The 537,097-nt window shown below is 36.8% G+C and overlaps 5 protein-coding genes and 1 long non-coding RNA gene across 25 annotated transcripts; 3 read left to right on the plus strand and 3 right to left on the minus strand.

Annotated features, from left to right (window-relative positions):
* Window positions 1–67,102: 67,102 nt before the first annotated feature.
* Window positions 67,103–301,037, plus strand: MARCHF1 (membrane associated ring-CH-type finger 1). Of its 9 annotated transcripts, XM_039380520.1 has the most exons (10): window positions 67,111–67,189; window positions 67,990–68,074; window positions 147,868–147,946; window positions 170,547–170,656; window positions 171,425–171,633; window positions 253,326–253,376; window positions 265,049–265,128; window positions 278,064–278,244; window positions 294,710–294,857; window positions 296,833–301,037. In XM_039380520.1, exons 5-10 carry the CDS (start codon window positions 171,535–171,537, stop codon window positions 297,132–297,134), a joined length of 861 nt encoding a protein of 286 aa, XP_039236454.1. In that variant the 5' UTR covers window positions 67,111–67,189; window positions 67,990–68,074; window positions 147,868–147,946; window positions 170,547–170,656; window positions 171,425–171,534; the 3' UTR covers window positions 297,135–301,037. The 9 variants fall into 9 exon arrangements, with proteins under 9 accessions (XP_039236452.1, XP_039236453.1, XP_027601553.1 ...); XM_039380518.1 differs by lacking the exon at window positions 67,990–68,074 and having other exon boundaries at window positions 67,103–67,189; XM_039380515.1 differs by lacking the exons at window positions 67,990–68,074; window positions 170,547–170,656; window positions 171,425–171,633 and adding exons at window positions 146,044–146,174; window positions 209,692–209,831 and having other exon boundaries at window positions 67,109–67,189.
* Window positions 301,038–307,179: 6,142 nt separating this feature from the next.
* Window positions 307,180–360,620, minus strand: TMA16 (translation machinery associated 16 homolog). 2 transcript variants are annotated; one of them, XM_039380459.1, is made up of 7 exons: window positions 360,511–360,620; window positions 323,644–323,756; window positions 316,926–316,963; window positions 316,061–316,145; window positions 314,842–314,990; window positions 308,979–309,021; window positions 307,180–307,599 (listed from the first exon to the last, which is right to left on the minus strand). In XM_039380459.1, exons 1-7 carry the CDS (start codon window positions 360,529–360,531, stop codon window positions 307,419–307,421), a joined length of 630 nt encoding a protein of 209 aa, XP_039236393.1. In that variant the 5' UTR covers window positions 360,532–360,620; the 3' UTR covers window positions 307,180–307,418. The 2 variants fall into 2 exon arrangements, with proteins under 2 accessions (XP_039236393.1, XP_027601555.1); XM_027745754.2 differs by lacking the exon at window positions 360,511–360,620 and adding an exon at window positions 324,943–325,034.
* NPY5R (neuropeptide Y receptor Y5) lies at window positions 352,137–360,492 on the minus strand. Of its 9 annotated transcripts, none has more exons than XM_039380454.1 (3): window positions 360,226–360,330; window positions 358,591–358,664; window positions 352,137–357,473 (listed from the first exon to the last, which is right to left on the minus strand). In XM_039380454.1, the coding sequence occupies exon 3, from the start codon at window positions 353,868–353,870 to the stop codon at window positions 352,539–352,541; it is 1,332 nt and encodes a 443-aa protein (XP_039236388.1). In that variant the 5' UTR covers window positions 353,871–357,473; window positions 358,591–358,664; window positions 360,226–360,330; the 3' UTR covers window positions 352,137–352,538. The 9 variants fall into 9 exon arrangements, with proteins under 9 accessions (XP_039236388.1, XP_039236386.1, XP_039236387.1 ...); XM_039380452.1 differs by lacking the exon at window positions 360,226–360,330 and adding an exon at window positions 360,034–360,219; XM_039380453.1 differs by lacking the exon at window positions 360,226–360,330 and adding an exon at window positions 359,136–359,833.
* Window positions 360,621–369,951: 9,331 nt separating the features above from the next.
* NPY1R (neuropeptide Y receptor Y1) lies at window positions 369,952–414,265 on the plus strand. Of its 3 annotated transcripts, XR_005563241.1 has the most exons (4): window positions 370,141–370,854; window positions 370,972–371,023; window positions 406,198–406,355; window positions 410,886–414,265. XR_005563241.1 is itself a non-coding variant. In XM_039380449.1 (3 exons), exons 1-3 carry the CDS (start codon window positions 370,156–370,158, stop codon window positions 406,200–406,202), a joined length of 756 nt encoding a protein of 251 aa, XP_039236383.1. In that variant the 5' UTR covers window positions 370,141–370,155; the 3' UTR covers window positions 406,203–406,495. The 3 variants fall into 3 exon arrangements, 2 of the variants coding, with proteins under 2 accessions (XP_027601579.1, XP_039236383.1); XM_039380449.1 differs by lacking the exon at window positions 410,886–414,265 and having other exon boundaries at window positions 406,198–406,495; XM_027745778.2 differs by lacking the exons at window positions 406,198–406,355; window positions 410,886–414,265 and having other exon boundaries at window positions 369,952–370,854; window positions 370,972–372,626.
* Window positions 414,266–414,324: 59 nt separating this feature from the next.
* NAF1 (nuclear assembly factor 1 ribonucleoprotein) lies at window positions 414,325–430,731 on the plus strand. The gene is made up of 8 exons (XM_027745782.2): window positions 414,325–414,681; window positions 416,245–416,377; window positions 418,352–418,445; window positions 421,066–421,148; window positions 422,057–422,217; window positions 425,052–425,103; window positions 427,637–427,739; window positions 430,125–430,731. The coding sequence occupies exons 1-8, from the start codon at window positions 414,392–414,394 to the stop codon at window positions 430,544–430,546; spliced, it is 1,338 nt and encodes a 445-aa protein (XP_027601583.2). The 5' UTR covers window positions 414,325–414,391; the 3' UTR covers window positions 430,547–430,731.
* Window positions 430,732–467,574: 36,843 nt separating this feature from the next.
* LOC120323100 lies at window positions 467,575–474,236 on the minus strand. Its single transcript, XR_005563257.1, has 4 exons — window positions 473,830–474,236; window positions 469,831–469,926; window positions 469,097–469,154; window positions 467,575–467,688 (listed from the first exon to the last, which is right to left on the minus strand). It is a non-coding gene; the product is annotated as an uncharacterized LOC120323100 (long non-coding RNA).
* Window positions 474,237–537,097: the final 62,861 nt, after the last annotated feature.

Consider the following 537,097-nt stretch of genomic DNA (forward strand, 5'->3'; position numbering starts at 1 on the left):
TCCCTTTGTCTTGGCTGCTGTAATAGGTTTCAGGCACTTGTTCCAAAATGACAATTATCTTTTGCAAAGTTACTTGTTGTAAGTAGTGGTCCTTTGCTTGTGAGGACATAGGCTTCTGTCTTCCACAGCAACTCCTAAATTCCTGATGGTAGCCTGGATTATAAAATCTGAAGTAAGATTAAAGGAGCAGCGAATATCTTGCTAGTGTTGCATATAAATAGCACCAATATACTTCTTGGGTTCTTGTCAAGATTGAAACACTAAAAAACCCAGATGTGTGGGATACTGAGTTTGAGATATCTGAGGATTGCTAAATACATATATTTTAACAAAATAGTTACAGATTTTGTTGTGTTTATGTACAGGCAAACATGACCTAAGCCACGTAGACACTAAGGTTAATATAGCACCTAGTCTTGAGAGATGAAAATTTTTTATTTGAATAAGTGATGGTTTTCAGGGCTTTGGGTTCTTTTGACTTGTATCTGTGGTGATTCAATTCAAACACAAACTCACTTAGGCTTGGAGCACAGCAGGAGTCCAAGGCAGGCACATCTGAATTTTTACATTAAGTCCTGAGTGAGGTTAGTGCTAGGAGGTCATTATGATGTGCCATAGCTTAGGTTTTAGTAATATTTTTCTGTCTTGAATGGTTAATTCAAAATATATCAATAAAATATGTTAAAAAATCTCTGAGAAAAGTAATAATGGCAAGAGGAAATTGAACAAAGTAGAAGAAAAGGAGTTTGAATTTGAAATAGAGCCAGAACCTCATACTACTTTGCTGTCTCAGCTTCTCATTTCTTGTTCCTAAGATAATGAAGATGTCAAAACTTTTCCTTAAAGACATCATGTTCTTTCTCTCCTGTAGAAGTTATAAAAATGTCAAGAAAAATCAGAAACTGCTCAGAACCCATAAAATAGGACTGCTATAAACATCTCTGACACATTTATTGAGAGAATTATTTATTTAAAATATTTATTTTGTCTCTAACAGCCCAATTTTTACTCCACACGTGATATTATATCCATTTTTTAATGATTTCTCCCATAGTGTCAGACAGTAAGGATCAGAAAAGCAGCTACTTTTATCAACAGGCAGTGTTTGAAAATGGGAATTCAGAGCCTGGGCAGGTCAGTACCTCATATCACAATGTGCTACTACACGCACAGAGTAAAATGAGATTTCGCCCCAGCTACAGAATGAACCTGTAAATTATTTTCCAGCTGAATTGACTTCTGTACTGAGTTGACTCTGGCTGGATGCCAAGTGCCCACCAAAGCTGCCCTGTCACTCTCCTCCTCAGCTGGACAGGGGAGAGAAAGTAGAACAAAAGGCTCATGAGTTGGGTACTCACCAATTATTGTCACATGCAAAACAGTCTCTACTTGGGGAAATAAGGTTAATTTATTACCAATCAAATCAGAGTAGGGTAATGAGAAAGAAAACCAAATCTTAAAAACACCTTCCCCCACCCCTCCCTTCTTCCAAGGCCTGACTTCACTCAAGATTTCCTCTGCCTCTTACTCTCCAGAGGTGCAGGGGGACAGGGAATGGTGGAAGCTGCAGTCAGCTCATCACACATGCTCATTCCTTCTCAGGGGGAGGACTCGTCACACTCTTCCCCAGCTCCAGCATTGGTTCCCTCCCACAGGGGAAAGTCCCCCACAAACTTCTAAGACATGGCAAGTCCTTCATGAACTGCTCCAGTGTGGGTCCCTTCCACAGCGTTCAGTGCTCCAGCATGTGATTCCCATGGGGTCAAAAGTCCTGCCAGCAAGCCTGCTCCAGCATGTGGGGTCCCTCAGGAGCCTGCTCCAGTGTGGGCTTCCAACAGGATCACCCTCCCTTGGGTATCCCCTTCCTCTGGTGTGTGGTCATCCATGAGCTGTTTCCCAGTGGACCTCCATGGGCTGCAGGATGACAGCCTGCCTCACCACGATTTTCACCATGGGTTGCAGGGGAATATCTGCTCTGGCACCTGGAGCACCTCCTGCCCCTCATTCTTCACTGACCTTGGTGTCTGCAGGGCTGTTGCTCTCACATATTTTCACTCCTCTCTTCACTGGTTATTAGTGCTGTTTGTGCAGCTTGCTTCCCTCCTTCTGAAATCTCTTATCCTAGAGGTGCTACCACCATGACTGGCAGGCTGCACCTTGGCCAGTGCGAGGCCCATCTCGGAGCCAGCTGGCCTTGGTTCTATTGGACATGGAGGAAGCTTCTACCAGCTTCCCCCAGAAGCCACCCTGTAGCTCCCTGCTCCCAAACTCTTGCCACACAAACCCCATACAACTCTTTTGGTGCTAAACTAGTCAACTGATACCTCTTTACCTGTTAGGTTTCTCATTAACCAGGGTTTTGTTAATGGTGTCTCAACACATATGGGAGACCATGTTCTGTTCCAAGATAACTTCTAATTGTGTGTGGTGTGGAAGTAGAACATCAGTGACATCCTGTGGCAACACACAGACATGCTGTGTTTCGTACACCATGAGGGATGAGTCTCATCAATTTGCCTCTGTTTTCTTATGATTTGGTTCAAGCACATTTTGGTAAAATTGTGGGTTTTGGCTTAAATAGTAGGTGGGCAAGCTGTTATTGCAGCATCATTTAAAAAATAGTAAAGGATGAACAAAATTAATCTCAGTTATAAGATACCAACTCAAAGAATAAGTCATCACATATACAATGTTATGTCATCCTGTGGGATTTCTTCTTTTATGTTTGAACAGAATTTACCAGAATTGCCAAGCAATAAAGAAGCGAGTTTTACACCAGTGTGTAGGAGAAATTAACTATGTTAGAGCTAAAGTATTATTTGGCAGTATCTATGGTAAAATTTTCTGTTTATTTTCTTAAGGTGGCAGAACATGGAGACTTCAGTGCAGAGTATAGTAGTGTGCTATTTGAAAATGTGGTATTATTTTAATTAATAAAATTGTGTTTCCTTCACCAGACAGTGGAGGTTATTGTAAAGACAAGATACAGCTGTATTTCTACCAAATTTTCTTCATTATTTTACAGCAAGATTTTAACCCAAAATTATTTTGAATTAATTATTTCTCTTGAAAAGAATTGAACAGTAAAACTATAGGGAGTCAGGCTCTAAGCTATAGTATTTGAAGAAATAATTCAGTGTTAATAAGCACTAACTGAAGGCAGCAGAAAGCCTCTTTTGTAGTATATACAAAAGAGTCATTTTAATGTTCTATTGGAAGGATTTTCTCCTTGATGATCTTCTTTCTCATTGTACGCCGGCTCTAATCCTTGAAGGTAAATGTTTAATAGTAGTAAGTTTCTGGTGGAAAATGATCCTTTAGTTGAGTAAAATATTTCAAGAAAACATTGATTAGATGAACTTTTGAAGGGAGAAGAACTAAACAAATTATGGTTATTTTCTAGTTTTTAAAATCTGAAACCTTTTTTGGTAATGTATTTTCATTTCAATAGAATTGTTGGATTTCTTTCAAATAATTTTAAAATTTTTGGTATTAAGCAAAAGCCATTACTCTAAGACTTTTTTTATTCAGAACCTTGTTTTGGAAAATTTTGTAGTTTATTCTGATTTGGAATGTAAAATTTCAGAACTTACGATACGCTACCTATTTTCACTGTGTTTTATACATGTTCCTCCAATTCAGTATCAGTCATTTTATCTTCTAAAATAAGAAAGCCACAAAAAATATGGCATTCATCATTTAGTTATGTACTATGTTCTGTCTGCCTTTGGAGAATAGCTGATTGTCTACCATGCAACCACAATGCAGTTTTGTCACTCTGTTTTCATTAGGAGATGTATCAGATACAGTAGTGTCTGTACTGTAGGTAGCAAGTCACGACTATCAGATTTCCCCTCTCAGTGACAGCAAATGGCCTGAACCCACCATGCACTGAAAATTTTGTTTCCAGGGGTATTTCAGTAATTCAAAGTTTTAGCTGTTCTGGTTGGGGAAAAAAATGATAGTTTTGAAATGATCAGAAAAATGGGAAAACTAGAACATTTTTACGTTGCCAGAACCTTTTGTTGATTCTAAAATATTGTGTAAGATACTTCATAGGTTAATAAAATGCTTAGAATAAATTGTGCTGTGTTGGCCAAAAAAGTTGTTTGGCTGACATTTCTCGTACTATTTTTGCATGTGGCAATGCTGGAAACAGTGATGTGTGAGTGGGAAACAGATCAAATTGGTTAATTTTATATAAATGAGTATCTTTTTAGATATCAGATTAGAGATGAAGAAAAAATGCCTTGAAAGGAAAGACTCTGTGTAAAATGAAACACCACATGTTTTTTCACTCTCTTATTTATATTGCGAAAGTATGTAGAAGGTCAATCTAAGAAACCAGCTTTATTTTGCTAGAAAGGTTTAAGCAGATACAAAAGATGGCTGCAGTATGGAAGAGAAAGTGAATAAATGTGACCACAAGAATGAACGGGATAGTTCTGCAATATTTAAAATTTTATCCAAGCCAACATCGTAAAGGAAATAAGGCCATGAAAGTTAAGGAAATTTCTGATTTCTCACCAGAATTCATGGTCAGATGTGTTCCATTCTTGCACTATGAAGATAAATTCTTCCATTTTTCTGTGACTATTTCTGCCTGTTTATAGGAAAGGAAGATGTAGTCAGAAGCAAAATTCCATGTTATAGCTCCATTTGACAGGTTCTTTGTTTTACTCATATTTGTTTGGGAGAGCAAGGAAATAATGAGAGCTAAATTCACATGAATATGATGTCATATGAATGATACAGAAGAGAAAAGTAGAAAACAAAACAAAACAATACAAACCACCAACCAACAACAAAGTCCGATGTAAAGGGTGGTAGAAGTTTTTCCCAGGGAGGAGGAAGTTCATAAAAATATTTATGAAAAGTGTTATCCATCTGTACTTATTTCCCTAAACCAAGGAACTAATTTTTTTTTTTTATGTAAGGGGAAAAATCTTTGAAACACACCTGTCACACTGGCTCTCCAACTAATTCATAACTTTTACTACAAATACGTAGCATCTGACATTGTAAATTTTCAGACTGTCACTGTGGCTTCCCTGATTTTCTTCCTACTCTCTCCTGAACCAACCTATACATATATAAAAAGGTTAATTTTGAAGGATTCATTATCAGTGCTACTTAGTTTTTCACTGTATAAAAATTCAAATTCTCGAATTTGCATCTCCTGTTTTGCCAGAGAGTTTGCCCAGAGAGGCTGTGGGCTCCCCATTCCTGAAGAGGTTCAAAACCAGGCTGGGTGAGTCTCTGAGCAACCCGGTCTATTGGAAGATGTCTCTGCCTATGGCAGGGGTGTTGGAATGGATGATCTTTAAGGTGCCTTTAAACCCAAACCATTCTGCAGTTGTATAATTTTTTTTTTAATTCCCACAATTTTTCAGGTTCAGAGCATAACCTGAAAAAAATCCATTTTTGAACATTTTGAAACATTTTGTTTCTGCAAGCATGAGTTCCTTTGGATCTTGTGACACAAGGGAAAAGGGCTGCTATTGGTCATTTCTTCACAGAAAGCATTCAACACCTTACTCACACAGCAGAGATAATTCCCTGCATTTTCCCAGGTTAAGACAAGCTATACCTTTACAGCTGCTACGAGTGAGGGCTATACCTTTACAGCTGCTACGTTGCTTCAAGAGCAAGCAGAAACCACGCTTTAACTCCATTTTGCTCTTTTTTTTGGTGTATTTCTTTTTTATGATCAGTGCAGTTAACCAGTTTCTCTGCTATGTGAATTGTCACAGCCAGAGGTGATCCTGTTCTCTGTTACAGCAATATGAAAGCTGTGATAGCACAACCATTTTTATTCAAAGTTTGATACAATGCTTAATCTGGATGAATTATTGTTGTTACCACATAATTCCAGAAAATGTGACTGGGAGAGATGTTTTCAGCCTAAAAATCTTTCTGTTCATTTTGAGGGGGCATTGTAGTGAATCTGCAGTCACGTTCATCTTTCTAGAGATAATAAAAATTATTGGACTATGAAACTTGGCCTCATTAAATACACCTGTCATGGAATGAGCTGAAGGTGCGAAAAAACTACAAAATCCCATTCGAATTTATCTATACCATGTCTCAAAGACAAAATGTCACAGCTGGAGTGTGAGAAGACCATTTTGCTTTCTGTAGGGACTCTTCAGGCTAGAACAAACAAAATCCACATGCTTAATAGCACAGTATCGTATGATTTGGGTTTTTTGCATTAACCAGGTTTTACCCTGGTCTTTAGATATGGGCTGTTAAAGTTATTTTATAAACTTGAACTATGGAACACACAAATATGTGCACTCTGTAGAAATAATGACACTTTTTGTCTTGAAAATAAGCACAACATTCCTAAAGTATATAAGTTCTAATTTCTGAGATGTTGAGGAATGTTTCTGTTATTTTTAAGAGCTGATAAGAGTCTCCCTGCAGGTAAAAGAGAATGCTTTTACCGGTAAATAGTCAACTGTGTATCTGAAAAATAGAGGTCAGAGTGAACTGGAAATCAAATACAAACCATTTAGGAAGCCTCTCATTTCATAGTAGATTATTACTCTTCTCCTTCAAAGATTTAAATAGAGAATGGATTTGAGAAATTATTTGCATTTTGATCCACCTAGCTTCCTTCTGTGCGTGTTTTTGGGGAAAATCATTTCTTTGTGTGAACCTGTAAAACTACTGTTCTGCTTTATTTCATAAGCCTGATGTTTAAGAGATTATTCTGCCATTTACTTTCTTTCTTCTAATGTTAAGTTTTTCAAGAATCACAATTAGTCTAAAAATAAATGTTTTTAAACATATCCTTTAAAAATGTGTTCAATATTACATGAATGATTGCCCAAAATGAACAAGCTCTTGTTCAAGAATACAAGTGCTGAGCAACATTTCCATTCAAGATGTTTCTTCTAGTTACTGTAGACCATGTAGACAAACCATGCTATTTGGCACTCAAAAACAATGAAGTGTCTTCTCTATTTTTACTAGTCTCCTTAAGATTTACCAGAGAAAAGGCACTCTTGTCATACTGCCAAAAGGAAGAAAAGACAGAACCAGAGAAAAGACAAAAACAGGTGAGAAAAGAAAGTTTATATTGAAAAAACCTCATAGTATATTAATAGTTTAGTGCAAAACTATATCTGTAAGTAGCCAGCACTAGGAAGAGCTCTTCTACAGCATGAGAGGCTTTTAGTTTGAAAGCAGGAATAGGAGAGGCTAAATGTGCTGATTCAGAGATGGAAATGGGAGAGGCTTTGTAATAAGAAATCATCAAAGGAAAAAATGTTCAGAAAGGCCAGAGTCTGGGCCAGAAGGAGCAGAAAGGCTCATTACTGCATTCAATATTCACGTCCAAAACGTGTATGCAAACATGAATTTCCAATTATCATCTCTCTGCTCCAAAAGAGTGTTTTTACTATATGGAGAAGTAGTGTCCCATCGCCTTTTTATGACTGCTTCACAGTAAACCACCCAGTACTGTAAAAATAATAAAATTTACTACTTTTATAAGTTGCTTTATCTGATCAAGTAGGAAAGATCTGTGCAGTGGTTTTAGAAGTTGCAACTATAGTAATGAAACATATAAGGTGTCAATATGGTACATGAAAAAATCTGAACTTTAAGTACAGTGTTTTGTAACAAATATGATTGAAGACACACTTCATTTGAAGAACACATCAAGACTGCAAAGGTAAACATTGGAAAGCTATGAAATGCAGAACTCAGTATAAATATTTATTTTCCTCACCCTCTTTAATTATAATTACATACCTCTTCCTCAGGTCTTCCCTTCTTTACTGGAGAGGAAGACTGGGTCTAAGTATAATTCATAACTGTCTCTGTGGAAAAAAAATGTGCACTGAATCACACATTTGTTGAAGAAAAGGTAGGAAAAAGCCCCCTCCTTTAACACTTGTCAATTTTACTAACAATGAGGAGACAGAAAAAGGGTTTTTCTGATTCAGCAAGCCACGTTCTTCCTTATTCAGCACAGCCAATGGTACCAGGGCAGTGTTTAAGCTACTAATGTATTCCAACACTCTCCTAAGTATTTAATTCTTTAGCACTTAGGTGGAATACCTAGACCATAATGTTTTGAGATGGCCATGTTATTGAACACAGGTTACATATCTAAAGAGTATTGTCTTGATATTTTTCTTGATTTCAACTAACATGATTATTCAAAGGCCTAGCCTAGATTCAAAGCCTTCATGTTCTGAGGCTGATACAGAAACCTCAGTTTCCTGATCCCTGTGTTATCCAGAGAAATGACCTTCCTTATTTACCTTGTCCTCTGTAAGAAAAATACCTAAAGGCATATCAGCATTTCAGGGTGTGATGTACATAGATTTCCTTGTAGTTAAAATGGTTCTTTGCCATAAAATATCAGAGTTTAAATTTAAAATAACCCTTAAACATTTAAAAAAAATTTTCCCTGCTCAAATTTTCCCATTCTAGTCCCATCAAACTATAGCCTAATACCATTGACTTCAATGGGATCAAGAGTAAGACCTGCATGTGGCTTTAAAAACTATATTAGTACTATCTTACAGTTATATGGCATAAAGATTCCCCAAATCCCACAGAGCTTTTCTGAACGAAACTGTTCTTAAATGCAAGTGCGAACAGAGCAACATAATGATATACGACCTGAAGAGCTGAAAAGAATTAAACTCTACGTGGTCATGACAGCATAATGGTACTCACAGCTTGTAATTTGCCATAGATACTGCTACTCCAATAAAGAAATAATGGTCTTCTCTTCAGAGAGTACAATACCAGAGTAGAGCAGGAGGCTGTCACATAGTCCTTCTGCAAGATGTGGGGAGACTACCACTGAATTAAACAAGGAGCTGTAGGAACCTCAGTAATCATGCTGTGAGCAATGGCATTGCCCCTCAGCCAATATTGCATATGTACACTGGTCTGCAACTTCCATCAGCTCCTTAGAAACTGAAGGACTTTTTAAGGGTCATGATTTCATGGTGAAATGTATTCAGTGAAGATGAAAATTTCGAATGCACTGCAAAACTGCAAGGAATACAGATGTGGTGACTTCCACTGAGAGAGAGGTTTAATATCTCAGCTAAAGTAAAATGGTGAAATGTTATGGAAAAACGACATAGAGAAGGAGTCTCCAGAGTTTAGTAGTTTTTCAGTATAAATAGAATTTTGGGAGGATTGCAGAAGGGAAGTGTAGATTTCTTAAACCTTCTGGTATAGTAACATTCCAACTTTTTTTCTTCTATATATCTATCAAACCCAGAGATGAAATACAGCATACAAATACAGTCACTTTATAAGGGTGTATATATCTCTAAAATAGATATAGATATAAATATATCTGTAATACAGATATATCTATAAAACAGATATGGATATATATGTCACTTTTATAAGAATAATTTGCTTACACAAGGTTAACTAATGATTACTTGATGACTAATACCACAGCCAGTCCCACTGATATCTCTTCAGAATATTTTAGAGGCCAAGTATTAAGTTAAAGTTTGATATAGCGTGGATTTATCAATAAGAGACATAACTGATCAAAATGTTTATATCACAAAACCATGAAACCAAAAACCACATTTAGGTGGTTTCTACAGTCTAAAATTTCTAAAATTTCTATAGTCAAATTAGAATGCCTCCTTCACCCTTCTTCTACTCTATTCTGTAGCATCCTTTCCAAATCCAGTGTCCCAAAACAGAAGTGGATGATTGTTTATCCTGGTCACTTGGAACGATCAAGGTGTACAGGACACAGTGATTTTGTATGGGATTAACTTGGCAGATAAAACCTGTTTCAGTAACTGCTGCAGGCTCTTTTTCAGGGAGTTGTAATGACCTTGAAATAGCAGGGATTCTGGACAGTGTTTTCAAAACAAAGGATTAATTATTGACCTTTAGAAATATAATAAGTGTGGAAGAAGGTTAAGTAAAAGCTGATGTATGTGTTGTCTTAAATTGTAGCAGAATGGCTAATCTTAAATCTATTTGATTGTGAATAGATAGTGGGACTTAGGGACATATTTTCCTCTGCTGATGAACATTCTTTTCAAGGCTGACTCCTTGTTTTGAACTTAAAGATGGTTAAAAGAGATGAATTTATACAATCTCAAGGTCTGTGTCAGAAGGTCTATAAAGATTCTGATAAGGAATCTTATAGCTGGTCAGACTGTTTTACACAATTGATCCAGAGAGGATATAAATATCTCACCGTGAATCTCCTTTTTGACAACTTGGACAGCAAACAGTTTTAATAGTTACTGCTAATTTTTTGCATAATTTAACCTTCAGATTAAATTCTGGAGTTAGACCTTCAGATTCATGAAGCTAGTTGAAAAGAGACATTGATAGCACTAGTTTGAATTTGAACTATACTATAGAAAAAACAATAACAGTTATTCACTCAAAGTCCTAATCTTGTTCCTCGTTGGGTTGAGACATAGCCCTGAAAATAAGCCTTCATGGGACACATCTGAAGAAGACATGTTATTGCTTTGGTGGATCCTTCTGAATCAGTTGTTGTCTGCGTGGCACCAGACTATCTAACTAATCACCCTGCAACCTGGCTTTGATTCCTGCTTCCTTTCCTTGGGAAGTAAGGGACAATATTTCACTGTAGCAGCATGTTTCTGAGCTTGAAAAGGAGAGAGAGAGGTGCATCATCTGTGAAGTAAGAGTTATTTTGGACAAATTAAGCCTCATATCTTACTGATTTTAAGTATCAAAAGCTTATTAATGACTGAATAGTGAGACGTGGTTCATAGATTGCTTTGAAATCACTTAGATAAGGCAAATAACTTTTTATATGCATTCTTTCTTGCAAGATAATCCCTAACATGCAAAAGCCACAAAAAACAACAGAGTAGTAAAGCATCAGTTAAAATTTTCCTTAAAAAAAGCTGCCAGAAACTTACCCAAAGAATAAGTATTGCTGTTGGTGCAAACTTGTCCCAAAGGGTTTTGGCTAAATAGCAGAGCATTTTAATTATTCTGAAATTGATTTATACACAGATTTATGCAGCTGGGAATTTTGCAGCTCTCTGCACCGTGACAAGCAGTTGAATTTTGAGTAATTACTTCTCTATAACTAACATTCTGAAAGAACTGGGTTAATTTTTCCCCAATCTCTAATGAATGTTTATACAAGTATATCTAATATTTGAGACGAAATTCCCATTTTGAAAATGGAAGACTAGAAAAATAAATGTTTCCAAAAATTCGCATGGTAGAAAAAGCAAATTTTCTGAACAGTCTGTTAATTTCTTGGAGAAGCCAATTACCCCTTTTATGGTTTTAATAAATGTTGAGTATACTGGATTCACACTGTAATTTCCGATATAAAGTTTGTGTGCTATTATATTGATGTGTATCTTGGGAAAAGTTATAAACAAAAAAGAACGTCTGGATGAAGATAGTACTTGGTTAAAGTGATTATTGTACCTTTTTGTACATTATTGTATTGTATTGTATATTTTTGTTTATTTAAAGCCTAGATTCAGAATAGAGGTCAACACAAGTACAGTAAAAGTGTGTAGCTGACACCCTTCTAAATGGTAGATAACCTTGTAAGAATCTCTGAAGCAGCCTTTTAGAGGGATTTTTCAGGCTTTTCAGATTGCTATTGCAATCCAAAGATCCTGAACATCCCTAATACTTACTTTCTAGTCTTCTTTTGTTCTATTGACTCAAGCTGTATGAATACGAGGGTTGGGGAACAAAGCTCTTTACCAGCTCTCACAAATGAGACAGGTTCTATTCATGCATATAGCTTTGTCTCTAGGTACATTGTAGCCTATGAGAGTTGAGAATGGTACTTACTGGACCAAGGACTATGTGGAAAAATACCCCAATATGTTGATTGAATTAAAGCCTTTCAAGAAATTTTGATGATTGAAGAGTACAAATTAGGACTACACTGGCAAATTTATTTCTGGATTTTCCTCACTTCTGAGTGCTAGGTTTCTTTTGATGATATTATTTTATCATATATTTGTGGGGTTTATTAATTCTCTTTTGTATAGGTATTAATCTACAAGTGCTGCTTGCCATTGTAGGGAGAATATTCGATGGGAGTTGAAGCTGGGCAGAAATGTGGGGGACAATAAAAAGAGTTTTTTCAAATATATTAATGGCAATAGGCACTATAGAAATATCATCAGCCCATCACAGGATGAAGATGGCACCTCAAAAACAGGGACAGAGACAAAGCAGAGGTGTTTAACTCTTTCTTTGCCTTTGTCTTCAACACAGATGATGGACCAAGGAGGTCTCAGTGCCCTGAGCTGGAGGACCATGACTGTGAGAATGACCAACTCCCAGTCAACCCTGAAACTGTGCGGGATCTGCTTCTCCAACTGGATCCCTACAAATTTATGGGGCCTGATGGAATTCATTCCAGAATCCTCAAAGAGCTGGCTAATGTAATTCACAAAGCCTCTCTTGGTGGTTTTTGGGTGGTCTTGGGAATCCAGAGAGGTCTAAGCTGACTGGAAGCTGGCAAACATTGTCCTGATTTTCAAGAAGAGCAAGAAGGAGGACCCCAGAAACTGCAAGCCTGTCAGTCTCATTTCAGTGCCTGGTTAGTTATGGAACAGATTATTCTGGGAGGTATTGAAAAACACATGAAAGACAACACAGTCATTGGTCACAGGCAGCATGGCTTCATGAGAGGAAAGTCCTGCTCATCAAGCCTGATTTCCTTCTGTGACAAGGTAACCCACCTAGCTGATCAATGGATGCCAGTTGATCTAACATTTTTGGATTTTGGAAAAGTTTTTAATACTGTCTGTCACAGGATCCTTCTGGACAAAATGTCCATCACACAGCTGGATAAACACATCATATAATGGGTGAGCAGTTGGCTCACGGGTCGAGCACAGAGGGTAATAGTGAATGGGGGAACATCAAACTGGCAACTTGTCACTAGCGGGATTCCACAGGGCTCCATCTTAGGCCTGTGCTCTTCAACATCTTCATAAATGACTTGGATGTAGGACTGGAGGTTTGCAGGGATCTGGGGCTCCTGGTTAATGCAAGTTCAATATGAGTCAGCAGTGCCCTGGCAAGCAGGAGGGCCAACCGTGTCCCGGGGGGCATCAGGCAAAGCATCACCAGCCGGTTGAGGGACAGGATTGTCCCGCTCTGCTCTGCACTGGTGTGGCCTCACCTTGAATATTGTGTGCAGTTTGGGGCAGTTCTTAGAGAGTGCCCAAAGGAGTGCAACAAAGATGGTGAAGGGCTTTGGGGGGAAGCCATATGAGGAGTGGCTGAGGTCACTTGGTCTGTTCAGCCTGGAGGAGACTGAGAGAAGACCTCATCACAGTCTACAACTTCCTTGTGGAGGGAAGAGGAGGGGTGGGCACTGATCTCTTCTCTCTGATGACCAGTGACAGGACCTGAGGGAATGGCCTGAAGTTGTGTCAGGGGAGTTGAGGCTGAATATTAGAAAAAGGTTCTTCATCAGAGGGTGGTTGGGTGCTGGAACAGGCTCCCCAGGGAAGTGGTCACAGCACAAAGCCTGGAGAGTTTGAGAAGCATTTGGACAGTTCTCTCAGACACATGATGAGACTCTTGGGGATGGTCCTGTGCAGGCCTAAGAGTTGGACTTGATGATCCTTGTGGGTCCCTTCCAGCTCAGCATATTTTCTGATTTTGTAATCAGAACTGAATCAAAGTTGAAGCATGGCTGTCCATTATTTTTTACTCTATTACTATATTAAACTATGTCTTCACGTCTAAAGTTAAAACAGCAATGTATGTTCACCATATTAAGTATAAACCAGGATAGAATATTCTTGTTACATGTAACACAAGCCTGTTATATTTAATTATATTATATTGTTATTATTGTATATTGTTTAATTATATTATGTTATATTGTTATCCTGTATTAAATTGCCATCAAAATCCATAAAAATCATTTTGCAATAAAGCAGCAGCTTTGATTCTATGAGACACTTAATGTTAAGTGTATGCATGAATCAATCAGTATTCAGCAAAGCTCTTTCTCTACATGCCTACATAGCCAAAACACTTAATACTTAAGTGTGTTAACTTCAACACACATTTCAGCAGGAGTTTGCTTGAAAACAGACAGACAGAAGACAGACCAACAAAGGTCAAATAAATCCAAGTACTTCAACTGAGGAATTAAGGACAAGAAAGTAAGTGTTTCTCTTCAATATGGCTAGTAAAGTAATGCAATGCAGGGATGACAAGATCATCCAGAAGGGTACCCTGAGTGGGCTGCTCTTATGTCAGCGTGTAGCTCATTTTCATGCAAAACTTCTTGGTTAATGAATAGTAAGAGGCCACTTACAAACTATTACCATGTATTAAATGGATTGTATAATGCTGAAAATACCATAGTTTTGCATGCAAAAATATAAGCTATAATGTCAGAGCAGTGAAGAATTGTAATTGCACCAGGCATATAGTAGAATACAAATGAAAAGAGATAAATTATTACAAATCCTATCAACAATACAACACTATTGAAGTCAATTTCAAGGACAAAATTTTAATTAAAAGTAAAGAGTTGCTATATTGAGAAATGAATAAACTTATGGCTTGACCTGTATAATTATAACTAATTGTTTTGCCGACCCATAATTCCACCAGGGGGAACATAGTATTTTTATGCTCATCACATTTAATAGATGAAGATGTGTGTGACTATTTGGAGTTTTATTATTCCTTCATTTTGATTGGGATTTTCCCAAGTAGCCTCCAAATTTGACACATACAGACTTTGAATGTGCAGATTTGTGGTGGTGAATTCATAGAAGATGAGCTTAGTTTAAATGCTGAACACATTCCCTAAACAACCTCAGGAGATATTAACAGAGTATTTAACAGAAGTTTGATTTGGTAAGTAGAATAGAATATGCCTTGTCTCTTTTCTCTCTTTTTGGATGTAGAGAACAATCTGTTCTCACAAAGTTCGAGATATCTAAATCTTGGCACACTGTTACAGAAGAAGGAATCACTCACTGTGTATTTGCTAGCAGTAGCCCTCCTGGTAACTCTCATGTGAAGTACCTTATTTCCATTCACATTGGTTTAGTCTGCATCTATGACTGCTAGACTGGGAAAGGTTGACAACAAAAAGGAAAAAAAGGAAAGTAATAGAGAAAATACAGAAACCTAAAGCAAAATCTGAAATCCAGCTGAGGACCATGCTAACTTATCTGTTACTGCTGCCTTTCTTAGTAGTCCCCTCCACACTCGTCCTCTTCCTCTTTCTCTTTTTTTGACCTTACTTCTCCCTTAGGTATCTATTACTCATCCTGCCTTGGTACCCATCTCAGTTCTTGCTCCTCTCTCGTTCTTGCTCGTAGCCCATTTTCCTGCTCACTCCTCTCATTCCTTCCTGTTTCTTATCTTTCCGTGCCTTCCTGACACCACCAGTATGCACTGCCCCCTATTTTTCTAGCTGCTCTTTTCTGTTGCCTCTCAGTTTTCTCATTTCCTTTTTTTCTGTAACTTTTACTTTCTTCCTTACTCTAATTTTTCATTCTCTGTTTTTTATATTGTGTTCTTACTGCTTATTTAAATTCCTCATCAAGCTTCTGCCTGTTATTTTCCATTTACCTCCTTTATGTTTTTGTTCCCTGTGCATTATTGTTCTCTACCAATGACTACACTGCTTGTTCTCATGTTTTTCCCTGTATCTCCATTCTTCAGTAGAAAACATTGTTGAAATGTGGCGGTTTGATATCAGCACAGTGATGTTGCAGACCTGATCCACTCTGTTTAAATAGTAATTTCCATTTCAGTGTATGCAGCTTTTTACTACTAATTCTTTTGAAGTGTGAAATCCATTGTTCTGCTAAAAATACTGGAGTAATGCATTGTGGTGAAAGAATGTATCTGTAATGGAATTTTAACTTGCTAAATCAAAATCGCAATGTTGGACAGGTAGGTAAATGAGTTATTTATACTACCTGTCACTCTACCTTATCTAGAAAATAATTCAGTAGTTCTTATACACAATTGTGCCTGGCACGTATTTTGATGTGTGATAACTGGAAAATGTTATCAGTGTTAGGAACTGTGCATATTCACATTGTTTTTCACATTAATGGAGCTGAAAGTGCTGAGAACAAAACTTTACAACTGATGCAAGTCTTGTGCTTAACAAAAAGTTTGAAGTATGTTGTGTAGGAGACAGACTGCCCAGCCTTCTTTCAGAGAGTCTGTAAGCACATGCACTGGAATTTGTATCTGAAAATGAGAATAAAAAAATATCTTTAGTGTTTTGTAATTGATTAGGCCTGTATCCAACTGCTTGTAGGCATTATTTGTGTGCATTAAAACTGAGCATTCAGAGAATTGTAAGTATATTGCAGCAGTTTGCTAAATATTTGTTGTAACTACATTTTCTTTCCTTCTACTTAAAAAACCCACTCTAATCTAGACATTCTGTTTCATTTTATATGTTTGCAGAGACTAAAAAGTTGCTTCATTCTTGGAACATATGCTCAAACAGTTTTATCATCGACTCCTAGTTTTCTTTTTTCCCATGTCCATTTACTTACAAATGTCCTCTATCCATATGAAGCACCAGGAAACCTCTGTTAAACAGGCCATGGAAAATGATAATATCCCCTTTCAAACTGTGACTATTATCAAATGCATACACAGGAACAGATCTTTATGCCTGCCTGTGCAAAGTGTACAGGCTATCTTGGCTCATTATGTCCTTGCACACGAGATGAGCTAATCAGGAGAGCAGTTTGTGCTGTGGAGGAGCATGCCTGGATGAGTTCCACATCCACTTGCTGGCATCAGCTACAAAGCCTGATCCACATTTCTTCTGCTTCCCATTATCTAGCCTGGTACAGTTACTTTTCTCTTCACACTGGACCCATAAGCAAAAAACCGATTAGGATATGAAGAGGTGATGAGACAATGTCAGGACTACAGATTTCTGTTAAAATTTAACAGTAAGATGAATGTTGGGTGGAATGGCAGAACAGAATTCCCATATATTGTCCTCTGATGAAGGTAGTCTCTTTCCCTCAGTGCCCATTTTAGCTGCAGAAATATCCAGATATCATACAGTAGACATTCAGGATCTTAGGAATGTTGTATATCCCAGGGGATCTATGGCATACGTGCAGAATATTGGGAATGTCATATATCTTGGGGGACCAAGATCAAGACGGATTCAGTCCAAAATGCTCTGAATCCCCATGGGATTGGTTTTTTATATACGCTCTAGCACCAATTTACTTTATGCAAAGTAATTATACAGTATTTTAAGCATCCTGATTGGACTTCTTCGGTGTCACCCCACCTATTATGCTAAAAGTATACTCAAGGCAAAGAATATAACATGGAAAAATAAAATAGACAAAGAAAAGATATTGAAATTATAATGATCCTGAATAACAATTGAAATTGTTGGCTTCAGTAAGACAATTTTTAGCCACACTTCTTATTATGAAACACACTTCTAGGCTTTTTTCTTTTCCCCCAAAAGTTGACATATTTACTGTGCAATATTTATGTAACAAAGAATTGTTTTTCTCTTACACTTAAGCTTTCCATTATAATGGGAATGACAAGGAATTTGTCCAGCCCTCTACAAAGGGGTATTAAAATGGGATTTTCTGATATGTGAAACATTTTTGAGATTTTGAAAACTTGTTTATTTGCCTCTGTACTTTTTCTCCAGAGAGATAAGAATGTCATTTCGGATGAATCAAATGTGGGCATTCCAGGTTCCTACTATCTCATGGTGTATGGAAGAACTAGGTAGAGCAGAGATAAAAAATTTTATAGGAGGTACTAAAACGCCTTTGGTTTCTTTAGTGTAAGGGTAGTTCATGAACAAACAAGAGAAGTACAGCTAAATTCAGATGGAACTGTACAGAAAATATTTATTTTCTGGAATTAACATTTTGTTTTCCAAGGTCTAGTCTTGATCCTAGTCTGCCTTCTCTTATGTAGGTATGTAATCCTTTTCATGTAGGTATGCAATTCTACACAGCCCAAGACAGTGAGCCACTTGCAGAGTATACAGGGTCTATCTTTTTTTCCTTTAGGTATCTTGTGTCTTTTTGCCTCCAGTCCAACAAAGCTTCACAAGAGTATTTCTGTAGATCACTACTGTAAGATTTGTCATTGTTTGAATTTTTACAGGATGGGTTTTGCAAAAAATACATGAGTCAATTCTTTCTCACACCATTTTCACACTCATGCAGCAAAATTAAACTGTCACAAAATGTTCCTTTGCTTTCTCTGCTGCTATTTTGTGCTCTGAAATGAAGAACTATATCTATTTCTCCTTTCATCTGTTGCAAAGATGCAAAATGCCCTGAGGTTCAGCATAATGATTTAAAACCATAAGGAGTTTCTTGTGAGCTCAGAAATACTTTTTATGTGTGTGAATATATGTATGCGTGTATGTAGGTGCATCCTGTGAGAAATGAACCTGAAGAAAAAACTTAGTATGGGATTTTCCGGGTTAACATCTGCTTTGCACAGAAGGGGAGCCTTATGCACGATTTCTTGTTTTACACAGATGCCTGCCTGTATGAGTTCCCGTGCTCCCTACGGAACAAGGCTGTGACTTCAGTCAGTAAAAACTCATCACTTCATGTTTTTACTTCCTTTTGAAATACTGCCCTGCTATTTTTCAAGTGCCTGCTGCTATACACTAGATAACACGCAGCTTTAAAGGTGATCATTTTGAACTCAATGACTTTCTCTTACCATCCTGTTCTGCTTGAGATAGGAGACAGAACTGTTCTCACGTTTTTCTAACTTATTGTCAGCTGATCATTTCAGGAAAGTTGAAGTTATTATAAGCACCTCAGTAAATTTAAAAGTCTCCTTGAACATACAAAGTACCAAAACCTAGATATCCTGGGAGCACCACTTTTGTTATTTCGTATTTAGATGAAGAATTAGGGTAGCTGGCTTAAGAAACATTTATTAGAAAATATGTGTGTGAAGTATTTGTTGAAAAGCTGCCTACTGTTTTTTTCATCTATGCAAGATGAACTCTATTCTGCTTTCCATGATGAATCATTATGTTGCTTTGCAGTTTTTTCCCCATATCTCACAAGATCCCACGCAAGCTTTGAAAAAGTCACCAAGAAGAGAAAAAAGAGCCAATTTAAATAACATACCCAAGGCTTATTTTCCTCCTCAATTTGCTATGAAATCCCAGCAAAAAAATTATGTATGAGCAGTTTTCTATAAATCTTATGCTAAATAGCTGTTAAACAAGAGCATGAAATTCCCAATGATGAGAACATGCAAATACCGTAAAGAAAATACTGCTCTCTGAGGGGTTTTATGAAGTTCAAGGAAACTTTCTGAAGTTAGAAAGTACTTTGAGACAGGATACCATCTTGAAGTATCCAGGTTGCTGCTAGGCAGCAGTCGTAAATTGCAGAATGCATAGATTTTCAGTCCTCACACCATTTTTATGTCTGACAGAATAACTCTATCTGTTATATCTTGTTGCTCCCCAAGAAGATTTATTGAGGTGAAAAGCATTGTATCCTTACTGAAAGAATAGCAGAGTACATTTACTATATATATGTCCTATCTATAGCAGTTTATACTTGTGCAGGAGGCTTCTACAGTGTATTTTGTCCTGACTTGAGTGATAAATTTTCGAAAGTCCTCAGGAATAATGATCTGGAAAATGTATTTTCCCCACAAGGCTCTAATATTCTTTTAACCAGTAGCTTCAGGATCCTATAAAGGGAACACATTTTTAGCAGGTATAAAGTGGTTTTGGAGACTGACTGCTAATGGCAAGTTAATCCATACTCCAAAAGAAGAGATAAAAAAATCTTACATACCCTTTTCCTAAACTTCTAGCAGTGTGATATTTTGCCAGAGGGCCTGAAAACAGGCAGGACCACAATGTCTTAAGGTATTACCAGAGCTGTGCCTTAGATCGTCACAATTTTGATGATAACAGTCTGCACCAACAGGATTAATTTCTAGGAAAGAATTTATTAATATCCTCTTGTGCATTACAAAATGTAGCAAATAAAATTAATGTTCACAGATGTACCTATTCCTGCCTTTTTCCTATCTTAATAAGGGGTACTGAAACAGTACATTGTGGAAGGGAAAAATAACTGGGGTTAATTTTTGACAAAATGTACAACATACAGGTCATATAGCTTGTATTGATTTTAAGATGAGGTGGTTAAGACAGTTCAGTGACAAATATGAACTCTGACTTTTTTGATTAAACTGTCTTATTTAAAAAATGAGAGGAAATATTTCCCCACATTTTGCAACTTCTCCTATTGCCTTTTCAAAGAAAATACACTTCTCTTGTCTGGTACCCAATCCTCTTGAGTAGCAGTCACTTAGCATAAACTAAAGAAAATTAGAGAAAAGTCATTGACCAGAAAGACTAAAACTTCTTAGCTCTAAGAACACAGTTGTGTTAACTACTAATGTAGATGTGTCACCATCTCTGGAAGAATTTAAAAGACGTGTAGACCTGGTGCTTAAGGACATGGTGGACTTGGCAGTGTTTATGTTTGGACTTGATGATCTGAAAGGTCTTTTCCAACCTGAATGATTCTATGATTGTGTACAACTTATTGCACAAAGTCTTTTGTTTGTTTTTCCTCTGCACACAACCCCAGATATCACTTAGTTGTTAGGCACCATTTTAATTTTTATGCCTTCTTCAGTGCCTGCTTGCTCTCATTACTACAATACATATTTTGTCATATGAAGTATAATTTTACAGGAAATACTTAAAAAACCTAAATGACAAAATGATCTTGAAGAGAGGAAAGTTTTTCAACTGGACAAGTGTACATTTTGCATTTTTCCATCTCCCTCTCTTATGGAAAATGAGAATGTTAAACAGCAGTAAGAAAAAGGCCATATGGAATGGCTGCCTTGAGAATTATGCTTGAATAGTTTTGCCCTGATGACATATTTCTACAATACATCAACAAAATGTAATTTCTCTGAGGTAGCTGCTACTCGCCAAATACCGCAGTCAAGGAAATAATCTCTGCTTGGTTTCAGCTGAATGATTTTGGGAGTAGAATGTTAGTAGGTAGGCTACAGACTTTCCAGAATTAATTTTTATAAATGTAATTAATAAGAAAGGCAACTATTTGAATTTCAGACATATTCCAAGAAAAAGCATATAAAAATTTAGATGATTAAACTTTTAATTTTTTTAAATATTTACTAAGCTATATTCCACACACGGTTCTCCAACATATGTTATAGTGAGATAAAGTCAAAGATAGATCTTTACAAGCAAATTCTTCCTTGAAAAATGGTTTGATGTGAAATATTCCCTGGAAAAAAATTTAATACCTCACCTTTTAAATATCTTATATTGAAAAGATAAATAAATTGTAATACTTTTAGTAAAATTGAGACTGCATTTCAAATGGCATATTTTAATGTGCCCCAAAAGAGGCTCTCGGTGACTGAGGTAATTCATACAATTTTACTCAAAGTAACCTGATGTAGTACTGATGTTTGTCTTAATTTTTAGCACAAACCAGAAGCAATGGTCCTGTGTCTTTTCTTACAACTAATTACTTGCAATTAATCTATTTTTGAAGTCTCAAGCTTTCCTTCTTCCATATGCACTCTTTTCCCCTTACTATGCTACTGCCCTATTGCCTCTTTCACAAGTTCAGTGTCAATGCTACCTCAGTCACAACCTCTGTTTCAGCTATTTGTTACTCTAAGCCAATCTCTATTTCAGTGAAGTTACAGCATGGAGGAAAATAATAAAACTATCAGAAGATGTAAATTTTTTATCTTTTATACAGACCTTAGGTTTTATATCATCAATTGTCAGTTTCCTGTTAGTTTAATGAACACGTACAATAATTCACCCTTACAAACACACTTCTCTTCTAGACTAATGTCTCATAAATCATGCAATTTTGGCATGAATCACGTTGCAATAATTGCTCAGCTGTGGGATCTTCTTCTGATAAACTAGTAGGCTTGAATTTTACCTGCACCTGTAGTGAACAAAATTCAGCCATGTAATGTACTTAATCCTTACAGTCACAGTGTGCTGTTTGATAGAATATTGTTATTATTTAGCAGCCAACCGACAATGACAATCCATCAAACAACATAGGTCTGAAAAGCAAAATTCTCTATTTTGTCCAGATCGAATATGTAGGGGCCCTAAGAAAATTAGTTACCAGTATGCTGAGATTAAAGCACAACTCTATCTATGCATGTGATTTATTGATGCTTTTGTTTATTTTGTGCAATTTTTAATATCGAGTCCTTATTTAAATTCCCTGAAAAAATTCTAAAATTCAATGCTCAATCTTTGGGTAACTGAATTCTGCAACTTAACATTTTTTGTAATGTATCTGTGGTATTGCCTCCCTCTTTTTTTTTTTACACACCAACACAAAGATACTTTTCGAATACTTAGTGGCTTTACTTTGTTAAATAACCTAGAATGCATAAATAATCACTATCAACTGTGTTTGTTATGATTTTCTATTGCAAATGCTAGAAGGACCAGCATGGATAAGGTATTATTTTAATGGGTGCTCACAGGCTGGAAAATAATTGATGGTGAATCCTGATGTCAGGTTTGAATGTAGTGCTCACAGTTCCTGATCCAGATGAAGACTGAGGAGATAAGTAGGAGATTAGGGCTCTGGGCACACTGGGACAGTTGCCAGGGGTCTGGGGTCCAGGACCACTGGCAGCACCACACCCAGCAGAGGCAGTGGCTTGCTCGTAGGGAGCCAGTGCTATGGCACCTAACAGAGACAAGCAGGTCTGGTGAGGGCAACCAGACATGGTCTAGTGATTGCTGGGCTGCCCAACATCACCAAGGGAAAAGGGTCAGCCCTAAAGTAGTTCTTGACCCCTAGCAGCCAGACCTCCTGGAGGTGGGATGCTCTCAGGGCTCCTGTCAGGAAAAAAAATCAACCAATTTCATTGGTTTCACAGAAATACAGTTTGCATTTAATATTCCTGTTGAATCAGCATTGCTCTGTCACCAGAGTTGCAAACAGAAGACCCAGTACACTACTTGAAAGTCACCATAAATAAATAGTGTTGAATAATTATTTTTTTCTTACTCTTAAAAGAAATGCCAAGAAGACAAGCTCAGGTTCTACATTAACCTTTAAATTTGCTTTGGTTTGGGGAAGTGAAATCCTGAGCAACTTAGTAGAGCCTGTGACATTGCTTGCATCTGTCAGGAGCAGTTCAGGACTAAGGCATGAAATCTTGATTTATAGATGATTTCAGCTTAGCTACAGACAGACCAGAGTGCACATGGCTTCCTGCATGATAAGCTGGCCATCAGCACTTGCATACCAGCTGGCCAGTTACGCTGTACTACCCACAGCATACCCATTCTCTTCTTCACATTAAACAACCAGGAGATACTTTGGCATGTAAAATATGCGAAGATCTTATGTGCCTATCCCTTACAGGTGATGGAAATTGAATTTCTGTGCATACCTCAATGACTAAAGGGTCAGTCAAAGTATTATTATATTGTCTTATGTGTTTCTAGATAGTAGAACAAACTAACTGAAATTGCCATGAATTACAATAACATGGAACTTCCCTCAGTAAGTTTTGCTTCTTTGTATGATAGTATATGGACATATACATCATATGTATGTTATTATTTACATATAATAGAGAAATTATCCAGATAGGATTATGCATGCAGTAGTCAGAATTATCTGTTACTTCAGGAAACAGTTTTGATGATTCAAAGGATCAATGGACCCTGTATAGGCACATTACAACACATGCACATCAGAAAGAAGTTTTGTCCACAGTGTTCTCTTAGTTAAAACAATCAGTGTATACATTAATATTCTTGCATGTATGGGCAGAAGATAGTGTAATAGTCCTGGAGGTCTTCAAAGCTTCAAATTGAACACAATTCTGTGTTCAGAATTCTCCTATTCATTATTTACTGATTCCACTATACATATTTTAAATACATAAAATGGAATTTGTAGTAATTTAAGCTTCTCTGATGTCTAAGTTTATAGGGAGAACCTTACTCAAAAATTCTGACAGGGCTCTTACCAAAAGCAAAGGATAGCATGTCATATTTTGTGTAGGTATGATGGGTGTGTGGCATATGTATGCTTTTTTATTTATTAGCACTTCACCAGTCTCAAGTAATTCTTTGACAATCTCAGAGCACCCGCTGACTGTTTCACAAAGCCACACAGATGCAAACCATTATTAGTCAGTAGCTGCTTAGTGTAATCACCAGCAGTGCTAATGCTTTCTAATTTCCTAGATGACTGGCACATACTAGGAAGACCAGCTATTACCTCGACTTGAATGACTAAGCTGACTGGATCATCAGTGATGATCAGGTGCCTATAGACTCCACTTCTCTGTTTCTCCTTCAGCTGGGCATGTATGCATTTTACAAAGAGTGGTTAAGAAGCAATGAATGCTTATTGATTTAGCAGACTGTATTTTAATATTTATACACATATACTGACAAGTTCACAGAACGTTATTTAGAGAAACAGATCCTTTGGCATTTGTTTTGCATTTTAGTTAATTGAACAAGTTAGTTACAGAATTGCTTAAACCTTTTTTTGTTAGTCCCCACAGGACTTCAAGTGCTGGGTTAAAAATATTTTCCTAATGCCGTACCTGTGCTAGAAAATTTCAGAGACAGCATAGCCAATGACATATGCATACACACATTACTATGGCATATATGTGACTGCTTTTGTCAGTATTTCATGTAGCAATCAGAAGTTGTACTGGCAAAGGATTTGGCATCCAGTGTGTAGATGCCAGTGTTCCTTGGATTACTGTCTAGCACTTTGGCTTTATGATGTTTTTACTGTGTGCTGTGAGATGGCAGCAGAGTACTCAGGGAAACAGGATAACCCAGGAATTAGTCACCCCTGTATTTTTTAAATCTATCTAATTTATTTTTTATTCTTAAATTATCTCAAATGTGAATCCCAAGAAAACACCTAACCCCTTGCCAATGCCTGGTTATGCTTTGGTTTAAATGAAACCAGGAATGCAGGATGCTGTTAGGGCATCCAAATGTTTCATTTAGTGAGGAGCAGCTCCAACTGTGGCAAAATGGTGTTTCTAATGGACAGTCTTATGCTCCTGAACAATTGGAAAATCAGAATGTGATGCAGTCTGGGGCTTAAGAGCCAGTCTGGAGAAAAGAAAGTGCCACATTTTGTAAGTTTCTGCCAAAGTCCCTTGGCCATTTAGAGCAACAGCTCCATCCTGTGACAGCTGGTGAGCGGGTCATGATTATGCTCTGGAAGTTTAAAACCTTATTAGCTCTTAGTCAGTGGCCAACTTGTTTGAACAGTCCAAAGCAGAAATGGTTATCCTACAGTTGCGCCCTCCATTGTGATGCACAGAAATAAGAATCTGAAAAATGTACAAGGCTGCAGGGATTGAAACAACAAAACTCTCCCAGGGTGCATAACTAAATTTTTCTCTCACCCCTGTTCTTCTCCTTCTGTACTGACCAGAACAGAATGCTTTTAAATCACTCTTGCAATCCTGTTTTAACTTCTTGTTTAGCTATGATCCCTTTTAAGTCCTTCTGACTTGCAACATATTCTTTACTAAAAAGTTACATTGCTTCATGGTGACTGTATGTGATAGAAAGAAACAAGGCTGAAGTCTCAGTTTAACTGCAAAAATCCAAGTCTTTGGAAAGGATACTGCTAGAACCTGTCAGAAAGGTATCTATGCATTTTTGTCCTGTTACAAAATACAAACATTCAAAACTGAAAATATCTGTGGGTGTTTAGTTGAAGGATTTCTCAGGATTTAATTCTAAGTTAAAAGCAGAACCAGAACCTCAAAGGGAATGAATAACTACTGGGCAGTCACCATGCAGTATTGCCCACAGCTTCTGTGATGTGAACCTTCTGTAATGTGAAGCCCTTATTTGTCCCTATGATACCCTTCCATATGACGAGAAAATTACATTACTGTAATTACATTACTGTAATTACATGCAACCAACCTGCATAAAATCTGCCTTATTCCTGAATACTGGAGCTGTCATTAAAAAAAAAGCTCTGAGGCAAACACACAGAAAGCAGTTTTATTTTTCCTGATGTTGTAAATTTATGTGGAGTGAACTAGGGGCCAGAAATTGTCTGACTTTTTTATTTCTGATAATCTGCTTCTTTTATATTGTCTTCCTAGTGTTTTTTGTTTTGTGCAGGAGGTAATCAGGAAAAACACTTCTCTAGTTTATTTAACACTGAAAATTCCCATTGAAAGAAAAAAAATTGCAATCTACTGAAAAGTATCCCCATTTCACTCCAAAGACAGTAAGTCAGTTCTTGAGGTAGGATTGTACTTTTATGAGACATTTTTCATATCTTTTATTCTCTTAGGGACAAAGAATCTGCAACACACAGTCATCTTTATCATCCAAAAGTAATTTACATTTAACAAGAATATTTAATTACTTAATTGTTTGAGAAAAACTCCCCCCCCCAAACAAATTAAATACAGTGGTTTATGCCTAATCTGCCTGAAAATTTTGCTTGCAGTTATTCCTTATTATGAGATGGAGAATAATCACTGTTTTAAATCCTTAGTTTTTGGTTGTTTTTTCCCTAATACTCTTTAAACAGTTTCCACTGTAATCAAGAAATGTAAAACAATTGAAAAATATTTAATGGTTGAAACCCCTCCAGTTATAGCTAAAAGATTGTAACTTTCAGAAGTTCTTCATCTTGTGTCTGAGGTAAATATACAACAAAGTTCTTAGCTTCAGATCTCTTTTCTATCTCAGTTATGTTTTTATTTTACTTCAGTAGAAGTTTAGAGGTTTTGTTTTCAGAAGGATGGATTTACCACTCGTATTCAAGTGATAGCTGCACGGACTGGCTCATTGGGAAATGTAAGATCTCAGTTGTCAGCAGAAATAAAAGGTCACCTTTCATTTTAGGAAGCAGGATTTCAAGGGCTAAAGATGGTTGTTCTGGATATCAGGTGGTGTTTCCTTGTTTGTTAGAGCTTATGCAATGTGAAATCACCTGCTTTGACTGTTCTTTACACGTTCTTTGTGACAGTGACATTGATTGTAAAGTCCTTTCAGGATATATAGGAAAGAAAATGGGCAGGGAGTCATGCAGAAAACTTCTGCTGATTGTGTTCCTGATGCATCAGCATCTGTTAAGAAAAATCCAAACCAACAAAATGCAAACTTGAAACTGGATTCTAAGTTATAAAAAACTAATCTGTTTGTGTATGCTCATGTGCATACCAAGTAGGGATTCTTCAGAATTCTCCTTGAATTTGCAGAAATACCCAAAGACTTCTACCAGAACAGTATTGGGTGTTGGCATGTAACAGAAGTTGACAAGTAATTCCTTTAGTTGAAATTTACGTTATAATAGCATAGAAGACTCCCACGTAGGAGTTACTGACAGATATTAAAATGGAATTCCCATTCCAGAGATTTTACAGACTAAGCGTCAGATTGTGAAATCATCTCCATACTGCCTGAATTGGATCTTCAGCATAAAAAAATTTGTGCCATTAAAAAAGTGTAAGCATACAGGGTCCATGGTTCCCCATGTGATGAAAGCCAAATCCATCCTTCACATGTCACACCTGGATATTAGGGCCTGACAGAAGAGATGTCCTATAGGACCAGCATTGTGGCATGCAGGCCTGGAGGTAGTGCTTTGATCATTTGCTTCAAACCTGGGACTATAATAGCTCCTATTACCAAAGTAGCTACGATTATACTACCTTCATTTTGAATCTTTGTTGCAGAAAGCTTCAATACACTTTAATCTGTATTTAATGCAAGTCACATTTTCTTAGCACCAAAATTATTTATGGATTCTTTTCTAACCTAACCTGTTTTTTATTTTTATTGTGTGTGAATGAAACATTTTGATTTGATATAAAGCATGGTAATACCTTGGTGAGGCTATGCTGAATAAAACATTTTACATGGAGTTAAAACCCAGTAGATTTAAAGCTTTTGTCAGTTTGGTTTTGATAAAAAATAATTATGTGCGTCTTCCTTGATTTTTCTGTCACAATGAAGAACTTATATTTTGAATTTTCTAGCTGGACCCTTTTGTCAGACTGTGTCAAGGACTTTATTTGTGATTGAAAACTCTTTCTTTTCTGCGTTGGGTCTTCTATGCATAATTTTAACAACTTGCTCTTTATCGAACAACTTGAATCAATCTTTAAAATTGTTGCTTTCCTTGTTTATTTGCAAGGTTTGAAATCAAGCTCCAAGAGGAAAGGAAAAACCACATGAAAAAAATGTCAAGGGGACATAAAACCAAAGGGAAGTGGTATATAATTTTCAGGTCTTTACAGACTTTGCTCTGCACTCCTGTTTTGCCTTTCAGTTACAATTCTCTGAGTTTCCTTTGGGCTGTGCTGGTGCAATATTCTTGGTGCTCTACTTTGTGTTCCACTTGTTTCCATCAAAGGAAGGGGAATTCATTACTGTGCTTCATATGCATATAGCCTTAAATCCACCAGATAGTCCACTTATTTAGTGGGTCTTCTCACTGGTCTCCTTCCTCAGGACTCCTTGACTCCCTTATTACAAAGTTTCCAGTGAAGCTAAGAGTAATATTTTTGATCCTAAAAAAATCCCTAAAAAGTCTCACTTGTTTTGGAACCCCATGCACAGTGGTGCTGCCAGTGGACTAATGAATAAGTAGCTGGCTGGATATTCTGTGGTCATAACTGAGTAAAATAAGTGTTTAAGGGTTCTTAACTTGAGATCTTTGAGAAAGCGTTGATTCATGCACTGAGCTTTCATGGATTTTATTGGAATATTTCCTTCTGAAACAAGGATGCATTCCTGAATCAGGGATTCTGAAATTGCTTGAAGATCTGGCAACTGCAGGGTAGTGTAGATAATATGTTATTTATCTGTAGAAAAGATAGCTTGGCTACAGCAAGTGTTCTCAGCCACAAATGCACCACGGTTTGTGTGAGTTAATTTAGTTGTATTTCAGAGCAAATGCAACAGAGAGTAAATTAACTTCTATGGAGACCTAATCTGCCACAGACCAGTTGCTTCTGATGACTAAACTTGCGGTTTAGGTATGCTCCTTATAAGTCCATGTCCTTCAAGCTGTGTTTCAAAAACAACTTAATGAGGGGGCATTTGTGGGAGTTCAAAGTGGTTAAGTATTCTTTAAGGAAACAGTTGAGGGGTTTTATTATTACATCTTTTCTGTAGTGTGCCTGCCTTATGAAAGATCTGAAATAAAATTGCATGGAGATTGATCTTGGTTTTGTAGTTATGAATTTATTTCAACAGATGTATCACATCACTTTTGACCTGGAAGTTTAAAAAGTTATATCAAAACATGAATAAATCTGAAATCAATTTAAGGGAGGACTGACAGTTATATGGTAGAAACAGCTTTTCTTCATTTATTAGAGTAACTCTAAAAAGTATGTAATGACTTTTTTATACATCTAGAACTAGTAACATCAAAGAGCATTCTGTGTATGAATCACACATATAGTCCTTGTCATAAAAATGCATTAACAAAAAGAATTAAGTGCAGAGGATAGCTGTGGAAGTGGTACAACTCTTTTGCCCTTCGCCAGATAAAAATTTATGGAAACTTAAGAGACTGACTCAAAGATAAATACTTGAAGATGGAGGCTAATAAAACTTTTTAAAGCCCATTTTTAAAACCATGTCTTTCCCTTAGGCATTTACCTGTCAAAGTCTAAGCCTATTGAGAAGTCTACTATAAAATAACAAATACTTGTGATTCTCTTTCCTTTTTGCAGTCTGTCCCTTAAACTATGTATTTATAAAGACTAAATACATAAGTACTATATATAATAAATGACTAATAAAGACAAACTAATATATTATATATAACTAATAAAGACTACACATTTTTCTGTTGAAGGAGAAGGGATGGGAAAGAAAAAGAAGGCATCACTGTTACTAGGTACAGTCTTAACGTAGTAGTTTCAAACTAGGTTTCATATCCTGATGTCGATACCATAATACAAAACATCTTGCATCATCAGAAGGATATCAGATAGCTTTAGAATTGTTCATAACCTGAGTCTGTTCATGCAGTTATGTTCAGATATTTTCTCATTTCTCTGCTTGTCTATATGTGTGTGCATGCACTCATGTATATTTCTCAGTTTTTCATGCTGGCGTCAGCTCAAAGCAAATTTTAAGAGCTAGTACTGGCACTCTTAGAAAAAAAGCATTGTGGGTTTTTTCCCTAGTTCAACTGAAAAACTCAAAGAAACCTCAGGTGAAATTCTGAAAAATTTTTACATTCTCTTATTTTATTTTGCTCTTCTCATAGTCATTATTTGATATCTTCCTGCATTACCAGACTGCATGCACTGAATCTTCTTCTCAATGTTATACATCACTGTTGCTTTATTAGAAGGAATTCAAGGTTAATCATTAGCAAACACTAACCACTACATCCTGCTTATACAGTACATAAATTTCAGCAGTGGGAAGAAAATTCCCTGACAGAATTGTCTGCTCTTAGAATGCCTCCCATAGAGAGGCAAGAGGGAGAGAGAGATTCTCGGAACAAAAGAAGGAAATCTGCTCTGACAGCTCCCTGTGTAGTAGTGTAGACCACACCACTTCAAAGCTGTGATGCTCTCTCCCATCAGCATCACTATCAGTGCTGCTGGGCTTTCTTGGTCACTCCACAGGGAGAAGATAAGTACCTGAATTCTCAAGTATTTTCTATTATTCTCACTTCCTCCTGGCTCAGGTGAAGACATGGTGCAGAACTGTTATCTGCAGTCCTCCCTCACTGACAAAGGCAGATAAATTTGTGGGATTAGCCTGTTAGCTAGTGATAAAGATTGTCTCTAGGGAGGCAAATAAATGATGGGTCCAGGACATAAACACTAATAATGAAAAAAAAATTAAAAATTTTCACTGATGTCTATTATAATACGTATTCAGCTACCTATTAGAAAACATTATTTTTATTGTGAGATAGCTGTAATTTCTATTTTCCCTTTTGTCCCTTCTGGGAGGAGAAAAAAAATATTTACTAGCAATTAATTCTTTGAGTGACTCTCCCAGTCTTCACAACTGTGTAAGTAAGGAAACTACAGTGCAAGCTGCCAAAATTGTGCAGTGAACCATGTCTCCTGGTTCTTTAAGTCCTTGTAGTGAAGTTATCAAAGGAGAAGTGAAAAATAGTGTAATGTCTTCTGAACTGCAAACACTGCAGTGGGTTCACATTACATCACTGTCATGCTCTGTATCCACAACCATCTACTTGCTTATGAAATATAAGAGAGACACAGGGCATCTGTCTCTTTCATCAACTAACTCAGCTCTCCCAACATTGCTGGTGGCATGAAAACAGGTTTAAAAAAAAAAAAGGAACTATGACTGAATTTTAGCTAGCTGTGTGGCTGACCCTATTCCTGGCCTTTGTCAGGCCTGGGTATTTTCCAGTATAATTTTTCAGTATTTTCAACTCTATTGTGAATAGACGGGGTATCCCAGAAAAATGGAGATAGATATGGAGGGGCAAAAATAAGGGAGGCAAAAGTTCTGATTCAGAGTTTATTACTATTAAATATAGATATGTAAAAATAGAGTAAGTTAACTGGCATGATACTCAGACTATAGAGTCTCATAGTCTCAATGACACTCATTTCTTTCAATGGCAATGGCTAAGGAAATCCAAGATGATCTCAATTACCTTCTGTGAGATGTGCTAGTAAGCAGAATAAATATTTTAAAAAAACTGCACAGCACTGCATGCAGTATAATCATAGAATCCTAGAATAATTTGGGTTGGAAGGGACCTTTAAAGGTCATCTAGTCCAACCCCCCTGCAATGAGCAGGAACATCTTCAATTAGATGAGATTGCTCAGAGCTCCATCCAGCCTGACCTTGAAGTAAATACAAATAATGTGAACATCCTGAAATTTTCAGTTCCTGGTGCCATTTTACTGTAGTGAAAGGCTGCATAGCATGTCTCTTCTGTCTGGCTCATGAGACTCTCATGTTAACAGAGAGTCAAGCTGGTAAGTCTCCATGTATAAGTCTGCACTGGGTTGAGGAGCAGTATATCCTGGTTTTGTGTGTAGGCTTGAGCATTTCTGGAACCAACCTTTCAGTTCTAGCATTAGCACTGACAACACCTTCTGTCTCTCTATACATTAAATCAATATATGTCTGTACATCCAAGAGGCTGACAGGAAAATGTAACTACACTTGACAGAGCCTTCCAGTGTTCCACTGCTCAGAAGTGTTACTCAGAATATGGATTGTAGTAATTTTTTTCTTGATGTTAATAATGATTTGGAAATAAATGGCCATGTGTCATGCATTTTAAATAAAAATATATTTTCCAGTATCATATAATAATAAAACATGTTTTCTAGATCATTACCATCGTGAAAAATATTTTTTAGAGATAAAGAGAGTGACTTCCTGTATGAAAAATGAATGTCTAAGACAGAGTTTTTTCTTAGCTTTGTCCACTGAGTATAGTACTGTTTGTTTCAGTATACAATTGCTGTATTTTTTTGTGGTGTAAATGTATTTTGAATTGAAGATAATACATCACATTACACACATGCTGTGTGTAATATCGGTGTCTGTGCAGGGATATTACCTGGATATTACCTGCTTATTGTTATTATTTAGGGCTTACAAAATATCTTGTGTTTCTGAATTTATTATTTCAAGAAAGCTAATACTTGTCTGCACTTTGCATGCTTAGAATGTGTAGAATGGGTATTTAACAATTGACATTTGACGCAAATAACATGTATTGTTAGTAGATGCCATAATAGCATGGCACTAAGTACAATGGGAACTGAAAAAGCTATAACTTAGTGCTTATTTTTTTTTGGCTTGGGATTCAGGAGATGTAGGTAAACTTGAGGTCTTTTTGTTTGGGTTTTTGTTTGCTTGTTTGTTTTCTATTTCATACATTATCTGTGTGCCTGGGCACTGGTTTTGAATCCAGGACTTGTTTTAACACCACCAAGATAAATGCAAGTGTTCATGTTATGCTGGCAGAGCTTTGTGCTTAAGCCTTTTATCTGTGAAACGAAGATGTTGAATACTGGCTCACCTTGTAGGTATTATAAGGACAAATTCTCTAGCCTTAGTGAGGTGGAGGTACATGGATAACTTCCGTTTTTAGTTGTAAAATATTTTTTAAAGTTCTGTGTATTGAAAACCTATTGTCTTAAAATGTGTTCTTTGGGGAAAAAAATAATGGTTAAGAGCACAGAGATAACACTCATTTACATCGCCCTTGTATTCAAGTCCAAAGGATTCTGCAGCTACAAAGTGTAACATGATTATTCATCTTCACTGGATCACATGCTGTGACCAAAACATAGAGTTGGAACAATGCATACAAGATGACAACGCAGGCTGTATGACTAAATGTAACGGAGATGGGATAGATCTAGATTGCCTCTGGTCAGCTGTAATCAGTAACAACTCCCAGTCCTTTACTAAATGTAGTTTTCTGTGCTATGTCTTGCTCTTCCTTGGGACTACAGAGGAGCAACTGATTGTTTTAGCTTTAGCAAATATGTCGTGCAAAATTCCCCATTGGAGAGTAGACTAAGTGTATTTAAAGTCTGTTTCCAGCTGTATGTTTTGATTATAATTGACTGTGATACCACTAAGGTCCACCTGTTTTTTTCTTATTTTCCTAGTTTTATAAGTTTTATAAGTAGTTAAGTAGTAAAAGTAGATATTAGAAGCAGCAGCCCTTATTCCTCACCCTTTAGCACCCTTTAGTTTACAAATTCCTCAACCCTCTCACCCCATTCCATGCTCCCCATATCAATTCTACCCCTGAATTCAGCAGAAAATGTTTAGTCTTTTGCCAAGGCAGGCCTCTCCTGTTTGAGGACATCTAATCCTGGCCTGAACTGCAAGAGAACAGTCAAGAACTGGGTGACCGTGTACCCTTTCTGCTCTGAAGAAGGTGAAGATGATGAAGAAAAGCCCCCAGACCCAATTCCCAGGGGGTGGGCCAGGGGGTGGACCAGAGCAAAGGCTATGGGATGGACAAAACTTGGATTGGACAGATATTATTATAAATTGTAACACCTGAGCACGGCCTGCATGCGTCTTGTAACATCTATGCCTAGGCACAAATAAACCCTTTTCTTATCTCATCCTCAATTAACTGCTCTGGAGTTTTTTTTCCTCAGCATCATTAGGCATCACTGAATCAAAAACCTCTCCTGGTAAGTGGCTGAGGCAGGTTCATCATGGAAAGTGGATTGTGCCCCTCACTACAGACATAAGCAAACCCTCCCTTCACCCCACCACATGTACAATTCCTACGAATATATGTTTTTAACTTTTTAGACTTTTTGAATCTTGAATGTGTGAAGAGAGAACTCCAATCTCATCTCTGAAAATTGTATGCCAAGAGAACCAGCAAAACACCCTACTTTCAATTCCTACCTCTAGTTTACCATGATTATTTCAAAAGATCAAATTCAGCCAGAAACCAAAATATAGGTCTATTTTGTGAGGAAAAGAAAACACGATTCAGCTTTATTTTAAAGGACAGAATAGCATGACTCAAGTCACAATTACATTTTCTTACATGTTGTTTAGAGCCTGCATTTTCACTATTTGATTTTGTTTCTGTGGTAGCAGAATGTTACTGTTCATTAATCTAAATTCTACTTGTGGCTGTAGTAAAATTAATCAGTAGCTGGTGATAAAACTAATTGCATTTTTCTGATTTTCCTAATTTGTTAGAGCACTTTTGGCAGTTGTTAGTTGAGGAAGAACTGTGTTCTCAGAAATTATTCACTGGGGTATATTCCAGTTACAGAAATGCAGTTCTGGGTCATCTAAAGGGCATGCTAAAATGAAGTGGGGGAGGAATACAAAAATTGCTGCTGAAAAATAAACTTACTGAACCAGAATCAATGTGATGTTCAGAAGTAGGGTTTTTTTTTAAGTCTAACTTCAAACATTACTTTTCCATGGATCGATGACTAACTATTTTCATGATGTAACACAATAGCTATCTATTATTTAATAAAAAGCATTATTTCACAGAAGGATTATAAACAAAGACAGAATTGTGCTGAAATTAATTTTATAGGATGCACCGCATTTTTTGAATTGGTGAACTTTATTGAACAATATTGATATTGAAATTATATAAACTCAATTTTCTTAATCTACTAAACTATGAAAATCACCTCACTTATTTGTGTAAAAAATTTCTATTAATCATCAATAAGATTTTGTTATGAATTTGATGATATATAACAGGTGCATATACCAAAATATGGGAAGAGACTCTCCAGAGAAAGAATCTATGAACTTTCCTCTCCAAAGGATTTTTAATGTTGACAAAACAGGCTTTTTGGTTTTGGTTTTTGAAATAAAAAGAATATTTCAGAGTTAGGATTAATTGATAACTTTTAGAGCTGGATCTTAAAGAGTACCAGACTCTAGAAATCCTTCCTTTTGAGAATATGGTGGCAGAAAATTCCTGTAAATGAAATTCTATATCTGTGTAAATAATTCTAAATGCTTGTTTACAAAAGGAGCAGACTCTTAGGGGAACCAGAGATAAACTTGCAATTTTTTCACTTTGCAGCCTATTTTAATAGCTGTAAGTTGTTGCTAACTGCCTTTGTGTGGCAACACCTTCATTTTGGAGTGAAGGAAGAAAATCATTTGCTACAGTTGAATGACATCTTAAAACACAGTGCAAGCTTCCAGCTTCACATGGACCTCTGTGCACCAAGCAGTTACATCAGATATTAATTTTTGTTTCTTGTTCAGGATTTTTGAAGTAACTGTAATAATTAATGTCCAGTTTACCATGTCATTCAGTAGAGTCCAGGACATCTGATAAATTCACTTTCTGTATCTTGCATGGATATATACTGAACAGATGTTGCAATAAGATTAGTAGCATGATTATTACAATCCAGATATGACGATTAATGTACTTCCTTTTTCTGTGAAACTGTCCGCAATTTTCACAAGTTCTTTGGAAGTGCCTGAATATAGTGTAATATTCATGGAGTAAGGCAATTTTTGTTACTACATCTGTAGTACGAAAGAGAAGTTCTTTATTTGGAGCACTGAAAAACTGATGTCTGTGTTTGGGAAGAAGATGTTTTCTCCAATGAAGTTTGATTTCAATCTCAGCATCTTGAAGCAAGTATCTAGGATCTTGAGACTTCACAAAGTCACACTCAACTTCTTGTTGAGGAAGTAAATACCAACTTCCAAAGCAGTGCACAAAAAAATGGAAGGAAATTGTTGAGTTTAACTGATACTTTTACACAGATTCCCTTTTGGTTTGGAGGGAGGAATATTCTTGTAAAGTCTCAGGGCATCCTTGGCTCTGTCACAGTCTTTGTTTTTAAATTCTTTAAAGAAATGCTACTGAACAAATTACAATTACTCCAAATGAATTAAATACAAATGATAGCTCCCAAAAAAGACCTTGGATATATGATATTTATGCAATATATTTTAGCCAGTAATAATGAGGCTCTATAACTCGCTAAATATTGCAGCAGGACTAGTAAGGACACGCTGTTATTTTATGACCCAACGCAAGGCAAAAATCAACCAAACATTTACATTCTCATGTTCTTCTTTCTCTGCAAGACAAATTTCTGGTGTCCTAAACGTACTCTTGAAAATAGCTGCCAGATTGCCATACAATATAAAATGTCAAGTTTATTTAAATTAGCAAAGGAAGTCATCACAGTAAGAAAGAATGCTTGTAGGGAATAGACAGTATGAGACAAATTTCAAAAGCACTTGTACGAAAGGTTTGTACTAAGAGTATGCTAAAAGTACTAGAAAAACACACCTGGATTCCCTGGATCCTGTTGGACTGATCAAGATAACTCAGAGGGATTCTAAAAAGAAATGAGATTTTTTTTCTGTGTTATAATGGGTGCGATAGAAACAAAGGAGGGAGAAGAAGCTTACAACCCAGGAAACAGTCCTTCTCAACAGGACTCAGGCTGTCTGGGAGCCTGCATTCAGGCTTCTGTCTTAAAGCCCTGATGTCTTGGGAATGCAGAACATGGCATTTCTTCTGTTCTCACAGATAAGAAGCTTTTCTGTAAGGATTTATATTTTCTTTATATTTCCTACTTGGGACATGTGATCTAAATGTCTGTACAAGAAATAAGTACAGTAGATATCCACATATGATGAATTCACAAGATGAACAGAAACAACTTCTTGAAGTAATCTGGACAGTTTCTGGACATTTTTGTATGTGGTTTGCTAACAATGGCTTTTAATGCAATGATTTTGATTCTTTTCACATTTGTTGTTTGTCACCAACATTGGACTTATGACATTCCTGGCATATATTTGACAATCAGTTAATCGTTCTTCTTACACAAGTGTAGAACACATTGTTCACATAGAACACATAGTTCAAGCCTCATTTTCAATTTTCACTGTCTCATTTTTAACAGATGATCTAGTCCTGTGCAGATTCAGTTATCTGAACACACCTGCATGAGGTCATTATGGATAAATGAGTTTGCTTTCATCTGTTGAATCATCTTTCTCAAACCATATTTGGTAGGAAAATTACAGACAGAACTCAGAGCAATAAACTATGGCAAGTGTAATTTAGTAACAAAGCCAGGAAAAAAAAAAGTCAGAGGTGTACAACACCAACACCTGCCAGAAACTCACAGTAAAACCTCAGTGAAGAACTTGGCCCTTCAGTCTGCTGAAGAGTAAGTTTATATTTTTCATGAATGTTTTTCAGAAGAAAATAAAATGTTTATTTATTTGGACATTAAAGGGCCTAAGGCACTGATACAAGTACCTCTTTCTCTTAGATTCTCAAAATTCATAGAGATTACAGATCAGGAGGTGCATTCCCTGCATTACAGATCAGGAGGTGCTGTGTAGATTTATGGTAAGGAAAATATATAAATGATACATTGCATGGCTATTGTTTTCTTTCTTTTTTAGAAAGCACCTATGATTTTTAATGTCTTTTACATTTCAGCACTCTTTTAGGTTAACATTTTTTAGAACAACCAAACTTAGACTGTTGGCATCAACGGTATAACATCTATGTAGCATAGACGAACAATTTTCAGTTACTGCTTAGGTAATTTTTTTTTTGTTTACTTGCCAAATGGTCCTACTTTCAGTTTAGTTAGTGTTTTGGCAGATAGATTCTATCAGCTATCACCCTACCATCATTACATTTTTCGGTAATGAAAGGCTTGCCAGTGCTTTAATATCAATGACTCCTGTATTTTAGAATCTACTGGATGGCAGCTGTCCTAAAGAATGTTCCAGAAATCTGCAAGTGAATTATTTTGATTTACTGCCTTGGTCCAGTGCAGGTGATGCTTACTATGTGGGAACTGGCAGATGTGTATGAGAGGGCTTGCCAGAGAGTTTAGAGCTCTCTACTTGGCAGAGAGAAAATATGTCCATGTTTGCCACACAGACTAGAAACCAGGGAGAGAGTTAATGCTCTTAAGTAACAGTCTGTCTATGACACAAGTGGTTTTCATTCAGATAAACTTATTATTCACTTCAAAAACAACAAGTTTTTAGATCAGTTTTCATTCTGGCTTAAATGGCATTATCAGAGACTTTGCAGTAGGATGGATTTAATAGAAACATTTTTGTTGTTAATTTAGGATGGGGAAAACCTTCCAGCTCAAGGAGGGGATAAATATCTCTCTGTGAGAATGCCAAGAAAAAAAATACTATTTCCAGAATCTAATGTTATCAAGTTAATTTCCAGATCCTTGGGAACTCTTGGACTATAAGTTTTCTCATATTATGTGCAATTTAATCTAGAAGTCCCTTCTGGTAAAGTGCTTACAAGTACTTAATATTTAAATACATGCCCTCCAGCATATATAACAATGAAAACTAATGAGTCAGTGGGTTTAATCCAGGGGCCCCTTCTTTGTGTGCAAATGCCTAGCAGTAACTGTGAACTGCATCACTATGAAACACTATTTTGGCTGCAATGAGCCAATTTGTAACCAATTCATTAAACAGCATTTTTGCCCCAACTTTTGTGCTAAGATATTAGTCTACATGCCTTAGTCAGAGGTAAGGGAAGAGTGTCATTAGCAGTGGTGTTATCAACTATGAAATTCTAGTGCTTAGATCTCTGTTATTTGGGCCAAATCTATTTGGAAATGTGTTTAACTTTGGCAGATAGAAGCCAAAGCATTCTCAATCCTCGCACAGATACTTAATGTGGTAATTTCACTCATGACCAAATATTTGTCAAAAACACTGGGAAAAATTGAGGAGTTCTAGGCAAACAATAGGTCAAAAAGTTCCTGTGATTTTGAGAATGGGGAGAATTTTTTTCTTATTTAGTACTAGGAGATGTAAAATTTATAATCAAATGCACATTTTGTTTTGCATTTTGGCAGACATGCTAATGCTGTAATTTAATATTGCAGTCACTGAAGATTAAGTTTGAAATTGATAACCAGAAATAAACACTCTTGGGTTATATGCAGATTCCTATAAAGCAAAATACTTAAGCAAATATATATTTTGTTACTTCTTTAAGAGCAACTATAGTAGATAAGACCTCCCATACATCCTCTACTTTTTGAATTTTTCACTCAGCTGAAGTAAAAGGCTTTTCCTTACTTCTCGAAAGAATACAGAACTCAAATCCCTGAAATGTTCCAAAAGAAGTAAAACACAGAAACAGCAGTTATTTGATATACATTTGTTATGTTGTTACTTTAAAATTAATTAATATTCATGCAGGAATGTTTTACAGTAGATCATTATATTATCCAAGCATTATTGTATTTACAGCTAAATTAAGGCACTGGAGGTGGAGGGTAAAAGAAAGAGAAAAATCCTGCAGAACTTCAGTGTAAAATTTATAAGCAAATGTGTGTGTGTCATGTGCATATCTATCTATCTATCTATCTATCTATCTATCTATCTATCTATCTATCTATCTATTTATCTATCTATCTATCTATCTATCTATCTATCTATCTATCTATCTATCTCCAAAATTAATTTGAGATCAGATAGAATAGCTGCTGCAGGAAAGTCTGATTTGGTTTTTTGTATAGGATGTGGTTTTACATGTAGCATCTTTTTCTCTATCTATACTAAGAGAAAACAGCCATAAAAGTGCTTGAAAATCAAAGTGAACACTGAGCTAGTTGTAAACAGCTCAACTGTCAAAACAATTTCAAGATACCTCACTTGATTTAATGATCAAACTCAAGATTTCATTTACATTCTAGCCCATTGTGGGTTCACAAGACATAGAATAAAGTACAAGGGGCAAAAGTTTGCTTTTAGAAAATTTAATAGATGTTTCCACTGCTGAAGGTCTGAAGTTATTGGAGGAAGGAAATAATCTATATCTTCAGGTTATAAAGTCAAGGTAGTGCTCCTTCCTCTTGGGTGCATAATAATAATTTGGCGCCTAATACCACTACTGTCAGTGTTCTGGCCTGCAAATTTTCTGTCAACACGCGTAAAGAGAACCCATGGAAATGTTCATAAACAGCCTCTATTCTACCAGCTACAATGTAAATAGGGTTATAGAATTTTTCTTCTCATAAAGATGCATGGTGGCGGCTATAAAAATCTGGCAAAACTATGTCAGTAAGACCACTGCATTTAACAGATACAGCACCTGCCCTCCTTTGCCTTGGAAAAGAGCTTTCAGCAACCGAGTTTTCCGGCTGTGTATGCCATGTATTCCTTTTGGGACCAGAGTAGTTAAAGATAGATTCTGTTTCCCAAGATGGTCTGTACCATCAGATCACAGAAACCCAGCTGTTGGCATTGATTGTAATTTGGGTGGGTTTGGGTTGCTGTTGTGCTTGTTGTTGTTTGCTTGTTTGCTTGTTTTGATTTGTTGTTTTTTAACACTGAAAAATTGTCAACAATGAAGCATATCCTGAGTAAGTTGGCTATATATGTACTATGCACCTATTTCTCATTCTATTTCTATCATCTATGGTTACTCAGTAAAATTGTCAGAGGGTTGTGCAAAGTTGGCTACAGATTACTCCTAAGCAAATAATACAAAGGTTGTAGAATCCAATCAGTAAATGTCAAAACCTAAGGACCAGTTTGAAATAAGATAAATAAAGTTAATTACCAAGCTCATTAATTCAGGTGATTTTAGGAGGATTGTCTCCATGGCAATGCAGTTTGTGAATAATTAGTATGATAAATAGATTTGATGAAAATCCAATGTTTTTCCTACTTTGTAGGCTACTGTGTAGTGGCTGGTGTCACTCTGTGGTTTCAAATTGATCTGTGGATTAACAGCCAAGCAATTAATAATTCTATCTTAGGTATCTGTCACTTTTATTAGATGCAAGACCACTAAATGAAAACAGATGATCAGCAGTTTTAGGGGAAAAGAAGGTAGTATAAAACTGTTTTGTCATGGCATAAGTTGAATTTTCAAAGCACTAGCAACATTATGACAGGGAGAACAGAGATGCATATGGAAGAGTGGGGTGGTTGTGGCTGATATCAAATACTAGCTGAATAACGGTCACACAGTTGATAAATCTTATGTGTTGATTTAGGATTTTTCTAGTTACCTTGATATCCTCTTTATTCCTTTCATTACTGCCTGAAATCATACTTCTGCCCATGCCAAAAGCATAGGATGCTAACCTGTGTGCTTGTGGTTTGGGGATAAATCTTGATGTTCTTCAATAAGAAATCCAGTTAGGATGGTCTGTGGAAACTGATGGAGTGTCTATCTGCCACTCTGTGACCCTCTGTCTTCTCTCTGAATTACAGCCCATTGTTCACCCTCTCTGCTAGATTCATTCTGAAGGGAAAACCCTGGCACATCCACACCCACATTATCTGGAGCAAAAGAAGGAAAGAATGGGGACAGAAAAGTAGACTCAAGAGTCTCATCCCATCACTCAATTATGTGATTATGTTAGAGAGGAAAAAAAAGAAGTATTAAATGTGATTCTGTGGCCAAGATGATATTTCTCCTCCTCCATACCATCTGCAACATCTGAGAGCCAGGCTGTTTTGAGTTACAGAAATTTGAATTAACTATCTAAGATAGTCCTTGTTTTGAGTCTTTTATATTGTGACAAAATTTCTCACTTTTGCAGGCAAAAATGATAAAAAGAAGCACAGAAATTTGGCTTTCAAAATGTCAGAGAAAGGGAGCAAGTACTTGGCTACAATTTCAGCTGGTTGAAGAGAAGTAGTAAATTCATTGGAGTAATAAATACTTTTCATAAGAATTTTTTCTCACATCCCATGTATTTGACTCATTCCGTTCTGGCTAGTAAAAGTAAACAAGACTGTACTAATTCATATTTCTGTGATATAGTAATATTTATTTAATGCAGAGTAATCTTCTCTGTGAACTATCAGCAGTAGGTACCTGTATGCATGCATTTTCCTCATTAAAAAAAAAAAGGCATAAGGTGGCTACACATTTCAACACATTTAATGAAATCTATTTTTTAACTTCTTTTTGATATTGATGGATACTTAAACTAGCTGGCCTGACTGCATCTTCTTTTTGGGTGTTCTGGTACTGCCTGGCACTGCTTGGGGTTGGTTACAGCCTTGGGGAATTCTCTCTCTTTGCTTCAACACCACACTGCCCAAGCCCCCATAAACACAAATTCAGTGCCAGTCATTACATTTATATACATATATATATATATATATATAGGTATATATACACACAAAAAGTTGAAGCCATGGGTCTGTGAAATGGTACTGTGAAATTTTACCTTGAAAAATACTTTTATTCTGAAAAAAACCCCATAAAAATAGGTATTTTTAAAGTTTTTTTTCTTGCCCAGTTCCAGTGATTGCCTTGTGGTGGAAAATATTTCATGGTATTATCAAAGGACAAGTGTGAGACAAGAACCTTGTACATGGGTCCTCCTATACCAGTGAAAGTGCATAAAGTTGTAACTAGTCAGATACTCGAACACGCACTTAGTTTGGGGTCTTATGTTACAGAGATTTGAATTTAACAAAACATGAGTGTCCATGACAGTAGTTAACACAAGCTAAGTAGAGCACTAATGAACCAAAGTGATTTCTATAATGGCAGCACTGATGACAACTTGCAATTAATGGTTGTTTTTCCCACTACTGCACATTAAAGGTGCTCTTATAGCTTTAATTAGGCAATGGTAGTCCTTAAAATTTCTGATATTAATTGTTTAAGAGGTATTGAGAAGCAGAGAAACTTCCTATCTAAGAAGCAGTAATTATTAGGCCTCAACTGTATAGTCCAAGAAGGAAAAAAAAACAACAAAAAAACCCTATGAAATTTTTCCCTAAGAAACTCTGAGTTAGAAAATCTGTTACCATAAAAGAAGGACCAAGGAAAAGATACTAGTTTGACACAGGGCCCTCTATAATCCTCTGTAAGTTGGACTTGTATGTATAATGGTCTATCAGTAAATAAGGGAAATGAAGCATGTACAATACTGTTTCTTTTACTAAAGTAACACCTTAAAAATTTAAGTTCCCTCTGTGATACTTGGAGTGTTTGCATGAAAAGGTAACTAGCGAATAGGTAGGTAGAGGCAAACTCTGAATGTCATAGACCGTAGTATACACCAGAACGGTACCAAAGACTAAGCAGAAGCCTGATGTATTCCAACTTTTTTTTATAAGTGTGGTAAATCATCTCTAGTTTCCCTGCTAGATGCAACACTGTGCTACTATCCTAATTAAGCAATGTAATGCAAGAGAATAAATTTATTCACATCTGGTTCAGCTGCTAAAAATAAAACCCGTAAGTGCTGCAGATCTTTTGACAACTGGGAAAATATTCCGCCTGTTAACAGGAGGATCTAATTCATTTCAGTCTCTGCAAAAGAGATATAATTTTTGAATATGGGAAGCATTTCAACCTCAATCTATGTCTAGAAAATTTTTAATCAATGGCTAAAAATTAGGTTAAAAAGTATAACTAAAAATGTGCTAATCGCCTCATAGATGTCACATAAAAATATAAAGTGACTTTTTATGGAAGAGGAGTTGTAGCTCCAGTTGAATACCTACAGGGTACTCATTGAAAGTCGTAGCTGGAGATCTTGATCACATTTCTGTTGGTCTTTAATCCTTTCCTCTTGCCACCATCTATGTTATACAGATATCTATGTGATACAGATTAGCTACAAATTAGTTTCAAGCCTGCAAATTCATGTTTCCGCGTGTGTACACATGGTTTAGGTACCAAATGGTCTGCAGTGATGCGATGACAGTCATTGTGCTTTGGAAGTGAAGCACAGCATGGAAGACAGAAGTAAAGATGCTGTAACTCCTGTCATATTTTTATCTGTGATAGTAAATACATTGACAAGTAAATATTTATTGCACAGATATAGCAAGCACAGCACTTTTCCAGTAGTATATGCTATAGTTAGTGCTTAAAACGCATGGTTCCTGGATCAGCTTAATCAGAACATGTCACTGACAAGGTACCCTTTCTAGTGGAAGAGTTGGATCCTGAAGGTCAGTTCTCTCTCTCTCTGATTTAGTAAAGATTTTCCCACTCCAGGGTGTTAGCCACTGATTGTTTTCTTCAGCAGGCTTGATGCATCTCTTGTTCATACCACTCTAGTGTGTTTAATGTTTTCTTGGGGGAGCTAGGCATTAACTGCTGAAATATGCATTATTTCAGAGGCTTATGATGAAAAATCAGTGTTTGTGGATAAGCCATATTTGCCATTGCTATGTTAGGCCATGTGACACTGTGTGAAAATACCAGTTTGGAGCAGTGAAGCATCTGGTTCCTCCCAAGTACTTTTACCCTTGTGTGGTGGGGAAAAAAAGTGTTTTTCCCCCTGGAGTTAAAAAAATGGTAACCCCCGAGGGGGTGGTGTCTCTCTTGGTGTTGACCCAATCAGCGCCCATGCAAAATTTAAACATATCACACCACACCGGAAAAGAAGGATGATGATCTAGTTGGAGAAGAAGTGGCCATGTTCTGAGACCATGAGGAGAGAGAGAGGGGGCTAGGAGCCCCACTGGGGACCCCCAGCCCCCCTGCTGGGGTAGTAGAAACTCGGAAACAGTGTTAAACTGGACCGAGTCCTGTGACTGAAGAGCTGGGGAAATCTTTCTCCACTGTGAGTGGGTAGCAGGAGCGGTGGCAGAGGCAGCGCTGAGTGTAAGGCTATGGCTGAAAGCCAAGAAGATAAGAGGGAAGCAGCAAAGATGGCACACAGCAACGCAGAGACATATCCTGCAAGGAGAGAGAGAGAGCCGGCAACAGAGCAGAGAAAGCTCAGCAGAGACAGTTTTGGGGCAAGAACTGAATCAAATCCCCCAAAAACCCTTTTGAGACCCTTCCTAAGAGAAGGGGATGGACTCCTACTGGATGGAAGTCTTAAAATGCAACGTGCAGCAGAGAGAGAGGAGCTAAGAGCTCAGAGACGTCCTGGAGCTGGACCAGGACAGCTGGACGGAATGTGGGGGAAGTGGCCTTGTCCCCTCCACCCCCCCACTGCTGCCATGCTGGCAGTTCTGAGACAGAGCAATGGAGCTCTGATAGAACACTTAGGGCAAGGACTGAACTGAAAGCTGCCCTAAACGTTCTGAATCGAGGGAACTCGACCCCTTGAGGAAGGGACCTTCATGGGATGTCATACACCCCATGATATGACGTGGTGAGGCAAGCCTTTGTCCCAGCTATCGCAGTCCACGGGAGAGAGACCTTTGCTCAGAGCCGAAGGGCCGAGAGGGGTGAGAGAAGACCCCTTTGTGTGTAATAGAAAGAGATCCAACTACAACTCCAGCTACAACTGCTGCATTGGAGAGGAGAGACACTGCTGCCCTGAAGGTGGAAAGGATCTTTCCTTCTTCCCTTCTGGACTTTTATTGGAGGGAAAAGGGATTTGATCCAATGTAAATACTGCTTTATCATAGGAGAGAGAGTTAGCATTATGTATATAATGCATTATAATATTTATTTGTGCAATTATTGTAATATAATTCCCTTCCCCCCATATTGAGTCTTGTGTTTTGTCTGGAAAACCCCTCTCACAGTGGGGTGAATTGTGGGAGGAGGGGCTTGGACTCGGAAATTGGATTTTTGGGCATCTCAAACCACCACACCTTGTTATCAGATTATTTTTTTATTTCTCTCATACTCTCAGTTGCTGTTTGCTCTGTTTAGTTATTGTCCACTTAGTACGGGTATAGACAGCACCGACCTTGTGACTATAGGTTGTACTCAGATTGGCAGCCACAGGTTTTGGCATCACTAGTCTTGCTCACTGGCACATGATTTCAATCTGCAGGAGCTTTTATGGGATTACAAAAACTGAGTATTTTACATGGAGCTCCTTGATACAAAGTGCCAACCCAGGCTCTTGCTTGTGTTCAGAGACTGAGTTACCACACCGACACACACTGTGGTGATATTGGCTGGCTGGGTAGAAGCAGTCAAGGTAAAAAATTGAAATAATATTTTAACATTCATATCTACCATACCACACTCCTTCAAAACATTAGGTAGAGAGCCACAGTTTTGGAAAAATGATCTCTATGGTAGCTAAGGCACGAAGGTTTGCATTTAGCAAAATTAATACCTTGCAGTCCGACATTCTGATCTGTAGTGGAAAAAAAGTAATTATTTGCATTGGTACCAATATTTGACAGTGTACAAAATGTCTATAACACTAAAAAAAAAAAATTCATCAAATTGAGTACTTTAAAGATGGCATGATAATATCAGCATTTTACACAGTAAGCGAAACTAAACTAAATGCCTGTAACATCAGCAATCCACATATTGTGTAACAGAAATCTCAGAAATATAATAATATTATTTATAATTGAATTTATTACATTAATTAGATAAAAATCTATTAATACACCTATGTATTGATATTAATACATACTTACACAATAATGTGCTTATATTCCTAATTAATTTTTATATCAAGATGAGAATACATAAATTAAATCTGTAATACAGGAAAACACCTGAAAATAAAATATGCAAAAAAGCTTTTGTTTAATCTAGAAACAGCAAAGGACACCGGAATGTAATAATCTCACAATCATGCTATTTTCCACCTATTGTGTTCTCCATCATGACTATGAACAGCTCTTATAATATTCCAGAGCTCAGAAGCAAGTTTGAGTAGACCTAATTTCTCCATCCTCATTTTGTGGTTCCTTAGATTTTTATACACTGTAGAAGCCAATGAGGAAGCATTGGGAACTCTTCCAGGGGTTATATCAATGCTTCATTAGTTTTAAGGTCATTTTTCAGCCTCATGCTTCCTTGTAAAAAAATAAAATAATCCTTATTCTCTGTAGAGTAATGAATGAAAAACCCTCTTATATTTACAAGTTTGTATCTTTTTTTTTTCCCCATAGTATATTCTCTTCTCAGCTGAAAGGTACAGAAAATTGTGGCTGCCTGGTATTCCACACGTGCAGGTTATGGCCTTAAATATAACGGGCGTTCATGTAATTGAGAAGTTGATATGAAACGGCCAAAGACAAACTTATACTACACTTTACTGAGAAAACATTTACATTCAAGAAAAAGATCGTCTGTGAGCACTATGCACACATTAGAAAGGCAATGAATAACTCTTCTTCGACAGCTACTGCGGGGATCCTCCCACCTTCCCCCCTCTGCACCTCTGGCCTGATCTGTGCCTGCTCTACAGTTTCAATAACTGGTGTCAGACCTTGACCTTTGCTTAAGAGCCTGGTGGTGAAGCATCCTTTGATCAGAGCGGGAGCTCTTGCATGGCTAAGGTGGGAGCAGAACTGACAGTACCAGGAACTCCTGCTTCTTGGACAAGCTGGGAGATGGAGCAGGAATAATCAGTCATACCCTGATGGAAGGAGCCACAGTGGGTCATCTGGTCCAACCTCCCTGCTCAAGCAGGGTTGTCCTGGAGCCCATTGCACAGGATTTTGTCCAGATGGTTCTTGAATATGTCCAGTGAGGGAGAGTCCACACCCTCTCTGGGCAACCTGTTCTGTTATCTCTCTGGAACATGTAAAACAATGCATTTTTCACTCTATATTATGGGACTTATTCCAGCTACATACTGTTTAAATATCACCATCAGCATCATGCAAAATAAATATATACCAAACTTGAAACTGCTATCAGAATTAGTTGTTTTATACTGCTTGACTCCTCAAACCTCAAGATGCTGCCCTTATTACTAAACTTTCTACAGTGATATTGATGCTCTGGAGCCTTGTAACAACTGGGCACCTGAGGTTGTGTTCATGAGGCCAGGTCAACTCAAAGCACAGACAGAATTCAAGGCTAAGTATCAACCTCTTCAATTCTGTGTGTGCAATGGCTTCAGACCAGGCTGAAGATTTTCTTTGCCTTCTGTCAGCCATTCTCCTTTTCACCAGAGATTTTAGTCCTTCTTTTTGCCTCAGCTCCCAGTCCTCCTGTGTTTATCAATAATATAGTAGTGTCTTAGAAAAAAATAAAAAAATATACTCTATATTAGTGGTAACTGACTCTTCAGGCTACTTCCCATGTCAAGACAATGCTACTTTTCAAGAATTCAGCCTACTTTTTGAGATCATGCTGGAACATTCCTGGTGGTATTCTCAGTCTCTGACCAGTGTCTTCCTGGTTTTCACAGATACCCTGTTTTCTTCCGGTAACTATACAGTCCTCTTTGGCAAATGACATTTATAGTATCATATGCAGACCATTATCTAGCCTTATAAACAAAAATTTCCAAATCTCTAACAATTAAAGGCATTTACATTCAACGTCATTGCAGACTAGGCTCCTACAAAGCTACTATGTGCTCACATACGAGTTCACTTATAGAGTCAACATCTGTGTTGAATAAATCATGCAGATTTGCCCTACCTTTTGTCTTCAGAAAACAATTTAATGTAAAATGTAGTTCAAAGTGAATGGGAAGTGCCTCTGATTTTCTCTTTAAATGTTTTATATTCTTGTTTTCAAAGGTCACAAGTATGATTTTTAAATTGAAGTAAAATATGAGGAATGTAAATTTGACTATGTGCTGCATATAGAACAGCAAAGTGACACCTCCTAATTTCTCACATGTTGGGAGATTTTATACAGTTTCCCACCACTCATAAGTTGCAAGTATTTGCATTACAAATAATGGACTAAAAGAACACTAAGCAAGAGTTGCTCAGAACTGAGGCTCTGCAAAATCCTGTGATGCAAAGGAAATTAATAAGCTTTTGCAACTGCTGTGTCCTGCAATATAAAGACACAGTACAAGTGGACTGTAAGGGGGAAGGAAGTTTTTCATTACAGGCAAAGCATCATGCTCCTTTGGGCATAGATGACACTTTCTTTATTGATAAGATTTAATTCAGATCTTTAGGAGGTGGCGGTGTTCCTTTAACATAAGCCATTTTAAATTACTTCCCAGAAAACAACAGTAGTATAGTAATTACATAGATAAGTGAAAAGGCAATTGCTGCCTCTGTAATTGAATCAATATAGTCTTTATCAATTTCCATGCTTTTATCTGTTTTGTTTTTAAAGCTGAAAAAGGGAGGATCATATTTTCAAAATGTGGCCTTGACTTACGCACATCCTAATTCACAAATATACTGACTTAAGTTGTTCTCTGTGGTGTCATCTCTTTGTGCAAATACATTGAAAGAAACAAGTAGTTTGTTTGTGTTGATTTTATTACATTTACAAGAAATAATATGTCAAAACTGCTTCAAACAGACAAAAGTGTAAATATTTTTAAGGAAGAATATTATTGACATGTAAATACATGACAGTTCCTTTTGAAAAGATGTATCTAATGTGATGGTGTTACTTTTCAGCATCAATCATTTATGAGCCAATTTAATGGATAATATGTGTTCCACTTGAAAAATATAGAAAGGAGTTGAGAATAGAATATTAACAGATTTTTGTCTTGCAGTTTCTTCAGTAGGAGAAAAATAGCATAATATCTATATTTAATAAATGACTGACCTAATTTTTTTCAAAATAGGAATTTCATGCTGAGTATTTACTTACTTGCATAGCCCCCTGACCCTTTTAATCAATACATGGCATCACCATTCGGATTCTTGATTTGGATTTGCTGTCCAGATTTTCATATCCCCAGCTTGTGGTTATTCTGGTTCATTCATGCGCATCTAGATAGCATTTGGCAAAGGAGCAATGTGTGCAGCACTTAAGGTGTCTCAGACAGAATAAGTATGGCTCTGTTTTCTGGGGCTACTGTGGTAAATTTTCAGACTTGCTACAGGGCTGACTTAAGCTGATGAAGAATTCATAAGGCTGCTTGAGAAAAACGTGAGCTGAACCCCTCGCTTATCTTGCACCTAGCTCAAGCAAGGCCAAACAATGGAATGATGCTTGGAGGGAAGTGGAGGTCTCACAGCCTAGTGTTGTTTCAGTGGGGCAAAGAGAAACACCTACCCCTCCGTACCAGCAGTTAGGGACAAACACATTTATAGTATAAAAAGAAGGGGGGGTTGGGGTGAAAAAGTGAGTGGGAGAAACATATCTGCTTGCTTGGGATCGGTAGACAAACTATGTCTCTCTGCCCCTGAAGGAACATGTTTAGGTGAACTTTGCAACTGCATTGGACCAGACCTGGGAATATTTACGTATATACATATATATACACATATATACATATATATACACATATATAGCACTAATAGATCTCTCTTAATGTACGTGCTCTTGCAACACATACTAACACTCTATAGTTAGTGCATTTATCACTGGCAATCGTGAATCTGCTTTCCCGTTGCTTCAATAAATCACACTATTAGTGAATCTGGATCACAGAAGTTCTTACCAAACTCGGCCAGATAGGTATTGGATGTGTTCTGCATGTGCAGGTTTTGGGTGGGGTAGAGTTAATTTTCATCACAGTAGCTGATATGGGGCTATGTTTTGGATTTGTGCTGGAAAGAGTGCTGAGAACACAGGGAAGTTCTTGTTATTGCTGAGCAGTTCCCCAGTAAGAGTTATGTATGATGAAGCCCTGCTTTCCTGGGGATGGCTAAACACCTGACTGCCCATGGGAAGCGGTGAATGAATTCTAGTTTTGTTTGCATATGTGGCTTTTGCTTTACCTATTAAGCTGTCTATATCTCAACATGCATGTTTTCTTACTTTTCCAAGTCTCTCCCCCACCCCACCAATGGGGGAGTGAGCGAGTGGCTGTGTGGTGCTTGGTTACCTGCTGGGGTTAAACCATGACACTGAAGTATTTTCAAATCAGAGCTTGTGCAAGTTCTTATTGAACTCAAATAGGCTGATAATGCTGAATTGGCTATAATCAGAAATTAAGCCCAGCCACACTCAGCCCCTCTGATTTCTGAGGAACAGCTGGAATACTGGTGGTTTTAGTTGACGTGGTGGTGTTCGGTCATAGGTTGGACTTGATGATTTCAGAGGTCTTTTCCAAACTAATTGATTCTGTCATTCTGTGAACACAAGGGCGTTTATTTTCTGCCAAATTTCAACACCTTTAATGCAACAGCTTCCATGGATGAATTTTAGTGGGTCTGTTGTAACAGAGGGACTACTGGACTATCTGAAGCACTGTCCATTCTGTGCAGTGGGACTGCTGGCATTTTCCATCACCTAAACCTCCTTTCTTCAAGGTCTATGGCTTCAGTTGTTCAGAGACTTTTGATATGAAATGAGAAATGCAAAGCATTAGGAAAGCTGGTTATGCCTAGTCTCAGGACTGTTTCCTCAGAGCAATTTGTCAAAAAAAACAGTCTCTGTGTTAAAAAAAAAAAAAAAAAAAGGAAAAATTCAGCATCTGAATAGGATAGGATCCAAAAGGATACTTTCTTGTAAATGAAGGAATCTGGTTAACAAATAATGGGTAATGTAGCCAGAAATTAAATAAGTTTAAGATTCAGGAAACAGATTCAATCATCTCAGACACTTCGCAGCCTGAAAAGACCCTTGATAATTTCGTAATGAAGTGTTTGTTAAACATCTGGTGTTTCTGTTTAATATCAGTGCTTATGTTGTTATATTGTGGTATCTCAGTGCTGTTTTTGACAAAATGTAGGTGATGTAAGTGAATAATAACATTGTAAGTTAATAATAATTTAGTTGGAAAGTAGAGAAAAAAATTGGCACCAACTGTAAGATAGCTAACATTAACTTTTCAAATAAAAAAAATTGTTTAGTTTGGGTTTGAATCAGGCTTTGACCTCTTCTTATATTTTTTTAAAAACAACTGTTTTCCATTCATCAGTTTTACACAACAGAAAAAAGATTTTCTGTGATGAAATATAGAAAATCTACCATATTATTAATTGAATTTATAGTACATTAAAGCAAAGATATTCTAATGAAAATAATTTATTTGCTTTGAAGCCAGTGTTCAAACTGGTGCTGGAAATAGATGGCAATAAACAGTGAAAACTTATCACTTTATCACTTTATTCATGAAAGAATTACTTATCTTAGCAATTAGTAATTTCAAGGGGTGGCTGTAGCTCATATATCTTAAAATAGTTTTATTTAAATATAAATTGGTTGGAAGGAGATAAGAGCTTTTTCTTCACAGTACTATAATCCCTTATCCATAGGCAATACACAGAGCAAACATAGGAATTTGTTTTTTTCTTACTTTCTTTCCTAGCAGTCTTAGGAATTCGCCTGGGAATTTTGACATCAAAATGGTCATTTCCTGATGCAAATACACTGAATACTGTATAAGCTGATCCCAGCCAGCAGCTTAGCACCCACAGAGCCACTCACTCTCCTCACTCCAGCAGAAGGTGGGGAGACAATAGGAAGAGTAAACTCAGTAAATCTCATGGATCAATATACAGTCAATTTAATAAGAGTCTTACTAAGAGTTGTAACTTCTTCCTAACAAGAATTTGGTGCTGGTCCCTAACTAAGTTTAAAAGGACTGTGCTCTCAATTTTTGTACTACCATACCTGAATTTTTAAAACTAAAAGGGTATTATAAGTGAACAAATATCTCTTGATTCTAGCTATATATTAGGGGGAAGTAATTAATTTTGATACTGTATTCCATAAGGGGGCAAGAGAGAGTTCTGTTAGGCCTGCAAGGCAGCATACAAAGTGAGTGCTGGATATGAAGCACTGCTGTATATTGCTTGTAGGTTAAGAAATCAGCTATAAATTTTTCAAATGAAACACGTGAAGTTAACTAGCACTTCAGACATTAATATCTTTTCCTTATCATGCACCTCATAGAACAGAGGAGTGTGAGTGTGCTAGTAGCAAAGTTCAGCATAAAGAACAAGGACAAATATAAGGAATAAAGTCCGGAACTGTAAATCAAAACTCTTCTCTCCTTCTCATGTCACTTAAACTCTGACTCTATAAATGCTTGCCTTTTTTTTTTTTTACTTTTGAGGTCATAGGCTAACAAGAATATCAACCCACTCAAAACAGTTTGTCTTACCTCTGGCAAAGATCATGATAGTAGGTGACCCTCTTACCGGAGTGTTGATACAGGTCATCCTTTTCAACAAAAATGCAATGAGTGGGGAATTTGTTTAAGCGGAAAGGAGGGCCTGGGGTTCCAGCCTTGCCTTCAGCTACAGCTATTCAAACTTGCTTTTCAACACAGTCAGAGGCGACTTCGGACTGAAACATTAACCTAGCACTGGATTTGAAGTACAACAATTCTTTAGTCTCTTGTTGAGGGAGAATGAAATCCTGGATTATGACTTCTGCTTCTAGTACTGCTTTCTATGTCAGACACATGGATAAAATGTATGCTTGGGCCTGGCATCAGGATGGTGTGGATTATAGCGGTTTGGTAATCAGATGACTCACACCAGCACTTGTTTTACTTCTAAATCTCTGCCGTTTAAATTGTTTTTTAACTGTATTGCAAATCTGTTGGGGTTTGTTTTTAAGTTTCATCCAAGACTTAGTTTCATTATAGGTCAGTTTAAAATCAACAATAAAACTCCATCTGCTGACAAGAGATGCAGGAGCTTCTTGTGAAGAAGCTATGTTCTGCCCAGACTGCATAACAGCCATCTTAGTTCTGTTTGGATTTAAATCAGAGTTCTCATACTGCAGTCCCCTATCAAGTGGTTTTTAAAGACAGATCTGAACTGTGTCCTGAGGAACTTATTTAAAGCACATGAATGTACAGCAAAAAAAAAAAAAGCATGCATGTCTCATCTGCACAACTGAAGTTCTCCCTCTGCTCATTACCCAAACAAGAAGCTCTCATCTTTGGCTTTTATATACTACATATTGTTAAGCACGGAAATGTATTCTTATCAGCCTTTACTGGACACATGTAACAGAGTTTTACATCTGCATAGAAAGCAAATGAGACTGACTTACTAGTGAATATGTAATTCTTGTTTTCTTTTTTATCTGTGTGAAGTGTTTGGATTTTGTTGAGAGTTTTCTCCAAAAGGACTACTGTGGTATTAAATATTATCCAAAGTAAATATAGATTTGAGGAAATGCTTTAACATTGGAATTTGGTTTATCCGAAAAGTTCCCACATAGTTTACCACAGTTTTTTTAATGCCTGTGGAAGCCTCCTACTCTGCAAAGTGCTTGTTACATTAATTAGGGGGTCTGTTAGACAACTGATTTCCCCCATATCAAAACAAAGGAAATACTTCTGAGAACATGAGACAGTTTCTGAAAATCAGTATCTGTGCAGATCAGTTGCCATGCAAACTAGTACTATTGTACTCTGACAAAATCAACAAGCAATTAAGTAACTAATGTTTGTTTCTCAATATGTATTAAGCATGTGGATAGGAAGAAAACTGGCTACAAAATATTCAAAACAGCGTGTGGTACGTAATACAAAACAAGCTTTGAAAGGTCTACTAGTACACAGAGAGAAAAATGTTTTAATTCATGTCATGACTGTAGCACTTTCAGAGTTGTTTCTACACAGCCTTTGTCTAGAGAAAAATTGACTTTATTAATCCTTCCATCATTAGCTCTTTACACCTTTTGTTATAATGCTGTTTGTGATACCTGTTGTTTTCTCTATATACTTTCAGTACTTACTTTTTAATTCTTCAAGATGGAGCTTTGCTTTGTAGTATATGCTTCAGGCAACTATAATTACTTTGATGTCCTAATCAAATAAGATACTTAGATCTCCTTGGTAAGTGTGGTCTGCATTACCTACATGGAGATAACTTAGTGGCAGAGAGCAACTATATATCTGTTCATCAGTAATACATTTGCAGGAAAGAAGAGTGGAAATTCTCCCTACACACATGGATGACGACATGGCATGTCTTTTAAATTAAAGGTCTGTTGAGCATAGGCTTAGTTTTGCATGCTCAAGGGTAATTATGTGCAAACACAGCCCACTGAAATTTTGAACATAAAAATGCAATGACTGTAAACTCTTTACACAGAAGTCTTCTTAAAGTTTTAACCTTGTGGTGAGCAACCTAGGACCATTATCATTAGTGCATTAAGAAAAACTTTAAAACTTAAAACTGCATACAGCTTTGGCTCCCATTAAAAACCATGTCTCTGTCTGAGACCTAATTTCTAGAAAATGTAAAACTTAGGGCTCTTTTCTGCAATTCTGCAAAACGGGTAATAGCTCTGCTGTTACATCACCCTCTCTGCAACCTGCTATGCATAATACCTGCCACATCGTTAATCTCAACAACTCTTTGGGACCTGGGTTATGGAGCAGGTCCCTCTCCAAGGAACCTTCCCATATGAGTAAATAAGTGTCCTGGGTTACACAAAGACTCTGGTGTCCACCTTATCTTTTCTCTTTTCTCCAAATATGCCTACTAATTTAAACTGTGGGGAGGGACTTGAAATAAGGGTGGTACTCTATTATCCTAGGAGAAGAATGTATCCACCAGTGTGAAAAGACTGGAAGGCTGATGACTCAGAGGACATGCACACCTGTCACCTCAGGCTAGGAGCTGGGTATTGTTTCTTTGTCTTTGCACTAATGACTCATCTGTGATAACTCCCCTCAGGGAGACATCAGGACAATTCACACACATGGCCTGAAGATATTCATCTCTGCTGATGGCCATAATGGATCCACCTATGCTTAGAAGGTATCAAAGACTTTTAAAATGTCCCAGTGATCCAGTATTATATCAACTCCCTGCCCCAGGGGAGGTACCAGAGGCATTCCCACCTACCCTGAGCCCAGTGAAAGACCACACTCCGGGTTTCCTTCCCTGAGTGTAACCCAATTTAAATATCTCACAAATTCAGCATCCTCCCAGTGGTCTTCAATAAAATTCAGGTATGATAGACCAAAAAATTAAAGAACTGGTGATGATGCCCACATAATTTCAATTTCATTCTCTTTGAGCATTGCATCCTGTGTTCAGAACCATGACAGTCTCCCAATCTTTCCTCTACAGAGACAAAAGTATCTTTGAAAAATTAAAATACAATACCCAACTCTCTTTCGTACTACTCACTTTTGCTTACCTCTCAAACCCTAAGGAATTTCACTACTGCCAGAACACCACCTGGCATTGAATAACCTCTCTCTGTTACTGGGGTTTTCTATTTGCATGTGGACATGTCAAGAGAAAATGGTGTGAGAATTGATGTGTTTTACCTAAAAAAAAAAATTGTTTGTTTGTTTATTTGTTTATATGAGTTGTTTAAGTCTGCAAAGCTGGATACTACTGGGCAGTAGTTTTTCTGAGGGTTTTGATTTCCTCTTTCATTGGGTTGTCATTGTGTATTGAAATAATATGAATTTGCAGGGGCTGACTGTGGGTGAGACAAAACACTCAGATGGCTTCTTTTCTAAAATCTGGATTCTCTTTATGTGATATTTCACAGAACCACAGAATATGCCAAGTTGGAAGGGACCCACAAGGATCATCAAGTCCAACTCCTGGCCTTGCACAGGACCATCCCCAAGTATTGGAGAGTATTGTCCAAAGGCTTCTTGAACCCTGTCAGGCTTGGTGCTGTAATCACTTCCCTGGGGAACCTGTTCCAGTGCCCAGCCACCCTCTGGGTGAAGAACCTTTTTTTACTCTCTGACCTAAACCTGCCCTGACACAACTTCAGGCACTTGCCTTGGGTTCTGTCACTGGTTGCCACAGAGAAAAAATTGGTGCCTGCTCCTTCTCTTTCCCTTACAAGGAAGTTGTAACTGCAATGAGGTGTCCCCTCAGTCTCCTCCAGGCTGAACACATCAAGTGACCTCAACCTCTCCTCATACAACTTCCCCTCAAGGCCTTCACCATCTTCCTTGCCCCTCCTCTGGACACTCTCCAACAGCTTAATATCTTTCTTATATTCTGGCACCCAAAACTGCACACAATATTCAAGGTGAGGCCACACCAGTGCAGAGCAGAGCGGGACAATCCCCTCCCCTGACCGGCTGGCGATGCTTTGCCTGATGCCCCCAAGGAGACTGTTGGCCCTCCTGGCTGCCAGGGCACGGTTGACTCAGATTAAACTTGCCATTGATCAGGACCCCCAGATCCCTTTCTGTGGCACCTGAAACCAGGAAGGAATAACCTTCGTTTTGTCAGAGCACATAACTAAACCTTAATTAGGTGCTAGATCTTCTGGGGACTTAGCAAAGCAAAGCTTTCTTCTGGGTACAAACACCCTCCATTCTTTAGCTTTGTTTTCAGGACTATGGGGAGCAGGAAGGCTGCAAAAGATCAGAGATCTGTGTTACCGAATTCAAATGGCAACGAACAGTTACTAACTTATTCCTGAAAACTCACAGCAATTTATGACAGTAGCAATTATGAAGACATTAAGATTGTCAGAAGTGAGAGCTACAGCAAAATTGGTTTAAAAGGTAGCCTGTTTTTAACCGGGTAATGTATGTTAGTACATGCTTATCCTTATAAGCAAAGCAAGATATATGAATTTGTCTGTGGATATCTGAAGCCACAGATGCCGTATTTAGACTCTGTGAAATAACTCCTCTGTTAGTTTATTCTGTGAAAAATAAAGATGCATTTCATCTGTCTTAATAACCAGCTTGACTCACTTAAGGCTTTTGTTTTGATTTATAGGGTGATATTATAGCATTTGTTCTTTAGCATGAGCATATGTAGTTTCCTAGAGTTACTTGTGTGAGTGATATTACTACAATCAAAGCAATGAATGTGTGTCAGGTTGACTCTTCAGATAAATTGTTATTATAGATTTTTTTATAGTTTGTTTTTTTTTTTACAGTTTGAAAATTATTGTCTCACACTGCCTAAACAGTGGATGAATCTTGTCATGTCAAATGCAGAAAGAAAACTGGTCTTTACACATTAATGCTCACTACAGGTAGACCTAAATGAAAATACACATCTGACCATATTTACATGAGCTATTTACTGATATTTCCCTTCTTTTCTGTATTCTGCAAACTTCAGCAGAAAGTACTTCTTTACGTAGTATTGTGTTTTCGGCTTGATTAAATCGTCAACAGCAGGTAAAGATGGATGCCATACATTTTTTTATTAAGAACTGAACCTCAATTATCTTTAATCAATTTGGAATAAAGCAATGAATTGAGTTTCCAAGAGTCACATTTATAGCCTGAGTTGGAAGAGACCCACAAAAATCATCAAATCCACCTACTAGCCCAGAACAACCCCAAGAATCACACCATGTGCCTGACAGCATTGTCCAAACACTTCTTGAGGTCTGAAAGACTTGATGCTGTGACCACTTCCCAGGGAGCCTGTTCTAGTGACCAATCACCTTCTGAGTGAAGAACCTTTTCCTAATATCCAAACTAAATGTCTCCTGACAGCTTCATGCTGTTCCCTCAGGTTCTATTACTGGTCACCAGAGAGAAGCATGATTACACACATGTTCCCAGAATTATGAACGACCTCAAATTTAATTTCTGTTAACAGTTGTCATGTATTCAGAGCCATTACTGGTTAATGCAATACCTTAATAATTATATCTAAATTGTTGTAGTAACATGGAATAAAAAGTGATTCCTTTCACATCTTTCAGTTCTGGAGTTGTGAACAGTTCAGATCTATGAATTCTGGGTGATAGTTATTAGGCTTCAATTACTACTCTTTCTTAAAATGAAATGAGAACAAGGCATAAAGGAACATGTTACTTAAGCTATCTCATCAGCAAGATGAGATACAAAAAAACGCAAGATACAAAAAAGACTGAAGGGGTTTCTATTGCCAAAAAGACCCTTTTAATTAAAGAAAACAAATATAATGAGAATCCAGCAATTCCAAATTATGTATCATAATGAAATGCACTAAAAGAGACAAATTGGTTCACATAGATCTAACAGTATTCAAGTCAGGAGAAAGAAAAACATCACAAACTGTGAATGCAGTAGCAGCATTCAACAGTTTAAATAAGAATGGCCTGTTGCCAGCATAGTAAAAGTATCTACTTTATAGGATATTTATCTTCAGCAGAAGTACAAATGTGAAAACTAGAAACCAGCCAAGTGAACTACTGCAGAGTTGTGTAGCTCATCTGTACACAGGACAGTGATTCCAATTCAAATAAAGTTCAGTGGCCAGAGTTATACAGTGGAATTGGTCTTCCACATCAGAATGAACGGGAAACTGTAGTATCCAAATAGAGACTTAATCCTGATAATGTAAGTGCTTGACAGAACAAGGCAGATGTGCCATTTACAGATGAAATTTGGGCATGCAAGCATTTAGCATCTCCAGTATAGTGTCAGCCTATAAAGAGTTATGAAGGTCTTGTAGAGCATTAATTTATTGTTTCAACAAAAAAAAAGAGCCACTGCTGATGAATTTTTGAATAAGATGTGGTTGTAAAATGCACTTTTTTATAGTGCCTGAAAATGCTTGCTCTGCTTTAATACAAAGAATGAAACCAACAGAGCTGCTGTGTTACACTACAGTTAAGCATCTAGAGAATATGTAAATGGGACACATCTTTGATATTAGGGCATCGGGCAGTGCCTCCTTTGAGGAGGCATCCTCCTCCTTTATGGATGGACAGCAACATGGTGGCCAAGGGCTGTTTGGAATAGTGACCCAGGCATCTTGCTGGTATGCAAATATGATTGCAAGTCATATCATCTTACTCCATAAATAGTGGACAGCCCAGGGCCCACTAAGCTCTTCTGTACAACAGTGGGTTGCACCACAGAAAGTCCCCTGGAGTAGGAATGCCTCTCAAGGTACTACTCAAGGATGAGAGATTCCTTGCTGCAGTAGATACTTGGTAAGTGATTAATAGCATGCTAAACTTTGAAATCTTAACTAAGTGATATAAAGGATTGATTGTGCATGTATAATCTTTTAGACATAAACCACTGACCAAGCTGGTGACTAGCAGTGGATCCATCTGCACTTAGACTGCTCCCTAAGAAACAGTTTAGAACTCAAGGGTCCTTTCTGAACCTCATGACTCAACGGGAGGGTCCCAATGACATTTTGTCTGACCCTGTCCTCTATGTAGTAAATAATCAAGTGTCAAGTCTTGTTAAATCGCTGTCACATTTACCACTGAACTTTGTTAACTCTGTTTTATATCAGTAAAGCGTATTGTCGCTTCTCTTTTACAAGTGAAATACATGATTCCATCTGCAATGGGGAAACCATATAAAGCCTGGAAAGAGCTCAAAGAATAACATAAAAATAGGAGCAAAGGAACTTTCTTTGTGCCCTAAGCAATGTTTGGAGCACATGGAATGAATTGAGATTATCACCAATACCCAAACCATCACTTATGAGAAGCACAAGGAATAATCAGAGCATGCCATGACTGTGTTAAACTGAGAGGAGATAAAAATTCCATAGGTATCATACATGCTGGGCTTGCAGGGCAGGTTAAAATGCCAATATAAATGTGGATCTCCTTATCTTTTTAGATGAATTAGCGTTCCTGTTACAGGGACAGAAGTTTCAGGCTCAAGGAAAACCAAGCAGTATTACAATTCCAATGAAGTTCTAACAGTTTTTTTTTCCTTTTTGGCTATATATTGCTATTTGAGAAGAAGGGAACATCATGACAAGGGCAATATTGTGGATCCAGAATGCTTCCTGGATAGATTCATTGGCCCTTTCTTTTGGGAAACACAGCAATTCTTTACAAGAATGAAAACTTGTGTATAATTTAGTTATAATCTCATGATTGAAACTAACCGTTTATGAGTATGTCCATGTCTGTTCTGTAGCCTCTAAATCCTGTATTGATGTCTGTATATAAGTTCAGTTTGCAACTGGAGAAACTGTAGACCACAGACTGACTTTTAGCTTATGCGTTTAGAAATTTTGATAATTAAAACTTATTAAAAAAATAATGCATTATTATGTAGACAATACACTTAAATCTATTGCATTCATTGAGGCCACTTGTCTGAATCATTGTTTAACTCCTCCCCTTAAGCTGCTAAATATTATGTGTGGGACAAACACATCTATTGGCAAAAATTGGTACAGCGTACTTGTTATCTACCTTACCAAGAAACCAAGATAAGAAAAAACTTACTAGTAAGTAAGTAACTTACCTCATTTATTAGACTGTAAATGTTACTTGGGAGAACGTTCATTCTGGATTGTCATAATAACTAATTTTTTTCAGTTCTGTAAAATCTGTTCATTTTTATTCAATGTTTGAATTAAGATTTTCCTTCTGAAGGAAATACACACTAGGAACTGCACATATCATGGAGTAAAAGTTCACAAGATGGAAAACAGTGCAAATACCAAAACAGTCTCTAGTTTTTACCTCATAGCATTGTTTTTGTCAGTTTCTTATTTTTATTTTATTACTTGGTTTTGGTGGTAGACAGCTTTTCATGCCTTTTTGTCCTAATGTTCAGTGTTTTCATAGAACTGGTCATCTTGAGCAAGCATATTGGCTACTGAAACACTGATATTTGCAATTCAGTGGTAAAACTTCAGAGAAAATAACCCCTTGGTGTAATACTCGTATTGTGAATTCTGGTACGAGAGCAGAGAACAAACTGTCAGCAGGAACAGCCTAAGGGATGAGGAGGTATTGTGCACTCTTAAATGCAAGTAACAACTATTTAAAACACTTGTTACTGGGTAACCAGTATAACAACTTCACATCATGTGTAGAACATGAAGACGTGTAGGTCCATATTAAAATCGTATGATAGGTAACTTGAAATGCAGTGTTTGTAGGCATAGTTTAAATGATAAAAGGATAAAAGAGGGAGGCTAGCAGGAGAGGTAATATTTTGCACTCATGATTCTAAATGACCAAAGCAGTTTTTCTGTTAGGATATCCTTACATATGTGGATTTCTGTGTGCTGTGTTTCAGTAGTACATTAATACTCATACTGTATCTGTATATCCTTTTGTTGAAATGCTTTCAAATTTTTAATAAGAATACTTCAGCAGTTTCATACCTTCCCCTATAGAACTACATACAGTACAGATTTTATATTAGCATAACAAAGATGACTTACTCCTTTTCAGAACAGACCTCGCATTGCAGCACATGGCAAATAAATATATCCTTACAGCCAGATATCCTCTAGTCCTCAGTTTGAAGAGCTCTATTTTACAACAAACCAATGTGTTTGCATTTTGGCCCTTAGGCTCTCAGCAGACATTTGTAGAATGAGAGAAAACAAATGTCTGGGTTATACAAAGTTAATAAAAACAGATGCTACTAAGACTTCACTGTATCCTTATATTCCATGTGTCAACATAAGTACTGGTTTATGTTGTTTCGAGAAGAAGGGAAAGGAAGGAGCTAGTATTAGGATGAAATGGAAAAAAGGTATAACTGCGCATAAAATTTAGAAGGTTTATTTATGAAAAGGATAATAAATTAATTCTTCATATTAAAAACATTTTGCGTAGAGAGATCTTCATTCAAAGAAGCACCATGAAGAAACCCATCAATCCTTCACAGGCATAGTATCTGTGTTCACATATATGGGGACTTCACTTGCATTGTCTGTCAAAGTAAAACTGGCTCATTAATGATGAGTACTCAAGGTAAAAGTGAGAAACAAGAGTTATGCCTTAATATTATCATCCAAGTAGTTGGACATTCCCTGTTAGCATGGTTAGTTCAGGCAATGGGCAGTATGCTTTTCTGTTTCTGAGTGTACAGCAGGAAATGTGACATAAATTTGGAATGACTTTCAATTTTGAGCTTTTTACTCAGAGGAGGAAAAAGGAACAAGGAAGGCAACTTCTGTCCTTCCTTCATTATACCTTTACAGTCATTCTTTGTTATGTGAAAGAACTCTACCTTTCTGTCTTCTCTCTTACCTCCTTCTTCTTCTGACTATATATGAAGCATAACATACATATGAAACATAGCAACATGGCAAACAGCAGGCTAGGTAAGCACTCCAGTAAAGCTGGAGTAAGCAGCTGGCTTCTAGGTTTGAAGTTTTTGGTTTAACAAACACATTTTACCTGGTCTTGGGGATATGCATTTCTAGCAGTGTTTCACCATGGCTAGCTTCTATTCAAAGTCCAATGAGGACTTAAATATGAACAAATGAAGCATCTTTTATTTTATCCTGAAAATCCCCAATGGAAATGAGGCTTTATTTTTCTAAAAGCACAAATTGAAATGTAATGAAAATGATGATATTGTTGCAAAATTGTTGGAGATTCATTCAATGACAGGAAGACTTTTTCTTCTCTTTTTATCTGTTATCTCTGTGGCTAACATGCTTGTCCAGTCTAAATGTTAGACTTCAATTCTTTTTTCTGCTTGAAGAGATTAAAAGCTGTTTCTCATTTTAGCCTAACTACCAGAGTGTGGTCAGCTCTGAAAAAGCACAAGCTTAGTCCTTCCCATTTTGAGACGTTCTACTGTAAAGTAGGTTTGGTTACTAAGGTACCTATTTTCAACTTACTGAAAAAATGGACATCAAGAACATTGTAAATCTTTGCTTGTGGAGTAACTGCTTTATTCTTATGTGTTTTTTAGCTGGTTTGAGTTAGTGTTATCACATTTCTGCTGCAGAGTTTCCCTCTATTTTCCCTCCCCCAGACTGATCTGAGTTTGGCTACTCTTGTGAGGGCACTCGTGATTGGTGACAGCTGGAGAAGGGGCTGTACACATTATTTTCTAAAATATCCAGAGTTGTTGGCAGCCTGATAAGTAAATTGATCTTGCTCACCACATCAGCTATATATTCATTAATGCTAATACTGTGAGGTTTGGGAATACTTGAAAGAAAGAGTCACTTTTGGTCAGCACATCTTACCGAAGTTTGAACTGGCAGTGCACCACATCCCGTGAGTGCGGCAATGGCTCATATCATAAAGTTTCTTATTTCTTAGTAGAAGAGTCTTTAATTTCATGGATCAAGCCTGCAGGACCTGACTCAAATTTATTAATATCTTTGGGAAAACTAACGTAATATTCTTATGTAAATTTGAATTTTATTAAAAAATTATAATTAAGTACTTTTTGTAACTTTTCCTACCTTAATCCCCTTCCTAATTTTATGCTTTGCCTTAAATAATGTGCATAGCATGATTCTTTGTTTCTTCTCTTTTGCTTGCCATGTTCACCACGTTAAATGTGGTTTTGGTTTTTTTTTTTTGGTTGGTTGGTTTTTTAATTGAGAATTTAACACAGGATTTTTGTGACCTGTAGCAGTAGAAGTTTGTTGCTCTAGAACACATAGGTTTAGGAAAGGTTTGTAAAAATCATATTAATTTCTGACACTTGGAAGGATTAACCCAGAAAAGTTTACTCTTGTATTTAAAGGCTATGGTTCTGAACTCATAAAGCACAAACTCATCCTCAACTTTAGTATCTCTCTAGAAATCTAAATATACTGGCTGAAAAATATACCGAATGTTTAATATTTCCAAAGAAAAAAATTCCAGGTATGGTAAGCAAAGAACTCAGACACCTGTTTGGTCATAATAAATTGCTCTGGTGTGTGGTTCTTGGTTGTCTTAGTCACATGGAATCACAGCAGCTGTAGTTACAGGATTGTTACTGGGGTCAAGGTATGAAGGAATCCAAAAAACTAGCTAGAGAAAGCTGCAGCTCCCTTTAAACCAGTATTTCCACCAGTGTTAACTGATACAGTAGCAGCAATTATAATGTGCCTTTCCCATCGACAGACTGATGCTCTGCTCTCCTGAGGAATTCACTGTGAAGAAATTGCTCTGCAATGGCAAACTGAGCTCATTTTTTTATATTAACTTCTCTGAATTAATTGCTTGCTATGCATCTCCTCTCCAGTATACATCTTTTTTTCCAGTTAAATAATACCGTTCAAATGTCAGCCTGCCTCTTGCTTTATGTTGGTAGTGGCCTCATTATTCACTTAATATCAATCACCTGTGTGCGACTGAGGTATTTTTGTCATTTAAATTTTGTGTTCCACCTAATGAAATCATTGCCTGTGTCTTACTGAAATGAAACAGCACTGGACTCATGAGATCAGTAGCCTTTACTAGACCCTAGTGATTAGTCCACTTATGCAGTACAATGAGCAAAGGCTTGATACTACTGCCTCTGCCTGGGGCTTCAGGATCCCAGGTGGGTGGAAGACTTTTTGGAAGGAGAGTTCTCATACCTGCATGTGTGGTCTTACTGATCCAGTTTTATGCAAAATCGTTCTGCAGATAATGGGAAACAATTTAACACCCAAATACTTCCTTTGGAAGAGAGAAAGGAATGTATTTTGATATGGTGAGTAGCCATGCCAGTGTCTTAAAATGGTGAAACAAAGCAGCAATATTTGAGGCTGATGTAGCTCCATTTTTTATTTTATTTTCAGGGTATAAAAATTGCTATTACAAACCTGAATAGGTGAAATCTCACTAAGAAAAAAAGATGAATAAGGTAAGATAAAAATTGCGAATATAAGTGAAAACATAACTGCATATAGCTGAAAATTAAAAGAATTTTTAAACTAGTGACAGAAGGTGAGAGAAGAATTTTGAACAGCTTTATTTCCTTTTAATTATTTATCAGAAAAGAAGAAGAAATACATAACAAGCAGATAGAGCTTTAGAGAACCTCTCACATTTTGATCTTCAGGTCATATACCATGACCCAGAAAAACATGAGAAATAATAGTTTAATCTGCTTGAGTGAGCTCCATAATACAGAGATGTCTGCTTAATGTTTTAATCATGATGAAGGTGATGCTTGCACACATTGCCCTTATAGCAAGATTTGACAGTCTTCAGTCTTTGTAATGGACCCCTCTGGAGAAGCCCAAGGCTTGTACTACCACTCCTTCCACAGTGCAGCCCAGACCAATGTTTTATTTAATTTCCAGACATGCCAATCAAGCACAATTAGTAAAAAAAAAAAAGTCTCTATGTCCTCTTCTATTCTTTCTGTCTTATAAGACCACAGAGGCATAGTTTAAATCAGTCTGGAATGGTTTGTTCTGGTGATGAAGCCTTTATCAAGACAGGTAAATAGCAGATGTATCTTGGTTCTGGAAATTGGGTCTATGCTAGATGTTTCATTTTATTTTGACAATCGGACTCTGGCCTGCCACCTGAGCACGCTGCCTCAGGACGTTAGCTTGTTAAGGTATCTAAGCCGTTCAAACTTATTTTCAAACACGACATGAGAATGATGAGATGTATGTTGTCCTGTGCCCCTGTCGTTCCCCACCCGTGTCGTGTCTCCCCCCAATCTTCTCCGTGCTGAACTAAAGGCTTAGAGATGCCATTTCTGCACAGCTCTCTGAGGGGAGGGGGAGAATCCAGGCGACCACTCCAGTTTTTAATGCGAAGGGAAATAAACCTGCAAACAACTTCTTTGCCTCTCCTCGCCCAGGGGTTCCACGTGCGATTTCTATACTTGTAACATATTGATTTTTAAGGCTATTTCACGGGAAAAGCAGAAACAGGGGGAGAGAAGGAAAGGGGGCGAATCCCCTGGCGTGAAAGCTCTGACCACACGGCTTTTTCCCACGTAGTCGTTTCCATTCGAGCGGCCGCCGCGGGCACAGCCGCCCCTCCGGACACGGCAAGGCTGGGGGCAGCGGGAGGGCGCAGGGGCGGCTCCTCCCGCAGTACCCGGGGGTCTCCGCATGCCGCGGCCCCGCTGCCGGCGGAGGCGGGGCGGGGCGGCCCGGAGGGGTGACATCATGGGGCGGTGCGGGGGGCGGTGCGGGCGGCGGGGCGGGGGTGGTGGCAGTGGCAGTATCGTGCTGGGCGGGAGACGGGATGGGGCGTAGGGAGCATCTCGGCGGGAGTCTGCCCCGCCGCCCCGGCAGCGGGCTCTCCGCGGCACCTCGTCCCGCCGCTGGTGAGTGCGCGGGGGGCGGCGCGGCTCGGCCCGGACCGGTGGCGGCGGGGCACCTGCTGGGTCCCGGGTACGAGTGCTGCCTTTTTTTTTTTTTTTTTTTGGGGTAGGGGGAGTATGGGTAGGGCTTGGTTGGTTGGTTTGTTGGTATTTTTTTGTTTTGTTGTGGTTTTGAGGTCTTTTTTTGGGAGAAGCGCATCAGGGCACCCGCGCGGGCTCCTGCTGCTGCCCCTGGTCCCTCCGGGCGGTGCCGGGTGCGGGAGGCACAGGGCAAGGGTTCCCGGCAGATCCTGGGCTGGTTTGGCCGCTCCGTCGGGCCGGCGCTTGGGCAGCAGCGGCCCTGGCTACTCCGGCCCCTCGGGGGCGATTTCACACCCTCCTCCGCTTGACACCACCGTAAATGCCGCTTTAATGATCAGGGCTTTCTGAGTAAGTGTGGCACGTCGCGGCTAGAGGGAACGCGGTTTTGAAAATCCTGGCGTGGGAACGCGGGAGAACCTGGCCTTTGTAATCAATTTTTAAGTGATTTCTTTTTTAGTTGATGCTCTGTATGTGGGAGGGGGGGATAGAAGTACCAGCCTTACAAAAGGGGACACTAAAAGCTGTGAAAATGTGGACGAAGTTGTTCAGGTTCTTAGTGCTGTCAGCATGTCTTGCGGAGACTCACTGACCAAGGTTTCTCTTTATCTGGCAGTTCTCACTTTTCCTCTATCGCTTATATTTTGCCCAGACTGCTTGGGAACACAAGCATAAAATGCCTTCTCTCGCTTCTTCCCTGTCTTCTTTTTCCTTGTGTTTGCAAGTTGTGGCCAAGAACGAATTGAAAGGAGGGAAACGCAACCTTATACTGTAATGTGATTTCAGTTGTCTTCATTGCCTAACAGAAAGGTAATGAACTGCCTTGTATTTCTCCTTCTCTCTTTGAAATACTGCCAAGTTCAATTATCTTACTGGAGATCTGTAAATCTGATAGTTATTGTAGTGTGTTTTCTTAAATCCCTGTGACAGGGCATGGATTGAAATAAATAGACAAACTGATGTACTACTTCAGAGAATGAGCTTATCTTGCAGAACATTTCCTTTTTAATACTGAACAGCTAATATGTACTCCACCACAGCACTTCATTAAAAAGTTGGGAACTAATTAGCTGTTTCTTACAGCTAGAGTTCCCGATTTTAATTAGAGTTCCTGTCTTCAAGTTTAAACTGATTAAAGCAATGCCAGTGCCACTCTGGTTATTTTCAGTGTTTGTTTAAAAAAAAGGAAAGGAAAAAAATTAGTAGTTTTAAGCTCTTTAAACTTCTTGTTGAAAAACAAACCCTTCTGTTTGGGGTTCTGTCCCTAAGTCTCCTGGGTGTGGGGTGTGAGGAGATGCATGCTGTGTGTATATTGTGTTTGAGAGAGGAAGGAAACTAATTAATGGCAATGAAACTCACAGGTTTGCTGTTCACTGGGTATTGGTTTCAACGGGAAAAGGACAATTTAAAAAGTAAAACTGAAATGTGTTAAATAACAAAGATAGCAGTGGAACCTATGAGAACTCAGGTGAATTTCCCAATGTTCAAACCGCATACAAGGGTGTGTTGGAGGCAGTGATGGCAGTTCCTATAATGGTAAAAACTCTGCTAGTACCTAATATTACTGACCAAAAGTCTCATGCAAACTTACATAAAGTTGTCATGATGGTTAAATATTGCTCTCCATTATGTCCTGTATTAATCTCATGTGCAATGTGCATAGTTTGTTCTGCTGAAGAACAGTTACTTGCAATAGACTTTAAAAAAAAAGAAGGAATATGTGGCTCATTTGTGGGTACCCTACTCTATTTTCAACAACTTCTTTACCCTTTTTAGGGGTTTGAGAGATTTGCAAATTGATAATTCCCAAGGGAGTTATTATGCTGATTAGACTTGCATAGTGTCTTTATTCTGAATATTTCACAGCACTCTTGACACTCTTTATGGGAATAGTTTAATATTTTTCTCACATTGCTAAGTACTTGTGACAAGATTTAGCAGTGGGTGCTTTAAAATACAAAAAAAATGAAAATTTTCCATGTGGAAATGCACATGAAATGAATGACACCCTTTTAAGGTGCATGGATGGGACAAACCAGCAGTTCTTGAAACTCTCCTATAGGCTGGCAGCTGACCTTGACCTTAACTCTATGAACTTGTTTCCTTTTAATGTTTGATCCAGGCAGCACTGTAATAATCCTTATGTTATAACAGAAAGTTCTCTTGATTTATCTGACATTTAAAGGATATTATTATTGTTATTTCACAAGGACTGAATTCTGTGCAAAGAAAGCTTGTTTGCAAAACCCTTAGTGTTAATTTGATGTTGCTAGATATTTGCATTTAAGGTGCTTGAATTCTCTGGTGTTAGGTGTGCTGCCAATAAAACCTGCATAGTCAAATCTAAGTAATTGTGACTAGTTTTCCTGTATGTTTGTTAAAACTACCGCACACATCAACTAATATGATGTCAGCATGGATAATGAGATAAACCGTCTTCTGTATTTTTATATTTGATGTGGGATTTCTATATGTGACTGCTGCAATTTTTAATATCCTCAGAATAGCTGTCTGACTTAGGCAACTGGCTTTTATCTTGTGAAGAAAGCAAGTTCATGTACTAGGAACACCTATGTGCAAAAACTAAAGCATTTATTAGATATTTAGAAGACTTTATTAGCTAAACAGTCCTGGGAAACCTCACATATGATCTAAGAGGAAAATGCCCCAAATATGTATTATACACTTCCATTGCAAAGGGCATGGAATCATAGATTGGTTTGGGCTGGAAGGGATCTTAAAGATCATCTAGTTCCAACCCCCCTGCTGTAGTCAGGGACATAATGGGAATTGGAAGTTTGGGAAGCATGGGAATTGGAAATTTCTCTGTAGTCTGTGGAGTCTTATTGAAATGGTCCAGCTAGGAGTTGATACATCTACTAGTAGTCTTTTCCCAAGACTACATCTCCTTATAGTTTTGGTCCTTTTCTCCTTTTCAGTTCTCTCTAGTTCCTGCTGCCACAGCCATGCTGCTGCCAGATGCCTCTTTAATGTTTTTGCTGTTTGCATTACTGCCTTACCCCTTCTTAGGTTTTCAATTTTGATTTTGTTTGGGGTTTTTGTAAGTATATTATACATTCCTTAATCAGGTAGATTTGCTAATTGTGTCCCTGCCTGTGTCATGGGGGTTGGAACTAGATGGTCCATGTCCCTTCCAACCTAAATCATTGTATGATTCTACGTAGCATACAAGACAATAAAATTATATGCTTTGACTTGAAAAAAAATTAGGATCTTTAAAGAGGAACATCTTGTTATGTGAAATTAAATGCAGAATAGCCTCGTCATCTTAATAGCAGTGCAAGTTCAAATAATGACTTAATAGAGGAACTTAAACCTTTAATATGATGAGAATAACCTTGTTAATTACCAGGGTTAATGAGGTGCATTCCTTTAAAGTGAAGAGAATGATCACAGGCCAGACAAAAGGATATCTCTTCTGCTGGATAGTATTTTTCCAATTCATTGGTAAATGAAAAGGGGATTTTGTTCCAGGAAGGTGTGTGATAATACAGCAGTTTATATCAGATTCTTCAGGAAAGAGAAATAAACACCTGTTTAAAAAGTAGACTTTATGATGCAGTTAAAGCAATCTGAAATGGTAAAATAACTTTACCTGGTTTTGTGTATCCATTTTGATGGCTCAATGCCTTTTTCTTTCCCCAGTTTCACTGGCAACTAGGCATATGCTGAAACTTAAATCTCATTAATTAGAGTTCTACAATTTGAAAGTAGTAGGGATTTTGATAATATTGCATTATTCAGTGTCGTTTCACAGCTCCCTTGGGTATTTCAATACTGCTTGTAACTTGCCTTCTATGGAATGATTTTTGGGATACAGAGTCATTAAAGGTGCTTTGAGTGATTGTACTGCCACAGTGCTATCCTGTTGGGTTTAGGACAGGTGTACAAGATAGATCTTAATAATGAGTGTATTGTGAGAGGCCTTGGCACTGCTGAGCTGTGGATGGGTATAAAGTTAATATCAGACTACGTGATTATTGAAAAACAAAGTTTCTTATTTTACAGTGAAAATGATACTATATTTATAGTTCTTTTATAATCTTACAAAATGAATGTTTTTGTATGAGGAATGTGACTTTCAAGGTGTTGAAAGCATTTCTAGTACCTCGTGTGTAGGAAGAGTTTTAATGTTCCTGCCTGGTTTTTATCCCACTAATTTTACTTGTCTGTTACCAGATTTCTTCACAAGAATGTCTTCCAGAATTGACCCATCTATGCTTGTCCCTATGACATGTGAGCATGCCTACTTTATGACAGTGGTGGAAAGTACAGCACAACATAAAACCTTAGCTTGTTAGCTTCTATCCCATACTAGCTTGGCTGAACTCTATGTTTTGGAGTGGGGTAGCTGTATGTATTGCATGCTCAGTGTGTCTGTCTGCACAGGCAGCACTGAGCAGGTGGTTAGAGGCAATGGTTCTTTCTGAATCAGCAGAAGTGTTCTGTGAATATGCACCCACCCACCCTATATAAGAAACGAACAAAGAAAGAAGAGCAAAGAAACTGGAGCTAGATGCAGCTGTTACTGGAAGTTGGAAGATAGGATAAAATAGAAGTGCAGTTTTGTTCTATGTAAGCTTTTCTTGATATATTGCATGGCATGGTAGGAAAAGTGGTGTCAGTGTAGGTTAGCTGTATGCAATCTTGAGAATTTTCTTACTTGGGGAGGGTCTGGGGCCATCCATCTGAACTTCCAGAGAGCTAACTTCAACCTATTTAAAGACCTACTTAGAGGAATCCCTTGGACTGGGGCTCTAGAAAAGAAAGGGGTCCAAGAGAGCAGGTCGATATTCAAGCATCACTTCCTCCAAGCTCAAGACCATTATATCCCTGTGAGCAAGAAATCAAGCAAAGGGAGCAGGAGACCTGCATGGATGAGCAGAGAGCTTCTAGCAAATCTCAAACAGAAGAAAAATTTATGGGATGTGGAAAAAGGGGCAGGCCACATGGGAGGACTATAGGAACATCGTCAGAGTATGCAGGGATGCAATGAGGAAAGCCAAGGCCCACTTGGAATTGAGTCTGGCAAAGGATATCAGGGACAAAAGAAGGGCTTTTACAAGTATATCAGCAGCAAAAGGAAGATTAGGGAAAATGTGGAGATGTTGCTGAATCAGTTGGGTGTCCTGGTGAGAGAAGACACAGAGAAGATGGAACTACTGAATGACTCTTTTACCTAAGTCTTTACTACTGAGGCCAGCCCTCAGGAATCCCAGACCTTGGAGGTAAGAGAGGAAGGCTGGAGAAAGAAGGACTTTCCTCCCAGTTGTAAAGGGTTGGGTTAGATATTGTCTAGGCAGACTTAAAACCAATAAGTCACACTCTATCATCTTTGAAAAACCATGGAGAGCAGGAAAGGTACCTCATGACTGGAGGAAAGCCAGAGTTACTCCCACCTTCAAAAAGGGCAAGGAGGACCCAGGAAACTACCGGCCAGTCACCTCCATCCCTGGAAAGCAGATGAAACAGATCATTCTGGAGGTCATCATCAGGCACGTAAAAGAAAAGAAGGTTATCAGGAGTGTAGTCAGCATGGATTCACCAAGGGGGAATCATGCTTGACCAATCTAATAGCCTTCTATGATGGCATGGCAGGATGGGTTGACAGGGGGAGAGCAGCAGATGTTGTCTACCTGGGCTTCAGCAAGACTTTTGACACTGTCTCCCACAGCATTTTCATAGGTAAGCTCAGGAAATGTGGGTTGATGAAGAACTGGCTGAATGGCAGGAGGTCCTGATCAGTGGAATAGAATCCAATTAGAGGCCTGTAGTCAGTGGTGTTCCCCAGGGATCTATTCTTGGTCCAGTCTTACTCAACTTATTTATCAATGACCTGGACAAAGGGTTTTCTGATGTTATGAAACTGGAGGTAGTGGCTGATACACCTGATGGCTGCACTACTTCAGCAGGACTTTGATAGGCTGGAGAGTTGGGCAGAGAGAAACATAATGAAGTTCAGCAAAGGCAAATGCAGGGTCCTGCACCTGGGGAGGAATAACCCCAGGAACCAGTACAGGTTGGGGGCTAGAGAGCAGCTCTGAGGAGAAAGACCTGAGGGTCTTGATGGATGACAAGTTGACCATGAGCTGGCAGCATGTCCTTGTGGCCGGGAGGGCCAGTGGTATCCTGGAGTGCATCAGGAAGAGTGTGGCCAGCAGGTTGAGGGAGGTTATCCTCCCCTCTGGAGAAGGTCCAGCAGAGGGCCACCAAAATGATTAGTGGTCTGGAGCATCTCTCTTATGAGGAGAGGCTGTGTGAGCTGGGCCTGTTTAGAGAAGACTGAGAAGGGATCTCATCAATACATATAAAGATCTCAAAGGCAGGTGCCAAGAGGATGGTGCCAGACTCTTTTCAGTGGTGCTCAGTGACAGGACGAGGAGTAATGGCCATTAACTAAAACACAGGAAGTTCTACCTCAACGTGAGGAAGAACTTCTTTGCATTGAGGGTGGCAGAGCACTGGAACAGGCTGCCTAGGGAGGTTGTGGTCTCCATCTCTGGAGACATTCAAAACCCACCTGGATGTGTTCCTATGTAAACCTGCTCTAGGTGACCCTGCCTTGGCAGGGGGGTTGGACTAGATGATCTCTTGAGGTCCCTTTCAATCTTAACTATTCTGTGATTTTGTGAAGTAATAGCTTGATAATTTGATAAAGCGTGAAACAATTGTTAAAACTTCATCTTAGTCATTGCATGCATTTTTGCAAAGGCAAGCTGCATGACCTCAAGTTGTCTTTATTTCACAGTAGTCCAAACTCTCAGACATAAGTAGAATAAAATATGTAACTTAAGTCTGGAAGATTAAGAAGGGTACAGTGTACTGGGAATGTTTCTACAATTGCCCACCAGCAACTGAAATCAAGGTTTGGTCTATTTGTACCTCCAAATTGACTTTCAGGTAGACAAAATTAGATGTCAAACATGATTTCTGCAAAAAGGGTGTGTTAAATTTGACTGTATTAAAATAGTGGGCAACGTGGGACATGGTGGAAAACGTGGGGTACAAAATACTTCATAACACTGAACAGTTTAAGTACGTCTACAGGGGAGTTTGACAATCTAAAACCAGAAGCTTGTTTCATTTGCAATTCAGAACAACATTCTTCCTTTTCTGTTTATCTCTATTGCAAATTAAGTTCTTTAAATAAGGTAGTGGTCATTGACTGATTTCCGTGTAAGGCTTTCTATTCTTCTCATAGGAATACTTTCTCTATTCTTTTTTAATACCTTTATAAGTACTACAATTAACTGCTCCCTCATATTGTGTTATGTTTTTTACTTCATGTTGTGTTACACAGCTGTAGAGGAGACACTCTGGGGAAAGGAAATGGCACCATGGTTCTGCAGGAACTTTTGGAAATGTAATCATGGCATTGTATGGTTAGGTCTCCCACTGAGGAGATGTAGGGGGCAACTGTGCACGCCAAAGTTGTTTTGGTTATGCTGCATCACTGAGTGAAAATGTGTTTGAGGTCAGCAGCGTACTAATCTCCGTTTTCCAGTTTCTGCCCATTAGCTGTCTAAAGCAGAGAAGAGATTCCAAACAAAAGTACTGTAAGGGAAGTCCATCTTTGCAGTTGAGGGGGCAGTTCCTTGGCCTCCATAGAGTGTAGCTTACATTATGATGGCTCAATGACTGTGGGTCTTATGGGAGATAGGGTTCTCCCTCCTTTCCTCAAGGTCATCTTCTCTGGAGTCTTTTCCAGAAGAAAAAAAAAGTGCCAATCATGTTATGGAAGAAAGGGACTTAGCATGGAGGAAAGTTTGAAGAGGAAGCCAATTACTAATACATTGCTTCAGAAGTGAAATTGATGTAACATGAGCCAAGTTAGGTATGTATTACAGGGACAAAATTTTGGCATGAGATAAAGTAGTAATAAAATAAGAACTAACATAAGATTTCTGGCCAGTGGAGAAGTGAACTTTTGGAGCTGTCTTCAGACAGGACAAGGGTGTGCATGTGTTCCATGCTGTCTAAAACTTCCTGATTAGAGGAGGCAAAAGGAAGTTCAGGCACTGATCTCTTCTCTGTGGTGACCAGTGACAGAACTCACGGGAATGACTTGAAGTTATGTCAGAGGAGGTTTAGGTTATATATTAGGAAAAGGTTTTTCATCCTTAGGGTGGGTGGGCACTGGAACAGGCTCCACAGGGAAGTGGTCACAACACCAAACCTGCCAGAGTTCAAGGAGTGTTTGGACAATACTCTCAGGCACATGGTGTAACTCTTGGGGATAGTCCTGTGCAGGGCTAAGAGTTGGGCTTGATGATCCTTATGGGTCCCTTCCAACTCAGGATATTCTATGATTCTCTTTCACAGTTTTAAGGAGAAGCCCATGTCCGCTGTAAGACATTGTAGGACTTAAGTGTGATGAAAGGAGACTGGGAGAATAATATGGACTGCAGCATTAATCCTTGTGTATTGCTGGAAACCACCAGCTAGAAGCTCTTTCTGTAGCAGAAGGACATGGTGTGAACTCCAGATCTCTGATATTCAGGGTTGGCTCAGTGCAGAGGCAGTTGCAGTGAGCTCTCTGTTGCTCTTGTTTCAAGGACCTTGATGCCATCAACTGGACTAAGGAAAAACCCTTCCTCAGAAATAGGCTTCAGAGTGAAAGTCCCATATGCTAGCACAAATCTAATCATGCTTCCTTGGCTGTCATAAGAAAGGGATGACTATGGTTCCCAAGGGAACACCTTCTACTTCAGCATTTCCAGTATATGAAACTGGCATCAGGCTGTGTGACCAGTCCTTGCTGCGTAATTTATGAATGCAGGCACATTCCTTCCTGGCCTGTGGTGGATAATGTGCTACGTTACATCATTGCTGCTTCAGGCTCAGAGGGTCTGTGCTGCTTCTTTGGAGAGAAACATAAAGCATGGTTTCTGAGTGCCAGCCCCCTTCAAAAGATGTCTGCTATCTCCTCACAGGGGTATGATCTCTTCTATTTAAAATCTTTCTGCCAAGTACACATCAGCTAATGGGACTGAGTAATAATTTCAGTGCCATGTAGAAAATTTCTCTATGTAGTGATGGTATCAAATTGTCTTTCTCTGTGCTAGCTTTATTTGTGGGTAAACAGCCTTAAAGAGTCAGCTGATGAGTGTGGGTTTTTGTGAAGTCAGATGTTTCCATAAAGCTAGTAAACATAACTCTACAGGATTGAAAATGTTTTGTAGCAGTGAATGTTTTGTAGCTGCCGGTGCCGCAGCTGCCGATGTTTACTATGAACTTTCCTTGTTTGTATAATACCTTCTTAAAAATCAAACAGTAAAATCAATGCCTAAGTTAGTTGAAGTCCTAACAGATAGTCTGAGGTATTGGATGGAAGGTGGCATACCTGCAAAAAAATCCAAATTTAATTCCATCTCAAATGCTGATCTTCACAGCTGGTGGGATGCAGTATTCTGTGGAGCTGAGAGAAAGGGACTGCCTGTCTATTAAAGGCAAAATGCTTAAAAGAGATAATAGCTCTTTGATAAACTCTTGCTAGAGTGAAGAACTCAACTTTGCAATTTTATATGGTTATGTTGAAGTTGGTAAGGTGGGTGACTTAAGGTAGAGCAAAGCCTAAGAAATTAGTCACACAAATTGTATTTTTCTCCAACAACACACAGAGGAGAAAGGGAAAAGAAACAGATAACCCTTGAGTGTTTTCTTGATAAGTTTATTACGTGAACAGTCTCTTGCACTTCGTAACTTTTTTCTAAATTTTTTGAGTCTTTTGAACAGCATTCATAGTAATAGTGTACTGATTTCATTCTGTCCTCCTGTGAAAAAACTTTAGTGCAAACCCTGTTTGGTCAGTGTTTTAAAACAGCCCTGTTTTATTTAAGTAAGATGAGGGCTTCAGTTGCATGTGTTTTGCTTTGAAAGAGAGTGATGTTACAAAGAACAGATTTTGGCAAGCGGGAAGAACTCTGATGAGAAGTGACAGAAAGTGTAAGGGGCAGTTTTTATCCCTACTGAAAGGGTGGTTGAGAAATTTAAAGAGGAAACGATAAAAAGAATTTTATGGAGAGCAAGAGAAAGGTAAGATTATTGAAAATGGAGAAAGGCCTAAGCAGACTAGAGGAAAACAAACTGCTAAAATCTGAGATGGTGTAGGGTGGAAGTGAAAAGGAGGAGAGAAAATATCTATGATAAGAGAAGATTGATAGAAGTGGGTGAAATGATCTGAGTGGAAAAGTAATGGAAAAAGAAACAGAACAGAGATACGGAATGAAGGATGATGATTACTATGTGTGAAATGGGAAAAGAAAATATTGTTTTAAACATCTGCTGTGTTTAAAATTTCAAAAACCTTTTCTTCCCTTGTGCTAGAGGAAAATATCAGGCCAGTTCTGCAGCCTGAGAGGGTGAGACTGCCAGAGCTCCATGCCCCAGGTCCACCCAGCAGCCAGGCTGAACACATATTCCCAGTACACATGCACACAGGTGAATGTGCTCCTCCACCCGCTCCAGGTGCTGCACTGCAGACACATGTTCCCATGACACAGCCCAGGCTGACCCTTGCAACCACTTGCCCCAGTCTCTCTGGTGGCTGGCAGTCCCACCCCAGTTGCTGTGCTCAGCCCCCTGTGCACACATGCAGAATGAACAGAGCCACTCACCCAGAAGAGAGCTAGAAGGGATTTAATAAGCAGATGGGACAGACTATACTGATCAGAGGCAGTGAATGACCAGGCAAGTGACTCAACCACCAAAATATTTGCATGCAACTGGCCCTTTTTATCCACTTCTCTATTTTCTCATGCTCGTTCCTCCCTAAATCATGTGAATCCATCTCTGTTCCTGCCTTTCGCTCCTCCTGTAAACATTCCATAGCAAGTCCTGTGCAATCCCCAAATGCCCTTCCCCTACATCCCATAATGTGTCCCACACCCCTGGGCACTCACATGATGGGTTTAACACCTGGACAGTGTGACTGAGGCTCTCCTGTGATAGCCCTGGGAAGAGTCTGGATGAAGCCTCCCTTCCTTCCAAGTCCCTAATTTGTGTTTCTGCCTGTCATTCTGAAGCCCTGTGGTCCTTGGGGTTTGTAGAGAGAGTTCTCTAATGGGCTCATTACTCCTGTTGTGGACTTGGGAGAAGATGGGCAAGGTATTATTTGTGTTCCCCCACTTGTCACTGTCTCCCTGTGCTCCTTTGTTGGGGTTAAAATGAGCTTTTATCATATAGTCTAACCGTATACAACCATCTTCATTTGCTTATTGGAATTTTACAGAGTAAAATGATGATAAAAATATTTTGTTAAATAATATGTGGGAATGAAAAATATGTAATTGTTTTAGAGCACATTCTTGCTGCCTCCTTGTTTGGCTTTATGCTGTGGAATACAAATTCCACATGCATGATGTGTGAAATCTAGTTAAGTTAGATTTTTATTTTAAAACTTGAAAGGGATTATTCTTCAGTTAAAGGACTAGTCAGTAGCAATAAGCTACAGTATGGTTTACAATATTACTTAAACATCTGTGAGGAATCCAGATGATAATTGTTAAAAAACAAAAGCCAAGGGAGTGCTTTTGATTGCCTGTGGTGATGTTGTACCTAATTGAATGAAACTCATTTTTTCTCCAGAATTGCCACCAGTATTTCTGTATATGTCTTTCAAAACTTAGGCTACTTCTAAAGGCTGTAACCATTATAATTACTTCTTTTTAAACCACAGTTAAGCATATGTGTGTTCTGCAGAGCCATCATTAAGATACACTTGAACTCATGAAAGAATGATTGTATTCATCATCACAACTAAGTTTTCAGTGCCTCAGGACTGGAGTCAGGAGCTTGCACACAGAAACTATCAAGCTGAGTTAGACCTTGCAAAGGGTATTGGAGTAAGGAGCACAAAGTTCATCAGATGTGTTTCCAGGAGTGGGAATGGGAAACATTAAAAGTCTAGGTTTGTCTAAAAACTTCACCGTGTGCCATGTTTTACAGAAGTAATTCGAGTTGCCTGCAGGAAAAGATGTAGAAGTATGGAAATGGAAATTAAGTTGGAATCTGAGTCCAGATTGACTGGGAAGTGGAGCAACTAGCTAATTAGGCAGTGACAGGGTAGTGTACTTTTTTTTGTTGGTTTTTTTTTAAGGGGGAAAAATTAATCCAGGGAATTGCAGGATTATGTTTTTGACGTCAGTGTTAATCAAGTTCTTAAAGTGCTTTTGTAGGAAGGGGTATTTCTGTGTATATTAGTAAAAGAAAATTAGAAAAAGGTATTAGGAATTTATCGAGGAGACTGATACTGTAAGGAAGTGTGACTGATTAAGGGTCCCTTTGCCTCAGCTGTGCTTATATAGCTGTCTTTATAGCTAAGCTGTAAATAAGATCAATTTTGTTTTTAAGAAACAAAATGTAGTGTCAACCTTTTTTGACTTGTATTATGTCATTATTTGGAAGCTTGACTTCTATGGTAAAATGAAATGGATAGAGTAAGTACTGTATAAATGTGTGGGGATAATCACATGGAAAGAATTACTTGGAATGAGGCAGTGCTGATAGGAGAGGAAATAACCATGTTGGCTGTGTATAAATTTACTGTAGAAATTAGAGTTTCTAATCAATAGAATAGTCTCCCAACTGAAGGTATTTTATTTCAAACCATATCTTACTGTGTTAGAGTCTGAGATTTATGAAGAAGTTTTCATAAAGATCATGAGATGCCTATCAGAACAAGGAACTAAATTCATGGAGCAAGGAACTCTTTTTCTGTAGTATTTTCCTAAAATAAAGTGAACCAATATAGTAAAAGCATATTTGACAGCAGATGCGGCTCTCTGTCCATGGTGGTGTGGGGAAAGGTTTTCAAACAAAAGCAACCAGTTTCAACAACTACAGCAAAGTGAAAACAATTTGGAGGTAACAGCATTTTCCTTAGAAAGGCAATGGAAATTTTAACGTGTAGAAATGTTAAATTGCTAAAAAAAAACTAGAGAGGAGCTTTCTTGGGTAAAGTTTTAAAGTAGATAGTTGAAATGGTAGTTTAACAATGTGATAAATGATGAATACTCTTCTTTTATCCTAATAATCTATTTAAAGTCAGCATTTCTTGATATATGACATTGGTCATTGTTACTTACACCTTTTGCTGGGCTTTAAACTCCCTGTGTGATGTCTGCCAGTCTTTTGAGTAGAAATTTTTGAAGGTTTCAGCAAGGTCAGAGAGCTGAGCTGGGGGGCAAAAGATAACTGTCAAACGCAGTGGAAAACTTAATATACTGATGCTTCAGGATAGGGCCCTTGAAACAGAATAGATTGATTCTTGTCTGAGGAACGAGTTTCTCCCCTTCCTCGGAAGATTTAATTGCTTGTGGAAAATAGTAAAGCTCGAAAACTCCTGGTTTTGCTCTAGGAAGACCTAGACTTCATTGGCTAAAACCTCTGTAAAATTTAATGGCTGGGCCAAAGTGGGATTACTCTGAAATCACAGACGTGAGTCCTTCAGTCTGTGGGAGATGAGGGTGTTGAGCAGCCCAACTGACATTTGCTGTTTGCTGCCCGGGAACTCTGGAAGAGAAAGCTGCTTAGAAGTAAGAGTCCTGCAAAAGCAAAACTAGGAGGAGAAAATAACAGGGAAGGGAACAAACCCAGAGAGATGAATGCATGAAACCTGAGGAGTCAAACTGTAGGATGGGGAAGTGATATTCAGAGTCTAGGCTAGAAAAATGATATGTGCTAAAAAATAAGAATTGATCTGGTAGGATGTGATTCAGATAAAGATACTAATGAGAGAGAATAATAAGGAACTAGTTAACAAGAACATCAGCTCAACACAGCATGTGCGGTTTGAGATGGTGAAGGCAGACAGGCAGGTGTGCCCAAATGAAACCAGGTTGATGTGCTAGTGTGACAACAGCGTAGACAAAATGTCCCATTAATTTGAGTTATCGATCATACAGGTGATACCACCTCGTCACTGTTACCTACTTTGGCTATTACAGCAGACCCCAGTTGCTCTGCAGGTTTCTTTGGTGTATGTGAGTATGTATTACAGATGTGTATAATACCTTTTTCCATACCTTTTGTCCCCTTTCCATAGAACCGTTGCTCAAAATTCTGATGTGCTGGGGATAAATCAGAGCTGTATGACATTTTTATCTGTAGAGCTCTAACCTCATTTTATACTACACAGTGAATACACAATAGGGGAGGAGGACTTTTTGTAGTCAGGCAGCTAAATGTTGCCCGGGATATATGGCGTATATCCTTTTCTACCCACATAGGTCCTATTTGATGCTAGACCTATTTTTTATTGTTTAAAGTTTGTTTATTTAGTATTTTTAATTTTTTTTTATTTGCAAATGTGTATTTTCACTGTGTCATTCTTCTCCTTTTCTGGATGCCTGATCTGAAAGTCAGGATCTGATCTGCAGAAGAATTAGATGATTAGGAATTTTAGTGCTTGCTTGCTGTAGAGACTGTACAGCTCTATGTGTTAGTGTCTGGAGATATTTCTGAGCCAGGTATCATGTCTACATTTAAAAATGTTCAGTATTATTCAGGAAATGACATTACATTATAATGGGTACCTTTTGGTTTAGCAAATTTGTAGAAGAGAATTCTGCTCTCGCTTTTAATAATTTAGCCTCAGACCTAGCTTCCTACTTAAATATTACTGAGGAGTAGTGTGAAGCTTACTCCAGTTCTCTTTCTGCTTCGCTCTGTAGTGTTATGGTCTCCATAGGACTGCAGCTGTATGAGTTTTACTTTTATTCCTCTGAAATAGTCATTATAGAGCTGGAAGGTTGTCCATGCCTTAATGCCGTGTTGGCTGTGCGGTTCCATAATGGTGCTTCATGCATTATGTTGTCTGCAATTCCCTGTGCAGTCGTCGCAGTTGTTGTGCATTACTTTAAATGTACAGAGAGAATGCAGATGCTTTACTGGAAATGGGAAAAAAAAAAATCTGTTTTTTTTCCCTCCAGATATTAACTTTTTGATTTCACCTTTAGTTAAATAAGAATCGAAGCCTATTTTTGGATCTCTAAATTACAACTTTATGCCTCACTATCTCTACACAATACTGTTGAAGCATGCAAAACTTCGTTATTGCAAGGGCAGTGAATTATGCTCTTCTATACTGACAAACTAATAAGAATTATGACAGACAATGTTGCTTTTTGGGCTAATAATAAAATAGTTTATTTCATGAGAGAACAAATAATATAACAGACATCTGAGAGCAGGATCATTAAAATTGTCTGAGGAAAAGGTTTCTTTCCTCAATGTTATGAACAAGAAAAAATAAAAATAGGAATAAAAATGCTGTTTAAAGTATAAGTAATCTTCTGTGTTATTTGCATTTTAGGATTATTTAAATCACTTTCCAAGGAGGAAATGCCAGGAAATAAAACAGATGATGTCTTGCAAAACTGACAGAGAAACTAGGCAACTTCTGGTAGTGTTTAATTGTTAGTGTTCTGGGAGAGCACCAGTCAACCAACAGATAGATCCCTCAACTTTATAGAAATACAAATAGATTGACTATTAACATCTAAACAGCTATATGCTACTCCTGCTTGACTTTTTATTGCTTTGGAACACAAAGAGATTAATAATGTTTTTTGATCACAAAATATGTTATAGAAATAAATTAATTTATGGTAAGTTGTTGTGAAAAAACATGTCCTATATTTTCTTAAGCTATTTATAAAGTAATTTTTTAAGGAAAGATTTTTTTAAAATAATTGAATAAGTTTATAATTACGAAAACAAAGGGATAATGTGGGCTTACTTGCCTACACTGTAAAATGTCGACATGAAATAAGATGTATCTTCCCTAAACAGGCACATTTAACTTAAAATTCATGATCTTTTTTCCTTGATATTAAAAAAAACCCCACAACTGCAGTTATCCAATTCTCATCCATCTTTTTTCTTTTCCCCTTGGTAGAATGATTTCTGCAGCTTGTGTTGCATAAAATAGTGTTAAGCAATGCTTATTATAAGCCAGGAAACCTAATGAAATATTTACATGAACACTTAACTAACAGACATAACTTTTAGGATTTAACAGACCACCTGCTCTGCAACTGAAATAGAGCAGTGCTGTTTTTGAAACTAGTTAGTTATTTATGGCCAAGGAAACATCCTGGATAGAGCTCCCAGAAAGTTGTTTGCTCATCCCATTAATTCTTTTAAAACTTTAGAAAAAATTACTTGACAAACCATAAGGCTTCCAGAAGAAAAAGAAGAATGGGGGTGGGGGGAGAAGGAAGAGGAACAGAAGGAGAAACTGGTAAAGAAATGCAGTCTAGAGTAGCATTCAAGAGTACATTCTCTTAAAAAAGGTCAAATCTTTTGCACCTCCACCTTATTTTAATAGTCGACTAGTTTAACACATTGTTCTTCTCCCCATATTCAGAGCTGCTTGTGCTCTGCCTTCAGGCCAGAATCTGCATAATGCTCTGTTACTGTGACTGTTACCCAATTTGCTGGCTCTTTTTCACAAGCCTGATTAGCAAAACCACAGCTAGTGCCGGCTCTGGAGCAGTTTGTGTGTACTCTTCCACGTAGATGGTTTTTGTGTGGAGGGGCATGTGCTAAACTGAAGTAAACCCTAGCCATTGCTGTGATTAGAAATATCACCAGTTTAACTGCTGGCATCTTTTTTCCAGCTATGGAAATCTAGGAGTAGACAGACATATCAAAATATTTTTGACTGTATCTGTTCCAGCAAGGACTTTATCAGAGTGAAATAGATACATCTTTCAAGTATAACATCAGATAGCAACTAAATGCAACATTTTACCTTGCAGGGGTGAGTTTTCCTTGTCAGACACAGTTGGTACACTTCCATTTTTGCATTTAAAATTGTTATCAAGTTTGTTCAGTCTGTGACAGTGGTATAACCTTTCCTCTGTGCTCGTCTCTAGAATGAGATGAAATGAGATACAAGGAGTTAGAAGTCAATGCTGTTTCAACAGCTTTCATACAACACATACCCGTTTTTTTTGTAAGTTCACCTGCTCAGACAGGCAATGAAGAAAAGCTTCAAAATCTGAACAGGCACATAGGTTGAAAGACTCTAAAGAATTAAATACCTAGATATACACCCTTGACAAATTAACTGTTAGGCAGTAAGTGTGGAATTACAAACAAACTTACATATTCGTATTTTCACTCGGACTGACCACTTCTGTTGTGAATATGAAAATGAAATAATTTTTTTTCTGGCAAAATGAAAGTAATTGTTCTAAACTAGACCTGAGAGGGCTGGTCTTTTTCACAGGCAAGGAATGTAAAATATCTTCCTGCTAGATCAATTTTTTTTTTTTTTTTAATACTGAAGCAATGAAGAGCATGCCTTCCATTTTTTCAGTTGGCTGATGGTTACCCCTACTGTCATGTAGCTACTATATTAGTATGACATATAGCAGTAATTACATGATAATAGTAACCACGGGGGAAAGGTTAGCTGTCATACTCTGCAAGACTGTACAGGTAGTGCTATAAGTGGCTGTTCTTTCTCTTGGTGGACAATTGTAGTGTCCTCACTGGACAAACACACCAAACCTTTCTCAGCTTTGAGGCTGGAATAAACAGGCACAAACACCACGCATCTTACAGGACATGATTAGAATGTTTCCTGTCTTGAACTTTGCGATGCTGAAAAAGTGAATATTCTGCCACAGCTCTCATTACTACTGTGTTAAGCAAGGTCTGGTTTTGACAACAGCCCAGTTGAACTAACTTACTGCTTATTTTTGGCATAATATTCAGACTGTTAGACAGCAAGTGATTTTCTCTGGCTTTCAGTCAACATTTTAAGCTTAGGCTTTGTGTTTTGTCCTGTAGTGAATGCTGTAACGATTGCAGAACTGGCAGGTACTACAAGTACTTGGAAATAACAGTGGCTGTTTCAGGTAGCAAAACAGTTGACAATTGTGAGCATTTCTGCCAGGAAACGTTGCTTCCCAGTTAGGGAACGTTCTGTAACAAAAAATCCCCTGAATGGTTTTATTTCTTGTAAAGAAGGCAATAAAAAATGGTTAATGTAGAGTTTTTTTGAAAGAGCTGGTGGTCTAATCCCCTTTCTGCACATCAGTGTTTGTTTACTTACTGGAGGATTTTAGAATCAATTTAGTGTTCACTGAGACTCACCTACTTTTGCCTTGATTCTCTGTTTCATCTTTCTATGGTTATTTTGGATCAGAAGATATCTTCTTTCAAACTAAGTCCTCTTTCCTAATTTTGTTAGTTTAGGTACTGTATAGTAATTAGTTGTATTTTTTGAGAACCTGTGTTCTCAGTGGAGAGCATTAAATGTGAAGCTTGCTTGTTAGCTGTTGAAAGTATGCATAGTTGATAAACAGTTGCTGCACAGAATACCGAAAACATTTTCTTTAGGGAGAAGGATTCCCTACCTACATATCAATATTAGTGTTGTGGAAAGTCCTGAGCACATAGTTGTCTTTCTGGTTCATGGCCAAAATCAAGACAGAGGAGACAAATGCTGTAAAGACAGGAAGTAAAAGTATTCTTTATGAGGAAAAATATAAGCTGTTATCCATAAAGATATTGTGTGTTGGTATTTAATTATCCCTTGGAAACATTCTCAGTGGTACATTGTCATAATGAAAGACTAAAACCTACAATCTATGGGATAACGGAGAATGATCTTTGCAGGTGGACATCAAGAAAACAGAATTTAGATAAACTCAGCTCCTGGCCTTGCACAGGACAACTTCAAGAATTGCACCATGTGCCTGAGAGCACTGTCCAGATGCTGGTTTTGATGGTCATCAGCTTTTGGCTTCTTTACTGGGATTTCCAGGAATGACAGTTTGTGCTGTTTGTGATGGCTTGACTTACCTTTGCTAATCTTTTTTAGAGATCTGTAATAGATATATCAGGGTTGGTATGAATGAAGTAGAAATGGTGTGTTTAGCAAACAGAAACAGCAGAAGCGTTAAAAGAAAAGAATACTTCATTTGGATCAAGACCAGGATACCCTCTGGAAGAGCAAGTGACTTGTCAGTGAAAGCTTGTTATGTGCACTAGTACTTTTCCGACGTGCCCAACAGGCTATAGACCATATTCCAAATGAAGAAAAACAGAATAGAAAACAAACTGGCCTAAGATTTATGGAGATTTAGGGTTTTGGTGTGGAGGATCACCCCACAATGGCTCCTGGCTCCTAAAAGCTGTGAAGATCTGTCCAAGAACTGTTTCGTTGTTGCAAGTTCAGAATAAAGCCAGAAACATTGTGAGGATTGATAGCTGGTGCCTCTTGTCCTTTTTGTTGTGCACAGGTGATCCTGGCATCTAGACAGACGTGTCACTTGTGGGTAGGTGAGTTTGAGATTGGGAGTGAATGAAATCTCTGGAAGGATGAGTATGAATGAGATATTTTCAAATTAATATCTTCTCCTTTTGTAAGAGCTGATGTAGAAGTTTGCTGCACAGCTTTCCCTACTACCTGTTTTATGCTGAAATGAAACCTCTGTCCAGTCATAGACTGGAATAGCCTTCCATTTCCTTGTCAACATTAGAACTGTTGGCAGGGTTAAGAGGTGTCAAAGGAGGAAACAGGCTAAACCAATTTATGGTTTAGAAAAGTCTTGTGTATTACCAGAGTACTAAAATTTAGTCCATAAATGAAGAATGAGTCAGAGGGGAAGGAAAAAGACTGGACGGGGTTTCTTACTGAGTATCTTGTATTAATTAGACAATTTATTTTTAATATAAACATCTGTTTTTATTTATCGTAATATATCAACATTATCAATAATAGTAAATTAATGAAATTAAATTTTAAAATAGTATATCAATATATCAACACCAATAATAATTATTTTTAATACAGGCAATTTTGAATGGTTATACAGGATCCCCAAAGGTACCAGCATCCTTTGACGTGATTAAGAAGCCTTGGGAGTGCAGGAGGCTGTTTGACCTTTGCTCTCCGTGGCTATTTCAGCACCAAAATGTGGCATTATCACTGTTGGGTTCCCTTTTTTCTTAAGAGATGTGTTATCACTGATGTTATTTTCAGAGGAGATAATAAGGAGAAAATATAGAGAACAAATAGGAGGCAGTAAGAAGAAACTATTTTTATAGAGTTCAGGCAGTTGTCAGGAACAAGCCTGGTAAGCAAGAGGTATTTTGCAAGCCAGAAGAATAGCCGTATGGCACATGCTATATTTTTGTGAACTGCCTTTTCAGACTGAAGAATGTAGGCATCAAGATAAACACTTATACTTCTGTAGTTGAACACGTGTTATAGTCAGTATATGTTCAAGCTTCTGCAGCAAACCAGTGGGAAAGACTGCGTAAGAGACAAATAGACTTGCTGTCTAGCAGTTTTGTTTAGGTTTTTTGTAGAAGGTGTTGTTATTTACATTTTGTTTGTTTTGTATCTTTTTTTAATGTTTAGTAGACTATAACATGGTACTCTTTGTGCCTGGAACCATATTGTTTTCCAGGGCCTTGTATATAGTGTAATTAACTCCCTAGAGTGAAAGAGGGAAATTCTTCAATGTGCTACTTGATAAAAGCTATGCAGACCTGTAGGAAGAGTAGAAAGAGAAACAGCGAAGTACCTGATTGCTTCTATGTGTCCCTACAGCTTGGCTGGGGAAGAACCTAGGTTGTTAAATTGAGCAATGCTTTTAAAACAACCCCCCAAACTTTCCTTATCTTATTCTCTATTCTTTATTGGAAGCCTTTAAAGTAATTGTGACTTTTTGTTTTGGCTTTTTGGAAAAAAAATCATAATTCATTAAGCTTAATGGGTAATGATACTGAGTTGCAGACATACTGAATGTTTTTTAAGACATCTTTTCCTAAATGTATATGTAGCAAACCTGGGACTTGTTTTGTGTGCTCTTTTTGAAGTGACACGATTGGAAGCCGTGTGGTAATTTCACTGTATTAATACTTTATTTGGATTTTATTTTGTATAGAGATGGTTTGGATTTCTTAGTTTCTGAGGGGGAGTGCAGCTGAACCAATGAGCTGGGAATAGCAAGAAAATAATGCCTTATTTCATGTTTACAGAAGTCGCGCCTCAGGTGAAACCATTGTCTTTAATTTACCTGTTGAAAGAAGTGGTGCATTTTAAGGGTTAACCTTTGACTTAAACCTAGAACTAAAGTCTGTCCAATGAAAAAGCTGCTAGAAATGAAAGGTCATACAAAATGCAATGAATTTTTGAACTCCTCAAGAACGATTTCTCAAAGTATTGTAATTACCTGTTGATTTGCCTAACCAGAGAGACATTTCTGTCACTGTTCACTGAACACAGTTTTTCTCATCATCTCCATGCAAATATAAAAATTCTAAGCAGAATACAGCTTATGGAAACAGCAAACAGCCTAAACAAATGGTCTGTTTGATTCCTTATGAAATATGTCAAATTGGGTCAAAAATTTTATCAGCTTGAATCAATTCAGTAACAGCTGACCTTGGATATATTATTTTCCTTCCTGTTTCTTAGCAACAGGAAACTTTTGTGCAGGATGGCTGCTTAATATCCTATTCTGTTTTGGAAGCTTTTATACCTAAAGAAGAACAGATGGTCTAAGGAAATTTTATTTGTCACAATCAAGATAGAGACTATCTATAGATTATTTTTTCTCATTTTATTGTCCTGCACTTACAATTACAAAGTATTTCCTTGATGGTTGTAAAAAAACTTTGGTCAGGAACAAAGAATAAAAGTAACAGTCTTCAGGTTTGGTTTTCTGTTTTTTGTTTTTTTTAAAGTCATGATGCTTAAAAATATATGTGCTCTTACATCTGTGATTGCATTCATAATACCAAGTGGGAGAATATGTATAATTATGTTCTGTAAGTGATGAACTGTTCTTGAATAAATGAAGAAAGCACTATCTACAATGTGATTTTGTTCACTGGCATTTGCTTAATCACTCTCAAAATCTATCCTGTGATGTGGCTTCCTTTCTCCTTTTTTACAGATTCCAAAGGTTCTTTACATTTCAGTGTGAAGAATCATTTTAAAAGATTACTTTTATGTGACTTAGTGTTCTCAAAAATATGATGAATCTATAGCTTTTAAACACTATGTTGTAACACAGAAGAAATAATCTTGGTTGTTTTTCTAATGGTGTGAAACTTCTGTCAAAGAAGGAGGTTAAATGCTTGTAGGAGACTGGGTAATCTTGATTTTTTTCTACATTAACTAAAATACAGCAGCCTTGATTATTACTTTATTACAGGCACCTGTGAATAAAAGACTAAGAAGACATGTTCTCTTCTAATTCTTTCTCAAACTGCTGTGTAGTACCTTTCCTTCCTTGTTCCTGAAGTTCCTCATGCAAAGAGACGTAGCTTCTCTCCATCACTTAGTTGCTGTCTTAAGAATCATCCTGTAATGATACTTATAAATGCCTGACAGGGAAGATGTCTGGTTTTCTGTGATTTCTGGTTTGTCATGGAGAACAAGTCTTGACATGCAAGTTCTGATTAGCAGGTAGAGCTTTTTTAGCTGCAGAGTGTGATATGAAACTCTTCCATCATGAAACCTCCTCAACGTCTTATGTCCCTGTTGCCATATTTCTGTGTTGTCGTAGGGCTGTCATGGTTTAGGAACAGCACTCCCTAATTTAGTGTCTGCCCCCCACCGAGACTCTCCCAGCCAGACACTGCTCACTCGCTCCTCTCCTATCCACTCCCCCTTCCCGATCCAGGGATGGGGTTGAGAATTGGAGGCACAAAAAGGTAAAAATTACTGATTGAGATAACCAGATTTACTGGGAACAGCAGTGAGATAAAAAAACAAACAGTGACAGCAACAATGCTAATAACAAAAGTGTACAAGGAGAGGATGATCTACATGCAAAATGCTCACCAAAGCCCAAGGTGACATGACCACAGCCAGTGGCACCCCACCCTGATGGCTCTGTCTGCCACACTTGCTCCTGAATGAAAACCATGCCCTTTCTTCGTGGAAGTGAGAGAGAGTCCCCTTTCCCTACCCCAGGCCATGACATAAGATGGTATCTAATAACACAATGTCTTGGCCACACTCCCTCCCCTGATCTGGGCCAGAACTAGGACAGTTGTGAGCTACCATATTTTAAGAGTTAGCCTAGAAATATTTCTACTTGCAACTTCTGCTTGGTGCAAGAAAAGAGAATGTTGTCTTTTTTTAGTTCCACTAAAGTAAAATTTTTCTGACTTCACACATTTTCACATGAAATATTTTGAAGTTAAACTGAGGTGTGGAACTTCACTATCTCTTTTACACCTTCAGAGAGGAGCTCTTCCATTTTGTTGTGCGTCTTTTTCTTGTATTTTAATTGGTTGGGCTGAATAAAATCTAGAGGTTTATGTTTTGACATATTCACCCCCATCCACTCCCTCATTTCCAGATTTTACATAAAAATTAATTTGAAGCCTAAAACAAGCTTGTCCTCTAAAAACAATAAAACTCTTTACATAGGAATGTTTTGTGTCTCCCAGTGAATCCTTCCAAGCCTTGAGTCTGTTATCAGTCATACATCTGGTGATGGCATGTTTGATCCAGAGAAGAAAGAGGTATGTTTTGAAGCATCATTACTGTGGCTGCAGGGAGTTTCCAAAGAAAACCAGGAAAGAAGGAGAGAAAAGGTGAAAGTAGGAAATATTTTGTTTTGATTTTTTTTCTTCTTTCTGTCGTCTTTCCCACCATGTTTTGAAAGGAATGATAGCAAAAGATGTCTTTTACTAGGTACTTCATCTAATGTTAAAAATAAGCTTTGGTTCTCGAGATCTTTCATGGAAAATGGCCACATGAAGCTGCTTGAATAAGTGAATTGCCTAGTACATTATCTTGCTCTTCTGTGGTTTTGTCTTTCTGAGAGTTAGCTCATTAATGAGAAGAAAGGTGATGAATCTCTAGGCTGTTATTATATCTGGCTCTTTTATGCAGAAATGATAGCCCTCCATATTTTGATCTTTGTATGACTAAGAAGATCAGTCTAGGAAGGAAGAACTCTTCAGTCTTAGTGGAGTATTGTCACAATATGTGAACTTAGAAGGGCTGAAAAAGTAAAAATTTGAAGGATTTTTTTTTTCAGGAAAAAAGACCTCCCTTATTTTTTTTTTCTGAGTTAAAGTTCTTTATGAATGTTTTATTGTGTAGTACTCAAGCACATCTGAATAGTGTGAGTGGCAGTGAGCATGTCTGCTCATCTGTTATGTTCACTAATAGATCTCCATGTTACTTAACTGAATCTCAATAGTTGCTAAAGGAGTTCAGGATTTTGAGTGGTTCAAATCACATATTAGTTGAGAATTTAATTTGATCACTGCGAGTGCTGCTAGAACTGACTAGTAGTGAAATCAAGTTTATGATTGTGTTTTTCAAAAAATGATTTCTTGCTGGGACAGGTGGTGTTTGGGTTTTGTTGTTGTTTTTTTTTTAATTTTTAAGTAAAGCAGCAAATTTGTGCCATTTCAAAAGACTTGACAGAAGGTGTGAGTGTACTCGAGTTCTGAACTATGTAGAAGAACAAACTCATATCACTATAACTGTCCAACAGAGATTATAGTTTCCTGTTACAACAGTCTCTAATTGTATGTCTCTTTCTAAGGCACAAGATAAACCTTTTATGGACACAGGGTCCTCATTTGACTATGACAAGTGATGTATGGGCTTTCACCTGTTGGTTCACTAAACTTCAGTTCCTCCTTTTCCTTTCCTGTTCCTCTTCTTTCTGGTCTTGCTGAGTCAATAAAAAAACAGAAAACCCCCAAAGACAAACAAACATTAAAAAAAAGCCAAAGAAATTACACCTAAAAACCCCCACAGCCTCCACCCCCAAACATAACACAACCAACCAAGCAAAACTCCCCATAACAGAAGAAATAAACCCCTAAGAGCTTATTAAAAGTCTTGCCCATTACTATTAAGATAAATTCAAAATTAGGAGATTGCTACTGCATGAGGTTGGCAGTTTAATTTATATCAATGCATAAACTCAAAACAACCAGATCAAAATGCTAAAGAAAAGGAGAATATGGATTGATATAACTGTAGCATCTAGAGCACATTCCTTTCTTTTCATGCATTATATTGCTCTTTAAACATGTTAATTCCTAAGGTGACCCTTTCTTACTTTGCTTATTTTAGATTTTTTAATCAGGAATATAACCTACTCCCACTTGCCTCTATAAAAATAACCTGGTGGTGTCACAGTTCACTTTTTAATTTGAAAAGCTGGATACCATATGTAATCCATTGTAATATAACTCATCTGTCACATTCACTTTGTCTAACGTACCTTGGCATCTGTTAACTGGGTCTTGATAGATGTCATCATGAATGGCGTTTCAGATTCCTAATTCATGCTTCATTTTTCTGTATCAAGCAGACAAAACTTAGCTTGGTCTTGTTGAGCATTTTCTCCAGAAGAGCAAATATAATACTAGTAATGTCAACAACAATAATGAAAAAAAGGATCCACTTTATTGATGCAGGTATATATTTTTTTTTCTGAATTCAAGTTCTAATATGTTCTACATTATTAGAACTCAGTGTAAGCAAATATTGTTTTATTAAGCTGTTTGTTATTCCAGATGTTTCATAATTTGGTTTTAACCTCCGCTGCCCCCAGTTCTTTTCATTCTTACATCAACTTATTTCCGTATTATTGTCATCCCATGTCATGTACCTTTTCCCCTTGAAACATTTACGGATTTTTTTCTTGTTGTTCAATCTCAAGTTTAGCAAATCATGAATTCTTTGCAGGTACTCATACCATATGATCTTGCATGGTTATTTAGGTAATATAAAACAAATATAATGAAAATGAGAGCATTTTTAATTTGTCTTTAGAGCTAGATGTGGCAACATAAACTTGCAAGCATTTGATTTTCTGCAGGTGTCTCTGAGCAAGGCTATCAGGTATGGATAAGCAGCAATTTTGTGCTATAAAATTAGATCATAATGTTACTAGCATGTGGTGGTCTGTTGGGAAGTTTTATAATACAAAAGCTCCCAGAAGCCTGTCTGGAGAATGTTTCAAATTGGGTGTACCTGTGTTGTCCATTGCTGCCTATACTTTCAAACCTTCTGCATCTCAGAAATGTAAATGCAGTATGTCTGTCAAACTTTATAAAATAAACATATTCATTGTTTTCACACATTTTATTCTAGTTCTGATAAAAGCATCTGAGGCATTTGTAGCAGCTCGTTAGACTTTTCAGAACCAGTGTAACCCTGTACTCCCTTGTTTTCACTGTACATGGGATAAAATAGGTGGTTGGTTTTAAATAAGGAAAAGGGGAAAATAGTCCACGATACTCCCAACCTAAACAAACAAACAAAAAAATTCCTTAAATCTTAACCATTAAACCTTGTGATGTGTCTTACTGGCTTATGCTTTAATTATTTCCCTTGAGGGTTTTTTGTGGGTTTGTTGTTTTTTTTTTTTTTTTTCCCTTCTCCTTGGTAGGAGAGCAAATCCAGTGCATCTGCCAACATTTTTATTTTAGTTTTCATATTAAAACAGTTGCTCAGCTATGTTCTCTGAACTCTCACAAGAGTAAAAATGCTTTAAATTTTTTAAATATGTCAGAATTCACACATACCCACATAGAAACTTGGAGTATGATGCGTCATCTAATCATTCTTCTCAGTTTTGCTCCATCTTCCTTGAGACTGTTCCTGTCTCTTTTCACTTTTGAGTGAATATTGGTGGAATGGATACGAAGATAAATGTGTACACTCTTGGCTTGTAGCAGTTGATCTGTGCCCCTCCTGGGATATTGGCCAATACTGAATTTGTCATACTTTTTACATAGAAGAAAAAACAAACAGAACTTGAGAAAGTTTGGGATAGTCCAAAATTTTAATGAGTAACTTCTTTCTCACAGCATTATGAGATTCTTTTTGAAACCTGTAGTATATATGAGAAACATATATGAAGAATTATCATAGAATCATACAGTCATTCAAGTTGAAGGACGTCAAACAGCCAAACACCACCCCAGCATCTTGCTCACTCCCATTTCCTGTAGGACAAGGAGAAAATAGAAGGAAGGCAAGTGTGCTCACGGATTGAGGTAATGACAGTTTAACAGAAAAAGCACAAGTCTGATGCTTAAGCAAAGCAAAACAAGAAATTTAATTCACTGACTCCTGTAGTCAGGCAGATGTCCAACTGCTTCCTGCATGCATCATGAGTGCCATAACCATGACTGTTCCCCCTTTTTCCTCCTTCCCTTGAGCTTTTATTTCTGAGCATGACAGTGTATGGTATGGTCTGTTTGTCATAGTTTATCTTAGCTGACTGACTTGATACTGTGCTGGCAATAGGTAGAACAGCAATAGGTAGAACACTGGTGTGTTACCAACACCATTTTAACCACAAATAAAAATCCCAGCACCATAAGGCCTGCTCTGAAGAAAGTTAATTCCGCCCCAGCCAGACCTGGTACAATCTCTGCCTCTTATTCCATACCATTTCTGTTTCATCTGGAATTGATCTGTCTAGCTGCCTGCTTGGAATGAGACTGGCTGTGAAGGTATACAGGCTGTTCTGGGCCATGTCTACTTGTTCTGAATATTTTCAAGAGTGAAGATTCCTCAGTCTTTCTGGACAGCCTGTTTTGGTTTTTGATCATCTTTATGGAGAACATTTTTTTTCTTTTATCTAATCTGAATTTCTCTTTCTTCAGTTTACATTCATTGCCTCTCATCTTTTTGCTGGGGATTTTTCAGCAAGTATGGCTCTGTTTTTAAATAGTTGAGTGTGGCACTGTGGTGTCCCCTCAACATTCTCCTTTAGAGGCTGAACAGACACAGTTCTCTGAGCTGCTCCCTGTACATCCCATACTTTAGCCCCAAACCATCTCGTTGTCTTTCCAATGTGTTTTATACTGGGGAGCATAAAATGGAATACAGTACTCAAAAGGTAGTTTGACAGATGTGGATTAGAATAACCATTTCCCTTTTTTTGGTGGTTCTGCTGTAGCTACTGCAGTCTAGGATACCCTTAGCATTTGGTTTCTGCAAGGGTGCATTTTTGACTTATATTTGAATTGTCCACCAGAGCACGTCCTCTTGTGCAAAGCTGATTTCTGATCATTTAGCTCTCACACTGGACTTTTGCATAGGGCTATTCCATCCTAGTTATAGTATTTTGGGTTGTCTTTTGCTGATTTTTCTTGAGATTTGTCAGCCCAGTCAGTTGCAATTCTTCTGAAGCGCAGCCAGGTACCCTGGTTTGTGTGAACCCCTCCCCTCAACAACCAGTGAATTTGATGAGATGCATTCATCCCACCATCCAGGCCATCATGGAGGTGTTAAATAGAGAATCATGGAATCATAGAATATCTCAAATTGGATGGGACCCATAAGGATCACCAAGTTCAACTCCTAGCTCCTTGCAGGACTACCTAAAACTAAACCAGATGACTAAGGGCATTGTTCATATGCTCCTTGAACTCTGGCAGGCTTGGTTCTCTGGAGAGCCTGTTCCAGTGACTGACTGCCCTCTCAGTCAATAACCTTTTCCTAATGTCCAGTCTGAACTTACCCTGATGCTGCTTCGTTCCATTTCTCGTGTCCTGTCACTGCTCACCAGAGAGAGGAGATTGTTTTAATGATACTGCTCATCCTGTGCTCATAGGGTCAACAAGTTGAAGGGACTGTTGGGAAGTTGAGGCTTGCATACTATAATTTCTATTGCTGCTAGAATGCAGTGTGTTAGAAAACTAATGGTGACTTACAGGTTTAAATGTCATTTGGGTTTAATTTATAATCAAATGGTTAGAATTTATAAATTGTCAGTACTCATTCTTTTGGGAGATACTGAATACTTGGGGAAAGGGCTAAATAATAGTAATATGGATAGTAGTAAGAGAAGGAAGGGGACTATGGAAACCTGACAACAATGTAACATTTCCCTGGGCAAAGCAGTATTTTAGATTTTTGGATATATTCCTCATTTGTTACTTGAGCTTTAGCAAATCTCTGTGTTTAGAATAATTCTGTTGCATTTGTTTTATTTATTTTGTCCAAATTCAGCAGAGGTAGAAGCGTTTTTGTAAAACTTCTAGACTCCACCTGAACAGATTCAATTTATACCTTGATAAGATACCCAGAGATAGCACTTGTTTTTCTAATTCCAGATAAGATATAACAATAGAATAAGATAAGACAGTTACAGGGAAACACTAACAAGATTTCATTTCCTTAATGTTATGTCAAATTTGATCTAATCATTGGCAAAATCAGCTAAGCTTTGATTATGCCCCTTTAACCACTACTTTTTTCTTGCCATTTTTTCTTTTTGTTTACCTTTATACGCCAGTATACAGAAAATATTGTTTGTAATGTGTTTTTAATTTCTTCAGCATTTTTATTAAGGCCCATATATGTAAGTATTTTTCCTTCTGTAAGTTCTACGTCACTTATGAAATACTTTGCAATAGTATTGGATGAATTTAGTGACTTAGGCGGTCTTTGAAATAACAAGAATAACAAAAAATTTAGTCACTGGAGAGATTATATTTATTTATTCAGAGAATTTATTAGTGTATATTTCGGCACTTTGTCATTTATGGCTTGTGTTTATTTCCATCTCCCCCACCCCTTCCCTTTTTTGTAATTATATATCCTGAAGCAGAGACATCTTTCTCTTAGTAGTTCAAACAGAGTTTTTCAGTGGGTTTGCTCTGCTCTGAGCCCTTGGAGATTCTAAATCAGGGCACCAAGAGAGATTTTTTTTTTCAGAAGTACCAAAGCTGGTTAAAAGCACAGAAACAGTTGAAAATTGATGGGCATTTTCCTGAATCAAGATAATTTTTATGCTCATTTGATTTCTGTGTCTAATACATAGCCGGAAATTTTGCAAAGACTTAGTTAGCATAACTGCTACATAATGGGTGGAATTCATGAGCGAGGTAATATTGGTAGATATTTAGTAGAGTCTACAAGATTTTTGTAGGAGAAGCTATACTAAGTGTGAAGTGGTGGAAAGATTTTTAGCCACAATATTATCTGTAAATCTCTGTCTTTCATTACTTGCTGTTATGTACTTTAATGGAAGTGTGTTAAATAGAGTGTTACTGTTTTTTGTTAATTTGTGTATTTTGCACTCTGAGATAAAATGCTCATTTTAATTTTGGGTTACAGAGCTGTAAGATTTACTGTCCCTGGGTATATTTTGCTTTTTTTACAAGTGGTTTAGAATCTCAACATTAAATCATAATTGACCTGATGAGTTCTTTCCTTGCTGTCATGGAACAAATGGGTGGGAAGAGCACATGTCAGCTTTGATGTCACCCCTCTTGAGCACAAGCTTGAGGAACACCTGCTGTTAAGGCTGTTGACTGTTATGACACTTCATTGAAAGACTGAGAACTTCTTTGTTTCTACCCTATTTTTAAACTAGAAATGTCTTCCTAATACTACAATTTATCATGTTATAGCAATAGTGTTAAGTTGCTATATATGTATGCAATTGGTTTTAGATATCATTTGATTTCTGAATGATTGGTCAGTGAATGCCATAATCATGTTTCGAATTCTTAGTAGGCGGTGTGAAACTTCCGTACTTCCCTTGCATATGCTTTTCAAATTATAGAGTAAATTTTGGTCCATCTGTTTGCGAAGTGACTGCTGAATCTGAGAATTTAGAATTTAGCAGAAATGCACGTAACAAATAATGGTACAATGTATTTTTATGTACGTGTAAAATTCTACCTAATTTTTGACTCAAAATACTAGCAGCTTGTCCAAAGTTTTGTAATTAATGAAGCAAACCTTGATTTCTGAAAGCTTTTCACAGTCTTTAGTTGTTTCCCCATATTGCCATTATCCTTTCTTTGTAGAATTAAATTGGGAGGGAAAGGAAAAAAACTCCAACAACCTCATGCCAAAGAAAACCTGCAAAGTTAGTATTTTTCTCTTTGATGTCACTTATGTCTTTTCTGCCATGTTTTCAGAAGTTAAAGCTATTGCACTTCATATTTTTCTTTCCTTTCTGTCTTCACTGTCTCTGCCTTGAAGTCTGTAAAATGACAGAGTCCAAGCTTGTTTCCTCATGCTTTTAATTCCTTTACCTGGCATTTTATATCCACTGATAGTATTAGACATTATTCCACTTCCTTCTTTTTGTTCTTCAGAATTCATGGAGTTATTTTATTTTATTAGAATTTATTTGGTGTTTTTGTTATGAACCATACATCTTTTGTTCAGTAAACCTACCAAAATGTTTTTCCTATGTGGAAATTAATATTTTTTTTTCTTAATATATTGGAAGGATTTTCTGCAAAGAAAATTTTTTCTTGTTTGTTCTTTGTCTGTTGGTAAACATTGCAATGACTCCCTTTGCACTTCCTAGCTTTCTGAGCACTTATGCCAAGGCCTGCTGTAATTTTCTGTGAATAGCACAATTTGAATATAGAGAGTTGTCAAACATATGACTAATCTTTGCGTACAACATTTCTGTTGTGTTTTGGCATTCAAACTTCTTTTTCATATACATGTAATGTGATATATCCAAGTCTGCAGTATTGGTAATTTGCAACAACCTTGGTTTTGGAATAGTTTGGATTTTCTGTTTGTGAAACTCGTAACACTTCTATTGTTTTTTTTTCCTTTTTTCCTCCCTCCCCCCCACCTCCAGTTAACTTTATCAAAGTACAGTTTCCCAGAATCTTGACCCTAACAGGAGTGGATGGGATTTCTGTCTCCAAGGGGAAAATTATTGCTGTTGTGTCGATTTGTAGCATATTTATAATGCTTTATGATATAACCAGAAAAAAATAGGATTTACCTATAGGTGAATTCTGGAATACCTTTTCCAGTGAAACAAAGCATGGATATTTTTTGCCAATTAAAAGTACAATGTTTGGAGTAATTTTAGATTTGTTTTTAATCATAGAATATTTGATGTTGGAAAAAACCTCTGGAAATTATGTAGCTCAATCTCCCTGTAGGGAGTAGGGCCAACTAGAACAGTTTTATGAGGCATGTGTCACGTTAGGTTTTGAGCATTCCTAAGGACGGAGACTCAACAACCAGCCTGGGAAGAGCCTGTTACAGTGTTTGATCTTTACAACACATCACTGTGGGGACAGGCAGGAGCACGTGCAGGGGTCAGGAGGGTACAGAGGACAGTATGTCAAGGCTTTTTCTTGTGTTTAAATGTATTTCGGTTTGTGTCTGTTGACCTGTGACTGGACACCACTGACAAGTCTGCCTCTATCTTCTTTAGTTACCAGCATCAGGTTTTTAGATGGATTAAATCCCCTGAGCCTTCTTGTCACCAGGCTGAACAATCCCAACTCTCTCAGCTTCTCCCCAAATGAGTCTGCTTTAAACCACTCCTGACAGGTTTTAAGATAATCATAAACTAATACAATAGTAGTTACTTAAAGAGTTGTGCAAAAAAGGGGATGACCCTTAATTTGGGAAGATATGAAGGTGTAATTTGTAAACAAAGGTAGGACTTGCTTTGCTACTGATGTACTGACTTTTATATAGTTCAACTTAGTGTGTTCTTGAGATCTTGAATTTGAGCAAAAGGATTATGCTTTTTGTCAAGTTACAATTGAAGCCGTGTGAAATGGAAAAAAGTATTATCTAGTATTTATGGAACTAGTTTATTTACCTCAGGGGAGGAAAAAAAAAGAAAAAAATTGGTCCATCCAGCTCGTTGTTTTTTTTTTCCTTAAAAATTGTCTATGTCTTTATTTGTATCATGCATTTAATTTTTTCTTCTTGGTTCTATGACTGACTTTTAATTTTTAATGTTGCAATGCAGTTTCTGGTTAGATAACGGGGCTGCTTTTTTGTGTTCATTTCAATGATAATTGAATGAGTTCTTTTAGGGTTTCTTTTTAGTCACAATATTCATCAAGTTTGACTTGTTCATTTGATTCCAAAATAGGATTGGGAAACTGATCTTTAATGTTCCTCTAAGGTGTTCAAATTAGTTGGAAGTGATAATACAGTGAGAATCTAATGGTAGTCCTCTGCCTTCCTTCACCTAATGTTGTTTTCTGAGCAGACAAGTAAAAAAAGGAAAGCTGCATTCTGGGGAAGAAAAAGTTTATATTTGACACTATACCATGCTGCATGACAGTGCCTCTTTTACTCCTGTTTCTGTAAAGCTTTCTGGTAAATAGTATATTGATTTTACCTTTTGGGAACAAAGTGCCTCTGCATGAGCAGCAGTAGAGTGCTTCAGGCCTGCCCTATATGATCATCTCCTCTGAAACACAATCTGTTGTAAAATATTGCAGTTATAGTTGATCCTCTATATCTTGTCCAAAGAAGAGGTCAACCCCCCTTTAATCTTATCTTTCTTTTTATACTGCAATAAATTGCAGTATATATTAATTTCATTAATGTTTATAGTCTCTTTTTATTTAACTTTTTCCTTTCTCTTCCCTTTTTCCTTTCTCTTCCCTCTTTTTTCCCGCCTCCCAGATTCTCTGTCAGTGTTTAAACATGAAGAACATAAAGACAGTAATATTTGAGTGGGTGATGAAGTGGAGAGTGATAAGGTCATTACAAGGGTGCATCAATAGTAGCAAGGACTTCAAGGGGCTGGGTCAATTAGTTTAATGGGACAGGAGCACAGGAGGTGTTTGCCTCAGTACCTGCAGTAGCAGGAATGAGTGAGGAGAGGAGTACGAAAACCCATCCTATCAATAGATGGCTAAAGGATTGGTGTCACCAGCAGAATTTTGGTTTTTTCAACCATAGGGCAAATTCTATGGTACCTAGCCTGTTAGAGTCAGATGAACTTCATCCATCTAGCAAGGGCAAAAGGACTCTAGTCCATAGGTTGTCAGGACTGATCAGGAGGACTTTAAACTAGGTTTGAAGGGGGGAGGGGTTTAAACCGGGCTCTCCAACTCCCTGAAAGGAGGTTGTAGCCAGGTGGGCGTCGGTCTCTTCTCCCAGACAACCAGCAGTAGGACAAGAGGGCATGGTCTTAAGCTCTGCCAGGGGAGGTTTAGGTTGGATATTAGGAAGACATTTTTTACAGAGAGAGTAATCAGACATTGGAATGGACTGCCCAGGGAGGTGGTGGATTCACCGTCCCTGGGGGTTTTTAAGCTGAGACTGGATGTGACACTTAGTGCCATGGTCTAGTAACCATGGCCATGTTGGATCAAGAATTGGACTTGATGATCTCAGAGGTCTTTTCCAACTTGGTTGATTGTATGATTCTATGATAAGTTGTCTGTCCTTTCCCAAAGTTTGCTAAAAACTTGTCCTGAGGTATATTTGTCTATTTCAACTGCCTTGAAAAATATAATTCTGCGTTCTGAAGCCTCAAATTATATCAAGGAGTAGTCCTGCAGGATATGTACGTGGAAATACCTTGCCTGCATCATGGTCATGTTTAACCAAAAAACCCCCACTTATCTCTTTGATTACTTTGTTATTGAAAGGAGGTTTGTAGTTGAAGCAGATGAAGTAGGCAATGCTTTTGGCTAAAGAGTAATTTTATGTTACAGGCAGTGATTCCCTTAGAGTTTAGATAGACTCTTTAAACTGTTCTGTGGATAGAGCAAACCAAGGAGAAGAAATGAAGCATTCTTGCCCTTTATTATAATCTAAAAAGAAATTCTTTGTGGCAATATATTTCATTCAAATAATTAATGCATGGAACTTTGGAAGAATAAATTGATATCTGAAAACTATAAAAGGAGAATATAGAGACACGAAGAGCTTATACTTCTAATTCACCTTGTCCTTTCGTATGGGAAACCTGCTGTACTTGTTACCAATATGTGATGGTTCAGAACAGAAGAAAATTCTCCTGGTATAATGACTTATTGTTACCCATTAATTAATTCAAACTGGGAAATTTTTAGAGGCTCATAAAGTGCTAGGGAAAATGTGTTTTTTAAGGGTTTAATTGTGTTGACTGGTTATTCTTTGCCACCAAATGTATGCTCAGCATTTTTTTATTCTATTCAATAATGTTCCAGCTTATTTTGTTTGGCCATACTGCTTCCCACAAAGAAACTACTAGTTTCCCTGTTGAAGGAAGGAGTAATTTATAGAGAACATCTGAAGTTCCAGAAGCTGCTGAAAAGATCCACAGCTCAAGTAAAAAAATCCCCCCACACTATGTAGCCAAGCAGCTTTTCCAGTATTGAAATGTTTGATACATCTTGAAGTTTGATTACTTTTTTCCTGTAATGTCTGTGGCTTGGTATTTTTGAAATGCTGTTGTAGATGAAAGAAATTCTTAGCACTTCCTTTCTAAAATTTTTTTAAAAACTAAGATTAGAGGCCTTCAGGTGTATTTGTAAATAAAATTTCAAGTTGGTGTATAGTTTTCAAGGGATAAAGTAGTAATATTTTTCAAGTACTAGTGGGTTAGGAGAATTCAGTATCTAGCTTTGGTGTTTAATTTAGAATTTATCTTTTTGCAGATTTTTTGGTTACTGGGCAATCTCATTGAAAAATTAATTCAGAACAGGAATTAACCTGTCTAAACCTAAGGTCTGTGAAAAGCCTGTCTCTCAACTCTCTCTATGTAGATGAATTATTTCTGAATTGTTTCTGCATCACTGTGAGCAAAATCTAGTATCTGATTCCATCAAATGAAGGAAAGGGGAAGAGGCAAAAGCACTACAAACACTGTGGATAGGTAGCACAAACTACTCTGGGCAACCATCACAGCTGATGAATCCTAGACATATGTAGATTGGCAGGCACTGTGGAGGACCCAAGTGCAGCCTCACATTCAACATGGTATTGGCCAGAAGAGGTGCTCCTCCAAGCAGCTTTTGGGTGTCCTTTATGGCTGGAGACTGTGCAACCTCCCTGCAAAACCTGTTCCGTGAACTCTCAGCTGTCTGGCAAGGAGGGGGTTAACTACTACTAATAGGCAGATTTGCCACAAAGACAAAGAATAATGTGATTGCTCCATTGTATTTAGCCTTGAAGGGCTGCTTAGAAGAAGTTGTATTTTCATTCTGTTAACTATTGCGTTTTCTAGAACAAGACCAAGTAATTACACGGAAGAGTAACTTTATCATAGAGGTTCCTCTGGACACAGTAAAGTAGCTGTTCTGCTGCTTTGCTTTTGTTATGTTTGTAGTCTTCTGTGCTTTCTGGTCAGCATTCTTAGTGTAGACTGATGGTGCTTGTCCTATTCCAAGTTATTTCCAGTAGTTAGTGCTGACTGGTAAGATTCCAATCTCCATAGAGTTGCCTTATTCTGCCTTAATCAATTCACATACACTCAGGTATTAAATTCAGCCACAGCTAGTGTGTGCATGGATTACTCTTGATTTCACACTTGTCATGTGACAGAGGCTTCCTGACAGCAAATTCTAACCTATTTTGTTTATCATGACAAGAAATGTTTGTCTAAATAAAGTTATAGAGCACTTACAGATGTTGGGTGTACTGGTAAGACTCTTCTTACCGTGTTCAATAATAAAGCAGCAAAAATCAGCTTCATGTGACGGCACAAAGCAACTACAGCACAGTTGTATACATAGATAAAACTTCATACAGCGACATGTCAACCCATAATGGAGCACTTTAAGGGCTTGACAGATCTAAATGGGTTAGCAACTGATAAACTAGGATGATAGTTATTTCAACTGAGATCTTTTAAGCTAACTTGCCCAGCTTTTTTGTGTAGTTGAGAGGCATTAGTGTCTGTCTCCATTTAAAGTTCTACTTGAAGGGTAGTAAATTTTCTGGGACAGTAAATGCTAAGTGTTTCAGGATGCTGTGTAATGGTAACAGGCAAAAAGTGGTTTTTTTACTGTATGTGAAGAACTGTTAGAATTGATGATCTGCATATCTTATTACAAATTTTGTTTTGGTTTTTTTTTTTTTTTTTTTCCTGGTTTCCTGGAATCTGTCATATGTGTGTGAGTTAATCAACTCTCAGTGGAATTCTCAAGTCTATTTGTGGAGTGGTTTGTATTAATAAACTGGCTTATTAGAGCACTGTAGGCTGCTCTGTGTTTGACAAACTAACTGAAGTGTTCACAGGAATTGGTTGGTGTGTTTTAATTTGCTTACTGGTAGACACTGTCTGGCTTTCCTATTAAACAAAAATTTGCAATACTTAAAAAGAGGCAGTCCTACTGAAAGTTGCAGCTCTCTGGATACCCATTAGGTATCCCTTATAAGCAAATAGATGTTCTCTTAAAATAAGAATAAAAATACTGTGGAGAAAGATTGAGAAGACGCTTTTGAATTATTTTACTTTCTTCATGGCTATATGTAAGATACTGATGAAAAAAGAAAAAAGCTTTAGTCCATCACTCTGTCTTCCTATTCTTTGTGCAGCCATTAACAATGGAAAGATTTGGAGGTTTTTTATAGAAAAAACAAATACTAGTGTTTTCTCTGTTCAGTAGTATCTAACATGTCTTAGGTTTCAATTTCCTTTCTTATCCACTGAGAAACTTTATTCAAAGGATTTGTTCTTTCTGAGCCAACAAAGGTCCTGTGGAATGTAGTCTTGATTACTCCATCAGCCCTATTATTCATCTCTGAATCAAACCTCATCCTGGAGGTGAGATGGATTCTGCAGCTAGCTCCATATTCTGCTGAAACCCTTTCCTGTCCTGCCTCCTGCTGTTCACGGGCATTGTTGTTGCCTCAAAATGTCACAAATCCCCTATAGCAGTCGCTAGGGAAAAATAAAGTATTTATGGAAAATTGCAGTGGCTTTTCAGAGACTTCAGGTTTATGGTCAGTATTAGACAACATTTCTAGGAACTGTAAATGGCTTTTCTGTTTGTTTTTGGCAGGCAGAGGGAGGGAACACTAGTATTAATCTAGCAGCATTTCAGCTGTATGTACTGCAGTTTGTGAATACCACAGAATAGGGCTGGGACATGCATAGACTCGTTGAGAAGACCTACAACTGTAAGGCAAAAATTCTCTAGCATTATGAAATTTTTTCTTGAATTAATTTGTTACTTGGAAACAGCCCAAAATAATAGTAATGTATTGTTCTTTGTAAAGTTAATTGTGATAATCCATTTTGCCATTAAAATTGAAGTGTTACAAAGGGGTAAAAGAAGAAAAGAGTATGTAAAATGAATTGAAAATTGGAGTGGCCATTTTTACTCTGAAAATGTTCCAATAATTTAGTGGTGGTTTATTCCAAATTAAAGTAATTTGATTTTTTTTTTTTAAATATCACATGAGAAGGAGGTTCTGAGGAATATGGCTCTAAAGAGACACTGATTTTAGTACGTCCCAATGAAGTCAGTCTGTTGGCTGACTCCCTGGTCTTTCCTCATGGAGAGAGGAGCCACTAGAAGCCTTTGGAACCTCATAGTATGCTTTAGGGATTTTGTGCAGAGAGAAATATGTAATAAGATTATACCACAGAAACGCATTTGTTACCTCCTTGGACTGGGTGTGGAAAGTGGATGGCAGACAAGACAAGCAAACGAAAAACTCATAAAAAAATGTAGTTGGGAAAGCAGCTGAAGGGAAGAGTTTTGGATGAAGCAGAGAAAGCAAACCAGGCAGAAAATGTCTTTTTCAAGACAAGCTGACAGAGGGATGAGTATTTTAGCAGAAAGAATGACAAAGGAGGATAGACTTAGAAGAGAGAAGCAGTAGAGCTTACTGAAAGAGTATATGCAGAGGAAGAAAGGAAGGTGATGAAAGATAAGGCAGCCTGAGAATTTGGGTAGTACTGTCATGGAAGATGGTGAAGTTGCCTCCAGAGAGTGTGTAGATGGAAATTTTTAAGAACTCAGATAAATATTACATGCTTAGGCAGCTGAGAGAAACCCCTGGTTTTTATTTTTGGCACTACTGCCTCTGGGGAAAACTGCTAAAAAGTTCATGCTGTGCATTTTCAAATGAACTGTGGTGCAGAAAGATGCTGGTAAACGTTGTTCAAGCTTCTGAACTGCAACTGAGCACACATATTCTTCTGGACCTATTTTTCAGAGCATTCAGTCAGTGGGGGAATTGGTTCTACTGCTATTTTAACTACATATACTAAAAATATTAACTCTGTTATTATACAGTTCAGTAACTAGAATCAAAACAGTAATGATGTCAGATCCAAGATAAATGTGGTTTGTATATACCACAGGAAGCAGTGGAGTGACTTGAAGTTGTAGGGCTATCTGGTCCTGTTTTGCTTGCCAGTTCCTTATATCCACAAGTATTTTCACTCTTTGTAAATAGCTTTTTTTGTGTCTGGTTTCACTTGTCTGTTATGCATGAATCTTTTATCTCTATATTGTTCTATATAAAATTAATTGGAAGTTTACAGTAAAAAACAAATACATGTTAATCACCTTGCAGTTTTTCCACCTCTATTATTAAAATTACATATGAAGCCCAATTAGCATTTGTAAGTTTTATCAGTATTTCTAAGCGAGATACTTTCTCACCGCAAGTTTAAAACTCTAAGAGTAGACTTGGTCATCTCTTTAAAAACACCTATAGAAAGCTGAGCAATTTACATATCTGTCTGGATGTTCTGTGTAAGAAAAATGAAAAGTAATTAAAGCTACAAAAATTAAATTAGGAAAAGGTTTTTTGAATCTTACGAAACAAAAATGCTGGTTTTCAGAGAAAACTGTATAGTCTTCTAAATGTAGACGTGATAGTTTTGTAAAAAAGGAATAAGTTGGATATGATGAGCTGTGATATGTGATCTTTATAAAGGCCATGATATTTGTTTCGGGCAGTAACTTGCAATTTGTTTCAGATTTTTTGTTTTCTGAAAATCTCTGCACTGTTGTGCAAAAAGTTGTTGATAGAAGTCTTTGTGAAAATATGCTTAATTAGTAGCAGAAGGGCAATGGACTGTTAAGAAATAATAACTGAATTGGAGCATACATACTGCAAGTTAGTCAGTTGTTACTGTCAGTAAAAGTAGGGGGAAGAAGCGAGCTCACATGCCAGTCATGGATTTTGTTATCTTCTAAAGATCCTGCAACTGGCAGTGCCTGCCATTTTCAAATTGTGTAAAAATGTGCTGTTTGAATTTCTGGCACTTGCTAAGTTCCATTTGTATATTTTCTATATATCCTCATCTAACTAAGATTGTATTTAAAACATTGCAAAGCCAGCAGTTGGAAGCTCTAGTAAAGATTAAGAAAGTAGAAATGTGTATTATAGTGATTTTTAACTCTCTATAATATATGTGATTCAAATTGATGTAAGATCAGTCTAATTCAAATAAAATAGATTAATAATAGTGAATCTTGCATCAAATAGCGATGCATAGGGAATGACTGAAGTTGCAGACTGGAAGTGTGGGATATTAATTACTGATTATCTAGTTCCACCAGGAGGTTAATATTCAATATGTATTGAAAAACCATAGCTCATTGTTTTAAAAATGTATTTGTAAATCCAGACAAAGAAAAAAATTACTCCAAATTCAGTGTTGTTCCTTTTCAAATTAGACAACTTAGATTCTTAAATTTTCTCCTTCGTGGAATTTTTAAGAATGCATCCTAATGAGAGGATTCAAAATTTTTTTTTGTTGTTGTTCTAACTAGTGAATCTTGACAATGCTCTCAGGCGTAAAATGTTATTCTTGGGGTGTCCTGCGCAGGGGCAGAAGCTGGACTCAGTGATCCTGATGGATCCCTTTCAACTCAGCATATTCTATGAATCTATGATTCTATTCTGTAAGGAAAAAACCTAGATGTCTACATGCCCTTTTTATCTAAGGGATTCAAGTGACAGAGACATTTTGATCAACAGCAGTGGTGGTAAAATAAGATATTGATATGAACAGAAGGCTGAAGTCTCTTTCAGAAAGTATATCTTAAAGATCTCTGTTTAAGGGGCAAAGCAATGCAAAACAAGCTGGAAGAATGTTATGTTGAATAATTTTTTTAACAGTGGAAGCGATAAATTTTTATACTGCATTGGAAAAATGTTTGAGTTTTCTAAATTGCATCCAGAGGGCCATTATACATGAAAAAGTGAATTTTTCCTATAAGAATATTAAATACCTATGAATTCTTCTGCATAAACTATGATGTAGTACCTAAGATTGCCATTCTAAAATAATGATAATTGCATATGCAAATCCAGATGGCCTTTGGGATGAGGTTCAAACAGATGACCTTTTCAAGATAGTTACAATTTGAATTTTGTTTTCATCTATGTATCAAGCCATTACTTAAATGAAAAATTTAACTTGGCAGAGTTGCTGCAACAGATCTGAGATGCTTGTTCCGAAAAGCAAAGTGGTTTGTCATTTAAAGACATTCCAATATAAGTCGAATATTGGTTTATACGAGGCATATTCTATATGTGTCTATAAATGTATTTGGAGAAGTATATTCAAAACTCTTCAATTTCCAGTATCACGTCAGTTCAGTTTCTAAGGCATTCTCTACTAATCATTTGGCTTCCTAGGAACACTTGAAGTTTAATATAGTTAGTAATGTATGAAAGTATATTCCTTTTCCTTCTTCCTTTTGTATGTGTCTGTGTCCATAAAACATTAGTCTTCTGAGTGTTATAAATGGCCATTCTGATAAGGGTACTATTTATGACTTCTTCAGGAATAAATTGCAGTTTTTCTAAAATTGGTGAGAGACTGAATGTTAGTGTACTTGTAGATCAACCAAGATACACGTTTGGCTGCTTTTTCAATATTGAATTTGGTCGTGTTTTATTTGTTGGGCTGTTCAACTCATTTAATATTGTGATAATGAAAACAAATCACTATAAGACTTGATATATGCAATCTCCTAAATTTACACTGAAAACTAGAGATAAATTATCCAGGTGTTTTGAAGGTAATCAAGTTAGTGTATGATCTCATTCATATTAGTATTATAATGAGAAGCTATATACATTCACAGAAGTAAAATAACATCAGTATAAATGTTTACCACCACGCTGTCACTTTCAGTGTTGATACTCTGGCTCCCATTTTTTGGTTTTTCCACTGAAGAAAATAAGTTGAAATGCCAATCTATAACCATTCTATTTCATTTGTAAGTAAGGTATTAAAAGAACACAAGAATTTATCTTAGGAAATAGGACTATGTTTTGATTTCATGTACTAACAAAACAGTGATAATTTTTAGCCTCTGGAAGAAAAAGCATCTTACATGAAAATAAATATTTTAGTCTTTGAACAATGTTTTTATGATAGAGTTTTTACTTTTTACAGTGGTACTTTTTAGAGTAACTTAAAATTTGCATGTGTATGTTTTGTCAAGATAAACATCTTCAAGATAACCTACGTTTTAAAAAGCTGTTTGGTACTATTTTTCCAAGGGAGAATACCAACTAGTAAAAATAATGGTTTGCTTAACAGCTTAAACAAAAATTGTCTGAGAAAGTGTTCCATATTTCTCTAGTATTTAAAGACAACTTGGGCAGTAATGTGAAAATTTACGGGAAAAATTTTTTAGTTTACTGTTGCTGTCATTTCTCTAAAACCAGCAACTTTTATATATTGTGTATTGATAGAAGTCCTTGTGAAAATATACACACATACACAGTCACACCCCCCTCCCCCTCAATACAGAAATAGAGTACATGTGTTCACTTATTTGTTAAAGAACACTGTACAAATCTTTGCTATTAAGAAATGAGGGAATAGCACAGTGGAATGTACCACAGTAGTAATGGAATCGTACACAGTAGTAGTATGCTAGAAACATTGCTGGCCTGATTCAAACCTCTGCCTAAGGTTATTGGTTCAGTGAACTTCTGATCAAGGCTTAGGGTAGGAATTATTACTGCCTTATGACTTGTGTTGTTGCAACACAAAAGCTTCGAAGGGAAATGATTTTTAAAAATCAGGACAAAGAGCATCTGTGGTGTGGTTTTGGGATAGTTGGGATGCTGTGAATGAATTGTGAAGGGCTTAAAAATGCTTCACTGTTTATTGCTTATGCTAATTTCTTCTGGGCAATTAATGATGTACCTTTAAAGTAGGAGGACTGCACTGTAGGGTATTTTAGGTACACCTGACAGGTATGCAGGAATACTACCAGGAAAGGAATTTCTGGCATCTGCTGAAAAAAATCATGGCAAACTAGGGTGTGGCGGCTCTTTCAAATATATGAGCATATATGTGTATTTTGAATGGAATACACATAATGCTATGACAAATTCTGTTGGAAGATTCATAGTATCACATAACTAATTAATTGCTTTAAGAACAATTAGGATATTTAAAAATATGTAACCTACTATTTGAGGAAAAGGATGACTTGGAGGAAGAAAACAGGAGAAGGTAGGTAGCAAAAGGCTAGTTTTTGCAGTGTAACTTGAAATGTCAAGCATTTTATCTAGCTGACAAAGATTGTCATCAATGTAGAATCAATATTAAGTTCTGACAGGTTGTTAGATTGGAAATTGGGAAGAAGACAAGACGGATGAATCAAAAACCCCGCTCAAGAAATATTCTATTTTAACAGCAACAGTAGTCTACTTAAGATACTGCTTGACTTCATTCTTCTGAATCATAATGCACATATGAAATAGGTGAATCTCAATGGTTTATTTGTATCCTTTATAAAAGCAGCTGGTTTTCATGGTAGCATTGTGGGCATATGTTCTCCACAGGTGCATAACTTCTGTTGCTCAACCAGGAAGTGTGTACGGATTTTAAATCTTTTCCAAGGAGATGAAAGTTGGAGACATTATGAATACTGGTGTATTACTGGTTTATATCCTCTGGTTTTACTCATTTGCCACAGTTGTGATTTCTTGATCATTTGCAGCAGTTCTGAAATCTGGAATACATTGTGTATGAAGCCTGTGTTGGCTTCATTTGTATAATGATATAAAAGTTCTTAATTATAGAGGTATCTTCCAAGTTACAAAATATCTCTTCCCAAAAGATTAGATGTTAGGTTAGTTAACACATCTGGAATTGAATTACATTTGCAATACTACCTTTATTCCGTTCATTTGAATTAATAGAGGTGAATGGTAGAGGTTTAACTTCCTACAGTAGCAATAAGGAATGAGTAAGGATTAGTGAGGTATTTTTATTTAAGATGGCTGAAGGTAAAAATAATATAATCACATAATGGGAATTAAACTTTTTCACTGTAATTAATACTTCAATCCATGAAACAGAAATTTCTGTTCTTCCAATGCACAGGTTAGAGCAGCTGCCTCCAAAGAGTACAAAACCAGAGGAAATATCAGTACTATCCTGCTGCCAGAGAGTGTGCCTTAAATGATACTGCCTTCATTTGTCATTTGGTCCCAGGAGGACTGACATCAATAGCGTTCACAGCAGGACTGTGAATTAAAGTTTCTGGCCACCCCCTTTCCATAATTTTTATCTCTGTGTGGTTCCCAGGCTATGTGCAGGATGAAACAGGACTTAAACAAAGAACAAAAGCAGGCATTTGAACTATGCAGTCTTAGCATGAGAGGGGACTTTCCTGAAGACCCTCTTAGCTGTAACAGTTTATGGAATGCTTTAAAAACTGGAAAGCTGCAAAAATAGAATTTAATTATTCACCTTTATTCAAGCATTCCAGTTTGATTTACATGCATATATGACATTAGGTATCCAACAAGAAATATGTTTAAAAACAATTGAGATGAAAGGTCACAATCTGCCATGAATAACCTACATATAAAACCTTGTTGAAATGGGAAATTTCTTTTCCATAGGAAATGGATATTTTAAAACATAACTCGAGTTCATTTAAACTCCTTTTTCAGCAAGTCTGACTCAAAACAGTTTTCTAATATTTTATATTGTTAAATGTGATCTAAGGTTAGAATGTAAGGATATTTGTGTTGCTAGTTTTTTTGGTTGAAGTTCCTACTTAAGAGTGTAGACAACAATATTTCTATCCTGGAAAGCTTCTTCAGTATTTTATAAATGTGTTTATTCTGTTTTAACAGGAGCTGGGTAGCTTATCTTTGAAAACGTTATGTGTGTTGAGCTAAAGCTGTTTCATGGTAGATAGTATTTATAAAATGAGGTCATGCCCTGTAGGTGCCGAAAGCTGTTTCAGTTTCATTTAGAAATCACAACAGATTTTTTTTTTCCGATAGCTCATTCAAATGCCTCATCTGTGGAATTTTGTCTAGCGTGGCAAATTGTGGTTTTGTCAAAAAATTCTATCTTGGGCACAAAAATTTTCCTGGTTAAAGCCTTCTTACAATTGTTCCTCAGAATTTAAAAGAGAGGATGCCATCCACAGGCTAAAAAGAGGTGGTCTGGGGCAGCATTTTCCTCCTTGTGGATAAAGCTCTCTTTGGTTTGATTGCTTTGCAGTCCCTTTTCGGGGGGGAGGTTCTGCTGTTGAAATAATGGTCTCCTTTTTTTGCCATCACCTCTGCAGAGAGAGGTGAGCTGCAATTCTGTAATCAGTGAAGGGAGTCATAAAGTACACTACACTTGAAAGATAATTCTAAATGCAAGGAAATCAGCTTATAGTCACTGTAGTCCTGTGAATTGTCATTAATTAAAATAGTTATGAATTCAAATGGTTAAAAACTTAATTAGTTGGTGACCTACACTACTCAGCCCTGGCGAGGCCACAGTTAGAGTACTTCGTCCAGTTCTGGGCTCCTCAGGACGAGAGAGACATGGAGTTCTGGGAGCAGGTCCAGTGGAGGGCAACAAATTTGATTAAGGGACTGGAGCATCTCTCTTATGAGGAAAGGGTGAGGGAACTGGGTCTATTCAGCCTCAAGAAGAGACGACTGAGAGGGGATCTCTTTGATGTCTATCAGTATCTGAGGGAAGGGTGTCAAGAGGTGCCAGGCTCTTCTTGGTGGTGCCAAATAATAGGACGAGAGGAAATGGGCAGAAAGTGATGCACAGGAAGTCCCACCTGAATATGAGGAAGAACTTTACTGTGTGGGTGACCAAGCTCTGGAACAGATTGCCCAGAGAAGTTTCCCTCACTGGAGATATTCAAGAACTGTCTGGACACAATCCTGTGTAATGTGCTCTCGGATGACCCTGCTTGAGCTTGGTCCCTTCCAAGCTTACCCACTCTGTGATCCTTTGACTTGCACAAAGTTTCTGACAGAATAATATATTTTAGAACGAGGAGGAAAACATGTAGAAGCATCATCTTTTCCCATAAAAATGTGTGCTGGAAGATCATACATTGTTCAACTTGTGCTGCAGTTTCTAAAATGTTGAGAAATCTTACTACTACTAACGTTTCTAATAATTTCTGCATAATATAATTATCTCAGCCTTCAGTTTTCAGAAGGTGGCAATCCATGGCTGCAGTAACAGCACATTATCATCTCTCCAATCACAATTTCTGTTTTTTGTGAAGAATGTTTCTTGATTCATATTCACCAAGCTGTTTGTTATGTTTCAAACATGAAAATTGTTGGTGGGTGGCATAGTCTCTCTTATTGTGCGTGTGTATCAGAAATCATCTGTCATTCGATTTAAACTTCAATTTAGTCAGCAGAGCATCTCAATTTAGAGAAAATTGGACTCCATTATAAAACAAAATTGTGATAGCATTATGGTTTTATGGTAATGTATGTAATTTATTGCTCTGACTATTATGCAACAGATTGTAGAGTAATGTTTTGACTTACTCCTTTAAAGATGCTTTGGAACGTGAAATTATGAAATTATAACATTACTCTTATGTGGATTTTTTCTTTTTTTTCCTTCAAAATTTTAAAGAGACATACATTAACCTCACTTTTATGGATAACATTATAAGGAATTTTCAAAATGTATTTGTTACTATGAAAGAAGTAAACGAGGGATACAATATTTGAACAAAATATGGTGAAGGTGTTTATTCAAGAGTGAAATGAAGATCTTTTAGTTAAGTTATGGAATTCCAGCTGGTTTTATTTACCATAATCTCCTATTTTCTGCATGCACTTGGGTGCTATCTTGTCTGTGAGCAGGTTAAGTGCTAAAGTTATGAATACACAGATGTTAAAACAAACAACCTTCAGTCCTTGGGAGGAACTTCATAACAGTTTTGCACATATTGAGCTATAATGGCAATTCCAAGTTCATAAAAATTTTTAAATGGACCTACCTACTGGCCAAACTCATGTAATCCCTAGGAGGCTGTGTTCTGTCATTTTGGATTTACTCTTCTCCCTTGAAACACCAGAACTTGTGCTATTGGTCAGCAAGTTATTCTGTTCCAGAAGCGCAAGGTCTGAATCTCTTGTGGCTATTGGTCAACTGACAGCTTCCCTGCAAAGTGAACGGCTTCTTTCCATCTAGAAATGTGGTTTGTAAGGGATGTGGCAATCCTATGAGACCTCTCTGCTGTTTTTGATTATCAATTTCAGCCCATATGCCCACTATTCTGTGATTAGAGTATGAGAGATATTCACATACTTAAAAATTGCATGTAGCTTAGATTTTTTTTTTAAAGAGCATAGGAACAATATGCATTACTTTCCTGACAGAAAAAAAAGAATATTGTGTTTTTTAAAATGCTTCTTATTTTGCATCACCGTGTCCTGAGTACAACTATTCAGTAGACAGCTATGAGGAACTGTGTGCATGTAGGTCAAGACGTACACGCATTCAGAGTCACCCTGGGTTTTCATTTGTTTTTGTTTTATTAAAATTAGATACAGTGCAGACCGTATCTAATTTTAAATCTGAAAAAAAAATCTAATTTAAATCTAAAAACTTCATTTTCATGTGATTTTAAAGTGCTTTATTCTAAAAATTGTGAAGATAATCAGGGAATTCCAAGTTGCATATTATTAAAAAAAAAATAAATTTTAAGTGAGGTTGAAACAATGATTATATGAGCCACTGGCAACTTTCCTTTCCCTTCTATGTATGAGGAGTAGGGGGAACTCCAGGAGTTATGTATGGACAAAACTTAAATCTACCTTAAGTAAATTAATTCTTAAAATGATATGTTAATTATTTTCCATTGTTGACAGTCCTCTGGCACCCTCAGAGTTGTTGTTGATATTCATGCAGTTTTGTGCAGTGTCCTAAAGTTGGTGTGTGAATGAATAATTTATGTGAAATGTATTGTTCTTTAATCCTCATACAGCAAAATCTGTGATGTTGGTGATAAATCATAATCTGTTTGGAGGAGTTGTTTTCATTATATGGAATAGTTCAAACAAGGAATTTGCAGATAAGCTTTGCTGATCCTGGAAGGCAGACCTGCTTTGTCATTACCTTGCAAATGTGGGAGATCAGATGGCAGGACACTTGAGAGATGTACACTTTGGTGGTAATTTTAAAGAGGGGACATCATCAGTGGAGGAGAATGGTTGTCAAGTCTTTTTTTTTTATATCAGGATTTTATGAATTATTTGACAGACAAAAAGGGAAACTTCTGCTAAACTTTCTCAGAAAATATTTTGGTTATTTTTTTCATTCCGAAGATTAAACTTTGAATTCAGGTTTAATCACCTTCCTGATTGTTTTTAAATCTTTCTTCTTAATATGTGCTTTTTGGAATACAGTCCCAGAAAATACTTTTGGTTGGGATTCAGTATTCAGACACAAATGTGTCTGCATTTTTCAGCTTACCTCACATTTAATATTACTGGTCTTTTTATGCTTATAAGAATGTTTATTCTCTGAAAAATGCTTCATTCTGTTGATTTCCTGTAGTACATTTTATTTCTGCCAGGTTGCCAAGTAGATGCACACAAGGACTAAGATCCTTACTGAGATAGCTAGAATTAATTTTCTGGTAACAGAGGTGAACCACATAATGTGGTGCAATGCATGCCTTTTGTACTATAGTAAAGCACTTGGCTAATACAATGTTGGAGCTGTTTTTTTGATCAGTAATTAACCTAATTCTGGAATCTATCCTTCTCTAACAAAAGGAAACTGAGATTTTCTTTGCTGGACTTTTTTGTATTAGCTTCCAATTAATTAAATTTATACAGATTGTTTTGTTCAGATCCTTTGCCTTTTTTGTAAGTCGAATTATTTATTGCTTCATGGTTTTGCAAGTGTTTTTCCTGCTGTAAGCATTTTTCTCAAACCAGGAGATGTAACTACAGCTTTAATAGTGTCTTTCAGTGTAATGGATTAAAAAAGATTCTGAGGAAATTGGTACAAGCAAAGTTATAATTCTTTGTGCTATTTTTCTTTGCTTATCTAATGACAGCTCTTTCTGCAGAATAGACAAGCTTTTATGTCTCTCTACAGCTGTATCATGTGACTGCCTTACTACTTTGAGCATATTTCTTGATAAATTCTTAATATTAGGCAACAGCTTTTGGTCTAGAATAAAGGGCTAAAGACAGCATAAATGCCAAGCCAATTTACTGAGGATTTTTCTTTGTCTACATCCTGCCTTTTTAACCGAAATGTACATCTTTTTGTCATAGCCATTTCATTTTGGGGTTTTGAATTTAATTTATTCTAAGGCTTATCAGTTCTTGTAATGGCCAAGACCTTAAAAAAAGAAAAGTATAGAAAACAAACCCAAGGCAACAGCAACAACAGCAAAAATAAAACAGCAAAAAAGAAAGCTTTTCTGCCGTAAACTTTGCAAACTAAATGAGGAACAAATTGATAGACACAGACAGGTGAGAATGAACAAAAAGACAAGATGACAATATTGACTAAAAAAAGAAAAGGGGTCAAAAGTTGGTTCAGTTATTTGTTGCAACCTCTTGCATTCTCATATTATTAATGTAGTTTCATACATTCAGTAAAGCATGTGGCATTATATTAAATCTGGTTTTCATTTACATCCAAGAGATCTTGTGTTTAGACGAAGAAAAATATCTCCCAAGGGAAGGACTGTCTTTTCAAAACTTTTTGGCTTTCCTCCTAAGATTGGGTCATTCATGGTTATCTTGTACTTGATCATTCTAATGCCACCTTGTCCTCAATTTCACTTGTTCTTGGGAGAATATGGATAAAGGCAAAAAGATGTCAGTGTGACCATACAGAGTGATAGGAGGAAGAAGCCTTAACTGAGAATGAGGCATCCATGAAAGCACTTCTCTGCTAAACATGTGTTGAACTGTAGATGTGTCTGTTGGAAAGGACTTCAGGGGTTATCAAGCCCAAACTTTAGGCAGAGCTGGACTATGGCCAGCACTGGATCAGGTCTCCCTGGACTCCGTCTGGTCTTCAAGGGTGTGGAGATTCCATATGTCCATGGACAACCAGATCCAGACCTGCATTGCTCTTCTATGGAAACGTTGTCTCGCTGATGTTCAGCCTGAACCTCCCAAATGCCAGTTTGTGGCTGTTTCCTCCTGCTTACTGAGAATTTGGCTTCCTTGTCTTTGCGGTTCCCCTTCACATCAGCTTGTCCCCATAGCCTGCCATTAACCAGGCTGAGCAAGGCCAGCATCCTCAACCTCTCCTTGTGCATCATGGGATCCGGTCCCCTGACCATTGTGACAGTCCTCTGCTGGATCTCTCCAACTTGCTTTTGAAGTGAGGCTGCAAAAGCTGGCTCTGTAGTATGCCAATCTCATCAGTGCAGACTGTAAGATGAGAATAACTTCTCTTGTTCTTTGGGCCCTCCTTGTTAATGATGCTCAGGGTGCAGTTTGCCTTATTCATGACTAGAGGGCACTGCTAGATGCTGTTTAACTTGATGTCCACCAAGTGCTGGGACCTAGTGTTGACTGCTGGTCTACACTGCAATTACACTGCTGGAGGTGTAAAACTTTGTGCTTTTCTGTGTTAAACTTAATGAGGTTCATGACACTCAGTCCTCAACTTTGCTGAGGTTTCTCTCAGTCAAAGTCCAGGTAGTACTGTGAAGTATAATATAATGATTGGTAGGGATGACTAGCAAGAGGAGACGAGCAATAGGAGGCCAGCAAGAGCAAAAGGATGATGATTTTGCTATTAATAACATGAATTTGACCCTGATGAGACCTACCGAGGTAATCTTTTGAATGCACAGAAGAGTAGTTGCTACTCCTTTTTTCCAGATATTGAACTTGGAAAAACTAGCTTATGTCTGCTTAAGACAATATTTATTGTAGGGAAGAAGATAAAGATCCTGATCTTTATCCATAGGTTCTTATATAGCTTATTGTGTTTCAGAGAAACCCAAACTGACTCTTTGGAAATTGTTCCTTAATGAGCTGTGTCCCAAAGTAATAATCTTCAGAGCAAGTGATGTAACTTAAAAGTTGTGTTTTCTCTGATTCATACTCTACCCAGTCTAGCTAGCCATGTTCTTGCTATCCTGCCTCAGTTTTCCTTTTTTTTTTTTAAATTCTTACCAGTACATGTCCAGAAGCTTGGTGAGTAACACAGTCTGCAAGAATGTGAAGGATGTGGTTAACATGGATTTAGTCTTCTCAAGTTCAGAACGAAGTTAAACATGTTTCTCTTGCAAGCTAGACAAGTTGTCCTGCCTAGGTGTTGTACGAAGTGAGGGTAGTGTCTTTTGTCTTCAGTATTCTATTAGTTTTAAAAATGGGAGTACTTACTCCTATTCAACAGTAAAGATTCCTGGGCACATGGAGCAACTCACTGCACCCTTGAGTAAAGTGTCTAAATTTTTTAGAAGATAAGTAAAACTGCACTCCTGCCCCTCTTGACCTTGCAAATACAGTGATGTGTGTTAAGAATTATGTTGAAATTATTTTATTATTTCAGAAACAGGAAGTCTGTTAAATCTCTCCATGCTTGCTCATCAGTCCTTGAGTTATCATTATGTTCTCATATGCTCTTCTATTCAATAGCATTAAAACTCAGAGTTGACCTGAAATTTAGCAGTTATCCCATAGGTAAGAACCTTGTCTTCAAGCTTAAATTTTAAACCCATGAAAACTCGAGTATAGAAGTAGTTATCTATATGGCTTTTCAACGTCAGCCCTATTTCTGAGGGAGACTATTCTGTGATTGTCAGAACAGGATAATTGAGTAGCCAATATGTAGTTGCCACCATAATTGCTGAAGTCAAAGAACTTTTTTTGTTATGTATCATTCAACCATTCAGCTATCACTGGAGGGGAAAAAAACCCCACTTAGTAGCTAGCTGTGTGACAAAATTACAACTTAGATTGCCATAGTACTTTTTGAACAAGCCTGTGTTTGCCGCTTCCAGACAAAGAAGATGCCTTTACAGTAGATGCCGCTTGAAGTACTTCTGTTGCAAAAGGTTGAAATTCTAGTGTAACCTACTCAGATGATTAACTTTCTCAGCTATCTTCATTATTATTTACTGTTTCTATGTAGTTTTAATTGTAAATTGTTTACACTTTTCTTCTAATGAGGTGCTGTCATTTGTTTTTTCTTTCTGAGCTGATGAAGGGCTTGTGTGCCAAAAGTTTCTCTGTGGACTTGCTTGCTATCAGCTGGTTTAACAGAAACGTGCCTTTCAAACTTTGCCTCTTTATAAAACAGATTATGATTTGCTAGGATAGTGATTCAGTGGCGTTGTAGTAGAATTTGTTGTAGTGCCACAGCAAGACAGTGAGAAGATGCAAGCTTTGAGTGTGTGCAGTTAATTAGATGAAATGTATTTTGACAAGACACCTATTAATTAGAAATTAAAATTGATTTTCTTTTTGCATTTAATTATGTTTTATTTAAGCTCTTTGCTGAGAAGCTTTTCATCAGCTGTTAGGAGTTTGTGTTCCTGAATTTCACTGAATTTCATGAAGAAATGTAACTCATGTCATCATAAGCTTTTATGTGCAGAGCTGTGAGTGTGATTTTCTGAAATTATTTCCAAGATAAGGATGCAACATATCTATGGAGTAACTGATTTTAAGAGCCAATTTAAGTGCAGGGGATAAGCTCAGATCACATGTACAGCTAACTATGCTGCTGTACTGTGATTTATGCTTCCAGTGCTACAAAGACTTATGTTGAAATAAATAAATATAACAAGTGTTCTACTACATCCACATTAAGTTATAATAAAACCTTTCACCAAAGTGTAATACTTAAATGCATTATCTCGGTTTGACAGGGTTTTTTCACAGAGAAGATCAACAATCTTCTCTTGTTGCTGTTCCTTTTCCTTCCCAAATACTTGTTTTGAGAATTTGGTACTGAAGCTGTTGAGTTACACTAATGGTATAATTTTTCCTATTTAATGCACTTTATTTAAAAACAAAAACCCCACTGTGTGTAGGACTTTTTCCTCTTACCTGCTTTCCCTTAAGTGCTGACATGAAAATTAACTGTGTGAAGATTATTTTTAGTCTGGAAGAATTGATTTCTAAGATTGTTCTCTCACATCTATCTTCCCACACTGTTCCCCTGAGAGTGTTGTGAGGTGTTCACCGTACTGTAAATTTCCTCTCTCAAGCTGTAACATAGCTTTTGGGAATATGTTTTTTCTTTTCAAGTACATGCTGTGTAATATTTTACTATCTTGATGGATGCAGGAGAGAGACAAAATAAGGGGTAGGGAAGCTTCTAATCTTCAGCTTATTCCTTGAAATACCAAGTTTTCTTCCACACTTAATGTGTCAGCATTATTAAGTTCACTAGTATGGTTATGCTTGGCTGTGTGCTTTTGCGAGCACTTAACATGAATGGAAATTTGATGACTAATACCTTAAAAGATAGATAAGGAGCTACATGCTAAACTGCCTCTTCACTGTAACCAGGGCCCTGCTCATTTTGTCTCTTCATTTCACTGCACAGCACTGAAGGCCAAGTACTCAAGAGGCCTGTCTCTTGTGTCTCAAGATCTTGCATTGAATTGGCTTGCTTTATTGCTCTGATCCAAACATTTTTATAATCTCTTTCATATTTTTTTTTTAATTTACTGATCAGATATCATGCTAGTTAGAGTATATAGTGAATTTAGGTTTTGGATATTGCAAAATCCTTCTACTGTAACAGTTCATAGAGCAAAACAGCACAAAATGTACCTGTAAATGCACGATGTTTCCTTTGAGTTACTATGGGAGCTGAACGCAGGGGCTGGGCTGATAAAGAACAAGTGCTGGCAAAGAAACTGCTCTTCTGAGGAGTGAAAATAGTGCTAGCCTTTAATTAAAAAACTCTGTCTGAAAATATTTCCTGAGACTTTTGTATTGAGCTTGGCCTGAAGAAGCTGAAGCAGTGGAGCTGGAAGAGTCCTCACTATGTTTCTTCTTCTGGGAAATAGTGAACATAGAATGTGTTGTCTGGACCATAATGCTTGGGTGAAAGGAAAAAACTGAATGGTACCTGTGACACTTTTAAAATATCCTAATACACAGATTTGAGTGCTAGTACTGCCCTTGGTACTGGGGAGGTGGGGTGGTTTTTTTTTTTTTTTTTTTTTTTGGTGGGTTTTTTGTTTGTTTTTATTTTCTCTGAAATCCCAAATAATTTGTTTGTTTAGGTAAAGTTCTCAGTTCGGGAGTTTTTGGTTGGTTGGGGTTTTTGTTTGTTTGTTTTGTAGTGGGTTTTTTTCTAGTTTTCTCTAATTTTTTTTTTTTAACTCGTATCCAGACACAAAACCAGTATATCAATGGGATATACTTCTATGTGTGCACGTGGTAATAGCTTTACATTTGTATCTTTGTTATTTTTCACCATTCTTGATTCTGTCACTAACTTGTAGGGGGAAACCTGAACCAAATAACTAAAGTGCACAGAAAACGTACTTGATTGTACATTCATCAACTTTTTGTGGATTGCATCTATGTCAGGGTTTCTTGGGATGCTCTTTCTTGCTGGCATATCACTTAGTTCTGGTAGGAGAGAGGGAATTCAGCTTAGTCATTGAAAAATAAAATACAGTTGATGACTTCTTACTATTGTGGTCATAACCAATTTGTGTTTACAGTATTTATTTAATAAACCCTTAGTTTGCACAAGTCAACACTATTATTTTTATTTTAAAATGCAAATCACGGAAGTGTAACTGTAAAAATAAGTAAACCATAACTGACCACAGGACACGTTATTTGGCAGTAAATATTCACATTTGTAAAGGTAAGATAGGGGTCTGATTTAATTTATGCCTTTAAATGTCAAATTTTACAAGTTTTCCTTGCAACAGGAGTAGAAAGATATGACAAAATTGCTAGAAAACTGGCAACCACACGAGGCTGACATGAATGTTCGGCTTTTGTCAACTGGAATAGTCTTTGAAGGAATACACCAGTGCAAGCAATTTTGCATTAGTTTTTCCTTAAAACAAATAAACCAGAAAAGTCCTACCTCTAGCATTGAGACAGTTTTTCACTGTTTTTACCTTCTGCAAAAATACGGTTTTGCAGCTAGTCATATTTTTTCATTAGATTTTAAAACTCAGATCTTTGCCAGCCTTTCTTTGCTTTTACATTCCATGTTTCAGCAAAGCAGATACTGTCTGAATTTTTAGTTTTAGCTGACAAAAGTTTTTAAGAGTAAAATCACCAGAAGCAAGAATGTGATAAAATAGCAAGCAATATATTTCTAGCAGAGCCCTAGCTCTGAATGGGGTTGCATTTAGTATGTATCTTTGAATTCTGAATTACTGCCCAGACTTTTCTTTTTTACCTGTTTTTATTTATTTAATTCACTAGGGTCTATGATTCTCTTTATTTGAGATTAACCTAAGCTATTCAATGAATGAAGTTTTTGTTGTTGTTGTTTTCTTATTTCTGAAAGCTGCTCTTAGCCTGTTTCTCCAAGTCAATTTCCTTTTAACTTTTAATCAAGCCTTTCTTAATAAGTGATGTCTTCTGGCACTGTTTTCAGTATAGTGTCTTTCAGTGAGATACATGATGTCCGTGGGATTTAATTCTTTTAGCAGTTCTTTTTTATCTTCTTTTTAATAGGCTCTCTCATTTTTGTGTCATTTTCCTTTTGGAAGTCACATACAACTGTGGTGGGTTTTTTGGCTTTTGTGACTCCTGTAGGGATATTGAGTCTGAATGCATTATTAGCGTGCCTTTCAATAGAAAAAAATTTAACAAGATCCTTCATGCACTCTGGGATTACATCTCTAATAGTTTCGCTAACCAGCTCTCTGTGAAATGATTATCATAGCGCTAAAAGTTTCTTCTCTGCATTGTGTCCCTGTGTGATGTGTGCCTGATATTCATGGGTATCTGCCATTACAATTGTATTTCTTTCCCTCACTGCCTCTCTGATCTCTCCCAGTGATGGTGGTCAGTGCTGTCATTCCACTAAGGCAATTGATAATCCTTTGAGCTCTTACATTCGGATCCAGGATCACTGAAATCTTCCTTCTTACAAAAATTCAGTCAGAGGCCAAATACTCCCCTGGACTCTTAATGTGGGCACCTGAGAGCTGAGACTTTCTACTTAGAAAACTTCATTCTGCTTAATACCCTGTTGTCATTCCATTGAGAGAGCAATGTATCGAGTTCCAAGGCTTTTATGGCTGGTCCACGAGATCTGGCGTTTCACGGGAACAGGGCAATAATTACAGAATACTTCAAGTGTGTCCCTATTCCATCACGACTGATTATCCATTTTCTTTCTGAACACTAACTCCTGCCTTGGTGGGGAAAAAAGGTACACGCCATGTACATCTCAGAGCTCTTCTCTACTGTAATCATGTATTTGTTGTTTTTTGTCGTTATGCTGAAATAATACAGATATCCAAAGGATGTACAAGGTAAGAGTGAATTGCATCTCTAATTGAAACTAATAGGAGTTCCTGGCTCTTTTTATTCAGCCATATGTTGGTCTCCATGTTCTAGTTAACTCCACATGTATTTGTTCAGAGTATTGTCCATTCAGAATGTTACATTACAGCTAGTAATAATTGACTTGCATTTTAATGCTAATCTGTACTATTTAGCTCCTGGGTCCAATTACTTATTGTTGAGGGGATAGAGAATCAATGGTGATTTTTCTCCACCTCTACCCTAGATTATATGTACTACATTGTAGCTATTTAAAATTCAAAAAATTGCACAGTTCATTAATAGGGTGCTATTATTTTGCTGTTGACTACTGACTCTCAATATATATTCCTTTTTGTGATGGAATAGAACACTTTTTTTGAAGCATGATACTTCTGATAGGTTTTTTGTCTAGCCTCAGTTTAAAGTGATAATATTTGTAGTAACAGCAAAAACATTCAAATAACATATTTTGCTGAGAATTCTGTGATTCTGAAATATGTAAGTAGAACTTTATCCATTACCAAAATCAGCTCTTTGGTAGCATTTTTTTTGCTGCAAGACTGGTAAAATTCATACAGTTTAGTAATGCAGAAGTTTTTCCCATCTAGCTTCATAGATGAGTTTTATGAAATGCCATTTGGTAAATAGCTCGGTGAGAGATCTGTTGAATTAATTTTACTTGAAATTAGACAGCTAATTCTACTTATAGCACTGAATATAATGCGACTAGTTGTTGCATTGAAAGATAGAATTGTTTTGCTTTCTTGTATGGCGGAAAAGTAACCTTAAAATAAGACAAGGAAACATTGATTTACATAGATCTAAAAGTCTTTTTTGTATATTAAGTGAAAACAGTAATACTCAGCTTTTATATGGTCCTTAACTTAATCAATAGTTTTGATAATAATGAGGTTTATGTATTAAGTGATTATAATAACACAATCAAAGTACAGGCCCAACCACAGATGTAAATACTCTAGTTAGATTAGAAGAACCAGGTGGGACAGAGGGAGGAAGGTGAGTCTTACTGTTCTCCTTCTTCCACTGCTGCAAGACTATAAGCACCACATCAGAGTTCATCTTAGTACCTTGGAACTGTATACAGTAAAAACTGCATGATCAGTGCATTTATGTTCTAGTTCAATCCCCTGCCTTCTAAAGTACCAAGGAGGCTAAAGTTATGGGGTGTGTTCATCTGTGTTCATTTTAGACTGTCTCTCTCCAAACTGCGGTACTTCATTCAAACATATGAATATTGAGAGATGCCTAAATTTAGTGACTGTGTCTTGGTTGAGATACCTGCTGTTCAGATTTCCACTCTGTATTTTGTCAGCAGTCTGTGTAATATTAAATATATTTCTGTGTTTACATTTTTATTCAATGTAACTACATTGTAGAGTTTTGACTTCATAACCGTAGAGTATATTATTCCCAGCAGATTGAGAGAATTCTAAATATAAGGAAAGCAATAAGTCAGCAATAAGTTCTGTGTGGGACACTGTTGTTATAAAAACGCTATGAAACACTGAAATCTTGGCTTTATAAATAGTTATGAAGTGTGAAAAATTGTTAAAAATGTAGGGGTGAATAGGGAAACTTGTACAGACTGAGCTTGAACTAGTCACAGAATAATGAGCAACTAATTCTCCATATTATAGTTATATTTTAGTGCTGCTGTTATAATGGAATATCTGATTGATGCACTGAAACTTTTACAGTCTAGAAGAAAAATTTCTACCTGGTGTGATAAGGGACCTCTTTCTGCTAGTTCCTGATTTGTTTTATTACTTGTTTATCAAACTTACCATGAAGTTCTAGGACATGGCAGGAAAACAAAACATCATAGGAGAATTTGCTTCCACATAGGCATAAAAATGACCTGTAATCTACATACTTGAAAATATTTCCTATTTTAACATTTGATTCATACAGAATTTGTAAATAGGACATTCCTTCAATCATAATGTGACATGAAGGGTGTTGCCATGGGGATTTAGATGAGGTGGTAAAGAAATTTTCCTATTAATTCAGTAGAAAGGACTGATGTCCTCAACTGAGAAGCCACTACAATGAACCAGTATTAATGAGTCTAGTTCAATGAATAGATAAAATAATATTTACTAAACAAACAACAAACAAATCATCAACAACAACAAATTTAGAAAAGGCATAACGAACTTTAAATGCACACATAGTTTTAAGGCTTGGCACTTCTTCCTTTAAATGGCTCCATTGACAAATTCTGACTGTACACAAAAGATAAACTGAGAAAACTTCAAAAGTCAGTTGTTCTGCAGGATTAAGGGATGGGGTAACTTTTTCACAAGATTTATATTTGAGCTGACTGAAACTAGACATATATTTTCTGTCTTTAGTGATTTGTTCATTCCACAGGAAGACAGCCTACATTTTTCTGAGGAAGAAAAAAGCAAAGCAAAAAAGATACTATTTCATGCTGAAAATGCTGAAATTCTTTTCAAATGAATGAAATGCCTAATTTGTCTCAATCGAAAACAGCACAAAGCTTTGACTTTTACTTCTGTGTTCTTGAAAAAACAGGCCCCATATTACACCATGCCAGATGGAAACATAACGTGCTAAGATGAATGTTTAAGAAACACTTGAACACTTCAAGAAAACAGATAATTTTTGTAATTTTTGGTTAACCAGAACTCTTTTATATTTTTGTTTTAACTGACCAAAAATGGCCTATGTTTATTTTATCCTTTTGGTAAACCAAAATTAGATGTTTACACGTCTGTAGATATAAAATATTTGCACATTGCCACATCCTGCCCCATTTGTTCATTTCCCTGTTTACAGATACCCAGTGCCTTAATATTGTCCTGCATAACATATGTTCTGAAGTTTGCACAATAGCGTATTATAAACTGCTTTATTTTGGATCCCACCTGTGTCTTTACTGTCATATGTCTTAATACATATTGAGCCCACAGACCTGTGAGTCTTGAGAAGAAAGGTAGAATTCTGTGGTTTTTGTATTTAAAATATTTTTAATTACTTTAAAAATAATTAGATATAATGTAATTTTCTTTTCAAAAGGATATTACATACTGTTATTGAATTGCTTAAAATGCTAAATTTCTATCTGAGTAGTACGTGTTTGAGTATGATAAGTGTTCCTGCATTTTTCCAGTGCATGTGTGTTATTCATAACTTTTTGAATACTTAGGAATAAAATAGATATTTATTGGTTTCTGGAATAAGGAAAAATTTTGGTTATTTTCTTTTCAGATATTTATTTCAGCAGAAAGTGTTGGAATGAATAATAGATATCAGAGGTGGAAAATAAACCTGTTAAGCTGTAATTTGCACTTCCTCAGTATGGCATAAAAGTATTTCTTATATTTATTTGCTTTGTTACACTCTAAAAGTCCTAGCTCTTTCAGGTTCATACTTTTTAACAGGTTTTTTTTATAGCCTGATAAATATTACCATACAGTAGTTTTCCTTGGCATCCCATTTTTTTTCCTAACTTTGGACTATTATTTCTAATCATTGCAACATCCTGAATAACAGACCATGTTTTTATATATATACACATATATACAGTTTGAGCATATAAGAGTAATACTTTCCTCCTATAATAATCTTATTTCTTTTTGTTCTCTAAGATAGATTACTTCTTTAGACTACTTCCTGAAACTTTGCTGTTTCTCTGATGACTAAGAACTAATTTTTAGCTTTATTCATTAATCAGTGAAACTCTTAGAAGAAAAAGATACATACTATATCCTTATCTGTCCAATAGTGAAATACCATCATTACTAATAGAGACCTTTGGGAGGCTAAGTTGAAAATGCATATTACTGTTTGGTGCTGGATTCACCATGATTACATTTAAAGCTGTAGTTGTGAAATATAAAGCTTTTGGAAGTGGTATCCTATGTGAGGAGGATTTTCTCTTTATGAATACACCACTGTTCTAAAAAAACTTGGAAATTGTGGATTGACAAGAGTGATAATTTGTTCACGAGTCATTGTGCTAGTCAGATTCTTGAAATAGTTTTGATTGCTGGTACAACAGCATTTGTGGAAGACTTAGAATTTTTCAATGGCAAAACTTGCTCTTTTTCAAAATTCTGTCTCCTCTTGGAAATTTTTTCACTACTTGAAAAACAGCCTAGCCGCCTGAGTGCTTTGAAGAAGTCTGAACATTAGGGCTAAAGAAACTATGGATCATGAATTATCTGTTTACTTCAAGAGAGCAAATTTTTTTCCGAATTAGCCCTCTGTCTTAAGCCTTTAAAGAACCCTCAGCATGTTAATACGGTAAGCAATGAGCTCCCTCAACAGTTTGCTTGCCCACCAATTCAACTTGATTATTATGAAATCATAACCATATAACTTCATATTATAACTGTTTTTTATTCTGAAATGTCAGAATCTATAAGACAAAACTGAGAATGTTTCATAGCATTGAAATTAATTTTTTTTTAGTTGACAAGTGTGATGGCAAATATGTGAGTAAAGTGAATGACCACCATGCGTACAGAAAGCAATTTTTTAAAAAAAATCCCTGTTTCAGTGTTTGTCATGAAAATTGTAATACTCTATTACAACAAAAAATATAACTGTGCCCTGAAACAGCACACAAGATTTGAAATTACTTTGAGAACTATTGATTTTAAAGTTCTTGAAGAGTGTCTGTAATCAGCATAGCAATTTTACTTCTTAATTAGACTAGTCCTGTGAGAATTGGCTCCCCATACAGTATGTTTATGGATCTAATCAACCAGGCAGCAAAAAAAACCCCCAAAAAAACAATTATAGAAACTATCTTTATTTTAACTCACAAGGGAGCAAGAATTTAAATACTGGAGCTCTTGTTTCTGTGATAATTAAAACATGGATCTGAATGAAGAGAAAGGCAAAAAAAATATTACCCTGAAGAAATCTGTTCACCACAAAATGAGGTCCTTGGCACTTAACAGAAACAGGAAAAGGACAAAAGAAATTCTTGGACTGTGCCATAAAATACAAGCTACCTGCTGGACTAGTGGGCATCAAATTTCGGATTCTTTTTCTTTGGGGATTTATCAAGGCACAATAAGTCATATGTGAGAGTTTTTGGTTTTGCCATTGCAGGTCAATCAGTCATCTGGATTAAAAGATGAATAGCTAGAAACAGTGGTTGGATTCAATAATATACAGGTTTCTTATTTTCTTCATTTAGTTTTTCAATAGGATAGTTGTTCATTCACCGTTCATTCACCATGACTCCTAAGATTTTGAGCTCTCTGTTTGATATTACAACTGTGGTGGCAATTGAATGGCGTATTGTGTTCTTCAAACACATAGCTGTAGTATTTGTGGATGTTAGTCTGTGTCTGTGGTCTAATTATTGCCTTTTCTTTCCTTAGGGAAGAGGTTTTGTGCACTGGATTTTTTTCTTGTCATTGATAGAAAAGACTTGGTCTTTGGTTTCACACTTTGATTATGTTTAAAATTTGAGTTTGTAAATGCCTGTGAGAGAGTTCTGAGGAGTTCTAGGTAGGTCGGGAGTATGTACCAGAGCCTTTTACAACTCGAAAGCTCTGGTTTCACACAGACAAACCTATCTCCTGGGGCAGGCAATTCTACTTTGCTTTTGTAATGGACTTGTTAGTTATGTTTGTTTATTCCAGACATCTTTTACAGTCTTGTAACTTTACTTAAGCTAGACCATTGATTGCCTAAAGCTGTAGACTGAAACCTTGCAGTCAATACTATGCCAGGTACAGAGCAGGAGAGCAAATTTACATTCTTACAGGCGTCATTTACCTTAGTGTAAATAGCCATAACTCCAGCTATGAATCTTGCCTATGAGTAGTTTTCAATTTAATATCTTTTATTTAAATTACTGAATCAGTAGAAAGTATTTATAGCAGCAGGCATTGATGTCAAAAGGCCATCTGGGACTTTTAAAGGGAAAGGTACTTATTACTTTTTTTTTCCTGGTTTACATCTTCAGGTTTCGCTTTCCTTATTTAGCAGTGATTTTTCTGAGGGACTGCTGGCAGTAGTGGAGCAGGTGTGTACACTAGGCTTACTGGGTCTTTTGGGAAATGCCCAGTCAGAATAGCAGTTGTGGATGCAGTATGCTCTTTGAAGCAGTTTAATAGTCACATGCTGTCATTCTTTTTCTTCTTCACACAGAAATAGAATTTGGATAAAATAAGGATATTCATACTAACAGTTGGAGAGAGACTTTCAGAGTTTGAAACACAATATCTGATATAATGAGATGTGTTGGAAAGTGTTTACTGTGAGCTATGAATTCTTCCTTAATTAAAAGACACCTGATGGCAGCTCTAAGAATTAGAGGTATTTTGTTAATTTGACAAGATCTAGTAATGTACGATGTTAGGCACAGCCACAGCCACATGATCATGAAAACTAAATCCATTAGGGCATGTATGCACTCGCTGTCATGCTTGCTCTCTGGCCCATTGACTGGACTCTGTCTTGGAGGCCAGAAGCATGCTTTTGTATATAGACTCTATAGGCCTTGCTGATTGGTGTTTTGGGAAGATTTACCTTAGTGGTAACTGTCTTACTGAATGGAGGTTTTTTTGTTTGTTGAGTTTGGTTGTTGGTTTGGGGTTTTTTTCCCTTTCTGAAGGATGTAAATCTTTTTTTCTCTGCAGTTTGGCATCTCAGCTGGGACCTGGAAGATGATGATCATTTTCTTCCTCAATTCAGTTTCATTTCAAGTGAACCATAGTAGGAGGACAATTTTCAGCCTCTACAGATGATGTGGAAAATATGCTTGATGATGTATCTTGGGGATATTTACTGAAGTGCAGCAGAGTGATTGAGTTTTGAGATGATGAGCTTTGAGTTGCAGAACTTGATGTCTGAAGTAATTAATGACAAAAGCCTCCCAGCTTTCATTTTGGGATCCTTAAGTATATGTTAGCCAGCCCTTAGTGCTTCATGAGGCAAAGTGTATTGCAAAAACATGAGTAAGTAACAGAGAAAAAATGCTATTTAGATAGTGGGAAGGGATCTACAGAAATCATATGTTTCTCATATGAACTTTACCTGAAATCATTCCAAAATTGCACATCTGTAGAGGTGTTGTCTACCTCATCCCTTAAGAATCTGCACAGAGGTGTGATGGTTTCTCTGTGCGGTTTGTTAGTTTGTTTGCAGTTTATTACCTGCCCTGTATCTGCTTCTGCTGAAGGGGGCATAGCTGGAGCATTGTGGAAGGGGGCTGCCTTCCTTCAGATGGGGAGGAAAGAAGAAATGGTCAGGGTAGGAATCTTGGGGAGGAAGGGGTGACTACTCCTTGCCAGTAGACAGCTCCCAGGATTTGCCTGAGGAACAGCTCTGGTAGTGCTGGGTTGTGCAGGTGGTCGGAGACTGCCTTAGCTGCTAGAAAGGCTTAAAACAGGCAGTAAGATGGGCTTATGAGAAGCAGGAAGGCTTCTGTGGGATCAGTTTTTAAAGATGGTTAGAAAAGTCTTCAGGAAGATTGAAAAAGAACTGCCTGGAGTTCATTAGAAACCAGATGCTTGCCAGAATTTCAGCACTGGTTTGAGACCATAAAAGAAACTTGCTATTCAGGGATGGGGAATGGGCAAAGATGACTGTGTGCAAAACTTTTCATTCCGCTTACCCTTTAGAACCAAATTTCTTTATTCCAAGGTTTCATTCTTCATTCTAACTAATTTTCAAGAAAATCACACTACATCAACTTAGGTGCCCTTTTGTTGTACTTGATGAATTCAGCCTAAAGCAGTAATGCAGGTAAATCCAGTGAAAACTCTGGCAAATTTGAGTGGCCATTGCAGTGTGCAGCAACACATGCAAGAAGCAGAAGCAAGTGCTGCTTTGTTTAAATTGCAGAGCTTACCTTCCCACCCTCCTTTTTTTTTAAGATCTTATCACCCTTTTTCAATTCTAGTGAGGCCCCCCTGGTCTTCAAAAGTCAGCTACTGGAAAAGCTTTAAAGAGACAAACCAATGACCGTACTGTCATGTTTTCAGGGACCAAATAGTAATTTGAATTTATGGAGTGTAGAATATCTCAATGTAGCAGTGGTTTGAAATGCTGGCATTCCCTGAGTATTTACTAGAAAAAAGTCTGAGAAGATGTACCTTCCTTGTGCATAAGTAAAATGGAGTTGGGCTCATTTGTTTGGGGTTTTTTGTTGTGTTTTGGTTTGGTTCTTTTTCTGAGAATGGGGAAAATAAAAGTTTAAGCTAAAAATGCTTTTGGTCCTATGACAGTTTCTTTTTGAAGATTTATCTTAGCACTAGCCATTCGCTTAGAAATTCAGGGTATATATGTTGTCTGACACGTATGTTGCACAGATTTTGTAGGGCAATTATAGTTTTGGGATTTGGTTTAATAATGTAAAGGCATAATAATGCACCCTCTCTAGTAGAGAAAAAAAGTTATGCAGTGGAGGCTTTGTGAATATAGTATATGGAGTTGTGGACTGAAAATGTTAAGTCAAAGAGGCTAGCACTGGTAAGACAGTGCTTTGCATGTTTCTTCTGTTTCAGGAAATGTACTGCCTGAGGAACTGACTTAAACTTTTAGCTCCAACTTTAAGACAACAGTTTCATTATATGTGCATCTTAGATATGCAGGAACTCCAGCTATACTTACCTTAGCTTGTTAAGTAAGACTTTATCAGTTTAGCAAAGAGGCGCACTAGGGTAGCTGGTCATCTAAATGTACTACCGCTCCTTCTGAGTGGCACCATCACAGACAGAAAATCTTATTTCCTCTTTGCAGAAGTCATAGGATAGAGGTGAAAGGCTATGTTAGTGTAGTGGTTTGAACCTTGTTCTCCCCAGAGGCTAAGAGAAGTGGTAGACCCCAAGGGGTGGAAACCCCTGGAAGTTTTGAAGTTCTGCCCAATGGACGCTCCTGCAGAAATGTAAACATATCACAACCAGACCGGAAAAGAAGAGTTGTAGTTTGGTTGTAGGAGAGGTGGCCATGTTGTAGAGCCACGAGGTAGGGGCTCTGAGCCCCTTGGGGCCTCTGGCCCCCTCCCAGCCCCTGGCTGGGGGCTGCAGGGACCTGGAACAGCATAAAGCTGGGCTAGGTGCCTGTAGTATGCCGGGAGATGTTTTCTCCATGGGCACAGAGCAGCAGCCGACGCTGACCAGAGAAACAGTGGCAGAGAGCCAGAGATAAGAACCTGAACTGAAGAAGCAGCAGAAGCAACATGCAGCACTGCAGAGGAGACTCCTGGAAGGAGAGTCGAGGAAAGGAGAGCCAGCAGCTGAGAGCTACAGAGTTCTTGGGGGTAAGACTGATACCAGATCCCCAAAACTCCTTTGAGACCTCCTGGAAGGAGGAAGATGATGGACTCTTACTTGAAAGAGCCTTGAAGTGCGACATGCACTGTAGAAAGGAGCTAGAGAGCTCCGAGAGGAATGCAGGGGGAGTTGACCTTGGCTCCCCCCCCTTGCACTGCTGCCACGGTGGCAGCCTGAGAGACAGGGCACAGAGGCCCTGCAAGAGATACCAGACCGTCACGAAGACCCCCCTGTGTCTTCGTGATATGACGTGGTGAAACGACCTTGTCTGGGGTTACGAAGACCACGGAAGACCCCTCGGTTGTGAGGCGATGGGGCCGAGAGAGGGGCTTGGATACCTCCCTCGTGGAGTGCTGGCAGAAAGCCAGCTATCAGCTGCTGCATGCATGAGAAGAAGAAACCTGCTGCCTCAGAAGATGCTGCTGTTTAAGGACTGAAAGGGATCTGTCCTTCTTTCCCTCCTGGACTTTTATTTGGAGGGGAGAAGAGATCTGATCATTGTAAATACATATGTCATGGTAGAGATAGTTTGTGATCATGTGTATAATGTGATATGGTATTTATTTGTACAGTCATTGTAATATATTCCCTTTTCCCCATTTGGAGTCTGGTGTGTTTTGTCTGGAAAAACCTCTCTCACATTAGGTTGAGATGTGGGAGGGGGAATGGAGCTAGGGAATTGGATGTTGGGACTATCTCAAACCATGACAGTTAGGATACCTCTCTATCTTACTTTTAAGATATCCCCAATGTATTTTTTTATCATAAGCAAACAAACTTCAGATACTTTGTGATCTAGTAAAGTTTATGCACCCTGTCACTGGTTACTTATCCTTCACTCTGTGCTATATTTTCTTTTGGTTTCTGAAGATGTAGATTCATAAACAACTCTAAGACAGAAATACCTCAAAAATTCTCCCACTTTTTTCCTTCTGCTTTTATTTCCTTCTTTAATTCTAGAAAAAGGATCATTTGAGCAACCTCCTGGTAACTTAGCATGGAAGAAACCTAGGTTTAAATGAATTCAGCATAAACCCCATAAACTAGTGATGATTTTGATTGTGAAAAAATTCCAGCTGGATTCAAAAGTGGGAGAAAATGTTTCAGGAAGGGTTGAACAGCTCCTTGTACGGAATGAAGGTCCATAAAGGGAGACAGCATTTGGGAGCAGGAAGGTATGTACAGTACTTCTTCCTCATGACAGCTTGCTGGATGTTGCTTGACAGCTAGGTACTATGAATTCTCAAATTCATGAACTGAGTTCTCTTCAGTTAAATATTAATTTAAATGCTAGATTAATGTTCTATTCACAAAGTGTCAAAATAGAACATAAAAGGAGGTTATGGATGAGTTGACATAACTTTTAAACTGTAAAATAGTAAGTCGGAAATGGAAAGTGAGAGATACAACTCACTTCATAGAGAATTACAAACTCTGAGATTTTTTTCCGACTTTCAGTGATATGCAATGTCTTCTTTGTATAGTGAATGAAGATGGCTGGGATTCAGATTTTTTAATGGCAAAATTTGCCAGGACTTGGAAAACAGATGGTACTTTGAAAAATCTACACAATAAAATTCAAGTGATCACATTATGAAATAATTTTAGTGTAAGGCAATTGAAACAAAAAATCATGGAATACTTATTCCTATAAACACTTTTCCCCGGTTTATTTGTTTTAACTTTTTTCTTTTCGCAATTCATTTGGTGCTAGTGTTGCTGATGAATATGAGAATTGTTACTTTCAAAGCAACAGGCAGTCAGACATAAGGAGAATATAGTGGTTCAGTTGTTTGTGAAGTTGACTCAATGCAAAAACATAGTGCATCATGACAAAACATTGTGTAGACACATTAATTCTCAGAGAAGACTTTTATGGGTTCCCTGTTTTAACATCCCAGAGATGTTAGTCCTTAACAGAATCACATAATAGTTGAAGTTGGAAGGACCTCTGGAGATTGTCCAGCACGGCTTCCCAGCTTACAGCAGGGTCACCCAGAGACGAGTGCATAGGGCTGTGTCAAGTCATTTGCTGAGCTTATACAAGGATGAAGACTCCACAAGCAACCTTGGTGATATTCTCCAATTTTTGCCCAATCTGTTTTTCCTGATGTTTAACTGCAATTTCCTGTACTTCAGTTTGTGCCCGTTTCCCTGTCTCCTGTGACTGGGCACCACTGGCAAAAGCCTGTCTCTTTCTTTTATGCCTTCCATTAAGTATTTATAAACATGGATAAGATCCCACTGAGGCTTCTCGTCACCATGCTGAATGCCCCCCATCTGTTTCAGCTTCTCATACAAAAGATGCTCCGTTCCTTAATCATCTTTGTTACCCTTTGCTGAACTTGCTTCACTCTATGCTCATGTCTCTCTTGTCCTGGGAATCTTGGGACTGGAGTCAGTACTCCAGATGTTTTTCACTAGTAATGAACAGAGGGAAAGGAGCACCTCTGACCTCCTGGAGAGGTGAAGTTGCTGTGGGCCGCCTTTGCCTTTATGAGGGCACACTGCTGGCTCACGGTCAGATTGTCCAACAGGACCCTCAGATCCAACTCTGCAAAGCTATTTCCCAGCAAGCTGGCCCCCAACCTGTGCTGGTGCCTGGTGTTATTCCTCCGTGGGTACGGGACATTGCACTTCCCTGTTGTTGCATTCCATGAGGTTATCTTTGTTCTTTTCGCAGCCTGTCAAGGTACTTTTGAATGGCAACACAATTCTCTGATGTATCTCTTAGTTTTGCATTATCTTTGAACTTGCTGAAGTGCACTCTGTCTCACCTTTCAAATTGTTGATGAAGATACTGAACAGTATTGGCTCCTGTGTAGACAGCTGAGGTATGTCTTTGACTGGCTTCTGATCTACAATGCTTTGAGCCCAACACTGTGGACAGTTTTCATTGTTGATCGTTGTTGATTTTAGGAGGAAAACTTGATTGATACTAGCTGTTAATGTGAGCAAGGATTTTTAAATACATATGGAAATGTGGAAGTGTGTGCATAGAGACCAAAGTATTTTGCAGAAGTTGCAAAGGTGTGTTGTTAACATAATTCACCTAAAAAACCAAGTACAGAAATCTGACTTCCTCATTTCTGAGGCTCAAGGGAAGCACATCTGTTTCATCTACCTCTAGATCCACTGGTCCTCCACTGTCCTCTTGTTTTCAAGCTAGACCAGGGTGGGGAAATGTTGGAAAGAGAAGAACCCTTCTAGTTGCTCTATCTACATGGGAAAACCTGAGATCTGCAGGGTTAGTGTCATCAGAAGAGCAACTTAAAAAAATTTGACCAAATATAAGTGAGAAAGATGCCAAACATACTAGGTGTGGAAATAAATGCATCTATGGCAAAGTGCTGGATTGTCACAGATGATTTTTGTCATTGTTATTCTAAGTTTAAAACCAGTGTGGAATCTTCAAGGATGTTTGAGAGATAAGGGACAGAGTGATACTGCTTTGCATATGAAAGATCACAGGAGAATATGAAAATAACCTTTTCTGACATTTGATCCCTAGTGCTAATGGTTGAGCTAGTGAGGCTTTGTGATGAAAATTTTGATTTACAAATTGTTTATATGGTAATAAGTGGATGGAAAGGATGTTTTCATAACTCCACTAGGTCCCTTTCCCTGTTAGCATCATATCAGTGTAATCCAGGTGGATTCTTGTCATCTCATTGTGTTCTCTTTTGATTTGGGGAGGAGGAAAGACAAAAGAAAAGTTGAGTGGCATGTAAGGCATCTGATCTAACAGAACAAACTGAAGGGGCTCTAGTTTATTCTAATTTGTTAAAAGATATATTTCAAGTTATCTTTACATTTTTTGGGGGATAATCACATATTTGGAAGCTAGGGCAGTTTCTATAATAATGTTTGTGTTTTCATCTACAGGAAAAGTAGGGAAAAGAGTTTTCCTTTGTGTATTTGGAAACTTCTGGAAAGCTCCAAGGATCCAACACTTCATTTGATAAACAAATTCATTTCTGACTTTTGAAAATTCTGTTTCTTGGATAGATGCAGTGTGTACCTGAATTTTATATATCAGTCAATAGACAGTAAACTGTATTAGATGAAAGATTTCAGACACAACACAAGCAGAGTTTTTTATATTCCCTATTCCTTAAGGGTTAGTCTGTGGGACCTCATGCAGAAATCCAATATATCTACTTTCATTTATTACGGGGCAGTAGTTAAGGATTCAGTGACTTAACTGTTATGGACGTGACACCTGATTTATAGATTGTCATTGCTATGGTTTGTTTTTGTCATCTGTCAAGTTCAGGAAAATGGTTGCTGATCGTGTGTTTTGCGCTCATGATAGCTGTGTTGAAACCATTTAGGGAAGGTCAATCTGTAAAATCTGTAAGAAGACTCAGATCCTGCTTACTATGTTGTGGTTTAGGAATGTTTAAGGATTTTTCTTCATTATTTTTGGAATTTGGAAAGAGGAAACCTGCTTACAACTGGATCACCTTCCTTTAAAACCATATAGATAATAATGAAAATGGCATTTCTAAATTGTTAGAGTATAATTAATGAGTTGTGCCATGGTTCCAGTTTCTATACCTTCATTCAGTTCCTATACTTTCATTGTGGCTGAGAGTTTGCAGTTCAGCAAATAAAATATCCAGCCTTCAAAAAGAGACATTTGTTTGAATGTGCCCTGGCACCTGCCAATCTTTTAGTGAAAATTTATGGCAAAATTTCTGTACAAATCTTGAAATATTTTGCAAACTTGAAAACTTTGGGGATTCACTGAATGTGAGGTGACCACTCAGAGTGTGGTCGTGTAAAATGGTAACTATGGCAACTGCAGTGTGTTGAAATGGAGAGTAAGCAGAGAGCTTTATATGAAAGAAGTAATATCCTTGGACATAGAAAACATTCTCAGATGAAAATTATATGTGGGCATTTTTTTTGTGTGAGGTTGTTTTGTTTTCTAATGTCAAGCAAAATTAAGCTTTCCATGACTCATCCACTTCCAAGTTTATTTTAATTGGTACTTCAGGTTTCAAAGAGAGGTTTAGCTCATGTTCCCCCATAATCTAAAGCTTGTGGAATATTCCTAGGGCTTTAAAGGCATTAACACTGTAGAATGAAATCAAGGGAAAACTAAAGCTATGAAAATATGTGGCTTAAAGTTTTTGTGTCTCTTCTAGTTTAATGAGAAAAGGAAAGAACAATAGCTTTTGAATTTTGACAAAGACTGTATGGAATAAATGTAGGTGAATGGTAAAGTTACTTAAACAGGCATGTACATAGAGAATGCTGTGCAGTATTTTGATTTGAAACCTCTGGGAACAGAAAATTACTGGTATTTTTCAAGGCATTCTAAGCTGTAGTACTTGCAAAAGCTGTCATCGGATTCTGCAACACTTGCAAGTCTTTTGAGAGCACCTACACCTCTTTATACTGTATCAAATCTCTAGCTTTTCTGATATTTTTTTTTTTTAAGTTCTATTTTTCTGAATTCTCTTCAGAGCTGGATTTGATTTCTTGTGATTTGTCCCATCAGTGCTGCTTCCCATTATGAACCTTTTGCATGAGGAAGACTAGGTAGAAAAAGGAAAGTAGCTGTATATCTTGCTCTCTTCTCGTAAGATAACAGTTGACAGAGTGTTCCGTCAATATGGAGACAAGTGCTTTGTTCTAGAGCCTGAGTGGTCAAAATTGTAAAGTCATTGTTAATGACAAAGGTTTTGTTTTTTTTTTTTTCTTTTCTTTGGGTACTCAGGTTTGTGTCTTTGAGTATCTTAATGCGTAGGACAAGATTGAATCTGGGTCTCTGTCTTGTCAAAATGTTCTAACTGTTAAGAACATCCCTACCTTCCTCAATATGCTTATAATGTTTTGAAGTAAAGGTGAGCCTCTGCCTGTTTTTGTTTGAAAGGCAGAACCAAGAGTATTTGGCAAGAAGCGTTTTGTTCATCTTGCTTTGAGTGTTGAACTCTCAAAAGCTGTTATTGAGCTTTGTGCTGTGATTTCTAAATTTTTCTGTCATTCTGAATTAGACTAGGGCCAAGCTGACGATCATGAAATTATTGAACGAGTCAGGTGTAGGAACTATGGTGACATGACTTTGTCCTCTACCATGGTGACGGAGAAAGCATGACCTTTAATCCTCTGTTTTGTCATCGTTGTCATTAAATATATATAGGGTGAAATCTTCACCCTACTGAAGTTTATGGCACTTATGCTATTAACATCAATGAAGTCATGACTTTACAAGTTGTATATTATAGAGAAAAAGCAGAAGATTTAGATTCAGGTAATTCTCATGAAATTGTTTTTGCTTCTATTGAATGCAAGTGTTATTTCATTTTGCAATTTTTGTGGTCTCTTAAAAATAATCATGCAATCTTTCTTTATCTTGTATGAACATGGCCTTGCCATTTTGTCTTGTTGTTTGTTACAAGAAGTGCAGTAGCAGGACAAAGAGCAAGAAAGCAGAAATAAAATACCAGTATGGATTAATTTTCTCTTACTAGTGGATATCTTCCCATTCCCCAGCACAAATATGCACACTTCTTACCATGGCAGATACTTTCTTGAATATTTCTTTGAATCATGTTTGATTCTAATATAATGCAGAAGTGAATGGAAGCAGAAAAATCACTAGATGTTGAACTAACAGTTAAATAGCTGAAAAGTGAGTGGAAATTTTCAGTGAAGGAATGTGGTATTCAGTACAAAGACTCAAGGAATTCTTTATTTTTAAATTAGTGGGTTGTGAAAGATTTTCCCATACTTACAGATTCCAACTGTGGAATATATTCCAACTACTTGCAGAAAAACGTGACTCCTCCTAGTTACCAAGTGTAACTCCTGGTAATTAGCATTCGAGCAAACTGTGGCCATGTCATTAGCTTAGTTAACCTGTAACCAGTGTCAGGGCTGAGCTGGCATTTGAAGTTGCTCAGGATTGTTGTGGCTAAAAACAACATATCCAAATAGGATACAGGATAAAGCTTATCCTGTCTTCCAAAACATCTGCCATTTTACGAAGTTGTCTATATGGAGTAAGACTCCAAGATTTTCCATTTCCTATTGATGGAATTCTTCTACAATACAAATACAACAGATTATTTGTGTTCTGTCTCTATTGTCACATGAAAGATACTGTAGGAAGAAAGGTGATTTTTATCTTTTTCGCGGTCTTACCCAAATTGCAGTGCAATTCCTGGTCTCCCTTCCTAATGCTTACACTCTAGTCTGCTGTCAGAAAGGGAGTGAGATGGCAAGGTTGAAAGGTGATCTGTTGTGCTGTTTCATTGATGACCAGCCAGCAGCACTGACTGACTTAATGCAAATGAGAGCTAGTTTCGCTCAGAGATCCAGTTTGAGGTAGTAGTGTGTAATTCTCGATGGTAACCTAGTTTTAAAATTAATTTTGAATTTATCTTTTGATGTCCTTTTAACCTTTTGGTTTCTTTTGCTGTTAGGTATAAAGCATAGATATGCAGAAATTGCTTTGAATAGAAATGCTTGTCACCAACAATCTTTTTCTTAATCACAATTTTTTTTAATCTTTGGCTTTGATTATGGTAGTATTGAATCCCAGATTGAAACCAGCTAATGGATTTTGCAGAGAAAAGGCATAGTTACTATGGCTACACAGCACCCTGAAAGCTTAAAAGGACAAAGGATAAATGAATATGGACCTGGCTGCTCAGCCATTTCTAGACTAGATTCTAATAATTTAAAGGCTTTATAGCCTTTTAGACACCATCAGAAAAAGCAGGATGTTAGTCCTTTAAGAATTTGTATTTTATTTTTCGATTAAATCATTACTTTTGAAGTAGCATATTTGAAAAATATTTTTCAAAACATGCTCTGCTTGTGATCAGTTTATTTCACATGTATCTATTTCTTGTAATGAAATTGACTATTACTGATCATTTCATCACTGATGTTTTTACTCTGGTATTTCAAAATGAGCCGAAATCTAATCCTCCTATGGACAGGTAAACACAGAGTAAGTGTGATTTGATGAAAACTTACAGTAATATACTTTTTATAGCTTTCACTGTAATTTTGACTGAAATGTTTTTGCCTTTGATTTTCTTGCAAATCAACCTACACATTTAAGAGAAACATTTTGTATATAGTAAAGCATAGTAAAGTACATCCATGGTTAGGTTTATACAATTAAGGATCGACTTACCAGTTTTTAGCATCAGCCTGGTGACTGATGGCAGAAGTGCTACCACCTGTCTTTGCCTGAGAAATAAAATGCATTAGAAAACATAAACATATCCCTCATCAATTAAGGGTATACTTTAATGGCCTATTAAAAATAATACAGAAGAAAGGTTTTTTAGAGTGTAATGATAAAATAGATCTATCTGCCTACTGATGATTATAAGCACCGTACTTTGGCTGATGGGTATAGAAACCCATTGGGATGGTAGGAGTTGAGCTTACAGGTGCTTTACTAAAGAGATATTTAATGTGCTCTTATTTGCAGGCAAGAGGGCTCTTGTATTTGTATTTTGGATTTTTCTCTCCAGCAACATTTGCATATATTCATAAAGTGTACTGGACTTCCTGCATATGCAACAGACCTTGTTGTCCTCCTATTGGAGATCTATCCTGTGCTTCGTAGAAATGCCACATTTGCTACATTAGAACATAGTGTCATTTGTGTCTAAGACATGCAAAGAAGCCTTTCTAACTAAAAATATCAAAATTATTGTACAAAATTTCACCAGAGAGACCAGCAATCTAGACCAATCTGTAAAACCTGTTTGAGCCAAGTTTCAAGGGGAGCAAAAGAGAATGCCTGGGAAAACACAAGAATAACCCGAGGAAATGTATAGGTGAAAGGAAGTTTCGTGGATTAACCCCAGCCAACAACTAAGTACCAGGCAGCCACTTACCCACTCCCTGCCTCTGCCCTCCAATAGGAAGGAGAATCAGAAAAAAAGTAAAGCTCATGCATTAACTGCAGTTTAATAATTGAAACAAAATACAATAGTAATAGTAATAATAATAAAAACAACAAAACAATAGTAATAGTAATGAGAAGAAGAGAGAGGAATGAGTCTGTAATTATGTGAATAAAACCCAAGTGAAACGAGTCATACACAATACAATTGCTTACCATGTGCCCATCCTATCCCAAAGCAGCGATTGGCCCCTTCTGGCCAACTCTTCCAGTTTATAAACTGGGCATGACATTCTATGGTATGGAATATCCCTCTGGTCAATTCAGGTGAGCTGTCCCAGCTGTGCTTCCTCACAATTTCTTGTGCACCTCATCACTGGCAAAGCATGGGAAACATGAAATGTCCTTGATTTAACTTAAGCACTACTGAGCAACAACCAAAACATCAGTGTACTGACATTACTCTCATATTGAACCCCAAACACAGCACTATGCCAGCTACTAAGAAGAGTATTAACTCTGTCCCAACCAAAACCAGGACAGAGGGTGATGCTGGTAGAAAATTATTGTGGGAATTTAACCCTACTGTTTATTATGGATCTGAAATTGCTAAATTGTGGTGGGTCATAAAGTAGCTTTAAGTTATAAATTAAAGTATGGTGATGTAGAAGTGACCCCGAAAGTCTGATTACCTTTCAAATCTCCCTGGGGAGATTTAATTCTGGTGGTTTTGGACAAATCTAAAATAAAGATATCAGACTTTGAAATTCAGTAGGCTAATTTTCCTAAATTAAGACAATTCTTCTTTAATTTACAACTTGAAGAACACTTGTGTTGCAATTTCACACAGAATCAGTGTGCTCAAGACTAACATGATATTTACTGAGGGGTATGGAATTTTTTATGTGCTTCCTTTAAGAGAGTTTTTCAGAAGATTTTCATGTAAAAATGTATATTTCTATCGTGTCTTAAATTCTCAAGATATAATCTCAGGTAGAATATGAGTTACTTTCATGAAATCAGTGTTCTTCTTTATCTTACATGAAAATGTATTGAGAAATTTTCCTTTTATATTTCTTTGATCATTGTAAACATGAGGATGTAAAATTTAGATGGGCTAATAATGAGTTGTAGGTGATGTCTATCTGAAGTTGTCCCATAGTAAGCAGCCATTGTGGGCCTTTCATTCAAAAACTTACTTTCCAGCATAGTGTAACCTTATTCTTTAAAACTTGTATCATGCACAATTTGTTTTGCTCCATGTAACATAATGATTTTGAAATTTTGATCAAGTAAAAACTACTATCATATTGACAAGATTTTTTAAATAACATATATCTCCCACCCTGCCTTAGATTTTAAATGTAATTATTTAAATGAAATTATGGGATTTATTTATGGGTATTTGTTTAATTAATTTTTTGGTGCTTTTCATTTTTTCTTGATGAAATATTCCATTTATTTATTTACTTGAATACTGCAGAAAAATATGCTGCTTGAAATTCAGAAGGGCTTTGACAGAAGACTGAGACTATATGATATTTGATGTTGCTATGGGAAACTGCTTTGCAAGAACATTTGCAGAGCAGATGGACCATGATAAATAAAACAGATACAGGTATTGAATAGATATTGTTTAATGTTCTGTGCAAAACCAGGAAAACAGGAACTTAAATCTATGTAACGTAGTTCTTTGATTCACCCTCTTTTTAATGGATATGCTGTTTGATATGAGCAGTTCCATAGTGAAGTTTTCCTATAAATTTTATTTTCAACAAATCAAAGAAAATGTCAGTTTTTTCTGCTTCATCTTCTATGTTATGCAAAACAGTAATGTCCTAACTTTATGCTGTAATCTACTGCTTTTTGAGATAGCCTCTAAAGGTACATCTAAGCACACAAACACTATGGAATGAAAAATCTTTGTGTTTCAGATGTTGTAATTTCGTTAGCTTCACATGCTCTTGACTGTTGAGAGCTCTTCTGTAACCTTATACACTAGCTTTTTTTCCTTGATTTAAAAAATAAGAAGGCTAAGATACATACCCTGTTTAAGAACTAGAATGTCTCTGTAATCATGTGTTTGGCACAGAAGTTTGTTTCCATAGCAACATGAACACAAAAGATATCCCTGTGACGATATAAATAAAATGTGCCTTTGTATGAGTATATATGTACAGAAACATGCTGTTTGTTTAACATGTATTCTTTGTTCTCCCTGGCAGTGAATAAAAGAGGCACGTGCTGTTTGCTTTTTCTTTAAGGAAATAGGTCATTAGAGAATTTGAAATATAATTTCTAGTCATATCTTTTCAACAGCTCAAATTCTAACTTGTGAAAAGCAAAGCTTATGGAAAAAGAAAAGCTTAATCTACTTCCTTGAAGATGTATGATTTGAACTGCTAAAGGTTTTTTTTCCTCTAAGTAATATATTGACTACAAAATATTTCTTTGAACTTTCTACAGTCTAATTATGCTTCTTTTCTCATGAGTTATAAAACTTACTCCATGGGTTGATTATACCACATGCAGTGGAACAGTTCTTTGGGTCATGCTGTCATAAACCCGTGAATGCTTACATAAGTGTTGGTGTTTTCATTTACTATGAAATACCATGAAATACCATTCCACCAAACTCTATACTTGATTCACGTTTTTAGTGTGCATGTTATCCAATTTTTTTGAGTAGTCAGAGTAATGTTTGTTTGCTTTTTCAGTATATCTTTCCATTATGAAATGAAATACATTTGATATATTTGTTGTTAATCCATTTTAAAAATCAAATGTGAATATCTGCCTGAAGTTCTACATTTATGTATATTTACTTTCTCATGGGAAACTGGGAGAGTTAGAAGCAGGAATTATAGAGGAAAATTTTTGTCTTTTACAATCACAGAATCACAGAATCGTTAGTGTTGGAAGGGGCCTCTGGAGATCGCCTAGTCCAACACCCCTGCCAAGGTAGGGTCACCTAGAGCAGGTTACAGAAGAATGCATCCAGGTGGGTTTTGTCTCTAGACAGGTGGGTCATTGTCTCTAGAGAGGGAGACAATGAACTGGATCAGAGTATCTGATTTTTTTCTGTTGCTTTTAATCTGTGATTGTAAAGTCTTGCCATTAATATCAGACAGGCCAAAAGTCATGTTGGCATGACTATCAGAATTACTATATGTTGCTAACTTTCAGCTATAACCTTTTTATTCCTTTTATACTAGCTAAAGCACAATGAGGTTGATTGTGCATTTTTTTCCCATGCATCGTGGAGAAGAGATTTCATGGGTGATTAATTTAACCTCTTTTCAATTTATTTTAAGCAAAGACCAGTTAAATAAAACACTTTACAGAATCATAGAATTGCTGAGGTTGGAAGGGACCTCTGGAGATTTCTCAGCTCCCTGGTCAAAGCAGGGCCACCTAGCACATATTGCCTGGGTCTATGCCCAGTTGGGTTTTGAATATCTGCAAGGATTCAGATGTGTCTTGGGCAACCCATGCCATTGGTTGACTACCCTCATAGGAAAAAAACGCCCACAACATTAAGTGGGATATCTTGTACTTAATTTATGCCTGTTTCATCTTTTCCTTTCGCTTGATACCACTGCCTTCCTTACTCTGCCCCCAACCAGGTATTTGTAAGCACAGAACAGATTCCTTTTAGTCTTCTCAAGGCCTCCATCTCTCATACCCTCTCCTCATACGAAAGGTTCTCCAGTCCTTTAATTACCTCCATGGTCTCTTGCTGGCCTTGCTCCGCTAAGCCTATGTCTCTCTTTTACTGGGTAGCCCAGAACTGGGCCCAGGTTCAGGGTGGCTTACCAGTGCTGAGTAGAGTGGAAGGATCACCTCCCTCAATATGCTGATGATACTCTTCCTAATGCAACCCTGATAGCTGTGTGCCTTCTTTGTTGTGAGGGCACATTGCTGGCTCATGGCCAGCTTGTTGTCCCTCAGGTCCTTTTCTGCCAACATGCATGGGATTATTCCTGCCACGTGCAGGAATTTGCATTTCCCTTTGTTGAATTTTGTGAGGTTACTGTTGGCCCCTTTCTCAGCCTGTCAGGGTCTTTCTGGATAGCAACACAACCCTCTGATGTATCAAATACTCTTAGTTTTGCATTATCTGTGCACTGTGTCTCACCTTGCAAGTTATTGATGAATTTCTACTGAAATTTTTGTGTTTCATCAGTTTGTCAGGGAGAAGACAATGGGAGGCTCTGAGAGAAACATTATTTAAGTCAAGATAAGCAGTGTTCAGTGTCCTCTCCTTGTCCACTGGGTCAGCCTTCGGTCAGCCTTCCTTTTGTGAAAGGCTATCAGGTTGGTCAGGCACAATTTCCTCTCCATATATCCATGCTCTCTATGCCCAAACAACTTCTTATCCCACTTGTGTTTGGTAATGGTTTTCAGGTTTAATTTCTCCATTCATTTCCCAGGAGTTGAGGTGAGCTGTGACTGACTTTCTTTAAAGTAGAGATGGTATTTAATTTCTTCCAGTCCTCAGAGTTTCCTCCTTCCACCCCGATCACTGTGACCTTTTCTGATGTTTCTGTGGTTGAGCGCTCTCACGATGACATCAGCCAGTGCTCAGTATATGAGGGTGCATCTCATTATGGCTTGTGGATCTGTGTGTGTCCATTTTGTTTAAATGCTTCCTAACCTGATCCTCCTCCGCTGAGAGGAAGCCTACCTTGCTCCAGGCTTTCCCACTGGTCGCAGAGACCTGAGGTTGCTGAGAGATGGTTTTCTTAATAAAAGAGTGAGATGAGAAAGGCATTCAGTGTGTTGGCCTTCATATCCTTTGTGAGATCTTCATCAGCAGTGGGCCACCATTTTCCATAGTCATCCTTATGCTGCAGATAACACCAGCAGAAACATTTTCTGTTCCCTTTCATGTTCATGTGAGCTATTTACCCATGTCTGTGATCCCAGTGAAGTTGTCGTTCTCCAACTGCATGCACCTCTTAATTCTGCCTGTTCCCTATGCTGTATGCATCAGCTCTTTGGAGAGCTGATTTCCTGGAAAAAGTAGGCTGGTAGGCTTTTCTCTATGTACATGCACACAGTTGCAGTTGGACCCTTACAGCCCTGGGTTTTTGCTTACAGATTTCCTCCTGTTGACATCGCCGGATACTGTTTGCTTGCCAACCTGGTCTTTCACTTCCTCTTTTGATTGCTGGTCATCCTCTCCTAGCCCTGTTATTCCTAGTTTGAAATTCTCACTACTGGATTGGCCAACCTGTTGGCAAAAATATTTTTCCCCACTTATGTGGACAACATCACTGCTAAACAATCCTCTGTCCTCGTAGAACATCCCATGATCATGTGAAATCCAAAACCCTGTTGCCCACACCAACTGCTCAACCAATACTTGACATGTGGGATCTGTCAACTCCTTCTTCACTCTTCTGCTTTTCTGAAAGCATTGAGGATAAAACTGCCTGAACTCTCCATGCACTTGACACCCCTGCCCCCACACTCCCTAACACCACCCCCCCATACACGAACAGCAATGTAGTAAATGTTAAGTGTTTTATCTATTGTACTCTTTTGTGAGCAAATTTATGTAAAAACATTGCTGGAGAACTAATTATATGGTTTGGCTTTTTTTTTTTATTAAGCTTTATTTATTCTTGAATGTTATTCTGCCAATGCTGTATGGGTTCGCTGGTTATAAAAAAGGCTTTTTCCACTAGTGTGGCTGACAGAGGGAAAATCATGTATGGTTTTCCTGTGCTCAGGAAAATCAAGGATTTATCTCAAATCAATCTGAAATTCTACAGAAAGATTAATGGTTATCAGTATCTGGTAAAGAATTTGATAAAAATTGTTTAAGACAATTCAAAAGACAATTTCAATTCCAGAATTTTTATTGTAGGTTGTATCATCTGGAAGACACCAGTGTAAAATGTTATCCCAAACCTTGCTTCATAGCATGTTTTAAGACAATGAAATAGACACTATTTTAACATTCTAACTGGTTTCACATGTGTCTTGTTTCTGTTTGTTCTAGGAAATGAACCCAGGAAGTGATGTGAAGGGTCATGTGAAGCTCTGTCATAGCAGAAATTTTCTAAAAGATTGCTTTACCTGTAAGTTCTTCTTTTCTGTTGTTAAATGTTAAATTATATTGTAAAGTTAGAAAAAAACCCAGTTTATTTTGAACTGGACTTGCAGCTTGATTGTGAAGAATATCTTATCAAATGCATTCCGTTTAACACCTACTATTATTAACTTTATATTTTAGGGAAGAGCAAGCAAATGTTTTTCTTCTTTTATTGAGGTTTTGAATCTAATGAGCAAGATTTTCATGCTGAGTCGTTATAGGTTATACATCCACTGTGATGCATGCTAAACTGCAAGAGCTTTTTTTTCAGAAATTCTTTTAAAAGCAAATGAAAGGTGAAAATCATCCAAACTTGTATGAGAGTGTGAAACTTTACCACTAAAATTCTTTAGCAAAGATTGCATGTGTGGTTGCCTGTTGTGACTCAGACATCTTCGGTTTTCAGAGTTATTAAATTATATGATTGTGCCCTTTACAGTTGTGTCACTTGTGGCAAAGAATTTTCTTCAAACTACAGTGAACTCGTTTAATTTTACATACATCTCACAGTAAACTCCACTTAGGAATTTAAACTGTTATTTTCATCTCAACTCCAATTGTCTACATCAAAATATTTAAGTGAGATGAACTTGTCTTCCTAGCAATATTGCAAGAAAAAGTATTAAAAGATCCATTTTACATAAAGAACCAAAACCATTAGGCTTGATTTTGACAGATACACGTACGTGGGGGTAGAACTGAGAGCAGAATTCTGAAGTTCTTAGTCCCCATCAAGTGGTATAATTCAAAAATATATAGATAGGCCTAAAAAGTGTATCATGAAGGCGATTGGGAGTTTGCAAGCTAGAATTTAGGCAGTATATTAATTTTCTCCCTTTTGTATGTAATTGTCATGATTTGACTAAACATCAACTAGATATCAAGATCTTGAGAACTTTAAGGAAGAAGGTACTGATGAAAAATGTTTCAAATTTGATAATAGCAGTTTTAAAAAACTTAAAAAAATAATAATTTCAGAATTTTTTCCTTATTTAGCACTCTATTTTAAAATAGTAGCAAAGTCTATACATGGGCAGCACAAGTAATTTAGTTTGACATAAAACCTGCAACAAAATAAAAACTTGGAAACACTAGTCTTCCACAATTCAAGTTCTTTATGAAGTTTCAGAAAATATCTTGATATTTATTTCTGATTTTTTTCAAAAAGTACTTCTTTGTCTCAGTATTTTTTTACTGCTCTGATGTAACTTGAGACAACCATAAATTAGGTACAAACACAAGAAAATCTGTCAGAAATTAGAATCTTAATTCTGCACTTTGAGTTGTAAAGTAAAAACTGAACATTATTGTCTTTCTTGTATTAATATTCACACAGTACTGGTGCAACTTCAGCAATTGCCCTGTGTTATCTTAAATGTATTAAAATGACTGATGATGTGCATTTCCTTTGGTTTTATCAAAGAATTTAGAGAGGCTATTTTAGGATAATTCAAGGAGACTTTTACAATTAGTGAAGAAACTGCTGCTTTGATAATGCTGTCTTAATAACTGAATTTGTCATATTTTCAGTATTATTTAGCACTAGTCAGACAAAGTGGATTTCCAGCATCATAATGGTAGCCTTAAAAAAAACCTACACAAACTGATAAGAGCTAAGATTGAGTTAGAATTGTCTAATATATTTTAATTTTGTCTTCTCTTTCAAGTCTGTTCATGTCTTCATGTTTCCCTGAGAAATCCAAGTATTTTATTTGTGTGTACTTGTAGATATAGAAGTGTGTGTCTGCAGATGTGTATCAATTAGAGATATTTATATTCATTGAAGATAAGACAACATTTGGGACAAAAGTACAGAAATGACTTGGAAAATTCTTAGGTAATAACATGGAGAAAAGTCTTTGACAGGAAGCAAACATGTTGTATTGCACACTGAGCAATAAAGCACATTTGCAACCTCCCAGACAACAAATGCGTTATTTGGAATCCTGCAGATATGCTGATTTGTCTGATTTTAATATTGTGACTGCATTTGAGGACAAAATAGCAGAAAAATCTATTACTATATAGTTATAGACAATTTTGAAGTCTAGTTAAAGAGCTGGCAATGTGTAAGCATACTTCCTACCGAAGACTGCAATTGATTTTATAATTCACATGTTCAATCATTATATTGGTATAAATATATATATATATAAACAGAATATATATATATATAAACAGAAAAGTCAACATAGAGAGGAAAAAGGATGTTATTATTACTACTACTATTATTATTTTCTCAGCACAGGTTGCTACAAGAGAGAGAAATCTAACATTTTTAACCATCAGATAGTTCCAACTTATTTTTCTCAAGTCTTTTTGTTAGAAATAATTCCATACTGTTAATTGCTATATTGATTAAAAGTCTTTCTGTTATAAATTTATTGTACCTGGTAGTATTCTGAATGAATTAATCAGTGTTGTAAAACTGGCTGTCATGACATACAGAAATGTAACTATATAACTCATTGAGATTTGTAGATCGTGGTGGCAATTACTTAATTATGATCGGGTTTGTAATTATTATATTTTTCTCCCAAAAGGAATTTGCATGTATTATTTCTATTAATGTTAGCTGGTGAACAAATCATAGCATCATAGAATAGTTTGGGTAGGAAGGGACCTTAAAGATCATCTAGTTTCAACTTCCCCGCCATGGACAGGGACACTTTCCTCTAGATTAAGGTGAACAAAGCCTCATCCAACTTGGCCTTGAACAATTCCAGGGATGGGGCACCCATAACTTCTGTGGACAACCTGTTCCAGTGCGTCACCACCCTTTGCGTAAAGAATTTCTTCCTAACATCTATTCTAAATCTCTCCTCTTTTAGTTTAAAACCATTCCCCCTTATCTTATCATTAACCACTTGTGTAAAAACTCACTCTCCCTCTCTTTTATAAGCTCCCTCTAAGTACTGAAAGGGCACAAGTAAGAAAAGAGGAATATTTTTCTACTTCTCCGCCCCCTCAGCTAGGTTGTTCTATGTTAAGCTAGTCACCATCAAAATAATATTTCTGTCCTGTGCTTATAAAAGATCAAACTTCAGGTATCTTAATATGTTCTTAATAAGTAGCACAAAGCCTACTTCCATTTTTTTTTTTATAAGAACCAGAATTTCAAAATATGATAGCCTTTCACTGTGACAGAAATTTAAGAGTACAATCATTATGTTTACACATTAAATTATTCCTCTTTATGAAAGGCATGTTTGCTGATGAGTTCACCTTTTTCTGTGAATACTTCCCTTGCTGGATCTCTGGAGAACTTAGCTTTTTCTCCTATTCTTCTCATGCCCTCTGAAAAAAGAGATCTGAAATCTTCTCTTGATTCCACTGGCAGTACAGAGTTGGGTCAATTGTTTGGAGATCCTGATGAGAGTCTAGTGCAAGTAGGGAAAAAGGTGAAACTAACCCAGTTAAAAACCAAAAACACCCTACCAAAACCAGGAGTAAGAATTGATGTCTTTAGAAACTGGTAAAGAATAGCAAAGATTTTTTGTTGTAGAAAATTCCAAGACCCTAAGAGCATATTAATTTCCAAGGAGTGTCTTGCACAACTCTAATTAAGGTTTCAGTGATCTCTGAGGATTGAATCTTCCACTGCTCTCCCCATGCCTACCTTTTGTCTTTCTGAACTAAACTTGGACTTGAACTTTTATATCATGTGTTACCTGGCGTAAATTTTCATGTCCGGTTTGGTGAATATATTCAGGGGATACAAGTTATAACTGTAGCATTTTTGCATACTGTAAGCATCTGCCTGATCATAAGCTTGTACGGTGCTAACTTGCAGAGTAAGGAGAATAGAATTATTGTAAAGGTCTTTCATCTTTTGCTTTATTACTTATTAAGAAGATTTTTTTTTAATAAGGGGTCTGTTGAGGAATATAAATAGATATATCTGAACTGATGACACTAAGAAATACAGCAGCTGTCCCTGTTGCTTGATAATTTGCTTTGCTGAGGTATAATTTCATGCTTTGTTAAAATCAGACAGATATTACCTATGATTTGCTGAAGGTGAACTAAGAGGACAGGCTCTGTGAAAATTCTATGTTTTTAAAAATATATGGTACCTAATACTAACTGAAAGTAGTGGTCAGGAAAAAATGTCCTGTAAGTTAAATATGTTGATATAGTAAAGACCACTGATGAAACTAAAACAAAATATTTTATTCTTTACAGACAGTATGCAATCAATGTTTTCTTTAGGCATAAACTTCCTAAATCTCAGGTAGTGTCAGAATGCACATGTAGACATCAAAATGGTGCTAGTGAACATGTGCACAGCATTCATAAGCTGCCAGCCATGGCTTTATTAGCTGTTGAACATAAGGAAAACTGGAGAATCATGTGAGCTGCCTTAGAAATTAAGAGGTTGATGGCTTCTCAGGGAATTAGCAGTGCCAAATTTGAAAAAGTGCCATGGGAAAAAAAAAGCACACAAATAAAAAAAATATTGCAAAGAATTCTCAGGAACTGAAGAGAAGGTACTCTGTTTTGATGAATAAAAAAAAAATAATTGAGGTCCAGTGGGAGAAAAGGGAGGGAATGATACAAACCATGACTAATAGTTGTTCTGACTAATAGTTGTTATTTCGTATTTTTGATTAGTCTAATGGTTTTCAAATTTAGCAGAAGACAACTTCTTAGTTTATTTTCACTGTTATGAAAATATACATTAATTCTGTATATATTTTTTTGTAATTAATAATAAGTTTCTGGTTAATTATGTACTGGTTTACAGAATGTATGGGTAGGAATATAAATGCTTTGATTCCCTCATTTAGCATGGTGTGGTTGTATCATATGCTTCCAAATTATGCAACAAGATTTGGCTTCACAACTTCTCTCAAGGCTGAGTTTGCCTCTGTCTTGAAGTTACTGTCTTGACCATGCTGTAGCAGTAGCTTGGAAGGGAAGGAATGAGTACCATTATGTATGTAGCCTGTCATTTTTACTTCACTTGTTTATTACACTCATTAGCTATTACTCCACAATTAGTCTATAGGAAACATTATCTGGGATTAAGAGCCAGTGAAAATTGTTTTTGCTGAGTCTGTTTGTAAGCAGTTGTTTGTCCTGCAAACAAAACCAATGCATTTTAGAGCATAAGTCATAATGATGTTAGAAAAAGTGCAAAGAGAATTCCCTAGAGTTTTCAATTCACGCCACTTTACAGGAACAACGATTTCAGCTGAGATATGGTATTGTTAGGCTGTATGTCTGCATCTCATACTACCTGCCTTTGGGCAAAAAACTTTGTTTTAGCTTCCCAACAGATGAAAAGTTCAACTCCACTCTCAATAATTTACGCAGTGTGGAGGTATTGTATTGTCAGAGAGATGCAAGGGGTACAGCGGGACCTCCAGAATGCCCACACAAGGACACTCATCTCTGAGAAGCTTGTTTGGACCCACTGAAAACAGAACACTCCTGAGAAACCTCATATTGGTAGAGAAGCAGCTTACATTTTTTTCCTTCATGTTGCCTAGGGGTTGATGTGTCACTGAGCATTGTGTCTCCCTCTTCTAAAGGAGACTTAAACTCTTCTAAAGTTTAAGGTGACTGTCTCAGGAGATGTCATTTGCAGGATTACTCTTGCCATAGACTACTGATACCGTCTGAAAGACTGTAATGATTGTTGCTTTCTGGCGCCATCTACAAAGCTAGAGAGGATACTTATTAATGTAATGAACCAAAGACAGCACTGTTCTTGTGGGCACATTCATGTGAGGATGGTCTAATGATTCTCCATTTCCACTGCTACCTCAGTAGTTTCCTGGAAAAAAAAAAAGTGTAAGCTCTTGGCTCTAAACTTGAATGAGAGAGGCTAATTCATACTTCTGTAATTATTTTGATTGCAGTTTATTGTTGTAGTCTATTTCAGGTAAACCCACACTGCATGAATCATAAGAAATTGCTAGTTAGAAAACAGTTAAAATGTCAAGAGATGCTTTTGCTCCTCAAGTAACTAGTTTAGCGTTAATGTCAGGTCTGCGTGGCTATAAGTTTGGGGTTGTTTTTGTTGCCTTTTTTTTTTTTTTTCTTAAATCGTGTGCATTGTAAGAGCATTGCCTTTCAACTATGCAGTAATTTCTGATAGGTTACTTGTATTTTTAGATTTTGTATGACTTTTGTACTCGGGCTTCAAGATATCCTTTTTATACAGCTATTGCTTTGTAAATAGGTTTGAAGTGAGTGCGACTATAAGTAGAAGATTCATTGAAACAGAAAACAATCTAAGGAGTGACATAAGATATTACTGACAAACTGACAGGAAGGCAGTAGGACTACTGATGTGCTTCCTATGTATGTTTCTATTTTTGTGATTAATCAGTGAAAGCAGTCAATAATCTAAAAGAAGTAAACAAGCAAAACTTGCCTGTTCTGCTATCTGCAGCTTTCTGTTTACTAGGAGGTAGGACATAGCAGCAGCTTGTGTTTTTTTTGCTTGACTGGCCCAGCAGTGTACATAGTCTATATTATACGGAGCCGCGTAGAAGATCTTGAGAAAACAAGATTTTGTGCACTATTGCCACCTCCCATTACTAGCATTGCATAACTGTTGCTGCAATCTTTGGACTTCCAGGTTCAATTATCTTGTTATGGGTGGTAAAATTGGAAGAATACTGCTGATAGGTAGTATTTGTGTGTTTAATCACTTAAAATACATAGTTATAACTGTAGTTTGTAGCTAGAATTTCTAACAGGTACACCTTGCAATATGCCTTGATTGTTCTCTGACTGGGAATGTGGCTAGACTAGAGCTGTGTGTGTGCTTCCTGCCTGCATGTGAAGGTTCCCTGCTGAGGGAACCCTGTGCGTAGGTCAGAGAGGTACGATGGGTATTAATCTTGTATTAATTTGGAAGGTACTGTTCCTGGAATGTTTTACAGCAATCATTCAAGAATTCCTGCTAAAGCAAAAACTTCTTTAATACTCCTTCGTGTAAAATGTCATAAAAGTTAGTTCCTGAGGCTACATTAGCACTGACAGCACTGACTGCTGTTAATTTCAGAGTTCAAAATTTGTGCTAGCATCTGGCTTAACAGAGGAGAAAATTTGCTTTGGAGTGTAGACTGTGCACACTTTGAGTGGCTACGGTTAGATGGTACATATAAACTCTTTCCCCAGTGTATATCAGTTAAAGAAAGAGGATTGCAACAACTTCCATTTTGAAGTGAACTTGGCTTTCATATTTAAATGATCTGTTGAAGAGGTGGCAGTAGTGTGCATCTTAAAGAAGGAGGTTATATCATCTATATTTTGTCTCAATTGGCATTAGAGGGCAGGAAGATACTGGAATGATCCTTACAGCCTTAGTTTCCTGGGTGCTCCCATCATGAATCTCTCATGGTTTCAGCAGGTCTGATAGCCTGGCTTTCATGTACTCAAACATGAACACCCCTGAGAAGGGAGTGCAGCTGAGCCTGCTCCTGACATGGAGAAAGAGCAGAGCCATGACACTTGAAGGTTAGAACTTAGGGTGCCTGGGGAGTGTCTCTACCCTCACATGTACTGACTTAGCAGTACTGACTTACAACACACAATATGTGTGTTGTACTGGAACTGTCTTTGTGTAAGATGCTATAGTGAAGACATTTCCTGAGAGCTGACAAAATGTAACTGCATTGGTCACAAAGAGAAAATGAAAGCAAAATGTCAGCAATTCTTTTCTGACTGTAGATAGACTAACTGAGATTTTTGTTTTGGAAGAGATTGTATTTTATTTTAAATAATGTTTTTTTTCTTCCTAAGCAAATCACACTATATTTAAATGGAGCTAAATATACAAAGTATATATATATTCTGCATAAGCAGAGTTATAATGAGACAAACAGATACAAAAGGAAGCTGTTACTGTTTTTTTTTCTGGAAGATTTCTCTAATTTGCAATGTTTTTAATAGTCCACATAAATCGATTTTCAAAGATGTCTCCATGAATAAGGATTTTGTTATATTTGACAAATGCATTTAAGTACAGTTATACTACTACTGCTGTTATTATTAGGTGGCATGATACCATGTTGAACACTTTGAAGCAGATAGATGTAAACTCATCTAGAGAGATGTAGTCATAACCAGTAACAATTAAAAATATCTTATTAGCTCTTAAAAGTCTCATCTGAGACCTAAGTTTGGATTTTGCTAATGTATCCTAGAAGCAATTCTTTCGACAAAATGTCTAATTGTCTTCTAATTCTTAATATTACTATGACTCTAACTGCAACCTGTAACTGAATTATTTACTCTAATTTTATGCTTTATAAAAATTCTAGCCTTTTACAGTTTATGAAATGTTTTCCTTACAATTTCATTCAATAGGCCCTTGTTTTCTGTCCTGGTAAAATTCATCTATTGTTTTTGTGTATCTTTCATTACTTTATTCACTTTTGTTCTTCATCATTCCTCTCCTCCAATTTAATAGTCTGTCCTTTTCATCTGTCTTTCTGCCTGTCGAAGTTTTGTGGATTTTGTACTGTTGAAGTGAACCTAATGGGGTGGGAGTTTCGCAGTGAATGTTTATGACCTTGTGGCAATTGCTTCTGTGAAACTGGTGACACATCCCTCAAAAAAAACAGAGAAAGCAAGTACAGTAACAGTTTTGGGGAGTTTTTTTCCTACTTCTTTCTTTTTATGTTGGTTATACAAAGCTTTGTTTTGATTCTATTATGCTGTACCTGTAATGTGGTTACTTTATGTTAAATAAGTCATAACAATAGTCTCTGTTGTTTGTTGCAATAAAAGTACCCCAATAACTAATCATGCTTAGTTGTTTTCACATTTGTGATCCATGAATGGAAGAAAAGATGATATTTGCAGACATAAGTTGAGCACTATTATTATTGCAAGAAGTGTGAGGTAAGAATGATTATAATGATTCTTTGATATCAGTGAATTTTTATCCTTTTGTCTTTTTCTTTTTAACAAGTGTTCCTGTTTTAATAAAACTGGGTTTCCAATTTGCTAGACATGACATGCATATTAAGAAATATTCTTTTCCTGTGGGAGTGCCTGCCATCTAAGTATACAGAAAACACATGGGTTGAAAATAAGGTTTTACAGTGGTAGCTTTTTCTATAAGCAGAGCTTACTTGCTCCATCATTTATGCCTTATGTTCTGGTTGAAAGAAAGTTTCTTAGACTTTAAGTTTCTTACAAGGAAAGTTGTAATGAAGTGCTTGTTCACTAAAAGTATAAAAAGAAAAAAAAGGGGTTATTGGTTAAATGAAGGAATTGCACCCGTAACTGAACAGACAGCGTATGAAGGCAGATGTTCATGCTTGCGTCATACTCGTAGTCATACACTGCCTTGAGTAAACTGGGCTATGCAATTTAAAGAAGGGCACCTCTCAGCTTTTTGTTACTCATGTACTACCAGGGAATCATGCTCAGGCAACAGCGGGGAATTTCAGTGCTTTTCTAAAGCAAGCAGTTCCAAAAATTGCAACAGTAGGGCACTTGATCTAAAACCAGATTTGTACCTGCTATTAATTGTATCCGGGGTGGATTTCACAGCATGCAGCAGAAAGGGAAAATTTTTTCTTTGCGTCACAAATGTATTGAAACTCTTGACCCAGTGCCACTAATAACTGTGGCTTAGTTGACACAGTCTTGTAGCTTTTTTAAGTTAGTAGGACAGCAAGAACTCAGGGCTGTGAATAGTATTTCATTCTAAGCTGAGTAATAGGAGAGAGCAAAGCTGCTTCATTCATTGCTTAGTGTCTCATAGACACCATCATTTTAGTCTTTCTGGTAAATGCATGTTACAGTATTGTTATTATAGGTTTTATTCTGTCTCATGTCACTTCAGTTTTCCTTACCGTTAGTGAGGGAAAATCCTCTAGCGAGGGGTCATTTTTTAATTGCATGTTCTATCTGAAATGAGAATTTCAGTGAGATAGGAGAGCTCTGGGTTTTCAGTTAAGTTTGTTTAAGTTTACTACTTAGACTGGAAAAGCCAGTGGGATGAGATTTAGGTGATAAAATGCCTTTGCAGGCAGCTGAGGAATACTGGAGGGAGTGAGCAAGAACTGACTAGGAGGAAGTTCTACTATCTATTTATGAGATGGAATGTTATTTTAAGGTAAATGATTCTTAAAATACTAATATCTACAAAGTGTTTATCAGTGGATGATATTAGAAAAAAATGGTAATCAGAACAAGATGTGCCACAATAGTTTTTGTGAATATTTAAAGGTGCAGGCTTTGTTCACGGTGCTTTGAGACTCATCTTTCTGGGAAACATGGGAATGTTATCTATGCATTCTTTTCTAAAGAAATTTCACAATACGTCTCGAAATAGTGTTTGCCTGAAGTGGAAGTTTTGCTAACTTCAGAAAATATTGTTTCAGCTTCAAAAATATTTTGTACTTTTAGATTTCTTCTATTTTGACCTGAACTGGTTCACTACTGTCATGAAACATGTTTGATATTTAATATGTCTTTTTTATGCAAAGACCAAAATTTCACTAAATTCTCTTTGAAGAAAATAAAGGACAAATCAAGAATATCTCTCAAAGATATTCAGCGTAGGTTAAATCCATCAGTAAGTGAAAAGGATACAGTTTTCAAATATGATCATGGTGGATTTTCCAAGGAATTTGGTGTCAAATTGCCTTAGAAATTTAGCAGGCACAAGGCTTTAAATTTATTTAGACTCTTCAGAAAATTCAAAACCTAATCCCAGGTTAAGGCACTAAGTAAGCGGCACCCAAAGTAGAGGATCTTTAGGTGCAGAATTTAGAAATACTCTTAGGAAAAGGCTGATTATATTGGTTTTGAGATATTTTTGTTCTTTTTTTTTTTTAATTTTCAGCTAGCATTTTTTTCCTATGTGCCTATTAAACTGACACAGTATAGTCTAATAGTGATATTGTCCAAGGTCTTTATTAATTTTCCCCAGTTTTTTTCTTTTTCTACTATTTTGTAACTGTTTTTGCTTCAAGTATGTGTTGGATTCCCTTATGCAGTTTCAAATAGTTTTGTGCTGGTATATTCAAGAGGTTTAAAATATCACCGATGTATATGCCTAGTTACTGAACCCGATATTTTTGTGCATTGGAGAAAGAGGTTTTCCACAGCTATTAGCTGAAGTTTGTGTAATGTGGTCTGATATCTGCATATAGCATCCGCTTTGAGACAGGTGCTACCCTTGCGTTTTTTCCACACCAGGTACCTGAATGAAAATGAAGATATATTCCCCGCTTGCAGTGTTTATTACTAGAAAATGTACTGCAAAGTACATTAATGGATTGTGCACGCCAGTTCAGATTGCAAGTCTTTATTTCCCATTCTCTGAGCAGCACAGATACCCTAGGTCTTAAAGTTAGGATTACACTGTAACACCTCCAAGATGTGAAACCACTCCCATCTGTCTGCTTCTGAACTTCAAGCTTATATTGAAGACATGAACAAAATCACAACCTTGGCACAAATGTCACACATTTCTTACACAGCAAAGGTCCACCCTTAAAATTATGCTGGGCAAATACATAGACTGAAAATGATGGAACAGGAAATCATTATCTGAATTTGAATTTTAACCATTGCCCTCCCTCCCCCCAAGAAACTTTTTTCAGTGGGAAACTACAAAAAGCTGTCAGCAGGACATTGACAAATCTGAACCTTCATTAATTTAGGCTCCTAATAACCTCTTCAGATTCTTTTAAAAAATGCAGTTATTCAGTGAGAGAAACAAGAAAAAACTTATTTATGTCTGTAAATATTCTTGGGAAGGATGGCTTCAGAATGTGTACTGGAGAGCAATTGTAACCTTTTTCCTGATTGTTTTTGATTGGTATGGGTGAATGATGAAAAATTGTGCTCACTACAGGTGAAATTGCTGTGTGGAAAAGCTTGACACTCTGAAGTGCTTAGTGGAACTTAAAAGAACTGTAACTGGTATTCGGTCTTCTCAGGTTGGATTTTCTTCCAGTCCTTAAGTAGCGGTGTGATTACAGAACAAGTGCTTTTCATAGTCTTCTCACATTGCACAGGAGTTAACTCCAAAAAGTACTACTTTCATGTACTATTAAAGAGAATTTAGCTTTTTATTGGAACCTGAAAGAACACGTTTAGTCTTATCTTCCAAAGCAAAGCATCCAGGCAGAGGTAAGATGAAAGTATGATCAAATTAATCATGCAATGTTTAGAAAGCTGGTAATGGGTAACACAAAGGAATATGTAACTTAAATCTGTGGTAGAGGTGTGTTAATTTGGAATGAGTATTTAAGACACATAATCTGCAGAAATACATAGAGAGAGTGCATTGAATTGCTTGCGCGTTTATGTTGACGGGTGCGTCTCTTTAGGAAATGATTTTATTGTCTTTCTTCTCCTTCCTGTCTCCTAGATGAATTACCACTGTTGGATGCTGAGCTCCATGGAAAAGTAAAAGACAAAACAACCCCCTCCAAACTCTTGATTTCTTGTCAATTAGCAACGTGTTAAAACCTGAATAGTTCGTATTTCCGTATTTCTTCTCAAAAAATGTTCACAGGTTTGAAAGTAATCATCAGATCCTTCAGAACAGGAGCTTGAGGGATTTGTTTTCTGAATCTGGGTTCGCTACAATTTAAAATGAGAAAGCTGTATTGTGATAATAAATTCAAAGCTAGTATTGCAATGTCCATCTAAGTGTAATAAATATTTACAGAATTAGGTAAGCATCAGAATACCAAACTACATTTGATTAGAGATTAATATCTTTGTACTACTTGTGTGACTCTGCTTTTGATATACTTCCACAGTTTTAAGATTAAATTATAAAGTTAATTCCGTATTTTTTGTCTTGTAGTTTAACAACACTTTGAAATTCTTTTTATCTGGAGAAAATAAAGAGGGATGAAGAAAAAACTTGTGCATGTTTAGAAAAATGCTGTATCACACATTTCTATACTTAATTGTCTTTATTTAATCAGAAATATATTCCGTGTTTGTTAAAGAAGCAACCTTTCTGATTTCATTAAATTTCTCAGGCATGTAGAGTTTCACCCAGGGAATGTGTTTTGTTTTGAAGTCAGTCAGTGACCCCTGTAAAAATGTTTAATTAACTTTTACCAATGTTAATATAGTTCTATTATACTCAGCAGGCTGGATGAGCTCCCTCTGGTGGCTCATTTACATTGAGGGTCTGTTTCCTTTCCTTGGTATCTGTTTACTCAAGCAAACAAGGTTCTGACCCCAGGTATCAGCCAGGCATCAGTTTCTTCTGGACTTATGCTTTATTGAAAAACATCAATAATTTTCTTACAGAATGATACAACAGCATTTAAATTCACAGCAGTTTCAGTTAATTTGCAAAATAAATAAAGAGATACTGGGTAACATTATAAGGAAATAAAATTTGATTACTTCCTTCTACGTGTAAACCACACAATAGGTGGGTTGCAGTAATTTAGCAGTGGTGCCCACTTAAAATAGTGTTTACTTTTAAATTTAGGAAATATTTTGATATTAAACCAAAATATTTGGGTACTGACCATGAGATTGTGGAGTTCAGTATCGGGCAAGGAGGAAGCAGGGCAGCGAGTAAGAATACAAACATGGACTTCAGGAGAGCAAATTTTGTCCCTTTCAGGGATCTTCCTGGAAGAATCCCATGGGAACAAGCCCTGCAGGGAAGAGGGGTCTAAGAGAGTTGGTTGATATTCAAGAATCACTTCCTCCAGATTCAAGAACTATGTGTCCTGGTGAGCAAGAAATTGGGCAAAGGGGTCAAGAGACCTGTGTGGAAGAATAAGGAACTCTTATCAATACTCAAGTATAAGCAGGGAACACACAGATGATGGAAGAAGGGTCAGGCCACTTGGAATGAATATAGAGAGGTTGACAGAGTAAGTGGAAATGAGACAAGGAAGGCCAAGGCCCATCCAGAATTAAATCTGGCCAAGGATGTCAGGGAAAACAGGAAGAGCTACTTCAAATACATTAATAACAAAAGGAAAAATAAGGGTAATGTAGGCCTCTTACTAATTGGAGGGGACACCCTGGTAACAGGGGACACAGAGAAGGCACAATTACGGCAGAATGCCACCTTAACATCAGTCTTCACTGACAAGACCAGCCCTCAGGAATCTCTGACTCAGGAGACCAGGGTAAAGAAGTGTTGAAAGAAAGATTTTTCCCTTAGTCAAGGAGAATTGGGTTAGAGAACACCTAGGCAGACTTGACATCCACAAGTCCATGCTGAGAGAGCTGGCAGACACTATGGCTAAACCGCTCATGATCATCTTTGAAGGGTCGTGATGATTGGGAGAAGTGCCTGAGGACTGGAAGAAGTCAGATGTCACCCCAGTCTTAAAAAATGGCAAGGAGGAGGATTCAAGCAACTACTAGCCAGTCAGCCTCACCTCAATTCCTGAAAAGGCAATGGAGCACCTCATTCTGGAGACCATCTATATCCATATGGAGGACAAGAAGGTGATCAGGGGTAGTCAGCATGGATTCACTCAAGGTAAATCATGCTTGACCAACCTGATTGCCTTTTACGATGAAACAACTACCTGGATTGATGAGGGAAGAGCAGTGGATATTGTCTACCTCAATTTCAGCAAGGCTTTTGATACTGTCTCTCACAACATCCTCATAGAAAAAAAATCAGGAAGTGTGCACTGAATGAGTGGACAGTCAGCTGGACTGAGACGTGGCTGAACAGCAGATCCCAAAGGGTCATAATCAGGGCACAGGCTATAGCTAGATGCCTGTCATTAGTTGTGTCCCCAAAGGTTCAATACTGGGCCCAGTATCATTTAATTTATTCATCAGATCACAGGAGGTGATTCTGCCCCTCTGCTCAGCCCTGGTGAAGTCACATCTGGAGTGCTGTGTCAAGTTCTGGGCTCCTCAGTACAAGAAAGATATGGAGCTCCTGGGGCAGGTCCAACAGAGAGCAACAAAGATGATTAAGGGACTGGAGCATCTTCCTTACAAGTAAAGGCTGGGGTAGCTGGGCTCATTCAACCTTGAGAAGAGACAGCTGAGAGGGGACCTCATCACTGTCTATCGGTATGTGAGGGAAGGGTGTCAAGAGGATGGAGCCAGGCTCTTCTTGGTGGTGCCAAGCAATAGGACAAGAGGGAACAGGCAGAAACTGATGCACAGGAAGTTCCACCTGAACACAAGGAAGAACTTTTTCACTGTGCAGGTGGCTACGTACTGGAACAGATTGCCCAAAGAGGTTGTGGACTCTCCCTCAGTGGAGATATTCAACAACTATCTGGATGCAATCCTGTGCAATGTGCTCCAGGGTCTGAATCACAGAATATTCTGAATTGGAAGGGACCCACAAGGATCATTGAGTCCAACTCTTAAGTGAATGTCCCCTACAGGGATCAAACCTACAACATTGGCATTGTTGGCACCATGCTGGATGACCCTGATTGAGCGGGGAGGTTGAACCAGTCAACCCACTGCAGTCCCTTCCAACCTTACCCATTCTGTGCTTCTGTAAAGCAAATGATTCAAGAATGCGAAGTTTGTGTTTTTAAAATGGGTTAATGCTGTGGATGAACTGTAATATGAGTTAAAATGAATCTTGGTATCAGAATTCATTTAAGCTCTTTCATAGCATTAAAGAGAGGCATAATACATCTCACTCTTTATAGTCTTCTTAAAATTATGAAGCCAGGGCAATTTGTGGGTCAAAACCACCAGCAAATTTAAAATGAATTCTCCATCTCTATAATGTTAGTTTCCACAAATCCTTTCTAACTCTATACTGTTGTAATTTAATGGGATCCTTATCATACTAGCATTGAACTATCCTCTGAAGCAGTGGGAGAAGTTTCAAACCCAAACAACAAATGCAAACTGGACATAAGGTTAAAAACTCAGTTCAATATAGAAGAGTTCATTTTTCAAGGTATTGTCAATAACTCTGGTTACAGAATAGAATACTAAAAAAATAGAGAAGTTATATTTCTTGGAATATGAGTATTTAGCCAAAGATAAAATTTTGCTTATATGTTTCTGAAGGAAAGGAAGATAAAGGAGTCACAGCAGATGAAAATAGGAGGGAACTAACAATGTTTAAAAGCTTATAAGGTAGACATGTAAAATAAAGGCAAAAATACAGTATAATCAACAATAGACACCTGTAGGAAGTTGAGGAGAAATATCTTATAAAAAGTGGTTTGAATGAATATTCATTTGCATGTTTTAATTAATATCTTGCATTTTTCTTATCCCTTAAACATCCTGGCAGCTGAGATTCACAAAACAAATAATGCTTAGCAAACATCTTTATAGGCTTTCAGTATTCACACAGATGGACCTTTTATTTTTTGATCACAAATTGTGCATCTGTCTTTGTTCTTTATCAAATAATGATCCAGAGCACAGTTCATAGCATAATACTGTGCACCTGAATATCTGCATTAAAAATAAACAATCTTGGTCTTCCAGTCTAATATGTGGCTAGTAACAGAAGCAAATGAGTTAGCAAATGATTTTCTTTTATGCAGGTCTTTTATAACAGTTTCCCACTGTCTTCAAGTTCAGCTTCTCCTTGATGTTGGTGATCAGAATTTGAGAAGTAAAAGGTCTAGTATTTGAGGAAGTTATTGGTGTACTTTTTTTCAGGACTAAGAAGAATTGGAAATAACTTGTTTGGTGCACTCTGGAACTGTGTTTACATTCTTGCAGCTGATGATAACTAGCATTTTCCAGTCATCCTTTCATAAAGAAATACGCTGATCCTTACTATCAGTCTGTGCTCCTGGCTGCTACCTGAGTTCTTTTTCCTGTTCTACCAGTGCCATAACTCCTGCTTGTACTATTAAACTTCATGCTGTTTCTAATGCTCTCATCTGAAAGACTTGGACAAGTCTTCCAGCATTATGTCCTTGTCCTCCTGTGTTGATTGACAGCTTTGAAGGTTGGCCAAGAAGTTGAGTCCATTCTTAGCAAGCAACGCTGGAAGTCTTTTAAGATTAATGGTTCAGGTTTGCAGCGTTTAACCCGGAACTATGAGGGTGGATTCCACTGCTTGCTAAATTGTCATGTTTCTATCATAAAGACTGTTAACCACCTTATGATAGAGAGCTGTTTAAATACCTTTTTCATCTGTGTCATTAAGAAGTGGGAAATAATGGGAAAAATAGTGGGAAGTAATATTTTAGGTGGCAATATCTTTATTTACCCTCTATTCTGAAGAGGCACATGGACAACAGCATTTAAATTTTGTATGCTGGTGGAAATGGGCAGCTAGACAGCATGGCATGCAGATTAATTCCACCACTGCAAAACCAGGAATATAGTTTTATACAGTGTAATTTTATGAAATATTACTGCCTTTATATTGCTGAAGGTCAGCACTGTTTGTAAGCAAACTGATGTTTGAGAGGTTAATGTTTATCACAAAGGTAGATGTTCATCATACTTCAACTAGAGAAGTAATAGGACTTTTAAGTACTTGGGGGCATACACACAAGTTGCGTATTGCAAATCAGAATGAACATAGGATTCCTGTCTGTGTAGTGAGTAGGTAAGTGTCACTGCAGTATAAATATTTTTTTCAGTGGACACTGATAATTTCAGTTCTTTTGTAATGTAAATTCACTAACTACATGGTCTGCCCATTTTGCCTAAAAGTTGGTCATTGCCTTTTTTTGCTTATAAACAAAAAAAGCTCCAAGTAAACAAAAATTCTAAATGGGCTGTTCAAGTTACTGGCAGTTTGTAGAACTTTGCAAGTCTTCCCTTGTTACCTATTTCATGGGGACACTGTAGTGTGGTAAGTGAATAGTATGCTTGGTTTAATTTAAATAAACTTAGTGCACACACTACATTGGAGGCATCCGTGAAAATCTGTGTTTGGCAGTGAAAATCAGTTGGTTTTAATTCTGTTATCTAGGAGATAATGGAGATAATTTGTTTTAACTGCCCGGGGCAACATTTTATCCAATTTACCACCCTTCTTTTCATTTCTTATCTCACTTTTATCTAAGTTTCGGCTGGTTAAACTTTTATTTGAGGTACTGGTGATATTTTAATGCAGTCTCAGATATTAGTTTTTGATTTTTTAGCTTGCTTTTTGACTTGTACCCTTCCATGAACTTGACTTTTCTGATGTTCTAAAAATGTTCTAGGCTGTTCTACTTAGGCAATATATCTGCACAGAATATGCAAGTGGCAAATAGATTCTTCCATGTTTGCACTCACTTCTGTTTTAGCTTCTCCATGGAGGAGAAGATGACCTGTGCTTAGTAATGCTGTTGATGAAAGGATGTGTAATAATGTACAGTATCCTGTGAATAGCAACATAGAAAAATATCCAAAGACATTAGTTTGAAATTTTCAGTTGATTACTTAATACCTTTAATACACTTATACTGCTGTAACATGCTGTATTACATTACATGATAGTTCTCAGCACTTCAGTCAATTGTGAAGCTGAAGGAGGCAAAGGAAAAAGCCACCAAAACCTCCCTGAGGATCTAGTAACATGATGACAACATTCAAGTTTATACCAACTCCGTGTAGTATTTAAAGAGTGACTTCTGATATGACATCTCACAGCCATTCATTCTGATTTGTGAAGACTGCAAAATCTATTCACGTTTTTAAAATAACTTTTAATTGTTGCTTTTGATGAGGATTTACTTGAATATGAGTTCTACTGAAAACTTTTGCATTTCTGAGGCTCCTCCATTTGAAGTCAGCCCACAGTGCAGAACAGCATTTAGGACACACTTGTCCAGATGGCAGAGAAGAACAGGTTTTCCCATTCAGAGGAAAAGATACCTGAAATCTGCTGCTTTGGGATATTTGTGTTTGGCTAAAGATATCTTTCATATTTGCTGTAATTCCATGACTAACTTTGAACTGTAGTAACCTTAAAGGATGGGAGAAGATCTAAAGGAATTTTTCATTTTTCTGAAAACTCGTTTGGTTCTAGTGTCATGTAACTTCAGGATGCTGTGGAAACCCAGGGGATTGCTTTATATCAGTCCTGTTTGGTCCGCATTAGACTACTGCTAGCTGCACGTTTAATTTAAGTGTTAGAAGCTTCTGCAATTTAAAGTGACTGTCCTTCATCCTCGGTGATCGTTATCTAGTATGCATCTACTTCCACAGCTGCTGTAGTGTTCAGACTTTCTTCTTTGTATCTAAACTGTGATTATAAGACAAGCTATCCCTGTTAGATGGTAAAAGGAGCATAGTATATACAGTGTTTGTAGCTTTTCTGTTTAGTTTTTGAGGACAGTGAAACTCATTCCTAAATCTCAGGACTATAGACAATATGTCTGTAGCCTTTTGTATGTTGTATATTCATAGCCAATGTATCTTTTTGACAAATAATGTGGAGTCCAAGCTACCAACTTCTAAGTGTATTATGTCCACAATGATTTTTTTTTTTTAAATTCAAGATAGCTTTTGGCTGAAATATCATATGATAGGTAAACTACATCTTATCTAAACAGCATTTTATGTGAGCAAAAAAGAATTAGAATTACCTGTTTCTGATAGTGGTATTTGTGGAGGTAAACTTATTATGTTTTTCTTCAATTAAAGAATCTTGTAAAAATTTCAGATTCTGTAAGTGATGGCAACAAGGCAGAGATCTTATATATAAGCTCCCAGTGAACTGGCAATACACTAGTACATTGTTTCCTTGTAATTGTGTTAAAAAAGGGGTTGTATTGCTGTTTTTCATTCTCTCATTGACACTTGCATCACCATGGTTGAACCATTGACCATAGCTGATCAGATTCTCTTAGTTCGATGCAGTAGTCTTGTGTAAATGGGTATGGTGAGAAGATAATGTGCTCCTTATTAAATTAAAGTAAAAACATTGTGTGATTGTGTATGTATATAGGGTTACAATTCTTATCCCTTTTTGTTGTCAGATTCTTATGGAAATGCTTTCAGGAATGGTTTGTGCAGGGAATGCATGTGTCCTGAGTGTGAGAGAGCCATGGGGAAACGGAATAGGTGAAGAGGTTGCATGTGTTTCTGGCAAGAGCAGAAACATACATGGTGGTCTACAGCTAGGGAGCAGACTTACATTGTGAAACTCCCAACCTTAAAGGATGGGAGATCTGACGGTTCACAAAGTATGTACTGAAGGGAATGTGTTGGGTGACTAAAAACGAAGTTGGATCTCTTGGCTTATCTGAGTTGGGATTAGTAGGGTTTCAAACCATAAGCAAGAGGAGGAAGAGGTGACACTTCTCTCTTCTGTAGTTACTTACTTCAAGAACTGTGAATTATATTTCAAAATGGAAATCAGTTACTAATGCACATCCAACAATAGATCTCTTCTCTGACAATGTCATTTTCACCTGCTCCAGGTGACCAGTTCTCTTACGTCATTGTTATCTTCTTGAGACTAAAACCCTATCATGCTGCTTTGCAAGGCAGCTTCATACTTCACTGAGCAGTTGTCATGCAGTCCTTCGGGTGAGGCATGGCACTGAAATTATGGCTCTTTGGGTGGTATGTTTGCCAAAATTAGCATTCTTTAAATAGAACACCGCAGGCTGATCACCATGGGGAATGAGTGGAAATAGATATATTTTCTAATGAAAGAGGGTTGTGTGTGTGTATATAAAATCACTTTTTTTCCAACTTTGAAGTATGTTGGGACTCTGGGAGCTAAAAACACATTGTAAATTGAAATTGATAGTTTCATCGTTTCTTCAAGATGTGCTCTGATGTTGTACTGCTGTTCTGAGATCATGGGTGTATTAACACCTGTGCAAAAGTTTTACATTTTATAATTCTATCATAGTAAACTTGAAAAAGCAAAAGTTTTCCATTCCAAAGATGGAAAAGTTTAGTGAAAAATTATCCCAACTGCACCTCTGCCACTGACTTTTACAGTGTGCATTTGGATATGTCTCATATTTTCTAATAGCTTCATTATCATGAAGTAGTGGTACTCTCTGTATTTCTAGATATAGCAGTATGAGGCTTGGTTGTTTTTGCCACTTGTTTTAGCACTCGGACTAAGAGGAGCCATGTCCAGCATATGTACAGTGAAGGCAATTGCATATCAATTTAAAATCTGCACATGGTGAAGAAATGTAATTAGTGAAACAGTCAAGCAGAATGTGAACATGGACCTCCTTAATCTTAGAATATAGCCCTTGTTTTGGACTAGGGTTTTTTTTTGTTACATATGTATTAACGTTATAGGTTCACTCTGGGGGGAAAAGAGGGGCCACACGACTTCATAATTTTAAAAACAACTAAGCACATCACACCCTTTAAGGTATTTATTCTGCCTAAAACAGACATAGATGGGATTAAAGAGATTACTGGTTAACCTAGAAATCTCTGATTTAAATCTCAAGTTCATATGATTTATTGGCGCAGTATCAAAAGGCAGGTTGATTTTTTTTTTTTAAGCTTAACTAGACACAAAAGCATATATAAAGGAAAGTTCCATTTTAATACCACAAACCCACTACTTTTCTATCAATGTTTTTATCAAAGAGGTGAGTGATTATCATGACAAAGCAGAGCCAGGCTTAGGAATTCTTAATCTGGTTGTGCCTCAGAGGAAGGAAAAGAATTTTTCTGTAGCTTTAAAACTTTGTGTTAAACTGAAAAGGAACATTATAGTCAAATTTAAGATTAACAGTTAGACTTTGCCTGCCTGGTGTATGACATTTCTTGTCTTTGAATACTTCTGGAATAAATTTTTGACTTATCCCTGTCTGGGTAGAGTTGGAGCTTGTCTTTTTTTCTTTATTTATATTCAAAATTCAGAAAAATCTCCCTGTATACATTGGAACCTATTTAAACTTACATTCAAACTAATTTTGAAATTTAGGAGATGAAAAATGGAGTAAGCATGTAAAATACAACTAAAAATGTGTAAAGGGACTGTATAAATGGCAATAGACTTTATTTTTTGTAAATCTGTTCCATGACTGTGGATGTATATAATATATATATTTTATAAATATATAAATATAAAAATGCACAGAAATACACGTGTCTTGCAGCATCTGTAAACTCCTACTACAGATTATGTTTCTCTGTTAATGCATTTGGTAAACTCTTATATTACAGCGTGTCAATATACCTTAGTTTAGACCAGTGATGTAAAACTGAGATGACAGCATGAGCCAGATCCCAATTTATCTCAGGCTAGTCCCTTGTAAGCACTATTAACTCAGACTGAGAAATAATAACTAAAGTAGTGGAGTAGTGAATCAACAGTATTTTAAATCCTTCCCACATGGCTTTGTAATAGAATCCAGGCTGTATATAATGCTATTATTTCTTGTTAGAATTCCAAGTGCTACTGTGTACAGCTAGAAATTATTTAAATCAAGGCTTGATAATGTTTTTTTTCTTTAACTGACATATTAAAACATTGTTGGTGTTTGCTCTGGGTGGTTTTTTTTTCCATTTCATTCGTGTTATTTATACAGTGCTAAGAATTTGACTTCTGATGTATTAATTTCTTTACTATTTTTAATCAAAATCAATTTTGCTGGCATTTCTAATGCTTGTCAAGAATAATAAAATTTTTAAGGAAGCCTAAATGTTAAGAGTTTCCTTTCTTCATATCCATTTTTGTAATACAGCACCTGGGATATTCTTCTATTATTTTGCATTTTAAGGGGGGAGAGATGCTGAAACAGTTTTTCTGGGTGTTCTGCTTCTTGTTAACTGAGAGAACTGAAGTTGTTGGGAGGGAGAAGCTCACATAAATGACATTCCCAGAGCGCGTGTGAGTACTGTAAAGGCACGTGTGTGTCTGCCTTTGGCTTGCCCTGCTGAGCTGGCTTCTCGTGATGTCTCGGGAAAAGACAAGTGCAGCAAAGGGTTAACGTTTTACTATCAACCTCAGAAAGGCACATTTGCAATCCCTCCCAGTCTTGTCTTCCTTTTTACACCTCATTTGCTCACCGCTGCTATTCACTTCAAGGCAGATCCTTTGACCTAAGCAGATTATTGTAGACGCATGAAGGACACAGCAAGCTATCCTGTGCTTTTAAAGGAGGAGATTTTGGCTCCAAAATAGGACACTAAGCTTTTCAGCCTTCTGCTGCTGTACCTAGTCAGCACGAGGCGGTGTCTGGGGGTGCTTAGTGGACTCCTGTGGAATCGGATGGAAAACAAAAGCAGAAGTGGCAGCTGCTGCAAATGTGGGAGCCTGTGCCGTTAGTGGGAAGCGATTGCTAATAAAGGCCTGCGAGACCCGGGTTTCCTTGGTTTCCATGACAGTTATTAGGTAACACAGAAATTGAATTGTCTCCCACAGTGCTCCTGGGGGATAGTGGTGTGAGGGGGTGCTCCAGGGACACAGACTTGCAGCAACTCATCACTCTAAGCATGTGAAACTCTCTGGATTGTTGCGCCTTACTTCTTTGTTTGCTGTGTCTCATTTGTGTTTGCAATTTTCTCTGCTTTGCTGCTTTTTTTCTTTTTCTTTTGATGGAAGACCCTGGCATATGCTATACCATTTCTCAAATAATATTTTCCCCTTTTTATTTAGAGCTGAGCTTGGCAAAGAAAGGATATGAACAATTATACAGGTGGGCTACTCGGGGGGAGTGAAGATATAAGGCATCCAAACAGGTACTGGCAACCTGCAGCACTGTAAAAATGCCCCTCCAGCAGATTTCTGTAGTTCCAGCACGGGAGACTGCCAGCAATGGGAGAAGTTCAATGGGCACAAACAAAGAGAAGAGCAAGGAAGTCGAGGTAAGAGGAAGGTTTTGATTTGCTATGGTAGGACAAGTCTGCCTTTGGTAGCCAGTAGGTTTGGCCGCTCAGCAGGATGCAGTGTGCTGGAGCATTGCACAGTACACATGGGTGCAGCTTTAGCACACTGCAGCAAGATTCTGTGATAGCATCGTGTCAGCATTACAGAAAGAAGGAGCCTATTTTAAAAACAAAATAAATCCATGAAGGAAGTTGGAAACTGGTTTAGGGGGTTCTAACAATTTCGTTTAAGTGCTTGCAGCCTGCTAGTACTGACAGTCACTGTTCCTATAAGCTGTAAAGTAGCAGTTTCTTTATAACAAGTTGGATGAAAAAGTAGTTTTAGTAAAATTCCTATCTCTGCTTAAAATCAACAAAAATACCATTCTAAAGCTTGTCTTTCTAATACACGTGTTATTCATAGGAAACATAGGCTTGAGCTCTATGACTTAGTCTTTTTACAGGCATCAGTGTTTAGATTTTTATCCCTTGACTGACTTTCTTTGATTCATAAACATACAAAAGTGTTGTTTTATCAGTAAATATCATATCCTGTTGTCTCTCAGTTAAGAAGAAACTTTAGATTTGTATTGTATTACTGGTTCGTAGAAAAAAATACAGAAAATCTGTATAATTTTAGTGGTATTTTTACCTACCTGTTGGAATCTCTTTTGCTACGTATAGATTAAACATGCATTGTGCAAGACCAAAAAAAAAAAAAAAAAAGACATCCCTTCCAATCCCAAAACATAAGTAGTCTGTTTGTAGATGTAGCAGTAAATGTATATAACATAGACATCTGCTTTTTACGGACATGTTTCTTGTCTCTATGTTTTTCTTTTCCTCTCAGTGTATGGAAAATAAGGAACTATTGGGAAAACAAACATGATGTCTTTTAAGTATTGTCTGAGAGACTGTGACAAACTGCATCCCCGAAAGGAGTCTTTGTGTTTGTGTGACATAGTTTGCAGGAAATTGTTAAGTTCAACAGATGGTTGATATTTGTAACAGGTCTGTGTTTGTGGAAAAGCATTGGGTCTTGTTTTTTTTTTTAATTTGAGATAATTTTTTTTCCCAACATTTGACTATAAAAAGTTCACTGAATATGATTATTCTGTTTTTTGTTTGAGCACTTCTGTATAAGCAGCATCCTTCCCTAGAAGTACTCTCCAGTTGTTTACTGATAGCATTATCATCAGAGTTTCTAATGTTTTGAGATTTGTGTCCTAAAATGGAAAACTTTTGCTTTTTTTTTTATTCTTTTGTTGACTGGTTAAAGATGAAGGTTCAGGTGGAAACTGTATTAAGACTTGGGGCGCGAAAAGCGGAAATATACAATGTTACTTGGCTTAAAATTGCTCTCTGAGATTCTTGTTTTAATTTGATCATTGGAATTAACTGAAGAATACATGCAACATTCACTCTGTTCAGATAAGTGTGGTTGTTAATTTAGGGGGTGGAGGAAGTGCGGAGCTTCTGCATTGTAAGAATCATCTCATGCACTTTTCTGGGTTTTTTTTCGTGTGAGGGCTGGTTTGCATCATTTCAGCAAGACTCCAGTGTCTCGGAAAACAAAGTTTCTTCTTGAATGTTGTGGAAGTCATATACCAGAAATTATCAAAATGGTATGGATAATGAAGTTCATGAAAGTTCTCATCTAAAATTAATATAAGAAGTACCAAACACCAACCTAAAAAACTCGCAACCAAACTTCAAGTACGTGGTACTCTTTGCTAAACTGCTTTCTGCTGGGCAGAGCCTAATCATACTGCTTGAATATGTGCTCATCCCTTAAGGTTTATGGCTGGAATTTATACAGTGTAAAAATCCCTAATGTTGATAGAGATTGTAGAGCGGTAGAGACTAATGTTTTTCACATAATATCTGCAATTTATGTAAATTATGATGTTCAGGTTTGTTTTATGGATGTAGTGTGGGAGTAGTGAACCAGCCTTTTTATTGGCTAAACAGAGATTGCTCAGGCTTATGTAGATGGTCTTTTATCTCAGCAAATCCTGCACAGCATGGTCCTCACAAAGGGAAACTTCCTTGCTGGTACTCAGTGTTTGTATCTCTGTTGGTGAGGGTCTTCTGGGTTCATGGTATCCACTGCTGTTGTTTCTGCAAGTACCTGCTTCCTCTGCTTTTCCATTACAAGCTTTCTGAGGTGGAGGCTAAATAAAGTAGTTAAATGGGCCTCTAGCTGAGAGCATCAAGCTGGTTCAGGTTCAGGAAGACACGAACAAAGGAAATGTCTGAAAGGTCTTCCAGTTGCTAGGATAACAATTGTTAGGATTGTATGCCAAATTCTGTTGCTGCCAAAGAATTTTATATGATGTCCATACAACAGCATTAAAATTAATGAAGAGTTCATCTTCTGCCTAATTGCAGAGCTTGCTGCAGTGAACTATTTCCAGGTTCATGGTGAATTACATAAATCTCCCTGACTTAATCATATACAACTGAGGTTCTTAATGATGCAACTCATTCTGTAATGCTTTTCTGTCATTTTTAGATGCTCATAGACATGCTTTATCTGAAGGTTTTAATGTGTGTCTCTGCACACTTATAGATAATTGCCAAACATTGGTCTATCATTAAGAATATTAATTGTGGTACTGATTTGGAGCCACAAGTGCCCATAAAGAATATCTGACCAATATTAGGACTAGAGGTGTGATAATGGCTAGACAGAGCTTTTACAGACAATCTTTCTATGCGGTATCCTTTGTGGGAGCAAAAACTTTACTGCAGTCTGTTCCTACAATTTTTGAGTGATTTGCCTCAGTAACTAGCAGAAGTTGTACCTAACCATGGAATTTACATCAGATTTAACTATAGAGCCTCTTTGAATATAGTCTGAAGATGAGGTAGGTTTTTTCCATAATGAAGCAATGAAAATGCTTAGGTGTTGAATAATCTGTTGCAGCAGCTGTGCACTACATTTCAATATGCAGGTATAATCTTTTGCTTGTTTGTTTCGCTGATTTTGGAAAAACTTAAGAGTCATTAGTGCTACTTGTTTTACCTCAAACATTTAAGTGAACAGGCTATCTTTCTTATTCTTTTAGTAATGCAGTTGGAAAAGATTGTTGCAGAAATGAAGTATAGAGTGCATTCACAACATGATGTGGGCTTTGTTTTTTTTTATTCAGTAATTAATTCAGCTTTCTTCAATATTTGAGAAATATCATCACTTTATAGTGAAGTGTAGAATTATGTTTCTGTGACAAAGAAAAACACTTGGGTGTCTGTTTTCAGAAGACTTTACTAATAGAACTGTTGTTCAGAGTGAATCAGGTCAAATTATGTCATCAGGACTCCAAATCTAGTTATAGTTTTGAAAACATAGACTTCAGTGCCTTGAGACCAGGGCCATATCAATATATGACTCCTATTTTATATATATATAGTATTTAAACAGTTATGTTGAATTTCTAGTTGATTTTCTCCACTGTGATAAAAGAGGAGAAAGAAATGTATATGATTCCTCAAGAACATTGCTTGATGATATGCCTGCTGTGGCTGATAGTTTTATTATTTGCTTGTGAGCATACACGGTGATGTTCATAAAGTAGCCTCTGTTTACATTGTCTTGCGTATGTATGAGCATGGATTATTATTCTCAAGTGTGTTAAGTACAGACAGAAAATTTCATATAGTGAGAAAATTGAACAGGGCAAGTGAGTGAAGGTTAAGCAAAAATACTACATAACACTAACCAAGAGTTTCCAAGGGTCATAGGATAAACTGCCATGACTACTGTGGAAAAATAAACTTTAATGTTGTATACTCAGAATGTAAAAGCCAACAATTGATGTCATGATATGGGAGAGAAGATACTCCTTGCTGCCAAACTAAATTTATAGACACTACACCTTTTCAGCTTAACCAGTTTTCACTATGTGGTACTGGAAAATTTACATGTTGTTTTTAAAAGGATTAGTACAGTGAACTCTTGTCCATCAGAAGGAAAAATTAGATCTGTTTATCTGAGTCTAATAATTTCAGAGTACAAGATACTTGAATAAAAACCACAGTGACAGAATCAGTCAGTCTCGATTTGGTTATCTTGCAAGATTTTCATTAGAAGAAAAGAAAAAAAAGGCCTTTTTAGTATGGCTTTTGGACACATTCATATGGTGATATGACTTGCTTGTTATAGTGATGAGTCTTATTCTGTTGCCCCTAAACCAAACCAAATATCCTAAAGATGTTACAGAATTTGATATTCTGTAGTTACTATTAACAAGTAATAACTTAACCATATTATTGTTGCTTTACTTTTAGTTTTGATTCGTTGCTCATAAGTTACTGGTAAATGGTTTTTTACTTACACCTACTGTGTTTCTGTAGTTTTAATATATTTCCTTGTTCTGGCAGAGGTGATGAGGACTGTAAATTTCCTTCACAGAACTTCATACAATGTAGTAAGATGCAAGAAGGAATCCTCACTCCAATGTTTATTGTACTTTGACGTGAAATTGAGTTCTGCAGTCTGCACAGTTTTGTGCTGTGAAAGAAATATTGGACCTCTGTGTGTTCTTCAGCAGTGTTTTCAGGTTTTTGCCATCTCAAAGGCAGCAAGAAAGCAAGAGACCTGCAACTTTGGAGGCTTTAAATGTTACCAGGGAAATACTTTGACATTTATGGAGGGAGTATGGTAAATTAGATTTGAATTTCATGATTTTGCTGTAGTGTTTGTACCTTTAAAAAAAGTAAAGAAAGAAAGAATGTGTTACTCAAAATGATGTGTGCTCATTTATTGTGGAAAGCATGCATTTTTTTTTGTAAGCAGATCTTCAAGTCAAAATTGAAACTGAAAACTCAATTTTTTGAGTAACTGTTAACATTTCTTTTAAACACCAGACTAGAGTTTCTGCTAAGGTTTACCTTTAAGCCTGTAAATAGTTTAGGGGATATTGACATGTTTTTTTAAAGGAGGAAGCAGTAGCTAAATGCTCTTGGTGGGAATTGTGTTATATTTACCTATGTTATCTCACTTGTTCCTTACTTAATTTTGAATAGATGTAATGATAGATGAAATACTTTTAAAGGCATACACTTCTTGTGTGATACAAAGAAAATAGTGTTTATATATTTCTATTAAATGATTTTCATGTTATTTGTGTTTTTTAGGGTTATATTAGGGTTTTTTGTTGTGGTTATTTTTTGTTTGGTTGGTTTGATTTTATTTTTTTTTTTAGATAAGGAGGCATAATATTTAGTGTAGTTAAAAATGTTAGTGACTTTGATCACTTTACCAAAGGGTGAAAATAGAATAATTCCTGATATGTAAAAATGTCACTTATACCAAGACATGTGATACAAGGAATAAAAGTCTTAGAATTGCAGGATACTGATGAAATTACGCTTAAGCCAGATAGATGGTTTTGATTTTGTGGCTGATTATCGTACAATCTCAAAGTTTCTTAGGTATAAATTAGGTATAATTTAATAGATAAATAGATACAGTTGGATTTTTTCCTACAGGAAGGGTAAGGATGTTTGTTTTCAAAGACAGATGCTTGAAAACAGTCATATAATTACAGTCTCTTTAGGAAGTATAGTTTTTTATTCAACAAGAGATATGGGGGAGAATGGAGAGGGGAAGCTCTAGCATATGAATCAGATTACTAATGTACTCTGGCATGTATTGCTCTTCCTTCATAGTTTTTTTAATTTAAAGCTCATTTTGGTCTTGATGTCACATGAAATTTATGACAAAATCGCTAATCCTGTTTATTGTCAATCGATTGGTATTTCTCAAAAGGGAGGTTATTTTCCTTTTCTTGACATGACCATGGTTTGGACTTCTATGCTATGTTTGCATGGAAATCCCATTTTATCTGCAGTTATAAGACACTGCTTCCTGGTGAAGTTTTTATGTATTTTTTTTGGTGATATATTGCTTTTGTGTTCAGTGGTTGAAGTTCTCCCAAAGTACAGAGGAGTAAGTAAGTAAGTAAATTCGACTGAGGCTTACTTAGTTATCTTTAAGATGCTTTAGAAAATTAAGTTCTTTATCAGTAAGTCTTCTGACCCCTGTTTGGGAACTTTATTATTTTGATCTACCATGTGATTCTTATGACAAGCAATTTCATGACAGTGAGAGAAATGACAAATGTGACCTAATACAGGCTAGATTTTTTCTAATAATTTTGGGTCCTTGTTCCTTTTTAATATTTCTGTGAATAAAAAACATTGCTACCCATAAGAAAATAAGAGATTGCTTGCTGTGCTTTTATTAGCATGCTTTGGGATATATTTTCCCAGTTTGAATTTCTGTGTATTGACTATGCATCAAATACAAGTATTGATTTTAAAATTGATCTTTTCACAGATAAAGGATTTGAAGCTTAAGATTCCGTATCTCAGTAGCCTTATGCCTCTTTATGTTTGTAGCCAATGCTTACAGTCTGCTGGTGCATGTCTTATGATGCTGCTGAAGTTTAACTACAAGTCTCATGAAGAGAGCTCTCATAATTCCTTTTATCTCTGGAATTCCCAGTTCCAGTAAATTGAAAGTTTGTGCTTGTGTTTGTATTTTCCCTCTCCTACTCTAAAATGGCTCTGAGTTTAAAATATTAGGCTTCAGATTTCATTTAATTTGGTTTTCTTTCTAACGTTATTAGAAACATCAGCTCTATGTTATTAATTAATGTTATTAAACATCAGCTGTTTCACATTATAGGATGGGATGATTTAACTTTAATAAGAAGATAGAGGATGGTTCTCAGCCTACTTTAAAGTATTAGTAGATGTTTCAACTCTTCTTCTAGGCTTTGAATACACAAGACTCATGATTTCATTTCCCCATCACTGCTATCTTTTAAAATTGTCACAACAGGAACAGTCTGTGTAGACAGTAGAAGCATTTACTTGTTTAGAATACGTTATTCTACTGTATTCATGTTGTGGAATGAAACTTTTCAGTCATTAGCATGATGTCTATACCTTCATTTGTCTCAGTTATTAGCCAAATGTGCTCAGCTATGTAGTCATAGGATTATGTGAATATAGAAGGTTGGGACTATTTTAGTGTCAATAATAAGAAAATTGTCTCTTGGAGCAATTAGATGATTGTCTGCATCCATTGACATGTGATCCAAAGGAAACCCTTTTAGTTTACTCACTAAATGAATTTGAGATTACAGCTGTATTTTACAGCACCATCATCCTGAAAAGTTTAAAGTAGTTACAGTAATGTCTTATTGATTTTAAAGAAGTGTTTGTCTTATTAGAGAGATTTGTTCTATAGTGGCAGTCCAAATAAAAGAAAAACCCATGCTGTCATCATTTCTCTTAAGGAATCGCAGTTGCAGATGCTTAAAGGGAGAATTTTCCATTCTGTACTGTATCATTACTGCAGTAGCCTGTTGCACCGGCTTTGTTGGTTTGTGGGGAATGAAGATACAGCTAGCACTTCAGCCCCTTATTGCTCCTTATAGTTCTGGGCAAGAAATCAGAAACCATCATTTCAGTATGGGATGTAAATGTCAAGTACGTGGTGCAAGAACAAAATGAAGTATAGGTAAGGGTCAGACAGCAATACTGTGTTAGTATTGCTGCATTGACTATATTCCTTCCCTTTACTTCAGACACTCTCTTTCTTTGAGAGAAAAATAAAATGCTGCTGATCGCTTGACTTCTCCAGTGGTATGCAAATCGTTATTACAGTGCAAATGGTTAATTGGACAAATCTTGTGAAAATAGTGCATTTTGTTGGTGAAATACGTTCTGAAGACGTGTTTCACTTTTTGACAGTGAACCCTGCAGTGCTGGTGAGTAGGGACCAAGATGTCTGAGTATACTATATCACATGATGGATGCAACTAGAAATGGTTGTGCTTAGGCAACATACATGACCCAAAGAGGAGTTGGTAACTTTGTAGACTGTGTGCCTGGAAGGACACTATCTGCAGTGCTGGGTGAGAGAGTGAAAGGTGCTGGAATTGCGTGGGACAGTGATTGCATGACTGTTGTGAAAGCTTTACTGCTCTCCCGGTTTTCTGACCACTTCAGACTTTTGAGCTGAATACAAGAGACCAGACACAGGTGGGAATGTGGATTGGCTTTTCCGAGCCCTGTGTCAGGGCTGTAACACTGTTACTGATGGGAAGCTACCGGAATGCCTGTTAAGACCCTCTGATGCTGCTGCAGTAGTCTCCTCCAGTGAGGAGAGGAGGTCACAGCATGCACAGGGCAGTGCCACTGTGAGCTCAGCCTATCTGCGTGCTGTGCCTGAAATCTGTTTCAAGACTCATTAGTGAGGAATCCCCTCTGTAGCCACTGTCTGCAGGTAGTGTGCTTTGGCCCTCCTGAGCCACAGTGAAAGTACTGAATGCTGGTTCGTTGATGGTCTTCTTCATAGGATCCATGGGCAACCATTTAATGCATGAAAATAGTCGTATTTTTATGGTAGTTTTGCAGCTGTATTTCTTCCCCCTCCCTCCATCACCCATAAATGCCGTTATTTGAGTCATTAGAGCAATGTCCATCTAAATTATAGTCCACTTAAATTTAATGGACACCTCACAGCGCTCTGACTTTGGTTCTAATTCCAGATGTATTTTTCTGTGCTTTCATTTTTCTCTTCTGAAATTTGTGTGGCACTGCTCCTTCTGCTTTCATAGAACATTATGAAATCCCATTTTCTAAGGGATATGAATGTGATGTGTTGTGTTGTTTCCTGTAGGTGGATCCTGTAGGTAAAAAGTTTCCATGGAAACAATAAGCCCTTCAGCTTTTACCGTTTCCACCTAATCATGAAAGTTCTGTGCATACAGTGCAGCTTGGATCAGCTTACTTCTCATGTGGAGGTTCCTTGCTTTTTGCCATTTTAAGCTTTGTTTAAAATACAAATGTTAATCACTTATCTCTTGTGCATGTGTTGAGTATGGTTGAGAATTTGGACTTCTTGTTTCATTGTCCATTTATAATTTTTGAATATTATCTCATAAGAACTAAAAATTGTAACTTAGAAGAGGTTGGAAGAATAATAGTAGAATTTGATGCAGAACTGTTGAATCATAAATAACATATCACTTGGTATTTGTGGCCTCCAGGATATAGCTTGTCATTCTTGAAATTTTTAGTGCCTGTTTGATCGTATGAGTGTTTGAGGATTTTTTTCTTCAATAATACAGCCTTTATTTTGTATGATTTATGTGACCATGAATCATGTTACTGCTCTTCTGTGTTTTTAGCAGACAGGTGGACGGACAGTTTAATATTCCATAAATTATTTCAAGGTTCTGGTTTTCCAATCAGGCTCACAGTATTCCTTTCTGATAAAACAAAAAACTCAGTAGACTGGTCAGGATAGTGCAATGCCAAATGTACATGGAGTTAAAAAGAATAACCATATAAAAAATTATGGGCTCCAAGGTTGTCATTCAGAATTGTCTGCTTCAAAACATTGCAAACTGAAAAAAGAGTCAAACCATTCAGAATGTTTTGCATATTTTCACAGATTGCGTTATCAAGCTTTTTCTCTGCAATCGTAATTGCAAGACAGTGGCTTCTAAGAGAAATTTGGCATTCTTGCTTAATAACATGACTTAAAAATGAGCATTGCAGTCTTTACTTGCAGAGGTGTCGTAGTCTCAGTGTCTGCCACCAGCCAACCTGGACAGAAGATTTTGAATTAAATTGAGATCTTAATATAGAACTCCCTACTTCTGAATTGCTGCTGTCTGGGTGTTACAGGAGAAATATGACAGAATCAATTTTCTCTCTGAAGCTAATGTAACCATTATTGTCAAATAGCTAAGCTTAAATAAATAGATTATGACATAACTGGGAATAGCTACTCTGCTGCTGCTATTTGCAGTTAAGTCCACAATGCTGCCATACACAAGTGATGGACCTGTTCTATAACACCTTGGGGTACCATTTTAGTGTCTGTTCTGAAAAAGGTCATTAACCTACAGCATTTTGTTAACCTAATTTTTTCCTGAATTAGGGGAAAATGTAAAGATCTGATGATTGTATTTTTGATTAATAAAATGTTTTCTGATAAAATGATTACCCCAATTCATACAGATATCTCTGTATGGTAACTTGATGTGCAGGTACGTTAAATGCAGGTTAAATGTGTCTGACTAAAGTTTAACTGAGCTCTTCCATGTGACATCTTTTTTTTCTTGTTTGTTTTTTTCCTTGGAAGCCCTACGTTAAGACTTGATACTTCCTAGTGTGCACAAGCATATTCTGTTTGCCACTCACTTTCTGGCAGAATAATGTTTGGCACTGGGTAGAATTGGAAGGGCGGAACTCTTAAGAACCAAATGCTGTACTTCTACTAGTAGTGAAGTATTACTCTGTTCAAAATAAAACCAAGCAAACCCTGCTGATGTTCTAGCTCTTCTATGAAGTGATTAGTCAAATTATACCTAGCATTTAAATCAAACATTTAGACTGCAAAGTTTTATATCTCCTTACATTTATATCTCTTTACAATCTGATAACCAAGATTTTGGTGACACTGAAAATAACAATGTAATATTATATGTCACATAAGTTTAAGTGGCATTATGTGACATAATAGCATGTCTGAGTTCTCACACTTGTAGTGCAAATACCTATTCCCAATTTTATGCTACTTCAGTTTAATGAGAGAAAAACTAAATGGTATTTCTTTGGTCATAACTCTGCCTGGATTGCTGCTAAGATTTTTAATGCTGAATTACTGTTTCAGATATGATTTATAGAAACAAACTCATTGTCCTTCCCATGATGAAGAAGAAAAAACCCTTATATTATTTGCTTTGCATATTGCTCTGTGTGGTGGGGGATTCTTAGTTGTTAATTGTGCTGTCTTTTATAGTCTAGATTGACTGCTGGAGCTATGTTCAATATATTGTCTGAGTAATTGGTCTTTTTTTTAAACAAAGGCTTTTTTTAAAAAATCTTAACATGTTTATTTATTAAGAAAATTAAAAAATTGCAACTTATTATGTGCAGAAGACTAATTCTGAAAAAAGGTTGTGTCATGTGGGACCCTTATTTTGTCTAAGCTCATCTAAGTGCAACATAGAAGCTTTGTGCAATCTAGAAGAGTGTTGCAATAAACATTTACCTCTTAGCAGATACTTTTTATGTTTTAACCATTTTATTAGGAAAAGATATAAGAAGAACATGTAAATACAAATCCTGGTAGGAAACAATCATGAGCATTCACTTGACATTCATGGTAAAAGGCATATGAATAAAAATATGAAAATATATTTAAAAGGTATGCAAATCCCTAATCTTGAATTTTGTTGTTTCGTGAAGCAACAAAACACTGAGTTTTGCTGGTTTTCTATGAGAACTGATCTCACTGTGTGCTGAGTGCTTCAATGAGATGCTAGATGCTTTCAGACAAGGAGATTTAAGAAATTTCTGAGGCATCAGGCATCTTTTTCCTTGCTAAATCAAAGTCCTGGCTGGTATTTCAACTAAATAAATCCTAGCTGAAGATACACTGAGGTCTTCTTTCTGTCCAGGAAGGTGTTTGGATATGAAGCACAAGCTTGTGTACTACTTTGGTTTTTATTCTTTAGGTACAAGTCTCCCATGTTTCCTAGGGTAATCTTTTGACTTATTTTTCTATCTAAAGTTAGAAAGGTGTGTTGCGGGGTTTTTTTGTTTGTGTTTGGATTTTTGTGTGCATGTTTTTTATTTGGTTATTTTTGGTTTGGTTTGGTTTGGTTTGGTTTGGGTTTTTTTCACACGATGGACTTTGGCTGTTTTACATCATTGGTTATCTTTCCTTCATCTAATGGGTTTGATTATTTCTGGTTATTGAGTACTGTATATAGGAGCCGTTTTGGTTGTAAAATTAGTTCTATAAAGAATGTTAATTCTGTTCTGTACCAGGGATCTTTTTTGTATGGATTGTTTTTCTGTCTCTTTCAGCAATTTGTAGGGTCTTGTTTTTCATGGTAATCCCAAAGGCCTTTTTTTTTTTTTTTATGCCTCATGCCACTACCTGTGATAAAATTTCTCTAAAATTTCAACAAATTGAGACTATCAGATATAGGCTGAAAGAACCTCCAAGGTGATCATTGGTCTGTGTAAACAGTACTTACTTGTGAGTGACAGAGAATCAAGTTTTGAAAAATTTGAACCTCGGGCAAAAAAATGCCCAAATTTACTTCTTTTTGGTGTAAAAACACTAGCTTTGGAAAAAATGGAAGAAGGATGGCATTTCAGAGTAAAAATTTTATGCCCAAATCAACAGGGAACTTTTACCTGCTGTCCTCATAAAGTCAATTGCATTTGGTTTAATGTTAGGGCCACAAAAAACCGCATTACAAAACGCTGGCCTTCATTCTGCACTGAAAATTTATGTCTGAATAGCAATTATTTGTCATGATGTAAAATTATGAATATAAAAACAGGAGAGTGGGTCACTGTGAAAATCAATTCTGAACACTTTGCATACTGAGTAGATGCTCCATAAAATTTATCTTACACAAAAAGAGATGAATGCATGGACCATAAAGAAGCGTGCAGCAGAAATGCCAACTGTAAATTTGCATGGGTTTTTTTTCTGTGTAAGAACAAAAGGTTTAAAGGAAATACCTATCAAAAAATTCCCCACACTGCAGAGCTGAGCAGTGAGGAGAAGGTACCCCTTGACAAAGGTGGCCATACTGATCCTATTATTACTGTGAGTTTGTACAACTTTCATGACTCGGAGAGCAAGAATCTGCAACTTGAAGACACCAGATGAGTGAAGTGTGTGTATGTGCATATGCCTGCAAGTCTCCAGAGTCTGACTTCTGTGTGCAGAAGTCTCTGGCACAGATCAGAGAATATAGTAATTTTCTGACATAATTACTTTTTCCCAGTGTCACAGGCATCTGAACATATTTCTGCAATTACATTTAATTTTTTGGGTTTTTTGTTTGTTTTAATAGGAAACTTTCTTGAAGAAAGATTGAAATTATGTGTAAAAATGAAGCAATAGCTCATTAAATAATAAATATTGAAGCCCATGATTAAACATTTAAAATATCTGTATCGTTTTTACCTAGGGTATATGGAACTGATGAATGGGAAATTGTTTTCAAATATTTCTAAACATCAAATAATTATTCTTTCCACATTCTCTTTATTCATTCTTCATGACTGCATAAAGTCTATACCTCTCTTCCTTTATGACATTTAGAAATGAAGCTTCATGATACCTAGTATGTTCTTAGCTTTCAGATTTGGAGTAAGAGATTCAGGGACAAAGAAGTACGTATGATACCTGTGAAATAATACATAGCTGTTAAATGCAGAGTTGTATTACAGCAGGCAGCATTTGCAGAATTTTCAGTTAATACTAAGTACCACTTAATCAGTGTCAGATATGTTTTAAACTGCACAACTTAAAATAAGAAATTTATAGACTTGAAACAGGGAGAGGATGCTAGGGATTCTTGATTGTAATATTTGACGGTCCAGTGGTTCCCACCTCTCAGTGAGATAGTTAAAATGTGGTGATGGCAAAATGTATTTAATTTAAATGATTTTTCAAGAAATGTATTATTGCATTTTGAGGTCCCTCAAATGCAAATTTTAATTGTTATTTCTTAGAGATATTAATGTAGATTTAATATGAGAAAGTTCTCCACATAATATAGGACCTTTTTAAGGGGAAAAAATATGTATTTTCACAGGGGAATTTAGGGTGTTGTACCTGCAAGAACAGGAGAACAATATGGCATAAAACCATTTAGTAACAGAATATAAAATAAATCACTAAACAAAATGGTAAAGTGGGTGGACAGCAATTTCTGTTTTAAGATTTCTTTTCTATGAAACTTGCACGTACTGTAAGGACACACACACACTGATCAAGGGTCCTGCTCCTCTGGCCCAGTTGAGTAGCACTGTAGGCTGCAACAGGGGGCATTTGCTCCAGAGGGTCCGTATGCTGAGTCCTGGCTTGCAGCTGGCTTTTTTGAATAGCCAGCTGTTTCACATCAGACTCAGCCTTCTACATGTTTTTGGCACCCATAGATGGTTTGTCATTGAGAGGCACCCTTCTTCACTTTTTATTGCTTTCTGACTTGGGTGGTCAGGTTAAACTGCCAATTGCTTTGTTGCTGAATAGCCCCCAGCTAATGTCTTTGATGTTTTCCCCATGAATCTGAAGGCAATTAGTGGTTGTTACCTGAGTTACTATGACTTTCTGGCCTCTCACCTTGAATATGTTACAAGGACATGAAGTCGTATGACTGCTTTATTTTCTTTTCCTTGCATAGCTAACCTATGGAATAGGATGGACCTTCTCATTTGGCAGGGATTTGGGTCAGCCTTCCCTATGCCATTTACATGTGTTATTAGTCACAATTATGTTTGGTTTTCAAATTGTCATCTAACTGGTGGGCATACCTATGGTTCAGACCTCGTTTTATCTGAGTGATACCTTCAAGTAAGCTTCGCCCCATGACACGCACATATACGTGCGTGTATGTGCATATATTTTTTTAAGAAGCTTGCTAAGATAACAAACTGGCAATATTCATAGTTCGTGTTGCTCAGCACTTTTCATTATGAAGGTGTTTTTTGTTGGTAACAGTTTTGCTGGGCTTTAACTGTTTGGCCCAAATGCTCTGTGCTGTCTCTCAGCGAAAAATATTCAGAAGAGATGATACAGGTATGCCCCTGAATAAAGCTGGGAAAATTGCTTCCTTTGATTGTGTTAAAGATTTAAAATAAAAACATACTTGGAGTTCCTAGTCTTTGCTTAACATTTGTTAATAGTATTTGCTAAGTAAATCTGCTAAAACAACAATAAAAAAATCTAAAAAATGATAAATTACTGCTTTCTCTTTCTGACAGTATTTATTAAAAAAAACACTTTTCATAATACCTTGAGAATACACTCAAAGTATGACTTCATTTTTAATTTGTTTTTAGTTTCATTAAAAAATTTAATTCTGAAATGAATTATAGCGTTATGATTTTTCTCTTGATTTGAAGTTTCTAAATAAGGGAGAGGAATTTAGATAGCAAACAGCTCAAAGTGTATTTTCTTTACTTTTTTTCTACATTATGATTTCTGCAACTTCAGAGATTATCTGTCTTTTTGATTAATCTGTTGAGTATTTTATGTGCTATCCCTTTACTTTCCTTCCATTTAATCATAGTAGGTCACGTACCAAAACTTAGTCTTTTCTTAAAAGTTCCTCTCTTCAGTGCCTGGTTTAATTTAAGTTCAGATTGTGCAGACAGTTTTGTAGTGCTGTTAAGTCAGAATGATGATATTTACTGTGTGAAGTATATATTGCTGGTTAATAAAGTGACACTCATTCACCTGCAGTCAGTTAATGGATTGATATTATTTGCATACGTCCCCTGATATAGATCTCTTGTTTGACATGATTTTTGTACCCAACTTTTCAGAGTTTTTGTTTCTGCAGGGAGGCCCTTCATTTTCCATTTTATCTAATGATACAATTTAATGCTAGTTTCTAGCACAGAATAGCAGTTTAAGAATTTATCTGACCAATGACACAAGATTGTTAGATTCATTGAATTTTGAGGGTTAGTAATTCAAATTTTCATCATCTATGAGACATGAAAGATATTGACTAACATAAATGGTATCTGATTCCCCTATCCTGTGTCTCCTTTTTCCTGCTGAGAAAGTCTGTACAGAAGGCTAGAAGCCAGCAAACATGTGGCATGATATACATTTTTATTTTTTTTCGTAGTAAAATCAGATGAAGATGTTGTAAACCAAGCCTATTAAAATTCAAAGTATGCAGATCATTGCAGGGAGTGCAGGTTATGTTTTTGCTTCAACAGATACCCTGTTATTTTATACAAAAGCTTACAGTATTTGGGTAGTCATTTGGAAATACTGTATCAATTTTAAATTTGTTTCAGTATCACTAGTTGTAAAACTCCTATCTTGCTCTCCACAGTTTGCTATGCTAAAACTTTAAACATCTCCTGCTTCCAAAATGCAAAAGACTATGATGCTATTTAGGAGTGAACAATAAAACTATAGTTGGATGGGTAAATCAGCAAAATTTGCAGCTCTAATAAACTGCAAACACATTTGAGAGGCTTATCAGGTTTTATTGTCTTGCACTAGGCATGTAATACTGTAATCCTTACACCAGTTTCTTACCATAAATAAGAATTGCAATAAACAAAGACAGAAGAAAGTTTTGATAGTTTTGAGTGCCTTCTAATATTATTTGTTAAATATGAAACTGATAGTTCTCTAGAAGGCTTTAAACTTTTAAAACAGATAGTAATAAACTTTCTGCTCATCTTAGCCCTCTACACAAAGAGTATAGTTTCTTAAATTTTCCATATATCCAATAACAATTATGATAATGTTGATCCTACAAATATTTTCACTGTGTTCTCTTTTTCATAATTACTATATGTAACTACAATGACACAAAGATAAATATAAACAGTTCTTGCTCAGAAACATAGAAGAAATTAATGAAGAATGAGGAAAAAAGTGGTGCAACAACAGTAAAAAAAGCAATTTGGGGAAAGTGAATCCATTGCTGTGGGCCACACAATTTTATATATCTTCATTTTAATAAGATCTGTTATTTCTTCCTACATGTGAATGTGTATTTATATGAAGACAATACAGAGCATTTATACTAAGCATAGGCTTAGTCTTAGTGAATTTGTTGCTTGTACCATTTCTTTATAAGGATTTTTATTTTCTATTTAAAATCCAAATGGTCTTATGCTTCAGGATATAATTCATGTTACTACTAAATCATCCAGTTAGTTACTTACTGTTCTAATTAAAAGGATTAAAAACATAAAAGTTCACTGTTTGTTAAAAGAATGGGTTTTGGCTGAGAAAAGTAATGATGTCAAGTTCAAGAATATTATGTTTCTTCACAAAAGGTTGAAGTCGTGTTACAAAATAACTGTTAAAAAGGTGAATCATAATTAGCTTTTTTGAAAAGTAGTGAATCTTCAAACAGTTTACAAGACTCCTTTCTTTCCCCTACACATAAAGGAGTAAGTGTATTGATCAACATCTTTGGGAATCAATGGCAGCAAGACATCATTCCCCTGTTGATTAACAGCATGGTTTTATTGAAGCAGATGAAATGAATCTTCAGTAATCCCTGAAGTATCAGGGTAAGAAATCGGTAGAAATAAAGGAAAAACATTTCTTGATTTTTTTTTCTGTTGTCATTGTTTGTTTAGTTAGTTTCATTTTGAATTAGTAATTATAATACACAGTAATTTCTTTTCTCATTAATATCCCATCTTCAGTAAATTCTAATTAAAATGTAGCAGTTGGTATCTTACTGTTACATTAAATATAGCAAGTATAACTGATTTTTGCTAACAGCTTTGTTATTGTGCCTTGAACATACCCTCTTAGGAAGTACACTTTTACCCGTGTCCCATCCTTCATGGGACCATACTCATTATTCATTGTTGTTTCTAACATAGGCATGAAAGCAGCTCTTTTTTTCTGCTCAAAACGAAGTGAATGGATCCCTGGCTGTTTATGATGGTGTGAACATGGAGTCAACATGGAACGAAGTAACAGAGCAGAAAAATGCTTGCACAGCTAATGCAGAATGCAGCTTCTGCAGCCTTACCAGGAGCACCAAAGTCCAGACTTAAAAAGTTTGAAGTTTGGGCCATGGTTGTGACAGTTATTTTGCAGCCTTAAATTCAGGATTTGATCCCAAAATCTAGACCTGAGTTAAGGTAATATAATAACACAGAAATAAGAGGAGTAAATATGACCTGCAGTAGTGAAGATGCAAAGGTATAATTTGAATGTGTATTGGTAAGTTGACTCACTGCGCCTAATTTTCAGGAACTGATGAGAGTTAAGCTTAGATGAGACAAATATTTTGGTGCTAAAATACCTTTAAGTGCTGTGACAGACATTTAGATACTAAATTCCTTTAAAAATCTGAAATTTTTTTCATAGCCATAGTTATTTGGAGATGCTTCGTTGTATTATGTAAAGGCATGACTTTTATTTGTGTTTTCTTTCCCTTATTAGAACGTAATGAACTCAATTCAGCAAGCAAGTTCTCTAAGCCTAACAGTACTCAAGATATACTTCTCTTTGTGTTTGCTAGAATTTAACAACCAGAAAGTCTGAACAGAGTGAATAATTTAGGATTAATATGCTTAAAAGGACACTAAGTTCTTAATTTTGAGGTTACTCTGAAATACATTTGCTTCTTTGTTGAAGAAGTAGTTAAGAATGTAGATTGTATATTGAAGGGATTTTATAAGCAGAGAAACCAGTGAGAACCTACTCTAATTGGTCTGTGGTAGTATATTTCCAAGAAACTAGATTAGATATAATTGTCTTGGGAGGTTAAGCAACCCTCTTATCCCCATTAGTGTACTTACATAATATATGTTTTAATACCATCTGACAGTAAGGCTACTGATAAACCATAGGAGATATGCAGATTCTCAGTGTTGCCTTTTCTTTCTCAAAGGCACAGAACAGATACGATGATTCCTGGAAATATGGTTTTCTTTCTTATCCTCTTTTTGTCATAACTTATTATGGGCACTTGTAATTTTCCCACTAGCTTGGCTTCAGGTCTTTAGTTGTTCTAAAGGAAGGAAAAAGGTGATGTGAACAGGTGAGAGCTTTTTCCATCCCTTGGAAGAGGGTTGTGCAGCTAATGATATCTGGTTAATTTGATGGTAGAAATAAACAGTAGGAGGAGAAAAATCCTGACTTTACAAGTTTTGGGTCTTTTTCTGTAGTGAAGAAAAGTGAGCTTCTCTGCAAAATCTTTTACACCTGGGAGAGGTATTGAATGTGTAAAATTCCATGCTAATTGTAAAATTTCTGTATGATGTTACTATGTAAACATTATTAGTTAAAGAGCAGAGTCAGTTTTAAGATTCAAAAACCCCTCATTAAATCTTATGAATACAGTACCTTTACTAGGTGTATTTTAAAAAGGAAGTCATTTTCTCCATGTACTTGGCATGCCCCCAACAGTGCAACACTGTCAAAGATGTGTGAACTTCTTGAAATGTCTTCCAGTGGCTCAGTAGAATTTGTTTCATCACTGTCAGTTTTAGTCATTTGACAAACATGAGGACTTGCAAGTGCTGTCTCCTTTTGTTTCAGCTTTCTTGCTAGGATTTAACCTATTCAGAAGCTTCTGTTTCTGTTTTTTTTTTTTTTTTTTTCTTTTTTGCTTGGGTTTTGTTTTTTTTTTCATCTCTGAGTCATTAATAAAATTTCTTGTATAAAGTTAGAGTATAAGAACCACTATCCAACACTGAAATTAAAAAAAATGGCATTCAGGTTTAGAAATGTTTTGTTTCTTGTGTACATTTTAGATTACATATTTTCCTGATATTATACTTTATGCTTTCTGATATGGCCAATGGCTGTGATAAAGAGGCTATTAGGGTGAATTGTGTTGGTCTGATGTGGGAGGACTAATAAAATCTATTTTGGTTTAAAAAGCAGCAACAGCAAAGACCACAACAACAGAAAAAAACCCAAACCAAACCAAAAACAAACATCCAGATTTGCTACATTTTGTTGTTAGCACATTTCACTAATTCCACACCACCTTAGAGTGCCTGTTTGAAAAGCAGTTCTTGTACACACAGTCTTCTATGATGGGTTCTTCCAGTATGTACTCACCCATCTTAAAGATGGTTTCCTCCCCCACTGAGCTCTGTGTGAGCTGAAGTTATTTCGAGCAGTCTGGATTGGCAGAGGGTAAATCATTAATATTAATGCCTTTACAACTTCTGCATTTACAACTTCATGAATCCTTCTGGGGAGAAGTGCTGAAATCCAAGTTCTTGATTTTACCATGATAATCTTGAGCTTTGCATCCGTAATGGATTGCATATGCTTATTTAAGAAGCAGGCAAGTTCTTGCAGGGTTGGACTGAACTTTTAAAACCATCTTGCCTTCTGAACTTCTCTGATAGGTCATAGTATACACATACACTATTGATGGCAATAGCTGTTGGTAGTACTAGAAAATATAGGAGAATTGTACCATGTTGCTAACCTTGCTGAAAAGGGCTGTCCTCTTTAGATATACAGAATTGTAAAAGAGTTAGATTACGTGAGTCAATAAAAATAATCCTCAGATGGAATTGCATATTTTTTCAGTTTGTCTAATTTCAGTATAAGGCCTGCGGGTCCTTTTGTTTGACAAAACCCTGGATTTTGCATTTAATTCCAAGTTGTGTCTTTGAAAAAAACCTTTTTTTTTTTTTTTTCAAAACAGCTGTCCAGATGTTAGTGTCCCAGATGTTTTCTGTATTAGGAGCTACTGCATTTTTTGCTTCAGAATACAATACTCTGTGTGTGTGTGTTTGAAGCTCTCAGAGTGTTTTTGTAGGCCCCCTTCAGATACTACAAGGCCACAGTTAGATCACCCTGAAGCCTTCTCTTTTCCAGGCTGAACAATTCCAATTCTCACAAGATTTCTGGTGGACTACATTTTTAGAAGAGGAGGAAGATATGTGAAAAGCTAATATGATCCAAAAACTTTTTGAATAACAAACTTGTGTTTTTGAAGAATTTATTTGTAGCCATAGGTTTTGCTTTTTGTTTGAATGAATAAGCTGTATAGCAGTCATGACGATGATAATGTTATCTTTATTTTTTTGTTGTCTTTAATTCCCCACCGTTGGTATTCATCAGTGTGTGAAAGCAACCTAGAATTATCCTATCTTAAATATAGAACATACAAAACAACCTTGGGAATTAAGTGGAAATATTACTCTAAATAGTTAAAGCAGTTTAATGTACTTGCTGTGTCTTTCAGCAATTGCTTACCTTTTACTACGAGGTCAGTATTGATAGCAGCAGTTTTAGAGATGCACAAGTCCAACTGTAGAGCTTACCTACATATATAGGGATGACTGCATTGATATATTTTCCAGTCTGTACTTGCCTCTGCCCTTACCTGTGATGCAATCATCTATCACACAGTAATTTATTGTTGATTCACAAATCTCTCATTTCAGCCCCAAATTTTGTGTTTAATTGGACTATAAGCTTACGTGCTGAGTTTTGCACTTAAACCCAAGTTACTTAATTTTTATTCATGTCTAATTACTTTTAATTGCACAGTAAAAACAGAAGATGGTGCAAAAAAATAGACTGGATTCTGATCTTAGTGTGCAATTAATTTTTTTTTTATTAAATTCCAAACACTTTTATCTGTGGGGAAAACAGTGGAATTGCAAAGGTATGAAGAGAGAGCATTCTGCAATGTGCTGGGATTTTTTGGATAAACATGAAAAGACAGAAACTTCTTTTCAAAACCTAAGCTGATTTGTCAACATCTGCGTTTGGAAAATTTATGTAGTATTTAACATTTCATAGCAAACGCTGAAGAAGAAATGCTGAACCTGCAGCACCATTTTTATTCCCACTAATCAGAAACAAATTGCAGTATATACTTTGTACTACTTAGTTTACTTTGTGATACTTAACTGAGCAACTTTTCCATTTGAATGCTTTTGTAGTGAAGTATCTCAAGGGGGAGAATTATGAGTTTTTTAAAAAGTCACTTTCACTGTGGGATTGGCTTGCTGCTGTCAGTGTGCCAAATTTGAAACCAGATTGCAAGTTGTGGAGTGAGTTACAGATCCTATTTTCAGCTATCTTCATCTATTGCTGAGAAAGTATGAAATAAATGCTGTATGGAGAGTGACAGAAAAACACCATGGAAGGCATCCACTAAATTGAACACTAAGTGAAAAAGCACACACCTCTACATTTTTGGACTAGTCAAGTTTTGTAGCCCTTCCTCAGTTTCATATTTCTTCATTCCTTACAAAATGTTGGGTAACATATTCACACAGAATATGCTATAAATTTTATCCATCTGTAAATCACTGAAGCACTACAGTGCATTTAAAATTTTAGTATGTATAAAAATTTAAACCCTGGTTATGTTATTTTTTTTCTTACTTCAAACTGTCATCTGTCACTGTGCGTGAACAGAAATGTTACATCTTTTTTCCCTTTGTCATTGTGCTGTGCTCACGTGGAGGACTGGGTTTCTTCCTTCCTGAGGTATGTGGGGACATAGTCATGAGTGTAAGGAAGAACACAGACAGCTTAGGCAACAAGGGGGAAATAGATCTGACCATATATGCTGTTCCTGACCATTCCTCATTCCCAGCTGGGCCTCTTGGCAAAGTATTTATTTTCCAGACCAGTTCTCAACTTATTCTTTATTTCAAATCTAAGTTTGTCCTCAGCAAAGATGTGCTTTCCTCCTGAATCTCATCCTTCCTCCATTGGCTTTGAATTTATTCAAAAAATATGCCACCATGTACTGTGTTTCATTACTTTAAGGTTTTAAAACTTGAGTTAAAGGATTTCAAGAGAGTGATGGGCAGAAATTGGGTATTAGATCAAAAGCTCCATATTTCAAATAACCAACACTGCCTTAAAGAGTGAGACATTTACAGTTAGGTGCTTTCTAAATTGCAGCTTTAGCTAATAGTAATTAGTAGTTTTGCTAATAGCTAATAAGATACTGTCTGAAGTATCACACAGGAGGTGTTATATTTTAGATAAGCTGGACAGAATGTTGATTTCTAATCTTTCATTTTTCAGAGATGTTGTACCAGCAATAGTGTGACCAGCAGGACCAGGGCAGTGATCATATTCAGCACTGGTGAGGGCACATCTCAAACACTGTGTTCAATTTTTTAGGGTCCCTCACTACAGGAAAGACATTGTAGTGCTGGAGCGTGTCCAGAGAAGGATGATGGAGCTGGCAACAGGTCTGGAGCGCACATCTTAGGAGAAATGGCTGAGGGTACTTGGAGTTGTTTAGTCTGGAGAAAAGGAAACTCAGGAGGGACGTTATTAATCTCTACAACTACCTGGAAAGAAGTTGTAACGAGGTGAGGGTCAGTCTCTTCTCCCAAGTAACAAGTGACAGGACCAGTTGCTCCAGAAGTGGTTTAGATTGGCTGTTAGGAAAAACTTCTTCACTGAAAGGTTAATCAAGCACTGCAGTGAACACACTGCCCAGAGAAGCGATTGAGTCACCATCCCTGGAGGTATTTAAATGATGTGTGTATGTGATGCTTGGGGATGTGGTTTAGTGATAGACTTGACTGCTGGTTTACTGGTTGGACTTCATGACCTTAGAGGTTTTTCTGTGACTGTCAGACAATGTTGCAACACAGAAGACTGATGCTTCTGCTAATAATTAAATGAATTGAATTAAATTAAATTGAATTGAATTCTTTAAAATTAATTGCATGAATGCAATTTTTTATTTTGTTAAAGTCCTTTGTTCTTCAAATGTCGTTGAAATGAGGCAATGAGCTCACGATTGACATTATGGGAGAGAGGCCAATTAACTTTTTTAAATCAGCATTTCTATTTTTGATGTCTGAGGTAAGGAAGGCGTGTCATATGTGAGGCTATCAAGTTGACCTTATTCATGTCTAAAACTAATAGAAATGCCAATTCACAAAAAATTATAAATGTAATTTTTTCATTTAGCATTTGAAAATATTTTTTTCGTAACATGAGCTGAAATCAAGTGTAATGACAGGAGGAGTTACATTTATATGGGCATATTAATCTGTTTATAGAGAAATTATGCTCTCGGGAGATTATAATACATGATGTTATTTGATCACTACCAAAAGAAATTAAACTATGGACGTATTGTTTTGGAAACTTGTGGGTTTTGGGTCTGTTTATGGTTTGTTTTGTTTCAGTACAGAACACTGGAATTTCTTAAAAAATCTGCTATATTGGATGCCTTTAAAAGTTATTGAAGCTAGAGACTATTCAGATTTGTTACTGTTCTCCTGCTAAGCTGAGAACTATCTCTACAAACTTTATTGTGGTTTTTCTCCTTTCTTTTTTTTAAATTTCTGAAGCAGATGTTTTTCCTCTATGTGAGACATAAATTGTAGGATGTTGTAGAGGTGATGAAGTTTACACTTTTCATAGCCTTCAAAAGTTGTTGTAAAATCACCAGCTGCGTTCCCACGGGTTTATCACTCAAATGCTCCACTCTTGTGATCCTTGAAATTCAGTGAATGACAGATTTCACTGAGTCAATTCTTGAAACAAATAATATAGTTTTACTTAATTAGGTGAAACATAATCTTGAAATATGAGATTTCTATTTTTTTTCCAAGTCTTAGAAATCCTTCTTGAATGATTAAGCCCATATGTTCCTCATGCTGTGCAAAACTGTTCAGAGGGAACAAAGCCAGTTAAAAATTCAAGGATCTAGTGGAACTAAAAAGCTGAAGAAAGTGCATAATGTTGAGTGTTTGCACCAAGATTCCCATCTAGAATTAGGGATTAATGGGATTTCAAAGCCACAAAACTTTAAATTTCTGTTGGTGAATGAAGGATTCCTGACAGCTGAGATCAAATTTCTTAGTGACATGTACACTGTCAAGGACAAAGCTGTTGGGCACATAAAACTGCAAGTCTACTGGCCCCCTTTAGGCTCTGTAAATTATATATAGGACTGCTTTACCCTCTGATTATGGCAGGATTGGAAAGATATGAATGTTATTATGAGGCAGTTTTTATTCTCTCTACTTGTACTACAAAATACCTCATGTTGCAGAGATGAAAAACAAAGCTGCATATCTATGAAAGACCTCACAAAGTTTATGGATGTCACAAGTTTAAAACGAATGCTTAACATTAGTTAAAAAGTCATAAAAGAATAAATGTCAATATATTTTTTTCCAATAAAAGAACCAAAGAGAGAGAATGCTTGGGGGAGGAAATTTTCCTTCCTAATTCTCACTCCATCCAGTCCCGGTAAAGGTTGCTCATTGCATAAATCCTGGAAAAGTGATTATTAGAAGCATTTTGTCTTTAAAAGGCATAAAGGAATGGAAAGTGGTAGGCACCTATATTTCACAGGAATCAGAACAATAAGAGAAGCTTAATTCCAAGCTGTCACCTAAATGATATTTGTGAAGTTGTAAAATTAATTTATGTTAACATAGACAAGTAGCAATCAGTTTCTCACTGGAATAAAAACCCAGATAGTATGTCTCCAGGGCGTAACAGAATTTGACCTGCAGAGAACTAGTAACCTCATCTCCACTCAACCTGATTTCTATAGGAATGATTGTGCATCCTTTCACAAAATCTTCTGGTGCCTCGAGTGTCAGATATGTTTTGCTCAGGCGCAGTGTGGCCCCAGCTGTCTTCTCATGTTCGTGCTGTGGCTTTGCTAACAAACCTTCACAGGCTGTGGTTCCTGAGGAGGGCAATGCTCCTGCACCTTTTCAGAAGTCAGCTTGTATGTGGACTTAGTTAGTAACCATTTTACACCTAAACTGCTTTAACCCATATGTTTGTGGTTATATCATACATCAGCAAAAGTAGGTGTTTGGAACCAGGCTGTCTCTGTCACTAACTCTGTGACTGCATCAGAGGCACAAGTAATTTGTAACCTGTATGGTGAGTGACATATGCATAATGCAGAGTTTTCTATGTGTTAATTAATGTTACAGTAAAACCTATGAGGAAATAAAAGTTCATGTTTTGAAGAAGGACCTGGGAAGTACAGTAAACATGGTTTCATTCTGGGGTTTTTTTCTTCTCTCTAAGTGATTATTTTCCACTGTGTCTGTGAAGTAATGCAAGAAAAAGCAGCGTGTGACCCTGGAACTAATGGAGTTACCGTGCACATATAACAAGCTGTTATAATTTTGATGCTTTTCTCAACTTATTATTTGATTTGTCAGCTTCAATGACTTCCTTCAAGCAATAAGTGGGGCACAGAATAAGAGTCTACCTATCTTGCTTGTCACCTACCAAGGAGTCTTGGTTTGGTTTTGACTAATTGACACAAATTGGAAGATTGACCTGCTGCTTCATTTCCAGAATAATATATGAGATATTTACCTACAGCTTGATGAATGAAGGTGGCAAACGAATTATTCTGTACAAAGACAGACTGAATAGTGAGTCTAAACTCTTAACACAGAGTTTAAATTGATGCTATACTGGGATTGCTGCTGATTGTTTCCTGTTAGCTCTTTGTCTTGAAAGAAAATATTGAAATTTTGGAACCCAAAATTCCCACTCCTATATATTAATTACTTTACTATAAGCCTGTGATAGCTTCCTGCTGACCTGACAAACTGTCTGAACTGATTAGTGGCTGTCTATAGAGTGTTGTTTTAACACAGATGTATTTATACAGCATCCCCTGACATGACTGTGGTAGCTATTAAGAAAACCCAAATTAGTAACTTCCCATACTGTTTAAAGGGTGCACCTTTTTCTTCTCTGTATATTTTTATTATTTACCAGTCTCTGAATGTGAAAAATGTACATTATAGTACTGCAGCATGGGAGCACTTCAGTGGCAAGTGAAAAAAGAATATATAATTTTCGCACTTTTGATAACATGCCTCTTCATACTTGTACTGAGCTAACATGAAGCAAAATGTATTTTAATTCCCAGTATTGTTTCTATTCCAAAACTTCTTTGATACTCTTGTAAATTTAAGGACTGTATGGTTCTTTCTGTAAAACTGGAAATCCTTCTGTAGTAAAGCTACTGCTCTACTGAAAAGCAATTTTGAGCTGGCACCTTCATTCTACACTGCCACTCGTAGGCTTTTTACTTGGTGGGAAAAAAACTTTCTGGGATGAAATTTTGCATAGTTGATAATAGAAAGATGTATTTCTTTCTGTCTTATGATGGAACTTACATTTAAATGTAATTTTTAAAAAGAAACAAAAATAGAAACTATGTTTTACTCAATGTTGTGATCTTAGATATCAGCTGGAGTTATATTTTTAATGCAAATATAGTTTTTATTACAGTGCAGGAAACATAAGACATAAAAAATGCATAATGTTAGTCTGTATTAACAACAACTGGTAATTCTTCACTCAACCTTGAGTTCCAAGTCAGCGAAGACTTAAATAAATACATGTGCAGGGAGTCAATATGTTCTGTATCCGAGAGTAGTCTGTCTGCCCTGTCCTGACGACACCATGTCATAGTACTTTGTGTTGGCATAGGTAAATGGATTGTCATTGTAAACATAGTGGTGCATCTCCACTGTTGGTCTGGGGATGTCCTGATGCTTCAAAATGTGACAGAGCTTCAGCATGAACATGAGGTTTACAGACTGTCCTTCTCTGCTTAACCTGACTGTAAAGATTTGCACAGTGGATTAATGAGTCCTTAAACAAGGAAGTTCAGCAACTAAAAAGTTCCCAGAGACCACTTGCATGTTGGGCTAGAAGATTCCTAAGATGCCTTGTGTTATTGTGTGCTCTCTGCACATTTCATTTTCCCATTTTTCAGACCAGATGAGTGTGTTTGACCCAACTGTTTGAGTGTCTTGTTTGCACTTTGCTATTTGTCTTTCGCTTATTCCTACCACTTCCACCCAATTATCAGGGGTCTGACCTAGATTCGCTGTAGCCCAGAGATTGCCTAAGCTGAGAGAGGGGTTGTGCTCTTCATTTTGTGCTTGGAGTCTTTTAAAATAAGTACTTCAGTAGCAACAACAAGCCAGTCTGTATGTAATTATTTTCACCAGCACATTTCTTTTCCCCTCAAGAACTTCTTGAAATGCTTCTTAGTTTTGTGGGTGGCTGACCTATGGTTAAATACAGCTTTTACTTTCAAAGTTAGTTTTTCTCTGCTTAGCTTTCTAAGTAAGTGTTAAAGTTGAATATAGGCCAACTACCTACATGTGCTTTTGCATTCATCTGTTTTCCATTATTTTGTGTTTCCTGGGGCAAGATTGTTTTCTGTGGAGCTATATATAGAGAAAGAGTCCTTAATAAAATCTTATCTGTTCAGCTAGTACTTGCAAGTGTGTTCTCAATCCACTCATGCATTTGAGGAAAAGAATGGAATGGCTTTGAGAAACTTACTCCAGTTAGCTTGTTGAGACTTGTCGCATGGCATATATTTCAAAATTTTAGACAGGTCCCCTGATATTGTAGTGAAAATTATTTGTTTAAGTTATATGATTTTTGTAGATGTGCTTTTCTGAGTGCTTACTTAGTTTTATAAGTGCCTTGGTTCGACCATCTTGCCAGAATTTATTGGTGAAATTCTTATTTATTAACTTTTTCAACAAACATTTCTTCTTAAATATATTTTTCTGAAGATAATAACCTACTGCTAGAATGGAAGGTTGCTTTCTTGTTTACTTCAAATGAGAAAGCTTAATGTAAAAATGCTTTGATTAGAGATGTATATATATGAAAATAAATGGTATAACAGAGAGCTAAAAATGTCAAAGTAGTACAAACCTTAATAGAACCTTAAAGAAATAAAAATATCTAAATTGACTGTTGTAAAACCCCTTCAGTGAGCTCATAGCAAAGCATATAAATGTCTAAATAAATTAAATTTGAACTTCAAGGAACTGGGAAGCTAAAGAATAAAGGCATAGCCTATGTAGCAGCTCAAGAGACTATTTTATATTGGAGAAATGCTATATATTTTAGTGATTGAAACAAAAAGGATACATAGATTAGTGCTGAAGGCAGAAGAAAACAGAGTTGATAAACGAAAAGGGAGAAATTTTCAGAAAACAGGAAAAATTGCAGTCTCTTTTGATGGCCTTTGGACTATGCATTGCAATTGTATTGTCATCAGTGGTATATCTTTGGAAAGCTAAGGCTTGTCTCTGTTATGCCCCACCTGTAGACGGGGCAAATAAATGAAAAATATGGGGTATTCAGGTGTTGCGGGCACACTACCTGAAGATACCTCGTTAAATGACACTACAGAACTTGCACTGAGCTTATCTGACGTGTCATGTGACTGCCTAAGGAGGTCTCATACCACTGTGCAATAGCTCTCCTGAGGGCAAGGCTTATGGCTTAGCCATGGAGCTGCTCTTCAGTGCAGCAGCTAAGCAGCTTTTGGAGCAGGACCTTTGTACAGGACTGCACTAGCGAGTGTTAGGCAGCTCTGCCAGACCACGTGTCTCAGCTGCCACGGGCACCTTTGTGCTGTGCTCGGCGGCTTGCTCTTGTCTCAGTTTCAGCACTGGTATTCCGTATAGCCTGGAAGAAAGAAGTATGGGTGATAGCAAAGTCAGAGGAGGCAGAGATCAAACCTGGATGGCACAGGATGGGACTCAGCTGCCTGAGGTGCTGCATCACAGCCACAGAGTTATATATTTTTCTGTGTTCACTCAGTCACCAAAGAGAGCCAGGGAGCAATGCTGTGCCATCAAGCATTGTGTTTTTTTTCTGCTGTACACTGAAGATCTCAGTTTGATAACATTATATTTTGTCAGTATCCTTGACAATGTCATCTTCCTTTGAGGTTCTTTGGAAATACTTGCAAGAGGTGGATACCTATATTGTGCTTAGTGTAACTTTTAAAATAAAAGAGGGAAACTGGTGCTGTGCCTAATTTTATGCTTTAATTAGCAAACACAACAAATACTACATCTTTGATTTTTTAAAAATGGTTTGTGAAAAGTGGCATAGTAGAACTGTGACAGGCGTATGGTCTGTGTGAATCTTAGCTCACTGAGAGCTGTGTGAGTTGTGGTTATAACTGCATGTACTGCATTCATCTGTTTTCATTTCACAAAGAAGCAAACCGCAATTTTCTCTATGGAGAATAATTAGTAAACCATTATGGTCTGGTATTGAAATAAATTTTAAGGCTTAATTTGAAACTATTGGAAGACACTCTTAAGAATCCCTCTAATCTCAGTTTAGAGTGCTGTACTGATATTCACCCAATCTACTTGCACCTCTCCAGATTTATTATCTATTCAGCAAAACTTTTCTTTTTATTTCACTAACTACAAACATAAAAACTAGGAGTACGTAATCCTTCAGCTTTTATTTTCCCTGCTCAATTTCTCCAAGTATTTCCTAATTTATTTTTGACAGCAACCAGAGCAACAAGAATAATTGCTTACAATAATTATGCCACCGTTATATTGCCTAATGAGAACCCCATTTAAATGAAGCATTATTTTAGCTATTTGAGTCATAGTTTTGTACCTATTCGTTCACTTCTAAGGCAAACTTTTGCGTTTGTTTTCTGTACATTGTGGTCAAAATTTATCAAAGTAATACCATTCAAATGTTTATTCACATAATGATTAGATTTTAGGTTAACATAGTCTTTACTTATGTAAGGGACTAGCTATTTAAGCTGTTACCAGTAACTGCAGCATTAGGCCAGTAGGCCAGTAATTATATATAACTTAAATCCGTTTATCCTGAAAAACCCTGAATAGGCCATCTGTCATGGTTTTCTGCTAGCAGAGGTCAGATCTTAAGTCATGATCTTCACAATTTATACCAGAAGGAGTGGGCTATGAAAAAGAGTTAATTGCAACAGTATATTTTAGTTAGTTTGGTGGTAAACAACTATTAAATGGACTTATTTAATCTTTGTTGAAAAGGAAACAAAATTTTCTGCCTTCAGTAGATCTGTCACAAATTTTCATTAACCATCATTTGGATTTTTTATCAACTTATTAGATGGTATACCCTGTTAATCCTTGATGACAACATAAACCTTCTTCAAACTATTTAGCAGAATTTTCTTTATTATAATACATACAACTTAACTTTAATAAATGTTCTAACAAGTACCTTCCAACAGAAATTAAAATTTCACCTTCTGACTAATTTCAAGTCTCTAGTTGTTAACAAGAAAATAGCTGCACCTTTGTTTCCAGAGGTGACTCTGAATTTTATGTCAACTAGCATTCAAGTCAACTATTTAATGATATTCATCAGTCACAGGATACCTACAGGTTTGTGTTGCTGTATATGGCCGTAATTCTCACTAATCATAGAATGGTTTGGGTTGGAAGGGACCTTAAAGATCATCTAGTTCCAAACCCGATGCCATGCGCAGGAACACCTTCCACTAGACTGAATTGGTCAGCACTTCATCCAGCCTAACACCGAACACCTCCAGGGATGGGCATCCACAGTTTCTCTGGGCAACCTATTCCAGTGCCTCACCACCGTCACAGTAAAGAGTTTCTTCCTAATAGCTGATTTAAACCTATTCTCCTTCAGTTTGAAGCCACTTTCCCTTGTCCCCCCGTGTCCTCGTAAAAAGTCCCTCTTCATCTTTCTTGTAGGCTCTCTTCAGGTACTGAAAGGCCACAATTAGGTCACCCTAATCAGGAGTGCATTTCTTGCAAACACTGTTTATTAAAAATAAGCATAAGCTACGTGCAGCCAGAAACCAATTCAACCAATTCTGTTTTATAAAATTATCTAATGAAATATGAGGGCAAATGACTAATGGTAATGACAGGTATTATTACTCACTCTAAAAGAGATTCTGAAAGCTATCTGAAATGAGGAAAGAAAAATTTAAGAGACTGGCAAAGATAAAGTAGCAGTGTCATACAATGAAGTTGTCACAGATTGTGTTACGAAGAGCAGTAATATCTAAATAACAGAATAAGCCTTTCTTTGCATCAGTGATGGCCAGTGTCTGGTGTGGGTTCTGTATGACTGACCTATCATAGGAGCAGTATCCGAACTGCTCACTAGCATGAGCTTTCTATGTTTAGGGTTGTCACTGGAACGTGGTTTGTGACTGCCCAGATCCTTGTATTTGACAGAAGAACTTCTGTTAAAAATGCTTCTCCGAAAAAGGGGAGATACTTCTGTTGGACCAAACATGCTCTTAGCACACTTTGGTGTGTGTACTTCTGGTATTTCAATGAAATCTGATTTTCTCTTTCTTCTTAAAAACTAATTTAAATTCACTATTAACTATCCACCCTTTGATACAGGGATGTTTAATGGTTGAATTATGTCTTTCAGACATCTAACTTTTATAGGGTATAAAAAAATAGCTCTTTCTGTCTTTGTCTTCCTATTTTATTTCAGTAGTGAGCTCTGCCTGATTCAAAGTGAATTTTATCTTACACCATATACATAACCTTCTTCTTCTGTAAATAAACCACGTAAGAATGAGGAAATAGGCTTTTTTGTGAAATAGGCTTTTAATTTTACATAAGCAGAACAAAGTCCATTAAAGAGTTACTGTAGCTTCTTAAGTACATTTGTATAACTGCATGCATAACTTCATGAGTTAGTTAATACTTCAGCTTATTGTGGATTTTTTGCATGTTAAAATTTTCTGCTATTTCTATATCTTCCTTGAAGGGTTTTCATCTGCCAAGGGCTGAGTATGGTTTATCAGGTGCATTTACCAGTCATGTCTTATTGTTGATTGAAGCTTTGATTTAAGCTGCTTGGCAATCATGTGTGGTTAAATGTATGCAAACTCACAAAGCAAAAACATGTACTTTGTTCTTGTTCTCAACTCTGTGTTTGTTTCAAGGCTTTTCTCCTTTCTACTTGGGAGTCTGATGCATCTGGAATTTACATGGAGAGGTCCTGAGGGAAGGTTTAGGCACCCTTTCATCACTCACCTGTATCAGGAGCGTGCCAGGAGCACATACTTTTTGAAAGTCTGAGGACAATTCAATGGAGGTGTTTAACTTTGAATAAGAAAAGCATTTCCGAGAAGAGTAGCTGTGAAATTAACAGCAAGAAGCTTTTAGAAAACAAAGTCATGTTTGAGGATTATATGGATGTTGCTTATAAAAATAGTTAAAAAAGAAAAAGTAGAATTAAGCTCTGCATAGGCAAATACAGATTTGTGAGTATCTACATGTATAAAGATTTTTTTTTTTAAACATTAAATCAGTAGCCATAAATATACAATTTTCAACATTTTCTTCTGGTAGTCTTTATAAATGCGAAATGGTAGAATTAAAATGCTAAAAATTTACCATGGGTAAAAAAACCCTATTGTGGTTTTTCTAAAGAGCTTTGAGTGATTTAAAATTTTCTGCTTTACAGTAGAGATACTCTTCCTTGTGGGAAAAGAAAATAAAGTGTGACTATGAGGACAAACATACTCAATTTTTTTAAATCTTTAATAACCCAAAAGACTATTTTCTTTGAAATCTTTTAAAGATTCTTGTTGTGTTTTGGGTATAGTAGCTGTGAAGTGGTTAGACAAAGCAATGTTAGCTGAAATAATTTTTGGACCAGTCATTTTAAATTGATTTATTTTCAATTATTGAATTCTTATAAGTAATGAGTGAAATTTAGATTCTTAGTTGTGACAAAAAAAGAATCAAAGTCTTGAAGGGCTAAGGACAACTTAAAATACATATTAGCAGTGTAACAGAAAAGAACAAAACAACAAAGGCTGTCTTTAGTTGGAAATAATGATATGGTTAACTGTGGTACAGCACATTAGAGCCACATTATAGTTTCTGAAAATTGATTAGATAATATAGGTAATAATTTAAGAAGATGGCATAGTTAACAGTTTACAGGCTTAAATATACAATTGAAGCAAGTTCTAGAAAACTTGATTATAATAAAATATCTAATGCTCTAGAGAGGGCTGCTGATACTGTGATGATGGTTTTAAGGAGCTCCATAGCTAAGTTAAATGACAACTCTATTTTGTCTTTGCAGCTACAGAAAGGCATTTAGTTGTGCATAATTGGGTTTACTCTTTGAGTAGTACCCTAGTACTTCTGAAAACCATCACTAATAAACAGGACAACATGTTTGAATTCAGAGTCTTACATACACTTAATGCAGAGGTGTTTGATTGTGTATATCCAGTAGCTATACAAGAAAACTGGTACCATTATAGCCTTGGTTGGTATCAGTGACTCATGTCAACTGAGTAATTTGTGGGCATGTGTTTTCTGTTTTCTGTTGGTCTCTGCGTTGTTTATAATGAGGCTAGAACTTTAGGCATTTTATTTGGTATCAGGTAATTTAGCTGATTGCTACAGGTATGGGTTAGGAAGATAAGGTTTTAGTAGCTTGATGGCCTTTCAAGCTATTTTAATTCAATACTGGACTCACGAACTTATTCCTCTATTTAGAGGGGCAGATGGTACTCAACACTTCTGATGAAAAAAAATAATTTTACAGTTATCAGATTTGTATGTGGAAAACAATTTTTCCTCCCGACTTGAACCACCACTGAACCACCACAGTACTGAATTATACAGGACTTTTACAGCTGTTGTCACAATCATATATATTCTAATATGACTTTTTTTTAATATTGATGGCTGGCTGAGAAAAGCCGTTGGCTCACCTGTGACACAAAAAGAGCAGAAACTATCAGAGATTTCTACTGCATTCAGCCCATCATTCTTTACTAACCCCCTTTTTATTTAGCATTAACATTGTGCAAGATGAACTTGAATCCAAAACTGTGTGTGTCCCTTTGCTTGGCTAAATGATAAGTAAAAGTTTTCTCCTCTGAAAAAATATGAATAAAATAATTATTTTATTTTTTAACAAATCTATAAGGGATGAATTAAGATTGTTTTCAGGCAGTTTATTTGTGATGGTGGTTCTTCAGGTGTATGAGCAAGTGCAAAGTCCTCCTTTCAGTTACGATCTGTGCAGTGGTAGTCATCATTTTGATTGCTCGGGCCAAAAAAAGAATTGCTAATGTTCCAAAGGGTTCTGCCCACCAAGAGGAACAGAATAGGACTGTAACTATAATTGGATGATTCCTTGTCTTCACAGCTACAGGCAGTGTAGAAAGGATTGACTGATCACTTACTGAGGGGTGATGGTTGTGTCACTTTTTGGAATGGTCTTCTTGCAAATCTTTGGTGGGCTCTTGCTTGAGGTAGATGGCACACACTGGTCTTGGGCACCCACTCCACTACATCTGTGGCTCAAGCAGACTGTGGAGCTCTAAACAAACATGTTTTTTAAAGGCTTTGAGAGTCCAGACTTCTTGCCAGCTGACATTACAGAGGATCTGCTGAAGATTGCTAAAATTATGTATACCTGTCTCAACTGTGTAGAAACTCATAACTTAATGACTTCAAGTAGTTAGCTTTGTCGTATTGAACCACAGCTGTTGCCTGGGGTTTATGGTTCTTCATCAGTTCTAAGTAGTATCCAGCTGTGCAGTCATTTTATAGACTATTCCCTAGACTAAATTATTATTTCACTTCATCTGTGATCAAACTCAAACTATGTAGTTTGCTTTACATGTTGTATGCTTTTATGTTATGTGAAGAGTTGTATTCTCAGGTTTAATTGGCTTATATCCATCCCAGGTGTGAGTTCTCCATGACTCTAGCAATCATGGAGTATGCATTACTTCTCTACACTAAATACTTTTCTGAAAGAATTCACTGTGCACTTAAAAATGCAGCAATATAGGTTCATTTCTGCTAAATATTTACTTGAAAATTTGATAGACAATCAGAAACAAAGAAAGTAGCCTCATACTTAAAGCTATATTAAAATATAAACCTATAATAATAAGATAATAATTCATCAGAACTAATAGAATATTAGAAAAGGTCTTCAGTGAAGACCTGAAACTTTACCTCTTAATCAGTGATCAAGCGTGTGATGGTTCAAAAAGAAGCTTCAGCTAACTACTCATGTGAGCTGCTGCTCATCAGTAGGTGTAGCAGACTTTCAAACTCACCTTAGAGCTCTGGGAACTTGGGAAGCATAAGTTTTATTCACATAGTGTCTTTTAAATCACTTAAGTTTACTAGGTTACTTTTACTCTCTTTGCAAAAGCATGTTTATGTGCATTCTGGGGAAGGATGTGTATGAGTGACCATTTAAGGGTTGGGGTTTGGGGATTTTTTTTAGTGGTAGAAAGCTTGTCCAAACTTGGGACAGTGGTCAGGAAGTTTACAATCTGAACATTGTTCTGGAAAGAAGTATTTTTTAAATAAAGATTGAAACAAAGTGAAGACTTCCTTAGAAGTTATAGGCTTTTGTTTTTTTATCCCAGGTTCCTGTTCTTTCTTCAGGAAAGTACCAAAGCAGTAAACAGGACTCCGAGGTAGTGAGATGCACCAGTTGAATGTGTAGCCACCTTATTCATAGTGTGCATTCAGAGGAACAGTGAAGTCTGTGATCTTTTCAGAAATAAAAAGCCAAAAACTTATACATACATTCCTCTGGGCTGTAACCCTTATTTAGTATTCTTCTGGAGGAGACTTAAATTATTAAGTTTAATCCAAATCTGCATTTTGTGGTTTTGTTCTGGTTTTAATTTTTTTAAGGATTTTTTTTCTCAACCCAACGTTATTAGAAGTCAGACTCCATTGTTTTTCAGTCTTGCTTAGTTGGTAAAAAGTATTTGAGCACATGATACAGAAATTATCTAGGATTTACCATAGAAGCTCAAAAAACCCTGAAAATTCTGATTGGTTTTCCCATATTGATTGCTTATCTTTCCAAGTTGCAGAGGAGGACATATGAATGCATATGATTCTCCTGATACTTCTTCTCCAGTTTCACCTGTATATACTTCATGATATTTTGGATATACAATGAGAAACAGTTAAACATGGATTTATTTTTTGTATCTGGGTACAGGTTACTTAAATGCACAAACTGGTACTTCCTTTACTCATAAACATTGAGTTTGGTATGTAACGGTCTAGTTGCATTTATAGAACTAAGGAAAATAAACAGTCTTGTAGGACTTGCAAGGTGATGGATGCTCTAATCCAGTGGAAATTTTAACTGCTGCTAAGTTCGTGACAATGAGCTTAGTCGGTGCTTTAGTTGGATTTTTCATTGTGAAGCCTTTCCTGCTTTGTGTTTGTGCTCTGGAGGACTGAGTTCTTTTAAGTTGACACTGAAATATTTTGTAATGGAAAAATGGCTTTGAGTCTGCAGTCAACAGGCTGTGTGGCAGTCTTCATGTTACTGTTGCTTTCCTAACATGATTTTTTATCTCATGTTAAGTTTTCAAGAGACTGAAAAATTATGAGTTCATCTGTAGACTCGCTCACCTAACCACCTCCAGTACAATGAAGCTAAAGCTAATTTCCAGTTATTCCTAACAGTTCCATGAGATTCTGTGGGAAATACAGCTTGGTGCATTTCCTACTTCAAAAATTATATATTAATGGTCAAGTGTGGAAATGGTAGATCTGTTGTTATTCAAGAGGGGGCTGTAGTTTGTCAGACTCAGGCATATTTTGTGTACTGCATGAAATGTATTGCAGAAAAATTAAACCTACTTCACACGTGCGTAATATTCAGTGACATTACATAGATGCTACTGTGCCATGTAAGGTCTTTAGCATTATTGTGTGTATGTTCCAGTTTTATTCAACCTAATGCTAACCCTGTTTGGAATACTAGGCACTCAATCTGGTAGGTTAATCTTTTTGTTTATTATGTCTTATGATGGTACAGAGTAACAAGTTTTAAATTAAAAGCATTATAAGCAACCAGATTAGAAATTGCTTCAGACGTGGAGAATAAAATAGCCCAAAGTTATTCTTTGTAATTAATTAGCAAAGTTTTGCACTGAATACCTCTATTACCAATTTCAAGTGGGAAAAATTAGATTGTGAACTTTTAAACATGTTTATGAAGGCTTCTTACACTCTAAACCCACACTTTAGTAGTGCTGCATTTCCCAAATGTGTTAGTGTTATTTAGAAGGTATTTTTTTATTGTTACAAACTAAAAAATAAGTTTGCATGCAATTTACAGTTGGCACATAGCATTTATTGCTGTTGTGAATATATTACTTTTTGCTATTTACAATGCATCCTAATGAAACACTTCAAGATGAACCAGGTATTCTAGTGTGTCTGAGCATAAATACACATTTGTATGTTCTTACACTGTTGATTCACGCTTAATATTTGCTACTGCTTTAGGGCTGTTTCTAGTTATTTCAGGGAATGTGGGGTTTTGTGTCCAAATGCTATATGTTTTTCAGGATGGTGCTAGTCTCACAGTTATTTTGTAATAAAATCCCTCTAAAATAACACTTTTTAAATTAAAGTGACAACTTGATTTAACAGGGAAAGAAGGCGCTGCATTTGCTGACACTAGAATGGTATTAATGCATGTAAAGTGTGCTGCAAGTGCATAGCTCTTTTCTAACCTGCAGGGTATCACTCTTCAGATGTTATTTTAAAAATTGTTTATTAACTTGTTCAGATATAACTTAAAAAGTTGTTGTTAAAGGCATGCATCCAGAGACATGCACACAATGATTTCAAAGTGTCAATGTTTCAGGGAATCTAAATTATTTTCAGAATTTCAGAAATTGAGAAGGGATAAGTGGAAGGAGAAAATGTTGGGCTGGTGCCAAGCGATAGCTCGTAACCCTCACAGACTTCCAAACAGCACAAGAACACCCGAGGTCTCAGGTGATGCTTCACATAACTCTTCTTTGGTGAGTGAAAAGTTGCATTTCATGATGGTGGCATGCTCAGATGAACTTCAGAGGTGTTACATTTAATTTATTTTAAAAATTGTCCTGTTTGCCATTGCTTGCATTGCCTCAGTGTGTGAAACCCTTTGATATTTACTCTTTCCATTTGCTTTTTTTTCACCTTTTTGTTATGCATGGTCCATTCTGACTTGCATGCCGTCTATAAATCGATATTGGTGTTTTGTGAATGGTAAAGTCTTTAAGCAGGAGATGACCTAATATGGATTACTTACATTCTTTGTGATTTTAATCAGTGCTATGGCATTTGGTCCCTGATGAATACAGATGGATAATATCTAAAGGTACCTCATTTGCTCTTTGTTCCTGGCTGTAACAGGAACAAAGTATAGTATGTCTAAACTTGTGTTAGATGACTGGATTTTAAAATTATTTTCATATCTTAAACATGGTGTTGCAAGTGATGGTTGAGATAGCATGCAGAGCTAGTGATAGTAGATGTTCAGCAATGTAAAGTTGACAGTTTACATAGTGGAGTTAATGTGAATCATATGAAATTCAGTAAAGTTACTCATTGATAAGAATTTTAACCCTGCAGTTTTTGCTCATTGAAATAAAACCACTTGCGTCAGTAGACCTCCGCAGGTGAGTAAGAACTGATACTTGTATGTAAAGGCTTCAAACTGCCGTGCATCTAAGAGAAAAAAATTGTTTACTTGTCTACTTGTTTTAATTCAACTGACTTTTTCATACTACAGCAAGACTGATTATTTGAAACATATTCAGTTAAATATGCCTGCTCCAATTTGATTAGTAAGTGTAAAATAGGCACTATATTTTTCTATCCTAAGAAGCATGAGTGATCAGGAAGTACTACCCTCCAGTTGTTGAAACATGGCCAGGATGACATTTAAGCCGAAAGGTGAATAATTATTCCTAACCGCTGATGAAGTGTGCTATTCCAAAGAATTATAAATAAAGAGACAGTGGTCTGCTTGAAAGTTGTTGAAGTTTTGGTGAAAAAAAGCCCATACTTAATGTGGCAAAATTATTGCGTTCAAAGGTGAATTATATAGAATGTAAGTTTCTGCTACAGAAGAGAACACAAAATGGGTAGCATTAAAAGTGGAAGATTTTGTAGTTTACTGTATATCCTAGATTGTTAGTATAGCTCACCTTCATCTAGAATACTTTAAGAGAAGGGTTCACCTGAAAGACAACACAGTCATTGGTCACAGCCAACATGGCCTTCATGAGGGAAAAGTGCTGCTTATCCAATCTGATTCCCTTTTATGACAAGGTAACCCACCTAGCTGATCAAGGGAAGCCAGTTGCTATAATCTTTTTGGATTTCAGTAAAGCTTTTGATACTGTCTCTCACAGGATCCTTCTGGACAAACTGTCCAGCACACAGCTGGATAAACACATCATGTGGTGGGTGAGCAATTGGCTCACAGGTCAAGCACAGAGGGTAATAGTGAATGGGGTGACATCAGACTAGTATCTTGTCACTAGTGGGCTTCCACAGGGCTCCATCTTTGGCCCTGTGCTCTTCAACATCTTCATAAATGACACAGGACTGGAAGGGATAGTTTGCAAAACTGGGAGGTGTTGACTCCCTCAAAGACAGGGAGGCCCTGCAGAGTCATCTCAACAAATTAGAGGATGGGCAATCACCAACCATATAAAGTTCAACAAGAGGAAGTGCCAAATTCCGCACCTGGGCTGGGGCAGGCCTGGATGTACCTACAGACTGGAAAATAAGATGTTGGAAAGCAGTGCTATGGAAAGGGACCTGTGGGTCCTGGTCAATGGGAAGTTGAATCTGAGTCAGCAGTGCCCTGGCAGCCAGGAGGGCCAACCATGTCCTGGGGGGCATCAGGCAAAGCATCACCAGCTGGCTGAGGGAGGTGATTGTCCCGCTCTGGTCTGCACTGGTGTGGCCTCACCTTGAATATTGTGCAGTTTTAGGGCATCACAATATAAGAAAGATATTCAACTTTTAGAAAGTGTCCAAAGGAGGGCAACAAAGATGGTGAAGGGCCTTGAGGGGAAGCCGTATGAGGAGCCCTCTTACTGAGGGGAAGAAGAGGGCAGGCACTGATCTCTTCTCTATGGTGATCAGTGACAGGACCCAAGGAAATGGCCTGAAGTTGTGTCAGTGGAGGTTCAGGTTGCATATTAGAAAAAGGTTCTTCACCCAGAGGGTGGTTGGGCACTGGCACAGGCTCGCCAGGGAAGTGGTCACAGCACCGAGCCTGACAGAGTTCAAGAAGTGTTTGGACAATGCTCTCAGGCACATGGTTTGACTCTTGGGGATGGTCCTGTGCTGGGCTAAGAGTTGGACTTGATGGTTCTTGTGGATCCCTTCCAACTTGGCATATTCTGTGATTCTGTGAAATTAAAAAGCAGTAATTCTATGAAAAGAGAAATTTCATGTACATTATACCCACATTTAATTACTATTACAATTTTAGTTTCACATTTAATTACTTTACTATTTAGGTATTAGTAGTAATATGAGGTATCCTTAAGGAATTGAGATATGTGGAAATTTGCATATTTTGATTTCTGCTTGACTGCTAGTCCACATTTAATTTGGTTTGATATTCCAGAGATAAGCATTTCAATATATCACATGGGATTTAGAAATGATGAACTGGCAATATAGTTCAGAATTGTTGAATCCATAAGGTTAGTATCTTTTAACCTTATTAATACTAAAACTTGTTCAAAAATAAGTTTGCGTGAAGCTATATAGACTGCTGCTTAGTTGATGAAGTGTGTAAGAAAACCAGAGATATAAACAGCTGAGGAAGATATTGTGTGTCCCTTAATGTCTATAGAATTATAATCTTCTCAACAGGAAATAAAACAGTAACATCTCTTGATGCCTGCCAAGCTTTCCTTTTCATTTTCTTTGCTTCCTACTCCTTTAACCATTGCTTTTTCTTTCCCTCACTTGTGAAGTAAATGATATTCAGTATAAGCTTTTACTTTCAATGTCTTTGCAACTTGCAGGCTGTTGACTGAAATTCCTTATTTTACTTGTGAATATTTTTAATCTGAAAACTTGTTTCAAATCAATTTTGATTTTGCTTAGTAGTCTTTGCCTTTCAATATTGAAAAATTTTCCATTAGGTTTTGAGTGAAGATACAGACTTTAGCACTGGAAAAGCAAATATAATGAAACAGCAGAAAGTAAAAAATATAATAAATTATTTGTTCTAAGGGTACAAATCCACTTCTGATGAGCTGTTCAAGTCCCTTCTTTCTGAATTAACCTTTCATTTCTCACAGCTCCTCTGTGGACCTGATTCAACTAAGGCTTTTTAAAAGATTCTCCATTTAAAAATAATCCCTAAAATGGGTATTTCACAATCCCACTTTTCCAAAGGTAAATGCAAAGAAAATTACAAAGAAGTCTCATTAATTTTTCATAAAATCGTAGAATAGGTTGGAAGGAATCTCAAGGATCATCCGGTCCTTTCTTGGCATAATCACAGTCTAGACAAGATGGCCCAGCACTCTGTCCACACAAATCTTTAAAGTTTCCAGAGATTGTTTCAAAGGCTCATTGTTCTCATTACAAAACATTTTCCTCTTGAATCTCATCTGAGTGGCCCCAAGAGTAGCTTGTACCCATTACCTCTTGCCTTTTCCTTGCGACTCCTTGGGTCGCAAGGGAGTAGCCACCTCTTTGTAGCCACCCTTGAAATATTGGAACATAATGATAAGGTCTTCCCTAAGCTTGCCTTTCTCAAGGCTGAACAAACCCAGTTCTTTCAGCCTTTTTTCACATGGCAGGCTTCCCAGTCCAATTGATGGAAAGAAATATTTTTCTCTCTTAGTGGAAGAAAGAAGGAAGCTTATGGAGTAGGAAGCAGGTTATGATCATTAACAAATAGTTTTTTTCATTACATGGGTAAATGGAATACTGAACAGCAGCACAGGAAATAATACAAAAGAAATTGGCTCACTAAAATATTTAAAGAGTTTGATCAAGTCAGTTACACCATTTCCCTCCCCACGGCCACTTTCTCACTCACCTTCTGTGGAATGGGGAAGAGAAGCAGAGCAGAAAAGTGAGAAAAATCATGGGTTAAGATAAAGACAGTTTAATAGGCAAGGCAAAAGCTACAAATGCAAGCAAAATGAGGAATTTATTCACTGCTGCCCATGGCCAGGCAGGTGTTTAGCCATCTCCAGGAAAACCAGGCTCCATCATGCAAAATGGTTACTTGGGAAAGCAAACACCACTCTGAATGTTTCTGCTTCCTCCTCCTTCTTCTTTCAGCTTTATATACTGATCATGACAGCATAGAGTAGGATTTATCCCTTTGGTCAGTGGGGTTCAGCTGTCCTGGCTGTGTTCCCTCCCAGCTTCCTTGCTGGTGGGATGGGATGAGGAGCAGAAAAGGCCTTGATGTAAGCCTTGCTTAGCAATAACTGAAATGACCCTATGTTATCAACACTCTTTCCAGCAAAAATCCAAAACATAGCCCTAGCTACTATGATGGAATTTAACTTTATTCCGGCCAAAACCAGTACAGGTTTTCCTCCAGTGATGATAAACTGAGAAGCTGGGGTTTAACTGTAAGTTATGCTAACTGTGTGAAAGTTCTGAATAGTGTAGGTATGATGTATCACTAGATGATCTTTAAAGGTCCCATCGAACCCAAACGATTCCTTAAATCTATGATCTTTATATAAACCCCCAAATTTAATTTCAGAACAAGAAAGATCTCCTGATCTGAGTTTGAGGTCTTTGGCTGCCTGATTTCCCTCAAGGTAATGTAATTCCTTGGTGAAAATTCTATGAAATAGGGTCCATCTAGGTTTCCCTTAGCAGTGTAAGCCTTGAATTTTTAATCTGACAGGGAGTGAGGGGATGTTTAAAAATTTAATTAAAATTTAATTTTAATTTGTTATAGAAAAACTGTGTAATTTAGTACTCAAAAACTAGATGTAAGAAAAGAGTAGTTATCTAAGAATATGGAGTTGGTTTCATCTGAATTATTTTCTTATTTGTATACCTATTAAGTAGATTTTATTAATGAGGCTGCAGAACCAACTAGGAAATCCACAATATTATTCCTACAAAATTTTCTATGGACAGTGCTATTAGAAATCTAGTAGTGACTTTAATAGTAGCCAAACAATGTGTATCTGTGAGTGAAACTGTGGGAGAGATTTAACAGAGAAATGTAATTTTAAAAAGTGCAGAATTATTCACCCAGTATAATGAATTATATGATGTCCCTTAATATCTGTTTATGTTAAAGTTATGGAAACTGTTCCTTGTAATGTAGATGTTCCACATCCTTCTGCGCAATGTTGCATGCGCCCCACAGGGCATTTGTTTTAACTATTTATTGCTTTCTAATTTACAGGATCAGCCTAAGCTGTCAGTGGCCTCAGAAGCCATGCCACCCCAGGCCAATCTTGTTGATTTTCCTTATATTTAAAGCCAATTAGCAGTTGTAACCTTGGTTACCATCACCTTCTATGTTCTCACCACGAATGTAAAGTTGTTAAGAGTTCATTTGTGTTTCTTCCCTATGCATACAGAAACAATTAGAGCAGGGTAGATGTAGGCCCAAAGCTTTTGGGTAAGTCTCCCCCAGTGCTCAGTTTCTTCCCCCGTGCATATCAGCATCATTTAATTATTTAAGAGCAGGGCAGATGTGGTCAAGTTTTTTCTTATTTGAGCAGTGATTTCAGTTAGGCTTTCCCTGTCAGAGGCTTAAAATGGCAGTCCTCACTTAAAGAATTTTCATTTCACTTTTTCTGACCAAAAACACATATTGTACTAATATAACTTTGCATTTGTAGACACAAAAATAAATATCGGAGAAAAAAAATAAAGGTTACCTGAATGCTGGCATCAGTAAGACAATAAGTTTTTATTATTGTCGTTATTACTATTGTTATTGTTAAAACAAAAACTGGTATTGTTTTTGTTGATCATATTATATTGTAATGTTTTACTTAGCTTTATAGCTAAAATTATATTTATGTTTTCTAGGTGTTAGAGATCTGCATTTGCTATCAGTGAAATTTGCAAGAAATTATTTTCTGTAGATAAAATTACTATAAGAGGACATCAACATAAAATATTTGTTAAATATCTGTGTTACTGTTTGAATAGATTGTATACAATCCTTTATTCTTTTCTCAGAATATTTCATGCATCTTGTTTCTCATAGCAACATGTGTTCTCAAGACTCTTTCAAACCTATTTCATATAAATTATCCATAATTTTTTTTTCTATATAGTTAAAGCTGTCTCATTAGTCTTTTTCACTTAGGAAAAAGTGTCATTTCAGTGTAGAATTTTTTTTGACTGAAAGTGCAAGAAATTATTTTTCTAGCAATTTTTGATACGTTCATAAAATCTTAGATTTAGTTTAAAGTGTGTAAAACTCCAGGTTGTATGATGCTGGGTTATAGATACTGAAACAAAGAGGGGATTGGCAGATCACCTGTTTTCTGTCTGGGAAGTGAGTTCTAGAAAATGAGAAAATCAGACAGGGCCAAGTAATTAACCTAAGTTTTTTATAAGGTGAAATGGGTTATTCTCATTCTGGCTCAGTGAAGCCTTCAGTTCCATCATTAACTGAACACCTTCACTATAGTGGGGAAGTCAAGATAGGAAGCATCAAAGAAATGTCTCTGCTCTTTCATTTATTGCCAAAGTAATACTAGCAAGGAGAGCTTTGAAAGCCCATCATGTTAAAAAAAAAAAAAGAAAAGAAAAAAAAAAGGTAGTGGTAGAAGATGATAATGCAACTTTATCTTATTTAAAGTCTCAAGGTAATACTAAATGTTTAAGTTGAATTGCAAGTTTACTTATTCCCATTCCTGAGGATTCCTAATTTTTGTAAAGTATTTTGCTGTCTAATACTTGAATTACAAGACCCCAAAACAGTTTAAGATCTTTACTGTGCTGACTGCTACAGCTTGTGTAACTCAGTTCTGTAAGCAGAAATATGTATGCACAATTTGTTTGAATAGTGTATACTAATATCATTTGCATGCTCAGGGGGAAGTATGTGCATGTAAGTTTGTGCAGTGTATATATATATATTTCAACCTTGCTAGTTTAAATTGTACTAATCATATAAGTTTGTGCTGTTTCTGCAACACGATTCATCCTCACTGTGAAGTGGTTTGCAAAGTAATTATTACTGCAAAATATAATCCAAAATTTATACTTTACAGGAAAATAGAGTTGTACATGTGCACAGGCCATTTCATGCATTCATGTTAGCACATAAGTTTTGCTACAGACAGGGCTGGAAGAGGAAGAAAGTAGTAAAGTTACAGGGAGCTGTATGTCTCCCTAGATGCATTCCTAATGTATTCTTCTTGTTTTCTATCCTCACTAAAAGTCTCCCCAGCACTAAAAAGGCTTTGGTGTTGGTTTTGTGTCACAGGAGGCTACACAGTGCACCACACCTGCAGCTGGCTGTTCTTTCAGTGCAATGCTACATCAAAGTGTTGTGGAGCCATTTCTGCCCACGTTCAGCTCCATCTTCCAACCAAGCTGTGGGGTGATTTTCCTGCAGCATATCAGGGGTGTCTTGTGAGCACCTAGACTGGGTAGAGACTGCTTGAGTCGTCATTGCAGTTCTCTGTTGTTCTTCCTCTTATCTAATAGAGAGGTGCTGTAGCATGAAAGATTAAGTAGGGCCTCTTGCAATCTGCAGCATGTATGAGTTTCCCTTTTTATGAGATTTTGATGGAGGACTGAGGTAGGAGAAGGTCTGGGGAGAAATCAGACCTTCAAGTAAAAGATAACCTTTATAAGTGGATTCTTCCAAAAATACTCGGTGGGAAGATTCTGAAATCTAATGTTGTCTCTCTGTTTTCCAGTTGGCAGTGTCACTGAATACTTGCCATTGCAACTGGAATTGTAGTGTCTCCTTTAAACAAGGAACAGAAAGTGTTAGAGTGCTGAACTGAAGCAGAAAAAGAATCATCATGTAGGTTAAAGCACTGACTTGTGTTTTATGTAACTTCTATGTAAGTTTGTGAAAGCCATTTCTACTGTATTATTTCACCTCATTAGTGTGAACTAATGAACAGTCAGGATGAAATTTCACTTAAAACTGTAAGGTGCTTAAATCCTGTAGAGATAAAGGTGTTAGACCTATCCTGGTTGATAGTGGAAGGATTAAAAAACTCTGAATAATTAATACAAGGGAAGAGGATAAAGTATGGCAGAAGACCTAATTTCTTTCTCGAAATGAATCAACAGATAGGCTGCAGTTTAGTGTTTGTTCCACAGGAGATAACAGCTTGAACCAGGTACCCTGCTGCAAGCTCAGAGGTCTTAGTTCAAATCTCAGTCTTGGAAATGCCAGTCCTGTCAATTTAATTAAAATGGCTATGTGGTCAAGGATGGCCATATGTGGATACTGACCATATGACTTCTGTTGACTCTGTTTACAGAGAAAGAAAACTGCATGTGACCTTGTTAGGCTAATTACATCTGGGGTTAATCTTATATTCCCTCCCCCTTGACCTTTCATAAAGTATGAGAAGGGAGTAATAGAACGAGATTAAGAAGGGGAAATTTAGACTGAAGGTAAAGAGCATACTCTTGCTAATAACATGTCCTAGGCTGCTATGTGATTTTATGTTTAGGGTTACAGGAATCCCACGTCTGTGATCCTTGAAATGTGAAATGGAAACATTTGCCCACGATATTTGTATTAGCTTTTTTTCCATCTCTGATTTTTTTGTGCATGTAGGGTTCTTTCCTATTTCTAAAGGAAATATGTCCTAGATTTTCTTGCCCTGCTAATTCTTTTGGAAAAATCAATGACACGAATGGTACAACTTCTGTACCAGATCAGTTGACTATGATTTGTCTAATGATTAAACATTGTTTAAATAGAAGTGTTTGTATTTCATCCTTTGTGAAGATCTTTTTTTTTTTTGATAAAGCATGTTTGCTATTTCTGTGTCTCATATTTCAATTTTTTTCCTCTTTTTCAATCTGCATTGACCCTATTTACTTCTTAACCACATAGGTTGCAATTTCTATAACTGAGGTATTGTTTTTTTATAAGGTATTGTATATAGATCTTAGGTTTGACCCACCTTACATTAAGAGGAGAGGCACCAAATAGTTTTAGCATTTTTATATCCAAAAGTTAAACACTAGTTCTTTTCATGATGGATGGGGAGAAAAATAGTGATTTTTTTTCCTGCAACTTTTTCTCTTTTCTGTTGTTTTGAAGAAACAAAATTTTATGATGTGCAGTATAATCATGATCTGACAGAAAAAGATGAAAAGTAAACTAAAATTGACTTCACAGATGTATTGATATTACAAAGAGGAGGTCTTGTTTTCCCTTTATTTTCTACTTATGCAGAAATGATCCAGTTAAATTTTGGGAGGTGTTTGTTATTCTTAGCTTTAATATGGTATTTATTGTAGCACAAGAAACATGTTCTAAGTTGCAGTGGGGTATGCTCATGTGTGTAGTCTACGCTTTTATTTTTCAGGCTATAAATGCCTCATTCTATCAGTATGTAAATGTGATAATAAATGTATTTTGAGTTTTATTACTAAATTAGAATACTGCACCTTTTTTTCTGCTGTGAGAGAGAGATTTTCATCCTATACATATGTTTGATTTTTTTTTTCATTTAGAATCATAGATCATTTGAGTTGGAAAAGGTCATTGAGTCCAGCCATAAACCTAACAGGGCCAAAATTAAAAGTTTCCCCAAACAAGTAACGTTTCTGTCTGTTTGGGCTATTCTTCTTTAATATTTACTAAGATACTAAAAGCAGTTCTAGGAAGGCTTTGGTTTTGTTTGTTTTAAGATTAGGTTTCTAAAATGTGTATGAAAAAACCATGTTAAAAATTCTTACTTGAAAATGTAGTTGACTATAAAATATTTGAATTTAAAATGATTATGTCATTTTTCTAAGAACTTTTATTCCTTCCACATAAATTAATGAGGTAGCTTAGAGCAATTTTGCTTCCCTTTCCTTCCTATGTTTAAAATATTAAAAAAGGATCAAAAATGTGAAGGAACAAATACCAAGGGTAAAAAAATAAATTGAAAGATGTAGAAGATTGGATTCATTCCATGCAATCCCATTTTACTCTTCCTGGGTATAATTTGGCTCCTCACAGTGTTTGGAGTCCCAGACAAGAGTCTATTGGGGGCAATCTTTTTTGTCAGTCAGTCCACAGTTGGTGTTTTCAGTACAACCATTGGAAAAAATATATAAGGGAAACACCTAAATGAGGGGAAAGGTGCATTTTGGAAGAAAAGTGATTGGAAAAAAAGCACATTTACTGAAAAGGCTATTAATTTGAACTTGTGTTTTCCCTAGACAAAGAACCCCCTCAAAACAAGCAAACAGTAGAAAAATCTCCAACCTGAAATAGCCGCTCCTTGTATTTCATAGAGCAGCTGTTGAGTGCAGGCTCTGACTAGTGTAAGTTTGAAGGTAGGCAGAGTAAATTCATGTGCAGTGAAATTTACAGTAACAAGGTGATCGAACAGGAAGCATGTTGATGTTGGTCCATCTAATGACAAACTCACTGTAGATGAAGACCACAGTGGCAGTAGAGATGCTTCTGAGGGCTCCCAAGGTACTCTGTTGATAAACTGGAGTGTGGTACATGAAAACTGTAGACTCAGACTTCTTGTTTAGTGAAGAAATATAATTTTACCTATTCAGATTTAGGCATATGCTCTTCTTAGTAAGTGACACTAATTTAGACTACAGTAGTTCCTGATGCTGAAATAATTGAATTAATTTTTATATTATGAAAACTTGCATTTATTCAATCATGTTTGATGTTTGTTTTCTCTGGGTAATATTATTTCAGCATGTGCTAATTGCTTAGTGTAATCTTTGTATTCTATAAATATTAATGTTCGTGAAATGTTAATAACAGCTGATAAAAACAAAATGCAGAAAAATGAGCAATTCTATTAATAAATTTAAATTATTTTATAATTGCATAGATAATTACTAAATTATCAAAATATCAATAATTTTGCGTGTAGAAATACAGTAGTATGAAATGGATTGAGTATTTTATACAGACTAAGTATAATTTCCCTTCAGCTTTGTTGCTGTTGTAGGTTCAGGCCATTTTATTTAAAACTGAGGTTATAAAATCCTGAGGATCTGATCTTGTGGATAGCCAATTCAAGGTAGTTATGTCATTTTAACGAAGTGCTAATCTCCCAGTACTTTAAATGTCTAATGATGCTGCCTATCTGTAAATCCTCGTCTGTAGTCAAAAGAGGTGTTTTCCAAAAGTATAAATGTAAAATTTGCTTTTAAATCATTGTTTTGGGATTTCAGTAAAAATGGGCTGACTTTTAGAGGCACCAATAGAAAGTATAAGTTTACAATATCTGAAGCGATGCATCTCTGAGTTGATGATTTATTAAAGTGTGATTTTAGGTGCAAGATCTAATTTAGATAGCATCAAATTATCTGTGGTTACTGAAATCAAGGTCTTACACTGGAATTTTTTGAAACAATGAGAGGGTGATTTAGGCTGAACTTTTTTTTTTGTTCTGTAAAGGAGAATGAAAATAAAATGAGGAAGATAATGGAGGAAAAATAGGATGAAAAGTGAATTCTATATAAATACAGATGTCAACTCCACATTGATAAGTATCTTTTACAACTATGAGTTCACTTGTTCTCCAAAAGAAATTTTATTTGTTTCCAAATGCTTTATCACACCATATCCACAGTTCACCTTGGCTTATGTATTAAGCAGTATCAATTAGCTGAGCATTCACTGTGTTGAGTCTTCCAACTGAGTGCGTTGTTTGTGGTATTCTGTGGGTGTCTACCCTTTTAGCATGCAAGTATGTTTAAGATACAATGTAAAAAAAATTGGAGCATCCATCATTAATCTGCTGTTTTTGAAGATTTGTTCTAAGGAAACAAAAAAATTAGTTTTTACATACACCATCATTGACAGGAATCACAAATAGTCATCTTGCTTCTGATTTCAGTATTTTAATCACTGGAACTTTGATTTTTCCTGCTTGATCTTGAATGTTGATCATATTTTCTTTCTCAACATAGACACAGAGAATATACAGTATAACAATGTGGTTTTTGAAAAACCTTTTTTTCCATGGCTCCAAAGAAGTGATTAAAAGACAAAGAATTCTGCGAGGTGTAACAGTAAAATTTGGCTTTAATGCTACAAGTCACCTAAAAGATTTTTGTTTAACGTGTACAAAAAGCTTTCATGTATTCCATGTCCGTACATAGGGTTGAATCAAGAAATGCAAACTCCAGTACCATCTTGAAAGTATGGTCTGTTCTTCTTAAGAAAAAAAAATATCTTTTTACATGAGTTTTCTTAGTGAGTTCAGATATGAAAAATACTCAGCATTATTTAAAAAATCCGCTTTTGCGACGTAAGTTACTACTTACATTATTATCTTCTATCCCTTGTTCAGATGTTATTGGTAGGTTTTTTTAGAAAGAGGAAACAAGGTGAATCACTGCATTCTTAAACCACTGCAGCATCATGTTGCTGCTCCACAGTGTCCTTTCTGTCACTGTAGTGTGGAAAATACTGTGATTGCAAGTTGTATGGGGCTGCAGGAGAGACTGGTGCATGGCTCTTTCTGCATAAAGTTGTGAATACACTGCCCTGAATTTAAACTGGCATAAAGATCTTGTCTGTCACTCGCAATTTCTTCAGAATTTATTAATATGATAGAGGTTAGGTGTAGGTAGGTTGTTTTTTATATTTTTCAACTTAGTTTTTAGCATTTGAAGAACCATTTACAAAGAGATACTTTTTAAACAATGTGGATTACAGTAGCATGAGTTAATGCTTTGGTCAGTCTGTGCCTGCCATGGAAAATGCTTTGCTTATCAGCTTCTCAGATGCATGAGATGTGCAATTAGTGCAGCAATTTTGTATATTTATTCTGAATTCAAAGTGGTTAGTAAAACAATTGGTTTCTTGCAGATAAAAAAACTAATTGAAAGCAATTTAGTTTTGTACATGAGAGAATTCAACATGGTTTGGTTATCTATGTATTTATTTTTGGGAGGCAATTAACTGCATAAAGGCCACTCAGAATGGGAGGATATGTTTGTGCATATCTATGTATCCGTGCATTCAGAAGTGACTTACAAAATGTCTGCATTAAAAATGTATTTTGGGGTTCAGAATGTACTTTAATTAAAAAAAAAAATCACTACGAATGCTTTGAATCTCCTTGTAATGAGGTCTGTACACTATGAAATCTCTGATGCCATGCTTCATGATGTATTTTTCTGCTTTTTCTGTCTGATTACAGATTCTAGGCAGAAGATAAGTTTTATAAATAAAAAACATGAGATAAGAAAATGAGAATCCTTGTGATACAAAGGAGTAATGTAAAGTTTTGCAGTTTTTGTTTTAGTTATGAAGAAACATTTCATAAACCATTCAATTGTCTTGGACTGATTGCAGCCACCAAGAAATGTAACCGCTTCATTTATTAGCTGAGTGTTTACATTATTCCATTAGCCATCTGAAGCTGCTTCAAGGACAAGATGGTGATGATGATTATGATTTTACTATTATTAATAATAATATTAATATTCATATTATTTTTCACATGATTAGCATTATTATTTCAATAATATAAAATTTATATATACTTTGGGAAAGGACAAATATTTCCATATCAGCCACAAGAATTAAGTTTCCTGTGCCATGATAAAGAATGAGGAGAGAAAATACATTTTACATATTTTTTTTTCCATCCATGGGGTGTGCAAGGGAGTCAGCAGTGTGAAACTGAAACCAGGACAATTACACACTCACTACTTTGCCCTTCAACCCTAATGCTAAATGAAGTCCAAGACCCAAGACTAAGAAATGATGGCTTTTTAAATACATTGTTTAGAAAGCTGAGAGTGAAAAACAAATGTATTCCAGTGTATTCGATCTGTAGGTAATCTTCAAGACAATACAAAAAAAAATAGATTCAGAAGGATGTCTGTGAATAACATGTCTGCTCAAGAAAGGTTATTAGTTTTCTCTAATAGCCTTCCAGTCACTGCCTCAGGATTTGGATGGCCTGAGATAGTTATATTAATGGAAACAGTGTAGTTGAAACTGCTTTATAATCCTCAGTAAAACCTATGCTATCAAGAGATTGCTGTGATGAAACATTCACAACCATGAAGCTGTTTTTGACATTCATGCAACTGCTGTTTTCTTGGAAACATGTATTTTTGTATTGTGTAAGGCTCACTAAACTGAACTAAAAATGAATTTTGCTTTGCTGTGGAAAAAATAAATTTATTTTTTAATAAAAGTCCAGTAATTGTTGAGTTTCTTTGCTTAAAAAAAGTTTTTTGTAAAATTTAATTGATGTTTAGGTATAAGTTTTCAGATTTTTTCTAGGTTCTTGTTTTAAATAGTAAAAATTAAAACCTTTCAGTACATTTTGAACTTTAAAATCACATTCAGAATATATATGTTACATTGTCCTTACTGTTTTCTTCCATGTCCCATCATGTAATACATTCTCAGGCGTGCAAATCTTTCTTCCCCGGACCTAGTCGTCTTTTCAGTTAGGAGGAAGTTTTTGCAGGGTTTGGTCTTTCAAATTTCAGAACCTCAGAAATGGACAGCATAGATGTCTTGGGGGAGAGAGGGAGGAAGAGGGGAAGATTTTAAAAACACTTTTATACTCTTTAACCTTTCACCTCTCCAACCATGCATAAATTTTCAATGTACTTCAACTCACAGATGTGCTGTTTTTAAGATGAATACATTTTTAAATGAACCTCATTTGTAATTAAAGCTTAAATACTACGTTAGAAAAATTTTTGTTCTGATTTGCAAAATCTTATCTAACATTCAGATTAGAATAGGTTTGGGCAAAACCAATATGCATAAAAATCAGTTGTAGAAGGTTCAGTGATTAAAGTTTCGTGGCTGATTTTTATGGTGCACTCAACTCTTTCTTACCTGAGTAGTCATCTTGGTTGTGAGATGGTAATCATACTAGTTAATGCTTGGTGAGTTAAGAAGAGAAATCTAACCATTTTAGTGATATAGAAAAGCATCTTTTCCAATGGATAGGGTAAGTAAGCATGTTCATAACAATATTCCTTAACCAAGATTTGTTGAAAGTGTGTCTCTAAAATACATATATACATGTGAATTGAGGGGGGAGAAAAGCTAAATATACTTGGACTTACCTGGAGTACCTTTTTTTTTTAATTCCTTTTCCCTATTTCATTTATCTCACCCCTTGCAGTAGCACTGAGCACATTAACAAAGAAAATTAACTTTTCATACTGCCATGAGTTGTGATCTTGTCAGATCTTGTAAGATAAGCCAACCTGGGCCTAATCAGTATTTTAGAGATCCACAGGGTGCAAAAATGTAAGTTGGCAAAATAAGTTGCTCTTCTCTTGTCAAGATTTCTTTGTTTCTTTTTTTTTTTTTTCTAGTAGATGTTATTCTTGTGTAGTTTTTAGTTTATCTTTTTCAGGTGCATTGTTTTGAAAATGCAAATCATGAAATTCCACTATTCATCGCTCAATTTTTGGACACACAGCAGTTACTTGAATTTGCTTGTTGCTATACTGAGTAGTGGATACAACTTTTAAATAAGCACTTAAGAGTGTAAAATATTAATATTAAGTAGCATGCAAATATGTTTGTAATTCTAATTATGTTTACTTCTTGCTATAGCTGTAAGCATAATACCTTTATATGAGGCATACACTATATTTTTGGTGTTAAAGGATGCTACAATATGACAGAAGTTAGTATTATTCACTCTGCTCCTAAAAGTGAAAAAATTGTGCTGCTATTGGAATTGTTTTTCTGTTTTGTCAGTGTTGAACAATGAGAAAGCAATAATGAAATTCAAATGTAAGAGCTTCACATCTATCTCCACCTAAAAAAGGTGAACATAAAAATGGCCATGTCTCCTTCAAAAGCAAATGATGCTGGTAGAAGAATTAAAATATTTCTGTGACATGCTCCCCCAAACTAAAGAAGGGATATTTAACAGCACATGATAAAAGTGTTTTATTTCATTAATTTCACCATTTACATTTCTTTCAATATCCATTGAACATTAACTTTTAACATTGACTAATTTCTCTGGCAGAGTTCCAATGTTTAATTACTGGATTGTGTAAAGATCTACTGCTTGTTACTATTAATGAAATCTCTGGGCTCTTACTGAGATGCATATTGAAATACATTATCAAATCTTATATGGGTTTAGAAAGAGTGCCCTTTATGCCTCTTTCATAGACCATATTAAAAAATTACAAGAGTCCGAGAGGCCTAGCATGTATTTGCTGTTTCTGTACAATTTTGAGGCTGTGTGAATTTTACAAAGGAAAAAATCATTGTCACTTACTGATACTATCTCCAAAATTATTTCCTCTACCCCTTTGACAGTCACAATTAAAAAAATTAATCTCAATGCTTTAAAAAAATTTGTTCTTGTGGGAAGGCTAAAGAATGTTAAATACTTTCAAAAGCATTTCAAGCAGAGTGCTACTCCTAATTTCAGGTTTCCCTATAATGGATTCCAAATAACCAGAGCAGGAGGAAATCTGTCAGCACATTCACAGGTGGTGAAAAACTAGTTGAATGGAGGAGGAGAAGGTGTCAATAACTGTTCCATTTTGGCAGATCCCACTGTTCAATGCAGTCTTGGTGCTGTGTGTAGTCACTTCAGGAATGAGAGGCAAGGACATCAGGATGAGTAGTCAGAGTGCTCCCCCAGGATTCTCACCTAGGCATGTGTGTGTTTGACTTTCAGCTTCATAGAGGTTACTGTTATGTCACTTGCACTATTGTTTGCAAGGGATAAAAGAAGCAGCTTTTCTTGGGCTGATGACTTTGTGATTGAGGAATTTGAGGAAGGAGCTTGGAAGTTCAGTGTAAATAAAAATTGCCGACTTTAGTATAGAAATGAAAAAAAGATTTTTTTTAATTTTTTTTTTTAGTATGAAAGTGCTGAATGTGTTTGGAGGATGGTTTTGGATTAAAATTTAGGCAAGATTTTTTGAGTTTTGAGGATGCTTAGGCAGAAAGGTTTTTGCAAGCAGGGCAGAAACTTTGGAGGAGTAGTTTGTCCTTGAATATCACTTCTTGTAAAGGTTTCTCTGAATAGATGAAGAAAGATGTTAAATTCATATTTTTGTACCCAGGTTAGTTCTTTAGGTACTTGGCAGTAGAGTTTGCATAAGCAAAGTTTATAAACTAAAAGATTATTAATTCTATTTGAAGACTGGTCTTCCATGGTCGCTAAAAGACTGATCCTGTCTTGTTTTTTCTGTAAATTCAGCAGTGCAGAATGATCATATTGTATTTCAAAAGTAATTGATGTGCCTCACATAACCTGATTTTGGGATGCTTCAGCATTGTATATCATTTACAGTGCTTTAGATTCTTTGGCATTGTGTGGTACACTTATCTGAAAGTCAAATCTTTATTTTGGTATGGGACAGAATTTGGCCATAATTTATGCAGACCCTCTGCGATATCTAGGCACTGTAACATTTGCTAGGAATTGAGCTTTCTGCTTTAACTCCCATAGTCTGATCTAAGTCTTGTCCTCAGCTTCATTTTAAAGTAGTTATTTTTCTGCCTGACATATTTATATGGGAAGTAGTCTTATTTGTTTTCATGAATTAGACAGGCAGCCAAGCTACAATACAAATGTGGAAATGGCTTTATGTTTGAAGGCTTTGCTGGAATCACATGCTGTCATTGGAAGCTCTCTCACTGGAAAACCATAATTAACATTTTTTATGTGATTTTAATGTGATGAAAAGCTAAAAGGGTAGAGATCAAGATGTACAGCTGTGCAGTGAGAAAGGACTGAATACAGGCTGTATGTGAAAGCAGCAGAGAGTATTGTCAGACTAGTCCTATAGCCAGGGCTGCAGGTAGACTGTTTAGTTTACACACTTTAACTTATTTATCCCTCAGTTGGAGGCATGATTTTTTTTTTGCTAGCATTGCATAGCCAGTTCATGTAGCGTCATGAGGCAGAGTTTTTCTATGATTCTATATTTTACGTTATTTTTTCTACCTGTGCTTAATTGTGCAGTCCTTTAGCTAATATACTTGCATTTAGAAGTGTATTTTTTATTTATGCTTTCCATTAGTTGTGTGAATATTTAATTGTATCTTTTTGGTGTATTTTAAGCTAAGGTTTTTAAGAGCAATAATACATCTATAGAAATGAAATGCTTGGGTTTTATCTCCAGATCTTAAAGCACTTTTGAAATATTCAACCTGTTTTAGAAATAGTTTGGGGCTTGATATATTATGTGCTTTTTGCTGTTCTCTGTCACATAGGCATTAAAATGTATAAATGCAGGTACTTAAAAAACTATATATTTTTTAGTAATTTTATACTTATGTAATAATTTCTTGTTCTGTTGTATGCTTATTATGCAGATGTATACTAGGTTTTATAACTTCCAAGTTAAGATGTCAGGGTTCTTATTAAATATAATACTAGTTTTATCAAGTACGCAGTAAGAGATTTTAAAAAAATTATTAATTTCAGTAATTTAGTGAGCTAAAAAAAGATGTTGAGCTCCTGATAAATTGATAAATATGAATATATGCTGGGTAGTTTCATTATGTTAAAACGTCAACACTGAATTATACATAAGGCTATATCCAGCCATATGATCAAATGCCTTTTATTTAAATTAATGTAATACCTTAGTAATTTAAAAATAACACCATAAATAAACTATTTGAGTATACATTACTTCTCTTTATCATTTCTGTTTTCCAGTACTCAAGTAGTTGAAAATTAGCTAAGATACAAATTTTACATTGCTTACAACTAATGGGAAATTTACAATTCTCCCGTGGCACCAGCAAGATCATCTGTCCCAAATTCCCAAATTTATCTGTGAAAATAATGAATGATTTTTCCATATTATATGCTACTTTTTAAAGTTCAGTTAGTACAGGAATTTTCAGAGTGATTCAAGTACATGGCATTTTTGAAGAAGAAAAGTTATGGTTTTGCATTAAGGAAAACAAAACCAATTACAAAAAAAAAAAAGGTAGGAAAAGGTAAAGATTCAATTTACTAGGGAAATAAAACTAAACTTTTAAATCAATATTGTTATTTTAGTAACTCCAAGCATGCTTAGGCTGTTTGACTAAGGGTTAGGGTATGTGCAGGGTTGCTAATTCTTTTTTTCTTAAACAGAAGTTGACTTAAAAATATATCTCAGAGTTTTCAATCGTGTTCCAGGCTTCTGACAATAGGCTGGCACAGGACTCATTATGAACACTGGTGGTAACGTTCATCAGGAACATGAACATATCATCAGGTACTTTCTATTAATTCATGTATTTCCAGTGACCTCATTACAATTTTGTGACTATATAACCATGCCCACATAGCAGGATTCAATTTACTAGTGAATAAATGAAACCAATGTGATAGGCAATTTAGATTATTCAAGCTGAGGCTTTACACTGAATGTGTAGATTTGCATTAAAGCTTTTGATGTTACCGAATTGAATGGGAAGTTAAGGTGTTACTTTCTCTATTGTAACTAAAGTCTGAATGAATGACCAGTGGCACCATAGCACTGAGTTGATAAGGTAAGCAGAATGCTGAGCATAGAGAGGCGATAATACACTAATGTACAAATCTTCACGTGTCCCGCATCGCAATCTGCATCATAACAAGGCAGTATGTATCAGCGCAGCCAGTTCTGGTGTTGCAGATGCGTAACCAAGATTCTCTTAAGAAACATAAAACCATCAAGCCTTGCTTGATTTCCTTCATTTAGGGAAGACTGAAAAATGATTTTTTTCAACTTCTTACCTTATCGTATGTTGCAGAGTCATCACAATCTCATGTCAGTCATCACAATCTCATGTCCAACCCACTAGAACAGCTGAACTTGTTTATTTATTAGAGACTGTAATTTTGGTATTCTGCTAGGTTTAAGGACTGCCATGATGCATAGGCTACTGGGCGTGGTTTGGTTTGGAAGGTAAAATTTACATTGCTGTTTATAACATTGCCCTGCTGTCACTAATTAAGTGTGTTTCTCATTTCATTTCTGGTTTAGTTTGGGGGAAATCAGAGCTCTAGCAGCATGGCAGGGTTCTGTTTTGGTTTTAATGGAGTGCTCATCATTGCACTTAAATCAAATGAGGAAATCCAGTGTTATATACTATTATCAGAGCTAAATAGAATAAACAGAGACTAGATATTCACCAGTATCCTAAGAGACAGGGTTTATGGTATAGCTTGCAACTTAGATATGTTTTATATTAATATACAGGTGAAATGCATAATGTTACAAAATCAAAGTAGATGTATACTGGTGTTTGCATCATTTATGAAATTTGAATATAAAGTGGTACAGATTTTGGAAGAGTTTGCATTTAGAATTTCATTTCAACTGAACTGACAGTTGTGGAATCCTCTGTGTAGTATAGAAATTACTTGGTCACAGCACCAAACTTGACTGAGTTCAAGAAGTGTTTGGATGATACTCTCAGCTGTCCTCAGCTGCTCCTCCTACGGCTTCCTCTCAAGGCCCTTCACCTTCTTTGTTGCCCTCCTTTGGACAGTTTCTAAGAGATGAATATCTTTCTTATATTGCGGTGCCCAAAACTGCACACAGTATTCAAGGTGAGACTGCCCCAGTGTAGAGCAGAGCGGGACAGTCCCCTCCCTCAACCAGCTGGTGATGCTTTGCCTGATGCCCCCCAGGACACAGTTGGCCCTCCTGGCTGCCAGGGCACTGCTGACTCAGATTCAACTTAATGTTGACCAGGCCCCCAGGTCCCTTTCCACACTTCTTTCCAGCATCTCATTCCCCATAGTCAGTACAACTTCCTTACTTATACTGTATTTTGCATATTACATCTTACAAAATCTCTAATAACTTGTCTTGATACATGTAGTCTGAGGTCTGAGAGGGTGTACTTAGAGAATTGCTTGAGAGCAGATGGCAATAAAATGCTTGTACCATTTTACACTTCATAGGAGTTTTAAAATCGAAACTTGGGTAATTTTTGCGTTGGAAGCACTGCTTAGGCCTGTCGGTATTGGAGGTATTGGTGAGGTTTGGAACAAAAATTTTCATTTTGTTGGCATTAATAATTTGAAATTTTAAGAAATCATATTTCCAGTGAATGACAGACTGTTTGAAGGAAAAGAATTTCCTACTAAGCAGCAATTTTGGTGAAAAAGTTACTCTCTCTAGTGAAAGCTACAAAACCTTCTTTCCAAAATATATTATGTGTCTAGAGGGGACTTACTCCATCGAGTTCCGGTCCATGCTGTTATAATTTTCATGTTATTCTTTAATACTGTAAGTTAGATATGGTAATTTAAAATAGGCTTTACAGCATGCAAAATTAACACTTTCAGAAAAATAGTCAGTGTGCTGCTATGAATTCCTCAAGAGAACCTTCCTCAGGATTAAAATCTATATTTATTGAAACTGTAACTGTGAGAACCGATAAATATGAGAGTAAACCACATGGCAGATACAGGAATGAGACCACGTAAATCAGTAGTAAACCCTAGACAAAACTTCTAGAACACTATGCATTTGTCCACATTTCAGAAATTCTTACTCAAAAAGATTTAGATTAAATCTTGAGCCTTAACCCTAATCTTCAAGGCCTGGGGAAAAAGAAAAATAGTAGCAAAATTTGAAATAGCAGTTCAGAGCAAGGAGAGACAGAAGCAGGGGAAGACCGAATGCCATAGCAAACTGTTTTAGGAGTATTATAACTTTCTCATAATGCAATATTTTCTGTTATGATCTGAGTAACAATGCCAAGATGCTACTCATCTGGATGTAGGACAGAAAGATTTAGAGTTCCAGAAAAGGCATGTTGACTAATGGGCTATAATTCAGTTTCCAGAAGAACAAATGTGAGGTATTGTATGGAGAGCATGATTTAATTTCATGGTTGGGCTGAATTATGATTTTGTCAGTAGCAAAATGTGAAGGTCTTTCCTTGCCTTATGTGGAGTCACTCATCGCTTTCTTTCCCCAGAACAAAACCAAACTTGGGGGAAAGAGACTGATGAGGCAATTAATATTTGTCCATAGTTTTGATAGTTCTCTTTCTTTCCCCAAAGCCACTGAGTCTGTGTATCCTTCTTTAAATATTTCCTTTGAAGTATCTTTTCATCTTAAGGGCTTGTGGGGCTATGAATTAAGACTGTTAAGTCTCTAGAACTAATAAAGATCAGCTTGTTCTTTTATTTTTATTTTATCTTGTTCTCATTTCACATTTGTTCATTTAGCTCCTTCAGATTTTCTGTACAATACTCAGTGTAGTGTCTAATGAAGTTTTGTAGTACTAATCTACTCATCAGGGTTTCCAGAATAATTATTCTCATGAGTTAAAAAATGAAGCATGCATGGCATAACCCTTCTCCTCCTCCCTTCCACTCCCCTTTGCTGGCATCCTGTAAAATTATATTCCCACATCACTATTTGGCATCTGGTTTCATTTCTCAAAATGTATCTGGAAATCTTTACTAGGTTCATCAAAGGTGTTTATAAAAAAAATTGAAGTATTTAAATAAACTTTGCTGCAACTTTTGTTAGCAGAGTTAAGTGCATTAAGAAAGGAGGGAATTACTAATATGCTATACACTAGTTTTCTCTCTGTATACATATGACCTGTAAAGAATGAAAAAGACACCTTGATTATCTTGCCCACTAACAAGGAACTTACTAAGTGGATATAGTTTCTGATGATGTTTCTTCTTTACCTCATGCAGAAGTGATCTGTCTAACTTGAAGGTAGTTCAGAACTATAATGGAGTGATGAGTAAAGTTTTTCAAAGCATACTATGGTGAAAAAATCTTGCCTACAAGATTTTTTGTTTTCCAAAAACAACAAAAATAAATCTCCTTTCAGAAACTAAGGGTGAAACTAAGATTTCTCCCCCTCTTTATTTCTTTCTTTTGCAGCAGTAGGGTGGTGTTATGCCAGGAGAGGTACTAGTTTTGTGGTTTGAATCAGACAAAACAGGGAGTAGCATTCAAGTCTCACAGCTGGATAAACTGATCCCACCAACTAACCTCTCTTGTTAGGTGAGTGGGAACCCTTTCCATATGAAATTTTCCTCAAACTCTAATGGGTATTAAATAGTTTGTTTCAAGGAACATCTGATAAAAGAAAATTGAAAAAGAATCTCAACTATCTCTATTAGTAACTCAGTGTGTTTATGTTTTTATGATGGTATGTGTGTTTATATGAGGTTTTATTGACATAGCTTCTGCATTGTAATCACAGGAATGTTTGCAAAAATGGAGTTATTCTTTATATACCTCCAATTAAATAAATGTTGTAAAGTATCCTCAAAGATTTGGATGTTTCTTGCTGTTCCTTGAGTGGCTTGCAGAATAAAGCCTGCCTGCTGTATTGTGTCACAAGTATGCTGAGATGCTATCTTTTTTTTTTTTTTTTTGCTACAGGTGTAATACAGGTATAGTGACATATTGATTTTTTTTAAAATTAAAACAAGTTTTTTCATAAAAAATATTCTAAACAAAGTTTGAAGTATCACGTATCTGCATTCTTGAAAACCTAAATGACACTGTCTTTTATTTCCTAAGATGGATATAGACATTCTGTAAATTTCTCCTACCAGTTTAAGGAAGTAGTAGTGTGGATAGTCAGGTATCCATCTCAGTCAAAATGTCTAGAATATGTTTGCTTACAAGAGCCTTTGACTTATTTATAGTTTGTCATTTTCTTTATGACTTACTGTGCTTTTTTTTCTACTAATTGGCAATTGAAATAGATCTTTATATCAAGCACTAAGTAGTGGGACCATAGTGTCAGAAGTGAAGTATCTTGTGTAAGAATATGCTTGCTGATTTGAAAGGAAGAAAATAAACTTCTGAAAGCCATGCTTTCAAGAAATGGAAAGCTAATCCAAATGACAGAAAATTAGCTAGTCTGTTACTAAAGCTGCTCTCTAGCTCTATTTTTTCCACTAAGGACAAATTGGCCAAGTAACTTCAAAGTAAAAATATAATCACAGATAATCCTAGTTATTTGTAACCTCTTTATATGCTTTTTTGCATAGCTATGGTAAATCACTGAATTTAGTTTCCTTATAAGTGGTAAAATATTTTCAAAATGTTATTCAGCAGCATTAAGGACAGTGTTTAATTTCCTCTGAACTTACTCTGTGAGGAAAAAGTGTGGACAAAGCTACAGACAAAGGACTCACCAGAAGTTTCCCCACATACAGATGCATTAACAGTCAAAGATTCATATCACATACGATTTCGTCTTACCTTTGGATGGTCTGAATTCATGAAAGGTTTGTTGTACTGCAGGTTTTGACATTTACCTTAAAAAAATATATATCCTCACAATTTTCAGGGCTGTTGAATTTCCAGTTAGTGGAAACTAAAGTTACTTCCAGTAACTTTAAGTTAATTTGCTTCACATTTGTAAAGATATCTTCCAGGTCTGAATTAGTGAAATACTTTTATAAGTAATACTGGACAACAGTTCTATTGAATTGTGTGAAACATTCTCATTTATCCCCATCTTGGTAATTGAAATGACAAATTTCAGTCTTACAGCTCTCCAGTTGAGGTCTCTTAATGTAAGAAGGTCCAAATGAAGACAAACTAAAAGCCCATGTAGCCGGTATGCTATCTCAGACGATGGCTCATTGTGAATGCTATGAGAAGGGTAAGGTAAGAGCGTGAGCTGTTAGCATGATTTCCCAGACTGATTCCCCTAGCATCCAGGATATTGTAGTTCAGGGAATTCCTAGCCAAGAAGTAATTTTTTTTGTGTTCCCCTTCTGCTAGTATGTTCAGTCACTTTTTAATCCTCTTTAAGCTGTGAAAAAATTCTCATGTGCTTATTAAACATTATCCACTTATGGTATTTACTTTGTTCTAAATCTCTTGTCATCTAGTTTGATTTGGTGTTCTCTTGTTCTTGTATTGGTAGACTGGAAAATAATTTCCTATTTTCCATTTGTCTTATAATTTTGTGGCCCTCTATCATATTTCAGCTTATTGTCCTTCTAGTTTGGATGGTTATTTAGTTGTTTCTTGTGCAGAGGCCAGTCCATCTGGTGACTACACAGATTTTCCATCAGACTTTTCACTCCTGCAGGAAGGAAGAGGATTACTGTGAATGTTTGTGCTTTTGTCGTATTGTCGCTCACTGTCTTTTTTTTTTTCTTGGCTCATATCTTTTTACATACAATGACTCGGAGCGTATATTCACGTTTTCATCCTGTGGACACAGCTTCAACTTTTTGTAGGTTCTCTTCACAGCCGTACATTCAGTTTTTTCAACATTAAAGGTACTGAATGCAATGTGAAAATTTACCTGAGTTTCAAGCCTGGAACAATATATATTTGTGAAGGCAAGAAAAAAAAATCTTGTCTAACTGCTTCATAAGCCAAAATGCAGAATAATTTGGGCTTCAACAAGGTATAAATGAATCTCAGTTATTTTCATATGGATTAATAATGTTATTAATTTCTCTGAACTTTTGAATAGATATCATTTTTTTGTTATATCTATTTTATATCTATGTTTTATCTATATATTTTGTTATATTTGACTTGACAGTGCTAAACAGAATATGAAGTGCTGCAGAGACACAGACCTGAGTAGGTCATCCATTGCTCAACAGTATTCTATCAGCTAAAGACAGAATAAGCCTTCAGAAAAGAATTTTTACTTGTCTTGGTTAGCTTAATTGGTAAACTATTTCACAGGAAGCTTAGAGCCATAATAGAGGCAAAGGCAACAGATGGTCAGTAGTAATAAGTAAATAGTTTGTCATGGTGGCCAAGATGAATTCGCAAAGGTATGGCAAAGAAGAATCTTTGAGAGGAAAGTGCTTTTCTTTTTAATTTAGTCTACCCTAAGTATAAAATATCCTGTATATTGGAATTTCTATACAGTGGTTGCTACAGCAGAGCTGACAGTTTACAGTACGTTTTAAATGAAAACTTAATAAACTAGCTATTAACCAACTAATGTTAATTTGACAGATACTAGTCTCGTCATAATTCACTGAAATAAATAACTCCAAAAAACACTGCCTTTTAATGGTAGTTCTACTTTGTACCATTTTCATAATGAAAAACCTCATGAGCCATTTATTCTATATGTCATTCTTTACTTTTTATGCTTTTTAAAGTGCTTAAGAGTAAAAGAGGGGAAATTACCCTTAATTTACCAGTGTTTTTTTAGTTGCCAAATATACAAGCTTGTTGTCATGGAGATCAGTGCACAACTCAGATGCCTGATTCACTGCTGGTAAAGAGAGCACCTTAATGGATTATCAGGTAAATATTTGACTATATTAAATAGCTAAATAAACTGCAGGGATTAGAACACATTTATTTTAGGATGCAAAGGAAGTTAGTACTATTCCAACATCTACTCTCAGATTCCAGTAAGTACTTGTAAAAGACACAGCTTTTCAGTCTTTGCTCCTGTTCCAGGTCACATATTCTTAGCACCACAAAAGAACTTGTACCCATTATAACCCTTAGAGAAGTGCCCTGTAAAACTGAACTGAAAAACTAATGTAAATATGAACTCAAAACTGCATCCTCTTGGGCATTTAAAGAGCAAGAGTGCATTGGAGACGTGATTTGAAATGGTGTAAAAGTATCTTTTCTTTTTATGTTTAAAATGGAAGAATAAATTCTTCATAGTGACTGAGCAGTTCAGAGGCAGGATGGGGGTTTCTGCCTTGCATGTTTCACATCTTGCAGCTGATTCAGGGCTGCTGGTGCTAATTTTTTTCCATCACAGAACTGAGGGACTGACAGCAAGGCTATGTTAATGTTTTTTTACTGGAAGTATCCCCTAATATTTCTGCAATTATGAGCTTGCTCTCTCCTTACATTGTGGAGATTCTTACTGAGCAGCTCATGTACAGACTTGAGAAGGGAAGAAAATCCAGCAGTGCTACTTCTTCTTTCCAAATAATTGCAGAGGCAAGTTGCTTGCACCATGAGAACATATCACAGTCAGAGGGTGACTCCAGGGATATAGTGTTATCTGTTGTGCAAGAGAGAGCTAGGACATTTACATGACTTCGGTCCCACATGGATCTCCTTACACAAAGAGCTGTTATACTTTGCCTTGTACTTTGGATCACAGAGGCTTAACATTTTGTCTGTATAACACTTAATCTTCTGCTTTTATCTGAGCCTTCTGAGCATATTTTAATCCAATTTCCCTGAAAACATAACGTAGGGAAGGAAGTGATCTCATTTCGTGCTCACTGTGAGTAGTGAAGGCTGAGACAATTTGATGGCTGAGATGTTCATATTCAGAGGGACTATAGTTGTGACTGCCTTTTTGCATACACTGGGTAGGGGAAGGAACTTCCACTGTCCTGTCCAACTAGACTGTGTATGCATTAATTTTAAAAGAGAAATCATATCAGAGCTGTTGTTATTGGGGTTTATGTTTTCATCTTTTATTGGCAGTAAAGTTTCTCCATGTAATCACAGTATGAGGTTGTATTCCTCATCCTGCTAATTGGCACCATATTCAGAAGTTCTGTCAGTTTGTCCTTATCTTTCCTCCTTAGTTTGTCTCTGTGGATGAGTAAGCTGAGTTACATGCTGTAGTGCTTGGATGTATCACACTTCAGTGGTTTTAGCACATCTATTTTCTTTGAATACAAAAGGTTAATTTCATTTCAGTGTAGGTTAAATCTGGATACTGACCTTTACAACTGGAAAAACAGATAGAATCATAGTTTAATTAACCTTCCAACCAGGACACATATTTGAAACATACTCAAGAAACCATATGTTTTAAATACTACTGAGATCACTGGTATCCAGAAACATTATAATTGTCCAGAATTAGACAAAAGTTTATTACTGAAGTGGAGAAGCATAGAGCTGAGTTTGGAAAGAATTAAGGTAAACTGAAAACAGAATATTGAAATTACGTCTTCATACTTTGTCTTTATTGTGAAATAGGAACAGCAAAGAAGATACTGAAATAGTCCGATTCTCTACTGACATTTTCCCTAACCTATCAGCTTTTCCAGCTCACTATGATACTGTTCCGTTGCCCTTCCAAGTTAAAACACAAACAAGTTCTGTAGAATTAGACTTTTTGTGCTGTTTTGAGAGAAACTAAACTCTGAAAGCAAGTAAGGAGAAACAAATACAGATTTCATCCCTTGACATTGTCTTTTCTTGATCACTCAGCATTTGTAATCAGTTAAATGCTTAATAAAAACATCAGGCCTTTAAACTGAATCTTTAATCATTCTCCAAGACTCTTCTCTGTAATAATTTCTTCTCTAGTATCTCAGATTGTGAAAGCTCTGTTTTGCTTCTTTATAGTAATAATTGGCAAGAGTACTGTTTCTGTATGAGGGAAAAAATATTCATTTGGAGCTAAAGATGGTTTTTTAGACCTTAAAATGAATCCTTGAATACCATCTGTATTTTTATATTTGTATATGCCAATGTTTGCATGAGTTGGGAGGTCTAGTTTCCAAAAATCTGAAAGGTAACATGTTGCTGAGGATGTTCTATGAGCATCAGATTGCAAAGTGGGGACCACTACCTGAGATAAATGAGCCAGATCTTCAGTGGACAAATCTCCCGTTGACACTGTGTAAGTCACTAGTTAAATACCTGTTTCAGATACAAGTGGCAAAATATTGTTTATTTTCTTAAAATAGTATAACTGTGCTTGAAGTCCTTTCCAACAGAGCCTCCTGGAAATATGCAATTGTACTGAAGACTAAAAGTCTAGACCATTTATCACACTGAAATCTACTGAAAGGAGAGGAAGTATGGTATTTATTATTATATTTAGAAAATGACACTAGTGACTTGGGTGTAATGTTATTTCACATTGTGCTGTGACTAAGCAAGCAGGATTCCTTGGTGAGAAAGCACAGAAAAGAATAGAATGAAATCACACATGCTTCATTGTTGTCTTCAGTAATGGAAAAAATTAAACTGATATTGAAGACAGTAATTAAAATGTTTCATGAATAAGAGACTAGATAATTTCAGTGGTGTTTTTAGCAGCTAGAGCTTTGAAGACAAACACATGTAAATGTATAGAGTATTGTGTGCAAATACTCAAGTCAATTACAGTGTCAGGATGTTACTCCCAACACATTAGTCTAAATTCTATGCCGTAATTAACAGATATGAATAAAATAAATATATTCTATTTTATATTCTGGTAAGTAGTTATTTATAGCCACCCTGGGAAAGTTTGAATTACTGTCTGTCCTTATTATGCTAGGGACTTTTTATTAAGCATGAAAGTCTGACTGAGAGGAATTAATAACCATCTGCAATGTCTTTGCATTATGGTTAATCAGATATCTTGGCAGAGCTGCTTCTTATATTTTGGTCTTATTTTTCTGTTCATTCGTCACATCTAGAATCAGAAATTGCAGTCTCAACAGTAAAATCTTCTCTTGCTAGGATAATGATTTGTCTTCCCCAGGACAGTACTGTTGTTATCTGTTTTTCCCAACTTTCCTCCTCCTTAGCCCTTTGGTGTTCCTCTTTGCATCTGAGAGATTTCTGTTTATAACACAAAATCTTCTCAGAAGGAGTAATCAGTAAATGCTGTGCTGTACGTGTCCATCTCTCAACACATCTTTGAGACTGAATATGTAGGTCATGTCTGTCTGTAGAAACCTGTCATGAATATGTATGACTTGCTTGGCAAATCTGCTAAAAAATAGGTCTGTACCGCGTTCCTCACTTCTTTTTACCTGCTTTATTTTATGTTTAAAATAGGAGCAACACTTAACCTTTTAATTAAACATCAGGGTAGCTATTAGGAAGAAACCAAACTTTTGTGTAATAGTTTCCCTCCATCCCCTGACTGAATAAATGAATATATACCCATAGTTAGGCTTGTGAGTTCTAAGAATAAGCCTAACTTAATTGTGTTTTCTACAGCATGCTTTTATTAATGAATATAATGAATATTTCAGAAAGCAGAGGGGGAAAAAATTGCTGTCATAAAATATTCTAGAGGTAACTCAAGGATATAGCATTGCAACAGGATGTCCAGGGAAGTGGTCAAGTCACCACTCCAGGAGATATTTAAAAGATTTCAAAACATGGTGTTTGGGAACATGGTTTAGTGGTAGACCTGGTAGTGCCAGGGTTACGGTAGGACTCAGTGATCTAAGAGGTCTTTTCCAAACTAAACAATTCTATGATTCTATGGTTTATGAAGGATGAATCGACGTACATAGAAAGAAGATTTGAATTAACTTCAGTGTTAGTTCTAAAACAGAGAAGTGGTTGTAGAGACATATTTTAACTTGAAACTGTCTTTTCTCAAATTTTCTACACCTGAATATATATATATAAATATATGAAATAAATATATCACTCCAGGAACTTTAATATAGAACTTTGCTGGAAAGAATTTTATAGGAATTTTGTCATTCAGGCCCTAAAGTATATATTTTGCTTTGATATTTAAAGAGGGATGAGTTACAATGTTTACATTTATGTTGAAAATTACAAACTTCATAATAACTAAACTAGTTATATTAAATGATAAGCCAAAATCTGCTTAATTATTTGTTAATTAGTTGTCAATCTAGCATTAAGATGAATTTAGGGATTTCCAGAAGAGATAGGAAAGATACTAATGAATATATCTGTGCAATCTATGTGCATCTTGGATTCAATTGGCATGAAGTATCTTCATGTCCTTCCATTTTTTATTTTCAGCTTGTAAGGTTTCAGACATGCTAGGCCCATAGCACCAAGATTTACAGGGCCTCCTGGTACAGAATAAATTACTCAGTTGGTAACATTTATGATTTTTCAGCTGCATTCACCAGTAGAAATCCTGACCACCAAAATACAACATAAATTCTCTTACTCCTACTCTTGTCTAGTGTCAGTATTCTCTCTGAACTCTGTTGTTCTGCATGCATTTCTGTTCTGTTCATGGAGATCTTTGAGATACAGGTTTGCTTCATGTCAGAAGCCATATAGAATTTGTGGTTAAGAACTTAATTATCTATAGCTTTCCTCCTATTCTTGTTGCAGTTGGAGTTCAGTGGATTCAGGGTGAATAATGAATCGAATTTGCCAGTGAAAGGTGGAACCTGTATTTTAAAAAGATTTGAATGCTTGGACATCCTTTAGAGGACTGGGGAAAGTGCTATTTCCTTTAATTTTTCCCTTTACTCAGAGGAGTTTAAGGGGCACTAAAGACATAAAACTTGTAATCAGATAAAAGATATAAAAAATTGTGATATTTGAACATACAACACGTAATCAAGTAATGTTTTATAGCTCTATTGTAATTGAGGCACTTTGTGTATTTAATCTTTTGTCCTCTGATAAATACGTGGCTGTTAGAAAACTGCTTGACCATCATGAGTCTTTCATCTCTGGCACTAATTGACTGGAATCCAGCAGGTCACAATAACAGGCAGACAGCAAAGTGACCCCTGAATTCCACCTTCTGAAACAAGTTAGTCGGTCCTTTCAATTAAATAAAATCTGCATATAGTCATGTTTAACAAAGATAAAACTGAATGCATGCCGTACTATGAATTAAAAATAAAATTACATGGACCACAGGCCGTGTCTACTTTCTTGCAAAAAAATCGCTATCCCTTACTCCTTACAACTATTTGCTGAAATATGTGTACTGACCACCAAGAGTGTTCTTACAAGAGATGTTCATTGCAGACACCAGATGTTTGGGGTAGCATCCTGAAGGACGAGAAAAGGATGTCACGGAAGAGAGAAAAATCAAGAGTATTCAGACTGATAATTGAATAAACATTGATTGAAGTTCAACATGGTGATGAAAAGACTTCTCTTCAGATTTGCTGAGTCTTACAGAAAAGTAAAGTTTCGTCTTGTATTGGGAGCTTTGGAAAATAGATAGAGTGCCTAGTGTATGCAAGAAACCAGAGGAGTGGTTGACTGGCTCAAAACAACAAGGTGGGAAGTAGTGGGGGAACAGGGTAAGCGCTGTGGGACAGTGGGTGGGACAGCACGCTGCTCCACCCACCCACCCCCTGAGCCTTCTCACCCTGCACTAGGTAGCACATGAGCATTTGAAAAGTCAGCCCCAGCCCACACTGTAGTGGGGGTGACTGAGCACGTGGGCCTGCAGGGAACATTGCTCTGTGTAAAATGCAGGCACGAGACTTTGTTGTTGAAATTAGTGTGAGCTTACCTGGGGGAGGGCCCAAGCAGACCTGAACTGGTAAAAGCTGTTCCACATGGTGTGCTCCACTACCCTAGATTTAAAAGCTGCTGAGACCACACTAGATCCTAGGGTGGTGACTATCTACCTTTCTCTGTCTCATTTTTCTTTCTTTTTCTCTTTCTTCTCCTGTCGTCTTCTTCATATTGTAAGCAGGACCAAAAAATTCCAGTTGATGCCTTATTAAGTGCCCTGTTGTATGTGCATAAATTAGACTGCCAAGTTAAACTTTGGCAAATGCCTTATTCTATCAGAATGTTCTAAAATTTGCAAGTAAAAGTTGTATTTTAACCTCCTAAGAATTTTGTTGTTTTTCCCATGCACTGCCCAGAGTAAATCCATTTACCCTCCCTAAACCCGCCGAGCAGACTGTGGCATTGCAGTGTACTAAAGTGCTGTCATGTTGTACCGGATAGAATGGAAAACCAGGATAGAATGTACAGGATAGAATGGAAAACCAGATCTTTATTGATTAAGGATGGAAATACTTAAATACATTATCTGTAAATGATAGCAGTGTCTAAATGATAGACCCATTTGACTTAGGATTGCTGCAGGGAAATTATTGTGTTCCATTTCTGTTCATCACAGAAAAAAGACAAAATGATAATTTGACGTTATAGTGCGAAAAATCTTATTTCACTTTTTGTTCTTTGTGTCAAACCCATTTAAGAAGGGTAACACAGTATGAACAGAAGTGATAATTATCATTTGAAACCAAGAGATGTACAGTGGCATATATATATCACACTTGTGCAGAAGTAATGAAACAAAGGTAAACTGCTGGTCATAATTAGCAAAGCAGATTGGCAGATTAAAACCTGCAGACTGCTGCATTTGTATTTTATAGAAAAAAGAATATGGAAATTAGTGTTTGTCTTCATTTTCTATAGCAGATTAATGCCGAGAAAAAAAGCATAAAACATTTTCAGTTTTTCAAGGTAAGGTATCTATCAACCACACCCAAACACAAAATCCCCATACCATGACTTCGGTATTAAATGAATGTAAATCAAATGTTAGTGCAATCATGCAGGTTGTTTATAATTGCCAGGTAATTTAGGCATTAGCAACCAAACAGCAGAAGGAAGAAGGTTTTGACATGTGGAAATCTATCACAAATTATATGGCTTACCTGTTTTAACTAAAGTGCTCTGATTAATATAGCAAGATGGTGCAAATTAAACATTGATAAAATAATAATTAAAAGCTCTGTGTTTTTGCTGAAGAGAAGTAACTTGGCAAATAGCAGTGGAAAACAAAAACATTAGTAAGATGTTTGTAGGTGAAGACATATTTCTAAATGTAACAATTAAATCTACAGACACTATGTGTCAGAGAAATTAGAGCCTTGTACTGAGTGTCAATAACCACAGTTCTCTGGTGAAAAACTTAACTGTGATGGATTCATGCAATTACTCTCCCTCTCTGTAGGATCACTTTTGTCTCTAAAGACCAAGCTTTTTAAAATGCCTGTATGCATAGAGAAAATGTTACTCTTTATAGGGTTTCATATTCTGACAAAACAGGGAAAACATTTTTCCATGTTTATTTTTTCATTCCATCTCTTTTCCTTTGTATTTGCCTTATTCTTTTTAAAATTTATTTATTTTCATAACATTTTCTTCAGTTTTAATTAATATTATCCCTCTGCATTTTCCCATTCAGTTTCATTTGTGGATCGTACTTCATTCATCTTCATAATAGCAGGGTATGTCACTATAGACTAGCAGTTTATTGATTTTTAAATTATAGTCTTCTTATCTTTTTTCCTGTGACTTTTTAATAAGAAGGTAATGGCAAGTTTCACTTGTCCATTATCTGTGTTTGCAGCTTTTAATTTTTGACTATATGGTCAGCTTTGACAGGCATCACTTGTCTCTTGTTAGAAAAGTGCTACTAGAAACTATCATTTTAGCAGCCTTTTTTCTCTCTTTTTTTTTTTTTTTTTTTTCCCCCCTAAGGTATAATCTGAAGAGCATAGGCAGATAATTTTAGTAGATTTTTCATGCAGTGTTATGCTTGATGCTTGCTGTTCACCAAACAGTTCTTGAGTTGACAAGAACGGATACTATTTTAGATGTGAATTTTTGCATACTAAGTATTTTAGAATATACCTATTCATAGAGAACAACCATGGATAAAATGCCTGTGATTTTTCTTAAGGTTAAAGTACTGTCAGCTGATGGATTCAGTGAGTAAAACTAGCTGTGAAATATGAAAATTTGGCATCATTTAAACAACGGAGACAATAATTCGAAATTATGGGGTTTTTAGAGTATGTTAACCCAGAAACTGATTAGGATATTGATGTCCCTAGTTCTGATAGGTACTGTCATTTGGAAGCGAGCTGCGTGGTGTAACACTGATTTGTTTTTGAAAAGAAGAGTGCCATGAACCTCTCTGCCAGTAGGTTTAGCCTGTCTATTGCCCTAGATCAAGGAAACAGAAAGATCTACTGGTACCAGGCTGTTGCTACACAACAGTGAACTGCTTATTGCCCAAGTCTGTCCTTAGCAACATAGATGGTTTGTTTCTTCTTGCTTATGCTTATATATTGGTCTTCTGAAATCCTGCCCTTTTTCAGTTTAGTTCTTTTAATCTATTGTGGTTTAAGGCCAGCTGGCAACTAAGCCCCACACAGTCACTCACTCACTTCACCTGTGTTGGGATGGAGTAGAGAATTGTAAAAGTGAGAGGCCTTTCAGTTTGCAATAAAGACAATTTAATAGGTAAAGCAAAAGCCACACACACAAGCAAAGCAAAACAACTTTCTCTACTTTCACTACTTTCCATGGGCAGGCAGGTGTTCAGCCATTGCCAGGAAAGCGGAGCTATATCTCATTTTTAACAGTTACTTGGGAAGACAAATGCCATACTTCCAAATGTTCCCCCTTTCTTCTTCCCCTGGCTTAATATGCTGAGCATGATGCCATATGGTCTGGGATATCCCTTTGGTCAGGGGGGTCAGCTGTCCTGGCTGTGTCCCCTCCCAACTCCTTGTGCGCCCCCAGCCTCCTTGCTGGTGGGCTGAGGTGAGAGGCAGAAAAGACCTTGACTCTGTGTAGGCATTACTCAGCAACAACCAAAACAGGCCTGAACTATCAACACTGTTTCTAGTACAGTGGAAAACACAGTCCTATACTATCAACTCTGAAGAAAATTAACTCTATCCCAGCCAAAACCAGCACAAACCTCATTCTTATTCGTAATAAGCATTACTGGAAATAATTTTCCAATAAAAGCCTCTGACCAGCTTCTTACCTCATGATCAGTCAAGGGCAACTATGTGAGACATTTTTTTTTACTGATTTGTGTGGAACCAATTTCCAGCTTTATGGTTATTTAATTTGTAATTTTGGCAAGGATTTCTAGGAACTTTTCATTTTTGCTACTTATGGCACAAAAAATTAAAATCTGGCTCTTTACGTGATCTGAGAAAGGAATTTCACTTATGTCAGGTGAGTGTTTAGTGTGTACTGTTTTCTGACTGTATTCTGTGCATGTTTGTGCTTTGTGTCAAGGTTGATTCAATGCTGGGTTTGTTTGGGTTTTTTTTTAATGTAATGGTGTATTTATTGCCATTTTAAATCAGTTTTGACCTTGGACATATGTGCAATGTAGGGAAAGTAACTGAATGTTGTAACATGGAAGATATGCATGTAATTGCAGGTAGAAGCATCACTATGAAAGCCTGAACAGCAAGCATGCTATTGATGCATCTTGGCCTGTGATGCAAATTGCTTCGAGCCTTGTTAAATTGTAATTAGCATTTTCAACTCAAAAGGATGGTGGATCAGATTCTGATACATATATCATGCTTAATTAGCAGCTTACACTGAAAATAACTTCCTACACTGAGACTGATATGGAGATAGGAATCTAGCAGACTAGAGATACCAGCACAAGATGCAGCTATAAGTAACACAGCATGTCTCTGCCACGCAGTTTGATGGCATTGTAGATTTTTGTTTAGAGAAATAAATGATGAAAAAGAAAATAACTTCCTAAAATGTTTAACTCCCTATTGCAGTGGAAGTACTAATGTAAAATTTTTATGGTTTTCTGTGCTGCAAATCTGGCCACAAGGATTTCTTAGGTGCATAATAAGTAACAGGGCCTATGACAAGTAAAGCATCTGTACATTACGTAGCCTATGAATATGTAGGTTCCTTGATCAATGCTACATACTCTTCTGCCCACATATAAATGTGGCAAACATGCAACTTCTAGGGTAATTAAACTAGCTTTTTTTATGTCACACTGGATTATGTAGTCTCTTTCCACAGATGACAGTCAGAAAGGCATTTCGAAATGCTTCAACACCCTCAGAAGCTTTGTTTGTGTTAATCAGCTGGTTTTCCACAGTTGTGCGTTACAACAGAGACCTTCAGTCTGTTTAGATTTACCTTCTCTTTTTGTCTTTTCCCTGGTGACCTTGTAGGTGATTTGACATGAATGTTGAACAAAAAAAGTGAAGTTAAAATTTCTTAGAATGGCAAGTTATTTGTTAACAAAGAAGGGAGATAAATTTTGTTACATTTTCAAATACACACTTACCTACCAATAATTTTATATTTGGTTATTTAGTGGGATGATTAATTTATAAGAGGAATTATATGGCTGACTGTTGGATATCTGAAAGTATGAAAAGAATTAGATAGCAGAGAAAATAATTACATGAAAAATAAAAGATAACTGTCAGTTGATGATAGGCTGTTTTCTCAGTATTGTTTTAGAGCTAAATTCTGCTTTGACTTCCTTTCAGAACTGAAATTCCCCACATCAGAGCTGTTTAGGAATTGCCAGTTACTCTGAAACTTGTTAGTATGTTATCACCAGCACTCCCCTCCCCCCACCCCGTTCCCATAGAGAACAGACTGTACAGGTCTGAACTACCAAGAGGTAGGTCGTATGCTCTGTCAGTAGTGACATTGTATCTTCCTGGTATAAATAGTGATAAATAAATACTAATATGCTTGTATTTATTTTAATAATTTAGACCCCAACACAAGAAACTGAAATAGTTTTTGAATAATGCAGCAATAGGTGCACCATGGAAGACTGTTATCCTGGCTCTGGCTATTTGCAGTAGCAGATGACTAATAAAGAGTAAATATAAATAGATAGCTAGCTATATAATTTTAGATGTTTTATTTATATATGTGCAATACAGTATATATAGATAATAGAAATGGTAAATATTATATGTATTTTCTTGATTAATTTTATTAATAATTGTTCTTATTTATATTTTATTATTTTAATTAAGAGTTGCATCTGTTTCACAGTCTGATAGAATCATAGAATCATAGAATCGATTGGGTTGGAAAAGACCTCCGAGATCATCGAGTCCAACCCTTGGTCCAAATCCAGTCCATTTACTAGATCATGGCACTCAGTGCCACGTCCAATCTGCGTTTAAAAATCTCCAGGGATGGTGAATCCACCACCTCTCTGGGCAGCCCATTCCAATGCCTGATTACTCTCTCTGTAAAGAATTTTCTCCTGATATCCAACTTAAATTTCCCCTGGCGGAGCTTAAGCCCGTGCCCCCTTGTCCTATTGCTGAGTGCCTGAGAGAAGAGACCAACCCCCACCTGGCTAGAACTTCCCTTCAGGTAGTTATAGACGGCGATGAGGTCACCTCTGAGCCTCCTCTTCTCCAGGCTAAACAACCCCAGCTCCCTCAGCCTCTCCCCATAGGACTTATGCTCCAGTCCCTTCACCAGCCTTGTTGCTCTTCTCTGGACCCGCTCCAGCACCTCAATATCCTTTTTGAACTGAGGGGCCCAGAACTGAACACAATACTCAAGGTGTGGCCTCACCAACACAGAGTACAGGGGAAGGATCACTTCCCTGCTCCTGCTGGCCACGCTATTTTTGATACAGGACAAGATCCCATTGGCCTTCTTGGCCACCTGGGCACACTGTTGGCTCATGTTGAGCTTCCTGTCAATTAGTACCCCCAGGTCCCTTTCTGCCTGGCTGCTTTCCAGCCACTCTGTGCCCAGCCTGTAGCGCTGCAGGGGGTTGTTGTGGCCAAGATATTTCCAGTGAGCTTTTTTTCTGTGAGTTGTCACTTTGAATCTGTTTGTTAGTATTGAAAACATTCTGGGTTCCACAGTAAAATTATGCATGATGCCCAGTAATTACAGTGTGTTTATGTTTTAATTAATTACGGGCATTGGAGTTTTTTTTTATCAGTTAAAGCAAATGTTGCCTGGTTTGTGATTTTGTCTTTGTGCTGGTTTAAAGGTAAACCAGCAGGGGAAATGAACTTAACTCAAAAGAGAGATTATAAGTCAGAATAACAATTTAATAAAATAATACAATAAGTATAATTATACAGATAAACAATTGGTTTTAACCCACAAAACCCAAATATATAACCCAGCACCTTGGGGCATGAACAGAGTGGTGTTCTTTGGGCCCTCTGAGTCCAAAGGAAAAGGAGAGAGGAAAACCTGTTGGTGAGAGTGCTGTTGCAGTCCGGTCGAGAGTGATGGTTGCAGTCTGGTTGAGAGCGGTGATCTGCAGTTTTCCTCTGGATCCCACGTGTGGTAGAAAAGGTCCCACGAGTGGTAGAAAAGGTCCCAAGACTCCAAGATTATATATCCTCCAGTTCAGGCAGGAATGCTCAGTACCTCCCTCAGGGCGGGGGGTTCCTTAATGGGTGTGAGGACAAGAGCAACTCCTATCTCTCAGGCCTCTTAGCACCTAGTTTATAGTCTGAGGAGTCAGACTCTATGTGCAGATAGTGTAAATGGTTCATTGATAACAGTTTCTGGGAAGTGGCATGGAAGGCTATAGAATACACAGTTTTGGGTTACGCCCATCCAGTGATGAACTGGTCTCAGCTGTCCTAACTAGGACAGTCTTTCTGTTTTCATGTTGAGGTATTGAAATAAGTATATCAAGTCCATACATCAGTTTTAATAATCTGAATTCCTGCTCTTTCAGTGACTGATGTTCCTATTTGAGATTACCTACATATCTGATAGCTCAGGCCATAAAATGAAAGCAGTTTCTGCTCCTGTTCTTAATTCCAGAAGTGAAAAGGTGCTGAGAGAAGCACCTCCTGCGCAGAAGGCACTTTAGACAGGCAAAACCATTTGTGTTTGGCTTGTGTTGTGCTTACATTTAGGAGACATTTATTTTTGTGATGTGTTATGACATGACTCGTAGATGAAAATCTGTCATTACAATCATATATAGAACTACAAGGCTGAGGACTGTGTGCAGATGTGTGAAGCAGCACGTGGCACCACTGGGATGCAAAGATTAGAGCCCACAGAAAAGAAAACAAAGACAAAATATTCTTTACAAAGGGTTTTTTTGGGGTGGTTTGGATGTATTTGTATGACAAAAGCTGTTGCTTAAGATTCTGCTGTGAACCGAGATATTCTGATTAATTCTTGATGCTGTTTTGCTCACTTCAGAGAGATGAAGTGCAATCCATTAGCAAGCTGCATGGGTCAGCCCGAGTGATGCTCAAAGCCAGAGCAAAACAAGGGGCAGCTAGGGAAAGAAACCAGACAAATGGATTAGTTTAAAATGCACTGTGCTACCCAGCAATACTTAAAATCATTAACCGTGCGTATGAATATTTATATGAGTCAGAAAGCAACCAGCTAATCTACTGCTTTCCCCTTTAGAATGGGAGCCTGAACTGTTCACAGCAGTCTTTTAGAAATTTATTATTATTAACCTGTTCCTCTACCCAGACAGAGTTTTATTCTCTTGCTTTAAAAAAAACACAAAAACAACTGTTTGTTAGCAATGCAAGGCACATTTCCCAACTGGAAAAAAAGAGCTGTATCTAAGCTTTAGAAAGTTTAATGGGCTTAAATTTAAGATGGTCACTGAAAATAATATCAGTTTAAGAACCCAGTCTTGGGCTGAAGTTTTAGGAGGTAGTTTACTGTCAAAAAAAAGAGAGATTTTGCAATTGCTTTTAATTATTTTAATTACTTATTGCATACAGAATTCTTTTCTTGGTATGATGGGGGAGGACAGTGCTTATAACATTCCTCCAAAAGCACTTTCATGAACATGTCATAATCTGAAATTTTGGGGCATTATTTCCCCTTTGTCTTCCTTCCAGAATTTATATTGAAGGCTGAATTACATTTTCAATTATATCCTTGTAAATGAGCTTGGAAAAACTGAATTCTTAGAAAATTTACAAACACAGACTGATTTTTCTTGATATTCCAGTAGAATAGCTACAGGAATAAGTTCTTCACCCAGAAGAACTAGGTTCTTGGGTACTAGGACAGGCTCCCCAGGGAAGTGGTCACAGCACCAGGCCTGACAGAGTTCAAGAAGCATTTGGACAATGCTCTCAGGCACATGGTGTGATTCTTCGGGAGTCCGACACAGGACCAAGAGTTGGACTCAATGATCCTGATTGGACCCTTCCAACTCTGCAAATTCTTTGATTCTGTGAATCTATGATAACTTTTAAAATGTAAATTAGTATTGAATGTGTGCGAAAGAATCCTATTGTTAATGTTTAGCAAACTTGTAGGAAAAGCATTCTTCAATAAAGATAGTTTCTCTTCACTTACAGATATAACAAAAATCAATTAATCCTAACAATGTGAGTACTTTGTAAAGATAAATCATTAAATAGAAGCACAGATATTCTTTAAGGACACATTTCAAAAGTGGTTCTGCTGTAACTTCTGTATTTTGTTCTTTCTTTGTGTGAATAGTCATGCAAGTTCAGTGGGAACTTCAATAAAGAATTCTGTCTTTGATGTACGGTTCTTTAGTGCAACATTTTGTGTTCTGTTCCTGTGCTTGTCAGAATAAATCTCCATGAAATACCTGAACCTAGTAATGACAATTAAATTTATTTATTTGGTTTTCTAAAAGCTGTAGGGCCAGCACTCTTTCTATTTAGACTGTTTAATATATGAACTAGTACTTTGCAGAGTGTGGATGCTGGGAGTTTTCAGTTAGAGAGTCAGAAGCTTGTAACTCAAATGAAGGAGATAATACGCCAGAGAGAAGAATGAATTATGTAAAAAGCCTCAAGAGCTCTAGTCAAGAAACAGATTTTGAAAATTAATCTTGAATGACGGAATGGTAAAGGAAGTTGGAGTTCCGGAGTTCACTACACTGTCAGAAAATACAATGTATTTTTTTAGTCCAAGTGACGGAGGTAAAGGCTGGAGGCTTTTAGCAGGGAGCTTCTCAACTGTGATCCCTGTCCATAATTTTGAACCACAAAACAGGAATTAATTTCATGGGTCCATAACTTCTATTATTTTGAGGTCAAAACAGAGTTCCTCTGAACATTGTATCCAGAATATCCAGACTGTATTTCCTATGGTTATAAATGCAGACATTCAAAACTGTGTATAACGTTGTTGAGAAAGGATAAGCAATTACCAGAGCTATAGTGGATAATATGTCATAGAAGTAATATTTGAATCATAGGATACTGCAAGTCAGAAAGGATCATCTACTCCACCTCCCTGTTCAGAATGGGGGCAAACTAAAGGGCAAAATGTAATAAATGAATGCATAACTTGAAGAAGTCATTTTTTTAAAATTTCTCTTAAAAAAAAGATGAGACTGACAAACAAACCTGAAGGTGGTTGAGTCCTGAGAATTAGCTGCTATGATAGAATAAAATGGAGAGGACTGTGTGGTCAGAGAGTTCAGTGATGCTAGATTTTGAGGGCAAGAGTCTACTTAATGCTAGTGAAGACAAAGTAGAAAGAGTTCAGTGTATTAATATTTGCAGTGCAAAAAAAATTATGGCACTGAGGGATGCAATAAAAACATAAGCTATCTACAGTCTGAAGCAAGAGAGATATGTAGGTATATGGAACAACAAGTAGTTTTAAAATTATTTTTTCATATAGGTGTACTTCCTGGAGTTGAGATCAAAGCAGCTTTTTTAATACAAAAATGACAAATAAAAGTGCTTTCTTCTAAATGTTTGCTGACAAATTGCCTAAGGGTTTTTTTTGGTCATTTTTGCGATCTCAGAGCTGTTCTATACTACAAATTATTTGGAAAATGCTAATTCCTAGACTAGACATGAGCCTTTTGTAGCTGGAAGCTCCTGTATTTTTCTTACCTCTTTACCTCAGGTTGAGGGGAGATGGGTCATAGTCAAGTTGAAAGCCTTTTGTGGACACGTATGCATGAAATTATTAATGTATGTGTTTGCCTGCCACAGTGATGCATGAATTGCAAATTAAGCTACAGAGGTGAAAGCTTTACTTTGGGTTTTGATTCCCCTGTTCCCCCAAGTAGGTTATCTAACAAACCTACACACATGATATCTAGTTCATCTCCTTCTAGGTAAAAATCAGTCTTGTTGACATGAATATTTCACCTGACTGTTTGAACCTACATTCTCAAGTGCTGAGAAAAATACTTTCATGACCTCCTTAAGATACATGCATTTACCAAGGGGATGGGCTCTGTTTCTGAAATATTTTACCTTTTTAGTGTAAATTAAACTGAATCTGTTGCAAGAAAAGTGTAAATACTGAACAAATTTTTAAACCACTGCTTCACTCCTTCCTTTGGGTTACTAGAAAAATAAAAGAAAAAAACAGAAAACAGCATGTGCTGTAGAAATGTAGCTCTTCAACATACACTTTATTAATGGATTTCAGCCTGTGGTGTTGGATTGTCTGTATATGTTGTTTGCAAGGCTGAGAGTGGATGGAGGAGTAGGTGTTAAATTGAACTACATCTCTGCCTGATTACAATTTATTGTTCTCAGAACATATCTGGCTAGGAAGTAATCTAGTACAGTTAATTTTGTTGAGAGGATGAATTCAACTTTTTAAGCAGGAATGTGTCCAGTGTGACTAGGAGGTTTTTATTAGTTGTCCTGAAACGTTCCTTTTCATACCTAAGTACTAGTTTTTGTGAGAAGCTCTGATGATACATTGATCTTTCATTCAAAAAAATTTTTTTTTAAAAAAACTGCAAAAACAAACCAACAGTAGTTATGTGCTAGCATTAATTTCTTACAGAAATTTCTTTCAACTTTTACTCATGTAATTTGAAAGAATATTGTAGTGGTTTATTTGTTGAGCTGTCTTTCATTGTACAGTCAGTAGCCAAACGGAAGAAAAATAGAGGAAGAGAAACTCTCTGCAGTCACAATCACAAAAACAATTATGTAGAATCCAAATGACATGACTTTTTTTCATCTTTTAATTTTGTTTTCCAGAATGATAAATCCCCAGGCCGTTCCACAAGTCGATCAAGTAATATTTCAAAGGTATGTGTAATCTATTTCCTTTGCAGAGAATTTAAAGAAAACTAAGTTATCAAATACACAGTACTTTAATCCACTTAACCATATATTCATTATATAATATTTTCATTATAAAAATCAGATTTTAAATTTTTGCTGCTGAACATTATGCTTACCAAGTAAACTTCATCATGAAGTATAAATGTACAATTAGTTTTTACTGTAATATGTGTAATAATAATAAGCAAATAACAAATGCAGTTTTTTCACCGGCTTTCCACAAGAGTTTACTGTTACATTAACACTTTGGCTTATGATGGAATTACTGCTTGATTTTTCTCCCCCTGCCCTATCCAAATCATAACAGCTGTAATGTGTAAAGCTATGTATCTGTCATCAGTTTGGACTGAATTCTGAATTGCTTTTACAGGGATTTGTGGTTCACTGAAGCCAGGATTTTACATCTAGATGCTTTTTGGTTTCTAGGCAATGAAGAAGGAAAATTTTGGGAAAGGCAAAATGTGATTTATATTGGAGTTCTTTGGTTTTAACCCACTTTTTTCTGTATTTTTGGTTCAGATGTGGCTGAAAGCTATGCCAAAAAGCCAGGATATACAGGAGGTAAAAGATAAAAACTCAATAACTGTTTACATCCAAGCCTAAATATCTACCATGTATTACATTTGTATCTAAAGATTTAATATTTTTCATTCAGTGCAAACACAGTATCTTTAAAACTCTTCCCTACAATATTTTTATCTGTGGGGTACACACTGTAAAACTCTTTTGTTCTTGGAGCCATAAAACCAAAAAAACCAAACTGTGATTTTAATTAAAAATACTAGTTCTATGTTAGGTTCTGCTCTTTTACATTAAGAAGAGAATAAAAAAAAGTCAGGGGAAAAGGTGTAGAATGTGGTATATTCTACAGCCTGTTAGAGATTATGGCTAAATCTCTTTCAGACTCACTGTCTATTATTAAAAATTATATAGTTATAGAATTAAAAGCTTGATCACAGTGAAATTGTATTTATTATTTTTTTAGGAGTTGTGAATGTATGTCTGTAATTACTGTAAGTCTATATTGACTTGATATTACTTTTTCTCCTTTTTTAAAGTCAGATTTGTGAGTTACACTGTGACAAATCATAGATATAATCACTGACATGAGAAACATGGCAGTGACTAGTATTTATTTTAATATATTCTGCAGTAATCAGTATAGTTGCTTATTAGAACAGGACACTTGCACTGTTTTAAGTTGCACTCTTTCAGTGTTGCACTTAATCTTTTTCTGATGTATAGCATCATTCATTGTTTTGGATCAATTTTTCTATGTGAAGCTACCTGCCAATGAAGCTTTTCTAATGCTGAAAGACTTTTGATTGGAAATTCGGATTTGTTTGTTGTCCAGTGCTTTTTGTTTCCAAATGCTTTTTTTGGAAAACGGGATGTTACGTATGTGTGTATACATGGAAAAGCAAACATCTGACCTTGCAGGTTAATATTGCATGGCAGCAAGTAATAGTAACAAATACTGCACCTTAAAAAACAAAATTGAAAGTCAGGTAAACTATACACGAAAGGCAAGAGCTGTGTTCTGTGCAGTGTCAGATCTTGCACACAGTAAAAATTTCGATGGACAGAAAAATTAGAAAGTATTTATCTAAAAATATGAATTAAAGTAATTAAAACATTGTCTTTTACTGCTTTCATTTGCCTGTATGAATAAGTTAAAAAGGTTTGGAGTTACATCTGTGTGTTGTGTATTCCACCCTTGGTTGTATGTGGAACTTCTGCCCCAGAGCAAAGTAAACGTTCCAGGATATCACTGGATTTTGTACCAACCTGTTTTTGAAATTAGGTGTAACAAAGATTCTGCAAATACAAATTCATATTTCATAATTCTCTTAAGTTGTTTATTCAGAGAGGACACCTGAGGTTTGCAGTGTATGTTTGGGCAATTTTACATGCTAGGTACATTAACTCTGCATTTTGTGCTATTACAAATTGAACTGAATTGTTGAACATTGAATATGTCTTATCTAGACATAATGAGAAGGAATAGCTTTGATTTGTTTGTTTTTCATCAGATGCTAGTTAGTATTTACCTATTCAATCTAGAGATTTTAAAACCAAACATTCCCTAGAGGAGTGGGGTATGTGTGTGGAAATCAACGCTTCAGTTTTACTGTTCGCTTTTGCTGTCCATTGAGAGTGCAGAAATTCAGCATGTTGCAAAGACTTTTCTTACCTTGCATATAATTTTAACTACTTTAGGCAAATGAAAGGACAAACCTTAAAATATTTAGATATGATTTCACACTACCTTGTATTGACAAAGTGTAGCAATAGTTACTAATTATGGCTTTCAAAACCTGTCTACTGTAATACACATAAAGAAAAACATAGAATTATTGGAAATGTGAGTTATGAACCAGCCTTACTGGTTTTAAATTATTATTAATTTTTTCAGCATTAGACATTTTTTCCCACCCATTTCCTGTTGTGCTGGTGGAAGATCCAACTTTATTCTTCCTTGTAGTCTTGTGCAGCGTTCTGGATTTCAGAATTGAAATTTTTCTACCTACATGTGTTTAAAATCTAAGTAAATTAAAAATTTGACTTGGTCATTACCTGTTCGCCGTTGCTTAGTTCTGTGCACTGTATATTTTTTCATTAAACTTCTTATGTCTTCCTAAATATGTATATAATTTCAGAGAAAAGCTAGTCAAAGGAGGATCTGGTTGATTCATTTTTTTTCTGTTGTGGTTAACCAATGGAACAAATCTTGTGTTTGAATTACAGTCCATAGAGGTTATGCTTTATATGTGTTTCTGAGGCTGCCTGGTTATGTTAAAATGATTTCTGGAAGAAATGTTTCTAAACATTGTAATTATCCTTCTGCACGTTAATTATGATTCAAGAGCTCTATAGAGAAGGATGCTTACTCAGCAGTAAGATTGGAAATTCTCTAATGGGAACTTTGGGCTTATTTTTCAATGCAGAGAAACTCAGGCTTGGAGCAAATTGTCTGATTTTTGTTTTGGCTCAATTACTTCTCAAAAGCCTGGAGCAGGTGTTAGAACACTTTTTCTTTACAAGTCTCTGAAGCATCCATCTAATAAAACTGTTGAGTTACATCAGGAAGTGAGGTGATTGGTTTGGATTATTGTGTGTGATAATATTCACTGGTCTAATTTAGAATATGAATAACAATAGAGAAAAAACAGAAGGAAAGAATTGTTTTTACAGTATGTTTATGCAAGCCCTATACTGTTTTCTTGTGTCAGGTTGTGGTTCTCTCAGTGAGATACAAACAAAAACCAAAAGGCCTGTCAAAGTAGTGCTAACTAAAGTTCAAGATGAAAAATTTATTTTCAGTGTATTAACTCTTGATTTGAGCTACTCGTTTTCCGATTCTGAAACAAATTTCACAAACTGGATATCAAGTTCTGTAATAAGTAATATAATATTTATCCTTTTGAATTATAAATTACCATCTAATTTCTTCCATTGAAATTGAACAATCTTTCACTTAGGTTTTGATATTTTCCAATTTTTCATCCTCTCTCAGTGAATGTATGAGGAGTCCTGTATTGCAGTTTGGATGATTTACACCACTTGAAGCAGAACTCACTTCTACACACTATACTTTTTTTAATGGGTAAACTTGCCATCATACGTTTGGAAGCAATACCAACAGAGAACATGTAATATCTTCTATCTGCATTGTTGCAAGTGCAAGCAAAAATGATAGTTTTTTTGGTGGAAAAAAACATAAAGGAACTTAAAGATTCTTCTAAAATAAGTTTGTATCATGGATAGCCAGATAGAGGACTGCACTTTGATAGCCAGAAAGAGGATTGCAGCATTTCCAAGATACCTGTTGCATGACGGAATCCTAAAGAGCAATTGTGTGACCCCTTGCATTTTGCTACAGGGGACTGCACTGCTACAGGTTGGTCCATAGTTCTTATTGTTCTTTGCCAATTTCACACTAATAATAAATGAAAATTCTCTTCCAGATTGGTGGTGGGTGGTTTTTTTTTCAAGGAACCACGTAGCTCCATCCTTTCCGAGCATAGCTTCTATATTACTGTAGTAACTCAGAAAACTTAGGGCTTTCAAAAGAGAAAACAAACCAAGTAAAAAAAAAGTCCTTGCTCTCCTAAAGTGTAAAATTTCAGTCTTCAAAAGTACTGTTACAGTGACTAATACCAGGTATACAAAACTGGCATTAAAATATGAGTGTAAATGTTATGTTAGTCATCTAAATGATTCTTCTTGCTCATAAACAGAATCATTATTATCAAAGATGAAGACTAACCTGGCACTTAGCTCTCATTTACTGAAAAAAACAACAGCACAAAGTAAACAAATTAGTGAAAAGATTTTGTTCACCAAAACATAATTCATTTTGAAGGCAAAAAACCCCCAAACTAAAACTGGATCAAATTGCATAGTGACTGTTTCTGCACCTTTTTTCCCTCCTAGATATAAATGTTTGGTATCTACTTGTAGAGAATACTTCATGGTTTGTCTATAGAATTTATGCTTTATTTACAATAAACTTAACAAAAGGCATGACTGCAGAATTTGCCTAAGTCTGCCTAAAACTTGAACTTATGAATAAAATTGCATTAAATACATGTTGGTTCCAGGGGAAAACCATTCTAATGAGAGGGAAAACATTTAGAAAAGTGATTGTATGTATGCAAAAATATGTACAGTTATATAGACTCTGCTTTATTAAATCACAGTTCTTACCAGTCGTGTGTTCTGAGCACCTAAATGTGCCACATTGACACATCCAGACAAAATTGCATATATGTGTGAAATGTGTTAAGAGCCACAATCTTAATGTTTTTTATACAAGCTTACTTAGTGTGTAATGCCTGTTTAGTTTCTATGAATACATTTTGTTATCACAGAATTCAGTCCTTCCTATGATAGCCAGTATCATACAGGAGAAGTAGCTTTGATTTGTTTTCAGTAAACAGAGTATGCAAGTTATTACATATGCTTATTGTTTATAATTATTATAATAATAATTATGGTATGTAACATACCTACTGCATTCTGGAAATCTTTACATGGCATTTATTTTTTCACCATGGCACTCAGAAGCAGATTTCATGTATTCGTCCTAGAAAGAAATTCATTTAAGCAAACTTTATTTCTACAGTGGCACAAAATGGGGTTGGAGGGGACATAGGAGGTTGTGCAGTTTGAGGTTTATTGAACTTCTCCTGTTTTTCATAATGATGTGTTGTCAGGGTTTCACTTCTTCTCGTTTAGTAATTTCAATATTCTTTCTACAACTCTTTTGATTTGGCACATTCAGGTTTCTCTCTTCCTTTGGGGTGGAATAAATAGATATCGAATACACACTACAGTAGAGTTGTTCAATATAATAATGATATCCTCATGAAGTGGAATTTATCCAGTTTGTCTCCTGCAAAGTCCACCAGACCAAATGGTGGGTGTGTGCACTCACATACATATGCACTTGTGAGAGGACGGCAGAAATGTCATCTAAATGAGATCTGTTTAGTATATAGGAACATTTTGAGGCTTTTAGTCTTGCAGATAGAAGGATATGTGAAAACAGGTGCCTTCTTTGGAATAGAAAGTCTAAATGGTTCTCTGAATGCTAATACTGACTACCTTTAGAACTTAAGTGCTACAAAATCTAGTGACAAAGAAGATAGACATTTTGTGCTTCACCTTTCCTGCGGGTGAATTTCCATTTAGCTCCCTCCAGCACAACTGCTGATCTCATGTTCTGCAATTTTTGTGTAAAAACCAGCACATCCCTTGTTCCAATTGCGTGCATCAGAGTATTTTTCCTTAAGAAGTATGAAAAATTTTCATTAAGAAAGTGATAGTGGCTATAAGGATGCATCCTTGAAGAGAATCATAGATCAAAATTATTGTGTTACTCCGATACAAAGACTTTTGCAAACTGTAATCCATCTGATAATTCAGAGGTTCACTAACAGTGCTTCTGTGTCTATAGAAAGAGTGGATTTTTGAGTCAAACCTGTACCTTGAAAATAAAGATTAACATAAATCAGACAGGAGACAGGAGAAAACAAACAAGCTGATTGAGTCTACAAGTCAAAGTTGTAAGTACTTTTACTGGCTTCATTTTTTAAATAATAGGATAGATTTGCCAGTTGCAATTTTGATTTTAGATTTCAAACCATTTTATGACATGATCATACTGACTTTCAAAGGGGCTGAATGATATTGTTCAGCAGAATCGTAAGGATATTTCTGTTTGTTCCTTTTGTGTTACTTTTCCCTTTCTTCCTTCTATTCAGAGGCAGGTGGAAGAAGGGGAAGGAGGATAGGAGACAAAGACAAGGTTTAGGGAAGAAATATGCAAGGAATAATTTACCCCCAGAAAATCCGTGAAAACTAATTTAACAGAAATTGAGTTACCAATTAATTTAATGGTTGCTGTAAAGCCATAAATCAGACTATATATAACAGCTTTGAGATCTAAACACAAAGCAAGAACACCATCATAAAGAAAGAAATAAAGAAAAGGAAAAAACCCCAAAACTATACAAACCAAAACCTAGAAACCCTCTCCCCCAAACCCATGTGCATAAGTTTCAGTTGCCATCAAGACACAGCTTGTAAGATATACCCGACTTGAGTCACCTTCACCAGGTTTTTGAACTTTTTAGACCCAAGGAATCGTCCACGTAGAGATTCATAAAGGTGATGTGTTCCACAAAAGGTGCATGGTTTACAAAGCAAATATTTTCAGATTAAAATACACAGTCTCAGTCTCCTGTTGAGCTTCTTGCCATGCAAACTACTCTCGTCTTCTAAGGTATCTGTCCCTTTGTGTGCTGATTTTTAAATAGGATAGAGTTTCATCTTTTTAACTGTAATGGCTGGTGGGATCTGGAGGATTCTGTGATGCATCACTGCTATTAGGGCAAACTCAATAGGAGAATAAAAGCATTAGACATATTCCCTGTCTGCCCTAACACCTGTCAGTTTTCTGCAACTTTCTACTTAAGCAATGTCATAAGTTGACCAGCTTTTGGAAATGCCTCTGGCCTTCCTTATTCAGAACAGACACATCAGAGGATTCATTAGCCTTTCGGTGATATCTGTGAGGCCATTTTATATAAGCTGTCCATTACATCTGGTTTGTTATTTTAAAACTTCACTCCATTCCTATGTGCATGCTTTGCACTTGTGGAACATGTTTTTACTCAGCTTTTCTGTTAGGTCAAAGTAGAGCCCTTCTCTGTTCTTAAGAAGAGCACAACTTGACTCATGTTCTTGAACTAGTTTTAACATACAGGGTTAAGCAATGTATGGCCTATGAGTACTCCCATTTTTTGTTATTATCTGGAAAATTCTGTCAGATCCTGAACGCCAAAGTAAAGGCAGTCTTGATTTGAAATTCTTATTGCTTTCATCAGTTGAACTTCTTTCTGTCCCCTGTTTCTGTCTTTGCTGGTCTTTTAACACAGACACGTGTGTGACACTGAAGTCCCCTTGTGTCAGGTACATGATTATCATCTCACTTGTCCTGAAAACTCTGTATTTACCAGTATTCTGTTTGAAAAGCACACTATCGATTCCTGTTGAACATACCAAAAATAATTATGGATGAGTGCTCTGTCATGTCTGTTAATTGAATTGCATATCCTTGACTAGAGAGTTCATCTAAACTGGCCAAGACAGCTGAAGGTGGTGACTGGGGAATCTCTCTCTACTAACAATGTTTTTGAAATGTCAAACATAATCAGCTGGAGTTGGCATTATCCCTCAAACCTCTTCCTTGTGTTGATGGCATAGAGAAATGAGCTGCCTTGCTTATAAATTAATTGTGAGACAGCTTTATTTTGAATTACCACATTTAATTCTGCTGCTGATATAATTTACGATGATAAAATTAGTGCTTGTTTAGTTTTTCCTTTCCAATAAGCTGTACAATATAGCTGTCTGAAGAGGACATTCATTTAAGAAATACTATTTTTTTAAAAAATCATTATTCTGCCTGCCAAGTGGAATTAGAGTCCTTCAGCATGAGTCTGATCCCTCTATTTACTAAATACAATATCTTAAAATATTCAGTGTGCTGCACAGCAATATAGCAATGGGGATAGCAATTATAGCAATAAGATCTGTCTACCTGAGACTGTTTCCAACATCTGTTGCATATATATTCCCTAAAGAGTTGGATTGATAAGATGAGAGCAGAATACCTTCAAACTATCTTGTTCAGGTTTGTTGAATATGCCTTGAAGATACATAATTCTCTCTTAAATACACAATCCAACTAATTGCCACATTAGGTATCTTCACTCTGAGACTGGATTCAAGACTATAATTTTTATTATTTTTTTTCAATTAGTTTGAGATGTATAGCTTGTAGAGGAGATGGTTAAGAGTGGATATTGCCCAAAGAATTGGGGTAAGCCTGGAGGAAGTGCTGGTAGCAGAAAGCAGATGCAATTAGTGCTGTCAGAACAGGGTAGGGTGAAGAAGCAGAGGGGTTTGGGGGCAAAGTCTGGACTAGGCTTCCAACTGAGTTGAATTTTACAGGTTTTTGAAAACAGCTGTGTATTATTATATTGATGTGGCATGTGGTAGCAGGGACAGACTTGACACTAACAGGTCACTCTACTCCTATATAATTTTCAGAGATAAGACTAGATTTATTTACTAAATAAATACCTGTGAGGTACACAACTAAGGATCAGAAAATTAATATCAGAAACACTAAGTTTCTTGATTTTGTGAATCAGTGCATCAGTTAATTTTTATTTCTACAGCATCAAACACTTTTAAGGTTCAGCTGGACAGGGTGCTGGGACATGTTGTCTAGACTGTGCTTTTGCCAAGAAAACTTGGACTAGGTGATCATTGAGGTATCTTCCAACCTGGTATTCTATGATTCTGTGATTTTTACCATTAGGACCTAATTTAAAGTAGATAAAAATCAAAATTTTTATTTAAAAGTTGTAGAAGCCAATTGAATAAACTTGCTCACAGGTAAGAATCTGAATTATCTTGTTGTATAACTTGGCATTTTGGAGTTTTCTTGCTTTGTTTTTGAAGACTTAAGTGGTGCATTGGCATTTTGTCTGCCCAAGTGTCATGTTTGCTCCAATAGGGATTAGACAAACAAGCTAAAAGCATTCATTTTTTGAAAAGATTTTTACATAAATTATTTTTGAAGGAAATAAACTTTTCTCTGAGTTATGTGCAGCTAAACATAACATCATTATGCCAGTGCAGGGGAACTAGAAAGTAAATTTGACTGAGCAGGGCTGAAAGAGTCCAGATCTCCTTGCGGTTGAGAGTGATATATAAGATTTAGGTAATCAAACTGGTAATGTAATTTTTATTTTAAAATAATTAGGTTTCCACCTGTCTGCAGTCCCAAATAGTAAGTGTAAAAGCTTTTCAAGGAATTTGTTTTAATTTTTGGCTTGATTTCAGCCTTCTTAAGAACTGTCTGGCTGACTTCCTGCTTTAATAGCTGCTCAAACTTTCTTGAACCGGTGCAGACCTACTGTATGGTTACTGGGCCAGCTTATGCATTCTCCTTATCCCTTCAAAAGATGCTTGTGGCAAGATGATATAAAAATAGCTTTTACAGCATGGAGATGACCTGACCACCGCTTAAGATCAAGCCAAACCCCTGTAGTACAGCGATCCTGAAAGAAGCAATGCTAACAGTCCTGCAGCTGTGAGGGGAAAAAAGAAATGGGAGCTCATAATGAGAGATGAATTCAGGAATCCACACTTGACTCTGGGGCTGGATTGCTTCAGCAGTCCTTCACTGGGGCTTTAGTCTGGAGGGACATTTTTTCACATGGAGCAGCAGCAGCATATAGCCCAACAACATGGTTCTGGTGATGATGTCTACATACTTTCTCATTAAATAGCTTAAGCTATGCCTAATTACATAAAACTAATCACAGAGGCTGAGGTGGAAAAAGATTATATACCCAACCATATATATATATCATAGGTTTCTAATATGCATGTAAGAAAAATTCATGCTCTGTCACAGTACATGTGATTGAAATGTTGCTATTGTAGAAAAGGAGATGTGAAATACAGTTTCTCTCACTGATACTTGTCCTTTTTTTCCAGCATTAGACTGCATGGAGGAACATTAATGTTCCTCCTTGTTCCTTCAGACATTGCAAAAACATTGTGTGCATATGCTTTATCAATGTAATTTCTCAAGTTGGCTTTGTTTTTGTATCTCCAAGTTTCATTCATGGTAGTGAAAAATCAGTAATATTGTTAGTGGGTTTTGGTGTATTTTTGTGATATTAATCAATAGGTAAAAAGGGTTACTTGAATTCCAAAAGCTAGAAGATAGTTTTAATGCAAAAGCACCATTCTTAAGTCTCAACTGGTATCCAGTCAAAAGCAAAAATGCACACAGTGGTGACAGATGTTTCCAAAAGCTGTATGCATTAAATGTAATGGATATTAAGAACCCTGGATAAAAGTGAAGTGTCAGCAGGTACTTGCTCTGTGTAATTATTTTTGCTCATACTACTAATTTTCAAACACCTTTTTGACACCACAAAAATATCTGTGAGAGTTGAGCTAAAAATAATTTTAATTACAGACTCTACATGTGACTGAATTTGATTTGCTAGTACAAGAGATTGCAATGACAGCCTTTACATCTTCGTATGATTTGTAATTTCTGTTCTTGCTTACTAGTCATCCCTTGCATCTGGTACACAATCTTGTGGGACTCTGAGCCTTGTAGTTTTTTTGTCTGCATTTGGTAGTGATGCTTACAACAGGATAGGTTTCATACTGAAAGCTAATGCCCTTAATCAGCTAAGGGAAGGTAAGAGCTTTAACAATGATGTGTGTTGAACCCTCTTCCCACAAGACTGTGTCTCATGAGGGATCCCAAAAAAACAAAATGCCTTGGATTTACATGTCCATACAGCTCTGCTGCCAGTAGATGGTGAGGCAGATTGAAATGGTTTGCTGTTAACACCATCAAAATATGTTTTCAGTGAAAGTATTGAGTAACTGAATCTGCAAGTTGTAGCAACAATCTTATGAGCAAAATTTTGCACACTAAATATGTTTTATATCTCCTGCTGTTTGAGAATGTGATCAGTTCTGTAGAGATGCAGCCTGCACTTTGGACTTCTCAGGCTCATCAGTTTAACATTTTCAGCTCTTCTTGGAGATCTGATTGCCTTGAAAACCTTTTAAAACACACTTTAATTTTCTCAGTGTTTGCTCAGTCCAACATAGGTTAGCTTTGGGTTCTTCATCACTTAGCATAATACAAATGCACTTCATGCCATTTTGAAAGGAATCATCATGGTTGTTTGATTGCATGAAATAAAAACAATATCCTTTCCCATCAGACATTTACAGCAGATCAAAATGAAAATTCAAATGTTAAAAGCTGCTTCCTCAAACAATGACAAAAAGTAGTCATGAGCGAATGAGAGCTCAAACACTTCAGTCATTCTTAGTTCCACAAATAGGTTTCGCTTTTGTTCAAACTTCCTGTATTTTGTGAGCTTTTACATGTTCAACAGGGAGCTATGAACAGCAGAAACAGTTACTTTAATTTTTTTATCATGTGGCAAAGCAGTAAAATATCTGCAATGTATTTCATGGACAAAGATTCCAAACTGTCTAACTTATTTCAACAGGCAAGCAGTCCTACAACAGGAACAGCTCCCAGGAGTCAGTCACGGTTGTCTGTCTGCCCTTCCACTCAGGACATTTGTAGGTATGTACTGAGAAAAGTATACCCTAATATGGCTGATACTTGTTATTTGTTTTTATTAAATATTGTATAGCTCTTGCTTCCGCTTAACTTTATTCATAATTTACATAGACTTTAGTTTTCTTTTGATCTCTCTGGTTTTGTTTTTGCTTTTGTTCTCATGTTTTTCTATTAAAATTCATGTTCTCATTTTCATCCTTTTTTTTGTGATTTCTCTCTTTCCACCCACCCTTACCATTTCCATCCCTTTCCTTTGCTTACTGCTTTGTCTAGATCTACTACCTTGCATGACTTGTCAGAAGATGAGCTTGAACATGCAACCCCTGTCATGGTGCTGACCCCTTCTAATAGGGAGTCTGGTAAGAAACACGTAAAGCGAAGGTTTAGGCGGAAAAGAGAAACTGGAGACAATGGTGAGCACACAGAAAAGCAAGGAAAGGGGAAAGACTGTAAACTGCATCCTGAGCCTCCAAGATCCAACTGGAATGCATCTGATTCATCATCATCTTCGGATGAGAGTCAGTGGGCTCAGGCTAGGAGGAGAGCAAGAGAAAAGGCCAGACTGGCCAGGAGAGGGAGAAGAAACAATAGATCATGCAGTAACCAGGATGGGTCCTCAAGCAATAATGCTGTTGAACTTGTCACCTTGGGGACAGTGGGAAAAAAGAAACAAGAGGTATCTGACCCTGAGAATCCTACTTTAAACCACCGCCGAAGGGTTCCGAGGCTTAAGGAATCACAGTCTTCAGCATCATCTCAGGAAGCAAGGATTTCCTCAAGAAAATGTGGGAAAAGCAAAGGGAAAAGCTACCACAGAGATCGTCAGCCTGCACGTTTCTTTAGACACAGTAAAGATTTGAAGGACTCCTTTGCAGAGGCAGGCTCTGGCAGTGATGCTCTGGCAGTCCCAGATAATGGAGCACCTGCTGGAGCAGGGCCCACTGTGCCTCATGCTGTTCAGAAGCCTCCAGTGTTCTATGATGACTGGTCTGATGACTTAGAAGTGTGCAGGTTAGTCTCTAATAAGAAAGATTTAACGTTCTTAAGAGGAATTTCTCAATGCCATGGTCTGAGTGACCTTCTCTTGACTGCTTTCTGTCACTGCTTCTTAGTAATAAACTGCTAGGCAGGCCACAGGAAATAATACAAGAACCTTTGCTACAGGAAAGTTAGCATATCTCAATCTGAAGACATACTTCTCTTACTTAAAAACAGCAGTCCTACAAGGGAAACAGATGTTTTCCTTTCCTCTTATCCATCTTCTTGAAGAGGGACCCACTGTGTCTTCTGACTGTTGCTGTGTTTTAAATCTTGAGCCAGAGGCAGAGAATGAAACAGTGTGCCAGATAGCTCAATACAATGGGATATGGAGCTTTTCCTCCTTAGATGATCAATTCAAATCCAGCTTTGGTCCCTATCTGTCATTTTTCATTGACTTATATGAAATAAATTTATGGTCTTGATTCAGTGTCCTCTAAAGTTGCCATTAACCTCAGGAATCTGATGGATGGTGCCTTCAAAACATCCCCTCTGGTGTGACATAACTTGTATGGCACTTTGCAGCGCCAACCACCTCTACACTGTGAATGTGTAGGGGCTGTTAGGTCAGTACCCATCACAAGGATTGGAATGATACAAAGGGATGATTGGGCAGCATAAGCATTAAAATAAGCTTTGGGAAAGGAAAAGCAATACCAAGAGTTCTCTTTAGTTCAGAAGTTCAGGCTTCTGACAGTCTGATGTCCTTGTGTGAAGCGTGCAACCAGAAGGTGAGCATTTTACTCTAGAAATGAGAGCAAGCTAGCCACTTCTGAGCTAACATCCAAATTTGGAGTACACAGCTGGGAGGTCTTGAATTACTTAATTTAGTGGTAAATGAAAATGCACCATCCCGTAAGTTTAACAGAACTGAAACGGGCATTTCTTTTTTTTCGTCACAAAACCTGTGAGCCAGCATTGACTCTCATCTACAAAATGTAAATCAGACTTAGTTTCTTCATATGTTAACCCAAAACTTCTCACTTTTCTCTTCTGGGAAGAAATTAGCGTGGAAATGTAAACACAGTCAGGATGAGGAAGTTCATGATGCCACATCATGCAGTTTCACAGTATACTTTAACCTCGTAACACGATACAAAGATCCTAGTTCTAAAAAGAAAAAAGGTAACTTGCAGGCTTTGTGTTTTTTCATAGTAGAAGATATAAACCATTACTAATACAGCTAGTGCTATGTGCTCCTTGTTATGCTTACCAAGAAATAAATATACATTTCCATTGTCTGACTGTTGTCTGTCATGATAATTTATGATTCTTAGGAGTAAAGACCAGCTGGTTTTGTACATGAGCTTGTATATCAGGAACAGACCGCTGGATTGGGACCTCTTCACCTTATGGAAATGCAAAGAAACAGCAGCAGTGGTAACCATATTACTTGAAATGTATATGCAGTGTATGAGGTGTGTAGAGGTGTGCACAGATAACTACTTCAAAAACTTCAGAGTTGTCTTAAATTTCTGAACCACCAAGCCTGCACATATTGAAGATCCAATGTAGTACACACAGGACATGTATAACAGGTCATTTAATAATTATTAAGAATCTAAACTACCTAAAACCTGAAAAAAATATTCAGCATGGGTCTTTATATGGGCTTCACTGTACAGTGTTTTATATATATATATATATATATAAAAGTTTTATAATATCTATAAATAGATAAAAATTAAAGTTTTGTAATTGTCTCATGTAGATTAATCCTAACTGTTGCCCAAGTCACCAAACTTTGACTTTGCTTTGAGATGAAAAGTGGACTTGTCTTTTGTCTGTCTTCTTGACCCATTGAATTTTATTATAATTATTCAGGCACTGTTTGTCAGGCTTTTTTTTCAAGGATGAGCCTTTTGGGTGTGCATGCAAACTTTTCAGGCAGACATGTTTAACTGAGGAAAGTTGAAAGCTTTTGACAAGTGTGTGCCCCCCGGCTCACTATCAGTGGAGATGCGCTTTGAACAACCAGTGTTAATATGGTTGTTTAGGCAGCATTACTACCAATTCAGTATAGGCCGTAGTTTCTGGTTTTCAGAACAGGTCGTTGCACCTAATTGATTCATGATCTGTGGTGAGTTTTTCTTCAAATTCATGATCTCGCATCAAACAAACAAACAAAAAAGAATAATTACATGTCAATGTAGTTGAGCATTAGAGACACCATTTTTCTGCATGAGAAACAGAAAAAGGTCAGAGGACTTGTGATGTTTATTCTAAGGCTGGATTAGCATAGCTGGTTGTGATATGGAAAATTTGTTTTCATCCTAGCTGTTCATATCTTTTGGAGGTATGACAACACTGGGTGAGAGGAATGGCCCTCACCTAAGTGGGATTGTGTGGAAATAGCAGAGAAACAGGGATCTTAAACATATCTTGGTGCCAGTTATTTTGTCTTTAAGTTTTTGGGGAGACTTTTTTTTCCCTTTATTTCCTCAGTGACAATTGTTGACAGTGGAACACTACTGTAAGCAGTTTCTTCAATCTGCATTTAGCAACATGAGCAGGAATGTGGTAGGACACACCCAATTCCAGCTTAAGCACATTAGTCAGATATAGTACCATGGCACAATATATTCTTCAGCTAGTCTAAAGTAAGTCTCTTAGTCACTTCATGTGAAACATTTGCCCTTCTACTGTCACTGTTCCTTTGTTTTCAAAGTGATGAAACGATGTCATGGCATCAATAATGGTCTTTACAATCTCTTCCCTGAACTAATGATTTCTTCTGGAATCCATTAGAAGGCAAGGTTTCTGCTTCTGAGATTAGGGACAACATAAATTCTGCTGATGCTGAGTTGTTTTGGCACATAATTATATTTTATTTTTTTTTTAAGATTCACAGGGTAGGCTTTCTAAATCATACAGTTGGATATCCCTTTTCCTAAATTGCCCTGTGTCTGAGATTTTCTTCATGTATACTTTATGCTGGAATTTGCGATGTGGCTTGAGGCACAGCCTCAGAAATAGCTTTCTTTCGTCTGCGTGTGGATAATCTCCCTGAAGGGAACAGCTATGTGTGAGACATGATAAAGTGAATGGATTGTGAGGATTTAGTCCCATGGATTTTCACATGGGAATTACTAAGGAAAGAAAATTGGTTAGTTGCTATTACCACTAGTGCATCATAAGTGCTTTGTGTTTTGACTCTGAATTAATCTTAATGGTGATCTTGTGGGAGAGTTGAAAGATATTTTCTGTTTGACTAGTTGGGCTTCTGGTGTAAAATAATTTTGTAGTACTGATTCAGTCATTTCAGCAAAACCACATGCACTTAAATAAGGCAGAGTTTCTCACTTTGAAAAAAATGCTTATTGGAAGTCGATTTTTGATTTTGTTGAACCCTCTGAATCACTGTTTATGCAGTCAGGTAATAGCAGGCCCTCATTTGAGAAGTAACTAGAAGAATACAGCATGCCAGAAGACAGGTAGAGATGGGGAGAAGAAATAAAGAAGATGATATTGATTTATGAGATCTGCAGAATCTATTTCAAGTATAATTTTCAAAACTTAGTTTTTAAAAGCTAGTGTGCAAATTTAAAGGCCATTAAAAACTTTGGAAAAGAGTAAAATGGGCATTTCTATATGCTAACACAATCACAGATAGGAAGAAATAGTGTATATTGCACATGACAAGAAGCAATATGATTATGTAGTTTCTCTCTGGGAAATCAAGTGCTGTAACAGGTTTTTATTTTCTTCATAATGTTAATTAGTAGAACCTGCAAAAAGATAGTATCTTACATGAAAATACTTACATTCTGAAATATTCAGGTAGAGGAGTGCTCACACAATCAACAGACAGAAAGCTGCTTGGGAGGAAACAAGTCCTTGAGTTAAAAAAGAGAAAGTTGAACAGTTGATAGATATATTTATAGGTTTAAATTCTACCACTGATATTTAACACTCATTTAAACTACTTATACTTGAAACCATGATGTTGGATCCTGTGAATAAACAGTAGTGCAGAATATGTAGACTTGAAATACCAACCAGAGCCCTCTAAAATCCCTGTAAACTGGAAAATGCTCTACTTCCAGCTTTTAGTGTTTGGCTGAAGAGGGTTTCTGACCTGAGATGTTAGTGCATACCTTCTGGTCTCAGGATGACAGGTTCATTAGGAGCTAAGTCTCTGAATCTTGTCCTGTGTGTTCTCCTCACCCCTTCCTTCAAAAGAACTGGGGCTGCTACTTACTTTCCCATTTTTGCAAGGTGACTTTTTGATAGGCATCTCCCGCTTCTTGAGGAATATCCTCCTCTGTATGATGGTCTGGCGGTTCATTAGTCTTTGAAGTGATATGAAATTCTGGTTATACAGTCTCTTTTGGAAGCTCTCCATGATTCACAAGGATGCAAGGAGAGCCAAAGCAAGGCAAGCGTGTCTTTGTTGTGGTTAGACTCATTTATCTGGGGGACAACTGAGTCCTAGCTTCTGCTTCTTTCTCTCAAAACCTATTATTATTTTTAATGCAAACAGGTGAAATGGCACCACTTCCCACTAGAAAGTAAGGGTGAGAGGATACCCTTGGTTCTAAGGGTCCCATCACAAAATACTTAAAACTTGCATATTTTCTATATGGAATTTAGTTCCTTAAAGCTTGACTTTTTCATTAGTTGGGTGGGAGGAAATCTATATCTTAAGATGCAGTTTCTAGTTCTTTGAACTTTTTCAGTGCAGTTAATGTTGTCAGACACATACCTTGAGTGGCACTGACAGGCCATCTGAGGAGCACTTACTTGTAACTCTTCAGACAGTTAAGATATCCTATTTATCACATATAATGGGAGATTAATAGAAGGACAAGAAATGTTGACAAAATATTTAGTGTGCTTTTGCTAATGTTGTTTGCTTTTGGGTCTCATACAAATTCATATCACTTTTGCAGAAATGAAGAGAAAGCTTTCCCTGGGCCATTATGAAATTCCACTAGTGTGGTGCAACATTTCGAAAATGTGTTTTCCTCTAGTCAGGTAAAGACAGCTGACTGTATGGCATAATAGAAGGGCAGGAGTGACAGGGAAGATCTATACAAATTGATTACATTTGGTATGGAGAATTAATGTGCTTCATTTACACTGTGTTTAAATGGAGAGTAAGACCAATTTGTCATTTAGATTACTTTGTGATTTAAAAGTGCAAAGAATGGAAATGAGATTTAAAAAAAAAAAAAGCCAGTAAAATGAAAGCAAGAGAAACATGGCACACTGTAAGCTATTGCAGGCTGAACATATTCAGTGAATTTAACTTTTTTTTCCAATTGATAAATTATGCATGAGCAGAGTTTGATGTTTTTGTGGATTCTGTTTATGAATGACAATTACTTGCTGGGAGTTTTTAATAAAGATGTTTGCTTTCATTGTAGGTTCTAACTATTTAAGAGCACTGTAAGCAGTTTATAAATTGGCAAAAGAGAAAATGACCTTTTTTGGACAGGAGAATCGTTTTCCTAAGAAAAAATCAGACAGTAGTGACAGCAATTTTGTGCATCCTTTTGCAATCCTGTGGAATTGGTTCCTTTTGGTCCAATTAAGATAACCTAGAAGCTCATGGTATTTTATGCTTGAAGCTAATAATCCTCACAACCAAAAAATCAAATCCAGGGATTCACTTGCTCCAACATTTTCCAACTCTGCTGTTTCTTTCTGACTCAGCTCCCTTTAGCAATAGTGAGATATAGTAATGAGATGTACCCGCTGAACAGGGTAAGAATTTTTCTCTGCATAATCATTATGAGTCCATGTGTGCTTTCCAGTGAAGGGCAAGATTTAGGTGCCTTTTCAGTAATTTCTCACTAAAAGTATTTCTGGAATAGGCATTATCTTCCTTGAACATATTTATATGGAGAAAATATTTCCCTCTTTTATTAGGGAGGTCTGTTAAAAGTTCAAAAGCATTTCTCTTCTACTGGTGTACTTCTATCCTCAGGAAGATGACAGTATGGGTATTGGGCATCTGCATTAATTTAGTGCCTAGAAGTTGCATCACAATTCCCGTAAACATGCCGCAGTCACAAGGCTGTAGCTCTTCCTAATTTTGAGAAAAGGGGCCTTCCTTAGTGCTTTAGTTCAGATAAAAAGCCTGCTTTTGAAGCATATCTGATCATCATTACTTTTACTATGGTGTAGACCATGCTGAGGATTGGTCTCAGGGTTCACCAACTGTGTTCCCTTTGAGTTAAACTGCAAGGTGTATTCCTAGTCCAACCTAAAATCAGTATCAAATCAAAGCAACGTACACCAAGATGTGTCTGGGGTAGTTACCACAGGTTTTAGCCCTAGCTGGTTTTTTTTCAACAGATTTCCTAGATTTGCTACATTTTCACTGCAATGCTTGTTAGCATGGACGTAGCTGTACACTACCCAGGAATGTTAAAGAACAATACAGGTTTTACATCATTACATCATTTATAGCCCTTAAGCATTATTGTACATCATTATCAGTATGCCCGGGCCCCCATCTGCACTTCTATTTTTTAAAGTCACAGAGGCATTCCCCTAGGTTGTACATTTGTTTATGAGGGTGAAATTTGACTTCATGTATTTTTAGGGAAGTCTGTAAAAACTATCTGTGCTACACTACCATAGCTAAACCCCTTGTCTATGTGTAATGGCCAAAAATCCTTGAAAATTTTATCAGGTATTCAAATGCAGTGCCAATTGAAAATATAGGATCCACAGAAAGAGTTCTGGTGATGCAGAATTCCTGCAAACACTTTTCTACCAGCGCTGCTCCTAGTGAAAAGGTTACTAATGTGGCTTGAAGTGGAAACGGGGACATGCCGATTGATTCTTATCTTTAATCACTTTCCTTTGACAGTAGTCATCTATGGAATGATACAGATACTGTAATAGAAGAGCATTTGCCGGCTAGGTCAGAGTAGAGCACTAAGTCTCACAGTGCACACCGGACTCCTGCAGAATAAGTGTGTTTTCTACTTCACTACAGAGGCAGCGAGATCAGTCTGTTTTCTTAGTTACTGAAGAGTCAGGTGGACTAGTGAAAGACAAGTTAGGGAAACTGCTGTTTTTCCAATAGGGTTAGAGGTTAGCAGCTATTCCCTTTAATGAGAGTAAAACTGTTAACTGCATGTGAAGAAAAAGCTACAAATCTGTTCGAATCTACCTGTATCTCTTGGAATAAGCAGTTTAGATGATAATGATCTAGACTTCAATTTTGGTTGCTATGATTTTGCCAGAATAAATCACTGTTAGGAAAACCTGAAAGTTTACCATGTGAACTCCTTGTTTCATACTGATCTTTTTTAAGATTTTAAACTGAGATTATGTAAGAAATGTTTATATGGAAAAAAACCCCAACTTAATTTGATGAGAAGTGAAGGACAGTCATTAGCTCTTACTGGTTTTCTGAAAATAGGCTGAAATCCAATGAACATATGAATGCCTACAACTTCAGACTTGTTTCATACTTACCTTTCTGCCTTCTGTCTTTTACAATGAACAGGGCCATGGGAAACATGGGAAGACAGTTCATAGTCATGGAATTAAAGACAGTATGACAATACCACATTCTGAAGATGCCTCACTTCTGAGGGCTTTGTTTATCTGCATCTCATTGTTTTAATGAGACAAGAAATTCCTTTTGTTTATATATGTGTGGTGGCAATATGCCATTTAGTGAAAGAGATGCTATGCCTTAAACTACTGGCAACTTTACTTACTAATTTGCATGGTCATTAGGGTACAAAGTTTAATATGTCATACACAGTTTCTCAATCAATCATTGCATTTACAGTAAGTTTTTCAGCATCATTTCAATGTGCTTTAAATTCAGTTATATTTTGAACAAAAATAATTACTGAAAAATTACTCTAAAATGTTCACAGTAAACTTCTTTAACTTTCTATTTTTACATACATTGTTCTCTAAAAGTTTTCTAAATTGAAGTATTTGAACTATTCTGTTTCTGTTTGAGGTGTTTTGGTTGGGAGGGGTTGTTTTGTAGGGAACATACGAGAGCTCTGCAGCAGTTTTTATATGAATTATATAAATTCATAAAACACTGAAACGTGTTTTCAGTTTTAACAATTTTTATTTTTTTTCCTGAAAAATATTTTTCTTAATTTGTTGCGATGTATGTGAACCTGCTGCTTAAGAACATCCTTTAAAGAATTTTTGTGGATTTTTTTTCGTCTGATATATGCACACTGTTGGCACTAATTTCTCTGTTTGGTACATCTGTGTGCTGAAGGTTGTAGAAACAATTCTCTGCTAGAAAAATCTGTGCTGGGTAATTAAAATACTGTCATATAAAGCAAAAACTTAAACATAAGGATGACAGCACTGTTAGAGTATTATTTCATAAAGATTCACAGTAAACTTTATTTAAAGAAATATAGATATTCTGTAATCTCAGTGTATAGGGATATGTCTGTAGGTGTATATTATACACATAGACACATAAAATTTTGTTTATCTGAGTTGAAAGCTAATGGATCATATATCCTGTGTTGTCTGGTGTACACATGATTTATAGAGGAAAAGCTCCTTTGGAGACTTGTGCTCATCTTTTCCTCTGGAAAAGCAAGGATGTTCATAGAGAGGAATCTTTAAAGCATTAAACTGTCAAACCTAAAAAAAAATAAAAAAATTTATGCAGGCTGAGGCTCAATTTGTGAATATAAAGGACTTTAAACTGAAAGGTCAAATAGCTGATTTCCTTCCCCTCCATTTCCAGATGGTCAAAAGTACTGGTTTATAATGAAGGCCATTTATCTACCAAAGGACTGGAAATTTGAGACAAGCTGAGTATGTACAGTCTGTAGGTGTGTCTGAGGAACTGAAACTGCAGCTTTAAGCATGATCAGTGCTGTACTAGAACTTGTAAATAAATCAGTATAGATTTAGCAAATTATATATTTTTTCTTTATTGTAGAGAGTGTTTTATGTTTTTTCCATTCAACTATTTTCTAAAGTATGCAAGCAAATTTTACTTGCAGAATAAGTTCAGCCCTGTAAATAGTCAATCTGATGCATGAAAGTTTCAAACAGTTATGATCATTTGACAATTGGAAACCAGAATGGAAGTTCTCTGCCTCCTACTTGGTTTAGATATGATTCAGGTAAGTCTGTGCTTTGTATCCCTACCTCCATTCTGCTTGCACAACAAATTTCTCAAAACCATTATTTACAATTTATTTTCTATAATTTGTGATATTTATGATGTATATTATAGATGAATACAGCAAAGGGCAAAGACACACAAAATTGTGACGTGGTACTAATGGCTGAGGCAGAAAGTGCAAGTTATCTGGTCAAAGGCTTTAGAAGATGTTTAAACATTTAGCCAAGATTCTGTTACCATAACTGTCAGAAACCCATATATTTTTAGACTGTCATTCTAAGTTTAGGTAGCACAAATTTCTTTTAAGCTAATTTCTTCTGGTTAAACAAATAATAAAGAGCTAAATTGCACCAAAGAGACAAAAGAGCATTCAAGCTAATGAAAGCCATGCCTTTGGTCATTTTCTCTGGACTTCAATTCCTGTTGAAGTTTGTTTTAATTCCAGTTACATATTTCATAGTTAAAAAGCTAGAAGAGGCCATTAGATTATTTAGTCTAAGCTTCTGCATAATGTAAGTTCTTAGTGTCACCCTGTTATTTATACATTTGGCTTTTAACTTCTGTCCAAGGAAAGCATAAATGGAACGTATAATGCATATAGTGTTTTTCTGTGGAAGTATTTGGACTAAAGATTACTTCTATTAGTTTCAAATTTGCAGTGTCACTTTATTGAAGATCCCAGTGGAGTTTTAGGCTTGTATTTTTAGCTCTGAAAATGGTTTTAAACAGTCTTTGCAGTAGTAGAAATAAAGGCTTTTGGGTACAGAGTTTAGTTGTCTAATTTCTAAATAGTTTAAATGCTAAGGCTGTAAAATAAATTATGTATAGCTTGAATTTAAATGAACAAGGAATACTGGTTTTCCTCTGGGGAATAGCTTTAATTTAAAAAGAAAGTAATGTTTTCTGTGTAACTCTCAGCTGGGAATGCATTTGTTAGAAAAATAACTATTCGGTGTTTTGAAAATTCAGTTCTGCTTAAGCTAGAGACTCAATAAGAAATCTCCATATAGGAGAACTAAGCTACTGATGCATGTAGCTTGGCTGGATTAGTAAAGACTGTAAATTGAGTTCTTGTAAAATTTGTCTCAAAAAATGAGCGTGTGTAAGAAGAAAATTGTGGGTATTTTTCTTCTCCCCTCCATTGCCATGGGGTATGAAATCCTCTACAAGCACCATTGCAGACACTGAAACCTGGCTTTAGTGGACCAGGTTTCCAAAGCTTCATTTATTTGTTGGATTTTTTTGTTCTCTTTACATATCCAGCAAAGCAGCTTTGTTCTGCTTTCATGTTATCATAGATTCATTTTCTCATGGCTCGGAGCTACACCATGGAAGAATAGTGAAGCTCCCAGTTTTGATTCATAGATCTTTCACGTAGACACCGGAATTTCCTTCTCCCCTGCTTGTAGACTTGGCAGCCTCAGAGCTTTCCAGGAGGTCTTTGCCAGGCTGCCTCCTGACATACACCAGGAGCTCCTGTGCTAGGAAGAAGGTCACCCGTCTTCCCTAACCTGACCAGTAGGAAGACAACCTCATCGCAGGGCTCTCCTACCCCTTTTCTTACCCTAGGAGTGGTGCAGTCACAGTTTTCTCTGTAAAAGGGTGAGTTATTCCTCAGACATGTTCAGGCGCTTCTGCCTGTGTCTTGTCTGAGGGAACCATTCCTAAATGTCTAAGGTCTAAGTTTCATTTGTGTGATACCAGGATCTGTGCTGTTACTGCTACTTCTCTATTTTGAAAGAACTCAGGCTTCAGCTTTTTTTTTTTTTTCTCTTGCATGCTAGTTTAACACTTCAGGCACTGATTAGGGCTTGGGTGCTTTGGTGCTTTGGTGTGTTTTTCTAGGTTGGGGATGGGAGGGAGTTACTCTTTGTTAAAGTGAACCTCCTTAATTTCAGGTGTTTGGTTAAGCCTTCTGCTCACCGTAGAGCTTTCTCTGCCTTCACAGAGATGCTTACCTGTAAAGCTCCCATTGGTTTCAATGGGTGAATATTTTCCTGATATGATCAGGAGACTGTTTGGAAAGAGAATAAGATCAGCAGGACATTTGGACAGGTGTCAGAGAAGAAAAACATCAGATTATGATGTTAGAACACTGACTACTTTATGCAACATGAAAACCACAACGTGAAAAGCTCTGTATCCCATCATAAGGTAAAACTGTTCTGGGACCAACCTCTATCTTAGGGTCTGCTTACAGCTGTAGTTTTTGTTTTCCAGATAGTACAGCTGTGTGCTTCAAAGGGACAGTGAAGAATGAAAAAAACAACTGTAACTTTTTAACACCTGCCTCTTAAAAAGTGTGTGCATGTGTGTATACACTGTGTCATATGCATGACTCCAGAGTACTTAAAACTGCTCTCTGATTCTTTTAACCGTGTAACTCCAAAGAGGTCTCCTAGGAACTTCTTGTACTTATCATGCTTGATATTTTCAACTTGGATTAGATTTGTCTACCTTTGAGGGTTTGATTGGCATTGCTTTACAGACCAAGAACTATTCTGCTCTTAGAAAGAGCTCTGGTATTTGTCTCAAAGGTTTTGCCATGCGTAAAAGGGAAAAACAGTGTTATTTCTATTGATTCACCTTCAGACCACATAGCAAATTCAAAGAGAAATAACTAAGTGAAGAGAAATTATGAAATGACACAAAGGAACAAGGAATATGTTCCTGGGCCTCAATCTGAAAGGTCATACACCTGGCATCTTTCAAATGTCAAGTCTGAAGATGAGAAAGCAGTGTAAATAAACTAAGGCCTTTGCATTGCTGGTTGGCGAGTTCCCTCACTCACTCTTGCTGTCCTTCCTGTCAGGATCTGTCACTGTGAGGGCGATGATGAAAGTCCCCTCATCACACCATGTCGCTGCACAGGGACCCTGCGCTTTGTTCATCAGGCCTGCCTGCACCAGTGGATTAAGAGCTCGGACACGCGCTGTTGTGAACTCTGCAAGTATGACTTCATAATGGAGACCAAGCTCAAACCTCTTCGGAAGGTATGGTGCTTTTGAATTTCATTATTCTCAAGTGTCAGATGTCCAGAATGGCCGTGTAAAGTTACCAGCACAATTAAAGAAATATCTGCCTGTCAAAAATGGCTTTGTTTTTGCTGTTGTTAATGAGTCTCAGTGATTTTATTCTTACATTTAAGTTAGTTAATTTGCAACAGCAGAAGATTTGACTAAAGACTCTCTTTCATCACACGTACAATATAAATGCACAAATAATAGTTTTTTGTTCTAGAATTTTTTATCTTCAGCTTTTTGTTATTGGTTCATCTGCCTATTTTTAAGCCTGAAAGAAATCTTTTCATATTTTGCTCCTGGATAACAAAGTTCACCCAGTAATTTTTACATTGAGCCACTAACTCCTAGTTGAGAATGATGCTTATACCAATGTGGACACTGCAATTATGAAGTAACACAGTCAATTCAGCTGCATCTGTTGTAACTGTTACACTCATGGGCAAATTAATCACTCATACATTAAAACTAGTTAATGGAATCTAAAATACAGGGTGACCTTGCATCCTGAATGTCAGATGTATGTTATCTGCACTCATCTCTTTTCTAGGATAAATCAACATAATGCTACACAGGCTGTCAATACGGGGAAGGTAAAGGGTTTGTTAAACATATGTGGGTTCTGTTTTCTTTGGAATGGATCATTTCTCTTTTAATTTTTATTTTAAAATGCTCTCATCCTGGAGTTTTCTTGCATCTTTGAAGTTTGAGTCAATCTAGAACTGGGCAAATTTTGATTTAAAATAAATTTCAGTGTGAGAGCCCTTGAAAAACATGTAGAAACTATTACTTATGACTAGCATATGCATACACAGTAGTGTTTCTATGGCAAAAGACATCTTGGTTTTGTCAGCCTTGCACGGGTAGCAGCAGTTCAGAGAAATGATAGCACATGGAATTCCTTCACATTTCCCATCCAGAAAAATTTTCTACTAAGTCCCTGATGATAAACCGCTTCTGAAGAGAGAATTGAAGTTGATTTGTGATAGGAAATGAAACAGTTCTCAAATGCCAGGTAGATCTGACTAGGAAGGCTGGAAATCGAAACAGATATAAACAGACAAAAAGAAGGCTAAAAACTTAATTATATTGGCTTGCGTTTTAGTAATTGCAGATAAATTTTAACTAATGTGACAGAAAAGAGATAATTGTTTAAAAAACCCTACCTGTTGCATATCTTTGGAGATTCTTTTTGTATATATGTTTCTATTTTCAACCCAAATTGCTTAAACCTTTCATCTAACAAGTACTCTCACAGCAGCTACTTTCCTTAAGAGAATACTCAGATAGCAGTGTTTTTAACAAAAGCTTTTTCCTGGTTATGTTAGATAATACAGCATCTTTTAAAAAGGTAAACAAAATTTATAGCTACCAAGGAGAAAAGGAATGGAAAATGTGCATAACTTGATATCAGAAGTAGGCACTTTTAGTTCTGTGTGTTGTCATTACCACCTCTCCCTTATTTTTAAATTGAAAGAAACTAATGGAGTACTGAGAGACTTAGTAATGTAATTCCTGCAAGTCTGTAATTTCTTAATTGAATGATTGCCACCTTATTCAGCTTATCATTGGTTCTCAGGTATGTTTTATATTTCTGACACAGGAAAGATTAGCCTCTTCTTTCAGGCAGGATATTTTTTTTTTTTGCTCAAAGCAGTGCTCAAATGTAGTTTATCTATCTGGCAGTATATGCTGGCAACATTACTCCCTTCAAGTGCAGTGCTAACAAATATTTGACTTGTGTAATATGGACCCAACATCTAATTATATATCCTTTCTTATAAGTGACACTCATTTCAGAAACCAAAACCGAAGTTTCCAAAGTGTGTGCACTATCATCACCATCGTTCAAAGATTTGTGAAACACTAAAGAGTTTATGAGAAGCTGTTTTGCAAACCAAGCATTTTGACAGCTGTTGTAAAGACAAGGCAAGGGAGGAAAGAATGATCATGAGACCTACCATCTGAGTAGAGCTGACTGCTAACTTTTCACCCAAGCATCTTTTATAAAAATCACTGAAAGTGCTTTTTTTGGTCAAAACCTATGTATTTTGCAAAAATGGAAAGTTCCAATGAAACACTGTCAAATTTCTTGGAAGGTTTTACACAGCCCAAAACCTCAACTGTGCAGCATTCCCTGGTAGTCTGTGTTTTCAGAAGATTGGCACAAAGAGTGGTTACCAGAGACCAGAGTGCTATGGGAGAGGCAGCCCTTAATGCCAAAGCTCTCCACAATCCTGTCTCCTTGATGCAGGATCTGAAAAGCACTACAGACTCTAGGATTCCCAGACCTTGAAAGCTTTGGGTTTTGCGAAGGGTTGACTCTGTAGTAGACCTCGAGAGCCTTCAGTCTCCAGCACTAAATCTGGCCTGGCAGCAGCAAATCAAAATTTTCAAATGCTTGGTATTCTTTGGTCATAATGGCAGGGACATTATGAGCAGTTATATCTGAAAACAATTCAATTCTTGTCAACTTTTTTGTATGCTGAGTGGAAATGGCCAAGTTGACCAAAAATTTATTAATTTTGCTAATAAGCTTTGAGGAATTCTGAAAACAGATTTCATTTCAATGCTTCCTAAACAAAGATCATAGATTTTGTTTCAAGAGAAGAGTACCTATTCAATTCCATGAGAAACTAATTTATAAAAAAAATAAAAAGGAAATTATTTCCCCTAAAGTGAAAGTTTCCAACCAGCTCCAGATGATGGCATTTCTGTGGCCATTAGACCTGGATTTGAAGTGACATTCTACAAGTGGAAGGGTTGCATCTCTCAACCAGTTCTGATTATTTTATTTTTACTCTCTCATCACTCATGATATGAGTTTCTAAAGTTTGATTCTTGGCTGTGCATTGTTTCATTATGATGAATTTTATCATAATACCTTTCTAACATGCCTACTTCTGGTCTCCTGAGGGGAAAAAATTACAGACCACCGAACTTAATTACAGGTATCTATAATTTTGTTTTTTGCAGTATCACAAAAGCATGATTTAGATATAAAACAAACTATTTGATTCAGTAGTGAATGACCATCTTTATTTATGCCTTAGCCTTTCATGCACCCTCAACATTTTATAACAAATTTTTTGTCAAAGTCTAAGGTTTTATAGCAGAATCACGTTGGAATATCATGTCATACAACTCTTAGCATGCATAAGTGACAATGTGGAGCATACTAAGTTAGCATAAATTAAGATAATCGCTATTAAATCAGTAGGTTTGTGCCAATGTGCAACAAGTATTTAATCAGAGAATCCCAGAAAGCACCAGACATCAAATAAAACTTAGTTTAATCATTTTAGTGAGTCTTTGCATTAAAGTAATCCTATTAAGCATTGATCAACAGGCATTGCAAGTGTTTCATATATGTGAGTAGGTCTAATGACTCAGCTCAATATAAATTTAGAGATTAAATATTAAGCATTGCTTAGTGTGTCTGGTTTATTTCTCATAGTCTCTGTTACAGCTGTCTGTGGTTATAAATAATACAGTTCCATTTGTAGCTTTACCTCAGCATTTGCAATCCATAATGCAGAATTTATAAAGTGACTTTATTGTGGAAGGAATTAGTGGCAAGAAGCTTGAGTGAGTTCCTCACTGAACTCTCTCAGGTAATAGCTTAACCTGGAGGAAACCACTTCTTCTTTAAAAGGATGAAATCCTGGTATATTAGCACCTACATTTCATATCTCTTGAATTTGGTTTAAAGCATAGTAGAAGCAGGAATTGAATGGAAATACTGTGAGTATGAAATGGATTAAAAGGACCTTAAAATTCAGAAATGTCTTCAAATGGAGATTTCTCAACAGTGTCTCACTATACTTCAAAATACTTTTCATATTTAAATTCTGCTATCTGTTTGAGATGTCTGGTATCTAATGAGATGTTTTGCTTTGATGCATTATCCCAACAGATTATTCTGTGGTGTTGGAGATGAGTATTTTGTCTTCCAATTTTTTTTTTAAATGATTTACAAATAATGTCTTATTTATGTGAGGCATAAACAATACTGTACATTGTTACCATGTGGTTGCTCTTGGTCATTAAGGAAGACCAAGTCAATTTTTTGTTTAGGGCATTATGTACCAGTTGAGGTTAATTTTCTTTCTTATAGAAAGGGTATCTGAATGCATTCCTTTTAAAAATAGAAAATTGGGAATTTTCTTTTAGAACAGAGTGATATGTTTCTGTTAAATTAAACAGAAGCAAACCCAAATGCTGATAATGAGAGGAACTTGATCTTATTTATTTTGAATGTGTACATATATCTTTTAAATGTTTACTCCTCTTCTATTCCGTATTTGCCTATATACTGAAAATATGATACAAGGTCCCTCTCTTGAGTTTAACACCCTTGAACTCTGTGTAACTTTGTGTATATCCAGCTACTGTTATTAGAGAAAGATGGAATGCTTTCTGTCTGCTTGATATAATTTATTTTATAAATAAACAAGAGTGATAAAATATGCAGGCCAACTTTAACTGTCATACAAGATTCAAAATTTTATGTCCCACTTGGAGATACATGTTTCACAGCTACCTAGAACAGGGTATTTAGGCCCTGGAGAGAAGTTAGGGAACAGGCTGGCACAAATTTCCATACAAAGTAAAAGTCAGTTCAAGCGTATCAGTGCCCCTTTGTGGTCAGACTAGTGATAAAATCAGTCTGGGAAAGATTTCAACTGCTTGGTATAATGCTGATTTAACTGCTAGATCAAAAGCAAATATTTAATAGTTTAAAGATACTCTGTTTGTTACAAGATCATTGGATCAGCAGGAGCTATGTAACCAATTCAAAGGTAGGGTTTGAGCCAACAGACAACTTGTGGGTAATGCCCAGCTGTAAGGCAGAGATTCAGCAATTCTGCAGGCTCCTTAAAAGAAATGTGAATCATCTGTGGAAGCAACAGAAGAAAATTAGAATGTTGCTTTGATCTATGGTAGACAAAAGGAAAATCTAAAGTGAATCTCTAAGTCCCATTTCACTCCCAGACTTCATGTATCACTAGAGATACATCACTTCTGCTCCCCCCTATTGGAGTTATCACTTCATAGGGTGCCTTTTTTTACAAAACAGTTGTCACCTGCACTAATCTAAAGTCAGTTGTTAAATCTCTTTCCTAATGTGTGAGAGAGACAGATTCAGCTCTCTTCTCTGTGCTCAACACAGTCTTATAGAAAGAGTAAATATTGAAAAATATGACTGGAGGAATTGATTCATAATGGGATGCTTTGTGGATAAATCTTCTTATAAAATCTAGTAGCATGTATGAAAAATTCATGACAGCAAAATATGTTAAGGGTGTTGTTGTATTTTTGGTTCAATTTGTTTACATTCCTTATTTAAGAGTATGATGATCACTGCCAAAAGTTATATAGCCTGCAGAGAAATGTGCTATGAAATCAAAAGTGGTCATCATTAGAAACTGCTTCTCTTAACGGAGTAGACTCTACGAGCCAGAAGCAACCTGCAGAGTCTCCCAGGAGAAACAAAAACAAACAAGAAAACCAACCAAACAAACCCCAAACTCTGAGCAGTCATTACCATATTGCTTGCTGTTTGATTCCTATTGCCCTGTGCTGTGAAGTATGAACCATCTGGCTTTTTCATCTGTTTTCTGATAAGGCTTATGATAAGAAGTGATAGCAAATATTGCATAGGTCTGGTATCATTGACTTGCTGTGGGATTAGTTCCCTTTCAACCCAATTTGGTGAATACTTTGCACTCCTTAATATAGAAGAAGATCCTACATTTCCTTTTGATTTCTGGTGCAGCTACACCTGCTCTGGTGATTATCTTTCTTCCAGTAAACTGTCTCAAAACATCAGTAGCCTCAAATAATTTCTTGCAGTATGTAGGGTCAGACAATTCACCAGTATGCACAAAGGCACAAAGCTATTACTTTCTCATTGGCTGTCAGTCATTATAGAGAATAACTTTGGGCTCAAGGGAGAATGTGTATATTAAAGCTTTTAAAGTAAAAATGATTTCATAGCATTTATATCTGATTGTGATGCCCTGCGGATGCCAGGGGCTACTTTGTTCCGACAGTTGCATTCTTAATTTTTGAGAGTATTAATATATTACTGCTAATTTATCTGTATATAGAGAGCATGCTCTAGTTCGCAGAATAATTTTGTCTTGCATTTTGTGCCACAACAAGAATACTAGTTCTTAGATTTTTCATAGTGGTAGAATTTGTGCTAGCTTGTCATCTCCGTATGTCTTTCTCTTCCATTCAAAACACAGCTTTATTCACACAGCTGTTCCAGTTGCCATGGACTTCTGACAAGAAATTCTTGTGCCTCCTACCTTGAAACCATCATAACATAACCTTAGGCTTTCTAAAGGCCTTCTAACCATGATACTTTGCTGGGACACCCCCAGTGCAGCAAATCCTTCCTGGAGGTGGAATGAGATGTTTTTACTGTCATTGCTTTGAACTTGCATTCTTTAAGAAGCAAATGAAAAATCTTATACCAGAAAATTAAATGAAAACTATGTCCTCTTCTAATTAGTTGCTAGTACCCAAATTGGCTGCTTCTGCTCATAGCATTTACAGAAGTCAAGGGAATTCAGGAGATTGTTTACGTCTGGGTATTAGTAGAGTTATCCACTATTTCACAGAGCCATGAACATGAGCTCTGGGAGGTACAAATCTTCTGTGCTTTCTCAGGCTGAAGTAAACAGTTTGATCTGAGCTGTTTTACAGATGCAACTTGCATCAAAAGATTGAATTTCCATTTTAGTTAGAGAGTCTTACACTATCCTGCAGTTCATTAGCCTCTCATTTTTTAAGAACTGGGGGTCTCCTTTTCATTTTTTTGTTTCAGCCCTTTCAGTGTTTGGTTTTACAGCTTGACCTCATCGATAATTATAACCAAGGAGGGACTGGGTAGCCGAAGCATTGAAATTAATTAAGAGAATCTCTTGATACTGGCTTTGCAACTAAAGAAAATGTGAATGGATTGGTACCCTGGCACACAATGTATAGCTAGTAATATGAAATTTAAAGAGCATAATCAACCCAAACATTGACCTAAACCAGTCATTTTTATTCATGGAGTTTTGTACAAATGCCGTTCTTACTGTTTAATTTTGAAGTTAGTAATTTTACCAACTCTAATGGGAGTGGGCTGCTATTCACGATCTGATTAATGTATATCATTATGTGTCACGTAACTAACACATACAATTTTACAGTTGCTATTTGCCTCAAATTTATTTTGCCTGGAACCTATTGATGTGAGAATGATCTGCTCACAGGCTGATTCTTGCTTGTTGGTGGAATGAATGCATGCTAAAAATGGCTTCTCTTTAACACAGTGATGTTCTCATGAACACAGAAATTTCAGTAATTGGTCTAAATTATGTACAAATGGGATAATTATGAGTTTATTCAGTATTAAATTTTTTGTTAATTTAATTTTATTCTTGTAGCATTTTATTAAAATTACTTGGAAAAAAAAGGAATTTTTCCCCAGAAATTATTCAAGTCTTTATTCATCTGCTCCAACTTGTATGTGTCAAAACTGGAACATATGGTATTAGTTGGAGGTTTTTCAGAATTAATAGCTTCCCTCAGGTCTTTACCAGACCACTAGGCTGTAGTTTTGTGTTAATCACAGTAGCTTTCCTCAGCACAAATTTCCTCTGTTTTGTTTTTATTTAGTTGCATGAAAAGAATCTCTCTCGTGGGAAAATTAAAAGACAGAGAAGGTAACTGTAGCTATTCAGCTATGGGAAGTCAGTAATCCTGCTAAAGCCACATTTATAGATAATTAATAGCATCAGCTCCTTTTTTTAATCTTTGTTGCATGCAATTCAGATGTGTATATACTGTATATATAACTGCAAAAAAAAAGGTATGTCTAGGTATGTTTGAACAACAATGTATTTAAAAATAACAGGGTTTTGGTATACAAACACATTTAAACCAAGCCACGTCTTTGTAACAATTCAGACGGATTCTCAGCAGGCTAGACAATTTGACATTGAGGAAATTAAGCAGTGTGATGAATACTGGAGAGAAGGCAATTGAAGTAAAGACTTTCTAACAAAACTGTGATCATATATTGTGACTATGTTTTAGCTGCCTAAAACAACAGATCTTCAGAGAAACTTCAGTTGGACAGGACTGAAGGATTAAAGGAAATGGAGAGGTGTACAAGACTATGTAATGGAATCTTTGGCTCCAGCATGTTGCCATATCCACCTTGCACTCTAATTTTTCTTCTTTTCCTATTTCTACCATGCTATCCCAGTCTTCATGCTACATTCATCATGCCATTTGAGAACAAAATACACTCAAATGTGCAAAGGGAACCCATCTTACTTGGTTTTCAAAGACAGACTCAGGCACAGACTGTTGGGGGATGGTTTTTTATGGCAACTGTAGTGGAGGAAGGACTTGTGATTGCTTTGACCACGGCACAATCCGTCTCAAATCCTCCACTGAGCATGTGTCATGGCTGCTTTTGTATTGTCTATTGAATACATACTGCAAAATGCAGCACCTCTCCCTGCTTTGGTTGGAAAGTGAAATCTCAGCATAACTGCCCTTGCAACCAAAATTATGGTCTGTGCTCATGTGGTATGGCAGTCAGATTGATTGATTCTTTTTTTCATGGTTTTCTTTGTGTGTGTGTGTAAGTTGTTGTTTGAGAACTGGACTGAGATTTAAAGGCATTTGCTAATTAGTGACTGGAGGAAATGTCATGCCTTCAATTAGATGTGTTGCTCTTTCAGAAATACAGAGTAGACAGAGGCGGGTGTCAACTAGCTGCAAAGAGAATAAAAGTGACAAACTAGATAGAATGATGGTAGAAATACTGTAGGGAGAGCTGACAACAGTAGCATCTGTTTCTTTTCTTGACTAACTGTGATAGAAGTTAGTGGAGACATCAATTCTGCCCTGTTTTTCCTTGTTTCTTTATAGGTTGCCCACATGTCGCTCGTTTTTTGAGTTTTGAGTAATAAAGTCATATGCCTGAAGTAAATCTTTCTAGAGCTCTTGGTGCCTCTTTTTCTTAGTACCAGACATAGTTTTGCATTCTGGTGATAGTTAAGTCCTGATCAGTGGTTTAATGTTTTACCTGCAGTTTCTCTCTCAAGATTATCTTTTTAGATAAGGTGGCTGAAGCTTACTATGCTAGAAGATAATCTTTTTCTTAAATATCTTACAATGCAAGCAAAGAAAAAGCAATTTTAAAAGAGAAGTTCATGATAGTACTGAAGACTCTATTGAAGAAAAATTTGGTTAATGTTTTTTCAGTATTCAAAGAGGATGCTTGGAAAATAAACACCGTGTCAAGTACTTCTGCATTCTATATATTGATGCAAAACAATTTCTAGCTGACGGGAACTAGAAAGAGACGCCCAATATGGAGACATTATGCTATAACTGTTTGCCATGGGGTTTCTTGCATGTCTCTCTGAAGCATCTGGTATTGGCCTCTATCCAAGACAGAGCATTGGATGAGAGGGACATAAGGTCTGGCTATTCCTATATTTCCAAAGCATAGCATTTTTTTTGTTGTTTAGTCTATGTTGGCATGATTAGGATGCAGGCACTGAAGTTCTTTTAGTTGGTAAAAAACAAGTGTTCTCAATATTACTTCATATTGCAAAACCAGCTACTTCATTTTAGAAATTAGATTCTCGAATTACTTAATTTTTATACTTTTTAATTTCTCAACTTCTATTTTACACTTTTAAGGGTCTGCTAATTGATGTCATACACAGCTAAAAACTGTATGTTTGTGAAGAGTGCATACTGATCATATCACTTAAGTCCAATGGTTTTAACTGTCATTTTCAAAAAATTAATGTGCGGTCTTGATTTTGATAAAACTGAATAATTAGTTCTTTGCAGATGATAATCTTAAGATGTTTATCAAAGTGAGATTTTTCATTATGTATTTCTTTTATTACTGTAGATATGCATATTGCACATAAAAGTGAATTAAATTGTGTGACTTTAGAAATGCACCCATTTCTGGTTCAGTTTTAAATTTTTGATAGGTATTTTAAATACATCACAGACATTCATTTGAATTCCAGCCAGCTTTGTTTAGTGTCTCCTAGGGACAGAAATAGTTTTTAGGTAAACTTCGGACAGGTTTGCCAGAGAATGATTTGTACTTGCTCATCCAATGAGCTAATCAGATCAAGGTAAGGTTGTGCATAGATAGGGCCATATGATGCACCATGTGACATGGCATTTTTAAAATTTATCTTATTTCCTTGTTCAGTGATAAATGTAGCAGGGGTCTAATTATGGCCTTCTATTCTTGATCCTTACAAGAGTTTCATCTCTGGGATGTATCTTTTGACAAAAGGCAATGACAAATATGTTTTCTCTATTTTCTGTAAACCTGCTCAGTTATTCCTCTCTGAATGTGCTCTGGGATGTGTTTGGGAAAAGAATGCAGCAGAGGTGTTTTTATAGCCCAAACCCTTTTCTTGTCAGCCATGAGACCTGGCACATTCTATTGGACTGTCTGAGGGGCACTTCTCATCTTGTAGAAGGATGTGGTAAGGCGTGTCTTGACCTTCCTTAAAATGCAGTGCCTTGGGTACAGGCTGTAACCACATGTTGTTTAGATGGCAGAGTGGCCCAGAATGCTTTTATTCAAATAACACATTTTGAATTCTCATCTCTTATGAGTACTTCAAATCTCCACAAGGCTATTTTATTCTCCCAACATGTGCGGAGCCCTGTTGTCCTTTATTACTATTATTTCTTCCTCTTCCACCCACTGCACAAATTCCATTCCCACAAACTACCATGGCAGCTGCTTTCCTCCAGCTGGTAGGTTGATAGCAGTGAACAGCTCACTGTGGAGCCTGAGCCCTTTAGTACTGCAACAAGTGACCAGAAAACACCTTCCCTAAGATAAATAACTCTGAGCTATATGTTCAGACTATTGACATATTTCAGTGCTCAGCTCACTTCAGCACACACTGCTCCAGTTAATTTTCCAAAATGCTGGCTAGATTCTTTGGGTCTGGTTTCAGATAAGAAAGATCTTTTTGTGTGTGTTTTTAGTCTGTGTGCAGAGGGCAGTTTCTACAACAGTCTCTGGTTAATAATTTTAGCCTTTATTTTGCATGAGTAATTACTTCAAGATAGAAGTTGGCTCAAACTATTTCTTTAGATTGTTGAAAGAATTCAGAAAATGTTGCATGACTACTACTACTAGGTGAGAGCAGAAGGAAGTCCTTCCAGCTGTGGATGCTGTTTACATTACATACATAGTCATTTTTTTGCTAAATGATGGATAAGGAGAAAAATGTCAGAACAGAAAAAATATTTAATATTAGCTATGTCATACCCATACCAGATTCCCCTGTCAGACCTCCTTACATGCAATTTTTAAAAACAGGGTTTCTGAAAATACCCAGGAGTTAAAAGTCCAACCATGCACAGCATGTTGCAAAGCAGCTCATTAACTTCACCTTCAGTATCTGGCATCCTCAGTGCTGAGCCCCTGCAGGAGAAAGAGACTTTCAGTTGTAGAGGTGTGAATCTGCAAACCTGCAGTGGTTCTGCAGTTGCTTCCCAAAATCTTGTCTAGACAAAAATCTGTGGTCAGTGTGACAGAAGATAACCAGCAGCAGGAGGCAACACATGGACACAAAGTGGTGTATGGGGCAGGCAGGCAGTAAATCTACAATGTGGAAGTGGGGAAAAGAAACCCAAGCAGCAGAGTTTGCAGAGTGCCATTGGGATGTGTGGGAACAGCTTCTGTGTGAGCAGTGTGAAGCTTTTGTGTGAGCAGTGTGAAACTTTTGTGTGAGCAGTGTGAAACTTTCGGTTCTGCATTGGGCCATCATGAAACCACTTTGCAGAAAGCTTAATGTATAGAAGGGAATTAAAACTGCAAATTTGTTTCTGTTAAGAGAGGCTGTGTTGGAATCCAGGATATGAAGCAGCATACCCATACTCATAGGCAATGTTTTCAGAAGATACTAAAAAATATCCATATTTATTTGTTGCATATTGGTTAATCAAGCTTTTATTAGAAGTGACATGGAAGGAGGCAAATTGTGATCCTTTCAAATAAATATCAGGGATTTTCTCAAACTACATTACAAGAAAGGGAAGTGGCTGGCTACATATGATTTAGAAGTTCCCTGTATGTTATTAGTTTTTTTTTTCTTTTTAATTTTTTTTATTTCCCCAGAAGACTCATGACTACATTTTGTAATTATAAGAGTGGGTTATGAAATCAGTAACTGTTCTCTTGAAGTTTCTGAGTGACATAATTTTTAAGAAACAAAAGAAAAACCCGAGGTAGAAACCAAGAACAAGGTACAGTTTTACAGCTGCCACTTTCAAGATTATTCCAAACCTCTCAGGCAGTAAAGCATAGGAATTCAGACTGAGGTGCACATCGTGTTTTAGAAGTAGTTGTAAAGTAGTAGCTGGGGCGGGAGGTGTGTTTCTGATCACATTTACAATCCAGCTTCTTTCCTTTGGCAGTTCATTCTGGCTTCTTGGTAGGAACCTCTGAGGCAGGCAGACAGTGTGCTACCACCCTCCAGTGGTTTGCAGAGCACAGCGCAAGTGTCATGTTCGGAAAGCTTATTCGGAAAATAAAAAGGGGGCTGAGGATATTCCAGGCTTTCTGCTGGGGATATACATATCGTTACACTTTGGATTTGTTTGGTGACTTGTGTAAAAAGTCTTTTGATTGTTGTTAAATGTTACAAAGTGTTTTAGCACACCTGTTCTATGAAGCCTAATGATATTCGTGTGATTGCTTGCATTTGCAGGACCTTAAACCATCTGCATCTGTGATGATTTCCAGTCAATGTTAGTACTGCTGCCAGGATTAACGAATCTGTGGGTGGTGACAATTGGATGTACAGCACTGAAGGGATGCTTCCTAGGGGGTTGTGCAAAAACTAGTTTGTCTATCAGTTTAGTGACTCAGTAATTTGCAAATTATTATAAATGTCTCCTCTGGCTGTTAGTCTTCCATTTCTTTCTCTCCTTACAGTCTCTAGAGCACCTTAGGTGTATTAACATGTAAGTTTCCAAAAAAAAATTGCATCTGTGTACTTACTTTTCTGTTATTTTTCTGTTGTTGGTGGCATCTTATATTCTGTGCATGGCATGTTACAGTGTCATCAACCTGATGGTTGCATTTTTCCTAAATCACTAATGAAGATAACAAAACATGATGCAATTTATTTTTGTCTTGCTATCATGAATGTGGAAAGCCATGAGAACTGCATAAGCTTCTAAACACAGCAGGGATGAATTTATCAGTGGTTAAGGAGGCATTAAAGCGCTGTGTGACATGAAAGGTAGCACCTGCCAAACTTCCCCACGCAACTTCAGGCTGTATCAAGTCCTGGGCTGTAAAAATTTTCAATGCGAGGCTATAGAAAAAATTCTAAAATAGTGAATTGCACTTTTCTGCTCCAAGACAACATAAATTGCTGGATCATCTACTAACATTACTCATTTAGTACAGAGTGACAGGAGTCACACTGTACTAGCCAATCTAAAATATGTGAGTAGGACAAGAAAGTTATGTCAGCTACCACTGGGATCACCCAGAGTACAACACAAAGTTTAATTGTATTTCCCTTTCTGAGTTCAGCTCATCACGACTGTAGTTGAGAGAACTGGGACTGCAGCTAGGGCAGGACAAAACCGAGACACAGCTTTGGGACACACTAAGAGCTGTTAAATGCTCCCATATGAGACAGAGTCTCTCCTTAGACCTTTTTCCTTTCTTGTATCCCAATCTGGGAGTACAAGGTACTCTGCAGCGTCTTCCAGTTCCATAACCATGATGGTGGCCTCTCCCAGTCTCTACTCCCCCAGCTTATTTCTGGGGTGGTAAATACGCGTGTGGATAGAATACCCAGGCAGGCAGGCAGGCAGGGTGTCTTGTGGGAGAAGAAAAGGGGCCAGATAGAGGAAGCAGAGTCCAGTAGGCCTTGGCTTGCTTTCTGGCTAGGTTTGATCATGGGATGTTAGCAAAAAGGCCTGCTTTAGCCCTTTTCTGCTAGCTCCCTCTCCTCATATGCTTTCTTGTAAATCTCAGTAGAAGTTTGTGAGCTTGTTCCTTTACTTACCTGTCCTGCTTGTTGATCATTTGGTTTTGTCTGGTTTTCTTCCACCTGCAAAATGTTTACATTTAGACTCATAGGACTAGCAATTGTCTTTGACTGGGCATTAAGTCAACACTTTGAGGCTTTTGAGTTTGTTAGAGCATAAAATGGCTACAATGATGCCGCACATATAACTGACAATGAAAATCTTGCACAGAAACTTCTCTCCAGTATACCAAAAAGTGTAGCACCACGGTTGAGATGACAGAAAAGTTCTGTTTAAGAACAATTCATTCTTCTTTATATTCAATGTTGATCTCTTACAAAGCATCCATAGGTAAGTGAGGGGCTAAGGTAAAACCCTTTTTTCCATCTGGACAAAGACAACTCTTTGTTTGGAAAGAGTCTTTTGCAAGACTTGCATTGAATTTTCACTGCACAAAGGATGAAAGTCTCCAGGTCAAATGCAGTGTAACCCGATGACCGTAATAATATAAGACTGTGATAATAATGCCTCAGACTTTCTGGCTGGCCACTGAATATTACCTACATGAACCACAATGAATATAAAGTGTTGGGGTTTTATTACTTAAAAAAAAAATAATTTAATTCTCCTATTTTTTCAGACTGCCATACAAACCCCTGCAAGTTTTCACTCCTAAGTCAATGTATCAGAAATTGAAATGACGTCTCAGCTGATAAATAAACTGATAGCTCCAACTCTGTATATTACGTAGGAAGTGCTTCCATTTTTCTAAGCAGTTAAGCCTTGTGTTCATTAAGTGTGATCAGCAGGTCAGGAGAGGTGATTCTGCCCCTCTAATCTGCTCTCATGACACCCCACCTGCAGTGCTGCATCGAGCTATGGGGGTCCCCAGGACATGCTGGAGTGAGTTCAGAAGAGAGCCACAAAAAAATCATCAGAGGTCCTTCCAACTCAAAATATTCTATCATTCGTTAAATTTTGGCAAGGGCTAGGAAAGGTTCTAGAGACTATGTTTTCAGGCAACAGCTCAGGCACATGCAAGCTTCAACTGCCATTAGAAACCAAAATTTGTTTGTCCTGGTATGTCCTGCTCTAAAACCAGTGGCAGGAAGAAGTATTTCTGAGAGTTATTTCTCGTAGTGACATGGCATTTACCCCCTCAGCTTTATTGCAGCTGTGCTCCTTCGAAACGTGACCTGACAGCAAAAAGTGTTCTGAATAGAATGGCCGTATTGGTTCAGGTGAAAGGCTGACCATGTAGCTTAGATGCCATCTCCAACCATAAAGAATTTAGGAAAATTTGTTTTTTTCCCAGAAACAACATTTAAAAACAAACAAACAAAGTAAACAGCCGGCAAAAACCAAAACAACACAAAAACCTAAACAAGGAAAACAAAGCTAAACTCGTGCCTTCAAAGTACATGTATGCCACCTCAGTGCTCTGCAGTGGCCAAGGTTTCTGTCCCAGCCTTAAGCCGCTAAGGCTGGGCGCTGATCTGAGCACAGCTCTCTCTGGTGTTCCCAGGGCCGCAGGGAGGTGGCACTCGTGTCTCGTGCTTTGTACTGGTTCCGTTCCTCAGACGCTAGTGTCCGATTCCGAGATTATTCATTGGAATTGGGGCATTTTGCTTTTAAATGCCATATTCTTTCATCTGTTTTCAAAGACAAACGTTTTAGTAGAGAAGGGTTTTGTTTTGAAGAAGGACTAAAAAAAAAAATTATGCCCTCACAAGCAAGATTAGAAAATACTGCCTCAAGAGTTGCACTGTTCAAATGCAGGGAATCTTAAAATAGCCTTAAACTAAGATAGGATCTAGTACCATAATTCAGAAACATATGCCTGGAAGGATCCTCCTTGCGTTATTGAGGCTGAGTGCTATCATGTACGATTATTTCCACATAATCATCTTTTCAAGTTTATTGAATTTAATCCTCAATAGAGTTGCATTTCCTGTGCTTTTATGGGAAGGCTGTTACATAACTGCGTTCCTCGAATTTTAATAAGTACTACAAACTAATGTTTGGGCTTTTCTTGTCTCATCACCAGAAGCGCAAATTTAAAATAAATATTCATCTTTTTACCTGTTTATTAACATGTTATGGCTGTACTGCAGTGAAATTACTTTAGATATCATTCACAAGCAGACAGAAATAGAACTCTTCATTCCTCTGAATCTGTGAAAATGAGATGATTGTGAATTTTACAGTGACATTGCACATAGTCCTGTAATGTGTATTACCAAAATAAAAGGATTTGTTAATTTTATTACTGCTTGGGTTTTTTGGCAGAAAGAGCCAGAATAGTCTAGTCAGTTTAATGCAAAATTTTACAGGTCTGATTTTTTTAACTCCTCTTTTTTAATTATTATTACAGTGGGAGAAACTACAGATGACAACAAGTGAGAGGAGGAAAATAGTGTGTTCAGTCACATTCCACGTAATTGCAATTACCTGTGTTGTTTGGTCATTGTATGTTTTAATTGATAGAACCGCTGAAGAAATTAAACAAGGCAATGATAATGGTAAGTATCTTTTACCTTCTTTGGTGTTGTTGATAATGCAGTGGCTGGCTTTGCAAGGCAGCTATAAAACCAGTCACACTCTATTCTTAAATAACAGCTCACAGACAAATGGCTACATCAAATGCTTTAATGCAGAAGTTCTGAATGCATTAGCATTAAAAGCTTATGTTATGCCCCTGCAGAGAGAACTCTATTTTGTTTAATCATTACAACAGCTTAACTAGCCTGCTGGTTCTTGCTAGGTTAATCTCCTATTATGTAGGTATTTCTAAAGCTCAGGCAAAGCGATGAGTCAAGTTCAAACAGCTCAGTGCAAGTTCAGGTCATTAAAATAGCGATTTATTTATATTACTCCCTTGAACCTTGATAGCAAGTAAAACACGATAGAGCCTTTTCATTAACAAGCTTCCTAATACGAACTTCCAAGAGACCGTGTTCCAGTTGTGTTAGTCCTTCATGTGGAACTTAAGAAGCATCGAAAGCCATTCCTGTGTCGTTTCAAATAGAATTTCACTGTGAATGTCTGTGTTCCAGTTGTGTGCATTGTGAGGATGGTTAAACACTGGAACAGAGAGGTTGTGGAGTCTCCATCTGTGGAGATCCTGAAAACCCAACTGGTCATATGTAACAAAATCCATGTTTAGTGTAAGTAGGTTTCTTTTTGGGCCATACTTAGCATATGTGGAAAATATATGATAAACTGAACTACTGTTTTCCATTTCAAGTCTAAGTCTATTTGGTCTTAAATTTAGTCTTAAATGTGATCATGATGATAAAAAACTTTTCAGTTTTGATCTGAACTGACTTTAAGCACAGTAGGGGAACAAAGGTCTCTCTAGCTTTGTTCTATATTCTGAAGTTAACATGGAAAACAAAACAGGTGGAGCTTTGTGCCTTGCTAGTTAGATAAATATTTGATGATACTCTTGATGCTTGCCTTTCTTGCCTATGAGAGGAAAATAAGCAACAAGGCTCAGTAAGTCACAGATGAATATATACTACAAAGTCTTGCTTTGCATTCTTTTGAAATGGGTAACCCTGTTTTTTATCTGAAAAACCTGGCCCTGAGGACAGTACTAGGAATGGGTTTGAACTTTTATTTACGAGTACATCACCCTACTTATTACAACAGGGAAGCTATTTCTGTGGATTAGCTGAATTTTCATAACAAAACAGCTAACATGAATTTTTGTTGTTATACACAATGGAAAAGAATCACATTAATTATTCTTGGTAGGCTCAAACAGTATTTATGATTTGTATAGAATTCAGTGTTTGCCAAATGTAATGGCTGATTTTTTACACTAAAAGTGGACAAAGAGATGCCTTGGAGCTACGTGCAAAAATAAGTGTTTGCGAAGAGAACTCTCTTGCCCCAAAATTTGCTTGTCACAGGGGAGTACTTTTACAAAAGCAAACATGTATTTGGGGGGAGAAGGAAGAAACACGTAAATAGTTTGCTTTCTTCTCCATTTTCTCTCTTTAAATGGGAATTGCTGGGAAAAAGACAGTGAAGACTGGAGAAAAACCACTTTTTATAAACATATTTTGAGGAGAAGAAAAACTGAAAGCCCAGAATAATACTAGTAGTGTTTGTTAATATTCTGTAAGTTTAAAAATCCTGTTTTAAATGAGTACCTCAAACTATTTAAAGGCTTGGGGTTTTTTTTTCTCCTTATGGAAGTATACCATGCAAATCTCTTAATTGCTGTATTGAGCATTATGCTTACTTTGTGAGAGTGGCCCTTGCATTTCCTATTTGACCAAATTGTGGTGAGGTCAGAAGTGGGAGGCAGTTTCTTGGCTGGTCTATGGAATAGGAAGCCCCTTCTGTTTTCTACTTGAGCCATAACTGCCCCAATAGTGTGTACATACCTGGGGATTCTTAGCAAGTGGCTTCAGTACATTTGATTGAAATTCAGTGCTTGATATTCAATGTGTAATGGTGGTAATAAATATAGTTTCTATTCCACAGGTGTCCTTGAATGGCCATTTTGGACAAAACTCGTTGTAGTGGCCATTGGATTCACAGGGGGCCTGGTCTTTATGTATGTGCAGTGTAAGGTTTATGTGCAGCTGTGGCGCAGGTTGAAAGCCTACAACAGAGTGATCTTTGTTCAGAACTGCCCAGACACCATCAAAAAACTGGAGGAGAAAAATTCTTTGTGCACTCAGAGCTCAGACATCAAGGATGCGGTGGTGGTGCCAGTAGCACAGACAGGTACAAACTCTCAGCCAGCAGCAGAAGGAACGACATCTGAGGTCATGCCAGTTTGACAGAGACAGCATTGTTTCTTCTTTGCAGTGTAAGGTGTAGTGTATTCTACACTACAAATGCTACAAGAAAGTAGAAATGACTTTGCATTTTTTTCAGTTAAAAAAACAAACAAACAAAAAACAACAACAAAAAAACCCCGTATGAAAACCAAAACCCTACGAGGAAACTGGATCCAGCAAAGCAACTTGTTACTGTATGGAATGTGACCGTTCGTGGAGTAGTTTCGCAACTAGTCAGCAAGTGTAGTGAAAGTGGAAGTGTAGAAAGTGCAATAGAGAACAGATTTAACAGACAATGCCAAACCAATGTGACAAAAGTACTTTTTTTTTTTTTTTTAAGTGGGATGGATGGGAAAGTAGAAACAGACCTGATATAAATAACTTTGTTTACAGAGAACCAAAACCTTTAATCTGTTTACTACTAAAAGCTGTATTTGCTATTTATCTTTTTAAATATATGCTTCAAAGAGTACCAATCCAATCATATGCATTAACAAATCCAAGTATAGAGAGCTCTATCACAGCACTCACTCTCTAAGCTTCATACAGTAACGCACGTTCATGTGACTGTAGCGGAGCCTGAATGCTTGGGCAGCTGTGTCAACTAAGGATATTTTAACTGTGCCTGTATTTTTGAAAAGTAAGCAATTCCAACCAGTATAAGCTCATGTCTCCATAAGCTTACAGGTATATTTTTAAATACAGCTGTCAGCAACACAAGTACAGGGAGGAGATAATATGTAGATTTGCATTTAAAAGAGAAGCTCTGCTGTTTATTTTACTAATAAGAGTGAATTAGACATAAATTTGATATGCAAAGTATTGAGGCAGAAATGTAAATGAAAAAAAAAGCAGTTTACTGCACAATCACACAAAAGTAAATTGACTATTATCAAAGGTCTGAAAAAGGATGACACATACTGAAGATGGAAACCATTTCTGGTTTTATTTTTTAAGATTCACGATACAGAAAGGTAGATGTAAAAGAACATACCTACCTACATATCTTAAGAAAATATTATTTTTTATCTCCTTTTTCTGAAAAGTTAGTTTTTATCTTCATGGCTGAAAAAAACGAATCAATGGTTTCCTTCTGTACAGGTAAACTTGAGGTGTTAGAGGTTCAACAGTTCATTTGTTAACTTTGTGTTTTGAGCATTGTCATATAAAAATGAAGTGTGAATAGCATTAAAAGGTGCAATAGATAAATGAATGTAGATATAATACTCTGTCCAACAGGGTGAATTATATATAAAGAACCAATTTTGTGATTCACTTTGCATACCTGTGGTGTTTACCATCAGGACGCAAGCGCAAGTATTGACTTGGAGTAGTTATGTACTGGTGTGGACAAGTCTGGGGCCTGAACATAATGTATATTTTAAAAAAAAGTTAAAAGTTTTGGGTTTTTTTAATCTTGTATTTAGGTAAAGGAGGAAAAGCAAACAAGCAGATAAAGAACCAGAGTAAAGAGGATAGGAGAGCACAAGTTCTTTCAAAGGGGGGTATCTGCCACAATTACAAGTAAACTAGAGTTCTACAGAAGGCCTGATGTTTCTAATGGTAAATTTTCTCTTTATATACTCAAGTATTTACAATAAAAAAGCAGAATCATCCCGTTCTTGCAAATATCCAGCATGCTGGGCCTAAGATGTACTGGAGTTTTTATACTAGGTATTCCTTTGTAATGTTTACTGGCTTAAGGCTCAGGGAATACTGGAAGTAGCAGTATTAGCAAGAAACGTGTCTTTAATCAGATCATTATGTTCTTTTGTATTGCAATTGCTCATGTAATTTGGCTGTAACTGAGTGATTGTCATCTGGCTAGACAGAACACAAAATCTTGGTGCTTCAATGGATCCTAAACATATGTCAGTATTTGCTGTAAGTTACTCCAGGTGAGTTGGATTAATGTTAAGTTTTTTTATGTAATGACACACATTTTTTATATAAAATAACTTCCCAATTATACAACTGCAGATCACAATTGTAGCAGTTTCTCCTCTGAAATGACATACAAGAGAAACGAAACCATTTCTCCATTTAAAATCGTGGAGGAGACTTCAGAAGGTCTCCAGAGAATGACAACAGTACTAACAAATGCCTCATAACTGCACATGTTTAAGACAGTCTGCAACAACATGGTTTACAAAAAGTGTAAAAGCTACTTGCTAAAAGGTAAATCTCATGATATCTGAAGTTAGACACTTAAAATTACTAACTGCATTTGAATGTGTGGAAGGATGTTTACAATAAACCTGATGAATCATAGCAAAATTTACTGACAACATTATTATGAAGGATAATTAAGAACTTTCTGAAATAATAGTTAATAACAGTAACCCTGCTCCTCTAGGCAGCTTGTTCTTTGACCTGCTGTAGCATCATGACCCCATTGAAAGTACTTTATCCCTATTTTGTCAGTTTAAAGGAGACTTAATTCACATTAGGGTTTTTTACCTGAACAAGTATAAAATTTAACTCAAAGAAGAAAATACCTGAGGCTTCCAAAAGCAGAATGGTAGCATCCAACAAAATTATTGTACATTTTTAAAAACACACTGAAGAGTCACCAACAGAACAAACAATGTGCAAAATTTTATACTAATGCCTTCCCCTTCAAAACACTGTTTTGGCATTCAACTATATCTGCAACTGAGTTTACAGTGAAATAAAGAAAAGAATGGAGGAAGACTTCAGTTGAAATTCCTCCTCTCCCTTTGAAATACTTAATGTGGACAGCAGGAAAAGAGCAAAATGGGACACTGTGCTGAGATGGACAATGAGCCAAGGCATCAGCAAGAGAGGTTTCAGCAGGCTTGAAGCAGTCTTTCAACTTTTAAAGTATTACAGTATTAGCTCGTGCATCCCATTCTCTTCTTATGTGCACTGCACATTCTAGAGCTTTCAGGGATTTCATGCAGGATTGCAATTTGTTTCTGAAGCAGGGTCCAACCTCTTCAAGAGGGCAAGGAGCTATTCATGCCACTATGCTTTGGATTCAGGTCTTCATTAATAAGGAAAGTGCACAAATACAGACACTAGACAGATGCTTATCAACCAGCAGTTTTTCATTCCCACACAAAGTACAATTTTCTGTATTAATTTAATAACCATGGGATTCTATCCTAAAAAACAAACAAACAAAACAAAACAAAACAACCCCCCCAAAAAAACCAGTATACTGAAGATTTTAAGATCCAGACTAAGACTTTGTAATAAAGATGAGGTCTCAAATAAAGAACCATATCAAACTGCCTGAGTAGCCACAGTACATCTCAGGCAAATAAGCCAACAGTGGAATCTGGCTTGGCTAAACCCACAAGGGCAGAACCTTGCTCTGAGCTGCCATTACCAAGTAGAGCTTAATCTGCATTCTTGTTTAAATGAAGTTTTAATGAAGGTAGACAGAAATAATCTGATGTCAGGTCAGATCTGGAAGTTTAAACAAGATACTCCTAACCTGTGAACGTGCACATTTCTGTTCCTAAGTTACAAGCATTAAAAAGTTTATTTCAAACTGGCATAAACATACTACTTTTGACTATCATTAGCATTACAAAGATTCTCAACTAGTCCAACTGTGCCATTGACACACTGTTCTATCTGAAGGCAGTGTTTATTTTTGTTGTGTAGAAAAAATAGTAATTCCCCATCATCAGAGCAGTTTATAATTTCTAATAATGCAATGAAACTCTATGATGAAAATATTTTACTCTGTATAATATTTGGAACTACAAGTTTGTGTTACTTGTTTAACTCCCTCTCTTTTGCAAAAGAAAATGTGTATGTTTTTGTGGGTGAATGTGTACTGAAAGACAGAAGGCAAGGGAAACAAAAGTAATGTATCTGCTTATTGTTGTGAAAAAAATGTATTTGTATTAAACAAATGACTCAAATTACTGTAGTATTCTACACTTGTCACTTTGTTATATAAAGCATCACATGCTGAACATGAATTGGCAAGACCACACTCTTGCAAGAAAGGTTAACAATATACTCAGCTGCATACTTCATACTGATAAACCTTGCTAACTACCAGGGGCTAGTTTTGGGTACCATGGCTAGGCAGAATGCTCAGGAAAATACCTCATGGTACAAAAACACTTGAAAAGAACTATGGTTGCTCAACTTGCAGGCATCAACTCTATAAAGAACCCCCTGAAAGCAAATGGTATTACATCCATAGCATAATGGACAACTAGTACTGGGTTTCAACTCCAGGAGGGTAAGAGGAAGACAGCTTCCTAAGGAAAACAGTGCTTTGGGATGAACTGTTTTTGTTATAGTGATTTTGGAATGTCCAACACCAGAAACCTTTGAAGATGGGCTGGACAGTTAAAATACTTTAAAGCTAATCCCACCTCAGACTGTCAGAATGGATCTTGTTCCCCTTTTTATCATTTTATACTTTAGATTTTCTCCTTTTCCAAAAGCCTTAAAGATTTTTTTTTTAATGAAAGAAATATTACATGTTTGCATTATAAAAAAGCCTGTGTACTTTGTCAGGTGTCATACCAAAGTAAGTATCCTACCTACAGAGTGTTTCAGCCAAGGTGCAAATTTAGCTCTCTACAGAGGGTCGTATCCATCTATCCCATATCTTTCTCCTGGATGGTCAGCTGGGGAGAGAGTGGGCCATTTTGAAACATCACAATTTTAGCTGGAATAAATCATCATATGGCTGATGACTGGTAGTAAGAGAACAGAGGTATAGGTCCCTATGCCTTTTTGCTTTGCTTCAATTGCTTGATGAAGAGTACACTATTAGAATAAAAACACATTTCTGTTTAATTTGATGTCTGTAAACACATAAGCAAGGAAACATGCTGTGTGGTATTTAGTCACACCAAACCACACACACCCCCCACCCCAAAACCCCAGTCAATAAAATATTGAGGCTGTTTTGCATGAGCTCTCCTAAAAGTCAAAGAAATTGTAAGTTAACAAAGAACTTGCCAAAAGTACTTTGACCGGTGTACCACATTTTCACTATGAAACAGAGCTCAGAAAATAAGCTTAAATGAGAACAGAATGATTCCAGTCTGTTGGAGAGTGTAGGCCCGGGGACAAACTTGCCCTTCTATTACTTGCAAGTACTTATAACTGATGCTCACTGAATGACAGAACTTCCCTTTTTTTTTTTTCTAAACACATAAAAGGTAATATATATGAAAATACAATAATCAGCACTATTCAAAATAAAAATCGAAGAAGACAGGTCAGTAATTTTTCAGTGTGTTAACTAAATTACTAATTAAATTGAGGAAATACATCTATAATGAAACATGGATCATTACATCTATGTATACATATGCCTGGGAACAACGCGATCTACAAAATTTAATCATGGTTCACAAACAATATAGAATGAAAAGCAAAGTAGAAATATTTAGATGGGTTAAACTCAGAAAAGAACAACAAACCTACCAAGTCTTAACGGCTCTCAGAAGAAAGACTACTTACAGAAGCCCTGAAGATAAAGTCAAAAGAACAAATAAGTCTAGAGCTTCAGGGAGAGGCTTTAGTGAATCTTAAAGCGCCACTTCACCTCTAGGTTTGCTAGCAAATTTTGAAAGCTGGGGAGAAAGAATAGTGTTTTATTAAAAGTATGGGTAGGATTTTTTGAGCACTTCATTTTTTAGCAATGGGCATCATCATTTTATCAGTTTTCAAATCATCACGGTACTGTATTGGCTGATTGTGTGTGAACTTGAATATGAGCTGACATTAGTAGGATGCTTCCACCTTTTGGTATTTATTTAGAAAATGCTTCAGTTTTTAAAGTAGTGCTGGCATTTTTGTCTAATAACTCAAAAGTTTAATTAGTTTTATTTTTCATTTATAACAGGTAACTAGTTACATATTAAACTCTTCCTTTTAACAGAACTGAGCAATATTTGCAACCAAGCAGTTAAGGCTTAGGGAACTTGATTACACCTCATTAGCAAAGCCTCTTTACCTTCATGAAACTTACTTCTTTTGGGGAAGAAATTATAATCAATTTTTACTCTTGAAAGAGCTAGAACATAGAAAGATAGTGTATGTATTGTATCATGCCAAGGCTGACCAAAGAAGCCAATTTGAGGTAATTCTGTACTGCGGGCATTTTTTTGCCCTTTACTAGAAAACTAAACCTGGAGGACTCCTTAAGTGGAAAACTTTTTCTGCTGAGGAAAAAAGAGGGGGTTTTTACTACCCTTTCCTATCTGCAAGGTGTCTAGCAAACCCCAGTTTTTAAAAAAGTTAAACTCCAATATACACATACTTGTACCCCATACTCTATCCTCACATGTGGCAGTCTCATCAGAGAGATAAGTAAATACCCTATTGCACTGAAAGCCAAACAGACAAAAGCCCCCCACGATACTCTATAAGTGTGTTCCTTAAATTACTTACAAATGGCTCAGAAAATGTTTCATATATGTTGTGCATTTGACTTGTTGCATCCCACTGCACATAGTAGAGTTCCATAAGGATCATCACATACTTCAGTAAAAGAAAAAAGGAAAAATACAACCGGAACTGAGGGTAAGTTCTTCACTGTATGCTTGTTTCTCCACATCCCAAATGTTGGAAGCCTCATCCCTTTAGAAAAAACTTGTAGAGCAGATGCTGTGATGAACAGTTCCATTAATTTGGTCACAATTTTTTCCAACACTAAAGAATCATAAATTAATCAATTTACATTTACTGTATACAACCAGCCTTGAGCAGGACAGTGTTTTCTATTTCTTTTTGGTTTTGTGTTTTGTTTTTTTTAGTCAACGTTTGCTTTGTCTACATGAAAAAAAATCATATTTCTACTGGACTTTAATTCAGCTGGTTCTTTCCAGCTGAGACCATCAACAGAGTATGTTCCAGAACCGGAGCACAACTAACAACTCAGCTGCTACTGAAAGTTTGAATGTAATTCAGCCAGTTCCTTAGAGAGGTCTTACCTTTCCAAAGCTGGCTGGAGTAAAAGTTTATCTTAGTAAGAACGTTGCAAAGTACAGGGCAATGAATTGGAAAGTATATTAAAAAGTCCTGAAGTTCTTATATAGAAGTGGCTGTACATGTAAAAATATTACTTTTTTGTTTGAAATGTTGTATTTTTAATATGAGCCCTGATAATTAAAGAAACATGAATTTTAACTACTACAACTTTGCAGTTAAAAACTGAAAAAAAAAAAAACCACAGGGACATATTGTGAAGCACTATCTGACAAGTTAGAAAGAAAAAAAATCTTCCCTAAAATTAATCTCTAACCAGAAAAAGGACCTATAAATTACAGAGAATTATAATAGAGGATGTAACATTAAAACCTGTAATTCTTAGCTACAAATGAACAGAATTATAAAGTGTTCCCTACAGCAAGCTTGTAAGAACGGAGAACATCACATAAATACTTCCCATTCCCACTGTTACCAACATCTGCTTTCTAGATTTTAAAAACAGAGAATAACAATTCAGAACTCCTGAGTGCATTCATCTTTTGTCCACCGTAGGGAAGAAATTCATCAACATACAAAACCCTAAGAGCTGACTTAAAGCACAGGCATGACTGCATTGTGAAATTGATAGAAGAGATTCCATTACCTCATCTCAGTAACATGAGAGGCTAAATGCTCTCTCTACATCCCCTCCACTCCAGGCCTCTCAGGACAATAAACTCTCAGCAGAGAAATCAAAATTTAAGAAATAAATACTTTTGTTGTTGTTGTTGTTGCCACTGCTACATTAGTATTCTGCAACAACTTGTCTGGTAAATTGGTCTTGCACACCATCAGTTTATGCCTAGGTTATTTTCAATTCAATTATGAATACCTGGCAGCTACATATGATTTTTTCTGGTAATTTAATGGAAAAAATTCACATGCAGAAATTGTTCTTTTTTCATTACTTGTGCAGTAGGTCAACAAGACAGTTTAAAACCCAGCTAAACAAGCAGTGAATATGTAGACTTCAAGGCAGAAAATCCACAATTTCAATGAAGTCCAAACTGTAAAGATGTATAGAATCATAGAATCAACCGGGTTGGAAAAGACCTCTGAGATCATCAAGTCCAACCCTTGATGCAACACCACCGTGGTTACTAGACCATGGCACTCAGTGCCACATCCAGTCTCAGCTTAAAAACCTCCAGGGACAGTGAATCCACCACCTCCCTGGGCAGCCCATTCCAGTGTCTGATTACTCTCTCTGTAAAAAATTTCTTCCTAATATCCAACCTAAACTTACCCTGGCAGAGCTTAAGACCATGCCCTCTTGCCCTACTGCTGTTGTCTGGGAGAAGAGACCAACCCCCACCTGGCTACAACCTCCTTTCAGGGAGTTGTAGAGAGTGATGAGCCCCGGAGCCTCCTCTTCTCCAGGCTAAACAACCCCAGCTCCCTCAGCCTCTCCTCATAGGACTTGTGCTATGTACTTATAGTCTGAAAGACAAATGTTAAAAAAGAGGTAATTTCAAATACCTGACTACCACATTACCACACAAGTAATTTCTTTTTGTAATGTCTTATTACTGGATTGTTTCAAGAAATACAGAACATCTCATTTTTCATAACTTTGCATGACAATCTTTTTTAAAGCATTCACCAGGATGTCAGCCTGTTATACTGTAATTGCTATGACACCTTCTAGTTACCTTACTGCTCATTTTCCTTCTGTATTTTACACACTGTCATGGGAAAGTGACTTTTTCTGCAATGTTTTTACTTGCAATTTCAAAGCACATCAGACCTTCTATACAAGCAAAAATTTAAGACGAACTTCTGAAAGGCAAAATCTGTCAAAGCACTGAACAAACCACATACACCACTTTAGTTCAAATCAATTACCTTGGCTCAGCTTCCACCAGAGTTCAACACCTCAGATTTTGCAAATCAAACAAGATAAATTCCACAACTTAGCTCAAATTTAACACAGTTATAAAAATAACAAAGACCTGCCCTGAACTTCAGCACACTTACTTCTAAAACACAAACACAAAGCAATGACGTGACAGCCTAGAGATATGGCAGGTGTCAGAGGACAAGACTTCTATCCAGGTTTAAGACTTGCAGTCCATTGGAAGATGCATTAGATCACTCACACATGCTTCAGGTCTGATAGATTTATTCAGGTTTCTTCTTGAATTTAAAGAGGACAATTCTATATAACCGAAACGGACTGGTTTCCTAAAACTTGAAAGGATAGCACAAGCCCATTTTGTAAAGAGGAAAAACCTTAATATACATGTTAGCAGACTTAACACTCATCAGTAACTCTTGCTGCACAGCTATGGAAACACACACCTGGATCGGTAACTGTAAATGAAATCTAGGAAACCCACGTAACTATTTACCATGACAAAAACTTGGCTGTTTAGCACGCAGAAGTGTACTAGGGATCACGTACTAGAAAGATTATCCACCAGGAATAATTATTTCCACATAATTAACAGGTATCTGAGCTGTGATTACTACTGTGTGTACAAACAGTACAACTGAACTGTGACTTCTGTGCCCAAACCAGTACACACTGAGATGTCCTACTTAATGCCTGCTGTGAAATTACAGATTTGCATTTGCCCTTTTTTCCTCTTTTTTTATTCATCTTACAGTTATTAAAGTGACAATCTGCCACCAGCTCCCCTGAAAGACACATTTAAAGGCATCTAAAAAGTTGCTTCATAAAGCAAGCCTGCTATTTAAAAGAGCTGAGCATCTTAATTTTAAAATGCACAGCTTAAGACAGGGGTTAGAAAAAAATATGGACAAAAAATATAATTAAAAACAGACTGTAGGGACTTTAATTGGCTTCTGAACTGAATTCTACAACAGTGTAACTCTTTCAAATTCTCTTAGCAAAACATAAAATACTCAGTATCTTATTGAAGCATTTCCAGCTATGTTCCTGACAGAGATTCTCAGAGAAGAGAAGGTACAAGACAAGAGTTCCTCATGTTTAACTGATTATTGCAACTACCAGGAAAATGTAAGGCTTTCTGACCACAAAGTATTCTAGTCTGAATCTAGATTGTTCCTATGACCAGGGAAGAAGTACTCAACCAGTCAGGACTTTAAGATTAAGATTTTAAGTATTTATTTATATTTAAAAATTTTAACCAATAATATATAGCTTTACCCAGTAATACACTGTTTACTCTTTACTGTTTACTCTTTACCAGAGGTACACAGTGAGATGATAAAAAAAAGCAACTAGCGAAGACTTCAAAAATATAGTTAAACTTTATTTTTGTTTCTAGTGATAATTAAAAGAGGTTTCTTATAATTCCCTTCACTGTTTCAGCTCTCCAATCAGCTGGTGCTCATTAGGGCCACCTCTTCTCCTTTAATCATTAGGGGCACCTCTTCTCCTTTATTCAAGTCTTCTTTTGCTTCCACATCTGCCATCTCAGGGTGACTGCAAGCAGCATCCCTAGCTGACAGCTTTTTCATTTTGATGTTTGGCAGTTTCCTCAGATCACCATCCCATTCTCTTAGAAAGAAAAAGAAAAGTAATGAAAACCAATTACTAATAGAAAGGAAGGAACGGCAGAGTTAATTCACCTTTCCTCAGAGGATACTAACTCAACTGAGGCTGCTTTTCTAAATTACCTTATCAGTCCCACTGTGGTATGAATAAGCACCAAAGATGTAACCTGATTTTTTACACTACAGAACCTGTAATTTCTCTATGAAAAAATGAGTACTTTCAGATTTGAAAGATTTCTGAACAAAAAATACATGATTCACTTTATTCCCACAGACTTATTGTACCTTCAGTTCCTTTAGGCCACCTGCTTTTAGGTTTGTCTCATTCAACTCCCAGTCTGGTAAGCAGGTTGGAACAGTTTCTTCATCTGGATGCTTAATCTGCAGATCTAATATGCCATGTACATACATAAAATCCCTCATAAATCTATGGTAAATGTTAACATGTTGAACAACTGACTTCAAGGGGACATAAAGTGTTAGTAAACATTCATTCACATGGTTAAGTATGTTATTTCAAAAGGCTGCATGAAGGAGAAAAGGTTATTTAAAATATAAGTCAAATCCAGTACTCAATTAATAGAATGCTTTCTTGATTATAGTAAGTGCACTTCATGGATAATTTTTCTCAAGGGCAAAGGCAGCATTTGCCAGTTACAAGATGTTTTTGCTCTACCAAGACAATACAATAACACTTCTATCTGATGTCCCAGGTCAAGAAGACAATAGTGTATTTATAAACACAGCAGTGTCTCTTCTTGGAGATTTTTGGCTTCATTCTAACATCCTATGACTTCAGGCTATGTACCACCCCTGGGAGTTAGTGATATATCATTCCTTGCAATGTAAGCATGCCTAAGCCTTTTTTTTCTCCTTTAAAGTATTTCATTTGACAGAGCTGTCAGCAAATATGTTCATGCAGTCTATTACCAGGACATACTGACTTGCTGGCCCGGATGAGCTAGCAGCAAGTTTTGCAGCTCCCAAATCTTTTACCTGGATGCAAGTCATCAGTTTCCTTAAGACTTTCAACTCCTGTATACACATACCAACGCTACTTTGATCAGCTGAGGTCAGAATTTTAGGTAAAGAGAAAATAAAATATAAGAATATTGAAAAAAAGATACTTAAGTTATAGAAACGGAATTCTAACTGTTGAATCTAACTCTTCCAATGTTTTAATAACAGTCACCAGCATTTCGCTTGTAACAGCTAAGAAATGCCAAAATAGCAATGCCATGCCTACTCCGCTTTTTCAAATGAAAAATTCTTTGACAGTTTTGCATAAATTCTTTTTTTTAATGAAAAAAGACTTACAATATGTCAACTTCAGAGACACTGTTTTGCATAAACAGGCTAGTAGTGGTAATAAAAAGAACTTACCTGAAAAATTTGAGATGCTTTCTGTTCATGATGTCTGGAATTTCTAATAGGAATTAAATTAAGTTCTATTAGATGAGTTACATTGTTCAAGTGAGTCTCATTTCAAAGAAGGAAATGTGAGCTAAACAGCTGAACATATTACTTCAGAGGGAAACAGCCCAAGAAAATGAGAACAAGGATTCATATTACAAAGTTTCTAGAGCAATATATAATTAGGAAGACCTCTCCCTGCTAGAGAAAAGGAAGTGAACTTTATACCGACAAACTGTTCCAGAATTAAAATGTACCTGTTACTGAAAATCCACTCCTGCCAACTTAGTAAAAAAGGGTGCCCCCTTTTCTCTAAACCTACACATCTGAGAAATAGCAAAAAGCACACAAAGTTTCCCCTTAAAAATGTTCAGTGAAGAAACTAGGAACACATTATTATTTGTTCTAAAAGCATAACTAAGTTCCTCAACCAAGATCAAGGCCTGTTTTAATAGACATGCATTCACCTACGTAATAAAAACCCCCAATTCTGCTCTGCAGAACTTATTATAAATATGCACAACAGATAAAAGGTAAAATAAAAAAGCTTAGTTTCAAAACTGACCTAAATATACAAGCCTTACTCTAAATTAATGAGTAATTTAGAATAATTTATGAGTAAATTAGTGGTCCATAAGTATTTTGAAATGTTTTTGGAAAAAATTTCAAAGAGCAGCTTAAGTCTCTGGTACAAACAAGACAGATCAGCAGTACAGTTAGAAAAGTCATTCTGGTAATTCAAGTAAGAAAATATAAGAAACAGTTAAATACACTTCGTAAAATTTACTATGCAGTACAAGAATATTCATGTGTGTGTATGATTTTAATATATAAACACTGGAAACAGTACAGTAAGACATCAGGCATTTAAACAGAACACATTTTAGAATTTAGGATTTAGGATTTTAGAATATACTACTACTTCCTTCTACCTGCAATGAGACAGTCTGAGAACAAAGAATGGCTATTTGATAACGATTAGTCTCACTCCAATTAAATTATAGTTTCCATTGTTAAATACCTGTTCTATGAACAGGGAAACCAGCATTCCGCGGTTACTGAAAAGCCTATTAAATACTGCAGTAAATGCAACATAACATTTATAAACACTGTTGGCACCTGTCTCCTCTCAGAAGCTGATGTTCCTCTTGACTGAACAGAAACAAACGTAACAGTTTTAATAACTGGAAGTTTTCAGTCTTCCCTGTTAACAGAAATAATTAACATATCCTCACAACAAGTCTGTATTGCTTTTGATAGTAAAAAGAAAGGCAAATACTTTGTATCGAGACCTACGGGACAGACCATTTTGCTTCCTGACTCCTGGAGTAGACAAAACTTCCCTACTAGGTGTATAGTTCATAAACTCATGCAGAGTTTTACCTAGGCTGCCAAAGCTACTTTGCCTCTGTTCAGTGTCATTCTTTTTTTTGGTCAGTCTTGCAGTATTGCAAGTGACCCATGTTTAACATCTTCACTAATTTATGGAGATTTATGCCTTACAAAGCCTTGAAAACTTTCCAGAGTACAAAATACCTCAGTACTGTCTATGAACTATTCAGATTTCACAGTCAGCAGTTTTCTCAACATGGCAGACACTTTCTACCTCTGTAACATTAAATCCACTTTATTTCAGCTTTTAAAATTGTGGCATTTCAGCAACTTTTTATATTGTCTTTGAACAAACCCTGAAAATACAGTTCTGCCTTTGTTTATCAGCTTTCTCAAGTCTTACAGTAATAAACGAGATCATGCTATCAAATGCAGGACTATAGATGATTTTTGCTATAACAAAATGTAGCATGGTGATACCTGTGTCACATCTTTGTGGTTAGATAGTCTTTACTATTCAGAAAACTATTCCTTCCTTTCACACTTGGTTATAAAGTTTCCAACTGAAGAACAATATATATGCAAAATATTTTGGTAACAATTATACTGGTTTCTGCAGCCTACTTTTCAGTAAATAGATAATATGATACTGCTCACAGCTGAGCAAGGCAAGGCAAGGCAATATTTACCAAATGCTTGTTTTGCCTGCTGATTCCTTGGTTCTGATACACATCAGTGCCACATTATGTCCATACTTTCCAATGAAGCCTTGAAACAAAGCCACGGTTGCGCTTGCTTTCTTTGCAGTCCCTTGAACTGCACTCTTGGCAGCAAAGTGCCAAACATTGAAACATTCTAACTCTCACAAGTAGTTCTTCCCTTCTCTCAGGTATTTTACAAGGAGCAGTGCCATTCTGTTTGCCTCTAGGACAGAGCTTAGTGATGGGTTTGGCAGAAGTGGCACCATGCTAATTTGGGCCAACTGTCCCAAATAGGCTGAGATTTGTATTTGTTCCCTCTATCAAACCACTGATTCAACAAACAGTTCAGTGTTCTTGTCAGACAAAGCAGGACTAAATGACAAGACTTCCAAATGAAACCTTTTCAACTGACTGTTTTGGGAAAGCACTAATTGGGTTTTACCAACTTATGCAGAACCTTTTCCAAAGAGAATATTCTATCAGTTTTATCTAGCCTGCCATCCAGGGTTCACCAACATCACGAGAAAGCAGGTATTCTGAAGGGAGAAGATTCTGTAACAAATCAAGATCTGGCACTAAATTGATCTTTACTACTTTGGTAATGGCAAAATTTTTAAGCTATGCTTACATGTGTGTTTGCAATATGTTGCACAATAAAAATCACTGAGTTGCCAAATTAAGAATAGAAGTAGAAACTCTAGTGCCGTGTGTGGAAATCAAGTAACTCTACACTGCACAGTAACTGATTTTCTAAATTATGGTGAATTAATAAAACTTGTTTAACTCAGGTGCATCTCCTTAGCATGCACCAATGTCATGGGTTTTGCTGCTACTCGTGAACTCCTCCATTTGCTTTCAAATTTTGTCACAGGAGCATGTTTTTCTGAATTAAAGATAGAAAAAATGGAAGAGAGAAATATGGCACAGGAGTTAGTGGAAAAGAAATGATGACAGTCCTTCAGGGAGCAGATACTGGCATTTCTAAGATGAACTATTCAGCAATTTATGTGCTTTAACAAAACAACAGTGAAAAATTTAAGTAAGCATTTTTAATGTTTCTGACCCTTTCAGATAGTTTTGCTTCTCTTCCTTCTGAGGGAGAACAAACAGCCTGTTAAAAAGAAGGAAACTGTAGATGCTCTTTAGACAAAGAACCATTCAGTTATCCAAAAATGATCATTACAGAAAACAGCAGCTAACAAACAGTACAGCAGCTACATCAGCAGATAAATGGAAATGATACACCTTTCATCTGAATTAAATTGATTTCCTTGTAATGAGAAGTCTGAAGATTTAATAACACTAGTGTGTTTAGTTTTAAAAGCCATTTTTCCTCTAGATTATTATTATGCTTTTAAGAGAACATGCAAGGTGTTTAGAAGCAAATTATCAAAAATGTATGATGTTCAGATGAAATAATTATGATGCTTTTCCACTGAAAGCATGCTAACTCTGAGTTCCAAATAAGTAAATAAATATCCAGGGTTTCCTTTCAATAGCTTTGCTATAAACATGTAAGACCTCATTAAAAAAAAACAATACACAAAAATGTAAACATGAGGAAGAAAACTTCAGTAAAATTAATGCAGATTTATTTAAAGAGTAAGTAAACTAAAAGCAGCTGATAACAAAACTCAACAACCTCACTGATAGACTAAATGTTCCCTATGTAGGTACTGTTTGTTTAAAATGGACTAAATTTACTATATTTTTGGATATCTACCACTTTCATAAACTAATTTTTACATTGCTATATAGAATTAATTTTTCATTTACACATATCTTCAATGGGACAAGAGGAAATGGCCTCAAGCTATACCCAGGAAAATTTGGGTTGGACATCAGGAGGAATTTTTTCACTGAAAGGGTGGTTAAGCACTGGAACAGTCTGCCAAAGGAAGTGGTAGTCACCATCCCTGGAAGTGTTCAACAACTGGATGTGGCAATTAGTGCCATGGTCTAACTGACATGGTGCTGTTCAGTTAAAGGTTGGTCTCTGTGATCTTGGAGGTCTTTTCCAACCTTAATGATTCTATGATATAGATAGCATCAAATTTTAGGAGACTTTCATATATGAAAACAATACATATTATGCAGTCTCTTCATAGAAAATGCACATGCATACAAAAAAACCTGAGAATAGGGGGGAAAAAAACCCAACAAATACTAAGTCAATTATAAAAGCTCCACTCACTACAGCTTCCAGGAATAATAATGAGCTAGAGGCATAAAAGCACTGTTTCCAGCTGATTTCCATTTATGCCCAATCTCTAATTACAGTATTTAGTTGCTATAGTACTTAGCAGCAACTATTTTCTCTGAATGAATACTGTTCTAGACAGAGAGCAAAACCTGCAGCAGCTGTGATAACAAATAATGAATGGTTTGAAAGTGTATTTAATATGTGAAGTTGCACTGTGCTCTCTGAATGCTTTACTTACTAATGCTATAATAACCTCAAATTTTGCCTACAATATTTCTGGATTCTTTGTTACTTTTATGTTGTGCTTGTGCATTTGACATCTTTTTCTCTAGTCCTATTGCTTTTTTCTTTCAGCTTTCCACAAAGCAGTAAGAAAAAAAAGAACTAAAACTTAAAAGCCAAAACAAAAAGATTTTCTACAACTGAGCTATTTGATGACATTCATAGCATCTATTTTCCTATTAATTTTTTCTCCCTCCTTTTAAGAAATCAAAGATTACACATCAAGTCATACAGATATTCCTGAATTCCTCTGCCTCTGCACATTGCACCGCCAAAAATTTAAAGCCATTAATTTTCTTTATTTGTACAATATAAATCAGGGTTTGCTGGTTTTGGCTGGGATAGAGTTAATTTTCTTCACAGTAGGCTGTGTTTTGGATTTGTGCTGGAAATGGTGTTGATGACACAGAACGTTTTTGTTATTGCTGAGCAGCGATTGCACAGATCCAAGGCCCTTTCTGCTCTTTACCCCATCCCACCAGCAAGGAGGATGGAGGTGCACAAGGAGCTGGGAGGGGACACAGCTGGGACAGCTGACCCCAAATGACCAAAGGAATATTTCATACCATATGGCATCACACTCAGCATATAAAGATGGGGGAAGAAGGAGGAAGATGAGACATTCGCAGTGATGGCAAGTGACTGTTATGGGTGATGGAGCCTGGCTGTCTTGGAGCCAGCTGAACACCTGGTCCACGAGTTCCTTGCTTTCACTCTTCCAATTCTTTTCCCTATCCCAGTGTGGGGGGAGTGAGCGAGTGGTCATGTGGTGCTTAGTGCTGGCTGGGGTTAAACCACAACACAGGGTAAAGGGGAATATGACACACAACCCAAATCTTGCTGTGTTTTGAGTCCAAGCCACAGAACAATGTAGAACTTTCATGTCTTCCACGACATACTTCTACTGTTACAAGGACTGATTATGTCTGAACAATACTTTAGCATAAAAGCCAATTTCATCACTCAACTCCAACATGATTATTGGTTAAAATAAAATACGTCACTGCTATCTCGTACTTGACTCTCCTCAAAACAACTCTTTGCTTTTTGCACTTTCGTTATCCCTTTGTCTTTCTCCTCATTTCACCAGATTACGGCTGCTTCCCTTCAGCCTAGTTCCAGCTATCAAATGAAGGTCCAAACAAGACTGCTGAACAGAATTTGTATGCAAGATAGGTGCATTAAATCTCGCTTTACTTTCAAAAATAATGTCTTTAAAAAGAAAAATAAAGATAATGCCTAGAAATTTCGCTTAGATTCTAGCCGTATGAGCAGAAGGTGTGACCACAGAATGATTTCTAATGCTTTTACATACCTATTCCATAGCCCTCATAGAGTTGTCTTTCACGTTCTATTGTCTGCTTGATGACAGTTTCCCTTGAACCATGCTGTCTTCCTTGTCTACCTTTAATACTGTTTTGTAATTCAATCTGCTCCAATTCTGCATTGAATCGACACATATAACTGAAAGAAATAAAATGTATTTATGCTAGATGCAGTCATGCAAAAATTTTGCAAACAGAATTACTTAGATAATCTAGGAAGTTATTTTTAATAATTGTATTTATTTTCTCAATTAGAGATATTTCTTAGACTTGAACGATTACTTTAATCTTTGAAGTGGAATCTCCATTTAGAACTTCATTTAAATCACATGCAGCTTCCAGAAGGATTAGGTTTTCTTATTTGCCTTTTTTTTTTAAACTGTGTTTGCATAAAACAAAACTTCCTCATTATAATAGTTCACCTGCTTTGGAAGACCAGTGTTAAATCTAAGTATTCCTAACTTTTAATTGCTGGATTTTACCACCTCATATATTTTAAAGTAAAATTCTTCTTTGGCATGTGTTCTGTATCTTTTTGCAAACTTCCAACCCAAATGCAAAAAGAAAGCTTTCCTGCTTTTGCTGTATTACTAGTGTTGATGAGCATGGAGAACATGCTGTTCATGAACAGTGTAGAAAATATGTCAGAGCTTCTGAAAGAAAACTGATATAGTATACCTGGGTAAGAATACATATCTTATGTTATTTAGCTAGCAGGTGAAAAATAGTGACAAGCCACAGGTACATATATCTAGCAGCACAAAAATTAAGTCAGATTTTTCTTAGCAGACAATTTTCATAGTTCCTGCCCTACAAACTGACCCACCTTGCTACTGTTTAATCTTCTCAGCAAGGAAAATTAAAGGAGTAAGTAGTATGAAATATGTGCATTCAATTGCCATGGAATAACAACTAGGAAATGTATGCCATTACTATTGTCCAAATAATTTAGAGTCCTCCACACACTACAAACTAGATATACTTAAATAATTTAAAAAAACCCCACAGCACGACTTATTAATCTTACTGTGAATATATATATCTTTCAATATAGAATTAAATGTCAGTAGCAACAAAATCAACTACTTGATATTATTAATAGCAGAATATAAAAAATCCTTCTCTGAGGACTTCACAGATGTTATTTTAAGAACATTATTTTTAAAGACAAATCAAGCTTTTTAATCTTGTTTTTAACACCAGTCTTACTTTTCAATTAGTTCACCAGCTTCCTTCTTTGTGTACTCAATTTTGTCAGGGTCAAGGTGACTTTGAAACCATTGCAGTTTTTCTCCTACAAGAATAAATTTAACATTAATGACTGTATCAGCACTGTAGCACCAACACAGATTAAAGTTCCTCAAAGTTTTTTAAATATCCCCCCCCCCAGTTTTTCAAGACTCTGAATGGTATCATAGACTCTCTGATACTGTGGGTACCAGGTATGAAACATTCTCACATCATTTCAGATGTATTTTATACCTTCCTTACAGAAAAGAAAAAAAAAAAAAGACATTTACTTGAAATTAGTGTTTAAAATACCACTATATCAATTTCTTAGGAAGGAAACTTAGAAAGAGGAAAAAAAACAACACAATGCCTGAGTAAAGTTCTGATCATCACCATTTTTAAACAGTTAAATTGAAAAGGTGCAGCGTCAATCACATGGAAAAGAAAAATATTCCAGGTTGTGTCTCAAAGTTTTGAATTTACATGCTAGCCCAATGTGTCTCTTAACCTACATATATCATCTTCGTTTACAAACAATTAAAAAAAGCATGGAGACAAAGTACAATAAACATATGTACACATTTACAAAGAGTAGTTTGGTCTATATTGCCTTGTCACGTACAGCGACCAAAGATTAGGCTATACTCAGCCCAAGATTCAATCCTGTATAAATTACTTGAGTGAACATGTCAGCTATTTTAGCATTTTCAACAGTCTATTTGAAGATTGCAGAATCAGATTATAGAGAAAGAAACTCTAACTGGACTATTTATAAAGTTGGTAAAGCTTAGAATCTATACTAAGAAGCTGCATAGTGTATTCAGTAATAGAAGTTTCTGCTTACCAATGATACTTAAACGCAAAGCTTTGTCAGTCTTCAACCTAGCAGAGAAAAAACAGGTATGTCAGCCAGGAACGAGTGCCATACAGATAATTACCTTTATTTCATTCCCCAAAAATTATTTTTTTTCAGTCACAATGAAAGTCAAGGTAAAATTTCAAACAGAAATATTTGCCAAATTCCAAACAATGTAAAACTTATTCTGTTTCATCTAAAAGATATACTTTTTGGTAAAACTACTATCTGAAATTTGTCCAGTTTATCTATTATGCTAAACAGTTTGTTGGAAGAAATAAGGATGCAAAACTTTCCTCAGAGCACAAAAAAAGGAATTTCACAGAAGAGCTGCATTGTAACAATTTCCTTAAGTATTTCTGATATTCTGCTGGTATGTTTAATGAGTTTGGAGATGTCAATGCACTGCATTCTTGCAATCAAGCATGCAATGTGACAAATAGCATTCTATTATCTAATAAGCTTGTAATCATTAAAGTTGGTGTTAAGAAACCAAAATTAACAACTTTATAAAACCTATCTCAAAGTATTTTTAACTCCACCTCCACCTCTGGCAGGATACTCAAGGCCTTCTGTACTCTATGGGATGTGTGTACACAATTCTGTTTAGGATTCATTCCCATCCTATTTAGCAGTTCTCAAAGAAGACAGGTAATACTGTGCCTCACGCTCTTTTGTTGTGAAGGTGTCAGATTCAATCTGCAGCAATGGATGTTGCAATTTTCTGCTGTTTCCAGAAAAGAAGTAAATATGAAATTTGTCACTGGAAAAAATATCTTAGCCATGCAAGTTCAGTGTATTCAAGGACCTTTGATAAAACTGATTTTTTATTATTATTAAATAGGAAAATTATAAAGGATGAAGTAAATCATAAAGGATATAACTGACAAAGAACAAATAATGCCAAAATTCATCACAGTTCAAAACTGATGTGCTCCTTCATTAAATTTCTTTTACTCTATAGAATTTACCTGAAGTAACACATAGAAGTCTGTCACTTGTCACAAAAACTGGAATCAAAAGATAAACCCCTCCTTTCCAGACACAATCATAATTTAGTCACTTGTCCACAAAACCACATTATTAAAATAAAGATTAGCTTTTTCAAGAAGTACTTCAGACCATCTAAAAGCCACATAAAAGCAAATGCACAGCATGTGTTAGCTGCTAAGAATTCCACTAATACATTCAAGAAAAGCCTTTTTTACTTCTATAGATACCCCACCACCAAGATTTTTGCAGTTTGGCATACCTGCCAAAAAAAAAAAATGACAACAAGCTAGTGATTAAATAAAGTATTTTCATTTTAAAACAAAAATTACTCTTGCTTGTGTGGGTTAAAGGACAGACCTGGATGAGACTGTAAAAAAGAAACAAAAAAAGGACTTAGGAGTCAGCAGCTATTTTTTTAGAACCCTTCAATAAAAGCTAGGGCAGGCACCTTCAGAGGACCTACTGCAGGGAGCTTTGGATATTAACAGCGACCAAGGAAAGGACACATACTCCACCCAGTGGAACTCCACACCAGCAGTCCCTGCTGTGAACTCTCCATGGCAACAGCGCCAGCTGAGCACCTCTGCAAAGCGTTGCTATGGAGAAAACTACGATGCCATCTAGAAAAGCTGTGTACATAGAATCATGCCATGGATCTATGTTCTAAAACACTACACCACATTGCCACCTGCACCTGCTAGGGTCACTAGATCATGTATTTATGAAGGCAGTGAAGTATATAACCACGATTTTCTTCTGGAAGAAAAACCTTCAGTCTCCTGGTGTACACAACTTATTTCAGTAAGAGAAATAACGACTGATGGGCTCGGATGCTGCCTTATTATAGTTTCCATAAAAACCTCACCTCACTGACTGCCAGAAGACAATAGCATTAACAGGGAGGCTAATCAAATAAGGTGAGTCAAAGAAACTTCCTCTCATCTCCTTCCACACAATGAGTAGTATTTTTTGCTCAAGGGAAGGACAGGGTAAGGACAGGGATATAATCTTGTGGCAGGCTGTTGCTTCTTGATGATTTTCTCTTCCCCTCGCCTCCCAAAAATCATCTGCTTAGGCACTGAGTATGAATGATTTGTGGTTTTCTTGATGTCTACTAGGTACTTAAAATCTCCATGCTCCTTCAGCAGCTCTTTATCTCAGATATTGTATTCGACTGTTCTACTCTAAATAATAACAATAAATATTTCCCAAATCAGTTTACTCACTCAGTATTTTTACCCATCATATCCACACATACAAACGTCTTCTATGGCTCTGAAAACTAAGATAGGCTTTTCATTAAGAAAAAAATAAAATAAAAATTCGTGGTTGACAGGGCGTATTTCGTTCTTTCAGATTGCTAAATACATTCCATATTTCTCCATACACATGTCCACTTTTGTTAACTTGGTTAAGTGTTTTAGGATACTTCCATATGAAAATCCCTCTATAAGACTTAAAATTTTTGATTTTTGCAGTTCATTTTTTTCTGTAAGCAAAACAAATAATTTTAAAAGCTAACATTTTTTCAGTTCCTCATGAAGAATCTGCAAGACCACCTCACAAAGCATGACTGCTGCAAACAGCACAAGTAGTAGCATAGTGGGGCAAGGGAGATTAACAAGGCAGACAATGTAAAACCTAAGGAAAATCAAACAAATAGCTCTACAAGGAGATATTTTAAGGTTATTGCTTACTCCCAAGGGGTCACTCCATGTCCCTCTTTCACTGTAAAAACTCCTTAGCTCTCATATTTCAGAGCATGACAGTATTAGACTGGTATACTGGTAATGAAAATCCTCAGACTCCTAAAGAAATTACAATGTATGCACAATAGAAAGGAGGGAAAACAACAGAAAAAAAATTCCAGTGCTAGATTAGCTTAGGTATCAAATTCTAAAGTGTAGAAAAAGCAGTGTTCTACTGGCACCAGTGAACCAGTTTTTGCTGTCTCATAAAAACATCTTTGTAATTACTTAACAGAGCAAACAAGTCACCTAAAGGAATAAGGTAGATTAAGAGAGAATAAACTGGTAGTAATATACTGGAAATTGCTGCTGCTCATTAGACCTTGAAGGAACCGAGAAGGAAGAGGGATGCAGGCAGGAAAAAGATGTAATTCAAGTGAACAAGACTTAAGATTGCAGTCAATTTTCCAAAAGCAACTGGTCTGTCTCCTCTTATTATGGTCAAGATTGGTCTTTTGTAGTGCAGCCACAGTTTCTGGACAGTAAGCTTATTACTGCTGTCATATTTCATTAAGAATGCTTGCAATGAAGAGTATCTGGACAATGGAGGCTGTAAAAGACTTGTGCAACATAGTGAAGAATTTCTCCCTCCTTTTACCCAGTGCTGCATTTTAAGTATTGAAATTCCTTGTGGATAATGTCTTCCCTTTGTTATTATTTGTTTGGGTAAAAGATACTTGAATACGCATCTAATAACTACATGTAATTTTCCCTCCTGTTAACATAAACGGCAACATTTACAGTAGTTACTTCTTTCCCTCCAACATATAGAAGAAAAGTTAATAATAGAAGCCTAAACTGTCTCTAGACAAGTCTCTCTCTCCTGTCTCCAGACAAGTACCAAAGGAAAAATAAAAAACCAAACAAAACTAAACCAACCAAACCCAAAAGAAACAAACCACACAAAACCAAAGCAAACGTTGACTGATACTTCTATAAAACATTCTCACCCTCCAGTAACATGCCGTTCCAGGGCTTCCTACACCCAAGGTAATACCTTTATATTGAACAGAAATCAGAGAAAACGTACATATGTTCAAAAAGTATTACTGCACAAATTTAGCCAATCACAATTAGAGCATTTTCTGGCAAGGAAATCCACAGCTTAATTAAAATAATACAGATGAACTTCCTAGATTCACTACTGCTCTGATCCATATTTTTCATGCTGCAGAAGTGCACTAGCCTGCACAGAGAAACTATCCCCTTTACTCAGGGCTGGTGAGATCATATTGAGAATATTGCTTCCAGTTTTGGGTCCTACCTACACTTCAGACAACTTATTCTATATAATAAGAAGCAAGGTCAAAAAGTACCAGATTTGTAAATGGGACTGGGAAAGAAAATTCTGTAGATTACAAGGCAGCTTCTCCTATTTAGCACCAAAAGATGTATTAACTTTCCAACCAGAGAACAGGACTGTCGTTCAAGAGAAGCAATTTGGAAAATTGTTGCAAGACATTTAATAGACCTGCAGAAGCAACGCGGAAGAACAAAATTGGTGTGGGCTACCTCAGTTTCCTGAGTGTAGGAGTGGAAAGCTTTCCTTCATTCACAGCATCAGAAATTTATTTTGTCTTTTTCAGAGCTATCAAAACAAATGCAAACTTCACCATTATATTACAAAACTGAAAGCTAAGTAATTACACTAAAAGATTTAACACATGTTTAACTCCCAAAAAAAGAAACCCTGAAAATTTAACAAGCTGATCATTAAGATAATAGAGATTCAAAAGAAACTGGAACCCTTAACAGTCTTTTAAAAACATTAGGGAAAAAAAGAAATCAACACTATTCATATCTTTCAATTTAAATTGCTCTTCAAGCGAAGACAGGACAAAAAATAGAATATAGACAATTGGAGGATGTTTTTAATCCAACTAATTTTTAAATGTATTTTTAGAACAACACAACAAAAGTGATCTACAAAGTGCAGATCTGTGAACAACACTAGTTAATTGTTTAGAACCCAGAAGTGTAAGATGTAAAAATCTTATTTATAGATAGACCACTTTACTATCACAGTACGCTTTGGATGGTCCAGACTGACACACGACTCTTGGCAAACAGTTTCTCTACGCAAACTGAAAGGTTACATCTTTTAGCATCAGCCTGGAGGCCTCACACTTGAAATAGTAAGGATTAAGCTTCCTCAAATACAACAGTAACAAAAGGAAAACTAAAGTTAATGTTACTAAACGGAGTGGGGACTCTGGTAACAGAAGACACAGAGAAGGCAGAATTACTGAACGCCTTCTTTGCATTGGCCTTCACTGACAAGATCAGCCCTTGGGAATCTCTGATCCAGCAGACCAAGGTTAAAGAATGCTGGAAGGAAGACATTCCTTAGGTCAAGAAGGATTGGGTTAGAGAACATCTAGGCGAACTTGACATCCACAAATCCATGGGTGCTGACGGGATGCATTCACGAGTGCTGAGAGAGATTGCAGACCCCATAGCTGGTCTGCTCATGGTCATTTCTGTAAGGTCATGGTGTGAGGAGAGGTGCCTGAGGACTGGAAGAAATCAAATGTCACCCCAATCTTCAAAATGGGCAAGGAGGACCCAGGGAACTACCAGCCAATCAGCCTCACCTCAATTCCTGAAAAGGCAACAGAGCACCTCATTCTAGAGAGCATCCGTATCCACAGGGAGGACAAGAAGGTGATCAAGAGTAGTCAGCATGGATTCACTCGATGTAAATCATGCTAGACCAACCTGATTGCCCTCTGCCTGGATGGATAAGGGAAGAGCAGTGGGTATTGTCTACCTTGACTTCAGCAAAGCCTTTTAACTTTTTGCTGTTGCAAGAGGATCCAAAAGCTAACAAAGCCCTCTAACAAGAGACATTAACGCAGATGTCCATATCAGTACAACTCTAGCTACAGACAATATCACTAAAAGATTTGAGTGTGCCATGTTGTACTGAATAATCAGTACATCACTCCCTTGCTAAGCCTTCTTGTGCATGTTCTTCTTTATGGCAAAGTCACAGATGCAAGCACTAAGAATCAAGTAAGATCCAGTTATCCTGCCCAATCCTCAACACATGCTACCTGTAAATTCTCACAGCAGCTCTGCTGGAGGCTACATGACACTGCTGTGCTAGTAAAGGGGCCCTTTCTAATTAAAGCAACCCTAAAACTTTGCTCTGGATAAGGTTGTACATCAATCCCAACAATAAAGTTGCACAGTCTCTGTTACCAGGAGTTTCAAGTTTAACACCTTCAGACATACAAGTATTTGGGATCAGCTCACATGGTCCATCTACACATTATACTTTATATGGTTTATATAGTACTATGCTACACTTTGACAGAAAATGCATTAAGTTACCTTTAATAACTTTCTAAATAAACAGCCACAGCATAACAACTACCAAGCTGAGAGAATGTAAATTAAAGGCCAGTCTTCCCCAGCTATCTTTTCCCTCTGTGGGAGGGGGAGGTAAAACTTAAAAGCAGAAAACCAAACTTGCCAAGGAAGAGCTGGAAACCACCAAAGAGCAGTTAACTATTCAGCTTTATTCCGAAGCCTCTCTTCTGCTGGAAGGTTTCTGCGTTTTCTTTTCTATAAACTCAGCACTTCTATAAACTCAGCTAGATCCTTAGGAGGATTCAGTTCTCACTGAACTTGAAGTAAAGCCAAAGCAGGTGACTAACCTTCATTTGAAATCACCAGCATTGTGCTATTCAGATTATAAAAAGTAAAATACTGCGATAACTAGAAACCTACCTTGTAAGGACAACACCCAAAATCAAGCAGCAGAACAACGTACTTTGTAAAGGCTGATTTAATGAATGTAAACCTGTCAGTTCACGTGGCCCAGCAGTAGACTACAGGCCTTTCTGTTGTTATATCAGCATACCAGTCTGCTTTTCACTACCACTCTGCTTCCCCAAACAAAAAGTATCCTCTGTGATATCATTCTTTGGTCTGTACACAAGATTTTGCAGTCAACTTACTTTTCTTTCTTTTCCTGTTTGTGTACTTCCCTTGCAAGCTGTGCAGCTTTTCTGCTGTATGGATGGATAACTTTCTTCTCTTGCTTCCCTCCTTGGGTTTTTCGTAACTTTGGCTGAAAAGAAATCAAAGATACTACACACCAACAAAGTCAAGTAAAACTAAAGGAAAGGGAAGACAGGCACATACATCATGATTAAGACTTAAAAGGTCATGTATCGATGTCCCAGAAAGCACTTAATTTATAGTATCAGGTTATCAGTTCCATCCTCTCCAACAACAAAATTAGCTGAGGTCAGTACATACTGTAACAAAACCACTAGGGCACAGAAAATGCTGTAAGAAATCTTACATAGTGATTACTCTCCAAGTACCTATTTTGTAGAAGTCTGCAGCTAGGAAACTAAGATTACCTCTCTGTACCTTTTCAGTAAATGTCCCCATTCAAGCTTCTATCAGACTGTTGCATCTGGGTTTCTGACAAAGGCCATATGTAATTTGTACAGCATAACAAAAGGGATTTTCTTGCCCCTCCCAAGAGACCCTGAGAATGCCTCACACCAGGGAGTATCCAGGGGCCTTCCTTTCCTACCCCTTCATGGCACATGGAGAGGGACTACTCACAAATTTCAAAACCACTGTACCACTACTTTAAGTTACGTTACTTTTTGGTGGAAAAATGTCTGAACAGGACTGAAAGGCTTTATGAAATCATAGGCAATTTAAACTGCGTGCTAAAGAAAACACACGAAAGCAAGGAGGTTTTTCCTGCATCGCAATAAATGGCAATCAATAAACGGGACACTTTTAGTACCTCCTATTACCTATGTTCGCATCAGTGCTTAGGGCTGCGGAAAAAAAGATTACGTCAAACACAAACGACCCTGAATTCCTCAGGAACCCTCAAGCGGCGGCAGCTCGCATCGGTTCCACACCGCTGCCCCCGCCCGGCACAGCCGCCCCCGCCCCGCGGCCGCCGGGCCGGGCCGGGCCGGGCCAGAGGGACGCGAACCCCTCCGGGGGCAAACGCGGCAGTTTTTAAACGCAAAGTTGGTTCATCCCCGCCCGCCCGTCCGTCACCCAGGGGACCCGCCGCACCCCCGAGGCCTCTCCCGGGACGCGATAAGGCCGCTCCCGACGGGAAGGAAGGGGCTTAGTGCGCCGCGTGAGAAGCCCCCGCCGGCCCCAGAAGCGGAGGCTTCGGAGGCTGCGGAAACTGCATTGCTATCCCTATCACCATCCTCATCCCTGTCCCTATCCCGCTCCCTATCCCCGTCCCATCCCGACCCCGCCGCACGCACCATGGCGAGCGACTCTTCTTCCGCCGCCGCGGTGCAGCAGCTTCAGCGCTCCGGGCGGGCGCCGCGGCCCTTCCGCGGCGGGGCCGGGCAGGGCAGCGCCGGTGCCACCAGCTCCGGCTCCGAACCAGGCTGGGAGCGCCGCGCAAACAAAGGTGCGGGCTGAGCCGCCGAACTACGCAGTATACCCAGGCCACTACACTCCTAGTGTAACAATAAAGGAATAAAGGGTGCTGTTACACAGCACGTACAGGTCTCCCTGGAATGAAAGCTGGATTGAGATACTAGATAGTATCTTTGCTGCAGTTGAGGTGATCGCTAAGAAGTTACAGAAGAATTGGAAAAACATAAAAAATTCTTTGCCTCAAAACACTTAAATTAGGTGCACTTCCGATTTTTACTGCAAATAGCCCCAACCTAGATGAGCTTGACAGACAGGTATCTCAAAAAATCCCCCAACTCAACAACAGCAAACCACCACTGAAGAATGCAGCTGAAACACTGAATTCAAGTCACTTAGGTGACTGAAATTAATGCTACTGCTACCCAGAAGCTTGAGATAAAAAAGAAAGCATTGGTAGTCGAAGAACCAGGTGATCATGATGATGAAGAAATCCCACAGCTGGTGCCTGTGCAAAGAACGAGTTTAGGTAAGCTGAAGAAAATGGGACCAAGTCCAGAAAAAGGCGATAACCTGGATGAGAAAACCAAAACATCCCTTGGTAAGAGAAAGAAAAAGCCTCTACTTCTGGATAGTCCAAAATCAAAACCTAAAGTTACAGGAGAATGTGCAGACTTGCAGACACCACCAAAACAGAAAAAAAAAAATCCCTATACCCAGCACCACGCTCCCGTGACATCTCAAAGCACTTGTGTGCTAAGAATCGTCACCTAAACCATGGGCCTATGGAAAAGCATTTGTTCAACTTTGAGTATTACAGGCTCAACGGAGACACCATCTTTAGACCTTAATACTTCTTGCTAATCAGGAGATGATAACTGTTCTATCAAGTGCTTTAATTAATTTCTATAATATTGAATAACTTTTATATGGTTGAATGAGAGGCAATGGAGACGAGTCCTTCTTTGGTTTGGGTTGCATGGCTTCTCACCAGGCTTTAGAAAGGGCTTTGTGCCCCTGAATTTCCCTGTCGTTACCAACTTCATCACATAGGCTGACAGACTTCACCCCTCCCCACAAACCTTACCTCTCTGTGATACTGTAGAAGTACGAGACAAAGATATTACAGAAGGTCAAAACATGCAGCCAGGGTGGGCATCTTCCCCTAATGACACCCTGGCACCTATGAGCAGGCTGTCTTAGTTACAGCCCAGCCTCTGCTTAGGTCCCCTCCTTACACCTGCAAAAGGATAATAAAAATTATTTTCCAAACTGACAGTTACTATTAAGACAGGATGTATTCTTTTACCATTGTGGCCTACCAAGCCTCTGTGTACAGTATGAAAGATCTGCTTCTAAACGATAGTTAAAAATTCACTGACACCTGCATGTGCCATTATTTTCACAAAGTAATGCTTAATACTGAAGTACTAAGTAGTAATTTCATAGTACATCTTTATTTCACATTCCCTGTGTAGATTGGTGAACAGAAGTGCAGAATAAAAGTTCTTTATACAATAGAGCGGTGCCTCAAGATTCTGATGTTTCTTACTAAGATACAACTTTCTGCAGATATAGTTCATAATTTCTCTAACATCTCAATGGCACTTGTCAAAGACTCTCAGCGAGTTAAGGTCACTGCTATTATGTTAAAATATTTTCACTTTTTGAATTAGCAGTAAATTGTTCAGCTTAATGATGATTTTGTTTGATCTTTGATTGTATGACAGGTCAGGAAATGTTGTCTTCAGCTCTGAGTACTGCCAGGTAATGTGCCACCATTGGAGACTTGATATTCTTCTACCAGAAACAGTCAAACATGCTTGTAATGTGCAAATGTTTAAGATGTGTAAGATGTTTAAATGTGTAAGAGCTCCAGTATTAGAAATGTAACAAATCTAAACATTGAGATGTCAGGCAAAACATTCTCATTACTTATTTTCTTCTCTTCTAGCAATTGCTCAAATCTGCAGTCTGGTCTCATAACATAGTGTGCTATTAATATTCTAATGCTTACTTTACCAATGCTTTACCAATTTATGCCCACATGCCATAAGTTCTTGTGCTAGTATCATCCCTTTAGGTTAAATAGTACTTCTTTCATCCTTTCATTGTCTGCAAAATAAAGTGGAAAGAACAGTTGGGGACCAAAATGTAAAGAAACATACTAATTTTAAAGATTGTCCCTAAACAGGATGCCTCCAATTTTTTTTACCAAAATATATATAAGGAAAGTGGGATTATCTAAACCAAAGTCTTCATTCAGCTTGTATCGGAACATTACCTATTTGTGCACTTGCAATAAAACTGTTTCATAGATTTACAAAACTGCTACAGAAGGCAGTGACAGTAGCAATCTTGGGTTTTAATCAAATAATTTAAGATGTAGCAGTCATAGACAGGAAACTGAGCATGGAATTTTAAACTGTCCATCCAAGTAAATAGATTTAGAGTTATGCTGTCAAACAGCACAGTAATCATAGTAGCAAACTAGGCAATAGCTCTGTTTTAATACTTTTCAAATCTGCTTGTGACCAGCAACTCACATTTAACTGAGGGATGCTGAAGGAAGTCAGGCAATATTATAAAATGACAATGAAAACAATATGAATGTGGGGTCCTGCTCATGAATACAAACCAAAGATGAAAAACAGTAATTTGTAGATTCTTTATTAATTTCGATGAGCAGCTTGGAGACTTTGGAGCATGCATGGCTGGAAATGTCAGTAGGTATGCTGCTCCCATCAGAATACCACAGAAAAACTACTGTGATCTCCATCTAGAGAAATGCCAGGTGGGAAGCAGAGGGTTTTACTTCTGAGCTGGAGGACGTGGTTAGGACAGAAGTTGGAGCCAATAGGTACCCACAGTGCAGGATTAACTCATTGTACTGAACCTTGAATTTTTGGTTGGAACTTTAAGAAAGAAACACAGACTCTGTAGATATTTAATGGCTAGTTCCAAGGGACTATTATGTTTTTCTGTCATTGACTGTAATGAGACCCTTGGGTGATGATGCATCTGATCTGATGGCCTAGTTACAAACCAAAAACTATTCACAGTAAATGTGCATTGCTTTCTAGTCCAGTCTTGTTCTTTAAATAGTTCATAATCTGGAAAAAAAAAGAATGTTGCTTTTTAATACATCACTCTCTCCATCTACAAAGGATCTTTTGTAAAATGTCTTGACAGCTGTGTAGAATAATTGCTATGTAAGTTCTCCTCAATCATGTATTTATCCTGGGGGCAGGAAAAGACACAAAAATCTGAATTTGGCATGTTAATATCTGGATCTTAATTTACATTTTTTACATTAATTTTACTGATACCATTGCAAATGCATAAGTTAAAATGAAGGGGAATCTGCTTATGATAGTATTTCCTATGGTGTTTGATGATGCAAAAAAAAGTAGGTTTACTAAGTACAGATTAATTATATTCTTTCATCCTTGAACGTATTTGCTATTAAATTCTAGTTACTATGACATAACACATTAAATATTGTAAAGCAGTGACTACAGTATGGTACTTTGGATACAGTAGCCATACAATTCTGAGAAGGAGGCCCCATTATAATGACAATAGCATGTATCAGATTTTCAAAAATTCTGACATTTACATGTCATGTCTTAGTCGACTTGACATGTAAGAGTTAGACTTTCTGAATATTCTGAAAAATCTCTTTTAAGTGTTATAACTGCATTAATTAGAATGACAGTTAAAATTGTGGCTAGCTTAGTTTTAATAAAATACAAATTTTCTGAGTTCAGGGGAGTCAACTAAAGGTTAAAGCAATTAAAAGCTGCATTTAGAAGTGAGAAAAAAAAAGCAGTGAGCAGGGGAAACTATGTCAGTGAGGGAACAGTGAGCAGTCAGACATAGCTTTGGCAGGATCTGCCTTAATCTGAAATGCGTCTGTAGTAGAACTTTAGTGGAAAGACACGTAGAGTTTCATGAGCATAATCCATATTATCAATAAGACCAAGAAGTACAGTAGAAATAGAAAATTGCAGTTATGCTTACAGTTATTTAGTGGATTTCCTAAGCTAATCTCTCTTAAAATTGTGATTTTTGTATGTGCTATTATCTTATTGAATAAAGGATATAGCCACATGATAGTAAACTTAATAGCAAATATATCACCAACTTTAAATTATTTTGTGGTTGGGTTTTGTTGTTGTTGTTGTTATTGTTATGTTTGTTTTTTCCCTATTTCACTTAATATATATTTATTGCAAACTTCCTGATGAATTATATGCTCCTAGGAATTCCAGTTTCTTTCTACATATGCAGAGTTCAGATTTGCTCATAGCAGTGAGGCTATGAATGAAACTAGTATTGTTTAAATATAAATAAATTGAGTAAGAATTATGAGGCACTGAAAATTGGTATGTAATCTGGGTTATTTTTAAATCAACTGTTGGGAGAATAAATCAACTAACAACTGAGCTCAGTGTTGTCACAGTTGGGTGACTGACAGCTTCAGCGAATCTGAGGATACATTCACTGGTTTAAAAACATACCCTAATATTTGCTGTATCCTGATTTCCTAAATAGAATGCCATTTGACTTTAATTTAGCCACGTTCATGCTTTGGCATTACATTCCCGTCCATTCAAAGCTGTTGTTTAGGTCTACAGTTTACAGACTGTGAACATGTTTATCTGCGTAGCTGAGGCAGCGTTTCTACAAATTTGACTTTAATGACTCAACGGAGCTCTAAATGAAGGCAAGAGGGCCTTGTTTTGAAACCTGTGTTCCTCATGTGGATTATAGCAGATTTTCTAGCATTTGTCTGAAATTTTCTTTAAATTGCTTATATTCAGCAAATTTGGCTTCTGTCATTGATACTGGTACTGTATTTTGCACTGGTACCTTAATTTTTCTGCTGATAAACTAAGAAAAGGTATGAAAGAAGTACCTATTTATGTAATTTACTCTTCCTTTCGTGGTTTACAATTATTTCTAAACTGTGTTTATGTTGCAGGCTACCTATTTCTGCATTTCCTGATTTTTCTAAACACTGCTACTATTTTACTTTTTTAATCTCTCCATTCTAATTACACTCAAGCTCTTCCTAATGGATTCCTGCCACTAATCAGAACAGCAGCAGACCACTTATTCCTTTTGACAGAGCCTCCTTTAATCAATCTCTTTAACCTTTTAAAATTAGAGCTCTTGCCACTTTATTTGTTTAGGTTTTTAAGAGTCTCTCTGGTGCACTATATGTTTACAATACACTTCACATTTTGAAAGTCCTTGGTAACACAGTAGCTGTGTAGCATGCTCTGCAAGTTTCCAGTTATAAGCGAGTGGCTAGGTTTAAAACCTTCTAGAGAGAAGAACCTGAAATGGGGATACAGATTAGTAGTATAACATGCTGTCACTGTATAGCATGGCATCTTCAGAAACAAAAAGAAACTCTTATGTATTAGATCCTCTAGATGCTCTATTTTGCATACACTCTTCTGGACCAGATTCCACTCAGGGTGCATGTGAGTGTATAAATACACACAGATTTTCAACAGATTCTCTGGAACCCATAGTTTCCTTTGGGCCCTTTGGTGTGCCCAGTGGCTTAATGCTCAGATAAAATAATCTAAAGTTCAGTATGTGGGCAGATATATCTGGAAAACATGCCTGAAGCTGAGAGAATAAACTGCTTCTGCCTCCTGTCTGGGCACCCATTTGAAGAATTCCTCCTTATAACTATTCAAATGTACCTATTTGTGAAGTTGCAACCAAAATTCACAGTTTTATTCTTGTGAGACTTTAGCTATTGTAACTTTTTCCTTCAATAGTGAATTGAAGCTACTCTCCAATAAATTTATCAGACCCGTCCTTGATATATCAGAGTATTTTCACTAGACATACACTAGAAATGGAAAAATTAGGAAAAAATTCTTTGACAATACAGAAGATGGTTGCTGAGTTAGCCTAAAAAAATTATATTTCTGTGTGAAACGGAAAAACATGAAATGATTGAAATCTCAATGTTTTGTGTACCGTTAAAGTTTGAGTGACAGTATATAATTTCTTATATATAAGATAATTCTTATAATATATTCTTTCCTGTCTGTCTGGTTTGAGTGGTCTCTTTCTTTCTTGTCCTTTTCAATTTTCACTTCAGGCCTTGTAGCTGCAGCAGTTGAGGCTATTACATGAACATATTGTATAATACTTTAGATGAGGTGACTTTAGAAATTCAGTCTTGTCTGAGATTCCAGCAGGTGTCAGGAGGTTTTCTTCAGCTCCTCTAGCTTATTGGGGTGTCATGTGCCTGTGAGGCTACAAATAATTTCTGATTTTGCTATTCATACTGATTTTTTCTTCTTCTCTTTTTTTTTTTTGTTTTTTTTTTAAACCTGGAATAGACTTTCTCATTAATGTCAAAAGATGCCACAGTATTATGCAAAGCTAAAATGTGCATGTATAAAACCCTCTGATATTTTCAGTTTAAAATCATGTAATCCCCATAACTTTTGTACCAGCACAGCATGTCACTACTCTCCTACAATTCTGCGTACTTTTGAGTTTCAAACTAGGTCTGCAAGACTGATCAGGAGATAGTCTAAACATGTTCAGGCTCATTGATATATACTTGTTTCACAAACTATGTCCTCTTAAATTTTGTTTGACTGATTTGGCTGGTTGCCTGGCTTTCCTCATTAAATAAATATAACTTCTCTTTGTAAATTTTCCACTATCCTAATAATTCTTCTGGTTATCTCCTTAATCCCTTTAATGTTTTCTATTTTTTTCCTATGATTTCATTAGTGTCTGTGTAAAGAAATTAACCTTTTAGAAGAAGAGGAAAATAATTATGAGCTTGGATTGTTTTCGGCTTTTGGAGCATGTAATTGCTAGAGATTAAATCATTTCATCCTCTGCAAAGTATAAAAAAAGTCTCTAAAATCACTTGAACTGAGAAGTACCATGACCCATATTCAGTAGTGTGTTTATTCCTTAAAAACAATCTTACCTTGCTTAATAGTAATATTTGTTTTGGCAGAGGATTTTCAATCAAGAAAATACATGATTAGTAGCTCCTTATTAATAATATAAATTTAGAAAAAAAAATTAAAATGTACATGGTTCATCAAACATAATTTTGTTGAACCCATTTTTGTGGATCTGTTCAGTATCAGGAACACGGCTTGTACATAATGCTGTATGGAAGAACATACAGATAGGGTTTCTGATGGATGAAAGTAATTTGCTGAACTACACAAGAAAAGCTAAGAAATTGAGGTATTAGAGAAGGCAAATTATGTTTCATTTAAGATTGTAGTAACTGGATTGGTCATTGTGGAAAATGTGCTAATTTTTACCCTGAGTAAATAGATACAGAGATCTATCAGTCTGTGAAGTGAATGCACATCTCCACCTATTGTAAGAAACAAGGGAGCACAGACTTACAGTTACTGTGATCTAAATCATTACTGAATGCTATCAGTGTGAGAGTTGAGTTGTCATTATGCAACACAGGGACTGCTGCATAATGCACTTCTGTTGTGTGAAACTAAAGTTGTCTAAAGGCAAAGATGTTTAGTGAGCTCTGTGTAGTTTAACAGCACTGAATCGTGGCCACGAAACCCTGTAAAACTCTCCACATTCAGTGCTGTCCCTATGTAGCTCTGCAGTGGTATAACTGCACCCACCCACCAAAGGCAATTTTCCCACTAGCTATGACCTGACAGCAAATTTGATGGCATTCTCTGCACTGTGGCTACCATCCTCTTTGTATATTAAGAATTACTTTGGAAAAGAAAACTCACTGGAGTTTAAGTTGTTGTGTAGCTTCTGGTATTTAAAACAGAATAAAAAGAAATTATATTTGAGTATAAACGCTTTCACAGTATTACAAGATAGGTGTATGCCTAATAGGCTATAGCTCTGACCTTTGGTGTTATTATTTATCATTAGTTCCCTTCCCTGTGAAATTATGAATCTCAAACCAAAACAAAAAGTTTCTGGAATAAAGAGAAGGAAAAGATATTTCTTTACCAAATAAAGGAAGTTATTTGAAAAAAAAAATTGAAATAATTTTAACTCATTTCCTTAGAAGATCTTCACATTAAATAACATTACATTCTAGAAAATCAGGCTCTGATGTTTGTCACATAAATCAGAGGACTCTGAGTCCCCTTGCTAACTGCTGCAGAGACTTGGAAGCTATTTTAGGGGGACTCTGGAAAACCATGTTCCCTGCCCTAGACTCCCTTGCCTCCAGCATACATTTCCTGCCATGACAAATAAAATGTTGCATCATATTTGTTTTTTCTGGTTAAGTGACCCTCAAGGTTGCAAGCTCAGGCAGAAGCCTTCCCATCAGTATTGACTTTCACATTATACCAATTGTAATCTGCATGACTAAGCTACTAACCCAGAAGTTCTTGGTTTGACATTGGTGAGAGAAAGGCAAAACACTGGAACAGAAAGTCTCTGTTCCTAAAAGCTATCCAGCCAGGCTCTCAGCTTTTCTGAGCTGGCACTTCTGTGAAGCTGGAATATGATTTAACATTACCTTTACTTAGGGACAACAGGCATTGAAGCCACTATTTTAAGTTACAGCTCCTGAGGATTCAGGTCTTTATTATTGATCTTGTAATATGACATGCATGGCAAACATAATTCTACTGCTTGTGCTAAAGCAAAGTGTAAATCCCCATTATTTTTAAAATTAAGTACCTCTACATAAAACTGTACAGAAATAACCAAATAGTTTCTGCATTTTCTAGTAATTCAAAATGTCTTGAGACCTAAACAAACTAAAGGGCAGATACTGGTGACTATTTCCTGAGGGAATATAATTACAGTTCCAAGTTGCTAGTTCCTTTGCCTTGACTTTTGTTTTTGGATGACAAAAGAGGGAAAGATAATTAAAACCAAGAAGAAGAAACAACTAAAACCACATTAACTGAAGTGCCATAGACTGAAATAGTACAATAGGCTCTTACATGTCTAGAAATACAAAACCATTTTTGCATGTCATTGTCACTGGAAAAACATGGGAAACTGAGAAGTCCTTGACTTAGAGTAAGCACTACTTAGCAACAACTAAAACATCAGTATGTTGTCAACATTATTCTCTTTACTAAATAAAAACCAGCACTGTACCAGCTACTAGGAAGAAAATTAACTCTACCCCAGACAAACTGAGGACTGTATCCACTCCTTATTCCATGTAGGCATTTACATCATGCCTACATCCCACATTTTCCAATACATTCCAGTTAAACATGATCATATTTCTAGTCATTTGAGATATAATAGATATAGAGAGATATAGATATGGGTACAGATATGTACACACAGATATCATGCCATTGGTCAATGGACCATCCCTATAAAAGTCCACTGAGTTCATTTACTCCATGACTTTGGGATCCATCTGCCATAACAGTGTTTCAGAGCAGGAAAGATGATGTGTGATTTTGGATTGTTGCATTCTGAAGCTCTGGTTCCATCCCTGTTGTGCTTGTCCAGTTTCACCAAAATTCATTCTTCTTCTGGGTCAGTGTGATGTGAATTTATAAAATTAAATGGTGTCTTTTGGAGATGTACAAAAATGTTACTAACAATTGCTGCATTGTATCATGCATGATACAAGTGGAAGTTACAAGCAATTATGTCGTGCTGAATCTGGAGGCACATTCAGAAATGCTTATACATACAAGCATACAAGCATCCTGCCCCCCTCCATATTTAAGACCTGTTCATGCGTGGTAGCTTTTCAGTGTTTGGATCACAGAAATCTGTTTTGTATGGCTAACAGAATGCTGTCCCATAACTACACACATGGAAATTGAGTGCAGGGAGCTGAAAGAGATAAGTTCATACCATTAGGAAATCTTAATGCCTCACATGGTGATAACCCATAATCTGTTTTAAATATGACCATGTGTCTTCATGAAATTGAAATGTAACCCATAGGAAATGATCCATAGGCAGCATCCTTTGGTCTGTAAGTCTCCTTACACCAGGAAACCATGGGACACTACTATATCTGGAGGTGCTGGCAGTTTACTCGATATTTCAAGGATCTGCTGCTATCAGGTACAAACAATCCACAGAAAAGCCCTATGGTAAATTTGCCAAAAGATTTGCAAATAGACTAGTAATTCCCTGCAAATGACGTTTTAGCCTTGCAATTACATTCACGCCTAGAAACTTGTAACTGAAATTTGTTGTTTGTTTGCAGCAAATATTTATTTGAAACCACATTGTTTATTTGATTCCTGTGTGAAGAGAACTGAAAACCACCTATCTCCAAAACATATTTACTTTCTATTTTTCACATACCCTGACTCCCATAAATCTAGCTGAACTATCTATGATGTGAATCTATGCATCACAATTACCTAAGCTCAAGTTGTAGCACGAGTCTAGCTTGAAACTTTGTCAACTTTAAAATTCATCACAAGGTTGTGAACAACATACCCATCTTGGAGTGTCTGCCAGTCAATGACTGAGTCGTGTAGTTACTTAGCTGTACTGTTGTCCTCCAGAAATCCTGAAATACTTCCTGACGTTGGGCATTGTCCTCTTTGCCTTACTGACAAATGACCAGTCTCCACTGAAGTATTCACATAATCAGTTTATACTATATTCGAAATAAAAGAGCTCCTGAGAAAGAGAAGCATTCATTGTGAAATCTGCCATGTGTGTCTAAATGTCTCCCAAACATGAAGTTTGTTGTGAAACATATTAATTGTACAACTCTTGGTGTTTTTTCATGAAAACAACCAGATCTAGTATTTGATTCAGTGTTCCGTTTCTGCTTAGGTACATAAAGTGCAGAATCTACTCAAGTCACACTAATTATTAAATACTGTTGTTAAATAATGAATTGTGTGGGCAAGTGTAGACATAGATAGATGAATTTGAATTTCACTTTTTTTTTCTCTAATTAGTAAGGCCAGTTACCTTGGCTGACCCTTCCCTTCTTTAGTTTACAGACAGCTATTCCCCCTGTTGAGCTTCTGAAAATAATTTTATTTGTATAGGCAGAGAAGCAAAACAGATCAATTAGTCAGACTGTAAGTTTGATACCACAAAAATAATAAGAAAAAGCACTCCATCTCCTGATTTTCTTTTAATTCCCCCGCCCAAAGGAAACTGGAAGCATTTCAGGATGCCATGGGCCATAGTGCAGCCTCGATTAGTTTATAGTGAAACAGGGCCAGAGCAGGGACATACAGCTTTAGTGTATGGCATCATGTGGAATCTAGGAGCTAAATTAACCTGCTATTCTTGTTTCTAAGGATTTAAAAAAAAAATTACAACACAGTAGAATTTGAATGACTTCAAAAGGGGTGTTCCTTTGCCTCCTTATGCCTCAGTGTTATGTCCTATTGCATTTCACCTGTCTGTGCCTGAGAAGGTCATGGAACAGATTCTTCTAGAAGCTATGCTAAGGCACATGGAGGACATGGAGGTGACTCGAGACAGCCAGCACTGCTTCAGCAAGGGCAAGTCCTGCCTGACCAACATGGAGCGACCCCATCATAGAGGACAATGGAAGGGCTACAGAATCTGGACTTTGACATGGTCACCCAACAAAGTCCTTCTCTCTAAATTAGAGAGAGACGGATTTTATGGGTGGACAGTTCAGTGGAGCCATGAGCAAGCTCTGTTGCCATGAACTAGCTGGGTTCATTCTGTGGTCAAGGGATTTGTGCAGCACTGGCCTGTGCACACCCAGGCTGTTAGGTGGACCACCTTGATGTACAGTGGTCTCTCGGACAGAATATATATCAACACAGAACATTTCCTGGTACTTCATTGTAGATACATTTTTTATAACATCAATCAGCTGGTTTGTCCAGATTGACCATGGGTTGCTACTGGAAAGAATCAGATGAATTTCTTATTGGTGTTGGGCTGGAGATGCTGCTTAAGTGAAAAGAAAGCACAGAGAAGGAGTATCTGAATTTATTTTATTACTACCATGAAATTCTGCATAATAGCGTAGAACTATTAATTAACCACAGATTTCATATAACTAGTTCTATTTGTCAGGCTTTCAACTTGATCCTATCTTCATCTTTAAACAGCTACTCCTAACGTAGCACTTACCAAATAGAAAGAATCAATACAGAAGACTCGTGATCAAGTGCATGGATATTACTGCTTGTTGCACACATGTATGCAGAATGGCTTGTGGACTTTGTGACTTTGCTATGGCTCCTGGCTTTTGAAGAGTCACAACCACACATAGAAAGTGTGCAGAGAGGCTTCTCTGCATTTAGCTCCAATGGCCATAGTAATCATTAGATTTGGCATATATTAAAGAAAGAAGTATTTAAACATGCACTTGGGGGATTATTTTCTACAGGATGGTCTGGAGAACTGTTTTCTCAGGTCATAATAGCCATGTTTCTTAGGAGACAGGGAGGTGACGTCTCTCTGCAAGCAGGCTGTTTGAACGAGATAGACAAAAGCTTTTGTTTATGACAGAAGAATTCCCTTTAAAAACCTCAGGTTAACTAAATTGAAAGAGAAGTTTTGCGCTATTTGGAGGGGGAAGGTGGTCAGATTTTATTGCATCTGTTAAATAAAATCCTGTTGAAACAACTTATCTGCTTGATTTCAGGAGTTTCTGCTGCTAATCATAAACATAAAGGTATTGCAGGTGTTTCACTCAAAATAGCAAGAAAAGATAAAATTATCTTCTTAAAGAATAATTTCCATAATGTTTCACACAATGTTATGCAGGTTCTATAACTACCTAGTAATTTATTGGTTTTGCATATTTTTCCTTCTTTCAAATATTTATAGTGCAAAAATAAGGATGTTTGGGAAAGTTTTGGTTTTATCATCCTTGATAGATCACTGTGCTTTTCTTTTCAGACTTTCCAGAGAGATTCTATTCCTAAATGTGACAATTTCTATCAGGAAGAATTGGTTTAGTTTGTAAAAGTCTGATGTCCTGAAAAGCAGTTTTATACTTTGTGGGCATTTGCTGCTTTCACTATGGAATTGTTCTTTCAGTTCATCTGACACCCATTTATCAACAGCTATTACCATCCACTATTGCAACAGAAAAATTTAAGAAGGGTTACCTAAGGATGTGGCAGAAGCAGGCACTTTAAAAGAAAAGCTTTAATGGATGGTATGAGCAGCATTTTACATTTAGGGTTGCAATTTTTGTGAACTAATAGTGAGCAGACTTTAAGCAACTAAAACATGTCATAAATCCTTTTAAGAGCTGGTAGAGGGGAAGTCTGCACCTCCAAAATAAAGTGGATTTTTAAAATGAGTGCTAGCATAACTAGGAACATGAGAAGGAGGTAGCATTGCCATAAGCAACCTGAATGGTCACAGAGTTGTAAGAAGCAGAGAGCAAGTTGGGCGGCAGGGCCAAGGTTAGTGTTGCAGCATACTTATGAGTGCAAGGAGGCAGGGGAGCTTTATGGCTTCCTTGAATCACCAAGGAATACCTGTCACAATAAATTTGAAAGTAAGAGGCATTTCCATGCCCACTATGACTTGCCTCAGCTTGGTCCTTGATGCTCTGTTGAGCAATTCAGTTACAGAGACACATTGCTAACCAGGCAGATGCATTTCAGTGAGGGGAATGGGAAGACAAGCTGAAGCTCTCTCTGATATTACTTGATGGGGTACTATAATTGGAAGAACCAATATGAAATGCCTGTCCACTAAGAAGTGAAGGTCTTGGTATAAAGAAAAATATTATCTCCTGTGAGAGGCTCTCTCTTTGGAAAGCTGTTTTCTTTTTGTCTGTGGCATTTTTTTTCTGTAATGAAGCAATTTTTGTAGGAAAATTGAGCTGTCTTGTCTGATACACACTTGATCGCGGCTGTGTGGACTTTCACAAATGGGTTTTTAGCCGGATCTTTGATAAGGATTTTTTTGCTCTCCACTACCATGTAGCTTTAAGTTATTTAAGATTTTTAGTGGAAGTGACAGATCTAGAACTTGTTCAAAAATATCCAAGGGATCTATTCATGTTATCCCTGTTTGAAAGTCTGGGTTACAGTGCCTAATGCTTACTAGAACAGAATTACTGGACATTAAATTTCAAATGTGTTATATTAGCAGGGTAATACCTTAAGCTAATTCTGAAATAGTTTGATGATAGAAATGAGAATCTTTTATTAACTTTCTTTAGCCAGTTCTTGCACTGGTATCCAGTTATACTGGTTTCTACAAGTCAAAGGTACTGTTAATGACATATATTTGTGCCCTGTTTTACTCTAGAACAAGAATTATTGTATGTTAAATTTTAAATCCTTGGAAAAACAGGCATTTTTAAGCTGAATAGCTGTTTGTTTATGGCAGTATCTGCATAATTGTTATCTTAAGTGAATTGGTACAGAGAAACTGAACTGGTAAATGCACACAGAAATCATTCATTATCATCATTACAGTTTTTCTTTTGATCATTTGTCATTATCTTTCTGTAAACATTATAACATTATATCAGAAAGTATTAGAGATGGTATGGGGGTTTTTTGGGTTTGTTTTGGGTTTGTTTTTGTTTTTGTTGGTTTTTTTTTTTTAATCATGTGTTACCTTAAAATGTCCCATTTTTGGGTTGGAGTTTTTTAGTCATTTCTAAATGGATCAGACCAAGGACTGTTGTGACTCAGAGCCTTGCAAGCAGTAGTTAGAGGATATTTTATCGATACATCATTTTTTTAAAAACTAGTTTACAGCAACCTGTGATATGATTAAGGTCTTTTATCACTTAGCAGGTGTAAAAAGGGTTTTGTGTAAAAGTTCTGTCATATTGTCATCAATTAATTCAGTTCAGATTTTGACCTTTCAATACTTTTGACAACAAACTTACAAATGAATTATACATTGTGTTAATAGTGTCCTTTTATAGACTACATTTTCTGTTCAGGTGAGAGCTCATTTCTGCAGGTATCATTCAGAGGGATTATTAGGGATTTCTATTAACTTTTCATTAAAGCTGTCCTTTTATGAAATTCACCATCTTACCTTGTTTGCTAGTAATGTATTTATCGACTGAACATCATCTGATTCTTTGATCATCTTCTGTTTTGCTCTATTTAAATACAGATGATTGGCATTATACATGTGACTGCAGATGAACGCGTACTATTAATTTAAAAGGACTGCGTGACACATTATTTGCCACACCTTAATCGATTAAGAATTATCATCTTGTATAATCCCTTCTAAAATAACACACCTCATTAGTTTACTGAATAAGACACAAAGTCATTAGTTTATTGAATTAGAGAAGGAAGCAAATCACTTTTTTTTTTTCCTTTTTTTTTTTTTTTAAACCTGCTACCTAGGTAAGATCCTGCTTCCACTGATCTACCCAAAAGAATTTTACTAGAATTATTAAACTGAGTTGGAACTAGTTTTCTTGGCTGTACTTAGAAATGATACAGTGGGTGTCTGAGGAGTCATATCTTATATCTTGTTCTCCTGTTATTCTGGATCACCTTGTGTGCCCCAGTCTTGCTCCGATATGGAATACGGACATTATAAGAAGGTGTGCACAGGCCTGGGATGTGCTCCCAGGTATTTCAGCTTAGATATAGTATCAACAGAGAGAAACAGGGAGAAAACTTCTACAGTTGTATTTAATTTCTTCATGGCCTCAAGGTAAAAAGAGAAGTTAACGTGCACCTTGCTTCACCTGCCTGTGAAGGGTGTGAGTTGAGACTGTAAGCACGGCTCCAAAAGGCAAAGGGCAGCCGGCAGAGCCCTGCTCTTTCTTCACAACTCCTGAATGAAGATGAACAAGAAACATATTCTCTCTTTGAGGCTTTTCTTTCGTTTCTTTCGCCCATGATTACACTGGTGTCTGCAGAGCACTCACTACTTCCGAACACTTGCCCCAATTTAATTTAGGATCCTTAGGGCTCCTGTGATAATTAGTGACTTATTCAATATTATCAACTTATTATCAATATTAACAGACATCAAAAGTCTGTTACTTTTTTGATGCAGCAATGCTGGTCAATGGTTGCCAGAAAGTTCTCAAGTTCACTAACCTATTGATACAAGTCCTCTGTTGGATTTTTTTACCTTTGCAGGATACATGTCTTGGTTTCCATCTTAGAGTACAAATGCTCTGAGGTGGTTTGCTTTGTATAGCATTTCAGTGCAATTGTTCAGTTCCAGACAAGCAATGATCCTCTACCTACTGGTGTCATTTGAGCTTACCCTTAATACCACGATTTCAATTTTTTTTTTTTTATTTAAGGAAAGGACTAAGGAAAAAAAATAGACACTGAAGAATGAAACAAAAAAATATCATCTTGAAGGCTGTTTCATATGGAAGTGCTTTCCTAGCTGTCACTTTGGATCTTTATAACACGTTTCAGCCATAGCAGCCTAGGATCAACTTAGCATTACTTTGCCTTCAAATATTACTTCTCCCAGTTGACTCATATGTCTCATTGCTATACTGGATTCTAGCTTATAGCTGAAGCTAGTAATAGCAGGGTTGATGTGCTTTGCTGCTCTAAAAGAAATGGAGGAGATGAACTTTTATATTGGATCATCTGAAATGGGAATCTAAGCTACATATTTATATAAAAGCATTTCCTGTTTCATAAGGAGGCCATATTGTATTTCAACTTTTTGAGCTCTACAAGAGACAGCAGTACTAGTGCAAGCCGAATTGGAGTGCTTGTCCCTGAACTCATGGAAGGCTCTTCAATGGGTTAATTCTCTGCTCATATTTTCCTTCTTGCTGAGGAAAACAGCAGTATTCTGCTGTAACTTCCCTTTTCAGGCAGAAAAATTTACATTGTGAAACACTTGTTTTTATAACTGATTGCAAATTGCATATCATAAAAGTTATCCAATGTGTAATAGTTTCAGTTGTATATGGCTTTTCTGACTTGCTAAAGTGATTGCACACCACTCCTTAATCAACCATGTGTCAACATTAAGAGCAAAGTACATAATATTAAACTTGTTTTCTGAACATTTCTTCCTCTGGCAGTTGCTACACAGCCAACCTCTGCCATCTCCATGCAAACCCTTCAGATAAGACAACAGAATTTATGCTACTGCCCAGAAAAACAGGCCCATAAACCTCTCTGGATTGCTTTTAACCTGGATAAGGCTCACCTTTCAGCTGAGATGAATTCGCTGCAAGTGATCAGTGAGTTCATTTTAGCCTGGACCATCATTACTTCTCAGAGAAACACTTGTGAAGCTGCTGTGCGGAGCATTCTGCTCCCCAAGATGTGGGGGGGAGATGATTACTGCTCTCGTGCTTGGCTCCCACTGAAATGGAAGGGTGTTGGTTGCCTCTGTATATTCTGAAGCTCTCAAACTAGTAACTTTTCTTTAAGCATATATGTATTCCTATTGTGATGACATTACTTAAATTTCCTTTGCCTCTGAACTGAGGTGCTATCTAGATAGTAAGCTAGACTCAAGTACACTTGGTAGTTCATTGACTTAGTCTGATTTGAACTTTAGATTGTTTGAACTTGAAATTGTTTTCAGGGCCTCAAAAGTAATGGAATAGAGAGGTACATTGTCATCAAGCTACCTTAGATATGAAGATAAGCAGGAGAACAAATGCAAGTCATAGAGACTGGATTTTTCAATTCAGTGTTTCAACCTAAATTAAGTGTTTACTACAGGAAAAAGGGAGAACAAAGCAGAAGAATAAGCCAAATTTATGTTACAAGTGTAGTTATTAAGCAAAGTTCAAAATTTGATAATAGTTACTTAGATGGGGAAAGGTGGATGACAGGAAAATATATTGTGTTTAGTATACTCCCCTCTGATTTCTGAATAATGTGGGCAGTGTACCTCGCACATGCACTAAGAGTGAAGGGGAATGCATAGAAAAAGATACAGTGTTGGTAGCATGAAAGAATAACTCATACACCCAGCACATGCCCTCTCTTTTTGGTTACACAGGAGAAAAAAAAAAGTGCCCCTGCCTAGAGCCTTCCACTACACATCTCAGAGGATCCCAGGGCTCCCTTTAGATGTCACAGGTTTTCCGACTTTGCTTGCTAGTTCATTCCCTGCTTCGTGAATGACTGTGTGCGTACAACATTCTCAATACCTATGACTATATGAACAAATCTTTAAAGTACCTTTATTTACAACACTGAAATATTTCCAGATGGAAATCAATTTTAACCATGCAAAATTTGTACTGGTGTGAAAGTATTTTGAAGCTTGTATTTGTTTGCAGATAGCAGGTTTTTGTGAAGTATTTTCCTTGACTTTCTGCTTCACTTTGTATGGTGGTATTTGGAAAATAAATCCTCTGTTCAGGGACTTTTTAATTTAAGCAAAGTATTAATAAATTAAAAAACCTTAAGAGTACATGCAGGAGGGAAATAACATTAAGAGCTTTAAACACTGTCTTCTTTTACAGCTGGAGTGTCATACAGCTGTCTGTGTCATAATCTTGGGTTGGCAAGCAGCAGCTGGAGGGAGATAAATTTTGTTCACCAGGAGAGGGCTCCCGCAGTCTTCTGATATTACTGGACTTGGGAGACCAAAAGGAGAAGCTACAGAAAAATTAGAACTGCTCAAATCAGTTTATGTTCACAAGTGTGCTACAGATATCATAAATGTTAATCTTACATAAATTAGACTGATTATACATAGGCACTTTTTTTTTAAATAAGGATGCTGTTGTACCTCAGCTCTAGTTCTTCCCTAATAAGGCTGTTGTTAAAGAGTATTAAAATATTTTAATCAACTTTCTGAACAGCACTACCACCAATGTGCAGATTAACACTACTATAGGCTTTGCCAAAGAAATTCCAGAGACATATAAAGTTCCTTCATTTTGGGGTGCTTAATACAGTTTAAACACTATTATGAAAATAGAAATTAATGTTTCAGAGAGGAAACAGGATTTTTTTTAATATTGTTTATGACTTTTTGCTATACTTCAAATAACCTTATGTATCATGAAGGAAAAATTTATAAAGTGATACAAACACAGAATCAGCCTGGTTATATCTCCTCTTATTATACCTCTTATTTGTTAAAAATGAATGTGGTAAGATCTTTATATGAATGCTGTTGCCTAAGTAGTGCAACATTTCTGTTATAAACAATCAAAAGCAACGTTATTTGTGTTTCTAACAATAGTTAAATGAACTCTGTTTTTTAGTTCTTGTTTACCATTGTAAATTACAGGTTTAGTTCTGCTTACAGACTACAGTAAGCATTATCTCATGAAATCCATGCATGCAAAGTAGATAAAAGTTTGTTACAGTGTGTGCAGTCAGTACAATAGCCAAAGAAAATAAACCATTATTAGTTTGTGTTGTGTTCTTTACATAAAAGCCTTTAATAGCCTGCGTTTTTTTTGTTTTGCTGTTGTTGGTTGTAGAATTCTTTGTATAGTGTTGTCTTTTATAGATGTTCATACTTAAGGGAATAGAATGGAAGTTCTACTTCAGTGAAAACAACCACCAAACTGTGGAAAAGAAACTTTACCTTTCACATATTTCAACAAATGCCAATGAAATAGGTTGCAGTGTTCCTATAGTTTTTAGGGATATCTAATCAACCTCTCATTTTGACAGATGCGCTCCATTTTTTATAGTGCTACTCTCTTTAATCATTTTCATGCTAGTAATTCAACAGAACCTTTTATCAAGGTCAGACCTGTTGTGCCATGTAATGGAATGTGCTGGTTTTGGCTGGGGTAGGGTTAATTTTCTTCACAGTGGTTGGTATGGGGCTGTGTTTTGGATTTGTGCTGAACACAGGGTTGATAATACAGAGATGGTTTTGTTATTGCTGAGCAGGGCTTACACAGAGCCAAGGCCTTTTCTGCTTTCCGTACTGCCACACTGGCAAGGAAGTTGAGGGTGCGTGGGAGACTGGGAGGAGACACAGCCAGGACAGGTGACCCAAACTGACCCAAGGGATATTCCATACCATACGACATCATAATCAGTATATAAAGGGTGGGGAAGAAAGAGGAAGGAGGGGATGTTTGGAATGATGGTGTTTGTCTTCCCAAGTAACCATTATGCATGATGAGGCCCTGCTCTCCTGGAGGTGGCTGAACACCTGCCTGCCCATGGGAAGCAGTGAATGAATTCCTTGTTTTGCTTTGTTTGCGTGTGCAGCTTTTACTTTCCCTATTAAACTGTCTTTATCTCAACTCAGGAGTATTCTGGCTTTTACCCTTATGATTCTCTATGCAATCCTGCTGGTGGGGGAGTGAGCGAGCAGCTGTGTGGGGCTTGGCTGCTTGTCGGGGTGAAATGAAACCTCTACATGGCCCAAGAAAAATGGAGTGAATAGCTTAACAGCAAAGGGTAGTTTGGTGTTGGAACAGTATTACAATGTGAAGTTGCTTGGGTCAGAGCACATGACAGAATGTAAGACTCCAATGACTTAAATTTATCTTAAAATAATCAAAACTGCATATCCAAATATCTACTTATTTTCCAATACAATTAGTAAGGCACTAAGATCCTGGATGTATTGAATTAATCATCTAGTCCTGCACAGACAGATTTCTTCATTCCACTTCATCTCTGGGAAATGATTCTTCATTCTGTCTCCAAAAAGTCTCACACAGGTGTTTTCCACAAATTTCTGGAAGGTCTCCAATTTTAGACTATTTCAAATCAAGAGGGGAAAAAAGTACCATAGAGTTTGCAGTCTCTTTCACTGCTTTTTTGAGCCATCTCTTCTGTAAAAGGAAGAGCACTTGAGGGCCCCTGCTGACTGCAGGTGTGCGAGGGGGAGATTGGTGTTACGTGCCCCTGAGAGCTCCTGGGGACTAAGTGTAATTTGTGTGACATAAACGGCCTTGCAGCAGCTTTTCTGAAGAACGGACTCCCACAAAACCAGTAAGAGATCAACTGTGCCCTGAATAAGCTTCATTCCCTGAATGGTCTTAAGGAGCAATCTCGACTATATTGCAATTTAGTTCTGCAGAAGGAATGAGGTTCTGATTTTTTTTTTTTTTTCTGAGTTATTTGCAACCAGGATCAGACGAGGCTATGCTATCTAAAATGTGTTTTCATGCTCTAGGATATTAATTGAGAGAATGTATCATCGAAGCTTCAGACAATTACCTTTATGAGATGTGCCTTGGAACGGATGGAGCCTTAAAAAATACATAATTGTTTTGCCTGTATTTGGTCCCAGTAGTTACATAAAAATAAGTTTAATTTTCCTGCAGTAAACAGCTTTTCCCAGTTGTGCTAACATCAAAAAAAAAAAAAAAAAAAAAGGAGGGGAAAAAAAAGAAACAAAAGAAACAAAAACCAACAAAAAACCATCAGAAAGTAAAGATTTAGATTATATTCTGACCTCTTGCACAGCTTCTTAACCCTTTGGCCAAGAAGCAAAAATCTTTATGAATACTGAATGAATCCCAAGTTGGTGGAGAGCTTCATAAAGCCAAGGGAACTACTAGAAGTTAAAACACAGTTACCATCTTGTTCAACATAAGAAAGTCTGGATGTAAGTTACAAAGAGGCACTAAAATTACTTGTAGTAGGGATGGTTTTATTTATCTCCTTGCTTAGCTATTTTTCTCTCAATTAAAGAAACCCCAGATTTATAGTTAAAATTGTAATTAATAGTCTAATGGTCTGTCATAGAATGGGTTTTGTGTCTTTGTGGTTCCTACTGAGCCTGAAGAGATGAACAACTGTTTGAGCATCACTAAGCTACTTTGCTGGAGAAATTTTGCACCAGAAGTCTCTTTAAAATCCTTTTGTACATCATTTTGTTCCCAGGGACAGTAATAAATGTTTCCTCATAAAATGTCCAGTTAATGTGACATTCAAGTGATACAGATATGAACCTTTTCCTGCTAAGATAAAGCAAATATTTGTTTAACTGGATGTAAGAGCAGGGCCAACCTTCTTTAATCTTGAATGTCAAATCACAATTCTGACCACTGCCCAAAGGACCTTTTTTAAGTCTTATTATTAAAAGAATCATATCAATGTGACTACAAGGGCAAAATGGACCATTCATCCTTGTTCAAAAAAACTGAATTTGGTTTGTGGCAATATTTTATTTTGCAATGTTTCCTAAGATTAGCATGGAATGAAGTAATTTTTACAATATTTTCTCTTCAAAAGCAAACAAGATTAATAAATGTCTCACTTTTATAGTTACACTACATTCATAACAATGGTGCTAGTTGTTATTAATTCATAGCTCAGCTTTTAGAAAAACACTGTAATCACATCTTCTTGTCTGCAGTTATGTTCTTTCTGAGGAAATCAGGATTTTGACAAACTGCATCAGAATCAATAAAACTGTTTTTACCATGGACAAACTTTATTAAGTGTTGGGTTTTGTTTTTTTAAAACTGAGATGAAGTCGGATAAGGGGGGCAGGAGATCATAGTAAGCTTTGGAGCAGAGCAGATGTTTCTCTTATGTCTGAGTCTTGAGAGGTTTAAAAATAGGTGCTGTGGTAAGACTCACTGGCATGTGTATAGATTCATGGCCTAGTATGATGACACAGATTGTCTTAATGGCACAGCATGATGCATTATGAGTGAGCACAGGCAAAGCTATCTTTATCAAATGTTTGAAAAGAAAATGCTTTTGCATTAAAGAAAAATTTTGAGAGGGGTAATTTTGAGAGTACTTGTACGCATACTCAGTTATGAGCTATTACTTACTCAGGTTCAAAAATTTACAATAGGCTTCCTGGTCACATGTGGGATCAGTAATGTTCAATGGTACTATTACAAACTCATTGTCCACGGCAGATCCTTGAGAAAGGTCTGGCAGAATGTGGGTAGCTAGCGTTAGTGTGGATCTGCTTTTATTTCTCTTTCTCTCTTTTGTTTCTCTTCCTTCCTAAAACTGAATATTAACAATAACAACAGCTCTACCTACCTCCAGTGCAAAGACAATTTTCAAGCAATATATGATAAAGATAGATATTATTGGATCAAAACCAAGCAACTTCTGGAGTCTTCATTACATATTGCACGTAAAAGGCTCTAGGGAAAAAAAAAAAGAGGGGTTTGCATTCAACTATATGTAGAAGAACCCTATGAAAGAAAAAGAAACCTGACCTCAGAGATTATAAGCCACATATCATGGTCAAAAATGGTTCAAAACTTTATCTAATCATCTTTTGAGTTGTGGGGATTGTGATTTTATACCATTATTGCAGTCACAGGAGGGAAAAAGGAAGAGAATTGTCTAGGACCAGAGTCCTGACACCACGCTAAGACTGTTCCAGGCTGTATTAATCAATTTTCTGGCCAGGACGTTTTAATGCAAATAGTATAGGCATAATTTGGCTTTCATCAAAATCATAGGCTATATTCCTGGGCCCCCTGGTATTTATGGAAGAATCTTTCTGGAGACTATGAAATTTAATACTCTTTATCTTGAATGGTACAGAGAGATACTGGGACTACTGTGAGAATCTATTGATATTTTTTCTTTTCAGTGGTGCAGTGATGGCTGACAGACCCGTATGAATTACAGAAGGGTTTTTTAATTTATTAATAATCATTAGATAGAGAAGTTTTCCATGCTACCCAGCCTATACTTCTCAAAAGGAGAGCTGGAGCCTATCTCAAAATGATTGGGAGTGAACACTTTTCTTCCTGACTGTGCTTCTCTTCTTCGTTCTTGTGTGTCTTCAGATCAGTGGATTTTTTTCCCTTTTCTCAGGTGTTCATGCTGCTGAGAAGGGAATATTTTGTCATGAGAGCTTCCAGGCTCCAGGAACAGGGATGTGCAAAAGGCTGGAAAAGGCTCCAACCAGCAGCCAACACAGAAGCAATGTGTTTTTTGTCTCCCACTGTGTCCCCGCCAGCTCTCCAGTCCACACAGTCCTACCCAGGGCTGGCTCTGTCCCACCAGGCACCTGCCTGGGATGCAGACCCCAGGCAGGGACTCTGCTGTGCCTGCTGAGATTACAGCTACTCTAGACCCATGGAAGCCATAACTGTCTGTCCCAGCCACTGTTGATATGGTACTATGGAGATTTCACTTGCTACTGCTCCTGTTTGTTTTGTATGTATTCCTTGCTGATACTGGGACCAAGCTACACTGGCTGTTGAAGTAAATTTTAAGGTAGAAAAGTTATTTTATTTTTATTTAACAATTCAGAGGAAAGAGAGGGACATTTTGGAATTTTCAAAATATAATGCTGATGATTGCTTTATATATAAAAAGAAAACACACATTCTGCCACCATTGATTGACTTAAAAAAAAAAAAAAAGAGAAGATGACAGATTTAGATGGCACAGGACTAAAGAAGTTCAATAGCTGTCTTGATTTAATTCTCCATTGCCAAATTACAATTTGTTGTGCTTTGATCAGTGTAAAGAGTAGGGAACATGGTTATTGACTTCATCCAGGCAAAGAGATATAAATATAAAATCTCCAGTATACAGATTAATATTTGTGCACCTCAGAAATGAGAGGAAGGCCTTATTCAAATCCTAGCATGATTCTGTGTGTCATATAAAGTGAGTAGAATTTGATCTGAAAAGAGTAACTACTAAATAAACATTTAATTTATATAAAATAACAATCCTCAGTGTAGGAGTTAAAAATGGTTGAAATTCTGAAAGAAAGGAAGGAATAGAAAATAAATAGCAATTAGGAAGGAAGAGAACAGTACACTGAAAAAATAAATAAATAAAGTCAGAAGGAATATTTCAAGCTTGTGACTGCTTTCTTATCCTTTTATACTATTTGGCTATATCACACGGTATAAATAAGATTAAATGATATATTACAATTATGTGAAAATTTGTAGGCAGAAATAGGGCATGAGCTGCTGTAATTTCTATAGAACTACATCATTTTGCTCTGGATGTAAATTTAGTTAACGTTCTCCTAATTTTATCTACCAAGACTAGCCATAAATATTTTTAAATTGAAGTACTTAAAATGTTTAAAAAGCTATTTTAAAATATATTGTTCCAGCAGTGTCTATTCTGTACCATTTGTACTCTATTTAATGACATATTGTAGGGTTTTAGGAGATAATAATCTGCAAAATGCAATAGTCAGTGTCCAGGAAAAAACTATTAAAGCATATAACTAATGAAAACAAAGAACAACAAGTTACTGAGAACTAGACTTCGGAAAAATACCTTAAGGGTAGAAGCTATTACCCACTAGTATGTAATAAACTCCTCAGCAGGTAGTGGCTTGGGGAGAAAAGGTCTCAGAATGATAGCATTGTGATAAAAATAAGTTGATGATTCCTCAAAATAAAAGAACTGCTTTCACTTTTAAAGACTAACTGGAAGGGAAGTATCTTGAGGAAAAAAAATGCACACTGACCATTTCCAACCACCCATTTATAAAAAGAAAAACTTTATTTCTCAGCCTGTAGAAGCTACATACAAAGGCCTATTGGATTAAAAATCTTAGTGGATAAAAGGAAATAATCACCAGTTAGACCTGAGGAGAGGTTTTACAACTTAAATAGGCAAAGGCTTTGTACATTTACTGAATCCTGAGGGCAGAGATGGATTATTAAACTAGAATAATCCAGGGGGGAGAATATATATATATATATGTATTTGTTTGTTTATTTATTTATATTTTTATTATATATTCTTTGCATTTGTGCTGTGAAATGTAATATGACTTAGGGAAGATGCATGTGACTTAAATTTGGAAGGAAAAATACTGGTCTGGTTAAAAAGGAGAAAAAGAGAGAGGAGAGGGAGATGCAGAAAGCATGTGTGTATGTGTGTGTGTGTGTGTTTGCACACGTGTGTGTGATGCACAGATTCACAGAATGGGTGAAGTTGAAAGGGACCACAGTGGATCATCTGGATCCAACCTCCCTGCTCAAGCAGGGTCGCCCTAGAGCACGTTGCACAGGATTACATCCAGATGGTTCTTGAATATCTCCAGTGATGGAGACTCCACAACCTCTCTGAGCAATCTGTTCCAGTGCTTGGTCACTCACACACTAAAGTTCTTCCTCATATGCAGGTGGAACTTCCTGTGCATCAGTTCCTGCCTGTTGTCTCTTGTCCTATTGCTTAGCACCACCGAGAAGAGCCTGAATCCATCCTCTTGAAACCCTGCCTTCAGATACTGACAGCCATTAATGAGGTCCCCTCTCAGTCATCTGTTCTCGAGGCTGAACAGGCTCAACTCGCTCAGCCTGTTCTCATAAGAGGGATGTTCGAGTCCCTTAATCATCATTATTGCCCTCCAGTGAACCTGCTACAGGAGCTCCATGTCTTTCTTGTACTGAGGAGGCCAGAAGAGGACACTTCTGTACCCTCAGTACCCCAGCTGAGGCCTCACCAAGGCTGAGTAGAGGGGCAGAATCACCTCCCTCGACCTGCTGGAAATGCTCTTCCTGATGCACCCCAGGATACCACTGGCCTTCTTGGCCACAAGGACACACTGCTGCCTCATGGACAGCTTGTTGTCCACCAGGACCCTCCAGATCCTTCTTCATAGAGCTGTTTTCAGCAGGTCAGACACCAGAAACACTGGTTCATGGGGTCATTCCTCCCTGGGGGCGGGACCCTGCACTTGCCCTTCTTGAATTTAAAAATAATCCACTCTGCTCATCCCTCCCACCTGTCAAGGCACACATGCACAAATTTATTTGAAAGCTGTTAAAGCTTTCCAAAGCAAGTGGGTCAGCTATAATGAAGTGCAGTAAGCTTTTGCTTTTTTGTAAAGGAAAAGAAAAAATCCTGCTGTCTTTCCATTTTCTTTTTCTTTCCACTATCACTTGCTTAGGTAATGAGGGCTTACTCTGATCAGAAGTATGTTGTATGTTGTATGTTCAGGGGTGTCATCACTGTAAGAACAAAGGCATAACTATAGATAAGTTCAGGCTGGTGGAAAATGACATAAAATGACAAGCCAGAGTGAAAACTGGCTAAGGAAATCAGGGATAGGTTGTACTGGGTAAACATGGTGAGATGGAAACAATCAAGACAAAACCAACAACCCTCAAACCAAGGAGTAAGGCAGCCTAGGTACCAGCAGCAAAGCATATTGCAAAGATATTGCAAACTATGACTCAAAGAGCTAAGTAAAAATATTTTTCTAATCACATCCAGAAAGAGATGTTTATATTAGAAAACAGTCAAAGTTGGCACTGAAATAGTCTCAACAATAGTTATTTAGTAAATTATATGTATTTTATTATAGTTTTATGACAGTTAATACTGATATGTCTAAGTAGTCTGTCTTACATTTATTATTCATAATATATTCTGTATAATTCCAAAGTACAGATTGCCAACATTTCAGGTAATGAAAATGGTATTCCGGTTTTGTACACTGGGCATGGTTTCCTACGTGTAACAGATAGGGAAATGTTATAACATAGGTATATAGTTCTGCCCAATGCAAGAAATACATGCAGCCATAGAACTATCCATTCACATAAAATGCTACTAATCATAACCAAGTCAGACTAACTAAACTAAACTAATATCTTTTACATATCTTTTACAGCTATGCACGCCAGTAGGCTTGAAAGCCATACTTGTTTTACTTTATCTTGGGGCACATAAAATCATAGTATTTGGCAGCATGGGATAAGGGACATTAAATCAGCTTTTATGCTGTTGTTAAGAAACCCATAGAGGATGGGATTCAAGCAGCAGGACATCATACCCAATAAATGGCATATGCAATATACTAATTTAAAATGTCTGTTAGAAATGAGAGTGGCATTAAAATCTGTCACAATGTGGAAAAGGTGAAGAGGCATCCAACTGAAACCAAAAACTAGGATTAGCACTGTCAGTCTGCAAAAAACTCTCCTTGATCTTGTCTTAATTCTGACAATGGATCGGGATACTGTAATCATGTCCTGGATCTCTGTATTTTCTTCTGGTTTCATTTCAAAACAGATAGGAATCCCAGGGATGAATTTACTGGAGGAAAAGAGCTGACTTTTTTCTGTGCCAGAGGTTTCTGGGAGATCTCTTGAATGAGTATCCTGATGATGCCTTGAAATAGCTGGCATCACACTTGAAGTCTTCCTGCTATATCTTCTGTGGTGCTTTTTGCCAAAGGCACAGCTCCACCTGGAGTGCCCAGAGGACTGCACCTGTGTGCTAGTGCTCTTAGAGGGATGAAGAGCTAGGTTTATCATCTCCTTTTCTTCAAACTTGTTTTCCTTGTTTGACAGTCTAGAACCTATGCTCCTGCAGACGCTCGTGTGACTAGCAGTTAAACACGCCAGCGGCAGTATGTACTGCATGAACAGTAAGGCTATTGTAAAGGCAATTCTATAGGAATCGGAAGGCCATGACTCGATACACAAGAGTCTGTTCTCCAGTGCCTCTAAATTCAGAGTTTTGCTGAGGTCCACAATTTTGTGGAAAACTGGTAGAGGGGAGCAAATTGTGAAGCCAAAGGCCCAAATGGTCACTATTAAGAAATAGCCTTGTTTTGCTGTTAGATTGCTAGAAAGGGGATATTTTATCATACGGTACCTGACTGCAGCAATAGATATTAACATCAAAGTTGAAACTAGAACTGATGCGCATTGGAGGAAGGGCATTACATGGCACATGACAGTGCCAAACATCCACTGATCAAGCAGGACGGATGTCAGTGTGAAAGGCGAACAGAACAGCACAACCAAGATGTCAGAAAAGGCCAAGTTACCTATGAGAATGTTTATTATCGTCTTCTGCTTGCACTTTAGTAGGGCCATTAGTATAAGCAGATTTCCCATAAAGCCAGCCAGACTTATAAGTGTGTACAGCCCAATAAGAAAGTACTGTATGTCATCAACACTACTCTTATAGTCTTCCCAGGCAGAAAAATTCTTTGTAGTAGCAGAGGTGTTCCTGGTAGGTGTCCTGTTGGTACGGTCTTTTAATCCTAAATCCATTTTACAGTCCTGCTTAGAACGAGAAAGGCATTAATTAGCATCTGAAGGAACAATGATATTGCTGTTAATCAGAATGTAAAGGAACATAAATTTACCTGGTGTCACCTCAATGCAAATAAATTACTAGTCATGTTAGTCTACTGTGAGGTAGATCCTGTATAACTTCAGGTCAACATGAATTAGTTACGTAGGTTTTACCATGTGGTGTTCAGCATGCCTTGGCCTCCTACCCGGCTGCTCACATGGGAGAATGGCAATTTAAGGTTCTGCATTATTATGTTGGCTTTTAACTATGCTTTGCTATAGACTATATTGTCAGACTTTCCATGAGGGAACAGTTAGCTACAAAAGCAATTCATCTTGAGTTGGTGAGATTACTCATGTGCATAAGAGCCCATCGATATGGGTAAGGAAATGACAGACACCATCTGGGCACACGCCTAATCATTGCATCACAGCAAATTATAACGAAGGCACCTGAAAATATATATGCTAATAACTGCACTAGCATTTCTTACCTTGCTAGTAGAGAACTAACACAAAATAAGTGAGAGCTTTCAAAAATGATCAGGAAATCCACTGTCAGTGATCCAAGATGGAATTCCTAATGTGGTGTATATAGAAACCATTTTCTATTAAGCGTTGAACATATTTTAACTGGTGCTCAAGCAGAAAGGAAAACTGCCTATAAAACATCTAAAGTAACTGGATGTAATACAAAGAGGACAGTGTTAATTGGAAGCAAACTCCACACAGCCATTTGAAAATTCAGTGAACCACTAATTATTCAGCACAGAAACATCGAACATTAAAACCTAACTCAGCACAAAGTTATACTGCCTACAGAATCTTCATGTATTAGGAATCTTCATGTATTTCTTCATTTTAGAACAAACAGAAAGACATGAGAATTTAGTTCAATCTTCAGTTTACCTTAAACACCAGCATGTACTAAAGTTTCAAAGTTCTCCAGAGTGCCAGTGCCCTGTACAAAATTGCTTAATGTTTAGAAATCTTATATAAGAGAAAACAGGAACATCTAAACAATACTAAAGCATATATAAATTGAGCAGAAGGCTAGATCTGTCACCTAAAAAAGGCAGGGCTCTTCAAGGTTCCTCTGTGAGTTGTATGGTGCTGACTTCTTCAAAGTGCAAAAATGTTACTCAGCTTCCTCTACACATGCAGACGTGTTCCTTCCTTGACATCACGTGTGCTCCTACTGTCATGTGCCAAAGGGAAGCTCAAACCTTAAAACAACCTCAGAATATTCACTGACAGTGTGTTGTGATGGGAAGGTTCCTCATGTAAAAGTAGGAATACTTATTTAAAAAAAAAAAATCTTGCAAGTAATGTGTTGGAAAGAGGTGACAAGAAGTCAGCCTTGCCAGATTCTCTCAATCTTAAAGTGCTTTAAAATAGCTAAAATAGAAGTAAGAACTGGATATGTGAATTTAGATAACCTAAATTTTATAATTGTGTGCATACAAGCAGAGCAGCATTAATGCATATTATTTCTGTTCAATTTTTCCCAATCCTTAATGAAATGATGGGAAACCATATAATAGACAAACAATGCTATCTGAGACTACCTTTGCCTCTAGATCAACTTTAAAGAAGCAGATTAGAGATTCTGTAAGCGATCTAATCTCTCTCTGTTGATATTATCAGAAATTTTCATTTTGGTGGGCTTCTCTTTATACAAATATTAGCTAATGAAGGAAATAGTTTTTTATTTATTTTTTCTGAGCTAATTTCTCTGAGTTGCTACTAACCAACCAAAACCAGTATGATCTGCATACCACAATGACTTTCAAAATCTGCTGAAATTTCTTTCTTTTCCCTAAGTATGACTCTACATAACTTTTGTCTGAGGAACCCCCCTGCAGAGCTTTGCCCTGGATAAGATACATCTCCATACCTCAGGCTTATGGCATTATGTCCCTGTTATGTCACACTTCTATAATTTTTTTTCTCTTTGTTCAACATGAAGGAATGGTGGATTTTGCTGACTGATGATTTTGCAGATTTCAGTGTGTGCAGGCCATCTCTAATTTGCACACTCTCTTTTGATTGATGAAAACCATTTCAACTCTATGTTGCGTTTCAATATGAAACATTACCTCCCTAATATTTTCAGGGTGAACATTCTATTATCTTTGTTCCACGACACTACACACTTAGCTGAGAAGCGTGTAGGAAAAAACTTTGCTTAACTGAAGAGTTAATAAAGAAAAGCCATTAGTGTCATTCTGGACAATTTTCTTTTTGCTTGGACACCTTCCTTTTCCAGTTTATATCTTGCACAGATTAAAAGAGCTTTACTAATGGAACATCCCATTGCCTGATAGCAGGTTTGAACCATATCAAGAGTTATTTGAGAAAGGGAAATGAAACATTATTCAAGACCTGGATCTCTCCATATCTTAGTTACTAGTCACCTGAGAGAAAGACTAATAGAGAAGGAAATCCAGTACCATCTTGAGATTCAAAAAAACCCTCAAAAACTCTTACAATGCTCTCAAAGTGGTGATGACTCTGAAGAAATGAGCTTTTCATTTATTTTTTGTGCCTCCATAAGCAACTCTGTGCTAACAGCAATCATTCTGCGTAGTCTTCTATTTTAACTGATACTAGGTTGAAGGACGAACCTGTAAAAGAAGAAACAAACTGGCGTTACTGTTTCTCTACCAGAAACCCAGAGGTTAGGGTTGCTTTTAGTGTATCTACGGGTATTTTCAGTAGCAGCTAAATTCCCACACATCATCACATTTGAAGGTCATATTGAGTAGTAAAGATGCATACCAGTGTTAAAGTTATAATAGCAGCTATGTATGTGTGTACCAAAACTACAACTCCCTCTCTAGAGTTTTTGGTGATATTTGCTGTCATTGAAAAGGTTCCTAGGCCACAGGTTCATCAGTGAATGGAGAAAAAGCAGGCATTTCTACTGGTAGAAAAGGCTCTCTATCTAGTTAGTCCATTCCATTTGAATTATGTGTTATGATCTGTAAAGAAATCTTTATCTTTTCATTAAGTTTTGCTTAGTTTTAATCAATGGATTCTATGAGGAGAATTGAAACTAATCTAGTGGTATCACTGTTATTTCTACCACTTTCAGCTTTGGATGACTAAAAGTGAAAAGGAAGAGACTTTCAAGTCAGTCTGACTTTCAAGTCAGATGCACCATAATTATTTTATCTTCTATAAATTTATATTCCATACAGATAATGCTAAGACTAGGGCCAGAGAACAAAATTTAAGTGTTGTTATACTGTAACATATTCATTAAATGAATGCTAGATTTCTGTAGATTTCTACACCTCCACCTGGAGCTCTTGCAGTATGGCTTTAGCAGAACTGCTCATTATGTTTTTAATATGATTATTTAAAAACAAAAAGCGAATATGCTGGTTTTGCTGAAGCAGACATATTTTATTGAGAAACATCAACACGGAAGAGCTTAGTAGCCATGCCTCTGAAGTCCAGCATGGGCTCTCCAGCTCCATCCCTTCTGAGCTATGGCTGCCTTCTGCTTGGGGTGCGAGATGAGAAGGTGCCATCTTCCCTATCACATGTCCTCATTTCCATGAGGAAGGAGCCCTGGAAGAAGTCACAACATGATCTCTTAAGGCTCTAGCTGGACACTTGGGGCACCACAGAAGTCTGTAGTACACTGAAGCCCCTCCTGCACCATCTCTAATCACAGTTTCAGAGCGGCAGAAAGACAGAGGGGAAGGAATAACAGTATAATGTGCTGATTTCAGCAGAGAACTACTGTGCTGACAAAATTTGCTTTGCAAAATGCCCAAAGATGACTTTATTTTCATTTTGGATGTGTAAAATGAAAGCAGACTTTTGTCCCCAAATTTCAAAAGATGCCAAGTGGATCTCTTGTCTCCGAGCATCCTCTCCTGATCAAAAGAAACCAGTTGCTCTCAGCTTGAGTGCCACTGGCAGTAAAGGTGTAAACAAGTGTTCTTCCTGCATAATTGATCTTCATTAGCATGCCACTGATTTCACAGGGCTATGTGCACTTATTGGCATTTATCTTCCTGCTTTGTTTTAACAGCTGCCTCTACTTTGAGAGATTCACTCTCCCTCTTGACGGTTGGTCAAACCCAGTGCAGCACATGGGTGCAGCTTTTAGGGAAATGGAGATTCATGAAAATCCTGCTGTGGGAAATAGAATTAAATAATATAGACTCTTTTCAAAACCTTCTCCTCATATTTGAAGTGTATTTCTAAACTGAATGCAACACAGAGTCAGAGTGCTCTTGCACCTGTTTTCAAGCTCAAATTTAGTCAGTCTGAAGGTACCGGATGGAGATTTTCAGCTGTCAGCCCCAAAGGTTGGATCACTTTCACCTCCTACATCAATCAGTCAAGCAAATGAGGTTCCCTTTTGGTGATCCTAGTCTGTGTACACTCCCAACTGTGCCCAGCTACACCTGTATGAGCTCATACCCCGTGAGCTTTACGTGGGTTTGCTTAGGTCTTTAATTTCAATGGAATGCTTGAGACAGAAGGCTAGGCTGCAAAAGGCAGGAGAGACTTCAGTATTGTGGCAGGGCCCAAGGTGGATTTGAATATTTACTGTAAGACTCAATGCAGTTAACATTTAAGAGTACAGTAAAATGTATTTTATAACAGATGGTGTACCATGATCTTGAAAAATTTCAAATAACACCTCCTTAAATTACAATAATTTATGGTATACCTCAGTGTGACTCTCTGATTACTGTGATTCTTATTTTCATCAAAAGCATGCTTCAGCTGCAGTTGGTCTAGGGCCTGAGATTGACAGGGAGAAATGAAACCATTTTTCAGGTGTAGCTGAGTTAGAAGTACCACACAACCTAAAATATGCTAATATTTTTACTATCTTGTAATTAATATCATTATTTCACTTAAAGCTATCACTTAAAATACAAAATCTATAAATGACAATTTAGGAGAGTTAATAGGCCGGCTATTTCTCTAAATATTTAAAGGGAAATTTTCAAGAACACAAAAGTTAGATGGGTAACCATCATCCTCTGAAAGCAATTGTTTTCTCAGGAAATGTTCCTTCTATTAGATGAGGTACTTACATTAAGGTTTATTCATGGCTAAGAGCTTATATCCTACAATATTAATACCTATTAACTCTGACTGGCTGGTCTTTGTATAGTCTAATCAGTTCCATCTTTGTAACAGGAAAATTAATCTTTATAGCTGTGAATGATTTGTAGTCTTAGGGAGGAAGCAAAATGTGAAAATTACCTAGGAAATACAGCCTTTCTGCCTCCATAATACTGGAGTTATATCAAGACTGCATAGAAAAAGTCAGAGAAGGTCTTTAAACTTCTACACAGCTGTAAATAGTTAATAAGACAGGCTGTTACTGCCCGACTACGGAAGCTTAAGGAAAGCATTGAGCTGTGTTGTTACAACTTGAGAAATTATGCCCTCACATCATTAAAGACTGAGATAAATCTGAGACAAAATTTGAAACCACTCAACCGTTGCATTCACAATACAAGCCAAAGATGAAAAGCTGCTGCTTCCGATGTTGTTCGTTACATGCAACAGCAAAAACTAGCCTGAGAACCTGGGAGAATTCAAAAGATTGAAATTAGTTCAGAAGTCCAGAAAAATGGATTTCTATGCATGTTAATGGTATGCCTCTTTCTGTGCCTGACTGAAAGAAGAACTGCAACATTAGCCGGGACAAGAAGAACACAACTTCTCGAAATATGCCAAAGCCAACTAGCAAGAATATATCTCGAGCTGCAAGTAAACGTTATGGAACGTAACGGGCCATTTACTGGTCAGAACAGAAAACTTGAAAGGCACGGCTACGTTTTCTGCGAGGGAACCCAGCAGTTCCTGGCTCTCAGAGGCAAAGGCACCAAACCGGGGATGACTGCTATTTTTGCCCTCGCACAACTCGCTCGCTTTGCCCTGCGCGCCCGCCCCGCCCCGCGTCCGGATCCGCGCACCGCGCTTAGCCTGGAGCCCCGCGCTGCCCGCGACCGCCGAGATCCCCCCTCCCTGAGCCCCCTCCACCCAAGCGAATCCCCCTGTCCCGCGCAACTGCTGGCAAGGCGCTGCCCCGCCTAAACTTGCGCCAGCCCAGCCCAGCCCAGCCCGCCGCGGCTCCGCGCCCGCCCCGCGTTACCTTCGCGCTGTCCCTCTGCGGGCGCCCCGCGGGGCAGTAGGGGCGGTGGGGGCGGTGGGGGCGAGCCGGGCAGGGCAGGGCAGGGCAGGGCAGCCCCGGGCTGCGGTCACGGCTCCAGCCCGGGCGGGCACGGCGAGGCTCCGCCGGGGCGGGAGCAGAGGGAAGCGCGCAGCCCCCCGCCCAGAGGCGCACCTTACTCGGGCGCTGCGGAGGCGCCGGGTCTCGCCTGGAGCTGAGGGCCGCGCCCCGGGGCCGGCGCTGCCGCACTCGCCGCCCGCCCGGCGGGACCGGGACCGGGACCGGGGCTGGGGCTGGAGCCGCCGCGCTAGCGCATTTCGGGAGGCCGCTCCAGGCGGCCCTAGAGCCCGGTATTCCGGCGCTGCACGGTGTGACAATTAGAGTTTCCATGGAAATGCAGTGAGTCGGTAAATAAACCCCGCGCTCGCCGGTGCTTACGGGATGCTCTCAATGCCTCACCTGGCGCTCAGGACACGGCATTTTGCAAAGGTGAAACGCGCTGCGAGTCCCCGGGAAGCGGGAGCACAGACAGGCAATCACAGAGCGGTGACCTAAGCTCCCCTCGCTTCGGCTGGAGAGGAGCTCCGCAGGTGTTCATCCATGCTGCTCGAACACCCTTTGATTTTTATTTTAGAACAGGTGGGAGGCGATGGATTTCCCCCAAACAGTTTTCCTTTCCGAGTTGAGTAACTCGGTTCTTACAGAAGGAAATATCTGAAGGGTGGTTTTAATTTTATCTGAACAATCAATGGGAAGGCAGAGCATTTCCTTAAGTAAGCAGTATTTTAAAGCATAAAAATTGTCGGGTGTGTCATAGCACAAAGCATGAAAGGACAAATTCTGCTGTTCTCACCGGCTGTTATCTTCTAGCACGAGAAGAGTCATTGATCATAGTCCTATTACAGAGCTACTGGAGAACTGAGTGACACGCAGGTCTGTGGGAGCACAAGTGGCAGAATCTGACACAAAAAAGTAATGACTTTCCCATTTGCCAAGGCACTACTTCGACACTTGATATTAACACAGTGCTGCAGAAAAGCTGTCAGTATAATTAACCTATGAAAGACTGTACCACACAAAAACAAAACAGCCAGATCAATCATATTGTTGAATAACCTTTGAAAAGTCCAGCTAGGTTCCTTATTTAACTTGGGTTAGAAAATACTCATTGAGTGATCAAGGAACAAATAACCTTAATCTTCAGCAGATGAGCTCAGGATGGCAAGGAATATTTCATCCTATCTTTCACTCGCTTCTGCATTATCCACCACCCACTTCTGGTGAATCACTGCATGTACAAGTGGAGCACAGGGAGCTGACAGTGGAAGTGACGCGCCAATCCATCTCATCATTTTAAGACAACTTTCCCGTTAGTCACAACAGAGAACAGAATTAATCCTTTTTAGGCCTGAGCAGCTGTTCTTAGCATTTTCGACCATCTTCCCACCTAGCACTGATGGTTTTGAAGCCTTTCACGCAAATATTTGATCTGAAGACAAAAACCCACTCTGGTTCCAACATGTGATGGAGGTGATTAAGGCTTTCTCCCAGGGTACCCACTTACCTGGGTGTCCCTTGTTCCAGCAGAGCTTCCCACATTTCTGGCTTCACTGCTTGAAGTGGGAGCTGCCTCCTGGAAACAGTGACTTCAGAGACACTATATCTTTCTATCAAAACTTTTGTCAGCAGAATGACATTGTCTTTAGAAAGAAATCCACATTTGCTGGTAGAGCCCACAGGAGGGAAATTAAGGTTTCTTACATTGCACAATTGTGATTTATGTGGGATACCATTGTACCTTCATTCGGTACAAACAGTGTACCTTCATGTTAGGCCATTTCTAAGATGGCCTAGTTCAGTTCACCTAGTGCAGTTTCCCAAGCAGCCTCCAGAAATCATGTGCTTGTTATCAAGAGCAGTCAGTAACACAAGTATTCCTCCCTCAAAGCAATTTTCTCTAAGAATTAAATATCATATTTTTTTTGTTGGTTGTCTTATTTCAGGAGGGTTCTTCAACCAGTAATGTATTGGCAGGTGTGGGCTTGTTTGTTTGTTTTCCCCACAGAGCTGTAAATAACACCAGATTTCTCTCCGCTGTTTTTGGACAATTCATCCCTGATACTTGCGCACATCAGAGGCTATTACTATTCAGACCATTATAATTTTTTCCTTTTTACTGTTCGTGTACCTCTCTCTTGCCAGTAATACTACTGAATAATAAAATCAGTAATCTAGCGATAGGAAAGGTCTAGAGGTATTGAATGGCAGAAGTGACAGCAGATCTTAGTACAAGTTCCTTAGAAACCAGCCACCCTGGGGTTGTTGAAATCATAGAGGAGTCCTTGAGGAAGTAAGAGATGGTGATGATGAAAGATACCTATTCTGGAGGAGCTGTGGAAGAAAAGTGGTGCATCAGAGAGAAAAGATTGAGATTCCTGAGTCAGAAGAACAAAAGAGAAAATACAGCAGAGAACTCTGTGGTTATATGAATATAAATTAATTTTGGCATGTTTCTTACCACATTCCTATATGTATCTTTCTTTTGGGAGTATCATTCTAATATCTTAGAAAATTTAGCCTCTAAAGGCTAACTGAAGACATGAAGACTCAAAGCTCCAGTGGAAGTCGATGAGAAAACCAAGAGTCTAAGCCACCTAATATCCAGTTCCACAGTATGAAGTTGATTGTCTTGAGTCAAAATTTGTCATGAGTCAAAGTCTAATGTTACTGTAAAGTCTGATACAAATCAGACCTATCCATGGGGCAAGACAGTGTAAATGGTAAGACATAGTTACTACAGAATTTGAGAGATTTTGTGAAATACATAAAAAACATTTCTGTAGGTCAAAATTTTTCACCGAACTCTTCATACCCAGCAAAAGTACTATTAAAATATTATTCAAAATACCACTAATCTCTGGCTTCTGTATGGCCCATCCCTTCCACAGTTCTTACCTTGCATAAAGCAGCAAACCTTGGACTACTGAAGTTGTGGCAATGATTGAGCTGTCTTTGTGATGAAAGGCAGGACATCTGATGGTTAGGTTACTTCCAAGGGTGAGACTATAATTAGTCATTTTTGTTGCCTAATGTGTCATCACAGTTTTTGGCTGATATTCTGCACATTGACCCATCTGGATGATCATGCTGAACTGTGGGACCTATTTCTACTTTATCTGAAGCCAGATGAGAGCTTGTGTATGAGCATACATAAGTTTGAATCCTTAAGGGACAGCGCAGGGTGGGCACAGCACAAAACATGACTTAGTATTTTAGCCAGGTGAACATAATTTAGGTTATATCTCAAACAGCCTTGTAATATTTCATGTGATCAGGATAGATTTGCACTGGTTAACTTGGCTGTATTGTTGAAAATGGAACTGCAGCAGTGAGACTGTCAGTAGAGATTAACCACATAACCTTTCATGAAGCTCATTTGGGTTTGTGACATTAGCAGTCAAATGAAGTGTTGTTATGTTTGGTGTCAGATGCAGTTGTGTCAGAATAAACATGCTCTTATCCAAACAGAGAATTTGCTGCTGTTCAAATTGTACTCAACAGCGAAAGACCTATTTAGTCTACTGATGACAGGCTTTTGCCCCAAGGAGCATGAGTTCCCTTATCTTTGAGTAATGCGAAATGCAAGTATTTCAATGGCACTGATGTTCAGTACTAGAAAATGAAAACAATAAAAAATAAGGTTAAAAAACCCTTCAGAGAGTGTTTCCATTCATTTTGGTAGTGGTGACTTCAGTTTGTTTTATACAGAATAGAAAGTACAAATGATTCTCCTAGTGTTCTATCTGGTGTATTTTAAGTTTTACAGAGCAATTGTTTTGCCTGAGCACATGACAATACATTGCAATGAAAGTGACAGCTCATTTTACAACACCTTTTCCATTTTTGAGAGTTGCAGTGAGAAAAAATTTTAATGGATTGATGTCTAGGTATATTTTTTCTACATGTTTCTTAAAAACATTTTGTTCTCTTCTCAATGCTTTTACTTCAAAGCAATTCTATATTCGTTTACTCAGGCTGTTCTGTTTCCTTAGTTGAAATACTTGTGTTCTGTTCATTATAAATTTTGCAATGTCATGCCTTCACACAAATAAACATGTACACACAAACAAACACAGTCTTCCAGTCCAGGGTGCCTTTGATGTACTGAAGAATTCATTCCCTGGAAGAGGATAATCTTTAACACAATGGTTATCTTTCTGCTCCAGTGTTCTTGTGTCCTGACAGTCATCACCACTAAAATTAAAGTTACTGAGAAATCATTTGACACCTTTGTGAGCTTGGAGCTCCAAGTGGAGACTCTCAGCTTGGTGTTGAGACTGAAGATGCGCAGAATAGCCAGGGCCTGCTAATGCCTGATTTCTTACAGAGAATACCTGATGCTACACGGCACTTGCTGCACAACATGTATTTTATATAGCTATAATGGGAAGTTTATATAGCTATAGCTATAATGGGAAGTTTTAAAAGGGTCTATCTCTGTTTATTAGAATGATTATTTTTTACTGTGTTTAGTGCTCATATGTATGTGAAGTGCTTCAGAGAAGACTGACACAGCTCCAACAGATTCAGTCATCTGAGGTGGGCACACAGTAGTATGGCAAAGCAGAAAGCTTATGGTAAGACTTGGGTTATAGCGTGTGTGCATACATATGTATATACACTCATAAGTGTAGCACGTGTTTGAAAACTCAATGACTGAGGCAGCTCTTTCCATTTCTCTACTGCACTGTTCAAAGCCTGACCTTGTATCTTTCTGCTGTGTGAATAACTGTGAATATTTGTTGTCATCGCTGTGAGTTCAGGTCACTGAGTGGCATGTAGGCTCTATATTTGATCTATTATAGGTAATTATTATATTTGCATAGTATAACAGAGGAATTGTGAGGTTTGTTTTGCCTGTATTTATGCGATGTTTGAAATTCTTGTATATACTAACCATTAAAAATGAAGTATTATGAATCACTTCATTTACTGCTCAAATGGAGATCCTCATCACTAATGACAAAATGGACAAGAAAGAAGATCATATCTATCTGAAAATTCAGAAATTTCTGTGGCAGAAACAATAGCATTTCACAAGGGGAGCAAATGAATGCCTCTGTGTTACACTGATCTATTTAAAATAGAGTAGAATGGTGAGAAACAAAGGAAAAATGCACAACTTCCTACACCCCTGTCTTCCCAGGCTCAACACCACTCTTTTGTCCCAACTCTTCTAAAGTCCTACCTCCCTGAGTTGAGCAGGGGCACAGGGAATGGGAGTTCTGGTCAGTTCATCACACATCTCTGCCACTCCTTCCACCTTATGATGTTCCCCTGCTCCAGCATGGGGTCCTTCCCATGGGATACAGTTCTGCTGTATCCAGCAGAGATGCTCCAGCATGGGTCCTTTCCATGGGGTGCACTTCCTCAGGAACAGACTGCTCCAGTGTGGATTCCCCACAAGGTCACGATTCCTGCCAGCAAACCTGCTCCCTTGTGGACTCCTCTCCGTGGACCACAGCATGGCTCCATCTGGGCCTGCATGAGCTGCAGGGAAACAATTTGTGTCCTTATGGTTCTCACCACAGGTTACAGGGGAATCTCTGCTCTGGCCAGGAGTGGGTCCATTTTGGAGTTAGCCGAAAATGGTTCTTTTTTTGAAGTGAGTCACAGAATATTCTGAGTTGGAAGGGACCCACAAGGACCATCAAGTCCAACTCTTAACTGAATGGCCTCTGTGGGGATCAAACCCATTCTGTTCAGCATGGGGGCAGGTCCTGGTGTGTTGTCACAAAAGCCATCCCTGAAGCTCCCCAGCTTGTTATGCAAACCCAAGTCTCTTATTCTGAACTGGTCCTGAAAATGTATCTCTGTACTGGATACCTGTTGGCAGAGTACCACAATTCTGTATCACAGAATGCTGTTTTAATTTTTTAAATAGCCATCTTGACCATATGGGTAAAAGCATTACAGAGAAGTAGCGGGAAGAAACATCCTGGCATAACAAAAAAAACCCAACTTTTTCTCTGTCTAGCACTTTATCTATTGCCCTTAAAAATCTCTATATTGGACAATTTTTTTTTTGGTAGTGTGAATGAATCATTTCACATCCATAGCAATGAGAGGCCTCAGTTGTCCATATCCTAGACTGTCACTGATTCAGACAGAAATATACTCTTTATGAGACCTTCAGCTTGGACCCCTGGGTGAGTGTACCCACCTTTGCTCTGTTCAGTCAAAGAGCAGTGCTCATGACCCATGTATGACTGAAGTTCTTGAGATGCATTATATATAGCTTGCACTTGCCTTGTGGCTGCTGCTGTTAAAATGTCAGCAGCACCACAGCTACGGGTTTATAGCAACCTGCGCTTTCCTTTCTTACATCAAGAACTGTTACATCAACTGCAGCTACAATGCAGTTGAGCTGAGCTCCTGGAAATACAGTATAAACATCAACTTCACTGCTAGGTTCTGAAATCTTCCTATAAGACTCCTTCTACAAAAAAAATGTTCCAATCATTTAGTATGTCCAACTAATTTTTTAGCTATAATTACCATAGTTCCTTAGTTGAGAGTTATCCACGACACAACAGTGTTGCCATATAATAGGTGTATGCCTGAAGGTAACAATGTAAGAGCATGCAACTCTTTACACCAGAGAAATTAATCTGGAGCCTTGGAATAGCTAGGGAACTTCTGTTTTTCAAAAAATCTAAACTTCTAAAACAGCCTGCAGATTTTGTCAGGACATTTTCAAAGTGTTGCTTAAGTTTAGGTGGGTAACTTTTCATGGACTTCCCAACAGTGCTTTTTGTGAATGGCACAACAAGGTGTTTCAGCAACTTGACATTTTTTATTGATCCAGTCATCACCATTCAGACCAGAGGCTGGTTGTGCTGGTTTAAAAAGCCAAACCCAAACTCTGTAACCTGCTCCTTATGCTTAAAATCTCTTCCTAGTCCGCTTTCCAAAAGCTTCTATTTCCATCTTTAGTTTGGCCACAAGATGGCAATAACTTGCAGACAAAATGCTGAAACAAGCAGACCGATTTGAAACTGTTTCCCTTCCTGAGCTTTTCCTTGCGCTCTTTACCCCCCCCCCCCCCCCCCCCCCCCCCCCCCGCCTCTTTTGTTTCAATATTTAATTGCATTTGTTTCGGAATTACTAGGCAACCCACCCCCAGATGTGCAGTTTAAAGGTGATGTGCTTGCAGTGAGATTTTCAGGATGTACTCAGCAGAGCACCATCATGTGATACTGGGGTAAGGTGGAGTTCGGCTTTAAGGGGGAGTCTCTAGCCTTCCTCACCAATCTTTAGGATCTCAGCTGGAGAAATACCAGAGAATGCTTCCCCTTTCCCTACTCCTTCTTCTCCATCCAGCCTCCCGAGTCAGCCTCTGAGCAGACCAAAGACGGGCAGAGCAGTTGCAAGGTGAGTTTCCCCTGCGATTGCTTTCCCATGACTGTGGGTGGTTGTGTGCCGGTTAGGCTGGCGTTTGCTTCCTCTCTTAGGTGCAGGTGACAAAATCCAAGGGAGGGGTAGGCTCCAGGTTGGACTTGCAAGTGGCTGGGTGGACCATCGGCTTGGGCTGACAGCATTTTGTGCTTGCTTTGGAATAGCTCCAACAGTTTTACAGTGCATTTCCAGTCACCTCACAGCACATTATTTCACCCTTTCTGTCTATTATTGCTAAACTTGTGACCAAAATTCTCATGGAGAGTCAGGATGGTGTGCATGGGGGGGGAATCTGTGCAATCACCCAGAGGGGTCTGCAGAGCTATGGGCTTTCCCCATCCCAGGCCAGCACTCCTGGGAGTGGGGAGGGTTCTGCTTCCTGACTTGGGAGCTGATGGGGTAGAGGACAAGGAACAGTGCAGCTGTCCAGGACATGCAACTTCATCCCCTCATGGTGTCTGGTCCATTTTGGAGAGGGGCAGGAAAGAAGGACTCCTTGTCACTTGCCAGCAGTGCTGTGCTTCTGAGCTGGTTCCCAAACATGCTCTTAGGTTGCATCTCTGCTATGGGGAAAGGTGAGGGAAGAAGGAGCAGTAGCATTTTCTGGTTTTGAATTTGATATTTAATAAATAAGCAAGAGCAGAGCTTATCTAAGGGAGTAGAAAAACCAAGAACCTGAAACCCAGGACACTCTGTTGCTGGGTGCAGTTTGATCCCAGCTGGTGAGAGAACCTACCCAGTTCCCTCCTTGCCTGTCATCCCATCAAATCACAGGGCTGGACTGCCCACCTCGTGCTGTACAAGTGATGGTGAAGATCACGGTTAAATCCAGATGTGACTTTTGGACTATGATATAGTCACACTGCAGGAATTGAGAAGCCCTGGCTCTCCACATCACCCACACGCTTTCCCTTTGGGTAAAGCACCTACTTCTGGCTCTGGCTGAAGTAATGCTTCAAGAGGTCTTGGGGGTGGAAATTTATTGGACCCTAAAACAGACTAGAAGATCCAATAAATTTAGTTCGCAGAGGCAGCAAGTCTGAGAGAGAATGCCCAGCTGTGTGCCTAGCTATCTTGAAAATCAGCGTAGCCAAACCTCAGAGATGCCTTTTGTCTGAAATCACTGCTGTTAACTTTCACAGTAAAATGTCACACAAGCTACATTGCCTGTTATGGTTTCATGCAGCCATGTGGTGATTATAAAGAGCCAGCAGAGAAGAGGTGAGCTCATGACGGCAGCAGCAGTGAGAAGACATGGCATTGGCATGGTCATCCTTTGGCTGACCCTCAGGAGGAGCTGGAGCTGCAAGCCCATCCTTCACACACTGGCTCTGCCCTAGGGAGGAGGCAGCCCCAGGTCTGGTCCCCAGCATGTGGCTGGTTAAAAGAGTGTCTGCTGCCAGTAACAGACAAAGAGGATTCTTCTCCAGAGACTTAGATGGCACAGAGATTTCTATCGAGTATCATTTAAGATCAAAAGCTCACCTATTCAGGGTAACTTTTAATGAAGTACATTTTAGTGGGCAATGTTTCTACAGCTTTTGTGATAAATGCCGTATGGAGACGTGTTTGAAACCGACTTGTGTGAATTTTAAGTGGCATTACTTTCATTACCATAACCTAAGGTTAAGTGAACAATAAATTTAGCTCATGGGAGTGGGCAGAGGGAAAGTTCCAGGCTCAGTGCAGAATTCAGTGCCACTAATGGTGAGTTGAAGTAAAGGTGTGTCAGGTTATTGATTAATTGTTTATTAATTGTTTATCAGTTTATTTGATTTTATATTTTAATTTTCCTCCTGAACACACATGCTTGAGTTTCAAATTTTTAAAATCCAAGGCCTTGCAAAAGGATGGTTATTTAAGCATGCTTATTTGTGTTGCATGGCTAAAGAAATTTTCTTCAGTGTTTAAATTTTGCCATCTTTTGTCTTGTTTTGTTCTTCCTGTGCTGCACAGCCCTGTTAGCTGAGATTAAGTTGTTCAGAGTTCCTGATTTGCCTTTGACTCGGTGCCAGTGCTGCTGTGGGCACTCGGTCACTTAACATCAAGTCTATGCATTAGTGAAAAAAGAATGCAGCAATTTTTAGAGTCATGTTTCCGCCCCTCACATTGGTCAGATGGGCTTTCCCCACCTCATGTGATGACTAGATGTCATTTCACTTAGAGCAGTTTGAGAAATCAGACGTTTGCAGATTAAATTTATGAAAAGGAGATGTAAAGCAAAAAGTGAAGGCTGCGCCGATGAAGTCTGAAAGTGCTTCTCAGCTCGCTATTCCGTGTAACTTGTGCCGGCGGGAACGGACCGGTCAGGGGCCGTGTCTCCGCTTGCGGTCCCGCGCTTCGGTCCTGCTTTCTGCCTCCTTCCCGCGGACCGCAGCCCCGCTCGCGCCGCCCTGCGCGGGGCCCTGGGGCCGTGCGGGTCCGGTCGGGCCGGGTGGCTCCGCTCCCGCGGGACCAGGGGGCAGGCGCCGTGCCGAGGTGACCGGCCCCGCTCCTTCCCTTCTCCCCAGGTGGTGCGAGGGAGATGCGGCGCTGAGGAGCGGGCTCGGCCCGGGCTCCGCTGCGGGACCGATGGGCGCGTCCTGAACTCGGAGCGGTCTGGATGAGAGCGGCGGCGGCGAAGGGCGGCATCGAGTTGGAAACAACATGAATACCTCGGTCCTCGCGCTACTGGGAAATATTTCCGGTCACCTGAATTTTTCAGAGACGAACTCGCAGATCTTGCAGTTTGAGGACGAGGATTGCCGTGTGCCTTTGGCCATGGTCTTCACTCTGGCCTTGGCTTATGGGACTGTGATAATTCTGGGAGTCTCTGGGAATCTGTCTTTGATTGTCATTATTTTAAAACAAAAGGAGATGCGCAATGTTACCAACATCCTCATTGTCAATCTATCCTTTTCTGACCTCCTGGTGACCATCATGTGTCTTCCCTTTACCTTTGTGTATACTTTAATGGACCACTGGATTTTTGGGGAGGCCATGTGCAAACTGAACCCTTTTGTGCAATGTGCCTCCATCACCGTCTCAGTCTTTTCTTTAGTCCTCATTGCTATTGAGCGCCATCAGCTGATCATCAATCCCCGTGGCTGGAGGCCGAACAACAAACATGCTTACATGGGGATTGCTGCCATATGGATTTTAGCCACAGCTTCCTCTTTGCCTTTCCTGGTCTACCACGTGTTAACAGATGAGCCCTTTAGAAATGTAACATTTGATGAATATAAAGACAAATATGTGTGCTTGGACCTGTTCCCCTTGGACACTGCCAGGCTTTCTTATACTACAACACTTTTGGTGATTCAGTACTTTGGACCACTCTGTTTTATATTTATTTGCTACTTGAAGGTAAGATAGAATCCTCTTGCAACACAATCCTCTTGTCTGATGTTTGTTTATCCTTGCAAAGATGACAGTGGTAGGTTAATTTATTCCATGTGTTTCTCTTTGTTGAATTTCCTGCAGATATACATACGGTTGAAAAAAAGGAACAACATGATGGACAAGATGAGAGACAGTAAGTACAGATCCTCTGAAACCAAAAGGATCAACATCATGCTGATCTCAATAGTGGTCGCATTTGCAGTTTGCTGGCTGCCTCTCACCATCTTCAATATCGTGTTTGATTGGAATCATGAAATTCTGCCTGTTGCTACCTGCAGCCACAACCTGTTGTTCCTGATTTGCCACCTCACTGCCATGATTTCTACCTGTGTGAATCCCATCTTCTACGGGTTTCTCAATAAGAACTTCCAAAGGGACCTGCAGTTTTTATTTCATTTTTGTCATTTCCACTCCCGTGAGGAGGATTATGAGACTATAGCCATGTCCACCATGCACACAGATGTTTCAAAAACCTCTTTGAAACAGGCAAGCCCAGTCACATTTAAAAAAATAAATAGTGATGATGATGAAAAAATATAAAGGAGTAATAAAAATTCCATACCAAACTGCTTGAAGTGTGATTGCAGGTGAAATGTGTCCAAGGACAAGTGAAATTACATAACAAGTACAAAACGAGTAATGTTTTTCTTCCTTTTCCAAGGAACTTTGATTGTTGTCACTTTGAAATTATATGCTGTGCATTTTTGCCCCTTTTACTGCTTTAATGTTCACAGAAGTTGTATCTGAATTTTATTATAAGACAGAGTTAGACCTGCTACTACCTATGGTTTTCATCTGCTGTCTTTTGTTCTGTTCTCTTTGTACAGCTATGTGCTTTAGCAGAAAGGTTTATTTATTGATTATATTTTTTCAAAGAAGTAGTTTTCAGGAGTGTCTATCTAAGACCATTAGAAACAACATGAACCACAGGGACACTGTCACTACAGAGGACACCCACCAAAGAATAAAATTAGGAAATTCTGATTTGAAGAGTAGTTTCTTTCTTTTTTAATTCAGCTTTTGATTGATGTTAAAATCCTCTAAAATCAGTGTAGGCATGCAAAAAAAGGATTCTGTGAGACCTGTAGAATACGTTTAAATGGTGACGTACAGTTTTCTAATTCACAGAGGAAATTCAGGCTATGATCACTTAGTTTCAAAGAAAGGATTAAGAAAGGAATTCTGTTTTTATTTACAAGAATAAAACCCTATAGTAATACCACAGTGCACAATGTGATAACTCTGATGCTTCACCACAGCAAATGAAAACATAAATGGGCCTTCAGTCCCAACTAATTATAGCTGGTTTTAATAACACAGGCTTTTTAACTTAAAAACCCTAAACCCCATTTTCATCTGCCATCACTGACAGGAGTTAAGTCTTGCTGGCATGAAATATACCATCTGTCCCTGGCCTATGAACCATGTAAACTTTCCTTGAGACCTATGTCCAGAATCTGAAAGGAGATGGGACTGTTCACTGTATGGACAAGGTGCAATATCATCCTTGCAGGTGACAGTGAAAATCAGGTCTGGTATTAAAAAATATAAGCTTTAGCTACCTGAGTCTTTTCATAGTAATTAGTGTTGACCTACATAAATTATGTATAGCCTCAAAATATTCTGTGTTCAGATGCAATGGCATAAACCCGGATAATCTCAGTCTTAAGCTGTGCCAGGGGAGGTTTAGATTGGATATTAGGAAGAAATTTTTTACAGAGGGAGTAATCAGACATTGGAATGGGCTGCCCAGGGAGGTGTTGGATTCACTGCCCCTGGAGGTTTTTAAGCTGAGACTGGATGTGGCACTGAGTGCTATGGTCTAGTAATCATGGCAGCATTGGATCAAGGGTTGGACTTGATGATCTTGGAGATCTTTTCCAACCTGGTTGATTCTATGATTCTATGATTCTAATCTCGAAGACAACGGATGGTTAAATCAAGATCTGCAAAACTTAAAAGAAGGATATGGATAAAGTTTGGGTATAACTGATATGCTTAGCTTCCAAACTCACAGTTTCCACATTTGGTTGAAGTATGGAATTACTTGTCAAATATATACAATAGAGCTCTGTGTATTACTACTTAAAGTACGTATCCTCTAATTACACAAAATATTCATGACTAGATCCCCAGTTGAGGGAAACCCACATAACTTGACTGCTGTAAATGAAATTACAACAATATTAGCCAGCTGAGGTTCTGTGTCATACAGTGTAGTTTGCTGTAAAATCAAGGTCTTTTTGAATAATCAGCTTTTTAAAATACAATATAGACCCTACTTTCTTTCAAGAGGATCATTTGAAATCATTATGGCAGACAAGAGGGTCTTTAAAATGGATATAAATGTAAATGCAGCATGAATGGAAATGTGACGATACATTTCTGAGCAAAAAGATCTCAGGATGTTATGGTGAATTTAATGTGTTCTAAATTTGACATAGATAAATGCCTAAGAAATTAAAATTATTTGGGTTGCCAGAATTTAAAAGTAAAATACTATGTCTTGTACTGTCTTATAAATAGTGTGGAATATTAAAGTAGCAATGTGTTCTTGTGCATTATAATTCCATGTATTTCTCTACTGGAAGATAATTTAATTTAAAAGGTTTCTGTGCTTGAGAACAGAGATGGAATGTAGAAAATTAATTATAAGACAGAAGTTTCTTTCAGAGCTTTGGCCTTTTGTATTTTATGAGATTTCCTTTTTCTTTGTGGTTCGCTGTGGTATGTGTTGCTGATAATTTGAGAAGGGTCTCCCAAAATTATTTCCCTCTCACTTTGCAACAATTTTCACCTTCTAAACGATGTGTAGTTTCACAGTGAGATACAATGTAGGAAAACAGCCTTTTTTATATATTAAGAATGTCACAGTGGGTTTTTCCCATTACAAAAAGAATCACTATGAATTTTTGAATTTTAGATGCTTTTTTCCTTTTTTTTCCTTTTTTTTTTTTTTAAAGCTCTTTCTTTCAATGGAGTGGAAGAAGAAAATTCAATTATTTGAGAAACTTTCCAACTAGTTTGCTGGAAATTTTTGATCAGTCTGAATCAGGTGTATACAGAGTAGGTTTTGGAGCAACTTCAGAGGAGCCTGCCAGTGTTCAGGGACCTAAAACAGGTGTGTGCTAAAATTTGGAGATCTTCAGTGGGATAGCAACATATTTCTTCCTATGTCAGCATTTCTCCTGCTTGAGGTCCATTCTCAAATCCTGCAGCCCATCTGATACTGTCGTACTGTCTCCTGAGAATGTGTCAGGTGTTTTTTCCCTCCCAACACCTGATAAACAAGGTGAACTGTAAGTGGGAGGATTCCTTCTGCTCATCTTTGTTAAGCTCAGGAGCCATTTTTCCTCTGCACTGCTGTCCTAGAATCAGGCTTATATTGTTTCCTCACTTCCCTGCAAGAAGCTTTTCAGCCTCTGCTAAGGACGCAGGCTGGTGCATTGTCATACAAATAGCACAGTGTGCTCTGCCTCAAACGACAGTGTAAAGGAATACAGTGTAAAGAGTGTCCAGCAGGAAAATGCATTCGGAGAATTTCAGAGTCAAAATCATTGCTCTTCTGAAGAATTTATTATGAGATAAAAGTAGTCTCTCTGAGGTGCTGACCTGACATCCGCAGGGCATAGATCATACCTACTGAGAGCAGTATTTTTGTCCTTGTATTCGTGACTTGATGCTGGAGTTCTCAAAAGCCTCTGGAGACTTTCCCCTCCCAACAACCAGAGGATCAGTATTGATCCTCTGTTTTATTTTCGTGCTCCAGCATGGCTTCTCATCCTCTATATGCTAAATTTCTTTACAGGGTAAGCTGCTGAGTTTCACGTTTCACTATAATTTTTCAGTCATTCTGGTTTGATATTTATTTCTCCTATGTGCTGTTTTGTCAAACATCCCACATTTCAGCACATGGCGATTCCTATCTCAGAAGCCTGAAAATCCCTTTTATTCTTTCAGACTGGTAGAGAAGTTTTACTGACAGAAAATCAGAACAGTGAGTGATCTATAACGCATCTTATTATTTATGTGTCATACATTTCATGTCAAATCTACAGCCTGAAATGACAAATGGAACTATTTAATAAACATTATTATCTGCTTCATTTATCTGTTATTTTAGCATCTTAAACTTCAGTTTTATTGGCCACAGACATTTAAAGCTTCTGCATAATCTAAATAAACCAGCATATGTATGTCATGTTAATAAATACTTCTGTATTCCCATATTGGTTTTTTTTCAACATATCTCTTGATTGTGTCATTGTCACTACGTATGGTAATTCGCAACTTTCACATCAACAGTAAAAAAAAGGATAATAATAAAGGAAGCAATTAATTGGCAATAATACCTGCCTTTGGTAGGCCAGGAAAGAACTGGATATTAAAAAAAAAATATACCTATATGTGTATAATCAACCCTGTTTTTATCACCATATAAAGAAATCAGATTTAAACTAGGAAAAGGAATCAACTTGACAGGACCCCCCAGATCTCTTGAGCTGATGCTGACTGTATCTCATCACTAATGAAAGTGTGAAGGGTAAGGATTCATACATTCTGACTCTGTGGTCTTGGACTACAGTTCCAGCTATTATGAATGGATCCTAAAGGCATAATGATACTGATTCATATTCAGACTGTAAATCAGCATATGTTTAAATCCAGGCCTGTATATCAAGTTCTCATTCTAACCCCAGGAAAGTGTTCTCAGATCAATGAAACTGAAAAATTTGCTTAAAGTTAACCATTTGCCTAGGCACTCTACTGAATAAAGGTGCACTGTTGGCTGGCAGTTCACACTCTTTCCTAAAAATCAGATTTTGGATATTAGCTTATTATAGAAATAAATTAATGGTATATAGTTGTTTGGCTTTTTTTTCTGGATTGTTCTATGGCTTTTTTTTCTGGGGTACAGTGCCTGATAATGGTTCATTTTAAAGTTTTCCTTCCTATTTCTTTCTATCAAAGAATTTACTGAACTAGTGCATAGAGAATGAAGACAATAAGGAAACGTTTTTTCTTTTATTCTTATTTTTAAAGCATACATAACAGTAGGAAACAAGAGCTTAAATAACATCTCTTGTTTGCAACAGATTACATTCACTCAGCTGAGTGGAAAGGGGAGAGAAATAACAATTATAATAAAACAATAAATTTTGTTGATAGTCATTTCTCAGTTGAAGGATATGTACAACTCCAAGATCTACCATGTCATCTTCATTCTTGTGTTCTTTAATATGTGGTATCTGCTTCCCTGAGTCACTACTAATTAGTCAAGTCATTACTAAAGTTGATATGAAAGAAAATTCTTTTCTTCTATCCAGGTTTTGCAGAATTTTAAATGTTTGAGTATTACATGCAAGAGGAAAAAGTGTGACCAGCTTTAGTCTCTAACACTTTAATTAACCTCTGATCAGAAATTACTTCTATTCAGTATTTCTGCCCATGCAAAATATTGTTAATGGCCTAGTTGAAGGTGATATTTCAAATATTAGGGAGTGCATTCACAAAGACTGACTTCAGCTGAAGGATGGCAGCTTTACTGGTCTCCTCCAGAGGAAACCAGAGGGCATTCACACCTACACTACTCTGGGTGCTATGAATCTACCAAAAATGGCTTTCTCTCCGTTATCAATATGGGCTGCTAAGGGACAGCCAGCTTCCAGGGCCAGCACTAGGCCTGGTGACTACTGCTTCCCTTCCTCCACCTTACATGATGCTTCTGCTCTCACTTCATATTTCATCCTCTTGATAGCTGCTTTCTGAGGAAGCTGTACGAATTTGTACTCTGATTTTGCGAGTGCCTGAATATATGGTAAAAATCAACTCTATTCAGGGCGGTGCTTTAAATAGTTTCTTTCATTAAAATTATCTTCCGGCAAGTTTCTGGTAGGCAAGTTTCTCAAAATTTAGAAGTACATAATCTAGAAAACTTATGTAGGATATATGTTCATACAGAACATCCAGCTCATTGCAGCAAAACTGACAGCACATACAGTCTTGTGTTTTCCAAATAGATGAGTTGATGATCTGGTTATTGACATAGGTCACGCTTAGTTGCAAGAAATTTGCACCAGATGCAAATGTGTTTGAGACTGATGCACAGGAGAGGGTCTGCATGGTAAACTAACATGCCACATATTATGCAACATTTCAGATATACAGGGAAATAGATAGTTTGGAAAAGAGCCAAAAAGCAGATCTAGATGAAGCCTTGATGCCTTTTGCCAAATATAAACAAAAAGACTTGAAGTCAGACATTATTTAATTTGAGGGCCAACAGACTGACAGGTAAATGCTTTTTTGAGCACAGTGGTGGTCAAAAAAGTATGTATGTTAAACAGGTTCTCTGCTCCCGTTTCCTGAAAAAGGATATAAAATTATAAATTACTCTGAAAATATAAGTTTTTAAGATTCTTCACCTTGGATTAATCTAGATCTCTTTTTGAGACAAAGGAAACAAATTTTTTTTGGCAATTGAAAAATAACAGCTTTTCATTGTGCCCCCCCCCCACTGCACAAGAGTCCGTTTGCTTCCACTTCTGCACAACATGGAGAAGGTTTGTTTATGGCAGGAGTAACCTGATCAACAAAACCCTTCTTGTCTCTCTTAGCTCATGTCCACACTGATACTGTGCTGCTGTTTTTCACTTTGCAATCTCCCCCCCGCCTCCCCCAAGCTATGACATTTTTATTATTCTATTTATATTGTTTCTTTATAAAAGCTGTCTGTGAAAGGATGTCCTTGAAAGATCCTATTCAATGTGTGCTTGAACATATGGGTAAGAGGCCACATAGGACTTGTACAAATGTGACTGACAATGTGGTGATGTTTCAGCGGATAGACAAGTTGAAAACGTATTTGTTGCATACTGTTATTCAGCCCTTTTCAACTAAAGTTTTTGTTATAATTTTAATTCATGTAATCTAAATATCAGTTAAGCTTATGTATCTAGCCTTTCATCTTGATGATCAGCCTCCAGAGACATTCAGCAAGAGGAGACACTGGGTAACCCAGTGTATTCCTTACTTAGTTTTATTGACTCTAATTGTTGCATATAAGCTTCTCCTTTTTGTACTATACTTGAAGATATATATGCAAAAGTGTTCCCTTCTCTCTCTTCAAGACTCTTTAAGTAAAAGCTGTATAATTAAGAGATATAATAGATAGGACTGGTTTATCTTTTCTGATTTTTATTTCCATTATTATTATGACTGTAAAGTTTGAGGCTCTTCAATTAAGCCTTGACTTCTTATCAGTTTTTTTTTCTGGATGCAGTTACAAGTTAAATGTAAGCCAAGCTACCTGGCTTACTGATTTAAACTAATTTGCTTCACAGAAAATTGAAGATGGCACTAGCAATTCTTCACTACTAAAAGTGGGGGCTTTGTTTATTATTATTAATATTATTATTATTATTACTATTGTTATTACTATTATTATTATTTCTGCTTTTTTTCACTTTGTAAAAAATAACAAAACAAAAAAGATCATTAACAGCCAGACAGCATAGTTTATTTTACATCTGAAATTCACTTCAGTCAGTAAGGAATCTCAGCCTTCAGCACGATCTGTGGATTTATCTTGTAGAGGTGCTCCTACAGCAGAAACACCAGCAATCATGAATAAAACCACTGCAAGTAGTTGCTTAAATACAATTATCTTCCAAATTAGATAAGGGCACCTTTAAGTCAATATATAGAAACTTGAATTAAAATATTAATGGTTTTGTGTTGGAAATGATGCTTTCAAATAACCGCATGACCTCATGAAATTATAAAGCCTGAGCCTGGCCTCATTCATCTTAGTCAAATGCTGTGATAACATCTGACATTGTTCAGAAGGTTATGGTGTGGATGAGGCAGGTAAATGAGATCAATTTGTGAAGCTGTCAGATTGGTTTTTTATAGCTATAGATTTTATGTTACTAGGGTTAGGATAACATAAGGAAATGAAGTACCTTTGTTTTTTAATTCCTTGATAATTTTCGCTCAGATCAAATAGGTTTGCTAAAGCTTTCTAAGGCTGAAATGGTATTGGACAAGCTGAGTACCTGTTATTTAAGTAAGTTTTTTCTTTTAAGCCGGACATACATGTAGGTGTTACCATCTGAAGCCTAATTTTCTACACAGTAGAATATAGATACGTACGTTTACTATCACATATAGAAGCATTTTAAAATGCCGACTTCAAGTGAATTTTATATATTTATTAAAAAAAACTCTTAACATTCAGCAGTTCTTATGTTCAGAGAATGTTTGTAGAAGAAACAAACCAAGCTGTGACAGTTGTCCAGCTGTGCTGACTGTGCAGTTTGTTTTGGCAGAAGGGTTTTGGTTTATCTGACCATGGGACCCTGTCTGAGCATCAGCATCTGCTTGGAAGACATGGGATCCACCTCACTAAGTGAAGCAAAGGTATCTTTGCCCACAGGATGTCTGACTTGCTAAGAAGGTCTTTAAACTGGGAGTGATGTGAAATGAAGAGTATTATCAGCAGCCTGTGAGGGAATGAGGGACAGGACTGTCAAGCAAAGGGCCTGGGGTGGTGCAAGTGAAGGCAAAGGCAATAAAGAGCTTAAATGAGGTCACCTTAAGCATTTGCAGTTAAGCAAGGAAGTGCCTACAAGATACCAATTTGCAAAAAATCCACAGACCCTTTCTGGGAAAATGGCATGTTGAAGTGTCCCTCAGAAGTGCCGCTCTCAAGTGCCTGCACACTAAGTGTGTGCAGCATGGGCAATAAATATAAGTAGAGAACTGTGTGGGATTGCAGGGCTATGGTCTTGCTGGATTATGGCAGTGTAGTGGAATGGCTCCCATGACTGTAATGTTGCAATGGAGGGATACAGGCCCTTTAGGAAGGACAGGATATGAAGATGAAGAGGTGGAATTGCCCTTTATGTGAGAGAGCAGTTAGAGTGTATGGAGCCATTCTGAGGATGGATGAGGAGCCAGCTAAGAATTTAAGAGAGAAGATTAAACAGCACACCAGTGTGGATGACACTGTAGTGGGTGTCTGCTACAGGCTGCCTGATTAGGGAAGCAGTAGATGAGGCTAGAAGAAGCCTCATGTTCACAGGCTCTGATCCTTGTGGTGGACTTTAACCACTCCCGATACCTGTAGGGCATAAGTAATCCAGGATTCTTGTTCCTGCAGGACATCGATGGAAATTTCCTGACAATGATCATAGAGAAATCAACACTTGCAAAAAAGGAAGAGCTTGTCAGGGATGTGAAGACTGAAGGCAGTATTGGTGCAGTTCTGTACTCTTACAAGTTTGGGGAAGATTGGGAGCTATACAGGGAAAAGCATTTTTATCAATGCCTGAGTAAGGTAAAGAATAGAAACCCCACTCCTGCCTGTTATGTTTGGCAGCAGCAATCTGATTGGTGTTATCTGGGCGATAAGTATGCTCTTATGTCCGAGCTAGGCAGTGCAACTCGGGAAGGAGGACTATGGGGCCCAAGAGTCATAGAGCACAACCGAGAGTTGTGGTAATGCAGTATTAGCCTGCATGGAAATACGAGGGGAGACCTGAGGCAAATTTGGTGGGCTGAAACCAGGCCATAGAGATATGGAATCCAAATGTTAGTAATTTTGTTATTTAGAATAACCTATGATAGGAAATGTATGACAATTATCAGTTCCTAGGCCAAGCTATAGTACATGTGTTTATCAAGATTTTTGTTTGGGGCATTTTTATTTTTTAAATAAAGCTCACAATTATTTGGATAGTTAAATCCAGTTTAGCATGGTTCCCATGTTAGAGAGCGAACTTGTCAGTGAAGGTGCTGACAGTACAAATTATTCTTTTTCAACTCTAAAGCCATCTGAATTTGAAAGAGTTCTGATTGCTCTAATATAGTTTACTTACTAGGTACAATACATTTTTTTAAAAAAGCTACAGAAGAAGCAGTGTTTCTGATGAGTATATAAGCCATGCTATTCACTTTATAGTAAAGACACACAACTGTTATTCATACATTTTAACTAAAAATTGGTGTTAGCCCTGTCACACTGGGTATTGCCATTTGACTTCTTGCATGGTTTTCTTAAAAATGCAGTGATTCATACAATGACTATGATTGCAGCTAGGCAAAAAAGAAAAAGGAACCAGACAAAACCTTTCTGCTCAGAAAGTACAGTTTACATGATTTCTTAAATCATCTCCCCACTCCATCAAACACCTCTCCAACCCATATTTTTAGTTCAGGGTAGTAGAGAGAGAGTTTTGATGCTTTAAAAATCTCACTGAAGGCTTCTACCCATACTGACCCAATCTGAAAGACATGCTGATTTTTCAGTGCTCTCTGGAGGAAGATCTCTGCTAGGAGGAGTATTTAATTGGACCTCAAACTACTCTGCTACTGTGCCCTATAGTTAGCCAGAATTCAAGATCAGATAAGACTGCTTTAATTAGACAGAAGCTGAGATAAACATGTTCTTTATGAAATGTTATTTAGAAACACCTTTTAGACAGTACTGTTTCCAGAACAAAGGAAACTTGTCTTAAGACAAGTTCCAAGTGAGCCTGGGTTTAAGAAACACTATCTCTGCTTCCTTTCAGTGCTGTGTTTGCAACTCTCTGCACTGACCCTCTGCGTTCACATCGCAAGCAGTCAATGTCGTAATCACAGAAATGACGATCACACAGACCTCTTGTTGGTATGGTACAAGATTAAGCAATCCCTCTCCCCACCTTTCTCTTTTCCCACACCTACACCTCACAATCACTTGTCACACTGAAGGGTAAATTAAGCTGCAGCATAGATCCAGCTTAAGAACAATAAACGTAAAAATAAAGAAGGGATTTGAATGAGGGAATTGGTCCCATTTATAAGCTGGTTACACAAACACTTGTTCTGGTGTGAAGGGCAGAGGTTAGTGGGAGGAATGAGTGAATGACTAAGGATGAGAATGCACAGTGCTTAGGCTGGCATGGCCACATAAAATGGTAGTCAAACTATACCCTAACTTTGTAATAAGGAAAATACCTGTTAATCCATCAGTATTAGCTCTGACCTGCTATGAGGACAACTATTTTGGGTGGCCATTGTGTGAACAGCTGATTTTGCCAAACAAAAAGACTTGGTTGGATTTTGTCTACAGCTTGAGTGCTTCCTGCTTTAAAGGAGTCTGCTCTTGTCTCAGGATTTAAGCTTTGCATTCTGACAACTATTATTGCCTTTCCATATAGAAACACCTTTCATGCACACTGTGCTGTAAAAGCTGTTAACTCTGTTCCAAGAAACATAATAATCATGAAAGCATGTATTTTATAATAAACTCTACAACCATGTGAGTGATACATGGTGTGGGTCTTTGGAATCCAGAAGCTGCTATTTCTGTAATTGCTTTTTTCTTCACCTGGAAACTGTGTGGAAGAGACAGATTTTTGCAGGGCTACATTCAAGTAGTAAAGAAGAAGTTATACCTCTGAGTCTATAGAACTGTATTCAGGAAACTGCTGTAATCAAGATTCTGTTGATTCTATAATTCTATGAATAGGGAAAGCAATATCATTTGCCCTGATACTTAAGCTTTCTCCAAACATGTTGTCGTATGCCAGTAGGTTCAAACTGTCTTGCTTAAATGAATGTGGGACACTTTTACCAGCAATTGCTGTGTTGAATCACTGTGAACTTTGATTTTCAACTGACTTTCAAAGTTTTAACTTAGAGGGATCTGATTTGATTTAGCTAAGCTTGACTTATGAAATCATATATGACTCAGCCTGTATCCCCCCTTGTAAAGTGCTCAGAGACTGTGATATGCTCAGATATGGGATACTAATAAAATGATAGAGCCTATTTACTATGTTCACTGAGGCTGGTTTGTGTCAAATATTTGTTTGAACAGCAGCATTTTCTTGAAAGAGAGATATAACAACTAAACTCTCAAATATGAAATTGTTTTAACTGAGGTTCAGTGCAGTCCCTATTAATATCCAGTCTGGAGATCTTTTAGCTAAGTATTAGCAATTAATTGCAAGGACATGTATCTGGATTATACATTGCAGATTTTGCATGTAAATGTGTAATAAATGCATATAAATCCATTAGATGTATTGGAAAGATTGCTTTGAATAAAGTGACTGAAATAAAAATCAAGAGGTTTTTAGAAGACTGTTAATTCTAGACTTTTCAAAAGTTTCGCAGTAAAATGACTTAGACATAGTGTATTCTGTCATATACTTGAAAACACATTTTTAAAAAGAAATTACTATAGGCTGGTATTTTGAATAACAGCTTTTTTCTCAGTAAGTTCATGTTCCTAAGATGGATATAAAATCTGAGAGATCAAAATGGAGTTCCTCTCTGGATTCAGTATGAATTTTGTCAGAGGAAAGGGTAGTAGGAGGTGCTGATTTTGCTTAATGTTCCAGGTTGATTGGTATTTCGCTAACACTGATGTACTCCTGGGCGTTGTTGCTTTATTCTGCAGAGTTTGTTCCATAATTTCCTTCTGTTCCGTTCCTTTTTTAAAAGTACTTTCCTTTTTTCTGCTGGGCCCTTCAAATGATCTCACCAGCTCTCTCACTTAAAACTTGCAAAGAATTTGATGGTCAGTTTTCTAAAATCTAAGTTTTTATGACGGTCATGGAAAGTAATTGTGTCTGATTTATACAATGTATGAAATTAACGGAACACACTTAAGTTATAACTTTTTAATAAAAGAAACTGATCAGTATTTTCCAGAAAGAATCTAGGTTTGAGTTCCTTGCTCTTATTTTGTTCTTGCTTTTTTTTAACAGTGCTTACAGTATCTACAGGGTCCATTTCAGTTTCCTACTGTGGTCAGCATGTATACTGGAAAACCTAACCCAGAAACACTAAAGGCTTAGTTTTCAGAGACACAATAAATACAGCTAACTCTTATTAAAAGGCAGTATATTATGCATTTGAAATCCTTTTTCTACATAAACATACTAGTGATGAAGATAAAGAAGCAGACACTAACCTGTCCAATGTCATTAGAAAAGATCATGGAATCCATGTTTATCTCTGTTAGTCTCTAGCCTTTACTTATTTTGACTATTGTACTTGTGATAGCTTAATGGAGGCCAATGACCAAAATGCCATACATGGGATAATCATCCAGCTGCCTTTCCCATAGATCTTCCCTATTTTTATTGCATAACTCACACTGTCATAAGCCAGAGAACTATAATAAAATAAGCTGACATGAACTGCAAACACACCTTCAATTTCTTAATCACTAAAAACCGTGTATGCCTGTAGAAGCATAAAACCTTTTGACAACTCAAAATGGTATAGCTTGTCTAGAAAGAGGTGCAGCAGTATTTACCTCCAGCTCTGTACCTTGCCTGTCTTTGGGACAGTCCCATTCATGCTACAAATATGTTTCAGATAATTTAGGTAAGAGCTGCTATATTCGTCTTGTGTCATGTGGGGGATTAAGATAACCAGCCTACAGACTCTGTCAATACACAAAGCAGTTGACCCATTTCTATTCCCATGCTGTCTTCAAATAGAAATAAGACCACCTTTACATTTCAGGTGTGGTAACTTGATGTACCATGATCCACACAATTGTGATCACCAGCCATTCATATCATAGTCCTAGGTTTTTACCTGCTGATCCCCTCTGGCAACTTCTTAGAATTGAATTGAATTTATAATTTGTGATGCTGGGAATTTTAAATGTAATATTAGGTTACATTTGATTGACTCAGTATTAAATATCAAGGCCCTGCTGTAAGGCATACAAAAATCCATAGGGAAAAAATCTTCATTGCAATATGAGATGTGCATTCCTTACTGCATTGAACATTCATGCTGTTGCTACATATAAGCTGTGTTCCATGAATGCATCCCATATTATTTGTGTCCTGATTATTTCAGGAATCCTGCTTGGAATTTTGTTACTCCCTTTCAATGACAATTAGTGCATAGCCTTGACGATTTCTGTATTCATGATTTTGGAAGAAAACTTGAGTGCCCTCCTCTAGACAAAACTGGGAAGGATGAATCCTGTGAAAAAAATGAGAGATAATTCCTTCTGCTGTAAAGGCTGCTTAAGAGACTATTTACTGTCACAGGTTTTTTTATCTTGCAGAAATTTTTAGATGTCTATATTTTTTAATAAGGTGCCTGGTCATCGTATAATTGTATGTGTTCCCAGGGCACTGATAGTAGCCATGCTGGCAGGATGATATTCTTGAATTAGTCACGTCAGCTTTGTTGGAAACAGCTCAAATTTGTCACAGATAAGATGCTGTGATATTTATACATATTTTCTATGTTGCTGCACTAACACCACACACATTAGATATCTTAAACTTACCATGAATAATTCCAAGCAACCAATAATATAAGGCATAAACTATATTCTTAATATTGTGAAGACCAAGGAAACCATTGTAGCAAGTACTGGATAATAAAAATGGTTTTCTTACAGCCTAGTAACTAAACTTAATTGTAACTTTGAAATCTCACCAGCCTGTCTGCTAGTTCTTGAAGTAGTACAGATGGTGCAATTTAAGAAGCGAGCCTTCAAAACATGATGGAGGTAACAGGCAACAACTGGAAGCATCAAGATTGGAGCTCTCTCTGTACATAGATGATTTACACTATCTTGTTCTGATGGACAGAATAGTTCTCCAAGGGACAGGCTATCCTTTGAAGCAATAGCTCTTTTAGAAAACATTTTTTCCTGAATCTGAAAGAAATAATTTTATACCCAAGTAAGATGAGCAGGGTCAATTTGCCAGGGTAAACACTCAACCCATAAAGTCACATTATGAAAATTCTATCCAAAATAAGGAAAAAAAAATCAAAAGTCAGTGAAGGTGGCTATCAATAAGAAGCTGTTAGAGCACTGAGGATAAAAAGGAAAGTAGCTTTGGTAACAAAGTTACTGATTTAATGCCAATGTCCTTTTTGACTATGGGTTAGAGAGAGAAACAACATTTGCAGCTATCTCCCTACAGGCACAGATTGCTAATAGAAAGAACAGAGCTTGCAAATCCTTTGGTAAAGATCCAGTGTGGTGAATGGATGAGGAAAATGTATAATAGCTTCATTGGGCACTGAAATAATAGCATATCCGTTTTTGTTCAGGATCAAAAAGAAAAAAACATCAAGGAAATGTATGATTTGGACTGTATGTTAATACCAACTTCAGACTTTATTAAAAAAATAATTATACTGTTAAGATTTATATAACCTTTTAAAACATTTTTTCTCTTAATCTTGAAAAAATTTTGATGAAAAATGCTGTTGTGAAACGAGAAAATGACATTGTGCTATTAAATGTTCAAAAATAGTTGTTTCAGCTTTTTTTTCCCAAATAAAGCATAACATTTTGATAAGGCTAAGAAATTAAGCACTAAGAGGCATTTAAAATCCTCTCCTCCCCTCAGGAAAAAAATAAAAAAGTGCATTAGTTCATACAATTCACAGAATTTATAGAATATTCTGAGTTGGAAGGGACCCACGAGGATCATCAAGCCCAATTCTTAAGTGAATGGCCCATACAGTTGAAAGAAGCCAAGTTTTGTGAATAACGTTGTTCCAAATAATGAAATTTTTGATTGTTTTGTTACTTCATCAAGATACACTGCTAGCATTCCTCGAGTTCTTACTCAGTCATAACATCCTGGAGATTACATGTGACTTCACAATAAATAACAACCCTTTTAGTGTAAATGAAAACCATTTGTCTCCTTTCATAATTTTTCTTCATGAATTATCCTGCATTCCATGTTTGTGGATGCTAAAATATTATTGCATTATTATAGAAATTGTTAAATATAAAACTTTAAATAACTGACTATCCTATTAGAATCCAATCTCATCTGAATAATGACACGAGACGATAAAGTCCTTTCACAATAATACTATGCAAAATTGGACCAGAGAACTGAAAAATGATACAGAATGTCTGTAACTTAGCCTTCCACCTTCTCTTCCTAAAGGCAGTGGTGACTCAAGTGAAAAACAGCATAAGCAGAGGCACTGCAAAGAAGAAATAGTAGAGAAGCATCTTAGAAACTGTAACAATGTCTGTTGCTTTAAAAAGTAAGTTTGAAAATCACCTAAGATCAATATGACTTCAGGAAATCAGGAAAAAAAAATTCATATATCTTCACTTTTTTAAAAAATAAGATGAAAACTAGAGAAATTCATTAATCCCTTGCAAACAACAGTTCACTCTTCAGTAAGTTAACTCATATCTTTGTACATTTTTCCGCAATAACTGTGACCACACACACAGATCACACTCTTTTCTGTGATTTTTTCACTAAAACATCAAAGTACAGTACCTACTGTACTTATTCTGTGGTACTATGTATTAGAATGTTTATTTGAGGAAGAATAAGCAGAGAGATGTGTGGGTGATAGCTTTGTTATTGTAGAAAGACTAAGCTTAGAAATATGCTGTAGTCACTATGGCAATGAAATGAAACTTGCCATGTGCATTGTAAGGTTTTTAAAATTCAGTTTTTCTTTTTTCCCTCTTTTTTCTTTTTTAATTAAATGTAACATACGAACAATGATGGAACGAGTGTGGATTTACAGCCCAATTCTGCAAACAGCATTAAGCTTAATGCACAGATCCATAAGGGGCAAGAGGCAAAAATGAGAGGAAGAAATGAGAAAGAATAGATGCATAATACTTTATTAGTCTTTTTTGACAATAGTTTTGTTAGCTTCAGCTGTTTAAGCTTTTAAGTTACTTTTATTCAGCAGATACTTAACATTTTACTTTGCAGAAATGAAATGCACTTTTCTACTCAGGGCTTAGTTTTTCAAGTATGCGACTGGATGGCATAACTCATTTACTGAAAGCTGGGATAGTCTGTTAGAACTGTTCATGGGACTACTGGTAAACTTTCAGCTATTTAATAAAGTATTCAGTTGGATGAAGGCAACTGACAGGATGTAGAAATAAATGCATGTTCTGTCTTTAAAGCTGAGTCACAGTAATAATGAATTGTTAGTGGGACAACAGTGTCAATCATTAGTCAGTAAAACAGAGGTGACTATGATTTTATGTATCCTCATACATACCTGTGTTCGAGTTTGTGTATACAAACACACACACACACAGTGTTATAGAAGAGTTTTTCTTGTTTTCTTCTAGTCTAATAACCATGGATGTATAACCCTGGAATGTAAGGCTGTGCACAGATACTCTCTAATTGATTACATTGCCATTAGAAAAACGTCTTAAGAACAATTTGGAACCATAGTAATTGTTTTATTAATTTCACTTACTCTATAAGAAAACTAAATGCAGTGCAGATTCAGGGCTAATTTACTGCATCTGATTTATTTTTAGCCATACCCATTGCTAGAATTTAGATTTGTTAAATAACAGCAAAAAAATTGCAGTTTAAGATTCCTAAAAATGCAGCTTCCCAAGCTGCTGTGCTTTCCTCTTGGCTCTTTTGGGGGCATACAATACTAGAAAAAACCACCTGGGATACCGATTCAAGTCCTCTGCCACAACACAGTTGCTCTTTGTGAGCCTTTCCTGTTGACATAGGAATGAATTTCTGTGGCTGCTATAAATTGAACAGTTTAGTCAAAAGTAGTGGAAGTCATCGAAAGTAGCTAAAAGAGAAGAAATTCCTTTGCATTAACAATAATTTAATTTCTGTCTGTTAGATGAAAAGGAAAAAAAATAGATTAAGCACTGTAAACATTGTAGTTCATACCAACAAGAGAAACAAATCCTTGGTTTTACAATATCAGAAGTTCTTCCTCAATTTTTTTTAACGGGAGAGAGAGAACCAGATTGTGCTGAGTATGTATATGTGTGGGGAATGAAATGTAACAGATTGGACAAAAATGTGAACTTTTCAGTCCATTTCTGAAATTCAGATGCTGGCACATGGTGATTTATCTTTGTTCCTAATGCAGCTCTTACAACATTTGTTAAGATCAAGCTCTCTAATAAAATATAACATAGCAAGTACTAATCACATTGCCAGTGAGCTGCTGGAAGGCATTTATATGCCATAATAATGCCATAATCAGCACTCAAAAAGAACAGGTATAAACGTATAACCTAATTAAATCCAGGAAAGTACATATTTTTACAGTATTACTTTCTGCTCAGAACTGAGTATTTGTACAATCAGAACTATCAGTTACTAAAATGAATAAATGTAACTGGTCCTTCATCTCCTTTGTTTCCCTAGCTATTGTGTGTGCAGTGCGTCAGTAAGGACAGTTAATATCTGCATGTCCTCCCTACTTTTTTTCTCCTTTTATCTCCTTTATTTGTGGAATCACAGGTGCTATTTTCCTTTTTTTCCATCGAACTACAGTTTTCATTATAGTGACAGGTGCTATTAGGTAACATAGCATTGCTGAATGTGGTGAAAATGATTTCTTATGAGATCATAGCCCCATTTAGGGGAATAATTTTGTTTTCTCTGTTTATCAGTGCAGAATTCAAATGGCCAATATTTAGTCATTTTCATTTTTTTTAACTGAAAAAAATGATTGATCTGATTATGAACACCAGCAACTTTTCTGAACTAAAACACCCAAAATCAATATACTGTTTTTTAAAATCTAAGTAAAATAGCCATTGCTTTTCTTTCAACATTACAATTCCTGTTTATTGTGAACCATATTTTAAATAGTTTCATCACAAGTCTTGTACTACTTAAACATACACACACATACGCACAAAACCCTTTGAACTGAAAGCAATGAGAAGTTCATTACAGGCTGAGTAACATGAAATCCTTTTGTGATGCTGTTTTTGGGGCAAATAACTCATGACATACATGGGAAATAGCAAACTGATAGTTGATCAGGGTTTAAAGAAACATTAAGGTCTTGATCTAACAATGCATAACTTTTCTATTTTCCCTAATTAGTTTAAATTTAGCACAGATTCCAATTGGTTATAGTAGTCAAATGGTTAATTCAAAATCTTAAATTTTTAAATTCATAAATGTATTAACTAAAATTCAGATAGGAAAGGGTAGGAAAGCATGCTCTCAATAACATAATTTGAAAAAGACCTCAGCACTTCCACAGGGATGTCTTCCTACTTTATGACTTTTCTGAAAGCTTGAATAACTCATAGAAAAGAGCAAAGCTGAATTTATGCAGATAATATAACTGTCTCACCTGCCTCCATTATAAATAGATTGCATTCCTCTTAGCTGCCCTCTCCTTGATTACATTTCATATTTGAAATTATTATTATTTAAAATTATTTCCTGCTTGAAATACAGATTTTTCAAGTCAGTCTGGCATACATCTCACTGAGGTGCCTAATTGCCTTTATACTGGAAGATATTGCTTGAAAAATTTGCGCCTTTTAAGCCCAGACTGATTCATACATAAGGAAACATCTGCGCAAGATTATTTTTCAGCATGCAGCACAAGGTATGAAAGTGGTAAAAGATCTGAAGACTGTAGAAATTAACCCTGAGCACCTAAAAATCTCCTCTAAATCCTGTAGGAAAAAGCTTTCTGTCAGGATTGAGACTAATTGCTAAATATTTCATAAGAAAGAGTAAGGATTTTATGTGCTCAGAGACTGTGTTTTGCCTGATGACCCCAGCTGGGACTGTAACCAACGCAGTTGAAGACACCATCAGACAACAACCCAAGGAAGTCTGAATAGAGACTACATGGGAAGTATCACCTTTTGCATGGTCCTGCTCTATGAATGAAAACAAGAGTTTAGGTCCAGGGCTAAAACATTTTTCAAATATTTAGTTCATTTGCGTACTTTCACTATTCCTCCTGTTATTGAAAAGCAACCACTTTCCATCCTAACTAAATGCTACAATAAATCTCAGTACCGCCTGCTGTCTATTCCCTTCAGAATAATTGGTTATAACATCACAGCAAAATTAAAAGGTGCAGCACATGCAGCCGTTTCCTGTCACACTGGTGGGCTAGCATCAGAAAGGCCTGAGGTGCAGCATACATCAGCTCAAAAGTCGAGTTTAGCACAGGGTATTTATGCCTCTGAGGCAACTTTTTTCTTAATTCCACATATGGAGGGGTCAAAAGGAAAATGAGTCCAGAGCAATATGTGTTAGCCTGGGTAAGTCAGTGTATCTCAGGAAAGGAGAAGGCAGCCTTGATACAGATGCATAAAGTTCTTGTATTCTTTTGCAAGGTGTCTATAGTTGAAATCACAGTCTTGTGTAATACCAAGAAAAATAATTCTCCATGGTAACCACCAGGAGCACCCCAAGTTATCTTAAACTCCAATGAGACCTAAATATCTTATTAAATTGTATGAGTTTGTGGAATGATGAGAAACTCATGATAACTTGTTTAAAAAAAAAAAAAAAGAAAAAGTTTTTGTTCTCTAAGCGTGTTGCGTTCCCATTAACAAACATTTTTGCACATTTGGTTTCTCATTTGTGTTTCTAGTATCCTAGCGGAAATAAATGTCATAAGATTGTTTTTTCATGCTAAGTTAATATGCTAGTTTTGCAGACTGGGGGATGTTTTCTCAGCAGGGAAATAATTATTCTGAAAACAATGGACTTTTCTTAATAACGTTTAAATCTTCATAAGACATTCAGGGTTTCAAGCCAAACCATCCACAGCATGACTTTGACTCTCTTTTGTCAGTGATTGTGTTGGTAACTATGCATTAACAACGATTATTATTCTACTTACAGGTCTATAATTAGATGTATCCGAGAGCTAGCACAGTTAGTGTGTTGAAATAAGCCCTTCCAGATACCTGCACAACACTCAGCACCAAGACATGCCAGATCTAATAAATTCTCAAGTGTATGGTATTTTCACATATTACAGTGGAACATATCTGGCTTTGCAGGCTTTTGGGAAAATAAAAAGCTGCACAATTTTGTTGAATTTGTGAAGAAAAGCTACATTAGTTTGCCCACCCAATAATTTCTTTTTCTCCTAAGAGTTTTGGTATAAGAATGGCTTCACGCATAAATGATATAAATGGGAACAATTGTCTCTACTGTTATAAACTGGTTTTAATTTAATTCCCCTGTCCCCATCCAGCTTTAATGAGGTTTTAACCAACTGTAAACGCACTAGTGAGGACATGAGGCTAACCCAACATAGGTTCCACTAAGGGCAGCTTGCTTTTTGATCTTCAGCAACTTGGTTCAAACCAAATTTAACCTACATCGGTAGTTCAGACTCAATTGCTGAAAACTCTGCAGTGTAGGATAACCAGTCACATTGCACAAGCCCGTACTGCTCGAGCACAGGTTGTTCAGGCTGCATGTGAGCTGTGGCACCCTTGCCAGATAAGACTCACGATCTGTGCACTGGTGGGCATGGCATTTTTTGGGTAGGAAGATTGTGTAGTACTGTGTTACCTGTTGTGCTTGCAGTTGTGAAGCTCAGCATGGATTAAGGCTGTGTCATGACTTGTGCCTTTTTCACTCCAGAAGCTGTGCTGTACACCAGGTGCTAAAACAAGTCAGAAAAATGCTATCTGACATCGTAATTTTAGGCAACATGCAACATGTAGTACATGAGGACTTGCAGTGATTTCTTACCAAGTTTTATAAATGCAAATAAATGAGGGAAGTCTCTAATACAACACAACATTTTCCTGTATAAGAGCTACTTTTTATCTCAGTCTTGCCTCAGTCATTTAGCTTTAGGATGTTTCAATACCATTAACTGGAATGAGGTAGGTTACATTAGGCAAACAGATTTCAGCAATTTTCAGGAAAAAATACATTAAAATTTAATTAACGCACCAGAATTGAAGTTTTACGTTGAACTCTAACTCTTCCTCTTGATATGCTTTTATAAATGCGAGACTCTGGCTATGGTGTTTTAAATAATACTTATTTAGACCTTTAGATTTAATTTAAAAGTATTTTATTGGAAATATTTTCATTTATTGTTGTAATTTATTCATGTTATTTTTTAATGTGAATATTTAACATGACATTTAAGACACACTATTAACTATAGCTTCAATAAATTCCCTGAAACCAGCTGGTTTCATCACTGCCACGCTTCTGTTATTTTTTAACCTCTGAGATTGACTGCTGTAGCTGCTGGAATTTACAACCAGAAGCAGGACAATTTTAAGTCCTAAATGATGATAATCCACTATTTTAAAAACATTTTTCTATGTAAAATAAGTACTATTGCAATTTGCTCACTCAGATCAGGAAAGGTCAGGGAATATCTTTGGAATCCTTCTTTGCCAGAAGAAATGACTTACATATTGCTAAAAATAATTCTAATAAAGATCCTTATTTTGTTGAGTACTTACCTCATTCAACACATCTCCACTTTTATCACCTTCTTAGAAAACTCTAATAGATTAGAATAATGCAGTTTTCCTTAGAAATTTTTTTAAATGATTTTTTATTGTTCTAAAATTTTACTTGAATTTTCTTATTTTACAAAATTATGCCTTCTCCTTCACTCTTCTTCAAACAAAGCACAGGGGACTGTAACTCTTTATTAAAAACATAGTATTTGCAAGTCTCCTATTTCAGACCGTATTTCATATTAAGACTTTGCAAAAAGTAGGTATTTTTTTTCTCAAAAGGGTCTACTCTCTGTTTCTCTGATGTGACCATTACATAGACAGAAGAATATAAAAGCATCCATGGGGTTTTTTTACCTCTGAGGGTAAGCCGTTGCTTTTAAAAAAGTTTAGCCTCATAGTTTCTGCAAGTTTGGGGTTCATGATTAACATGGTATCTAGTTACTTTTGCAAAATGCCTTTAATGCTAGGTGGTGTGCACTTCTAAGCAGTAGAAGGTAAAAGAGTTTTTAATATTATGAACAATATATATCTGTATAAAACCAGTAATTTGATGGTACTGATCACTCACACAATTTTATTTCAATTAGGCTTTTTAATAATATGATATCCCTAAAAGCTATTGGTGTTTTGATGTGTGGCTACAGCAAATAAGAATTTTCCAAGACTCTGGAATCTCTTATGCCTTACTCTGCAGTAATGTATTCAAAGGGAACTTACCTTTTAGAGCTGCTCTAAGAAAATTTGTCTAATTTCATGTGGAATAGTTTAGGTGAGTGTATGTAGCCAAAGGACCAGATTTGAGCATAGTAATAGTAATCTCCATATAGAGAAGAACTTTCTGAGCTGCAGTTGTCTGGTTTCTTGCTGTTCCTTAGTGCTAGAATAGAGATTAAGATACCTCCATCTGTATTTCTGCCAAAGTCTAAGTTCCAGAACTGGAATTAATTGTCATCTATTTAAACTGACATCTCTGTCATCATGTGCCCCTAGAAATTCCCCTGCATGGTTATGTTATAAAGCACAGTAGAAAAACACAGCATATACAACAAATCACAGCATTATCAATAGAAAATGTGTAAAAAAATGTTTCTGAGGGTTCCAAAGAACCATGTATACACAGCTCACTGTAATAAGCAACATAATTTACTGTGCAGAAAAGTTAATCTTTCCAATTTTTCCCAAAATGGGTATCAGTGTAACATTTGGAAGCATTAATCTCTCTGTATTACTTGATTGATAGGTATTGATAGATCTTGGATGGGATTTTGGTTTGCTGTTGTTTTCTTTTAAATACATGTGCTTCTTATTTCACAGCAAGGATGCTTCTAGAAGAGCTGATAACATACCCATGGCGTTGCGGTCATATAAATCACAAGTGTCAAGCAGTGCAATGCTTTTTCTCTAAACAAAGCAGAAGTGTTACATATAGTTTCTCCAAACATCTCTCTGGGAAAATTCTTACATCAGACCAATATTGGATTCTGTCAAAGAGATCTGCTGTGAATTCTGATGTTTCAAATCTTGGACAATGTCACATTAGTCCTTACAGCATCTGTAGTGCAGCAGTCATCTTTAGCAATTAAAAAATACCCTTGCGTCTGTCTTCTGGATTCCCCAACCCTAGAAATTTAGAACCATTATTACTTTCTATTCAAAGATATTCAACAGTCTCCAAATCCTGCTTAATTAATAGATATCCCTTTAAATGATGAATGTCATCTGAATAATAGAAAATATTCTGGAAAGTTATGCAGCTTAAGTCTGTCTGGGAAGGGGAACATTTCTCTCCATTAATCCTTCAAAATGCTTTTCGAGTTTCATGACTGCCATGTCAAACTTCCACAAAGATCTCTATGGGATGCTGCTGATCATCCATGGATAATCAGATACACAGTTCACTGCCATTTGTAATGTACTGCTGACTGATTTGTGCACACTAATAGCCTACAGTGGACACTGTAAGAAAGAATCTAAAAAATCTGACTTTTGAGGAAGAATAGGTTTTGCCTACCATTACTTTTTGTCAAAAAGGAATGTTGATGGTCAAACTGCACACTGATATGTCAGCATGCACCTGTTTGAAATGTGTAATGAATTTCCTTGGTTTTTACTTATCTCTTTCATTTAAAAGGACATTTGCAGGAAAAAATGCCATGGTTTGAACTTGGAAACTGAATGATAAGCATTTAATGATTAAAGTGATACAAACATACCTCAGTCTGGAGCATCATAATGAAATAGGCAGTTTGTGTTCCCATTTCATAACACACTGAAAAATTTCAGCTGACGATTATGAAAAAAAATTTAAATCATTTCTAGAACATTTATATCTGTGCAACAAAGTGCCCATTTGTCTTTCTAGCATAGCTTTAGAGTGATAATTTCTATTCAAAAACTAAGTGGATCATACTTGTTTTTTTTTTTCCAGTCTCTGTGTGCAGAATTTTTGTCATAAATATTCCTGCAGCACTGATAGGAAGGTTCACTGATATGATGAGAAATGAGATAAGAAAAAACAAAAATGTTTTCATACAGAAACCTCAAAACTAAGAAACATACATTTTAAGGTTTGGCTTCTCTGATTATTGAATAACAGGAAACAGTATTTTCTGCACAAATTCTAATCTATCTACATTTAAAAAAAAAGCATCAATTTTAGCTCAGTATTTAATTATCTGTTAAAAAAATGCTTCATATAAGTCTGGTATTAATTTTATAACCCTTAGGAAGAAATAAAATTTTCAAACAGTGTTCTCTCCATCTAGGCCACAATGGAACATATCTGTCTGTGGTAGTTCATGTCATTATTACCATTGGACTCAGTGTAGCTTCAAAGTCTTTCACCCATATACATTTATTGCAAGCAATTAAAACTGATTATTTATGAAATATATGTAAGGGAAAAAGCACATGCTGCCTTCAAGTGTTTCCAAGGCTACAGAAAAGAAAAAAGACAATAGATGACTGCATATACTAAATAGTTGCTAAAATATAACAAACCATTACTCTAAAAAGAGTTTTATCTTAGCTGAAGTGTATGTTTTTGTTTCTCATGTAAAATAAGGTTCCCATCTCAAAATGCCAAATCTTGACATCCACAGCACTCCACAGTTACTTGCCATTTCCCAGAATCTCAGGTAGCCTCCTACGAGCTTACTTGAATTTTGTTTACTAACAAGAAATAGGACCTGCTAAATAATATGGATCCTGAACACCAGCTGAGGCAATAGCCCCCCTCCCAGAGGACCGTGTCTTCATTTTTTTATAGGCATTTTCACTTAACTACCACATTTCTCTTTCTGCTGATAGAAGAAGGCAAAGTGAGGTAGTAAGTCTACCATGATTTTGGGGGGAACACTGGGAGAGGAAATTTCAAGCCTGCCCTTACTCTTAATTGTTTGAGATCCACAATGGAGCCAAGGTAGACAGAATATCAGAACAGACAAAAATCCTCTGTAGTCTTCTCCAACACACTGCTGGAGCAGCCAGCAGAATTTCATATTTGGGTAACCCAGTACATTTTCATGTCATGAAAGGACGAGGCAGGTCCACTTCAGTGGTTACCTAGATATCACCAGTTCAACCCCATTTTGAAAGAAACCTGAAAATCTGAAAAGTTAAGCTAACTAAAACATTCTGTGAGTGGCTGCTGAACTAACATTTCCCATTATGTTATCAGATTTGGCTTATGGATCGTGATATGAGACTGTATACAGTCTCTATATTACACTATATTACACTATATTACAAACTGATATTACAATCAGATAATATAGTATAATATTATTGGATATAACACTTCCCATAAACTTCAGGCTTCACCTTGGAGTGTGAAGTATGAGTCTATATTTACCTATGTATAATTTAGCAATCCACTATGTACAGTGTCTGTTGCTGACATGAAATATCAGTGTCACCAATTCTCAGAATTCCACTTATATAAATTTATGTTTTCAAGGCTTTATTTGCTTATTTGTTTCATTAGAAAGCTGATATTGTTTTTCACAGGGTCAAAGATCAGTTCTTTTCTCAAGGGCTTTCCATAAGTCTTTCTACTCAGGAATAATTTCTCTAGTATCTAAAACATCACTCATTTCTTCTTCTCTGATTTGACCATTAGTAAGCGACTCCAGACTGTCTGTGCACTATACAGTGTTAAAAATATTATCAAAATATTTTTCATCTTCAACTACGTGATTCTCTCAGGATACAGCTCCATCAGCAAGATCTGTTTACAGCCTTGAGTGTTTGAAATTTCACAATGAGAAGCAAAGGGCAAGGCTTAAAATCATATATTGTGGAGACTGCACACAAACTATCAGATTATACTATTTCCAGGAATGAGAGGAAAGATAGGGGATGATATGTCAAAATAGTACTAACAGCAGTGGATGATTATCTCAGAATTCTTTCAGAATTCATTGAGTTCTACTTTCTCTTGCACTATGGAAAATTAGGATATGAAAACATGGGACCAGCTGGCAGAAAGCTGACAGGTGAACAGTGCCCTCCTCTACAGAGGGAACAAGGACTTGAGGTGAGCTCTAGCTACCCCTCAAGTGACAGGAGAGGGACTCTCACCTTCCTTACAGAGTTGTCACTCCTCACACAGCCAAAGGAGCAATGTGGTAAATGGCCCCTATACTACAGACCTCAGCCCTGTTTAGAGGGAAGTCATCCAGCTCTGAGTAGGAAATGGAACCAAAAGGCCCCCTCCATGGGGATGCTCAACTGGACTGAAGTGCTCTGCCCAGAACATCCATCCTCTTCTGCCCTTCTCCACTCTTCATTATCTGCACTTCTTCCTCACTCTCTTCCCTTGGTCTTCCCAGTCATTCTTCCTTTTTCTTGCTTCTCCACAGCCTGCTCAAAGACACAGGCATCAGTTAGAGATGGAGATATATGAACTTTTAGTGCCCTTTCCTGCTACATGGATCAATGGATGGACTCCTGGAGCAGCAGCATGAGTGCCTTCCAGCGTGCCAGAACAAAGGCAACTCAGGAAAGCCTTGATCTGCCCTGCCCAGGCCCAGATATTCCAGCTGCCTGCTACTCACAGAAGGCAGAGATCTCCTCTGCAGTTTCTCGCTCCTTCATGGATGCCCTGGGCAGCACACCCAAACCCATGCCCACCACCATGGGGGAGCAGCTGCTGTCACAGGGCCACCTGTCTGGGAGGTGGCATCAGGTGGGGATTGTGCTCTCCCACCTTTAACTGCCTACCGGTGCAAGAGGGGCTTTGCTCCCTACCCCTCTCAGGCCTTCCCTTCCAGAAACAGCCAGTCCCAGCCGCCCACCCCACCTCCCTACCAGAGGACACCTCATCCTTAACTACAGGTGATCAGGGACAGGAGGAAGAGGCACCTTTGTGGAAATCTTCGCTCCCAAGGTGTTTCAGTATGGAATTTTATTCTTCCATCCAAGCATTGTGGTTTGTTTGGTTGGTTTTTTTCATAGTTCTATTAAGATATAGATTATTTAGTTATCATATGCATCATATGTCTTATTCCAATAACCTTTCCTGTTTAAAAAAAGGTTTAAAATTTAAAAATCTATGTCCCGAAGATTTGTTTATGTGAATTATTGTCTCAGTCATTCTTTGTGTGGGTGTCATTGCATTTTCTTCCTACAACTTGTTCCAAACCTGCATTCATAACTCTCCATTGACTTCTATGGCGGCTTTCCATGTAAAGCAAAAGTAATTCCTAAAGCAAAGAGGTTTTTTTATATTTCCTGCTAAAACAGTTATTCTTTGCTTCTACTTCAGCACATTGTCACACAAGATTGTTTTCTCACTTACTATCATGTGGATAGACTCACTCCACTTGGCAGCCCTTTCTTATTTCAGCTTTTCCCACCTAATCTCTAACTCATTCTCAGTTGTGCCTTTCTCCGGTCCTCTTGTAGTGAGTCAGTCTGCAGTCCCTGTGGAACCCCTGAGGATGAAATGATTCTTTTTGAAAGCCCTTTTAGTCTTTCTTTTAAAAATACTTCCAATTTTCCACTAAATTTTCAATCTCCTTGCCACAGTAGCCATTCTGTTACATTCTGTTAGATTATTCCTTTCTTTTTTTTCAAGAGCTAATTTACTGCTTCCCAAATCAGACTTCTTTCTTGCGTCCTGCTACTGTATATGTAATCTCAGGTAGCTCAACATTTTTCCAAAAGTCCTGAGCAAGTTTACCTCAGAATTTCCCTCCTAAAGTCCCTTGCTGTTCACTCCAGGAACCCTGTCCTTTTCCATCTAAACACCCCTGTTATCACTTCTGAAGTAATTCTACCCACCTAGCTAAAACCCTTCATTGCCCATATGAGGGTAAACCTCTTTTTGCTTCTGAAATCCTCAAAACGCCACATCTGGGATACCTCAGCATTTCCCAAAAAAACTTTCTGTTGTCCCCTCAACAAACTTTGGTGTTTCCCATCTGAGACTTTATCACCTCCCTCATGAATTAACTCAGATTTTACTAAACAAAACTGTTCATTCTTCTTTCCGTCATGTTAACACTTTTAACTAAATCCTACACTGTTCCTTCCCTCTGAGGTACCTCAGTGTTTCCCACTCACACACGTGCACTGCTCTCTTCAGATAGTTCCCCCATTCCCACATTTCACTATCACCTTGAGGCACCCCAACATCCTTCCTACATATGTCCCCTTTAAATAGGTGAACACCCTCTACCCTCAAGAACCTTCAGGTTCCCTCTGAGATACCTTAGCTTTTCTACCCAAAAATGGTCTGTCACCCTGACGTACCTCAGTGTTTCCTGCCAAAAATCTCCACTGCCCAACTCTGACGTACTGGGTTGGATTGTGTTGCGCCCCTCCACACACCGCTCCCTCTGCAGGAAATCTGTGACAAACCTCACCCAAGGCCTCTGCTATCACCACTTGCCTTTCCTACTCAAATTCTTCACCAAACTCTCACACTCCTCTCCCTAGCCCTCTCAAGGATCTCAGTGTTTCCCACAGAACATCCCCTGCTCCCCCTAGAGACATCGCAGCCCTTCCCACCAAAGCTCTGGCCCTGCATCCCTGAAGTACTCAGTGCTCCCAAGGTACCTGAGTACTTTCCTCCTCAGAGGTGACTCAGTGCTTTTGTCTGACAGCCCAGCATTTTCTGCCCAAATGCGTCCTCCATCCTCCCCCGAGGAGGGGGCACTGTCTATGGCACTGCAAAATGAATGCCTGCTGAGGTACCTCAGCATGTTCTGCACTGTTGTACCTCAGAGGCATGTTGGAACATCATCTACATAAAATACAGTCAAGAGTCTATAGTGGCCAGTAAGATTAACTCTGAAACTTTTTTACATCCTCTGTAAAAAAGCCTCCGGACTGTTGTTCCAGATTGCCAGTTCACCTACTGAGTGGTCATGGCTGACCTGAAGCAGATCATACACAGAAAATTGTTACAAATTCTGAGAAGCACTGGAAGAAAATGTTCCATTGCAGAAACTTCATCCATAAATTACTCTTCAAGAAAACAGGCCTGTAGATTAAAAAAAAACAACAAACCACCAAAAACCAAGAACAAAAAAAAAAAAACCAAACTAAAAAAACACAGCTTCCATTATAAAACGTCAAAGAAAAAGAGAGGTATGGGGTTAAGTAGGTGCCTTTGATGCATAATATCAACACTTCTGATGGCAAATAGATCAAGAATCTTGTTTACGGAGATCCAGATGTCAAAAGCCTTATTTGAGGGCTCAGAATATTGAACTTACACAGACATGTGTAAGTTTTCTTACTAAAAACATGTGAGTTTTCTTACTGTAATATATAGAAAAACTCCTACAGATGTCAGTGAATATAACATTTTACCGATCTGCTTGTGTGGCAATTCCTAGTATTTATGTTTAGCCTAAGTATGAGCTTTCTGTTGAAAAACAAATCAACCACGAGGACCACAGAATCCTCCCATGCCAGTGTAAAACACCTAGAAAGACTCAGATCTCCTGTTCATATAAGTGATCAGGAGGTAACAATCTCCAGTCGACAACTCCATCCTGGGCTGTAAGCAGATTAGGAATTGCTTGCCTAACTTCCTTATTACTTGGCCTTTTATTTGCAGCTGAATGTCAGGGAATATGTGACTGAAGTATACATTTTGACTTGTCAGACACGGAGAAGACTTCTCAACAAGCTTTTGTATATCTCAAACAGAAATGTCCAGGAAACACAGTATTTGAAAAATCTGGAAAGTATATTGATATAGAAATACTGCCTTTCTTCAGAAAGAGATTAGCTTGTGCAAATTTGTTTAGAATATATGTTAACAAAATGGAGAACAGAAAATGAAACCTTCTATCTGTGAAAACATTTTAATGAGAACAACCAACAGTAATTGGTGGACTTGTCTTCTGAACATGCTTCAGATAGGACTGTGCCATCTGGAGTTACCAGCAATTTGATGAAATGCCAAATTTCTAATTTTGAATTCACTGATATTGCTGTAATCTATTTTATATATTCTTTATTTTGGATTCATGACTAACATCACAATGTGCTTTTTGCAGAACAAATATTGCCTAGCAAAAACACCTATTTCTATTTTTGGTATTATCTTATAATTAAGAAGCATCTAGGAATATCTGAGTAATCACTGCATTATCTAAACAAACTCTTTTGCAATATGATGTTTTATCAATATTATTACTGATCTTGGTCAGCCTTACATACAACACCAGCCCCCCCAAATATGTTTTAGTAAATATATAATACAAATATACAAATAAATACAAATAACAGAGTAATTTTGCTAAATTGTGTAACAACAGGTGACAAAGGGATTGAATGAAAATTACATGCATGTGGCAATAAAGTAGTAAAGCAAAGAAAAAGTATGCTTTTTATTTCTTTTAGAAATTGTCCTTCAAGCATCCTTATATTTGATTTCCTTGTTTGTGTAGAAGTTGCTAAAAGTAAGTGCAATAGAAATAGATTTTAATAAAACAACAAAAAAAAGAAATAAGCATTCAAATAATGTAGTTGCAAAAATTCTGCTTTATCTTCTTACTTCAAATTTACTCAGTCTTCCAGCTAGCTTTGATTTTTTAAATTTCTCACTACCATGGCTATGTGAACCACTATATCATTACCGTCCCAAAGACTTGGTCATTACCTCCCAAAAGACTCTAATATTGCTCCCCTCTGCTCTTGTATATTATCTTTTCCCAAATAGTTTATTAGGTAGCTTAAAGTTGGTTTGTCCACGAATTGGGGTTTCATGTGTCATTGTGACATGCAACATAATGCCATAGTCTAACACTCCTAAATTACTTTCTCTTTCACAATCACTGCTTCTCTTTCAGCCTTCCCCAGCAGAGAGATTTCCCCTTGCTACCATGGGCATTGCCTTATGCTGCTGCTTCATGTTCTAGCATCACAAGTGCACTGTTTGTGGAAACAATTGCCCTTTCACTCTTTCATTTATATCAGTCTTCTTAGGTTGAAGATACAAGGAAGCAAGTCAGAGGAAATGGCTTCATTATAAACTTGCCATCTGAAGGTTCTCTTCCTTTTCATCTGCAGCTGAAACTCCTTCCTCTACTCTAACACTGAACAAACAGGATGGTTACCTAAGAAGGCTGAAAAGCAGGAACACACAGCTCCCTTAACTTTATGTGTGTCCATGTATTTAGTGTACATATGATTTCAGCTTTGCCGGAATAAGGAGCTAGATCATTCACAATGAACAGGCAGACCCAAATGAATAGAAAGCAAATGAGCATCTCTGGATTGTATTTCCTTTGAATAAATTGAGTTATATGAGTAGGCTAACTCAGTCTTCTACCAGAGAGAGCCATGATTGTTGAAAGTTCTTGAGTCTCACTTTCTGACCACAAGATGGAGGACCACTAATCCAATTAAGCTCTAATTATTTATCAAGGAGTTCATCACAGTGTGTTAAATCAGATATCCTGTCTCTCTGATGTGTTGCTAATATTTTTTTCCTCTACTCCAATTTTTTTTTGTTTCTTACAGCAATCTGCTTTTGGTGCACCTTCTTCCTCACTTCTTTCTCTTCTTGTCCCCAAAGGAAACAGCACAAAGCAAACTGGTCTGGTTTCTAATATCTAGGAAAGTATGACCTTGGATAGAGGCAGTACACATTGATTTGCAATGAACACATTGCTTTTGAGTGGGAGGGACTGACTGTCTCAAAGTTATGTTTCTCATGGAAGTAGGCCAGCTTGTACAGAGGGTTTTACCCATAAAATAAGGTAATGATAGTACTGACATCCATGTGAAAGACAAAGTCCTAAAACTTCTGTGTTCACAATAACAACTTGACAGAAGATAGCATCTGAAGAAAAAATGGTGGCCTAAACTTCCAGCTGTACACTTATTGCATACAGATGGTAAATGAGGACAAATCTGATCAATTTTAACTTTTACAGCATATGACCTTTTTTCTTAGCTTAATCAATAAAGAACCCGATACTTCTCCAGTTTTCTCTGAATCCATCTTGAACAGCAAAACCAATTTGTTTATGGCATATCTCCAAAATTCAAAAAGCAAACCTCAGATATCGACAGACAAATGGAATTTTGAGATAATTTAATTAATCCAAATGATAAAAGAAATAAGATTATTAAGGGATATACAATAATTCCCACAATAAACTGAAATCCAACCTGAATGTACTGGATGATATGTCTTGTAGCACATTTTTTTTTTATTGTGAGAATCCACTAAATATCATAATTAAAATACAACATGGAATGCAGATGCTACATTCCTTTTTTCAATAAAATTGTTTTGTGCTTTGAGTGCCATAGTGTAATTGAAATTAACCTTTTGTCTAGGAAAAGTGAACAATTTCTTAAAAGAATTAATTTATTTTTGTTGGTGGCTAAGATTCCTGTATGTGTCTCAGGAATTTCTGCACAGAATTAAGAGTAAATACACCATGCAGGCACATGTATTATGTCCGTCTCTTAGGCAGTGTCAAGCCAATTGTGCACAATAAACTGACTGATAAGTCTCTGAGTGCGTACAATAAATCAGAGCATCCCTTCTGTATATGACGTAGCGCACCCAAGCAGATCAGGCAGGGTTCTGTGCAGTAGCCATTGTTTCAGAAGTCCTGGGTGTTAGGATGTCTCAGGGGAACCAGGCATCAGGAACTACTGCTCTGACGAAAGACAAAAACATCTCTGCTTGTTTAGGTCAAAGACACATCTAGCTGAATATTCTGTCTGCAGCAATAGATGATGGTGCTTATCTGAAGGAAAAACGTAATTAACAAAATTAGCGTAGGTGTCTCTAGCCTGCAGCAATCTGGGTGTAAGAAATTTTCTGAGGCAGTGACGTTATCTTTACAATTAATAGAAATGTATGGTATCTAAAACATTATGTGGACAGGAATGTCAGCTCAATCTTATATATTGTGTGAAGGACCATCTTTCTTTTTTTTTTCATTTTGAGCTGCCTCATGAAGGTTTTAATGTTTTAATGTAATTGTTTTAAGCCTCTTGCTATTGCCAAGAGTTGTTTCCTGTTCATATCCCTCATAAATCTCTCTGACAGTACATTTGGATTGTCTTTTTGCAGACTGAAGGAGGTTGTTTTTTTAGTACAGAATCTTCCCTACACTTGTTCCAGTTCTACTACATCCGTTCTGACATGAGGGATTACAGATGGTATTCAAAATGCAGAAGCACAATCGATTTATTCTGCAGTATAATATTTTTTCTGGTTTTTTTCTTTGTTTATTTTTCTCCTTCTGTCTTTGTCTTTCTCTTTTCCTTTTTTTTGTCCTTTTTTTTGCCTTTTCTCTTTTTTCCTTTTTATTTTTTTTTATTCTTATTCAGCTAACACTTTCATAGACTTGTTATTATAATCCTAAGGTGTCTTTCAAGACTTGTAGTAAACATGCAAGAATATATTTTAAATTAGGACTGTTCTGTCTCATATGTAGGATTTTATAAATTTTGATTCTGAAATTTTCCTGCCTTTTTATCACCCAACCACTCAGTCTTTCAATGTTCTTCTGCAATTCTTCACAGTCATCCTTACCTTTACTAACCTTATTAGTGTAAAGGGTAGCCAATTTTGTCACTTTGTTGCTCTCCAGATCTCTTTTGACAATAGATGAAGTTTTCTTGTATTATCCATGTCCATATATGTCCATTCTCATTCAAGCTGACAAGTCACAGGCAGGCTAAGCAGTTCAGCTCTTCTACATATTCAAAACTCACTTCCAAAAATTAATCAGCAATAGACCAGAGATCTGAATTAAGAAGTTCTCACAGAGTTTCAGGACACATGATCCAAATAATAATAATAATAATAAAAAATAATAATAACAACAATAATAATAATAGAAGTAGGAATAATAGGAATAATAGGAATAACTACTAGTACTTTTTACTGGCTTAAATAAGTGGAGACTTGATATTGGCACTGTTGATCCCATTTGCACAGTACTTCTCCCTTTGTCTTACTAAGGAAATTTCTGTAACAAATGGCCACTCAGTGCTACAGGGAGAAAGGTTTTGACCATTTCATAAGGTTTTGATCATTTCTTTCTGAAGCACTGTAGTAGCATTGATTTTCATCTTATTGTACAGTTCATCAAACAAAAAGAAATATTTTTCATTTTGTGATGTGGAGAGTGGATGTTTTTCTAGTCCTTCTGGACCAAACATGATTCACATGATTATCTGAGATTGCAGGAGACTGGATATGATGAGTCATGTCTCTTCCATGACTCTTGTCCTTGGTTCTCAAAGAGCCTATCAACAACAATAAATTACTACCAAAAAAAAAAAAAAAGGAATTAAGTCAAACAAACAAGACAGAAAAGGAAAGAAACATGGTATGATAAGAGAACTCCTGGGACAGGCGGAGGGACTGCATGAAACACTTATTTCATGGATGGGAAACTGGAAGTTAGGAGGAAAGCAGAGGCAAAGAATTTTAGAAAGTCCTGTGTAATATGTATTCATTTTAGTTTCTATTTCCACTTTCTTTAGATCATTTTGGCACATTGAGTACAACTCGTGTATGTGATGTAAAATGTTGTTCTTTTTCTCTTTCTGATGACTAATTTCAGAATAATCATTGAGTAAGTGATCTATCTCAACTGTGTCTGTATCTTACTGGTGACATTATGAGAAGAAGATTCCATTTACAAGATTTTCAGTTTTTTCTGAAGACACTGAGCTCATAGTCACTGAAATTTCTCTCAAGAATAAGAGAATATTTCATCAGGTGGGTTTTCAAAATTACTTTTTTCCACAGACATAGTTTTACTTGTGAGGTTTGCAACTGACTTTTAGGTTTCGAGAGACATGGCATGATGCAGGTCTTACCTGTCAGTGAGGAATTTATGACAAGAGTTGAGCACTAAGGCAATGTGCTTTCAGTAGTCATTTTTGCTAGGCAGACAAGCCTAGCAAAAAATAAAATATTTTTATTTTTTTGTAAAGTTTAAGTGTTGAGGATTTTTTTGCTAGTGTGGGGGTTTCTTAGATACAGGGAACTATAATTGAGTCAAAGGTCAAGTGTACATTGATTCCCTGTGGTTAAATCTGAATGCAATGCAAAGATTAACACATTCCAACCAAACAGATGAAAAAACCCAGTGTATTTTGTGGAACGAACTCCCTGAGCACCAAAAGAACTGTGAAGGCCAAATGAGTATTAAAATTCTTGAGGACATAATGATTTCCCAGAAGCTATTCAACAATGAGTCTAAATATGCAACTTTCTCACCTGCTGGTCTCCTGTATCTTCTTGATATCTTATGCTAGACTGCTTTCTTCAAACTCCAAAGAAGTGTCTGTTTTCCACACAAACCAGTTTTTGTTTCAAAGGGACTTCTTAAGAATTTTTTATAGTGCTTCTGTTATTCTGTTTCTTAACACTGATCTTTTGCAAAAAAAACCCAACACAAACCAACTAGTTCTTCCTCATGACTGGGAGGAGGTAAAACTTTCAGTTTTACTTATGTCTGCAAGGACAGTAATGCTGGCACAAAGAACAGGACAGAAAATAAGAACTGGGGAAAGGGTAAAATTGCTTGTTTTTCTGGCAGTGCCAGTTTATGCTGCACTAAGGTTATGAAAGTACAATGTAAGAAATGCAGTCTGAGATGTCAAGTGTGCAGAAATCTACAGCAAAACACCTGAATAAAGGGAGAAAGATATTTTAGATTCAATTATGACATAAGTGGATTTAAAATTACAATCTTTAATAATTTCATGGATTTTGTGCCTATTGCCTGTCATATATTGACATTTTAATGAGTGCCTGTCTACCCAAAACATTATTGCAAGCATGGGAAGAATGCTAGGCTCTGCAGCCAAAACGAGATGGATTGGTTGAGAGCATGTGTCGGGATGGAAATAAAGGTCTTCCAGACTTCAGACAGTTGGTAAAGTCCTCCGATAGCCACAAAAACTTCACTCAAGGTTGGGGGAGACATGCCTGAACCATGATAATCAGATAAACAATCAGTTTGCTGAAACTTGTTCTATTTCTTATAAACAGGTCATTAGAGGGAAGCCACAATCAGTTTTCCAGAGCATATCACTCTCTCCAAATGTGACTCCCTACAAACTCCAACACACTGACTTCAGCTGTGCAAACAGTTGAAATTTCTGAGGTGTTTGTACATACCAGAATAAATCACATTTTTAGGTGCAGCTTGGATCCAGTTGGTTTTGTAACTAACCAAATTAGGGTTATATTAGCATTACTCAAAATATTGGACTGAAATCAACTAGAAAAAGAATGTAATAGACTCCAATAAATGAATTAGTAAATGAACCACAGAAACCCTTAGAATAATTGGAGGTGAATCTGTTCATAGATCTGTGAAGGGATTTGGATTGCTATTAATGAAATTGTCTGTGGGCAGCTCAACCATCAAAATTACTGGCTATTTTTTGATAAATAAAGTAAAATAAGAATATGGTACTAAAGGATAAAAGTTATATATTTTTTCCATATTTAGAAATGTATTTTGGGGAAAAAGTTTTTTTTCCTATAAGTCATATTTTTTCTTCTCATCTAGTTATAAACTGCCCAACTCTTTCTACAAAGAAAGAACTATGAAATTTGTGTAATTTAACTCTGTAAAATAATTTGAAGCTTTGAAATGAGTAAAACATTCTGTACTGTAGCTATTTTAATCTTGTTTCAGTACCAGACATCTCAGCTGTGCAAGCTACAATACTGATTCATCTGGGTGGAACGAAATATGACTAGCAATGGTGATATAGAAAATTCTGTTCATCTGGTTTCCTCTGCCTGCCACTGCTCCTGACCACGAATACCGTAGCTTCCAATAGTTCAGCCGATGAGTGAAAAAAAATGCTCTGAGATAGGAGCAGTAGTTTCAAAACTACTGTTGCAAATTTAAGCTCATAGTGTTCCTATTGCAGTACAACTCCCCTTCCTCCTCTCGGCCACTCTAAGATCTCATAGAACCACAGAACGACCTGAGTTAGAAGGGACACACATGGATCATTGAGTCCAGCTCCTGGCCCTGCATAGGACAGCCCGAAGAATCACACCATGTGCCTGAGGCCATTGTCCAGATGCTTCTTGAACTCTGACAGGCTTGATGCTGCGACCACTTCCCTGGGGAGCCTGTTCCAGTGGCCAAGCACTCTCTAGAACCATTTCCTAATATCCAGCCTAAACCTCTCCTGACACAGCTTCATGCCATTCCCTTGAGTCCTGTCACTAGTCATTAGAGACAAGGGATCAGTGCTTGCCCCTCTGCTTCCCCTCACAAGGAAGCTACAGACTGTGATGAGGTCTCCCATCAGACTACTCTTCTCCAGGCTGAATCTCAGCTGCTTCTTATAAGGTTTCCCCTCAAGGCCCTTCAGCATCTTTGTAGCCCTCCTTTGGAGGGCTAGTAGCTTCATATCTTTCTTGTATTGCAGTGCCCAAAACTGCACACAATATTCAAGGTGAGGCTGCACCAGTGCAGAGCAGAGCAGGACAATCACCAGCCTTGACTGGCTAGTGATGCTTTGCCTGATGTCCCCCAGGACATGGTTGGCCCTCCTGGCTGCCAGGGCTCTTTCCACTGGCCTGGACCCCCAAATTCCTTTTCATGGCGCTGCTCTCCAGCTTCTTGTTCCCCAGTCTGTACGTACATACAGGGTTGCCCCATCCCAGGTGCAGAATCCAGCACTTGTCTTTCTTAAACTTCATATGGCTGGTGATTGCCCAGCCCTCTAATTTGTCTGGGTATCTCTGCAGGACCTCTCTGACTTTGAGGGAGTCAGTGGTTCCTCCCAGTTTAGTATCGCAGGCAAACTTAGCATACCTTCGAGTCCTGGGTCTGAAATGTTTATGAAGACATTGAAGAGCACTGACCCTAAGATGGAACTCTGCAGAATCCCACTAGTGACCAGTAGACAGCCTGATGTTACCCCATTTATTACAACCTTTTGCACCCAACCCATGAGCCAAATTGCTCACCCACAACACGATATGTTTATCCAGCTGTGTGCTGGACAGTTTGTCCAGAAGGATTCTGTGAGAGACAGTATTGAAAGCTTTACTGATATCAAAAAAGATTACATCAACTTTCTTTCCTTGGTCAGTTGGGGGGGTTACCTTCTCATAAATGGAAAACAAGTTTGTCAAGCAGGACTTTCTCCTCCTGAAGCTGTACTGGTTGTGATCCATGCATGACTGCATTGTCCTTCAGGTGTTTTTCAATACCCCCCAGAATAATCTTCTCCATAGTTTTACCAGTCACTGAAGTGAGACTGACAAGTCTGTAGTTTCCAGGGTCCTCCTTCTTGCCCTTCTTGAAAATCAGGACAACGTTTGCGAGCTTCAGGCAAAGGAATTCTTGTTAGGCCTCGGCCTTTGTGTAATGAGTTGACTGGTGAAGCACCCCTTGACCATAGCAGGAACTCTTGCATGGCTGAGGGTGACACTGTCCGTACCAGGAACTCTTGTTGCCTGACAAAGGACAGGAACGGGAGATATTCAGTCATTGCCTGAGAACCTCAGGCAATACTGAATACTCCTTAAATGAATTGTAGTCTCAGTGGAATGGTACAACCGTTACTGGACTTTTGAAAAATTCCAGTAATTACTGACTTGGATTGCAACCAGGATAGAAACAAACTGACGACCAAAGCTAATCATCTTGCAACCCTATAAATATTTGTCCTAAGGGAGGCCCTTTGAGCTCTCCTAGACTGCAGCCAGCATCTCCCTCTCAGAGCTCATGAACTCTCAAGTTTGCGATCATCGGAGAATCATCCCCGGAAGCTGATGACAATGCCTGGGCCGATATTCTTGAGGCTTGACCCTTGACTGTTGAGAAATGCTAGGACATTTAAAGTGTCTATTTGTCCTGGTTTTGGCTGGAACAGAGTTTATTTTCCTAGTAGCTAGCACAGTGCTGTGTTTTGGATTGACTATGACAATAATGTTGATAACACACTGATGTTTTGGTCGTTGCTCAGTAGCCCTTACCCTAAATCAAGGACTTTTCAGTGTCTCATGCTCTGCCAGTGAGGAGGTACACAAGAAGCCGTGAGGGAGCATAGCTGGGACAGATGACCTGACCTGGCCAAAGGGGTATTCTGTAGCATATAGTGCCAAGCCCAGTTTACGAACTGGTGGAGTTTAGCTGGAAGGGGCTGATCACTGTTTTGGGACAGGATGGGCATCAGTCAGCAGGGGGGAAGAAATTGTACTGCGCATCACTTTGGTTTTTTTATCTTATCTCAACCTACGATTTTTTCCTTTTCTTTACAGATTCTCCTCCCCATTACATGAGGGCCAGGGTGGAAAGGGAGTGAGTGAGCAGATGCATGGTACTTTGTTGCTAGGTGAGGTTAAACCACAACAGTATTTCATGGGACTCAAGAAGATTTAACAGTTATACCTTTGCATATTTAGATATGTTTTTCTATCTATCTATCTATCTATCCATCTATCTATCTATCTATCTATCTATCTATCTATCTATCTATCTATCTATCTATCTATCTTTGTGTCCATGTGCGTGTATGTATGAATTGATTTAAATACCCCATAGCAAGCATACTATGAATGTTGCCATTTCAGATCCATAATTAAGTCACTGTTGTGACTGTAGTTAATCCCATTGAATCCCTTTGTAAATGTTAAATTATTCAATGATTAAGTGCTGCTAAATCCTTTAAATATAATCCATTGTCCAAGTCTGAGACTCAAATTGGACCTACTTGCAGTTAAGCTCTACCAGGTGTTTAGAAAGCACAATATAAATGAAAATACTGTGACATATAAATGTCACAATAGTATTTGTTTTCATAATTCAAATATATTAAGAAACAAGACTTCCTTTTTTATTCATGCCTTTTCCTCTAAAAACATAATTTAAGCAGCACACTGAAATCCCCAAGCGATTTTCCACATTCAAGTTCAGGAGAGATATCATGACGAAACTGTTTCTCAACAGATTCCTTTATTGCATCCAAAGAAGTTCAATAAAGCATTGCAATAATAGTTTGAGTGCTACCATTTCAGCTTTAAAGGTACTATGGGAACAATTATACACACCTGTCTTAGCAGCAGGAATAGAAAAAATAAATGTAGAAAATAACAACTCCAGAGAGCTTCATCAAAGAATTGGAGGCAGAAAACAGGCTTACAATCACTTTTATCCTAGCCTTGACAGATGACCTGGATTCCAGTCCCAGCAGTGACATTTCTTACCAGCTCAGACTGTGAAAACACGCACTGAAACTACTGTGATTCAAGTGTTGATCTATGAAATGATTCTTTTCCTTTTCTAGAACATCTTCGTGCCTGTGTTGTTACGTTGCAGATTACTTACAAATGCCCTGGCTGAATAGATGACAACGTTTACTATGCATCAAGCCTTTCAATATCCTCATTCTAAGAGAAATGTTATCTTATATGTTAAAGGCTAAGCTACAGTATTCAGATGAAACAAAATATCTTTTTGTTTGAAAGATGCTGCCAGTTCTGCACAAACACAGAGGAAACTGTCAAAACACAATCTAGGTGCTGCAGTACAGCTACAAAACACAAAAATCCTTTAAAAAGCATGGAAGACATGATTCAAGAGACAGCTGAAGAATTTTACTTACATAAGTGCAAGGTAGGGAGTTGAATACGCTTTTACATTTATAAGAGACTTATATTTAGCAAGTAGAATTAATTTTCATTCAACTAATCCATCCTACGTTATGGCATCAATTATTCTACCATTTGTTAGGAAAGGATTTGGCAGACATAAGGACTTTGTCTGCTTTGGGGAAATTATTCTCTCCCCATCACAGTGATTAACTTTCTCACAGAAACTCACAGACCTTATATTGTGGTACATTTCAGGTATATCTCAAGTCCCAACTCTGACCAAAAAAACCCCTAATAAAACCCTAATAAAATACTTACTAAAAATAAACTCTCCTTGCTTAGTTTTAAAATGAAACCTGGGTTTTCACAATCTGTTTTTGCACGACTGGGTTTTAGCAGGATTCTCCCTCTACTCATTCTTTAGTTGAATATATTTATAATTTCTGTCACTTCACTAGAGATTAAAATACATTTGCCAATGAGATTCAATATTAACCACTTTTATGATCATACAATCTTTAATCTCTGTGCAATTGACATCTAGTTGTTGCCGACACTTAATTGCATGAATTGCTAAATATCCCTTTTGTTAAAGAGCTTGCAGTACAGGGTAGTAATATTCAGACCACGCTTCCCATGTACCCTCACTTCAGGATCCCAATGCCATCACTGGAGAGAAGATGATTCCTAACCAAGGTGTTCCATGTAACTGTGCAGTAAGTGTTTACTGCTGCTGTTTACACATACAGCCTATACAGGCTCCTCACTTATGACAATACAAAAGCAACCAAATGCCCATAATGTGCCCATTCTGCTTGACCTATACATAATTGTAGATAACTGTAAAAATATACTGATGAATTCTATTATATACATATTTGGATATGTATAATTTTCCTACTAAATAAATTCTGCTGGTTGCATCTGCTGTGTCACGTTGGAAATGAAGAATGGAATAACCAGAGAACGACACCTTTGGCCTTCAGATGCTCCCTTCAGCCTGTGTGAGGTACTAGTGAAGCACTTGTGATTGTTTGTTCAACATAGTCTGGACATTCCGGACAAGAATGAAATGTTTTGAGTGACCTTTGAGCTGTGGGGCACATGGTTCTCTCAGAGCTGAAGGGGAAGTTTATTATATGGAAAACATATCATTCTCTCCTCTGATCTCATCAGATATTCAAGTTCTTTGGCACTTTCAGCATTATACCATGTAACTTTTTCATGTATTTATTTATGGGGTTCCCCGTCAGGCCTATACTGCATGCTGCTGCTCACTGTTGTTGCCTGGTAGTGAAGACAGCCTAGCTCTTCATTTGGAAGCCTGTCTAAAGGACAGTCTGGCGAAGCTCTGTGGTGGTCAGGGACACAGTGTTGGCACAGGAGCACAGTTGTCAGGTTGCACTTTGGAGTCTGGGTTAAAGAAGCTAGTTTGTAGGCTCACCATCACAGTCACCTCCTGATGGTGCTTGTCTTTTGTATATCTTTTGGGATTTCCCATGGATAAGTCATGTTCAAGAGAAGACATGGTGTTTTTTCTCCTGTGTTACTCTCATGAAGAACTTTTAAGACTGCCAACACGCAGAGGTTGGGGAATGACAGGGGGAATTCCTCCCTTCCCTCCTACAGGACAAGACACTATGTATGCTGGATCCCGTATTTATGGTGAACATAGAACATAAACGGACATTTATGTCTAGGTGAATGATGTGGTTAGATTTTGGAGATCTTGGCATTATTATAGGTTCACCACATATTATACAGTAACTATTATTATGTCGTCGCTATCAGGGTACTACAAATTACTATTACTATAGTAATTTGGTATTATACAGCTTTTAATTTTTATTCTTTTAGCTTTAATTACATGAATCTTCAGCACACTTGTAAAATACCAAAACTAATCCAACCCAGGAGGTCCTCAACGAAGAGCAGCTATGACCTCTAGCTTTGTCTTTCAAGCAAGCCTCGTAACCACAAAACTTCGGCGTTCAGCTTAAATCAACCACAGAGCTCACCGACCATTAACACACGACTTCAACAACAACGACCACACCCCCCACTCGCCGCCCCTCCCCTCAGCCCTTGACGCACGCGCGGGCGGAAGTGGCGCGCGGCGGGGGCGGGGCCGCGGTCCGCGTGGGGCGGCCGGTGCGCGTGGCGCGGGCGCCGCGATGGAGGCGCAGCTGGAGGTCGTGGAGAAGCTGGAGAGCCTGGCGTTCGAGCCCGGCACCGCCGGCACGGCGCCGGGCGGGGAGCGGCCGGCGGGCACGGAGGACGCACCGGCCCCTCCGGAGGGCGGTGGGGAAGCCCAGGCCCCGCTGTCCCCGGCCACAGGAGCGCCCCGCTCGCCGTCACCTGCGGGAGCGCCCCGCTCGCCGTCACCTGCGGGAGCGCCCCGCTGGCCGTCGCCCACTCGGCTCAGCACACCCGCTGCCGCTGGGCCCTCCTCGGACTCGGACAGGTGGGTTCAGCCCTGGAGCTCCCCGCGGGTCGCTCCTCGCTCTTTTACGCCAGGCCGCTGGTACTGTGTCTGAGCGCTCCAGAGCCCGGTGTCCGAGCCCTCCCCCCTCCCCCGTGTTTCAGCGTCTGTAGCGCTGCCTTTCCCGTTAAAGACGGCATTTTCTATTATATTTTGCTGGGAGACGTACTGATGCATCAGGACTCCAGAACAGTGCCTGTAAGGGTGTTTGATTTAATGGAAACGTGAGTTTAAGTGGCGGCCTGTGGAGCGCCTTGGGCCGCCCGTGCCCGTGCGAGTCCCTGGCTGGACGTGCGCCTTACGGAGCGCTCCTGCGGCACTGGGGGCAACACCTGCAGTGTTACTGCTGAAAGAGCCTGAACGTAGGATTTCAGGTGAAGAGTCTGCCGACCGGACCTCGTGCTCTAATGTTGGCATCTCATTGCAAAAACTGATTCTCAGTCTGTATGATTTTTTTATAAAACATTCCGTCTTCTGCTTGTGTCAGTGCTTCGATGTTCAGTACATTTGATGAGAGGTAACTTTAGTTAGGTGTGGGCTCTGTTGCAGTGTTAGAAGCCTGCACACTTTGACAGTTTCAGTGAGTTTCGTGTTTCCTTCTTGGGCCAGTACAGCAAGGTTGGTATGTGCTCCTTTTAACTAATGGAAGCTGAAGTAAACTCTTAAAAATCTCCTCTTAAAGATACAAAACTTCATTAATAATTAATTGGTTAAACTTTGACTTTAGTTGGTTCATAGTTTTACTTGAATATCATTAAGTGATGGAGAGTGAAATTCCTGACTTCCAGGGGCTTCACCTATATGTACTGTTTTTTACTTTGAGAACCTGCTGCACTGATGAACATTAAAGGTAAAATTTTGATAGCTTTAACTTAACTGAATGTATCTTAACCTTTGGTTTGCCTTTTTTTTTAACTCCTTTCCCTGATTGGTCTCTGGTAGTCTGACTGATTTTTTTTTTTCCCCATGATTTTTTTTTCTTTCTGCTATATAGATTTCGTTCCAGGAGGCCCATATTTGGCTTTTTCAAAAGGTTTATTTGGGAAGGTGCTCTTATTTTTTTGTAATTACTATGAGCATTTTTTGGACTAAAGAACGCAACAACAGATAATTGAAAGCTGTCCATTTACTTGTGAAGGAGACTGTGGTATTACAAGAATGTAGAGGGGAGCATTTTTTTTATTTTATTTATCTCTGCTAAAAGCAACATGTTGACATGAATAAGGACTGGTTTCTTACTGAGCTCTTTACTTGAAATATAACGAGTCTAAGAAAATAAACATCTCTTACTCATATATCAGTGTGAAATACTGAATTACTAATCTGTGTGAATATGTACTAGGGGATTTGGGCAGGCCATGAATTATGAAACTCATCCCTTTTATTTGCAAAAATTAGAATTTTTTTCCCCTTCATCTTGCAGAATGCATTGCTTACAATAAGTATTTTCTTGCCTTTCACTTAGCGTTATTCTAATGTTGGGATTGTACAAGAGCAGTGACTTTGAGAAGTCAGTATTCTAACTCCCATCTTTGTTTTATTCAGTGATACAGATTCAGATAGTTCATCAACTACATCCTCCTCTATATCTTCACTAGTATCTGATGAAGACGATCATCCAGATGAGAAGGGTAACAGATCTTACTGTGTTAAAACAAAAGATGAATTACCTATTGACGTAAGTACGATGTGATATCTTTTAAACCTTCTCCTACTAAGCCAAGCTAAAGTATCTATTTTTCAGTCACTCCTACTACGTCAAGATGGGGGATAGAATCAAAAGAGTAAAAAAGAAAACTCTTGGGCTGAGCTAGAGACAGTTTAATATGTAAAGAAAAAGGCACACACACAAACAAAGCAAAACAAGAAATTAATTCACCACTTCCCATGGACAGGGAGGTGCTCAGCCATGCCCAGGAAAGCTGGACTCCATCCCATGCAGCAGTTACTTGGGTGTACAAACGCCATCACTCCAAATGTCCTCTTCCTCCTTCTTCCCCCAGCTTTATATTCTGAGCATGATGCCATATAGTATGGAATATCCCTTTGGTCACTGCGAGTCAGCTGTCCTGGCTGTGTCCCCTCCCATCTCTTTTATACCCCCAGCCTCCTTGCTGATGGGGTGGTGTGAGAAGCAGAAAAGACCTTTATGCTGTGTGAGCACTGCTCAGCAATACCATTTCTGTATTACCAGCACTGTTTCCAGCACAAATCCAGAACACAGCCCCATACCAGCTACTGTGAAGAAAAATGACTTTACCCCAGCCAAAACCACCACAGTTAATAACTTAAAATGTCTTATTTTTTGGGTGCATATATTAAGGAACTATTTCAGAAACCTCTTGCTTTGAAGTATAGGATTGGCAGATATTGCGTATAGTATGGCAGAAGGTACAGTTTACCATGTTGAGATTTAGGATCAAAATTATAACTTCCTTTCTGCTTGTCTTCGGCCTTTGAATTGCTTTCACAAAAGTGACTCAGTTGAGTCTTAGCAGTGAAATTGACTTAATGTTGGAAAACTCACTGGCATGTAGAAGGTTGTGGTGTTTCTATGTGAATACATGTCCGGATCTTAATTATGTACTATAACATCTGGGAAAATGTTGGCCTTATTTATCTTTGAGTTGCTCTATATACCTTTGTCAAGCACTTTTGTTAGAGTGAAGATTATTAGGTGAAGTTTTGATAAAACAGATTAGGATTCTTCTCTTTGAGTGGGATTCTGTTTCTGGTAGTGGCCTTTGAAAGTGCAATTTAGTGCTAAGATTAGGACTCTACCTCTGAATTCACAAGATGTTGAATTTGAAAATAATACTTACTCTAGTTGCTTTGTATTCTATATAGTTCATATTGAATTCACAGCAGTATAGTATATACATACACATCTTAGTTTATGAGTAAGTCAGAGTTAGATGATGAGTTCAGTGTTAATCAGCCTTTGATAGTAGATTTTGATCCTTACATTTGAGGGAAAAGTTTAATTTGAATATTGTGTAGTACTCGTTTTTGTATCTGAAGTTAGGCTCTTTTTTTTTTTTCCTGAAAGTGTTCTCTGATTATCCTCTGGTAACAAATGCAACTTTTAGCTAAAATTAATTTTCTTTGTATAGGTTGTTTTGATCTTTACATCTTCTGTAATGGTCCAAATCATGATATAAATGGACAGATAACTGTTTTGCCAAATCCGATGATACACATCTCTTGTATTTCATGCTGTATTGTCTCTTGCTGTGTACATTTTTCTTCTACCATGCATTGAATATAATTGCAAGTTGTCTTATTTTTTGATTACTGATTAATCCTTGTGTTGTACATTGAGCTAAATTTATCTAACTTGAAAGTTCAAAAAATTGAATGAAATGCCTGTCAGTTGTTGGCTTTCTCGGGTTAAATAAAATTGGCTTCTACTTCAGTTGTGATGGAAATATGTAGAGAAGTGTCTCTGTAGGAAAGGTGTCCTCAAAAGTGGCATTCCCCCAAGAGAAGTTCATTTGGGATGATTCTGAGAGACGCAAATCAAACTAGATTTTTTTAAATAAAATCTTCGGAACGCTAGGAGATTTTTCACAATTGTCAAATTGCTGCAGTGATGAAGTGATGAATGTCTTGGTGTGATATTATATTCTGAACATTGACTTGATGTTTTCAGGAACTACCTCCTGTTGAAGACTTATCAATAATTCTGCCGGATAACGTTGAACTGAAGCTCTTCGGGACAGTGTCCAGCATTATTGAGCAGCTAGGTAGGAAATATATATTTGCTTTGGTTTTAATTAATATAATTTCTGTATAGCTCTGCGTTAATTGTGTACTTAACTGTTCCTGCAAAGTGTCAGTACTGCAGTGTTGGATCTCTGGTGTTGGTGGGTTGCTGAATGAGAACTCAGACTAGCAAATGACATTTGTGTTGAATTACCTTCTAGTTGGCTTACGTGATACTAGGACTACTATGCTTGTGTTTCTATGTGGCTTTCACGTTTACTTTTTTCATTAGAAAACCTTTTTTCCACAGTGTATTTAATGATTTTTATATTGAATCTGGTAACAATTATTGTATTTTTAAGAAAATCTTCCGGTGGTATGGGCTATATTTGCATTATCTCTGAACATATAGGAGTTGTGTAACTGAAAGCACAGATGCAGTACGATGCAGTCCCAAGTGCTTGCTTGTTAATATACAAGGACAGGAAAAGGACTTGTTTCTTTAGTGGTGCAGGTTCTTTTTATTTATTTTTATCTTTATTCATCCCGCTTCTGGTACCTTGTCCGAATGAAAGCTGCCCATGTCAGCAGTCATAGGATAGTATGACTAACATGATTTATAGGTGCTGGAGGGTAAACTTAAAGGGATTGAGATACACAATAAATGTAAGCTTAACTGCAGGCAATAGACATTCAGGGATCTTTTCTGATCTGCATGGAACCGCAGTATTTGGTATATGAAATCAAAGTTTTGCTGAAGCTGATATTATTAAAACAGCCATAGTATTCTTGTATTTAAGCTATTTCAGGTGTTCTGTTTCACTTGAACTGCTTTCAAAGCAATTTGCTTATGAAAATTAGAAATTAAATTCAATTTTGAAGTTAAAGTATTTATGTTAAATGGAGTACAAAAGAAAGCAAATAGCCTTTGCTATTAATTTTTCTTCTATCGTAAAAGACTTCAGGTAATACAGGCAATTCTTTTACAGTATTTTTATTAGTGGTGTTAGTTTAGAGTTAAATTTAATTTCATTCATTTGCAGGAAGCTGCTTTGAGGGTATGGAAGGTAGTAATCAGGTTTTTTGTTCTACTCTTCCCTTTCTTGCTTATTGATAATAACGGGGACTTCAAGAAGGCTGTCTTCAGCTAAAATGGTAGTTTGAAAACAAGTTTAAGAAAAAAGTTGGATCATAGTTGCTATTATTCTTATTTTTGGTCTAATATGTGAAGGTATAAACAAACCTGTTTTAAAGACTTCAGTTTTGAAAACTGTCCTTAATTTTAGTCCTCATTGGTAAGTATAATCTTTTAAAATCCTGTCAGTTGACTAACTAGTAGGTGAATTCTTCAGTCTGCATCCTACTTTATGTAATGAAAATATATGAAGTGTTGAATTTAGATTTGTTGGTGAAAGTTAGAATACAAGCTAATAATCATAATGAATTAAAACCGTAAGAATGCCATAAACCTCCAGGACATCTGTGATTATTTTCCTGCTTTTACTACCTTGCTTTATGACTTCTCATTCTACATATTTTTGCTTCTTTTCAGTTCTTCTGTAAACAGGTGTCTGAGTGGCCTCAATTTCAATTGATTTGTGGCCATATTAGGGACTCTGCCAGCTAATTGGGGGTTGTTTTTTGATTTTTGAAATAGATTGATACCTCTGTATACCAGGTTTTTTGATTTTTTTAAACTAGATTGATACCTCTGTATATCAGGTTTGTATCTCGGGTGAGGGAAATTGAGCTCTCATTTGGAAACAACAAATACTGTTCTGGCGCAACAATCAGTATTCTGAACTTTGTCATTCTCTTTGATGTATCTCAGAAGTCTCTGCTGTTCTCCTTAGCAAGCTTCCAGGTTCATCAGTCTGCAGTGAGTGATCTACTATAAAGATTTCAGTAAAGAATAAGAATTATATCTCAGAATCTGGAAAACCTAAAAAGCCTGTGTATCAGATCATGTATTTAACGAAGGAAGAACATACCTCTGTGTTCATTTATAAGTGTTTAAATCCACTAAGTGTTAAGATTTCATATTTTGAGCTACTAGAATGACGTGCTTGCTCTGACTATTCATACCATCATTAGTCATTGGTTAGTAGTATGAGACTTATATGACGTTAAATTGCAGAAATGTATTTCAGGTTGTGTATGTGCATACGTAAACAACATCATCAGTTGCTGCTGTGAATGAACTGCCATACAACTTTTGTGTTCTCGTTCTGACTCTTAGGACTTAGTAGGGAAAACTGTAGTGAACAGCAGTCTCCGTTCTTTTTTCTGAGGAGAATTTGATTTGGAATACTAAGGCACAATATATACCTGCATCTGCACTCAAAAAACCCCCAGATTATTTCTGCTATGCATTTAATGATGAAACATCCTGGGTAAATGCAACAGATATCTTGCACACACATATCTGAGACTTCTCTTTTGTACCTGTCATCTGGTCTCTTTTACTTCTGTACACCAGAGAACAATAATTCTGCAAACATTGTAAATTTTGCCATTCATATATCAATGGAGAAGGGATGTATGATTTTAAGTAGTTTCGTATGTGTGCAAGAATTTTTGGTTGCAGCGCTATGAACTTTAGTAGACAAATAATGCTATTGAAACATAAAGTTCTAATTGATCTTTTTCTTTCCATTTTAGTAATAATTGAATCACTGAGAGGCCTACCTCCAGTAAATGAGGAGAGCATAATTTTTAAAGAAGATCGGCAAGCAGCAGGAAAGGTGTGTGTAAAGTAAAAGCCTTTTATTGAAAGTATTCTTTAGTGCTCCAAAAAGTAGAGTTGAAATTGATTAAACGAAAGATAATGTTTCCTTGATATATAGTTTTTCTTTATGCTTTTGACTCTTGCTATATTCAGCTACTTTTTTAATCTCAAGAATTCCTAACCTGGAATTCATTGCATCCTTACAGAATTATAATGTCTGGTGAATTCCAAGTATTAGATGAGGGTGCTTGTGGAGAGGTAGGGGTTGCTTTCAGATGTATGATGTCTTGGAATAACAGACTGTACTCTCTTACTGCCAGATAAAGGCGAAGGTTAGAGTGAAGTGTCATGAAAAATGGGGAATGTTTATAGCTTTGTGCTCTGCTGTACTGGTTTAAGGCCAGTGAAGAATGTTTGCTGAGAGGGGTGTTGCATTGAATTTTCTATATTTTCTGTGAAAGGAAAGCCATCATCTACAATAGTTACTACTATAATATCCCTGAATGCTAGATGGGAGTGAAACAAACTCAGCCTGAATTGTGGATGTTCTGTACAACATGGCAGAATTCTCTGCTCTCCCTGGAATTGGGGAACAAGTGGTAACTGACGTAAAGGCATCTTGAAAAGATGACCTTTGAGGAAAAAATGATCAGGAGATTATTCCAGGTGTAAGAGATTTGAAAGCAAAAATGGACACAGAAGAATAGAGATTTGACAAAAGGAAGGATTACTAAGGATGTGAGAACTTACTTTTCCACATTATAACAAATGTGGAAATTAGCTGGGGAAGTATACTGTCAAACAAAATTTTGGTAATAAAACTGAAGCATGAAAGGAACTTTATTTGATGCCACATTTTCTACAATGAAATTAGCTATCTATTCTTGGTGATTTATTTAAGCATTTTAATTTTTTTTCTTTCAGATATTTGAGATATTTGGTCCCGTCGTACATCCTTTTTATGTGTTAAGATTTAACAACTCTGAGCATATAAAAGAAAAAGGTATTAATGTGCAAGATAGCATGTACTTTGCTCCATCAGTGGAGGACTTCACCCAGTATATATTTGCAGAGAAACTACAAAAGTGAGTCTGATTTCTTTTCTAATCTGATTATCATGTGTTTTTTAATCTAGCTAAAAATACTGGATTAAAGTTTGGTCTTGGGTGAGATTGATACTAAACTGTTTATTTCCTTTAGATATTCTCAACCGTGTTGTAATTACAAGATTGTACTGTTTTGCCTTTCAGAACAGTAGAGAGTAGCTGTAAACTGCAAGCTTTCGAAGTGTTATAATTACTGAAGTTCAGCTTCTTGTTGAATTTAATATATTCAGTTTACTTTTTTTTATGCTGCTGTGTTACATAAAATATCATAACCAGAAAAAATTTCATTGATAATTCCCCCATGCCCCCTCACACACATATACATAAAACAGTTTTGCAAGCTGAACTGTCCACATATTGTTGTTCTTTGGATTCTTGTTTAGTTCCAGAACTGATAATAAACGTGTTGGCATTCTGAACAACTTCGTTGTTATTTACTATTTTTAGTTCATGTTACTAGGCCAGAATTGAAATCTGTTTATCAATAAAACTATTAAAAAGTTGGAGTATAAAAATTCTAGATAAAAATTACCTACTGTAAATTTGTGAAAGAGGAGGGATTTGAGTGCCAGTGTAGTATGATGCTCAGAAATTCCTCAGTAGTGTTTGTGCATCCCAGCCTGCCTGAGGAAAGCAGCATATATGAATAGGGCTTGATGCCGTTTAAAGGGAAGTGTATTCAAAGACACAGACAAAGAAATAAAGCATAATAAATGACAGCTAGATATTAATGTTCTAATTATTGATGAATAATTTTATCTATATAGGTTAAAATCGTTTGTCATAAAGGTGACTTAGTTTCTGTTTGTCAGGATTCTCAGTTTCTCATCTGACTTGGGTTGGTTAGTTGTCTGCAGTCATTACAACTCTGCCCATATTCATACTGAATGATTTTTTCCTTAGTCAAGCATGTGTGGCCAGGCCTGCAGGACTCTCTTTTTTTTTCTTTTTTTTTTAATTTCTCATTACTGTGTGAGCAACAAGCATATTTTCTTCCTTTCAGTGAAGCCAAAAATAGATCAGTTTCTTGCTCTGATGCTTGTTTGTTTTTCTGCAGCATTTTGATGCCAGCTGGTCTTTGATTTGCACTATTAAACTTTGTTGCTTAGCTCGGTAACTGCACAGACTTTAGTCATCTGCTTGCTGCATCAATAACTGTGTACTGTACTCAGCATCTGAGATGGGAGATTCATGTTTTAGTCTGTTGCATGCTTTGGAAAAAGATTTGGAAACCATTTGTCTTTTGGTAGTACTTCATTGTCATACGTGGCAAAAATTGAACACTAGGCAAGATATTTCAGACTTTCTTACTAGCACAGCTGAGCAGTGCATCAGACATTGCTTCTTGCCTTGATTAAAATGAGCAATGTGTAGTCTGACATGACCCATAATTTCTGAATCATTTGCCTAAAGTTACATTTCACTGAAACTGTTTTATTTCTGGGCTTCGTCACTATAATTTCTTAAGCTCTTATGAGGCATTTGGTACTATTTGTTGAACATGCCTTTTCACAAAGTAGGTATCATTAAAAATGGATAAAAATTTTCTGATTTCTGACCTGTGCTGTAATGTCTGTCTGAAGGAACCAAGATGGCATGGATAGTAGAAAAGTTGAGCTTTGGTCAGTGCTTCACAAGAAGGCTTTTGGACCTTAGCAGATTGTAAATTTGATGACCAATAATTTTTATTTTCTGCTTTTTATTAGTTTGACGGTATGCACACCAGATTGTGGAGTATTAAAGGCTTAAAGTTTTAAAACTGCTACTGAAAACTGTGATGGTACTTTGAAAATGAAAGGAATCAAGATAAAGATCTGAAAGAAACATTAAGTTTGAAGCTTTTTCTGAAATCTGAAATGCAATCTGCTTGCATTGTGCAAAGTTGAAGTGCTATGAATAAGCCTTACACTTTATAGAAAAGTAAGGTGTAGTGTAAAACTTACTGAATGCAAAACAATTTGTTGCTAAAAATAGATAAGCTTATGTTCATGATTCCTCTGAGTCACCTTTTGTTAGACTTCCAGATCTTACTTCAGAAATGTCTTGACTGTGGAAGTCAAAGAAATACTATATTGTTCCTTAAAGAAGATTACTAAGTTCTTTGTAGTATGAAAAGTGGTTTGTGTTTTGCTGAAATGGGCAAGGCTGCCTTGGGAGAGTGAGATAAGCTGTGTGAAATTAAAAGGTTTAAATTTTGCAGTCAGTCATTGCAGTGAACTGCCTCAATTCAGATTCCAAACAATTTAGGTTCAAAAGGATGTGTTAAAAGAATATTGATCAAAGCTTAATATTGGCTGTATGAGATGCTTAGTCATTACTCAAAGCAGGAAGATTTTTCAAGTGAAGTAGTAAGTTGACATATACGTTACTATTCATTTAGATCATCATGGCTAGGCTTTGTGAATGAAGATTTGGGAAGGGCTCTACCCACATTTGCTATAAGCACGTTGGTGGCTCAAGAGACCAATGCGAGATAGACAAGTCCGGTTGCAAAAGGCACAGCAGAAAGACTCCTTGGATGTTATCGGCAAGGCACGAATCTTTCTGCGTTGTCTTTTCTCCTCGAGAGTGATCCTGCGTGCGTTCTCAACAGAAGCAGCAGCGTGTCTCCTTAGCGTGGCGCGACCCAGCCGCCCTCTGAGCGCGGCGCCTATTCATTTATTTAGATATAATGCTAAGAAACAAATGCCTCTCTGGAAACAGACACTTCTTGGTGTACAAGATCTGATACCTTGAAAGTATTACCCTTCCTTCATGTGGATTGTCTGATTTGTGTTTGGGGTTGTTTATTTGCTTTTTTTGGTTTTTTTTAGGGAGAAAGGTTCAGATGCATCTTGGAAGCATGACCAAGAACCACCACCTGAGGTAACTATAGTGGGTTTTTTATGTTTATAATTTTTTGGTTACACAAGCTATATGTAAAAAAAATTCTATGCAGAGTAACTAATTAGCAGGCTTATTTTTATTTTATGCAGATAGGAGTTGGATGTACCTTTTTATTGAAAGAAAAGTTCATGCTTTTCTTGGAGAGGTCTCATAGTAAGTGTAAAAAGTACTACCTGTCTTTTTTTACTTGCTTTTTGCAGTTGGGGAAAAAGTATATTTTTTATTCACTTCCTCTAGTCCTTCAGGCGGTTTTTCAACCAGGGCACCATGAACCTGCCCATACCACAGTTGGACAACATATCCAGAAGGATACCGTGAGGGACAGTACAGTCCTTATCTGAGACTGGGTGTTCTGGCTTGAAGGAGAGATGTTCTGACATGAACTTTTTTCTCAAAGAATGCTTGTCTGTCAGTTCTCACTGTAAATTGCTTTCCTTTCTTGGTGAGACATCATCTCACAGAGAATCATAATTTGAGAATTAGAAGTGTTGCTTAGGAATTGGACTGTATGTATGTTATCAGTAGAGCTTTGAAAGGCTGTGTACTTAGAAGCTTTTGGCTAGTCTTAGCTTTCTTTTGTTCAACAGTTTTCTAGTGGTGATGATACAAAGTGTGCTTACTGGCTAATGGTGAGCTCTTTTGTTTCTTAGTCGTGTTTTAAAAACTGTTCAGGACATAGCTTGTAAATGTGTAATTTAAGTTTGTAGGAACCTAAGAAACTTTAAAATTTGACTAAATACAGTGAAACAGTCAGATTTTCTACTGATACAGATTAATTGCTTTTTCCAAGGTTTGGTTTTTTTAATGATTTTTCTTAGTTTTACTTATAATACTCTTACCTTCAGGTTAGAATCTGGAGGTACAGGGGAAACTTCAGGTTTGCTGTACTTCACCATAGGAAGGAAGAAGGCTTGAACAAAATCAGTGAAACATGGGCAGGCAAACTTGCTTGCTTTTTATGACATCTTTGTTTTTGTGGCTGTTCTGATTTTCTGATCTGTCTGTGTTCTCTGTTTTGGAAAAAATCCACATCTAACATCTTGTAATCCCCAGTTAGAATAATCTTTGGTTAGTTCTAGCAGTCAGAGTGTACACCAGGCTATCCAAACTGTGACAGCTGATGAGTTGATAGAAAGTAGCTTTTGCTGTGAAGGTAATAGCTGTTGACAAGGGTGCAGATTAAATTTTACACAAGTGGTGCTTGAAATTGTCTCTTACAGTCAGACTCTTTTAGACATCTCAGCTTGCAGCTGAATTTATAACTTTTCTGGCTAGCCCCTATGGTAAACTGTGTGCAGTTACTGGAGTCAGTTTTTTTTGTGATACTGTGAGGCTTTATTTTTGTATGAATGTTAAATTAACCCATATTAGGCTTTTTTTACTTGCTACTTTATATGGTAAGCATTCCTTTTCTGACAGGCTCTTAATTAACCCATCTTAACTGTAAACTTGCTAGTACAGTCTTTTCCAGCCTTGTTTTTGGGGTCATAGGATGACAAAGTGTGATCTGTATGCTGCAAGGCTGGCAGGAGCAGACAACTGCAATTTTTCTGTGACGCGGCTTTTATGGAATGTTACATGGAAAGTAGGTAGCAGTAAACGGTACCTATTGCTGTTTATTATTTCTGCTCTACGGGAATATGGTGTATTGAAGTCTTTAGAAAAAGCAGGAGTTAGTGAAAGATTTTATGTTATGGTATGTATCATCTTGCTGTATTCCTTGTGGCTTTTTTTGAGTAAGTATGTAATGCAGTTATGTAGAAGAGGCAATAGTTGCATTCAGAATTAACTTTTATGTGGCTTTTTTTAGTAGTGTTCTGCTGCATGGTTTTTGAGACCCATGCTCTGTGCATACTGTAAGCAGTAAACCTCCTGCTTTCAGAATTGGGAAGGGAAGGGTGGGAACCAATCCTACCCCTTTAAGCCATATGAGTGAGCTGTTTTTTGGGGAACTAATTAATGCTGACGGATTTCTTCCCTGTCACTGATAACGCTTCCTCATTCTAAATGTAAAAGGTAACAAAACCTTGTATAATAAGAAGAAAATGCAGTGACATTGAATCTATTGTAAACAGCAACATTCCTCAAAGCTAAAAATTCCTTTGGAATAACATTGCTATTGCAAGTTTAACAGGAATTTTGTTATTAAATATACTACAGAAAATTCCAGTTTAGTGACAATTTTAGACTAGACTTTTTTTTTGATGTTTAGCTGTACTGAGTTATGTATTGGTTTTCAAGTTAATTTTTAGTTATTTTAAAAATTCATGTTTTAATTCACCCAGTCTTCAGTTTGCCCTTCAAAAAGCTTTTCTTGGCAGTAACTAGCCAACTCCTTCAGAGTTTCCCAATTCCTTTCTAACTAACACCTAGGCAATCAAAATTTTTTTGTTCAGTACTTGAATATTGCTCTTTTAAGGAAAACTAGACAGCTTAACTGAATCTTGTATTAATTGTCTTATGAGAAATTTCTTGTGCTGAGAAGCCAGCTGATTTCTTTTTTTTTGACCAGCTCTTGGATTTCAGTGATGATGAAAAAGAAAGAGAGGCAAAACAGAAGAAAAAGAAGCCTGAAAGTGAAGGAAGGAAAAAACTCAGATCAGAAACAATTCCAAGTGAGTGAATGCTATGGGAGAATGCTTTTTGTCATTTTTCCAAACTGAGTTTGGAATGCCCATCTACATTTATCTTAATGATTGATTTTTCATACAGTTAATCAATATTTCTGTGCTTTTCAAAGTTATATTTGTGAATTTGTGACTACATTCTGTATTTTATTAGAAGAAAAAAGTTATTTTCTGTTAAAACAGAAATCCCGTGGAAGGGAAGCAGCAGAACATTTGTCAGAAGAGAGTCAAGGGCTCTTAGAACAGTGTTAGACACAGTGAGGATACAGAACAGGTACCATTTGGAGTTTAGAGCTTGCTTATTACAGGGGTTGTTTGGCCCCAAGTTCACCTAAAGCCTTTGAGTGCAGGGCAAGATAGATGAAGGCCATGTGCAAATTTTGGAAACTCACTTCTTGGGAAATCAGGGGGGAGGACCAAGTCTTAGATGGGGAATTTATTCCTCTGTCTGAAAAGGAAGCTCTTCCTCCTATGGCATATAAATACTCCCCTAAAAAAACTTAATGGTGTAGCTTGCTGAGAACCTCTCTGTTCACCTCCTGCAGTCATTAGATAAACAAACCTGTGTATAGGTTTTCATAATATGAATAGCCTTCTGCACCTTCCTTTCTCCTGCTATTGTCATACCTGTTCCAGGTGTATGCTTGCATCTGTGTTCTCTTTGCAATAACCAAATTTTCCTTTCTCGTCCTTACTTACAAAAAAGCACCATGGTTTTGCCTTAGATTTTCTAGGACAGACTCCTGTGAGTTTGCTGCTCTTCCATTGTAAAGCTGATATACATTGTGCCCCACTCAAATCCTCTTCTCTTGATCTGGCAAATGAGTAACTATCCTTTAATGCTTTTTGTCCAGTGCGACCCTCCCTTGTATCATTTAAATAAAACTGCCATCTTCCTTGGACTGGCTTTTGCCATATGGTTTTGAAGTTTTCCCTTAAGAGAAGGATCTGAATTGTACTGTACTTTCTCTTCATTGCTGATGTGTTTTTTCCTCCTGGTTTCTGTTTATCTAGCATATGGCATGTTTTACACCACATCCTTGTTCTTCTAGCTTATTGCAGACCTGTCTTTGCCTAGGGCTTGCTGAGGCTGCTACTGAACTATGTTATGTTCTGTAACTGAGAACACAACAGGAAGAACTGCCACACTCTGTCAAGGGAGATGTGTTATGATTTGTTGGCATATAAAGTGAAATTGTGTGCAATTTGCTTTGGCTATCGAATTAAATAACAAGGATATGTGACAAATTGAGACAAAAACTCAGTCTCAGATGGAATTTACTTGGTTGCGTCTTCATAAAACTCTTGAGTATATTAAAGTTGTCTCATTGTTATAGTGTTTGCTAGGAGAAGAAAGAACAAAAATACCCATTCAAGTACTTTCACTTCAGTGCTTCCAAAAGGCCTTCTTGTACCAAAGGAGTTTTAAGTCCTAATTCCCCATGAAAATTAGTAGGAATTTTGGTATCCAGGTACCTTTCCAGACTTAGCCTTTTGGAGATGAAAATGTTTCTATGTAGTCTAGTGCCAAGGATTATGTTCACACAAGTGTTTAAATTTCAGTGATTTTATGTGGTGGTATATCCTTGAATACCTTGTTGCTTCCAGCCCTAAAATCCTTTTGAGTTCATGTTTCAGTTTAAATTCTATGACTAAACGTTCTTTTTTGAACATTTGCAATATTTTGGTGCTCTTCATTTTTTCCCATTAAAGCTTTTCTTATATTTATATAAAGAAGCAGTACATTTGTTATGAACCTTAAATATATGCTTACAATGACCTGTAAAGGGAAAAATTAATCTTAAAAAGATGAATGCTGAAAGCTAATTAGCTGAAGGTACAGGTTGCCCTTTCACTGGTAGAGTAAGTTAATTTTAATAATTTGAGCTTGAATAATTTCAAGCCATTCGTGTCCTGTGTCTGTGGTGTAATACCAACTCAGGACTGAAAGCCATATACTCCTTCATGGTAATACAGTGTTGAGTTATCTTTAGCTTTAAAATGTGTTGCTTTTAAATCTTGGTTTAAATGAAAGCTTCTGAAATACTCAAAATTTGAGTGTTCCTATGATTCATTTATACAAATGAAAAGCCTGGAGGGAAAGAGAGATTTCTTTTTTAATGATTGAATTTGCAGCCCTCAGGATCATCCCTTTTGTGTTCTCTAATCAATCAAAATTAGTTACTAAACAGTAGACTTGCCAGTATTATTTTGTTGTTTATGTATTAGTTTTAAGTATTTTTTGTTGATAAGAATACTTTTCAAATTTCCTTGACTTCAACTTGGAAGATTTATGAGGACTAAACTTGATCTTTCCAAAATAATACTACAACTGTGTGTGTTTGTGGGGTTTTTTGTTTGTTTATTTTTTAGGTGAGAAGAAAGGATTTCACCAGTCAACACAGCAGCCTGCTTCAAGTTATTCAAGGGGATATCGTGGCAGAGGGTTTGCCAGGCATTCACTTCCTCCTCCATCAGGCCCTCGAGGGTTTTGGAGACCACAAGTAAGACCACCACAGCTGTACTCTTCAGACAGGAGGATACACCAGGAATTGCCAGTGTTTCCACAACCTTATAGAAAAGAATATGCAGTGATGCAGCAGTATCCCTGCCCTCCTCCGGGCTTTGGTTCTGTCAATGACGTGCATCAATTGCCCCCTCCGCTTTCCAATACGAATATGAATTGGACAGGCCCAAACATGTACAACTCGTCATACCCATTTTTACCACCTCCTCCTCCACTGCCACCTCCCCCTCCTCCAGATAGCCATCCTTCCCAGTTCAGGCCTTACTAAGTTTCCATAAATATGCATACAGAACATTGCAGTATACAGGACTGCCAAGACTGTATTTCCTTGTTTTGAAGATATTTTTACTGCAGCTGTAGAACAAATGCAGAATTTTGTACTTTGTGGGACGATCACAAAAAATTATTTTTTTCTATATATGTTTTCTGTTTCGAAAAAGAAAATTATAAAAATAACTGAATGTTAAATAATTGTTTATTTTTATAATATCTGTTCCTTTGAAATGATAAATAAAAACTTTTTGGAGACTGGTATGTAGTGGAAATCTATTTTGTAATAAATGTGAGTAGTGATGAGGATATGTCACATAAATGGTATTTTAATATTTTTAAAATGGTTGTATATTGCTATGCTAAACAATTTTTCTCAATTTCTGCAAATTTTGAAACCTACTCTCATGGGAACTAAAAAGCTGACATCTAAATTTTAAGACGGGTTTGCCACTGTTTGTTTAAGGCATAAACTGTTATCCAGCTTTTAATACTTCATTAATTGGGTATTAACTAAAAGACTGGATCTGGGTGGTCTTTTTTTAAAATAGCTGGAGTAGCTAGATCTGAAATTGGACCAGTGGCTGAATTACTGTGTCAGGTTTAGTGTCCTACAGTGGTTGTAGAAGATCAACCTATTAATGAGATGTTTTGCATTTAATTTAGAATTTAAAATGAGCATAATTTCTCTAGTTTGTCTTTGCTCCTAACACAGAAACACCTATAGATACCTACTAGAGTATCTGGAGTATCTAAGTCAGCCTTTTGGGGAAGGAGTCATCAGTCAGGGAGAGAAAGTGTGTCTTTTCAGATTTCCCTTGTTTAAATTTGTAAATGCAGATGGTACTAGGTTGCTGCTTGATTGTCCTTACAGTCAGAACTGTCTCCAGAAATTACAGGGTTCATCAACTCTTCCAGCTTGTGCTTAGGAGGAAGGTGAAATTGTCAAGGACCACTTGGAATAACCTTCACATATCCAAAGTTTCAGTCTTACAATTGCACTTTATTAGTCTCTGTGGAAGCCACTTTAGTATACTTAAAAAACAATATTGATAAATCTAGAACTACTCTTTCAAAGGTGCGCAACTGAGAAGGTTGTGTAGATCTCAGGTTATGACAAGCAGGTACTGTACAGTGGCAACAAATAGTTTCAGGACAGCAGCACTCCAGACATCAGTGTTAAACTAAGTTCCTGCAGATTATCTTTTTGTAGTAAAAAGAATGTCCAATTCTAGTCTGTTGCAAATGTTTATGTTTCGGGGGGAAGGAGAAGGGGATGAATTTGTGGTGAAGGGGATGAATTTTTGGCTATCTAAACTGTAATCCAGTTATTCCCATTCCCAGTGGTAGGTCACAGATGTGAGTAAACTCACTACAGCTTCATGACTGGTTTAGCAGACTTGCTTTGTCTAAGCTTTTGCTTGATTGACATGGAGTTTTCTTTTGACTTGGTTGAGCCATAACAGCAGTTTGTTAACGACCAGGTGGCTACGATGAATTTGTTTTAAATATACTTTTTTTTCTACAGTATACCCACAGGTTTTTGCATGGATAATTACTCTGTGTAGAGAGTAGGGTATTTGTGGGTTTGTTTGGATAAGGTAGTTTAGAGGAAGAGAGACCTGACATAACAGAGACTTCAAGCATCAGTGGAGGATAAAATGTAGAGGAGTACCTGGGATGTCAGGACATACAGAGTTGGCACTGGAGACCTGGGTTGCAAACTCCTCCCCACTTGTTGGTTGAAGAAGATAAAAATACGTTTTGATTATAACGGAGAGGAAAAGTATATATTGTGAAAAGTATACATCTGCAATAAAATCAGATGTAGCTGTGATCATACAGACAGATGGAGAATAAGCAAGATGTTACAAGTGAGTTATCAAATATAATAGTGATCCTGAGTCAATTATATGTTACAGAGGAATAAACTGTCAACATCATACTTGGACTTGGGATGCCAATGGCTTTCTTCGTGCCCTGGCATGAAGAGCCATCATCAGCCTCAAGATCCAAAAGGGTGGTTGAAAGGTAAGTAACACCGAGAAAAGGAGTGAGGTATTAGGTAGTGCAGGTACAACAATCTTAATTATTACTACTATTGCAACTTTTTTTTATCTGTAGTGATACGCACTTTTTTCTGCAATAATTGGATGTGGACTAAAGAATAATAATTTTTTGATTAAGCTGTTAAGATTTCTCTTACACTAAGGTGCGCTCTCCTTTCCCATAACAATATTTTGCATGTAACAAAACCCAATATGAAACTGAATTGCAGAATGTAGTTTGACAGAAATATATTGCAGTCTAAGCTATTTTATTAAATCTTGGTCATTAACCGCAATACTGTTTTTGGGTGCACTTGCCTGTTTCTTATGTTGAAGCAAATTTTACGTGTGTTCTGCATTTAGTGACTACAAGTCACACTTGGAGAACTTTGCTTGGAATCAATTTTAGTTCTTCATTATGAAATTATTTGATAGATACTACCAGACCCTGCTTCAGTATACTGGATGCTTGCTATTGAGAAAGCAGTATAAACTTGCAGTAGTATGGGGAGATTGGGACCTGAGGTGTTGGCAAGTTCAGTTCTTTGGGAAAGGAAAATAAACCTGGGTATGCTTGATAGAAAAATGGATGCAGTGGAAATACTTCTTTTGTATCTTTAACTCTTTGGTAAATGTCCTACTGTCTGTCTTGCTGCTAAATCTGTCCGCAAGATGTTAAAGCCTAAACTATAAAACTTGGGAAAACTGATCTGGTAATTTTAGTGGCAAAAATAGCTAGTTTTGTTTGGCCTCAGTTATTTTTGAGTCAAGGTGTTTTTTAGAAATCTGTGTTCCTACCTTACTGTGTTATGTCAAACATGTTACTATATTAAAGTGTTAGAGCAATATGCTTTAATAACTCTTCTGCTGAACTGCTCTCATGCCTGGACACCAGTTCCTTCCTAGACACAAGGACAGATCCTTGGCAAATGAAGCACTTAAGACATCTTCCTTTTTCTCTGCTGCTGGAAGTTGATTGGTAATGCACACCAGCTCAATTCTTGATCAGTACTACTTTAGAGCAGGCTGAGCTTTTTAATCTGAAATATTTTGGTGGGTAATGCACCCTCTCTAGAGATACTCCAAATTAAAACAGCCAACCAGCCAGAAAACAGAAATTGTGAAATGTGAATTGTGCAGACATCAGGTCCTCAGCGTCAACATTTTCTCTATGTCTCTTTTTTAGCTAGTCCACACTAATTGCTAATGTAGGTGTAATTTTAACATTCAGCATGTAGTGTGATACTTATTTTTTTGTAGATACTGCTTAGGCACTAATGTTTCTGATTCAGGCATACAAAGACAGAAGGACTTAAAAATCTCTGTTCTTTCTGATTATTGATAGTGTTCAATCCTGATGCCAGTTGAAAATAACAGTAAATCCCTATTTGCTAGGAATTTCACTATGACCTATGTCCCAGCAGTTGGTAAACTGCTGGATTAGTACATTGATACCAGAAAAGGTGTTGAAGCCAGTGTTTTATTGAGTAAAATCATTGAATTATATCTGATATGTTTTGTTTAAAAACAAAGCCATCTAGCTTCCCTCTTCTCCTCTCCCCAAAAAAGCAACTGAAAGGGGGAAAAAACAAACAAAAAACCCCACAAAAAAAACCCTCAACAAACCCCAAATACTTCAGTTTCTGAATTTGACCTTCCATGTGTACAGATATGATTCTGCAATTCTTGTGGGCAGTCACAATGTTTTGAATACAAGAAATTTGGAATTACACTGTTTAGTGATCCTAAGTCTGAACGGGAATGAAGAGAAAATACCATCATGTATTGTCTCCCACGTAGAACGCTTTACCTGCAAATTCATTTGTGTGCCTTCAATTAATCACTACTTATGTTTGAATACTGACTGCTTTTTCCAAATAAATGTAGTTAGTGTAGGAATACTACTATGGCATTTTTATTAACTTTAAGCTATTTAGTGAATTCTTAGGATTTAGAATTTACTAAATGGTTGGGAGATTAGAACTTTAAAATAGTTTGCTTTCATTCAATGAGGTATAGTTGGGAAGTCTAAAAGCCTCGAAAGAAGAGAGCATTTCTTATTTTGTGTTTACTTGTTCCCCTCAAAGGTGCATAAAGCAATTTCAACATCAGAAAAGTTTTGAGTCCAGGACAGAATTTTCAGACGTGATTCCCACAAGCCCTCCATCTGTGCCAAAAGTAGCAGAGATTGCTAGGCTCAGGGCTGGACTGGGTCAAATGTAAGTCTTGAGTAAAGTAATATTTTCAATATTGCATTCTGACTCATGTTATCTTATTTTCACATTAGGCCTGAAAAGCTGTGATAGAGCCCTGTCACTTCTGTAACATTTTTAGTTATTCTCCTTTTTTTTTTTAAATTTGGCATTTCTTCATGGGCTGCTTTCCAGAGAAAGCTTAAGGCATGAGATGAGGGGAGAGGCTCAAGGGAAAGAGAGGCTTATGGAAAGATTGGATATAATTTTTCAGAAGGCTGAGGTTTATAAATAGAAGTATGGAGCAGTAAACTATTGGAGTGTATAAATTACTGTAACTGATAACATGGGAAATGGAAAACTGTAATCACATAGTTGACAACATTCCTCTTAAATTTATGAACTAACAACAGTGGTACATTTGCTGTCCTTTAACTCCGGTTTAGACAAGAGTCAGCAGCAGGAAGGGTCGCCCCCAACTTCTCTTGGGGGTGAACAGCAAAGGACAAAAAACTTTCTTAATGGAAAATTCTGACAAGTGGCATGGGGCACAGAGAAGCACATGCTGCCACAGGTTGCTCTGAGAGATGACGGAATCTACACTCTTGGAGGGATTCAAAATTTGACTTGGGATATGGGCTTGTGTGATGTAATGTCCAAGTTAGTCTTGCTTTGAGTGGAGAGGTGGACCAAGCTGTGAAAGCCGTCCCAGCCTAAACTATTCTTGTTGTTGCTGTCATTCTTCTGTCTTCTCACCAGAGGATTTTTTTTTTTTTTTTGCTGCGTAGATGCTAAAAGGCATGAATAGCCTACCCTGAATTACTGGTGTTTGGGAAACCTAGCTCTTAATTTATGCTATTGTGCTCTTTCATTGTACTGCAGATTTTTATATGTAAAGTATCCACGCTGTGCTAAAAGTTGGACTTGCTGTGGGAAATAATGACTGCTTCCATTTCACTGGATGCAAGATGAACTGAAGAATTTTTCCTTTATTAGCTGTTTGGAAAATAATGATAATGAGGGTCTCAGTTGCTGTCATTTTCCCTTACGGGGTAAAGCATTCTGTATTGTACTATTTATTTTGAGAATGATGTAATAAATAACAGTACCCAAAATGTTTTTTAAAAATGCAACAAAACATAAATGAAAAAAACCTCCTGAGAATTGTTTTTAAAGAATGTTCTCTAAAGTAGAGATTTTTGCCTTAGTGAAGACCTTTTTAGTAGTGTGAGGCACTTGTGCCAGAATGCATATTAGTGCCATGCCGGTTAAAAAAATAGAAGTAAGCAGGGGTTTTTTTGTAGGTTATACTTAGATGTTTCCAGGTTCCGTTTTCTGTTTCTTTGCAAGTCAAAGATATAGTCAGTTATTCTTGTTTAATAAATTTAGTGATGCACATAATCTGATTTAAAGGATCGATGAGTCTGCACAAAACTGTTGGTGACAGGTTCGTTATAGTGAGAGTTGAAAATATGGAAAGTACTGCTGAGGATGACAAGGCTTTTACAGAACAGCTTATCTTTCAGGACAAATACATAATTCTGGAAAGCATGTAATGATCTTAATCACTTAGAAGTTAACTCAGAGTTGTTGAATGTGGGGTAGTCTTCATTTGTCATAAATGAAATCTGTTGTAACTATGGAACTATTGTTGACTTTTCTGTGAATTTGATGCTCTGTGTTTTTTAGGTAATGTTTTGTGAAGATGCTTTATTAGAATTTTCTGTATGAATTCTGAGTTCTAAAATTGATGGAAATTGTGAGTCATAGATTCATAGAATGATTTGGCTTGGAAGAGGACTTAAAGATTGTCTAATTCCAACCTCTCTGTAGTGGGCAGTAACGCCTTCCAAGAGAGTAGTTTGCTCAGAGCCCCATTCAGTCTTGCTTAGTGCATAATGCCTGCTATTTATTAGCATAAAGTCAGCCACCAATACAGAGAGACAAGAGTGAGCAACTGTCACACACTCTAGCTTTGAACTTGGAAACAGAATTTTCTCTGGCTCTTCCGTGCCCACCTGAGTAGCGTGAGTACGTGGGCATAAAATAACAGTGCTCCACCAAATGCTGAAACAACTATGGGAGCACTTATGGTTATGAAGTATCTACGTTTGTTTATATTAAGTCTCAAAGACCATTGTTTGCATTATGTTCTAAACAGGAAGATTTCACTTTGCAAGTTTCCTACTGTGGGAAGTAGGAAACAAAAATCTAAGAGCTTCTTGATCATCTGCTACTTGTTATCAGACTAAGTTGTCATGAAGGTCTGTCTTTTGAAAGAAGTGATACAGGTAATATTTTCTTTAAAGAGAAGAAAAATGTCATTAGCTATATTAATTTAGTAATATTTACTCAATTTTTAATATGTAACATTATGTGGTCTTAAATCTGTTTTGTGAGAATTGCATGCACGTGAGATCTGTAAAAAAACCAAATATTTTCTTCAGCATAGACTCAAGAAAAGAGAGTATATTTTGTGAGATTTCAGTTGATTCCTTTATGTGAATGTTTGACTTCAGGTAGACTTTCTATAGTATTCAATTTGAAAGTGAAAAGTATACCCAGACTATAAAGACCTGTTTAACCTGTCTACTTGATCTTCATACCCTTGATTCTACCACTTCTGGACTGTCCTGTATAGCAGTATGCCCCCTTATATCCAAGAAAACTAATAGGTTTGTAAAGAAGAGACATTTTTGGGAAAATCATAGTCAGCATTTAGTTTTTTGGTTGCACTCTTCACTGTGATGTGTTTAATTTATAGATAGTTTTACATTTATTTATGTATCCTGTAATCGTCAATCTTCACAGCTTTGCTTTGCCACATGGTGGCACTTGATCTTTGGTCTTGGTTAGCATGTTCTGCTAAGTAGAGAACACATGGATATATTGCATTTTTTCCTACTTCTTGGCACTCTACAACACTCATCTCTTCTACTGTTATATCAAAAAGACGTACAGCACCATGTGCATTGATATTCTGCTTTTGGTGACTGGCTGTTTGTTTTTGCCTTGCAGTGTATCCATTACCTACCCATTATGTTCTTTTTGTGATATACCTAATTTTTGCTCTCAGTGCCACTCTGACGCTGAAATTGCTTGGACTTTAAAGAGTTTCATCCCTCCAGCATAAGGTGATGAAATGGTGATATCAGAGTTTGAGATGTAAACAGTTACCATACCCTAGAGAAAAATACAGCCCTGGGTAAGTTAAATAGGTCATAATGCTCTTTTGTCTGTGAGCAGAAAATCCTGGGGTAAGTTGAATAGGTCAAATGCTCTGTGAGCAGAAAATCCTGTTTGCTGTTTGTTTTACAATTCCAGTGTAGTGAAAGAAAAAGAAACTTATCGACCTGAGCAGGAAGAGCATTATCATACCCTCCCAAAACTGAGGCGACTGAGTGTGACAGCATAGGACATTTGGATCATTTTATTGTCGCTGTCAGTCTCTTAACCAAATCAACCATTTCTTCCATTGAAGAAGCAGGAGGGGAAAACTAGCAAAAAGCTATGGCATTTATCAAGATTTGGATTCCTAGGCAAAATATTTCCTATTAAGTTCAAACTAATTTTGGTGGAATATATAGCACACTGGATGATGATTTTATTATAATTAACCATAAAGAAAGTGTCATTTTAAGAGAAGAGATGATTCTAGTTCGATTCAAGTTAGGCCAGTGTCTCCTGTGCTCTGTAACCGGTTCAGACCTTCCATTTAAAAGCAATTTCAGACAGAATCAATCCATCTAGTATGGATGTCTGGAAAACATCCAACTTTGGATCCTGAGAGGAATTCAATTTGCATTTCAGAGAGAACTCAGGGGCAGACACTAGGTCTCTCGTGTCCCAGGCTCATAAACCTAAACTAGTTAAGGAATTTTTTAAAGACCCATCTTTACAGATCTGTGTGATGTAAGGATAGCATAGAAACAAGTGTTTTTACTTAGCGACTTTTTTTTTGTGATTTTATTTTTTTATCTTGAGCCTTTTTTCTTTAGAGCCAAAAACCTACAGAAGTGGCTTAGTCCTTTCCAGTTAGGTTGTGATGTTCTTTTGCAGTCTAAGAATAGAGGACGCGAGTAAACAGTAATCATGACTGACTCTACAATGTAATATAAGAGGAGACATAGAAAATCTTTGAAGCTATGTTTGATGTCTTGTTTAGATTCTAATTTTCATAAGTAAACTTGGTGAGCAAATCCCCTTTTAATCAAGGAAGAATTTTTCTTTATAGGGTTGGTCTTAAGTATCATCTGATATTTTATTTTCAGGAAACAGTTGTAGCATGAATATAAATAAATGTATGCATATATATGTAATTAAATAATTTATAATATATTCACTTTAACATATAAATATTAAATTATCATTAGTAATTATATATGTGAGAATATATGTATAAGGAAATATTTGTTAGCTATTCTGAACTAATATAACTTTACCTCCTTCATGCTAAATTTTTTGGCAGCAGACAGAAAATTGTTGAGTTAGTGCTGCTTAACCAGTTACTGGAAGGCTTATGAATCAAAGCAATAGAGCCTGTTAATGCTCTTATTCCATTGCAATATATTGAGTAAAACATTAATTTAAATTATCCCCTGAGAAAGACAAAACACTTCTTTTTTTTTGGAGAATCTGTTAGTATTTTCCTTACCTTACCTGTGATGGTCAGATGGCTCTACCCTCTGTTTTCCCTATGCAAATCACTGAATGGAGGAAACCATGCTCCTCTCAAGTCACTTTCTGGGGTGATTCACTGTTTTACTCCATGTGCTATGTTGTCGGATCAGGGCTCTGCTGTCATATGGGATCTCTGCCTAACTGCATTTTAATTTTTTTTTTTTAGTTTTCAGGGTATGGTTTAATGAGTGGTTAAGTGATTGTAAAAATACACCTAAAAGGTGACCCTGACCTCTCCACTATGTTACTGTCTGTTTCTTCTAAGAATAACAGTGGTCATCTTTCAATGGGATGAGTTTTCTAACTGAGCTGAAGTGCAAACCTAATAGTAAGAGAAAAGGTCTTGAGGAGTAATGTAACTTACTATACTGTCTTGAAAGGCAAGGATCTGTTGAAGTGGGTCCAGAGAGACAAAGATGATCAGAGGGCTGGAACACATCTCCTATGAAGACAGGCTGAGACACTTTGTGTGATTCAGCCTGGAGGGAGACCTTATTGCAGCCTTCCAGTACCTAAAGGAGGCTTAAAAGAAAGATGAAGGGAGACTATTTAGTGTAGCAATAGGACAAGAGGTAAGGGTTTTAAACTAAAAGAGGGTAGGTGCAGACTAAATGTAAAGAAGGAATGTTTTATGGTGAGGGTAGTGAAACACTGAACAAGTTGTCCAGAGAACTTGTGGATTCCCCATTCTTGGAAACATTCAAGGCCAAGTTGGATGGGCCTCTAGGAAACCTAATCTAGTTGGAGGTGTCCCTGACTGTGGCACGGGGTTTGGACTACATGACCTTTAAAGGTCCCTTCCAATCCAAACCATTTTATGATTCAATGACAGTGGATGGTCTTCTGTATTGTTTTGGAAATTTTCAACATCCACACGTCTTTATGATGAAACTTCAACTTCATTGTACTAGAATATTTTTTTTTCAGATCACTAAGCACTATAAAATGTCAATGGTTAAAAAAATTAATAATCTGGAGCTTTAACCTTACAGCTACACCTTTGAAGTGATTAATTTAATTCCTCTATCGTAAGTTGTTTCCCATATTCAATTCTTTTGGCATGTATTATTGCATTTCAAATTCCATTAAAGTTGTGATTATGAAAGAGTAGTGTTTTTTAAACTCGAGAAGCAATTTAATAACTTCCAGATGTAATTACAGTACCTCTTGATGAGCAAGTAATCTTAATTTTTAAAAACACCATTTGACAAGTATTTTCTTATCTTCGCTTAGATTATCATGTAGAAGCCAAAGACAGTAAGTAAAACAGATACTTTCTGACACGTAAGTAATGCATTCAAAATTTTAACAGGGAAAGATATCTACTTTTATTTGAAAAGAACAAATAACACCCCCCCAAAAAAAAAATCAACAAAAAACCCCACCCGAAAACCCAAAAAAACCTTTTCTTTATGTTGCCCATTACTTAGCATGAAATTTTGCATCCCTTAATATTTATTAGATTTTTTTCTTTGTATGCTGCAGAATCAGAATCAAACTTGAGTGGTTTTTTTCTTTAAAGAAGTCCTTCTTCCTAACTCCTCTGGTATGGAAATAATTTTTTGAAACAATAGAATATGAGATAAAAAAAGAAAAGAAAGAGGTCTCTACTTGCATCCTATCTAAAAGAATTAACAGAATTTGTATACAGGTTGTCTGAAAAAGCCCTGAGGAAGTTGAATATGACTTGGAGATCAGATACTTGTACTCCTTTGAATAAAATAAAAAACAACAACTGTGAGTAATCTTTCTTTGGTAGTACCTCCTGAATTCTTATTTGTATAGGCTAATAAATAGTGCTACACTACAAATGTTTTGTATGCAAATGTCTTATATATTGTGCAGAAGACAAGAAAGTGGAAATGAATTTTGAATGGAGTACATTGAAGAGCTAATTAGCCATAAGCACAATAACCATAATAAAACACTGAGGTTTTAAAGTTTCTATTTATACTCACAAATTTTCCAAGTATCTAGTCGGATCTAGCTTTTAATGCTTACTCCAGACCAATTTTGATTTTTCTAAACAGAAAGAAGTGTGGTCTATTAGAGCAGAATGACAGATTACTGTCATTGATAGCCTTGGCCAGCAGAGTTCAGCATTTGCAGTCTTGCAGCTTCAAATGCTTTATTTCTTGTGGCATTTCACCATACTTTGCCTTTATGTTTGAAAACTGTGGTCTGGTCATTCAAGACTGTTTAAAGGCCTGACATGACTAGAAGATTTATCTTAGGTATCACTTAGTTATAATTCCATACGTATGTGCTCACGCACAACAAACATATTTTTGATTTGCAAGAAGGCCAAAGTTTGTTTTTAGATAGAGGAAGCATCTTTTTCCTCTATCTGATAACCAAAATAGATATCTTAGATAGATATTTTTGTGATATATATATAAAAATATATCTAAAGATAATATATATCTAAATAATATATATATTAAAAATATGTATAAAACCTTACATTTAAAATGTGTATTTAAAAGTGGAGATTGCTGTTGTGTATCTGAAAATACCAATCTGTCAAAATGGAAGCATCTACTGAAATGTATAAATTGGAGAAATTCCTGGGGCAATATTCTGAAAGAGAGCTTTGAAGCCCTGAAAACCATGTGTTGTTGCTCAGGGTTGTGTGGCCAAGAATGGGGCAGAGGAGGTGGAAAGCCCTAAGGAAGCTGTGTGATAAAGGTGATCTGGCTCCATTGGAGTCCTCTTGGAAGTTTATGCAAAGATTTTCAGTGTTGATAGTTGGAAAATTCTGGTTAAGGGAATTTTTGAAAATTTTCTGCCCATTAGTTTTACATGCCTTGCTTGTGCTGGATTTGTGCGAGGTTGCCCCTATGTGTGGCTGCTGTCCTCTTTCTTGCTAGCACGGGCACTTAGTTACATGGAAGGAAGACTTCTTCCACACTGCAAAAGGCAGCAGCACCATGGAGGCGAGACTAATTTGGGGATGGTATGCGCTCTCTGCCTGTGCTGAGATTAAAATTCAGCTGGATGCTCAAGAGTGAATAAGAGTTACTTGTGTGAAGTTCGTAATAATTTCCTGTTTCATCCTAGGCAGAAGAAGCACATATGTAAGGGCTTGAGATCATCTGTAAAACAGATACCCCAACTCCCAGCTGGGGCTCTGATAGTTTGTGGTTGAGGTGGTTTGGTGTTGCAGAGCAATGTGATGTTGTCTTAGCTCTATTCTGAAAATTATTAAAATGTGAGTAATTTTAAACCTAGAAGAATTAAAGATGAGGAACACTGATAAGAAAAGTTATTAAATAATAACAGAAAAAGCAAGGAATTAGAACTTGATGACTTGGTAAGGTTGAGGATTATCCCATTCTGAGGAGATCAGTTGTTCTTCACTGAATGATGACTGCCATGAGAATGGAGAGCATATTAACTTCTAGCTACTGCTCAGTAATCTAGGCATCTCTCACGTGTATTCATGAATAAATAACTGCTGTGCACTTCTGAAATTTGTATATCCTGATTTGCGGAGTCTCTTGGCACCTGGTAGAAGTTGCTGAACAGAGTGACTCAGAGAAGGATGATTACAGTGCTAATAGCAGAAAATGTCTAAGTATAGGTAAGCTTGAAAATGCCCATAGGCAAGATTTTGTTCTAAATAAAAACTCAGACCTAGTTAAAAAAAAACCTCAAGCAACAAAGAAAACCATAATAACAAAATAACCAAACCAACCAACCAAGAAACCAAACCAACCAACCAAAAATCACCAAAAAACCTTCAAAAACAAACCCCTTGGGCACTCTTCTAGGATTAAATTTGGCCTATAGCTTTTCAGGGGCAATTTCAATTTAGTGTTACATGCTAATTATTTTCTTCTGCTAGATGTCCTTTTCAGCTTCATTAGTGCCCCAGTCTGCCTCATGCATAAGTGTATGAATGCCTGTGCTGGCCTAGTACAGAGCAAGAAGTAAACCAGGAAAGCATTTATGCATGTAGGGTTAGAGCTAGAGAAACCACAGAGGACCGTGAGAGTCAGGAGAGGAGGTAAGAAGTAATGAAAACAGACCAGATTTTTTATCTTGACATGTGGCTCTCTGGAGTGACAGCTTTGCGGATTTCTGTACGCAGAACTACAGGCTGAACTATACAGATTGTAGATATGGACTTCTGGGAAATAAGATTGCATGCATTGTTATTATTATTATTATTCCTCATTGTGGAAGAAATATTATGATCTTATTTTTAATATCTCATTTTGAAATACAATTACACTGTGTAATATGCCTGACTCAATATGTAATTTTGCTTTCTACTGCAAAGGAACTGGGTTTGCATATTAATTCTCTGAACTCTAGGGAGTAATACAGCTGAAAATCTACGAGGTGTAGTAGCAAAAGTGTTAGCTCTACTGCTTTGTACGGAAAAGACTGGGAACCATGTAGCTTTAAGTGATAGGAAGAGAAGAAAAAGTGCATTAAAGAAAAATACATTTTTCAAAATATATATTGAAATCTATTGTTCCTATTGTATTCAGTGATTATATCCAAACACCAGAGTGGGGGGTGGATATTAATGTCCAGAGGAAAGCAAAGAAAATAAACTACTACTTCCAGCTTGCTTAAGTACCTTTTAAGTTTTTGTGCAATACTTAAGACCTATACTTGTTATGTTATTATCTTATGATAATGCTCCAAGAAGTTACAATATGTGCTGTAAGTCAATGTCCGTTCATAATACGCATTTTTATTTCCTCTGCTGTTACTTACTCTTTGTTGAAGTCAAATGGTAGTTAGCTCTGAATGCAGTCAATACTCCTCTTGTGGGATTGCAAGACACATCAGTTTGAGTTTTGTCAAGAATAGTGTGTACTCTGATGATTTTGAAAAATGTGTTGTCTTTGTTCTTAGTCAAAGTAAAATTTATTTGAAAAATGAGCATATTTTACACTTATTCACCTTTGTAAATGAAATGAGTGAAAGTAAAGGAATAATATCTTGCTTAATCAGTTAGGAAATGGTGATGCATAGATTGGTGATCTCAGAGAACATCTTTGTCAGTTAAACCAAAGCTGAGGAACAACCTTCCACAAAAAAAACCTCCCTCCAGCCCATAAAAGACATCTGCAGATGTAAAGAAAGCAAAAGATGAAAGGGATGAAGCAGAGCAGAAGGCTGAAAAAAGCTGAAAATCTCTTAAAGTTAAAAAAAATAGTAGAAGACAAGAATCTGAAGAGCAGAGAGTCATTGTAATGTGCTGTAGTTAAATAGAAGAAAAGGTAAGAAAAAATTAATTTGGCACCTTGCATAGGTGCAAAGAGATGTTAGAATAATTTTAAAAAATAGAGAAGCTGCCTGACACTAAATAAGCTGCTTCTGGGCATTTACAGAAGAGGAGCTGCACACCACGCAATATTCAGTGAAGCTGTGCAGCTAACAACTAAACATAATCCTGTGCATAATAATCTCAGCTACTTTCCAGAAGACAATGATACTTTGGGAAGTTATTAGGGAAATAATTTTAAGGACTAGCCATAAATATTGTACATTTTTATGGTTTAGGATATGTTTAAAATGGCTCTCATTACAGCGATGAAGTCTTGGTTGGGACTTTGCTGAAGCAGGTGGCTTTCTGAGAAGATGGTTTAAAAAACAAATTTGGATTAATAAGAAGCTTAATCCATAAAGGACTTGAAAAAACTAAGTTTAAACTAAACAATATAGATACACTTTTCGGAAACAGATTTTTAATCCTACTGAAGTAATTCCTCCCCCACCCTTTCCCAGGTCCAATTCAGTGTTATGAGCTTTTGTTCTCTCAGCTTCTTAATTTGTGATTTCTGTGTCTTCTTTTTTTCTAAACAATGCTTGCTATGCAAATAACACCCTAGAAGTTTATGAACTGAAACTTTGTGTGTTTAAATGTTTTATTGTCACCTCCAGGGGCCTAAACAGATGGTCATTGCCATGTGTTTGGATGGACAATTGTAGAAAAATCAGCAGTTATTGATGCCCTATTGCTGAAAATAATCCCCGTCTTTATATCTCACACCAATGAATCACTATTCATCTAATTTAGGCCAAAATACAGATGTTTTTCTGCTCCTTTGGACTGTAAGTACCATGTAGTATGTTGTGCTTATTTTCCAAAATAAGTTGCTCAGTTTTCCTTTCTGAATGTCTTTACGACAAAGAAGACATCAGATTTAGGCATGAAGAGTGTTCCATAATGACTGCTATGTAGATCATGAAACAGATCTGGCAAAAGAAGGATCCTCTACAAGATTAGTTTCTCACAGATGACTATGAAGAAAATCTGTGAAATAATAGTGTGTCATTTCTCTTCAATTCAGTGTGGCTTCATGAGTATGATAAATGCAGAAATACCACTCTGTCCCGTACCTGTTTGAGCTGAATTCTTCCACAGCTTTGAATGGCTCAAGATGTAGTTGTAATGGCAGAGGATGTTAGCTAATGCTTTTAAAATATGTTTTCTCTTTTCCATGTGACGTTATTGTCATGACTTATTCTTTAAATTGTCTTCACAGAATAGGTAAGGCTGAAAGGAACCGCAGGGGCTCATCTGGTCCAACCTCCCTGCTCAGTCAGGATCATCATAAAGCACATGACACAGGATTGCATGCAGACAGTTCTTGAATATTTCCAGTGAGGGAGACTCTGGGAAACCTGATCCAGTGTGTGGGCACTTGCATAGTAAAGAAGTTCTTCCTCATGTTCAGGTGGAACTTCCTCTTGTGCTATTGCTTGGCACCACTAAGAAAAGACTGTCTCCATTCTCTCTTCTGAGTCTTCTGTGCTTGGTCAATATCCTGTGAATTTGTTAATTGTATTTGTTATTGCTTGACTGCTTATATGAATTAAGCATTGTTCTAAGAGCACCTAGATTGAGTGTTCAGTGCTAGAAGCTGAAACTGTCAACTTTGGTAGCCTTCACCTGATTTTTATAGAGACTACCTTACTACCTGTTTGGAGGATGATTCCAAATAGCTTCTATTGGCAAGCCTCAGTGACTTTTTTTTCTTTAATTTTCTGCTTTTCTTTTGTAATTCAGAATGCATTACCCCATTTCAGGACATGCTGTCATCCTTGCAGTTAGATTTATGAGTCCATTCATGACTTCTGTTTTGTTAGGCAATTTCTGTTTTATATCACTTGGACTCCTAAGTGGAAAGAAGATGGTGTTTAAAGGACTACAACAGCAATAGAAATCCTGACTCTCTGAAGATAGAATAGATACAGTGTGCTTGCTGTTGTAGTTAGATGTAATACAGCAACAGCATTTAGGTGCGTAGCAGCTGCTGACTTGCATTATATCGCTATATTGCAAGAAGCAACCTATTCTTCTTTTAAAGCACAGCTTCAGTCTGAGAAACGGTTCACAGCATGGAGATGAGTGGTGAGTGAATTATTCAGGGTTGCACAGCAGGTCAGAGGCAGAGGAGGGTGTGAGAAGCAGCCTGATAGTTCTGGGAAGATAAGCCTTTAAACACTTTATTTCCCTGGAGGCCACGCTACTGTTCTTTGATTTTTGGTGAGTTTTAATTTCAATAGGGTTAAGATTAAACCCATCATATTTACAAAAGAGACTTTACTATTTAGTTCCGAAGTGCCTGTCATTGTGATATTTTGGTTCCCACCTAGTTGATTCACTGGTATTTGATCTCTGTTAGAGTGGCAATGATATTATTCATACTCTGCTTGTTCGTAATCTCTAAATTCCCAAAGGACACTTTCTTTAAGTGGTACCAGCAAGTTGGCAGTTCCCAGCTTTCAAAGTATTTGTGAGTTGAATTATTCCAGCTCAAGCTAGTGGCTTTCTCACAATGACACAAGAATCTCCAGCTCCGCCAGCAACCTCAGCCCTTTCCATGAAAGAGCTCTTCCTTTCATCATCTTTATCCTTGGGACTGCAGACAAAAACTAGAGGTTTCTGCTCATGAACTGAAGACAGTTTTGCACAATTTGGAGAAGAGTGCAGAGAAAGTTTGGAATGGTTTCTTTCTCTCCACTGCCCCTTAGAGTTCAGCTTTTGCTCTTCTCTTCCCATTCTCTTTTGTGGATACCAGGCCTGGAAAGGGGCAGAAAGGATCTCTCTTTGAAGCAGATGGGCAGAAAAAAGTTCCTTCAGACACCTTTTGCTCTCAGCTCAGCAAAGGTGTGCAAGATGTTGTTAGGAATCTGTAGACTGAAAAGACGTTGTTAAAATAGGTGTAATGAAAGCAAATACAAGTGGTAGTCATAGAGTTAAAGTTAAATTTATGGACTTTTGAACATAGCATTTCTGTGCATGTAAATATAATTGCATGTTGCAATGTGGTATCCTTTCCTAAGGATCCATTTTGTGTTCTGAGATGACTGCAGACAATCAGCAAGATTGAAGATGATCACTGTGAGAGTTTTAAATGCTAGCAAAACTTACTTTTTGCTGTCTTTTTTTAAATTTTTTTTTTTGTTTGAGGAACAGACCTGAACATATACACCAGCACATGCAGCGTGAGAAACAGGATGAACTGGAAATTTTGGTCGGTTCCCAGAGCTATGACATCATCAGGATTGATGAGACATGGTGGTACACATCCCACGATGGAGGGCTGGGATGGAGGCTGGGCAGGTGAGGTGGGGAAGTGGCACTGTATGCTAGGGAGAGGTTTGATTGTACAGCCTTTACAGTTAGTGATGGTGTGGGTGGGTGGCCTTCTTATATGCATGCTAAAGTTTTCATAAAACACAGCCCAAGCAAGTTCTTTCCTTTTGTAGTCCAGAGACTTGAAACAGAAGTGATAATGATTGCAGATAAGCTGGGTGCTTGCCACAGGAGAACAATATCTTCTGTCATGATCCATATTTTTAAAATCCACTGCAGTGCATATCAGCAGGTACACTGGCAGTATAACCAGGAATAGTGCAGAATTATCATGTTTCTGTGCTTGAAAGATGTTTTAGTGAAAAAATAAAGGGTCACTGAGAGAGCAAGTCCATCCCAAGCTGCCTTTCCTGTTGTTACCTTTAAAACTCTGCATGGTGCTCAGCTGATGCAACTTTGTTTTTCACAAGCCTTTTCTGAACCATAGTCTGAACAGAAATATGTTGCTTGCGAGTATAAGATGCTTTCAGGAAGAAGCATGACTTCACATTAAAAAAAAAAAATTACTAAAGCTAAATTCATAGTGAAATAATTTCAGCAGCTGGAGATTCTGTTCTAATGCTTTTTTGGAATTTGCAGTTAGCATCAATAATGGACATGGTCATATCTTTAACCTGGACCTTCATGACAGAAAAATGTACTTGTTTAAAAAGATTACCTGAAAGTGAAGCAATTAATGTGTGCATTATATCCTTGTGGTCCTCATGGAACTAAAATGAGAAGCTTCTTAAAGGCGACACACTCTTTGGAGCCTCAACGCATACCTAAATTGCAGATCTGATCTAAAGCTATATAAGATTAATGTAAGTAACTCTTTTGCTTTGAAGGCTATGAATTGGCTTCTTATTCTCCTTGGTGTAATTTGAAATAACTCTTTCTATTGGAAACATCAAAATGGAGTCTGAAGCTCTCAGGCATTGACCATCCCACAGCTGGGATCATACTGATAAATTGATAAAGTGAAGAAACACTGATTTAAATACCAATTTTTGTTGTTACGTGTAGAAGAGGATTAACGTGTCTTCAACATTACATCTGAGATCCTAAGTAACCTTAACCAGTGTTATTTTAGTATTAGGTAGCTGGTTTAAATGAACTGAAAACACATCAGACATCCTCAGTATTTCTAGTAATCAAGCTAAGTGGATTGTTGATAGACTTGAATTTAATATTCCTATTCATCATAAGTAAAACAAGTTCATTATTGCCTAAATGGTACCCATAGAAGAAAATTACTATACTGTCATGAAATGAGAGGGATGGAAATAATTTATCTATAGGAAGTAAGCAAAGCAATTTCGTGGGACCAAAGGTCACATAATTTAGAATGTTGTCAGTCAATTAAAAAAAAAAAAAGAAAAGAAAAAGAAGATTGACAAAATAAAAGAATGATGAAATTGTATTCTTTTGTGAGAAATAACGTAAATCACTGAGAACCTGTCTTATAAAGGGCTAATTAAAATTTCTTGTTGCATGATTAAATTAAGTGCTTTGAAACCTGAAAAGCTTCTTTAGTTTCTGCTGTGATTTATAGCATTGCATAGGGCAGAACAATTTTTTAAAGCATTTCCACATAGACTTAAAATGGCTAAAAGCTTTGACACAGCCATAAAAAATGTTTGGTTTTCATGCAAAAATCTCAAGTAATGAAGAATTAGCTCCCACCAATACTTGTTTCAGTGTCAAATTACCTTAATTTAAACATGTGCTTCATCCTTGCAATTCAAAAATTTTTAGTATTTTTTCTGTTTAGCATATTTTGTCAAAAGTAGGTTTGTGTTAAAAAAAAAAAATCTGATGGAACAGTAAGAATAACATAGGTTTCTGTGAGACACAAACCCAACCTTTCATGCCAAAGTATGGTGACGAAAACATAAAATGCTCTGATGCACAAAGATTGGCTCTGTGGCAGATGTTTCCCTTGGCTTGAGCCTCCCCTTTCTTCATCCTCTGCCTTGCCCTAGGGACCTGGTGAAGTATCTCATAACTTCTGGTTCAGGTTTTCCACATAAGGAATCTATTGAGCATGGGAGAATTTGTTTTTCCATATTTTGTTCTGATATGCTGTTCAGATATGGCAGCAATGACACCTGGACCTGAGAACGGAGAAATGTCAACAGATGCCATTCTCAGCTGTGGCTGTTATAGCACAGTGTTCTGGTCTGAGTCTGAATTAAGTGGAATAGTACTGTTTGTGTTCAGTAAAATCTGTCAAAGAAGTTTCATATTCTGTATTTAATTAAGCTACTTAACAGAGCTTACTCGCAGCAATAAATACATTTAAAAATTTACATCTTTTACACTTCCAGAAAATGACCCCATCAGGCAGTGCTCAGGTTAAGGGATGTGATCTGAAATAAACAGGAGAAAAGGGGAAGTGCTTTTTCCTATTAGAGGTTTTGGCGCTAGGGGTAGTGTTTTACAGTTTTGGCACTATGAGTTAGTGTCAGATATGAGACTAAAGCTGGACTCAGTTAAGCAATAAAGAGTTCTTCCATTTTAAACCCTCCCCCTTATTCTGCCCTTACTGCATCCATGAACAGTTGCTAAGGCTTGGGAAGAACAAAGGTGCTGTTCAAGAACAAAAGCTTCTTTTTATTGACTGTTTCTTGGCATCAAGGAAATCCATGTGTGTAGATTACAAAGAAAAAACTCAGTGATAAAAAGAGATGAGATATCTTTATATGGTTTAGTTTTGCTGCACAATTGAACTGTCATCTTAATGATTTCTTTTTTTCCTTTCAAACTACTATTAAAATATCAAGATAGGAAAATTGAAATATTGTAGAATGGCAGCATTTGATAGCTCTGGTAGTTAGAGTCTACTTAAGCCTCTATACTTCTACTTTTAAACTTCACTGTGACGTCTTTTGTTAGAATTTTCCTCATAGAAAGCTTTGGGAGATTATATGTACTATGCTTTTCTAGTACCATAAATGTCTATTTGAATCTTGGATGAAACTGAATGTTTACTGTTTCAATCAATGTGGATATGCATCTGTATCATGTTTTATTAATTTTTGTTTTATGAAGTTTTATTAATTACAGCCTAAAGAAACACTTGGCTTATGTTTTCTTGTGACTTTCAGATTTTTTTTGTTTACCATGAATAGGTGAAGGAAAATGCAGGATTTCAGCCAGCGTTGTTCAGAAACATTCTCTCATTGCACTTTCAGTTCTGGAGAATGTATTTAACTGCTGGAACAGAGGAGACAAGTACTCATGTCCAGTGCTCTGCCACCAGGTGGTGGCACAGGTTGCATATTGGTCCTTGAAGTAGTTTTGTTATTGTGTGATAATGCATGTTTCAAGAGCCTTGAGAACAAATTAGATATTTCAGTGAGTGAAGTAACTCTAAGAATCTGAAGAATGTCATCCATGCTAAATATTTTTTCCACTGTGCTTCTTGGACTTGTAAGTTAATTAGCAAAAAACTTTATAGACACACAGATTTTCTGCTCTCCAACACAGCTTAAGCAGCATAATGAAGTTCTATTGTCATGGTAAGTTGAATCTATTGGTTAGCCCATTTAAACCTTAAAGATTTCAATGAATAATAATAGTATAGATCCTTATTTTGTTTATTTTTTAAATAAGAACTGTGTTACAGAAAAGAATTTAAAACCCACTCCCCCCCAAAAAAAAAACCCAAAACCAACGCAAAACCCCACAAATAATAAATTTAACAGATGCAATATAAGTGAAATGGTCTAACAAATTCAGACATCTTTCAGGAAACCCGCAAGACTTTCACTTTTCCTTAATAAGTCTCTGTTCTGTTTATCTGAATCCTGATATCACAGAATCACAAAATGGCCTGGGTTGGAAGGGATCATAAAGATCATCTAGTTCTAACGCCCCTGCTATGTGAAGGGATACCTTTCACTAGACCAGGGTGCTCAGAGCTCCATCCAACCTGGCCTTTAAACACTTCCATGGATGGGGCATCCAGAACTTCCCTGGGCAACCTGTTCTGGTGTCTCACCACCCTCACAGTGAAGAATTTTTTCCTCATATCTAATATAAACCTGCCTCTTTCAGTTTGAAACCATTCCCCTTCGTCCTACCACTATGTTCTCTTGTAGTCTCTCCATCTTTCCTGTACGTCCCTTCAGGTACTGGAAGGTTGCAATTGGGTCACCTCTAAGCCTTCTTTTTTCCAGGCTGAACAAAGTCAATTCTCTCTGCCTTTCCTCATAGGAGAGGTTCTCCATCCCTCTATATGTTCAGAGTATTTTTATCTTGTCTTCTTACAGTAAGCTTTCCAATTGGAGAGTTAATGTAGTACAGGTTTAGCAGCATTAATATTCAAGGAGTTTCTTATTTTAGTGATAGTGGCTGTAGATGCAATTGAGGTCTATAAAACTGAAAAAATCAATCAAAATTAATGCATGGACTACACTTTTTCAGGGATAATGTATTTTTTATTTCCTTGCAGACTTTCTTAATGTCTCTTTTTGAATTCTATAACCATAGAACTATTTTGTCAATGAGTTTGACAATAAGGATGAATAATATATCAACATTTTAATAGGATCTGTTAAAGAACCCCAACAAACCCAGTTATACCTATCCTCTTCCTCACCTTGTTCCGAAATCTAAACATAAAACAGATAGAATGGGTTTCTAGATTTGTGGGACATAGAGGTTTTTCAATGGCTTAAAAGAGCACCACTTTTTCCCCCCAAAACTCTAGAGTCTGCATTCTCAGAGATGTAAGTCATATGACTAAAACCTAAGGAATTTTACCTTGGAAAGTCTATTATTCAGTAATTTTACCCCCTGAGGAGATAGACATGGACGCAAATAAAAAATATACAGCTACAGATTATTACATATAAAGAAGAAGAAACTCTCAAATTTATTGATGTTGTCTTTGAAAAGTTGTTTCCTTCATTGCATTTTAATTTATCACTAGATTTAGTCTCAAAATCAAAGACACGAGAAGCCTTGAATGGATGAACAAGTATTTCCTGGACACACTCAAGCATAAAAAGGAAGCCTACAGACAGGTATAATGAAGAAATACAGAAAGATGGTGCGAGCAGCCAGGGATCAGGTTAGCTAAAGCCCTTGATAGAATTAAGTCTGTCCAGGGACATCAAGGGCAACCAGAAAAACTTCTGTAGGCGTGTTTGTGGTAAAAGAAGGACCAGATGGAAAATGTGTGTCCTCTTAGGAAGGAAACGGGAGATCTGGTTGCCTAGGACACGAAGAAGGTTGAGGTACTCAACAAGTCTTTTAAGTCAGTCTTCACCAGCAGATGCTTCAACCACACCACCTGAGTTGCAGAAGGCAAAGGTAAATTATGCCTGACAAATTTGGTGGCCTTCTACGAAGGGTTACGGTGTTGGTGGATGAGTGGAGAGCAGCTGATGCCATTTGCTCCCTAGACTTGTCCAAACCATTTGTCACTTTCCTGCATAACATCTGTCTCTCTAAACTGGAGAGACATGGATTTGATGGATAGACCACTCAGTGGATAAGGAATTGGCTGGATAACTGCACTCAAAGAGTCAATGGCTCCATGTCTCAGTGTAGAATGTGATAGTGGTGTTCCTCAGGGGTCAGTATTGGGACTGGTGCTGTTAAACATATTTGTTGGCAACATGGACAGGGGGACTGAGTGCACCCTCAGCAGGTTTGCTGATGATACCAAGCTGTATGTTGTGGTCAACTTGCTGGAGGGAAGGGATGCCATCCAGAGGGACCTTGACAGGCTTGAGAACCTGTGCAAACCTCATGAAGTCCAACAAGGCCAAATGCACGAGTTTTTACGAGGATATGTAGGGATAGGACAAGGGAGAATTGGTTTAAACTGAAGGAGGACAGCTTTAGATTAGACATTAGAAAGAAATTCTCACTATGAGGGTGGTAAGGCATTGGTGCCCAGAGATGTTGTGAATGCCCCATCCCTGGAAGTGTTCAAGGCCAGGGTGGGTGGGGCATTGACTAACCTGGTCTAGTGGAAGATGGCCATGGCCATGGCCATTTACAATACATTCTATGATTATAAAAGCTTTAATGCTTTTTCCCTAAGATACCTGCTCAGTAAAGTCAGGTACATGCCATTCCCTCCAAATGTATAGGGCTTAAAAGAGGGAGTAGAAAGACCATCTGAATCCACATCTGTGAGTAGTAATCTCGGGAAAGAAGTAACAAACTAAGCTACTGTTATGGGAAGAAGAAATGTTAGTGGAATTTCTCCAACTATTCTTAGCTCAAGTAACAGCTCTGACCATGCTTTGTTTATGAGGAGAAAAGGCACTTGAAGTCAAAAAGTACAGAGGTCTTAAAGTTTTTTTCTAGAATGTCTACAAGGTTGGTAGGTTTCTTTTGTTTGGTTTTTGGTTTTTATTTTTATTATATTTTTAAAATAAGAGATTACCTATGATGTTCATGATGATATTTAATGAAAACTGCATTTGACCCTTCAGAAAATGGAAGTAAGTATTAGTAGTTAGAAGAGGATATGAAAACTGTTTCATTTTCCCTTAGTTTATATTATGTTGGTAAGAACAAGCTATAACAGTCTTGTAAAATGTGTACCACTGAAACACAAACCTGATGTGGTTTGTGTTTATTTGACTAGAATACCATGTTTTCAGTTGCAAAAATTCACAATCTAAAAACCTGGAAGGAGGGGAGGTGAGTAGTTGACAGTTTGCAGCACTGATGAAGAGGTCAGAGACAAAACTAATGTGGCAGCCCAGGACTCAGTGTCGGCAGTGACAATCTTCTCAAGTCATCTAGGTAAAAGTCAGGTAAAGAGGACTGATCAGAGATTGATCTCTACTGCCAAGATAGTAGTGTTCTCTTTCATTTCAGAGTCCCAGTCCATACTGCATTTGTGCTTCCTCATTCCTTCTGGTGTGAACCAAATACTTCTTTTTGACATGAAGGTGCAGTATCTTGTCTTGATAGGATAGCTTGCTGCAAGGTCTGTCCCAGACAGTGCACAACATGATTTCTTTTGGCCAGAAAGATTTCCTACTTGTCATGTAACATCATAATTTACTCCAGTGTCCTCCCAAGCATACAGTGTTTCCTTGAAAGTGTGATAGTAAATACAGTGCTGTCTGGATATTATTTTAGATACTTTTCAAAAAAAAAAAAAGCATCCTCTTTTGGGGCTGTAATGACATTATGCAAAATCTTGAGGAGACTAGGCCAAAGTTTTTACATCCATTGCCTCCACAGATTACTAGTTCTGATGAGTGGGAACATTGTAGACACTGTGTTTGTAGCCTAGGTTTCTCTCTCCATAAGGCAGCTGGGATATAGCCTTCAAGCTACCTGTAGCAAGTGGTAAGAAAATCAAGGAGGTGAAAATGAACTGCTGACTATCATTATGTGAATGATATCAATGGGAACTTGTCACATCAGGAAGTGCTGGGAAAAAGGAGGATTTCAGGCTAAGTAAATGACTACCGGTAAACCACTTCAGGATCCTGGAGGTTTTCTCGGTGTGGGCTTTGTCAGGATGACAAATTCTTATTGTTGAATATACTACAAAATAAAATCTTGATCCAAATAATTTGAAACTGGAGAAACAATTCTGCTTCCCAGTGCTGATATACAGTTTACTGAAACATCTACTGTGCCAGGTTTGAGTAAGGTCAGAATTATCATAAGTACATCACTAAAATGTCACATTTTCAAAACAATATGTGTATGATCACTGAGTAGTTTTGTTTTAATATGTACCATATTTCAATGTATATAGAAAAATATTGTGTACCAGGATGGCAACAGCTGAAGGAAGACTTGGGCAAATTGACCAGATGTAAATTGTCAGTTTTCATACATAAATTCTGGTATAATGCAGCTGATTAAACATAGAAAACTCATTATCAGAGGAAGAACAGCTATATGTAAAACCCATGGACTTCCAAAGCTAGCAAAATATGAGCCAGGATTCAAATCCTGAATATAACAAGAAAAAAAACAGGCTGAGAGCTGTAAATGCAGATTTAAAATTACCCATAACTAGAATCTTCTACTCAAACATTTTGATTTAGCTACAATTTGACAAACTTCCATTTTTCCATGAATCACCATGGGCCCTTCTGTTAACTCATGTGGCCTGTTGAAGTCTGAGTGGAATGCATCACTGAAGAAACACAATCCCTCTTCCTGTGATTTTTGAGTGATTCTTTCAAGACTAGTAATAAGCTTCAGTATTTACTGTTACTATTCTCCTTACCCTATTTTACTACTGATGTTTGTTTCTTGTAATTACTTTTATCTCATGAGAGTGCAGAAAGGAAGGGTAGCATCATACAGCATATGAGCACAATTTTTTAAGTGGGGTAACAATGGCTGTTGTTACAGAAAACCATGTCCGGGCTCATGCTGTGTAAAATGTATTTGGACTCTTTATTCTTGGACCAGGTACTGTCAGTGCAACCTGAAGGAGAAAAGAAACAATTAATTAAAGAATTATTATTTATATTATTCAGTTTTGTTGTATATTAGTAATTATATAATAAATAGAATGACATTTTATATATGATTATAGATAAAATTATAGTATAGTAATTACACAATTAAATTATATTAACAAAACAATGATGCATCTAAAGAGTTATAAATTAAGCCCAAATTTATCTGCATAATTTAAACACAAAATTCATGTTAGCAGGTAATAACTTATGCTGTATCATATTTCTAAATCTAAGTTAAAGATGGCATAGATGGCATGTAACTGCTACAGAAGAAAAAAATCCAGTTAAATAGATGCAAATATTACAAGCTGATAAATGCTTAGTTTAAAAAGAAAAAAAATCTTAAAATTACAGAACTGGTACTAACACACCAAATAGGAGTCCTGTGTGATTAGGAGGAAAGAGAGATTGGAAACACCCAATATAAATAAAAGTAATTTAAATTTAAACTTTACATCCTTTGAGGAAGCTGTTTGGGGATTTAAATGTTGCTTGAAGACTGGAGCATATGCCTTTTCATGATAATCAGAAAATGTACTCAGCTAATTAAGTTTGACCTCATGCTATGTTGAAAAAAGTAGAAAACAAAATTTTTATAAGCTCTAGAGTAAGTTATTTAAAAACATGCTTGACCTCTCCAGTGCCCCTTAAAAGATATAATATTGAATTCAAGGACTTCAGAACTGAATCTATAGAGAGAAATTTTAGAGAGTATTTAAGAGGCTCTCCTGTCAATCAAGAGAATTATTAGTATTTTTTAATGGCCTGTTTCCTAGTAAACTTACTCTAGAAAGTAAAGAAAGCTTTCTTTCTGTATTCATAATCAGAAAAAATATATGGCACACTGTGCTCTTCCTAATGTTTGATGTATACAACATTATGGAAATTTGGCATATCATCATCCATGTTATTCGATATTGCAAAGTTTAGGAAAAAAGAAGTGCAACAACTGCTGTATCTAATAGAGCCAGTTTTTATGCCTGGTTGCAGTAGCCATCCTTCTGCTGTGGCCATTATAGAAATGAAAAACTAACAGAACAGTTTTGGTTTTTTCCTCCACACTCTGAAAACTAAGTCTTTTGTGGCAAGCTGCAAATTTATCTTTTTCAGTGTGTGAGAAGTGATGATTTTAATTTTTATGTCTGTTGTAGTGTTGATCTATTAAAAAAATAACAAAATCACTTAGTTTCACTGAATTTTATATATGCAAATCTTCCAACATAATCTATGTTCCAACATAATCTCTCTAGAATCTTCTCACTCAGTAGCTTTGATCACTACTTGAGATTAGAAATGTACCTTCTCCTTGGAAAAAAAATTCCTTAAAATTAATTATGTTATGGTTTAAGGCTAACAAACCCAGTTTCAGATATGTTGTTCAAATAAATTTCTTTATTATGTTTTTCTATGTAGGAGATTCCCATATCTTTAAAAATCTTTAAGCCGTCTCATTGAGGGTGTGAAATAATAGCTTTCTTCTCCTACTGGCATAATTTTCTTCACAAAACAGAATTTCAGACTTTTGTATATTCTTGCTTTTTACAATATTTGTCTGCAAATAGCATTTTGTGCTGGAACAGGCTCCTCAGGGGAGTGGTCAGAACACAAGCCTGAGTTCAAGAAGCGTTTTGACAATGCTCTCAAGCAAATGATGTGATTGTTGAGGTATCCTGCACAGGGCCAAGAGTTGGACTCGATGATCCTGATGCGTCCCTTCCAATTCAGTATATTCTATGATTCTATGAAAACTTTATTATCCTTTCCCTCATCTGCACAATACAATTAATTACATCTATGTACGATATCAATTACACATTTGTAGATGACTTATTTATACATCCTGGGATATTTTTAGAACAATAGGCCTGATACTTCACTGAATTAATCTTTTTATCATCTTGCTGTCAATAGTTAAAATTGTGATGCTAAGTATCTGTAGCGGTCTTCATGCAATAGGGGGCAATCTTAACAACGCAATCAGTATGCTCTTCCACTTCAGAAATTTAGACAATGAGTATGCTTACAGAGCTGTAAAATACTCAGCTCTGCTCAGTTTCACTTTGCTTTGACCCTAGAATGCAGATTTTCTGCCAAAGCTCCCAGACTACAAATTTAAATTCTAGTTAAAAGATAGTAATGCAATTATCATGAATATTTTAAAGAGTAAGTCTCAATTTCTGGTGCACAGAAGAGTACTTCTTGGTCTAGGTGTATTGATTTTTCTCAGTTTTCAAGTATATTAATGTCTAGCAGGTAATGCTCCTTTGACACTTCAAAAGGAAGCTTGAAAGAACTGACAGTAGTATGTGGCCAGTAAATACAGCTCAGCTCTTTTCTGGATTACGTGAACTTGTAAATAACGGTTCTGCTTTGGATACACCAAGTCTTCAGAGTTATGCTGTGAACCTCCTACAGCACAGAAACAAAACTACAGCAGTCTTATCTTAGTTAACTCCTCATAGTGATGATGATTTTTTTTCCAGTTGTCACCTATTTTTAGAGACTTGGTTTTTAGAATATATTCCGTAGGTAGTATATTAATGGTGCAGTGCAAAACTGGAATGTGGTGCAGTAGCATATGTTTACTTGCCCACTATATAAAAGGATAATTCTTTTCTAATAAAAGTAGTAATGCAGAAAATATTTTCATCTGTCTATAAATATTGCAAATTAAATTATGGTGTGTTTTAAATTATGATCAATGCGAGCAAGGCCAGTGCCTGGCAAGGTTATGGGGCAGATCATCCTCAGTGCAATCACACAACAGCTACAGGATGGACAAGGGATCAGACCCAGCCAGCATGGGTTTAGGAAGGGCGGGTCCTGTCTGACCAACCTGATCTCCTTTTATGATCAGGTGACCTGCCTGGTGGATGAGGGGAAGGCTGTGGATGTGTCTATCTGGACTTCAGCAAAGCCTTTGACACTGTTTCCCATAGCATACTCCCGGAAAAGCTGGCAGCCCAGGGCTTGGACAGGGGCACTCTGTGCTGGGTCAGGAACTGGCTGGAAGGCCGGGCCCAGAGAGTGGTGGTGAACGGTGCTGCACCCAGTTGGTGGCAGGTCACTAGTGGTGTCCCCCAGAGATCAGTGTTGGACCAGTCCTGTTTAATATCTTTATTGATGATCTGGGTGAGGGGATTGAGTGTCCCACTAGCAAATTTGCAGATGACACCAAGTTGGGGGGGATTGTTGATCTGCTGGAAGGCAGGAGGGCTCTTCAGAGGGACCTGAACAACCTGGAGAGATGGTCTGATTCCAATGGGATGAGGTTCAACAAGGCCAAGTGCCGGGTCCTGCACTTTGGCCGCAACAACCCCACACAGCGCTACAGGCTGGGCACAGAGTGGCTGGAGAGCAGCCAGGCAGAAAGGGATCTGGGAGTTTGGATTGACAGGAAGCTGAACATGAGCCAGCAGTGTGCCCAGGTGGCCAAGAAGGCCAAAGGCATCCTGGCCTGTATCAGGAACAGTGTGGCCAGCAGGACCAGGGAAGTGATTCTTCCCCTGTACTCAGCACTGGTGAGGCCACACCTGGAGTAGTGTCCAGTTCTGGTCCCCTCAGTTCAGGAAGGATATTGAGGTTCTGGAGCAGGTCCAGAGGAGAGCAACGAGGCTGGTGAAGGGACTCAAGCACAAGGAGAGGCTGAGGGAGCTGGGGAAGAGAAGGCTTGGGGGAGACCTCATCAGTCTCTACAACTACCTGAAAGGAGGTTGTAGCCAGGTGGGCATCAGTCTCTTCTTCCAGACAACCAGCAGTAGTAGGACAAGAGGGCACAATCTTAAGATCTGCCAGGGGAAGTTTAGGTTGGATATTAGGAAGAAATTTTTTAGAGAGGGTAATCAGACATTGGAATGGGTTGCCCAGGGAGGTGGTGGATTCACTGTCCCTGGAGGTTTTTAAACTGAGACTGGATGTGGCACTTAGTGCCATGGTCTAGTAACCACAGCAGTGTTGGATCAAGGGTTGGACTTGATGATCTCAGAGGTGTTTTCCAACGTGGTTGATTCTATGATTCTATATTTTATACCAAGAATAAATAGTCCCAAGTAACTGCCCATATTTTACAATGCGATGAAGAAAGAAAGGTATTTCTTGTCTCTTAAGAAAATTGTAAGATCTTTATAAAGCTTTTCTCTGCGTACATGTGTCTTAAGGACATAAAAGCTAATCCTGTGTAAACGAGGCTTTGCCTTAACTCCAGTTGTGTTGGACTTTGAAAGTATAAAAGACTTCAGAAATTATCAAACTCTGTGGACAGAGTCTTCATGTTCAGCTTAAATAAAGATCTTTGTTTCGCCTTACGGCAGGTGTCAACTTAACCTGCTTTAGAATAAGACAGGTCAGACAGAGAAACTTTTCTGTAATTCTCCATACCACCTCTCCATCCTCATCTTTTGAGTTCTGCCAATTTGCTTCCAGTCATGAGCAAGTAAGACCAACAGGAAGATGGTGGCTCACTCAAGGTCCTGGGGGGTGCTGGGAGACTTCCTGGGCAATGGGAAAGTACAAGAAACCACAGTGTCCTGGGGGAAGGCAGAGTAGTTCGCCCAAAGGTAGACCAACAAGTGCTCTCAGGGGTTCCCATGTTATTTCAGGAGCTGGAGCTATTAATAAACAGTCATGACACTCAATCCTAAGCAATGTGCAAGCTGTAGCATTTAGATCCTGAGGTCAAGAAATAGCTAGGTCACCTTTTCAGAGATGTGACCCCAACAATTAAGAGTGGAGGGAATTTATTCACCCACCATTCAAGCTTAATAAATAGTACGTATGGCACTTGCTGCTTTCCATAGTGCAGAACTAAAAATTGTTGGAGATCCTGCTCTATAAAAAGACTAAAGTAAGTAGGTCAAGTCTCCACTGATCTGAATTAAAAATCTTTGGAGTTATGTTTAAAAATACACCAAAAGAGAGAGGTCAGGTCTCTACTGTTCTTATTTAAAAAAGGAAAAGTAGGAATAGGGAGGCAAGAAGGCACTTCAGCCCCATTTCTCAGGGGTATTTAAGTATCTAGTTCTCACTAAATATCTGTGAGTGTTAGGCACCAACATGAAATATCGAAGAGGATATGGACAATATTCTTCGAATCAGTTAGCTTCCCTTATGCTCCTTTTTCCTAAAACATCCTTTACAATGTAAATGTTTTTAATTTTATCTTCATTCTGTGGAACCCAGAAGACTAATCTTTTCTCATGCTTCTAAACAAATGGAAAAAAAACCCCCAAATTATGCCCCAGCTTCTTCCTTCAGCTAGAAAACTGTAACATCAGACAGATTTTTTTTCAAGTACAGAACAATGTTTACACAAATTCAATCTTTTTATAGGAGGATGATAGTAGCTGGTGCAGATGAATATATGTAAATGAGTTATATTATTTCCTTTTATCAGTTTTTCCACTCCCTTCATAATGATGTTACTATCTTTAAAAAATATTCATTTTTTTTGAGAGAAGAGAAAAAATTAATTGCATTAATACATTTTCTCAAAACAGAATAAAAATACATTCACATTGGGCTTCTGGAAATAAGTGATGCCAAACCCCTTTCACAGCAGATTTAAGGTATAATTTTGAATAATAATATTGTAACAGATTGGGAGAGCCTAGAATTAACAGGTAAGAAAGCCATCTGTAATAACAAGATTTAGAGTTGAAATAAGCATTGTTTTGTCAGTTAAACAGAGGAAAGTTCAACTTGAGCTTCTTTATTATTACTGATGTTTCATTAACACATAGAAAATGTTCTCACAATTTTAAAAGCTGAAAAAAACAGTAGATAATGTTTTGGGTTTTTTTACTTAAATGGACTGCCTATAACAACCAAATTACCTATAACAAATTGCACTAGTTCCACCTTACTATTCTTTTGAACAGTCAAAGATAATATATGGTACAGGCTTGGCTATTTGTTGACAGTGGTTTTCTTGATTTTTCACTGTATTCTTCTGTTTCTGTGTATTTCACACTTGACTGGAACAAAGGGTGAAATTATGGATCATTAAAAAATTCTCTGGATCGTCACCATCCAATAGCAACTTGCTGGAGTTGAACAGAGGAAATTAAATGATCTATAAGGTAGTTTTTATTTATTTGCTCCATAAAACATAAAATCCATGTTTGGATGGAATGCTCAATACCAACTGCATAGCAGAATGAGCAATGACTGTAAGAGTTCTTAGTACAAATGAAACTGAAATCAAGGGGTTATGAAACTTCCATCCATGCAAATAAGTGATATCAATATGTGTAATGTTTAATCATACATGACATTAAATTGTGCAAGATAAAATTTGGAAGATATTAAAAGATCTTTCCTATATCTAGTACTGCTCCGACAAGTGAATAGTTTCACTGCATACACAAAATCTTCCATTGCATTTCCTGGCCAATAGAAGAGCAAAAAAGGGAACATTACTGAAACAAACTTGATCCTGATTGCAGCTGCTGTAGGGTATTGAGAAGGGCATTTAGGAAGATCTTCTGAATTCTCAGCAACGTCCTGAGTCTGTTAATTCCTTCCTCTCTCTCAATCTCACATTCACTATTCATACCCAAAATTCCCTGTCTGATATGACTGAATTTTTAATTAACCTTTTGCCAGTTTTCCATATCTATCTGTCTTTAGAAAGACTTCTTGAAAGTTCTTCTAGTTAGAATGTATTGATTAATTTAACTTGATTCCCAACTGTGTTTATGCAGGAGAAACAAATGTCTGTCCCTAAATTCTATGAATACATTTCTATATAGTGTTGAGTTATAGTACACATTTAATGATAAAATAAATGTTGTGTTTAGTTTATTCACTATAACAAAGCAGTTATGGTAGTTATAATTCTTAAAAAGGCATCAGTTTGTTGTACTGTGTTTATTCTCTGTGCCTGACAGAGAAACTAATGACAATAAAGTAAAGCCCACATAAAAGCCCTGAGGCACAGTCTTTGTCATCTGGAAATTCTTATTATTTCTCTAATGTTTTGCAATGAGTGATGAAATGGTTTGAAATAACACAAAAGAGGGCATCTGAATTATCTAAAACTACCTAATGTATTCAGGGCTTACTATTTAAAATTACCTCTTGAATCATTGGAGGCACTAAATGTGGTGCAAATGCATTTCACGTGTCTATATTTCTCATGAAGGAAATGTTAGAAGTAAAGCAGAGATAGTTTTGTAACTCTTTGGGAATCTGAAGGAACAAGGAGAACAAAATTTCTTGCATTATTTATCACGTACGGAGTTGTGGAGTAAATCTTACTCTACAAGAGGGAATTGCATACTCTACTTTTAAATAGCAGTAAGAAAGTGGTTTTGGAATGAAATGAAATGAAGCTGCTCCTCGGGAGATTCTTTTTTAATGGAAAGAGTATGTTTTTTTGAATCTGTTTCCTTTTTGTTCTAATATGAACATAATTATGTCATTGAGATTTTACTTTCTGTTCCACTGAGTGAAATTCTCTGTCTCTTTAATTGCTGAGTAGAATTACTACAATGTGGTGCAAAGAAACAGACATTAAATTTTCAGACTGCTGTTTTGCTGGGAAGATCATAAAAGAAAGGTATTTTCAGAACCACGCTTTTTAAAATCTGATTTTTCACTGTACATTTCAAGTACATGTTATCAGTTCTTCTTTAGTTGAATATACTCTGCCCTCAAGCAAAAGCAATTGAACTAGTAAACCTCTCAATTACCCCACCAGTTGCATCCCAGTTTCTTCTACAGATTTGCCAAAGTTTCTACAGCATAGGTCAGAATTGATATGGGACTCTTGTGTCATGTTGCTTCTCAGCTGGGAGTGTTTTTTTTTTTCAAAACTGTAGAATTGATCCAGACTGCTATTCTGCTGAATCCTAAAATCAAAGAGGAATGCAGATGGTATGTGTACAGGTGGTATGTGCACACATAACAAAAGCAAAACAATAGTAAAACGGCAGGCTAAACTTCTGAGGCTGCTTTCTTGTACATAGCCCAGGTGATGTTTCTTCAAATACAGTGTTTAATTTTAGATAATAACAATAAAGATGAATCGATTTTGTCTGTTTATTTTGCTAACTCTCTCTTTGAATATTGTCACCAATGTATAATTAATATGTCAAAACAAAATGGCCTGCAACGATAAAGAAATTAAGAATTGCTTGCTTTATCTTGTCAAAACACCCCTTCACCCTGAAGATTAGAAGAAAAAAAAAGGAAAGCCTTCTGATTTTGATCTTGACATTCTGCTTCCTGTACCTTCCAACATCCTGGAATATACACTATATATGAATTAAGAAACTATTCAGGGTTACTCATATCTTCATGTTTTGTTTAAATTATTTTTTTTGTCCAGTTTCATCTAGTATTTTTGCTGGATAGTTTTTGTGCATTTATTCTTATTTAATTATTTTTAATCAGAATTTTTAGACAACTAATATTGGTCTCCTAACTCACAAGCATTCATTTCTGTTGATGGGAGAATCCGTCGAAGCCTCAGTTCTAACTTCAGTGACAGTTGTAAATGGTGTCATAACACAGAACGAAAGCAAGGAAGTTGAAGGATAGAAGTTTAAGGTGTGATATGATATTATAAAAACTGCAATAGTGCATTTCATTTGTGTCACAGCACGGAGTTTCTTTCCCTTTTTCTGCGTTATCACCTCTAAAAAAATGAGTTTTGGTACTGAGCACCACAGCTTAGGAAATAGTGTAGTTCACTGAGGGGGTTTGTAATTTTTCTTTATTCTGTTATTTTTTATTCTAGTTATTTACTTTTGCTGGTCTATAGAACTTGTGCATGTACAAGTAACAGAGGCAAAGCAAAAGTACTTATTTGTATTGTGACAAACTCTGGGTCCAAGGAACCCTTCCTGACCTCAAAAACAGATTGGGTCTTTTTGGATGGAAAAGCAATCGGTTGAGAAAACTGTGTTGTAATATTTACCCTGAGAACTTACTTTCTGAAGAACCATGGGACTGCAAAATCCTTTGTGTACTCAGGTGTCATGCATTTCCTTGCTTAACAACATGATTTCCTGGATTTAAAATTAACTGCTGACAAATACGTGACGAAATTTGCTTTTGCAAGGCATTAGATACACAGCAGTCAACAATTTATTTACTAATGTAGTTGATAAATGCAAATTTATTTTATGGTAAGAACTCTCTAGTTAAAAAATTACATGACACTACTTGTTTTGTAACCAAGAAAAGCAATTGTTTTGAAATTTATATAGCACAGTGATTTTGAATTCTTCTGAATTTTTTTCAAACATTTCAGAAAACATGGATTATTATGAAATAAGGTGAGGTTGTATTTAAAATGAGATGCTATCTTCCAGCTAGCATGACACAATGGTATTCTGTGCACAGAAGGGAATTTTAAGGAAGTGATGAGAAATTTTATCTCTTTTTTTTTTTCTCCTACCTGCTGTTCCAGTTTGTTTACCATTGCAGGCCCCTTTAGATGACCTGTATTCAGTAGGAATTCATATTAAACTTAATGTTTAAGTAAATGACTTAGAAGATGCCCTTTTTATAAGTCATTAATGCAGCTGTAAACACAAATATGCGGATCCATGAAAATATGGACAAGTACCTGAATTCTCACTAGGAAGAAATAGCAAAGTGTGGTCATATGAAGTATCATGTAGATATTGGTTTTGTGTTTTTATAAGATAATACTTCCATGTACTTGTCCTTGACAACTGTATAAGGTCTGTAAAATGTTGACAGTTATGCCATATTTTATTAACGTGGAATAATCTTAATTTGTCAGTTAGCAGTGCTGTTTAGGAAAACTTTCCAAGTGACAAATATTTAAAAGGCTTTATAATTTAGTTGTTTATTTTAAATGCTAAGTTTATTTCTCCCACTTCTCAGGCTATTGTGTTCAATGTTTGTAAGGTCTAGACAACCCTCAGAGAATTCTAAGACTGCACATTCTTCATGAAAATGCATGTGGTTAAATTTATTACTGCTTAATTAAATTATGATTTGTTAATAGAAGGAAATTATTAATGCCTCCTCTGGGGACTGAAAAACCACTCTAGCCAATAGTTCTGAATTTATTCACTATAAGTGATATCAGAAAAAAAATCAGCACTTCTAAATGGGTTTTTATTACTTGGGCAAAAATTTCCTTCCAGCATTGAAAAGCTGTAATTATACTTTTATACTTCTTTTATATTACTTCTATATTTCACATACATATGTGAGTTATATATCAGCTGATATATATAGAAGCTGTGATTACATATAAGCTGACTTTGTAAATCTCCCACCACTTGGATGCCTTATCCTGCAGCCTCACCAGAACCATGCCAAAAAAGGGGCATTTTGTTTTTAATAACATTATACTGGAACATTTTTCCTTTTACTCCTACTTAAATTTAAAGTCAGGAAGATGAAACCTCAGATGCATACAGCCCAAGGACATTCTGGTAGCACTCATAAGACTCGCAATGTTGTGTTTGTTGGTGAAATGTTGCCTTCCTTGAGGAGGGGGACTTACCTTGGAAATAAAGCAGTTTTAGTGGCATCATGTTTTTGAAAGTTCCGTTTCCACTGTGGAAATCTTTTTTAGTTGTATGGGACAGTTGGCCACCATGGAATGATTATGTAAGGTCTCTTGATGTCCTCCCCTATGGTGCTGCTGACTGACCTGTACATATCTGTTGTCTGTGTGTCCACCCTCCGGTGCACCACAAGCAGTAAATTGCCTTGTCAAGGAACAGACAAAAACATACACCAGCTCTCAATTTACAAAAGCTTTGTGGGATTGAAATTTGGAGGGAGGGAAAGCATATTAATGATCAGTGTTCACTTCCTGTAACTTTTAAATTTGCCTGCTTGAGGACTGCCTCCATCCTTCAGCTTATGTGTGCAACACAGTGTTTATTAATATTTTTCCTAGTTCATCACAGAAATGGACAATCTAATTTCACTGGAAGATGTTCTGAGACTTCCGTGCAATACTAAGAAATGGATATATATGTTATCACCGGGGTCCAACAATTTCCCCAAGACAGACTTCTGACATGGACTGTGTACCCCTTACCTGCATTGCAGTTTTCTGTTGCATATTCTACTCTTGCTTGACGTTTGGGATTCCCAGGGATCTGCACCATTGATCACAGAAGGCACTTTTGCCCTAAATGTTATGAGTGTTCCTGAATTTAAGTAAATAATAATAAAGGAGAATAAATTGAAAGTTAATTTAATTAAATACAACAGCAGACTATACAGACCGTCATATTTCTCTGTCACTATTTTATTAAAGCTGAAGCATTTTGAGAGATAGATGAAGGTCAATTAAAATGTATTCCAAAACAGGAGTAAAAAGAAACAAAAATAGATTAAATAAATGTGCAAGTAAGAGTCTAGGTGTTCCTCTTGGGTTTCTTTTTTCTTTCCTTTTTTTTTTTTTTATGTTCTCTAGAGCTATGCTGATTGCTTAATTTTAATATCAAGTGGAACTTCAAGGAACTGGAAATGAAAGGTGGTGGGAAATAATGAATAAAAATCTTAACTTTTAAATGTTTCTACGATTTTATTCATTGGGAATAAAGCTGGTAACCAAAGCTAGTTGAAAGATTTTCAACTCAGTAAAAATGTCATGGAGCTCTATAATGAATCTGTAGATGTAGAGGGTATTAAGATTGCAGTGGCCTATTAATTACTTTTAGAACAGTATTTCTTTGGGTGAATTCCTCTGAGACTCATGTGTTTTAATTGTGATGAAGTCTTTACCTTGAAATAGTCCAGGTAAAATGTTAGTGATATGGCAGCATTTATGTGTAATACAGCAGTGACTGCTTTCAGCTGTATTGGTGGGTTAGAAATTGAATGACTTCAAGAGTAATAGGTGCTATTGTGTCTTAACAAGCATTATTTGAATTATTATTTTATCAAAGACATTTTAAAATTAAAATAATGGTAATAAAAGTGTAAGGTGAATTTATTTCTTAACAACTGCACATCTTTCTGAAAGGAAGAGTTGTGTCAATAGCCACTGTGTGTTAGTCATTTGCTCATCTCAACAGTGTTCTCAGTGGTGCCTTGAACAGTCATTGCTTTTTAGCAGCAAATGGGGCAGTGTCTTCAGCAAGCTAATGTATCTAAATCACTCAAAAGACCTATTATCTCTGTAACAGCATGTATGGATAAGCACACTGCTAATAACTGTGCCTATCCTGTTGTGTGTGTTATCCCACTTTTCACAATGTGTCAGAGAGGAAGGAAACAAATTAATGGTTTTCACTTGAAGCTGAAATGATTAAGGATAATTGAATAGCACCTCTTTCTGTTAATATAGTTTTCTTCCTCCACGTCTTTGAATGGGCAGATATGAATGCAGCATAGATAAAACAAGAAGATCTGGTTTAAAACAGGTCAACTTTAAAATTGTATCATAATTTTGGTTTTGGTGTAGGTGACGAGCACTTTAGCTGATCATGTTTGTGGAAGTCACTTTGAAGGCTCTGGTACCACATCTGTATTCCTTTTAGTATCCAATCTAAGATGGTTAAAGTTAGCTTGGGATTGTATGTAATATAGACTTGCATCTTTGGAACATACCACAGTTGTTAACTTTGGCTTTTGTTATTCTGTTTTCAGCATCTAGTGGAGTAGTTATCTGAAAGACAGACATATAACATAGCAATTATATTTTTCTCTAAGATACAATCAAGAATTCAAAATATTCAAATCAAATACTTTTTTACTCTATATAAAGCAATGTCCTATTAAGTGATAATCCTTTAAAGTTTATCTGCAGTAACTTTTTTTTTTTAAACTTAAGGCACAAGACTGTACTAATATTTTTCAGTGCTGACATTTATCCTGCTGGGTATCAAAAATATTTACAGGGCTACAAGTGATGAATTGAGAAAATACAGAGATTAAAAAAAATTACTTCTGCATATTACAGATAGGAAAGTATCTTTGAAAACATAACGAGAAGTGTACATTTTTTACCCTGTGGAGCTTTTTATAGATTCCGGCACTATAAATGAGCAAGGTCATGCAGTCACAAATAGAAGTTTAAATAAAGTTTCAGATTCAGGCATGAGAATTTGGATACAACAGATATATTTTGCAAGGTAAAAATTTTGTATATAACAACATTCAATAGTTTCTTGACTATTATAAAATTTGTTAACTAGTAGGCTAAGACATCAGCAATAACTTAAAATATCACAGTGTTATCACCATTACCCTATTAAAAAATACTGCAACTAATACAGCTCTTTTTCAACTGACCACTGTACAAACTTGTCTTTGATTTTACATAGTAATGTAACCTGTATCACCTTTCTTCCTCATATCTGTCATACAGATTCCTAATCAAAACCGAAGTAATTTTCAGAGCTTCACCTTCCTCCCAGTAGGTGAAACTTTTGCAGTGCCTGCAAAAGATAACTGAGATAATTATCTGCTAGCAATGTGTTATCAGACTGCAGTTAAACATACCTAAGTATCAGTACTATTACCCGATTAAAAATTCAATAATGCAAAGATCCCTTTAATATTGTTGTGATTAGCTCTTGATTATCCCTTAGTAACTAAAGACTTAAGGCAGATGATATCTTTATTTATTTAGATATATACACTCACAATTTATAATTTCAGAACTCTGCTACTATAGTTACCATTTAATGAGACTGAAAGCAATCTGTCAAAGACAAATTTACTGCAGTCATGGCTGTAGTAATTCTGCATTTAAAAAATAACATTGAATTTGGGAGTTATGCCATCTTAGAAGAAAGATACCTAGTCTTTAGTGCTTTAAGTGTTTAAAAAATTGAATGATTCTTCAGGGACCGAGTGTGAAAATTATTCTTATGACCCAAACAAAGGAAAAGCAATACTTTGTTCTATGCCCTCTCAGTTCGAGCAAGTGATTACTGAGGCTCAGACTTCTAATTTTGCTTCAGAATTAGGGTTAAATTCAGGTCCACTTTGATCCTATTTAAGTCGTATAACTATGCCTTGGCTTCAGAACAGACTGCCTGGGCAAGATTACAACTATGTTTGAAATGAACATTTAGTAGTACTGGCCAAAAATACAAGTCTGTCTCTTAGAACTTGATAGTTTTGCATTTTCATGTGAAAAGAATTATGCTTTTGTCTCTGAATGATCTGAAGAGCACCTAGATGTGTTATAAATGGGGTGCAACGCAGCTGAGCCCTAAGATCACAAATATTTGATTCCGTACGATTTTACAGCCTTCCGGTGTATTTTGTGACCAGGAGAAAATGTTGACGTTCCAAAAAAAAAAAAAAAGAGTGACGTTCACTATTCTGCTTTGCTTCTATTTTCTTCAGAAGCTCACAATCTGTTACTGATGGCGTTTCTACAAGCAGACAGTATGGAAAGAACAGCCTAAGGAAGGACTAAAAGAGTTATCTGACTCACAAGTGGTGGGCTATTGGAAGAAACACCTGAAGTTGTTTACAATCAGAATACTGAGAAAAAACACAGCTTTCTCTAAGTTTGAATGTGCTCAAAAAAGTACAAAATTGGGTTAACCAGCTGTATCTACAAAATACAAGCAACTTCTATTAATGACTTGAATGAATGTTTAACATTTTGGCTCTGAAGCACAAAGGATGCTGGGCACTTTTGATTGCAAAGCACTGGAATACTTCAAGCAGCCTCTTTTTAAAGTAGTAACTTGTTGTTGATATATTTTAATGGAAAAAAGGTTTATGCAAAATTGATCATATGGCATGATAGTCTCTAAAGAAAAGGATATCTGACTGTAAATGCTGCTGTCAGGCTGATCAAATACTTACAAAGCCCACTGAAGTAGGGCAATAATAATGAAAAGTAGCAAAGGACAGCTTTTGCACATCAAGATTATAGAAATTTTTGGTTCATTTTTGCAGAGTGTTGTAGATTCTAGAAAAAGATGGCTACATAAATAAGAAGAAAAAGAAAATGCAAACCAACAATAAAGGAATTTTGAATATTTATATTTATTACGAAAATAGCTAAGTTGTGAAAAATGAAAGAATAGAGAGTCAGAGAAGTCAGGTAAATCCTAATAAATTTTTAGGGCTTTTTTATAACCCAGAAGTTCTCTGAGGAACATTAAATTGGTTGACTGATGGTTGGCTTTTTAATGTCATTTCACAAAATATAAAAAGGATAACTATGTTAGGGGTTTTTTTAACCAAAAGATTTAAATGCAAAGTATTAAGAAATAAAAATAATTGAAAATAATTAAAAACCAAATTATGTACTAAAAATGTGGGAAAATAGAATAGGAGAGAAAATGATATTATTTGCTCTACTAGAAGTGAAAAAGGAAAGGAAGAATATCAAAAAAACTGAAACTATGGAAAGGAATAGAAGTAACAAGCCAAGTCAAAAAGTACCTTGTTCCTTCATCTGGAAACTTCTCCAGCTTTCCAGATTAACTTTGATCTGTGATACTGAAGCAGCGCGGCCTTTGTTGTATCACTTTTTGTTCTTCTCCTGTATTACCTGATGATGTCTACTTATCATATTTCTTTTCTGCACTATTTTCTTTTTCATTGTTTTTATTTCTGATTTCTGTTTATGGTTTCTTTATATACAGAAATATGATTTTATATATATTTCTAGACATGATATCTATTATTATATGTATTTATGTAAGTATTTTCTAAATGTGTGATATTTCTATAGATATTTTTTCTATATACCGACCACATGTGTTTTTCCATATACAGTTTCTCTGTATTTTTATATATTAATATAATAATATATATGGAAACTAAATACAATTATGTATTTAAATATAATTCTATATATAGCTATGTGTTGCATACACAGATATTTCAGCTGTAATTTGAAGTCATTTACCCAGTTATGTTTTACTTTAATCTGGCTCTCTTGTCCTTGTTCTGGGACCTTTCCTGGTCCACCATTTCCAATGAGTTACTTTAAAACTGATTCTTATCTAGATTGTTGTAGCTTTTTCTTAGCCAAGTAGATATTGAGATGTTTCTGTAGATATCAAGTATGTAATGGTTGTTGATATAGGCAGATTAGAGTTCATCATATGCATTTGCAAAACTGTGATTTATATACTTATCTCTATTATTTATAACTTGCTCAAGATACAGGAAACACGTTTCATTCAAAACGTGTTAGATTAGATTAATCTCTTAATCTAATTCTGGATGGGGGAGTTGCTAACTGACACAGGTCTTTTAAAAATTCCCTTCTGTTTTTATATGGATAATTTTTTTTTTTATTACTCTACAAATTTAGTAATCCCTAGGATGTATTTGAAAACAATGAGATTCCAAGGCTAGAGTACAGTGTGAACTCAGAAGTGACAGATCAATAATTCATTTATGGAGTAATTGTAGGCACAAGCCGGTGGACCTGCTGCTGAAGGGCAGCATGAAGAAAAGCAGGCACTAATGGCTTTTGCCACCTGCTTTGCAGAGTGCATACTGTGGTTGTCAATCAGCTCTCCACATGGACTAGGCCAAATAAAGTCACACTACTAAATTTCATCTGGTGATTTTATAAGACCTGCTGTGAGATTTTGTTCTTGAGTGACAGAAATAAAAAAAGGATTTAGGGCATAAGCAGAAAGCAAACTGTATCCTTTGGCTTTTCTAGATGCTTCTTCCGTTGACCTCTTGGAGAAACTTCTAGCTAAAATTTTTATAAGTCTTAACTCCTATGAAAGAGGAAGAGGATTATGATTGTTTTCATTATAGAAACAATTAAAGTTGTTATGCACAAAAGTTGCTTGTAGTTTAACCATTTTATCCTTTAATAACAAAATCCACACCTGAAGAAATAAACTCAAATTGTTAATAATAATGGCAATATTTCATCTATTAAAAAGCCTTCACATGTTACACATTTAAAGGTGATAAAAACTGAAAAATAATAGAATATGAATCCTTGCTATAGTACAATTAATCTATTTAGTTTAAAACAGATATGTTAGAAATATAATTTTCCCTTACCAGCTGCACTGAACTGAAATTGAGATTTATTCTAAGGGTTACCCATTCTGTGAAGTTTTTTTGTCCTTGAATGTCATACGATTTTATGCCAATCTTGCCCCAATGGGTTTCTTTGATCTTTATTCCATTCATGGCAAAGCTGCATACTCAGTATATTGAATTTTTATTTGAAAAATTAAAGCTGTTGCTGACACTGGATTTTGAGCCATCTCTTTTAGCCTGTGCATTAACTACTAACAGAATTTTTGTAATTCTTATATGCTACAATGCACATATTTTACATGAATGTATTTTGGCATATAGTCTTACATCTCACAGTTAGAAGTACTCACTAGTATATTTGTTGTAGGCAGTGTGGTTCCTTTGATTTTGAGGGAATCTCACTGGAAAAGAAAAGATCTCCAGCTAGCTGTGAAGTGTTCATTACCATGCAAGCCTTATCTCTGAATGATTTTTTATTTTTATTACTCATGAAAGGCTGAAACACACAAATAAACAACGAAAACAACGATTTTTAATAATTTTTCTTTCTTCTAGAAACTATGTTGGAATCACAGGGGCAGTGTCCAGAAATTTCTACTTTTTATTAGTCTTACTTCTGTTCTATTCCTTATCATATTCTAAACCAAAATGGTATATTTTAGTAAGCATTTAGGAAAGGGGCCAATATCTGGCATGAGGCTTTTTATTTTCTTAATTTTTTTTTCTTTATCATTGAGGGAAAGTAAAATGAAGTGTCTTGTTTTTTATTTATTGTTTTCCTTTAGTAGTTTTGATTTATATATCTGTAGTCTGTATTGTGTACGAGGTGACAATTCAAGGGAATGAGCCTTGCACTTGGAATTTGGTTTGTACTGTCTCAACTGTAATAGGAGAATTAATTCTGTCATCTGGGCCCTACTCTTGGGAAATTGTATCTTTTCTGCTTGAAAGAACTACTGTATCTGAAAAATGGAGTTATTAGTCACAGGCTCATGAGATTTTTAGCATATTTCTTTTCTCATGCTGCTTAGGATTGTGAAAAAGTAAGCCTTTGCTGATATTTTCTGATATATGCATAATCAATATTTTCTGATATATACATAATACATATTCTGAAATGAAGAACAAAAAAAATTCAATTGAACTTTTTTTTTTTTACAGTGAAAAAAGCTTTTTACCTTAGCTTGAAAAATCACTAAGTTGAACTAACACATGTGGAATACTTAAAAAGATTTCAGGCACGTGTATGTTTACACTGTAAATTTACTTTGAGTAAGACATATGACCTTCCAGAGGTCAAAGGGGGCAGAATGCTGCTATCTACATTGTTGCAGATGTGCATTAAATCTGCATTAAATATGGGTATGTATTTATTGCTGCTTGTGAAGTCCTTAGGTATTAGATAACCAGACTTCATAGGAGACTGCAGTTACCCTGGTGCAGCATTTTGTGAATTGAATTTCCGCCCAAAATTTTTCCATTTTGCTATTTCTGTGCAATCTCACCATTTGGGGATTTTTTTTTTCTCCCCTTGGCTCTATCAATAAAAGTAATATCTAGTTTAAAGGAGATATAAAGTACTATTTACCAAACTATGTTATGCATTTAAGCAGGGTTAGTTACCGAGGCTACTTCTGTCAGATTCACAGATTTTGAAATGTCATTTAAGGAATATTTTCAGCAGTTTTGACCTTGAGCAACAGTAAAAGTAAATTCGATGTAAACAGGAATCATCCTTGGATGGATTATGCAGAAATGCCAAAGAGACATGACTGCAAAAGGCAACATTCCTGCATGTAATTTTTGAGTGATGCATAGAAAATAAAATGTTTGCTACATAATTCACTTTTAACACCAGAATCAAAGACTGTAAGAGTGTAAGAGTGATTAGGCCTTTTAAGTCACAGAATCCTATCCCTTTCTTTGCTGCATACATGTATCAGTTTGGCCTGGCTCTCTCGCCAAGTCCAAGCTCTCTCCTCCCCCCTCCTGCTCTCTCAAGTGGGGGAAAAAAAAAAAAAAAGAACCACAGAAAAACCAAAGGAAGTCCTAATGAAACGGAATTATATCCAACATATATATTTACATATATTTACCATTATATATACAATTTGAATATATTGTACACACGATAGGGAGCTCCCGAGGGGAAAAAAGGGAAAACGGAGGGGGAAACAGGGATAAAAAAAACCTAAAAACAAATATCCTCCAAATATACCCCATTAATAGGGAGCTAGCGAATAAATACAAAAACCTGAATTAAATACTTCCCTGAACGAGACAGCAGAACTGTGCGAGGTACCAGCCAACTCCCCACGCCTCCCGGAGGGACCGGAGATAACGGCAGGTCGGAGCAGACGGGCCTTGGCCTATACAAGCCAAGACCATCTGCGGAGAGACCTGTCGCCTTCAGCCACGGGAAGAGAGGAGAGAGCGAGCTCTCTTATATGTGCCTTTTTATATGTTGTGTTACGCTAAAGGATGATATGGAATATTTCCTTAGATTTCTGACCCCCGTTGCTGAGGAAGGCCTAAAAAATCCAAAAGCCAACCCACTACAATGCAAATGTATTATGAATTAGTTAGCTGTATTTTTGAGACCTGTGATTTTGAGTCATAGCACACTTTCCTTTGCTTACAGGTAAGCAGCTTAGTGGCATTTCAAAGATGGAATGCTCTAATGAAACACCCTGGAAACAGATGAGAAATCTTGCAGTATAGTACAACTCCTCCTTCCCCCAAGCATATGAGACATTGCACAGTACTTTGGAGAATTTAGTGTGCTTTGGTGCATGAAGAGGACTGGATCCCACCGGATGAAATAGGAATATATGGAACATTTAAGTTTGAAAGACAAGCCATATAAAAATACTGTAGAAAGCCTTTGTTTTCCCTGGTAACTGAAAAGTAGGTTTCTGAACTTGAAGCTGAACTTCTCTAACATATGTTGGTGACAAAATGCTGGCCTCTGTGTAATGGTGCACTGAATTAAAAAGCGATGGATATTGTTATCCCCAAAACATCTTGCTAGCAGAGGTTAAAGCTGGTGGTAACTTCAACAGTTTATGGAACACACTTTCTTGGCAGTGCTTTAGAGATCTGTGCCAGAAAAGTGTAATTAAAAAGAATATAAAACTTAAGTGACATATCACTGTTTTATTGTGTTTGTGCTAATGTCTACGTGCACTGAACAATTTTCCAGAATCTTACGTTCACCCCATATTCCTGTAGAAGCACCATTACTACAAATTAGTTAGCCTGTATCTGGAATAAACGGGGTTTTTTTGGGGGACGACCACCTTTTACCCTACTTTATGAAAAGCGTACTGAACATCAAATCATTCTGTTCTATTTTGTAATCAATGTTTCACATATGAATAATTGATATAAGTAACTACTATAATAAACAAAGAGCACCTGCTAAGGATGCCACCATAGCACAGTCTCATGAGAAGGAACAACTGTTGCTTTGCCATTTCTTGTGATAAAGAAGAATACACTCTAGGAATTTAGTGGAAATCTTTTATGTTACTATTCTATAGTTAAAGAACTACACCTGTTTAACTGTCAATTATTGTACTTTATGAAATTTTTCGTCATGGATGAAAATCTTCAGAGAAAATTGAATCTTCAAAGCTTGCTCTCCTGGAGATTTGTTATGCTTCTAAAGAGGAAGATAAAAATAATTTTAAAAGCAGAAAAAGTTAAGACTCCTTATACATGCACATAGTCGCCATAAGACTTAAATTTCACCCTGTGCTTTCAAGGTTATTTAGGCTGGGGATTATTGTGTTGAGTTTAGCTTTTCCTGATAGAACAATCATATTTTAGGCTTGGTATTTATGCTTGCTTTTAAAGGATTAAACTCAAGCTGCAGTTGAAGAGATGAAAGTCACCTGGCTTTTCCCACATTTAATTAATTAGAATTGAACCCTGAGGGTAAAACTTATTAATGAAATGTAAATGTAAAATTATGCTACCCTGGAAAAACAAATGTGATGTGCCAAGAAATGCATTAGCTGAATTTCTTATTTTCTCCTATTCAGAGGACATTAAGAAGGAAGTAGACATGGGGAGAGGACTCTGAATTACAATACTGTAGGAACTGAAGCTTCCAGCTATCATCCTGTAACCTCATCCTGTTTTCACATAATTTTGATTACATTTCCTTCAGTGTTTTTAGGGCATACTAAAGATGAGATGAAGAAATAAACAAAGATACAAGCCTGTGAGTGTTTAGAAAAACAACAGAATATCATAGTTTTTATTTTGATCTCTGCCTTTCTTCTTTCAAGACAGTCACACATCACGTGTTCCAAGATTCAGTACATCAGAATGCATAGCAGTATTAGAATAAATCTTAGTATACAACACTGAGAAAAAGAGATACGGTTTTCTCAGGTTAAGAATTTAAAATTTGAACTGTGAACTTTCTCAGTGTTTTGGATTTTAAAACTGTTTCTTTTTCCTCTGCAGCTTCTGAAGAATTTTTCCTGAGAAAGAACATAATGTAGGAAGGTGGTATTTCCAGTACCCAGGGTACTGAAACATCCTTGATTACACAGTTTAAAATATTGCTCTAGATCCATATAGCTTTTAAATGTCTCCTTCACAATTTGTGATGCTTCATCTACGATCATTGCAAAATCATTCTTGTTTTATATATTATAAATTTTTCTTTCATAAGTTAAATTGAATTTCTTGTACTGCCGACTATGCTGTTGAATTAAATCTTTTTGGAATGGTTAACAATACTAGGTGTTCTTTTTCTACTGAATCAGCTAACAATGTGCATCCTTAAATTTGGTTTGTTGCATATTCATATCTTAAAAAACTTTTCGTACCGCCATTTATCATTATTTTTTCCTGACTGGTTTGTAATCCATCTTAAATAATACTTTTATTTATGGCTATTAATACTTCTTTTAAAACCTTTTTTCAAGGACCCTGTCAAAAGAAATTTGAAGGTCCCAATGAATAGTATATGCTTGTTTCCTTTCACATTTCTTGTCTTAGCCTTCTGCGAAAGGAATACATGCCTTTATAGAACTCATGCTCAATAACACTCTTCTGAGTATATCAACAACTTTTGTTCATTTTCTTAGTATGAAGTAACTTTTTTTTTTTAACTTTGTAACCCTTTGCATTCCAGTTAGGCCATTTTGAAAATATCTAGAGAAAATACACTGCACATTTGACTGGAATTAGGGATGTCATGTCGCATTGATTCTGCTTAACTCATTTGTTGATTCACTGCTGTTAAGTTTTAACTCTGGAATCATACCTTTCTACAACAAAATCTTTTAAATTTATGAAAGATTTTTTTAACATTTATTTTCAGGTCTACCAAGCTCTGATCTGTTCTATTGCACTCTTTCATGTGTATTATTTCAAAAGCTAATTTCATGATATCAAATCTATTCATGGATATGGCTGTGTTATGCTTAGCTGCCTACTGAGGTTAAGCCACAATATATGGAAATTAGATTTGTTGCTGCTGTAAGGTTTGTACTGCTCCGATAAGGGAAACTTTTGCTATACCTGCAGTGTTAGTAGGGTAGGTTTCCTTTATCATCCCAGCAACAGTCTTAGTCCTGGAGAGGAGGTGCTGGCTTTTTTTTGGAGATTAGCAGCTCTGTGTTTTGGCCCAGGTTATTTTTGCCCTGAGTTCCCTAGTCAGAAAAAAGTGTGACTGTGTAAAAGATTTAAGCAGGAGTCAATATATCTTTAGTAGTTGTTTGACACTTGTCATCTGTAAATGGTTTTTCTTGAAAGCTGTTAACCAAGAGCTATTTTATTTAGAATTTGGTTTAATGTTGGGAGTAGTCATCAACAGAATCCATTGACCTATCTTTGGTGATTTTATGTCCTCTACTATCTCATTTCATTAAACTTTTGAAAAAGTTCTGGGATTTTTTTCTTTCAGGGGTTGAAATTTGTGCTCTCAAAGGTGATAAAACTGAAATAGCTGGTACTGGCATTTTATCAAAGTCATGACAGCTGAAAACTGTTGAGTGCTTTCTGTTTACATGTGTCCCAAATCATACCACTTAAATGCAGGAGGACCAAAAGGATACTGAGTGCATTGTAGCTTTTACATAACTGAAAGTCTAATTCAGAACTCATTTAAATCAAGAGACTTAGCTACTGATTTACTGATAACCTGTAGTAAATTTCATTAGCAAAAAACCCTCCTCTGCAGTATTTAAGAGAATTAAAGTTAATATTTTGAACTGTAAATAACAAAATTGAAAGATATTACGAGACAATTGGAAAAGTGTTTCAAAGAAAGAAGAGTGAAATTCCGAAATTATGTGTAAGTACATGGCATGGATGAGAGACAGAAGTACAGTTTCATGTGACAGACGCTGTGAAGGAAGAGATGTCTGCACCAACAGTTACCTAATTGTGTTCACATACTGCTTTAGAAAAACAGAAATCAAGGACTCCCTGAAAGACTGTTCTTGACAGGAACAAGCCTTTGTTTGCAGCACAGCAGCTCTTGAGCTGTTAGATTTTTAATTTGAGACACAGTTATGATGAGCAGTGTTAATTTTACATAATCTTGTCAGGTTTTAAATTGTATAATTATTTCAGAATCAGTGCCTGAAGGATACATTGTTTCTTAAAAAGAAAAAAACCAACAACCCATCTGCTCACCTAGATAAGATGAACCAATAGTTAGTGTGTTTGTATTTGCTGAGATAATTTGTGAATATGGTCCCTATTTATTTCTGCCAAGGCTTCAAAGTTAATTTTATTTCAATGTGCTTATAGCTAACATATTTTCCAAACCATAGAAGCTGTTTTCTCCTTTGTGCAGTTTAGATTTTTCATTTTTTTTTTTTTGGTTCAAAGTTTTTCCACCAACTCCATTTAGGTACTAATGAGTAATCTGCACTCTTTTTGAGGGAACTGCCTCATACCAAGATTTTGGACTTGTGATTAGATGTACAAAAATTGAAGCTTAAAGCTGGAACAACTCAGACAATAGCAGTTGCATGCAGATGAGCCTTTGAAAACAAGGATGTGGGAACAAGTAAGTAATCAAAAGCATGCTGGTTCCTGTCTGATATGTGAAGTACTAGAAGTGCATCGCTGGTTCAGAGCTGATTTTTATGTGTTGCTTTGAGCCATCACAAAGTTTCACAATCAGGACAACTTGAGCCTTGTTATTTTAGATGTCAGGGGGTTTAGTTGTTTCCCCATTCATTATGGCAGTGTAGAGACAAAAGTTTATATTTTGCTGTAGTCTCTAGTTATACTTCAGGTGTTTCTACTAACAGCAGAAGTTTGTTCTTTTGTCAGCAGTTTTAAGAATTGGAGAAGTCTGAACTCTTGCACTGAAAAATTCTGTTTTATTTTTTGAAATAAAAGGTATTATTAAACAGAAAGGGTCATAGAGGTTTGGAGTTTTTTTATTGTATTTTTTATTTTGCCTTTCCTTATGAAGATGTGCTAATAGAACAATTGCACATCTTTCAAAGGCTGATAGTTCAGTAACTAAAATGTGACACAGGGATGTAAAAGTTTTTTCCAACTACCTTTGCCTAAACTAGATTGATAGCCAATTAGTCTTTTTTCCCTTTTTTCCCAGTTCTTCATCTGTATCAGAGAGCTTCCAAGATAGATGACCTCATTGCATGTAAACAGTGTAAGGTACTCAGACATTACATAATCAAGGATACATACTCAGTGCCTACTAAATACCAAATTGAATTAATTTAAATGAAGAAATATGCATATCAGTAATTGAAAATTTTCTAAATTTGATTAAAAATAAAGAACCCAGAAGCTAATGATAGAGAAGTGAAAAGAAAAAGTCTTAGAAATAATGTTCCTTAATTATTTATCACCATGTCCTAACATAAACTGTTAGACTAACATTGAAGAACCTGGAATGCAGGTTCAACAGAAAAATAGGACAGATTTCTTGAGATTTCTTTCAAAGGACTCCTGGGGAAATACATATACAGATTTTAATGAAGTATAGTTGCATTTTCCAGATGTTTTATTGAAATACATTCAGATGTAAAATAAATCAGTAGGCTGTGTAATGAAATCAAGCTCTGTAAAGCAAAAAAGAGAAAACCAATCTCTCCAACAGCAGTGTTGCTAATGGTCTTTTCTTCTAAAATTATCAATCCACCAAATTTAAATATTTATGACCTTGATGTCTAAAAATAATTCCATAGCTGTGCCTGTCATCTTGCTGAACTCTGTGATAAAGATAGATACCCTTTGGCTTTATGACCCTTTTGGTTATTTGTCCTGGCTGAGTGATAAAAGAACAAGTTACAGCATGGATGAAAGCCAACTATAGTTACAGTACAAACCTGGGGATCTAGAGCCTGGTGGCTGCAATTCACAAGGGTTTAAGAAAGGATAATGAAACTTCAGAAGCTTCCTTTTAGGTATGGAAAAAATCCAACACCCCCCTCAACCCATCCCTTTTTCTTAACTATAGTTATTACAATTTATTAGTGTCATAAAAACCTAGGTCAAATTATGCTTACTTGGTATTTCTGTCTCTGAGGCCACCTACAAAGTTGGTCCAGAGATCTGAATTATATAATTTCTTTACATCTATGTTGTAACTAAGATTTCTACTCTATTCTGGTATTTGACTTCTACTTTGTTGTTCTTTTCATCTGTATTCTCCAGGCATTTAGCATTCACCTTGCTAGGATGGGCCAAACATCAAATATCTGTCCATTCCCAGTACATCCAGGTTAACTTGGAAAACAGATCAGGCATTTAGTAAGATTCCAGGGTAGGACTCAAGATTTGTCCTCCTGCAAACTCAAGGTTGCAAAGTTGTTTATGGTGTTATTTAAAGTTGTGCTTTAACGCATGGTCCACTCCCTTCTTGATTCAAAATGTTCGATTCAATCTTAACCACTGTTCTTTATACTCTATACTCTTACAAATGTAAGAGGAAATTATTAGAAATAGTGAGACCCAGCTGGGTTCATTTTCTCATTTATTCCAGTAATGCTACTGCAGGTCAAGCAATAGGCTGAATAGCTTATATTCTTTCAGAACATGCAATCCATTTATAACTAGATAGATCACTTTTCTGTAATGTTTTAGCATCTTTGTAAGTGTAATGATTGCAGTGGTAGATTAGGAAGAAAACAAGGATGGAGCAGCTGACTCAGTTGTGCATGATTAGATTTTTTTGCGTGCTGTTAGTATAAATATGAGCAACCGCTCATTTTGGGGATAAAGAAGCTGAATGCACTAAATATGACATGTCAGGTTCAAAGCTGAGGAGCTATGTGACATTATCAACCTGACCTTGCTTCTTTTAGCTTTAGTTCTTAGTACAACTGCACTGGTTACTTTTACCTTCATTTAATCCCATTCTTAAAGCAGGTCCAGTTGGTAAGCCTCAAGCTTTTGTGGTTGGTTTTGAGTTGTACTTCATCAATATCTGTCTTCAATGTATGCTAGCACATTTAAAATACATATATTTGACTTCAAAAAGAAAAAAACTACAAAGACTTACCCATTATAGAGAAATCTATGTGTTCGAAGTGTTGTACCATAGAAATATCTGGTCATATTTGATTTTTTTCTTGTTTGAATTCAGAAATTGTGTACAAAACTAATGTTTGTACAGATTTAGTATGTCAAAAATTTGTTCTTCATTCTGTTCAGTATTTACTATTTCAGGAATTTTTCCTTGTTCCTTCCTTGGACTTGAAATACTCAGAGAATAATAAACTACTTAAAGGAATTACAAGTGTGTTGGCACAACTTCAGTAGGTTCACGTTTAAAATACAGGAAAAGTAGTAGTTGAGATCTCTGCACTGCTACATCACACTGTTCATTAAGTCATTCAATTAAAAATTAAGTACTCCAATGCAATAACTATTTACAGCCATTTTAGTAGTGTAATCTAATAAACGGATTACTGCTTGATAACACTGTGGTATAGTAACTATAAGCTTTAGTAGTCAGGAGTGTTAATACTTTATATTTTCTCAGCACTCTTGTTTTTTTCTTCAGTACTCATGGCAATTTCAGGACAAGGTTAACAGCCCTGGTTTGTAAGGTTCTTTTCCTCCTTTTTTTTTTTTTTTTTTTTTTTTTTTAATAGTTACTACTGATATCAAATTAACAGTTATTTGGTGATAGCCATATCAGGAAAATAAGACTGAAAAAAATGAACCACAGCACTGAGCTGGATATTTCACATCATTATTGACCTAAAGAGGCCCAATTTAGGACCAAATTTTAAATTTTCTGTAGCAGTGAGATACTTTAGTGCCACATGTGCTGTAAAACTGCTCCCTGTGGTGTGCCATGCACAAGGGCAGTGGCTTGAATTGAGTGGCATTTGTTCATCCCATCACACACAGACACCCAAGCTAGGAACATGGCTCATGGGATTTCTCAGCTCGACTTTTCACATTACAAGGGTCATAAGAACACTGCTAGATTGTCTTTGCAGTTTCTTTTGTGTTTAAGTTTGGGGGTTTTAGGTAATAAAATAATTTTTCATTTTGACATTTTAAAAGGAATTTACTATTAGCCTATTTGTTGCGTGTATTCTTGGGAAGAAGGTGATGAAAAGATGTTATCCTTTCCTGCTGGAAAAGCTTTTTAACCTTGTACAAGGAGTGAAGATTTGTTTCCAAGCTCAGTTTCAGTTTAAATAAGAATAGTTCTCTGTTTTATTTTCCTCCTGTCAAATTATTTTCTAAAGAACCCAACAGGTACAACTCCAGATCTGAAACTTTATATAGCTTTTTGCAATGAGAAATGTATCTTTATTTTCTTTAAACTTCATCGTTAGAAGCTTGGATTCTGATTTATGAGAGCTCAGAGAATTATGTACCATCATTAAAGAGGCATGCAGTACTCTCTCCCTTGAAATATAAAAGAATTTCATTTTAATTCTGTTTCAAAATCTTGTGCTTTTAGGGAGAAAATAATAAATGGAAAATTATTTTCCTCCACTTATGAAGTTATGTCCCTTACAATCATAAAAATGTTATTTTTTTATTGTAGGATTGAAAATTCAAAGTTATAAATATTTGATAGTAATAAATTATCTCTTCATTTTTATGATTATTTTATTGGTTTCAAATTTTCTCATGCACTAAGAAGTAAATATGAACAACCTGGGATCAAACATACAGCATGATTTCTATTAAGTTAATAAGAAATAGGGAAAGGCAATAATCTCAGAAAAAGATATTTGGACCACAATGAGTAGTAAAAAGTACATTTATCTGATATAAATTTAAGTGTCTTTTAGATCTAACCAGTTATTTTTCCAATACAGAAGTTCTCAAAAGAGTATGGATGTGTCCAATGCATTGATTTTCTAGGCTATATATTGCCCATGTATATTCTATAATTAGTAAGGAGTGAATTATGTACATTGAATTTACTCAAGTGTGTGTATATATACATGTCCAAAACCATCTCATGTGAGGAAGAACTCATGTGAGTAAGAACATGTGGTGAAGAAAGATTTCACAGAATCACAGAATGGGTAAGGTTGGAAGAGACCACAGGAGTTGTCACGTGAAAGTTGTTCTTGACTCTTATTGTGGGGAAACTTCCTTGACCCTTAGTGATTTATTTGTCTGTCAGCAGCCCAGGAAAGCCAAGTGTCTTGAGCCTGACCAGTGTGTCAGTATCCTGTTATGAGGATCATTCACCAAACAGTCCTCATCCATCCAGATAACTATCTCATTGTAGGAGGCAATCAGGTTGGTGAAACATGATTTACATTTAGTGAATCCATGCTGACTACTCTTGATTACCTTCTAGTCCTCCATGTGGATAGAGATGGCCTCCAGAATGAGGCTTTTCATCACCTTTCATGGATTGATGAGTGGCTGATTGGCCAGTAGTTCTCTCGGTTTTCCTTCTTGCTCTTTTTAAAGACTGGGGTGACATTTGTTTTCTTCCAGTCCTCAGGCACCTCTCTCAGTCACCACGACCTTTCAAAGATGATCATGAGTGGTCTGGCTATGGTGATTTTCATCTCTCTTGGCACTTGTGGATGCATAAATTTAGTGGCATCTAATTCTGGTCCTAACACTGATACCAGAAATTAGGAGCATCAAAGCTCTGTCTTGTGTTCTAGATTCTCCAGTTCAAACCTGCTCTAGATTTCCAGCTCCACCTGGTCAGTGGTGGTTCTGGTTTGTGTAAAACCAACACTTCAACGAGATTCATTCTTCTAAATAAAAAGAAAGAGTATTCTTTTCAGCCACTCAGGTAAACAACAGACTGTAGAAATAAAGGACCGTAATTCAAGGACTGCTAATGCTTTCCAAGCTATTCCAACATTATCTGTCAAATTTAAAAACAAAATAACTTATTAAGAGAAATACCTGCTAATGGGCATGAAGTGTAGAAGAATATTTTATTTCTACCTTTAACAATGTTCTAATTTTAGAGACCACTTTTTCAGTTGCAAACTTCTGGGTAAATCCTATTGAAAACTAATTCATGGTGCTTAAACCAAAGCAATTTCTTGGAATCCAACTCAGTAGGGTCAGGACGTCATGACAGATAATAATGCAGATCATACATTTCATGAATGACTGGAAAAAAATGCCACACATGTCCAACATTACATGCTTCCTTTATAATTTTAGCTTTCCCATTCTTCCTTCTGATCTACTTAATTTGTTTCTTTATTTTCTAAAATTCTATAATGTCTGATTGTTGCTTGAAACTTTAGGTGTTAAATTATTAAAATATTGACATAGTAGAAAATTAGTATTGTAATTTTGAAAAATTGAAATTGCCTTTGAAATTGAAGTCACACTTTTCGTAGTCAAGTTTTTGTCATCTGATACACATTCACACATATGCATATGCATGTATATGTAAACTGATCAGAATATTTTTGTATGTTTAATCCTATCCCATACAATCAAATTTATTTTCTGGATCTTAATACAAATTGCAAAACAACCTCGTTATTGTTACAGAATGCTATTCTGCAGCATGAGCAGTATCTAAATGCTGGTTTGATTTGTATTCCCATCACTTAACCTCTTAGAGCTAAAAACATAAAACTCCTAAACGCTAAAAGGATTTTGTAACTTACAGCTAAATGGCCACTTTAAAAGCTTTTTTTTTCCTATTAAAAGTGTAAGAAGCTTGTAGCTCATTGTGTAACTGAAGGTCAGTGTGACTGAATGATGGCTGCACTCTAGAAGTTATTGTGCTATACAGTGCCATCGTGAAAAGACAAGCACCAATCTATGTTTTGGCTTTCTAAGGTACATTTGTTTTAATAGGAACTTCATGCTCAAACTGGAACTAGAGCAAAGAACAGAGAGATAAGTGAGTGTTGAGGAGGAGGGGATTCTGCATTTTAATAAGCAGTTTCTAAAATAATTCTTCCAGCTGTTTATAAAATTGTATGTGAACTTCATGTGTCAGAGAGCAGCAGGCATAGACTGCTTTGCAAGGGAGGGCAAGCTGGGAGTAGAGAGTGAGAAATAGGGGCTGTCTTGCTTAAAATCTATCTGTTTTTCATATTGTTCTTCATAGTAATAATGAATGAGAGTGATCTAACTGCAGGGAATTTTGAGGATTGTATGAGAGAGATTCATAAAAAATATTTAAATATTTTCTTGTGCATTTTTGTTTTCTGTTTTAGCGTTTTGTTTTTGGTGGTGTCAATTTGTACTACTAACACAAAAAGTTCCGGCAAAGCTTGTCACTGCAGAAACACACACACCCCTGAAATTAGATGGTATTTCTGTTTGGGCATGACACTTTTTACTTAAAAAAGACCCCTTCAACCATAAATCATAGAGTCATAGAATGGTTTGGGTTGGTAGGGACCATAAAGATCATCTAGTTCCAATATCCCTGCTGTGGTCAGGGGCACCTTCCACTAAAACAGATTGCATAGAAGTTAGACACATGATCTGCATGAGAGGGTTTTTGTTTGTTTGTTTTGGGTTTTGTTGGTTTGTTTGTTTTTTTAATATAATTATTACCAGCATTTGGGAGAATTAGAAAACTTCTTGATTGCAACCTGAAAGATCCTGTTCATTATGTATTATTTTATTAGTGCATTATGTTACTGCAACTTAAAATATATTTCCTTGAAGAAATAAGGCTATTCTAATATTATCCTTTATTTCAATGTATCGAAATGTGCTTGGTGGACAAAGTCTGGTGGTTGAAAATTAGTTTATAGACAACCAAAAAGCAGCCTTCTAGGGTGGACATATGCCAATTATGTATCGGAGCACAGTGAAGATTTAGCAAAAGTACTGAAAAATGCTTACTTTATTATCTGGGATATTTCTAGAGACTGGGTTAGAGATTACCTTCTATCTATCAGCCGACCCTGTATACATTACATATTGGTATCTCTACTTCTTTTTTAAAAGTGACCTGTAGTAGCTATAAATGGTTGTTATGGTATTGTTTGTCAGCAATCGTAAGGCTATGCTGAGATAGTCGTGAAGCTTTTGTGCTGCTAAAGCCATTCTTTCAAATTAAAAGCAAAACAACACCAAAACACCAAAACCCCCAAGACAAAAAACCCCAACCAACCCAAACCCATACCCAAGCAGTAAAAGGGTGGTGTTCCTTTTAACACTCTTCAGAGTAGTAGATCATATCAATACTACTTACCTTTTGAAAAGAGTGTCAGGGGAATGCTGAAGGAATGAGAAATGCCCAAAGGGCAAAAGGACTTTTGTTTCTAACTAGAAAATTGTACTTAGAAAATATAGTGGATCTGTCTATGCCCTAGTCCATAGTTGCCAGTAGAGTCACATACCCTACAAGTAAATCAGATTCAAGAATTCTCTCCAGCTAAGCATAGCTAATTCAGTTGTAAATCTGGTTTTCCTAGCAAATATTTTCTCTTAGTGACAATAGGGAATCTCAGCTTTAGCATTCCTCTAAGGTGAAGCATTTTCACCTGTATTATACTGGTGTAATATAGATATAAGTAAGAATTATGTCTACATAATCCACATATGTCCACATTAAAGTGATAAGTTTTCTCCCACCATCACCATCACTAAAAACATCACCAGAATGTTTTTAGGGGCCAGACTGTTAAAATAAGCACCCTAGCTATACCACTAGGGTTTTTCCCATATTAACAATATTTTGCCTTCTGGTAATATTCTTATGCTGTGTAAACTTTTAAGTTTCTATAAGTGGCGTTTTTATTTTCTTTTTCTTCCTTTTAAATTTCCCCCCCCCCCCGCAGTGGCTCTCTAGAGTTGTAGTGTGTCACAGAATCATGGAATAGTTTGGTTTGGAAGAGACCTTTAGAGGTCACCTAGTCCAAACCCCCTGCCATAAGCAGGGATATCATTAGTTAGATCAGATTGCTTAGGGCCTCATTCAACCTCAGCTTGAATGTTCCCAGGGGTAGGGCATCCACCACCTCACTAGGCAACCTGTTCCAGTATTTTGCCACTGTTATTGTAAAAAACTTCTTCCTTATATGTAATTGGAACCTACTCTCTTCTAGTTTAAAACCATTAACTCTTGTCCTGTTGCAACAGGCCCTGCTAAATGTTTGTCCCCATCTTTCTTATACAACACCTTTAGGTACTGCAAGGCTGCAAGGAGCCTGCTCTTCTCCAGGCTGAACAAATACAGTTCATTCAGCCTGTCTTCAAGTGCCCCAGGCCTCTTAGCATCGTCCTCTGGAAAAGACCCATGTCTTTTCCCTTAATTTCTACCTGTTGCTTGGTTACTATATGAGAAAGCATAGTTTGTGGAACAACATTAACTCTGTAGAGTTAATGTTGTTAACCTGATAGACTATTTCTGAGTAGTCTAAGGATCATTTGCCATCCTTTGTTAATAGCACAAGTCTAGTCTTAAGCACCTTTTTTTTTTTTTTTTTTTTTTTGGAAAGCCTAGGCAGAGAAGCAGAAGGAACAATGATTTGCCAAGTTTTTCCTGAGTTATCACATAGTGTGAACACCTTGATCTCATGTCAGAATATGCTTCTATTTTAAAATACAGCATTTATCTACTGCTATATTTACATCATCCTATTAAACTCCCAGGATAAGCCTCTGTGGCAATAACACTAATAGAAAAGACAGGGTCTAAACTCAGGCTCTAAATCTTGTTTGCATTGGAAGTTGATAGTTTTGGGGTATTCCTGCTACCTTTCTCTAGCATGAACTCCTTCTGATAAGACTCTACCAGGTTTTGTTTTCTGCCTTCTACAGTCCCTCCCTATTGTCCCATCATATTCTGTTACCTGAAACCTTTTTTTACACACTTCTGTCAAATCTCTGAGCATGAGTCTCCTAAATACCACGACTGTCTTGCCATAAAAAGACCACTCAGAGTTGCAATGACTCACTTCTAGAGACTCTGAAATGAAACTCTGTTCCTTTGATAAACACACCAAGAGGTGTCTCTTAGGACCAAAACAGCATCACAAACAGATCAGGGGTCTCCTAGGGCCTTTGTACAACTTGTCGTCAAGTTCAGTCATTGCTCTTTGGGTTAGACACTCTTTAACAAATCTTTTGTAGTGATGGCTTGTTCTGTATCTACAATTTGTTCACTTGCATGGCTTTCTTAGAAGACATAAGGAATAAAAGGCTCTGTACGTTACACTTTGAGCTGATGACTGGAGTGCAGAAAACACAGTGATGTTGCCCATTTTTATCTGATTGTTAAAAGAGAAATAACAATGTTTCTCATTGACAAGCTAGTGTGATTTTACCAGTGGTTTAATCATGGTATTTGAATGACTGTTTCCAGCAGTCCAGAAAAATATAAAGGTCTTCTGTGTAAACATAGTTATTTCTGATAACAGGTGTAAGCACTAGCACCTGATAGGTATGCATGTCATATACTAGATGCTCTAGAAAATTCTAGATATTTCTTAATGTATTTTTTATTCATTAAAAAAATGTTAAAGGGTAGCAAACATTTTAGTATAGGTGACTAATATTTAGTATTTTCCATTGGAGATAAAAAGGCCTTTTTAAAACATGTTTCAAAAATAATTAAACAGTATGACATTTATATAAAACTTTTTGAGGCATGGGATTCCTAAAGAACCTTTGTTTTCAACCAAAAGTGCATTGAAATAGATGTACTTTTGGAGTGAAGCGCCTTCTGCTAGCAGAAAGTACAGCAGAAAAGCTGAACACAATTGTAACATAAAAAAATGAAGACTATTCATCCAACTAGAGCTACAAGCAAGGCAATTACCCAAGTAGATTTTGATTGAGGTCACAGTAACTCCACAGTTTTGAAAGGGTAATGACCAGTGATAAAGCAAATTACATTTTGTGGCCCCAATAATTGCCCTCAAATACAATTTTAATGAAAGTATAGATTTGAACTTCGTGTTTCCTTGGAGATGTTATAGGCGTGGCATTTAAAGTCAATACATTTCAGTATGTGGAAAATAATTTGTCTCATTGCTTCAATAAGATGTAAACATTTTGCCAATTATGTGTTCCTGGAAAGGATGAAAAGACAGTAATTAAAGAGAAAAAGAAGCTCTTAATTGCCTCTCCAAGCACTAAGAGGAGAAAATGCCTCTTGTAAGCATTTAAAGGCTAACAATATATAAAAGAACCATTCATTTTTAATTAGGTGTTGTGGATTAAACGAGATTTTATATCAAATATTAGAAATTAATTTTGTAGAGTAATGTTTAATTGTAGCCCAGCTCAATATGGGTGCCTCCAGAGAGGTTCCCTGAACAAAGAAATTCCTGGGTCTTTATACCCTCACAGTATGTGCACCTGATTTTCGTGTGCCCTGCATGTGCCTCTTGGTCTAATGGTGATTTGTGATCTGGGGTCTTCTAACACCCCTTTGGATTCTTTCTCCATATTCACATGGGCAGGCCATTAATTGTTCTTATCTTCCAGCTTGGGCCAGCCTTAGGGCCTCTTGACCCTTATGTGAAGATATTCAGTCTTTCTATTTTTACTCCTCTGCTCAGCTGTTCGTGCTAACAAACTGATTTCATTTAAAGTCCACCTATGCCAAGCTTTGAGAAAGGCCCATTAATGCTAAGCTCTAAGTAAGTTACGATTGCACCTAAACCTACACAATTAATTTGTAATACTTTATAAGTAAACTTAATTTAATTCCCAACATTCAAGTGTTGATTATTTTCTATGAAATTGTATTTATGATTTGGAAAACTCTATTGAAAGCTCCTTAGTTTGGAAATAAGATCTGAGAGGTTTATATGTCTCAAAGACCAGACTTGTATATTCATTCTGTAAATAAAAATAAGTTGATGCATTTTAATCCAAATTCCAAACAATAATACCAGATGGATTTGAAATATTTCAAAATGGGACCTAAACTGTATGGAAAGATATTTTATTCACATGCTATGCATAAGACTAACCTATGATCCCTCATAAATCCTGGCAATAGGAGGGAGGTATTATTGTGAGAAGAATCATATCAGACTTTCACTGGCTTAAACATTTTGAAGCTTAAAATATCCACCTGCTAATTATTAGGAGACAAAACATATGTAAAATTTCACCTGAAACCCTCCAATACCTGCAGGAGGTTCTTAATATTTTTTAATACGATTTTATTTCATCTCACATGTAAGAATACTTCTGCCTTAACTGGTTATTTTAAAATTAATGAATGGGCTGAAATTTTCTCTCCAGGGGTAAAGAACATTCATGCCTTGTGAAAAAAGTCCTGTGATTCTTGGTAGTAAAATCTTCTGAGAGACCTCGTTGACATACATTGCTTATTTACTGGCAATGAAAAATCTACACAGGGTTATTTCTTCAAGCAATCTTGGAATTTAAACATGACTTGAGTCACTAGTGCATGACCATTTATGTTTGCTTTAAAACTGGATTTTTATACTTCCGGTTGATTCTTTATTTCCCCATAGGAGAATTACTGCCTTCAGCTCTCCTTATAATTCAATTTGATCTCATATCTTAGAATAATCATATGTACATATGTCATCCAAACAGTCACAAAAATTGCATTTGGATAATTTCCAAAATATGAACTCCCAAATTTGTGTAAATTTAAAATAAGTTATACCATTAATCAACATGCATTTATGAGAAAATGGGGAGCATAGTAACTTCAGGTAAGGAGAATGAAATCCAGGTTAGCAAAAGAACCCATTTTTCTTGCTCTCTTGAGGCAAGTTACAGTGGCCTTGGCCTAACAGGGACTGCCTAGTAGCAATAAAGTGCAAGAAGATATTTTTTTTCCTGGAATGGAAAATGTTATATTTATTGCAATAGAATTCAATTTACAAAATCAAAAATATATTCTGATCCACAGTTTTAAAATCAAACAACTGACACAATCTAAAGGTTATTTGATTTGTGTCATCATTATTCAGATGAAGCACACTATACAATCTGACATTTGTGGAGGAACTCCCAACAGAATTCACAGTTGCAATCTAAATGTGACAGTTTATGCAACTGCATTTTTTTCATTAGGCATCAGATGTAACATATCGTCCTTAGTTTGCTCAAACTGCTTTACTTCTTCAAAATACCAATCCACAGACTTCCAGTTTTCAAGCGATTTATTAGTTCCCATTTATACCTTTTCCTGTTTTCTTTCATTACTAAATAAATTTCCCGTCTCTTTCATTATATGTAATTGTTCCTTCTAACTGATTTATTTAGAAAAGTTTGAGGTCTTATGAAGATATCTTATTGACAAGTTAACTGAATTCCTCCAGATGTACCTTAATATGAACTAGGAATTAGCCTATTGCCTCTTACCCATCTCACCGTTGGGGGAACCTTTTATGAACTTGCCATCAAATTTGCCATCACTGTCAAGAAACAGAAGATGTGACTATCTCAGATGTCTAAAAATCTCTAAAATGAAAGAGTTTTCTGAAAAGTCACTGATATAAAACATTTACTGAGCACTATATACCAGCTGGTGTAAAGATCAGCCTTAATAAAAGGAAGATAAAATATATTCTCTATTGTGTAATGTCTAGAATTTTCACTGATGCTTAAAGGAAATGCACAACAGAGTAAGAAACTGATTTTTTTTTTCTCTTGGCATGGGAGAAAATAAACTTGAACTATTCTACTGATGTCTTCTTGACGCAATGATGCAGTTAACTATTCTTCTAACCCATCTGTCTTGCAAATGGAAAGAGCCAGAGTAAGTCTTCCACTGTTTTATACAATGGTCACTGCAAGTCCTAATAACATTTACTAAGCAGATCTGGTAGATACAAACACTAAAACTATTCTAATCAAACCAGAAAAAGTACAAACAAGATAGAAAAAAAAGAAAAACACTCATTGCAAGGGGTAGAAGTACCTATCAAGAATATCTTGGTTGTACAGGGTGAAGGAAGAAGTCTCATCTCCCTGAGCAACATATTCACATTTTGCTCCTGAAATTGCCGGCTCTGTGGCTCACAACAGCTGCTACAAAGCATCAAATTTTTTTGTGCCTGATGCCACCTCATACTGTGATATAGAAGGCTTACACTGGATCATCATAGTCCAAAATGAGGAAAACCAATCTCAATTTCCAAATAAACAAGATTCCTAAAGCAGAAAATGATTACAATCTGCCTCATCCTCTGTGATGTGGCTGGAGTCCTGAGAGAACACTGAGAACAGAAACTAGACATACATTTGCAGTATGATCATATATTCTTGTGTCATTGACCCAGTTCCTCTTGGCAACAGTTCAACTAAGGTTAAACTTAACTAAAGACAGTGGAATTTGAAGACGTATTTGCTATCTGTACTAAGCTAGAACATTTGCTTCACTGAGGTGCTGGGGAGAGCAGAAATACCACAAGTGAAGAAGGAGAGCTTGCATTATTACTTTTGTGTACATTTTAGAGGTAAACTGAGGTTAAACTCCCTTTAATTGCTTACAAGGGCCAGATCATGTGAAAGCTTTGTTTTTTGTTGTTGTTTGTTTGTTTGTTTGTTTAAGCCACAAAAATACCCTTCAGCTAGGTTTCTGTAGAGGGTAAGGTTAAGCATATTAGTGTAAAAGGTTTTGGCCAATGTAACCCAGTCAAAACTCCACTAGTGAAAAAGCGAAAATTTGGAAATGCTGGTTCACAGGGCTGAAATGCCTTACAGCAAAATCTTAAGTTTGACAAAGGATTTTTGAAATACAGTCAGTTCTGAGGGCAACCTGTCTTTCTGTCTTTTGTTTAGCTGCGTTTCCCTCTTCCTCTCCTCTCTGCTTTGAGAACTGCACAAGAACCCTGGAGTGGACAGATTTGCTACACAGGTTGAAGATCTCCCTTGAAATGCTAGGATGGCTGCTGTCACTGCATATTTTTGTTCTGGGAACATTATGTCCCAGGTCTCAGCCCCTTTGGTCTCTTGCAGTTCAGGCAGATCTTTTCAGGCAGGTCTATAAAACTGCTTTAAAACTATCCTGCTTTTAGAAGTGCTAGTTCCTGCTCTCCCTAAGCGCCTTTGTCTGAGGGGCTGAGATTGCAATCCCTGGGTGACAGAAGAACTTTTTTCTGTTTATACCTGAAATGAGCACTGCCAGCATGCATTAGGTGGTGACAGGGCAAAAGGACTGGTTCATGGGCTCTTTTCTGTTCAGTTTTCTGTGTGTCCTTGCATTTTTCAAAATTCCCTTTTCTTTTAGTATCAGAAATTCTTTACTAAGAGTGTGGTGAGGCACTGGAATAGGTTGCCCAGAGAGCTGGTAGATGCACCATCATTGGAGCAACCTGGTCTAGGGGAAGGTGTCCCTGGCCATGGCAGGGGGTTGGGACTAGGTGAACTTTAAAGATCCCTTCCAAACCAAACCATATTCTGTGATACTATATTTATTTAGCTCATTTTATACATTACCTTATACACATAGTGCCATTAAATACAGATTTTACTGCATGGTAAACTACTTTGAGGGACATTTATACCCTTTCCCAGTCTCTGGAGATAATCATGCTTACAATGAATTTACTACTATTGTGCTACATAAAAGGTATAAACCCTTTTTTAAACTTTCCTCCTAGGTCTAATATTTTGATCAAAAAGAACTTAGTCTTTTTCTATATAATTTTTTTTTTACAACTTTTGCATTTTTCTGGTTTGTCTGGAGTATCTGGCCATGGTCATATTCTACAATAATTGTTTTTTAGTAACATAGTATTTTTCAATTACAGAGGGTGAAATGTTTCTGGTGAAATATTTGTCAGCAAAATGTAGTCAATGTAGTCAAATACAGATAAAAATATAGTTTTCCAAGAACTGTTGGGCATACATAGACATCTTGTTTGTTCTCCTATTATCCTTACACTCACCTCTGCCCCAAACATATTCCAACTATTTTAATATAGAAAATTATCAGCCAATATGTTTTCCTTTTTTAAAGGATGGCAAATAACTATTTTAGAGATGTGTTTAATTATGTCTATGAACCACATATTTTCCTACACTATCTAAGGTGTTTACTTGTTCTGTGACTCTGTCTGCTTTGTGATTCCCAGAAGAAGGTGTATAGGCAGAGCTCTGTTCAGATTTCCTTATATTCTTACATTAGAGGATGTACTTATTAAGCTATTTTGGGAATGAGTCTGAGAAAGTTCCAAAAAAGGCTGGAGACATGCCTTCTCATACATTCAAGATAGAGCAGGAGGCAGAAATGGGAAAGGAGGTGTCTGTCAAGTAGTAAATAAGTGATATATCTCCGTGGGACTGCAGTGGCACTGACAGCATAGAGCTTCTCAGAGGTAATCACTAACCAGCTCTGCTGGTTCAAGCGGAGCTACCTGTGGCACGTTTCCCAAGTTTTTCTCTTGCAGAGACAGAAGCTTAGAAATTTGTGAATTCTGCCCCGGACACATGCCTTTGTCTTAGATGTGGGCAAGGTTGTAAGCCCTGGGATCTCCAGGAACTCTGCTGCTTAACAGCCCTGGCAGCCATCCCTAGTTCAGCTCCTTCAGGCTCTACTAAACAATTGTGTGTGGCAAACGACCCGGCCTTTTCCAGCTGCTGGAAATCTCATGGGACATTCAGAGTGAGGGGCAAAAAGTAGATCTCCAACATAGAATGAAAGTCATCCCGTCTTGGCCTGAGAAAACCAATCTAAACAAATTTACTTATTGCCCTGAATTTCCAATTTCTATTCCTTCTTCTTATGGGAGTTTTAGATCCTAGTTTTCATCCTTATCCCATACATAAAAGGCAATTTTTAGCATTATAAAATTCAGTATGAACTCACATTCTTCTCCTGTTTTCTCTTGGCTGCCAAAAGCTAGTAGCTGAATAACAAGGCTCAAAAGCATCTTCAGAAACAAATTAGCCTCCTCAGCCAAATGTATCTGTCTCTCTCAGATGTGATTAAAAAAAAGAGGAATACCTCTATGTATATTTCCTCTTGACCATGACATATTATCAAAGCAATGCTATTCTCAGATTTTGGGATGAAGTAAAAAAGTGAAAAATTAGGAAGCAGGATGTCTGTTCTTAAAGCAGTAAGGGCCTTTCCTTTTATTTCCTTGGGCACACATATTTATCTTTCCCAACAAGCATTGATAACCATCATTCTAACCAGTTACTTCTAGCTCTGATCAGGAAACTGAAACAACTTGTGTCTTTCTGCCTCTGTTATGTCTTTTCAGCAGCTCTCACACATACAACTGCTGAATGCAATTTGATCACTTTATGGATATTCTGCTTTACGCTTTTTAGATATTCTGCTTTATTGGAGACATTGTTATTTTAGAATGTTTTCCATGCTCAGAACAGGTAGTTCTGAACCCTTGAATTCACTTTTTCTTTCTTCTCTTGTCTTTTTATCTTTCTTCTATTGTTTTAAAGCAGATATACTCTTCAGGTTTATAGTAGCTTCCTCACAAAAATAATGTTCTTTACCAATTTCATTTACCAGCTCTCAGTACTTGCATGGACTGCCAAGGTTTCTCTGGAGTTATGAACCCTCAATGTTTAACTTTAACATGACTTGCTACCTTGACTGCTTAGATTGTGTTCAAAAGCTACAGAAATCAGGAGTTTGTAATTTAAAGAAAAATTTTTGCAGAGTGTAATTTTTCATGCTTTTACATTTGAGTTCACTGAAAGATGTCATGCAGTGTAAGTACAAAGTTATACTGATGACTTCTCTTAATAATGGTATTGTGGGCTGAGTAACAGTGGAGAGACTTATGCAGAGAAAGAAAAGCACGGTATCCTTAGTGTTACTTGAATCTCTGAGTGGCTCAGCCTTTCGTTCTTCCATAGAGTATCTCAAACTATAGATGGTAGGAGGTTGATTTTATTTGTATCTAACATCAACTTTCCTATGTTTTGATGTATCTAAGAGAATAATCTGCAGCTGTATTCTAGAGAACTTTAAAGGAAGGAAACACTCCGGAATGTAAGGCAATTAAATTAAAACTATTTACTTTTAGATGTTGCAGAAGAATTTGACTAATTTGTCTGACTATTTTTTTGGTTTTATGCTTGCAGAAAAATTTTAAAAGTATTAAAATTAAATATTTGCCCATGTCTGGCTTTATGTAGAGCAGATGTACATGTACTGTGCACTTGTAGAGATTTGTTATACTCGGATGGATATCATTGAATAGATACTGTAAAATGTGTATGTTAGAGGTTGGTCAAGCATGGAGATCTCAAAGAGAAATTGCTGCATAAAAGGAAACAACAAATTTGTTGAGTTCAGGTATGCAAGCTGTCTGTAGGTTTGAAAGAAATTTTTTTCAGCATCTTTTTAGGATGACTACTGCCTTTTAATTGTTTTTAAAGGGAGACTTAAGAGACTTGTATTTCTTAGTAGGTGAATTTCAAGGTGAACTGGAAGGAGAAAGAAGCTGTGAAAAGGCACGCAGAAATTTCCATTTTTTTTTTACCTCAAGAGCTCTTCCACTGATGCATTTTTAATACTACTTTCAGAGTGAGAAAACACATTTCCATGTGTTGTTAACATCAAGAAACTGTAAAATAATGAGACAAACTGCTTATCAACGACAGGCTAATGGCATGACATATTTTCCATCATTACACCAGATTTTTATTGAGTTGTCAATGACAACATCTAGCCTAGAAGAGTTATTCTTTTTTTCTCCTCTGTTGAAGGGTGTTATCTCACTGAAATTATATGGTTGTTTTGTGTAAAGGTCTTAAAATAAAAAAATGGAAACAAAAGTTCCAATTTGCTGGATGTTTACTTCAGTGTTTATACTCCTTTCTTTCTTTTTTTTTTTTTTTTTTTTTTTTTTTTTTTTTGGAAGAAGAAACCATGTACCTGCTAGGCCTTGCTGAATGACAAATAAATCAGGTGTTACCACTCTATGACTATGCAAAGTCTGTGTATTCTTTGTTTTCTACCCACTGTTGGTGTGGGTTTTTTGGGATTTTTGGTGGAATCTTTGAAATGAAATCAAGGGTTTTTCTTATTTTTGTTTCCCATTTTATGAGATATACTTTCTTATGAGAGGTTTAACAGGAGCTGAATTGGGAATTGTCTTTTTTTTTTTGTAATATGTCGTACCCATAGTTTCTGTTCCAGTATCTTTTTTTAAATCTCATTTTGAATAATTAACTATCTCAAAGAAACAGTTGACAGCTACTTTGTAAGGAAGCGTAAACGCAGCTGTAGGAGTGTATTTTTTCGTGACTGTATGCATGCTGTTTTTGACAGTCTGTTCAAAACTGTGTTTGCAGGAAGTCCTTGAAAGAGCTCCTTCCCTTCAAGCATCCTTGCCTGAGGCACTTCCAGGCATCTTCAGACTCATTCAGAGCACTGTTGCCTTTTCTCCAGTCTGGCCTAAAACTTCACAGGGAAATGTGTGTCAAAAGATGTTCCCACCATGATTTCTCCTTTGTATTCTGTATGGAATAAAAGGATTTAAATTTATTTGATTAATTAAATATAGGCTGCAGACTATTATTCTGACCTAGTTATCTACCAGTCATAGTGGAAATATAATTATCATAGGCACAAATTATGACTGTTGATTCTTTTGGCAGTAAAACATTACTCATAATGCACATTTATTGTGGTTGCTATTACTAACCATATTGATTCCCAGCATGCTTAAGGAACACAGTGACAGACAATATTGTGCAAGGTGCCATACAAAAAGTCATTGCAGAGACTCCAAACAGTGCTACAAATGTGCTGCCATTAAACAAGCTCAGGGCTGTTTATGAGATGAGTGACATCATGGCTCATCTTTCTTAGTGGCAGGAGTAGCAATAGTGTTTACCTGCAATTTTTCTGAGAAGCTGTCTCTGTTTGTCATTAATACTTCTCCCGTACCTTCACTTACAGTGTGACAAAAGTGTCAGCAATTTCTGTAATTTTCTCTGATTAGCTGTGGGAATTACACAAGGTTTACCAGTAGTTTTTTTTCTTCACCTTTTCCTTCAGTTTCATGTGAGAGCTTGAAAGTTCAAGAGAATACTTTAAAAACACGTGGAAACATATGGATTGGCAGGTTTTAATAAAAGTAGCTTGTGAATGTATAGTAAGATCAAGCAAAATGATTATTAACCATATGACACCCAGATAAAAACCATGAAGAATATTAGCAGGAGTTGCCTGTCTATGGACGGACTCTCACAAATGTACTGTCTAACCACGCATTAATGACTGCAAAATATTCAAACACATCTGTTATAAAGAATTATTTTCTCTAACCCTTGAGATAAAGGTAACTCTTTAGAGTCATTACTGTAAGAAAAAAGTAGCAATTGTCAGCTGAGACTAGAATATTTTGTTTTCTATCTTCTGAGTTATTTTCTTTTTGCTGTCATTTGTCTGCCCTTTCTTCTACTGGGCATAAGTTATTATGAAAAAAATTATTATATTTTGCAATTCATTTATCTGTATTTTACACTTGCATGGCTGTTTCTCTGATCATTTTGTACATGAATGTGTAGTAAGTTTTTCATAGAAAAGTTTGAAAAGGTTCTGCAGTATCTAGATCCATGTTAGATACTTTTAGATGCTAAACCAAAGCCAAACTCACAGGCTGAACCTCCACTTCTATTCCTATTACTGTACCTTACCAGAATTTATCATTCTCGTTTGATTAAAAATCTCGAATCTAACTTTTATTGCTGGATTATGATAGAGACTTGACCATCAGCCCTGAAGCATCTTCTAGGATATGCTCTAGGTCTGAATACACATTGTTTTCAATTTCAAGCAAGACTACAATGATAAGGTCAATATGACTGCTGAGTCTGTGACTTGCAGTTTCTAAGAACTCAGTGAGAATAATGTTTTACTAGAAAACCAAAAAATCTTACACTGTCATGTTTTTGTTTTCAATACATTACAGATCATGTTGTGGAGGTAAAACATTTTTCCTTGGTCAAAAGGATCTTCTCTTGATTCAAAAGTACAGATTATGTTGACTGAAATATTTGCGTCAAGCAAAATATTTTGTGAATTCATGTCAACATTGTAATATTATCTTGTCTGAAAAGAGATAAAATCCTCCCCACACACCCAATTTATATTTTAAAAATGTTTAAATCAAAATACCCTAACATTTCAATTCAAATGCTTTCTTCTGAAATGTAATTTACACTAAAGATTTTTCCCAAATAAAAATAATCAGAATTTTTCTTTTAAGTTGAATCAGTAATTTTGTGATGACCTAGAAAGTTTACCAAAATATTACTTTAATGAACTTCATTTTTTAAAAATATACTTATAAAGGACACAAAAAATAATTTTAGGTGTTATGTTTGTTTGTTTGTGTGGGGCTTCTTTTTCCCCCCAGGAAACTGCTAAACTTCAGAACCATGTTATTCTCTTGTTCTGCTTTTTTATTGCCTAATTTTTTTCCACTAAGTCTCTTTTTCATCAAGTTTTTATTTGGTCTCTTTTTTGTTCGTTGTACAACAATTTTTTTTTCATCTGGAAATCTACATAGCAGGTCTGAACCAGGTAATTTCTACAAAATACATAGGCACATTACCACCTGAAGTGCTTCTAATTTAGATGATCATCTTCTGTATGAGGGACTTGTTCGAAGGTCCATTTTTTAAAAAAAAGTTAGACTAAGATGTACTTATGAGTTAAATTTGTAAATCTATGATAATTGTCCTGGCAGTTAAAGGAGAACAACTGAACCTTTGGCCTAAGACTGGGAAAGGAGATGCTTCGTGAGAAAGCTAAAGTCAGGTGAGATGCTATGGTGCTTATTGGAATAGCTGAAGAATCATCGTGTTTCATTATTGTGCTATTTTTGGATATATAACAAAAAAATATCTTTGTAAGAAAAGATATTTCCAACACATAAGCTGTTAATTCTCTCTTTCTTTTCAAAATTTACTTGCAATTAATGGCATGATGCAAGAAGATTGCAACATTTTTTATCTGTCTGTCACAGAAACATCTCTTTCTTGGTACAGGCTATTGAATGTTTTCTGGATACTGGAAAGAAAAATTCAGCCATTTGTCTGAGATTTCCTGATGTATTAAATGACACCTGGAAATTTTGGACCAGTAGCTGCTCAATATGTGCAGATCAGTTTTAGATACAGAAAAACAGATTGATGCATCTCTGATTGACTCTGTATGTGTTAGCTGACATGTGGTAAGTCAGAGGCACAAAGAGCATTGATTTTACTGCGTGGGAACAGTGAGTCATCAAGCTCACTCTTCACAGCTATGAATCAAAAAGCAAACAAGTATGCACATTTTCATACATGCAGTAAAAGAAACAACATGAAAGGGATAATAATGTATGACTATTCAAGATTTACTATCTTCTTAATTTCTCTTGTAGTATCTTTTTATCTGATTTATACATAAAAAGCAGAAGTGAACAAGATGGTACACAGGTTTGTTGAGTTCTGTGTTTTTTCCCCGGTAAGAGTAGGTAGTATTTCAATTTGAAAAGATGCAGAAACACTGCTAGCAGTCTACATGCAGAGAAGTCACCTGTATTTAAGCAACTAATGTCATTGGCTATCAGCTGTAGGTGATAAGAAGTAATTTTTTCTTTCTTTGAAAATATAGGAAGATTGCTAATTTCTTAAATATATTTTATGTTGCCCACCTCACATAACTGCATTAGTGCTCCCTCCACAATGCATCCTTGTTACCCACAAATTGCTCAGACTAAAGAGTCTGATGTAATTCTGGCTTTTCCAGTGCCTGGTTTCTGAGTGATAAGTAATCGCAACCGCTGCAATGACATCTTAAGCTTGCTGCCGTCAGACATCGTGTGTAATGTTTTAGTGAAAACAGGAAGAGAGAAAGATGCTAAGATGTAGAAAGACTTGGATCCACACATACAATAAACTGAAAAGTGTAACTACACTGTCAAAGGGAAAATTATTTACCTCTGGGAAAGTGTATTACCCTAGAAACTAGAGATGTGCTGTGGAAGAGCAAATATCTGAATCAAAAGCATTTCTGGAAGGGTTTGGACATAGCAACTAGTCAGTCTCATGAAAAGATTAAAGCACAGACTTGGTCTGGTTTATGAAATAATTGTTAGCTTCTTTTGTTTACTTGAGAATATTGAAAAATCAAATCCATTCTTATGGCATATAATGGCTGTGTTTTCAGTGTATGCATGTGGGTGGGTAACTTTTTGAACTGTTTCCACAATGAAAGCTTTGGAACAACAGTAACTGCAGATAGCCAGCTATATTTGTTTCCACAATGAACTTCTGTTGCCATTAAAGTATTTATAAAAACCAAAAGGGCTGTGGATGCAGCTTAGCTGATATTTTTTTTTCATTTTAGAGAGATAATTATTCAATGTCCACCAAGCTTCTGTGCAATCTAGAATAGTAATTATAATAATTGTACAAAAATACAAATTACATTCCAACATAGGTATCCCATGGCAAATTATTCTCTTCTACATTTTTAAGCTACTTAGAATAATAATGCTCTCCTACAGTATTACTGCTTGCATTGTTTTCACTCTGGTTTCTTTTGCTTTTGTCTGATTACTATTGATGTGCTCTCACATCGCAGAGCAGATTCACTTTTTCCTCCAGCTTGCGTAAGCAGCTGTCTCAAAAGGAACCACTGATGCAAGAGGCAGCAGAGTCATCTTAATCTATGTACCTATCTACTACTAGCAGCACATGAGACATGCAGGTGCAGTACAAAAGTTTCCAGTTCTAACATTTGCAGTTGTAGGTGACATTATAGTGCAACACCACCACGATTTTTGGAGCTCCAAGTGCTTTCATCCTGCTTCTTCACACAGGCAAGCTACAAACTGTTTATTGCTTTTGGACACTGTAAGTGTCTGTAAGTGAAAACACAAATATATTGAAATTAGTGCAGACTAGAAACTTTGCTATGTCAGAATTCAACTTGACTTAAGGAGAGAGAACTTTCTGACACCTTTCTGTCTTTCTGAATTTGACACTGGTAACTGCTTGGGATGAATCTACTCTACACTAGGCTACAATAGTGCTGGGACAACACCTCCACAGCTAGCATAGCTGTATCAAATGCCATTAGTTCAATGACATTACCTCATTTATCTCCTTTGTTTTTATTAGTCTGTGGCAGAAATCTGATGACCCAACAGAGTCTTTGCTAAGAGCATAATCTATCAATGCCCTAAGCGCAAATAAACCACACTCTTGTGGCTATGTTAATCAAGACTGTGTATCAGTCTACAATATGATTTAAGAAAAAAGTATTTATACCTTAACCTTTGTAACTTAAAGTATTTACAGAACCACCCAGTTAGATCCTAGCTCACTTTCAAAATGCCTGGAATGCTAAGAGGTGAATTATGCAAAGAGTTGATATGAGCAGAATTCACATGAGAAGTGAGCACTGAAAGCATGGAGCATGCAAGTCTTTCACATGGCAGCAAATAAACACCTCTTTTCCATGAATCTCCTAACAGTACAGATCATGGAACAGTTACATTAGGTGTTAGAAATTAGCTGTTCTTTCACCATGCTGTATCTCCCTACTTACAAAATGTTACAACACCTAATATGTATATCTGTGAGTTTCCTTAATTATCTTTGGGAAAATGCAATTTTCCTCTTTCTTTTACATTAAAATAATTTCTGATTCTGTATGGCCCAAATAATGTGGATCCTTGTTCTCAAGTCTGGATTAATTTGCCTTTGCAAGGGAAAAAGTGAGTTGGGGCACAACTGACTGTGTACAGTTAGTGGGCTAATGCGGTCATGGGAATCTTAAACCTGGGGATGCAAATCAGAATTGCAACTGGCTGCCAGCTTCCTAAGGTTCAGTGTAGAGAATACAGCAATTTGATAGACATAGTCTCTAGCCTTTCTCTGCTTCATTGATACAACAGAAATGCTCGTATTTTTGTCCTTCACTGCAGGGCTTCTCTTAAGTATATTACTTAATTACGCAAGTTTCCTATGACTCAGACAGTAATTTCAGTAATTGGCCAGATTAATAATCTTCTGAGGACAGGAATATACTGAGAAAGGATAGTAGATCACAGTCTTAAAGGGGATGATTTTTCTGATGAAATGTAGATTTCTACACTTGAGACAGATGTCTGTGCTTCCATCACAATCAACGGAGAAAAACAGGAAAGAGTAGGATGTAGCTCCACTCCTCAACAGGGCCAAAAGTGTGCAGATAAGTAGTTTTCTATAAATTCCAGTTTCTCTACCAACCATAAAAAGGAGGCTTGGATGAATACTTTGGAAGCAGGCAAGCAAATCTCCTCAGTGCTTAAAACAGATCTTAAGGCAGAATAAATCTTTCAAGTGGGACACAGATGAAGAAACTAATAATTTGAAGCTCAATAAGCTGCTACTTTTAATGGACTTTATTTCACTGGAAGATTTTTGTCTAGCTCTAAATAAAACTGCTAACATTTCACTATACAGGGAACTGTTCTAAAGGCAAGCTCTCCTGGTAGCTCCATTCAAACTGAAAGAGGTTTCTTATTTTCCCAGTAAGGGCTTTTGCCTCCCCAAAACCATGCTATTTAGCTTTTTAAATAGTGTCAGCTGCATATAAACATGCAAGAAAAATTTAGTGTCTCAGCCTTCAGCGTGCAATGTGATTATTTTTGTACATTAATATTTCAGCGAATTCATCAGAACGTATTATTGATCTGCAATAACATCAGAGGGCTCTATTCCTCCACAGAGTTCCAACTGGTTTTGCACTTATTGAAAACATTAAGAGATGCAGAGGTTTTATATTTGTAATGTTGAAATGAATTAGAGATCAGGGCAGAATGTTTTGCAAATTGTTGAAAAATGTAGAATTGGTTTTGTGTTTGGCAAATCTTCTGATTCTATCCAGTAACCTCTCAGGCCTTTCAAAAACCTTGCAATTTTTGTCCTTTCAAAAGAATATAACTTCTGAAATATATTTAGTGTAAGCTAAATGGTGAAGTATTTTGATAAAAAGTGTCTGTCTTGCTTTTCTGGTGAAAGATGAGCATGAGGAAGGGCATATTTTTGCCCAAACCTAAAGTCATATAGGACACAGCTCCTGGGATTTGGGTAAGGACTCCCAGGTCACACAATATGGAGTAGGCTGACAGTTACAGGGCAGTCCAAGCTGGCATCATCCAGTGAGCATGTGAGACACTTTACGTATAGACACATATCTGTGTTGTTGCTTCAGACTGTGTACAATAGGCAACTTCTGTGTCTGCTGCAGACTTGGATATGTTCACAACTTGTCCCTAATACTTCCTGTTTATCTTACGTCATACTTTATCACGGCTGTTATGAAACCTGTATTTCCTTATTCCACAAACGTAAAAGTATTTTTCAAAAGAAAGAAAAGGAAGAAAAATAGCACATATATTCCCCTACCCTCCCAGTGTCCATTTATATATGTTCCTTGTGTGCAAAAGTGTGGCTTTTAAGATACATCATTTTGTAGGGTTTTTCTGACAGGATAATGTTTTAAGGTGAGTAAGCACAGTTTCTGCCTGCTTCACACACTGGTTGCCTTAGTAACTGTGGCATAGTGCAGTTGAAGTGTGCTAATACCCTTGAAAGGGAATTTGAAGGAAGCAGATGGGCTGTGATTATCATTGGTTGGATCTATCAGACCAGATTGTGAGACACTAAAAATAATATCTCCAATTGCTTAAAAAAATAATTTTTGCAAGTGGAACAGCATTTTTCAATGTGACTACTGAAGATATATATAATTGTATTTGCAGCATTTTTTTTTTCAGTTTGTGTGTGGGGAAAGATGCTACTTTCCTGTCTTTTACCTGTAGATGTACTCGATAGCTTTACTTTATTTTTGATGGTTTCTTCATTTCCAGAGAGTAGCTGCTGGTATGAACAAAGTGTGTTAATATGCTAAAAAATTAACTAATCTATAATGAGCAATAGAATGCATTTATAAATGAGTTACAAAAGTTAAACTTGAAAACAGAGAAGACAGACAATACTAAAATGTCATTACAATAAAAAGAGGAACAAAGGAAAAATCTGATCCCTGCAACTTCGATATTTTTGTGGAATATGAGTTCTTTCCTAGATGAAAACTGTGATATATTGTATCAGGAAAAAAAAGCTGTTTGGAAAGAAACATGGAAAAATTTTGTAAGTTATCAGCTTACTGACTTACAGAGTGTAACTTTATTATCATAGCTTGATTTACCATAAATGTATTCCAAAGGAAAGGAAAGTGAGTGACAAGATTTCTACTCTTTCCAATTTTAAGAGAGAAGTTCTCTTTATTTCTTAATAGGAAAATTTGCAGGCTCAGTGTTAAATATTCTATAACATTTGAAAATAATTGGCCACTAAACTAAAAATTACTAATAAGGAAACAGAATTCATGTAGCAGAAGCAGTCTTCTTGTATCCATGAGAGTTTAAAGCTCTCCCCAAATGCCAAAAAAAATATATCTAGCTTAACAGGAACCACATATATGAGAAGTGTGAAAGATATAATCCTTTTATTGGATCTGAATCTTTTGTGCGAAAACTCTCCGTTCTTTGTGTTTATCAGTATCAAGTATCACAGACACTTGGCAGTCAGGTTTCACATTTAAACAAGCATGGCTTGTTACCTGGCTTAGTAACAGTAATAGACGACAACCAGACAGGAAATGTTGAAAGCTGCAGTTCTCTAAGGAAGTCTGAGATCCCAGGAGTTTCTGACATGATCACTGAGAGGGGTGCAGGATCATTTTTCATTTTTCCTCAGATGCAATTCTTGCAGAGTTTTGTATAAGTGTATCCTATCTTCATTCCTCTTTCATATTCCTGCTGTCAAAAATGCTCTGATTACAGCTCATTTTCACAGCTGGGATGCCTGACTGTTTGTAGTGCTCCCTCCTATGGTCTCTAGGAAACTGAAAAAGTTGAGGGACTGGAGGAAAAGGATATGTATGAAGTTGGAAAAAGACAAGGCTACCTCAGCCAAGCTCCTGAGGGGCTGCTTTTACTCCTGGAAGAAACAGCTTTTGGAGGATAAAATGCAATTGCCAGGAAGAGTATGCTGTTAAACTAAAAGGTATTTAGTGTAACTAATTAAGTTAAACTAAAGAGGTATTTAAACTTCTGTCCTATCTTCTATATATACCTCACTAGTCTGGACGGTATCCATTTTGGACCTGCTCCTGTGGAGACACAAGCGTGTCCTCTCCCCCAAACAATTAGAGGGACAGGACCGAGCCATTCTCCTGTCAGGATATCCTTGTATTTTACCTTAGCTTCCCCCGTTTTTAATTTTCCAGCTCCAAAATGATGTCCAACAGGTGAAACATCCTCATGCAGCCTATTTAAAAAATTGAGGACATACAATGCCTTGTTTAAACATTCTGATGGAGAGAGACCTACAGTTGTTTTTTCTTGTTTTTTCAGCATATCTTTTAAGGATTTGTGAGTTCTCTCTACTATTGCTTGGCCCTGTGGAGAGTGAGGAATGCCAGTGGTGTGAACTATTCCCCACATATTGAAAAATTCTTTGAGGGAAGCAGAAATGTATGACGGGGCATTATCTGTCTTAATTTGTTTTGGAACGCCCATTATTGCAAATGCTGAGAGAAAATGTCTTTTAACATCTGTTGGTGCTTGAAGCTTAAGGGGCTGCCCTGTAAATCTCCCTCACAATTCAAGTAATGCAGCTTTCTGTGAAAGGTGTGCTTTATTTTGACATAGGCCCATATGGGAAGGGGGGGGTTTGGGGTATTTGCTGAACTCCATATACTCTTTGAAAATCGAACAAGAATTTTCTTAACATCTCAAAAGATTTTCAGCAATGGTTGCCAGTAAAGACCAGTCACAGAGCCAGGAGGCTAAGTGCTCATAGATATGTGGTACCCTCAGTAACATCCTTCAAGTTTGATTTATTCTAGAGGCAGATTTATAGAAAGTGTGTGAAATCATGTCATATTTTTTCTCTTGTCCATGGGCTGAGAAAGCTGGAAGTAGGTGAGAAATATTTATGTTTTCCTGTTTTTTTCTATTTGTGCAACTCAGTCCAGCTGAATACATTGACATGACTTACAAGTAGTGTAAATCTCTCATGCACTGAGAGATTTACAAACAGCTGCACTATTTGAGGCCCAGAGAAGTGTCCAAGGATTCCTCCTGTCAGCAGGTCTCATTGCTTTTTTTAATGTTTTTCATTTTGACATGGCTTTTACCAATTAGCTGGTTAATCAGCTGATGAGCTGAGCAGAATAAAACGGGGCATGATAGACAGAACGTAGAGAATTTAGATAAGCAAGTTATGAAAGTAAACCATCATGGGACTTTTAAGATTAGACATCTTAGTTGGCTAGATATCAGTCCTGGATATGTTCAGGGTAGTTGACAGTACACATGATAAGATTAATGACAAGTAAGATGAACCACTTCTTAAGGTTTCACTGACTCACTTGATTAAAGAAGTATCCATGTTACAATCTGCCCCAGAAAGGGAGGGTAACCCAGGTTCTTTTTGATGAATCCCTTGGAGTGGAGTGAGACAGCACTGAATAATCAATGTTTGTAAACATATATGTAGGGTTTATTTTTGAACAATTTTATTTCAAAGGTAAACAGGTACGTTGCCATTTTGGGTGTTATCATCTATAGTAACACAGCAATACTAAAGCATAAAAATAACACTTAAGAAAATGTATGAGGGAGAGAAAGGGAAAGAAATTATAAGGGTCCTAAGATATATGTAGTCACCATCTGCTGGATCCAGCAACAAAACTTTGTTGCAGCTTCTGTATCTGTTGATTGAAGTGTTGGTCACAGTCCTGTCTAAGTGATGGTCTTGATCTGTTGGGGCTGGGGGAAACCCCCCCACAACTCAAAGTTTTCATATGCTGTTATACACTTCATGGGTGGGAATGCCTTGTGCCTCCCCTGGGGTGGGGAGTTTTACAATGAACAGTGTCACAGGACTGTGGGGGGAAGCGGCAGGTCCACTGAGCCCCTGGAGGTTGAACCCCTGGATGAGTATGACATATTAGATGGTATAAAGCCTTTCCCATGAGAACAGTGAGGTTAATTAATCCATTCCCATGTACAAAGCAGCCTTGAGTATTAGGGAGTTGGCTGGGAAGATGATAAGCAGTGCGAGAACAGAGTTGTTGACTATGTTTCAATGTGCAGGTGTTAATTCCTGAGTGTTTTTGTAAAAATATATTTACAGTAAGTGTGTGGGAAAGGCGGGGCCAGCTACCTTAACAAAGCTGCCTGCTGCTCTTGGGTGGCAGACTTCCTTGTCTCATCTCTCTCTGTGTGCGTGAGTCTACTTTCTCTACGGACCAAACCTACGGGACAAGATGTAAATCTCTGACACCTCCTAAGATGTTACAGCTGCCTATTATGTCAGGATCAATCATGGTCAATCATGGTCCAACATTTGAGATACATAGCCCAGGGTAGATGAGAAATTTCTTTGAGGTTTTGGGAGGGATTTTTACAGTAGAGTCATCATGTAAGGGAGGAAATTAGCACGATAAAAAAGATTATCCCACCTCACAGGATTTGCCTCTTATTACCCTCTTCCTTTACCTGGAAATCCAATTTGTAGCTTCAGGTATGCATACCCTTCTGCACCCGGGATAGCTGGTCAATGGCACTCACTTATCTCATCTGAAGATCCTTTCCCTGTAGGCTTATTCAGGGAGGGGTGGGCTTTGCTGGGTGAGCAGCTGTTTCTTTTCAGTTGACTACAGCAGACAAAAGTCTTTTGATGATCTTACAATGTTTAAGCCATTAACTCTTTCAGTCTCTGACAATCCATCACTATAATACAACAGTGATGAACACTATAAAAAATCCTAGAATAGAAAATCTGAAAGATATTGTTAATACATTTTTGCCTAAAAGACTGAGGGAAAAAATACTCCAGGCCCAATTAGGCAGGAGATAAGATAAAAAAGCAGAAGTTTTAATGAGCCTCCAGGAATACAAAACCAACGCACATGCACTTTTTGACATAGGTGTTACAATTTTATAATGATATCCATCCAATCCCTGCTTGTCCACTCCCCTGGTTCTGCCCCTCGGCACACCTCTTCGGGAATTGAGTCTGGGGGAGTTTGGGACCCCTCTTTCATCATCTTCCTCTTCATCACAGCACGTACAGTCCTTGGAGGCCCTCCAAAGTCCTGGATTGAAGGTCTTTGTGCCCATGTTTACATGTTTTGGTGTGGGCGTTAAGGTGCTTTCTGCAATTCTACATTGAAAAGACTAAACAGCTAACGGACTTTTGAGGGATTGATATAAGAAGTTTGATATGTACAACCATTAGGCTACTACCATTACTTCTACTGGAAAATACCAATAGAAGACATAACATGGTGAGAAACATACTACAGCTCCATTTAAAATCTACATTCACTACATAACTACTTCTAAAGTCTATAAAAATTAAAAAATAAAAAAACTCTAAGGCAACACATATAGAATAATAGATATAGTTTCAAATTTTGTGTGGTTCCGTGTGAGTGACAGAGCACATAGGAAAAAGGACTGCACATACTATAGGAATTGGGGAACACTGGAAATTAAGTGTATTTTGGCAATCTTAATTACAGTTTTTTTGAGGACTAGGATTTGGCTTTAGTCTGTTTTCTTTGTTTCTGTAGTGTTTAAAAATGAATTTAATAAAAATGGTCTGATTTGACATTGCCAAGTAACTTCTTTTAATTTGCAGTTAACATGACATGAGCTCACAGAGAGCTTTTTAATTAAATACTTCAAATACGTATCAAAACAAGAAGGAAGTTCTTCAAAGGACTTGTTTGAATTAAAGTGTCACTAACTGAAACTTAACTGAAAAGTGGTAAGTTTTTTTAAATGCAGTAGGTTGAAAGACCTTGCAAAGCTGCTTAGAGGTTGACTTACTGTAGTTTATGTTAATTATAGAAAAGTTGTTATGGATATCAAGGTGAAAATGACCTTCCCTGCAGTGTGCTACCTCATTTTGTATGGTTACTGATAGTTATCTTTAATGTCACAATAATTTCAGAGAAGATCTCTGTTTCTCTTGTGTGCTAGTAGTAGCTTTTGTTTTCTCAGTCCTTTCCTTTTCTTGCCTCTGACTCTTAATTACATTAGTGGCTATCAGTATTAGCTCGCTTTCGGGTGCAGTTGGCAATTCAATCACAAGTGCTTGAGAAACTTGTCTTTTTCAATTATCCACATCATGTGTTCAAATCAACCCTAGATCCTCTCCCTGCAGCTCCTTGAATCATTGGTCCTGACTCAGCACCCACTCTTTGGTTGCCTTTGATGGAAACCCAGATATGCTAAAGAAGAGTAAAGATGGTCTCACCTGCTGTGCAAAGAAGAGTTCTATTTCCTGATAATTTATTCATGTTTCTGTGTTGCTATTAATAAGACTCTGTTAGTAACAAAGAATCAGTAAGTCAATAGCTGTCATACCAAAACCAGAAATGTATTTTTAATGGGACTGGTACAACTGAGCACTTATTCTGGGTTAAAAAGGCTAAAAGGAGAAAAATATATTGGGGAACATTCATCTGTTCCACAGTAGTATCATATATCTTTTCATTCGTATATGTTCCAGAAAACAAAGTTATGTCAGTTAAACAGGTACTCATCAAAAGCCAGGAAATAAGAATTGTAAAGAACGAGTTAAAAGCAAGTTACAAGCATTGACAAAACCCATCTGAAATTTCTGCTCAAGATACTCTCAATTTTAGGATTCATTCTGGCCTGTGAGGCATTCTGTACCACTGCTCCCACAGCAATATCAATGTATCTTTAAAATAAAGAAACTCAAACCCACACTAACAATAGTTTTCCTTTTTAGTCATGAACTTCATAATAATCTTCAGTATTTTCCATAGGCTCCCTGTCTTCTTCCTTCCTTTACAATGTTTTCTGAGGTTATTTTTTTCTCTTTCTTGCAATAAAAATAATTCAGCAAGAAAACATATCCAGAGATTTTCTGTTACATGTCTTTCTTTCTGTGTGGATATGTATATTTACATGTCTGGTATTTGCTTATCTACACATATGTATTTCTCCTGTGGTTTTTTTTTTTTTGGTTTTTATTTTTTTTTGGTATATACCTGCATCCTCTTGGAAGAGAAGCTTTTGTACCTAGACATACTGCTATCATTTCTGGTCTTTCAGGGGAATACCAAAGGTTTGCATGTTCTAAGGTCACCAGTTATCTCTAAAATAATACCCTGATTTCTGATATAGTGAAATTTCTGCTGCAAGGTTCAAATCATGACCCTGATTAAAATGAAACTCATCTTTTAGAAAGATATCTAGTCCCATTTAAAAGACTTTTCACAGTTAATCTGTGTTCTAGGGGTTTTGTTCTGGCAATTGGGTCCTTATTAGGAGTCTTTGTCTAATCTCAGCCTTGCTTGTCAGGTTAGAGGATCCTCTACCATCCTTCAAGTTATTTTTGTTCAACCCTTTCCCATTTGTGCTCTGTACCTGTATGTCCCCTGCTCTATATGAGTGGTAGGAGTATGACATCTATGACATTAATGATACAGAAAAATGTGTCATAGAATGTTTTGACTTTTTGCAGCTTCATAAGATTGTTATGTTATCTCAGATAATTGAAGCTGTGTTACTCAGGTTTTCTTACCAGAAAATCCAAAGGTACAAGTGGTACAATACATCTACTTCTCAGGAAAAAAAGGGTTTTGGCAGCATACTTCGGGGAAAAGTCAGTGAGAGGTCGATGCAGATAAAAAGGTCACGGACAGCTACATTAAGGCAGCTAGATGCTTTGGAACTCTCAGCAGTGCTGAGTTCTCAGGGATGCTTAAGTGCCTCTAGCCAGCTCTAACTACGTAGTTGTAATAGCTCAGTTCTAGGCATTTTGTTTTTGGGTATAGGCAGATCTGTGTAAGCAGAGGAGAATTCTAATGAGCTTCTAAAAATGCAGGATGTCATAAAAGAAGGGCAAATGAACGTGTAAACAAATGTATAAAAAGCTACAGAGAAGAGAAAATGAAGAATTAGTTCTCTCAGTGGTTTGTATATGACACTAAAAGTGTGAAGACATGATTAAAATTAGTACAATGAAAAAGACAGTAAGACTTTCCAGCAAATCTATTCAATCCTTATGATAGTCCATAAAACAAGTTAAATAACCATTTTTCCTATGTTTTTGAGGTTTTTTTTCAATAGATCATGCTATTTGGAGGGCTCATTGACTAGTTCATCTCTTATATTCCTTTTCAGATCCAGGACCTTTTGATTCCTAAAATACAGTCACAACATACTGCCATTTGAAACTTTGCAGTGATCAGTAAAGAAAAAAGTAAAAGTAAATGAAAAAAATATAAAGAGGATGCTACAAAAGTGTTTTGTCTACGATATCCTGGATAAGAAATCAGAAGTACCTCAGAAAAACATCTAAGCATCTAAAGTGCTTCCTCATGAAGAGAAGATGAGAGGCAGGCACTGATCTCTCCTCTATGGTGACCAGCAATAGGACCTGAGGGAATGACATGAACCTCTGTCAGGAAAGATTTAGACTCAGTATTAGGAAAAGGTTCTCTGACTGTTGTTGGGTACTGGAACAGGCTCCCCAGGGAAGTGATCACAGCACCAAGCCTGCCTGAGTTCAAGAAGAGTTTGGACAATGCTCTCAGGCACATGGTGTGACTCTTAGGACTGTTGTGGTCAGGGCCAGGAGTTGGACTCTATGATCTTTGTGGGTTCCTTCCAACTCAGAATATTCTATGATTCTATAATGCAGACTGTGCTCTAACATTGGAAATTACTTGTAGTCTTCCTTCTGTAACACTGTTTGTGTTAGTGAAAAGTATATTCTGGGAAGACATGGTTTTCAATTGGGAATTGATGCCAAATGAAGTTTAATGACAGTACATTGGCTAATTCTGCCAGTTGTCTATAATTAGCTATTACCTTGCTGAACTTGCAGATTTTTTTTCCACTTATCCCCACACTGAATATTTTTTGTTGAAACAGGATAGAACTTCTTCCAAATTCTTTCCCACAGCTCAGTCTGGGGGGAAAAAAGGATGAATGAAACATTTGAATCTATATAAAAAAATATTGAGAAGAAAGAGAAGCCTTAGATCTTTGTATACAACATTGAGATACTGCTCATGAAATCCATAATGTTTAAAGAATGTTGATAAATTGGGGCAGATTAAGGAAAGAGCTATTACATGTTCCTATAATTAGAAAATATCTTGATGTGAAGAACTGAGCTCAATCTGTTTACTTCATCTGAAATAAAATAGGGATATCACTTGATTGCAACATATGAGTATATAGTGGTTAATAAAAAGCTCTTAAATTCAGAAGAGAGAGACATAATTAGTGCCTGGTAGCTGAGCCACAGAAACTTGCATCAGGAATTTGGGACAGCTTTTTAACAGTGATGATAATTAAATGCTGGAACAAATTACTATAGGATTGCTAAATTTACCATCTTTATGGTCCTCAGTATGGCTGGAAGGAGTCATAATGTAGGATATTCGGCACTTCCAACTAATATACTGATGGTTAGGGGAGGAGGAGGGTGTTGCTCTCTCCCTCATTCTTCTTGTAGTAAATGTTGTGCCAAAGCCAAATTGGATTGCTTTATCAAAATTTTCCCTTAATTAAACACCAATTACTGCAGCTGAACACAGGGATACATGACTGAGATCTAATGACTTGTGTAGTGGGTTCATAACCCTCCCTGGGAGAGAAACAGAACTCGGATAGGTCACCTGGTGTATATTTTACCAATAAGGTATTCCATACCATGTTACGTTAGCTCAGAGAGGGAGGAGGAAACAGTTTCACTCTTCTCTTCCGGGTAGCTCGGCGGTGGTGGATGGGGGGCTTCTTTGAAGGAAGAAAATGCCTTTTCGTGGAGAAGTAGTCTTTACTGTTAATTTTCCCTGTGTGTATAGTGCTTATAATTCTTTTTTTTCTTCTCTGTGTAAATATAAAACTGCCTTTCTTGGTAAATCCCAGGTTTTTACGTTTCTTTTTTCATCTCCCCTTTTCCCTCCGGGGGAGGGAGATCTGCGCAGCCTTGGTGGACACCTGGCGTTCAGTTGAAATAAACTATTCCAGGATAAGCTGTGATATGGAGCATGACAAACTAAATCAGTGGATTTTTGCCTTTTGATTTGCAAATCTGCAGACTTCACGCAGGGTTTTCAAATCTAGAGTAGTGATGTAACTCTATGGACTGTGGGCTTGTTTTCTCCTCATTTTGTGAGGGTTGCCTGCCTTAATCAGTTTTAGAGTTGATGTTGTTTATAACCTGCATGCTTCTGTATTAGGGGTTAAATTATTTTTGTCCTATATATTGCATTTTTGAGTGGGAAGATTGTCATATTTTATGGTGTATAATGAGAAGATCTTAATACACATTTTTGTAGTTGTCATAGGACCATTAAATAGTTTGAGTTGGAAAGGATTTCTTAAATGTCTTCAAGTCCAAGTCCCCTGCAATGAGCAGGCACATCATCAACTAGACCAGGATGTTCGGAGCCTCATCCAACCTGACCTTGAATGTTTCAAGGGATGGGTACCTACCACCTCTCAGAGCATCCTGTTCCAGTGTTTTTCCACTCTCATTTGAAAAAAACCTTTTCTCTTTCTTTTGATATATAATCAAAATTGGTTCTCTTTTGGTTTAAACCCATTACCCCATGTTCTATTGCAACAGGCCCTACTAAAAGGTTTGTTCACATTTTTCTTGTAGTTCCCCTTAAGGTACTGAAAAACTGCTATAAGGTCTCCCAGGAGCCTTCTGTTCTCCAGGCTGAACAAGCCCAACTCTCTCAGCATGTCTTCAAAGGAATGGCTCTCACCTTAATGGCCCTCCTCTGGACTCACTCCAACCCTTCCTGCGCTGAGGACTCCAGAGCTGGATGCAGCAATGCAGGTGGGGTCCCACCAGAGCAGAGTAGAGGCTCAGAATCACCTCCCTCACCCCACTGACCATGCTGTTTTTGATGCAGCCTAGGATGTGGTTGACTTTCTGGGCTGCAAGTGCACATTGCTGGCTCATGTCCAGCCTCTCATCCACCAGCACCCCCAAGTCCTTCTCAACGGGACTGCTCTCAATTTGCTCACCCCTCAGCCTGTATTGGTACTGGGAGTTGCCTGGTCATAGTTCTCTTAACATTCCTAATCTGGTTTATATTACTTTTAGAAAATAAATGTACCTGTTATTACAGTACAGGTTTTCACCCAGGTAAAGCGTGAAATTGTCTTGGCAGTGTAAATATCAGAATTTCAGAAGGCATGAAATCTGTACTCACTTGTTCTGCATGAAGGCTTTAATGAAATGAGATAAGATAGACAAAGATGAGGAAATATCACACAAAAGCAGTTTTATGTACCTAAGATCTCCCACAATCAAGTGTCCCATGCTCTTGATTAGCTATATGATATGTCAAAGTCAATATGCTCTTCAAAAACAAAATCAATCAATGCCACAACTCCTAACCTCTACCAATTAGTGGGTTTTGCATTAATTCATTTGCAGAGGTAAAATCACATCTTGTAAAGATCAAATTGGTGTGGTATTCCAAACATGAATGCATGTTTTTATAACTGTCATTAAAACAGTAATTTGAACTATCATAGCTCTGTATTGTAATTCCTTGCTTCCTGATTTAATGGAAAATAAGCGTACACTCCTTCTATTGTCATTACTGACATTACTATGCAAAGATATAATTTATGTTAAAAATCAGGATAAATACAAAAAAATTATTTCATTCCATAGTCTCAAGAAAAGACTCACTTTAGAAATTTTCAATAGCATATTTTGAAATTATACTTTTGAAATGCTTTGTTTCAGTGAGGAATAAATGTTATGATTTATGACACATTATGTCATTAGACATAGAAAATATTTTCCTTTTTTATATAAGACCATGTACCTTCAAAAAATAAAATAAAATAAAATTGAAATATGAAGGCAAAATGAAGTCAAATTAAATAAAGCTTTTTGACCTGCTAATATAAAATGTTTTGATGATCCTCTATTGAAACACACAAGGAAACAATTCCCTTCCAATTAATTAACCTTAAATAAAAAGAGATAATATTAATATAAATTTATATGAAATCTAGATATTATCACATATATGGCACTAAAACACAAACAAAGACAATTAGAACAATCCATCAGAAATCAGCTTCGGCACATTGCTAACGTCAAGTAAAAGCCACCCTGCATTGTTTTGGGAAGCAGATTCTCATTTTTTTCCTACAGCCCTTTAGGGCATAAAATATGATGATGATCCATTTTGATGGATGCTAAATTGCTTTTGCATGCATTTCTTCTGTATGAATTCATGGTGGTTCCTGTTAAAGATTCTATGCCAATAAATCATGACAAATAAGTCTTCGTTCAGGATGCATAAGCTAAACCTTTACTGAAGTTCTAAAGCATAGCAAAACTGGAAAAAAAGGGATGCCCAGTGAATGAGAATAAAAATCTGGATAGAAACATTTATTCAAAGAGATGTACTTTCAGCATGATTTATCACCAAAAGCTTTTTTAAGTTTAGTCAGTGGTTTGACAAATAAACAGTAACTGTAATTTAGTAAAAGTATCTTTTTTAAAAAAAATCTTTTTCAGTTCTCCAGACAATAATCTCATGTTTGATAGATGGTTTATTTCTCATATCATCCACTGAATTCTCTATTTGGCAAACTGTCTCTGGATTAATTCTTAGTGCTACAAATAAGTATAATTGAATAGATCTGGCAAAGGTCAATTTATGGTCTCTCTACGTAATGATACACTACAGCATAATTTTCGTCTTCCTTTGTTTTAGATATAAAACATACCCACTATTAAGAACTTTATTTTTTCAAGATCTGTGATGTAGAATACACTGAATCAGTTTTAAAGCACATGTATGCTAAACAGTTGGTCTTTTTCTAGATGCTCAGTTGGCTTGGTATGTCTTTAACTGAGTGGATTGAAAAAATCATATTCTCTATTATTGTGAAAAATGTAGTGTAATTTAGGTGTCAATAATCAGTAGAAGACAGGACTATGTCAATTTTCAAATACTCTGGTTACATTTTTGAAAAGAAATAGTAACAATTGGGTTTTTTTTGTTTGTTTGTTTGTTTTTGTTTGTTTTGCAATGAATTTTCAATGGTTGTTAGGGTAGGGATGCTTTTTCTTTCTTTAGTTTATGCAAGGATGAGCCATCAACTGGTATCAGTCTCGTAAGATCTAAAGCTCTTTTCCTAAAGATACTAAATATATCATGTTGTCAGATACAATTTTTTTACAATCATTGGGCATGATTTTTCAATATATCATGAAGAATGACGACATAATCAATAAGTTGTTCTGCTTTTAAAGATAATTCTAAAGGAGACTTAGTGTTATATTTAATTTCAAGAGATACCACAGAAGAAAAGATATGAAGAAGAAAACAAGAAATGAAGAATTAGGATTATAGCCATCTACTGTGAACTTTTCTACATAGTCTAAGAAATAATGCTTTAGGGCAATTAGAGTCAGCATGTAAAATATAATCATCACACATTTGATTTCTACAGGATCTACATTCAGAAGATAAAATCCTAATCTCTTTGAAGTTAGTTGCAAAATTCTTATTAACTGTCATTAAAATATTCTCATTAGCAAGGTCAGGATGAGTTACTGTTGAGCACTGACTATTAGCAAGTGCAACATTTGAAAATATCCTTCTCTTCAATGTGAGGATATTTTTTCATTTATATAGGCTTGTTTGTCTGCTTTGTGTGCTTAGAGTCCAAACTCTTGAGAACAGAAATTAGTTTAGGAATATTTTGTACAGTCTCTTAACAAAAGGATTTGAGTTTTCAATTTGAGCATCTGGGTGCTATCAGAACGCATAATAATTGAATGCAAAACAGCTAGGAGGAAAATTACATACAGAAAGGCAATTAGCTGGAATATGATAATACAGGGTACCACCTACGCTGGCTTTTCATGGTAATGGCTGTTGAAAAAGGCTGAGCACCTTAGTTAAGCATTTCAAAGACGGAACAGTGACAGGTGCTACACAGAATTTGAGAGCTATTGTTTAAACTTAAACAATATTGACTAAAACCCTGATTTCACCCTAGGAAGCCAGTTAATTATAGCTGAGGCTTTATTCAAAAGCTGACATGACATAGCTGACAGAATTACAGAGGAAACTGAGCTAGTCATTGACATCAATGATATAAAGTACCCTGGTGCTTCTTACCTCATATGAGGGAATAGTTACAAATTGCTGGTATGGCTGATGATGCACAGCAGTTAATGACATATATAGTGCATTTACTATGGAAAAAAAATATTCAGATCTAATTTATATGTATTTGACAGTTTTAAGGCTTTTACAGATGATAGTGCTGTCCTGAATGGAAATAGGTATATGAAATGAAAATTGCATGGTTAAATCCTTTTCTACAAGGTAGATCTAAAGTAATAAAAGCGGGGGATGTGTGTAGTGTTGCATTTTGATAAATTTTAAAATTGTTTTCTCTTTATGTGCTAGTAATTTAGATTTTTTTCTTCTCTGATAGAAGTTATTTTATCTAAGCTCCTGTCTCATTAATTCAAAATAAAGTTTAAAGTCTTATAACAGAAAGTCTTGTATCTAAAGTGTAAGGCCTTCTAACAGGAAAACAGATATGAAAGGAAAAAGATAGATATGTAAAAATAGATATTGCAAGTAAGGAGAATATGTGACTTCATTCAAAATTTGTAAACTAGCTAATCCTGACAAAATAATTAAGGACAAAAAAATTACCAATCCTCAATAGAAAACAGATTGCCAAACTCCAAGTAGTCCTGTGGCCTACGTCCTGAGAACACAAGTGCTAGTTCAGCAGCAAAACAAGTGATTGATTCAAAAAGCAAAGCCCCTAAAATCTCCCTGCAGTGCTGCCTTATTACTTATCCACTTTTGAGACATGCAGGCTTACTTTCCTGGACTTTGAACCCACATCTCCTATTGATAGGATTGAACTCTAATGCTAAATTAAATTATATTCTGGGACAGGGGTGGGCATTTGTCTGTTCTTCATGGGGAAACTGCTTCTTTCTACACAAATTACATAAATTCAAGAATTAGAAAGAATATCACACCTAATAATTGGGAAAATCACCTGGGGAAGGGAACTAGGAGTTTTATGTTCCCATTCTGCCGAATATGTAATGTATTAATTTAATCCTTGACCTACTGAAAAATTGGAAGACCAATGTGTTTATATGATCGTCTCCAGAGAATTCAGGGCTTTTGGTTAGAGAGAAAGTTCTTTGTTAACCTCCGATGTTGAAATTAAGACTTTCTAATAGGACTTTCTAATGGTTATTTTAGCAAGACATCATCATATGGATATGGGTTTGGTCCGGTTTTGGTGCCCTGTAATGCAGATGTTGGTTCAGACAATCTCACTGTACCTAGCAGATCTATGCCCAGTCATATATCCCAGGCTATTGTCCCAGCAGCAGTGAGAGTCCAAGTTGCACCCACTCACATCTTTTGCTCCTTGGGTTAGATTAACACTTGGCAGAATCCCATAACCTAGGTTCTGGTTTAGAAACTCCTACTGAGAAAAAGGTGGGGAGACAAGCAGACTGTTCAGTTTGCAAGCTTCTTTTCTTGACTTCCCACAGCATTCTGCAGACTACCAGTGCTGTTTGCATAACTACAGGTCTGAACAGGTGCCAAAGCTTCTGGTGCATTTTACAAATTGGCAACAAGATAAGCTCTGCTACCACACTGACAAATTATGCCGTGGGCCAACATGTACTTCATCAAACAGCTTGGTAGTCACTGCTGGGGATGTTTTTCATTATCTGAGCCTCAGTGAGAGATCAATAGAAATTTGTTAGCAAACACTAGAGCCTAAAAGAAGTCAAAGATCTGAATCACTTTTGTTTTTTAATTTTGTAGACCCTTAAGTACAGCAAAAAATCTTGGCTACCAAATAGGTCTTATGATTCACTGATTAATTTTATTTAGGATTATATCCCTGCAGAGATGTTAGCCCGTGGGCAGACTGTGCTCCTAATTACTTACTTTGTATATTACCTCACATCCAACAGGCACATAAAGCAATATTTATGAATGTAGGCAGGAAATGATTAGTGCAATACTATTAAAAAATATCTCAGAGTGTTTTGGAGGTTTTAGATTCTGGTAAATTTATTCATATTACGGAGAATGCTACTATGTGGACCAGTACCTCAGAACTGAGACAATAAAGCATACCTGAGGTTTGAGAAATATTCAACCTAATTGATATCAAGGTATCGAGGTATCCAAGCAGACTTTATTGGAGCAGTCGAAAGCAACCCTAACTACAGTAAACTAATGAAAATTGGTGGTAAATGTAACAAAAACCAGATAGTATTTATTCTCTATCAGATATAATGTCTTATTGCCAACATTCCTGAAAATATAAAATTTAAGTGATGCATTAAAATCAGAAGAAATGTGTTCTTGCAGTAAAACTGCAGGTAGTAAATTTGTCAGTGATATAAAAGTGCAACCAGCCTGGAAGAGCTGCAATCATAACCTTCTTTCATAGTCTCTTCATTGCTTACATGTATCTTTTAAATATAGCCTTTGTAAAATACTATCTTATATGGTTTTAAGACATATTTCCCTATTGGTGCTGTTCAGAGTTTTGCCTCTTTTTACTGTTACTACATTGTTTCAATATTTGTTTTTGCAGTTTTAAGTCATGGATATCTTATGCTTATTTTATTGACGGGTTAGGAAAGAAGAATGTTGTGCATTGACATATAGCAGATGTTCTTAGGAATAATGTAATTGTTCAGCTATCTCAACAATATTTTTCCCCCCCAGGACATGTTGGTCTCTCTCTTTAGTGTCATAAAATGCAGACATTAGCTTAAGTCATGTGTTTACCACACACCAGTCTGGGCATGTAATGTCTCTGTGAGCTGGTGTACCAAATATTTACACAATAAATAGAATTCATTTTGCTAAAATATGAAAATTATTATGACAAAATTCTTGATACTATCTCATTTATTTACTCATTTAATATAAAATTATACAAGTAGAATTTCCTGAGCTGTGAGTCTTGAGAGCAGAAGGCAAGTGGCTTTACCCTATTGTCCATTAATTTAACAGAAAAAAAGAGATGTCTGTTGATTAACATTCCTGTTATATAAACCTGGAAGAAAGTATGGAGGAAATTATTTTTTCTATAGAGATTTTTCTCAAAGACTTTCATAAAAAGAAACTTTTTCATGAGTTAGTAGCCATTAATGGTATTGGCTCTTTCCATGTTTATGAGAGTCATTCCCTTAATGCAAATCGTCACTTCACAGAAAACTGACTAATTTTCAAGGAATTTAGATTAGAAATTCACATATTCAGGTGGATTTTCAGGAATTATGATTAGGTTAACCACCCACATAATATCTAAAAGAACAGTTCTTTGTTTAATTCAACAGCATGACGATGCATTTTTAGTTTAAAAGACAATCGTTATTTCCTTTTCTTTCTGAAACATGAGAGAAAGTGGCCGAATCAGGTCACTGTGAAGTTACCATTTAACTCAAGTTCAGTTTCAGTGGAAGCACAACATTAAGTCCACCTATTTTGGCAGGACCTGGAGAAGGGCCTTTCTCAAACTCTGTAGAAGTGTTTTTGAGGAATACATTCAGCGCAGGTACCTTGATGTGCAGCTGCAGTGAGAGCTGCAGGCTGAGCCCTGGGTGGCCCCCTCTGCGTAACAAGGGACACGGGTACATGGACCAGACACTCAGAGGCAAGGCAGGAGACAATGACCCCCAGAATTTGCTGTGTTCAGATTGTGAGGGTATGTCCAGGTATAGAAGCCCAGGGTTCCTTGTCTGGGGTGCCTCATCAGAGGCACTAGCTCAAGTTGTTATTTTGTTATTGCAGCGAAGATTAAATTATTTTATGGATCGAGACGTTTGAGACACTGCTATAGGAAACCTGGGGTCGAGCCAGATAGGGTACCTTGTCTGACTGTGTGCATGGTATGTGTAGTTGTGAAGGGGCTTTGGTCCCAGCTCAGGTGATGCGAGTGTGACTGCCAGAGTGGCTCCTGGATGGTCAGGCAGGGAAGTTTCCCTGACACTGTCTGTGCAGGTTCAGCAGACTTTAAATACAGGAATCTCTAGTGTATGTGAGACTTACCCACAGTGTGCTACTGATGTGTTCAGTGTTGCTGAAAGCTGTGTAAAATGAAGGTTTTAGACACCCATGGTAGCACTAGCTCATGAAATGGATTTTGTTTGCCTAGGATAAGGACTGCAAATGTAAGTGATAATCAGGATCACTGCTTGAAAACTAAAGCTCCTGTCTGGAGCAAAGTAAGAAACACAAAATGAATGGCTTATGCTCATGTCATCACCACCATAAAAGAGTGATGATGAAAAGTGCTTGAGCTGATTTTTTTTTTAACATATGATTTTTCAGTCATTTGTTTTACATCCTCTGAACAGATCAGTAGTGTGACAGTAAGGTCACTAACAAAACTAGGTCTGGCTGGAATGGGGTTAATTTTGTTTATAGTTACTTGTAAGGTGCTGTGCTTTAGATTTGTGGCTACAATAATCTTGGTAACATACCAGCATTTGGCTGTTGTTGAAGAGTGCTTGCGCAATCTCAAGGCTTTTTCTTTTTCCCAGTCTTCCTCCAAGCCCACCAGTAAGGAGGCTGGGAGTGAGCAAGAATGTGAGCGAAGACACTGCCAGGACAGCTGACCCAGACTGAGCAAAGTCACATAACATCATGCTCAGCAATAAAAACTATGTTAGAGGAAGAAAAAGGCAATATTTTTTTACTTTAGAGGTGGGTATTTTTCAGAGAAGGACTGGACATTGGTACACCTATGGGAGCTGGTGAGCAAGCTCCTTTGCTTTGCTTTTTTAAATATTTTTTTTTTCTCTTTCCTTCACCTATTAAACTGTCTTTAACTTCATCCACGAGTTTGCTTACATTTGCTCTTCATATTGATTTCTCTTGTTCTGCTGAAGTGAGGGGGACTGAGCGAGTGGCTGTGTGGGTGCTCAGCTGCTGACTGGGGTAAAATCCCTGCGCCTCAGAAAAAGAGATTTTGCACTTTTGTAATGATCAATGATTTTATATAGATCAGGAAGGAAACCAATAAATACCCTAACTATATTTCATACAGTGATGAACAGAGATGCTTTTTCAAGTACTAAATGTGAAGCATCATGCAATGAGAGTGACTCAGAAAAAAAATTTTGGCAAATTTTCTAAGGAAATAACACTTGAAACATCCTTGTTTTGATTACAACTGGAATTCACATCCTATATCTGTATGTTCATTTGTCTTTGCACGACAAAAGCCTTGTGTATCACTATGAATATAATAGATTCTTTTTCAGAGGAAGAAATTGAAAAATTATTCCCATAAAAAGCCTACTTTTCCATGTGCCTGCTCGCTTCAGATCATGGACCTCTCCAGGTGTAAAAAAATACATTATTTGACTTATTTTCAAGAAGTGCAAATACACTGCATGAAGAATAGAGGAAAAATAATTCTCCAGTCGCATAGTTTGAACTTTGATAATGTATAATCCTTTGAGACTAATGAGAAAACCCCTATGTTTTGGGACCCATCAACAAATTATTAAAAGAAAAAAGAAAGGAAAATTCTTGTGTAATTCTCAGTAATTAATACAACAACTTGTGCATCAAGGAAGTCATAATTGGTTCCAAAGTTTTCAATCATCTTATCCACCTGCAAAAGCATTACAAAAGTGTTTTAAAACTTTCTGGAACATGTCCTTACCAAACATTTGTCTTTCCATCTGCAAGTAGATTTTTTAGGACGTCCTTTTCTTAGTTAAGAAAATACTTACTCTTTTTATATTCTTACAGAAGATAAAAGGGAGAAGGTAAAAGGTGTTTTGATTATTTTATGAAAAGTTGGAAGCAATTCACTTGATAGTTTAGAAAGATAAATAAAAACTGTGTAAGGACTACTGTATATAGAAGAAGTCAGTGGGAATATATATGTTTGAGGAATCTCATGTTGTCTATTGTACTGTCTTCAAATCTTGTTCGCTCTGTTCCTTAAGTAAATATTCTTGTTACTTGTTAAGCTAAATACAGGAATAATAGGAACTTTTTGTTTTTCATACAGAACACCTGAATTGATTCCAAAAAACAATGCAGTACTGACTTGGTTAAACTTGAATTTCCTTAAGAATTAACTTCCCTGTATGGGCACTCATGCAGCTGTGCAGTAACTCAGTCTTAAAAGTATTTTAATATATGTTTCCAGATTTGCATCCAAGGGAGTACAAGAGCCAGAAAAGAGGAAGTTAGAAATGGGATTTAGTAAGAGGAGTGGGCCACACTTTTGGTGGGGAAACGAGCTTAACCTGAGTGAGAAAAAACCTTGGTAATCACTTCCCCCCCCTTCTTTTGTGAAAAGTAAATGATTATTCTTATAGATTATGAAAGCTAGAATAGTCTAATTAGTGTACCTAATGAGATTAAAAATTTCTTGTGTCTCACTCCATATTTTTGTTCAAATTTAAAAAAAAAATCTAAGTCCAGACTTAGAGAAGAGAAATTTCAGAATGTAACAATATTGTAATGCTCCTGGGCATGAGGGCTTGGGATAAGACTCCTGTTCTCACTATGAAGGTTGACAGGCCTTCACAGATTGTGTCAGAAATGAAAATTTATTAAATAAATAACATCCCCCACAAAAAAAAATGAATTTATGTTTTTCTAATTCTTGCAAATGTTTCACTTCTTACCAGGATTTGAATTTTTTGCAGTTACCTAGGATCATTTCATAATTCGTACTGAAGTCTTGCTTTAAAAATGTTGATGATTAAAGCAATATATCTCTTTGCTTCAAGAAATGAACAGCCATGTTACATTAAAGAGTCTCTAATGCAGATGATTAATAATAACTTTCCTAGCTAAGGTTTATGCAAAACTTCTTAATCTAAATACAGTACACTGAAATTTTAGTAAAATGGAATACATATTTTATAATTTACATTTTTTTAAATTTTCTTCTCTTCTGCTCTTTGATCTTCTCAGACATCTGTCTTTCACTTTGGAAACTACTCTGTTTGAATTCTTAAAGTTTTCTTTTTTAATTAATATTCTGCTTTCTCAGTTCAGGAAAGGAGTTCCAAGATTAATGCTGGCTAATACAAGACATAGTTCTAGATTTAAAGTTGTGTTGCATGATGGGGAGGGCACAAGTTGGTGCTGATTTCTTTCTGCTGCCTTAAGGAATGACTTAAATATGCCAGGGAAAGTTCAGACTGGATATTAGGAAAAAATTCTTCACCGAGACGGTGGTCAAGCATTGGAACAGTCCCCCAGGGAAGTGGTCTTGGCACCAAGCCAGTGTTCAGTAAGTGTTTGGACAATGCTTTTGGACATTTGGTTTAACTTTCTCTGTGTGCAGCCTGGAGATGGAATCAGTGGTCTTCATGGGTTACTTCCAACTCAGGCTGTTTTATGATTCTATTCTGTATTTCAGATTTGGTCTTTAGCAGCCATTATTATACATATTTTCAAGATTTCTATTGCATTCAGCAAAATTTCTTAATTGAAACCTCCTCATCTGTTGTTCATAAAATAATTCACAAAATAATGAACACTTCATAAAAATGCATGTGTAGGTAGAATAAAAAGGAATGTGGGAAGCTTATTCCCAGGTAGCAATGAAAACGTGAAGAGACCTTTTAACTCCTTCTACTTTAAATTTGCTGTGTGAAGTTTGTCACATCATTATCTGAACACCTTCCGTGACGTTCACTCACAAAGTGACTAAAACACATCTTAGAATCTCTCTTGTTCTCCCCAGGGAAGAAATCTGTACGGTAGAACATATATTTATGGGATTTTTCTACTGTGTTTGGGGGGTGAGCACATTGATTTTTGATTGGAGTTTTTTTGGGGGGAGGTTGGTTTTTTTTGTTTTGTTAAATTTTTTTTTCTCCCAACTTTCACAACAATTTCTATTAATGGTAAGGAGAAAAATTCAAAGAAACATGCTTCACACCTGGATCAGCCAGAGTGAGCTTTCATAATACTTTTTATCTAAGAGAGGATGTCTCGCAGTACCAGATGGCTTCTGTATATACCTGTATTTCTATGATATGTATTTTATAACCTAACAAACCACGTAGCCTTTAACTATGAGGTTATGTTAGGACAAAGAGAGGGGAAAGGCAGTACAGAGAGAGAACTGAGCGATGGGAAGAAGGTCAGTCCTGTTTGAGATGGGGAAAAAATGCTATAATCATCAAGGTTTTAGAGAACAAGTAGATATAAAGTCAGTGTATTTTCAGAACAAAAAGTTTAGAAGAAGGGGAAATTCAATTTTCAAGGTCCCCTTATGAGAAAATTTTAAAAAATCTTAAAAAACATTATGATATTATTGACATCATCATCAACAACATCATCAGTACCTTACTGTAATGAGAAATATGCTCTCTGTCTCCTCTCTTTATCTCAGTCCAGACCTCAGGATCTTCATTATGAAAACACAGCAGAATGATATCTAGCTGAATGGAGAGGGAAAGGATGCAGTTCCCAACTGCATTTCCCCAGTGGCTGACTTTCAATGGAAAAGTTTTTCTCATGATGTCAGAGAAAGTACTTATGCAAGAAGTATAAAAAATTTCGGACCTTCATGTTATTAAAAGCTTTCAGAAGGTAGCTGGGTAAAAGATAACAGGCAAAACTTCAATCCATATGAAGAAGTAAGTATCTTAAATGTTTGAAGACCTTTCAGTTGTACATTCTCCTGGAAATACATCCTTCATAGTAAAAAATTCATACAACAAATTTGGTTTATGATAAATATGTATTTAAATTTTTTATGAGAAAACATGAATACGAATGAAAATTCTTTACTAGTAGAGTAATACTCAGCATTGACATTGGTAATCTGGTTCTACTGCTTAAGATTTATTGTTATATTTGATCAGTTTCCATAATCAGCTTAAAGATGGTTAGAGTTACTTTCACACCGTTGTCTTCAGAGAATATTGTAGTATATGCATATAGCTTTGATCAGATATTTTATTAACTGATTTATTCAGACTGTCCGGAAAAATATGTGAGTAAATTTGTTGGGTTGGACATAGAAAACAGCTTTTTACACATATTCTAGATACACATTTTAAACTGATTTGCTTTAAAAATTTGTGTTATGCTTATTCTTCTGTATCTTGGAAAATGTACAGGTCATACTCTTTTTTTCTTCTGTGTTTTCATAGATATATTTGGTTTTTTTAGATCTATTTTGGTTTTTTTGTGTAATTTGTAAGTAACATATATGGCTAATGTAAGAAAAATAGTTCAAAAAGAAAGACATACGTTTTGCAGGTGAAAAATCAATGTAACAAAATAGCAGTCTGTAAGAGTAATGCAAAGAGGTTCTTTTCAAGGATATGTTTCCAAAGTACATTGATTGAGAGTATAACTAAGGCATGTTTTGTTTCTTGTACGTATTATAGTATATATTTTATAGAGTGGACTTTTCCCACTGACTCAGCACCAATTCGTCAATAGCTCTTTTGCTTTACAATAAGAATCTTACTACTTAGTAGTTCTCATATTTGAAGTGCCATGTAAGTAGTCCTTTTTCTTAACTCACTTTTAATCTCATGAGTTCAGCGTTACTCATCATCGTGATGCTTGTGCAAAAAGGATCAGAACCATACGTGCTTTCTGGTCAAGGAAAAAAATATTTTAAGGAGAATTTAAATTTTACAGTGTTGGTAGTTTTAAAATCCTTAGTATGAGGCTATTAATCTGTGATGATCTGTACCAGCAAACCACACACAGCTTTTTCTCCAAAAGCTCTGAAGCGAAAAAGTGGGTTTTGATTAGAATTCCAGGGTGAAGAGGATCATTCCTCTTTATTGCATTTTGTTCCCTAATAACAGATTAGGAGGAGCTGCAAGCATCTCTGTCATCTCTAGGGCTTTAATACAGGAGATTTAAACCTGATAAGACCTAAACGAACCCTCAGTCAATGAGGCTCAAGATGCTGAGGGGAAGTCCTGGAAGGAAGAGCACAGGTGATTTCCTGAGTTCAGGAACCCTTGCAGCTCCCCCTGAGCCTCGGAACAACCTGGAAGCCTTCAGCAACCTACAACTTCTCTGCGGTGACCTGAGGGAACAGCCTGAAGTTGTGTCAGTGGAGGTTTAGGTTGGATATTAGGAAAAGGTTCTTGCCCCAGAGGGTGGTTGGGGACTGGCACAGGCTCCCCAGGGAAGCGGTCACAGCACCGAGCCTGACAGAGTTCAAGAAGTGTTTGGACAACACTCTCAGGCACATTGCGTGACTCTTGGGGATGCTCCTGTGCAGGGCTAAGAGCTGGACTTGATGAACCTTGTGGGTCCCTTCCAAGTCAGCATATTCTGTGATTCTGTGATATGGTTTTTTTAAATTAATTTTTATAGCAAGCGTTTGGAAAATGGTGTCAATAAAAGTACTGGTATTGATAATGACCACATTTCATTAATTTTCACATAGAGTTACCTTGTTCTTATTTAGGACTTTGATGATGGTATCTTTGAAATCTAAGTAAACTTTCGTGAATACGTTGTCTAAGGACTTGAATGGATCTGTTTACAGTAAATGCAGAAGAAGATGACTAATTCCCTCTCTTTGAATCAAAGCTGAAGAAGTAAGTTAGCTGTCATTTCAGTTTTTTAGGTGCAATATCTGACATGGTAAGTATGAATGAATCCACAGAAGAGGGCTTCACTTTGCTTTAGGAAGGTCTACATTTGAATTACCAGTTGCATTAATAAACATCTGTGTCACACAATAAAAGACAGTCAGGAGTTCATCGTAGTGGAGATAACTCCATCTTCAAGCCAAGATAGCCATGGAAGGCAATTTAATGGTAAGAGAATCAGTGATGCTCTCTCTTCTGATAGAAATTATAGCTCTGGAAGGTGTTGATAGAACACACTATAAATATGACTAGAAAATTACTTGAAACAACAGAAATATCGATGCATCAGTTTAATTTTTTTGATATTTTCATTGTTTTTGCAAGGTGATTGTTAATGTAAAGCATATTTATATTGTCTCAAATCTCTTGTAACACTATTTTCTTAAAGTATGTTTTTGTGACTCACATTTGATCTCTAACAGTAGACAGTACAACTTTGGTACTGTTTTTTATTGAGTGAATTCTTCTCTCCATCAGTCCTTTCACCCTGAAGTCTTTTGGAAGTCCTGTTGTCACTCTCTCCTGCATTCTGAACTTTAAAAAAACCCAGTTATTGGATAAAGTAACTGTACTTGTCTTAATGAAAATAGTTTTCATCAGATGTTCCAAACTAGATTCTTTAGACTTTTAATGATGCTAGTCACATATTTATTTCCTGCTGAAAATAAAAAAGATGGAAAAGAGACTTGATAATCTGGGCACCGACGCTTTAATGAGACAATTCTGTGTAATCATGCAAATCACTATTTGGCTGGCTTTTTTGGATGAAGTAGCTCGTTCTCCACCTGCTAAATGGTAACCTTGCATAGCATAAAAAAGAATTCTTCCTTTTTTATGTCATCTCAGTTCAGTGGAAATGCTGTGTCACTGGCATTTGCATTTTGCTGTACCGATACTCAGTGGTGCTTTTTTTTTAAGTCTGGCTTCTGTTCTAACAGAAATACCAGTCAGAACATTCATTTTTTTTTCAATTTTTTATGTTAGCCTAGTACTATCATAAGAGTATAAAATTACTGATTCTCTTTGATGGATCTCAGAGTAGCAATTGTAATTGTTCTCATTTAACAGTCCATTGATACAAGAGGTTGAATCTCTTAGGATTCTACGATATTTTCACTTATTAGGAATATCCTAAACTATGTTATACATTGAATCTACATCATAGTCTATATCATAAAGCTGGTGAAATTTTCTGGACTCTATACAGTAGCTTGAAAGGAATATCTGTAAGATTTCATTTTAGTCAACACTTCCACAACAGGATATATACATAATGTCATTCTGCTAATGTGTTTAGCTTTTCCTATTTCAGACAGGTTTTGCTAATATAGCAGATATATGTATACGTATGTTTATATATACATATTCATCTGTAGGGGTCTTTTGCTAACACTATTTAGGTATGATTTATGACTTGATATGAGCTATGCTTATGTTTTGTTTCCTTGGTCAAGTCTTGTTTATTAGAAATTACTAACTTTGGAGAACTATTCTTATCTAATCCAAAACAGCATTTACTTAAATGATATGACTTCATTAGCACCTCACTCACTATCCCAATTAAAGAATAGTCTTCAAAGCTATAGGCATACTAACCACATATTCACAATTTCTGTAGCAGAATACAGCAAGATATCTTTCTTTTTGTATTCTAATAACCATCCAGCTGCTTTTGCTTTCAGACTACAGCAGACTCTGATTAAAAACCTGAAGCTTATTTGTATTTCAAACAGTTTACTGAGCACTTCCACTGCAGTTGCATACCTAGTAGTGTGTTCCTGGCAGACCCTTGCCATTTTCCCTTGAGGGTAGCGGTGCCTGCTGGAGTGCTGCTATGTTCCCTTCTGTCTATCCTCTCTCTAGCTTGCTATGTAGACCAGAAATCTGTAGAGGAGGCAACCAGCTGTGACAGGCGTTTACGGTCCTGGTGCTGTTTCAATTCTGTCTTATTATTGGAAATAATGGAACTACTGTCCAAGAAAATACAGTGTTTCAGCCTATTCTTACTTCAGAATGGTGAATGTTAGCTTGGCGAGGCTGCTAGGAAGCCTCTAAAGCAGCCTGGTGTGTACTGCAGCTAAAAGAAGCACTTACTAGCTTAGTCCCACTTCTGTGACTTTTGTTTGCACAAGCTTTTGTGCATATGTGCTGAAATGAGTTAGGCCAAGAATCCCTGTTAAAGTTAACAAGGAAACAAACAGAAACGGTTACTTTAAAATCCAGCTGAGAAGGTCAGGCCTGATAATACTTACAAACTCTGTGATCAGAGCCTTTCCGAAGGGGAATTATTCAGTACCATCCATCATATCTATCTTCAAGGTGAGACCTTGTTAGGATGTCAGGTATCTGGCAGATTGCTTAGATCTTCAGTAGTGTTCCTGAAATGAATGATAAGCAACCAGTTGCCGTTATACCTGACATTAAAGGGTATATGCAGCACAAGGTTTAAAGAGCAGATTTTAGGAGAACCACGAACACTGAACCACCTGTTTTTATGTCAAATCATGTATATTGCACCTCTCTGAAATCACATTCACAAAGAAAAAAGAACCTTTTAGCACTTAAGGGGAAAAAGCATAAAAAGCCTTGGACCACTTCCCAAGTTAATTGTTTGGAGCATTTCACAGTGTAGTTCTACCTTTTTATTCCTTGTGAATCAAAAAATGTGATTTAACAGATGTCTTCCCTTCTTTGCAGTATTTTCAATATTGAAACACAAACCAGATATTTGGTCATAGACAAATATATATTTTTTATAAGGAAAAAAGAGTATTAATTTTGGATCCAATTTTACAAGTGAGTACTTCCTGTCAAGATATACCCCAGTCCAAAGTCAGTCAGTACTCTGCTCTATGTAAGGTAGGTAGATATATGAGGCATAGTCTATATAAGGTAGAGGTAGGATATATTTACCTTTATATAGAGTATGCCTGAAACAGTGGTTTCTATATATCTACCCTATAGATATAGATAGATATATCTATATCTATTTCATCTATATCTATATCTACCTTATATAGAGTACACCTGAAATCTATATGTATCTTGTATAGAGTATACCTAAAACAGTGAATAGTTTATACATATTATACTCCAAATAAAAAATTATTTGGATTCACATTTTTCAAATAAAAAATGATTCTTAGAGTGTCACTTTTTAGTGTGCTGTTTGTGTTGTACATATCACAGTACGTATAGTAATGAAAAATACGGCATGAGAATAAAGCACCCTTTGAGACCTTCCAGACAAAATGTGGAGTTACCTAAAAAGATTTCAATATATTTACTTTAGAAATGGTTGGCAGCTGCATGCCCCATTCAGATTGGCTGCTCCACAGTATTATGCAGAAGAGATGAGATGGCCGCCGAATAAGTGTTTTGATTTACAAAGTCCTATGACTAGTTTATAATTATTTACAAATCATCTGTCTTATATGACTGTAATGGACTATTTTAAAGCAGAAGATATATGGCTGTTGAATGCACACATGACAGAATCTTACTCTGACCTTGTATTTGGTTGAATTACTCCTTTTGTCATCTGCACATTTTTTTCATTTATTAACAGTGGCCTTCAAGACAGTACTTATTGTTATTTTCTTCTGACTCGTAAATGGTGACAAGAATAGGGGCCAAAAGGCTTCATGACCCATATTCTCTGAAGTGAAGAAAATATTCAGATGTGAGTTGTATAGTTATGATCTTCTCATTTATGTTTTTAAACAATTGCTGGTGAGTTGTTTTAATTATTTATTTCTCTCTTTCCACCATACATTATTATAGTTGAAATAACGCCTGGACTGTGAATACTAAAAGTAACTAAAGCAGCTCCATATAACAAATTGAAGTGTTTTTTGTTCCAGTTATAAAGAATGTTTTTGTAATGTGCAAACCTAATCCAAATTCCAATAAATTCTTACTGATATTTTTAGTCAGGTTTACTAACAAGTACATGAGTAAATGACTAACACTTGGGTTAGTTCTTAAGCGTTTAAACTTCTCTTGACTCGGACTAAATCTGGAATATTTTCATTTGGAACAGCTAAGTAGTAATATTTGGTTGCTGCTTCTCTACATGGAGTAATAAGCAAAAAACATACAAAGAGGTTCTTCATCTTAATGCTGACCTCAGCCACGGTTTGTTGTTTCTGTTTTTTGCTTTTTGTTGTTGTTGTTGCTGGTGGTTGTTAATTGCTTCTTCTAGCATTCCAGAAGAATGTAATTTTGGCTGAGTGCATTTTCTGCAGGTCCAAGTCTTGTTTTTCATGACTGTAGTAGTGAGGTTGATCCAACTGCAAGAGGCTTCAGGGAAAATTGAGTCCTTTTTGTTTTTTTCCTTCCGATATTTATTTCTGCTTTTTTTTCCCCTCAAGCAGGTTACAAAACATGAAATTGGTCAGATTAGTTTCAGATTTAAATAGGGAAAATTAAACACTTATTATTTAGCTGTTTGTGTTTTCAGGTACTTAAAACTCACAGATTCATATTGCTGAAAGGAAAGATCACATAAGCCATTTCCTGGAGCTTTAAACATTCGTTTGCTTAAATATTTTTCCCTATTTTAAATACATTCTTTCAGATATTTTCTAACATAATAATTAGTACAGCAGGAGCCAAATTCTTATTGGCTTTACAGATCAATCTTTTATATTTACATAAATTCTACATCAACTGTGGTACCATGGTTACATAATTACGATTTAGCCTTGCAAGTGACTGGTGCTAAACCAGTGCTGGGATTGAGTCTACATATCCCAACTAAACTAGTATCATATTCTTTGTTTTTCAAATAGCTACAAGTTCCTCTGTATAAAAATAGTATCCCTTAATCAAGAAACATGTAATTCACAATTCTCAGACATTCTCACAGAAACGTCTGTCTTTGTTTTTCCAAAAAGCTGAAAGTACTAATAAAACTATTGGCATAATTTTGTGATTTCCTGGATCAACATTACTCTACCAAAATTTGATTTCAGTAAAATTGTCTTCATGATGGTAATCTAATTCACTTGCTATAATATCTGTATTTCAGTGAAACGGTTTCAAATGGATTTCTTTACTTTATTGATCATCTGAGAATAAAGATAGCCGAAAGAGTTATTATTTTCCAAGACTGAAGAGAAACTACTGATGTTCATAAGTTGATGATGTTGGGATGGATTGCATACCATTAGATTGTCTTTTTGAGATGAAATATAATAATGCCATTCAAGATATTCTCCTGGATTTGCTAAAAAATACTTTTTTTACCTTTTTTTTTTTTGCTGATAAATGAGAGACTGCAAGAGGAAAAAGGCAAAGGACAATCCTTCTAAATTTTTTTTTTTGCAAAAGAGATGAAAAGAACAGTGACCACTTGTGAAAGTGATCAAATGGTGATCTTTGAGTTTCTATTATTTTTTCTATATATATATTTGAGGATTATTTTTCAAATACCCTTGGAAAAATTATTGCTACAACAGGTTTTGCTATGATGTGTTTTTTCCTTATTTCTATGACCTTCTACAAATAACAGTTAGGTATTCTGTTAAAATGAGAGATAAAGCACATGCTTTACTGTAGTACAGGTACAGATACTGTGATGACGGATGAGTAAACTGAGAATTTGTTGATTGTAAGATAATATTATGTTGTAGGTAATCTATCCAGATGCTCAAGAATACTAGATCTGTCATTTTATATTTTACTTAGTTATATTATTCAGGGGTTTTTAATTTTACTTTGCCTATAAAAAGTTTTCTTATTCATAAATTCAACAAAGTATGCAGAAAAAACCCACTGAAACAGGATTTCAAATGGCTTTCATTACTTCATTGATCTTCTGAAAAGCACCTCTGATCACCAATCATGCATTTCACTTGTTACTTTGATTTTCTAGTAGAAAATGTTTTGATTCTTCTTATTTTCTTCTGTTTTATTGTGATGTTCTGTTTTAAAAAATTTAAATATAGCATTTTGATGCAGACTGTGATAAATTCCGGTCTCACTTTATACATGTGGGTCTGGATTAAGCAAAACTCCCCCGGGAAACTGTGAATGGGAACGCAAAAGGGAGTAGGACTGTAGCTGCCTAATGCTGTGATCTCCTCCTCTCTGTATGACTGGTAAGCTGTATCTTGCTCAGTAATATCCTGCTGCTACTTGACTTCTCCTAATTTAGATCAAAGTAGTGGGAGAAAGTTGCATACATTGGAGAGAAAGGTGAGGTGAAAAGAGCAGAACATGGACCTGATCCAACTGACAGTTCCATCCACTTTTTATTATTTCAGAGATACCTAAGAATTCACAAGGTGAATTTCTCATTGCAACTCATAAAATGTAGCTGACTTCAAGGCTGGCAGAATTAGGGGTCAATATACTATTCCAGAAAAGTACTATACGGGCTCTTTTCCTTCTCGCATCCCATAGTTAACTATGCAGACATAAAAATGAAATAAATGTGGTTCTGAGTGCATTCTGGTAGAATTCGAGCATTATGGATTCAACTTCATATCATTACTCAGCTTTCTTAAA

This window comes from Pipra filicauda, unplaced genomic scaffold (assembly GCF_003945595.2).
Source record: "Pipra filicauda isolate LSUMZ 115617 unplaced genomic scaffold, ASM394559v2 scaffold196_size3971931_pilon, whole genome shotgun sequence".
Classification (NCBI taxonomy): domain Eukaryota; kingdom Metazoa; phylum Chordata; class Aves; order Passeriformes; family Pipridae; genus Pipra; species Pipra filicauda.

What these genes read in the sequence shown, in the direction of transcription:
- NPY5R (XM_039380456.1), bottom strand. Translation starts at nt 356,429, where the DNA reads ATGAAAAGCTCATTTCTTCAGAGTCATCACCACTTTGAGAGCATT. An exon ending in ATCACCACTTTGAGAGCATT is followed by an intron (nt 353,883 to 356,384) that starts GTAAGAGTTTTT and finishes TCTCGTTCTAAG; the next exon opens with CAGGACTGTAAAATGGATTT.
- MARCHF1 (XM_027745751.2), top strand. Translation starts at nt 265,454, where the DNA reads ATGGTGCTGACCCCTTCTAATAGGGAGTCTGGTAAGAAACACGTAAAG. An exon ending in GATGACTTAGAAGTGTGCAG is followed by an intron (nt 266,137 to 278,063) that starts GTTAGTCTCTAA and finishes CCTTCCTGTCAG; the next exon opens with GATCTGTCACTGTGAGGGCG. An exon ending in TAAACAAGGCAATGATAATG is followed by an intron (nt 294,858 to 296,832) that starts GTAAGTATCTTT and finishes TCTATTCCACAG; the next exon opens with GTGTCCTTGAATGGCCATTT.
- TMA16 (XM_039380459.1), bottom strand. Translation starts at nt 360,531, where the DNA reads ATGCCGTGTCCTGAGCGCCAG. An exon ending in AAACAGGAAAAGAAAGAAAA is followed by an intron (nt 316,964 to 323,643) that starts GTAAGTTGACTG and finishes TTTCTCTGCTAG; the next exon opens with GTTGAAGACTGACAAAGCTT. An exon ending in TTTGCGTTTAAGTATCATTG is followed by an intron (nt 316,146 to 316,925) that starts GTAAGCAGAAAC and finishes TTATTCTTGTAG; the next exon opens with GAGAAAAACTGCAATGGTTT.
- NPY1R (XM_027745778.2), top strand. Translation starts at nt 370,156, where the DNA reads ATGAATACCTCGGTCCTCGCGCTACTGGGAAATATTTCCGGTCACCTG. An exon ending in TATTTATTTGCTACTTGAAG is followed by an intron (nt 370,855 to 370,971) that starts GTAAGATAGAAT and finishes AATTTCCTGCAG; the next exon opens with ATATACATACGGTTGAAAAA.
- NAF1 (XM_027745782.2), top strand. Translation starts at nt 414,392, where the DNA reads ATGGAGGCGCAGCTGGAGGTCGTGGAGAAGCTGGAGAGCCTGGCGTTC. An exon ending in CCCTCCTCGGACTCGGACAG is followed by an intron (nt 414,682 to 416,244) that starts GTGGGTTCAGCC and finishes TGTTTTATTCAG; the next exon opens with TGATACAGATTCAGATAGTT. An exon ending in ATCGGCAAGCAGCAGGAAAG is followed by an intron (nt 421,149 to 422,056) that starts GTGTGTGTAAAG and finishes TTTTTCTTTCAG; the next exon opens with ATATTTGAGATATTTGGTCC.